The sequence below is a fragment of the Galleria mellonella genome, unplaced genomic scaffold, assembly GCF_026898425.1.
Source record: "Galleria mellonella isolate WM207_F2 unplaced genomic scaffold, CSIRO_AGI_GalMel_v1 utg55, whole genome shotgun sequence".
NCBI classification, from domain to species: Eukaryota; Metazoa; Arthropoda; class Insecta; order Lepidoptera; family Pyralidae; genus Galleria; species Galleria mellonella.
This window is the reverse complement of record NW_026442115.1, coordinates 4572089-5100397: the sequence shown is the minus strand read 5'-3', so window position 1 is coordinate 5100397 and position 528309 is coordinate 4572089. Positions and strand designations below refer to the sequence as shown.

The following is a 528309-nucleotide window of genomic DNA, read 5'->3' as shown; positions in this document are numbered from 1 at the left end:
AAGATTGTACGGAAGCAATTAAAAATCGTAAAGAGGCTGAAAAAAATTATAATAATTACATGACATCAGAAAATTTTGAAATTTACACCGCAGTTTCACGTTCTACTCGAAAACTACTGAAAAAAAAGAAATTGGAAGGTTGGAGAAGATTTTGTTCTTCTATCTGTCCAGAAGTTAATTCATCAGTCGTTTGGAATAATATTAAAAGATTCAGATCTGCCTTTAGTGATCATACATCACGTTCTGCACTCGATTTAACTTTAGCGAATAAATTTTTAGATCGCCTTGCTCCTAGTTATGTGCCGGAATGCCTTTACAATATTTCTCTATCCGTCTCTGACGAATTATCCGAACTTGAGTCTCCTTTTACTCTTGTAGAACTTAAAGGTGTTCTAGCTTGTATTAAAGACTCTGCACCGGGAGAAGACGGTATACCGTATTCCTTTTTTAAAAATGCTAGCGATGCGACATTAATTTACTTTTTAAATATAATTAATTCCATAATTATTTCGGGAAATATACCTACTTCATGGAAGTCTCAGATTATTATACCATTTCTAAAGCCTCATAAACCACCTTCTGAACCATCTTCATACCGTCCTGTTGCACTTTCCTCTGTCTTACTAAAGCTAGCTGAACATTTAGTGAAGAACCGTCTAGAATGGTTTTTAGAAAGTAATAACTTACTATCCCCGAACCAGTTTGGTTTTAGGAAAGGTAAGAGCACCTTAGATAATGTGAGCATTCTTATTTCAGATATTCATATAGCTTTCTCACAAAATTTGTCAATCCTCTCAGCCTTTTTAGATATAAATTCTGCCTATGATAATGTAATAATTTCTATTTTAAAAACTAAATTACAAGCTCTAAATGTACCGGTAATGCTTTCTAATTTCATTATTAATATTTTATCAGAAAGAACAATATATATGAATTTAGATGAAGATACCAAATTATCTAGAACAGTATGGAAAGGCCTTCCACAAGGATCTGTTCTCAGTCCAATCTTATTTAACATATACACATACGATCTAGAATTATTCCTTGATAAATCCGTCAAAATTTTACAATATGCTGATGATCTTTTATTATATTTTATTGCGAAGTCCATAGAATCTGCTTCTGCCAAATTATCTGATTCATTAGATTTGTTAAAAACGTGGTTAGATGCAAATGGTCTTAATCTTTCTGTAACCAAGAGTAGTGTAGTTTTGTTTTCAAGAATGAGATCACCGCAACAAATTAAGGTGCTTTATGATAACTCATACATTCCTGTAAAGACTGAAATTAAATTTTTAGGTATCGTGCTAAATAATAAATTAACAGGTCTGTCCCACTGTAATTATATTTCTACGAAATGTGAGCGTAACCTCAACATTCTTAGGTGCCTTGCTGGAGTTTGGTGGGGAGCACATCCCGTTTCACTAAAACTTGCTTATAATGGTCTTATAAGGAGTGTCATTGATTATGGAACTTTTTTGTTAGCTCCAGGAAGTTCATTTGCTTTTAAGAAATTGGATTTAATTCAATCAAAGGCCTTGAGGATTATCTCTGGAGCAATGAAATCAAGTCCAATCAATGCTTTACAGCTCGAAGTCGGTGATCCACCTTTGGTTTTAAGAAGGCAATATCTATCTGATCGCTTCTTTTTTCGTTGTTTACAATTATCTGATCATCCGCTTATTCAAAAGTTATCTCAACTACATATCTTTATTTCGTCTTCATCTTATTGGAAACATAAAAAACCTCCATGTTTAATACAAAGTTATGAAAAATATAAATCCATAGAATCTCCCACTTTTACATCGTCCTGTTTTCCCATTTATAAATGCTCATATCAATCTTTAGTTTTATCTCCTAATATTAAATATGATTTTGGGTTATCAAAAAATGATTCAGAATTGAATGCCAAATTTATGTTTATAACTGACATTGAATGGAATGAATGGCACTACATCTTTACTGATGCATCAAAACCAGACAATAGCGGTTGTGTAGGTGTGGGTGTGTTTCATTCACAATTTAATATCGTTCAAAAAATTAAACTTCCACCGGAATCTTCAGTTTTTACCGGGGAATGCTATGGTATTTTAAAAGCTGTAGAATATATACTTTTAATGAAATTACATAAGGCAATAGTTTTCACTGACTCTATGAGCTCTTTGCAAGCTCTAGCCAAATATCCGTTTAAATCAAAACCAGTTTATCCCATTATTTGTGACATAAGACAAAGTCTTTATCTTTGCATGTTGAGAGGGTATTCCGTTTCTTTTGCCTGGTTACCAGGACACAGTGGTATTAGCGGCAATGACAAAACTGACCTTATTGCAAGAGAGGCTGTAACTTGTGGTGATATGTATCCGTATCATAATTACTGTAGTGACCTAGCTTGTCTCCCAAAAATATATTTAAGGTATGCCTGGAAGGAATATTGGGAAAAAACAAGTACAATAAAAGGAAGATTTTATCGCCTTATACAACCCGATATTCCTTTCAAACCATGGTTTTGTAAATTAAAGCTTGGAAAGACCGCAACAACTATTATAACTCGTATGCGTCTAGGTCACGTATGCACACCTTCTCATTTATACATGCTTGGTATTGTACAAAGTTCGTCGTGTAATTGCGGTGCTGAAGTGGCGGACTTGAATCATATATTCTTCTCATGTTCTAAATTTGACCACACCTCCCTTTTTAATCATCTCCGATCCATCCGTGTTCCATTCCCAACTTCTATTCTTACTCTACTTTCTTCCAATGATCCTATTATCTATAAAATACTATCTTCATATATATATGATAACAATATTAAGATTTAGTTATATTACATGAATACATTTATAGTTGCATTAATTATAATTGCATTTCCTATATATTTATAAGTATATTCTCATATGTACAAGTATATCCTTCATATCCTATAAATATCCTAGACCTAATCCTTATCCTTTCTAAATTCGTTTGTGTTAGGTATTTTTATTACTATTATCGTTTCCCCGTTTTGTTCTTGGCAAAATACCCTAATATCGGGGTGAACGCCACAAAAGAAGAAAAAAAAAAAAAAATATCTGTCATGAGCGATTTAAAATCTTATCTATGTATGGATTTTAATATATCTTTAATATATGTTCTGAAATTTTATCTAGTATCTAAATTTGGGTTCATCGAGTTTATTAAAGAGAAAAAAGAGTCATCACTCACTTCTATATCACTTTTATCAGTTCAATATCTAAATATAAATAATAATATAAAAATAAAAAATATTGAAACCAATTCTGAGGTGCCATTTCTCTAAATCAGTCTTTTAACCTTTTGCCGTGTGATCCCGGCATAGAATGGGACACCCCTTCCTTTGGCTAAAGAAACTTAATGACTGATGAATGGGCAGTAGCGTCCTTCTTAAAATGTCACTAAAGTCTAACTATGTTTGTCAGCCCACTTGCCAAATGTGACAAATATTAACAAAACTCCCTTTATGGGGAAAGAAGATAATTTTCCATACTAAACTTATAATAATTATCACTAAAATGTATTAAAAATTTGGTTTGTATTTTTTTTAATGGATTATAATGGAATAGTACCACCCACCCACGCTATCGGTATACACCGGCGGGGCACCAGTGAAGAATAATAAGTGAGAATGAAGCAGGTCAGTTAGCCCATCGTGACAAATTTAACAAGAATTGTTCACGATGGTTTCCAGCGGGAACCACATGGAGGTCGACCTAATAAGGCATATTGCTCGGGGGAAAGGGATTGTTAGTAATGGAGTTTGACAGCCCAATTGCTAGCAATATGCCTTATTAGGTCGACCTCTACGTGGTTTCCCCTGGAAACCATCGTGAACAATTCTTGTTGAATTTGTCACGATGCGCTAACTGACCTACATCATCCGCACCTATCATCCTTCATTGGTGCCCCGCCGGTGTATACCGATAGCGCGAGTGGGGTTACCATTCCATTATCATCCATTAAAAAAAAAAAAATAAGGCATATTGCTAGCAATGGAGCTGTCAAACTCCAATGCTAACAATTCATGGTGGGGTTACCATTCCTGTCCTTTCTTCGGTGGGGTCATTAAAAAAAAGTGTATATTATATATAGTAGCTAATAAACACATACAAACATCGTATTTGGTATTGATTCTATATTAAACATGGGTGACTCAAAGATTTTTATTGCGTCAACTAAGTAACTCAGACGCATCCTATTGTGCTCATTAAGTTAACTCAAAACTGCACCGTGGCGCAGAGGGTAATGTGTATCGCTGTCTGTATTTTTTGACATTCGCCAAAATAAGCAAAGAAAAAACCTTCACTCTGATTTTGCTTTTAATTTTCTTTACATTCATTCTAATATTTTAAAGAATTTATATTCTTTTAAATGAGTACTCACAAGTTAAAAAAATAAGTTCGATTTTTATAACCTTTTCGCTTAATATGCTTTAAGCCGACTCATTTAAAAGAAGTGAGTCGACACATCCCTACTCTGGATATCTAGTCTATATATAGATACCATAACTATGTATTATATATATAAAGCAATCTCTTAATCGTATCTATCCTACCTATATAAAGGAATAAAAAATATTTTCACACAATTGTACTGTATTCGCTGAAGACATCATATGAAACGAATAAAAAATTTGCAAATTTTGTTCTAAAATTTCAAAAAGAGTGAATGTCGTGCATTGATGCGTTCACATCGCATTTTTCTCTTGTATTTATAATACATTTAATTACCTATCCATTATTTAATAATACACATTAAAATATTTGGAAATTTCGAAGTGAATATTAAAATATAATTTACATTAAAAATGAATAACGTATGTAATGGTGATAATGTTTTGATAATCTGGAAAAACAGTGATCAAAATGACTTAAATAGTTTAGTAAATAAAATTAAAAGTATTTCTGAAACTGGAATTATTGTTCTGGAAAACTCTGAAATGATCACAGAATGTAAGTATATTTTATTTTTTGTGTACAGTTGTTCTATAATTATGAGAATAATTGATTTCATGTTGTATTAATAAAAGTTATGAATGAATATTACATACAGTACATCCTTACCATATTACAAATGTGAAAGTAATTTTGTTTGTTACTTTATAGTGCTTTAACAACTTAACCAATCACTATGAAATATGGTATACATGTACTATACTGGACACAAGAAAACAATTTTCGTATAAATTTAGGTGAAACAAAAATGATAAATTTCAATAACTTTAAAAATATTTTAATTAATATAGATATAAATGGATAAATAAAAAAAAAGTGAATTGTGTGGTTATTATTAACAAGAAATTCTATGTTGATTTTGAAAGAACAATTAGAAAAGGTTTATTCAAAAATTAAAAGATTTCCTTTGGCACTCTACAAATTAAATAGTCAATCAAAATGGTAAATAATATCAAAACAATACAGCATATTTTCCGTATATTGAATCTGTGATTAGATATGGATGACTGCTCTGGAGCAATGCTGTTGATACATATATTAAAAAAATTTTAGTTGTGCATAAAAGCTGTAATTACTGTAATTAATATTGCATCTGAAAGTGCCTTAAGAAACTTTATTGAAAGCATTTATCAGCCTATTTAAAGCAAATCAATTTATTATTTTTATATAGAATGAAAAAGAATGTAGGCTACTTTTTCTTCCTTATGAAGTCCCAGTTAATAATTATTTCAGAATATTACAACATTAACATTAATTCACACTAGTTGAAGAATAATTGTTTGACTTTAACACCCCCAACATTTATAGTATTTAATATTTTATTTATATAATGTATCATATATTTTTTTCTAGCTTCTCGAACACCGTCTTCATTTAACATTGTAATATCGAATTGGCTAGCACCACAATCTATGATTCATAATGATAATCTGCTTGCAATAATTGTAAAACTGCTGAAACCAAGTGGCAAACTTATATTAAAGGATACAATAGATCTAACTAGTACTCTCAAGTTGAATGGTTTTGTGAATGTCCTTAAAGAATCTGATAATGTCTATGTAGCTGAAAAACCTAAATTTGAGGTAAGATTACTATTCTAGCTTAACAACATGAAAAAGAATATTCTGTTTTTAAATTATTTTAATTTAACACACAGCATATTGCTATTTTTTAATAATATGTATTGTGATATGTATTATATTATAATTAAGTCTTCCTTATCTTATATGTGTATAAATTACTTTCATACTTAAGTAACTAGTCAGGCAACCCTTTAGTTAAATATGAGTAAAGAAATTATTCATTAAGATATTCTTTGAGACTGTACATTGATTTATTTTAACCTGCACTAGCACATTATCATAGTCAAAAAAAGGTTCTGTAAAAATGAGGTTATGTTGATGTACTATTTAAAAACTAAATAGAATAATCATATTATGTTAAATAGATAACTTATAATAAAGAGTTACATTATATACTATCTAAAGGAGTAGTTGAAACTGATGTGTATGCAATAAATCAGTTTTAAAGATTTCCTTCATTTAGTTTTTTTTTGTACAGTATGAGACTAGTGAGATAAGTTAGTAAAAATAGATTAAAAGAGATATGTGTATAAGGGTAGAAGACTAATATCTAATAATATTTAAACTGTATTAAAACATTATAACTTGGCAGGTTGGATCAAAAGCATCACTTAAGCTTGGAAACAAAGCAGCAGTTTGGAAATTGGAGGATACAGTTGAGGCAGCTTGGACGGGAGGCAATGATGATGATATAATTGATTCTGATCAGTTGTTGGATGAAAATGATCTGAAAAAACCTGAGCAGTCATTAAGAGGTTAGTTAACTTTTTATTAATAAACTGTTTTAATTGTCTAAATTTAAATAGAATAAATAAATATTATCATAGGACAAGGCATGAGTAGAGTTGATTAAATATCAAGTAATAAATAAAATACAAATCTAGTCTAGATGGTAAACTATATATATATATATATATATATATATATATATATATATATATATATATATATATATATATATATATATATATAATTTTTAGTACTAGTTTTTGATCTCTGATGTTCTGATGTGATTTAGAGTTTTTACATTTTTATTTTATATATCAATATATTATATAGGACAAACATGCTAAGAAGGTATTTTGAAATGAAAAAAAAAAAAATGTTCAGTTTTCGAATAATAAGTGGGTTCTGTAAAATTATTTAATTAAAATTATTTAACTGAAGGTCTATATCAACACCTATTTATTTTATAATAATTGTTTAGAAGTTTGCTTCATTTACATTGGTTATAAATATATAATATATACTTTTTACCAATTTCTACTTAAAAATTATTAATAATAGTAATATATGATATTGAAATAAGAAATAAATAAATTTTGCACAGGAATGTGTATTGTTTATTTTCATATTATTTAATATATTTTATCAAACCGCAATAATCTGAAAGTAATCATGATAAAGAAAACACGAAGTTTTGTGTTTCAACAGCTGGCATTGATAAAACACGCTTAGTTGAGGTTTTGTGTTCCCAGTGTTGGCTGAAACGGTTTTGTTAAGTCAGTGTCACCTTGCTTCACTATTATTCAATATAGGTAGTCATTTTACATTGACAATTGTACACAGAACGTAGATTTTATAGGGAGTCGTACATTTTATAAGTTATTATATCTATTAGTTACGTAAGGTATTTTTTAATCGATGAAAATAGAGTGATAGCCCCCCCCCCCCCCCCACCTTTGTGCTCATAATGGTTTATGCTGGCGGGGTACCAGTACTGTGACAGTCAAATCAATTGTCATCAGTTAAAATGTTTTTTAATTCTAAAATATCTATAACCCATATTTTTTAGTAGCCTAATAAACATAGGTATCTACTAAATTTTAACGAAATCAAAGGGCCTATCATGAAATGTTTTCCGAAATTTCGGGGTTGAAGGAAGTACAATTTTGATGTTAAAATTACATACCGTTTAAAAATATTTAAATATTGTTTCTTTGGACTTTTATGATAAGATTTATGACGAACGAACTATTTAGCTTCATTTACTGGACCGATTTTGGCATGAACAAAAACACGAAATTGAATCCGATAATTCGGAATTTCATTTCATGGTAGACCCCTTGTATGTCAGGTAATTCAGTTGTATGGTATGTGATTAGATAAGTATATCGTTATGCAGTTTACATGTGTAGCAGGTTTTATAGCTAATAAATCCATCACATTTATTAGGTATAAAACATTCTGACCCGCTAAGGTTTTGGGTCATACATGTTATCGTTAGATAACCCGATAGATAATCTTTTCCCATTGAACATTCTTTGATATATATTAAAATTGAACTTGGAATTGTTATGGTGACGTCAAGTCAGCATGTAAACATGTGCTTATTAAGGCATTAGCTATGTCTGTGACTTTGTCCGCACAGTATTTAGACGAGATAAATTTTACTTAATGCTAATTCCATCCAGGGAATCTTCAAATAAAATTTTATAGTTAACAAGGAATCAATCAGTATATTATGATTTTATTTATCGATCCTAACACTGATTCATACATATTTTTTTTAATCTATTCACCGCTATTTACTCTGTCTGTTTAGCGTAATGGTTGACTGGAAGAGAATGCCATCAGGCATTATGTCTGACCTGTAGATATATTTTAGTATGTGCAAAAGTATAAATAAATATTTTTTTAAGGTGCGCTAATACCTACTTATATACAAATTTAATCAGTTTCGACATATTTTCGTGATGACGTAAGAGACAAATAAATTAAAAAGAATACTGAATTAGATTCTATCGCTTAGTTCTAGTTTGCCTAAAAAATGTCAGTGTAATGGATACAATTCAGTTTTTAGTGTTTTTTTTATACTATGATTTCCCATGTTAGTTTTTGTATTTTTTTTTCTTTACGAATCGGATAGAAAGTACTATAGGCTGTACATTTTTTGGCTTTATGAAGTCTTGCTTCTATGGTATTTTTCGTCAGATTTACTAAGCTTTCTAAGCCGTGGAACAAAATCAATTACTCAGTTAAGCACCATAAACGCAATACTAGTGTTATAGTGGGGTACCAATGAGGAATAATAGGTTATAAGGTTCTATGTTCTTATATTGAAACCTTACTAGAGGAAGACTGTACAAAAGTCGTTTGTTTGGGTACCTCTGTCCCATTCGTGTTTCAACCGTGAGTCAGTTGTGTTTGCATGGTTGTCTTTCAGTTTGAAGGGTGGGATAAGGCAATGAATTTACGGGGCACAGAGGCATAACAATTCCAGACTTACACCTCAGGAATTCCTTCCCCCAACGGACCGACACGTTATGCTCACGTGCTTGGCAAATCTGTCTGCATGACGGGACACAACTGTCAAATAAAATTTGGCCACAAACCATCGCTTCTTTACCTGGTAGAAGCTGGCAAAGTTGCACTTGCAAGATGTGGTTAGAGGACAATTGCTTTATAGCATACACTTTACTGCGGTCGTTTGCCAGTGTGCCATTCAGGTATTGGAAAACAGTTATTTTATAACCAATTCTATGAATGTTTTCAGTGTGTGCGACGACTGGGAAACGAAAAGCATGCGCAGACTGCTCATGTGGACTCGCCGAAGAGTTGCGCGGTGAAACCAAGCAAACTCCCAAGTCATCCTGTGGAAGTGTAAGTATCTTTTATTAACTGTTACTTCCCACTTTGTTCTTGCGTAATCCTCGTTCATTACTGTGGAAATTTCGAGAAATCTGTTATTAACAGCACATACATCATTCTTCTATGACGCTTTTCATAACTGAGTTCAATGAGCGATGGTCATTATTGCCTATCAGATGGGCCTTAGGTTTGTTAATAGTAAAAAAATATATTCTTACGTCAGACTTAGAAGTTGCAATTGTATGTGTATATTGCATATACATTTATGCAGACTATTTTGATACCAGCTAATTTCAGTTTAGAATTCCTTATATGGAAAGGGTTATTTTTTATTTAAGGTTTTTTAAAGTTAAGTAAGTTAAAATTTAAAAAATGTATGAAGCTTAGGCCCAATCAATTTATTCCAAAGTAATATATCACACAATATTTCTTTACTTTCTGATATAAGTTCCGAATCTAACATTGGCAAAATAAAATTACACATAGCAAAACGTCAAAGTTGCTTTGATTGCCATCATTAGACTAAAATTATACATCTAAATAATATTTTGCATCGAATTCCTTATTTAAATTTACGAAAAAAATTTTGTTCAATTAATAATTTAGTAAATTAATTCTACTTGTTCTTTTTTTTTAATCTTTGTAGTTTTCTACATTTTTAAGATGGTAACTAGGCTCGAAGTGAAAAATCTCCATTATGTCCAAAAAACATTTGTGAATTTTTAAAAATATAAAAATTAATCAATTTTAAAAATATTTTTCTAACTTCAAATAGATATTAACGTTAACAATTTTGTTTTACCCTGTATAAACATGTGCGGGAGGTAAGTGCTGATGATTTTCTAGGTTGTTATCGGCCTAGTTATGAACACATTCCCAAAAGCCAGTGAGAATGCTCATGAGGAGCCTACCACCGTATTGTTTAATGATGTTAATGGTGATGAGACTTGTTCTGAGTCCAGTGTTTGAACGTAGCATTCAATCTAACTTATATCAACAAATGACTATTATACATCGTTGAACATATTTTATTTTATGTACATAACTCGGTGATGCCCGCAACTTTGTCCGCGTAGTATTTGTTATTAATAATAATAAACTCTTTATTGCGCACAATAGAGATGTATACAAGGAGTATTTATACAGAATGTGCATATACAAAAGTCGGCCTTATCGCTAAAAGCAATCTCTTACAGACAACCTGTTTAGTATGTATCAATATATGTGCCTACCTATTTATTATGTCTGGTGTCTCTTTGCCTTAGGTCAAAATGACTTTACTTAAGTAGGTTGTGTACTAAGCTGTATAAGTTACTATAGTTTTTTTAACTATCCCACAGGAACACTTTAATTTTCCGTAATTAAAATTATTTGAAAGTTTGACCGGGAATGTAGGATGACACGATGCAAAATTTCATTTAAATCGGTCCATTAGTTTCGGAGATTAGCCCAAACAAACAGACAAACTAAAGATAAAAAATAATTGGATGTGTTCTATTTCATTTCCTCCTGACTCGGTTTTTAGCTTTTTTTTTCTATGAACAGAGATTTGACCTCTACAGTTTTATTATATGTCACAATTTCTTTTTTATTTCAGTGTTACCTGGGTGACGCATTCCGTTGCGCAACGTGCCCGTACCTAGGTATGCCGGCGTTCAAACCTGGAGAAAAAGTTATGCTGGATCTCAAGTCAGATATATGAATGCATTATACAGTGTACTAGGTTTTAACTTTTTTTATACTACGAGTAGTATTTCATGTTGTGATCATTTAAATATAACTACTTATACATACATATATTTTTTATTTATATAAAGAGTCAGTAGTCCTTTGAAAATATTGGAATTTTAGTTGTAAATAACTAAAAGATAGTATAGAATAAAACTCGTGCTATTTTATATTAACACCTTATAAGATTTTTCGTAAAAATGACCGTCCAATGCATGAACGTAGCATAATGTACTACATACTGACAGTCTGTCATAGTAATAACAAAAACCAGACAATAAATGTGGGCATATTACACTTCTGATTTTATATACAATTAAAGTAACAAAATTAGCAAAAATTCATGTGTTTGTTATAATTTTAATTTCAAGTGGGCATCCAGAACTTTATTTGGGTTAAATTATGTTTTTGTCCCAATTCTTATACAGAATATTTCTGATTTTTCTATAATGTTGCATTTAAAGAATTAAATGTTTTAAGTCTAATTACGTGAAAAATGTGAAATTTTGTATTTCTTGTTTATAATTTTTATATACAGGTACAAATACACTTAATTCTAATTATATTCACTTAAAACTAATTTCACTTCAAAGCGTAAAAACAATTAGAAATTGTTCATACTCCCACCAAATCAGCTTCACACTTTATTGTGTAAACAAGTGCTTTACTTGTGTATCTCGCTTTAACATATATATCGTCATAGTCGTAATTACTGATGGATCTATATATGTAATATTTGTCAGTTTCGTCAGTATTCTACGACTATGATGATATTATGTTTTTTTTTCTTTTTTTACAAGCTGTTATGTATGATTTGTACATTAACGGAAGTTGTATCTTATTATTCGATCATCCGAACCTGCTATCAGTTTTTATAGAAATAATATAGTAGTTACTTACCTAATTAAAATAATCGGTTTAATAATTTTCTCCTGATAACAAATAGACCAGAACAAACAAAACAAACATAAATTTTTAAGTTAGATCCCGGAACAAACATTGTATGACCAGCTATCGTCACCTTTTTACCAGCCTAATTTTTGCCATTCACCCTCATTTTTTGACTGCGTAACATTCTACTATTGTCTATGCATCCTGTTAATTTCTATCTCGTAGGTCTAGGTTTTGGATTGAACTCTTCAGTTTTCCCTTTACAATATAATATGGAAAATTTCGAAACACATGCCTACAAACATTTATTTATTTTTATGTAACTTAGAATGGCAAACAAGCTGACGGCCCATCTGATGGAAAGTGATAACCGTCGCCTATAGACATGAGCAGTACCATGGACATAACAGAGTATACTGTTTCACCCATGATATCTCCCATGCGTTGCCATACCTGAGGACTCGACATAATAACACGTTCCTCTGTACCCTGTAAATTCACTGTCATGCAAATACAACTACTTCACGGTAGAAATACGAATGAGACAGAGATATCAAAAAAACCAACGTTTGTACAAAGTCTCCCTCTAATATCATAGAAAAGTAAAATATATAAAAGAAGCAACATTTCGACTCAATAAATCAATCATCAACAACTCAATTGCTTTGCCCTAAAAAAGGCAAAACACTAATTTTCTAAAAATTATGGCCAGAAGCTTTCTTTAGATCTTAGTTGGTGGTATTTGATGCCTTTTGTATTGTATGAATATATCTGACATTCTGTATGTCCGAATGTCGTAATAAAACGTATTAGTTTCAAATGTCCACCCTAAAATGAAGAAGGTTTGTGAAAATAAAACAAATTTATAGCAAATATTCATTATACATATTTTCTCTTCTTTTTACAAACAGTTAACTTATTTTAACGTATCTTGATCTATAACATTTTCCATTTACAATTTAAATCTGAAATAGTACTCATTCCGCTATACAATAAAATATATATATTTTTGCCATATTTGTCATATAATTATATAACAATTTTATATTTATTTATCTATTAAATGACACAACATTTCCTGTTCTCTACATATTACTCTTATGAAAACAGTTTGGAGTGTGTAAAAATATTTAATATTTATATAAAAAAAAATCATAATGGAAATATAAACCAGCTTTCAGTACGTTATGTTTACTGAATCTGTCTGGGGTGAGATGAACGAAAAGATCATACATTCTTGTGTGTTAACACTAATGTTTTAAAGTTTAAACAGATAATCGAACTTAAACTAGTGAAAGACTAATATATATTGACAAAATCGTTATGAATGGCACAATCAGTGTCGACAATTTTTGTTAGTTGGTTGTATACGTATAGGACTAAAATTATAAACTGGAACCAATACTGGCCGTGTGTTGGCAACCACAATATTGATAATATATCTCTTGAATAATGTCGTTACCACAGATTTGAAGATAGATGACGCAAGTGGCTTAATTAAAAACGCAACTACTATTTGCCGCGATGTCATAAGCCATTTGTTGATAACAAACCCTTTTCCGCAATCAACACCTTAAAAATATCATCTTTAATGCTGTTAAAAAAATGTTTTTATTAGTGATAAACAATTTAGACCTACGCATTTTAATTTCACTTGATATTTTATTCCAAATGTTATGATGATTTTTTTTTCTGAGATATCGCAAAAGTTATATACCGTCCAACATAGAATTAGTAAATTATACATTAATCAAACCTATTACAAACCTATTCCAGATAAAGAACATCTATAATCTTGCTATGTAATTGAATCAAGTAGATTCTTTGAACTAGAGCAAAATCTATACGCAGAATACCTACACCCAATTGCGGCATCTATTTCAATTTGTCTGTGGTTATTACCTATAAATAGTTCATATGAAAGTCTTGTCGAACAAAACTTAGTAGACATTTGGAAATATATTTACACACTGCTTTATTATGGACTGAAATAAAAAATGTAAATATAAATACTATGTAATTATATAAATATAATTACTATGTTTTTAATACAGGTAAATATGATATCATTAATCGGTTTTATTTTGGGGTGTATATAATAAACAGTTTTATTGTTTCCGGAATAAATAAGAAATGACTAAACTCAACAGACTGACACAAGTACCAGCGCCATAAAGATGGAAGGTTAGAGCCTATTCACATGCAATTCGACATCGTTTCAACGTACATGATTGATAGTTCAATGTTCTTAAAAATATTTACATGTGTGGTTAAAACTAGAACTAGTCTAGACCGACATATGACTGGAATGTTTTGAGTTGGTTTTCAGAAAAAGTTCGTAATACTTCTATAACGTATTTAATGTCGACTATAACGATTTTGACCGATCAATGAAAGAAGGTTGATGAACCCTTCTTTGCATAATGGTGGAAATTTCCATCATAACATTGAATGCCCAAAAATTATATAAAAGAACAATTTCACTTTAAATTGATTGTGTCTAGACACCTTTTTAATGTCCATTGCAGAAAAAAACCATAGCTGTCAAATTTATTTTAATTTTACCTTTAATTTTGAACATGAATTATATCACCGTGATTTATTTCACCAATAAAAAAAATTATGCAAAGAAGGGTTAAGATATATGTCTGAATATTTGGCATAACATAAAATATAAATATTTTAAGAAATGTCATAGTTTTTTTTTTCTTTTTTATGATAGTGTGTGGTTAAATTAGATTTAATTGCTCGAGTAGGTACTGTAAGTTACATAACGACAGTGTGAATCAAATATGACGACCCTAAAAAAACTTTTTGGACAGTCAGGTTCTTTTTTGTTGTTTGTCACATCCACATTTTAAGTCGAGTCAACATTTACAAGTGAATAGGCTCATGTAAATTGATAGATATTCGAAAGTGCTCTTCTAAATCGGTATAAGAATGCATTAGAGTTTTTAGTTTAGATATATTTTTTTTTAAATGATACAAATATTTGATAGGTTACAAATAAAATAAAATTATTATGTCAGTCTCTTGCGTCTAAATAATATTATTTACAATTAACTCACAGTAACAATTATGATTATAATAAATCGTAACTTTAATAAAGGTCATGCTGAAACTCATTTACATCTACACAAATTTAAGTCCAATGTAAAATGTACAAAATTACACAAGATGACATTTGTCTACGTTAAAGTGTATGTATAATTGACTCGCTAACATACAGTAGGAGACGTGGAAGAACAACGATTATGCCAATATTTGGCCAATAGCTAAGTATTATTGTATGGGTAAACGTGACGTGGCGCCACGCTTGCTAATATTGTTTATTTAATAACATCTACCATGATTGTGCCAGAAGTATTTTCGTAGAAACAAAGCTATTTATAGCACCTTTCACTGAAATAAATTAATACTTTCTGAATGTGGATTTAGGAAATAATACTTTTTTGTAACGAATTTTGTACTAAATGATGATCCAGCGACGGATCGGAAGCGGAGCCGAGCCAGATGTGCCACGGCACGAGCGCGCGCCCATTTTCATAATAAATGCTCTTATTCTCATAAATTTAAGTAATATCTTCAATGAAACTACTATCCCACAACATTCAGTAAAGCGTCCCAGTCTTTTTAAAAGTTTATTTTCATCAAATTGAGATCTTGTTTAGACTTGTTTGCGACCGGCTCGCGCGAGGCGGACCTCGCCGCGGCGAGACACTAGTCTTAAAGTTTGTGAGGTAGGCATAGTCATGATCTAATGAAAGCGCCTTGTTAGAAAATACCGATTAATAAAATGAGATCTTTCATTATAATTACAAATAAAATATAAAGACGATAAAACTAGAATTACATACAACATAATATTATTAAATGTACAACGCCTCCCGTCCTCGGCGAGGCGTTTCCCGTGGTAGTCAATTAATATTGAACGTACCAATATAAGCTCGAAACAAGTTGCGGTACAATGAAACTAACATTTATCAAACTCAACGATCCATTCCCTTTTTGTTACGTTTCTTAACGGGCAAACTCCGCGATATTTGGCAAATTCACTAAAATATTACTCGTTTGCTGCGGACTATGGCAAATTTTCTATAAATATTATATTATTCAAAAGTGGCATAGTCACGGTTAATAATGAATTTTTCACTATAGCAACCGATTTTGCGACCTTCTACCTTAATTACACTATATAACATTACAGTGTTCCATGACTTATAATAACTGCTACAAATGAATGCAATCGTCATAATACATTGTGAAAAAATAATTTTGACAAGATTATCAGGCAAACCCAAATTAAAAGCTTAGTTACTTATCAATAACATACAAAAAATTATTTGATTTTTGATATGGCCATGCATTAGTCGTTACTTCACATAACGATATATGTATATTAATCACAGACGCTACTTGTTTACATTTGTTTTAAGTATTAGATTTCTCAGCGATTTATTTTTGAGTATACAACATTATTCTTAGCAATAACTCACTTATCCTAAAACATATACATTTCCTTTATTCAATCAATACCTCATACCACTCTGATCAATAACTACAAAATATCACAGACTGTGTGTTTATTATGTATACATCTTCTCATAGAAAAGTTATGTGTATCACACATGGACGTCAAAAACCAATAGAGATGACATCTAATAACCATGAATATTACATATATTATTTTACAATATATATCAATTATCAACATTAATATTATTTAGGTATATACGATTATATTATTTGTCAGAAGAATTTGCCACTGTTACTCAGCGAAGTATCTATCACTTGTGTCTACAACTACCATGAAGGAAACCTACTGGGAATCGTAGGAATGCCCTTGCGTTGTATCCCGAGGGTAAACCGACGCCACGTCGGCGGATATGTTTGCAGTCACAACCATTGTAGGATAATGGAACTTTGACTTGACTGCTTGCAAGAAACTTATAAAACCGGACTACACGAAGGACGAGAATCAGTCAAGAGTTAAGCACACGTCAGCCCATTACTACTAACTACTACTAACATTCATTGTACCTTTGTCTAAAGTATGCGGAGCCGTTTCATATCTGACAATTTAAATCTCAATGGTTATCACAATATCTAACCTACTATAAGATCTGGTAGAAACTTACACATTGATATTTTGTGCTCAATTGATAATTAGTTACTCCATTTAGAAAATACTTTATAGTATTTTTGAATGCACAAACTGTCTGTGCATTCCATTAACATTCGTGTGTCCATAACATACGACTAACATGCTATGGTACTAATCGGCATGCCGATGGGACGTAGCACATTTAGCGATAACAACGATGCTACTTTTGTGACACATTAATTTAGTCATGGAGTGTAGTAACGTTAAACTTTGACCTAAGTTACATACATATTTACAAACATCGTACACGAACGCGTACAGAAGCACCCGACAGTAAAAAGCACCTAGAGTTCCCGAATAGAATATCATAAGCGTACGATTGTGGACTGCCGATCGCTGCAGAATCTGGTAACGACCCCGCGCTCTCGGGCGACACACGGGGTCAGTGACTCACTGGGATACGTTAAACATCAATCTACATTTGTTTTTAATCAAGTATTTTACATTTAAATGGTGACATTACCCATTTACCGACATTTCGGATGGCCTGTCACAAACGCTTCCAGGAAATATTGAAACTAAAATATCAAAGTTCGTAACGAAAGTTTTTGCAACGAAGGCGATCACATCACATTCAAGATAGTTCTCCTCCAAACTTACACATAAAAGTAGCGACAACGGGTTACGGTCACGTTCAACGTTTCTTAAGTGGCGGACGGTCGTCCTCGCAGACGTCGGACGCAGACCACCGTCTTTTGCGGGCGTCTTCTTTGACGCTGAGGTTTTCGGGGTGCGTCTGCGGGGGAGCGGGACTGGGAAGCGCCGGCGCCGGGGCGGGCGCGGTGGGCGCGTGCTTACGTGGCACCAGCGATACGCACACGTCGCCCACTTGCAACCTCTGCACGCGCAGACCGTACCGCGCCAGTGTACGCTCCGGCTTGTACGACGACCACCCTCGACCGTAAACGAAGAACGGATGCTCCGCGGTATATTCTAATTCCACCTAGAATTTGAAAGCATTTCTCTATGAACAGGTGTATTTTCATTCAAGATGTTTTTATGATATAATACTTGAAGGAGTCATTTATTCATAACGATGTGTTATTAACGATATTAGTGAAATATTAGATCAGTTTCAGTAATTTACATGCTGACTTAGTTTTCTTTGAAAACAAGTTTTCTATACAATACGTAAATAGAAATTGTTTTATTTCAATAATATCTTTTTTTTATACGTTTCATATTGGTTTATACAGTTTTTATGTAATATTGAACTTTTATCTCCCACATTTGCTTAGATTTTAATTTAAAAACATGATTACATTCGAAATTATTAAGTCCCCGCTATACACTCGACAAGCTGTACCTTCTATCTATCACACAAACATGCCCATTTTCATAGACAAAAAAAAAAGATAAATGTCAACTTAAGTACACACACCTGTGACCGATTCCTGTCGTATACGAGCGTAAGGGCTAACTTGTCTCCCCGCTCGTCAAGACGTAACACAGTGCACTGTGTAACAGACAAATCGCCGTTCCTCTCTGCGCTTGTCATGAAGTCTTCTACGCGCATCTCCTCGACCCGTCGCAATGAACCGTCCTCCAGCCGAATGAGCGCTCCTCGACAGAAATGCGAAGCAGAAGTACCACGTTCTGGCGACATCGGCGGCTCCTGGAATATTTTATATAGACTATTCATATTCCAAAGTTCTATTGTTTACTCCCGTGTTGGTCCCATATGAATTTTGTAACGATTGGAGTCATATAGTTTCGCGGAAGAAAATTCTGCTTGTGTTTAACTGTTTTTTTTTTTATACCACCAAGGTTGCAAATAACCATACAGCTCACAGGTGAGCTGATGGTATGCAGTTTCTATGGCTTATGAACGCCTGCTATATCAGGGGCATTACACGCGCGTTGCCTACCTTGAAGAAACCTCTTAAATCCTTTTAATTTTTTTTTTATTTTTTTAGCTAAAGGCCATTTCATCATCATCATATCAGCCTTTAACTGTCCACTGCTGATCATAATCCTTGGTGGGTTTACCAATAGTTACTACGCTTGGCAAGCGGATTGGCAACCGCAGTTAGGCTTTAGAGATCTTTTGAGAGAGACTCTGCTGCCCATCCTTTGCTTTCCCTCATGCGGCTCTTCCGACACCCATGGGATAGGAAGGGGTGGCCTATTCTATACCGGGAACATACGGCTAAAGACCATTTGTTGGCACAGATTAATATGTGCACAATTTAAATGACCGTAATGTTTTATTACTTACTTATTTTTAAATTAAGTATTTAAATCATTGCTTGATTAACAGTACTAACCTCTCTGGGTGGATGTGCAGGCGCTGGTGCCGACACAGGTGGCGAATGGGGTGCTGGTGCTGGCGGCACGAACCCAGAAGTGGGACGTGGCCGTAGAGGGTAGTTAGAGGGAGGTGGCTGAGGAGGTGCTCGAGCTCGATACAGATACGACGTGTAAGGAGATGGATGAGAGAGGAACGGTGCATACGCAGGGACAGATGGAAAGGGCGCCGGTGCAGGAGTCGGCGGCGCGGGCATGGCGTCGCGAGGCCGCCGGGGCGCGTAGCGGGCGTACGGCCGCGGTGGCGGCGCGAGGAACTCGGGTGCCATACCGGCAGGCGGTGGTGGCGGGTACAAGTGGCTTAGGGGCCCCAGCTGCCCCAGTTGGGGCAGCGCCTCGCCGGGGAGGCTAGCCGAGATCATCGGACGCGCTGTGGACAAAAAAATAACATTGTTAAAATGGATTAAGAAAATGTATAACCAAATTTAATGACAGTATATTATATATGTAGTTGACTTACTATTAGATACTATTTGAAGTTTATGTAGATATAAATATAACATTATATGCGGGTATACCTGTAATAATATTAATATGGATGTTTTTTTTTCAATGGATGAAAATGGTATGGTAACCCCGCCTGCGCTAACGGGATACGCTGGCGGAGCACCAGTGAAGGGTGATAGATGAGAATGAAAACAGGCCAGTTAGCCCATCATGATGAATTCATCAAGAATTAACCATGATAGTTTCCAGGGAGAACCGCGAGGAGGTCGACCTGGTTGGGTATATTGCTAGCAATGGGATTCTCAGTCTCTATTACTAGCAATCCCTTTCCCCCCATTAATATGGATGTTAAAACGAAAATGGAGTAGTGTGTCCTTAAGATATTCATTTCGAGAAAAAGTAGGCTTAATAGTCAAGATTTCAATTCAGGCATTAAACTCAAAAAAAAGATTTTTTTTTATTACATTACACCTACACCGTTGAAAGAGAATACCAGATTGTACGCTGAAGTAAGCCAAGTAGAAAATGCCTATTCGTAGCCAGTAAGTTCGAATTGAAAACTTAATTGCGCCTCTAGCGGATGATCTCGAAAACTCAGATTTCCACACAAATCTAACGCAGTACATGTGAATGCAATCATAACGTAAATCTTATACAACTCACACTAAGCACTCTGTTAGCTTGTACGAATACGAGTAGATTGATGTATGTGGTGGAACGATTTTAAAAATCGAAGGGTTTGGCGTTGTATTAATACTGGCTGCCTTAATACAAGACGCGAGACATATCTACTACTATTTAGGTAAATTATTTATTAATTTATTAAAAAAATATTTAAACGTGGCTTATATCGTTTCTGAACTGTTACAATATAGATACTTAAAGTTAATAAGAGAATACTTTGAATGCAAATGTCTAATAAATCCATATAAAGGCATACTCAGTGAATCTTGTCCATAAATAAACATGAACTGGACCGGTTCGTAATAAGCCCTTGTTTTGCTACATACATGTAGTAACATCTGACATCTGTGTTAGATTACTAACTTGACTTTAGAGTATAACGTCGAGATAAGAATGTGGAGCGAGCCGACGTCAACTTTATAAATAGATTTTATTCACATACATAAAAGTTGGTAGGTAATTCAGTATATTTACCACATGACGTTGTGTTGTCTGTCATGTGATATAAACACCACATTTCATTTTGGTCTGTTAATATGCTACTAGCAGATTGGTACCTACTTGTAACTGCCAAGTCAAAGACATAAATTTTAATTGTTTTGGCAACAATCTATCGGTCAAAGACTGAAGCCAATTAGGTACTACTATAATAAGAATATACTAAATTAGAACTAAGCTTGTTCCATCATTACAGAGGTGTAGGTATATTAGTGAATTAAAGGCATGTGTAATTAAATTGCCTCGATACCATAATTTATAATCATTGACGTGATAATGCCTGATGCATTAAAATACTGTAAATTTATACATAAATATTGCAATACTTAGGTATTTTCTATTATTTACGATCGAGTAGGTATATTGGAAAGTTATAGAAAGATAAAGAAAAAATAATACTAATAGTTATCAATGACAAAAATATTTTTATAACAATTATCAACTGCTGGCAAAACCCCCAAATAGGAGGATTATGTTCGGTAGTAAATAGTTCACGGCTGATATGATGATGATTGATTGACCAGGATAAAAAGTAACCTATATTCTTCATGTCAGATACTCGTATCAAATATTAATATTGGGGGAAAGGGATTGTTAGCAATGGGGTTTGACAGCCCCATTGCTAGCAATATGCCCTATTAGGTCGATCTCCACGTGGTTCCCCCTGGAAACCATCGTGAACAATTCTTGTTGAATTCGTCACGATGGGCCAACTGACCTGCTTCATCCTCACCTATCATCCTTCACTGGTGCCTTGCCAGCGTATCCCGATAGCGCAGGCGGGAATGATGTTTACTTGAATCGTCGCTATAAAGACATCACGAACTAATAAACAAACACATTTATCAACCGACTTCAGAAATAAGGAGGTTCTTAATTCGTTGTATTTGTTTATTATCTCATAACCTTGTCACTTACAAGTGAACCGATTTGGAAAATTCGTTTTTTATCTAATAGGTTATACTTACAAATTAGTCACATGGAATTTTTATTAGAATCAGTTTAGTAGTTTAGTTTTTAAATCATAATAACCAGTTTTGCCTTACTTGAAATCGGTTTTTTGCGAGCACAATCTCCTGGTATGATAGGCAGGTGTAGAAAATAATAGACAATAATATGTCACAATGCGACTCACACGACCACCCGCTCGAACGTCACCCAGAGGAGTGGCTGGAGCGGGGGGTTTGCAGTCTAAATTATTTTGAAAATAGCCATAAGATAATAAAGAATTACTATTGATATAACCATGACCACAGATACGTATTTTAATGACTCTTGATAGACAGATCGACTAAATCCTAGATTAATTTTGTAAATAGGACAGAAGACATTATTATGGTAATTCATATGGTCGAAGCCGCAGGCTATCAAATCAAATTAGAATATTGGTTCCATTTGCAATGGATGTAAGCAAATTCAGTTGTAGTTTTACATTCATACTTTAATATTAAAGATCCTACTTGAAGAACCTATACTTAAGTATTACAAAAATGAAAAATATATGAACGATCTATACGATAATAAAGTTTCTATATAATATGCACGACTTTAGTAGAGGTCCTTAAGATTCCTTTACGCATTATTCAAACGATAATTGGTAGAACCAAGAGTGCGCCAACGCACCTGCGCAAACAATAAGCTTTTGTCGAGTTAGCACTGTGCACTGAGGGGTTGAGGTTGAGTTTACGCGTATTGGATGTCTATACTTTACAAATAACGCACTTAGCTCGTGTTACTTATGTGTACACGAGTCTCTTCTCGTTGGATTCCAATCTATTTGGTTCAAAATAAATCGTGTAAATAATAAATAATAATAAATGTAATGCACATAATAAGAAATGTCAGTGAGACAATAGGTACAGTTAGAAAAAAAAAACTAATGTCTCATCCCGACTTCGCAAGGCATTTTTTTATGACGATGTAAATAGTGCTTTGCGGCGTCTCCTGCACTGGTTTACAACTAACAATCTTATGTTAAACGCTAAAAAAACAAAATGTGTTAATTTCTCTCTATCTAAAAGTTTTAATACTAATTGCAATATTAAATTAAATGACGAATCTCTCGAATTTATAGAATCTACTGTCTTTCTAGGAATCACACTAGATAATAAAACACAATGGGGTGCACAAATTCAAAGCCTTGCAGCGAAACTAAGTTCAGCAGCTTTTGCCGTGCGTAAAGTTAGACAGTACACTGATACTGATACTGCTAGATTAGTCTATTTTAGTTATTTTCATAGTTTACTCTCTTATGGAATATTACTATGGGGAAAAGCGGCAGATATTAAGAATATATTCATATTACAAAAACGTGCCGTTCGAGCGATCTACTGTATGAAGAGTCGTGACTCATTAAGAGAGAAATTCAAAGAGGCAAATATTCTCACCGTTGCTTCTCAATTTATATATTCAAATATTCTATATGTTCATAAAAATCTTGACTTATTTCCAAAAAACAGCAATATTCATAATATTAATACTAGATTTAAAGACAAACTTGCTGTCCCCAAGTATCGTTTAGAAAAAGTTAATAGGTCTTTTATGGGAATAGGTATAAAAATTTACAATAAGATACCAAAGGATATGTTGGAATTACACTTAAATAAATTCAAAACATCTGTTAAATCATATTTACTGAGCAAAGCCTATTACTCACTAAACGATTACTTGAATGACGAGTGTGCATGGCAATAGTTGTTCATGCACTGAATTTTCATTTAATGTTAGACATAGACACCTATATAAATATACATTGTAAATAAACTGGCTTTAAAAAAAAAAGTAATTCAATTGAGTTTCTTGCCAGTTCTTCTCAATTGGATCTATATACCGAACTGGACGGTAGGGTAAATATAAAATTATAATGTAAAAATTTGACGTTCATAAGCGGCTAAAATGTCCTACATGAATAAATGATTTTTGAATTTGAATTTGAATTTGAATTTAATAACCATGCTTTTTATAGGCTTTATTCATGCTTGTATTGTTGAAATTACAGGTTTCCATACCACCGTTCATCCCTTAATTTACTCCTTTAAGGGATGGAATTTCTAAAAATCCTTCTTAAGGTTATATTTACATCATGAAATGCGTCTACTGTCAAAATTTCAAGCTTTTACTCCCATTAGATTAGGCTGTGTTAATGAATCAGTACAAACGATTTTATATATAAATGTTAAAAAAAAAGTTGAAACGTGTCTTAAATACAGTTTTACACACAGATGTAATAAATCATTAGGTAAACCAATAATTTCTCTTCGCCGACATGTCAAAATATAGATCCCATTTATGTAAATGGTAACAATATTAGGTTATAGTTAGGTACCTAATATTGTTACCATTTCAGTACCTACATCATCGATTTTTTTTACCAAACTTTAATGACCTATATATATATATATATATATATATATATATATATATATATATTATATATATATTCTTGATATAGATTTCAAAGATAACTTTTCGTCAAGAAAAAAGCGAAATGGGGATTTGTGCTTTTAGTACATTACAGATAACATAATACCTACTAGTTTATTATAATAATTCAGTTTCGTTTACATCTTACACATTTAAGAGGCTGAAACTGAATAACATAATACTCGTATACCGACATAGTCTCCACATATTTTAATAATTAAATTTATTCAGATTTATTTATAATTTAAAATATACCAAGATAAAAGCATCATCAAAAAACATAATGTCTCCTGCCTGCTTTATAGGGAAAAAGATGAGTTTTTTTGTATAGGTAATTATTAGATATTCGTGTTTACCAGAGGGAGACTTTGTACAAAAGTCGATTGCTTGGGTACCTCTGTCCCATTCGTGTTTCAGCCGTGAAGCAGTTGTGTTTGCATGGCTGTGTTTCGGTTTGAAGGGTGGGATATGGCGTGAATTTACTGGCTACAGAGGAATAACACTGAGTCCTCAGGAATGGCAACGCATGGGGGGTGTCATGGGCGAAACAGTATAGTCTGTTATGTCCATGGTACTGCTCATGTCTATAGGCGACAGTTACCACTTTCCATCAAGTGGGCCGTCAGCTAGTTTGCCATTCTAAGTTGTATAAAAAAAAAACTCAACGTTAATAATATTTTTACTCAGTTATTTGGTAATTGCCAAATAATAAGCTTTCTAGACCTAGCGTGACCTTGATATACCTAACTAACTGGAACCATTTTATATTCGACGTTTACCTGCTTAAAAATATCGCTGAATGTATGAATTTCAAATTTTATACTATTTTTAGACAGATACCGATTCAAAAGTGGCATAAATTTGCAAATACATACAATTCTAGAAATAGAAAAATACTCATATAATAATTTCATGAGATTCGTAAACAGACGCTTCGTGCTGTAGTTTATCAAAATTTATCCAAAGACTTATTACTTTTTATTTTTCAAGTTTTTGCAGCTAAGAAAAAACTCTATTAACAGTGCTTGTGATGATTCATAAAATGGCTAGATGTCTGTTTTATTGGCTTTAAAAATTTAAGCTAACTAATTAACTAAGTAATTCTTTGCCCATTTGTTTTAATTATACGTCTAAAATATTAATAAATATACACCGATATATATAAATAAAATACTGTAAACAGATTATTGGGAACTCTTTCATAATAGTTCGATTAAGGTCTTCAGGGATAAAGAAAAAAATAGACAATGACTGTCGATTCAGCTAGTTATCCATATTTAAGTATATTACGAACAAGAGAAGGAAATTAAGTGGATGTATATAATACAGAGTAATATTAAGATTTAAACATTTTTTCCAAAGAAATATAGGTCAAAAAAGGAACAAAACATTTTAAACCTCTCACTGTAACATGTCGCGTCCAAACTCCAGCTGTCAACTTGGTATAAGACACAGATTTTTTTTATTCTTCTGTGACCCGGTTTCTTTGAAAAGTTTCACGGATCGAACAATGCCATATATCGACGCTGATGGTTTCGATTTCAGCTTGTATATTCAAAATGTAGAAGAAAAAGTTAAGAGGAACATTTACCATTACTTTCTAAGGACTATATTTTGTTACGATGAGCTTTATTTCTTGAAAACAGGCACAGGGCATAATAAATATGAGTAGGTGTAGCTGTATAATGTTCTCCCTATATTAATATCAAATTCATGTTTTGCCTTGATCTTGGTACCTACTCTACATGAGTAAGGTACGAGTTTATAATCTGTATAATATTTTTATTCTATTCATTTTTATTCAGCATAAAACGGCAAGATAAAAATTTTGTTTTCAGGTCTCCTTTGTTATGCATTCTTTTATAATGTTACATTAGAATTATATAAGAATAAATACCTATTTATTACCTTTATTACTTATAGTAGGTAATATTTCAAGACACTTGGTATGAAGATACATAGGTAATACCTATTTTTTATGGTTTTTGGATAAATACATTAATTAAATAACTATATTATTTATAATTATTTGAAGTCGCTTACATAATTTAAATCCGCAGATTTGTGGGACCAATCTCTAGGTACATGTAGCTCTTAAGATTAGTCTACAGTAAGCAAAACCAGAGGGAAAGGATTGTTAGTAACAGGACTAGCGTTCTCAATGTTTGGAATAAGTAGGTATACCCTGTCACTTCGTTATTTACGTGCTTCCTCTAGAAACTATTGTTGTTTTTTTTTCTAGAGAATACGTTATGATGGACCAACTGTCTTATCTTCACTTTTATCTATTTCTCACTGGCCATCTCTCATTGGCATATGCTGGAGAAGTATCCAATTTTTCCAGTATACGCCAATAGCGCAGGCTATTCAGTTTTCATTCATTTAAAATTAAATAGAAACAAAAAACCTTTTAATATAGAACGTTCTAATTTTGAAAGTTTGATTGTTCACACTGTGTTCCTAGTTATGGACAGCGGTACAGCGTAGGCGCAGCAAGGACGCGAGTTCGGCGGCCGCGCAAAAAACGTCGGAATGAATGGCGATCTGAATTTGCGAAGCTGCGCGGAACTTACATCACGCGGCGCTCAGCGATCTAGCGCAACAATCGCAATATGGCGACTGACTCTCGTACCATTGAACCGTAACTATGCCGCTGCTAATTATTTGTTTATTATACACTTGCCGCCTCGTTAAATGTAGCGTGCATTTAACTTTTCAATTTTCTGTATTATATCTGGGTATACTTGTATTTTTGAGAATGCTTACTGGTTTAAACGTAAAATTATCTACCACGTGTATTATTGATAAGTAAAGTCTTTTTTTTTAATTAGCTATTCGAAATTCGAATTATTCTAATTACGTTTTTCTGAGCAATTTTAATTATTTTAGAGGCATTTGTTTGACGCCTGTTTGAAGGGTTGATCTAAGGTTGAGTTGATATTATTTTTATACTATCATGTATCTAGGCTTTTCTTCCATGAATAAGAATAAACAGTATTTTATATTAATATAAATCATTGATAGAGTTGATCAATGTGCCAAACATTCAAATCCATTCAGCTATAAAATGTAATAAAGTAACGAACATCAAAACTTCCGAAGTTTTTCATTTACATATACTAGTAAGTAGGATCATTCATTAATATAATATAATCCACTCTCGATTACAAAGAGCGAGTTGTGTATCTTTTACCATTATGATAATACAGCTGAGATAGGTGGCGTGGCGGGCGGCACGGTCGATAGGGCGCCGCGCCGCCCGTAACCCACTTCCGACGCCCCTGACCTTGCTACCGCCATTCACGGCGCGTCTTACAGCAGCTACGATCTCCCCCTACCTCGCCACCATCAAAACTCCCCCACGAACCAACGGCCCCCTAGTGCCACCCGCAACAGAACTTACAAATGCTAGGATTATTTTGACTTCACTCTTGATTTGTCCGTACCTATCTGTTAACAGTTTGTTTTGTTAATGGTTGTTTTAGTTTACCTCATTTTACCTTGAAACGACCGATAATTATTGGAAGATAATAACTTTGTAGACTAAATAACCATTAAAGGAGAATATCCACTCAAGTTAATGAATCCCCCTGTATACCTACTGATTAATATTTACTGACTAATATTTATTAACCCTACATTTTGAATAATAAGATGATTAGAAACATTTTTAATAAGGATCAAGTATATAAGGCTTGATTTGTATTTTACATTATACTTATAATTCCATCCATAGCCTTTTAACATAAAAATAAATATACTTAGCAAATAAATTAAATACATTAAGATTTTTGAATTTATTTATATAAGTGAATTGCTGAACATTTAAACTTTATATTACATTGTAACATCTATGGTTATAAACTATGTAAACAATTAATAATCCATTTCCGTTGTTAAAATAGCTATTGAAATGAAACTGTATGTTAGGTAGCTACCTTTTTACCTTTTTACTTATGACTGGATATATAATGGAGATGGGTCCTCTCTATAAGGCATATTTTCTCATTCTCATACAGTGTTAGAAAGCAAAGCAGTCCAATAGCCATATCTATCTATCCTATTTAAGAGCTGCGCTCTTGATGGTGGAGCTAATAACCATATAGGTAATATATAATAGTTCGATAAAGATTTGTAAATTTGTTTATAAAAGTGAATTCCTCAACATCTAAACTTTATATTACATTGTAACATTTATGGTTGTTACCTATGTAAACAATTAATATCCGTTTCCGTTGTTAAAATACCTATCAAAACTAATCTGTATGTTAGGTACCTCTTTTTTATTACTAATCTATTTAACTTATGACTAAAAATATTATGGAGGTAGGTACTTTAGGTAAGACATATTTCCTCGTTCTCATACAATGTTAGTTTTTAATCATACAAGATAATAATAACAATTACCTCATTATTAAAATTCAAGTAGGTATTGGTGCACACTATCAATTTAATAAATAAATGTAACATATTTTTTATTTGTTTTCCTTTAATTTGTATTACTAATTTACAGAAATATCATTGAATTATTTATATTAATTAGTAATGTAAACTATGTTAAGTCACATTGTTAAAAATAACAATTATATCAATAAGCACCACAGATAACAATGTAACACAAAATTTATTTGTTTTAAATGAAATAAGATTTTATACATAGTGCTGCTGACTGACATATAAATCAATATCAGCACAGCAAAACTAGTGGAGCTGGAAATGTAAATTTTTCCAAATATATGAATACTATTGTGTCAAAATGAGTTTGTTACCTCTAGGTGTTCTAACGATTAAATTTTTATAAAATTTGATTAACGTATAATATTATGTAAGGACATAGTCAAACTTATTTTTTATTCTATTAGTTACAAGGACGAAATTGCAGGAACAGCTAAATTTAAAATATTTGCTATGATTTGATAATTGTATGAAAACTGAAGAGAACTAGTTCACACGCAGAATGAATGAGTAACTCTTAATCCATCTATATGTAAATATAGAGGAATATTAAATACTCTAGGGGCACTCCATCCCATTAAACTTTCAGGCCTAGAGTTTCCCGCCTTTGAGGTGACAAGTTGTTCTAAAAAAAACTGAGTTTAATTGTCGACATAATTGGTAAGATCCTATAAATAAAAAAAAAGTAAATAAATTGGTTTAGAATGGGCTAAGGCTATACGATGAAAAAAAAATTAAAATGTTTCTTTAAAGACTGTTATAAACTTTGACGTTTTATTTGATCATACCTGTATTAGTTGACTTCAATATATAAAATAGCATCTTAAATCTTTATAATAATGTATACATTTAAAGTCTATATCATGGGGTTATTTGGTTATTATGTAGGATTTCAGTATAGATTTCTTTTACTTCTTACAAGAAGAGAAACCAGACTAATCTTCCATGTATGTAGCAACTAAAGTATACATTTATACAAATACATAACAGTTTGCAGTGAATACTCTATAATTTTTTATTAGATACCACAAATTATATGCACATCACAAGGAAAAACGTATCCTCTTTTGTAGTTATCCGTCTATTTATTGTTATTCTTTGATGCATTTATACTGTGTGTAACTTCTATTATAGTTCTATGATTCATTGTCCATAGAGGGAACACAATTATACGACGGCAGGTCTATTTATGTTGTTGGCCTATGATGTAATCTGTATCTACTTTTTATACTATTTCATTGATTGCTATTTTATCGATACTATAATTTGTTATAACTTTAGGTACTTATAAATTATATAGTAACAATATCATTACAATATGGAATAATTGCAGCCTTGCCCATGTATTATATATCAGCTATAAGTCTAATAAATTTCATTCAAAACTGTTTAGCTTTTAGTATGAATCATTGTGGTCGATATCACATTTATAATAATCATTGTAATTAAAATACTAAATAAACACGATAATTTATAAAGATATTTGTTACTTCCTCAAATTCTTTTCTTTTTTCTCATACCATATTAATTTTAAAAGGAATTATCGAGAACATATATTACCTAATATTTTCGTCATTACTGATCCTATTTGTTTTGTATGTACAAAACACAAGGGAATTCGAATAAAAGTCAAATAGACAGCATTCAATGCTCGGACAACCTTAATTGGTAATGAGCCTCTTTATATAAATGGGGGCAAATATGGAAGAAAAATTTACCTGTACAAAAATACTTTATCTTGCGGTCAATAAGTTTGATGCTCTCGTCGGTGAATTGACCTTTATAAAAAAAAAGGTTCATGCTGCCTACACAGGCGTAGGTATAATCTGTAGAATTCATAATTTATTGAAGGGTATTCTTAATTATAGAAGATGCTAGTTCAACTAAAGTCAATCTACATTATAGCCAAAACCAAAATAGGATAGAGAGAAAAGTCACATTTACCAATGAATAAACGTAACGATTTGACTATGATGTACCGAGATAGGTACTACAATTATTATCGATACAAGGAACCAAAATGGTCACGCCAATCAATGTAGATATTTATAATGCCAAAATGCTATTTTATATTGGTAAAACGTGACTGACGTCACTTCATAATTGCATTGCCAAATCTTACATTTAAATGGTAAGTCATGCAGGTTAACTTAATTGGGACATATTAGTTATGGTGATATAACCCGATCAAGTTATCCTGTCAAGCTCTATTATTTAAATGTAAGCGTGAGTTGTTAAAAAAATCATGGTTCATCATATTAATGAACAATTTTTTAACTGGCGCCAGAGTATATTCTGAAATATCTATAATCTTTATGGTTATATATGGTATATAATGGTTCGTTAATCGTTCCTAATGCAGAAAAAAATGTTTTAGAAATTAATTAATTTTGAAAAAGAATGTCAGTGTAAAAGTCAGAAAAGGCTTCTTTTAAATGAGTACTTTGACGGTGAAAGAATGATGACATAAATGTACTTAGAATATATAATGCTGATGCCGGAGGAGAAATCCGGAATTGATCTCTATGCACGAAATTAAATGAAGCAAAATATATAAATCTAGTACGTTGGCGTTAGTTGGTATCTGACGAGAAAATAGATGGAATATTTAGATTTTTTTCAGCTGTTAAGCGACCACTACTGAACATAAGCCTTCCTCATAAGGGGTTTTGTCTGCAGTTGTCACGCTTTGCAGGCGGGTTGGCAACCGCAGCTGCTTCATGGTAGAAACATGAATGGGACAGAGGTGCCCAAGCAAACGACTTTTATACAAAGTCTCCCTCTGTTAAACATATTACTATCACTATAATGGTAAGGTTAGAATAAGTTAACCTAAAAAAAAGTTAATGGTAGTAATAAAGACTTTAAACTACGAACCTGTCAATAAGTTATTTACTATTAATATACTGCACTAAACTACCTGTTGCATCAATAATCAATAATTATCGATGATTAGAAGCAAATGTATTCATATTTTCAATGCACCATAAATTTCCGATATAGAGAACATACGAGTACACTGCACTTGGTAGCTTGAATGAACGCTCGTCCGCAGTCACGCGACCGATGTTACGTAAACGCGAGATTTCCACAATACTTACCTGTTTGTGGTAAAGGCAACTGACGTGTTAATTAGACTATTTACATTGCTGTAACACTGATTATAATATTAACTTGCATTTTGATCGATGTCGGAACCCGGTTTCTTTTTTTTTTCATTCGTAGCTTTACTTGTATGTCGGCACAGAGGCTCGGTAGTTTATTTAATCATGAATACGTACGAATATATAAATAACTGAATTTATTATAAATATTTTCTTCTTTAAACAATTTTATGTAATTCAAAAATCATTTTAAATAAAGAGATTTTTTTGAAATCCAAATTATAAGAAACAAATCCTTTTTAGTTATAGATGTAGAACAACCAAAAAAAGCAACGCCAATTGACCTTTTATTAAAATGGAATACAAGGTGAGGCTCTCCTCAAGTGCTAAAGTTGTGATATTCTTTATATTACTAAGAATTATAAGCAAGCTAATATAAGCCTTATCCGATGGAAAGTGGTCGGGCTTATAAATTATTGCGTATAAATACCAACTTTGCAACGTAAGGTATCGATCGCAGATACTATGTGCATGCGACTGATCGATATGGACTAAGGGCCTATACTCATATATATCAAATTTGTTATCTGTGTTTGTTTGTTTGTAACACTTTATTATACAGTAAAGTCTTAAATTATGGGACAGTGTTTTTGTAGAGATTATATTGGTATTCTTTTAAATGTCATGTTGAAAGACAATAATGTTGGCGTTGATGCTTCACATCAGAAATAGATAAAACATTGATACTGTCGCAGAAGTCATTCAAAATGCTACTGTGAGTTGAAACGAATGTACAATCCAGTAATACAGTCGAGTATATATAAAAGTTTATAGAGGCGGCTCAGCGAGTTCGTTTAAACGTCGTAATTTGGAGATCAACAACAGTTTTATTGAGTGGATCACGCAATAGGAATCGAGGCAAACAACCCCGCCTACACCGAGGCACCGCATCGCCGCGCGCCGGCCGCACCGCGACCACGACACGACTGCCGCCGCGTCGCATTCACACTCATACGCCGCATGTCAATTTACTTTTCATATATCTAAGTACATTTTAATATATAGGCACTCATTGTTAAAGCGAGGTAACTTTCAAAGTAATTTAATTTTTCATTAGAAAAAAACTTATTTTCAAATCTTTTTTTTTTTAACTCAAAATTTTCACTTTTGTGTATAATTTTTAAGCATTTCCTTCCATACAAACCTTGGCCTGACAATACATAACAAATACAACAAAGTATAGCAGTATACATTCGAACGTAATAGTATGTTAAAATATGGAAATTAAGGTCTTTTTTTATGGTTATATCTGATATCTTTTATTGTACTAATTAATGATAATTATATTAAAGTAACCATTATTTTTCGATGAAAACCAATTACGTACTTTAACGAAATAAAAAGTTTATCTTGACGGATTTATCGTCTTATTATCTCTATTAACTTTAAAAAACGATTCTGTCGAAAACTCCGAAATAAATGCCCTTTGTCTGTCCGATTACATCTATTGCGTTTGAAAGAACTCAACATTATTGCGATTTTATAATTGGTTATTTGTTCAAGTTTAATAATAATCGTTTCTACGCAACTATGTTGAATAAAACCAATGTTAATACATCCTATTTTAATTAACCCTACAGTTATGGTACGAGTATATCAGGTACATAGCTAATTTTGTAGAAACTCAACCTCCCTATGAAATAATTTCCCTATGTAATTAATGTAACTAATTAGATGTAACAATATGAAATGTTTACATATATTCATTAAAAACTTGAATTATATTTTTATCTACAATTCACAAATAGATACATTTTAATTCGCAAAAAATTTATTTCAATAGTGAATTAACAAGCTGATGATCGGCAAAGATGGTTCGTAGACGACTAAAAAAACTTCTATAACCCCATTTAAAACGCCGATGTTTGACCATAATTACACTTTGCTTTATTAATAATCGTAATGCGCTTATAATATATCTGCCACATTAATATTTATGCGACAATAATAATACCTATACAAATAAAATAATGTGCAATATATAACAATGGCAATTGACTATAATCATTGAAGCTTACACTTGATCAAATGCAAATAAAATTAATTGTCTCGCGCAGAACGTCAGGCCATAAATATGTCCAAACAGTCTTCATTTACATATTGAACTTGTATTTTTAAAAAGTGGTCCTTCCAGTTTCTGCCTTTTTCGATACTCAAGATTGAAAACGTAGTCGTATTATTTCAATAAAATTTCAATTAAACAAGTACTTGTATTTCAACATTAATTTATATTATAGGTATTTCATAATATTTATTAATAAAATCTGTAAATATTAAGAGTAATATTCACTGTTTTCTCTACATATGCTTTGCCAAAAGCAGCAAGCAAAACCTTTTTATTCTCATTTGAGTAAAACAAGTATTATTATGTATAGATCACACGTAGACTTATACGATTTATGAGTATGTGTCTGAGTAGGAGACAAAATATTATAGTTATAAATTGCAAATTGTTACCTTTGTACCTTTCCATCAATGAAAAACGGTGGTTTTATAAAAAAAAATATGCATCAGCCATCAGTTTGTCAGCTTCCTTTTCATTAGGATGTTTTCTGATACTCGACAGAAAACCATCTAGAAGCTTAAGACCTAAATTTAGTTTATAGTTCATATATTATTGTTGTCAATATTGACAGATACTTGTTTTTATTGTATAGCAATAACACTCTGCATATGTTTAGAAGTATATTCCACAAATAAAACAGACTACAATTTTAACAAAATTACTAAAGAACTATCATGGAATCTAAGGAATAGAAGGAAGAATAAAGAAGGAAAATAAGGAACCATCATGTCTTTAATTCTAAAAATGGTTTAAAATTTGTCGGTTCCATGCGTGTAAATTTAAATAGTTTCCATCGATTTTTAAAACATTACAGAATGTATACTTCGACAAATCAAAAGGAAGTCTTCTCAATATACTGGCTGACATTTCATAGCTTTTGATAGTCGTCATCAAAATAGGTGTAACATACTGTTATTTTGTTTACGCGTAGCGACCCGTTACGGATGGACGTTATTTGTGCAAAATTTACGGCGCGGCTACTTGAAATTCAAAGGAACTATTGGAACGATAAGAAGCGTTCTGTTAAATTAACATTAATTAAGGTTCAACGACCGCTAACTGGTTATTAGCTAATTTACAAACCAAGTTAATTACGATGACATTATTATGTTTTGCTAATATGCATTATTTTGGTCGATTCGCCAACTTATCTACACGTGGAGGAGACGTGTTTTGAGAGAAGTAATATGAATAACAGAATTTAATTTGACGAACATAATTATACGTAGATACAAATTGTATTAATATGAACTGGGGTTAACGACCTTAAGTTCTAGTAAGCTATACTGTTTTATCCTACGAACTAATATAGTAAAGGTGAAAGTATTTAAAGATTTGGAAAATCGACCTTAATTGGCTGAATAGATTTTTATTTTTATTACACAGAAGAATCTTATTAATTTTTTTTTTTCACGTGGATAAATACTAAATATACTTTACCTAGAGACCTATGTTTAGCAGTGGACAGTTAAATGCTGACATGGTGATGGTGATATAGACTGTATATATTTAATTCCATGTGCTATTTTCTTGAAATTAAATCAGTTAACAATATACTATATAAAAAAAATACAGCTCATTTCTGAGCTATCTGTGTCTATCAACTCTTTGTATTACCTTTTATGTCGTTGTTACATCTACTGGTGGATAACTCCACCAGTGATTAATAATTAATCATTATTCAAATCATAGGTACTTATTTGTAATTTTTTTCTTACTAAATATTATTAGTAAGATTTATTTATTTATTTATTTAATAAGGTTCACATACAACTTTTACATTTTACATGCAACTTAATAACACAAAAAATAATTTTGCCTAATGTAAAAATCTTTTATACGCGAACACCACATGCACTATTATAATATTTAATAAATCATTAACAATAACAGTAAAATTATCTGAATAATAAGTAATTATGAACTTATGTCTAAGATTTTCCGCAATAAGCTATATCTGCTGTTGGTGGGTCCAAAATTGATGTCAATTTGATCGCTGTGAGCATTCAGAATCCTACACAATCTGGGTACAGGCGAGTTGGCTCCTAACACTGTTCTTCTTAACGGAGGACATAAAGGTGTTATCTGTTTCCGAGGTATTCTAGAGGGAACACGAAAGTTAAACAATTGAAGCATTTGTGGACAATCTATTATATGCGTTAGTATTTTAAAACCAAAAGAAATGTCAATAAAATCTCTGCGTTTTTCTAATGAGATGATATGAAAATGCTTCAGCTTGTCAATGTAAGAGGAGTTTTTTATTCCTTTATTATTTAGATACGAGAGGTGCCACAAAAATCTCTTTTGAATACGTTCAATACGTAAAATATGTATACAATAATGTGGACGCCAGACTACACTACAGTACTCCAGTATACTGCGGACAAGACTATTATATAAAATAATTTTGGTTCGACTATTACGAAAATCTTTAGTGTTTCTTATAATAAATCCTAACATCATGCTAGCTTTTTTAACTACATTATCTATATGAGGCACGAAAGTTAATTTTGTATCAAAGGTCACTCCTAAGTCTTTTATGGTGTTCCTAGATTCAATTATTTCATTTTGAATATGGTAGCTGTAATCAATAATGTGCAATTTTCTAGAGAATTTCATATTAAAACACTTTTTAGTGTTTAAATTCATGCCATTTTGGAGACACCATTTATGTAGTCTACTTAAGTCGTCTTGAAGCTTTAATGCGTCCTCAATAGTTGTAATCAACCTAGCAAACTTCAAGTCGTCTGCGAATATGTATAGCTCAGAAAACTGGAAACAGTTTATGATGTCGTTAATAAATATATTAAAAAGGATCGGCCCCAAATGAGATCCTTGGGGAATACCTGAGACCACCGAGTGGAAAGAAGAACGATATCCATTCAAAACTACATAAAACGAACGATTGGATAAATAAGACCTTAGCCAGGAGAGCAAAGCACCCGTTACACCATACGCAGAAAGCTTATATAGTAATATTCTATGTGGAACTCTATCAAAAGCCTTGCAGAAATCGGTGTAAATAACGTCGTATTGCTTACCAGCGTCAATTGCATTCACGACTGATTCAGTAAATGTACTGAGATTAGTACACGTGGATCTTGCACTTACAAATCCGTGCTGACAGTCCGACAGATAAAGACGAAAATGATATTGAATATGGGGACAAATTAAAGACTCAAAAATTTTAGGAAAAGCTGAAAGCATTGAGATTGGTCTATAATTATCTATGAAACTGTCAGAATCAGACTTATGAATAGGGACAACCTTTGCAACTTTCTAAGCTGATGGGAAAACTCCAGTTTTAAGAGAAGTATTAAAAATAATAAAAAGCGGCAAAACTAATTCTAAAGCACATGCTGATATAAATATCGGAGAGATCCCATCGGGTCCTGCTCCCTTGTTCTTATCTATTGTCTTTAGTCGATTTAACAATGCATCGTATTTAATTACTGGGGCGAATAAACACTGGCTATTATTTTCCAAAAAGTCAATAAAATCGGAATGATAATTGGTATGGCTATCATCAATGTTGAATGAAGAAAAAAAATATTTCGCAAACATTTCACAAATCTCGGTTTGGTCCGATGTAGTAGTGCTGCCATTAGTCATGATATCGATATATTACTACAATATTGCAGCAAAGGTGTGTGTAAAGAGAGTTTTCACAATAGATAACCTTATCTAAGGTTACATAGTCATTAATACTTAAAAACAGTACAATCCTACTATAAAATAGAAAGTATTTATGTACTCGATACAAAATTTAAGTAACAATCCTAATTAATCAGTTCAAAGTCTTATTAATTGGTTTTATCTCTATTATTGTGAAATAACAAGTACGGCTTATGTCTCCTGTTTGTATTTTTTCCTCCTATTTCAATACCATGTAATTTATCGTATACTAATTTCATTTTTTAATATCTAGTGTCTATTACTGTAACAAAGAAGAGGTTAGATGAAAACATTACATATTTTTATTTTCATAATTATTAATTGTTAAGGTTATTCATATAATTAAAATCACGCATTTTACACATAAGTCGATTTTAGATTTTTACTTGCCAGTAATTGTAATAATTATATAATACTGCCGTATTATATATTTATTACAATTATACAAATAATAGAAAAATACTAATATTTCATTTTTTGCATATGCATTAGACTAAGTAGATTTTTTTTTATTTTCAGTGTGTAAGCTTTAAAAGTATTATTATATTGTGAAATCAACCGGGAAATTAATTAACACTAAGTAATCGAAATGGTATTCTGAAATTTGTATAGGTACCGAACGTCAGCCGACGTCCGCCCACGACACTAAATAGACGCTTAGACGCTATTTCAGATAGCTCGTTTCTGCATTACTAGACACGGGACTAACGTCCCGTTAACTTAAAAGTCCCTTGAAGCGTAAAATTGTAGCTAAGGTTGGACATTATTACCTAAGATATGTTCAAAATACTATCTACTGATTGGCTTGCAAATTTACTTGCTCGAATTACGATTAAAATTATTATAAGTATAAAGAATAATATCTACGTATGTGTAGATACTAAATTTCATTCAAATCCATAAGCATGGTTAAATATTAACATTCAAACATTTTTACAAACTTTGGCATTTATATTATTAGAAGGAAAGTAAGATTTATTCTAAATAACAGATTTTTAGGGGAATCCACAAAATGGGACGCTTGTTGGAAGTTAATTAAGCAACGAGTTTATTTTAACAATTCAGCCATTTGACTTATCAGCAATTCATATCAGAGGGCCAATTTTACGGATTCTCTTGGAAAACTGTCAATTTCATGATTTTAAAATATAAACGAGTGTCTGTATCTAAGATCCCTGTTCTTTTTCGATAGTGTCATTTATAGTGTAGTATATTAAATAACATCCCTATTAAAACATCTTTAAAAGCCTAACCGCAGTTCTTATTTCGCACCTGTCAAGCGTAAGAACTACTAACAAAACTTCCCTTATAGGGAAGGCTTATATTCAGCAGTGGACAGTTAACGGCTGAAATTATGATATTAAATAAGTGAAGATGAAATCACGGGAACTACACCTTACGTAGTAGAGAAATATATAAGAGGTTTCTGTTTACCAGTAGACGAAAGACAGTAGTAAAGCGAAGCGCTAATATAGTGAATCATTAAAGTAGTCAGACCAATACAAGCAATAGTGCTGTAAATAGAACAATCTAACTGGAAAGCAGTATTATTGATATTGTTATTTTAGATACAAGGGTCAAGTCTAATCCATAAAATAGATACGAAACTAGGTCACTTCTAAATTTAGTTCCTTTTCCTATACCGTTTTCAACGGAGACTCAATTAATTGCACTAATTTTAAACGTTGCATCCAGTAAAAAATATTTTAGTATGAAGTAAAAATACTTTCTGTAATTCACGATTTATTTATTATTTTGTTAGTTTATTGTATCTGTTTGTATAATCGATTATAATTATAAAGGAAAAAAAAAATAATTAAAAGCAAATTGTCTATCGTAGAAATGCCAAATATCTTAGAAGCTTGATGCTTGCCAAAAGTTTCTTTTTTTATTTTTAAATACAACCAAGTGCCTATCAATAATAGTAGCGATCGATCAATCGTTCATGTCGATACCCACTTTACACACACATCGCCAAAGACATCTCGTGCCGTGCCAAACACGCGACGTTGAAGTTTTGAATTAAACTTTTCATTTAAAATAAATAGGAACTAATTGTAACCAACAGTTTTGAACCTTTTAACTTGAAAACGATATAAATTTCCGGGTTCAAAATATATTGCAACTAAAAGTATCTAATATTTATATGCATCTTGCAAAGAAGTAGACATGTATCAGTACACCCATTCTAAATAGTTTAGATACTCATTTAAACATACAAAGAATTTAAAAGAGGTTATTTTAAATTCACATACTTAGGTACCTACCAACTACAGTTCGAACGAAACAACAAAGAGTGCGGGATCAACAGTATAATAATATCATTGTATCTCACAATAATGTTATAACGGTTCATTATAAAATTATTCTCATGAACTCCGCCGCTAAGTGTTGGTAAAGTATGCTTACATTTTTCTTATTACAAATGCATAATTCGAATAATTAAAAATGCAAATGAGAAACGCACTTACATATGTATATGAGAACAAACACGCGTTGATTCATAAGTATCTATTTAACTGTCAATGCACTTCATACCTCGACCTGCACATCAAGTTGGTAACGAACTAGCGACCTAATAGAGGCAACACCTTTACAGTGTGTTCGTGTCCTATTTAGTCGTATTTGCAAACATACGTATAAATGCTGACCTCGTGTGAACAGTTATAGCCTATCGATTTAGATTCCACTGGCGAGTGGTTCCAGTGTAGGCGGACGCTGGCCCCTCCAGAATACGAAAACGTAGATCTGAACAGCCGCGTGACTCATCCAACAGTAGGAATTACCGAGGATTGTGGCTATTGTATGCTAAATAGCCACAAGCTACACGCCACACTGACTCTAACCACTGATACTCGAGCGAGCACTTGAAAATTACACGATGACATTATGTATGCTATTTACCTCCCGCCCGTCACATTACTACACCTCGATAAATGAATATGATTAAGATTTGCACAGTAAACAACGAACATCTGTACAAACATATTAACAATACGGGCAACGTAACTTAAGGTTAATAATGTACAATAATCAAGGTTACGGAAATAATATTTTACTTGTAATTGACATGTTTGATTTGTCTATATGTTACTAGCTGTTTACCGTAGCTTCGCGTATCGGTATCGCCTAAATTGTCGACACCGGATAAACATGGCAAAAACCCCGGACATTTAGGCGAAATATGTTTTTTTCCCCGGACACTTCTGAATTTTTTTTTTGTAACATAAATAAAAACATTGTTATACAAAAACAGGGTTATTGTGGAAGAATTGTAATTAAAATTTATTTTAATTGATCACCTACCTATAAAAAAATTGGTTTTCCCTTGACAACAAAATTGTCAGGGTGTATAATATACCCTTTTACCAAATTTTCATTCGAATCCGTTCAGCCATTTAAGCATAAAAGAGTAACAAGCTTCCATCCATTTTTACAAACTTTTGCATTTCTAAGATTCTATTACTATTCTATAGTTGGAGGTATTTCACTCTTACACTAGCATGTAGTCATTAAATATTTATCTATATATTGTACATGTTTCGTATGTATTTTATATTATGTACTAACCTAACACTAATTTCATTTCAGTGTTGCATACAGTATATATACGTATATATGTGTAAAAGTGCTGTATAGACTTCTACGAAAGATCAGTGTCGAAGAGTCGTAAGTACATCTCACAGAATCAAAATGATGCCTTTTTAGATAATAAAATTTTCAATAACTTGAATTTGAGTTAAGATTTCAAATTCGTTTTAAATAAATTACCTTTATTTGTTTCTGAGACAGCTACATCAAAACTAATTAACAAATTACAAATTGTCCATAGAATATTGGTTATAACATACGGTCCATCCAAAAATGGATGTAGAGATACAACCCACATTTCAATCTAGTATTCGTTACGTCATAAACTTTTTTTTTTATGAACAGTTACAAAAAACACGTACCTAATGCATACGAAGACAACAGATTTAAATCTTTAGCATCGAAAGAGATTTACTGTCAATAGACAGACTTTGAAATATAAAATTAAATAGAAAAAATATTGGCACGTTCTGTATAAACTGAGATGTATGCATCATTTATTTCCATATTATTAGCCTGTAATGTTTGATTCCTAGAAGATTGCGTTTCTAACGACTTGTAACTAGTAATAATTGGTACACTGGATATCAAATAATACTGGTACGCCCCGGTGAGGCGTTACTGTTGAATAATGACCTTTAAGCTGCATGTTACCTACATCCTATGATGATGTAACGAATCACGTGTCGGAAAGCTATTTTGACAACGCTTATCCGAGAAGTTTGACTTTATAATGAAAACAAACAGTGTTATCGAACTTATCAGCTGCCACTTAAGTAAATGTACGTTAAATAGATCACTTGTTTTCATGCATGTTTACAATGGATTCAGTGTGAAAATGGAAAAAAAATGATAGCAAGTTATTTAGAACTATACGAGTATGTCATCATCATCATATCATATTATAAAATTATCTAAATTAATGCGTTGAATGTTTAGAATATACTTAATATAATTTCATAATTTTTAAAAACCTACCTATTTACCTACCTACTGTTTTACAGGAAAATTCATACGAGCAATGACAATTTGCCATTTGTATGTCTTTACACTTTTCATTAAAAAATAGCATATTTAACAAATAAATATGCTATTTTTTAAGGCTACAATAATATCGTTTATAGATCTGTAGAGATTTTATTTTCACTTGTACTTATTGGCAAGATTGTTTTTAATTAAAAAGTATCATTATTTAAGTTCATTATCAATTCAATGCATTTTCCGGATTACATGACAGCTGCTGATGGATTAAATTTTATTAGTGTTTTTATTATTGTTATCAGGTTTCGTGGATGAGATAGCACCCAGCTGCTGTTACTAAATAGGTATTATAGTGACACGAAATGAATATTTGACCTGTGGCATCGTATGTCTGACCCTAGTGTTCCACAATATGCAAAAAATAGGCCAAATAAAAGAGATATAACAATTAATAAAATATATACATATATTTGGGGACCAATTTAAAATATTATTATGCAAGTATAGTGTAAGCAAGTACACAATTTACATGAGAAATAATCAAATATCACTGTGCAATCCGGTTTCTTTGTATTTTTCTAAAAATAAAAAATGTTTTTATAGATATTAATGTAATTAAAATGTTTTATTGATAAACTCGGTGGCCGTTGATGACATTTGTCACGTACACATCGCCTAGATATTTAGGTAATGTTCGCAATCGAAGTACTTTAGAGGTCGTTGCTCCATCTCATTAAGAAGAAAATATGTGTAATCGATCAAAACCTATACAAGCTTTAAATTTTTAAAAAATATTTTATAATACATATATAATTAAAAGATCAATATGCCACTATTAATGTAATGTAAATTTGAAACATTTATAATGTGTAGTTTATTTTTTTTTAATTTCATTTATATTTAAAACAGCTTTTATTGTTGTTTTTATATCCTAAGACACATTTAACACTTTTTATTTCATCACCTTTGATTGAGTGTGTTTACTTAATGAATATTTATTTATAATTAAATCTTTATAAAGATATAACTTGATACATTATATTGTCTCAAACGTGCTAATTTTAACAATGCTATAAGTTTGATATACGCATAAATCATCTCCCAAAGTGATAAACATTACAAATTATAATCTTAAACAATAATGTATTTAAAAAAATATCCAATACGCATTTTTTGAGATTATTTACCTCAATTTCATTAATATATAAAAATAATCTTGATATAATAATAAAACTAATTCACTAAAAACTTTGTCAATAGATTTGAATTAAAAATTTATTCTTAATTGAATCTAATTAATTAATAATTATATTAATTAGATTTATAATTATAAATTATTCTAATAATCGATTTTTATCAATATAATACTGGAATATAACACATTTACTTTCTCATTTTTATCTACATCAAATAATTTCAAATATTTTTACTATTTACCATAAAATATAATAGGTAATAAACTAAATCAATAAACTATAAAGTAAGTTTGACGTACGATGACACGGAAAACTAACTAAATTATTATATTTATTTATTTACATTGTAACTTTGTGAGAATATTATTAAAATAATGTATAAGTATGTGTAGGATATATTATTCTTTTTATAATACAGTTATTAATACAGGTTTATCCTACTTGAGACACCAGTTCTTCACAATACATTAACTTGTGTAACCTAGAAAAATAAATCTCTTGTAATAAATTGCATTGAATATAAGATGTACTACTGTAAACTACTTTATCATTACTTTATTTTAAAAGCAATTTAATAACTCCTTAACCCAGCAGTAGGATACAAACCTAGTTATAACAAATCCTCTAATAATTATGTAATAAGTAATTAGGTATAGTATAACTAACCAAATAAATAATAAATATGATAACTTTGAATCATGTAATAATGTTTATATTATGATTAAAAATTAAACTGTATACCTAAGATACGTTTTAAAATAATTCTAAACAAAGCAACACTGTTCTGTGTGTCAATTGAATCCGTAAATAATAAATATTTGGAAGTGAGAGCGGTTTGACACGTGACGTCACAATGGCCTAAGTGACCACACACGCACAGTTCGTACGTGTTGACAGTTGCGCACGCGTTCTTCGAGGAAATGACTACGGTAAGGGGAAGGCGCACACGCGTGTTTTCTTAATTACAGCTCTAAAGAAAATTCCAATGCCCATTGTACCCAAGTACAGTATTTTAGTAAATTATTGAGTTTTCAATTATTACAGACAAAACTATTGTCTAATCTAACAAGATGTTACTAAATACACGATACATAATCTGTTTAGAAAAATAAAAAATATGAGTTTTATTAAATACTCGCTACTGTACTTAAATTGATTTTGTGAATGTAACATTGTTTCAATAATTTAGTACATACCAAAATGTACTATATTTAGTACTCATTAACAAAGACAGAAAGTAGTAAGTACCTATGTAAAAGTGTCTACATAGGCGTTATCATATCATGCTAGTACATAGATAAAAGTGATGCAAAAATTGTATATATGACAAATTCAATAAACGAGTAGGTAGAGTATTGATAACATCATATTATGATAATAGATGTACTTGTCACAAATGTCCATCACTAGTTAATGAACCAATTCAATAAGAAGTACCTATAGTCGATATTACAAAGTTGTTAATAGTGGTAAAAGCAAACTAGAAACCCTAATGAATATATTCACCGTCTTCAATGTAAACGTTAGTTAATCGGCTGCAGTCCCACTATATATAGAGAGAATTAAAAACTTCTCATTTAACTTGACCCTGAGCAACTTAAATTGAAGTTTAATTATGTAAGGCTCCATATAATCCTATTAAATCTCATCTGAGTAATAATTCCATTCCAATTCATCACGATGGACAAGTGTATCGACTTCTTCACCTATCGTCCCTCAGTGGTAAAGCAATAGCTCAAGCAGATTTACCATGTAATTTTAAAAAACTTATTAAACGTCACATTAAAATGTTTTTAATACTATGTAACGAACACGACCTTGTGAAACTGTATTAAATAAATCGAAGATCGTTATCTTTACTGTATCATTAATTAGTCTGGTACAGTCACAAACATAAAATGTATTAAAAAACGTCCAATTATCAAATCCGCATATCAAATATCATGCAATAATGTGTTAATAAGTACTTAACGAATGCAACGAACAGGTAGAATCAATATTATAGAGTTGCTAACAGGGTTAGAAGTTAGCTAGAGATAACTATAATGGTAATCATTAATTACTTGGGTGAGTCTCACTAAATATAAAGGGAAATGTTAGAAATAAAAACCGTCTCATTTACACGGTCACACAGCATAAGGCCAAACTTAATTGGTTTGCAAAAGGACTACTAATCGAATCTTCCTAGGCTATAATTTACCATGAACAAGTAAAACAAAAAGTGTCGTGAAAAATACAGAATAAAGTCATTTATATTTCTAGACTGTTACACAAAAACAGTTTCTGATTGCATAAGCTATTTTGTATTCTAAGTATCTAATTTTACATAGCACATTTTTTTAATTAGCTTATCACACTGCTTGTTGTCATTTATTATATGTTATACTTAAATAAGATGGTGCCAAGCTATACTTTGAGACTACTAGATAAACTGAAATAACTAAACAACGAATTCCTATATACCAGTTTGAATATTTTTCCTTCATCTGTTTTGTAAACATTTATTTGTTCGCGAAATTTTGGAGAAATTAAATTCTTGTAGAAGTTTTTGCAAAAAAGTGAAATGGGCTTGGGGAAATTAGGGTATTTTTTTCTATGAAGGTGTATAATAATATGTAATAATAAATATATAATATATTTAATAATCCTGCTACATACGCATTTACGCGATGACAGTAAGTTTATACTTATTAATACATGTATAACAATAATTAATGTTAAATCTAACAAAACTCGTATACTTGAATCAACTGTAAATGGCGAAGTAAAATACTGCAAATGTGAAGCGAACGGTGATTTTATACTAGCTATGAAAAGGTGTTATCATTGCAACAATTTATAGTTTTTTATCCAAAGACTTATGTATACTATCCCCTTCTCGCTGCATTTATTTACTAAAACATATTTGAATATAGTACACGAGTTAAGAGTACACTACTTGATATTGTAATTTTTTAATACTTATTATGTTGATAAGGCAATTGATTTATATTTTACGTGTGTAGAAGATACTACAGATTACTTTATTAATGACAGGCAAAGAAATAGAAACTGTAAATTTAAAGAACAAAATGTTTCATCTAATTTACGAATTTAAAAAATAGAACTTACCTCATAAGATTAAATATTCAATTTGTGAATTACGGAAGTGCAAGACTAAATTACGAATGTCGAAAACTCGACGTCACTGGTGTTCGAAAAACAAAATATAAAAGACAGAATAAGTGTAATGCTGGCAGCTAGTCGGTGGTGGAAAGGCACGATAAAATTAATAGTCAACATTGAACTTGAACGACGGTGCGTGCGCGGGTGACGTCACCATACACGTGCGCCACACTACGCCCGCAAGGCCGCGCCACCTAACCACACCACTCTGTAACGGACCGAATTTGCTAAATATCTTGCATATAAAATAGGAGATTATTGTGATATTGTTTTACTGCTTCGTAAAGTAGATATTTAATGACTAAGACATATTTTAGATAGGCATAAACTAAAGTAACAACTAATTCATATTCAATTGGTGTTATATTAAATATTTTTAAGAAATATTTTTGAAATTAGAATTATATCAGGTTACCAAGCAACCGCACTTTGGCTTTCGGTAATGTTTAATGAGGGACGCTGCTGCCTGTCCCTCCACCATAAGCTGCTAATGACCTATTCTATACCGGGACCTACACGACAATGTTTTACGAAAATGTTTTTGAATCAATACTATAAACTATATATATCTAACTCGACTATCATAATACAAAATGTACATTAAAATAAAGGCCATTTATATTTCAATTATTATTAAATATCAACTCATTACTTTTCTTTTTAACTGTTGACCACTTTCGTATCAATTATTTCCTTGCGCAACACCTTCCTGAGGTCGAAGTTTAATTCGTTACAGCAGCAATGTGGTAACACCATATAAAGTAACTCATTCATCTTGCATAACACATATAACTTATTACATACATTGAAAACAGATGTATTAAAATGCAATTCTGCAATAAAGAAATCTAGGCAGCTTTACATGGAGTTACCAATATACATATATATTGCGTTCTCGTTGCATTTATATATCTATTAACTTTTTCCGGTAACTTAGTCCGCGTGACGGGATTATATTTTTCTGAGTGGGGTTAAAAGAAGTCTATATCCTTCTTCATCCCATATACTGCCTGTATATCAAATTTCATACTTAAGAGGTTAACGCGTCAAAAGGTAACAAACAAACAAATAAACTCACTTTCACAAAGGATTGTAGATTTATCGTATGCACGAATCGTATCTTATCAAAAGCATGGATGATATACCATCATTTCTATCTTATCATATGCATAGATTACGCAAATGAAATAAAATTGAAAACAATGAATGGTTTACTTGTCAAAATTCTTTGTTTGTCAAGTTAGATAAAGGAATGATTATAGCATATTATATCTGGATTTATCTTTGAACGTAATTAAAGGGTTATCAGTAATAATTATACAATGTGAAAGTAGATACTACGGTAGGGGAGAAAAAGTCATGGCAAAGCTGAAACCTGCGTGTCTAATATTTATGTACTATTTCCTTTTTTTTTTAATATAATAGCTAGTCAAATGATATTTCTTTATCTTTAACTACAAAATATTTAAAAAATTTAGTTAGTAATTTTAGTTTTAAAGAACTAACTCTGAGTACTTCTGTAATTATAATAAGACAATTTGAACATCATCTTAGTTACCTATTCATAAAGAAATATTCTAATTCTGATATTCCAGTTGAATATGAAATAAATTAGCAAAATATTTTCTTAAATAATTTCCCTAATTTTACTAAAACACACTGTACATATTTGCAGCGTATTTCTCATTGAAATGGATGCAATCTTTTTTTTTTTAAGCAACTCACCGCTCCCTCCAGTCATATCTATTATCTGCTTACAATAACAGTCATAAATAGATAACATTGTTTGAAAGGGGATCAGTGAACTTCATTTACACTGCATTCATAAGGTAATCTTATATTTTCTAAAGGAAGAAACAGTATAAACGGAAGCACTTAATTACCTTCCTTAAACATCGTAAATTGTTTTGGTTTTCGTCAATAAATATTAGTAGACCGCTGTTTCCGACCCGTGTTTACCGAGTTAAGATTAGAAATTGTATAAAATCAATGTATTTAATGCTGATTCTAACAGGCTAACTTTCTTATGCTTGTCTTATTAAACGATTAAAAATGCTAGTTCTAAATCCAACGATATTTAATTTTTATGTGCTAGTTATTTCTCTGCCAATTATGAGCCAATTGTATTTTTTTTTAATGGGTGATAATGGAATGGTAACCCCACCCGCGCTATTGGTATACACCGGCGGGCCACCAGTGAGGGATGATAGATGAAGATGAAGCTGGTAAGTTAGCCCATCGTGACGAATGCAATAAGAATTGTTCACGATGGTTTCCAGGGGGAACCACGCGGAGGTCGACCTGATAGGGCATATTGCTAACAATGTCGAACTCCATTGCTGACAATCCCTTTCCCCCCAGCCAATTGTATTTATTCTATTAGAGTCGACAACATTTAGTGTGGGCTCTTACTAATTTTGTAAAGGTTGAAGTATGTTTCTTTTGTAGAACAAAATCTTCAATGATTAGTCATATAGATACATATATACATTACATTACACTACACCGTACTCTCGCTAAATGCGAGAGAGCGGTGCGGTCATGTCGTGAACTCATGACCTATTTATTTGTCTGCCAAAAAAGTATGCAATCTATCAACGATGCAACATCACATTAACATCATATGTATGCAACATTCATTTGGCATATTTTAGTATCGCATTATTCTTGCATAAGTGTTGTGTTTCGCAACATCTTACTATACGGTGTGGCCGCGAAAGCAGTGACGTAACCGTCGGCGGCGCCGGCGCAACTACAGGCCCATTGATTAAGACCGCAACGCACGTGAATACGAGTTACTTAATCCCACTCACTACTAAAAACTAATCATACATTGATTTATCATGAAAAATTACAAAGGCATTCATTAGCAAATGCAAAGCTACTGTAGAAATAACTGTATTGTTTGTGCAAGAACGTTGTCTAGTATATTTTTTAATGGTTTTGTTACTCTTTCGGAGTAAGTGTTAAAGGGTCATAATATTTTATTGCTTAAGTTAAAATCTTAAATTTCATAGTACAGTAAGTGTAAGTTTAAAATACTTTAAATTTATTCCAACTTGGGCTTTAATCGTTCATGAAAAAAAGGCTTTAACGAAATGACGATTAGACAGGCTACAAAACCGTAAAAAGGAAATCCTTTTTCGGCACGGAACCTCAAACTATATTATACTAATATGTATTATAAAGAGATTAGTCCTGAGTGTATACAAGAGACAACGGATAAATAAGAATTTCTAAGAATCGGTCCCCTTTATTGGCAAAAAAAGGCTTAACAGTTTACATAATAAATCCTTTAAAGAGTATCCTTGTTCGATTATTTAAAATTTTGTATTTAGGATTCTGGTACTAAATAGCTAATAGAAATTAAATGACAACAACTCTAATTACCTATCAATATTTATTTCAATTTTGTTTCGAACTATACATTCCAGAGTTTCAGTTATAAGAGAGCCCTATGTTCAGCAGTGGCGAAATAAAAAAAATAATAACCGAGTGATCACGATGAAACAATATTGTAATTCTGTCCACGCACAACCACTCTATGGAATCAACTTCCAGCAGCAGTATTTCCGAACTGATACGACATTATTATGTCGTTCAAGAAAATGATGAAAAAACTATAGCTACATTACGTAGGCAGCTAATCTACCTATATAATATATTAAAGTGATAAAATGCAATTATAAAGTTATTTATAAAGTAATTTACATTATTGGAGTATATTACACACTATCTCTATTTGATAAAACGTCAATATATGCACATCATACTATATGTAGGTACCACATACCTATGTGATTGTAAAACAAAATATTCCCTATTATATTAAATCGAAGCATTTGACGTTCCATTGTTTCTGCCTACCCTTATGGGAGACAGGCGTGACAGATATGTATGTATGTATAGAGACCAATTTCATAAAAATACAAATAAGGTTACATAATAAAGGTTCGAGTTCTATATTTTATTCATTTTACGAATTTATCCACTGATCTATTTTAAATTATACCTACTTTGATGACATATGGATAGATATGTGTATACGTAAAGGACATTACTGTACAGTGACCTTTCTAAGGACTAAAACTCAAGTGTTGTTATTCCTTAAAATTTCACTAAACTTAAATGGAGCCATGAAAGCATAATTGCATGGCGGCAGAAACACAAGTGGCTTAAGTAGACCATCATTACAAACTCCCTTTTTAGCAGCTTCACCGTTTGCGAGCGAGCGAGTGTCATAAAAATATATCATATCTATTGATTTTATACCGCTAATAAAAATAATTACGATAATTATTGTAATTATATACACATTATATTTTAAAAGCTTTCTTAGATGTTGTCTTAATTTTAAAACTTGCTATTGTATGCAACATTGTAATACAACCAACAAAATATATGGCGACATAACAATGATCTTATTTTAAACTAAAAGTTATTTAAGATGCGTATTTATAGAACATGTTTGTTTTCTCTTTAATATAATACTTACTGAAAACATTTATAAGTCTATACATGTATACCTATTTAAATAAGTATTTATACGACCTTGATGATATATTTTAGATTAAATAATTCGAGTTAATTTCCTATGACAAACTATAGTAAAGAAAAATAATCAAACTAAAATATTTTAGGTTATAGAATTTAAAATAAACGAGACCGTATCTATGTATAGGATATTTTTTGAAAATCCATATAGGTATGAATAAATTATCTTAAATACTAAAACGTCAGTTCCAGATTAATTGTTATAAACAAACAAACAAACCTCTGCATAAACAAACAGAAGAGATGTGTTTATAAGCACTATTCCCTTATTATTATTGTGTACACTGCAATAACATCCATTCAAACATATAAAGTACAAAGTGTTTGAGTTCATTCAACATTCAAAATAAACAGTGTGTTACATACATGTAATAAAATTATCCAAACTAATGGACCTGTCAAAATTAATAAAAGCCAGACATAAAAGTAGATTTAAACTTTTTATGATCGCCATATTTACTTTAAAATGTTATTTTTTTTTAACCTGCAGAACTCTCATAATTAGGCAAAATATTTTTTTTACATTGACATTGACAAAATGTTCTCTTATGGTCATGCTTGTATTCCACATAAATATAAGTTACTGTAACTCACTCTAATGACCTTCAAAAAAACACAATTCCAACTTCCATGAAACATAAAACAATTTTCCGGACACAGCACAGAAATAATGGAATGTAAACGAAGTATTAATATACCTAATTTAATCCTATAAATAATATTGAATAATTATATATTATTTATCTCCTTCCAGAAGGAAAACCGCAGGGCAAAATATAGTGTACATTATAAAGTTCGTAACAAACAATGCATGGTGTTTATAATAAACAATGATAGTAGAATGGAGATTCATTTTCGTTTTACTCATATTTACGCTTAATTAGCGTGTAATATATGAATAATATTGTAACTAATTTCAGTGCTCTGCCATGCGTGGAATTTTCCTAGTCTATAGTCGATACAAAAGGAATATACAGATTTTCTTTACCTATTCAATTTCAACAGTCAAAACGAATATTTTACTTGTATAGTCCATTCAGAACTTGTATTTGAGTAAATTCATTGAATACTTTCAACGAAAGATATGTATGTATTATATATATGTAAAATGAATGTAAAAAGTAAATGTTTGGATTCGAGTTATCGCCGGCGGTACAGTGAATAGTATATTAAGAACGTAAAGTAGCACAGCAAACCAGCTGATAACGACTATGTATCCGTATCGCCGTGAGCCCTCTATCGGACGCTTCACGCTACGGACATGGCTATATATTTCTCAGATACCGACTATGTGCAGGTATTTGGAGACAAATAGCAAAACAGGAATAATTAGAATTATTATATTAAAATTTTTGTCTGACCTTGCACCTAACACTTACACCTCCTTTGCATTCTAGTTTGATGTTCTAAGATTCACTACTATTGAAGATTCATTACTAGGAGAATTTATTTTTCGAGATTGCCACTGTAAAAATCGAGGTTGTGTTACAGTTAAACCACACTCGCAGGCAAGAGCCTGAAGACAGTCAGGAGTGTCGTCACTTTTAACAGTCTTTCTTTTATTTCTTCATAAAATGGTTTCGCACACAGTAATCCGACCGCGAAATTAGTGGTTACTGAATTATTTATTCTTTTGTATTTGACAGGCATGACAGATATGTATATACGTATGAAATATTATTATTTAATTTGTTATTTTTAATAAGTTGAAAAAATTACCTTCCGACAACTAATTACGATGGCGAAAATTTATGATTCCCGAATGCGAACAGGGTTACGTTTTATATACTATTAAAATGTATATTAATATGTATACTATTTAAAATATTATCAAATATACTAAGTCACACAGATTTTTAAACGCAAGTAATGTCTCTGGTAATGCAAGTACCTAATATAAGACTTTTATATCTTAACGAGTTTCATTTACACGAAAATATACTTCAATTGATAACTCCAGAAAACAAAAGAAATATAGACAAACAAGTTTAGCGTTATTTTGACGCAATACTTCAATGATATGATAATTATGATATAACAAACTTATCTATTCCATAGTCCCATTAAATGAGATGTCTGTAGATACTGAAGAGGGCTTCTTAAATGCAAATAATTCATAATAAGGGCCTCTTTCGCAATATGGATCCTGAAGTATCAAAAACTCGCCCAATTTCCTACATTCTTACAATATAATAGATAAAAATATGAATTTAATCAAAATAATGACTGAAACGGTATAATATCGTATTATTATACAGAATAATGTGCTCAAAATAATTTTGTATTACCTTATAATATTTATTTAATTCAAAGAGGAATTTATTCTTACTCAGATAGATATCATCGTATCACAATTTTTTCCAAGAACTGAATAACACCTGCGTCACCATTTCCTACTAGCCACGCTCTCCTATAGTTACTAACGAATGAATACGTTAACAATGCACCTGATTTATAGTTCTCCCATTACCATATCACTAAGAGGAATAATAATGATATCAAAATGGAAGAAGCAGGAAACCGGATAGGTATAAAAATATATCGATCTAAGGTTTAATCTTTAAACAAATGGTTCTGAGGACTGTAGAGAACAGGACTGTAGCGTTGTACCTTGGATGATACAGTAATATTATGTTGCAAGTTATTATAAAATAGATAAATATTTTATTGGTAGATTTGAGATATTTAATATAAAAAACACGTACAATAAAGATGAACTATTACATGACTCACAACTTCAACGCAACATAATTAAATTATCAATTTTATTAGGTAAGTAGCTTAGACAGTGTATAGGGTATATTCTTTGCTTAGTTTTGTAACATTATTGTTTACGGAATATTGTCATGTCACACACTTCAACCAATTGAGCTTTTTGTTTAACTTTGAATCTTATGGCAAATACGATAAGAAGTAATTGCTGTAATTATTTGTAGCAACGTACTCGGGGGTCGAAGTTTATCAGGACTACTTTATTACCGACCGCGCCGCGTACTTTTCCTATTTGTTCTAATTTTAAATGATTAATTACAATACAATTAATATAGTATTGTAGTAAAATGTCTGCAACAGTATTAACATTATCTTTTGTGTCTTCATAATTAAGTTATTTCGGTAATATACATATTTATTAAGTATATTTGTAAAACGCTCGTGTCTTATTTATATGTCCAACAGTTGCTTTGAATTCAGTCCCATCTTAATCAGTAATCACTTACGTTATATAAGAAATTACTAATTTCCTAATTTTATACTTATCAGCTACAGATATGTGTTAATTGTATGATCACTATTAGAGATGTATTAATTAACTGGGATCCTAATGTAGTAGCCCTCTCAGCCAATGCTATAAAAGTTCATACACCTTTGAATATCTTTTTTGGTCTAAATTGTTTCTAACCTTTATAACTATTACAAGTTTAATTAATAGTATTTTTATCTATTAAAATATTTTAATAACTCGATTATCTGTTTGATTGTAATTTACAACTACGTAAACAAGTAATTAACATTACTATTTTATCATTCAATAATAACAAAGTAGGTAGGTATTTACTGAAAATAACGATTCTAAAAGATTATCAATCCACATATACATACATAATCAGTTCAAACACTTTGGCATAATAAGCAATTATTAGATATGTTTATTTTACATAGAATGATACATAAAAATAAGAATAAAAAAGTGTGGAGTTAAGGGACTGTAATATAAAAAAAAAATTATGAAGCTCTTGAGTTGAATGTATGGACAGACAATATTTAGTACATGTGAATGTTAATGTTGAAATAGTAAGTGAAATAAATGAAAAGCAAATAAATCATAAAATACATAGACAGACATAAAGGACATGACCGTATAATATATATACCTAAAATTGGTAGATGCTATTATGTGCATTGCAATTGTCAGTTGATTAACAGACATGCCCATAAATATCTAAATAAAAATATCGACTTTAAGAAATCCAGACCATATTTATACCACAAGAAGCTTTAAGATAATCAAGATTTAAGGCTTAAAGGTAATTTAGAGGTTAAATTTTGTCATAGACGTACGAGTGTACCAAGGTGGTATTCAAAAATTATAATATAATGATGCCAGAACGAAGGTACTTACAAGATTGTATTGTTCTGAAAGGGAGACGTAATCACGAGAAATGTAGAATGAGGTATCTTGGTACATACACATTATGGATGAGTTTTTTTTAGTTAAAAAAGATGTTACAAAACTTTAAAGAAAGTATAGTAAATAGACAGTGAAGGATATTGGTCTTAAAAATAAATGGAGGAATGAGAGAGATTAAACAATGACTAAGAAGCGGGTCATATTATATATAATAGAAAATATATCTATATAATAAAGGAAGGAAATTTGATATAAATACATACAAATTTGATACAAAAGCTTCTTAAAAATAAAAATATTGGGAGCACGAAAAACTAAAATGCGAATTCTGAGATGTGTCATAATAAAATTTATCAAACTAAAAAATTATAATACAACACAGTCGTCATAAATATAGATCATAAATTAGTTCTTATCATTTATAAATTGTAATTGAAATTACTGACTTATCCAAAATAAGTAGAATAGGCATTTACGCTTAAAACACTATCAATAGATATAATTTATTTTTATAAGTAGATAAATAGTGTGAACGATAATAGACAGATTATGCCAAAAGCGATTTGTAAAAAACCTGTTTCACGTACGGATCTACCGACAACAACTTGTGTGTTGATTTGCATAACTATCTGTAACGCTTGCACTTGCAAGTCACATTCGCAACCAGTCCTGTAAAGTCGAACTCACGATTTATTTTAGAAAACCCTCTTTTCGCATGTGTGTATGAATCCGGATGTAATAGTTTCCTTTTTTCGACAAATACTCTATACATATTGACTTAGGTAACTTTTAGAGTCAACTTTATTACAATAAACACCTACAAAGAGAAAATTCCGAGAACAGTACTTTTAGTCTCTTGTGTGTGTGTTGTGCAATGTAATTTTAAGTGTTCTATTTATATGGACAAATGTTTAGTAGATTCTTCGTGAACGGATTTTCATTTGCGCACATAGAAAAAATATCAATAATAGTATCTAATAGTTGCAATGTTAGAAATATAACTTATCGGATACATTTCTAATAATTTATATACCTCCACGCAGTTTCCTTTTGAAACCGTCATGATTTCTCGTTAATCCTTCCGTCATCCGTCATTTTGACTTATCATCCTTCACCGGTGTCCTGCTAGTATACTCGTACTACACTTCAACAGTGCAAGAAGTATTACCATTCCATTTTGATCTTTCAGAACTTCATCTCATTTTAACACTTAAAGACAATCTGTATTAATGAAATTACATTATTCATAAAAATGTCAAACCTCTCATAAAGCTATTGAACTATTTTATCTTTTTTCCTTTTGAGCTAAATTTCCAGTTTGGAAAAAAAAAGGACAAAATAATGCTTTAGTTATAATAAATATGGTTTCAGTTTTAACGAATAAGGGGTTAGAGTATTACAATGTCGTTTATTAATTGATACTTTTTGATAAATTAGAAATATCAAAAATTATTATTTACAGAAAATTGACAAATAATGCAAACCTAAGCAACTATATTTCGATCCGGATGAACGCTCTTAACGGAGACTCTACATTTTGAGAAATTTCAACGTGTAGGTTTTACTACAGATTTCCTAATAATTTCTACCTTCTACAATGGTATGCTTGAAGAATTTGCTATATTTATTTATAAATATTGGTAAATGTAATAGAATTTTAAACTATTTAAAAAAAATTGTCTAGGTACAGTGATGATATAGAAACTATTGCTACTGAGAATGTACTCGACGAGTATTTACATAGTAAGTAGTTACATAACTTAGTTATTAAGTAAAATAGTAGTTGGTAAGAAACTATAACATTTGTAGTATGTATGTTGTGTGTATATATGCACTTCGATTCTATTACTACTATCAGTATATTATCTAACTCAATTTATCTAAAGCTTCAGTACCTACCTTTAGCTCCGGTAAACATGTTTTGTTCCGTTTATGTTGCACGAATTTATTCATTTAATTGGAATCTGCATATAATTTCCTTTACTCCCGCAATAGTTAGGTAAGAAGTAGATAAAATATAGTAACTCTAGGAAAAAACAAATTCAAAACACAACAAGAACAACTATTTGTTTAGTACTACATCTGTCAACACGAAGATAATGATTATAGTTTTAAAATGGCACAGGTAACAGCAGGCCTCCAGTGACGGCAGCAGGAGGTGGTGACGGTGGCGGCGGCGGGCGCCAGGCCTAGCGTTGCCAGTATGCTCAGAAACAACCTAAATAAAGCAGGCCAGCAGGGAGTAGCCGTCTCGGTGAACGCGGAACGCGACGCGCACACACACCCATCGCGCACACTAACCAAGGCTCACACACACTCGCTCTACACACACATCTGCCGCCAGACAAAAATAAAATCCACTCGTATGCGCCATGCAAATAGGAAGGCAGCCCGAACACGCGAGCCACCCGAATGAACGGACAGTTGGACTGATCCTTACTTTTCGTGGCACTGTCGCAAGACGGTCACGGGCGCAGCATCGCAGGCCGTAGATCACAGCAACGCTCGCCACTCGAAGATCTCATCCGAGGAAAGGCGACGTCCGCCTCACCGAACTGGTTTCGTGAACTCGGGATCCGATGGAAAAGTACACGGGCGTGACGTCCACGAACATTCGGCACTCGCGATACAGCGCGCTGGTTCCACTGCGGTCACTCGGCAGGAAAATCAACGGCCGGAGATTAACATGAATGATATCACGGTTATCGCGAAAAGGCAGACACAAACGTAGTGCGACAATGGCGCAGGTCGCAGCGCGACTGACGGCGGCACTACGCGGAGCCCCGTGCGTAGTGAGTGGCCGTGAGGAGCGGGGACGAGGAAACCCGGCGCGAGTACGGAGCGCCCGGCCACGGACCAGAGTGTGAGGGCGGGGGGACGAGGATTAATCACGTAGTAAGTATGCCCCCCTGGGCCGTGCTCCGCCCGCGGCGCCGCCGACTCCGATAGAACCTGCGCCCGACCGATACATAAATAAATACTAAATGCAATATGAGCGCTCGTCGTGCCAGACTGAAACCGGACACTTCTCGAGACGAAATGAATTCCTGCGTGAACGTTGCCACCGAATCTTGCCTGCGTGTGGCAGTCGCCATCGGCTTCAGATCTATCGCATCGCCACGTAAGCTCATGATGCAATTGGTCTGTCTTCTTGGAACTCAATCAGTTCAAAAAATTCAATATGTTAATCTATTACGTAGCTCTACCTAACGACTTACGGATAGCGCTCTTGTTTTGATACGAAATTAATGCCGGTTTGTATTTCCACGAACATATCAATGAGTTTAATCAAGTAATTACGTACTAGGTATTTATTGTACAGTTTATATCCTACCATAAATATAAAACTAGCTATTCACTATCTAGTATAGGGATTTTCCAGCAGTTTTGTAATGGTTAGATTCTAAAACCGGTTCAGCATGCATACTAAGAAAATAGCTGCGTATCCAAGACAGCTCGTGAAACATTTAAATGATGCGTAATGAAGCGGAAATTTCTTTTCTTACTAGTAATTTGATGCTGGTTGTAGGTACATTTTAACATTTAACCACAAAGCGACATTGCTATAAATACAAATTCGCCTTTTATCTCTGGACCCTGATAAAATAACATTTAACGTCATTAGTGGAAATGTCCAAAATGTGTTCGAAAGCTTCGATAAATATGTCAGGCAAGTTAGGTTTTTTAAATAAATATTTAAAATCCCGTACTAGTTTGTGTCACTTTTATTGTAAGTAAAAACTCCATATAGTTTTTTTTTTTTTTATACATCTTAGAATGGCATGGTAACGGAATCCTTACTAATATTATAAATGTGAAAGTAAGTTTTTTTATTTGTTACCTTATAGCGCCCGAATGGCCTAACCATACTGCGGAATTATTTATATATGTGCTACATGGGATGGAGGGAGAAGGTGTTCTAGAAATTGGTAATAGATAAGCCTAACTGGTGGTTCCCAAGCCATATGTTACATTATATAGGTATGGTTTCTCTGTAATCATAAAATAATTGTAGGTATTACATATAGTAAAAGAATACAATAAGATTCTTTTTTCTGATTATATATTACAACAGCGAATTCTACAATCTTGCGAAAAGTAAAACTCAATAGCGATAATGTTAACTTGAGCCTTTGTTACTAAGGAAATATATACAATCAAGAAATTCAAGAAAAATATGATAACTGAGCGGAGAGCAGTCGAGATTTTATTTATCCTTCACGGCTGTCATGAATTCGGAAATATTACAATCATAAATGAGCGCTACTTTAATAATGTCACGAAAGATGACGATGATAATCATACTAAAAGGGGAGAAAGGGATTGTTAGAAATGGAGACTGAGAATCCTATTGCTAGCAATATACCCAACCAGGTCGACCTCCTCGCGGTTCTCCCTGGAAACTATCATGGTTAATTTCTGACGAATTCATCATGATGGGCTAACTGGCCTGTTTTCATTCTCATCTATCACCCTTCACTGGTGCTCCGCCAGCGTATCCCGTTAGCGCAGGATGAGTTACCATCCCATTTTCACTCATCAAAAAAAAAACCTTACTTAAATAAAAATTATGACGAACTTAAATAGTTATATTCTTGATAATAAAATGTTTTATATTGTTTATAAAACATTCTATTATCAAGAATGCACTTACCGTAAGTAATAACAGATCTTTCATTTCAACAAAATTTGCATTACTATTTACATAACACGCTATCGAAGTTATTTCTATGATTTCGTGTGGGTTTCCTGAATATTATCTGAATGAGTATGACAAAATACAATTTTTGTTTGCATGGCTGTGTTTCTGTTTAAAGAATGGGATATGGCAGTGAATTTACAGGGTACAGAGAAATAACATCTGTGTTCTCAGGAATGGCAACGCAAAGGGGGTATCATTGGCGAAACAGTATACTCTGTTATGTCCATGGTACTGCTCATGTCTATAGGCAATGGTTATCACTTTCCATCAGGTGAGCCGTCAGCTTGTTTGCCATTCTAAATTGCATAAAAAAATTACAATTATATTTTATTTCTGCTGTCGGCTGTAAGTCGACAAATAAATCAATTTCTTTTCTCGTATAGTACGTTAACATTTAAAAAACTAAGAGTACGGAATGTAAGCAATTTGCTTAACATCATACCATCAAGAGTACTTATAGCTAGAGCCCATTTGAACTCTTCGGCTAGGGCCATCGGACGATTTGCCACGCTCAGTCGCAGGGAAAAAATAAACTCGTTTTTTAACGATCACGACCACTATAGAAAACATTTCCTGAACTATTTGAGTTGTGTAACATACACTTGTTATTCACTGACGCATTGATTTTAATAAACTTCTAGTGTAGTTTAATATTTTATTCTCAATTTTAATATACTATGTTCAAATTGTAAACATAATTATAATTCTTGAGCCAACTGAAGACTAAAGTTTATAGACGGTGAAATGATGAGAAAGGCCTCTAAGATTTTAAATTAGACATAGACTATGCTTTCCTTATTTTAAAGAACTTAATATTCTAAAGAGCTTGCGGACTGTTTCATAGCTAGAATAGAATAAGAGCCCATGAAATCGTATTAATACTTTTAGATTAAAATAACAACGCAAAAACTACATCAAAATCGATAGTTTACCTTTAAAAATAGTAGAGTAATTAAAGAATGCCCTACTGAATCTATTAAGTAAAAGGATCTATTAGGTATAGATAATTTTAAATGACAACAAGAAATTGACATTTTTCATAAAAAAAGCTAATAATACTCGTATGAAACATATCATTATTCGTTATTGTTAATAAACTTAAGGTTTTAAGTTAAAGGTATCATGTATCATCAATGTGTAATTAAAATCCATTAACTATTTAGGAATAGAATATTACTATAACTATATATACAATAATTAATTATTAGTTTACATAACACACAAAAGAAAACATACAAATTTTTAAGATATACATTTATGTTTAGGAATGTCGTCTTTACATTGATGAGTCAATTACCTAATAATTCATACCAAGAAAATTAAAGCATACCAATAAATCTCATATTTAAAACTATACTTACATAATATATTTTTTACATAATAGTAATAATTTGTAAAATGTCATATAGAGCATTGACTCTACTATGGAATACCATAAATTATTTCTCAAATTTTGTCATAAAATAATCAATAAATTGTGATTCTATAGACAGAATATATTGTGACTTGACAAACTTAGCAGAAAATGTAATCATAAACTTGTAACGAACGTATGAATCTGACACCAGCTTATCAGCGAATCGAGAAGAAATATGTAAGCAATTAAACATTTGTAATGTGCGACTACCAAGTCACAATTTTTTACATATATTTTATAAGTGGAATATTAATTATAAACTAAGAATTTAGAGTAGTAATGATAGCTTTTTGGTATATGCTGTCGAAATGCTAATGTAGGTGGATAGGTCAGTTGGCTTATCAAAACGAATACACCAAGAAACAATCAAGATGATTTTCACGAGAGACGACGTTGTCATCCTGGACGGATGGATGGACATTAGGTACAAGGCAACAGAGCTCCTGAACCCCATTACTAATAATCCCCTTCTCCTAGTACTTAAAATAACTGAGCGATTCATGATTGTAGAGCAAATATTAGTAAACTTCCTATCGTATATGTTGATATTATTAGTGATTGTTTTATAATAATCCGGTTTCCCCGTTTAGGCATTTTCAAAGGTTAATTTTTATACTCATTTTCCCCCTGCAATCAATTTAAGGATGACAGGGAAACGCAGTCGGGTTTATTTGGAAGATTACAAATGTTTTCTAATAATATCAATATGCATAAAATTCCACCAAGTGCCGATAAGCATGACTATTAAGATGCCTATCATAGCTTTGTGTTTCCAAGTTCCGTAGATTTGGTTATTAGTTTAATTTTTAATGCAGATTACAGTCAATTAATATATTACAGATTAATATAAAAAATATTACTTACTTAACACTTATCTAACAAATTATAAATACAAAATCTAGAAAGTGAGTGTTTATTTGTGACATTATAACTGTACCTACATATATTATAGGTATTCTAACATGAGGGTTCAAATGAGAGACTAAAATGATATAACAATGAGTTTTGTCACGAAATGAGTACTACTCCCTCTATCCCCCCCCCCCCTTTCAAGCTGACTTTCCCACCCTCTTGAAATTTGATGACATTTGATGTTTTTTTTTTTATGAAGGGTGATAGATGAGAATGAAAACAGGCCAGTTAGCCCATCATGATGAATTCATCAGGAATTAACCATGATAGTTTCCAGGGAGAACCGCGAGGAGGTCGACCAGATTGGGTATATTGCTAGTAATGGGATTCTCAGTCTCCATTACTAACAATCCCTTTCCCCCCATAGGAAATTTGATGTTAGAGGATGCCACTACCCATACGAGCAGAAGTATTGGTATGAGGGATGATAGATGAGAATGGAAGGATGGCAGGTCAGTTAGCCCATCGTGATAAATACACACTTGGGATTCAGCACGCTGGTTTTCAGGGGGAACAAGGGGTGGTCAACGTGCTACGGTATATTGTTAGTAGTAAGACTGGTAGTCCAAATTACCAACAATCCGCCCTCTCCCAAGCAAAAGTATCGCACCCTGGACTTTTCATGCAAAAAAGTGATCCATATTTGTCACTACTATATAAACTCACTGTTCATATAGTACTATATGGGGGGGGGGGGGAGATACTGTTAGTAATTCTTGTGAAATTCATTATTAAGTTTTTTAGATTTAAGTAACATTGAAAGGATAAGCGTAGGTTGTAGCTATATATTATGTAGTACTATCACTTATACTGTAGTTGTATAGAATTTAGGGAAAATTTGGTTCATTATGATATTTGTATACGCACACCGCGACTATAGCAATGCGACACGGTAGCGTGGTGATTGCTAGTGCGTGACGATGACAGGTGTGCCGGCGCGACGCACGCCGACGCCCAGCCATCATGTGATCTACCAGGTACTTATTACATTTATTTCGCTAAAATTTAGGTGAGTGATGTATTCACCATTCATGTTTATACCATATCTTTTCCAGTCCAAGAGTTTAAAAACATCTTCCGATGCAGCTTTGAAAAGTTTTGGGGATATGACGCCACCCTGTCTTACAGCTTTCTGCACTGGGATGGGTGTCGTACTCTGGTTCTGTACTCGGATAGATATCATAGTCTTACTATACATACACTTCCAAACTTCGATATACCTATAGTCAATCTGGCACCGCTGGAAGAAACGTAGTGTCGGCAATGTCTCGACCGAATCAAACGCTTTTTCATTGTCCACAAACGCCAAACATAGTAGCAGATTATACTCTTCGGTCTTTTGTATAGTCTGTCGTAGCGTATGTATGTGGTCTATGGTGCTGAAGCCCTTTCTATCGAAAGGGCCAGCTTGATCGGGTGGCTGGAAGTCGTCAAGTTTGAGCATAAGACGATTGATCAAAACTCTCGAAAACAGTATGTAGTAAATTCAAATTCAAATTCAAATTCAAAAATCATTTATTCATGTAGGACATTTTAGCCGCTTATGAACGTCAAATTTTTACATTATAATTTTATATTTTCCCTACCGTCCAGTTCGGTATATAGATCCAATTGAGAAGAACTGGCAAGAAACTCAATTGAATTACTTTTTTTTTTTAAAGCCAGTTTATTTACAATGTATATTTATATAGGTGTCTATGTCTAACATTAAATGAAAATTCAGTGCATGAACAACTATTGCCATGCACACTCGTCATTCAAGTAATCGTTTAGTGAGTAATAGGCTTTGCTCAGTAAATATGATTTAACAGATGTTTTGAATTTATTTAAGGGTAATTCCAACATATCCTTTGGTATCTTATTGTAAATTTTTATACCTATTCCCATAAAAGACCTATTAACTTTTTCTAAACGATACTTGGGGACAGCAAGTTTGTCTTTAAATCTAGTATTAATATTATGAATATTGCTGTTTTTTGGAAATAAGTCAAGATTTTTATGAACATATAGAATATTTGAATATATAAATTGAGAAGCAACGGTGAGAATATTTGCCTCTTTGAATTTCTCTCTTAATGAGTCACGACTCTTCATACAGTAGATCGCTCGAACGGCACGTTTTTGTAATATGAATATATTCTTAATATCTGCCGCTTTTCCCCATAGTAATATTCCATAAGAGAGTAAACTATGAAAATAACTAAAATAGACTAATCTAGCAGTATCAGTATCAGTGTACTGTCTAACTTTACGCACGGCAAAAGCTGCTGAACTTAGTTTCGCTGCAAGGCTTTGAATTTGTGCACCCCATTGTGTTTTATTATCTAGTGTGATTCCTAGAAAGACAGTAGATTCTATAAATTCGAGAGATTCGTCATTTAATTTAATATTGCAATTAATATTAAAACTTTTAGATAGAGAGAAATTAACACATTTTGTTTTTTTAGCGTTTAACATAAGATTGTTAGTTGTAAACCAGTGCAGGAGACGCCGCAAAGCACTATTTACATCGTCATAATTATTAGTCATTCTATTAACTTTAAAAATCAATGAAGTATCGTCTGCAAACAATACTATGCCGCATCTATCCTGCATGGCATATGGGAGATCATTAATGTAAACTAGGAATAAAAATGGACCGAGAATAGATCCTTGAGGTACACCCATTTGCACAAGTGACCCGTCAGACGTAGCGTTGCTAATCTTCACTTTCTGTATTCTATCAGATAGATAAGATTTTATTAAATTTAAAGCATTGTCTTTGACGCCATAAAAAGCAAGTTTTTTTAGCAATGTATTATGATCAACGCAATCAAAAGCCTTAGAAAGGTCACAAAAAACACCTATCACATCCATTTTAGTTTCCCATGCAGCAAATACGTGTCTAAGCAACTCTGCACCTGCGTCTGTAGTTGAACGACCTTTGGAAAAACCGAATAGACTATTGTGGATTAAATTATTTAAATTGAAATAACTGACAAGTTGCATAAGGATTATTTTTTCAAAAATTTTACTGAGTGCTGGGAGTATGGATATAGGTCTATAATTTATTGGGTCACTCCTATCTCCAGATTTAAAAAGCGGTATGATTTTACTAATTTTCATTATGTTAGGAAATTTACCTTCATCTATACATTTATTGAAAATAAAAGCAAGAGAGGGCGCAATAATTTCCATTATACTATCCAGTATTTTAACAGATATACCCCATAGATCCTCTGTTTTTTTATTATTAAGTTGTTTGAATATTTTCATTATTTCTACTGATGATGTATGTCTAAAGTTAAATACAGCTGATGACTTGCTAACATTGTCTGTTAGTAAAGTTTCAGCAGCAGACGGGGAAGATTTTAGAGCCTGTGTCGTAATTAATGGAATATTAGTAAAATAAGATTCGAATGTATGCGCGACCTCTGTGTCGGAATTTACCAATTTGTTATTAATATTTAAAGCTATTTTGCTATTTTGAAAATTAACTTTTCCAGTTTCGCTATTTATTACTTTCCAAGTGGCTTTTATTTTATCTTTAGATTTAGTTATTATTTTACCTAAATAGAGAGACTTAGCTGTATGACAAACCTTTTTAAATATTTTCGAATAAGATTTTACATGTTCATGAAATAAGGGATCGGATATATAGCTTCGTTTTTCGTAAAGTTCGTAAAGATTAGCCCTAGACTTATAAATACCAAACGTGGCCCAGTCACAAAACTTTGATTTTACACTAGTTGAAAATGTTTTTGTTTTAAATTCACTGCTAGCTTCATGTTCAATTAAATTAAAAATATGTTCACATACAATGTCCGGGTCATATTGAGGTACTATGACACTAGATATTTTATGTTCAATTTTATTTTTAAAACGTGCCAAATTCTTTTGTGTTATTTGTCTGCATGTAATTGTTTGAGTCCCTTTAGATCCCTTAGTTTCAATTATAACTTTTTGTCCGTAATGATCAGATCCAAGACAGTCGAAATTCATTTTCACCTTTACTTCACAATTACAAAAAACATTATCTATACAAGTGGCAGAATTTCCTGCGACCCTAGTGGGTTCTAAAAAAAGATTGTGCAAATTAAATGTTGTGCAATTTAAATAAGTTAATCAATCTTAAGCTTATTGAGCATTCAGTAAATCAGCAAGTAATAGGGGCTGTATTTTAATTTTATAATAACCGTACGAAGCCGGTACAGTTAGTCGTCTACAGTATCATTAGAACCTCGATAGACTCTCGGCCTCTGTCAAATTGGATTCCAATAAGAGAAGTGGAAGAGACTATCACATCGAATTCCTCATGATCAAATCCTCAAAAGGTTTAACGCATGAGGATGTTCATTTTATAAACGACGGTCACGAAGTAGTACTTTAAAAGATAAAACCAGGAGAAATCCTTTTTATCCGATAAATATATTTCAATATAAACCCCCCAAGGTATTAAAACTCATTGCAATTTGCAATATCTTGAGGGTAAAGTATTGGATTCATTAGTTACAAAATGTATCTTAGCAAAGGGAGGCATTGAGTGCTGCGTGGGCAGGCAGACGTCTGCCATGGTAGAAATAGTTAAATACCTGTCTAGATTTATAGATAGCTAGATCGAGTTGGAGACTGGCATTATTCGTGACTATAGCTTGTTACTTATGTATCTATATCTATATCCTTCTAAGGAATTCAATTTATTCATATTGATTTTCCATCGGTAAACATCTGACGGATATAAAAAGCTTAGCAGAGGGAGACAAAGTCATTGACATGTCACTCAGTAGATATCTAATCCTGTATTCCAGTTTGAAAGATGAGATAGGGCAATGAAATTACGCGGTGCTGTGGTTCAAGATTTTCATGATACGAGCGACTGTAGCAATATTGCAAACGTTCATTTTTAAAGATGTCTATATAGTCAACTTATGTTCGCACTTACCGAGAAGTTTTCTTCAGGCTAGGTACAGTCCATTACATCACATATTTATATATGTTATATGCTAAGTATAATTGTTGTCTGTAAGTATAAAATTTTAAGTATACATATATATTTGTAAAACGTCTTCAATAAGTTATCTACTACAAGAATTACAATAATAAATACTCTATGTTTGTATGTTGTATTTAAGTATCAATGATATTTTATTTCAAATTTGTGCTAATTTTCCATTCGCATGGTAGTTGAAATTTTTTTCTTTAATTATGATATAAGATCCAATAACGTGCTTTCGTCGGTAGGTACTTAACCTTTTCATAAAGCTATTACAATGCTGGCCAGGCAATACAGGATTATATATAGATTTTTCCTTCTCTAATACTTCTATATATATATATATATATATATATATACTCTGTTCCATCTATCGCCTCTTATTAAATCCTTAATAAGTGATGATATTCTTCCTCCATCACAACATGAGAAGAGATTTTTAATACAGATGACTATGTATGTAATTAACAAAAACTATTTTAATAAGTAACCACAAAGTTACAAATTTTAAAATTTATTCACAATATTAACATTCAGTAAGAAACGAGCCTATTGGTTTTTAAATGTTTCAATTGTTTTTAATTGAAACATTTAAAAACCAGACTTTATAACTCTTATATAATTACATTTTTTATTAATTTTAATTCACATATCAACATAAATAAATATAAACTTCAAAATGTTCGCCTAATACGATTTACACTCTCCGTGGCAGCATTTTCTCTTGAATGCACAGGAACTATGCAACAAATCTGAGCCAAACCTTGTTATTATTATAGTTTGCCATTTAGACTATTTCTGTTCGTCTGTCTGCGTACGTAATACCGACCTATATGAAATAGATATCACTGCGAACGTTTCTGAGCAAATTTTAATAATCATAATATAATCTGATTGTTTTAATAATATAAAAATATTAGTAATTAGTCTAAGCGATACTAAACTTGTATAAAATCCACTATTATCATAGAATATACAGTGCCACCCGTAGCATCCCCTCATATTACTACTTCTGAGAACATGTGAAAAGTATTAAACCTAATGTGCCAAACATCTCCAGACGCCCATATTAGTGATAAAACTCTAGTAAATACTAGAGTTTTATCACTAATATGGGTACTAAATACTAGAGTTTTATTACTTATAATAATGCAAAAATTTTTGCTTTAACAAGAATCGAATATAGACAGCCACTTGTTTATTTTGTTTAAGACCATGTCTTTAATAGACTATATAGCAGCATTGTATCGTATCAGCCATTTACTGTCCACTGCTGACCTCCTCCGTAAAGGGAGTTTGGCCAATAATCATCACGCTTGACAGGCGGGTTGGCAACCGCACTTAGACTTTGGTGATGTTTTAAGAGGAACACTGAGCCCATCCATTAACCATTAAGTTCCCTTAGTACACGACATAGAATCAGCATATATATGTGAAATATAGCAGCAAATATAAATGAAAAGAATATATAGCTATATAGCAACTATAATAAGTATATCCAAGTTTTAATATTCTAAATTTAAAATCTGCTGTTCAAACGTATATTAAAAATATCCACTTTTTGCAAGCCTCCAAATCTTATATTAGAGATTCGGTAGCTTGCAAAAAGTGGATGTCTAATGCTAGTTCAGTGATTCTTCAAATACATTTTTTAATATTTAATTATTAAATTAGGAAACAAAAAAAAGATAGTGTTAAATTGCATATTTTATTTATACGTATAGAAAAACATGCTTAATGAACATGATCAGTATTAACAAAACGTGCAAACTAAAGTAATATTCGAATACCTACTTATTTATTTAGTCTAGTTATATACATTTTATTTTGCTGGCGTCGCGTCCAGTCTACCGACCGTCTATTTCCGATTAAGCCCACGCATATTAACAGTCCGCATTTTGTTTGTCATGGGTATAAACTGCTGTCTTTGTATTATTTACATTGCTGTCTACGATTGGTATAGCAACGTGACAACTCCATCAGCAGTCTGGAATAGTTTTTTTTTTAATGGGTGATAATGGAAAGACAATCCTACCTAAGCCAACGGTATACGCTGGCGGGGTATCAGTGATAGATGATTAATGAGAATGAAAAGGCAGATCAGTTGGCTCATAGTGATGAATTCACCTCGAATTAAACATGATGGTTTCCAGGAGAAAACGCGAGGAGGTAGACCTAACAGGGTGTATTGCTAACAATGGTGAAGCTATACCTCATTACTAACCATCCCTTCCTCCCAGTCTGAAAAATTTCGATATGTGTGAAGTTACAGTAGTTTTATTAACCGATAACAGCGAAGAAAAAAGGAGGATTATGATCTTTTTGTATTGGTGGCAATTAAATAGGAACCCAGTCTGTGCTATCGATACCTTCACACTAGCAGGATATCAGTAAAGATGAATGCATGTCATCTGGCCCATCGTGACGTATTTGTCAAGAATGAACAATGATTTTTAAGGAAAACCACGTGGAAGTCAACACGACATGATATAATATCAGCAACGGGTATTAAAGTCCCCATAAACCCTTCCTTCCAGCTGTACCGTACTGACAACGAGAGATTTTTTATGGCTTAGACATTAGATAAATAACTCTATAGACGGAATTAAGCTCAGAATTACAAACAAACTGATGTTCTAATTTATAGAAAGTATTAATCGTCACAGTATAATCACAGATACGTGGTACATATCCCTCATTTCAACCGTTAATTGTCTACTGCTGTACTGCCTTCCCCATAAGGAGAGTTTTGCCAGTAGTTGCCAGACTTTTAGAGATATTTCAAGTGGGGCGCTGCTGTCTATCCCTCTACTATTAAGTTCCTTTAGTCGCCTTTTACGACACTTACAGAACGGACGGGGCGGTCTATTCTATACGAAGTCATTTAAGTGATAAATTTACAAAAAAAAAACTGAATTTAATAAAAACGTATTAAAATAGGTATTTTTATTTTATTACGATCATATTTTGAACAGCTAAATAATAACCGATCCACCCCATACCCACTTAATACGGCCATTTCCCTTAATCAGATAACAAAAACGCAAAAAAAAAAACAGTAATTTTGGGAGAATATCATAAACTCCTTTTAAAAAAATGTAACTATTCAAATTTGGAGGTCGGTTAAGCACATAAAATTTGTAATTTACAAATGCAATAAAATATAATATGCATCTATATACATAAAATATAACATCCAAGTACTAATTTGTTTTCGTATAGTTAGTATTATGACGTTCGTATTTAGTATGGATTCCCTAAATGGAAACTGAACATGTCGTTAAGACTCTGTACAGAGTACAGACTTTCTCTTCTCTAACCCGATTGTTTGTTTACTCTTCCTTTAGTAAAGCTTAAATCTATTTATTGTGTGTATATTGAGATCATTATAATGAATGTAATACTGGATATGGGGGTAAAGGGATTGTTAACAATGGAGTTTGACAGCCCCATTGCTAGCAATATGCCCTATTAGGTCGACCTCCACATGGTTCCTCCTGGAAACCATCGTTAACAATTCTTGTTGAATTCGTCACGATGAGTTAACTGCAGAACCTTTTCATTCTTACCTATCATCCTTCACTATTGCCCCGCCGGTCTATACCGATAGCGCGGGTGGGTGATAGCGCATACCATTATCACCCATTTAAAAAAAATACTAGATATGCCCATTTTTAGGGTTCTGTACCAAAATGGTATAAAGGAATTCTTATAGGGCGACTTTGTCCGTCCGTCCGTCCGTCCATCTCTCACAGTGATTTATGTCAACAAATGCTATCGATTTGAAACAGTTTTAAATATCATCAGCCCACACATATTGTGAGAGAAATAAGTGATAAAATTAAAATGATTCCACTAATCCAAATAGGGGCTCATATGAAAGAGGTTCATTTGTACATTTTAAAATTGTCTTTTAATTATTTTCATGCTGCGTAATTTTTTACTTCTAATCGAAAACGTGAGAAAAAAACATTTTTCTCCCCTTATTTCTAAAATTTGTTAGACATTAAGTTTCATGTAATTATAATTTAAATAATTATATACTTTTTTAAACTACAATTATATGAAATTTTGTTACAAAATAAAATATGTTATATAATAAAATTCCCCGTAAATTTTTATTAAAAAGACGGTTCTAACTAGCACTGTCTTTGAGTAATTATAAAAAAAAAAACTTCAAATACAAACTTAGTTTTTCGGTCTAAGTTTTAACCACAATTATAGCCATAGCCCAAAATAAAAAAAATACGTATTGCAGTATCCATAATAATAATTATTAGATCACTATTTGTATGACGTACATAAAGGGTTTTATATACGTCATTTAGAAAATACCATATAAAAAAATTACGAGCTATAAAGATAATGGATTACATAAAACCTATTTACCCAATTAATATTTAATACCATTTCTAAATTGGTAATTAGCGCCGTGAAAAATAAGTCCGGATAATCGAATATTCGGATAATCGAGATTCTACTGTACAAGATTCTCCTCAATAAAAATGTATTAATCATTGGTTGCATTGACAGACATATTGCAACATTCATATGGGAGGATTTATTTTATTGAATACATTTGTTTACTTATAGATTTTATCACTTAGTTAAAGTGGATGTGGCTATTTGATTTGATGAATAACATAAGGCGTTTCTAAATTGAAATACATCTATATTTATATAATACGGCACATAAAAATACAAATGATGGTTTCCTAATTTGTATTATTTTTAAATCTAATACGATATTATTTTAATCCTCTGTCATTTAATTCTATAATTTTAATTTTTAAAAGAGTTGTAATCCATATTTTATGTTTGTAACATCTCTCTCTCTCTCTCTCTCTCTAGCTGCTTGATTTCATTGTTATACGGCTAAACTAATTTTGATGTAATTTGTAATTATTTTTACCATAGATATAAATAATAATATACTTGTATAAAAACATAACAATTATGTACATACTTGATAAAAATATATTGGTATAATAAGACTGGATTATTATTGAAAGCATACTTTTCAAGACAATCTCATGGCTTTAGCTATGCTGTGTGCATAATTACATAAAACTTTCATATCACATTGTAGAAGTTCTCTCGCACAATTATTCCTATATGTACTATATGTACGCTTCGACTTATTTCAAGGTAAATTGAGATTAAAGCGTCCTATTTAGGATAAAAAATATCTCTTAGAATATATGTAAGTAAAACCTCGTATCCTATATTTCATTGAAATCTATTCAATCGTTTAAGCATGATAAAATAATAAATATCTAAATATATTAAGATTTTTTTACAAAATATTACATTTACAATATCAGTAGGTAAGTGTAATTACCCCTTTAGAGTAACTGAACTTTCGTATATCTTTGTCCACCGAAATAATGTCAACGACTGAGTTTTTAAACTTCACAATCAAATGATAATAATTTTGAAACCTTATCCGTCGAATTTGCATCGATTGTTAAAACTGTAAACTATGCTAATGTCGAGTGCGGTTTAACTTCGTAATAGCTACGTTTGTGGCAAAAGAAACACGAGCTGTCGGCCATAGTAAACACGAGGCACCAGCGTGTGAATATTTATTTTTCCCAGAACGACAAAGCAACATTGTTCTGAGCTGAAACGAGTCTGAATTCAAAGCGTGCCAGCTCATTAGGAACAAGCTTGTGTTGTTTACATCCATTACCTTCACTTCCTATTGAAACTAGTGCAGATTATTTGCCAAAACTCAAATGTAATATAAACGATACCTAATTGTTATAGTTTAAAACATTGTAGCCTTCTACTTAATTTACATTTGAAATATGTTTATTGTAATTTACAATAAACAATAAGTAAAATCTATGCGCTTCCGGTATATGCTGGCATACTTTGCCAGGGAGAGATGATAGGTGGGGATAAAAAATGCAGAATTAATGCATTAATAATAATAAATCCATTAGGATAAAGCAAAATTTCCAAAACTAAGATTGAAACTTTTTTGTACATAATATTTTAATTTTTTTTATGCAATTTAGAATAGCAAACATGTTGACGACCCACCTGATGGAAAGTGATAACCGTCGCCTGTAGACATTGGCAGTACCATGGACATAACAGAGTATACTGTTTCGCCCATGACACCCCAATGCGTTGCTATTCTTGAGGACTCAGGTGTTATACTAATGTATCCTATAAATTGACTATCATATCCCACTCTTTAATTTAATTAAATTCAACCCGTTTTACTATTCTAATAGTTTTATTTTAAATTTAATTTTACAAATTAAAATATAATGCTTGAAAATTTACATCACAAATCTGTATTTCATAATTGTGTTTCACGGTGCAATTTATTATTTTTCCCACAAGCAATGTAGAGTCGAAGCAGGTGCATTTTACGGACACCCAACCTGCTGCAGTTGCCCATAAATTAGCACCGTGCAGCGTCATGGCCGCCACAGAGAATGCGACGCTCATTACTAGCTATTTTAATTAGGTTAACGAACATACGCTAAATTGATTCGCATTGCCGATTGGATCGAACAAGCTCAATGCATCGGTAGCTAAATTAACCGAAACTGTTCGAAATAACTAATAGTCCTCTATATAATTAAAATATATAATAGCACTCTCTAAAAATTTAGGTACATATTTGGTTTTGTTGAAAATAATTATGCGGTAATCCTAGAAGGGATCGACCGTTATTGCTGTTAAAAACATAATTCTCGACTTGCTCACATTACTCTGAGAAATTATTTCAGGTAGGTAGGTATATATTAAGTTTGTACCTCATCATTGCATTTACACAATATTATTATAAATAATTAATTCAAAACACACCTATTTGAATTTAATACATTTTTTCTTACTATTTTATTTACTGCTAATAAAAAAGGAATAATTCTATATCTACTCATATTTCATAATGTACAAAACAAAATAAAAATTTATGAAATTGAATAACATATCTATTGTCAAACAAGTATTTTAATATAAAATATTTTTCTTTCAGAAAAGTCGTTCAATTTCACGAAAACACCTTCAATAGATTTAGGATCATTAAACCCATTATATTGCACCCTATTATTATCTGTATAATTTTACTTCTACTACAAGCTAATTAATCGATACACTCGACAAACTTTTGTGTTGGCTGCTGTATAAATGTCACGTCATAGTTTGTGCGCACGGTCTATTATGCCTCCTTCAATTAATTGCACTATTGTTGCCGTCGACGTATAAAGTCTAGGCACCGCAGAATGAATTTTAAATTGTTGAAGCACACATATATTATACATTGTAGTGAGGAGAAATGCAATAATTGTTCGTATTCCTACTACATTCGCAGAAAATTGTCTTAATATCATAATAATGTTATATTTTATTCGTTACATTATTGTTAATGAAAAATAGCCTTTATAATCATATTAATGAAGAAGATCCCGTGAATATTATTTTATTTCTAACGAGTAGTGTATCTAAAATTAATAATAGATACATTTATTAGATAAATAATATCTAGATACATGCCCATCGCTAGGGGGGCATTAAAGGGCAGTGCCCTACCTTAAAAGGCCCAATGTCCTACCTTAAAATGAAAGGCCCCAAGAAAATTAGACAGATTCGCTTTTTCAGTCACTTAATTATGGCTTCTGCCCTACCAAAAATTTCTTTTGCCCAACCTTAAACATGGGTCCAGCTACGGCCCTGTCTAGATAATATCGCTTATTTGATGAAAATAATCTACTTTTTTCAAAAATTATCCTACTCAAAAATTATATGAGAATATTGAAATTGGTGGCTTTTATTACAGAACCCCTTTTTTATATATTTACTACTAGCTTTTTGCTCGCTACTTCGTACATGTGGATTTCAAAAGTAGGAAAAGCAATGAAACAAACTTCTTTTAGATAGTACGTCAAGATAAAATCGATAAAGATACTGATACGAAAATCATCGAAATACCATTTTTTAAATTTAGAACTTTAGGAACTCAACTGTAAAAACTGCAGCCAATTTGTTGCAGTAGTTTTTTCGCGAAGCCGAAACAAACAGACAGACAAATTTTCTAAAAACAATTATTTAGACTTTCTATTGGTCTTATAAGATTCCTTATATTATTTTTTCTTAATATCTCCCATGTACAGACATTGTTTATTACAATATTGTTACCTATATCAGTAAGATAATATTACCAACAATATTCATTTATATTCGCTACTTTTGCTACTTTATCCTGTAGTTAGAAACAGTTTCCCGTAGTTAGAACAGAAGAAAGAAATTAGAGTTTTTATGTTTTTCTAAACAATTATTACAATTATTTTGTAATAATCTTCCTCGTAGTTCATCGGAAATTCGAAAAAAATTTAGCCGAACTGGTTCACCCATTCTCGAGCTTTTCCCTTAGCAACACATCGTTTTTAACATTTGATGCTTCATCATGATGTATATACGAATATAATTAAAGATATTATACATACAATAGAATAAAATGAACTACAACTTGATATATTATATAAATATACCTAGAGCACGCAGTTAATCTGTGGCGTTGACGAATGGGCGAACTGCGATAATCAGTTCTGCGGCCTATGAATAATTTGGTCCCACTCATATTAATGTCTACTGAAAATCCAATTATTAAATGGGTTTACCGTTTATCTTGAAATAATCAATAAATTGAAGGATTAATTGAGAAATTCAATAAGAAAAATTAAAATTGATATTAATTTGTCAGTAGCAGGATCTTATTTCTGTCACTGAATTAGTTATTTAAATGTCTAGATTTAAAAAATGCTATATTTTTAACACAATGTTACAGAACCGACGTCACTTTTGGTACATACGATACAATAACTGTATTCTGTTGCTTTACCCGTATTAGTAGTATAACTATGTCCTAATCAAGAATATGGTCTATTTATATAAATAATAAAAAATATCGAATGATATAATCATCTAAATTATATAATCAAAATATACTATATGGTCTGGTGACTGTTTCTAACAAACTCATGCGCATGAGAAATTATTTTTATTATTACCTAATCGTTCAGTGCGGCAAATCTGGAATTATGTCCTATTTACAAAATTAACATAAATTTATTACAAAATCATTTTAAATAATCGGCCTTTTCATTATAAATTACCAGTCCCAATACATTTTAGCATTGCATATACATTAATAAATTATACTCGTATATGAAAATAGACGAAGTGAGAGACACGTCTAAGGATAGATAAATGTTTTTGGCACTCAGTTCCCCCTATCTCTCTAATACCCTGTAATTTAACACATTACTCGTATTAATACCGAGAAATGGCATAGCTTTCCGTTCTTAGTTCTAGCTCAACTCTAATATTCAAGTACCTATTCATAAAGCGACCAAATCGATTATCATCGTAACTTGTCCTCTAAACACAGTATACCATAAATTTATTTAGTCTTAATAAATGACCGAAGATATTAACTCAACACGTGCGGTCGATTAGACTGTAATGTCAATCGCGTGCGTTCGTTCATTCAACAAACTAAGTGAATATTTGCTAAGAGGCTCAAATAATTTGTCTTATATTTATTGTAATATATGTACTATAATTTCCTTTTGATAACCTCAATGTATTCTCGACAAGGTGTTACATATATTTTTCCGAGTTCATTTTTATGACAATAACTGCACTAGCGACGTTGTTTTATGCTGAATTTTTGTATTTCTCCACGAAATTATTCTTATATAAAATATGTTACATTTTAAACCAGGTACTATATTAACGCCTCATTAAATTTTATTAAAATCCGTTCAGTAGTTTTGGCCTGAAGCGAGCATAGACATGGTCTAGTATCACATTTATTATGTATAAATGAATTATATTAAACAATGAAGTACATGCTAAGATGAACATCACTATTAGTAGTACAAAAGATACCTTACGTTTATCTTACCTCGCATCAGTTTTTCTGGTCAAACTTAAATATTCCACTGTTACTTTAAATGATTTGTTTATGATTGAAGTCATTTAAAGTTAGGGTGTAATTTGTTACAAAACAGTGAAATTATCTATCAATCATCATCATCATATCGGCCTTTAACTGTCCACTGTCGAACATAGACCTCCCTTTGGGGGCTTTGCCAGTCATTGCCACACTATCTACCAATACACATGTTTAATTACCGTACACCTTTTACACAAATTTTCCATAAAAAAAATATTTAAATGACGGTGAAACTGTTACGTAGTTTAAAAGAAATAAGCGGAGAAACAGACAGACGCAAACACGCACTTTGGTTTGTATGATTTAGAGATAGTGATTTAGTAATTAATAGATTTAGTAACATGAATCATAAGTATACGAAATTAGTATCTGTCGTTGTCAAATGGGTCCTTTATGTATGAAAAAGTACTTATAAACGAACGTTTTCAGCCAGCGAGGGAGTCCACCCCCGCTGGGAGGGCCGCTTCCTTTATGTACACACTGGGGTACCATTCATATCCGAGCCGAAATTGGGTCATTAGATCGGCTAGTGAAATGGAGCCACTATAAAGGAATTCTAGAATTCCACTTTTAAAATTCCTTTTATAATACTTATTAGTACTGTATCACTGTTTGTGTTTCGAGCATTGTTGGAGGTATATAGGCATATTATGTAAAACATATCTTCTTATTTTACTAACTTAGTAGTTAATATTTCATAGATACTTTCTTATTGATTGCTACGTCGTGTGAACGACGAATTTAAGAATTTGCTACACAAAAAAAAAATGCAGGCGAACTGAGATACTTCTCCTTTTGGAAGTTGGATAAAAATTAAAACCTGTGCATTGCCATATTAGGTAACTCAGTTAAATTTTGTTTTTCAAATTCCTCTTTATTTTTAATTTAATATGTTATTCAGCATTTCCTAATGTTTAGTGTTTTTGTAATTTAAATGTAAATAAACATACAAAGCCTATAGATATATTCTTAAAGTTATTCTCAAGGTTCTCAAGGTTGATTGGAAGAAATCCCTTCAAGGGATAAGTCCACCTATGTACTTTATAATTTTCCTTATAACCTGATATTTGTCTCACATATTTAAGTAAGATATAGCTTCTACAAACAGACAAAGATATCTACGAAAATAATAAGTTTATAGAATAGAACATTGAATATTTTATTATTTACTACTGCAGTCTACATATTTTAGAAGTTGCAAATGTCAAAGTGGTTTTGTAAACTTGGTTTTTTATAAGTAGATATATTTAGCAGATAATATCAATAAATAAGGTAAATCCAATCCTCGGTGGATAGCAAAACTGTTTAGATACAGAGTTAAACAACAAAAATACTGAAAAAGAAAATCTATTTAAAGAAAACAAGATGCGAGCATATTCAAAATAATTACTAAAATAACTAAAAAAAACTTTTGAATTATGTATGTAACTACATACATAATTGTAACTACAAGTAGTTATAGTTGTAACAACATAATTTGGAAGTTATTGAAATAAAAAAGATTTAGTATAAACAAACCCCTGAGTATATTATAGAAACAAGGGTTTATTTGCATACATTCTGAAATATAGGTCAGGTCGCGTATCTCGGCAGGGGCTGGATGCAACGGCCTGGTAACCCAGATGCAAGCAAGGGCACAGTCTACTCATACCCCTGGATTGCAAAAACCAGTTTTATAGAGCCCTCGTTTCTTGATGACACTTTCCTTCAGCTTCATATAAGGGGCTTATAGAAGCAAGAAATAGGAGAGGTCAAAATTAAGTGGCTCTCTCATCATGCTATAATATGCCTCAGGATAAAGTAATGTTACTATTAAATTTTAAATAAGAACACGTATTATATGTGAATTGTGTACATAAGCAATATTCGATTATTATTTTATAATAATAATATAATGTATTTCATACTCGGAAAGGTTTTCGATTTTGAACTAAAATTGTGATTTGTCAGATCGATTTGTGAATAAAATCAAAGGTCAAAAAATCAATATTGTATCAATCGATAGATCTTATGACAATCGATTGATCATTGGAACTAGGACACGAATAACTAAACCCTTTCAATTAATATAAAAGAATTATCCAAAATAGCTCAAATTTGGCGACAAAATACATAATACAGATACATACACAAAAACAATAAATAACTCACTCGCCTACGTCTAAAAAGCTTACAATAACGAACTAACAGTTAAACAGCATGTTGTTGACACGTCGGTTAAATATTTTTACATATTACGTTTTGTCTGTTTTATTTATAAATGAATATATTTGATACAAAGAAATGATAAGTTTATTTACTTAATATACCAAGATATAAAACAAATAACAAAGTAGTCGTAGTTTTATTTCCTAATCTTTCAATTCCAATAGAATAGAATATTAGATAAAATTTTGTTTAAACGATTTAAATAAATTCTATCTATCTATCTAAATGTACCTTTCCACATTAAACTAAAATATATTAATAAATTGTATAATGCCTTACATGTGATATCATTACTCTATCTGGTGTATTGTTAAATTAATTATGTTTTCCTGGCTATTAAGATCGCCATATAAGAAATTTTCGTTTTCTCGAAACATTATCACACTCGATAAATTGAGAATATGAAAGAACAGAAATGAGACTAAGTAATAATATTTTAAAAAAATTGCGATTGCGTCCGGATACAGGTACATTCCGAGGCATAAATAAAATGTAAGGAATGAAAAAATATAAGAAACAGTATATTTGTATATACATATATACAAAGAGTATAATATAGTTAATAAATATTAGTTTTTGACGTATTCCATGACATTCAATTATGACACAGGTTACAATTAAAGAAATTCTCGCTATTTACAGATAAACCGCTCTGACAGTGTCGTGATTCTAATAATCTGTACACAAAACAAGTTATGGCGATTGAACGAACACAACCGTGCATCGCAATGTATTTATTTATTGAGGCACACATAGTTCGTTGCAAAGTTACACGAAGACTCTTTCCAAGCCTGGCAACAGAGCCGGCCAGAGTCATCGGTTGGAGTTTGCACACAGCCTTAAATTTCTTTATATGTGTGCAAGAAGCGTACTAGTGTGCGGTTGTGAAGCGTGGGCGTTACGTACACAGAGCTTTCACGGCGCAGCCTTGGCCGCGAGACACGTGCGTCACTAGGGCCGTAGCTCGACCTTCCAATAATATGTATCGATAAACAATATTTACCAACAAAACATCACTTTGTATTCTGATATCACTGTCATAAATCTTCTTTTATTGCCGAGACATAAAGTTCCACTTGTTTTTTTTTTCAAATAAACGCACAAAATATATCACTCTTCTGTCATATTACAATCAAAATACAAAATATATACGTTATAGGTATGTATCGATTTTATCAAAAAAGACTTTACATCTAATTATCATGTAATTACATGTAATGAACCTAAAAATAAACAAATAACCCGTGTTTGTCATTTTTTTATTTACAGTACCAACTGTGTTGTTTCATAAAATACTTAATTGAATCCACGCACAAACATTAGGTACTATTTAATGTATTTTGACTTTATGTGGGATCATAATAGTAATAACACAAGTTGTTGATAAAACAGATACAAAATTATAAGGATAAAGACTACGATTCTCTTTTCATTCAATTAATTAACAAACCATACCATATTGTAACATTTTGTGATGTTTATGGTGCAAGTTATATCTATAGGCATTAACTACCATTTTCCATCAGCTTGTTTGCCATTATAAGTATCAAGAATTAAAATAAACATCCTTATGAGGTGATGAACAGACGCCTTATTTGTAATGTTTTATGTCATGTAATCTTTCTCTTACACTAGTATATTTTTTAGTATTTCAATGAGAAAAATAATTGTTTCTTAACAAACAATACCACTATTTTAACTCTGTATTAACAAGGCCTTGTTTGTTATTAAAGACTATTTATTATCTTAAATTTTTTTATGTTCTTATAATAATTAAACTTGCCTACACATCGATATTATTTACCCGAGCGGGAAGGTCAGCTCTACCCTACGGGTGGTGGGTCAGGCGGGTGGAAGGTGGTCGTCCCTCTTCCCTCTCTATCAGCTGAGCGACACGTGCATATAGTACTTTGTCTAGTGTAGATACAACCTCGGGTCAGGCTCCGCCACCCGGCCAACGTATGTGTGTAAATGTCTATTGTAAATACAACGTACGTGGCACACATACAAATTCGGGAAACATTCACTAATGTCTGTTGTTTTACTAGGATTACAACTTAATCTGGTAAATTAATACAAGATCATATCTTATGTGTTGGAAAGAGTTGGTACTACAACTGTTACTACTTCTTCAGCATTCTCTACACTAACTTTAGAAAACATGGAATCAGTTTTCTACAAATTTTAATATTTTCGACAGAAACATAGTCATAAAGGTTCATTATTAAATATATATTGTGCTGATCTATGAATTAGATTAGGTAATTACTTATTTATTTACTTAATGCATTTTTAATTTATACTTTACTTAATATAGATAAGTAATTTGAATTGAAAATAATTTTAAAATATTTCACCTAATATATACTGTTTGCTTTATATTGTTATTTTGATTAGTTAGTTACTGTATGCTTATACAGAAAAATAGAAAAAAAAAAACATTACAAGTAGGAATCTTCCAAGTAAGGAAGCTTGGAATCAAATGTTCAGTATTTGCAACGACAGTACAATTGGTTAAAGGTCATTAAACTAAAACAAAAGACATAAGTTTATTCTATTGTATTTATATACATCTTATATTACTTTTAGATAAGTACTAATAACATTTTTATTGTTCTGCTCAAATTGCAAAAGTAATAAAATTAATGTCTAAAGTTCAACATGCAGGTTCATAATAGCAATGCAATCGTAAACATTTACGATTACTATATTTTTTCCATACATAGCTAATTAGTTAAAAAGCAGTTATCTCTTGCATGTTCAATATAATAATAAATGTATTTAAAAATAAAGATTACATGTGCCAATTAGCATGAGTTAATTGTTATGCTAGTGCGTGACTACAATATTTATATAGAATAATATAAATCGAGAAATATGCTTTCTGAATATGGCCATCAAAGTAACTCAGCTAAGATAAAAAATTCAAGTAGACAAAATGCTATAACTAATATTAATATTAAACAATTTAAAATCACAGAATATTGAGATTTATTTGTGATTTTTTTTTTAGAGGTCCACGGTGATTGTTCACCATACTTTAATCTTTACAGCATCTTTGTTATTATTCACTGCTGAACACTAGATTTTTCTCATATTTCGAAGTACAATTCTAAATCATCGATATACTTAGACTCATTATATTATTATACTCTTTTGTACAAATTACACTTGTACTTATTTTGAATGACAATTATACAAATTAGTGAATTATGCAAAATTATAAAAATTAATAGATATTTCATACTTAATTTTTTTTATACGTAATAGAATGGCAAACAAGCTGACGGCCCACCTGATGGAAAGTGGTAGCCGTCGCCTATACACATGAGCAGTACCATGGACATAACAGAGTATACTGTTTCGCCCATGATACCCCCATGTGTTGCCATTCCTGAGGACTCAGGTGTTATTCCTTTATACCCTGTAAATTCACGCCATATCCCACCCCTCAAACCGAAACACAGCCATTTATTCTTATAATAGAATTCTGTCTGTCAAGAAGATATGTCAATCATAGAAAAATTGTGCTTGTACTAAGAACAAGAATTAACCTAATACCCAAAAGTCAGTATCATCATCATCATTCTCATATCAGCTGTCAACTATATATTGAATAGTTGTTTAATAGTTGTTGTGTTGGCTGTTAACTGTCCACTGCTGAACATAACCTCCTCAGGAAGGGTTTGCCAGTTACCACGCTTAGCAGGTGGGTTGGCAACCGCAGTTAGGTTTTGGAGATGTTTTAAGAGGAATGCTGCTATCCATCCCTCACCCTCCTTTAGTCGCCTTTTACGACAACCACGGTAAAGAAAGGTGTGGCCTATTCTATGCCTAGACCTACACTGCTATAGCTACTGAAAATAGAACTCCCCATAAATGTGTCTGCCAGAAGTTGCCACGCGTGGCAGACGGGTTGGTACCCGTAGTTAGACTTTGGGGATGTTTTAAGAGAGACTGTTGCCCTTTCCTCGATCATTAACATCTCTTAGTCGTCATCCACGAGAAAGGAAGGGGTTGCTCATTCTATGTCAAGTCCATACGGCGATATATAGACTCAAATGGTATATTAACTATTAAAAAGTTATTAATAGAATGGAATAGAATGAGAAGATTTATAATGTTATGACACTTTACATAACTGACTGAACTGCTTTTGTTATAGTACATATAGTATCTACCTATTACTTACTTTAAAACTCCATTTTCACTCCTTTGGTTAAAAACCAAAGAAGTGAAAATGGAGTTTTAATGTCCAGACACCTATCATTTTAGCATATTTGGTCTGAAAGATTTTAAACATAAAACCAGAAAAAAAAGATTTATTTCCCTGATAAAACTGAATCGAAATAAATACTTAGGTATAGATATAAACGCCCCAAGTGACTAAAATAAAATACATGAATTTCTACTAATACGTAGAATTTCTTACATTCTAATCCTTTTTATCAATCGAACTTACCTTTGTATTTATGTTATATACACATAGTATTAAATTATCTATGAGAATTCTAATGAAGGTGTTGCTACATAACAATATCATGGCGATGTAAGTAATAGATATTTACAATACTTTGTAAGTACAAAGTAGCAAGACTGTACAAATAAGTACCACTTATTATTTCATTCTGATGGACACTCATTGCAGTCACCTTGTGCGTGTCTCTCGTGACAGTGGTAATTTAGTAATTAGAATACAAGACGAGTACTCATGTACAACATTTTGCCAGCGTGCCAATTTATTATGGACAACTACCTACGAACATATTATTGAATATTACCTAAGTAATAGTTGAATAATTAGGTTTTGGATTTTCCCGAATTTAATAGGTATGAAAAAAATTCTAATAAATATACAATCGGGATTACTCCATCATATTTTTAACTTATTTCTTTATATTTAGTACTCGTATATAAGTAGAAGTAATCTATGAAAATAAAAATACAATTCATCTCCAAGTTATAGTAATAATAATATGCGTTTTTAGACTGTAATGTTACTTTAAGCTGTCATTTCATACGAGTTTGTGATTCTTATATTTTTTATGTTGTTAACATTTAAAGACATTTTATCTCGTATAACAAATTCAGCCGTCATTCTGTTTTGTAAACCGTCGATCTGATATGTGCGCGCGCATGAATGCATTCGCAGTGCGGCGGCTTCCCCGTATGGCCAAGGCTGGGCCTTTTATGGCTCACATAAGTGGCCACTCACCCACCGCCTGAACGAGCCAGTAATATCAATGAACTGGCCATCAATAAAACATGTGGCACTAAGCCGCTAAAGGAAACTGCGAAACGAGAAAAAGAAATATTTGAAAAAGGAATGCGATGAGTACACTCGAATACTCGATTGTTTTGCAATCGGAAAGCATTCAATGTAAAGCTCCACGCACACGATATGAATTATTCGTGGCAATTACTTTTTGCTATTGTATCTGTATATGTCGCCCATTCGATATAATTACATAACTGGCGATGTGTGGTCTTATGTTTCTTATTATAAGACATAAATTACAGATAAAACTTTTAAGTTTATATAAGGCACATAACGAGACTCCAAACCCGTCCAATCTGTCGAACTGAACTCGGTCATCTTGCAAGATATGGATGCTAAATAAAAATAATAAACACGAAAAGAATGTTTCGTGAGATGTGAATACAGGCCGATCAGGGGACGCATTCCACTGTCGCGACCAACCGAACTCGTAACATGATTAATTCAGAATCCCTTCTTTTTGACATTATCAATCGAGTAACACATCTACAAATCACAAAAAAACAAACATAGTAAAATCTATGTATTTATTTTTATGTAAATTTAAAAAAGAAATGTTGGAACAATTCACAAAATATTATATTTTTGGTCATAATTAAACTTGGATGTAATTTTATTATAATTAGATGTCCATAAATTTACTATTATGATCTCTCGTAGAGTATTCTTACTTATAATTAAGTTTCTGAAGAAATGATGTCTTATTTTCCTTGACAGCAAAAGCTTTTTTAATATAAGAATATAAATTAATACCTCTTGGGTTCCGTAGTTCAAAGTGAACTTTATTGTGTTGCTAGAAATGCACTTTCCCGATAGACGGTTAACTAAACCGTCTGTCGTATTCTCTTAGAAACCATCATGATAAATTCCTAGTGAATTCGCCACAACAGACCAACTGATCTGACTTTATCGTCGTTGTTTCATCGTTCACTGTTGCTCTGCCATTGCACGCCATTCACAGGTATACTAACTACTCCATCTTCATTCTATAAAAAGTTTTTATTTCATACTTGTCAAATAAAATATCAATAAACTCAATGTTTACCATACACTATAAATTCTTAATAGTGAAGACAGGTAAATAATATCTATTTATCATTAGAATTGCTATGTATTATATTGTAATTTTGGATCTTTCTAAAAAGAATATTTGTAACAATTGGTATTATATAATTACCTTATATTAGTTAGGTTAATTGTAATAGAATGATCATTCATTAATTTAAGATGCAGGATTATGTAAGTAGGTAGATAAAAATGATTGTCATTAAATTTACTATAATAAAAAAAAGTATTGTTATTACTACTTTAATTAATTATCTATATAATTTTAAGAATAAAGTAACACTATATTTGAGAAATCTAATTCTAGCATTATTTAACAAATTAAGTGGTAAATAACAATAATATCTAATAAATTAGATTGTACGATTGTTAATATATAATAGTAATAATAATAAAGCCTTTATTCTCTGACCACAATTTTACTTTAACTTACTACTTATTACTAAGCTAGCTTACTAGTAACCATTATGTTGGTCAGGTTGTCTATCGACATAGGCCTCCCCCAATTGCTTCCACTTTCCTCTATGAGGGAGATTGTTAATATACTTACTAATGTATAAACCAGTTGTAACTGTATATACTATATACTAGTAAAGGTTATTCGCTATTATTATTTATTAATAGTCCACTCACAATCACACATATTTTTCTACTGCATATTTACCTAAAAACATGTTACACACTTTTATTAATTACCTACCAACGTAGTTCCATTGTGGAGCGCGCGGACTCCTAATAAAGTGGTTCATGCAACATTCCTGACTTCCATATTCTGGGAACATGCTTCTTTAATGGTCCGATGGCACGCCTTTTTTATGGCGCTGCGTATGATTTTTCATTGAATTGAAAAAAACTTTGCACTCACGTAGTTTATAAAAGCTCCACCGGCTATGGGCATGCCGACGCGGTACAGTAGTGCGGCCGCAAACGTTTGTACTTCTTTTTGTTGTCGACTGCAATTCTCCGCATGTTTTATTGTGTGCTAATTACATCTCCGTTTCTAAAACCACCTTAATATATTAGGTGCACAAAGAACACAAAATATTAAGTTGAGGTGTAGTTAAATAGTAGTTGCAGTGTGGTCCCGGTATAGAATGGACCACCCATTCCTTTCCAAATTACTACATAAGAGGCACTAAGGGAACTAAGGGTCGAGGAATGGGCAGCAGCGTTCTTCTTAAAATATGCCAAACGTGACAACTACTGGCAAAACCTCCCCTATGGAGGAGGCCTATGTTATTTATTTATATATTAATTTATTTATATTTTTGTTTATATATTATATTATTATTTATCAGTGGATAGTTAACGGCTGATATGATATGATGAATAATAATAAAAATCCATAAGTAATATTGGAAAGTATTATAAGAAAGATTGCTTTCAAAAATAAGACAGCCTTATTATACTTATACATACATACTAAAACTATTCATTCAAATAAAGGCACTTACATTCATTAAAAAAAAATCATATATGTGTTTAGGTACCTAAATAAAATTTTATGTTACTCATATGAATATCTTATAATTACTCGATAAATTTTGAAAAATAAAAGAAATAAAATATTTTAATTTTGATATGACGCATATAGAGATATGTGATAGATGTCTAATAAGCACCAATAATTTGGATAAAAAATTGGCATATCAAATAGATTAATATATTTTCTAATTGCCACGTTTGTTATGGTCATTTGCGATCAGACAGACTGACGTTAAGATATTAAAAAAAAAACAATAACTGGTTTGATTAGAAAAGTATTGCGTAAGTCATAACTTTATTCTAAATTCGAATTATAAAATCTTTAATATAATAAAAACCATAGGATTCTTAATACTCCTTTGTCCCTTCTGTGGCAATTCCAAACTTTACAAGAGATTTTTATAAGAAAGTAAACCAATTTTCTTCATTCAAATGTAGAATACAACTGTATTAATAAACAAGTAAATAATTATATATTTTAAAAAAATAGTGTTAAATGCTGAGGTACTTCAAAGTAATTAAAAGATTAGGACGAAAACTAAGAACGAGATGTCTGTTAAGTAAAATGTAATTTTATCTATTTAAAGTAACGCATTTTATCAATGAACACTCAAATATCTCAGGGCTTCATGTATCTTCAGTCGACTGGACGAAACGGATCGATCACGCAAACTTTAACGCAGATCCTCGTGAGAATAATTTGATATAGCTTGATCACCCACGTTTTTACACTGCGAAGAGATTTTTTTAATGAATAATAATGGAATAGTAACCTCCACCTGCGACACCCCTACGCTTACAGGACACCTATAAAGGATGATAGATGAGGATGAAAACAGGTCAGTTGGCCCATCTTAATGAATACATATATAATTAGTCACCACGTGGAGGTCGACCTGACAAGTTGTATTGCTAGTAATAAGATGCAGATTATTATTATTTAAAAAAAGGAACTTATGGCTCCAAAAGCTTGATGAATCCTAAGTTTTGCATGATTTGAATTTAAAACGATTGTATATAGATTAACTTTATTATTATTAATTTACCTTTAATGAAATATGACATTAGTACACATTTCTATTAAGGAACGGATACCAAATTATTATAGTATGAGTACAGTAGATAAGTACTTACATCCAATACTTTTTACAAGTTATTTAAAATTATATTTCGAACCAAATATGTAGAACGAAGAAAGCAAAAAGTGTCTAAAAAAGAACATAGAATATAGTTTAAACTATAAGAATTTATTAAGAAATTCTGTCATAATCTATCTGCTGGCTCGTATACTCATTTGTCTCGCCAGTGAGATAGCTCTTAATGTTTAGATAAAGAGTAATGGACGACGTCGTTTTGATTATTTGCGTGTGTTAAGTCGATAGCTCTCTACGTACTGTGAGTGTATCCACAAAAGCGTAGGGTTGTCTTTCAGTAAAATAAAAATCTCCATAATGATGGAGAATACGTTTAAAAAAACTACTTAAAGTTTGTCTGTTTATTAAGAAAGCAATAGCAACTTTAATAATGTCTGAATAATTTGATCACACCTTAAAAAAAAAAACTTTATGAACTTAGATATTTATATATTATTATTAATTTTTTTAATGATGATGGTTGAATGAGCTACTCATACATACAGAATCCATGTAGCCATGTAATATCATAATGTTTTATCCTCATTATGAACGTATTTTTGCATAGGTAATCATATTTACTACTCGCTTGAAACAATGCTCAACATCTATGTAATATACTAAAAAAAATATATCAATTTTACATATTTCCAGAAAATATGGTGTCAAGCGACAACCCTACTACTCCGATACAGGTCCGCTTTGTTTGTTCGTTTAATGGGTCACAACACAAGCGTAGCCCTTGTTCGGCCCACACGAAACAAGATCCGACTCACGCAACAGTACCTTGCTATGCAACAATGAAAATAAAGTGACGTGCACACACAAAAATGAACATACATCAGTTTGAAACAGTCATTCAACTTAAGAATTTATTTAAGATAGAAAATGTATCTATCTATATAATATGTTATAAAACATAAAACTTAATATGACAAATCAGTTTAGGATACGATAAAACTTATACCTGAAGAAGGTAAAAGTCCTTAAAAATAAAAGAAAAATACATCCAAAATTGCCTCCTATCCTGTTCATATCGCAGTCATGTATTAGATGTAACATAAATAGATAAGCTTAACAAACAACTATTCTACAATTTTATGGCGATGAAACTACACCTTTCGTAACGTTCATAGACATAAACTGGCCATACAGCTTTTTAAAAATCATATGGCATTAATAAATTAAAAAAAAAAAACTAATTTATCTGTTTGTTCAAAACCTTTTGCCTTCCAATCTTGCTACTAGTCTTGAAAAATTACAAATGTATTATTTACGAATATAATTAACATCTAAACGTAATAGATCATTCCAAATATAAGCAATATCCTTGCAATCATTAATACCTATACACCAATAACATGGTCAAAATACCTATTAAGAACTTGTTACATATATTAAGAGTACGTGACCTAAGACCATGTGTCAGCCTACGACCTAATCATTATAATATTTGACATTCCTATTTGTATATTTGTATTTGTCCATTTGATATCGAAATCATTATATTGTTTAATATTCATATTTGTATATTTGTTTATCTCATACAAATTTCCATTAGTAAGTTATTATCTGTATTTGTTGTCACTCTATCAATGGAAGTATTTGACTATTGTAATTGTAAATAGTAATTAAGATATCTCTACTATATATATGGACGATTTGTAATAATAAAGACAGTTCAATTCAGATACTCTACGAGTCTAGTCATTTCAAAAACACCAACTGTGTTAAAACCCTGCCCCATAACAATTTTGGCGCAGTCGGTAGGATCCGTCGCGTAATAGTGCAAGTCGAACTTAACGTCTGGGACTCGGACAAACATCGCCAACAATCCTAGGACGGTGCCTGAAGGGCTTTGAATAGTTCGCCGAATCTATACTCTGCAATGCGTATCCTGTTGCTGTTACTGGGGTAAGTGGTCAACACATGTTGCTCTGTTTCCTTTCTCTGTTTCCTTTTCATAAATCTTTTTCGCCTAAATCATAAAATAATTTTATTATTCAAACTCAAAATCTATTTTTCTATCTATTTTTAATATTCTGTTATACTATATCGATTTTACGAATTCAATTATTCTAATTCATTATGTCACAACAAAATATTGACACAAAACCTAAATTTTGCGAACAAAATGTTCCGCTAAATACTTTATTACAATTAATACCGGATTTCGATACAACACAATCGGGTCAAGTATATAAGTTCATAAGATCGTGCGATTCAGCTTTTAAATTAGCAAGTCTAGAGCAGGAAGAAATTTTATTAATTTACGCTTTAAACAAAATAAGTGGGAATACTTCTTCTGATATCCACGCGAAACTATACTCAAACTGGGACGACTTAAAAACGTTCCTTATACAAAAATTTTCGCAGACAAAAACTCTTTCACATCTAAATCTCGAACTACAATCACTCTTTCAGAAACCAAATGAATCGGTAACGGAATTTTTCCACCGCGTAGATTTATGTAGAAATAAAATCTTAGAAAAATTAACAACTGAAGTGGTAGATGCGACATTAATAGGACGGAAAACTACTACGGAAGAAACAGCTCTGAACGTTTTTATTAATGGATTAAGTTCTGACATAGGTGTAATGTTAAGAACAAAAGGTTTTGATTCATTAACTCATGCTGGAAACTTTGCAATTCAAGAAGAAAAAATTCGAAAAATGAATACGGCTAGGCAAAGTTTGTTTAAAAATAGTCGAATAACAACACCGCTATATAGCAATGTCGTTCGTCAACCACCTCAGATCAATCAACCTCAAATACATAAACCACCAGATAAACATACTATTAATACCAATCCGCGAAAATTTATTATATGTAATTATTGTAAAAAACCCGGGCATCATATAACTAATTGTAGAAAGAGAATATTTAATAATAGTCGTAATAACCAATTTCCGCGAAATAATCCGACTCCAGCTCGAGTAAATCATTTAAACTTGCAACCGGCCGAGCTGACGGGCACAGTTTCGGAAACGGTTCCCACGTATTGCCCAAATATTTCAATGATCACCGAGGGTCAGGATATTGCCCTAGAACCTCAAATAAACGATCTTCAAATTCAGTAAAATTCAATAGTAATCAGTGTCATACTACATTATCTAATACAAACATCACTACACAAGCGCAAACAATTCCAGTCCATCGGGGACAATTAAGCGATGTGTGTACTTGTGATAATAAAACTACGATAGCTACTAAGACAAACTTAGAGCTCTCTGAATCATTAATCATTAACCTCACAAAAATCACTGAATCACTTATAAAGGTCACAGAAACCTTACTAACTCAATCAAAGAAACCTATTAACTCTGTAGATTGTATCACTAATTCGACTAATTCTGAAAAAGATCAATGTCTAAAACCTATATTAAAAGAATCTAATTCAAATCCCACGTGCAATCAACAAACTACAAAGACTAAAAAATCAAAAAAATCTCGTAAATCGAAACAAAAATCAAAAATAAAACTAAAATCGAATCAAATAAAGAAAAGAGCTTATCCTAATGAATCTTACAATATCTCTACATTAAATATACCTCCTGAAAATCTTTTGCACTGTAAATTTCATATTGATGGCCAACCAGTTACGTTATTAGTAGACACGGGAGCAGCCATTTCAGTTATAAATAAAAATAAAATCGGTTACCATCGATACATCAAACGTCGTTTCTATTATTGGTATCTCTAATGAAAATTCGCCTTTTCAAACATGTGGCACATCCCACATTTCATTAGATCAATTTCCAAAATTTAAATTCCATGTCGCAAATTTAAACATACACGCTGATGGTATACTCGGTAATGATTTCATGTCAAAATTCAATGTCAACATTTATATTCAATCAAAAACGATGCGAATACATGACAGGACTTATCAGTTGTTCCTTCTGGGAGATGAACCAAAGTACTTTGATAATGGTAAACAAATTATCAAACGTCGTTCGGAGACAGTTATATCATGTTTAACTAATGATATCTCAGACGGAACTGCAATGATAAATAAGCAAAACATTAGTAACGATATCTGTATTCCTAATGCTCTTGTTAATGTCAAAAATAATAGCTTTCTCATTACTTGTGTAAACTCGAGTGATAATGACGTATATATTTCAACGCCTATTATAGATGTAAATTCTGTTAACGAATCGGAACTAATTCAACAGTCTGTTTCCTTACCCAATTCACAAATTAACAACATCTCTATAAAACAAAGAATAGATATCGGGAGCCTTATAAGGTGTGATCATTTAAATAAAGAAGAAAGCGAATCTCTCGATAAAATAACTTCAGAATATTCGGACATTTTCTACGTGGAAGGCGATCCACTAACGTTCACGAATCACACTAAACATTCTATTCCTACTACGTCAGATATACCAATTAATACTAAAACTTATAGATTCCCTCAAGTACACCAACAAGAAGTAAGAAATCAGATAGACAAAATGTTACAACAGAATATTATAAAAGATAGTACTTCTCCATGGAGCAGTCCAATCTGGGTAGTTCCAAAAAAATTAGACGCGTCTGGAAAACAAAAATGGCGTGTTGTAATTGATTATAGAAAATTAAATGACGTCACTATTGGAGACAGTTACCCGTTGCCTAACATAACTGACATACTAGATAAGTTAGGACATTCAGTATATTTCACAACTTTAGATTTAGCATCCGGTTTCCATCAAATTGAATTAGACCCCAAGGATATTCCCAAAACTGCCTTCAGCACTCCTTTTGGTCATTACGAATTTTTAAGAATGCCTTTCGGACTCAAAAATGCACCAGCTACATTCCAACGTGCCATGGATAGTGTACTTTACGGATTACAAGGAGAACGATGCTTTGTTTACCTTGATGATATCGTACATCAGCCTTCAAGAACATAAACAGAAATTAACTGAAGTATTCGATCGGTTACGAAAATACGGTCTGAAAATACAACCAGATAAATGCGAATTCTTGAGAAAAGAAGTTGCTTACCTGGGTCATATTATATCGAGTGAAGGTGTAAAGCCAAATCCCGAAAAAGTAAAATCAGTTCGTGAGTTTCCAGTCTCTAAATCATGTAAAGATATTAAATCATTTCTTGGTCTCGCAGGCTACTATCGTATTCATACCTAACTTTAGTAAGCTCACTAAGCCTTTAACAAGCTTATTAAGAAAGGATGTTCCGTTTACATGGAGTTGTGTACAACAGCAGGCTTTTGACTCCTGTAAGGAAATTCTCACAACGACTCCTCTGTTACAATATCCCGATTTTACTAAAGAGTTTATATTAACTACGGATGCTTCAATCCACGCTATCGGAGCGATTCTCTCGCAAGGTGAAATTGGCAAAGATTTACCTATTGCTTACGCATCACGTACGTTAAATAAAGCTGAAAGTAATTACTCTACCATAGAGCGCAAACTTCTCGCAATAGTATGGGCCGTGAAACACTTTCGACCATATTTATTCGGTAGAAAATTTAAAATATTTACTGATCACAAACCACTCACATGGTTATTTTCCATTAAAGATCCGGGATCACGTCTCGTTCGCTGGAGACTGAAACTAGAAGAATATGAATATGAAATAAATTACAAAGCCGGAAAAAATAATACAAACGCCGATGCTTTATCACGACCACCTATATTAAATATGGGTACAGACAACCCTGAAAAACAATTTGAAACATTATTAAAAACAAACTATGAACAATTCTTATCTCAAGGTTGTAGCGCTAATTCACATAAGCTTAAAACTTCACCTGAAAATCTTTTAGAGTCTAATCATAAAAATATCTTCATCCCTGTGTCGTGTCAAAAATCAGATCTTAATAACTTATACAACGAAGCTTTAGATCTATGTGCTTCCCAAAGCAATCAACCTGAAACAGAAAAGCAAGTCTACGACATAGATAAAATAACTTCTGAATATCAGCAAAACATTTTCCTTTGTTATACTAGAACATCATACTATGATCCATGGGACGCGGAGAGTTATTTTAAATCATTGTTATCGTGCTTACATAAGCATAATATTGAAACTTTGTATATACCGAACCTGAAATATGATCAAACTTGCAAGCTTCAGGGCAACCAACAGCTACATATCTCAGCTTATTTGGCAGAAATATATAATTGCAATATAATCATTTGCGAGAATAAAATTACTCATCCTTCGCCTCAAGAAATTCCCAGCATTCTAAAAACATACCATGATGAACCGCTCTCAGGACATCGAGGTATAATTGAAACCACTAGGAAAATTCGAGAACATTACTTCTGGAAAAACATGGCCGAAGACATCAAAAATTACATAAACTCTTGTGAAATATGTCAGCGCAATAAGATTCAAAGAAAAACTTTTAAAGCTCCAATGGTATTAACATCCCAATCTAATGAACCTTTTGAACGTGTTTCTATAGACTTAGTATCATATTCTGACATTAGTGACAATAATAACAAATACATATTGACACTACAAGATGAACTAACTAGGTACGTCCAAGCTTATCCAATTTCTGATAAAGAAGCTCTAACAGTTGCTAAGCAACTCTTTCACTTCTGTCAACATTTCGGTGTACCTAGACGTTTCCATTCTGACCAAGGTACTGAATTCATGAATGGACTAATGAAGCAATTAATAAGACTTCTCGGTACAAGTCAAACTTTTAATACAGCTTACCACCCTCAAACTAATGGTGCATTAGAAAGGTTTCATGCCACACTTCGAGATCACATACGAATGTACCAGGCACGTAAATTGAAAAATTGGGATCAAATTATTCCACTGGCTATTATATGTCATAACACCTCAGTTAATAGCTCTACAGGTTTCACACCCTACGAACTTCTATTTGGTTTTAAACCAAGACCTTTTTATTCATTAAAAACAATACCCGATTATGCTGCATTCGATTATATTAAAGATTTAAACGAACGACTTAGAATAGCCCGCGATGTCGCAACACAGAACGTTCAGAAAATGAAAGAAAAAGCCAAGGAACGTTACGACGGGAAAATTAAAAATATTGCTAAATTCAATGTAGGTGACAAGGTGATGATCAAGGTCCCTAACCCAAATAATTTAGATAATAAGTGGGAAGGGCCATTCGATGTGATACGTGTAGGCTTTAATGAAAATTATGTTATTCGTAAATCCGGGAGACATCAGTTAGTTCACGCAAATAGATTAAGACCTTATGAAATAAATAAACTCGTTAATTAAATAAATAATTAGCCGTGTGGTAGCCGGCTTTACCAAAGAATAGCACTGACGTTCAGATTTGACGTGTCGTATAAGGCGACTAACAAACAATTAGCCGTGTAGTAGTCGGCTTTACCAAAGAATAGCACTGACGTTCAGATTTGACGTGTCGTATAAGGCGACTAACAAACAAGTAGCCGTGTAGTAGTCGGCTTTACCAAAGAATAACACTGACGTTCAGATTTGACGTGTCGTATAAGGCGACTAACAAACAATCAGCCGTGTAGTAGTCGGCTTTACCAAAGAATAGCACTGACGTTCAGATTTGACGTGTCGTATAAGGCGACTAACAAACAATGAGCCGTATAGACGCCGGCTTGTACAAAGAATAGCTCTAACATGTTAAGTTGTTTCCACATCAAACAACTTATAGTATTAATTTATTATAAGCAATATTCAAAATCAATTAAATCAATAATTCCTCAATAATCAATTAAATCAATAATTATTCTATAAGCAATGAAATCAATAATTCTTCTATAATCAATTAAATCAATAATTCTTCAATAATCAATTAAATCAACAATTCTTCTATAATCAATTAAATCAATAATTCTTCTATAATCAATTTAATAAATAATTCTTCAATAATCAATTAAATCAATAATTCTTCTATAATCAATTTAATCAATAATTCTTCAATAATCAATTAAATCAATAATTCTTCAATAATCAATTAAATCAATAATTCTTCAATAATCAATTAAATCAATAATTCTTCTATAATCAATTAAATCAATAATTCTTCAATAATCAATTAAATCAATAATTCTTCAATAATCAATTAAATCAATAATTCTTCAATAATCAATTAAAGCAATAATTCTTCAATAATCAATTAAATCAATAATTCTTCAATAATCAATTAAATCAATAATTCTTCAATAATCAATCAATTTTAATCATTATACAAAATATCATTTTTGTTATATTCGTTAGCTTACGAATCGTCCTAAAATCGTCTTTATTTCTAATAAAAAATAAAACATAATTAAAACATAAATTTATAAATAATAGTTCTTATGTTTGTTCAATTCGATATTACCTTAATAAATTAGAAAAAAACTTGTAATAGAATCTTCTTTCTTGATGCTCGAACAAATCTTAATTATTTCTTCAACAACTAAAAACTTCAATGAAAGTATATTTAAGATAACTTATGATGATCGAATAATTAATGAAAATATTCAGTCTCAACGATGACTTACATTCAAGTTAAAAGGTTCTTTATTTTAAATCTTTAGATTAGGCTAGTGTAGACATTTCCGTAATTTCTTTGCAGATATTAGAATCGGTAATAAATCTAGAAAATGAAATTAATGATTGTTTAGCAAGCATATTGTTCGTAAAATCTAATACAATACATCCCTCTATAATAACTCTTAAACATCTATATGAAGAACTTTTATTATCTAATCATATACGTACCAACAAACACTTAGTTACTCCAGTCACTATTGAAAATATTCATCAAATATTAGACTCAGCTTCTCTTTCTGCTTATGTATATTCTGATAGACTTGTATACATATTAGATTTTCCATTAACTCAAGGCGAACCTCTCAATCTCTATCACATATATTCCATTCCAATTCAACATTTTAATTCCTCTCTGCATACAACCATCCTACCTGAGCATATGTATTTGGCTACAAATCCTAGCGGTAATATATACGTATCTACGAGCGACTTCACTTCATGCAAGTCCTACGCTATAAAGAAGAAGATCTGCACCTCTTTTGTCGCATATGAAGCAGCATCACGTCCATTATGTGAGCTCCAGATCCTGTTAAGCATTTCAAAGACTTTACCTGAAATTTGTACCACATCCACATTTGAAGCAAGAATTAACACTTTTCAAAACATTGACAACAACCAATGGCTTTACATACTTACAGAAGACACTAATTGTATACTTCAATGTAAAACGGAAGTTACACATCATAAATTACAAGGAGCAGGCATTTTATCCTTACCGGAAAACTGCAAACTTTATACTGGGTATAGTACGCTAACAGCCTTTCAATCTATTGAAGAAAATGTAACATATCCTGTAATAGTTCCAGACATTAGAACAGACGATTGCTTTGAAGAATACAAGAACTTTGAAGCTCCAAACTTAATTCCTATTAAAATTAATGAAATGCCTTTGGATTCACTGAAACAAATAAAACATCATGTCGATAAATTTAAGGAAAGCTTAGAAAATATGAGATCTCGACCAATCTTACAAAGATATTCGTCAACGTTTACATGGATATACTTCGTGTTATTCATAACAATGCTAGGATACTTCATTTATAAAATTAGCAAACGTTGTCCTAATGGATTACTCCTGCGTAACCGAAGACCAAGCCGTGATAATGGTTGTATACAAATATTTAACAACTGTTTTTCAAACACATCACGACGTCAAAGAATCCAAGTTGCCGTCCCGATGACTACTATAGCAACAAGTACCTGCGTAACGGAAGACGAAGAGGAAAATGAAGAAAATTATCCAAGAACTTCAACACCGAGAGTTCAAAGATCAAGCTCTCAAGCCCAATCTTTATTCTAAGGGGGGAGGTGTTACATATATTAAGAGTACGTGACCTAAGACCATGTGTCAGCCTACGACCTAATCATTATAATATTTGACATTCCTATTTGTATATTTGTATTTGTCCATTTGATATCGAAATCATTATATTGTTTAATATTCATATTTGTATATTTGTTTATCTCATACAAATTTCCATTAGTAAGTTATTATCTGTATTTGTTGTCACTCTATCAATGGAAGTATTTGACTATTGTAATTGTAAATAGTAATTAAGATATCTCTACTATATATATGGACGATTTGTAATAATAAAGACAGTTCAATTCAGATACTCTACGAGTCTAGTCATTTCAAAAACACCAACTGTGTTAAAACCCTGCCCCATAACAAACTCACATATATTATAGTAATGTGATTAGCCGATCAAGCAATAGACGATAAATATGTGTCAATGACGTCAGCTAATAGATAAAAAATCCATAAAAAGCATGATTGCCAAATTCTTTGAAGTGATGGCAATTCCGGGTTATTACAGCGATTCGTAACAAATAGATTGTTAGCATGCCTAATAGAATAGCCTAACTAAACAAATTGTTTTTCCTCGCTAAATAACAAACGGTACAGCTACAATTACATCAGCAGTTTAGAAACGTAGTTATGTAATAAATAATATCTTTGGCAAAATCTTATTTTTACCAATCAAGCAAATCTATAGAAAACTAAATGCCAGCACTTGACCGATAAATTATTTTTTTAACCTACGACGAACGTTACATACAGACGAATAGAAACATTAAAATCTTATTACAAGAAAGGAACTCATGTTACTAATAAATATTTTTTAGGTTGAACCGTTGAGGTAACCGAACCCGGAACTTGCAACGGATATTACGGATTCCAAGAAAGTATCACGTTATTCAATAATATTCATAAAACATTAACACCAACTGAATCTCTAAGGTTTATTATCTCTAAGTTTTCAATTACAGCATGTTGAGCAAAAAGTCTCTGCGTGTCAAGTGTATCGTATCAAAGTGGGACAGGCGACAGACGTGATTGTCTTAAAATAGCAACATTAATGAGTGTAGCGCGAAAATATGAAGCTTATGCAGCCAATAAACAAATGATTGCTGACAATTACTGCTGGAGCGAGTTGGCCGGCGCGGCGGTGCGCGGGGCGGCGACGTAATACGGTAGCTCAAAGGCGCCAGGGCTGCATTCTTTGCCAACGGAAAATATTTTTAAAACCAATGACTTCTGAGTTTAAAAAATGAAGTTTTAATAATAAACACAAAAAATAAAGTACATGTAGCTCATTCTATACGCTTGTTCTTTGTAGTATAATTTTAATAACATTGCCGGTTATTTGATTACAATTATTTTAATTCTACTACTATAATAAATATAATATATTTATAATACATTTGTAATATACATGTAATATATACATATATATTATAAATTATTCTAAGCAACTAACCTGTGATATAGACTTTCGCTGAATAACATCTAGTTCAATAAAATATTTAATAAAATTGCCTAACTTTGACGTATATTATATACGCGTCACAAATGCTACAAAGAAACCTTTATGGTGCGACTTTATCCATCTGTCACAAAGTTATATTTTAGCAACTACTAATGCTCTCGATTTGATATTCGGAATATTTGTACAGTACATATCATTAAACCGTACACATTACAATGCAAATAATTGAAGAAAATATTTTACTTTGCTAGCGTATGCAAAAGGGGTACTCAAAATTTCAAAATTACAAATTTAACTTTTAAAATACTAGTCCAAGTGGAAGGAATGGGATTGTTAGTAATGGAACTAACAGCTCCATTACTAGCAATATAGGATATGTCAAGTCCACCTCTACGTAATTCTCCTTGGAATCGTGGTTAATTCTTATGAAATTCATTCCAATGGGTTAACTGATCTGTTTTCATTCTTACCTATCATCACTCACTAGTGCCTTATCTTATATACAGCTAGAACAGGCGGGGTTACCTTTCCATTCTCATCCATTAAAAAAAGAATATCTAAACCAAGTGAACTTTATTTGTATATTTTATATTACAAAAAAAATAATATTATAATTAACATTATTCTTTTTTTGATATAACAAAACTAACAAAAAAGCTATATATAATAATAATATATATTATTATTATAATATATATAATATATATATATATATATATATAATATATATTATTATAGTATCAATATATATTATAACTATTAGGTCTCTACTTAGTATGAGAAATGCAATGCAGGTTATTTTATCTCATATTTAAATATTTATGTACGGAACCCTTTGCGTATAAGTTCTACCCGCACCTGACCTGTTTTATTTTTAATTTTTTTATATAAACTACACTTATACATATGTACATTCTTATAATATTAAACTATTTGAAAATTCTATTAAAAGTAGTGAATATACTATAAAAATATAATATACTGAAGTAAAACATGTGAAAGTATTCCTATATGATCGAATCGCCAACAAGTTGCAAATTGTAATTCCAGCACTTGCGTACCACATCTATCTATCTACAAATACGTACAGTATAATGCTAATGCAATAGATTATTTCGGAAGTTTAGTTTCTCTAATAAATTACGGGAGATTTGTTATTATAATTTACATGTTTGTAGAAATTGATAACAGGTAAAAACAGTCCTTAATACATATTTATATGATTGTAATAAAACTGCCTGTTCGGCATGGTTAATAGTTATGTATGGTATATTGATTTCACATTATTTATTCCTAAGTACAAAGCTACATAAAAATATTACTTTGTTATATAACAATAGTAATATGGATGCAAGTGAAAATAAACAAAATACGACATGTTGCCACGACACGTAGAGTCGAGATTATGCTACCCTGCCCACTCCAGTCCACACGGTTGCGGACGCCCGGGCGCCCACTCCGGCGCGGCGGCTGCGTATGCGCATGGCGCAAGGACGTCGACCCCCGCAGCCTTGGTTCAGGCAATTAATTTCAACAATGTTTTGTCTCTTACTCACTACTATGTGATTAAAATTTATAATCCAGTCCCATTTAGAGATTTTAGTATACAGATTTCTAAAAAGAACACATAATTGGATAATCAGGAGATTCTTGAGTTTTTTATTGACTAGTCGTTCCACATTAAGAATTTATTTTAAAAGAGATATATACCTATGGTTTTTAACTTAATCTATGTTGCTATATTTATTTATTATAATATTACATTTCTCAGACGCTGAGTCGCTGCTACGTAGGTATATTCCAAGAAAAAATGTCAAGAGTGATTCCAGATTCTTTGATTGTTATTAACAGTCTGAAAAATGTAATCATCGAGGACCGAGATACGATCGATTACCATAAATATGAATTCCTTTGAAATAAGGAACATGTTTTTGTATACATGTTCTTTATTCAAAGTTCTGACCTGAATGTATTGCTTCGAATATACGGAGAGCAGATATCCTACTAATAAAATATAATGAAAGATTATAAAGATATTTGAATATTTGTATATGTATTACAATGCATGATTGAATGACTAAATGAGTTTGAATGAAATTTAGTATACGGGTAAATTATCTATTAACTAAAATACCAAAGTAAGTAAGGCAAAGCCGCGAAAACAGTTAATGGATAATAATCACTAGTTTATAGTTTATATCAGGCAACCCTAAACCAATTTACATTCATGAAAGTGAACAATTTTCAAGTCCAAGCGAAGAAATAAACATAATTCGAAATATAATTTCACATTGTTGTTGTTATTTTGTTCATTATGTGAAAAAAAATAACTGATTACTAAGGAAAGTGATATTTTTTTGTTAAAAAAAATATTACTATATTTATTATAGACTTACTTTGGAGATTATATCATTTTCATTACATCTATATTATCGTCTAATCCTTAATAAATAATTTCTGAAATTCAAATTCGTAAACTGTTAACGAACAACATACGTTTTTATATTTCAAATAAGAATGTATTCAAACCTTATTTGACTTCTATGCATTAAATTATGTTTCACGTTAAATTTTTACTAACAATACAAAGCAATTGAATCATTGTATATGTACAATATATTATGTTCGTATTACAAAAAATCTTAAAATTAATAAATAACAGTTTACTAAATATATTTTCGTACAAATCGTACCTCCAGCTTTTTTAAACTTAAGTAAAAACGTATTTTTCCTTGTATTTTAAAGAAAGAATTTTTTCATAAAATGTCGACCTATTTACATCGTTAACTTCTTAGAAAATTTATTTCTATTTTTAGTGTGCAACTAATACGATATTAAAATCTGTCGAATGCAAAAAGACTTAAAGAAAAAAAAGAGAATTTTCCTGTTTCGAGACGCATAAAAATTAAAATAACTGCGTATTAAAACTGAATTGGATAATGTTTATGCTGGTCCATAAAACTAGCATTTAATTACATTTTAGAATTTGACCATGTCTAATTTATAGAAGATACTTTCAGCATAGTTGATTGTAATGGTTATTTAAGAAAGTCATTAACCTGTCAACGGGCGATTGTATATAGCGTTTTTTTTAAGAGACGTTTCGTCGCGCTTCATTGAAACACGGTGTGATAGTTATTAAGCTTTTACGCTTATTTATACACTAGTATTTGGGCTACGTTTTATTTTACGTTTCAGTACTTCAATTTTACCAGAGGGAGATTAGATTGATGGTTTTATGTTTGTTATTCTGTCACACAAAAGCTACTAAACGAATTTGAATGAAATTTGGTATATGGATTGGTTACATTCTAACTTATTGTATATACATACATACATACATATCTGTCACGCCTGTCTCCCATTAGGGTAGGCAGAAACAATGGAATGTTATGCTTATTGTATATGTTATTTTATATGCTGATTCACATAGATAAAGCCACGGGATATAGCTAGTACGAAATAAAAACAAACAAAAAAACAATTAAAATATATATTCTAATAAAAAGTCGATGGAAATTTGTAGAGATATTTTTAAAATGTAGTTTTCTGACGATTTTACATCTATAAAATATGTTCGGCAAATATTTGCCTATATTTTTTTCTGTAATCAATACGTATCAACCATTGCACAAATGTCTCTAATGTATCATAAATATATGTGCACTGATTGATCAATCATAATATTTTCTTACCTTAATGATACACGGAATTAATATAAAAAATTAACAAACAAGATTTCGTTGTACAAAAATCAATTGCTAAATAAATTATCTAAATCGATTCAGAATTAACAAAAATAAAGCATACCAAAAATGCTTGCAAAACAAAAATTCCGGAAAATTAAGAATTGTTTTTTAAATAATTTAAAATCTTTTTCAAACGGCTTCAAAAAAGGAGGTTAGTTATATTTAGAGAGTTATATTTAGTTGTATTTTTTTATATTTGTTATCTCAACTCCGTCAGTTGTAAACCGAAATAAAATTTATTTTTATCTAAATAAATTTATATATGTATGCTCCCTCAGAAATATCAAAATTATGTTAAAATTTTGTTATAATTGAAGTCAGTTTTTTTATACATCACAATATTAATTTTTATCTAATAATATGTAGTCAAGAAGACGCTAACATTTCAACTCTAAGCTCAAGAAAAACGAAGGATAATGACCCGACGCATGCGCACAGTTAGACCTCTCAGTACTACTCGTACTATTTACAATACAACCTCTTGACATCTTTGTATGCATTATAAGTACACGTACACAGAATATACAAATACGAATGCCAACATTAGTGCTTACAATGAGTATACAAACAAAAGCAAACTTTCATTTTTATTTCAAAAACAACGCGTAGTAATTTCACTCAAATCTTTTCTTCTATATGTATTCTTTAGCCAAGTTCAAAAAAGAGGTTTCTCTATTCGACTATATTTTTTGTGTTTGTTAGCAACTTGCCGATAGTGTCTTAATTAAGCTGTATTTACATTATAACAACCCATTTATATCTTTCTGTGAGGCATGGATATATGGCATGGCATATAATAGAGTATAAAAAATAGAGGGTAAGGAGAGATGATTAGTAACGGGAACATTAGTATTCATCGCTAACAATAAACCTCTTCGGATCGACCTCACCGTGGTCCGCCCTGGATAACTGTGACTGTATTCCTAATTTCGCCACGATGAGGCAAATGACATGACTTCATCCTCATCATTTCATCCTTCATTACCTTACCATTAAATAACATTAGTATAGAAAAGAGCGCAATTTCATTTTCTACTTTTAAACAATAATACAAAATATAACCTGTTAGATGTAATGTTTTCCATCTCTTTCAAACTGTGTAATGTAATTTGTTTCCTAACTCGCCTCTTATAGTATTATGGATATTAAATTGTATAGTAATTTCATTACGACACAGAAATGACTAAGTATAGCTACCTACATATTTGTAAATCCCAAGTGTTAAAAAGATGACGTCCGCTTCCTCGTAAATATAATACGAATAAACAGTGTCTAATTTATATCAAAATATGTGTTACATACATTAAAACGAAAATTCATTCATACATAGAAAGTTTGAATTATTTAATTTATAATGTCTTTAACATTGTCATCATTCAGTTATTTAAATAAGCCCATAATAAAATTCTCTGGGCCGAAATTTCAATTTTGTCCTGACAATTTGTGCGATAATATGAATGGTAAATTCCTCTACCCACTTACTGGCCTGAATGATTTCGACATTCTTGGCGCAACTCCGATAATCCGAGAAAAAATAAACGAACACCAACGTAAATAAGCCCACTCTCTGTTAAAAGTGCGCACGGTGGCACGGAAAATAAATCACGACGATATGGTACGCTCGGGCATAACGTATTTTTACGCAACAGGCTCTTTGTTTATAGTTAGTAACGTGGATCAGACGGCTGGTTATTCAACCGGGCACATTCCGCGACGGCTCCACTTTTTGCTCGGCCTCATCGCCCGGGCCTCCATGTCGCCAAACAAAAACGACCAATTAAAGCTTTTACGGACAAGAATTAACGTCGCGCATTGTTCACGATAAAACCACCGCACTCAACTTCAAATGCCGGACCTTCCTCAGGTTCCTCGTCATTTCGTTTCGACGAATCTCTCTTTCTTTCTTATGGCGTCTCTCAAAAAAAAAATAAACAAACAGTCGGACGAGATACGACGTAAATTTATACACATTTGAAGTGACTTTATCCCGAAGGAGACATTCCTTTTTGGAAACGAGGTGTGGTAATTGTACAGGCGCCAGTGAGGCGATCATACACTATTGTTTATATAGCAGTGGACCGTAGAAATGACGCCCCAAAAAATAATCAATTGGACAAAAATTCTTGTCCATAAAGCCCTTTAATGCAATGAACTGTAAAAGTACTCGTCATCGGCTATTCATGTCAGGTAATAAATAAAATACATCTATACTTATTTTGTGACAACTCAAATATTGAAAGAAAGAACTTTTTTTAATTGTCTATGTGCATCGTTTTTTTTTTTTTAATGGATAATAATGGAATGTCGACCGCCTGCGGCAACGGTATACACTGACAGGGCACCAGTGAGGGATGATAGGTGAGAATAAAAAATCAGAACAGTTAGCTCATCGTAATGAATACACCTGGGATTCATCACGATAGTTCTAGGGGAACCACGTGGAGATCGACCTCACAATGTATATTGATAGCAATGTGACTAGGGGGGGGGGGGGGAAGTTACTAATAGAGACTGAGAATCCTATTGCTAGCAATATACCCAACCAGGTCGACCTCCTCGCGGTTCTCCCTGGAAACTACCATGGTTAATTCCTGATGAATTCATCATGAAGGGCTAACTGGCCTGTTTTCATTCTCATCTATCACCCTTTACTGGTGCTCCGCCAGCGTATCCCGTTAGCGCAGGCGGGACTACAATACCATTTTCACCCATCAAAAAAAATGTGACTGATGGACTACCAGTCACGTTGCTATTATGCATTATTAATTACGAGGAAAAACACAACTAGGGAGAAAAAAGAAACCTAAACTATAAAACTGCCTAAACATGATTAGTTCAATGGACAATTCCTTCTCATAAGTGAAGTTCATAAAATAATTCATTAATAACTTCTGCGGATGTCATCGTTTTTCAATAATATTGTAACCAATATTTTTGTTCCAAATAAAGAATTATTATTATTATTATTATAAAATAATACTTTTAATTCAAAGTTTATTACAAACTGTTTCAGTTTGATTCGTAATTGAAGATATCTAATACATAAAATAGTAGGGAGGAAGGAATTGTTAATATTTTTAATACAACTTAGAATGACAAACAAGCTGAAGGTCCACCTGATGGAAAGTGGTAACTGTCGCCTATAGACATGAACAGTACCATGGACATAACAGAGTATACTGTTTCGCCCATGATACCCCCCATGCGTTGCTATTCTTGAGGACTCGGATGTTATTCCTCTGTACCCTGTAAATTCACGCCATATCCCACCCTTCAAACCGAAATACAGCCATGCAAACATAACTGCTTTACGGTTAAAACACGACTGGGACAGAGGTACCCAAGCAAACGACTTTTGTACAAAGTCTCTCTCTGGTAATGGGAATTAGCCATATTACTAGCAATACATTCCATCAGGTCGACCTCTTCGCAGTGGAAACCATCGTATTTCATTCTAAGTAAATTCATCATGGGCTATTTTTTCATCTTCACTTATCATCCCTTACTCCACCAACGTGTACCGTTAGCACAGACGGGGTTACCATTTCATTATCACCCATAAAAAATTCGTAAAATAGTTTCTGACGATGCCAGTCTGTTAAAAAAATAACACGACATCGAAATTAGATTTCGGTTTCCTTTTAGGAGTCGCATCAGCTAGTTATAATCTCGAGGCCTAGTGTCGGACAATGTACGATCAATAAAAAATGAAATGGTAAGTTTTTATGGGTGTACGTGGCCCCTGAATACTGACGCCAATAATACGATAAAAGTAAAAGAAACAGTAGATCAATATCACATGTAGGTGAAAAAAAATGTAAATAAAATAAACAAAAACTTTTTTTAATTTTTTTTTACAATTTTATATGGACAATTAAAATATAATATTCCAATAAAATATAACTGGTAAATATTTTATTTCTTATATTTATTTTACTTTATACTAAAGATATATATATATATATATATATATATATATATATATATATATATATATATATATATATCGTTCCTACTAATCAAACTATAGAAACCTAACCTTTTTCCATAACAGAAGTAAAAAATCAGTAAGAATTGTTGAATCTTCCATTACAACTAGACAGTGGGACGCGCCGTTTTAATATAAAAAAACTCAATATTTTTTGTCGTTTTTTGTTCATTATTTAATTTCAATGGAAGAACAATACTTTTATAGGATGCTAATACAATTAGGCAGTGTATGAGTTAGTGCTGAACTTTTTAACTCTAAAGGTTTAGAGTTAAAATGTTAAAATCCAGATCCGTATCAAATCCAGATTGGTGTCGGTATGATGGGCCGGGTCATTAAGCTCACTTTGTTTAAAGATTTAAAGAACACGTCAATATGTGGTTCATTCGTCATACTCGTGAACGGGTACTTCTAGTAGGGACTGGTCTGTCAAGAACACTGTTATTGATTGTACTTTATGGTAACCACTTTATCCGTTCACATTTTTTCTGTTAACTGAACTGTTATTTGAAAAACGAAACGAAAAGTTGCGTATCCTTCTCAGCTAGATTTACATTTCGAACTAAACGCTACGATTAAGTTTACTTGAATAAAAAAGTTTATTTAGTTTATTTTTTATTTATTTTATTAAACTTTTTTAAATATGCCGAAATTGAATTACTGTTTCTCTGTGTTTTACTATGACGTAAGCCGATCAACACACCGTCCATACTATACAAAAAGTTAACTCCTGGAGTGCACCATCAACGTTATTTACGTTTTTTCTTATTCTAAGTCGTAGAGTGTCGAATTACTATTTTGGAATGTTTAGTAGCCTCTAAGGAATGAGGAATGTGCGTGTCACATTTTTTCTTTTATGGCCTCATGTGGTAAATGTCACAATAACTAAACAAATAGCCACGTTCTTTTGCTTAATTTTTTTTTAAATAATGGCATATCGATGTTATTCTAGATTTTAGCTCATAAATCATTTTGCATCAGATTTGTAAAATAAAAACTTTTTCTTAACCCTAATTTCAATCAAATCCTTCAGTTCCAAAAATTCTAAAAAATTAAAAAAAAATCTGATTTACGTTATACAATACCTAAGTAGGTTCTTCTCCATATTTTTTTTTGTATGGTTGAATTAGAAAATTTACAATGTCTAAATTAAAAGAATTGCAATAAAAGCAACAATATACTCACTTTCGAATTAATAGCATTAATAATGATAAATACAAAAAAGGAATATTAAAAAATAAAATTGCGTTCCAAAAATATTTTCATATTTAAATATATATTCGATTTCAATAGAAATGTCTATGGGACCAGTCTGTAAGTATCGGTTTACAACTGATGGCGTTATGAGCTAATAAAAAAAATATAACCGAATTGAGAACCTTCTTTTTTTGAAGTCGGTTTAAAAGAACAGGTTATTTATTAATTATTTTGTCTTCAGTGCTTATTCATGATATCGATGATTCATAGGAAATAATTCAATGAGTGATACATTGCAAACATGTTGCGACAGGTTTATGAGTATAGATACTTAACCAATTTAAGAATAATAAGTAAATATAAACATGTTACAGTTAAATTATATTATAAGTAATTATTTAATTAATTCCAATTATAAATAAAAAAATTTAAAAGAATGGATGGATATTTGTGACGCAAAAATTACTGATCGTATTTAATTAAAATTTTCATTCTTCATTCAAACGCATGCCTTTGCGTGATAGTGTTTCCTTTATAACTTTTATATTTATTTTGATTTATAATTTTTAAACCTTTTTAATGCGCAAAAACTAATCTTATTTATTTAATAAATAAATATAAATAAGTTTGTCGAGATACGTCGCGTGCGTAAGTATATAGAACACTAATAAAAAAAACGTGTCATCTAATTTGACAATTAACTGACAAAAAGTTAACCCGTTCTTGTGGACTCGAGATTCTATCTTACAATCTAAGATAACTAACTTAAAAAATAATTATCTAACTTAATTAATTAATTAACTTATTAATTTGGTTCATTTGTCCTAACTTAGCACAAAGGATAAAATTTAGATTTTATATACTGATTCACGCGGGCAGAGCTGCGGGTTACAAGTAGTAAGTAATAAATAAATAAGGTAAGAATAAAATAACATTATTCTTGTTAGAAAGAGACAAATGCAAAATATGATACATAACATATTCGTTCGTATCTGAGTTCCTAATAATTTAATATTAGAATAACGAAACAGCGAATGTGACTTAACAGTTATAATAAGAATGAATGCAAAGTTTTTACTCAACTGTCACAAGTGTTTAATAATACCACCTTACAAAAAAAAAAAAAAACATTTCAACTTGTTATTTGGGAAAGATCCATTTTGTAAAGGTATCGTAGAAAAAAATAACGTCACGCGGCGAATAGATCTTAAAAGAAACCAATACTACGATTTTACGTCGGTGTTGTAATATAAAAAATTAGGGAGGTGGCGCTTAAATGTGTATGGTATAGAGTCGCCGAAGTATATTGAATTCCATGCAATAAATAAACTCAAATCTAAACTCAAGTGCCCCATTGTAATATGTGTCTACCTGCTGAAGTTCCCAGTATTGCTCAGTCCGTTAATACGACGACAATGGGGAACGGCGTATGGGAGTGGCGTGCTTTGAATACTATACGAACAATTTGTTGTTATCAGTAAGAAGTACATATTACACCATCAGATATATAATTGGATACTATCAAACGATAAATGTTAAATTACAGGGTATGGTGGCGTAACAACGCAGTCCTTAGGAATAGCATCCTATTAGGAATATCGTATTAGGTCGATTTTTATACGGTTATCCCTGAAAACTATCGTGTTTGATTTATAGTTGAATTCGTTACTATAGGCCAACTGACCTGCTTCATCAACATCTATCATCCCTCATTTATACCCCGCCAGTGTATACCGATAGCGCAGACGGGGTAACCATTAAAATAATAGCATGATACATACGAACACATATCTCTGCCCCATTCATGTTTCTACCATGAAGCAGTTGTGTTTGCATGGCTGTGTTTCAGTTTCAAGGGTTAGATATGGCAGTAAATTTACAGTATACAGAGGAATAACTACTGAGTCCTTAGGAATGGCAACGCATGGGTAGTATCATTGGCGAAACAGTATACTCTGTTATGTCCATGCTACTGTTCATGTCTATAGGCGACGATTACCACTTTCCATCAGGAGGGCCGTCAGTTTATTTGCTATTCTAAGTTGCATAAAAATAATGAAGTGTACTGTGGGCATTAGAAAATAATGCAATGACCATGGCGCTGCTCATGTCTATAGACGACAATAGACAATTTCCATCAGGTTTATAAGTAACTAAACTGGAGGTATACATTCAACGTCAGAAAAAATTATTATATCTTTTATAGTTAAGGAAAAATATTAGTATTTTCAGTCTTGTAAGAATATTTTTTGGTTCTAGCCTTATTATTATGTACACCTATTTATAACTTTATAATTGCAGATTTTGCTTCGCGCATGTAAAGTACCATTAATCTTATAATAATCATATTTTAATAGATGTAATATTTTGTAAATAATTTTTTACTTATACGTCTGCAAGTGTTAAGAACAACAAACTTCTATATTATTTGTAAATGCGTTTCGTCCATGTTAAAATGATATTTTTTTATTATATTAGTTATCTATTATTTTTGCGCTAACTAGCTATTGCCAAATGGACTTCGAAATCCTGTAAACTGCAATTTACCATTATACCATTAATATTACATACGGTGAGTGTAAAAACTATTCGTTATAAAAAAATAGAAATTTGATTAAATAGCTTAAGGTTACATCACATTTTTATTATAAAAAGAAATTCGAAATTAATTTTATAATAAACAGAATTAATCATTATATCACGCTAAATTTAAATGGTGTAATATACTTAATTACTTAGATCACTGCACTGCGTTTATAATAAAACAAATAAATATGAATAAGGCATTTTGCATTAAATGTGACATCGTGAGAAACGTAAAAAAATATCCATCTGTGTTTCTAAAATAATAAAAAAAAAAAAAACACTTGTAAAGGGAATTCTCACACCAACATCTATTAAGCGCAGGCAGTTCACAAAGCACAATAGACATATTGGGCGCATATGTGCAAAACCCTCCACGGTTAATGTCTCCGCATTGTGTTCAAATTATAATCTTATACAGAAAAACTGTCAAACGACTACTTTTGCAGTTCATCAAAAATAAATTTATCTCGAAATAATGCAAGTCCCAACCTGCTTCCACCATTGTCATCCTTGACAATGAGATAAAAACCTTTGGACCCATCGATTCTTGTCTATTGTTGGTTTAAATGTCGAACAACTTGAATATTGTTTTTAAATAAGTTCTTTTTTTTTACTATATTTTTGAGTAGTCATAAATTGAATTCTTTTATGTCCAGTTCATTGTCTGTTTCTAACAATAGTCGACCGCATTTCATTTTGCTCAATATAAGAAAAGCTGAATGTTACTCAATACCAATTTCATATTTAATGTTTTCATAGTTGATTTTATTTCTGTTCGCTAGATGGTATTGTAGGTAGGTAGTCTAATAAGTTTATCTTGTACTTGGGTCTTTATCTTTTAAATAAAACTCGGAGGGCTATTTTTTATAATAAAAATGTCACTTTGAATGTAATTGAATTTTGAATGAAATATTATTCCCAGCACTAATATGAACTTTTATAATAGAGTTAAGTCAGATTTGCCTACTTTAAATGTAGTTACATATATGTTATACATAACATAATATGTATATATTTTCATTAAATTATCAAACTAAAACTTTTGAATTTTTAGTTTGAAAAAGCATTTTAAAGTGTTAAAGTGGACTGTATTGAAAATTTATAATTTATTGCAAAATAAAAGAAAGATATAAAAATGGAAAAAAAAAATTTAATCTCTATTATACTACAAGCTTAGATTATAACATACAGATAAGTTAAAATCAAGAGCTAGCTAAACTTATCATGATTGTTGCCATCAGACGTCTAGTCTACCATACTCTATATTGTTGAAGTGTTTAATACCCGTAAATATCTTTTATTCACTCAAATATTGATAAATTGTAGATAAACTTGTAATTTATAAGAGCAATAAACTATTGGACGCTATGCTACGACAGATTCAGTTTTGAAACCACTAACGGAGAAAAATGTACTATTTTTTCAATTATTTCCACTGCAATTTATGCGGGCTAATGGTATGTGAACTGTTTTAAATCCATAACATTAGTAATTGCTAAGATATAACGCTGTGACCGACAGAAGGACGGACGGACATAAGGGTTAAGTCGCATTATAAGGGTTCTTTTGCACCACCCTTTTAGTACAGAGCTCTAAAAACTACTTCAATTTTTAACAAAACAATATTTTTTACTTATGAGACCACCCATAAAGTTACTTATTTATCGCTAAGTTTACCACACTAACTTGACAGCTTGACGCACCGTATTAGAGGCTTAAATTTTTTTGTGGTTTTTTGACCATGCTTCTTTTGCGAAAAATGTTCATTGGTGTTATGTATTTATAATTATTAATTATATCTGTTACTGTATCTGTGGTGCCAAAAACAAAATAGAAAAGACATCACTTTTTTGTCCATGAATTTTGTATCAATTTTGTATGCGATCACTTAAACAAAAATATTGATTTGTCTTTTAGTTATTACAAGATCCATAAATTTCATAATTAGTATAAACTTATTTTGGTTTCAATTATATACAGATACATATTTTAGAAATATGGATAATAGAAGCTAATGTCTATTTCTGTTTTAATATAACATAATGAAAATGTAACCAAGTTTTGTTCAAATTATCACAGAAACGCTCTCTATAGGAAATTAGCAACAAATCGATACATATAATCAATTGATTGACTTTTAATTTGAGGTACTATTATTATTGGACATCGGCAGACTGTCTTATAATAATTTATTTTTAATGAATTTTCATTAATTTTCTATTAAAATAAACATTCAAATTAATTCATTAATTACACATTTTTTTCATTATATGCTATAAAATAGACAATTAAATATAAACCACCTAATTATATTATTTAATAACACCTTGTAGTAAAAGAATGGATGAAGTATATCTATTGTACTAAGTACATTTTATGTCTGAAATATGCTTTAAAATTGCTAAATTGTACCATTATTGTTAATTAAAGGATGTTTTATCTGCCTTAAAATGTTTTCTTACAACAGATAAAATATCCGATTAATTATATTAAATTATTGTTGAATTAACAAGTGTATCCGACCAGTTACACATAATGCCCTCTATCGGCAACATATAAAACTAATGAGTTATTTCATGTTTCGAATGATGCTTGTAATTTTATACTACTTACAAGTAGTCTATAGATGGCGTATAAGGTACCATAAAATTATGACCAACCGAATATATTTTTCCATTGTGATTATATGTATTTGTAATTGTGATCATACTAAATCCAACTACAATGTACATTGTTTTATGTACATAGATGACGTCTATGTTTCCTGCTTGCAACATTACTTGGTCAGGCGCTTTGTACTAAAATAACTTCGCAAACGGTTCCAAGACACATCACCATTTTCAGCGTTAATGCAATTAAAATAACTACCTAACAATGACTACTTTTAATTATTATTATTCATTTAATATAATAAATATGAAAGTATGTAACGATAGGTGGATGTTTGTTACTCTTTAACACAATAACCACAGAACAAATTTGAATGAAATTTGGTACACAAGTAGGTAATATATTTTATATTAAAGGATATACGTAGCATATGAAATCTATAGGTACTTTTTTTTATTCAAAACATTATATACACATACTCATGAAGAACACTGCAATGAAGTATTTCCCAGCTAGCAGGCTCCATCTTTTGCTGAAAATTTTCAAAACATCTTCCTTTTTACATTGAATAGCCAAATTATTGTTACTACCTGACCACGGTTATGTTCCTGTTGTAAAATTACTAGAGCTCTTTTAATTGTTTAATTACTTATATAAATAAAACAATTGAAAATAAAAAGGTAATTCTTTTTTTATTAAAATTTTAAGTTATAACATTTTAAGTTAGTCCCTCAGGTACTCAACTCTGAAAATCGCATCCAATTATATGCAATAGTTTTTACATGATATTGGAACAAATGTACAGACAGACAAAATTTCAATAAAATATGGGTTTGCTTCTTTTGCTCTTATTAAGGCCTCTCATAGAAATTACATTCAATACCTTCCATGTACAAACATCGTCGAGTTACAATTTTGTTATATTTATTAAATTTGTATGAGTACCTAATGAAACAGACAGAAATATGACTGACAAGAATTAAGGTACGAATATAAATTGGTACCTGAACTTTAACAATCATTCTCAAAAAGCTTCACTTTTCACTTCGTTAATTTCCAATATGCTTAATGTAATGGAATATGCACAAGTCGAGTGTAACCTTCATAACCACGGCAACAGTCGACATGCCTTGACACTTTGTACTAAGTCGTCTGCGTGAATACTTCTACCTCATGAGTTTCATATATTGCGGTGTTTCAATTTAAAGAGACAATTAATTTAATTTAATTTTAATTAAATTAAAATTAATTCATTAATTAAAATAAATTAATTTTAATAATAATTAAAATTAATTTATTATGACATTATATACATATGACATTTAATTTTTTTTTTATTATTTTTTTAATTGTAAGATATGACAGTAAACAAGACAGAGACACACAAGTGTGCAAACTCGGGTGCTATGCCCTAGCATGTGGATATCATGAGCGTTATAATGCATTCCTTAATATCCATGATGCTGTGCAGACCACGTGTATAGGAAACGATTACCGCTTTCCGTCAGATTTGTCGTCAGTTTGTTTTCCATTTTTTTTTTATAATAATGACATTTTCTAGTTTTTTAAAAAATCTTAAATTACATTTATTATATGAAGTCATTTAGATAGAAACAGTTGTAAAGGAATTTATTCCAATTCCAGTAAAAAAACTGCACGAATTTACTTTGTAAAGTATAATTTTATTTTACTCACCTGGGTATTTTCCTCAATCTTGGTAAAAATAAGAACACTTAATTTTTTCATGTTTTTAAATCAGTCAATCATGACATTTAGTAGACATGACATGAAATCAAATTTTCACTTACTATTTTTATTTACTTACCAAAAAAAAACGTAAATGGAAACATGTGACTAAAATGAAATGGTATGTGAATTCATTAAATTACAGAAGCATGTCGGAAGTATATCATCAAAGTTGCTACACGTCTCGCAGTTCAGGATATAAATATGGAACCTTATCCATTACAGGGGAACGTAAACGGTGTGACAGTAAAGAAGAGACTGATTTCGATAAAAAGTTATGGGAACTCAAAAAGGTGATTACGTCCAGGATCTTGTCGGAAATGGATGCGACGCAAAAAGCACGAGAATCTATCAACAGCAAATTTGAAAAATAGACGAAAAGATTGACTCCATGTTGCAATTACAAAATACTGTGATCTGCTTGAGGAAAGACTTGCAAAACGCTGAATCTACTCTAGCTGATATGTTCCTAAGAGTGAAACGTCTGGATGCACTTACTATTAATAACGAGACTCACGGTTTGCATTCTAAGAAGAGTTCCTTTCGAAACCGGGTCCCCATTCTAGAAGGAAAGGAAACATCCACTATTACACATATCTGATAAGAAAGAAAAGGTATCAGTTATTTACACAAATTGAATAGGTCAATTCTTTATATAATGGTGCTTCGTTGATGTAAAAAAATTAAATACACATGTCATAACCTCATATATTTTTATTATAACTACAGCTCTGAGCTGAACACATTGATTTATTTTGACATTAAAATTGAGTGCCCACTATCAAGGACAATTTATTATGAAATAAATAACATAATAATATAACAGGCAATGAGCTTAACATAATGTTTAGTAAAATATTATTTCAAGTACAATTCTTGTAATTCACATATAGGTAGGTAACTATCACAACATGTATATACTACATGTGTACCTAACCTAGGGTTGCCATCTAAATATGTTATACATAATATAATATTGTATTCTATTATCCATATTTTGGATCAACATATTATATACTGTTCAAAAAATATATAGTAGCCAAATCTAATTTCTTTTAGCTTGACTACAAATTTCCATTTCTCTGTTATTTTGTAAACAAATTTTTAGATAGTGCTGATTCGCATTGATACCTATGAATAATCTTTTTCCAATATTAACTAAATTATTGTTTATTGATTATGTTGCTTCCAATTTAATAAAAAAAATCCACAATAAACGTTAAGTGGCGAGATAATTGAGCAAGCTCTCTTAAAATAAAAAAAAAAAGAAATATTAATGCAAGAAAACTTTTACATCATTTCCGATTAACCAGTGTCTCATAAAGGTCAAATAAGTACACATTATTTTACATAAATAGGATAGGTATCTATTATATTTTATTATCCACTGCCTTTATTTTAGTTCACCTAACTAAAAATTTCTCATATTCTTTGTGAGATTATTTGGCAACCCTAGTTCCTGGCATCCACAGAAAAGTTCAAGCGCGCTAGTAAATTAGAATACCTTTAACAGACTAACAATTTAATTAATTTATAGAGAAAAACTTGTAAAGAAATTTAGCTAAATAGGAAAAAGAATTTATTTCTAGCTTCGTTAAAGTAACTACTTATTTACCTACATAAAAAATAACATTAATCGAAAAAAGATACATTTAGTAATATGGCACAATCTAAAAGTAAAAACTTCCCTCCAAAAAGTTTAAATAACAATACAAGAAACAGCAGTAAATAAATTACACAGATACCATTATTATGTACTTAACATACGACTAGATATCAAATACTAAAGTATGGAAAATTTATTCTAATTTAAAACTAGTAAATTTATTTACTTAACAATATACAATAAACAAATATAAATGTATATAAATGCAACAAAAAATACTCTAAACGTGTCTAAGACGTAAGTACTTGTCAATACAAAGTTTGTGCACCAATTCTTTGAAATAGATACGTGTAATAAATATGAATAAACATATTCTTAAATAAGAAATTGTTGGACAATTTTAACATCAAATTATTTTAACAAAGATATCACAACATTAAAATACACATACGGCTACCATATACTGATGAGAGTCACATAAACATTAACATCCGTAGCTGCGCTACGAATTCAAAGTATTGAAACATTTATTAATTAATAATCTACTTTTTCAGAAAAAACTACCCAAATATATTTTGTTACAATTGCTACTCCTCTCATCTTAGTCACTTCCCAAATTAAATTTCAAATTATAACTATAGATGTAATAAGCTCCAACAAACATTCTCATTAAATATGAAGTAGGTGTGTATAATGCAAGTATGTATTCATTTATTCTTATAAATAATCATACCTAATAATAACTGATAGCTATAATTATTTTGAAAATAATAAAGAAGCGAATATTTTACAAGGTACCTATTTAAAGGATTTAGTTTGTAAAAAAATACAAAAGGTATAGTCATTCTACATACAAAGTTTCATCTAAATCTATCGCTGTATTAACTTTTCTTTTACAATCCCCTCATATTTTACATATAAATTTTACTAGAAGACCTGTTCGTTTTCTATCTGTGCACTTAGTTTTACACTAATGTAATGTAATGTTTCAGTTTTACTTTTCAATAGTTTTGTTGTGAATAAGTAAATAAATAAATTGTCATATAATATTTACACAAGTTCACGTCGATATAATTATTTCACAATTAATTTTAAGCATTCCACACATACACATCAACTATTCTGTAGTTTTTGTATACAATTACGTAATACTTCAATTTCAGTCAAATAAACAGATAAAAGCTCTCAAAAGGCCTTCGCCGAAACGCGCACAGCAACCAGGTTTCTTGCGTTTCTCTTCAGGCGCAAAACTTGGCTGTTTTGGCCGTTTAGAACGGCGCGCACATAATTTGCTCGGCTGTGGTTCCGGAAGAGGCTCTGAGCGTGAACTTAAATGTACAGGCAATGCAGCTGGCTCCTTGGGCCGCGGTCGTGCCCATCTACGCAGCAATGCCTCCTGTTCTGCACCCACAGGAACAGGTGCTGACAGCTTTTTAGCCCTTGCAGTTACTAAAGCCCGCTCCATTGGTTCTAACAACTCCAATTCCAAAGCTCTATCTAACTCTTCGCCCGATAACAGAAGGTATCGAGGGCAGTATGCTAATTCGCCAAGTGCTACACGTTTGTTACTCGACGTCAGTTCCCGTTTGGTACGTTTACAAGCAGCGGTACTCCATCGTGTTAGTGCTTCGACTAAAACAAGTTCATTAGATACTCGCAATGTATCCCGTTTCACAATCAGAGCTAGATCTTCGTATGTGAGATCTTCAAGTCGTTCATCAGTAAGAGCCGCGTCGGCATCGTTGTCTAACACAAGAAGTGCATTATGAGCTAGAGAATCACACCAACGTGAACACTGTGCTAGTGATCTTGCAGCGGCGTCATCAGATAGTGCTGGAAGAGGTGGTGCTGATGCGGCTCCAGGTAATCTTGCACATAGAAATCGTAGATCCCTCAATATTTCTAAAGCAACACCTGCATCTAACATCTCATCGAGACGTCGAGCACAGCGTTCCGCAAGGGGCGGGCAAAGGAACTTGTATGCCGCATCGAGAGCACACCGTGCAGTTGCCACAGAATTGAGCTGCGTTGGTTCACAATAGTGATATCGGAGTAGCTGCTCAAAACCACGACGATCGACATAATCAACGATGATTACATCAGTTTTAGCAGAAAGTAAAGCTGCGAAAACAGGGCTTGTAGCGGCTAAAACCCGTCGATGGCCTGGATACCTCCAGGTGTCGCCGTTAATACCGGCTACGAAAATGATATCACTTTGTTTCTCGTTATCGTATAATCGCGCGTTTTCATCGAGCATAAGCCCACACTCTCCGCCAGATATGCTCTCGTGCCCCGACTCTATCTCGTCGTCAGACTGCGTGGTACACGCTGGATTTGTTACCACTGTCATTTTCGTGCTTCACTTTTGACCTGGAAATAAAATAAAATAGAGATTTTACTTTTATTGACAAAATAGAGGACAATTGATGCTGATTATTTAGAGGAAAAATGTATACTATAAAGTTGAAAAATTAGTACCCTTTTTTTAAATTTATACGACAAATTAAAATCTGAATAATTTTGATATATATAATTTTAATGTAGCCCAAACTAAAAATAACAAACTTTTATTACACAAAATCTACAATAAATTACATATATACATGTAACTAACATGATATAACATCTTAGGGCAATGAAAAGCTTTATAAACCTTCCCCAAATTTAACATGCAGTGAAAGATAAAAATATATATTCTTAATTTGAATTAGTATTAAAATTGTTAAATCTTGTTCCCACTACTTCATACGTATATATTTAACAATTGGAAAATCAATGAAATAGACTAAGTTTAGATGGTGTATCGAGATGGAACATACACTGACTTGTAAGTTAGATCTTCAGGAGCAAAATAGTGAGCACTACGTCCCATTTGGTGTAGTAGTTTTTTGCCGGCATCACGGAACAAACATATAGACAAACTGAGAAAAATTCTGAATATTATTATTTTGGCATCTATTGTTTGTATTAAGACCCCTCATATTAATCTTAAATACCTCCCATTTACAAACATTGTCCATTTACAATTTTATTATCTTAGTAAGATAAGAATAATTTGGTAATATATAATTACCACTACAATTCATTGTAACAGTAGTCGTTGTAGTAGTAATATCTCCAAAACAATCTATTAAAATAACTGTATTAATTTCCTACTTCGTTACTCTTTTTCATATATCGTGAACAAGTCGCTAAATAGTCCTTTTAGCATCCTTATAATTCCTTTGTGAGCATATCAGCACCATATAAAGAATCATTATTGCCTTGCCTTGTGTTATGAGGCATCCTAAGTGCTAACCTGAGCGCCAAGGGCAATAGTTGTTTGCTTTAATATTTATCTACTTTTTTACAATATAACGCACAACGAAATATTTTTGAACTACCAATAATATTTTGTTTTGATAACTAAGATATAATAGAATGATTTTTAGTATGTTATTACATAAGGCATTAGTGATCTAGATGTTCAACACTTTATGCATATTTAACTTAGGCTAGTGTATTATAATAACATTTCAGTTATTACTTGCTTTAGTAAAAAACAATAATTATTTTTTGAATTCCTCAGTTTACATAATAAGAAAATATTCATTTAATACAATGCTACAAACAAAATTGAAGGAATAGGATGAGCTCGTATGTTCTAACTCCACCTTTACACATACATTGATGCATGGTATGTGAGACTGACATAATAGTATCATGTGTCGTCTTAACATATTAACCCAGTCAATGTGCGAGTGCACTTGACTGGTATCTATTACAACTATATAGTAGAAAGAGTGTGTTAGATTCACATATGTGAATCTAACACACTCTTTCTGCAATGATAATTAAATATTGAAATTTCCAACATTTAACCCATAAACAAGTTAATGTGACAAACTTAATAAGAATTGAACACTGGGATTCTTAATCATTTATTAAATATAATGAATCTGTTAAATAAAAAATATACATTTACGAGTGTATCACTGATCTGATTAAAAATATGTATGTTATTTCAACAAAGGTATGCATAGTTTAAAATATGTTACGCATGTTATGTTATATACCTATAAACTGGTACAATTTGTGAAAGAATTGTCAATTTTGAACTTTAAAACTGGAAAATTCATATTTAGGCTTCTTGTATAATATCAAGAAACATTTATTATAATTTTAAATAGATCATCCCTAACTATTTCTTTTGAAGATATTAAAATATACAACTATTAAAATCTAAATCTCTCTCTCTATATAATAATCTTTTTAAATACCTAGACAAAAAATATTTAAAAATAAATTAGTATTTAAACCACAACTGAAGTGAGAGTATAGCTACAATAAAATTTTAATTATTTATTCACCCCTCAAATGTAGCACGATAAACCTTATGTGCCCCAAACTGTTTTTTATTTTTCATTTCAGTCCTACACGCAAATGAGAAAGAATTTGAGAAAATTTCAACTACCGTATTTGGAAGTTGCTTTACTAAACACGCTCGTTAGATTAGTATATGATCACATATGTTGCTACTAAAAAAACTTCAACTCTCACTTTTTGCAGAAGAGAAATATAAACATCAGCAATTGTCTAGAAATCAATCACACTTTCTCGTCTCTACCATTAAACCAGAGATAAATGACTAAAGACGTTAGGTTTTACATTTTTATTTGTAATACACTATGGACAAATTATTTTGTAGTGTACCTAATTACATTTTCAAACGTATGTATTTTTATGATATCATCTATTAACTATCCACAGCTGTATATAGGTCTCCCCCATACGGGAAGTATTACTAGTAATTGCTACGCTTAGCAAGACATTTGGCAATAGCAATCAGGCTTTGATAATGTTTTAAGATGGACCCTGCTGATGGGCATTAAATTCCATTAAATTCCTTTAGTCGCCTCTTACGACACCCACGAGAAAGGAAGGGATAATTTGAATTGTTTATTTTGCTAAAATTCGAAGAATTTAATTTTCATATACATTTAATAAATACCAACTGTTTTATTAAGGAATGAGAGGAAATATCAATTCATTATATGCGCAAAAACTGGAACGGTTTATAATTTTAATATGTTTATATTAAAATATTCATTTGGGAATAAATGTAATACCGTCGTAGTCGTAATTACTGACGGATCTATATATGTAATATTTGTCAGATCCGTCAGTATTCTACGACTATGACGATATCTGTACATTTAAATTACTCATTTAAAAAGATAAATAGGTCATATTAACACACCAGTATCTTTATATGACCGAACGTAAGCAGAAAGCTGTTACCTATTGATTTTTCGTCGCAGACATTTCACTAGATACGCGGAATCATATATAGGTAGAATAAACGTTGTCTTAGGTCCTTTACCGAATTATAATGAGTAGATATTTAAATTATTTACTATATGAAGTAAACTAATGAATATCATGGCATGTTTTGATAGATCTTACCATTTTTTTTATTCAATATCTGGCTTTTAATTATAAATCCATGTTTTGCCCTTTTAAGAGCAAAGCATTAAATTATACACATACAAAAAAATACTACAATACTTCTTTTTATGTATTTTCCTTTTTTGTACTTTTGTCTCTCTATTTACCCGATTAGAAAAAAAGAGGTTCTCATTTCGGTTGCATTTTAGTTACCCCATAACTTTGTCAGATGTAAACCTATTTGAAATTTTTTTTCTTTATCTGAAATAATATACTTACAGATTGATACTATCAATCAATTTAGTAGTTTAGTTTTTATATCAAAATAATTTATGTCAGTTTTTGTGTTTTGTGTAACATAATCTTAATTATTGTACATGCCTATATTTATTATGTGTATATGCCTTATTAATGTGCTATAAGTAGTAAAAATAATCTATTTTACCCCACCACGCCTAAACGACAGAACATAATTATTTAAATGTAGTACACACGCATACAGCTTAAATTAAACTTACACATAGGATGCTTTATATACTTGTTTAAGTACAAAAGTACAGTTAGGTATCTAAATTCCTATATACTTTTTCTTTAAAATCTGCGAAAAACGTAACTCAGTCGAAAAACATTTATTTCAACAACATTGTTGTTACAAATATGACTCTATATTGGAGTAATATTTTACAATGTTACTAAATTAGTGTTTAATCTTTAATTAGCTTGTTTAAAAACAGAACAGAGAATGTAAACGCATTATTGAGGCAGTTCGTTGTAAAATAGCTGGAAAGCGTGTTGTGCGAATCGTGCGTCAACACTGCTATGCGTCAGAGCAAGTGTGCAATTCCTTAAAATTAAACAAATATACACGGGATATGGCCGTACCGAAATACAATTTACAACTCACTCTTGCCCCCTTGAATCTCACGAACTTTGTTTTTTATATTATATCTTTGACATTTCATCTTACAACTGTACACAAGCTGATGGCTCATCTGATGGACAGTGACAACCATCGCCTATTCTAACGTTCATCGCCTTTGTAAAATTATTAAATCAGTTAAAAATTACAGAGATTATTCCCTACATTCATCGCTTTTAAATATTTTTTTAATAGGAGCAGCACCACATATATCCCAGAACAGTGACGTGTTGCCTAATTCTAGACGTCGAATTCCTCATCGGTTAATACCGATCGGCATAAATAAAATTTCACATAAAGTACATCTTGAGAGTTAAGATAAAAAGGATTCCTTTTCAAATACTTTCATCGTAATACCAATATTAGTTTTATTAAAATATTATTATTATATATTCTTTATTGCACTTGTAAATAACATTGTTATTGCATTTATAAATATTGTGAGCAAGGGTGGACTTATCTTTGACAGAGATCTCTTTCAGTCAACCCAACACGGAAGGGGGAAAGGGATTATTAGTAATGAAATTTGACAGCCCCATTGCTAGCAATATGCCTTATTAGGTCGACCTCCACGTGGTTCCCCTGGAACCGTCGTGAACAATTCTTTATGAATTCGTCACGATGGGCTAACTAACCTACTTAATCCTCACCTATCATCCTTCACTGGTGCCTCGCCGGTGTATACCGATAGCGCGGGTGGGGTTACCATTCCATTATCACCCATTAAAAAATAAAAACCCAACACGGAATGATATTAAAGATTTTTGTAAAATTTGTCCAAATTTTCTATTTTAGACTATCTATTTGGATTAACTCTTCACCTCGCTTTAATTTACGATCTGCCACGACTTCTTAATATCTACATAATCAGTTTATGTTTCCGTGTTCTGAACTATTATTTCTGAAATAATCTAGTCCATTAGAATGTTTTCCGTAACAGCTGTCCACTGTCGAATTCCTTATTTCGTCTTGCGCAATACAAAATCCGCAGACGCGGTTATATTTTTGTCTGATACGAGCTGCATAATGTAATTTCGAAACTGTAGGGACATTTACGATTGTCGGGTTAGGTTATTTGTGATGACCTAAATACATTTGCATAGTTTCGGTGCTGTTCCGAGATTGCCCTATATTTAGAGATGATCGTAGCGCGCAACATTACGAAAGCAAATGCATTTCTTCCTTTAGGCTACTAGCAACACACAAAGATCTAGCACAATCACACAGTGTGGCGTTTATGCTGAGACTGCCCGGTCTATTAAATATGCAAGTCTCAATTAAGTAAATATTACTGAATATGTACATCAATGTTGTAATGCAACATGAATTTATATTTATTTTCTCCTTAAGGCTCCTTATATACTCGTATATATCAAACTTAAGAAGTATAAAAAGCGTGCAAAAGTAAATCTTATTGCTAAAATAATCTTTTCCAAACAACCTTTTAGTAGAGGAGAAAAGAAAAAATAATGTATATTATTACCTATACCAAAACGATCAATTCTGCAGACCTTATTTTCTATATATGAAGAATGACTCGGTTAAACTAATTAAAAAAATCATACCAATTTATCGTCACTTAGCATTAACAGATTGAAATCCTTGATTTCGTACGTTAATTGCATTATTATGGTTGCTACATCTTTAGTTGCTTAGTTACTAAGATTAATTTATATTCGTCTAAATGGTCGAATGTAATAGAAGCACCTCTGACAAACGCCCAGTGTAGTTAATCTTAATATGATAATATTAAATAAGACATAAGATACGATCCATTCAGCAACTAAAGATAAAATAAATCATGTAAACATGATGAAGGTCCCTGTACTCTGGTGCTCATGCGTGTATCCGACAAATGGCGTAACTTTACTCCAATAATAGCCAGTGAGTGGTAAGTAGTAGCAACCTTGCACCGAAATCAAGGCACTTTTAATTATTTTACAACGTGCAACTAAGATACTTGTCTATCGAATATATTCAGAAATTTCAGGAGCGGTAAAATATCGAATAATTAAGATTGTGTTACACAAAAAAACCGACTTCATTTGTGGAAAAATCTGTTATTTTAATTTTAAAACTAACCTATTAAAGTGATTTTGATAAAATATCTATGGGACCGATCTGTCAGTATATCCTTTAAGATAAAAAATAATCCAAATCGGTTTACAACCGACGGAGTTACGAGGTAACGAAAATTTAAAAAATTAACGGAAACGGGAACCTCTTTCTTTTTTTAAATACGTTAAATGAGAAAAAAAGTATTTTCGATGTTATGAGGTAACAAAACTAAAAAAAAATAGCACCGAACTGAGAACCTCCTTCTTTTAAAATTTTATTTAAAAAGGGTACATGCAAACATAGATACAAATACTTCAGTGAATTAATTAGTATAACTTGATCAGATATCTCTATAAATTACTATTTCTATAAGTGGATTCGTAGAGATTATTTTGTTGATTTAATACTAATTTTGTTAACTATGCAGTCCGTATTTTTGTGAAATAAAATTATAAAGTCCAAACATTTGTCGTTTAAATTCAAAATTATATTACCGCACAAAATTATTTATTTACTTAATGTAAAATGTGCAATAAAAACGCAAACAGAAGTCAAATGTTGCACTTAAATGTTTTAAATTATCATATTTTGAGAACTAGATATTATCAGGAAGTACTTAGTGTTGGATGTTTTTAGTATCTATTTTTTGTGCAGTTTTACTACTCTACCTATAGTCTGTTTCAATAGGACTTAATAAAAATGTAAACAAACAGATGATGAAATCAATATTTATTTGTTACTAATTTCATTTAGAGGACTCTTCTATGATAAACTGAACAAAACTTGTTTACCGTTTCATTTAGTTCTATTCTAGTCCTAAGACAAGTCTATGTTAAGTCTAGCTGAGAGCAAGCAACCGCGGTGCATTTTAAAACTAATTTCTAATTAGGGGCATGACTCACTTGTTTTTGAATATTGTGACGATAATTATCCAACGGCTAATTTATATTTCATATGTATTTTTATTTTAATTAAATTTAACGATACCTTCCTACATGTATTATTACATTTAATACGAGGTGATTTCTAAATACCTAATTTTTAGAAACTATAAAAAACATTAGATATCTACATATGCAAAAAAAAAATGAAAGTTTTTTTTTTAATAAACTTAGATAATAAATAAGCATATTTAAACAGTCTATATTTTTATTATCGCCCATTCGGAACGCAATAGCAAAATAAAAAACGGGCAACTAACTCAGTTGTTGCTTTTTTAAAAATTCATCATGAATTAATCAATAGAATAAATCATTTGCAGTAGGTACATACCTATAAAAACTACCTATAAAAATTGAAAAAGTATAAAAAATAACCATTTTTAATTTTCTGTAACAAAATATATATTTGATAAATAATTTATAGTCAGCTATATTCAGCAAATACTTATAAATAAAGTGTCGCAAGATGAAACTTCGCAGATTGCAGCAGAACGCATCTGAAATAGAACGCGCCTGCGACATGCGGAAACAAAACGCTTTGAATCGCCACCGAGCAGAGTATCATGTATATTTTGCCATATGTAGACAGGTTAATGAATAGAACGCTACAAGTGTTCTAGAGTTCACGAGCATGATTACGGTATATACATTTTAGTAAAGTTTAATACATAATACCTAGAGTAATAGATTTCTCTTAATAAGCCTATTATTCCCACGCTATAGTAAGATGCATGACCTAGGGTCTTATTTCGAGGTTGCTTGCATGTCTTTGCTTCCACTCTTTAAATCGAAATACAGCCTTGCGAACACAATTGCTTAATGGCAGAAACACGAATGGGACACACACAAACAGACACACAGAAGTACCCAAAGCAACAACTTTTGTACAAACTCTCCTCACATTTAGTCGCCTCTTACAGCATTGTAGAGATGAGGATTTATGACACCTTACATTCCATAAAAAGAGACACATTATAGGTAAATCTAATCCGTCTCTATATGGGGATTAACCACATCATTTTAATTTTAAAACTTACTATTTATGTCACTAATGTAGATAGATAGATAGATAATTTATTTACATTACTTACAGCACACAAATTACAATACAAACATACACATAATACACAGTAAAAAAGATAAAAGAATGAAAATAAAAAAAAAATAAAAAACAAAACAAAAAGTAAAATATATAAACCAACAATTTCCTTTCTTTCTTTTTCTTCATGCGTGTGCCACAGTAACACAAAATGGTTATATTTCAGTATGTACCTACTTCAATTAGTTAAATTTATAATATGATGAGAAATGAAGACTATGCAGTATCTATTTTAAATCCTGTGAGGTGCCTATAACTGTAGGGTTATGAATAAAATCTGAAGATGGTAGTAATATCATGCCAAGTCTTCATTCATACGTCTATATATAAAGGTACCTATAAAGGAAATTCTTTAACTGTGATCTGTCTGTATACCAATTACTAATAGAGAGAGAAGCATTTCAGTTCGCACAAATTAACTACTGAGTATCAAATCACAAGTCTTATATTATTTAAATAACAGTCATTTTGTTAAATCATTAGTCATCGATATAAATTATAATGGTATTCCTGTTTTACATATAAATACTTACATGTTAATGTCGCTTTTTTCTCCGCGTTTTTTATTAGGTAGTGGCCATTGTATTAATTAGGCTAACTAGACAAATATGGTCAATGACGTAACTGAACATTTAGGTTTAATTATGGTTTAATTTTAATGTGATAATAACCTTTTTATGTCTGTAATTCTTAATGGAACTCTTAATGTTTTATGATTTACCTAAATATTAAAATGTTTAATTATTCATCCGTCTGTCCAACGCGGTAATAATGCCTAAATTAAAAACATCTTTTAGTGGCAAAAAGGACAGAGAAAACCAAAACAAGTGTAGTTAATGAATCTATTTATTCTATTAAAATAAATAAATGTAATATTTGGTATCTATCGCCAAATATTATTAACTATTTCGCATTGCTTAATAATTTAATTTCGTTCATACCTATAATGAATAAATCCGTCAAACTACATCATTATTACCACATGCATTATACAAATTTAACATTACAATTAATAATTGGAATTCAAAGAAAAAGAATCTTAAAAGTTTAATAAATTCATCATTTAAATCCTTGTTAATATTACTATAAACCGGAATATCTATATTCTAAATTACAATTTAATTCATTCCATGACAAATATAGTACAAGACCCACGCGCTACTTATTAGCAGGGCGTCCTCATAAAACTGTGGCGTTTGAGGGAAGTTTCCGCTACCAAGCTACGAAATGCTGGAATAATATACCACCCCCAATAAGATTGTCTAATAGTAAACACATTTTTAAAAAAAAACTTAAAATCTTTTTAATTAATAAACAAAAAATTGGAATACCCAATAGGTACGTAGCCGAAATATTTATTGCCTGAATATCTGAATGTGACAGAAAGTGATCTCTGACTACCCCTCATCTAATGGTATCTGTTATTTATTTATTTATGTAGAATATAATGTCAAGTGGAAAAATATAATGGACACATACATTTATTTATATGTGTATGTGTGTGTGTGTGTATGTATGTGTGTGTGTATGTATGTATGTGTATGTGTGTGTGTATGTGTATGTATATATATATATATGTATGTGTATATATATATATATATATATGTGTGTATGTGTATGTATGTGTATATGTATGTATGTGTGTATATGTGTATATATATTTATATTGTAAATTTTTAATGAAAAGTTTCGCGACTGACTCTTGGCCACAGCAGAATATCAGTGTTTTGCTCTTTTAAGGGCAAAGCAATAAACTGAGCTGTGACCATTTTGTGTTACTATGGCACACGCATGAAGGAATGTTAACAAAGGAGATTGTTAGATTATGTATTTTGTTTTTGTATTTTTGTTTTTTTATTTGTGCTTTTTTTATTTTTATTCTTTTGTCTCTTTTGCTGTGTATTACGTGTATGTTTTTTTTTTTTTAATTGTAATTTGTGTGCTGTAAGTAATGCAAATAAATTGTCTATCTATCTATCTATCTATCTATCTAAATGTGTGAGTTTGTTGTTACCCCTTAGTGTTTTAATTGCTTATCCAATTACTATCAATTCATATGAAATTTGATATACATGTATTTACTATATGATATGAAGAAGAATATAGGCTACTTTTTATCCCGAGCAGTGAGCATGTCTTGGCCACGCGAACGAAATGGCAGGTAAACGTTAGTTCTAATATAAAACCACTAATCAAAATGTTAAAATTAAGTACTTAAATAAATATAATAATTTTAGTTACGTTACATTAAACAGATAATATCCGAGTTGCCAGATGTATTTTTTTATTTTTACCCAATTTCAAATATTTTTTTCTCTATACCTTTACTTTTATCCAATCACAAGCTTGTCAGTATATTGTGGCATATACTGCAATACGAACAACGGAAAAATAATCTTTACCCTCGTTGTATGTTTAATTTTTCTTACCCTCTCCTTCTTTTATCCCATTCTGTGTTATGCTATCGTCATTGATATATTTTATTATATTTATATACGGCTATATGGTTTAGAAATACCAAAACTATCAAAAAAATACTAAAACTTCTCAAAGCCCATGTCACTTTTCGTCAATAATTTCATTTCTCCAAAATTTCGCAAACAAATTTTTTTACCCAAAATTGCGAAAAAATATCCAATCTGGCAACGGTGGATGATATCAATATATAGATAATTTTTACAACGCGACATTTCTAAAATTGATTTTTTGATAACTAAACACTTCAAATCCACGGAGATACACTTATGGAATGTTGACTCATATATACAATATAGTTCGTGCGTAATTATTAACAGTTTATTAGAAAAAAGATAATAAAAGTTATTTCATTACTATTCCCTAAATATTGTTATTTATCTTTATGATTTCCAGTATTATATCATTGTAGTCAATGCTTGTCAAGATAAGTATCGTATTTATTTTAAATTTTTTTATACTTGTTTAAACTTGTGTCTCAATAGATTAGAGTATTAAATTTTTACCGAAGATTGACAAGGAATTGACAAAAAAAAATAACAAAACCAGTTATCTTTATTTTAAAACTAAACAACTGAACCGATTTTAATACAATTGCTATGAAACTAATCTAAAAATATATCTTTTTGGATAAAAACAATATTTAGAATCGGTTTATTATAAATAACGGAGATATAACGTAAAAAACATAAAAACTTCCAACCGAGTTAAGAACGACTTCCTATTTTGAAATCTGTTATAACAGAGTTATACTCGTAAGAGTACAAATTGAAATTGTTCTTAAAGTTTTGGTGTATTTTTGTTAATAATCTTCTAGCTAAACCAGCAAGTTGATACCTACCGCCAACTATCGGATCCATTTTTTTTATCGAGATAAGAACTATTCATTTTCTCAAGTTAGATCAAACACTACACATTTACAAAATTTTAATAAAATCAGTTAAAAGGTTACGGAGATTAGAATAAACGAATATCGAAACACGTAAAATTTATTTCTATATTAAAATTAGTTTTTTTATTTAAATTTTAAATTATTTCTATCTTAAAATTTAAATAAAAAACAAATGCTGTTCATTAATTTTCAAATAAACATGTTTGAACAATATATATACCTATTTCACAACCATCACCTTTTATAGAATACCGGCATTGAAAGCGAAGAAATAATATTATTGTATGTTTATTAAAGTACGACCTCTAAACAAGTTTAAAGTGACACTAAATTGGTCAAAGCATATAAAGATTACAATGGAACCAACAAGAACTAACATAATATTGCATGAATATATTATTTATATTCAAAAGGCGTTTTATTTAGATCTTACTTAATAATTTCTTGACCAAATTTAAAATAGGAATTCCGTAGTCTGGAGAACGAACATAGTTATTATGTAAATCTACATAAATAAATATTTTGTTCTTTGGTAACTTCCCTTAGAATAGAATGTTTTGATAAATGCTAAATATAAGAACGAATAGACCGATATTATATTTTTTTTATATATCCGTAAATTATTTGTAATATTGAACAGAATAACGTCTATTGGGGCTGTTATTTATAGAAATATTCGTTGTAATCCCATTTTCTAACCTTTCATGATCAGAAAAAAGAAAGAATCTAAATGTTCAAGAACTAGCATCACCGCATGAAAAGATTCAAATGAAAAAAGAAGACTTCGGCACTCATTTCTCTCTACCTACATCGCAAGGAACCTGGTGTGAAAACAAATAGATAAATATTTAACTTTATTATTTAGGTATTTTTGTATTTAAATCAAATATATAATATACTTGTACATAATGTTGAGTATTTATTCTAAGAAAAATGTATCGAAATATCAAATGTATTATGAAAACATTAGAAAGTGTCAGGATGATGACAATAATAAACGGAGAAAAACTATGAAATTATTATATTATTATAATCATTAACATATGAAATTAAGACAAAATCTATATAATTATTGTTTTTGTGCGTTTGGCAATATTACTGTGAAGTTAGACGCGGGCGGCCGGGCAGGGCGGTCCCGGGCGGGCACCCGAAGCCGCCCTATATACGAAATCTGGGTCAAGAGTACTCCGTAGTCGATGAAAACGTTACACTAAAAATGAAAAATTCCAAACGCTGTATAACTTGGGATAAAATTTACTTGCAATGAAATTTTATTTATTGAAATGGAAATGGGAAATCGTAACACTTTCGGATCATGTTTTGAAAGAAATATTAACAAGAAATATTATGTTTTTATATTTTCTGTTTAACTAAAATAAATAATCCTAATGTACACAATCATCAATCAAATCCCTTTGCCAGTAACCTAAAGGTTACAATAAAAAATCGTTAGTACCTAATACACAGTTAAGATTCTTGTCATGAAACCTATGATCACTCGTAAAGCTCACTTTATAGCATGCTTCAGGAGTTATACCAGTTATACGTTATGTAGTTCGTTAAAAAAACCATTAAACTGGAAGGTCAAAATCCTTTGTGATGCGCAAATACATTTTATGAACTGAATTGATTCACAACATATCATTTTAATATTATGTGAATCATGACATCTGACCACACGCCAACTGATGTCGGGACACGTAAGCTCTATAAAGTTGGTCGAGATCTTGTTCTAGATACATACAAATTTAACGATTTTTATATGTATTTTTACTTTACATTTATAGGTACCATAGTAAAAACAAATATGCAAATGTAATTTATTTCTGTCATGAAACAGCAACATATACCTACGTTGATCTTTCAGAAGTCTAAAACGTAAAATCAGTATCCAAAACAATTTTTAATCCATGGTTTTATACATTTAATCCTCAGAACCAGCAACGCCTATAAACCATGGGTGATACAGTATAATTATTTTGTGATATCCATGGTTTTTATTATTATATCGATTACTAGAGAACCATTAGTTTTTCACAAATAAAAACCTTTAAACTATTTTAACTAATATTTTATTATTGCCTTACATTTGAGAAAAAACGGGAACAGCCATCTATACTTATTACTTGCAATTCCTGAGGTCATATTTTAGATACACTTTTGATGCTAGTGATTTTTTTATGAAAATTTAACAGAACACATTTTGTTAGAATATTTTGTCAAATTGCTATTAAATTTTTTTAACAAATTTTCTTTACAATTCTCTACACAAAATACTTTTAAATAAGTTTTTTGTCATATAATTATATATTTTGTTTGGAGAAATTTATGAGTGTATACTTAGTAGGTATATATCTGATCAAATATTAAATCTGGAGAAACAAGGCTTTTATGTGCACTTAAGTAAAATCACAAACGGAACCACCGTAACTGAAATTATAATAGTAAATTAAAGCATATGCATATTAAAAATAATATTCAAGCAGTTATAGCATTTTAGAAGATTCTTATGAATCCGATTGGAATCATCAAAATCATTCAGGACTTAGACACAAAACTTTATCATCGTAGAAGTATATTGCCTTATAATTATTACAGTACCAATACATATCGATTTATTTTGCAATTTAAGTACCTACTAAACTAATTATGCATGATATCACTCAAATATTTTACAATATCCTTATGCCTGTACTTTAGGGATCGTATAGTTAGATAACTTTTCGTTTCGAGCACATACTTATATATGACTCTAAATAAAATATACATATGATATCTTGAATCTATGTATGTAATATAACCCTTAAACGGCTTATAAATAATATAAAGAATACTCATTCGTCTAAACATAAAGTTCTATTTTAGCGTTGCGTATTAACTATGATACCACTTTGCAAGACAAAATAACACTACGAAAGTTTCAGACATGTTCAACTTAATATAGTGTCATTTTACTAATACATTCACGTTATTCATTGAATTTCACTTGCAAGGAAACTTTTATGTAATTTTATATAAGTTTTCCATTATACCTATTAAGTTTCCATTGGCTCACCATGACGTATCCAATGGAATATCGACTACATTCGAAGTGTAATATTCATTCTTATGTAGCTGCGTAGCCGTTCATGAATCATTCTAACTTTACATACTATGACGTAGAACGAGCTGTTACAGAGGAAGTTGTTATTATATTTTATAATCTTCATTTCAGCCAATAGTTATCCACTGCTGGATATAGCCCTTTCCAAAATGCCTTACAATATATGCAATCCTCTGCTTATCGCACTGAGAGCTTATTTTTTTTATTAAGGAATTTTAAAACATAAATCACAACATAATCACCCATAGGTCACCATGCTGGGTAAACGAATTGGTGTTTGGAATTTTTAGATTGATTATTGAGTGAATTTTTGAACGGACTTCAAAAAGAACGAAGTTCTCAGTTCGGTTGTAATTTTTATGTTTGTTACCTCATAATTCCATCAATTCTAAACCGATTATATAGAATTCATCTAGACCAATTTTTTTCCTGAAAAAATATATTGATTGGGCACAAAGATTTTTTTTCAAAACCGGTTCATTAATTTAGTTTTTAGATCAAAATATCTGGTTTTATCAGAATTAAAGTCGGTTTTTTTTTGTGGGACGCAATCTTAAATTATTGACAGGATTTTTTAAAAGAGTGCAAGGGAAGGAATAAGAGGTCACTATGTGCAAGGATGTGGGATACGATATTGACCGTTGTATTACATGTGACGTCATTCTTGTTTTATAACATCTTCAGTAAATAGTTTCAATTATTTACAATTATTAATTAATCAAAAAACCTTATTTTGCTCCACAAAAAAATTGCCCAATATAGATAAATTAATGTGGGACAAAATCGATGCCAAATTAACAAGGATTTACGTAAGGTATTAAAAAAACTTTATTTAGATATACTATTTGTATAGTGCACTATATGCAGTCCAGTGTCAGGAATAGGTATTAAAAATATTCGTATTATGTATTCGCTTATAAGATTTATTAACTAAGATCAAACTAAAATTATATTCCTAACTATAGAATTTAATTAAAAAAATTTAAAAGCTTAGTTTAAAATTTACAACTTATTTGTAACTAAACTCGCTTTTACCAGTTAGTGAAGTCATTAAAGGAAGTGAGTGATAAAATTGTGCTATTGTTAGAAGTTATCACAAACGCTACGAGCTGAAACAGTATTTTTATACTGTCAATATGTTTTGCGGTTTCGTTTATAACAATTGCCTCATAATATTTAATTTAATTAATAAACGTTTTACTCAGTGTTATTATTGTTATATTAACAACTATTTTCACTCATATTGTTTCTTTATTCACTGCTAGCGATCCGACCCGGCTTCGCACGGGTAGATGGAATTTTCAGAAATATATAGCCTATGTTACTCGCTAATAATGTAGTTTAAAGATTTTTATAATAATTTGAGTAGTTCTTGAGTTTATAAATTACAAAGAAACAAAAAATTTTTTTCTCTATTTAATGTTCAATATAGATAGTCTTCGCTAATAACTTAGATAATTATAAAATTGTATCGACTTACTCTCCTTCCTCTAAATAACTGTTTGCTATAGTATATATATATATGCTTAATGGCCAAGAGATGGACAGCAGCGTCCCTCTTAAAACATCACCAAAGACTAATTGCAATTGCCAACCCGCCAAGCGTAGCAACTACTGGAAAATATACACCTACGGAAAAAGCCTATGTTCAGTAGTGGACAGCTAACGGCTGATATAAATTAAATTATTATATGTAGTATATGTAAAACCTACAGATTTGTAGCATACCTAAGTCAATGCTAATATAATACACTGAAACTTCAGCTACGAATTTTCAAAGGCACTTGAAATAATCTTTTGTCTCTAAGTCGTCATTTTTACTATAAGGTAACAAAAACAATGTTTTAATGATGAAAATTTAAAGTAAGAAAACTTGTATTTTCATTTTTAAATAATAATTACTTAAATAAGTAGTTTAAATAAATAATTTAGTTTTAAATAATGTTCCACTTTCTGTAAAACATGTAAGAATTTTAAGATAGAAAAAAGAAAGAGAACTTAGATTCGAACTACATTAACACAACAATTTATTGGTTTTTTATGTGTTGCTTCAGACACGTAAGCACTTTTTCGAATGGACCTGAAATTCTTACAGTTATATGTATGAATCAAAGGAATAATACCCACACATTGGCAGTACGCCAAAAAACGAGTAAACAGTTCAAAAATATGACGTTGACTAATCGTACCATTCTCAAGGTCCATGAACCAGGTGAGTTTTATGGTTTTTCATTTATCTGTTTAATGTAGTTTAGGTCTATAAACTCATAAGTAAGTATTATACAGCATTAAACCACGCTTTGGAATTTACTTCCAGTAGCAGTATTTCCGAACCGACACGACATCATAACCTTCAAGAAAAGAACATATTCCTTTTTAGAAGGTCGGCAGTTTACCTAGCAAACGAGCAAGTGGCTCACCTGATAGTAAGTGACTACCGCTATCCATGTTCACCCACAACACCAAAGGTATTGCGAGTATGCTGCCGGCCTTTTAAAAAGAAATATGCTCTTTTCTTGAAGGTTATGATGTCGTATCGGTTCGGAAATACATACATAAATAATAAGTACATAAATAATACTTACGAACAATAACAACCGAGACAATACATTTTAATTAATTTATACAATCCTTATCAAAAAATGTTTTTGAAGACGAATTACGCTCGCTAATTGATACGAAATTCGAAGTTAATTGGTAACTGAATCGGAATTGGTGAATTTATATAACAAGTACCTCTTCAGTCAAAAGGTACTTAGTTACATTTACTAATTTATTCATTGTAGATATACACAGAGGGAGACTTTGTACAAAAGTCGATTGCTTGGGCACCTCTGTCCCATTCGTGTTTCAACCGTAAAGCAGTTGTGTTTGCATGGTTGTGTTTCGGTTTGAAGAGTGGGATATGGGGTGAATTTACTGGGTACGGAGGAATAATACCTGAGTCCTCAGGAATGGCAACGTATGGGGGGTATCATGGGCGAAACAGTATATTCCGTTATGTCCATGCTACTGCTCATGTCTATAGGCGACGGTTACCACTTTCCATCAGGTGGGCCGTCAGCTTGTTTGCTATTCTAAGTTGTATAAAAAAAAATCTTTTTCAGTCACTTACATAATTCTGCTGTTTCGGAATACTCCCAATGAAAATTAAAATTGATATCTATTTTGTATTTTATTTTACCAACCGTATCTTATTTACAAGTCATATTTTACAATTCATATTTTACAAATCATTACATGTAATAACTAATAAAATATTTGAACGAATATATAAGGTATTGTTACAAGACAATAAATCCTAAAAATGCAATCACTTGTTATTTACGTATACAGTGCAAAGCAAAATTGTGAATAAGATCATCTAAATAAATGGATCGCCGTGTGGTCCCGAGATTCATATAATGGGCCCCATAGAATGGTCTACCCCTTCCTATCCCGTAGGTGGGAACTTAAAAGCCAAGGGATAGGAAACAGTGTCCCTCTTTAAACATCACCAAAGCCTACCTGCGATTGCAACCCGCCTGCCAAGCATGGCAACTATTGACAAAACCTCTTAAAAGAGGGAGGCTTATATTCAACAGTGGACTGTAAATAGTTGATATGATGATAATGATGATGAAATAAATGAGAATTAACTTTAAATAATAAGTCTTACTTTCTTACTTATATCATAAATATGAAAATCAGGTCTTTTGTTGCATCTTTTTAACGATTTAAACAATTGTTACAAAATTTGTCATGAAAAAATTCATATACTATTATATGTCTTGATTTAGTCAACATGACCCAGTCACGTGGATATAAATGTATTTAAGGGAAGGGGGGTCAATCCCAGTCACGCGGACACAGGGGTATTTAAGGGAGCGCCAGGTGGGCCGCGCCCACTCCAGAATTGTAAGTTGTCCTCCCCAAGATCGCGGGCAACAGTTTCAGTTATGGGCAACTGCATGTCTATGAGTACATATACACCTTTTTTAAGAAAGCAAACCGCACCTGGGAAATAATTTCAAATATGTTACGCATGCGGACGAAGTTGCGTGTAAAACCTAGGTAAAAATATTACTTCCATTAATTTAGATCAACAATATTTAAATATGTATCTGTTAATATCATAATATATACAAACAGTATATGTAAAAATGATCTATTATAAAATATAAGAAATAAGTTGCCTCTTTAATTTTATAAATAAGATATTCTAGATTTAGAATAATTCAATTTATTTACTTATAAATAGTTTAAAGATACGCTTTATTAAAACGTTGATTAAACCCAAACATAATTAATAAGAGACGTGTATAAAAATAAAAGTTTCATTACATCTTTATTAACCTTGAAAACGATTAATTAAAGATGAGTGTTCAAAAATTTTAAAATACTTAGGTATACATAAACAAGTTATACTGTTTTCTCGTAGCATCCTACTAACTAGACTATCTGAACTATATCATATCTACATATACATTATTTTAAACAGCAGCCTAAATTGAAATTTGCATAATATCACTGTTATCTGTTTTACTCAGCTGTGTATTTTAAACTTCCATATTTCAGTATTAAAATACTTCTCTACATATTGATATCTTTTACATGGCTATTGCTAGAAAAATGTTTTACAGGTCTTTAGTTTCCACTATATTAAATCCTGGCACGAAACATCACCGCCAAAATGCACTTTTTCTAATTTTAGTAGTCTTAACGTACCTCGTATTGAAGAAATAATATAAAAGAAGAGAACGTCATGAACTCATGTCTTTTACACGTAAAATTTTTAACAAGTTATATCCTATAGCAATCCTACAATTAAACGAATCTGCCTATATTTGATTAATAATATATCAAAGCGTTTAGGCTACTTGTTGCGTTAACAAACTAGATATATCTATTTTTATTTTATATTTTAGGCATTTTTTTTTTATTTTTAAATTTTAATATGTAATATTAGATACCCTCTTCTTCTCTCGAATTTTAAATTCCGTCAATTTTATCTTGTCACGACCATACCTTCCAAACTTATATAGTTTGTAATACTCAATGATATATACGGTTATACCATATATAATTTACTGCAGTGTTATCATGGTTAAAAAAAAAACAAATATTTGAAATGTGAAAAAGATAAATTAACATTTTAAATTACTCATCACTTTGAATGCCAATGAACTACAAAATGAAATTTTTGATGACATCAAAAATTATTCTGTGTACAGTTTATTGTATTATTTAGGTCTTATTTACATTTCAAAAGAAGGAAATTGTTATTTACACTACTACTATTTCTAGTACAAGTAGTACTAGTTCTCTATAGTCAGTTCGTCTCCAATCAACATTATAACTTTGTGTTAACTATAAAATTTCCTCTGGAAAAAACGCCGCTATCAAACCTAATTAATTTGGGAAATGGCAATATGGTGAGCTCACTCCCTGTCACGTTAATTTCAAATGTATTCAGCAAATGTAGACATCACGAGCAATGATAAATAGCAACAACAACAAACTTGCTTAATTATATAATAAAATAAAATTATAATTAATTTTATGAACTAACTTTTTGATTGTCAATTACGCCCAACAGTAGCAAAACATACCCAACGTTCTATGTAAAATACAAATTCCAATTTATAACTGTGCCTACCTATGTTTATGCAAATAAATTATTGATTAATTGATTGGGGTTTAATATTTCTAAAATTATTGTAATATTTATTAACATTTTGATGATATTTAAAAGACTGAGCCATTAGTAAAAACCATTATTATTGTCTTATCTTGTATAAACTTGTATAACAACTATAGTATACAACGTGTATAACAACTAAAATTATATTTTTTTCAGATATTTACTTCTACGAATATAAGCGACTACGCTTAGCTTACAAATTTAACAATAATTTTCGACAATTTTCGTCCTAAATACTACAAAACAATGAAAGCCTAATTTTTATGTGCAAATTTCGTTAATTTTTTTTTAATTTACAATAAGGTACAGTGTACGACATTAATATTTAAAATTGATTGCATTATCTATTGAGAACTTTAGAAAACGACAAACAGAATTGTCGGTATTACATTTTTTCAAAATGTGATACATACTCATAATTATTTGAATATCTGAGTATTTTCAGTTGATAATCCAACAAAACAAATTTTTAATGTTTAATCCTTCATATTCTAATAAAGGCATCCTAATAGACTAGGCAATTATTTATTATAAAAAATAATCTTAACTGAAATACAGACAGAAAATGTAAAAAGAAAACAAAGTTATTATGTATAAAAAATATTTTTCTAATTTATAAAATTAAACGTGTTAACTAAAATGAAAGTACGACAATAATGTACTTACAGTGGCAAACGTAACACCTTGTAAAATATTTACGTTAATATTAAAATTTTACTAGTAACTGAAACACATTATTATGCATATTGCAAATACAGTTTCTTTCATGACAGTCGTCAGTAAACACAAATTGAATCATAATACTGGCGGAATAAAAATAAATTTACTATAAATAAATAAATGAAGAACCACTCGCTTTCAATAATTCACAAGGACTTGAAAAAATTTGAATAGTCATTGTCCTAATTAAATTCACTACCTACCTGTTGTTTCAGCCAGTCCACATTTCAATAGCACAATCAGCTGTTAGACACTTCACTGGCCCCTGCAAAGTACTGACTACGAGAGGCGTGGAGTCGTCGATAATAACATGGTAGACATTATGGCTGATGCCCGGGCGACCGGCGCGCGCCGCCCGCCTTACTTCACTCCGCGCGGTCCGAACCCATTTCCCGCCGCTGTATCAATTTTCGCCCGAGCGTGAGTACGTTGGCTCTGCCAAACCCCGAATGATAAGTGGTCGCTGTTATGACTATCGGAGTTGTGGCCGCGCATGCGCGTCCACCGCTAAATAAACAGTAGCCGCTACCCGCTACAGTTCAGTACTTCAGTACCTATCTAAAGGTTATCGTTGACCGTCATTCGATATTTTTTTGCATCAAATCAATTATAGATTGAGAAGAGAAAACAAATTGCTTATAGGTATATTGGAGTCATTTAAATAACGTTTATAAACAAAACAGTATATATGTATTTACTTACCCATGTATAACTTGCAAATCCTTACATTACGGACTTGAGATTTAATATTCCCTGCTTGCTTTTAGCAATGCAATGCTTTTTCGCATTTTATAAATTATAGCAATAAAATACACGTTTTAAATATACGGTTGACCATAAAGTTTTTTTTTTTCATTTATTGTGACTTTGTGACCATAAAGTCATACATTTATAAATAGTTTTTATAAAATTGGCAAACATGCTATATATATATATATTTTTTTTTTATTCTACTACCGGTTCATGACACTTATTCACTACTTATTTCATTCATCATAAAAACAATAGAGGAACAAAAAATAAATAAATACTAATTTTGACAACTATATTATATTAATATACCTATTTAAAGAAGGAAAAAAACTTGCATAACTCTATACCAGAGGCAACCTTTTAGCGGAGAAGCGAAGGAACGTAATTTAATTGTCTGGTAAGAAGTATTGTATATGAATACCTGTGTTACAATCATTCCATAATTAATACCTAAATAGAAATAGGAAAAATACAATGCAATCATATAGATTTTATAACCATAAAAAATATTTAGCTGTATATTTGTCTATGACACTTATATCTTTTAAATCGTTGATGGTTTGGCACAGTTTTAAATATATGTATGCTTACGATTAAGAATTTCATCAAATCTAAAAGGATTTATTTTAGTATTTGAGTTTTATTATTTTCAGTAAGCACTTTTTTATTTCAATTTGATTTATATTAAAATATTTTTAATATTGTATATTATGAAAATAAATAAAAAATCGATTGCTTGGGTATAACCGTAAAGCAGTTGTGTTTACATGGCTGTGTTTCAGTTTGAAGGATGGGATATGGTGTGAATTTACAGTGTACAGAGGAATGTTTGGCAACGCATGGGGGGTATCATGGGCGAAACAGTATACTCTGTTATGTCCATGGTACTGCTCATAATTTTCCATCAATATTCATTAATATTGTATAAAAAAATAAGGAAGTCGTTTCCAATGTTCGGGCAGTATGGATAATGACAATATTCATTCGACTTTGGCTACGAAATTAAAATATATTAAAAACTTTATTATCTACCACAGTTACTGTTCGTTATTAATAATGATATTGCTAAAATATTATTGTTCTAAAAATTATTAAATTATTTATTAAATTTAATTATTATTATTATACTATGTGGCTAAAAGAAGTTCTAAACGGTGCATCAATAAAGTCTACCTCTCGTCAAGTTTTATTAGAAACTATCATAATACATCTTTTAAAACAACATCCAAAAGGAAGCCTTCATTAATCTGACTGTTTTACAACTGACTTACGTGATTATTCCCTATTCTAAACTGATTTTCACATTTCTTTTTACAAGCTATAAATTTTGTTCCTCAAATTCCATATTAATCCTGTTAATTAGGTCAATTAAGGCTGTTTTTTCTTTGTAGAACGAAAAACTGCTTGTTTAAACTGAAAATTTTACTTTCGGTTTGCATCTTTCAGTTACTACACTAAAAATATGTCTAATATTAGGTAATATCAAATGCTGGATAATGCATTTTAAAATGTTTTTAATTTGTCATTAATTTAAATTTATCCTCGACTAAAATAGGACCTCAATGCCAATATTTACATACACATGTTTTTTCATCCATTTACTAATAAATGTGTTCTAATTATTTACCTCTCCCATCGTCGCTGTTAAAATTAACAGCCTGTTTACAGTTACTCAGACGACTTTTGTACAAAGTTTTCCTCTGATATATTGTACATTTTACCTAAAATAATAATATGGATTTGAAGTGATTTGGAAGGAATTGTTAGTAATGCAGACACAGTCCTATTGCAATGATTGTCATGTCGACCTCCACGTCAGACAATGATTCTCAAGATGAATTCTCACGATGGGCTAACTAACCTGCTTTTTCATTCTCACCTATCATCCCTCACTGGTGTCTCACCAGCGTATACCGTTAACTACTCATGGAAAAAATTAAATGAAAATATTTATTTTGATTGTTGATAAATGTTTGTATTATTTTTAAATAGTAAATTTTACCATTGATCGATTATAAGTTCGCTATTTATACCATATATTTCGTGTGGTCAATACAGCTTTAAATAAATAAATAATAACATTCTATATTTCAGAATTTTTCATTCAGTACCGAAAAACAAATATGCGTCATACGTGCGAAATGATAACACTGTGACACCACGTGCGACGTAACTAATTGTATGTGCCCTCACCAACAATATTGTATGATTCAACATTGAACTAAACCAGGTTTAGTGCGATACGAACTGGAGTTGCAGATTATCTAGTGTTTGTTCTTCAGCTTTGCACGTGTACCTATACCTATAATCTGTACTTTTTTTTTTAATATATTAGTAAACAACAATGAAATGAACAACAAATGAAATAAGTTTAGTACAAACATGTAGAGAATATTTAAAAAAAGGGAAAATACTAGTCAAACACGAAAAAAAACACACCCCTAATGTTGCAGGCGTCCATAGGCTACAGTGACCGTTTACTTTCAGACGGGCTGTATGCTTATTTGCCATATTCATGGTATTATATATATATATATATATAAACTAAGTAAATCATGTACAGAAGCTACTTTTAGTCGTTCAGGTTGTGGTTACAACATAGTGTGGTAAGTGAATGCAATTGTTAAAATCACATCTAATGGATCACGTTTTAAAGTCGGGTTATTGCTTTAAGATATATTTTACTTTTATACATTTTAGCCTATTTCTCACGTGTAGTCACAAGATACGGCTTGTAACATAATACAGGAGTTAAAGAGGATTATTAATAATGGGGTCTAGGTCGAGTCAGGGTATATTAAAAGTAATGGAGCTGCTATTGCTAACAATATATTTTGACAGTTCAATCTTCCTTGGCAATCATCATCTTTAATTACCGATGAATTCACCACGATAGCCCAGCTGATCTGACTTCATTCTCATGTATCATCACTCACTGGTATACCGGTAGCACAAGTGCAGTTATCATTCCATTTTCATCTTTAAAAAAAAAAAAAATTAATACGTTCATAATTTAGAATACTATCCCCATAACCAAAATAGGAAAGTTATTTACCTAAATCCGACTAAGTGAAACCTGACATATGAAATGACATACTTGAGCTACTTGTTACGAACGCCTTTATTGTCATATAACAGGTAAGTATTATATTAATTGTTGTTATTGTTATATTTTTTAAATAACAATCATAGATTTGACCGTGGTTTTGAAATGAATGAAGCTACATTCGTTTATTTCCTATATTTAGCTTATTACCATTCTGTTACATGCTCCATATACAAGTACAGTAGGCACTTGTTATTGAATAACGTAAATAATTATACCATAACTTAAATTAGGTACTCCTTGACAGTTTTAGTTGCTAGATAATTTAACAGAACAAACGATGTTAGATTAATATTTGAATATAACTTAGTTATTTTGAAACAGTAGGTTATTATGCCAAATTCATTCATAAATTATATTAATGAGGTATTGTAATAACAATTTCATATTATATTTCTGGATTCAATTGTGAAAATTAATAAGATTAATATATCAAGATATGGATATTACCTTAACTATGCGTATCGTTAATTACTATAGACCTTTAAGATATTTAACTGATAATAGGTTTTTTTTTCCTTTGCTCCCCCTTATGGAGGCCCGGATATTAATTTCCAGGTTGTTAGACTGATAATAGGTTTGACTCCTTAACGGTTAGGAGTTAGGGATAATTTCTTGCATATTATAATCACGTATCATATAATAACAATATAAGTAATAATATAATATAATCCGTTTCTTAGGTTCTTTCAAGGTATTTAGGTGATTGCATCTAGGAGTATGTTGGAGAGCTTAGAACTTTGCTTCGATGAATAAAACACATGCGTTATGATTTGAAAGCATTATATTGACGAGTGAATGATAAGGTTTAACGTTGTTAGATAGTAGTTATTACTACAAAAAAAAAAGTTTAAAAAAGTAATCATCAGAACTTGACTTGGCGACATACTGGTGTAATGTAATGGCCTGGCCAATTATTATAATCATAGGTATTTACAATAGTCTTAATCATTCCATTTCCTACAATGCTTTTTCATCATGCAGTACCAATATTCTTATAGAAAATATGGTAATTTAATGACCAAATAAGAATATAACTATATCAACGAATCCTTTTACTAAATTACACGAACCATTTATTTATTTATTAAGTAACTTAAAGTTCTGCTATGATATAATGTTAATTTGATTGTAGGATAAGAAGTAGTTTTCTACTCACTGCGTACATATTATTTACACTAAAAAGAAGAAATAAACAAAATTAAGCCAACTTGTAAAAAAGTGGAAGATAAACAATAAAAAAAAAACTCCCTAAAATAATGATAAATAAGGAACAAAGACTTAAACAGTAATAATAAATACCCATTTCTTATATACTCTGAAATAATTATTAACCTGTTTTGAATTCTCTAAACCAAGAAGAATTTATCTATTCCTCGTTGTGCAATGAAAACATTACGAAAGAAAAGTTATTTACTACTAATTATAATAATAATAATATTAAATAATTAAATATAGATACGTCAAAATACATTATGTGCGTAAATATATAGAACACTGTTAAAAAAACGAGTCAGCGAATTTGATAATTAGCTGATAAAAAGTTGACCCGTTTCTGAGACTTGATGCTCTTTCTATATAATCAAAGACAATACTATACTAGTACTTATACTTACCTTCATTACGTCAGTGTCGCATGCAGCGCGCGTGCCGGTGACTCACGCGCAAACAAATTATATACAGTGGCACGGACCAACAATTGTTCACTTCGAGGTTTTAATCTGTATGCTTATTAGACCTTTTACTTATTTTACTCGCTATAGAAAGATTCGTTGTAGTTAATGTGATACATTACATTAATAACATTTGGCCTTAAGTAGTTCCTGTTTCCGGTCATGTCTCGTCTAACCCGAGGCTATAAAATGTAATAATTTAACAATTAAATAAAATATACTTATTTATATAGATAAATATAATAAACATAACAATTACATCCCGTGAGAGAGGGAATTCTCAACGAATGAATAGGAAATTCATATATTGATTGTATACTTATACCCAACCGCAAATCGATTTAAATGATACTTTTTTATTCGAAAGGATGGTGGTTCTAATTCGATTAAAATTTAAGTCTATATATTTATTTATTATTTTATTTACAATCACATTCTCAGAAATGGACCTAGAAGCCCTAAACTAAAATTAACAATCCATATATTAGCCCAGCATTCAATAGCCTTACAGACTTATAACTAAAACATGAATTTTCCTTTTATCTTTCGGTAACTTATGTACTCACTGTAAACACAAATTGAACAAATGTTAGTTTCTACTACGTACATATTTGATCATATTGAATCATCTCTATCTCGCGATAACCACAGTTTCTTTATCTAATATCTTAATTCAAAGTACATTTTTGTAAAAAAGAAAATAATTTCTCGAAAATGTGAAGTAAGTATCATAACATTCTAAAAAAAATATAGTGTTTATGTTTTAACATGCGATAATCTCTTGACTTTATAATAATCTCGTATTCGTTCATTTATAATGATTCTTATGTTAATTATTAGGTGTTTTATATTTAACGCATCGTTATAATATGTAAACATATTTATTATCAACATCACTTCAATTTAAACATCATTAAGGTTGTCACGTTATCTCGTTAAATGGCCAGTTTGCCACACAAGAAAGTTTCTTTCAACCCAACCGTGTCTGCCATAAACGTAATATATCATATACATAATGTATATATACTAAGTACTGAGTCTTTGTTATCGATTGTTCGAGCTGTGTGGCTGGCCGGACCATTAATAAATACTATTTCTTGCTAATCTTTCGAAATAGGTACATCAGTCACTTCTTCATATTTGGCGGATATCCTTGTTTTAAATTTCATCGACCCCATAAGGCCATTTAAATTCATCATCAACCTATTATAGTCGGGTCAATTAACGTTTTTATTAATTTGTCTACATTTTTATTAAATTGAATTATAAGATTAGGTATAGATCTTAAATTATGGTATAGATATTATCTATAATGTAAGATGTTAGTATTTATGTTGAAAGCAATATAATTTAAGTAAATCTACGTATTTTATTTATTATTTTTTTAATTAAATTTCATCGCACAGTTATATGATGGACTAAAACTTATCGTCATTCTCTAGGGAAAGGATTGTTTAGTAATAGAGAGGTTAACCCCTATTTCTATCAAGTCGACCTCCACGCGGATGCCCCTGTAAACAATCATGACTAATTTATCGTTGAATTCGTCACGAAGGGCTAAACTGACTTGCATTTTCATCCTCGCTAATCATCCCTCATTGATGCCCCATCAATGTATTCTGATAGCGCAGGCGGGGTTACAATTCCATTACCAGTTTCTAATTCTATACGAAATATAAAATGTCTGCCTAGTTTTGAAACAAAACTTAAGGATTTTTATTTGAGCAAGTTGTCATCTTCTTCATTTGTTTATTTGTATGGTTAACATACTTATTTCTTCAGATATAGTGAGTGAGTAGTATTTATATATTTTTTATGTATTTGTGTAGATGTGTATATGTATGTGTGTGTGTGTGTGTGTGTGTGTGTGTGTGTGTATATAATAATGAGTAGGGATATATATTTACATTATTACATCTCCATATTTAGAAATAATTGAATTTTCACCGTGCCTTCTGATCATACTCCTCTCCATCTAAAGGTTGCCTGGAAGAGATCGTTTTTAGCCATAAGATTGCCCATTGTATTCTCATTGTGATTATTTCTTATAATTGTTTATATCTATAATAAGTTTACTATTGTAATTTTTTGAAGGAAATAATAAAAAGACTCTATCTACCTATCTACCATCAATTAAAAAAAAAGTGTGTTCTTTATCAATCAACAATAAGCGAAACAGACAAATAAGTAGGCAGTGTATTTACTGTTAAAATAAGTACAAATTGTAGTAACTATCGAAAAGAAATATAATTACCACTTTAATATGAAAATATTATATTTAACACTGTTACACGATAAGAGAAAACTCTGTCAGCTAAGTCATCGAGTATGGATTAAATGTTGATAATTTTTTTTTTCATTGGTATATAATTCAAAATTGAAACCTATCCTATCTTATTAGCTTATTACAAAACCCAGACAAAATAATACAAAAGTTATCACTAGAAATAACGTAATGATTACTTGCTCTGTGTTTAGAAAGATATTTAAGTTATCAAAGTTTACAATATCTTGTAATCGTATGTTATCTTAAACATATCTTCTTTTATTAAGCTTAAAAAAAGTAAAACAAAGGAGTTACAATTTTATCAACATATCCTCATCATCATCATCACTACATAGTATAAAACAAAGTCGCTGTCGCTGTCTGTCCGTCCCTATGTATGCTTAAATCTTCAGTTTCTAATGTGATGTCATAAATAAACACATTTTTTTGCACTTATATTGCAAACGCTGGCTGAACCCCGCGAGATAAATCAAAATAATATACTACAGTATGGTACACCTTAAAAAGGTCAACAAAAAGTCCGCGATGGTATATGTCTATCTCTTAAGGATAACCCACAATAACCATTTTTTATCTTTTACGTTTTACGGTAAAAATGGCTTATTTACGAAATGATTTTAAGCAATACACCATTAATTTTTATCCAATTAAGTATCTTAAATACATTCTCCATTTAATATAGATCAATATGACCCTTTCCAGCATGTAATTGAAATTAATACTTCCGAAGATATTATTAAGATTAGATTTAAAATGCAGGGACATAGCGGTGCGGCGGCGTGTGCCTATATAATAGCGCGTCGAAGGCCGCACTTTGCCCTATAGCACTTTATCATGTTTGTATTGTCTAATGACAAAAAGCTGTAAATGTTATTTATAAGGACATTCTGTAGTAGGTAGGTATACTTAGTATCAGCATTGCACCCTTGCGAATCCGGGGCGGGTCGCTAGTTGAAAATAAAAGCGTTTTGAAGTAGTAGATAGGTATATACTCTTTGGAAGTAAGTTTTTTTTTTTTTTTTATAGAATGGTAACATTGTGATGAAATCAACAAGAATTAATTACGATGATTTCCAAGGGAACCGCGTGAAGGTCGATCTGACAGAGTATATTGCTAGCAATGGGGGGTTAAAGCCCCCACTACTATTCCCCTTCCCCCCAAAAGTTTTTCGCAAGACAACACAAAAAATGTCAAAACACCATTCAATGAATTAGTCAATGAAGTGTATATTGCATTTCGTATAAGGAAAAACATATGAACCTTTATGTATTAAGTACTTATATAATCCTATTTCATTTTATTTATTTACAGCGACTATCATAATATCTCTACCTAAGATTTTGACTTTTAATTCGATAAAAAAAAATAGCTTGAACGGTGTACATTTAGTTTAAATTGAAGAGTTGTAGTTTGAGTATACATAAATACGTGATAAAACAATGGTTAATCATTTATTATGATTATAGTGTGCTTTAAATACTACTCGTAGAAAAATAAAGTAATTTTCGAGTTACGACCCTCAAAAATGATACGGGAAAAAATAGTAAAAATGGCGCCGATTACCATAGCGGAAAGGAAGAAGCGAAAGATTTTTTATTTGATATGACATTTATAGTGCTACATAGATTAAGAATAGTACGTAAATGCCCGCAATCTATAAATGTAAATGTATACATTTTTAAGCAGCCTATAAATGTGTTATGATCTGTGGTCTGAATGTTGACATTTGCTTTTAGATTATTGTCTAGGCAGCATGGTCTCCGACCTTAGCCTGTTCCAAACGGAACAAACGTACTAAAAAAAAAAATTAGATTATTGTCATATTCTAGTAACTATTTACGGTGGAGTTTTTCTAATTTGTGTTCTGTGTGATTTGTTTGTAATTTAATCACACAGATCAGAAATAATTTTTCTTCTTTAAATATAAATATATACAGTAATATCTATTCATAATTGGAAAAGACAGTAAAGTTTATATTGTTATTATTTAGATGAAAATTAATTTTCAATTCATTAAAAACTACGCTTTTTCTTTTAATCAAAACTCAACAGCAATTTGAAGAAAAACTACTAGGTATGTCTTCTTTTCACGAAAGACAAAAAAACCTTTTTAATCATCTAAAAGACGCTGAAGACCAGCATGGATTCACTAAATCGAATAAAACTACTCCGCCTAATTATAACGAAATAGACAAAAAAACGTACAGAAAACTGAAACATGAAATGAAACAATTCAGAGGTAAAGAAAGTATCTACAAAAGACAAGACGCAAATATCCGGGAATGTTTAAGAGCGAAATCTGTTCCTGATTACATAAAAAATCCGAAAAAATGGGTATATTATTCATTAGCAGATGTTACACCAGAACAAATGTCTGATGCTACAAATACAGCTACAGCATTGGCATTAATACAAAAATTAGAAGAAGATGAGAACAAAATCGACAAGGAATGTGATAAAGAAAAAGCAGAGGTTGTTTTTAAAAAGCCTACATTTCACAGTTCCTCAACAGTAAAGAAAATATTAAAATCAGAAGATGAAAAAGCTGTATACAAGAGCAATAAGATTGTCATGCCAGAATATATTGTGGGAGTCACCCGTAAGAAAGAAAAGAAGGAGAATTTAATTAAAAGTACATCTTTAGTTAAAACAGATAATGAGAAAAAAATAGAATTAAAGCTGAACCATCTTTATGAAGATGATGAAGAGTCACAATAATTTATGTTAATATATTATTCTATCAGCCATACATGTTTTTGTCATTTACATTGTTACATGTTTTTAATAGGTGATAATGTATTGGTAACTATAATATAGGTTTTTTTAATAGATAAAATGTAATGGTTACGCTGGTATATGCTGGTGGGGCACCAGTGAAAAATGACAGGTGATGAAAGTATGTCAGCCCATCAAAACGAATCCCTCTAGAGTTAACCATGGTGATTTCCAGGAAGAACTAAATGAAGATTAACCTGATAGCATATATTGCTAGCAATGGGTCTCTTAGACCCCATTACTAACAATCCCTTTTCCCCCACATATAACATTATTTCTAAGAGGTCTTGCTCCTCATCTGCTTACTTATTAGCAAAACCCTCCTCTAACCTTTATTCTTTTTTATCTTGTGATTTTAGTCCACAAGCTTCCACCCATTTATATAATTTCATCTTTCTATCTCTTATTTGTAATCATCAAAATATTTTTAATGCAGGACCCATTCAAATGTATTCATATCTGTATTTATAGACTTTCATATATAAACCAAATGACCATTTAGTCTATAAGAAAAATTTTAAATACTTTAGATGTTTAACCAGGAGTTTCTTGTTAAGAAAATTATACAGCAAAGTCCTATATTATATGTATCTATACCAAATATCATAGCAAATGAGGAAATGAATTGTTTGTAACGGAGTCTAATGGTCAAAGTAGCAAATCTCCACATAGGTCCTGCTAGAAAATATTGTGACAAATTATGTCATGATAGGCCAACTAGCCTGATTTCATCATCATGATATCAGCGTATATTCCTTCACTGCTGAACACAGGCCTCCCCATAGACTGTCGTAAAGAACGGTACTGAGCCACTTGCATCCACTGACTCCCTGCAATGCATTTGAGGTCGTCACTCCATCTAGTGGGGGGCCGTCCAACACTGTTTGCTCATACGAGGTAGCCACTCAAGAACCTTCCCTATCGATTGTCTCTTCTTCGCGGTATGTGACCAGCCTATTGCCACCTCAGCTTGCTCGTCCTTCGAGCTATGCCGATGACTGGTTTTGTGGATATAATTTTAGAATCTGTCACGCAAAAAAACTCCGAGCAAAACCCTCTCTATAGCTTGCTAAGTAATTTAAAGCAATCATGTAGGACCATGTTTCGGTTACATAAGTCATCACTGACAAAACGCACTAGTTAAAGACTTTCCTCTTTAAACGCTGCTCAGCCGAGTTGGATTTGTCGGTTGACCTTTTAGTCAAAATTGGACTTACCTAGTCGTTAGGGGGGAGAAGGGATTGTTCGTAATGGGGATTAGTACACCCAATTGCTAACAATATATCCCTCTATCTCCTCACGTTGTCCCCTAGAAACCATCGTGTTGAATTCCAGAGGTATTTATCACGATGGGCGGACTGACCTGCCTTTTCATTCTCACCTATCATCCCTCACTAGTTCTCCGCCAATGTATACCGTTGGCGCAGGCGGGGGTTACCATTCTATTATCATCCACAAAAAAAAAACACGGTTAGGCATGAATTTTAGTCTTGTCCATATTCATCCTAAGACCTACCTGTTAAGCACGATTGAGGTCATTTAACATAGTATTCAAGTCCACTAGTGACTCCGCCATGATTGTTAAGGTAAATCGGAAATGAGTGATGTATTTGCCATTTTGCTTTCCCCATTAGTGTTCATTCCAGCCGAAATTGCAATCAATCATGACACCTAAGGTTAATTATTATAAAGGACATGTTGAACTTTAATATATTTAATATAAAAGTAGACAATCAAAATTAAATATGCCTAAGAAACTAAAAAAATTTTATTGTAAAATTAAGATAAATTTCTCCAAATTTTAAGCTTAAAAACATGCTTTTAAATTTTTTTCCAAATTTAACGGAATCTTATATCTAAAGGACAAAGACTACTGGACAAAAACTGTAGCAAACTTTCAATTTATTGACTATTCAAATTTAGAAGATATAACCTTATGGACAAGATCATGTCTAGTATTAATAATGAAAAGGGTTAAATTTTAAATGCATTATTTAATCTCTCAACACTGTGATATAACTGTTGATTCCGACTTGATTTCCAAATTCTCTGTTTGTTGATTGTCCGATTTATTTTCAGTCGAAAATGCACTGAGATCTCTCATCATAGAATAAGCATCTTCTCCATCAGCATAGTACTTTGGTTCAATTTCAAGAATTTTGAACCCAAGAGAATTTGTGTACAGATTAAGAGCAGCTCTATTACTTTTTCTAACATGGAGTGAAACATACTTAGCCTGAAACAAACAAATTTAAATTATTAATGTAACATAGAAATTAATTTACTATTATATTATAAAAAAAATAGTAAAATCTGTTGTGTGTAAACCTGAAAACATTCCACCATTGCTAAAGAGGCTTGATTCATAAGTTTTTGTGCAAGTCCAAGACGACGATGTGAACGCTTCACAGCAAGTGAGGTAATGTGTCCATGACGATTATCTTCTCCATCTTCTTCCATTTTGGCCAAAACATAACCTAGAATTTTCATTATAATTATATTTATTATATTAATTATTGTTAAGAGAATGTAAATAATTAACAAAACATAATTCTTACCAACAATTCGTCCCTTCTCATCCTCAGCGACATAACTGAGTTGTGGCCAAGAAAGACCATGGTAGAAATAATATTTCATTTGATAATTCTCTGGTAGACATAATAAATTGCAGTGTTGCATGTTCATGAGATCACTAGGCCTTGCGCACCGAATATTCATTTTGACCTGGTGAACTATAAATATTTATACAAACAATTTATTGTTAAACATGCAATGCTATGCCTCAACATATATATATGTACATATATGTTGAGGCATAGCATTATATATATATATATATATATATATATTTGATATTCAGGATTTTTAAATAGTAAGGGAAGAAAAATGTCAACTTAGCAAAAATTAAAGATTACATCACGTCAGAAAACAGATAGATAAAAACAATCCGACAGAGACATATACCTGTATATTGTTAATAGAAACAAATCACATACCTTCTTTGAGAAATTTTTGCTCAAATTATTCCCTTCTAAGTTTTCTTGGCTGTCTTATTTCAGAAGCAGGAGGAGTATCTGACATGCCACCTAGAAGCTCTCGAACAAAACGGAATTTCGACAGGCAACACTTCCAAACAATGTACCAACCTGAAACAAAGAAAAATAACATGAACCAGTTACTAAGACAATAACAACAATCTTTATATAGTTTATCACTGTGAATTATTTATTATATATTAGTAATGAAACCTGCCAATTTATATCAGAAATCGGGCTACTTACAAAACAATACAAAGACAAAGACTAACAATACACTACACACGAAGGTTATAAAAGCTAGTATTGCCTCCTTCATCTCTCACTAAGCATACATTAATGAACACGAAATTAATGCATTCACTTTACCAGAACAACAAAAATATGTACTTTAAAAATCTGAGTGATTCTTACAAGCGTGTCAGATTATAAAAATTAAATCGTTTAAGAGTATTGTAAACTACAGCGCCATTTTGATGGCCTCTTCTAAAAATGTAACTTAAGAAAAGCTAAACTAAAATGTAAACAAATTGTAATTTTCCACTCCTTCCAAATATATTAATTATAAAATAACATTGTATAATTATACTTTATCTTTATTTACGTACTTTTAATTAAACGTTGTTAAAATTAATAAATAGAATAATATAATTTTTATTCATACCTAACCTTTAATTTTGGATTTTGACATTGACATATGTTAAATATTTTTTTTTTATTTTTTATTCCTTATCAGATAAAACTGTCTATGAACGAAAAAATTTGAAAAATGAAATCTTCTGAAATGTGATGGTACAATAAATTAAAATAATACAATATACAAAGTCCACCAAGTGCCGACAGTCTATAGGCAATGGTTACCACTTTCCATCAGGTGGGCCATCAGCTTGTTTGTCATGACTATTTTCACTGACATAAAAATAATAACTACCTATACACGTAAATTGATAACATAAAAGAGCGCGATAGGTAAATTCATATAAAAGTCAAATAACCTACTTTTTATTGCCATTTATGTAAATTAAGTTAAATCTATACTTGTATAAATTATTATATTTATTTAAATTTATAATTTTTTTATACAACTTACAAAGGCAAAAAACAACTTTCAAACATATTAACGTAATACATTGTACTAACGAATGTTATATTATAAAAATGTCTCGTTTTAGCTACTGTCATTGCATATCATAGGATACTAGGACCACGAATACTATTCTTAATCTATTATCAACTTTGCATCTCTTCGTAGTCGGTTTGACATCTAACATTTGTTATCTTTATCTTTATAATCTGTGTTCCTGTTCTCTTTTTGTATCTTATTTTTAATTTTTTTATTTATTTGACTTTTAGTACCTATATTTATTATTATCTCTGTTTATTTGTTCCTATATATGAAATTTATTGTCCTGGTGTAGATAATATGAATATTGTACTCTCTTTCTCCAAGTATTATCAACTTTATTAATAAAAAAAATAGTAAAGTAGTTATTTCGTACTTTATTATTGAATTCCATATAATTTACTTTTAAATCTTTAAGATGAATGAAGACGAGCAAGATAATAAACCATCTGCAACTCCATTTTCGTAAGATATCCGTATTATTTATTTGTTTATTATTCTTAGTTCAAGAAAATTATAAAATTTTTGCCGCATTTCCAGGAGATATAGAAGTCCTATATTTGCTTTAGATGAAATCGAAACTTTGGTCAACTTAATAGATAAATATAAATTTATAGTTTTAAATAAATCTACAAGTACTGCAGCTTGTCATGCTAAAGAAATTATTTGGGCGAAAATAACGAAGGCTTTCAATAGTCATACCTTTAGACATATGAGAAGTGGAGACTGTTTAAAAAATAAGTGGGAAAATTTGAAAAAAGAAGCAAGAAAAGTATCAAAAAACCTAATGGAAATTAAACGTGGTGAATATAGTGACCTAACTAATCAAATATTAAGTATGATGTATGAAGCAGAAAACAGTACATGTGAAGTTGAGTTACCAGAAGAGACTGTTGAAGAAATAAAAGGTAAGGAATATTCATGACATGTTTATATTTAGTTCTCTTGTTAATTGTTTTATTTTCCATATATGAATAAATTTTGTCTGAAACATAAACCTAATATCATTTTGAAAAAATTAAATATTTAATGGTTTACAAGCATGAATGAGGGCTTTTGTTGCATTTGTTTCTACCTGCAGGTTCTGTAGGGGGCCCATGTACTATCTTCCTAATATAATAAAATGTCTGTATATATTTAAGAAAAATGAATATGAGAGATTTTAGTAAGACAGATAGGCCAAAACAGTCATTTTTAGAAATTTTTCTGTATACTTATCTGAATGTTTGTTCTAGTAGTATGAAAAAACTACTGTACTAAATTTAATGTGGTTTTCACAGTTGAGTTCCTGTAGACCTGAGTTAAAATCTGTTGTATGTTTTATCTTGATATATCGTCTAGAAGAGATTTATTTCATTGGTTTTCCTACTTCTGAAATCCACACATATGAAGTAGCAACCAAAAAGCTAATATAAAATAAAAACATTTAACAAAATGTGTTTTACACTTGATCACTATTATTACTTGCAAGTGATCTTTATTAATAAGGTTATTAATTATGATTAAGATGTTTTGCAAATCACTATGACATTTTATCTGTAGTTAAAAAATAATAATAAATTAATACTTTATCATAAACAATACATTTTTCTTTAAGCACGACTTTTTTTATGATATCTGTGTCAATTACTTGTATCAAGTTGTGTTAAATAACTAGAGGGTAGTTAGTAAAATGTATTACATATTATTGGTAGTTGGGCAAATTGGTAATAAAAAACTTAGCACTAAATTACCCACAAGTTACAAAAATAATGAATGTCATGCTTAACAAGACTTTGAGTTTAGAACTTATACTACTTACTTAATAATTATTTTTCTATATTTTGTAGAACCAGAAGTACAAAAAACTCTGAAAGAAGACAAGGCATTGAAAAGTTGGGTAGATAATCATAATAAAGAATCTGATGAATCAACAGGTATTTATTATAAATAAAATGGTCATGAAAATAATATGTAATTTTAAATATAATTTTCTAATCAGTACTTTGATTTTCAGATGGTGAAAGTGAACAAAAGAAAGGGTAAACATTTATGTTGCTTTTCAAATTCTAACAGTACTAAATATTTCTAATATGAATTAATCTGAAGTCTAAGTGATAGATAAAATACTATGAGCTCCCTGCCGAGGTTTTCCCAAGAAACTACAGCATGGGTTCTTCAAAAGGGGGGTAAAGAGGTTTCTTCAGGGTCGGCATCGCATGCGCGTGTTTATAGGTTACGGTGACTGCTTACCATCAGGCGGGCCGTATGCTTGTTTGCCACCTCAGTGGTATAAAAAAAATAATCAATATATTACTTTCCTTTTTAGGTTATATTCAAATACAAGTAGATCAATGAACTTCTCCCCACATGAATGCAGATTGCTGCTTAAGTGTGTAAGGGCAGAAAAAATACATATCTTATGTAAGGATAACTCAACTAAAGCTAATAAATTGAAGAGTGATGCTTGGTGTAGGGTATGTAACTATTTTTATTAATTATGTAGATTTTCACTGTATACTTTTATTGTGGGATTATGATAAAATATAATAAAATTATTACTATTATAAGTTTATGATATATTAATTCTTAAACTAATTATTATATTTTGATTATGCTTTTTTAGGAACTTTTGTTTATTTATAAGCTTTATTGTACATTTATATTCAAAACAAGAGACAAAAAGAAAAAAAAGTACAAAATTCCAAGTCTGTGCTCTTTTTTTTTTAAATAAAAAGTCATTTCAGAAGACTTCTTTCTTCTTTTTAGGTAGGTTTTATCATATATATTTTTTTTTAATTTTCAGACCTACCTACCTAAAATTCAATATATTTGTGATCTACATCATTTGTTTTAATTTTAATAAATTTATGTATATAGAAACCTCTAGCAGTAACAAAATTATTACTGATGTACAAAAAAAGAACCTAATTTATTATTAAAAAATATATTGTTACAACATGAAATAGCAATAAATAATTGAATTGTCAATATCACTTTTAAACTACTCAAATTTTCGTGCGGTTTCCGAAAACAGGACAATTTTGCATCCCCAAGTTCATTTCGAAGACACCTAGACTCGTAATTATAAAAACGGACAGTCTCATTCAAAACAGGATATCTGGTCACGTTAGTTATTAATAAGATTAGGGTACTGAATTTGTCCACAATAATGACTTAAATGCCGTATTCTATGCAGTGTGGACCAAGCATAGAATATGCTACCCCTTCTTTTCCTGTGGGTATCGTAAAAGGTAACTGAAGAGATTTAGTGGTAGAGGGATAGGCAGCAGCATCCCTCTTAAAACTTCTCTAGTTATTAGAGAAGTTAAATTAGGAAAGCTTAACTGCGGTTGCCAACCTGCCTGACAAACGTGGCAATTAATGGCTGAATACATTCAGCAGTTGACAATTAATGGCTAAATACATTCAGCAATTGACAATTAATGGCTGAAATTATAATTGACTAAAAATTCATTACCATCAAAGAATTTCACAGATTTTTTTACTTACCAGACTGGTTTCAGACTATATGCATATATAAAAAAAAGTACAAAATCAAATTGCAAAGGCCTATATATAATAGATCGATTAATTGTATTTTCTGAGTATAAATTATTAATTTAAATGAAGAAATATTAAAAATGGCAAAGAAGCTGACTCCACATGATAGAAAGTGGTAACCATATCTGAAAATAGGAATATGTGAAAGATTATATTCCGTAAAATCCATGGCGCATCACAGAGTACACTTTAACACTGTATTTCATAAAAAGTGTTTCCATCAAATAAAATATACAAATATTTTAATGATTTTTTTTTTATCAAATTGCAGGTAACAGAGGCATACAATAAACAGTGTCCACTAAAAAGAACAACAAAAGTCCTGCGCACAAAATTCACAAACATGAAAAGACTATCTAGAAGAATTCGTGTACATGGTTATTTAGCTAAGAAAATAAATAAGAAACATGTCCAATTAGATGAAGAATGTAGTAATAGTGATAAGGTATTTTTATTAATGATTTTGGATACTGTATTCAGTTATTTCACTGATATCGTGAATTTATTAGTTGTAAAGCTTTATGTATATTTATTACTCAATTTGCGTAAAGATAAAGATACTTTTCAGAAATTTGTATCATAAATAAACATATGTTAGTAATCAGTTGTAGTGCTGTAAAATTTGATTTGACAGGAAATTTACCTTAAAAATTGTCATATTAGGATGCAGTCCTCTTTCAATTTCTTAGTTATATATTTTGAACCAAAAGAGGGGGTTATAAGTACATTATACAATATCTTTATTAGTTCTGAGCTGATTTATATATATATATATATATATATATATATATATATATATATATATATATATATATATATATATATATATATATATATATATATAATAACTTGCTGTTTTGTAGTGGAACAAAATATTATATTACTACTATTATACTATGTTGTGTTGCAGACAATAAAAACAGAGCCTATTTATGAAATCAACGATGAACAAATGCAGAATGATGATGCTCACAATGATGATGATAATGATTTTAATGAAATTCCCAATAATGTAAATAACAATCCCATTAACATGGCGCCAGATCCTCTTAGCACAGTGCTCAACAGTGATTCGGGAATAGGTAATATTTTTAGTTCCTATTTTCCTCTCTGGCATACCCCATATTATAATATCAAATATGTAAAATGTTAAGCTAGTATGGCCAACATCAAAAGTTGATAAGCGTAATATATATATATATATATATATATATATATATATATATATATATATATATATATATATATATATATATATATATATACACCATTATGTCTATATATATTTATTTATTAGATACAAATAGAATAGTATTCACCCCTGTACTATTGGTATACACTAGCAAAGCACCGTGAGTGATGATAGATAAGGATGAGGCAGATTAGTTGGCCTTTATGATAGATTCAACAGACTTCAATGGTTTTCACAGTGAACCGCGTGGAGGCCGACCTGTTGGATTAATAGTATGTATACACTACTAACAACCCCTTTCCCCCATTGTATATATTTCTTCAAATTTGCCCTTATACGATGTTCATGTAATTTTGGTACTTGTTGAACTACTTATACGTACGCAATAATATTTATGGGTTTTGTAAATCTTCAGAATTTTATCGATTTTTGATTTCGACTACGTCTTGGATTACAATTGTGATACCTTTTTTATTTCTATAACATTTTATATGTTTTAAAGAACATTGGCCTATCCCACGACACGACAGGTACAATATAGGAAAATAAAAAATAAATTAAAATTTCACAGAAAGGAATTCTTAAGTATTTATTACTTACATTTTTAAAGGCTATAGAAAATAATTAAATCTCATTAGATGGTAATTTAATTTCAGGTTCAGTAACAAATATGGAATCCTTTAACATGTTGGATAACAAAGAAATATTGGAATTAAAAAAAGAGTTGTTGAATTATGAATTAGAAACAGCCAAAGTAAGTTGTTTACGCAGTATTTATGCTATGTAATAGGTATTATTTGTTAGTTATTTCTTAATTCTTAGAAATTTAATTAATTATTGCTCTTTTTATATTATTGTGAGTGAAAAATAAGCAAACACCATTAAGATGCCATTATGGGTATCGCAAAATATATCGCATTTCAAGCCTTAAATTACAATCGCTCCTCAGTCTTCCTGTGTCAGAAATTGTTTTGGGTATCTTAGCCTTCAACCTGGAACTCACTGCCATATTATGACAAATCGATATGATATAATAATACCACATAAAACCCAACAGGTTTATTGAAGTTTTTTTTTTTTGTATTATTGATATCCATCATAATTATTTTATGCTAAAGTTATGTAGTATATAATATCCGCAATTAAGACACATTTGACGACTCTCTAATTCTATTTATTATAATTTATTTATAAGCGATTAGTTAAATATTGTTTCTAAGATCCGGACAAACTTACAATACACTCAAAAATACTACTTTCCACTTATTATTTTATTCGTTTAGTTAATGGCAAAATGTTGCCACATGTATACTTCATATTTCATACAAAAAAAAATAGATAAGATAGGTATTGAACCAAGCAAGTCACACGAAATTAATCATTTCCAGTTAAAAAGAAAAAAGTTAGAAGACGAAATACAAGAGGAAGCAATCGCTAGAGAAATGAGAGCGACAGAGAGGGCATTGCGACTCCGCGCGGCAAGGCTGGAAGTAGTGGCTGCCGAAATGAAGCTGCCGGTCGGCCATCCCGCCCTCCACTATGCTCAGCAGGAAGCGCGTGCGCAACCTTCGTACATGATATAAAATCATATTTATACGGTAGTAATTTTGCACTACTAAAATTTCGCCACCAGCGATCACCAGGGGGGAAGTACCAATGACATGAATGCAATGCATGACAACAGACTTCTATAGGTGATAAACCACTGTATAAAATCTTCTTATACTGTAGTACTAGTTTTCAAAGCCAGTCATTAGCCCAGAATAAGGTTGTTCCAATATGTACCAGGGATAAAAGGACGGAGATCACTGGCAACGAAATTTTACTCATATAAGCAAGCCGAAAGTAGTGCATATTTTTTGTAGTAGAACGACGAAACAGTATTTGAAATAATGTTGCTCTAGAGTATTGTTGACGAGTCAATAAATCGTCCGTAATTCGATATTTGTTTCGCAATTAATTTTTTTTTTTTCTATATAATTTTCCTATATTGATCTCATTGTAAATAAAGACTTGAAATCCTAACTTTTCATAGGTAATTTTTTAAACTTTTTATAGGTGAACGGTAAAAATAAATGAAACGAGAGTTTTAAATACGAAAATTTGTATATTTTAATTGATTGCGCTTTTACAAGATGATTAAATTACTGTTCAATATTAAAATCATTATTTTAATACATACCTATGCATTTGTACAATTTCATCTATACCTAACTAAACTACGACACCTATAAATATATTACACATCACTAATTTACAACATGCTTTTTACACTGATATCATATCTATCCTACATCTATCTACTTATATTGTATAAAGTACAAAATGTAGGTACGTACATACATACAGTAAGTAACGACAAGCCACAAGTATATTAATGATGATCAGCTTTAACATATAAGTAATTGAGCACAAATTGCTATTTGTCGAGTCAGTCATGATTGTTCAGAGCAGATTGCGTTACATTTGCTAGCAGGCTATTCTATTTTTAAGTAGGTCTTGTATTCGTTTTATTATTCAATTCAAAAATATGTATGGCATCATAATACTCGAAATCTCTTCATGTAGCACAATTCTTCATTACCAAATTAGTAGCTCTGTAGATAGTAGCGGTTGTTTATCTTCATAGGCCAGATGCCATTGATTTGACCATATAAAATGTTCTACATATTCATATTTGCATATTGTTTATTGATTTTTAGTAAAATATTGTATTGAGCATTCAATCAGACAAGGAACGTATCGATATGAATTATATTCATAAAACTAGTAAAACTGATATATTTCTTTTAAAAACATACATAGTTGCCAGTAGTTAGGCGTCGTTCTAAACAGTACTCATACAAGAATGTACAAGCAGTTTGAATCAGTTATAAAATGCGTTAACGATACTAAGTACTATAAAATGGTACAAGTGATGAAACGCGTCTCGAGACTCATTCAATCGATGTAAAACTAAAGAACTACTTACTGCGCGACAAAATAATGTCGCACATTCATATCCACATACACATTCTACAAATATTTACGATACTGTTGCAAAATTGTATAAAACTGGACGGACAACTCAACTCACTACGGCAAAATGAGCATCCAGTAATAAAAAAGTCGCTATTCTATTGCGAACTCCGTTTTAAAAAATGAAGATTTCTAAATTATGGCAGCCTTCGTTTTATACCATAGATATATTTATAGGTAACATCTAAATAGAAACTCGTTAAAACTCGTCACACGTCGGCAGTCTACGTTATCGTATTGTACGTCGTATCTAGACAAATTTCTTTGGTAATGCTGCGCGCCCCTCGGTTTCCTACCTCGGTGGCCGCGCAAGGAAGACCCGGCCCGACGGCCGTCGCCATCGGGGTGCTTCAACTTCCGCGCCATCTCGTCGGCGAAGTGTTCTCCTCGCACACTTACACTCCAAGTGTCGCCCCGGAGACTCCGCAACTCGTCGGAGAGAGATGACACTCGAATGCTAAGGATTCACATGCGATGACGCAGCGCTCATTTCACCCGCGTGCCCGCGTCGACTGGACGCCGACATACGGCTTATATCTGCAGAGTAGCCAGCGAGGGTGTCGCGGAGGGGGCGTGCGGCGTGTGCGGCGTGTGCGGGGTGTGCGGGGAGTGCGGAGTGAGCGGCGTGAGGGGCGTGGAGGGCGCGGAGGGCGGCACGGCGGTGGCGGGCGTGGGCGGGTCGGCGGCGCGGGGCGCGGGCGGCGGGTCGGCGGCGCGCACCAGCACGCGGCGCAGCTCCTGCGCACGCGCCGCCAGCGCCCGCGCCGCCTCCGCCATCTCGGCCACCGCGCTCGCGCACGGGAACTTCTGCGCCGCGGCCTTGGTCTTGGCCACCGTCGTCGCTAGCGCGTCCGACAGCGCGTCGGAACACCTCAGAGCTTTCGTTTTGAGCCCGGCGTGTTGGGCACTCCTGTAGACAAAATAATGCCGATTCATCGAGTGTAAAGAGAACCATCTTATTCGTTAATGATATATACATTGTGGTGATCAATATATGAATATAATATCTCTAAAATACGCGAGGTCATCTGCATAGAAGTTTTAATAAAACCTATACAAGTAAATATTAAACGTATACTGGAGAGAGTAGCGCTGAGTCAGATATAAAACAGATCACGGAATCTGATCGAATGATTTGACGATGACTCAACAGTCGCGGAACCAATGAACTTTCAAACGACGAACGCACCAAGTAATAGAGTGAGATCCCATATGTAATATAATCGACCTTAAACACATTATAATAGAGCTCACTCTACTTCAATCCTATCTATGTACAGTATCATTGAGCTAAAACTTAAGAAGTAACAGATTGAGATCCCACCTGTGCACAGTGTCGCCCACGTGCACGATGCGATGCGCGCTCAACACGACGAACTTGCCGTGCGCGAGGAACACGTCTGGCGGTTGGCCCATGTCGACGGTACGCAGGAACGCTTCCACGGCGGTGGCCAGGTGGGCGCCGTACGTGGCCGTCTGCGCCGCGTAGAACGCCGCTAATGCGCGGTCGTCCGCAGGCAATCGTGCCGCTGCCGCTACTGCGCTCACCTGCACCACAACACTTGATTAACATTTCATCCACAGATCGAAATATTACTAGCTAGACTAGAGGTCCAATGTAGACTTACATATAGCAGCAATTGTATATAGTTACTAGTGTAAGGATGTTATTTACTCCCCAAAAGTTTCTAAGCTAATTTCACCATCATATATAGCAGATGTATCTTAGTGGAGAAAAACCTATCAGTACGAGGTGACAAAGAAGCGGATATAACGAAGCTACGTCTAAATATAACTACAGCGGGTCTAATATACAATTAACAATTATTACACAAGTAATCATTCTTTGTAGGTATTGCTTTTATTAGCGTTTATTGTTACCAATCCAATAAACCTATCTTAGAATTTTATATTATAGGTATATTCCTTAAAACATGTGTCATTACATTTTTATGTTTGATGGGCGCTAGTCATTACGGAAAATTATGACGACATTTTACCTAAATATATTTTTGTACAAATTTATTAAGAGCTGTTAATATTTGGATGAGTAATGAGTGGTTATTAAATTTAATATTTAAACCACCAAAGATTAGCTAATAATGTTGTTATCTACATCAAAAATAAAAGATAATAGTTTATATATAATATGTCAACGTTATATCTAATTATAAAATATCTTATATATTTAGTTAAAAGCTAAGAACAACGAATTATATAGAAGGAATGATAAAATAAAAATTGTAAATCATATGGTTGCCTCCTTTCTTCTTAAGCAAATATAATTAGTAAAAAGAGGACGAAAGATACACCATCAGTTGCTATTTTTCTCAATTCACAGCAGGCTAGTGTATAGAAAATGTTTGATATGTCAATTATTTGTCAATAACAACTTTTACATTACTAGATTATACATTTGACACAGTTTATGCAGAAAGTATGCATGCAGGTTGTATCTGAATTTGATAAGGTTATACGGCCGTATTACGTTTTCTATAATACACTAGCCTGCTATGAATTGTCAATTTTATCACTCCTGTGTAATTCCTTGTTCTTAGGTTAAAAGTACTCACCTCGCCGGCATGATCAGCGTCTCGCACTAACGCATCGAAGGAAGCCCTTAATTTATCAGGCAGTGCGGCGCGGATCTCTGCGTTGCGTTTACCGATCGAAGTCCGCGACTCTAGTCGCACGTAGTCATACTCTTCCGTCCATTCGTGCTCTGGCACAGTCGCAGATCGTCTACAACGAATAATATAAAAATGATAAAGTGTGGAAAATAAATATCACTTACGTATACCTATCTATAGCTACTCTAATATTATAAAAAGGTAATAATTGTTTGTAATAGTTAAACTCAAAAATTACTCTAAAAATTTACAATCCGTTTAAAATTTCCGTAGATATTGCGTTACCTACTTTATCTAAAATTATAGATGAATTAAGTAAGAACCTCCCATTGCCCATTTGATTACTTTAATATAAGCATGTCTCATTGTATCTCACTGTGATAAATTGTGAAGAGAAAATAAATCTATTTATTATTATTATTATTGCAAATCGCTTTAAAATATTCAAGTATCCTAAATCAATATCAAGTGCGATCCTGATAGGTTGTTATCGAGATAGGTTGTTATTTAGTAATAAATATAAGATTGTAAAGGATTTTTAAAGTAATATGAGTTCAGATTAAGGGTAGGCGATACATATAGGTTTAGTTACTATATTTATGTAGTGGCCCAATATCGGATAACTAAGTATTAAAAGCGGGATAATTGTCACTAACAATGTAAGATATAGCATAGATAGCATCAGTATATAGGAGAGAAGGATTTGGTAGTAACGTAGTAGCTAACGGCCCATTGCTAGCAATATATCTTGTCAGGTCGGTCTCCCTGGGAACCATTATGATTAATTCCTTACGAATTTATCACGATAGGCCAACTGACCTGGCTTCACCCTCACCTATTATCACTGACTGGTGTCCCGGCAGCATATCAGTATATAAAACAGCTAACCTGAACAGCAGCGAGGCGTTGCCGTTTATGAAGGAGGCGGCCCGGCGGACGTCCTCGGTAAGTGATCGTGCGCACGCGACGAGCTGGTCGAGCGCGTCCAGCGAGCCGTCGGTGGGCTCGCGGTCGCGCTCCAGCCGCTCGGGCGCCCAGTCGCCCGCGTCCAGCGCACTCGTCGCCTCGTGGGTTATGCGTTCCGCGTCTTTTAGCGCCTTCACCAGCGGCCGTAGCTTGACTGCGATACCTGGAAATTAAAAGAAACATATTATAATATGTTTGCATCAAAAGCTTGAGCATAATTATCTTAGAGCATTTCGTCATAGTCGTAGAATACTGACGGATCTGACACAGATCACATATCACATATTATGATATGATAAACATAAGAGTGACATGGCATTTACTATCAACTGTTGAACATATGGGAGGCATATGTTGGGGTATTGTCACTAGTTGCCACGCTTGACAGGCAAGTTGACATCTGCAATTAGGCTTTGATGATATTTTTAGAAAGATGCTGTTGCTCATTCCTCGACCATTATAATCATTTAATCAGCAATTATTCCTCCAATGGATAAAGAAGTGGATGTGACAATCTTTTTACCACTTGGTAGGTAAAAAATTAAAAAGTCAAGCTAGAAAAAGTAAAAATAATTGGTGTAGTAGTGACCTTTGTCCTGTGCATCGTGCGCGTTGGCCAGCGTGGCGTCCGCGAAGACGGCAAGGTCGTGCAGGGCGGCCCGCAGACGCGCACCCGCCACGCGCACGTCCAGCACGCGCGGTCGCAGAGCGCCGCGCCGCCGCCAGCCCGGGCACACATACGACAGTAGCCGCGACACCGCTGCCGACGCCTCTTCCTGATCATATTTAAAGCAAATTAACAATTAAGCACGCTTAGAAAAATATCATATCATATCAGATATATTGGAAAGTTCTCATGGTGGGAAAAACAATAATTTTTCTACAAATTCTAGGGTCACCTAAGTAGTATAAATATAGACCCCTAAATAAAAACACAAAGTGCTCACATTTGTCGATGCGTCTGACGCTACTGTTTTGATTGTATCATTTGACATACCCAAATTTGTCGAAAATATCGGGCAGAATCCAACATGTCAGAGAACAGGCCTACTAAATTATCGATGTTTTCTGTCATAATTATGATCATCATAAGAAGTACCTATCTATGTAAATTCATTATATTCACTCATACCATTATAAGAATTTCTTAAGAAATTTCCTTTTTTTATTTCGTTAAGTCTGTCAGATACAAGTAAATGAGGAACCACACCTGTAATCTTTCCAGGGCTTCTAAAGCAGCATCACACGGTAAAGGTAAGGCTCGCGACCGTGGCACGTCGTATGTACTCGAAGCAGACGCCGCTGAATGAAGCGAGCTACCACTGTTGGCGGAGGCGCTTGATGTAGCTGACGTGAGTGAGCCGGTTCCGCTGCAAGCTGAATCCGCACTGGCGGGCCGTGGTGCCCTTGGTGCGTCATACCAATCAGCTTGTGCTCGCGGGCAATCATACATCACAATACGCTGCACTGGCATAGGAGCACGTGGAACATCATAGTGTGAACATTCCTCGATCTGGAATAAAATATTGCTTTTATATTATATATAATAAATTTTAATTTTGCTGTGCTGTACTAAAATGAAATAGTTTCTTTTATTGGCTCACTTAGATAAAAAAATCTTATTCTACTTATTCGAAAACTACAGTTACAGTAATCGAGTAGCCTTTAGGCGATGTTCGAATGAAAATAAATACTTAAAGCTCTAATGACTAAGGTTACCAGAGTTTCTAAGAAATGGCTTGTTACAATGCTTATGCGTCATAAGCTCTCTTGTTACATTTGCAACTAAAATAAATAATAAGTAATACATAAGCAGAGAGCAAACATACTTTAGTAAAAGGCGGTGATTGCTGAGTCGGTAATGGCTGGTGAGCTACCGGCGCTGGGGTGCGCGTGCGCCGCCTCTGCATCGCGGCGCTGGCATCGAACACACCCGCCACCACCCTTAATCTGTTTCCCGGACATATTCCCTGAAAAAAGAAATCATATTTATTCTACCATAATAAAAGTCTTTCCATACTGTTCTATATTGCGTATTGTACTATGTAGTAAAAACCATTTTCAATACTTCAAAAGTGTTTCATCATCATCATTAAGGAATAATTGTAATCTTGCTCATGTGCAGTAAAACAGTATGATTTATTTTACTTTTAGAATTTCTCATCTATGTTCTCAAGATGGGTAATGGTGATTATCCAATCTCTCGACTTACTCAGAGCATGACCCAATTCACATTTTAACTTTTATCAGGGCTATTACGTGATAAAGTATCAAGTTATAGCTTACAATCAAAGTTTCGTCATCCAAGAAGGACGACGGCAGTTTATTAAGATCAAATTGCTCAAAATTGTCAATTTACCTTTGATTAATTGCTTTTGCGTCAGTGTGTATCTGATTTTTTAAGAAGAAAATGTATATTCGAATAAATAAAAGTACTTTGTATTAGAAACGTGACGTTGGAATTTGAATTATCGAATTATCTTTGATACCAATTTTATCAGTACATAAATTAATCACCAAAATATTAAATCCATGCCTATGCCTCCGGAAAACTCTACTCTTAGCTATCCAAAAGTACTTTCACACTATCGACAGAATACTAAATCGGTATCCTTACTTTACTATAAATGTGTAAATAAGTATGTTTTAACGGCATACCCAATCGTCAAAAGATTTGGTATACACGTTTTATATGGGACGGAGTTAGACATAGGCTGCTGTTTATTCTGATCACTAACCATGTTCCGATCACGCTGAGGAAGTCACACGTAAGGGCTAATTTAGTAAAAACTAAGATACAAAAGCTAACTAGCCATGTCACATTTAATAACAAAAAATACAACAAAAGTACAAAATTAGATAACGAATAGATACACTCTCATACGTACTTGTCTGCCTCTGAGTGAGCACAGCCACCAACCCTCGCTGCCGCCCGTGTTTTGCTCTAGCACCGTAAGGAGGTCGCCGCGACGAAAGGCCAGCTCGTCCGGCGACTCGGCTATGTTATCGTACAACGCTCGCGCCATGCACTGAAACAATGGAAATTATTTGTCAGTAGGGAACAATAGGAGTAGATGGATTTATTTTCTTAAAGGTATATGTAGTAAATAACCAGATCTGCTAATTTTGAGATTAGTAAATATTCTTGCCTAAATTAAGGTAAATTTGTAAATTTCTCATATACATATGTCTGCGACTCTTATCTATCTTTAAAAAATTAGAGATCTGTTGATTGTGGAGCGACCTCAAATACATCACAGGAAGTCATAGGAGTCAATTGAAGTAAATAGCTCACACAGGTGGCTGGATCGTTCCTAGAAGGGTAAATGAGCAGCGACCTGTGAATGGCTAATAATAAAGAGGTTGATATAGTAAAAGTGTTGTGTAGTTAATTGTGTACCTTATGCACTGTTATTCTACATAAAATCAGTGGTTCATATGCAATGATTCCGGTCGGTCGATGATGCTTAATAAGTGGAATTAATTTTGAACTTTATTTAATTTGCTGACACACCATAATTTTCTACCGAACATTTTCTTGCTACATAAGCTAAAATATAAACTTCCCTAAAAAGAAATAGGATATTTTGCACTAGCGAATCAGACGCAATAAGGAATTTATTTTAAAGTATAAAGCGTGATGATAAATTGGTCGGATTACGGTCTATCGATAAAGAATGCTATATACTCGTAGCATTATATTCATCTCTTTCACCATATAGGTATTTTTTGTAAAATATGATTAACACTCAATATAAATGTTTGAAAAATTTCGATTATTGTCGACCATCTGGTACTTCTCACATTAGGTACATTGATTAAAAAATCGTTTTTAATTACGCTTTTAATATTAATCTTACGAAAAAGACCACACGGATGGTCGTGACGCACTTACTTTTTACCTAATAATTATTGACTGCACAATTTAAATAACATGAATAAACACAATAAATCAAATGGGAATATTAAACCGACACCCACTGCCAAATAGGCCCACCCAACACCTACAAGACTTTAAACTATGGATCTCATACATTAAAAATTATTTACAACAGTTATTATGATATCGAATGCTAAAATAACACCATTCATCTATGCTCCCATGTTGGTTATAATCTATGCTGTCCTTATTAGAATTCGACACCGCCATCTATTTTTGCGGTGCATATGTTGCAGTACGCAGCTGCAGTGGAGTGGGTTCTAAATCAGCCTCTAATGATGGATTGCATTGTGCAATGTAAGTACAATATTACTGTGGGCGACCCGTTATTGAGGCAGGCCATGTCCGTTTCTGATACAGTATGGTACAAAATATTGATATGTTCATTCAGGCAATGTCGGCCTACATAATTATACATACGTACCTATACATTTGGCTCTATACATTTATAAGAGCTGAACATTAAAGATGTATAAAACAGTTGTTAACTGATTTCCTTAGATTAAAGATAGATACTCTTTATTGTTTCTTCCAAAAGATTACAACATTAAACTTATTATAGATACAAACAATTACAAGAAATAATCACAGTGAGAAACCAATGGTTGACCTTATCGCTAAAAGCGATCTCTTCCAGGCAACCTTCGGATGGAGAGGAGTAATTATAAACAGTTTGATCGGAGGCACGATGAAAATTCTATCGTTTCTAAATATGGAGTGTTAATATATGTAATAATGTAAATATATATCCATACTCATTTATATATATATATATATATATATATATATATATATATATATATATAAATACATTTACATACATACAAATATTAAACTTAGATTATACTAATTTCATAAAAGGTGAAGTTCTCCATCCTTTTTATATTTAGATATATAATACTTATAGGTACCTAACTTCTATGCCTACTGATTTTAATGAGTTTTTAATCGAACGTGTTTAATTTACACTTGTATTAGTGCTTTATAAATATTGTCAAGATTGATTGTCTTTTTGGAAGAAATAAATTTTAATTAGATGGCATTATTCCAAATTTACAAGCAATATGTAGACAATTTAAATATTTTTTAAATTTGATTAATCTTTAATCTTGTATCAAGTTATAATTGATTTTAAATGCAATATAAATGTAAAACTGTTAATGAATTTTATAACTAATTTTTATAGTAAACCTCAAAATATTGTACATTTAAAAATAAAATGCATGCATGGACTTTAAGAATATCTTTGCGTTTTATCTTTTTAAAAATTTAAAAGTACATGCCATTAATATACACATTTTAAATATACAAAATAACATTTAAAATTTATATTAACCTTTTTTTCTGGCACACGTATAGATGCGAGCACATAATATGATCCTTTACAGTTGCACATGATCACAATATTTAACATTTATCCTCAGCTTCAACACCAAATTAATTTTTGTATATGACGATTATCCTTCCATATAACAAATCACAAAGTCATTTGCAGTAGGTACAGACGCGTCTACCCGACTAGGCAATCGACGTAATACTGCCAATCAACAGAGGCGAACTAATTAGTTCGTCTCATTCATCGAAAATAAATTAATTAAATTTGAATCATGTTATTACAATATTTTGCTATTAGTTTTAATATTTACGCGCGTATGAGTCATGGACAACGTCATTGATGTGTACCAGATCAAGGAGGAATAAATAAGGTATGATACTTCTAATATGCAGTCAGGCATAATTGCTCGATTTTAATATCAGTATTTTATATATAATTGGTACAACGAATTCGACATAAACATTAAAAAATCTTATATAATTTTTTATACTATAAATATTTGAGTCCTGATTTTTTTAATTAATGCATAGTAATGTATGGTTAATAATTTATTATTAAGTATTCGTACTTCAAACCATAATAAAAAAATTAAGGTCTAGCAGTTAAAGCAACAAGATTTACAATTCATCCGTGTATGTTACGCAATACCTTTTCCAATTAAGTATAAACTCATTTTGATAATTCTCTTTGCATTCAATAGGATTTTTTATCATCATCATATCAGTCTTTAACTATCCACTTCTGTACATAAGCCTCCCCCTTGGGGGGTTTTGCCAGTAGTTACCATGCTTGGCAGGCGGACTGACAACCGCAGTTACGCTTTAGTGATGTTTTAAATGGGACGCTGCTGCCCCTCCCTTGACCATTCCCAGGGAACTTCCCTTGGTCGCCTCTTACGACAGGATAGCAAGGGATGGCCTATTATATGCGTGGACTACACGGGAAGGAAGGATTTTTTGTATAATTCGATAATTTTGGTATTACATAGTTTGTCGCTGTTTTCTTTGCGAAACTGTACCTTAAGCTATTTTTATTTCTCTTATGTACATATTAAGCTGTAGATTCACCAATTTCATACAGATTAAGAAATTTTTTAATTCAAAGAATTTATTACAATACTATTAGTATTGTAATAAATTCTTTGAAATCCCACAACACTACCGTAAGTATTTTTGTTTTGCTAGGACTGTAATCGGTCTTTTATGAAATAAAACATATCTCTTATAAAATAATATACTCTTCGCAACACTCAAATCAATGCTGGTTTCCGATAGAAATTATAAAAATAAGTTCAATGCTTTAAATGATATATGCACACTCAGTGACCAGTTTTACCTCCAATAGATTTGTTATTATAAGACAGTTCATATCGACTTATTTTGATTAGATAAACATATCATATCAGTTCACCTGTTATTACGAAAAGTATAATGATGATGATGTAGGTATTATTTTGTACTTTGAACTAACAATAACATTTGAAACGTACTTAATTTAATAGTCTTTTAAAAATAGACTTTCGGTAAAAGTACATGAGAGTTTAAAACTTTAAAAATCATGATATCGTTTTACAAATTGAGAAGATAATATTAATGTGAAAAACAAAAGCGTATAGTTGAATAGAAAACACCTCCTTCTCGATGTTAATTGAAAGTATAGAATCTACTTCCTTTATAAAAGGTTAATGTGTACCGGATATCAAGACAAAGATGATGAATCATAGCGCCAGCCAGCATTCGCGGAATCGGTCAGGCACTGCGCGGGCGCAGGGCGATCATCTCAACATTCACCATGCACGTAACCCGTATGGGTGAGGTCATTGTCTGACCTTTAATTCACAGAAATGGACAAACAAGTATAATGAAATGAGTAACGTAGTGTAAATAGGGAACTGATGGCACTTTTGCGGTGACTGGTCATGTTACAGAACAAAAATATGGCGACTGTCAATGAATAAACAGGCATTTATATTTTTACCTTTGTAACAAATTTACACTTAAAATTTTATTTATCCTATTAATATAATTTACACTTTAATTTAAACCTATCCATACTTTATAAGAATAAATAGTAGTTACCCGCGACTACATGCGCGTGGCCAGGATATGTTTACTGACCGGGATAAAAAGTAGACTATGGCATTCTCCAACCCTAAAGACACAATATACGAAATTGGTCAGTGATTAGTTATATCCGTTATAGCGCTGTATGGTAACAAACACATTTATAATATTAGTAAAGATTATCTTAAATTAAATTGGTTATTTCGCCTTAATCATAGATAAAACTACGGTGCAATACTATGTTTTAATCGTTCAGAAATTCGTAATGCAAATTGCCATGTATATATGTATGCCAACGTGTATTTAGAATAGAGTTATATCTCGGTCAATCAATATATCCCGAATGCCCAGTCACAAGTATCACGTCTCTTAAATTTTCCTTCTAAACTACAAGTCTGTTCATACCTATATTGTAACTTACCTATATATTAATTATATTTTCCTTTTTAACTCGATTTCTTAATAAAATGACAAAACCAGTAAAAGAAATAAATAAGTTCTAGGTCGAAAAACAACGCTTCGTAATTCCTTTATATGAAAGGAAGGATATACTCGTAAATTATTTTTTGCGGTTTTGTGAAGCAATATTTCTTCAATACAATTCTGTAGGTAATGCAATTTTTTAGAATACAATTTATGGCGTGACATAAATAACCTTTTATCTTTGCCAATACTAAACCAATTTTGAGGTATAATTGTGATCGATTTATCTGCGTAAACATTTTCTTGAACATCGTTTTTGTTTTCTTAATTTATAAATAGTTTTTAGAGACGACTTTGTTCGCACAACCGAGATATATTAATAACCAGAATATAATTATTATAAATTGTATTCCACACAATAAAAACCAGTTATTTTGATTTAAAAACTAACCTACCGAATCGATTTTGATAAAAAAATTCTATGGCTCCTATTTTTCAAATCGGTTTAGAACTGATGGAGTTATGAGATAACAAACATAAAAAAATAAAATTGAATCGGTTTTTTCAACCGACTTCAAAAAGAGCCTCATTCTCGCCTCGGTTGAAAAATCAACCTGTGTTCTTCACCAATACAAATACTATGTGTATATTAAATTATTAATAATTTTTTTAATTGTTAATGCACCAAGATGTAATAACAAAAAAACACTCTTTTTTATATTTATAATATATTAGTAAAGTTTAAAGATTATTACCACTGGCGCCAGACTAAAAACCACATTAACAAAACAAAAAACTATATATTAAATAATGAATTCATTTGTCTTTATATAATGCAATATAACAAAATAACTTTAGAATAATTATTAATTTATAAATAAGTTCAACTTGCAAACCACAAGTCCGCTAGGTCAGAAACCGCAAGGTTAATTTTTTTTAAATATAAAAAAATATTTTTATATACTACGAAAAATTATGTTTTTAACAGTTAAAATGTGTATGTATGTAAAGGTATTATTAAATTTTGGTAATTAAAACTTTTATTTAATTACACAACATATAAAAGTTCAAACTTAAGGTATATCATTGAAATAAAAAAAGAAGTAATTTTTTTTAAAAAGAACATATGAGTATGTTAACAAACTTATGACTAGGCTGTATGGGCCATGCTCTTTGCCTGTCCATATTGAACGAATTTTAAAACAAACAACGAGTATGTTAACAACTGTAGGCTCAGGTGGCATAAAGAAAAACATTATCAACTGTTATCCGTATGATTAATAACTCAATTTTCCCACATTTCCCCGAATATGTTGGATTTTAAATCCAACGTATACGAGTAATACTTATACAAGTAGCGAGGTGTCGCCCTCTGTGATCAACCATCGCATTGGGATTAATTAGGTTTGTAAACGATGTAGGCATACCATCATCAGAGACTCAACAAACTGCGCTTAACAAACTGAGATATAAAAAAAATTCAGTTCTGCAAAAATATGCAATATGTCTGAAATGTAAGTAATTACCTTCTTATTACATTATTCTAAATCGACTTACCGCTTTAAAAATTACCTAGGCACAAAAAATGTATAAATCCAACAAGATACTAACAGTTCACTGCGCCTTCTATTTATCACGCGAAATTACTAAATAATTAGTAACAACATACATTACACAAATAACTATTGAAAAAGACCCTTGTTTATTCAACACGAAATATCGATAATTCATTGATTTTTAAAAACGACTTTAAATATTCAGTCAAACGCGTATGGTTACTTAGTTTTCGCGGTCGAATAGTGGTTAAGCTGTTACCATGTGAGTCGAAAATCAATGGGTTTCAAAGGGACTGAATGGCGCTGCTAGCGGGCGGCGACCTACGAAGGTCGCCTTCTGCCACCGTAGTACGCGAAGGGTTACCGCGCATGCGCACATGTCACCTCTATATAATCTTGTTGCCTACTTTACATGTAGGCATTTATATCCGTTTCAAATAATAGCGTTTGGGAAATTATATTTTTATAAATGTCTGGCTTTGCCAGCATATACCAGTATATAAATATGCTATATATTAAGATATAACCTACCTTACCAAATTTAATGAAAAACCGTCCAGTAGTTTTTGCATGATAGAGTAACAAATATCCATCTGTGTCAAATAACTTTCGAACTGAAATCATCCTCGATAGATACACAAATAAATAGCATGTTCCATAGGAAACTTACATGTTTTTACTGCTACCGTTATTGGCCCTCAACTAGAACTCAAGAAAGAAATACCATTTACAACTAACAACCAACTCGTATAATCATCGTGTCAGACAAATAAATGGATCAGGAAGCGTCTGCACTCATTTTAAAATAGTCTTCTCCGCGACAGTGCATTTTCAATACAATAAAATCGTTGTCCGGCGCCTCGCGTCTAGACGCATCTATTATTTTTTTCTTATAATACCTATACAAGCAAAAACCATTGCGTTTTCTTTATATTTACCGACATACGCATAAACTATAATAAGAAATGAATAATGTAATTCACTAGTTATATATGTATAAATAAACTACAATAAGTAGTCCGCTACACCAATAATATTATAATGAAAAAGAATGTAATAAATTATATTAATAAAAAAGAACCTTAAAAAATTATTATTGTACATCAAAAACACTATTAATATGCTACTGTATTTCACTTGAATTTTCTAATTGTCATTATATATATATATATTTATATCTTTGCTACAACAAAGAGTTCAATAAATAAATATGCAAGTTTATAAACATATTTTAATATCGCCTCAAAAAATAATTTTATTTAAAGGCACATAGATAGACACACTTTTAGGCAACACAACTTTATCCTAAATCACGTAAGCAAAACCGAGTGAGACACTGCTAGTATATATTACATATTTATACATTTCGAATTCCCGATTGCTTTTCAGCTGTATCACAGAATACAATTAACAAATCCTATAATTGATCCGAGAGACTGCGGTAGGCTTCTGTTAGATCGGAATTAGTCCGGCAAAATGTGGCAGGAAATTTAGTTCACCACAACTAAAATGTAATAATTGTGAGCCTACAGTTGTGAGTGTGAGTATGTTAGATGGATCTGAGCGATCTCCCTTTTTGGGGTTTGGATGTTCTAAAATAGTCTTCCAAAATTTTGGGACTATGCCTAATGAGTAACAGAGCCGAAAAAGACCGTAAGAACTCCGCGCCAGAGTTGGCTCCGGCCGACTCAAAGCCAAAGTCGCCTAAATGGATGCCTCTGTCCTACTCATGTTTCTACCATGAAGCAGCTGTGTTTTGATGGCTGTTTCGGTTTGAGGGGTGAGATATGGTAACAAAATTACCGGGTACGCATAACACCACAGTTCTCAAGAATGGCAACGCATGAGGGGTATCGCAGTATTCTGAGATCTCTACGGTGCTATTTATATCTATAGCTGACCATCACTATTTTTATTTAGGTAGAGTGTTTACTTGTTTGTCATTCTAAGTATCATAAAAAAAAATTAGGAGCTTAAAAACCAAAAAGTAACAAATTATCTCTATCTACATTTACTAGTAAGAATACATAATAAGCTATGTAGTACCTATATTAATTGTTTATTTCATATACCTACGCCTATATATATAATATCTAATATATAGTATCCAATTCAATATATAGTTAATTCATATTACTTTAATATTATATTATACATGTATTCAAATTTCAAACTTAGACACGATAAGAAATAAAATATCTGTTATTTTTTTGACATTTCTAATTTTTAAGTTGGAACTCTGAATAACCATATGTGGGTACTTATGAGGCGTATTGGTATACACCTGCAGATAAGACGGCATCAACCACTTGTATTCACTCTTATTGGAGATTGCTAAAGATAACAAAATACAAATGTACGTTGAGGAAATAACCAAACTTTTTATTCGTGTCAGTACGAGTATAATACAGAAGATATAACCTATGAAAAGCGACAATATCAATGTCGAAGAATATTAACTATTATAATAATAGTGTTTGATAACATTGAATAGCGAATGATATGTATAATCTATTAGCAATCATTGAGGTATATTACGTTAGTAGGTACATATTAATAAACAAAAATATGCGAAATCGTGTATGTCTGCAAGTGACTTAGTTTTGCTGTTTGCTGTACAAAGAACAGTTTGTTGTTTCTTAGTATTCAGGAATGGCACCATTGGAGGAATTATGCTGGTGTCACGGTTACCTACTAATATTATAAATAAAATTATTGTAGGAGTTTATAAAGATATCTCTTTCTGTTGGTATGTTTTTTATTCAATTGCTCTTGAACGGTTAAACGATTTTTTTTTTATACACTACTTAGAATGGCAAACAAGCTGATGGCCCACCTGATGGAAAGTGGTAACCGTCGCCTATAGACATGAGCATGACACAACTGCTTTATTTATTTGTTACCTCTTAACACCTTAACAGCTTAACAATTGACAATAAAATTTGGTATACATATATAGGAAGGAGAAGGATATAGAGTACTTTTTATCCTAGAAATTGAACATATCTCAGTTACGCAGACAAGGCATAAGTAAAAGCCAGTTTTTAATAAGCGTAACATGTCGTTCATGTTACCACTTTCGGCCAGGTGAGTTCACCTTGTTTAGTAGGTATTATTGATATCTAGTCGCTTTATCGAACCTAAACAAGAATATCATTTACACGTTGTTATCATGCACGATAATAAATACAAAGCCCCTACAAGGCAATTTGTCAACATCAATAACAACCAACCAGTGCGTGATGATAAAGACATTTATCCCTTCTTTACATGATTTTTTTTATTGGTGAAATAAATCAAGGTGATATAATTCATGTTCAAAATTAAAGTAAAAATGGTTTAAAAATAAATTTGACAGCTATATTTTTTTTTCTGCAATGGACATTAAAAAGGTATCCAGACACGATCAACTTAAAGTGAACTTGTTCTTTTATATAATTTTTGGGCATTCAATGTTATGATGGAAATTTCCACCATTATGTAAAGAAGGTTAAATAATTCTCCATACCCATATGGATGAAAGCTTAAAAAACATAACAAAGTAGCTGAGAACTAATCCTCCTCCTGTCATGTTTAATTTCCGAACATCATTTATAACAGTCGTTGTAAGTTTAAGGTACTTTTTTATCTAAAGTTGGCACAATTAAAGAAAAAAAGGCTGAATTGTATTTATTATCTAAAGTTGTTCCCTTGTAAATGCAAATTACTAACATCTAAACGTTTCTAAAGGTATATGTAATACTTACATAATACCCAACACCTCCGTCCTCCCACAGTCTCCACCATTAAATAAAAAAAAAGACATTAAATATGATGGACGCGGACTTTTCTTCGTAGCAATCTACGGGAGAAAGGGACGTTCAGCAATGGTGAAATAAAACCGAATGAAATTACTTTATAAAAAGGTACTTTAAACATTTGTATTTTAACAACTTTATTAATGTCATTTATTATTATTTATTATACAAATAATGTAATAGAAATAATGTAATAGAAATACGTACTCATAGCTTAAGCAAAATAAATATTAGGCATAATTAACAAATACCTACCTACCTCTACGAATCAAGTCTCTAAAATTCCTAGATACGAAATTGCAAAATTTAGTTAGTTTATTATTATCTCTTATTTCTTTTTGAAAGTTCTACATAGATATTGAATCTGGCATATTTAATGTGTTAGCAAAGTAATAACATTCAATATTCAAAAGGAAATCTACTAATGCTTTTATGGTATCTGTATAAGAAATAGAGGCATCTTAATGTAGTCTTTAGTTGAACTTTGTAAGTACGTTATACGTGCATGAGTTGAACTAATAAATAGATTGACCCTAAATACCATAGATAAGATTCAAACATAGGTTTTATGGGTGTTTATAGCTTAAGAGTAGAAAGACCTATAACATTTATCAAAATTCAAACAAAACAGTTCGTTAAAAACATAAACATTAAAATTTATGAATATTTATTTCATAACTAAAGTTAAAAGGTACAATTTCAAGTAAAATTCTATCTAACAGGGTACATCAAATTAAACAAACAAAATACAAACAGGGAATTGCTACCTACTGTGAGTTAGAAATGTGTTGATATAAAGATATTTCTGAGTAAATACCTTTTGAATAATATATCTCCTTTTATTTTTAGGGTAATAACCCTAATGAATATTCCAACTTTGGAAAATCCTTAGTAAAATTAATAAATCATTATTATTGCATATTAGTATGTAGTTGTTTACAACGGCTACACTTAAAAGCGTTAGGTATATGCTGTTTTCATGGTAGGTAATTCTGATACTTAAATCACCTTTCTGAATAAATAATGTCATAGAAATAAGATAGTTTATCAATATTTTATACTGACTAAAAAGGAGATATTTTTGTTTAATAAAAGGCACATAGAGAATAAAACAAGGTGAAGTTAGTTTTTTTTTAATGGGTGAAGATGGCATGGTAACCCCGCTTGCGCTATCGGTATACGCTGGCGAGGTACCAGTGAAAGGTGACAGGTGAAGATGTGGGCAGATCAGTTGGCCCATAGTGACTAATGCAATAAGAATTAACCACTATGGTTTCCAGGGGGAACCGCGTGGAAGTTGACCTAATAGAGAGTATTGCTAGCAATGGGCTGTTAAATCTTATTACTAACAATCCCTTTCCCCCAATGAAGTTAGGTTGTGCGATCGATATACAATGGTAGAGTACCAGTAAGTAAAGCTGAGAATGAAGTCAGGTAAAGTCTAAGGGATCACATAGAGGTCACCTCCATGTTCATTGCTAGCAAGCTATGGAGACGCTAGATTCGATCACTAACAACTCCCTTTCTGGTTTAGACAGTGCTTTAGTAGATCTAAAGATATTGAATAGTAAAATATGAGAATAAGCATAGGTATCAATGATAAATATAAGTAAGGACGTCAATCAATCATAAGGGCAATCTGTGGAGCAATCAAGAATCAAGACAAATATTTTGATAGGTATATAACAAGCTTAGATTAATTTTCCAATTTGTAATAAAAAGCATAATAATTAATTACATAAATATTTTAACATGTAAGTAGAAGGAAAATTAATAAATACCTATACATTAAGAATAATTTTGTCATTCCTACTATCTCGTAATAATGGTGACTACTCCTTCAATTAATTTATAAGCATTACATATGCGGTTTGGGTATATTGACCGCATCATTAATGTTATTTTCGTTGTTACACTCTATTGTAAACTAAGTAAACATAAATCTTTACGCACGCAATCTTATGTAGGTATGTTACAAATACAAAACCGTTTAAACAGTGAAATCAGCATCCGGAAAATAAATAACCGTATTCTCTATTATGGGTAAACTACTAAAAGAAATAAAGAAAATATATTTAATTTATGACATACTCATGAAAATACTTTATATTTACTAACAATTTTGATAACAAAATGTTGAATGTCAAATATAGGTCCACGGAGCGTAATGTAATGAAAATAAAACCATGCCTTAATGGGAATATTATAGCGCTGGTATGCAGTATAAAATTGAACTCATCCTTTTAATCCCTATCATTATAAGCGGACATATTTCCAAATAAACATGGGTCGAAAAATGATAAAAAATTTACAATTTTTTTTAACTTAACATTGGAGCGCACCATATTAATACAGATGCCTAACTACTTATAAATTATCACATACTATATTATAATTGAATACAATTTATTTTAAAACCAAAGCACTTGACCAACTTGAATGGTTAAGGTAATAAAGCTTCGTGGGAAAACATGGTAAGGTGGTGTAGGAGGGTAATGTAGATACACCGATGTTGGTGTTCCCAGCGGGCCGATAGACATGATATGTGACGCCTGTCCAACATGGTAAACATTGTTTGGTCATAGTGGTCATGCCTTTATGATAATGTAAACGCATCGTTGTCAGTTACCACGGGCTGGAGTTTATGATGAGGTTGCGTTAACTGTATTGTAAACGGATAAATGTACCTATTACCACAGTTATCTATTTAATGTTTATATTATAATTTTTTTATACATTATTTAGGACATTTAAATATGAATCAAATATTGTCATGAATAAAGTAGTTTTTTTTTATGGATGATGATGGAATGGTAACGCCGCCGGCGCTATCGATATCTAATGGCGGGGCACCAGCGAGGAATGATAGGTGATAGATGAAAGCAGATCACTTAGCCCATCGTGACGAATTTTGACTAGAATTAACCGCGATAGTTTCCAGGAAGAACCGCGTAGAAGTCCATCTGATAGGGAGTACTGCTAGCAATGGGTCAGTTAAACCCCATTAATAACAATACCTTTCCCCTCAATATAAAGAAGTTACTGTACTCTTTCTGTATTACTGTAGTATTCTATAGATTTTTTTTCACATTAAAAACTGACCGTTCAGTCTGGGTAAAATTAGTAAAGAAGAAAATTACAACAATCTACACACACATATTTACACACACACACATACAAATTTAGTCGAATTGAAAAATTTCTTAGACGAAAATATAAAATGATCTAATCAGGCATAAACTAAGAAAGTTTTGTCTATTTGTAAATTTATAAATGAAAAATAAAACTTTAGCTTGTTTATGTGATTTGAATATTAATTTATTCTTGTTGCACTTAGCATCCACCGTCATCGTATAAGTGGATACTTAAATTAAAAATGTAAATTAACAAAGTTGCCATTATTTATCAAGAATTTCAATAAAAACATTACCACGGAGACAGCGAGCAGTCGGACAACGAGGGGGCGAATTGAAAAGGATCCCTTCCCGACGGGTGGCGAGGATGAGGGAGTCGGCAGTAATGCAATTTATAACTACATATTGTAGTTATGTAGAAAAAGAATTAATGGATTTTTCTTTTTAATCTTTTTAATAGCAATAAATTTAAAACTCTATTTCATTCATTATTTAAATATGATTACCTACTGTTTTTTCAATACAATAAAATACAAAAACTAAAGCAAATTGTAAATAGGCCAAGTCTATGCTCTGTTTAGCCACAAAAAAGTATTAGATCTTATATGTGTAAATCTTCATTGTAGAGATTTATGTATTGGGTAATGGAAAATGTCAGATCTTAATAATCTGCATTATTTCTCAGAACATTTTTGTGTGTATATATATCAGCCATTAACTGTCCACTTTCCACTCAGTGTTATTACAATATATTATGATACATAGATAAATTATTTTTATTCTAAGATAACCTAAAATTACCCAACTCTACCCCTCTCCCTCGCCCTATAAGTTAATATCTTTAGATTGTGTTCCACAAAAAAACAACTTTAATTGTGGCAAAACTTGTTTGATTTCTAAACTAAACTACTGTAATCAACAACCAATCTGTAAATACATTGTTACAGACAAAAAACGATTTTTCCTAATCGATTTACAACTGACAGAGTTATGCGGTAACAAACATATAAAAATACAATCATCTTTCTGAAGTTGGTTAATTACTAAAATTCATTTAAAAGATTACTTACAAATGTGATACTTTAAGTATCCTTGAAGAATTGCATCAAAAAAAGTTTATGAAAACCATTAATCACTAAACAACTGTGTATTATAAATAGTACATTGTTTTATAGATTTTATTCACTAAACCGCGATAATTAAGGAACCCGTGTCCCCATTTCTGTCGCCCAATTACCTATCTGTCGCAAGGGAAAATGCCAAGTTGCAGTCTGCGACTGACACTTGTGGCTGGACTGTTTTGGCACACGGCCAAAAGTTAAACTGTTACATTCAACACGCTACCACTGAACGTGATGTGGACAGAATATAAAAGTTATATTGAACAATAAAATTACACTTAATGAGTATACGTAATTCAAGATCTCAGACAGATTAGGCACGTTGCATAATTGAAATAGATGTGACATCATATTCCAAAGGTCTTTATTTATCATAAATAGATCGTTATCATCATCTCAGTCTATATCTGTCAAACGCTACACGTTAGCGGCGGTAGTCACTTACCAGGTGAGCTGCATGCTCGTTTGCCTCCTGTGTTGTAAAAAAAAATATGCTTCCTGGATATGTATATCATCATATCATATCAACTGTCCACTGTTGAACATAGGCCTTCCTCATAAAAAGAGTTCTACCAGTAGTTGACACGCTTAGCAGGTGGGTTGGCAACCGCAGTTAGACTTTTGTTGATGTTTTAAGAGGGACGCAGCTACCTATCCCTCGACGACTAATTTTTGTTGTCTCTTACGATACAAGAAAAGAAGGGGTGATCCATTCTGTGCATGGATCACACGATGGTATATATTTAGGTATATATAAATATAAAAGGCAGAGAATTCAACATATTAATTTGTTTTATAAGTGAAAGTGACCAAAGAGCGGATCACAGAATATTGAACATACCCATCGCTAGTATTAGCCCTATGCCATCTCCAAGTTGTATGATGGATTCTTTTAGGATAACTCCAATTACATCTTGAATTATGTCAGTCCATCTCATTGACTTGCATTCTCTGTCGCTCTTCTCCTATACACAACCAGTAACGAAAGATGCATTCCTTCTGACCATACCTACTCTTGGGTAAGTTTTATGTAAGTTTATTAGTATATCTTTACTACTCTAATTTACGAGTCTGTACTAATATAAATCGTCTCTTCTATTCATTTATTAAAAAGGACTTAAGTCCAAATAAAAGAAATTAATATTAAAATAGAAGCTAAGAAAAATTTCATCCCAATTGACTTCAACTACGCTCGAGCACGTCTGTCTGTAAAGAATGCGATCCTACCCCGTGGACCAATAAATATACAGTGGTGCCTAGTATCTACTAGAGACCATCTGCCTACAACGTGCAAATTTGCATAGACAATGGCGGGATGTAGCTGTAATCTAGACTGGAGCCACATTGGAAGCTCGGGATTGCGACGTCATTCGCGGCACATTATTATATAGCTTATACTTATTATATTATATAGTACAGAGTCGAATTGTTTACTATACATTGCTTAAGTAATACATAGATGTTTAATTCACAAATATACAGTTTAGTAAAAGATGCAAGATTATTTTTATCTTCCAATGAAATCAAAGTAATTCAGTTTATCAGTTATGAAATTTTACTGTAATATTTAAATTGGTATAAGTATTATAAATTAATACGAATTCTTAAGTGTCAGTGTATTTACAGTTCACATAATGTCACATGATTTTTTAAATAGAAATCATTACGAAATAATATGTACGTAGATACGTTAATTTATTTCTTTACCTAAGTTAACTACTCATTATTATTACAATTTATTAAAGTCAAAGACAAACTAATAGTTTTCAGACCAGAGTTAATAAAAACTTATTGATGTCAAACATATTATAGAAACCTTTGTTCAATTTATCTTTATATCACCATCATATCATTTTTGTTAGAATAACATTCGGTAGAATTCTTAGAAATTATGATGAAGTAAAGCATTTAAAACTACTGAAAGACATGCGGTAACAATGAGTGCGTTGATAGGGCACGTGTTGCGTGAGCAACTCTTTATGAGGCTCGAGTTCCAATGCAATGTGATGGACTTTACAGTATAATGTACAGAAGAAGCCCACAAATATTAAAACGTGTACAATGAGTATTAGTCATAAATGTTTTATAAATTGTACAGCCATATTGAAACACAGACGCCGAAAGGATATTCAAACAATTACGACAGATGCACAACTGCGTACTCGAAAACTGAAGAGACGAGTCTAGAGCAGTGCATCATTAAACTTAGACTAGAACAACTAATTAATACAATTTGCTTTCACATTAAAAAAAAAAAGAAATAGTCGTTAAATGTTAACAAAGACAAAAAGAACCTAATGATATTAGAATAGAAACGATATAATTGGGTTACCAGAACGCTCGTGTCGTATCCCAATGTTCAAGTCACATTACATAACATAATTTTAATCTGTAGTACGGTATGCAGTACTTAATAGACGCGTAATATAGTTGTCCAAATGAATTTAATGTAATGCGGCGTGTATTATAAATTTGGCATTACGGAGGCAGCCAGACGGCACTCTAGAATATGCATTATATTAGCATCGACTACCTAGCTAAATCAGCGCTTCTCAAACAATACTCACGTAATACGAAACCCTTGATTACATTATACAGTACTACGTCCGATAAGGCACACACTAGTTAGCATTAATGTCACTTGATATACAAAATATAAAAATATCATTATTAAAAAATTTTAAATTACAAATGCATATATACTAACTGTATAAAAATACATCACTTATTAAATTAATACACCAAAACGCTTCGAGTCTAAAATGTATCAAAGTAAAATTCAAATAGATTGAATAGCTGAGACGTCGTTTTGTGATCAATCTGGGGAAACAGTAAACAACTTTTGAAGACATGGGTCGGTGCGGTATTTCGCAGCTATACCTATTTACTGAAGTTTCGTAGGACAACAATAATTCAAAGTTTGAAAGCTGCTGCTTCTAGACGAGTCAATGGCTCTCTAGAGACGAAACACGTACTTGCACAGTTGCGGCACTACTAAACTTCCCCTCATCTCTGTTTCATTATTTATTTGGAATATTTTCTATCTTCTTTACTTATCCATTAAACACAACAGTGGGTTTGTTCGTTGCAGCTTAATTTGATTGAACGAAATTAGATCAATTATAAGGAAATATATAATTTGTTTATGCAAATATTTAGTCAAAAATATTGTTAAAATTATTCTCACTAATATAATCAAAGTGTATGTATGTTTCTTAACTTTGGCACTGAACTCTGGTATTATATGGGATGAAGAAGGATATAAGTTTTTTATCCTGGTCAGTAAACATATTCCAGTCACGAGAACAAAATTGTGGGTAAAAACTAGTCTCTAATAAAAATCTAAAATTATCACCTATAATTAATTATTAATTCTATTATTAATTCCTATATAAAATTACACAAGTAGATGCCTACTCTGAATACATTAATTAATTCAAAAGGAATTTTTTAAACTGACAAGATTACCTTTATTCCATAAAACCCACAATTAGGGTTTAAATGTGGATATTTTTTGCTCGCAAAAAGATGAGCCAACTCCCTCGGCACGACGTCTCTTGACAGGAGTAATTTTTCCACCCTCCGATTTTTAAGCGCGCAACTTGAGATATAGCTATGCAGTACTCTCAATAATGTACCATTTTGCTCCCCCAAATAGACGCAAACAATCGTATAAACATAGACACGCGTTTCCATGACAGCGGTTCAAGTAGACATGTTGTTCTACCATTACAGTCACATAGCCCTTATCCATCACTCCCGTAATCCAAATTACTTTCTTCCTTTGTCTTAAGACAAGTTACTGTGTAGTGTCTGCCCATTGTAATCAACACTACCGATGTGTGAAGGTAAAAAGCAATTACAAAAATTATGCTAGCTCACGGCGTCTAATGAAGATATTCTACTTTCTTGAATGTTAGGAGATGTTTTAAAAGTTTGTTATTAAGTAAATAAATTAAGCTCGTACATGAGCACAATAGACACTTAATTGTTCCCACTTACATAATAAAATTTATTAAATTTGAAAACTAATTTTACATGGCCATTTTTAAAAGTTTCGAGAAAAAAGACACTAATAATAAATACAGAACATATAAAATGTTTAAACAATAATGTAATTTTAAATTACGATTAATATTCGTACAATTGCATATAAAAATAATATTGCAGAATCTAGAGATGTAATTACAAATTTATGTTCAAATTTAGCCAATTTCATTCTATGTTACTATTATACAATAGTATCGTAGTAGTAGTAAATTAAAACTTTAATGGGTGTAATAGTCCCACTTTAATATTTCAACCCATAAGAAAGGGAAACTAATTCAGTTCCATGACAACGATTCAAGAGTTTTGAATTATTATATATATACTGCTTTTTCTCCGCGACATCGTCTTGAATGTATTGATTGACCAAAATAAAAGGTAGCCTCATCATGTCAAATACTTTGTTTATACCAAATTTCATGACAATGAGCTGAATAGTTAAGATACCAAAAATGTAATAAACAAACATACTTTCTTATTTATAATATTAGTGACATTATACTCCTACGTTTGCACAACGTACACAACGTAATACTTCATTATTTGCCGTATAGTCTCGTAAAATGAGCCATTCTTTCTTTCCCGTGGGTGGCGTAAGAGGCGACTAAAGAAGCTTAATGGTCGAGGAATGAGCAGCAACGTCCCTCTTAAAACATCACCAAAGCCTAACTACGGTTGCCCATCCGCCTACCAAGTGACAACTGCGTGGCAACTACTGGCAAAACCCCCCTTATGTGGAAGGCCTATGTTCAATAATAGACAGTTAACAGCTGACATGATAATGATGACACGACGTAATGATTGTATTATAATTAATTTGATTAAACCATATATAATCATTAAGTCAGATCGGAAAGAATGCGGCATCACAGAGTTCAGAAGTATCCACCCGTGTGATGTGGGAAAGATCAATCGATCTGATAAACGTTGGATGTACCGACGTCCTAGTCCTCGGCAAACAAATAGTGAAGGGTAGTGACAATTTGATGAATAGCCTGTCGCGCTGTCGCTTCTGTCTGTCTGTCTAGTTAGCTGTGTAAGGTATATAATAATCAGGATTCAAAGTTTTACATTATACTAACTGTTTCCCACGGTTTTCCCCACGCGAATCAATATATAAAGTATCATATGTGATAAGTTACAATTGTGAAGCAAATTTCCTTCTAATATGTTCAGCTGTTCAGCGTGATTGAGAAACAAATATGTTTATAAACGTTCGCATTTATATATAATATTAATAGAATAATAGAATTTATTTATAATACATATATATATCTTTATAGTAATGCTTATGTATATATATTTCCTAAAATTACGTTAGAAATTCTATTATTTTTAGACAATAGTAAATAGCATTATAAATATATTTTCTGTAAGTACATCGAAACAATACAATAAATCACAGTAAATTACACAAACGTAATAAACTAAAATATTCTGTTTTACCAAGCAGATAGTTTTATTATTAGTAGCGAGAAGATTTCATTATTAATAGACAGAACAATACAATTTAAATTATTAGAAAAAAAGACGATAAAACCTTAAGCAATATAAAAAAAACTATTAAACAATATACATTGAGTTGTGGTCTATACTTTTTCAAAAGAATGAATATATAATACATATATTATAATTATATTATATGTATAATGCAATTCGTATCATACGAAAGTACTGTGTGTTGATGTTAGTCGCAGAACAAGGCGGACATAAATGTATACCACAAAAACTAGTTTTAAATTTTCGTAATTTTATTTTGTACGGTAGATCAGTGAAGGATTAAGTCTTATTGCAAGATTAAATATTTAGAATACAACAAAGATACTTCCAGAAATTGTTAAAATCGTATTGTCGAATATAAGAGAGATAGGTAATGTAGAATATGTTCGGGATGCGATAACTTTCTTAGGTATAATTTTATTTGCTATAAAATGGAGGTAAGGAATATCTTTATGATACAACCAAACGATCTCAATTCGTGCCCGACAACACGAAGATAACTATATTGGGCTAATCACCAATAAGTTTGAATAATGGCACCAACACAAGTTATGGGAACAAATTAAACGATCGCATGTTTCATTTGTAATAATTGAGGCAATCAGTTTGCTTATACAGGCCAAATTGGTTGCGTGCCTCCCAAAATATTCAGTTGGCTGAACTTATTCGAGACATTTTTCTCATTTACCCAATGTTAACACGTCAAGTTTCGTATATTTTCTGGTCTATGGGCTAATTAGTGATTGATGATGTTAATTTGTTGGGCAAATAGATGAATTCAATGTGTATGCATGATACATGAAATGCACGTAAAAGTTATATATTTAATATAAAATTTATATTAAATATTGTAACAATTTGCCGCCTTCTTACTTGATTTTCTTTTTTGCGTTACATTTTTGTTAGTTATATAGTAGAGAGGTAAATAAATAATCTATCTAATGCCATATTTGAATGTAACTTGAGTACATTACATATGTATTACAATCCTGTCATGTATCATAATGCATTACATCATCTGCCCGCGATGACTTTATAAGCAATGAGAATACATTGGAATAATAATATGCATTATTTAAATTTTAGAATCCTGTAGACCGGTACTATATTTTTTTATACATACTTATCCTAACTAATATTATAAATGTAAAACTGAGTTTATTTGTTTATTACCTCTTAGCGCCTTAACCGCTTAACCAATCACTATGGAATTTGTATACACGAACGAAGAAGGATATAGACTACTACTTGTCGTGGTCAATCAACATATAGTTGTATTATAATAAACGATTTTGATAGGGTTAGTGATATGTAAAACGTTACAAAAAAATCGTCAATTCATATAGGCAGATACTCTCCATGTGATTGTGTGATTACTACAACTGCAATCCTCAGTAAGCGACGACGACAGCAATAAGAACTCTACAAATGTGCATACATTTTCATCCGTTGTATTGCAAGTTGCAATCAATATTGAATTTATCGATGTTCTCGGCTTCCTATTGAAAAGCTTAAAATGAATTCAGCTCCATCTCTAGAGCTTGCGATTTAGTATTTGTCACATAACACGTATCAACTTTACATGTTCTATTATGTTATTGAAAAAAAAAATCAGATAAGCTTTTAATAGTCATGATTGTGGATATTTTGTGAATCTTTAAATTGATATTGTTAGACATCCAGTAAATTTTATAACTGTTACTTACTGAATTCTCAATCTATTATATTACAAAAGGTATGTTGTTTTCATAAATGACCTAAATAATTCCTGTCTTGCCTCAGCAAAATTTTATCATTAAGTAATGATATTTCTGTTCTAAAAAAAACTTAATATTACCTAGACTAAATTATTTCGGTTGTTAAAAGTTTTCTCGACATCTCAACATCTTCAAATTTATCTGTTAGTACAAGACCATGGTGGCAATGCCATTTCTAGCAGCACAGTGCCAGCTTAAAATTAATTTAAAATTACTAATAATAAAATTTTCTATCACTAATCTTATTAGTAAATAAATTATTTATTTTACAAGCCATTTTCCGCAAACGGATCAGTGATGTTTAAATTTTCCTGTCTCATAGATAAGTAGCATTGAGGAGGGGGATAAGGGGAGTGAAGCTCTGTCTACTTGACGTCACGTCACGTCGCGCGGCGTGTCTGCCTTATGTGACGGCAGACAGCCTCTCCGAATACTCCAATCCATCTATATCCTTTTAACCCTATATGTGTCTGAAATATACGTCACATGTCGGCATTTGTTGGTACGATTGTAAGAAATATTACATAACTAGCTATTTAGTGAGGCTTTGCCGATGTGCATCAGTATACAAAAATGTGTTAAGTTAGAATATCACCTACCCTGGTACCAAATTTCACTTAAATCCTTTCAGCACTTTCATTGTGATTAATTAAGAACCTTCTTTGTAAGCTCTCGCCTTTATCATATTAATAGGTTACAGTCATTATTATAAAATACAAGCGAAATCAAAATCCTAGCTAAAACCCGTCTATCCTAACAAAATAAATCTAAATTAAAATAAATGGCTTTGCCAGCACGAAGAAATTAAAAATATATATTAATACAAAATATAATCCGCCCGCCAATCATGGCAACTACTGGCAAAACCCCCCAAGGGGGAGGCTTATGTTCAGCAGTGGACAATTAAAGGCTGATATAATGATGATGATTTATTTATGTACCAAATTTCATTCAAGCAAGAAAGAAATGAAAGCTCAATTAAAACCTGACAAACTCGTTACGGTTTCACAAAGTTTTTGCTTGACGTACATATCTGGAATTCTAAAAAAATCTCAAGTATTTGCTAATCGACTCCCTCGGGTGTAAATAAAGCTTAAAAATCACTTTTAGCGGTACTTTTTCGGTCCCTTTTTGAGGCGGTTTACAGATGGATTGTAAGAGTGCGAGTAGGAAATTGGTCCATAGCTATAGCTACTAATATAGTATTACTAGCTGACTCTGCAAACGTTGTTTTGCCATATATACAAAAACAAAAAAAATGGACGAAAACTGTAAAGAGAGTGAAAGAAAGGAGGCCGGCTTTGTCCTCATCCCTACTCCGTAATGTAACTGATCGATTGGTAGTTGATCAATTATCGACCGGTGAGGGTTGATGATTAATTTTAATTAAGAAAAAATATATAATTAAACCAAATTGTAATTATAAACTATACATGAAAATTATATTCGATTGCCATCTTGAAACCCTATTGCGGAATATAAAAATCGCGCTTAAAAAACAGGGATTGATCGTAAAAGGGTGAAAATTTGAAGTTGTATGTATTTTTCAATGCTAAATCATATTAAAATAAAAATAAAAAATTTTGTCAAAAAAATAAAAAAAAATTTTTAGGGGTGGGTCACCCTTATCATTGAGGGGTATAAAAAATAGATGTTGGCCGATTCTCAGACCTATTGAATATGCACACAAAATTTCATGAAAATCGGTAAAGCCGTTTCGGAGGAGTTTGGTAACAAGCACCGTGACACGAGAATTTTATATATTAGATATTATAATAATATTGTGTTATAGGACAAATAATATAATAAGCACAGGAATATATTAATTATGCCAGGTTTAGTCGTGATAGATATCCACCAATACGAAACCAGTGAATTTACTTACAAATGAAACTAAACTGAACATCAAATCAAAGTCATCAAATTAAATAAAATTTCATCAAAAACCGACAAGTGACAATCGCGTAAAAAGTGCACGGTCTCATTATTTTTTTTATGCAACTTAGAATGGCAAACAAGCTGGTGGCCCACCTGATGGAAAGTGGTAACCGTCGCCTATAGACACGAACAGTATTATGGACCTAACAGAGTATACTGTTTCCGCCACGATACCCCAATTTAATTAATTTATTATAATTTAATTAAATTTAACTAATATAATTTTATTATAATATGTGTATACGAATTTATATGTATATAAATACACCTACCCTTTCCAATATAATGAAATCATCGAAAAATTTATGTTTATACGCAATGTTGCCTACACCGTTCCCTTATCGTTACGAGAACATTAAATTTGACCCCCGCTTCCAAATGATGTTACGAAATTTATGAAAGGTTTCGCGCTGATGGTGCTTTGGAAGGATGACTTGCACGAAAACAAACATAACCCTGTTCGGGCTTAATTGTGTTGCCGCCCTAATATTTGTATAAATCTATAAATAACAACGTTTAACGATCCAAAACCACAGTCATAAACACACTTTTGGCGTTTGAAAACATCACATTATAAGCAGAATTGAGATAATATTGGTTAAGACCTCCCAGTTAGTTTGTTAGGTCAATAAACCAATTAATTAGGAATTAGTGCCTGATAAAATTTAGTATCTATACTATGTCAGACTATTTATGTTCCGATAGATGCAATTTTCAATTTTAAAACAACAGGTCATTCACATCTTTTGTATCAGAAGAGAGCACTTCGGAGTTTCGTAAAAATATATCAAAATAAGTAACTACACAAACACACACACACACACACATGTGTGCATGCGCACACACACGCTAGCATGCATTTAGATATACTTATTACTAATACTAGATAATGTTTATGTCTTAATTTTATGGTACTATGATTTGTATTTAAATGGTATTGGAGGAGCGTGACCTTCTGATACAGGTGATAACACTTACTAGAAGGTCACAAAAAGTATCTTAGTATTGTATCAATTTTGTTACTAAATAAATATTTTTTTTTTTTTATTTTTCAACTACAAATTATTTACATTTTTATGTATACAAATCGACGTCCTTCATTTTGGTATTATCAATTGCCAGGAACCACAATAAATTTTAAAAAGCCAAGAAATTCATCATTTGATATTATCTAAATATTTTTCCCTTAATATTAGTCAAGTAAATTTCTAAAAGGTAAATCTTGTTCGCATTTCGTTACAGAAGTATATAATGCAATAAACGTGAATGTAATCGTAAGTTACCCTATTCGTGAGGGTCCGCCTTTGGTAGAATGGAGGGTAGTAATCTGTTTGGGCACAGTCCGGACACGTTCACTACGATTGATGACAGACTTTATCGATTTACTACATGAAAATACAACTACGACACTTTGGGATTATAACGGGAGACTATAAATTAATTTTATCCATTGAGCAATCCAGTCTGTAATATATTTGTAATATATTATTCAGGTTAAATCGAAATTGGTAGCAACAATTTAAGGGAGTAAACCACTAATGAAACTGATAATTTTTCAAAGAAACAGGGTTCTAAAAAGGACATTAAAATTATTTTCCTAAAAAGACGTATACACATGTCAAGTTTACCATGGAAGATTAAAATGCAGATAAAAAGTCATGGAAGATTCTAAACCGGGGAAATTGAAAATTTGGAAGTCGCTGTAAAATTTAACTAGTAATTATAAATTGCTGTTAAACCTGTAATGTGATTTAATCTTTTAATTTAATCTTTATAGTAAAAAACATATTATCTGGTCTAACAATTGTAAATTAATATCTAAGTGTAAAGTACACATTTATTTAAATAATAGCAATCAATTTTATTTTCAATTTAAATAAAAAACAAAGTTATTAAAATCCTAAACATTTTTAAATCTTACTATGTGATAAACCTCTCACTTAATAAACAAAATTAACTTGAAGTAAACAGCACTAATGTTTCTTTTCTTACTTAATGGCTTTTCCGTATCCTCAACGAATTACTACCCTGTTTACAAGGGGCTTTATTTTTATCGCTCTAAGGAAATATTTAAACAGTTATATTCAGACCAATTTACTTGTGTAGTCAAATTATATTTTAAAAATTACTACAGTTATGTATGCAAATTTCGTTTTTAATTGAGTTCACGCGATTATAAAGATAAATTTTTTGGCCATAAAAAATATGAACCTATTCTGCGGCTTAGTACACGCATATAAGGTCAAAAAATATCATGAATAATAATCATAATTTGAGCTAATTGTCACTCAAACGTATTACATCTAAATATCTAGAGCAGTGATTCTCAACCACTGTGTGCCGCCAAATTTTGCAAATATTTAAAATTTTTGTCAATAACTATTTATGCAGTGTGTTACAGCTAAATATCTTTAGTGACAAAATTTTATATTCGTAGCATTAGAAGTTTTTGGTCCTAATTATGGTAATACAAACCTCCTTCTGAGGTTGTATATATTGACATATGCCGCATTAAGACAAATGAATAAACTAACAGATGTCTTAATTAATATAATATACGATAATACAACACTAATATTGAAAACAGTCATGTCATCGTTAAAACAAGCTGAGGAGCCGATGTCTATTAGTTCATAGAAGTAGATCTTGTTCTCAAGTCATACCGCCTTTACAATATGGTTAAAACTTTGATAAAGGTTTACTTATGTAATAGTAACATAGAGTACTATTATTTCAGCCGTTAACTGTTCACTGCTGAAACTAAGCCTTCCGCATAAAGGGAGTTTTGCCAGTAGTTGCCACGCTTGGCAGGCGGGTTGGCAACCGCAGATAGGCTTTTAGAGATGTTTTAAGAAGGACGCTGCCGCCCATCTCTCGCCCTCCTTAAGTCGACTTACGACACCTACGGGACTATGCAGGGACCACACGGCGATAACTTTTACACATAATTGTTTACTTAATTGTTGACTATATAGTGCGTAACAATACTAAATAGTTGAGAAACCATGCTATACTTAACATTGTAGTAATCCTTATACATGTAGATATTTACTAGTGGTTTATTTAAGTACGTGTTATACCTAGTATTATTTGTGTATAACAATCAGGACTTTATGTGATGACGTTACATCATTGACTGTAAATAAAATAAATTACTCAATAGTGACATCCCATGTTTCACATTACAAATAAGTAAATAAATAATCAAATATATAAATAATATTTAAGTAACCGTTCATGTTAACTCAAGGAAAAGAAACAGATATTGTTTATAACAAAATTTACCTTTAGATATTATAAAAAATATACATATGACTAAAGTCGAGGGGCAGCACTATATAGAATTAATAGATAATAATTATCTCTTAATGTGTATTAATATAAACGATGATTTTTGTTAAAATGATTCAATTCTAGACTTATCTATTATAGAATCATACACAATAATATACCAATTTATCGCAATGTGTAATAACTAAATAAAAATAAACATACTCGATACCTTGCTGAGGCACGGTGAACAATTATCTGTTAAAGAAAATAAGTAATAAATATAAATAGAAGTAAATTCGTCATATACCTGCACTAAACGTAATATATATCGTTCTCAATAGGTGTATTACGGCAATTTTTTTTTTTCAAATATGCCTAGATAACTAAATTTAAATCTTTAAGAAATATAGTAAAGTATTGAAAAGAATCTACGCTTTATCTTTTGGTTTGAGAGATATTTTAAATATTAATTTTACTTATTTGTTAGTATTTAGTTATTGTATTGTATTTAGTACGTTAATGAAAACAATAAACCCATTCAGAAGCGCAAGCATTTACATGTCTCATAATTGTGTACTTATTAATAGAATTAAAGAGCCCACCGTCAGTGATCAATGTGACGCAATTGATAAATACTACCCATTGATAATTTATTATATTCTCTGCAAATTGTCAGACGTCTAAAATAGGACGGGCATCGACTCATCTAGAGTCGTTGACGTAATGAATTATTACCACTGAGCTGTTTAGTAAAGTAAAATAGAGTTCAGTGTATTGACAAAGGATTGCAGTTACATTGCACCAAAGATGATCGGCGCCACACGGGTGCCAGTAGTGCAGATAGCTGCGCACCCGGCGACCTTGCGCGTGCGTCGACGGCGCGACTTCACTGCTCAACAGAGAAATAACCCGATAAAATGTGATACGAGAAATACGCGGCGCCGGCGCTGCGCGATGCCGGAGCTCCGACAACTACCATAAGAACATGTTAAACATGCCATTGTATGCGAAACACCCACAAACAACGATCTTCGAAGACATAAACGTCCAATTAAATTTTTATTCATAACAACCCAACAAAGATTTATTCCTTGTGACACGGCGTACGTTTACGTAAAATATAATATTCAAAATAACAACTTGCCTTACAAAATTGATAGAGCAGTATAAATCCCAATCTTGTATTCATCATCAGATAACGGACAAAATAGATCTAGTAGACCGGCATCTTCAAGAAAAGAGCATATTCCTTTTTTAAAAGACTGGCAGCACACCTGCAATACTTTGGTCACTTACCATCAGGTAAAGCCACAAGCTCGTTTGAAAAAAAAAATTGGAGGAAGGAGAGATAAAATGGTAAATTATTTTATTCGATAGCCTGCAATTCTGACACCTTGAAGACAAGACAAATATATAACTGTTTAAACACCTAACACTTGTTTAAATATTCTGATACTTTGAAAAATAGTACAGTACAACTGTTTTCCAGTAATAATTAGTCAGGATGCACTACTGATATCCTTTCAACACCATCTAACTAAATCATGATCAGTGTAATGTCTTGTCTACTACATTTTATAAAATATGACATTAAATACACATACGCGTTCATATTTATTTATCGAAAGAGCTCAAGACTAGAAATTGAAGGCATTAATAAACCTTCCTTCTACAGTCAGTGTGAGCATCGACCCTCCAGAATATACCTCGACTTTTTCGTGTTATTCTACAATACATGAACGCTCATATATTCGGAAGTTCTCGTCAGATTATTTCTACAGATCCTCCCGGATCGATAAGAATAACAGGTGTCTTATTAATATAATAAAATATATATATATATAACTAGACGGTGTCTGTATATGGGTGATAGTTGCGAAAAAATAATAAGATCAATAGAGGTCAAAACAATGATTTTTAGAAATTCTGCCTGTCTGCCTCTACTTTTGTTCCTGCATCTTCGGCATGTTCTGATATTATGTTTCGTCTTGAAGTATAGAAGTGAACTACTTTATTGTTTTTTATGCAACTTTAAATGGCAAAAAAGCGACGGCCCACCTAATGGAAAGTGGTAACCGTGAGCAGCACCATGGACATAACAGAGTTTAATGTTTTGTCCATGATACCTCCATGCGTTGTCATTCCTGGGGACTAAGGCGTTATGCCTCTATACCCTGTAAATTTACTGTTTTATTCCACCTTTCAAATCGAAACACAGCCATGCAAAAACACAACTGCTCCACAGTTGAAACACGAATGGTTTTCCTACTGCTGAAACCATATATACAAAGTAGCGGACACAAAGCTAGTTCATAATATAACGCGACTAACCAGAGCACTAGAATTGAAATTTGTAAAATAAACAACAATATTCAAAATACAGGCTTCCAATGGCACACATTTTCATAAGTGAATGTTATTCGATTACTTGTACGAAGGTGGGAACGGCGTCTGGAGGTGTAAGATACAGATTACTCCGTAGATAGGAATCCTCTCGGCAAACAATAGGTGTAATCGATTTTACATTAAACGCAACCATGGCGAAACCAAGCTTTGTGGCTTCGTTAATAAGGTCTGTTTTTCGTATTTCAGTAAGCGAGGGACGCACCTGCAAGGCGCCTTAATCCCAAGACGAGAGATTATTTTAACCCTCACCATCTGTAGGTTTAAGGTACTCAGTAAATGCTACTAAGGAGATTTTTGGTCTAGATTACAAACTCGATCTATGTATGTAGATAGAATATCTGAAGTCGTCATGAAATGAATGCCGCGGTAACAACATATGTCTACATAGTTTCTGAGAAAGAAGTACTTTATCTACTCGTATCTAACAGATTCATATCTATATCATAGTATCACTTTTTACTTTATCTATATCTGTAAAACAAAGAATTTAGATAACTACAAATACGAGTACATACTTACAAAATCATATACTAAAGCTAAATAATTTTATCTTTCTACAAATGAAGATAAAAATGAGTCCGTGATATCCTCCACGTGGAATATAATTATTTATTTACTTAAATAATAACAGAAATATATTATTCTGTTCTCTAAACTTTTTCAATTCAGATGAAGCGAAAAATTCGTACTGCGCCTACAGTAAACATTGCCTGTAAGCATAACGTATAATGTAAATACTATTGAAATACAATTATTTTAAATATACTATATTCGATACATATGTTGGTAAAGTATCTTATGTCAAAAGTTGCTATAGGTGTTTCTCACGACTTTGTCTACGCGGGACCTAGTGTTTTTAGTGTTCTTTTGTTTTCGTAAAAATATCTTAATTAAATCCATTCTTAACGAGCACCTATTTTAATCAACTTACTTAATAGTTTTAGCAATGCGTTGATACAAAAAACCATCAGTGATTACCTAATAGTTTAATTTATTATTTGTTAAATAGAGGTTCAGTGAAATACTTGGAAAAGCATACTCCGGTTCTACTGAATATCATACGAATTATTTTGCATTACAATGATCAACTTCATCATCACAATATAATAAATTATTAGATTTCGCCAATCCACAAAAAGAAACCAGTTCACGCTGCAAATGATTCCTAAAATGCTTTCTTTTTGTTCTTACTTATTAGAAAGCAACGCGATAAAGTGTGTCCATTTTTTAGATAAGTAGGTACCTATAAATCATTGAGTTAATTTTTAATAATAAAACGAAACATAGAAAACTTTTTATGTTAAATAGATGTGCTTTGTAAATGTCGGAGAACCCATAAAACTAAACATCATACATAGCAACTTTATAAGGGTTTACTTTTATACATATGTTTAAATTTATCTATTGTGCAAGATATTTCACTCATCATGTAACAAGCCAACATTAGATTCGTATATTACATAATAGACAAGAAACAATCAGATACAAAATATAGCAAATTAAATATATATCACTATAAAATATTACTTAATTTAAATTATATGCAAATTTTGATACATTATTTTTCAATATAAAAAATCATAATAGTTAACTAGGTAGAAAATAAATTAGTACCTACATAAATTAACAGCGGCAAAATAAAGCTCCACTGAGGTGTGTGCACAAATAAATAACCTGGGGTCAGTTAAAATAAGGGTCCTATGTAGCAAACAAATTATTGTGATGTTTTTCCTCTGACCCTAAAATTAGCTCGGGGTGAATTTGTTTTAGGGGCACGAATATGGATGGCTTTTGTGGCCAACTAGGTTAATAGAATTTATTAATCATGTAACTTACCTCACTGTAGCTGGAACAAATATATAAGTAATTTCGGCATTATTTATTCCATCAAAACCTTCACAGATTATATAGTTAAGTACTCCTACATCATCACTTTTTATATATACTTATACCATGATTTTATTCCGAAATTTCGGAACCGAATGAAACAGGAACTTAATGTGAAATAACGTAAGAAATGTTGGCAAAATCATAGGATTTTGAGCATTCGTACTCTTTACGAGGTCTGTCCGGAAAGTTCGTATAAAAGTGTTCTGGAATGCGAGAAAGAGGAGTGGGGAGGCCAGGTAAGCGCAGGACCCCTTCCTTATGTCCCTAACAATGCTTCAGTTCTGGTCTGACCGCCGTGCGGTGCGAACTGGCTTGTCACGCCATCTGTGAAGTTACCTCTTAACGAAACCCCGTCGGCATGGAGCCCGCTTCCGTTGAAGAGCAGCGCGTCGTAATCAAGTTTCTCTCGAAACTCGGCAAGAATGGCCGTGAAATTTTTGCCGATCTCAGAACAGTTTATGGGGATGATGCTGTGAAGGAACCAACCGTCCACAAGTGGCTAAAAAGATTCAGAGAGGGCCGAGAAAGCGTTCAAGATGACCCACGTTCAGGACGTCCTTCCACTTCACATTCCGACGAAAACGTGGAAAGAATTCGAACTTGTGTTAATGGGGACCGTCGTTTAACGGTCAGACAGGTGGCTGAAGAGCTTAATTTGGGCAAAACCGTGGTCCACGAAATTCTAAGAAACGAACTTCAAATGAAAAAAATTTGCGTCAAGATCGTTCCCAAGCTTTTGTCCCCGGATCAAAAATCACGAAGAGTTGCTTGCTGTGAGGACTGGTTGGAAGCCGACGAGAATGGTGACTTTTTGAACCGAGTCATCACTGGAGATGAGTCTTGGTTCTACGAATTTGATGTCGAATTAAAATCCCAAAGCAAAGAGTGGAAGACATCCGGGGAACCACGAACAAAAAAATCAAGAAAATCCCGCTCAAATGTCAAGACAATGTTGATTGTTTTTTTCGATGTTCGGGGGATTATCCATCAAGAATTCGTCCCTCCAGGCCAGACAGTTGATGGAAAATTCTACGTCGATGTGCTCAGACGCCTCAAAGCTCGTGTGGCACGAGTTCGTCCAGAATTGGCGCGAGAGGGGCGTTGGATTCTTCACCACGACAATGCCCCTGCCCACACCTCTCTTGTTGTCCGTGAGTTTTTGAGTAAAAATTCCATTACGGTGACCGAACACCCCCCTATTCGCCGGATTTGGCCCCGTGTGACTTCTTCTTGTTCCCAAAAACCAAATTGGTACTTCGGGGGCGGCATTTGGGGGACATAAATGAGATAAAAAAAGCTACGACGGGGCAGCTGAGAAACCTACAACCAGAGGACTTTCAAGGAGCCTTCTCACAGTGGAAACGGCGTTGGCACAAGTGCATTATGTCACAGGGGGAGTACTTTGAAGGGGATAAAATTGATTTACCTGAATAATTGTAAAATAAAATTTTTAAAAAACTTTTATACGTACTTTCCGGACAAACCTCGTATGTTAAAGTATATGATAAATAAAGCAGCATTTTTTCAAAGTTGTTTTTCCGCATGATCGTGTTTTATCGTGGCTCAAAATTTAAGCTCGAAACTTCGTAATGTTGCATGGTAGATTCATTGTCCATTATAATTCCGCCATGTCACGCGAATCTTAGTTAAGTTACATCCTAACAGCGTAATACGTAAGTTTTTAAGCTCTACTATGTGCCTGCGAAGTCACTTTTTATTATATATATATTGTATATAATTAGATACTTTAGTTAGATATTTAAATATATAACTCATGTTACTTCAATTAGGTATAATATAAACCTTCAAAAATTCAATTGCGCTTTACTAAAAACGAACATTTTGTTTTATTTACATCATGCACATCTAGCATGACACAGATGATTTGAAATCCTGTTAACATTATAAATCCTAATAATAATATTATAAATGTAAAAGTTTGTAACCATGGCTGGACGTTTGTTATTCTTTCACGAATTTAAAGAAAAACGGATTTAAATTAAATTCGGTACACGGGTAGGTTATATCTTAAATCAGCATATAGGATATTTATACACACATACACACTAACAAAATTGCATATATATATATATATATATATATATATATATATATATATATATATATATATATATATATATATATAGGTAGTTGTAACTAAATTGAATTAAATACGATCCCCGTGCACATGTGATAATAGGATCTAACAATAAGTAAATAAAAACTCTTTATTGTTCTTTTCAAAGAAAGATACTAAGTAAGTTATATAAAAATCCCTAATTAATCCCCGAGAAAATAAAATATGTACCACCCATCACATAAATAGATTCGTTTATAAACCAAAATTTTCCGTTCTTCTTATTTTATTGCTCCTAGTTTCTTATGATACAATAAAGTAAGAGAAAAACGTGCAGAAACAAAATCTATGAAATCCAGATCTTAATTAAAGATCTACTCGAAAAAGTACGTTCCCTTAATTATCACCATTCTCCGTGATTACTTTTTTCCCAGTATGGCTATGAAAACAGGAAATAAGGTTAAATATAAAGTGTTGTTTAATTAAGTTAAATTTATAATGTGCTGAGAGCAGTTAGGAAAGGGAATAAGGGAAGGGGTCGGGGTGCCAACGGCGGATAGGGGATGTAACGAGATGAGTGGTCACGCGCGGCTGCCGTCGAAAGATAACGTTTGCCGCCACTTTCCCACATATAATATCATAATACTTCAGAATGTCCACCAAAATGGAAAAGGATATAAAATAACAATGTAGATTTTTCCAGACTCTTCACATAAGAATCACTGATTTCATAGATTCGGGTATAATTAATATAGCTAGAGCGTTTCATGATAGATATATTGAAAAGTGATTACATGGTACTATTATGATATTTACGACAAGAAATGTAGATGAAATAAAACCGTGAAACCATAAGTACAAATTGAACTTATTTTCTGAGGATTCCGTACTATTGTTTTATGTATAAATGTAGGTATTTATTATATATCTTATATGAAATAGACATTCATTCATATCCTATGATATCTTCCTACAAGTGCATATACTATTATACTCAATTAATAAGAAATCTTACAAATAATAAGTTCTTTTTGAAGTTTATTTTCGTCCATAAAGCGAACCCCAATGAAAAGTACCTTTTGATGTTACATCACACGTATTAGATAAAAGGGGGATTATTTCACGATATAAAAGGCACTTTGATGGATTATTACTCACGGTGGGATCATGAATTTAAGTAATTAAAACTTTTTTTTGCGTTGAAAATTCTAAAAGTATAAAATCATGTTGATGACTAACAAAGGAACTACAAAGTATAAGGGTGAGAATAAGTTAAAAAAGGATAAAAAAGTTTATATTTTGCCTCTCGCTTTAACCTTTAAATAATGGTTAGAATGTTGCAAATAAATAAAAGCAATAAAACAGTGATAGAGGGGAGTCGGCTTGTTTCCAATCAGTGGTATTGACAGGGGACCAAGATTGAACTGATCCCATGTTTTGTTTGCGAGTAGGTACCGACATATTAGTTCCCTACTGTCGATGACAACAGATACTCAATAATGATATAAAGTAATAAAACTCATGGATCTACACATGTCTATCGTTCATCTGTTTTATTATAAATATACATAGATATTATTAAAGTATATATATATAAAATATAGCCACAACTATGTTACAGGAAACCATCGTGCGTTAAACCGTTATAACTATAGTAATATTGATGAAATATACGAATAGGTTCTTTTTTTTATAATGTTGCTTATGGTGTAAGCGATAAAAAGCTGTGCGCGATCGGTTTACGCTATTTATCACCATGATGTTTGTAGTAGTCTAGTACTGAGATGGATTGAATATGACTTGTTGACTTAAATAAGATCTGATTATAATCTTTTGAAATAAATAGTTAAAACTTTATGGTCGAATCTTTTTATTTGTACAATGATAAAATTACCATCAAACTTGATCAAAAGTTTTATGTTTTTTTAATAAATAAAAAAGAGCATAGTCTAATAGTATTTGACCATTATTATATTTATAAATAGGAAACCGATAAACTTGTTCTCTACCTGTTAATCGTTCGATTGCATCTTATTTATAGAAGATCAGCCAAAGAGCACTTTACTGGTTTACTTCAATTTGTTTAATTTAGAACTTATAGCATCTCGCCCAACAGTACTGTAAACTTATTCAAGTTACCTCAATACTCGCTAAATGATATAAAACAGAGTGCATCAGGGTGAAATAAATAAACATTACGATGCAACGAGTCTTACAATTACATATAATCAACTGTACCATATACAGGCACAAACTATAGGTACTTATTTATTTATCAAGACACGCTAACAGTACATGTGTAATAAATAAAAAAATGTATATATAGTTATATCTGGTACATATACCTATAAAAGGCGACAATTCAGAATTCAGGCATTCAGAATTTAACTGACGCAGTTTATGTACAAAGAATAATCAAGACAAAAAGCAGAAAATAAATGTGTTATTCAAATTACGATCTATTAAAAAATTAAAATTAAACTATTTTTTTTGTAAATAATATGAAAAATGTTTAGCCATAGCCAAGATAGCCAGATTAGAAATAATGAGCAACGTCTTACATAAACATGTAATTAAAATAAATAAACCCACTTCCATCGTGCTTCACCGTCATAATCTCATGGATGGACGTCATCAGCGGATATTTTATTTTATTGTGTCGAGTACGAACTCCACACATGGCGGTATATTTATATAAACAAAACAAATAAACTGACTGCATTACAGATACATTTAGTTGGGATTAAATTCCATGTTTTGATTTTATTCAAACAAGATATGTGATAAATTGTGTATATGATAGAGATTTATCATTCCGATTATCGTAAGAGCCTACTAAAAGAACTCAGCACAATAAAGTGGAAGAAAAAAAATAACGTTCGCTAGTTTGGTATTGGGTTTAAATAATTTATTACCATACCATTTAACTAGCGTTGATCCTACTCTTATGGGAAGAATTTCTAGATGAGATATTATGAGGTTATTATAAAACAGTAACTATAATATAATAATTTCCTAGATACACAAATTTATCATAACAATTATCAATATTTTTTTTTTTATTTTGAAATATATTTGTGTTATTACATGCAAATAATATCAACTACGCAATAATACCTGTCTAAGATATACACATTTTGAACTTTTTTTATGTATGGTAAAAGAGAAGGCAGTTAAAAAGAGTTTACTATAACATATGTTTACAGTATTAGGTCAGTGCAAAGATTATCAATTTAAAAAATGTTTTACAGCAGAATCTAGTACCTATATTTTTCCTTATTATAGTTGACGTTATTTATAATAATTTCTTCGTGGAATTTTATATATAATACCTACGCAGTATAAATATTATCTAATTTATCTAACCACAAATATCATGTAGATTCATATAACGCCGCTACAATGTGCAAAATTATGTTTTATCGATCTTTTGCTTGATTTGAGTCAGAGTTGAGTTGAATCGAATCCGGAACGAATGTGCACACAGTGCGAGACGAAATGCCTTTTGATTTATGTTTAAGTTCGCTTATAGATATGTTATTGTACGGGACAAATACAGTTACGTATAACTTAAAAAGGTGTTAAAACTTGTATTTATATCGTAATATAATAATAAAATTTCTGTATTTGATGCAATTTGTAAAACCTTCGATTAATAAAATAATCATTAAAAATGACTCCAAATTTACGGAAACATCGAGTAATTTATACACAAAAAATGTATAGCATTATACGCAGAATTATCCAATTTTTGGATGAGATATTACAAACTATTTTTAACACTTGGTATTCTAATAAACGTAAATATTATCATTTAATAATGATTAACAATAACGCATTTGATACATATTTCTAATTTGAAAAATACAAATTAAACCCTACTTATAAAATATTTTAGTTACATTTTCGTTTGTTATCGTATATAAATATTATGATTTAAATGACAATAAGTTAAGGACTCAACTAAGAGAAAATAAAAGATGACGCATAGAATTTTAATTTTATCATGTGAATTCTATTATCTATTACAAAGTCTAATCAATCATTATTTATCACTATATTAATAGAAAACAAATCATTTAAAAAGTACGTCCAAGACATTACATATCTGACACAACAAAGTCAACATCGATTTAATAGCTACCTATTTATTATAACATATGCATATTGCAAATAATATGTATGGCCGTACTTAAATAATTGACGGTTTTTTTTTTATTGGATGAAAATGGAGTGGTAACCCCACCTGCGCTAATGGGATACGCTGGCGGGGCACCAGTGAAGGGTGATCGATGAGGATGAAAACAGGCCAGTTAGCCCATGATGATGAATTCAACATGAATTAATCATGATAGTTTCCAGGGGGAACCGCGAGGAGGTCGATCTGGTTGGATATATTGCTAGCAATGGGATTCTTAGTCACCATTACTAACAATCCCTTTCCCCCCCAATAATTGACGGTTAGTACATATACATACTTAATTTGCACGAATGACGTATTTTTTGAACGCTAAAGACAAAATTTCCTAAAATCAAAAAGATGGGAAATTTTGTAAACGTTCACTCTTTGTCTATTCCTTCAAATTCAAACGCGTTCACTAGAGCCGGTTGGCATGGCAACATTAAACATAATAGCACAATAAAACAATATGAATCAATAATAAACAACGCAAAGCGCAGATCAACAACAAATGAGTATTCTAGTAATTATAAGAACTGCTGTAGTTCTGTGTTCTTTATAAATACCGTTATTTTTTAGTCTAAACTTACGTAGATTACACGTTCTAGCTTTTCTTTTTGTTATTTTGGTATTACTCTACAATAGGCTGCGAAGTTACACTCATTTCACGTTTACGGATAAAAAAAAAATACAAGGAGGATTATCCATCGGCCTGCAAAACCTTAAAAAATACCACAATAACATCCACAATCAGTTTCCCGTATTGACTTATCTTCACTGATTGTAGAGTTTTGTATGACTCATGCGGGTGTGAACCACCATCTATTTTTGCTGTGAAACAATAATTACTTATAATGTTGTTTAAGACATAGCTAATACAATCTTAGATACAAAAAATAACACAACTCAATTATAATAATATGTTATGAGCGACATAATAAGTTTCCTAAAAACGTTTTAATATTAAATATACTATCATTTTCTATTAATCATTAATACATTGGTATTTTTATTATATTTGGTGAAAATAAGTAAATAATATCCTAATCTCCATGAGCAGAAACTTAAATACATACCTATTTTTTTTTCTAAAAATATATTTAATAAATTAGACACAAAATTATTAATTAAACACATTGATATCATAGATAGCTCTTACTAGATATCCTTTAAACAAAGCTTATGTGCTTCATCTAATGTTATACGGTACCCTAAACACTAAAAAGGTAACTAACGTCGTTTTTGGTCACAAAATTAACAACTAATTTTTCATTTTAATGTAAGAAGGATTAATTTACGTGTAAATTAATCGAGAATGGATGGTCCCGAAAGTAATTGAGCATTCTTGATAAAATAGACGAAAGTCAATCTAAATGTCCTTACATTAAAATATAATGTGTACATATTTGACATAAATCTGTACATATATTTAATTTATAAGGTTTAAAAATATAAAGATATGATATAATTAAAAAAAACTAATTTTTCTCTAAGATTTTTTTGAATTCATATCCTTATATTCTAAAATGGAAGTAGCAAAGATGGAGAAAATATTTACACAGTATCAAAGTATTTGTAATGCAAATTATGCCTTAATTTATTTATTAAAACAGGCATGTAAATAAAATTGGGAACTGCGTAAATGGCAGCTGACCTTTTGTTTAATCTGCTGGGTGCCCTAGCACTTTCTACATATAGCCTTGTTGCAGGGTCCGCGGTTGACTGAGTCACCTCGGGTCACCTTACGAATCTTAATCTGACGTAATAATAATATACTGGTCGCCTTATAATCGTCTTGCCAGAGAACAGCCAGAATATTCTGCTTATTTTGTTACTGTAAGTGATATAAGTATACTCCAGAAACTAAAGCAGTAAAAGATATTTCTTTTTCTATTTAAATTAGAATCGTTTAGATTTTAAAGCATTGGTTTAAAGAAAGAAATAGCTAGTTATTATTTTTTTATATTGTGGCAATATATAAAGTATCCTATGTCTTAAGTTAAAATATAACCAACCCGTGTACCAAATATCAATTAAATCCATTGAGGCATTTAAATATGAGTAACAAACATCTAAACATCTTTACAAATCTTTACATTTATAATATTTGTAGGATTAAATTTGCGAAAAGTAACCGTTTCTTTTTCATTTTAAGAATGACAGACGGAATAACTCACTAAATATCTATTAGCGATGAAGATTATCAAAGGAGATGTTAACGAAGCCGCCTACACTGGACGTAGGTAATGAAAGCCGACTACAAACAGGCGTGGGTGTGGTACTAATAAATAAATTCACAAAGACCGTAGAGACCTTCATTAATGTGACCACCGACTTTGAAATTCCCAAAAGCCACGGTTCAAATTTCAATAGGAACCGCATGCCACTACTTTTGTTTTATCTTCAAAACGCGGACCGAAGGTCACGAAAAAAAAAACGTTGAATGGAACAAGCACTTATTCTGCTTAGACGATATTGATGAATGAAAGTTTTTAAAGCTCAGTAATTTTTTTTTATTTATGCAAACCATATATTCAGCAATAAGCTAAATAATGATTGGTTTTCGCTGCACTGAGACCAATCATTCTATGCTATGTTACTCAATGAAACTTCCCGCAGAATGGCCAGTGAATGAAATAAAAAAGAAACTTGATTTATTAAACGGTAGCGACTAAGGTGCTGCATATGAACTATTGATTTCAAACAAAACATTAGATAAGTGCAGACTTAAAAATAATAATCTTCACATCCTTAAATATATAGACTTGATTTTGTTCAACAGTTTCTTTCAAAAACATCTACGTAGCTGAGCTTAATTTGTTTAGTGTGTATACATTAAACATCTGTTATAATAAGATCATAGCACTGAAAACTAAACTACCGAGACCTTACCTAGTTTTACTATGCTGATAGGGACGACCTTCAACATGGCACCGTATGGGAACCATATGTTGCTAAAAATGTTAAAACTAATATTCGCGCTTAAAAGCATCCATTAATATAATTTATTATAACTTGTTTTAAGCCGCGAACGCGATGCGTCTTTAAGTGGCCCGTATATTTCTGGGAACGCAACTACCTGCTTTTTATGGGCGAGATAAGGGCTGCACAAATATGCACAGCCCGACCTATATACTGAACTCGATTATCGATCTACAGTCCGCTCTATATGATAGGACCGAACGACGGTATCGAGTGGAAATGACCCAATATGTGAAGTGACGTCCAAACAAACATATGCACCGCCATATGGTGCACTCGAGTAATGTTATAGATACATCCATCGATGTAAAACATTGTATGTTCTCCTATAAAGTAATTATAACTAAAATTAAACAGAAATTAATAATATACCAGAGGGAGACTTTGTACAAAAGTCGATTGCTTAGGTACCTCTGTCCCATTCGTGTTTCAAGCGTGAAGCAGTTGTTGTTTGCATGGCTGTGTTTCGGTTTGAAGGGTGGGATATGGCGTAAATTTACTGGGTACAGAGGAATAACACCTGAATCCTCAGGAATGGCAACGCATGGGGGGTATCATGGGCGAAACAGTATACTCTGTTATGTCCATGGTACAGCTCATGTCTATAGGCGACGGTTACCACTTTCCATCAGGTGGGCCGTCAGCTTGTTTGGCATTCTAAGTTGTATAAAAACAAATATAAAAAAAAAATCTATACGTTACACCATTCTGAGATGTAATGGTATCAGATGTACCTATGTATATGCAATGTTAACAAAAATATATTATTAAATTTTATTTGAAAGTAGTTATAATTTTAAATTTAATTTTATTACACTAAAACATTTAACTCTTTCATTCATACTTCTTTGCTTTGTATCATAGAGACTTGAATACACCACATCCTTGACAGGACTTACAGGCAATCACTTAGCTACCGGTCAAAGCACTTAACTATAATACTTAAGAGCACCATTGAACAATTACAAACGTTTGGCATTTTTTTTTTAATTTCTTTTGCATCCTGGTCTAATCCGTCAAAAAAAGATGCAAAGTACGTTCCCTTGATGTTCCCTTACAATACATACAACCAAATAATGAATCAATAGTCGCATTTGTCAAACTCAAAATGAAGCCAAAAGGCGTTTAAAGTCCATTAAAATGAATTGTTTTCAAAAGGGTGTGATCATAAAGAAAACAACTCATGCCTTTTGTCCGTAAGATAGCGGAGATAACTTCACAATAAATGTAGCAGTGTGGAACACGTCGCGAGCGCTAAACCAAAGCCGTCCCACCACAAAGGACAAAGGTAGCGTACAGAGTACAGACAGACGACTCGTCGAGATACAGTCGAGACTGATTTAATTGTCCGCCTTGACGCGCACTTTGTCGGCGAAAAGAGGCGAAAGCCACACTGTATATTTATTTGTATGACACAGAACCGGCTCTAGGGCATATAACAACAGTAATCTCTTAATTTTGTCATTCTATTTACTTATACAACACAGTACCGACTCTGTGATATAATAATTATCTTTTAATTTGATCATTTGACTTATTACTTTCTCATTGTATATCAGAAACCATATATCATCTCGCATCATGTGAACCGTCAGCTTTTAGGACACTTCAAGTTGTATAAAAATACAAATAACTAGCTACAAATTTAATAAGGTGCCGACTATATAACTATATAATTTATAAGTTTTTTACCTCGAAGGTAGCAAACAAACATACATACATAGTGATTTGATTTAATGATGTTCGTTTGTTATACTCGTATTTACAGTAACTACCATATATTTAATTGGAGCTTTTACCATCTATATTACATCTCTTTTCATTTAAGAGTTTTCTCTTGTCGGTGCAACTAATTTATGCATCTTCCTCCAGCCAACTCTATCCCAGGCCATATCCTTTATCTCCCTATACGACATGACGCCTAGTGTTTCCTTTATCTGTCTCATGTAGTTATTCCTCGGTCTGCCTCTTCCTCTTTTGCCTTCTATCTTTCCTTCTACTATGCTCTTAAAAAATCGTCATGTCGTATAAGGTGGCCCAGCATTTACAACATAATTTATATAAAATAAACTGAAATTTTCCACGAAAAATAACTTATTATTAAGAAGATAAAAAAAGATTTACCCGCTCGGAACCTATTGTTTTCTGTTCCAGTAGACATTTCCATGATAAGAACCCTTTGTAGTGCACTTTTAATTTAGACTGTAATTTTAGCTTTTCATTGAAATAAAATGGGTTGCTCGTGTTTTTCCATGATCATTATTATAATGATTGTGAAAATGAATTTATTCGATTGTCAACTGTTGGCCCTTAATAACTCAATCAATCATTATAAAACTTGGCACGGAGAGAGACATAAGCTACTTTTACCCCGATCACGCGCATGAAATAACGGGCAATGCTTGGTAGTACAGAATATAGTTTTCTTCGATATTCCTGATAACTGCGTCCGGTTCTGTCACACATAAGATGTGAACGAACGTAAATTACAAAACGAGAACCACATATGGATATCTCTATATAGGTTTAAGACTAATAACAGAATAATTGGCATACCAATAAGAGAAAAAAATTCTAGAACTAAAACTCTCGATTCATTTTATGAGAATTTCGAATTACTCATGAAACTCTTAAAAATTAAAAATGTCCTTAAATATATTTCAAATTTCAAGCAAAATAATTTTATACCTTACACAGTAGCATAAATATCATGAAGAGATTAATACTGGGAATAACTTTAAAGCATCAAAAAAAAAACAAATAAACTTAGTCTTTGTACAAAAAATAGAAAGTGAGAAGAGGAGATAAACAATTCCATATCACAAATGTAAAATAAGATTCCTTCAGAGAAATTTATATTTTAACTTACATTAGTTAGGAGAGCTCTTGAAGAAAGACCAGTAAATGAAACTGAAAAGTAGTAACCTTCTGGTTACTACTTTTTAGTATTTCTATACTACGTAAGAAACACCAATTTTACAGATAAAACCAAAGCATAAGTGTACGCACTTATAAATAATAACCCTTAGATATATAAGCATAACTACACATATTAAACAAGTAAAAGTAAATTGACAGATTAAAATCTCCATACCTAATGATTTGGGTCCAAAAATATAAAACACACGGATTTGTTGTATTTTATGCCCAACACCAACCTATATTCGGCCAATTCGCATCGAAGCCTGGTAATAAAATACACACCTGGAACAAAGAAAAATTCCAATATTACGATATTGTTACAATTCATACGAAAAAAACTTCACCACTAACAATTCGCTCTCACATTTACGGTCAAAGTATGACTGGCTTTGTATTATATCCATATAGAGAACACAAAGGGTGAGAGACTCGAGGGCATAATAAAAAGCCTCAATAAACAACCTACTCTTTTTTGACAGTGAGCCTTAAGTATAGTTCGTACAAGGAGCCCAGGGTGGCTGTTAGTAGATGACAGATGAGTGGTATTTCAATGCTTTATTGCGTCACGGTTTTTGTAATGGAACGTGACTTCCGAAGGTCATCGACCTCACTACTGATTCCTTTACAGGGAGATAACCCGGTACCGTGAGATTGTTTGTGCCCTTGATGCATATCTTCCCACCTTTTTTGGAGCTACTGTTAATCTGTTATTTAAGGAAGTGAGTGACGTAAAATCTTAGTTCCCTTATATTACAACCATGTGCAATAACTTAGACCATTACGTATGCTATAGTTATATCTTATAGTTATAAACGTTTCAATAGTTAATTTAAAGTAATATAACAAAGTAATTATGCTTTCTTTTCATTAATAAAAGGCATATTAATTAATGATTTCTCACGGGTTTGCTCACGAATGCATCTGGCTATATTACTAGGTATATAGATTTAGCAAAGATTTATTATTATGTGGATGTAGACAATTGTTGGATATAATAATAATAACAATAATAAATTTCTTTATTTTCAGGTATATACCCATAGTTTACAGTTACATTATTAATTATACAAACTATTATTATTATTTTTAAGATACAATTACAAAATACAAATTTAAATTATTTCATTATAAAATCTTTTGTCGTCAGGTATGCAGTGAGGAATACAGTCTTTACAATATGATTACTTATTGTCATTAATCTTTGATGAAATTTTACCTTATAATTACGTAAAATAGCAAAAAAATCATTAACCCTGTTCTCTATAAATTTCTCTATTTAGTTAATCATTTTCGAAACTGTCAAGAATACTTATTGCTTCCGAAAGGTTTTCAAAGTAATAAATAGAGTATCCCATTTAATAAATTGGAGTATCCAGTTGATTTATAAGAGGAGACCGCAGGTAATGCTTTGCGTTTCATCAAGCAGACAACTGTTACTAGAACGCTTAAAGTAATATTAACTATTTGCAAATTTAGCTTTGACCCATGGTTGACTGCTACCATAATTTAATCAATATCCATAGGCGTAACTAGAGGGGGGCCAGGTGTAACCATGTCCATCCTAGAATCGTTTGGTACTCACCCCAGGATGTAAGTAAAGCTTCGCAAAGACATGTTTAACAGTAACATGCGCCTTTTTAAGGGGTTTTAAAATAATCTTAAACATGTCCATATAAATATCTAAACTAATATATAATTCTCTTAATTTCTTATCTGTCTGTATATATACCATATAAACATTTCAACTTAATATGTATATCTATGAAATTTAACAGCATAATGTACAAAACATTTTTTCATTTATAAATATTTAACACCAACAAAAATATAAATATTTACTGATTAAAATCACCGTACGGATATTATGGATTTGGACGGAAATGGATTTTGGACGGATGGACTTATTTACGTTCAATTTAAGAAAATGTAGTATATATTATAATATGGCTACCTGATTCTCAAGTAACTTCCTGTCACATAACGAAAACATTTAATAAATATATTTATGTCTTAACCACGATGTCTTTGCGAGACAGAATGGATAGCAGACTACTTGGGCGGGCTGACAGAGGCTATTTTAAATGTAATTGCTAGCCTCCATAAGTTTGCCGTTCAACCAGTTCAGTCCTACAATAAACATACAGTTTTATAGAACCAGCCTATACAACACACAAATGCAATGCAAACAGGCTACCCAGTAATGCAAATCGTTACATTTTTAATGTTCATTTCAATCTTATTTCAAAATCTCACAGCAATAACGACATACTGAAACCATAATTATAATTATTATGTAAAACTTAACAAACCTGTCAATAGTATAATAATATGCTCACTAAGAAATGTATTTCAGCTTCTCGAACGTCGAAATAATCTTTTTAAAACAGGGAAGAAAAAATAATTTTTAGATATTGCCTAATTATGTACATTATATTTTCGAAAATTAACGAACATTTGACAAATAGAATATCAAAGACAGAAAAGAATTCTAGTCTCTACTACTACAGTTTTCAACAATAATATATACAAATAAAAAAGTTAAAATGAATAATATAGACAACGTATACATTAACAAAACATATGAAATGGATTTTTCATAACTGTGAATTGGGCGTAAATAAAAATTAATGCACCAAGTTAAGAATTTGTGCCAGCAAACAAGGACAACTCAAACCACTTATTAATTAAACGATCACTTTCAATTGTAATAAGGGGTCTCTTGAATCTGTAAATGTATGATTTATTACATTAAGATTCGATTAATGGAGTCTGACCAAGAAGAACGTGACTGTTAAAAAATAAAGACCGAAACATCAACAATCTGAAGTAATAATAAACAATTCATATAGCTCAAAGAACCAATATCCGTATATATATATATATATATATCAATTTCAATGGAAAAGAAATGTCCTTGAATTTCAGTTCCTTATAACAAAACATAGGCAAGACCTCACTAGTTAAAAGGTCTATGTAATATTACTAGTTTTTGTAGATACTCTTATGTAGCGAACGATTCCATTGTTAAATTTATCTAAAAAATAACCTGTATAATTTTTACAGTTACAATTAGTCATCAAAGATTAAAACCAAATGACGTCCGAATATCCGTTAAACTGAGAGAATAGACATCGAATTAATAACGATATTAGGTATAAAACCAATTGACAAAAATAAGAGTAACATCTCACGTGAGTGCAATGCAGTACAGCTGTGTCCGTACTGAAGTGTCAATGATATTTGCATTGCTTTCCATATGGTAAATAATGGAAAGACATAAAATAGATCCAGTGAATATCTCTTGAAAACGAAATGTTACTTCAGTGGTTTTTCTTAAAGCTAACAGCAACTAAGTATTAATTGTAACTAATTAGCTTTATTACACAGATTTATTACTTATATAAAAGTAGTAAACGCTAATTTCGGGAAAATTCGAGCAAAGATTTTAAAAATGTTTCGACTGTATTCTTTACTTGTATTTTTATCAGCCATGATCTTTGCTATGTCTGAACTACTTTTAACAATTATTTTTGTAATCAATATAGTCAACAGTCTTTATACTCTATGTTAAACAAAATTATTAAATGCAGAACAAAAAATATACTTTAACAAACACTAGTATAAATATATAGAGAACATTTAATTTTGTGATTTATATCACTTTGAACAAGTAGTTGTACCATCGTTCTGATTTATCTGTTTCACGGCGCGACGAAGACTCTCTGAATTATTCATTAGGTTAACATCGATCGAATTAAAGGTAGTTAGCTGTCTTGACAACATATCATTGCTGTATTGGCATATCAGTCATGTTCCGATGAGAAGGGCCTGCCTGTCTACAATCTATCATGTGTTGTATCGATCAAATGTTAGCCAATCGTGCTGTGAGAAGTATTCATACACGACAAAATTGTGTCAAGTGATAACACATTTATAAAGTTACTACCTAGTTTCATTTAAATCGGTACATAACATACGAGTACAAATGTAAGTTATAAAATCATAAAAATTACCTGTCTTTAATTTTTCATTAAAGTACTAATTTAAGATAAATTAGTACTTTAGTGAAATTAATCTATTCGTAGGAAGCCGGAGTGGGTTTCTAATATTTTTTTTATTTAATATTAAACGGTTAAATATTCAGAGTATCTCGCATGCTCCAATTATCGCAGTCTCTATCGTAAGTTACTGTCTTAGATAATTCTTTATTCTCGGTGCATCATGTATTTTTTTTTTTGATAGTTTAGTATTGTCTTAATGGGTTATATGTCTACAAGACAAAATCCCTACAAAAAAGAAATTAAAAAATTACTTATATATGAATGTAACAACAAGTAACTTTTATAGTCCTTGTAATTTTTTTATATAATAACCATATTTTTTATCTTATATTTAATTTAACTTTTATATTTTATAACAAGTTGCAAGTGGCAAGAGCTCCACCAACAAGAGCGCAGCTCTTAAATAGGATAGATAGATATTTTAATTACTGATATTTTAATACACTAACCATACAATGCAAAATCCTTGTTATTTCAGCAAAATGACTTCTAGTCCATATGTGGTTGAAATGTCTTTACTTACGACATATAGGACTTCGCTTGAAAGTAGAAATAATCGAGCTTTCTTTTATCGCTCACTGTAACCGTACTCCGCACAAATCTCTTATGTACTGTAACGTTCATTTTATATCCTGTTCATTTGTTCTTATCTATTTTAGCTTGCATAATAAATACATAGACGAGTTTTTTGCGTTTCACTTAAAATGAATGGAATGACATTATGATATTCATTATGTGTAAGTAGGTACCTATAAAAAGCGTTTTGCCTTTCACAAGCTTTCGCTTTGTTTTTTGACTATGTGATTTATTATATTAAAGTGATTTAATTTCTAGGTGTTGCCGTCCAAGTGCAGACTATAGATATGCCTATCATCTATAAGGATTTTAAAATATTAATAACATAATAGAGTGAGAATTTGTAATTAATTTTATTATCATTAAGTTTTGATGACGAATAAAGGACTTACTATAGCAGTTTATGGGTTACAAATATCAAAAAATCTTTGTAGAATTTAATTTAATACAATTAACGTTCTCTACCTTTCTGAAAAAAAATACAGTGTCTCGGTATTACCCGTTTAATCACACGTAGTCACGACTATCAACTGCTACCGAGCCCGATGCTATCTTGACACGAACTTCATAACAAAACAGCCCGTTTTGGCCTTTTTACTTACCGTCATACACACAAAATGTATGTCCATTTCCTTCTTTTCATCTCACTTACAGTTATTTAGCGCTCACAACTCACTTAACACAAGTTGCTTTAATCAACTAGCTATTTCCCTTGGAGACGCCTGTATAAAACGGAAAACCTTATGAAATCCTATTTATTGCTTATTTTAAACTTAGTTACAGTGTTTTAATTGTAGTTAGATAATTTATAGGCATGTCAATTAATTTTCAAGCTCATTCAATCAACAGATTTTATATAAATTATATGTAACAAATTGCACCTAACTCTTAATACTATCTTAATACCCTAACAGTAGGTAAGTATATCGAATATGTTGTGTTGTGACTATAAATGAGAAGATTATTATTATTAAATATAATTATGTATTAGTTGCACAAACAATAAGCTATCTATAAAATATATGATAAGTATAGACACCTAAATTACGCAACTTATGTGTTTATAAATTTAATAATTTTATATACAAAATTTATAATAAAGTCACTTTCTATATCCAAATTTGTCATTAAATGCTTAATGGTAACAAATAAGGATTTAAAAACAGATATTGATCTACGGCGGCACTAAACTTGAAATAGAAATAATCTATATTATAAAAATACAGGTTTTGAATTATTAAAAAAATATTTATTATTATTAAAAAAAAAATGTGTGCCATATTGAAATAAGTATGAATAATTTCTCAAAAAATAAATCTTTTCAAATAAAACATCAAATTGTTTTTAGTGCACAAATCATAGTTAAATATCGAAGATAAATAAAACGTCATAATGGAATTTTTCGTCTTATATTTAATTTATTTTTTACTTATAATGACATTATAAATTTACTCCTTTAAAGTTCTAATAGTCTTTAAAGAAATCAAAAAGGTTATATGTCTTAAATATTCAATATGATTCGGGTCTTTTAAAATAATTGAATTTACTGAATTTTGTAAAGAACAAGAAAGACAAAGGTCACATATAGATAAATTAACAAAATATTATTTTTATAGCAATTATTTTTTGCAAAGATTTGCAAATTGTGACAAATTTTTAATGACTCAATAAAAATTGTGGTTTCTAACTTATATCTGCGTAAAAGAGGCAAAAATGACAAAGCTGCCTATCTCATTTGTTATTAGAATCCTGCACGGAATTCTAAACAGTCGAATCAGAACCATAGCACCCCGCTAATAAATATTCAACTCGTTGCGACATTTTATCATTTTAAAGCCCTCACGAATGTTAATAGAGTTCCTTAAATGTGTTTTTATACACGTCATTTCTTAAAATCGTGCACCGATATCAATTTGTTGGGACGTGAGGTGAATTTGTTGGGAGACTGTCGCGTGGGCGCCTATCTTCACAAGGGCCTGTGTACCTACCTGCCTGCTGTGCCGTGAAAGGGCTACATTTATTTATTTATACACTCAATTATTACGACCATATAATTTAAAATTTAAAATTCATTATACATATCAGTATTTAATGTATTTAATAATAACGCTCAAAAAAACATTAAAAATACTCAATGATATTTAGTATTTCTGATTTTGTTATTTTTTATATGTATTTAGTAAATATACTTACGTAAAAATAAATCAAAACTTAAGGCACATCTGTGTCGGCATAAATTATAATATTTTAACAAAAGAGAAAGTAAAATATCCCAGTATTCCAGTCATTATTAAATCAACGATGTAATTTCAAATACTAGTGTACTCATATTGAGTTAAAACTTAGGCGTAGCTCGGGGAGTTCTCAAGCACAATGACAAGTTGTTACAGACAGGTTGTTAGTTTGTTTGCAAGTTCAAAAGCAGATTACTTAATAGTTTGGTATTATGTACCTTCAAGCTTTTATAAGCCTTAAGATACATAATACCCTTTATATATTCAATCCCATTGTACAATCGTGTATCCTTCTTATATTTATTAAAAGATAGGAAACCTGAAAATAATATTCAATGCCAGACGGTAGATTTTGTACAATCATTTGCATATGTACTCGTACCTCTGTTCCAATTGTATATTTATTTTTGACGCAAAACATCTGTGCTTGCATTGGGATATGTCAATGCAATTACAGACTATAGAAACAAAGGTATATAATACCTATAATAACTTACACTTCGTCGTGTAAGCCATCAACTTGTTCTTGTTTTCATTCCAAGTTAAAGAAGAAAGGTCTTAGTTAATTTTAAACTTTCGCTTTATTTAAAAATCTAAAATCTAATATTCTATCTAATATTTAATATGCTATCTTAAATTCACGATCGGAACTTAACACAACGCAATTACAAGTAATAAGTACTTATGGTGTGTAGGGTAAATATAGATAACAATGAAAGGGTAGTCGAAGAAGTCGTCGTTTACTTCAGTCCTGCCGTGACCATGACGTGGTATAACCCGCGTCGAAACGTCAGCAACAAAAATCAACTATGTGGGTACCATTCACTTGTCATAGTAACACATTAAGTTCCGATCGTTAATTTAAAATAAAAAAAGTCTTTTTTTAAACGATTAAGAAGAATACATTTATTTATTCTAACGTATTTATTTTTATACAATATATATATCTTATTTCTATTAACCTGTCTGCCATTCTTACACCTATAAAAATATCAATGTGGTTATTAAATTAATTACAAGATACATCGCTATTTTTTAAAAACGTGCTGTAATAACAGTTTAATCTTCCTCTAATCTACGGTGACGCTCTCATTTAGTTCTTTAATGTAACTGTAATTTAAAAGCTTTGACATTTATGAATGGCATGATTCTAAAACTAATAGTAACAAACCATGAAATACAACCCTGTCTCGCGAATAACTAAACGTCTATAGTCAGAGAGCACGAACTAAAAAGTGAATATTTGAATTTTTTTATGAAAATTATCTGGCGAAACTGAAAATAAACAATGTAAATAATCAAAATTTAAAACATTATAAATTTTTAGAATTGACGTTTATCTGTCTATTATGTAATCACGAATATAGAAGTCTTTGTTAAATTGGATCGTAAAACTGACTGATTAATCAACACAGAGACAAAAGTTGTAAGTCTAAAATTATAAAATAATAAAATAAATAACTTGTATATTGTAGTAGACATAGACTAAAATAAACCTCGTATATCGTAATATCTAATGATAATTATAAGATACCTTTTGTAGAAAACTCTGTAGTATATGTACTTTATGCAAGTATATCGAAATCGTTAAAATAATAAGCTGCGTAAATGATTTGGAGGATTTTAATAAATGGAATATCCTAAAGTGCTACAAGCAATATAACGATAGTAGATATAAAATAAACTGCCAAAAGTAATTTTACATTGTGTCATCTTGTCATAGCAAATTGAATAAAATTACTTTAACGTCTTTAACCTAGGTTTTGTAATTAAACTTTATTTGATTCACATTTTTAGTCAAGTTGTTATTATTTAGAGAGTCAAATCAATAAAGTCAACAATACATAAAAAATCAAAAAGACGACAGTTTTAAATTATTTTACGATATTAATAAATATGACAATAACTACTATCTGGGATTAAAAATAAACTGGATTATCAAATACTTATTCAAAATTAATGTAAAAAAAATAACCCAATTTGAATTTTGATCTTTACAGACACATACCATAAATATAGATATTTTATAAGGATTTTAATATTAACATTCTATTTTTCAAGAAAAAGAATGTACATGTTAAATCTAAATTCTCGCCATGGGCAACCACTTTCGCAAAACGTGGACCGGTAGAAATATTTGATCAGTGAAAGTCAAGATTTATACGATCAAAAAAAATATCGATATATAATGACTCGTATAATATACTAGTTATGTAAATATATACAGTTCTAACACGTGTCTGTGTGGTTAAAAAGTTTGTCATTACATTCTCGACTGTAAATATTATTAACAATTAAATTGTATGTAAAGAATTATTATTAAATTATGAAACGTCATTCTGTTGATGCAACTGTATTTGCATAAAGATTGTTAGTAATGGAAACTGAAAATAGCCATTGTAATCAATATACATTAAATTATGAAATAAATTTAATATCAATGAAGTCAAAATGATGTAACTGTTTTTATTTTTAAGATTTTCGTGGTTACACACACGTCCATTCCGATTGATATTAGACACCTCTCTGTCCTCCACTTGGGTACTCATCTCAATCTCGAGCAAAAAATCAGTAGGATCGATTGAGACTAATATCGGTTGTTGTTCTTCAGGGGATAATACGCCCAGGGTTACGGGTGAAGACCTCAACGGCTATAATGGCGGAGATTCATCAATCGGTAAAAATATTCAAACAGCTAAATTTAAAAAATAGGCTGCCACCTTTATTGGTGTTACAGGCTACATTGGAGCTGGTATTAAACAGAATAACTTTCATAGATATTGTGCTCCATATAAACAAACAAACGGCAGCTATCAAGTTCTCTGGAGAAATGTATTGATAAAAAGAAAGCGTTTTATACCACGATTTAAAATGAAAAAATAGGGGATAATTAATCCCTATTATTATAAATCCAAAAAAAAAAATTACTTAATGATGGATGGAATAATTTATAATGTTGTGCCATGCTTTCCGGCTAGCGACCGGCGCTTGGGGGTAACCGTCGAGTGTGAAATTGGTTAAAGACGATGTGGAGATGTTAAATCAAATTAGTTAATGCTACTGGTCAAAATGAAAACATAATAAAGCCCACTGTAAACACAGAAATTGTATTAAAAACTACACCACACACTAAATTAACCAACAGACTTTCCATAGAAGCATGTTCTACAGTAGGGAGAAATCAAATAGTGAATCAAATTTACTCGGACAACAGATTACAAAAGATAACCAGCAAAGACCATCATGGCAACGAGCTCCAGGGCCAAAACATAAAAGAGTCATATCCCCAGAATCAAATCCAATAATAAAGAAAACAAAAGTCAATGAAAAACGACAAACAGAGTCCAATAAATTAAAAAATAATATGAATGTAGTAGATCTCACTATAGAAACAAGTAATAAGTTTGATGGCTTGAACACAGATGTAGAAGAGATGAAGCTGTAATAAATAAAACAAAAAAGATATCTTCTAAACCACCACCTATAATTCTATATGGAATCGAGGACCTCAAAAACTTGCCAAATTTATCGAAGAAGTAATAGGTAAAGAAGACTACACATTCAAAATAACTTCCAAAAATCAATTAATTATATCCTCATTCAAAGTTGAAAAATATAAGTCACTTATTGAGCACATACGAAGCAAAGGCCTAATTGGACACACTTTTACAAGAAGAGAAGAACGATGCCAAAAGATTGTCATCAAACACCTTCATAATTCCAATCCCAAAGAATAAATAATAAAAGCTATAGAAGAAACAGGAAATAAAGTTAAAGGCGAAATAATAATTGCAAGAGTCAAAGGAACAAAGAACGATTAATACTTTTTTTGTAAATCTAGAGCATGAAAACAATAAAAGAGTCAAAGACATAACCTACATCTATCACCAGCGGATACAAATACAGGATAAAAAAACACTAGCAATATAGTACAGTGCATGAGATGTCAACAGTTATTGTCATAGTAAAAACAATTGCATGAATTTTGTTAATGATCACAAAACTACAGATTGCAATATCGAAAAAATGTTCCAGCTCTATGTGCGCTGTGTTCAGGGCAACATCCAGCTAACTACAAAGGCTGTCAAGTTTACAAAGAAATAAGAGCAAGGAAGATGAGAAAAAATATCCAGAGACGCAAAATTCTAATAAACTAATTGACATTACAAACAATAAATCAGAATACCCACCATAGCATAAAATAAACAAGAAACAAGATCCAAAAGAAGAAATATGTATGAAAGAAACCCAGAATAAAATAATATTTGCATACAGCGAGATAGTAAATAAAATAGAAACTAATTTTAAAGTGAACACAGAAAGATCAAAAAACAAGAACAGATGACTCTAAGTCACAGAGAAACAATCGTAACGACTATGAAAGTAACGCAAGTAAAATAAATTCACATGAAACTACCACCTTACATAGAATCGAAGAGCTATTCTTAAAACAGTCAAAAAAAGTCGACCGTATCTTAGAAACCATGACTTCACTGATGAATCTTGTCACAAAGCTAATCAGTAAGAATGTCTAAAATATAAATAGCAACATGGAACATAAACGGCTTACTTCCCAATAGTGACCAGTTAGAGATTCTAATAAAAACACATAAACTTGATGTCATCCTCATATCAGAGACACACCTTAATAATAGTAAAACATATAAACTAAAAGGCTATGATGTCTATAATACTAACCAGATGAGGCGATCGTATTCACAGCTGTTATCATTAATATTAAAACACTACCTTAATAAAATTGAAGAAAAATACCTGCAAGCTACAACAGCTACTGTTATGGATTGTAAAGGAACATTAAACATTAGTGCCATATATTGTCCACCAAATGAAAAAATCAGCGATAAAATATTTGCTACCTATTTCAAGACATTGGGTCCTAGATTTGTGTGTGGAGGTGATTGGAACTCAAAGCATACATTCTGGGGGTCTAGACTGAGTACAACAAGAGGAAGACACCTAAAAACTTGTGTTGATAGATTGAAACTACATCCAATGTCAGCCGGTGAACCAACTTACTGGCCAACTGATATCAATAAGACACCTGATTTGCTTGATTTTTATATAGTGAAAGGATTGTCCAATCTATATACCGTTGTGGAATCATGCCTTGATGGCTCCTCTGATCATACTCCAGTAATAGCTACAATCAGTACTGTCATATTAAAGAGAAAAAGACCCATAACCCTGTATAATGAAAGAACAGATTGGGACGCATTTGCTGATTATCTGGAGAATAGAATTGATCTGAAGATTAATCTAAAAACTGAAGAAGATCTAGATGATGCGACATTTTATATAACCAACCTAATACAAGAAGCAGCATGGCGTTCATCCCCAGACCTGGAGGAAAAAGATCGGGCACCTTACATAACAGTAGAGATACGGGAAAAAATTTGTGAAAAAAGAAGACTACGTAGAAAGTGGCACCAAAGTAGGAATATGTTTGATAAAAAAGCCTATAATAGATCAGCGAAAGAACTTACGTTGATGATTGATTTGCATGTGAACAATACACTGGATAACAAGCTTTTTATCTTCCACAAAAAAGGATGATTATTCATTGTGGAAAGTAACAAAAAATTTAAAAAGACCAATTCAACACATACCACCACTTAAAACAAAATCTAATACGTGGGCCCAAACAGACGAAGAAAAGGTTCAATTATTTGCTGAACACTTAAAGGAAGTCTTCACTGCAAACCAGTCAGATATGATAGGATTTGAGGAAGAAATAGATAGGGTCTTGAATAGTGATCAACAACTTTCTCCTATGTTGAAACTTGTCACACCTAGGGAAACAGCGGGATATATACGCTATCTAAAAAAAAAAAAGGCACCAGGCTACGACTTGATAACAGGAGAAGTGCTCAATAAACTGCCCAGAAAGGCTGTGGTATTCTTGACTATGATATTTAACGCTATCTTTAGATTGCATTACTATCCTGCGCTCTGGAAAGTATCACAGATGTGCATGGTTCGGAAACCTGAAAAAAGTCCCAACGAAGTTACATCATATAGACCAATAAGTCTCTTGCCTACAATGTCAAAAGTCTTTGAAAAAATATTACTTAATAGATTGAGACCAGTTCTAAATGAGAACAAAATCATACCTAATCATCAGTTTGGATTTAAAGAAAAACACTCAACAATTGAACAGGTGCATAGAGTTATACAAAAAGTGAGAGAATCGTTTGAAAAAAAAGAATATTGCTCTGCTGTATTCCTCGATATAAAACAAGCTTTTGATAAAGTATGGCACAAATATAAACTTAAAACACAACTACCTAATTCATTTTATATGATTTTGAAGTCTTATCTTGCAGATAGAATATTCCAAGTTAAATCTGGTGAAGCTTATTCAAAATTCTACAATTTATGTGCGTCGGTCCCGCAAGGGTCCGTTCTTGGACCTGTACTATATTCAATATATACGGCGGACTTACCTATGACAAACGATATAACAATAGCAACTTACGCTGATGACACAGCATGCTTGGCAAGTGACACAGATCCCCATGTGGCATCACAGAAAATTCAAGCACAATTAGATCAAGTTGATTATTGGTTGATAAATGGCGAATAAAATGTAGTCAGAAATCCCACCACATTACATTCACATTAAGAAAGGGAGATGCAACACCGGTATATAAGGGACAAAATATACCAAAAGTAACAAGTGTTAAATATCTGGGAATGCACCTGGATAGAAGACTCACTTGGATATATAAGACTAAGAGAACTCAGGCAAACCTGGAATGCAAAAATCTGTCATGGCTAATAGGAAGAAATTCAACACTATCATTAAACAACAAGATGCTTGTGTATAAATGCATAATAAAACCTATATGGACTTAATCCAACTGTGGGGTTCTGCTAGTAATTCCAATATAGAGATTTTACAGAGATTTCAGAACATAATTTTAAGAAACATTACTAAATCTCCATGGTTTGTTAGAAACGAGGAGATACATAACTATATGCAAATTAATACTGTTAAAGAAGAGATAAGGATGAACAGCAAAAAATATAAACAGCGCCTTATAAATCATACGAATGACCTGGCTGGAGAATTACTAACAGCACAACAATCTACAAGACTGAGACGATGGCTTGTATTGAACCTTGACACTAGAGTTTGAAGAGCTCTACAAAATCATTCTGAGAGAGCTGTCAGTGGACTGCTTCTCAAAACGCTAATTTTCACACATGACTCTATCTGATTATGGCTGTTATGGAAGAGCCGATTGCAGATAACAAGGGGAAAAAAAAAAAAAAAAAAAAAATCTATCACCCTTCACTGGTGCTCCGCCAGCGTATCCCGTTAGCGCAGGCGGGGTTACCATACCATTTTCACCCATAAAATAAAAACTGTATTTGCATGAATGTTGTTTCTGTTTGAAGAGTGTTATGATACTTTAGTAAAATTATTAATATATAATAATATAACATTACTGATGTATGGGTATGAAAGCATGAGTTGTACCATAAGTCACATAAGTACTTACCTATTATGAACCTTCATGTTATAAAAAAAAAACAACTTCAGACTTCAGCTGTACAAAGAATACAAATAAAATCATTACATTGTCTATGAAAATAATTGTTCAATTGTGTCATGTTAATGAAACATGATCTTTATATTTAATTATTGATGATTATACAATTACAAGCTACGGAACACTGCGAGAGTGGTCCAAAAGACACTTAGCCGTTTTTAAAGTAGGTATTCTTAGATTCCAGTGAAGATCTACAGCTATGTTCCACTTCCACCGCGTCATCTAATAATCGATCTACAGATACGTGCTCCTATCGCTTTTGCTATGTCGGCAATTCTATCAACCTAGAAATGGCACAGACAATTCAACTGAGGTCATCTCGGCATGAATTAATTGCTATATCAATATATTTCAACAAATGTTATTTCATCTTAGTCCTCAGGAATGACAAAGCATGTGGGGTATTATGGGTGACACAGTATTCTCGGTTATATCCATGGTACTTTTCATGTCTATAAGCGACGGTTACCACTTACCAGCAGGTCGGCCGTCAGATTGTTTGCAAGTCTAAGTTGCCTAAAAAAGTGTAATTATAAATTACGCGCCATTCATAACTACCTAATACATATTCATGGGGGGAAAGGGATTGTTAGTAATGGTGTTTAACAGTAAGCTGTAAGCAATACACCTGTATTGCTAGCAATGGGTCGTCAAGTCAGGTCAATCAGGTCGACCTCTACGCGGTTCCGTGGGTAATTCTAGTGGAATTCGTCACGATGATCTAACTGACCTGCTTTCAACGTCACCTATCATCCCACACTGGTGCCCAGCCAGCGTATGCCGATAGCGCGAGCAAGATTGCCATTCCATTATCTCCCATTAAAAAATACATACTAACGCGTAATGATAGACATCTTGTACAATTTCGGTGTGAATGAGTCACGTGTTCCTATATGGGACTTGGAGTGTCCCATAAAAATACATGTGATCTGTTAATAGCCCACCTGAGATGGGAGGAAGTAATTGTTAGTAATGCGTATTAATGACCCATTGCTAGCAGTATACCTTATCAGATCGACCACCGCACGGCCCTCTGGGCACAATGTGATAAATTCCTGCTAAATCATCTGACCTTACTTCATTCTCAGCTATCATTCATCTCTGGTGCCCTGCTAGGTTAACACAGATGGAGTTACCATCCTAAAAAATAGTCCACCTGGAGGAAAGTAATAACCGTTGTCTGTAGACAAGAACCTATGACCTATGTTCGGCAGTGGACAGGTGATTGCTGAGATGATGATGATGATAGACATGAACAAGCATGCTAGCGGGGGGAAAGGGTTTGTTAATAATGGAGACTGGGAATCCCATCGCTAGCAATATACCCAACCAGATCGACGTCCTCGCGGTTCTCCCTGGAAACTATCATGGTTATTTCCTGATGAATTCATCATGATGGGCTAACTGGCCTGTTTTCATTCTCATCTATCACCCTTCACTGGTGCTCCGCCAGCGTATCCCGTTAGCGCAGGCGGGGTCACCATACCAATTTCACACATAAAATAAATACAAACATGCTAGCAGCATCCTGAGGACTAAGATGTCATTTTGTTAGTCAATAATTTAGTTCCCTAATTTAATTATAAACTAACGTAATTATTACTTTATCTGACTGCCGAAAAAAAGAAGGCAATGCTTTTCAGAGGTATGTATATATGTTTTTTGCATAATATACTATAAGTATTAATAAGCTATGCAGCTTAATAGATTGTAATTGTAATAAATTATAGTGGGATATAAGTAGATTAGTCTTAATTTTAAATGTGTTAATATAAACAGTATGAAATAAATATTATAATTACGAACTAAAAAGTATCGTTGTTCAAAACGCTGTCTGCAGCAAACCTCTTTTGTATTCCATATATGTAGGTACCTTTATATACAAAAGTAGGCATATCTAGGTTTACTTATGTAAATAAAGAAGAAACATAAAACGTTACCATTTCTCAGAACGTTGACACCGTGCAATAATAAGTGTGTTTAGAGCCGTGTCAACGACCTGTGCAGGTTATAAAAAGTAACTCGGACCTGCCGGCTACATACTGCAAATTGACTCCATATCTGCTGACGACCTGGGCTTACTCTGTCGTCCTACTACTGGTATCGCTAAAATAGCCACCGTCACTTGTTTTTCTTGAAAACTAATTGCTTAGATAGGTAGAATTTATTATTTTTTGCCTATTAACTGAAGGAAAACTGGAAATGATAAAAAACTACAAATAAATACAATATCAAGCCGCCAGACCTTGATATAATAAAGTAAAATTAGTAAGCTCATATCTAATATCCTCTTATTGTGAAGAAAGACTTATTATTTACAGGTCTTCGATGAATTATGGATAAATGGGGGAAGGGATTGTTAGTAATGGCACAGATAATATAATACTAAATGGGAAGGTTAGTCGTCGTCGTAGTGATTCGTTACGATGGGCTAACTAACATGCCTTTTCATCCTCACCTATCACCTTTCACTGATACCCCGCCGCCAGTGTATACCGATAGCACAGGCGGAGTTACGATGCTATTTTCACCTATTGAAAAAATCTCAATTCTTCCATATTCCATTATATTAAATATGCTTACTAATAATCTATATGTTCTACCTTACCTTACCTTTTTCTGCATGTCCGTTTATATTTAGAAATTTAGAGCAGCTCCTACCAGCCATAGCGACAATTTCACTCATAGTAGCTCAATATACGAGTACAAGCTCTCTAAATAACTCTACCTTTATATTTCCAATTCTGAATATTTAAACACATAACGAGCGATTTCGAGTATTATCATTTTTGTGCTTGTCAAGTATTCCAATTAGATGACACTTCGATAAATAAATAATAAAAATATTATATTTTATGACTAGAATACTATTTTAATGGTTTTATCTAATAATCAAAACAATATAGGGTCTAATTTCATTAAAAGAAAAGCTTTTTCGATCCATTCCTTTTTTGTTCATATAAATTAAGTAGACAATTAAAAATTTTCCACGTTTCTTTTTCAATTAACATTTCCAAAAAGTATTTGGACAAATAGATAACAGTCCGGTTTCCATTAAGCACACAGAAGCAAGATTATTTATGTTAAAGTATTATTGTCTACAGAAGCTGCGAAGGGTCGTCCGTGTAAGATTAATTCGAGGCCTTATTGCCTTTTGAGATATATTATCATCGAGGTCGCGTGTCCGCTATTTTTTATTGTGCCATTGACACTTGAAATTGCGAATTGCTTTATTGAGATATTGGTGTCAAGTTATAAATACAACATAGATACTGTACATAAATATAATATATTTTTTATAAGATGTACATAACTGTGTGATCACAGATTTACGGAGAACTCATGAAATTGATTACTGTCAGTATTATTATGAAAACTTGTTACTTTCTCTGTATATGCACACATGCACACATGTTTATAATAGTTATCAAAATAGATAAATTTAAATATTTCGACTTAACAAGTTGTAATATATTTTTAATAATCTGTTGCTTGAAATTGTTTCATTTGTACGGATAATTACAAAACTTATTTAAGTGAATATTGCGCTCAAAATATAACATCTATTACAGATAACATGAAACTTGACAGTTGATTGAATTTATAAATAGCTGGACAATTTATATTTACGAGTATTGTTTGTCATTCTAAGTTGCATAGAAAAAGTAGCATACATTATATTCGATTGCTTGAATATTCGTGTTTCTACCGTCATTCTAAGTTAAGCTCTTTCAGTTTTCAAGAATGGCAATATTAAAACTTTTCCAGAAATATACTTACGATGAAGACGCGTAATTTAGATTACTTAAAAATGCTTATACAAATGTGAATTACATAAAAATGCTTATACAAATTTAAATCCGTGACCCGTAAAGTAAATTGAATAATTCCGATATTAATAAATTATTCATTAAACTGTCTAATTATAGCACCCTCAATAAACACGATCAAAATCTCATTATATCTGTAACGAACTTTAATATTTAAACTCCCATTTTGGAGTCAATCGATGTCTATTATCCACCCACGAACCATTTCGGGGATGAGCGGTTTTAATTAAACTGAATTCAACGTCTACCTTACTTCCATGAATAGTTTTACATATAAAACGGACATAACTCAACACCTCTTTTAAATTATGCCGATACATAAATGCGTCTTGGATAGTAATTATTAATACGTATATATTCTCTAAAATATAACTTCCTTCGAAAAAACATTTAGCTTAAAGCAGATTAAAGCTCTGTGCAATAATTTTGCACATTTTTTTTCTTTTTATAGCAACAAAATTCTTTATAGATTTCTTATATTTTACTGTATTTTGAAAATAATAGAAGAATAAGAGAGAAAACGAAATTTATCATTCATACTCAGTTTTTTCCAATAAAGAAAACATTTTCATAGAAAATAATATCGGTATCGAGTGGTTTTTAAAGAAAGAAACTACGAACGAATAATCAAATAGGATAAAATTTGTCATTGATTACTTCAAACTATTTAAATTTGGAATTTCAAAATATGCATTAAGTATATCTCTTTTATCTCCCATTTCTAGGTGTAACAAAAAGTTAGATAAGCAATCCCAAATTCATTCAAAACGATAAACGATAATTTTCTCCAAAATAGAGTATCATATCTGGCTGTTATGAAACATAATAAACATATATTTTTCAACCGACTTCAAAGAGAATAAACTTCTCAAATCGATTACATTTTTATGTATTTGTTACTTTTTTATCTGAAAAGATATACTTACATATTTGTCCCATAGAAATTTTATCAAAATCGGTTCAGTTGTTTTTAAATGAATGTTTTGCAACAATTAAAGACGGTTTTTTGTACACAATCTTAGTTATTGCATATAATATACAGTTATTAATTGCACAATTTTAATTTTATTAATTACAATTTAGCAGTGTGTCCTCCATGATGTCAGACATAGAAACGATCTGTAACGAACGGTAGCACTTGACTTCAAAATAATTCTCATACCATCACGCTCTTCAAAGGACTGATAGGTGTCCTAAGAAATCCCATGATGATCTACTGTAAAGACCTGTCGCCTACTGTTACAAGACTCAAAATTCCATGCTTCCGAAGTAAGTTACGATCTTCGGGAACGATCTATTGAGACGTGTGCAGTAGCTAGCAGTCACTTATCTGAGTCAACTTTGTGTTATTCAATTCTAAGTGGCTGTCATTAGGTTGATATTAGTTCGTCGTATATGAAGTGTTAAGAGGACGCAACCGCCAGGGGCTAACGTTTGATTAGCTTGTAGCGAATATTTGCGCTAGTTTCTAGACGTGTCTTATCTACAAGAGACGGTTGCGACGCTCCGATATCTCCCATCTCCCGAGACAAATTGATACTTGATACCAATACGTGATAAATTGTTTCTAGGACATACACCTCTTTATATTCTTAGCTATATCTCGCTGTCCTAAATAATCTAAAAATGAAGTTACTTAACCACAATCTAGTATGGTATGATACATTATTTCCTGTACGTATGAAAATAATTGTGGTTGCTTGCCCCGATTGTTTCACATCTTAGAGCAAAATTATAACTATTAAAAATTACAATTACTAATTATAGATATTTTGGCCATCACTTACGTACATAGTAATAGGCTTACGTAATCAATATTTAGTTTTTTAAATAAATTACGAGTAAACGAACGTCTGAACTACATAGATAACATGTAGTTATGACGTTCTTGTTTGTTACTTATTTAATTGTATTTGTTTAATTGTTACTTATTTAATATATACCTACTTATCTATTATAAAATAATAATTGTTTAATAATCATTATATATTTATACTTGTTTGTTACCAAAAAAGAAAAAATTATACAGTGTACAATTCACGCTCAAGTAGTTGAGCTACCAAGACTACCTTAAATGCTTCTTCACCTTTTCTACCTCAGTTTAAATAATATAAGCAACTTACTTACTTGAAAACTCTACCTTGTCACATTTATTATATACCTACCTGCATCTAAATATTCTTATCCACATATATTTTCAATAATTCTACAATAATTATTTGATAATAGTAGTCAATTTACCGAAGCATACATAGCTAGTATAATATATATAACTTATTTATCTTCATGTCCACGTGACAAATTGTACATATGGCGGACATAACACCAGGCGTTTTTTTACCTGTCGACTATGATTATATTGAATAACTGATTAATATTTATAATAATAAGCACAACAAATTATATTTAATCGTATTACTTCAGGATAAGCAAAGACAATATCCCAGGAGCCAACCGCTGGCAGTTTTCAACAGCATTTAAAAGTAGCTTTGCGCTACAACTTTATGCATCTAAACTGTATATAGTGCAATACTATGCTTATTTAGTGCATTTTGACAGTCTCCAAAAAAGTATGTGTATCAATCACATATTTAAATCAGAACAATTCAAATCAAAATATCTTTATTCATGTAGGTTTATTACTGACTCTTATGATATGTCAAATCTACCGTCAGTTCGGAATGATTTCGAGATGAGAAGAACTGACAAGAAACTCAGCTCGAATTCTTGTACTGTATCTGCCTGCACTGTCTGTCTACAGCCATAAATTTTTTCATTTATAATCTACTTTTTGTTAAAATAAGGTATTCAAATTGTACTAGAGCTTAGATAATGTCGCATCTAAAACGAGGTGACAGAGTGACGAAGCCGAGTTCCACAGGGCTGGCCCCGATGTGGAACCGAGAAGCTCCATATAAGGTGCTCGCTGGCCGTCGCCGAGGCGTGTGTGCACTTGCGACAGCGCAGGTATTTTAGGCGTAAGCCCTAAATTGTTTAAACGCAACTCGCATGCAGCACTTAACTTGTTTTTAATTTAAATGTCATGGAAATGTTTTAACTACACAGAACGTATCTACTCGAGTGAGCAATATAGAGTTTTAACTTATTTCTTGTTATTAGTTACCCAATAGGTATATTTATTGATAACGTAAGTAGGTAAGTATTTGCACGTTCGTAAAATTTCATGAATATTAGGCATCTACAAAAACTTAATAATAATGTATTAGTGTAAATAGATACTAATAATAAACATGTATTTTTTTGTCCCGCATCACACACATTATTCCATTTGTTTTAAAAGATAAAGGCCCATGACAAAAAGACAGATCTTTGGCCGGAAACCTAAATTTCATATAATTCGTTATAACAAGCCAAAAATCCCTTGGGAACAGATAAATATTTTTAATACTTCGATTGGAATAAACTTTTTCTTCTTTTATATAAAAATAAGAGTGGCTATATAAACATGAATCGTGCTGATTAAACTCAGAACAAAATATTAATCTAACAAGCTATGCTATGCTAAAAAATACTTTTACATACAAAAATTTCACATTTCCAAACTAGGGCGAACAATCGAGACTGCTTGCAATTCAGAAGCGACGGACGATTATGTGACCTAATAAGGGTCTTGGGAGCATTCCCCAAAGCAGGCAAAAGGACGCCGCCGAGGACGGCGGATAAGAAGCCAAACTGCAACTGGTTGTGGTTATTTAAGGAACGGATACTTCTGCGAAACCACGCACGCGATGCCCTCATAGTAAGAACAGTTTGGATTCTTGATGTTTTTTTGCTTGGTTACCCAAACCAGCTCTCAATTCTTGCAACTGGATGTTCGGCAATTTCAGAATACTTCGCATATTTTGTTAGTGTCTTTTGTAAATAAAATTGACAAGGACGTCTAACGATAATCATGTATTATTCACGATATTTTTACATGCGCTATGTATCATATATAACATACTAGCACCGGTCTATGAAAATTAATAGAAAATAGACATTATTTGAAAGTTCATGATTAACCTTACTAATAAAATCAAATTGTAACTTGACGATATTTCCCATATACAGACAGTATATGGGAAATTTATTATTATTATATCAACCGTTAACTATCCATTGTTGAACGTAGGTTTCCCTTATATGAGAAGCAACAGAAACCTAAACTTTAATATTTAGAAATTGTGTTTATCTATCTATATATTTGTTCCGCCATCACGCTAAAACCAATATACGAAATAGGATGTGTTCCTGAAGGTCTAACTTAAAATCTGATGTATGTTTTACCTTGGTACCTAAGTCTTTTAGAGGTGGCCTATTACATCCTTTGTTTTTCTACTTCTCAAATCCAGGAATATGAAGTGACGAGCAAAAAGCCAATTAGAATATTTATTCCAAAAATATCAACTTAGAATTCAGAATAAGTTCTGAATGCAGTACAAATTAACAAGACCTACTATAACTAGTCCAATTAATTCGTATTTCATTTTACTTATCCAGTCTATCTTTAGGGTACCAATTATAAATTTCAGAATGGTATTCAAAAAGGGCCGCTAATAACGCCAATACTAAAAGGAAGCCGATGAATGCATTGTTCACTCACATACACACACACACACACACACACACACACACACACACTTTAGATGAACCCATGAGGCGGAGGCAACGGTGCATTAATGTTATACGATCAGCCATAGATACAGACCACGTCCCAGCGATAAGGGTTATAGCCTGGGATAACCTAGTTACTAAGCATTATTAGACACGCTAAATGTAGAATACCTCACTTTTCTGTAAGATGAAATTATATTCAAGGTATAGAAAATGAGCACTGTAATGCTTTTGGCGTAAACCGACGATCTAAATCTGGCAACGCAGAATTATATGAAAATTTTAAGGTTAGTTAAAAGGATTCTTAGTAAAAACTAAGAATCCTTTGATGAATAAAAAATTTGTTGACACATGAAAACCTAATTACCTAACTTATATTTTTATAATATCCAAACAGATACCTAATGAGATAGTGAGCCGAATCATACAATATTCCTAAAATATACTATATATACTATATAATTACTAACTCGCTCTCTATAGTTGATCGGTAGTCCCAACAATTTTTCGTTCACAATATTTAGGTACCACTTGGTTACTTTTTGTTTCTATTAAAACAATAGAATGTGAATCAGTTTTAATTTTAAACAAAAAAACGTAAAAAATACGTTCTAAAAAATAAGGTTTAAAATTAATTATAATAAATTAATTTTAATATACAATATATATTAGAAAAAAGTTGTTCTAAGGTAAAAACATTTAAAGAATGGCAAAAAATTCAAGGAAGTATTATCAAAGAAAGGTTATTAACCTCATTACAAAGAAGTTAGAAAGATCAAGTAAATCAATACTGTAGGTGCCTAACTAGGTATAAAGGACGCAATGAAAGCTAATGGACCGAACGGGAGGTCGTTCCGTGCCTCCACAAGCATGACCCATTGGGTTGCAACAAGTCGATGGTATTGAATTATGCCAGTAGATATTCATATAATACCTATATTATAACCGAGAATAAATACATCTTTGAAGACTTACATATTTTTGTTGGAGCGTTTTATTTATAAGGTAAGTGCTATCGTTTGATTGCTTAAACATATTGCACCAATTTAGTACATCACTGCTTAGCAATAATTTACATTAATAAAGAATCTTTAAATAATATTATAATTATTTTAAAGACACATGACTTTTGTAAGGACATGGCATTATTAATTTAACTAATATATTCTTTATTCATTGATATATTATTAATATATTTATATATTATTAATTTAACTAATAATTATATTCTTTTTTTAATTTTTGTAGTGATTGAATGTAGAATGACGTATTCTTTTATATTACTTACGATGTATAAAGATTTGTGTATAAAAAACCTATGAAAAACAAAGTTTTTCATTTATAAAGATCTAAAAAAAAAGCTATTCCTTACAGGTGCAGTTTAAAAACTCCTTTATAAGTAAGTACTGTTTTAACGTGCAGTACTTAATTTACTGACTTTAAACCTAAACGTAAGTTTGCCTCGCCTTGTAAGATAAGCACCGCTTCGCAGAAGAGTCTCATGAGTCACATGAGAGTAATGCGACTAGTTTAAACTGACGCGGCGGCGACACAGATGCACAGCCACAGGCGGAACACGGGCACTAAACTGTTTAGGAAGTGTGATGATGATATGGCTAATTGTAATTACGTACTTATAACTGTTGCTCATTGAGATAAAATAAAATTATTATTAGTGCCTACCCCGCAAAGGTCTTAGCGTGAAAATAGATAGATAAAGTAGTAAAAAACTGCAATTTTACTTATACATATATATAGGGAGAGAGAGAGAGTAAAAGTCATAAATGTTTACAACTATGTTTACTCCATAAAAATTTATAATTGATATGTTAATCAAAATCAACACATTTGTTCAATCGTTAACCTATAATTATATTTTACGAGCACAAGCGTTAATAAATACAACAAACTGAACAAGAATTAGTAGTGAACAATAAATCGAACACAGTGTACGATTTATTTGTATCAATTGAATAAATACGTATTGATGTTTTTATACAAAAATAGAGTACAACGTTGTAACTATTAAAAGATGCCACAACCAGGAATTACCTGAAAATAGTCAACGGAAATAACCAACTACAACCTTGCACTGTGGATCAATAGAGCCTTGAACTTTGCGTCGAACTGAACCTTATATACAGTTCCTGATTTGCTATACTATAGTGTACGTTTTATTTACAATCAAAAATATAAATAGGTATATATATATATTTTATTTCTTACTTTTATTCTTTTAAATGAATGCTGCAGAACAAAATTAATAAAATACTAATATCTATTGATCAAATATTTAGGATCAGTAGTCCAAATATTCAGCTAAGGTTGACATAAAATTTGTAATACTTATAGACAAAAGTAACTACATATATTTGCAAATGCGATCTCCTGTTAAGGCCTCCAAATTAGAAGTCGTATGAGTGAGAATAGAGTTGTACTTGGAATGTCTTTAAGGGACATGATCTGGACACTGAAATTTGACAAAATATTATTAATATATATTATATAACTAATTGTAACTGTCTAAAAATGTCTAAAGTAGCAGTGGGTTAGCCACATGTTAAGTCAATGATAGTCAATGGGGAAGGAAATTGGGGAATTCATTACAACAATGGATAGACATAGGGTGAGTTAGTAATGAAGTTTATCCAACATAAAATGGTAATAAATAATTATACAGTAGTAGGTACCTACCACTAACCCTTGTAGGAGAGAGTGTAATATGACTTGCTATTTAATCTGGGAGATTATAAAGAAATCTTTCTAATTATCATCGGTTTCAGTCTAATCTTCCAATGGATAAGCAAGCAAAGTACACAAATGCTTTATATATTTATTTGCAGTAGTTATTTATATAAGCAATTGCTTATTCTAACATTGTTTACTTGACAGTTTATTTTTTATCGTGATTTTTTAACATTTTTTTCCGTTTGCAATCTCTTTGTATGGGATCGTAAACAAACATGACATGAAATATTGTTATCATTGTTAGCATTCCCGCTATCGTTATAGATAACAGTACGAACATATTACATTACAGCGAAATAAACCTGTAACCTGATACCATACAATTTTATATTTCTTCAAAATGAATACTGTGTCCTTATTCATATCCATGCACATAGAATATAAGTTTCTCTGAGTTTGTCGGTCAGTCCGTCTATTCATGACAGCAAACATCAACAAGCAAACAAAATAATATAATAAATTTCAGTTCTATTAAATATTTTATACCTCTTACAACATTACATACATACTCAACATACTCTTGGTTTCATTCATTGCTACTCCTACCACAAGTCCTATTCTCCTACTATGAGCAGCACTGTATTATGCCCATGCATGGTGCTGTTTTTGTCTATGACCAGTATTTACTACTTACCAACAGGTGAGCCGTCAGTTTGTCTGCTACTCCCAATATATAAATAATTATTTAATATAAAAAATACCATATACCTATCTACCCTTCAACAAGTAGAATATAATATCAATAAACACTTCGCTAATCAATATTTATCAGTCCCACATCACCTCTATATATTACTTATCAATTAGGTAGGTTAACAGATATCGGATATAAATAAATTACTGATAACTGTAAACTGTCACTGTACTGTCAAATAGGTAGGTTAAGTATCCAATATTTAAAAAAAACTTGATTTTCTTTATTCCTAGGTATATCATATAAATATAAACGCCATATTCAGTGGTTGAATAGTAACTTAGGCATATCTAGAAATATAATCAATTCCTTTTAGGTACAAATATTTAATGGTAATGATGTTTAATTTTAATGAAACCATATCAAATACCTAGTATCTACTCAATCTCTTGCAATCAGCTAGTTGGTTATCTATCAAGTTCCCACACACTACACCTCTAACTAGACCCTCAGCCACTTATTCCATTAGCGCCACTCGCACCACGGCACGCGGCCGCCACACGCACATCAACTCATTCGGAAAAGCGAGAACAACCAAGACTCACCTGTGTGGGGAGCACAGTCTCCCGGCCCAGGGGTATCGACATTTTGCTAGCGGCGCCGCCGGCCGCGCCCCGGCGCCCGCCCGCGCCGCACCATCCACCGACCCGCCACTACGAGCACGCGCCCGCCCGATGCCGGTCCCACCGGCGTCTCACACAAGAAAAACACTTTCCCCGAAAAGCGAATTTCCGCGAGTTTACTCAATGCCACCACAGTACCGGCACAGATCAATTTTACACATCACATTATTATCCTCATCCGATCTGAAAAATTCCTGCACTGTCAGAAAAAATACAAATCCAATAAATCAGAATACGGCTGCGTGTAGAGCTACGATAAAATGAGACACCGGACTAACAACCGCCCCGATAGGCGCGAGCGTACGACTGGCGCGCCCGCCAGCGCCACCGGCGGCCGCTGCGCGCATCGTTCACCCCGCGCCTTCGCATCACGGCCCTCGTGCGCCGCTCGGCCCGCACGGGGTCGGCAGAGCAGTCTCCTTCATCTCTCTAGAAGCACTCGAACCCCCATGGCCGACCACATGGACACGTGCCGCGAACACGGCCGTAGTGCGGTTATCGAACGCGAGTACACATGCGCAATGTGGTGCACTACCGCCGTAGCCGTAGCTCATTCACTTGTGCGACTCTCGGCTCGTATAACGCACACCTGAGCAAATATTATGGAATTCGACAATAGGTGCCTTGTGTTGAAACCCAATAACTGCCGAGCTTTGAAGACAACAGTTTTCTGCTCCAGTTGTTGTAATTAATTAGTGCATTTCATCGACCCGTACATTGTAACACTGCACTTAATTAGTAGTCACACATTCTGTATAAAACGTGAAACAATGTGTATCTGTATTCACCGTAATTTACAGTATATGCTTACCCGCTCTACAATACTCTACATACAGAATTAAAAACTTTCCCAAAAATCAAAGTAAAATGTAGATATCTATTCGATACAATTTACTTGAATAAAGATAATCGCTTGTTTACAGTTTATTGTTCTAATTGCATACTTAAAGCCCTTAATCACAAGTATCCTGGTTTTCGGCTCTACCTACAGTCAATGCCCAATGTAACAATAATTATATCTGCATTATTTAAAAAAAATTACACTTAGTACTTCCTATATAAAGAACACCACCAATTTCTTAATACACAACTAACGTGAACAACATAAATACTTACCTTTTTACTAAAAGACTGAAGTGTTTACTAAAATAATAAATAAAAAAAAAATAGTATCTATAGGCCTTTGTGTACCAGCATTATATTAGCTCTACTGATAAATAGGCCGCATTAAACCATGAATAAGGGCTCCTATCAAATTCGAAACTAGTCGGAAATTCCCGAATTTTAAAATAAGAATTAAATTTATATACTCGTAAATAATTACAGCACCTTAAATTCAAGAAAAAAAAAAGTATTAGAAATTATACTTTGCTATTTATTTATTCATACGGAAATACAATAACGCATTCATTGCTTTAGGACAGAAAAAAGCGTATTTGTATTTGTACACACATAGATTAATTAACTTACATACAGATTCATATATGTATATCATATATCATTATTATATATTAGAAGGCTAAAACTGCGGGGAACTTTTAGTAACATATAAATGGTGATCATATATTCAATATTTTCTTCAGGCTTCAGGCATTTTATGTTTGATATGTTCCTTTTGTCTCCGGTTTTCTATTCAACTATCTATAATGAAACTCCTTTATTTTCGTTATGTATCTCTGCCTACATGTCTCAGCATCACTTTGACAAAATGTTCAAAAGTTGAAATAAAGCCAAGAAAGTAAAGATCTTCTTAGCTCTCTATATAATTTAGGTAACTGAAAAGGTCAGATACTTTTATGAGGTATTTTGGTAAGTATGTGTTGTATGAAGTATGAGCAATTAAGCATTAACCGCAGTAGTATGCATAAACACGATATTGTACACACATATGATACTGATTCAACTGTAGAATCATCCTGTTTACAAAACGTTATTTTATCTCTATATAAATCTAGAGATTTCATGTCAAATCTTTCATTGTTTACTTCTGAGTTGCTAAGTTTAGCTTCGTACAAAAGTCGATTGCTTGGGTACCTCTGTCCCATTCGTATTTCAACCATAAAGCAGTTGTGTTTGCATGGCTGTGTTTCGGTTTGAAGGGTGGGATATGGCGTGAATTTACTAGGTACGGAGGAATAACATCCAAGTCCTCAGGAATGGCAACGCATGGGGGGTATCATGGGCGAAACAGTATTCTTTATTATGTCCATGGTACTGCTTATGTCTATAGGCAATGGTTACCACTTTCCATCAAGTGGACCGTCAGCTTGTTTGCCATTTTAAATTGTATAAAAAAAATAAGTTTTGTAGTCTAGTTTTTCTTAATACAAACTCTAATTTTGAAGATTCACAAGACTGTTGATTTGTAATGCTACTAACTTTATAGCATTGAAAAATATTGAAAATATATCTTTCGTTGAATACTACAAAGCATAAGGTTTCGGTGTAAATGTGTCAATTTAAATGTCAGGGCATGAGCGACCAAGTTAAAATTTAAAATATAAATGCTAAACTATGGTTCGGCAGTTATATTCGTGTCCGATACGCTCTTGTCCACTTAACTGAACTAGGTACAACATTATTAAACTGATCTTTATAAGGATGGCGAATTATAAACAGGAGAACGCAGGAGTGCTAGCGTGGGCGTCGAGGCTGTACTCAGTAGTTCGCCCACTTTTCCTTTCTACCACGTTCGCTGTCCCGAATTACGTCATTGAACAAGATACTGGTGTATGACCCTTCATTCATTAAGTTACCTACCTTCGCCGTTCGTGTTCTGGATATAAATTGAATGCAAGTTAGCTAACAGAATGTTTACTTTATTAAGGCGTAGGTACGTCGATTTGTAAACTGGGCTCGTCAGGTAATGTTTTACATTACACGAGTTTATGGACAGCCGTAACTTTAACGACTGTAGTTTCTCACGTGAGGTTTTCATTGGAATATCTTCGACGGCATACGAGTACTACCTCTACGAGACTACCTATACGGTATAACCTAACATCGCTTATTGTTTTTTGTGATATAGATACACTTATCTACTAACTGTGGTAGTAATAATTTACATATACTTCATAAAATGCATATTTTGATGAGCATTTTTTCAATTAGATACAATAAAAAAAAATCTTGCACTCTTAAATGTCTGATCTCAGAATACTGAATTCTCCCTCACTTATTTTTTATCTGACTTTACTTCATTTACAAAAGTGAGTAATGAAAGAAACCTCTAAGAACCCAATGTCAATTGTTACTGCCTGCAATGTGCAGTAAAATAGCAAGCATCAAATAAAATACATGCCACACAATCACACCAATATCTAATAGACAAATGTGAGAAAATTTGCAAACCAATGTTTGTTAAATAGTAAACGATTAAAACGTGACTAAAGCCGATATAAATAATTACAGATCAATGGTAGAAGTAGAATCTTATTAAACTTTTACTTTTCTAACTGCACTAAATTACTAAATGTCCTAATATCTATCTTTACATTAAGTCCCTTGTAGGGTAGACTTAAGTGTAAAAGCACATACATACCTAAAGAACTAACGGCTCGACTTCGCACAAGTAGATTAAATAAGATCTCCAAGTTTCTAAAACGAATAAAGCCTATGTTTCATGCCGATTATATAGCTTTAGGTAAAAGAATTAAGACAATTATTTTTTTAGTTTATGCATAATAAATAAAAAATAATATATAATCTTTCTTCTTTATAATGTTTGTTTAGATATCTATTTAAAATATCTAATTATCAAATAAATTTAAATACAATGTGAAATCAATTCAGGACTTACTTTAATAATTTTAGTAATAAATAAACTACATAACTATGAAGACAATAATAATTATAGTAATTGATATTACGCTATTACTTTACAGGTTACAAATAGATACATACCATACACTATACGTCAGCGGTTAATTTTCTAAGTACTTACGTAAGTAATTTAACATTAAGTAGTTCATATTACAAAAATGATAATAAAGAAATTACTTTGCAATTTACAACTTGTATTTTTCATTAGAAATACCTAATTACTTCAATATTAATCGCTAAAATGTATCTATGAATGATGAATGTAGAGACGTGCGAATTAATCACAACAAGAATTTGTTAGGCTCCAATAAACGAACATGTGAATCGGATTATGTTACAACGGTGGGCGTACCAAAGGTTCCAGAGTGCGTCGCATTGTTATACTAACTTTTACCCGCGACTTCATCCGTCTGACCGGGATATCTTTATTCAATGTGGAATGTGTTCCCTGCCGAGGTTTTCCCCTAGAGACTACAGTATGGGGTTCTTCAAGGATGGAACTGATACGTAACTATTTACACTATACAAACAATTGAACTGTACAGCACAGTATATGTGCGAATATGGAGATATGTGATGATAATTACACAAGTGTCAACGTAGTACTTATTTTTTAGGGGGAAGAATGGGTATTGACAACCCTATTGCTAGTCTTGTCAGGTAGATTCCCTGGAAACCATCGTGGTAAATTCCTAATGAATTCGTCACGATAGGCTAACTGGCCTAACTTCATTCTCACTTATCATCACTCACTGGTACTCTGCCAGAGTATACCGATAGTGCAAGCAGGGTTCTCAATTCATTATCTCGTATTTAAAGAAAGATGCTTATTTTATACAAAAGCTAATTACACCCGTAAAACACATAAAAAAAAACTAGTTAGGTAATATTATATTTAATAATTAAATATTAGGTAATATAACTCATTATACCTATTTATTATTACGTCATGTCGTACGATGTAAAAAAATGCTATGTACTAGTACCAATAGCTTATTCTGATTTGCATCGACTCATTTCATACGTTCATACATAGTGCATAAGTAGGTTAATAGACAAAATCGCAAAAAGTTTGATAAACTTACCTGAACTCCCTCCATTTGTCCATCGTACATCGTCCACCTGCCATAAGTCGTCATAATTGCACTTCACAAATAATAAGATAGGTATCACATCCAGCCGCTGTCAATAATCACTTTTAAATTATTTGTATGGCAAACAATGTCACCTTCTCAGTAGCAAATTCAATACTGCTATGGCTACACGACACGGCCTCGACAAATAAACTGTTTAGCTTGATTAGCGCAACGTGTGCAAATCATTGGACACAGCGGCCGGCCGGCCGTTCAAATGCACAGATTGAAATTGATCGCTGTACCCGCAAGTCAACTCATTGACGTGATTGACGAGAATGGATGGAATGAACCTTGTAAGCTCATTTACTACTATTAACCCATTGTGATGCACATCGATATGAGATCCATATGGCCACTGTATTGTTGTGAGAAACGTGATTATTAGATACACTTTCATATAGGTCTAGTGATGTACTTCAGTGTTATATAGCCCAAAAGCAGTAAATACAAACTTTGTATTTGAATTCTAACTCTTCGGCGACGAAATAAACTAATGAAATCACTTTTATTTGCAACCTGTATCTATTTATAAATTATGTTGTATACTTTCTTACTTACAGAATTGTTAGTAATGGGGACGTTAATCCCCATTGCTAGCAATATACCCTATCAGGTCGACTACCACGCGGTTTCTCCTGGAAACTGTTCTAATTATTGCCAAATTCGTCATGATAGGCCAACTGACCTGACTTCATCCTTACTTATTATCCCTCACTCACCAGTGAAACCTCCCGCTAGTGTATACCGATAGCGTGAACTGGGCTACCATTTCTTTATCATCCATTAAAAAAAATAGTTACCAGTTATGTGTATGCCAAATTATAATTTTAGCTAGTATATTTAAACAATCAGAGCTATACTATTACTTCATACCAATTAGTAATTTTTTTATACCACTTAGAGTGGAAAGCAAATCGATGGCACACCTAATGGAAAGTGGTAACCGTCACCTATAGACAGCAAACAATCCGATTCTGTAACGCCTATGGTATCTCTCAAAGTATAGTGTTAAGCCTCTGTAATCTGTGAATTCATTACTATATCCCATCTTTAAATCTATAACCGTCATTCTTTCAATGTATATAATATCGAATGTTATGCAGAGCAGTTATTGGAGTACAAATTTAATGCTGTTTTATGTAATATTTATTTTATTTATGTATTGATTTGTAATCTGTTGCCTTGCTATAAATAAATAAATCTTCAAAACACAAAAATACACTTTACCAGTACAGATTTGGGCAAAAATTTATGTAATAATACGTATAAAAACTAGCATTTGCACTTAGGCGACGATAAATATTGGTAATTCCATAAAACTATCACACAATAGGAACCACAGACAGCCCTCTATGTCGAGGCTGTTTTGACGCCGTAGAAACGGCTGCTTACATAATCCTGGAATGTGAAGCTGTGGCCCCTCAACGTTTAGAAATCCTCGGAACGGTGAGGCCGCTCCGTGAGGCCTGCGAAGTTCCCAGAAAGCTTCTGTGCTTCTAGGCGGAGCTGGGCTGGCTGTACTAGCCACGATTCTACTCACAACGGCCCAAATGAAAGGCTAAGCTCGGAAAAGAGAGCATTACATTACATTCCATAAAACTACTACATACTAATTACTAATTCGTCCTAACAGTGTAAATGTAATATAATTTCGTTGGTTATTACCTTCTAGCGCCTAATTTGTTCAATCAACAGAATTGGGAAACATAGGCTCTTGTTATGTTTTATCCTGAACCAGTATATCATTTATTTACAAGAGATACGGACTGACGATGTCGGGAGCGTAACTTATAATAAAATAAAAAGATTTAATGTGCCTAAGACGACATTTATTAGATAGTAAGCTGTTAAAACTGAACTCCATAGTTGAATCGTCTATTTTATGAGCTATCGGCTACAGGGTAAAATCGAAATCGTTTAAAGAGAGCGTTTTACCAGTGACACTGAACAATATCATCAAAGAAATATGGAAACCGGAAAAATATTTGATACTAACACGGCGTATTAAGCTGTTGACTTAGCATGGGAAAATCAAATTATTTTCGTTTTTGAATTACTAATTTACAAAATTTCTGTCATAATATATATGTTCTATATGGTATAGATAGACTCTTAGTTTTACGTACCGGTAACGATTTCAATTTTATCTTGTATAATATAAAATGAATTGGCTATGTGAACCGAATCAATCGAGCAAACGCCTATGCAATCCAAATCATATTAACATTCGCTCAATAGAATTTGTGCAGTATTTTCATCCAGTCCAGTAGGGTCCAACCTTCATATGGCAACAATATTAAAGTTATGTTTTTCTTTTTATCGATTACTGCGCCGGCTCATTCTCAGATCTCGTTCAATTTCATACTGACGAATATCCGCTCTTTCTAAAAAGTCTTGCCGATCCAAATAGCTGAAAAATATGTTATTGTGTAATTGTACAATCTTAGTACATTTATAAAGGAAGCGGTAGAGTCATGAATTATGGACATAGAATAAAAAATCTTAAAATATTAATAAATTTTTATATAAATATATTAAACAAATTGAAGTGTACACATTATTTTTAGAAAATGATCTTTGCCTTCCTTTTTCTCACATCACAAAAATATATCTGAAGAGATTTCAATGAAACTTTATACTAGATAGGAAGTTAATAGTACAATAAGTGACAAAAAGTACATAGACTGAAATACTGTAATAGTCATAAAATGTAGACGCTTTCGTATGTAAAACTGTTACTATGCAAGTCACATGCTACAAAGGATGTTTTTAATTTTTTAGCCGGACATAAATGATCAGATTCAGTTAAGCAAACCATATGATACAACTTAAGCCCTCCATTATACATATAAGTCAGGTAGCAGGCCTTTACTAATTTATATATATGAATTTACGTAAAACATCCCATAGTATGAAAATAATTGTTTTACAAATTACATTGATCTCGTTTACTACTGGAATGAAACTGCAATCAGTATTATACATTATAGACAGACCTTATTCTCAATAAAGGAAGCATTACTTATCACTAGCTGAACGGATATTTTGATGCGATACTTGAAATTCATATTAGATATTTGATACATCTAGGGCACTGACCTAACAGTTGACTAGACAGACCCACGAAAACAGGATACAACTAATAATATTATATCGATTTAGACACTCACCCAGCCTTGCCTTTGTTGTGACTCTCAATTTCTTCTTCTATGCCCTCCTCTTTCTTGAATGTGAGCCAATCGAGTTTTGACTTCTCCAAAGTGGATAATTTACTAGTTTTATTTAAGTTGTTGAGTAAACCGGACAAACCGCCTGATGGACGATTGTGCGATGATGGACCATCTAGTTTACTAGCTGTAATGTAATTTTTAAATAAAATTAAATTTCTTTCACTCAGAATACTAAACACATCAATTTCAATAGAGTAAACATGCAAAAATAGATATTAAATTAATTTTACTAAAAAAATTTACTTTGTATAGAGATATTTTATACAGGTATCAGTAATAAAAAAAACTATGTGCGACAGTTTTAGTGAGACTAGAGTTAACAGACAGAAAGACATCCTTGGGAAGTGAATTATTTTTCTAAACTAAACATAACAGACAAAGATGAGATAATCTCTTTTTTGCTTGTTATACTTGGTGCAGAAATGTACAAATCTTTCATTAAATGTAAGCAAGACCAAACAATATACTTATTTTGTTAATTTCTTTGTAGTCTAAGGTTTTGAAATTACTTTTACACATGATAATTTTAAATAATTAATCAATAAACTACTTATCACAGGAAGTCAAGACCTAAACAATACTTATGAAATAGTCATAGTTGTAATTCATTACCTGTTGTAGGTACTTCAGGAGTTTTTATTTTTTCTTTTATGACATTATTCTCCACAACAATAGTTTCACCTGCAAACTCAAAAATGCGTCTTTCTCTAGCCTTTTCATCATCTTTACTTTCCTTATAATCTTTTGGTTTTCTTTCATTAATGTCTGTATTGTTGGTATTAGTTTTTGCGGGTTGACTTGCTGTAGAGGTAATTTGCTTTGAAGTTGGTTTAGGTTTAGTATCAGTTCCATCTAAAAATTTTGCCCACAAATCTTCCTCTCGTTTCTTTTGTTCTTCTGGATCAATTACTTCCTCCAACACTTCAACATTTACATCTTCTGTTACTGTCTCTTTATTAGCTTTCCTAGTTTTTACTTTCTTTCTCTTACCTTCATTAACTTGCTTATTTGCTTTCCGTTTTTTTGATTTATGTTCTAATTCTTGTTCATACTGTAAATCAGTTTCCTCATCTGCAGATCCTTCCTCTGATACTTGTTCTGGTTCACCAGGTACATAATCCTCATCACTTTCACTTCCTGATGACATCTGGAAAAGCAAAGCATAAATACCATTATTTTCGGAAATGTCACTCACTATACAATTGTAAAGAAAATTACCTGTTTGTTTCCTTTTTACATAGATCTAGGATATAAAAAATATTACATAAACAATATACACATACTGTTTTAAAGTAATTTATTGTTAAACAAATAATTTAAACCACTTTTTTCTTATTTCTATTGCGATTTTTAACATTTGATACTTCATAAAAGTTACTTCCTGTTTTAGTGCGACGTTGAGCTCTATCTATTGCTCTTCTTTCTTTTGCAGTTAATTTTTTGGAATTAACAGCCCCATTATCATTATTACCCTTCCGCTTTTTATTTTGTTGGATATCATCAACTATAAATGCTCCACTAGCAGCTTCTAATTTCTTTCGTTTCATTTCTTTTACTGTCTCAGGATCATTTGTCAAATAATCTTCAACATCACTACAAACTTGTTCATCATTACTATAAAAACCACTTATGACTGAAGAGTTATCATCATCATTATCTTTTACAGGTTCATCTTCTTTATCTTCACTTTTAGATTCATCACCTTTCTCATCATCTATGCCTTGTAGTTCATCAGGTATATTCATTTTATCAAGAGGTTTAACATCATCATCATTATCAAACTGAAGTCCCACTCTAATTTTAGCAAAGTCTTGAGCAATGACAAGTTTATTAATAGTAAGAGTGGGTTTTTCAGAGACATCTTTTTCTTTTTCAAGTAATGTTTCATCCTGGGGCTCTTCCTTATTTTGATCCTCAGTTGTTGGAACGGTTTCTTTGGATTCTGTTTCTTTTTGCAGCTTACTTATAGGAATTTCATAACCTTCTGGTGCTACATAAAATGGAAGCTTCCCTCTTTGCCAATCATTGAGTACCATCCGTGCCACTTGATTAACATCAGGTTCTCCTTTTTTTAATAATTTACCTGTGCGAGCTGCTAACTTCTCTAGAAAATCAGTAGCTGTCTCCCATCCATCCACTTTGTATGTTTTAATTAAATATTCCTTTCTAACTCTTTTAATAACTTCTTCTATGTAGTCATCAGGATTCTGCACTAATTCAACTCGTACAACTCCTTTAAGTACTTTTTCAGTGTCTGTTTCAGCTGATGGATATACAATACCAGGACAATCTATTAGAAATATTCTTTTCATTAATGTAATATACTGCCACACTTTAGTTTCACCAGCAATTGGTGCAACTTTACAAACCTTTTTTGATCTAAGTGTGTTAATAACTGAGGATTTTCCTACATTTGGATACCCAATTAGCCCTACACTTATTTGTTTTTTATCTATATGTAGCTTAGCAAACTGTCGTAGTAGATTAATAAGAGAACCTTTTCCAAAGGGATGAGTCATTGAAGCATGGAAGGCAACTGTTGGATATTCTGAACTTAGTATGGCTACCCATCTCTGTGTTACCCAATTAGGCACTAAATCAACTTTGTTTAAGATAAAAATCAAATGCTTATGAGGTTTTTCTTCCCTCAAAAATTTTTCAACATATGGACTTCTTGTACCCATTGGATCTCGTGCATCAAGAACTTGTAATAGTACATCAGATGAATCAATAACTTTATACAACTCATTCCAAATTCGTTTACTCATACCAGCACCAAAGACCCAGTCTCTTTGACCATCTTTCACCCCTGTATCTTCACGAACTCTATCCACATCTTTAGATTCATCATACTTGTCAGTACTCTCTTCCACAGCTTTGGATAATGCTTCTATATCAGTAAACTTTAAATTCACTCTTTTTCGCTGCTTTTTGGGACCAAATGTTTTGTCAAACCCTTCAGTGTCTAATAAATGCACTCTAGCATTCTTAGCTTTCTCATTTAATAATGTAATAGGCAAATTAGTTGGTTTCATAACCACCTGATAAGGATTTTTTACAGCTGCACCAAACTCTTCTTGAAATTTCTGTAAGGCGCTTTGTGAAATTACGCGAGAATTTCCAAACCATTTTTGGTTAGGTTCAACGCGTGCTCTCGTTCCCGACGGCAACCAACCTTGGAATGGTGCAGGAGTTAAAATTTTACCAGTCTTATCCCGTTTAGCTTTAAAATTACGGTACATCTGCAATCTTTTGATGGTTCCTTTTGTTCTGGCATTTCCAACACCCTTGAGCCCTTCAGTAGGCCGATCTGGATTCATAGAATGTGCAGATTTATTGAACCCCTGTTTCCGGGGTGCGCCTGGAGCTGATCTCACTTTCCCCATTTTATAAAATCAACTCAACAGAAATATAATTAAGAAAATATGCAAAATCACGAGGTTTAAAGGTTCTAGGTTAGATAAGTATTGCTACTACTTGACAAGCTGTACACAATAGAGATTGAACGAACTTCATATCGATAAAACTTTACCTTACCGAACGCCGAAAATGAAAATAAAAATTTAGGTACAAACCTTTTGCAATTCGAAATCCGCACAACACGAATTATACACTAACACAATAATACAAATTCATGTGTTTTCTGGACTTTATATTTTAACAAACATCAATCTACACAGAAACCAATTACACTACAAGTCAATCAAAATTTGCCAGTGTCATCAGTCAACTCAATAAAGTTGGAAACTTCTGTATGAAGTAAGGTTCAGTCGTGGTCAAAGTTATTCGATTGATGTACGTTCCTAAATTAATAGATACCTATCAACATATAGCAGTTATCGGTTTCAATAAAACTTAATAAAAATATAAACAAATTATTCATAAAAACGTCAAATAAACCTAATTTGTTATTAAAAAATATCTGTGGGTTAATGATTTCGCAAGAACGGATGGACAAAGTCGCACTTTCAGATTATATAGATAAATTCTCTCTGTACAAATGCTTTGCCAAAAGCAAGTAAACTTTTAACTATAAACTAATATGTCATATATATATAACAAAATAGCGCAGACATACAAATAATAATTAGAAATAATTCGATTTATATTTAAAAAATACTCCATTTCGGGAACTTTAATTCAAATAAGGAATTCAAGAAGTGATTCTGTGGTGCCATTTCTCTAAACCGAGATAAATTTATAGTAAAAGCACCATAAAAAAAATATAATTTCAATAATATTTTAATTTCAAGTTATTGTCATAACAAAATCTTCATTCAAAAGTTTAATATAAACTAAATAATGGAGAGATTTAAATCGAAGTTATTATAAATTTTGTTTATATGTTAATGTTATAAGTATACATTTATAGAAATGGCGACTGAGATTCAATCTCTGTGTCCGAAATCAATTAATAAGAATTGACTGTACGGTTTAGCTATCTTTGCCTGCCTTCAAGGCGAATTGGAAAAGAACAACAACATCAGCCCACTGACAACTGTAATTGACTGACAGACTTGAAAGTTTCGATTTTAGCAGTTTTCAGTTCTTTGATCTTTCATTCTTACGTTGTTTCTTCTTTAAGAGATAGTGTTTAATATTTAACAATTTTCTGACTCTAGTCTTAGATGAAAATTAACGACGTTAATTACAGAAATCTAAGAAAAATATTGTGAATATTGCTAATATCATATAACAGAGTTTATAAAAACATATGTAAGTAGCCACTATCAAAAAGGCTACTATCTTTGTACCGTTTTTTCATGGTTACTATTTCAAGAAAATTTAATGAACAACAAAGCTGCCCCGATGCCTGTAAGCTTACGAATACGTAGGACAACATGTATGACATGTTGTCAGAGTTCCGTGTCTCGGAATTCGATTCTTTCGTGGATATACTAAGGTTGACTCCTGGCGACCCTTTGGACACGTTCGGCGAAATGTGGTATCCAGTGTTTCTGTGGTCCTTGTGCTCTTCAGTATTTGTCCACACTTGTGCTGCTCTTGTCTCCTTTGGAACTCTAAGAAAACATAAATATGGTAAATTTTTTCCAGTTCTGTTGATAGTAATGGGTGTAGTGAATCCGGTAACTTCGGGCGTAGCCAGTAGTGCTGCCGTCGCCTTTATTTATCGGGCGGCCGACTTAACTATGCCTCCAATACATGCAATGATATGGGGTATAGGACAAACTATTTTAGGAGCTGGTATAGGTTTTACAAGAATTTTGGCAACACTGTAATAAAACATGACTCTAGTTTACTCTGTATTTAACTGATTATGTTGCAATGTATTTATTACCAATCTAATTATAGTTCAAATGAATTGAAGGTCAATTATCTTAGAAATATTGTTATGGAAATCTTACAGGAAGGTGCTGAAAGTCGATGTGTGATTTCCTCTTTAATACTGTACTATGTAAGTAGTTATAATAATATATGCTAATGTGGTATTCCTTGTGGTGAATATGCAATAAGTGTTTAATAACTTTGATACATTTTGTAAATACTTTGATCATGTCCTTTTCATCAATATTCACTTAATTTATTGTACTTTATAAACACAAAAATCTCTGGTATAACTATATCTCATGATAATGGCCTTGATAAGTCCGATCCCAAATGTTAGTTATTCTTATAGGAAAATGTTCTTTTAGTATATTAATAGGAGAATCAACATGACATAGTTGAATGAGTTAGTAAAGCTGTGGCCTAGATATATTGCAAATTATATATATATATATATATATATATATATATATATATATATATATATATATATATATATATATATATATATATATATATATATATATATAATAACACTAATAACTAGAAATATGTAAATATGTGTAGATAAATGTAACATGTATAATGTGAAATTAAAGGACTGATACTTTATCATTTTTAATCATTATAATTTAATTGCATTCCATATGAATACACCATAATACTATCCAATTGTAATGTAAAAAAGTAACTTGTATACAATACAGATTACTTTTTTTTTCAATAATATACTGACAGTATATAATATGGAACAATATTATAATTTATTGATGTATAAAATTCAGTTAATATTTTAGAATATTAATTTAATTTGAAAATAAAAAAAAATATCTTTAGTTATTTGTAAGAATTCTGATACAAGAGTAATATGAATAGACATGTGATAGAGTACTATATTTGGCTAGCTATCATAGACTTCACTCCCTTATAAAATAGATATGATTAATGGACACAATGTACATAAAGAAATTGGATTGTTAAAATTTTGTATAATTGTACCCACCGAGTTTGCTCACTGATTTAACATTTTAAAAACCTCATTAGTAAAACTAAATAATGTTATGTTTATTTTTGAGACAATTATTTTGTTACCAAAGCACAAACATCTACTTAACACAATTTGTACTTACCTATCTGTATAATCATAACAATTGAGTTGCGCATCAATCTAGCAATATCAATTTCAAAAGACTTGTTGAAGTTTTTTACAAGGTTTTTGCTGTTGAAAGAAAAATGTTGAATGTATACTTTTGTCTAATATGATGTACAACAAAGAATAATGTGGGTAGAATATTATGTAAATATAAAACAATGCTAGTGTGATTTTGTTGTAGAATATAATGTAATCAATACAAAATTGGTAAAGGAGGAATACATACATTATCATATTTATCCAAAATTAATAAACTTTGGATTTTATAATCTCTCATTTGTTTTTATTGTTTAGCCTATTTAAGTTTATATACATTTTTCTAACAAAAACTATATAAAATATTTTAAAAATTATCATTGGCCGGCAGTGACTACCAAGCAAACATTTTGTTCCAATTAGACCCTTTTATAGGTGTTCTACAGCTACTGACACTAAAATCGTGAATTTAAGTATTAAGACAATTAAAAATTTTACTTTTGTATTTTAATAAATATTTATCAACAGTATTTTACAATCATATAATAAATACATATTAGAAATTTTATATTGAAATGCATTTTAATTATGCAATAATTAAATTTACAATTTAATAGTAACTCATAATTCAAAGTGATTAAATATGAAAATACTGTTACAAGGTACTTATAAATAAAAACGAAGTACCCCAAATCCAGACCTTGTTTATCCAATCAGTAATGAAAATGTAAATTATAATGTATCACTGCGAGAATACTTTGAGAATCTCTTGCGCACTTCAGGATACCGTGCACTGTCCTCATCTTCTTCATGACTAACTTCATGTATGGTTTCTTCTAACATAAGTGGTAACTCAAGTTCTGTAGTTAATGTTGCCTGTGAAATAAAGTAACAATTAAATAACAATCACACTTAAATGGGTAATAATAATGGCACATTATTTACACATTTGATCAATGTTATTTTATTTTTGCTGCTTTTAATTATAGTAATTAAATTTAAATACCTCATTGATCTCTCTCCGACTAAGTCTTGATACATGTTCTTGTAAAGACTTTGTTTCAGAAGTAGCATCTTGCAATGCTAATTTCAGTTCCACAACTTCCTGTCTAGTATTAGATAACAGTTTCTCTGAATTTAATAAACGTTCTTTCAAATTATCTTTTTCAACTTCTAATTTTGCCTTAGAATTGGTCAAAGATTTAATTCTGTTTTCATATAATTTTAATTCAGAGTCTGTATCAACAATAGCTCTTGTAGTATTAGTGTTTTCTATTTGCATATTCTTACACTTTTGTTTCAAATATGAAATATTCTGTTCAAGAAGCAATTTTTCTTCAGTTACTAGTTTAACTTCATTTTCTAAAGTACTTATTTTACAAGTCATAGATGCAATATGTGCAGATTGAGAATCAATTATGTTTTCTTTGTCTAAAAGATTAGTTTCTAAATTTTGAATTTTGTTAATATAAGACTGCAATTGGATTGATTTTGAAGCAGACTCGCTTTCTAATGAATGATTAGTATTTTCTAATATATTTGCTTCTACTGAAAGACTTGCAAATTGTTCCAACATATCAGACCTTTCAGCTTCTTTTTGGGACAAGAGCTCTTCAATTCGTCTAATTTCTGCTACATAGTGTTGCAACTGCTGTTTTAAACTATCTACTTCTTTTCGTGATTTTTCATACTCAATTTTTGTAACTTTTAATACACCATTAGCATCACCAAGGCTATTTTGTAAATGCTTATTTTCTATTATAGCATTATCAATTTGTTGTGTTAATCTCAAAATTTCACCATTTAAATATGCTATTTGAGCTTCATTATCAATTAATTTATGTTCTGACACTTTATTAAGATTTAACTTTCTTTTTAGTTCAGCTATTTCTTTTTCTAATTTACTGATTTCATATGATTGAGATTTTATCTTTTGTTCCAAAACACTAGCAGTCTCTGTCTTTTGATCTAATTCAATTACCAATTTATCACGTTCTTGATCTAGTTTTCTTATATTATCAATTAAGTTTGCTTTTTCATTTTTTAAAGCCAATATTTCAGACTGTAATTCTCTACATTTCTTTTCTAAAGAATCAATCGTATCTTTTGATAAACTAAGTTTCTTTTGTGTGCCCAATAGTTCATTTTGTATTTCATTGCTACTTCTTTCAGTTTCCAATTGTATATTTTTTATCTGACTAGCTAATGTTTTTTCTTTAATAACATCACTTTGCATTTTCTTTATTTGTTCTTTTAAAAAGTTACACTCATCTTTAAGATGATCAGCAGAGGCTTTTCCAGTTCTTTGAGTCATTTTATAAGAAGAATTTTCTTCTTGTAATAACTCCATTTCTCTTTGTTTAAATGCCAAATCTCTTTTTAGTTTGTCTACTAAATCCATAGCTTCCTTGTATCGCATATTATATTCATGCTTATCTTTCTTCAGTAATTGTGTTTCATGGGTCAACTCATCTATTTTATCTCTTAGTTTTTGTATGTCTTTTGTACAATATTTGTTTCTATCATTTTTTGCACTATTTAAAGTTCTGTAATGACTCAGTTGTTGACTTAGAGAAATATTTTCTTTAGATAATTCTGCATTTTCTGCATTTAATTGACTTATTATGTCTTTATAGTTTTGTTTAGTACCTTCATCATGGTGATACATTTTAGATTTTATTTCATCATTTTCTTTTTGTAACATAAGTATCTTTTGTTCTTTTTCACATAATTTACCATGTAGATCTTTTACAAACAAGGTTTCATGAGAAATTTTATGACTAGAAATATCTTGATTTTGACATTTTAATAAATGATTATTAAAAAGGTTCAATGTTTCTGTCAACTTATGCTGTATATCTGTCATATATTTTTCATATTTTTTCCGTTCATCTTCAAGCAGCACTTGCAACTCGTCTTTTGTGGGACATTTTTTATTATCTTTAGTGTGTTCAAAGTCATTTCTGAACTGATTATGAATTGATTTATTTAGCTGTGATACAGAAAATATTTTATCTTGTAAACTTTTGTTAAGTTCTACCAGATCTTTTATTTCTTTTTGTAATATGTCTCTCTCCTTTAAAATAGCACATAAGGAATTTTGATTTTTTTGTGTTACTGGAGTAAGTAAACTTTCTTTAGAATGTTGCTGTGACAGTTCTTTTTCTAATTGTGAATTTTTCATAATGAGACCCTCTATTCTTGTTTGTAAAAAGTTAACCTCATTCATCATTGCAGCTAACCTTTTATTACAGTCTTCTTCAACCTTTAAAGCTAATGTATCTACTTTTTTCAGTTCTTCCTGTAATACTTTATTTTTATCAGCAAGACTAAGGGCTCTAAGCATAGCTTCATGTTGTTTTTCAAGTCCATTGTCAATTTCCTTTTTTAAAGAATCATTTGTTGATTCTAATTCATGTAACTGTTTCATTAAATTTTGTAGCCTACTATCAGATGGCAGATTACAGCAATCTTTATTAATAGCAGCAATAGGCCTTCCTCCCTCTAATAGCATATTTAACCTTACAATTTCATTATCTCTATGTTCAACTTGATTTTTAAGAAGTTCAATTTCATCATAGTATTCCTCATTTTTCTCTTCTAGTAAACAGTTTCTCGTAACCAAGTCTGCAACATCTCTCTGAGTATTGGTATTATTTTTTTCATTACATATGCACAATTTTGGTAACATATCTCCACCATCTTTCCTTCTGCTTTTGTTTCTACTACTTTGAGTTTCTGCACATAATCCCCTTAAACTTAAATCCCTAAGATCATGTTGTAGCTTACTGATAGTTGCATCTTTTCTCATTAGTTCTTCAGACATAGCTTTAGCTTTCCTTTTATTTTCTTTTGAAATTTTTGTGTTTTCTTCTTTTAACCTTATAACATCTCTATGAAGTTGATTGTTCTCTTGTATAAGCTTCGCATTATCACATTTATATGGTTCAGCTTCTAATATCAAAGCATCCCGTTGTTGTAATGCCTCTTTCGACAAGTCCATATAATGCTGTAAGCTTCGTGTAGTCTGCAACAAATCGGCAAGAACACATTCTACTAAAGGAACTGCCTCAATGGGCAAACTATTACTATAACCAAGTTCTTCAAGTTTATGTTTCAAATTAAAATAGGCATCTCCCATGTTTCTAATATATTCAATTTCAACTATTAACAGTTTATCAGTAAGAATTCTTTAAAAAGTACAGTCATAATGACTTAATTTGGAATAAAAAATTGGTAGAAGCTATAGCTGTTAATGTTGTTTTATTATTATATTTTATTTAACAACAAATGCTTAAATGAAATATTTAAAGAAATTGAAACAGTGAAGTTTTAAATTAAAAAATAAGAAACCGGGTTGACAGATGCGTCTCTTTATTTTTACCCAAATGTCAAACTTTTTTCTCCACAATGACACGATTTCGTTTTTTTTATCCTTTAATCACTACATGAACTACGACAAAAAAATATCTTCATAATATCTCACTTTTCACTTAATGTCGCTACCATTATTCATATGTACAATTCAATTTGACTTAATGACTAGCTTTTATCCACGACTTCATCCACGTCACTGACATATGTTCACTGAGTGCTATGTGAAATAGCCTGTCTTTCTTTGTCCTATATAGTAGGCATAATACACAAAATTTCATAATGATTGGTTTAATCGTTATGACTTAAAAAACAAACTCACTTTTGCATTTAATATATTTATAAAAATATACAGTTTATAAATACCAAAAATATATATATATATAAAAAAAAAAATTCTGCACATCCATTTCATATTACTCCAAAACTTCGCAGCTAAAAAATTGTTTTACCCATAACTGTGAAAAGAATATTCAATCTGGCAATGTTAATAAAAACCGAAAACTGAGCCAGTTTAATTGACATATGAGAGCTGTGAAGCCCACAGAGCAAGTAGTCGCTACATTGTAATGATGCTATAGATTAAAAGTTATAAGAGCAACAGCTATCATAACGGCTAATCACATTTATCTGTGACGAGCACAATTTATTCGTTTGATAACCCAGTGAACTGGGATAAATGTTGTAGAAAGAGAATGTCGTAGCATACCTATGAAATAGCAATATAATGATATGATAACACAAACAAACAAATATAAAGTGCGCCTTCTTATTAGTGACGTATAATAGTAAAAAGCTATATAATTGAAACGGGTAATATAAATATAATGAAGTGCTCTCTTGAATAAAGAACTCAATTCAAGATCACAAGCAACGACAAGGTGGTATTGATTGACGTTAATAATAATAATATAATTGATTTGCTGAAAAACACGGTATACAGATGGTAGTAATAATATGTTAGGAATAGGCGTATTTTGTTAAAACAATGGCATGCAAAATTTTAATATTTATAATAATTTTTTTAAACTAATGACAAAATATTGTGTATGTGCTTATAAAGTGGAATTATTTTCTAGTCCAAAAAGTTCTTAATTGAATAATAACATTTGTCCAAAAGCCATTTGTACAGTGTGCTCTTAAATTGTCTCTGTATAATATTTTCTGGAATATTATTAAAAATTCGTATACACATATTATAAAAGTTTCTTTAATAGATTATAATCCTAGGATATCTATTTAATACTCTAGTCTAGTCTTATTGGATTTCTTCTATTTCGCGGATAGTGCTCTTTGGCCGTAATAAAGCTGTTTAAATTTTTCTTAAACTTTTTAATTTACAACTGCTATATAAATATACATGCAAGCTAGTGGAATAATTTTATATTTTTTAAATAGTGGTCGGTAAGACTTCCATGGTGGAAGCCCGCAAAGAGCACTGAAACGTTTTTTCTGTACCAAGAAAGCCTTATTAATGTCAGTAGGATTACCCCATTCTATTAAACTACATCGCAATTGTGAAACTACATATCCGTGATATGCTATCAGAGTTGTTTTCTTATCAGTAGTTTTACTTAATCTTCTAAGGACATATACAAATTTATTTATTTTGTTACAAGCCTTATCTATTTGGGCTTTCCAGTTGCAATGATAGTCCATGTTGACTCTAAGAAATGAGGTTTCATGAAGTGATTTAATGCTTTCGCTGTTATATTTTATATTTAGTCAAAGGTCAGTTTCACCGATATTTCTAAATTTAATATGTCCGGTTTTATCTAGATTCACAGTAAAATTATTTTCTTTAAGCCATTGTATGATGGAATTAACTAATAGCTTAATGTCATCTTCAAAACTTCCTAAGTTCTCTAAGTCACATGTAATAGTAACAGAAATGTCATCAACGAACAATACACATTCATGTTTCGCAACTTCAGGTAAATAATTTATATAAGATTTATTTGCTTATTTATTGTAACATCTTACATTAAACTATGGCTCCAATGCATTTCAGCCATAAAAACCCTTTACCAAGATTTGTGCTTTTTGAAATCAATGAATGAAATTGACGATAATGTGAATCAAGAAACTAAAGTTAAAATGGTTAATAATTTAACCAAAGAGAAAATAACTTACGAAAAACGATATATTCCATCGAAAGAAAAACTTTGCGGTTTATTGTGTGGTAAATTTATTAAAGAACATTGCCATTAATAGTTATAGAAATTTTTACCTACGTTTTCTGTAAAAATATATATTTTTAACACTTTTTTCTTATTTTGATTCAGAAAAAAAGCATCTCTGACTTTATTTTAGTAAAAAGCAAGTCTTTGTACAATCGCCTCATTTTAAAATAGTTTTTTTACATGAATGTCCTCCTTTGTGAACTAGAAAGAAAATTTTGGGTTAGTAAACGATGTAGCCGAAAGAGTGGTTAAGTTTATGCAAGACTTTCATGGATTAATTTTTTGTTGATAAGGAACAAAAACAATTTTTATTACGTTGTATACAAGAATACCTGAAAATTTATCCTAACTATAAAAAATAAACGTTAAAAAGAAAATTTTAACTAAAATATTATTTTTAATGTGAATGAGTAAATAAAAAAAGAACACAAATTGATGTTAAAATTATATATTACATATTGTTTAAAAATATAAAAAATATCAAAATATCGTTCTTCTAAATTTTTATGGTAGGAATTATGACAAACAAAATGTTGAGCTCCATTTACGGGGCCGATTTTGTCAAACAGAGACACGAAATTTAGTTAAAAAATTCAGAATTTTATTTTATGGTAGACCCCCAAAAGAAATAATAATCTTTTTTATCGTTTATTCATGACTAAACAATAGTGAACATGATATTTTGATAGAGTAAAAAATCCATAAAAATAGAGAAAATATTCGAGTTATTTGTTTTTATAATTTACTAACTAGTTATTTGTACCGACTGATAATTTATCAGTTACTATTTTTTAAATAGTTGCTATATAGCTGGTTATTAGATTTACAAATCGCTACATCGCTATTCGCTACTTTAAGTGTGTGCAGTAAATAAAAATAATACTTATAAATATTGTAATTATTGTCTTAAATAAATATTTTAAGAAATTATGGATCCAAAACCTAACTGTAGTCTCATATTTGCTACTTAATTAAATTGTGATGTGATAAAAGAGCAGTAAAATGAATCCTTACAAGGATGTCGAGGGGAGTTCATTCGTTTCACCACCTCATCTATCTTATGAGGATATCGCGACTAAGCTTCTGAGAGACCATTACTTTCTAACAGCACTAGAACTACACACAGAGCTGGTAGAAAGTGGAAAAGAATTGCCTCAGCTTAGAGAATTTTTTTCAAATCCAGGCAACTTCGAACAACATGTATCTCGAGCGTCCGAGTTCAGTTCTATGCGTAAGTAGCTAAAAATACTTGCTGTTAGTATCTTCGAGTGACAAGGGGATCCACTGACCCACAATATATATAAAATGTCGCTAAGGTCAGCTCATTAACACAATAAAAAGAGGGGACAAGAAATGATTGTTACTAGTGGAAACTACCAAATACAACTGTCGCTAGTAATATACCCTATAAGGTCGACCACACATTAACTTTGGAAATCATCATGATCAATTTCCAGTCAATTTGTCACCCTGTTTTTATCCTCTCATATCACCATTAATTATATAATAGCCTTTTTAGCTAAAATCAAAGTGTTTCACTGGTAACCTGCTAGCATATGCATATGGATAGTGCTGGTAGATATTCAATTCCATTATCATCCATAACAAATTAAACAAAAAAGATAAATAATAAATTACAACTAAGGAAAAAAAAACATAAAATACATGAATATTAAATACTTTTAAGAATAATATAAAGAAGTCTGTCAGGTACTATTTAAAAATAAATTTATGAAATATTGCAAATGTGTTTATAATTAATTTATACCTAAGGATTTTAGAAATTAGGGTATTCAAACAGAAATATGCTGAAATCATATATGCTTAATAAGGTATAGGATTCTATGCAGTCATTTGTACAAGCACAGTAATCAAAAGTAAAGAATATAAATTGTATATCTTTTTACACTTGGACATTAATATTCAAATATAATTTAACATAAAACTTTTACCTTTTTAATAGGATTACAATAGATCTACTCATCTTACCTGTGTATATTAAGCGATATTCAATAAAGTCCTGTTTATCCAAAATAATCAGAATGGCAGCCGATTTAGATAATGAAAATTTCAGATAAACTGAAGTCCCCTGAAACACCCCAAATTGCATTAATACTGCAAAATATGATTGTCAAACTGCATATGTATGCTATTGATAAAGTTGTGAATAATTCTGCATGTTTTTGTGTAAAAAAATTTTGTGTTGACATGTTAAAAATGCACCAAACTATGATTGAAATCTTAGTTTGTTACTGCTGAATACCAAAACAAATTTATTTTGTATTCTTACAGAAATTATCTACCTTATTCTGCATGGAAAAATAGGAATTTTAATCTCACTATCTACTTATTTGAATAAAAAAATAAACTCTATAAAGTACATAAAATATATATAGGAAAAAATTGTTCAGATGAAATGGACATTGGATAAACATGATTTAGATAAACAGGACTTTATTGTAATTTAATTTCATAAATCAATAATGTATTTAATAGAATAAGAAAACAACTATATAGTGATAGACTCTCTCTTCAACTGTTATGTTGGCAAAATCAACAACATGAATTGGTTTCAGCCATTAAAATAAAGAAGTAGAAATCTCAATAATGCAGAATTATAGTGATGCTGATAAATTAAACTTAAGTGATAGAACTGGAATATTTAAAATGAAAAGGAGTCCCTAATTAAGATTAAAAAAAATTACCCAGAATACCTATCAAAGACCATATTATTATTTGATATTTTTATTAATAAGTAATCTATAATGATTACTTAATTTAACAAATATTCTAATTGTTTTTTTTTTATTCTCTATTAGCTGCATTCCATAACTTAACCATGAGAAATAAGAATAAAAGTATATATGTGTTGCATTAATAATCTACCTATGTATGAAATTTCAATTCAAATCCATTTAGCCTCTTATTATTTAATAAAAAAAAAAGTTTGTAATGATGCCTGGATGTGTGTTACTCTTTCATGCAAAAATTACTGAAAAAAATTGAATGAAATTTGAAATATGATATATATATGCACATAGGACACTTTATGTACCGATTTATGCGGGTGAAACCATGGAATACAGTTAGTTTTATTATAATAGTAGGATTTTATATAATGCAAATAAAGTATGCTTATCAATTCATACTCTGTAAACAAAGGGAGACTTTGTACAAAAGTAGATTGCTTGGGTACCTCTATCCCATTCGTGTTTCAACCGTGAAGCATGTGTGCATGTGTGTGTCTGTGTTTGCATGGCTGTGTTTCAGTTTGAAGGGTGGGATATGGCATGTATTTACTGGGTACAGAGGAATAACACCTGAGTCCTCAGGAATGGCAATGCATGGGAGGTATCATGGGCGAAACAGTATACTCTGTTATGTCCATGGTACTGCTCATATGTATAGGCGACCGTAACCACTTTCCATCAGGTGGGCCGTTAGCTTGTTTGCCATTTTAAGTTGTATAAAAAAATTTTAGATCGGACTCCAAGTCAGGCCACCTTAGATTCATTGGACACTGCACGGTACTCTGAAGATGGGGGTGGTGATCGTGGTGGAAGTGGAGGAGATGTGGCAGTCTTGGAATTTGAACTACGAAAAGCTAGAGAGACTATAAATGCTCTTAGAGCTAATTTGACACAATTTGCAGGTACATATAACATTTTACCTAACCTAACAATAGTTATTGATTGATTTTATTAATTCATATTGGTTTTGGTCAGGTATTTCTTTTAAGAAATCTGTATAAGTAATAAGAATATTAAACTGTCTGAAATATCTTATGTAAACTAAAACTGTAAAAAAATTATGGCAGTTCTATATGTATTGTAGCTATTTAAGTAATGATGATAATGTTGAAAAGAGATATTGTTAAGGGTTAATGTAAACAATTTCTTTCTATTGAACTCAATAAATATTTATATGATTCAAAATAATCAGGATTTCTTGTTGAGACCTGAAGTATTTGCACAAAGAGTTTATTTTCTAAGCCCTTTAGTCAAAATAACATAGATGTTTCAATGATCAGAAACATTTAAAAATCCTTTTCATATATGTATGTTCTAGATGGAGACACAGCTCTAGATAAATCTTCAAAAGATAAATTCAATCAGCGTTCATTGAAGCCCCATGAGAAAAGAGCCCTCAACTTCCTTGTCAATGAGTACCTTCTACTGCAAGATTATAAACTCACTTCCATTACATTTTCAGACGAAAATCCTGATCAGGTATATATTTTTTTTCATAATAGGATGACATGTGAACACTGTTATAATAGAGTATAATATCAATTTATTAATAATTATCCATCATAAGAGAAATATATTAGCTTTAGCATACAGTTTTTGTGTGTATGTCAGTTGCCAATTTCCACAACAAATACTATACTTTTTTATTTGAATTCTAAAAACATATCAGGTGGTTATAGATCACTTAAGGGTGATACATAGATGAATTTTATTTTTAGGAGTTTGAAGATTGGGATGATGTAGGTCTAAACATGCCAAGACCAGCTGGATTGGTATCTTTGTTCTGGGGAAACTCAACAGCATTGAACATACCAAAAGTTGATGCTGCTACACAAGTTGATCAGCATAATGCAGACAGTGAATGTCAGACAGATCTGGAAGAAGGAAATGTGTGTGTCAGTTGTCAGACTTCTTTAGATCATGATGCAGGCTGGAATCATGAGGTCAGTAATAGTGTAAATAAAACAAAAATATTAAAAGTAGGTATTTATTATTTATAGTATAATATTTAAAATTAAATATTTTTTTTCTTAAATATTGTCCTACATAACATATTATAAAATTTGTTGCCTGGAATAAAATATATAAGAAAATGAAAATATGATTAACTTAGTATTAAACTATAATTCTAAATTCAAGCAATAGATAATTACCATATTGTAGGGAGTGTTTACTTTTTTAATTCAAGTGACAGATAATGAAATGCTACTATGAAGAATGCTGTTGTTTTTAATCCATCATTAATCTTATTACTTTTTTTAGCTTCTAATCCAAGCTGAAGAAATTGAGCTCTTAAAACAGAAAGTGATTGCCTTGGAGACTGAAAAGCTGAATTTCCAGAAACTATATGATGCTGCAATTGTCAGTTTAAATTCCCTGACAAGCCCAACAACAGATAGCAAAGTACTAGAGCTCAATATTCCTGATGATAAAATGTTAAAAGTTCAATTGGCCATTGATCAAGTTGAACATCAACCTTTAACATGTACTGCCACAGAGAACCATTACGGCAGTGGCAACTCGACCCATAGTGCAACACCAGAGCAGTTCGAGATAATAGACAGTGAAAAAAACAGTGTGGTGTAAGTTGTAACTTTACTGTATGCTACTCATGGCTAAGCTATTAGTGAGGGATGATAGGCGAGGAAAATCTGGTCAATTGGCCCATTGTGAGGTATTCAAAAATAATTAACCATGATGGTTTCCAGAGGAACTGTGTGGAGGACTACCTGATAAAATATATTGCTAGCAATAGGATGTAATGAGATTTCGCATTTCGCCAATTTTATTTAGCGTACATTCTATAAACATATTTTTAATTATTTCGGTCCAATGCGGGATGCACGTGTATCTACCCTGAATGCTTCATTACATAGTGACTAGTTATAATTTTTTTAATAAAATTTGTATTTAGCAGAGTACAAAAAGAAGGATCGAATACGAGTTCGTTTGATCCAGCCATTTTGGGTGAGAGCTCGAGAGATTCACCCCTACGTCGTAGCAGTGTCACTACATTGGACGAAACTTTAAGCATCAATGATGGTACAGAATGGACCCGTGTTCAGTACGTTTACAACAATATTGAAAATAACAGTAAAGAAATGTGGATTGACAGGTGAGATATTTCTATATATATATACATATATATATAATTGCGATGATAGAGTGTTTAATTGTATCGTCATGCAAAAGTGCTCAGAAGTTGATTATTGAGGTGTATGTAAACAAAACCTTTTCAAAGCATAGGTACAAATAAATTTAAAATAAAAAAGCGTTACTCGCCAGCTGGTTGTCGATAGGTACCTTTTTTTATGACAATAGCAATATACTTATTAATGTTATAAATGTGATAATGAGTTTGTATTCTCTTGATGTGTTATAATAACAATTAATCGTCTTGAAATTGATTTTACACATAGTATTTTAGATGGGGAAGGATGCTGGCTACTTTTTATCCTAGTCAATATATCCCGGTTATGTGGAGCGCGCAGTGTAAATAATAAATATCCATATAACTGCAGTCCTAAATACGGTTGTCAGAGACATTTGTTGACAATTCCGTTATGATGAAACGAACAACCAACATATCGAAATCTTATCGAATATATTTGAATTAATTCTTAAATTATTATTAAATTAAAGAAAAAAGCATCTGCTATAATTATTTTTTTCGTGTATGAATCTTGAAAATGTGTTTATCGGTTTTGGCAAAATATCGATTTTTATAAAATGAAAGATATTGTCTTTATTAAATTTCTGTTATTTTTTCAAATTTATTGTTAATATAATCTAGGAATAACTTTTCAAAAATGACCTTTAATGAGATGAAGCGCTTTAATAAGAATAAGTAAAGAAACTTCTAATAACAATTTAATGTAGTTTATTATTTTATTTTGTAGTGACATCCCTAATAATCTAAAGGTGTCAATCTTGAACTGGTGCTGTGAGGCGTTAAATCTACATGAACCACTAGCTAATGATCTTCTTTCGGAGTTGGTGAACAATGAAAAACCAATCACGTTACCTGGTCTTCTAACATTGGTAGCTGATACTTTGCCTCGCGTAAGTTTGTAACAATTTTTAATTTTATCACTCTCCTCTAAAATAATTTCTTAAGTAAATCAATAATTTTACTTCTGTACTATTTTGTATCTGACTTATTTTGAACCTAGCTCCTAAATATATCTTTTTTCGAAGAGAAGGGAGACTTCGTAAAAAAATCGTTTATATGAGTACCTACCTATGTTCTATACGTGTTTTTGTCACTAAGCAGCTGTGTGTTATATAGCAGTGTTTAGGCTTGGAAGGTAGAATATAGGGTACGGAGGCATAACACTAGTTCTCGGGAAAATATAGGAGGGTGTGTGATCGCGCGGTGTGTAATTTTGCAGCTAGTGGGTCAGGTGCCGGCAGCGCGGCGTTGCGAGTCGGTGGCTCTACTGGCGGCGGCGGCGGCGCTACTGCCTGCGGCTGAACCGCGCCGCGCACGCCTGCTGCATGCGCTGCTTACACTCCTTAAGAAGCCCGAGCCGCACGACGCCAGGGCTATATGCGAAGGTAATCAATCATTAACGTATAAGTTTGATGTAAGATTCATCTTGATGCGCCATCTATAGCCATCCATCGCCCTCCAATGAAATTGTTTATTTCATTGGTTTTCCTATTTCTGAAATCGCGTTCGATGTAGCTTATGCTCGCAACTTCATGCGTGGACTTTGAAAGTTTTACTTCTTAGATAATTAACATTTATTATATTTCAGCTACCTGTCTTATAGTGAAATGGGGAGGCAGCGGTGAAGTTTTATCATCCATAGCAGAACTATTAACCTCCAGATCTATCGAGCGTCGCGTACTCGCGAGCCAGATATGCGTTGCCATCGCGCCATACGTTCCCATCGAGTTATGTACATCTCTACTTCTGAGCTTAGTAGTATTGATGTGTGAATCCAACGAAGGAGAAATCAGAAGTCTAGGATTGAAGTCTGCGTGTCTAATTTGTCCAGTAGCAGACCATAAATACGGACAACTGGAGAATCTCATGTTCAACTTCCTGAAAGATCCATTAGAAAAAAATGTAAAAGATACAGTTAATATATTTGTTCCTGTACTAGCGAGGAATGCTTTGATTGCAGGTATGTTTGGTATGTTATATATAGTCTGTTTCAATAGTGCTTAATACACAGGAACAGTTTAAATAAAATGTGAAGCAAACATAAAAATTCAATTGATTAATCGATTTTATATTACTATATTAAATTATCATCGGACCATCTTGGGTCAGTTATTTGTTTGTTTACATTGTCTTTAAGTTCTATTGAAACATTTTATATATTTATATACTATATTATTCTATACATTTCTTGTTTTGTTCATTTTCATAACTTTCAAACGTTCCCAGTTCTGGAGACTTTATTTTTAAATAACATATTAACTGAATTGTAATATTACAGGAAAGTTGTCCTCAGATCTGTGTAGCCGTGTGATAACGAATTTCATTAAATCATTGTCAGACAATGATTGGAAGACTGCTATATTGTATTTAGATGTGATGCGAGTGTTAGTTCTCGCCAAGTTGGCCTACGTAGTAAATGTACAAATAATTAGAGATGTAAACATCGGAAATAGTGATATGTCAATTAATTTACAAGAAGTGCCCTTGGAGTGTGATCAAGACTACTTTTTAGATATACAGTGTTACGGAACGAATGGTACGGACCTGAAGGCTTTATTAGTGGCAATGAATAATCTTATCAAAGAGAAACCGGATGTCAGATGGCCAGAGTTAACGTGGTTTATTCATTTGTAAGTATAACTTTATTAATTTTATATTCACTAATTTTTAACTGACTTTAAAAAGAAAAAGGTTCTCAATTTGGTTTTATTTTTTTAACATATTTGTTACCTCATAGCTTCTTCCATTATAAACCTATTTGGAAAATTATTTATTATCTGAAAGTATATAGTTAGATTAGTGTCATAGAAATGTTGTCAAAATCGGTCCAGTAGTTTAGTTTTTAAATTAAAATAACTGGGCTTACCACAATTGAAGTCGTGGACTTGCGCTTACTTGCGTGTCATATCCTGCTAAAAAAATAAATAAAAAAAAAAACTAAACTTTTTAAATAAATTTCCTTTTTGTACTACTCTTAGGAAAATATTATTAATAGAATTAATATTACACGATCTTCTTTTTTTTTATTTCAGAGTGAAACAAATTCTAGATGTGTCAACAAGTAATAAGTTATTAAATCATTCTGTTTTATATGAGCACCTTATAACACTGTTTAGTAGTTACATAGAAAATTTCGGTGTTCACGTCACTTTGAATATGCTGAAGCCTATATTTACTGATATTATTGTGGATTTAGAACATAAAATGGAAAAATTACATAGTATTAATGTAGATAGTACTGTTGTGGTTGGGCTGTATTTGGTGGCTATATTGCCGGCGCTTGAAGATAAGACACAGCACGGAGAATTTTTGCAAAAGTATGTTTTATTTTTTATTGTCACTTCTAGTAAATAGATAACAAATTAATAACATCTTGAATAAAAAAATAGAAGTATTAATAGATAACGCAATCGTTTTGCCTTAATTATTGATTTAATGTCAATATTTGACCATAAATTAACCATAGACAATATGCTATAAATTTCGATACGGAATGTCTATGTGTAATTCACTTATACTGCAACAATTGTGCCATCTATCTCTATATATGTCTGAAATTAAGGTTTCATAGTATATTAGAAGTTTGCTTTCACAAAATTAAACAAATAAAAATATTTTTACAGATGGATTATGTATAGCAGTATTCGTGGCCTCCCAACCAAGATATTCTCAATACCATTGAAGTGGGTGGCGAAGCATCGACTTGAAACGCTTGAATTTTACTTACAGGAACTTAGAGAATGTAAGTCAGCTGAGTCAAATTGTGTGTGGTGCTGTAGACTGTCACCTTACGCCTCTAAATTTATAGTGTAGCAACATTGATGTATTTCATCTAACACGCACGAATTATATTCGTCACTCTAACAATATCGTCTTCATGAGTACTTGTAGTAGATGTAGTAGAGTAAATGTTACATTGTGTCTTAATGTACGCGCGCGTACTTATTGGCTTATTGCACTATATATGAAATAATATATTAAAAATATAAAATAATATATTATTATCGTGGAGTTATACATTGTTAGAAAAAAAAATTAATCTCAACTATTCCAAGATATTGTTTTTATTCATATAAAAACTGTAATAAAATAAATCAAAGTGTATTTTATATGAATTTATAGTAACGAAATTGTCCTAGTGACTTATAAGTCACCAATTGTTTAGTTTTTTTAATACAATGACAATACAGCATTGTTGTTTGCAGTTTCAGCAAGTAGTTGCGAGAGCGGTAGTGGCGCCATGGTTCGCGTGTACATAGGAAACTTGATCGTCGAGCTGCTCAACTCAGCGGACGTGAGCCAGGACTGCGTCGAGCGACAGGTGCTACCGACTGTCACCGCGCTACTCAACGACGACGACCTGTGAGTTGATTGTAGTTTTTATTCTTTCTTTTCAGTTTATAAGAATTAATCATTGCCATATTTATTAATTGCGCTAATGTTACAAATTTTCGAGATTGCCTGATCAGCAAATGATCATTATGTCAATTCCCTTTCTTTTATATTAATATCCGCCCACTATATACTTTTTATTATAACAAATTATGAATTGTTATCTTTGTTAATCGGTTGCCCACGATACAGGTTCGCCTGTGGTGGTGTGGGACGGGTCGTATCTTGTGAATGTAAATTTGTGTGTTTGTCAAATAGTAAACTTGTATTTGTAATGTGTGCAGGAGCGTGCGCGAGGCGGCGCTGGCGGCGTGGGGCGCGGCGACGCGCGCGAGCTCGGCGCGCGGCTGGGCGTGCGCGGCGGCGTGCTGGGCGGCCGCGCGCGCGCCGCTGTCCGCGCCGATGCCTGCGCGACTGCTCGCGCGCGCCGCCGACGCGCTCGCGCTGCTCGTGCTGCCCACGCCCGACGGCCGTTCGCGCGCTGACACCGGTAACTGAGCTCTGCTTCACTCTACACTACTCTCTACTCTTACTTATTGGGGGGAGAGGGATTGTTAGCGATGGGGTCTATCAGCCCCATTGCTGGAAGTGTTACTAATCAGGTCGATCTCCACGTAGTTCCTCCTGACAAGCGTCGTGGTTATGTCTCGTGGTATTCTTCGCGATGGACTAACTGACCTGCTTTCATCCTTATTTATCACTCGCTATTCTCACTGGTGCCCCACCAGCGTATACCGTTAGCGCAGGTGGAGATACCATTCCATTATCACTCATTAAAAAAAAAACTTATTTATTTATTACAAAAATCCACAGTAACGGATTTTATGTAATTTAATTATATAAACGAAAATTATAATTATAAAGTAAAGTAGGTAGGAAATTAGAGTGGATGTGTGTAAGTAATATAAATGCATGTGTAAAAGAAATTATAACAATTAATGTACATAAATCATTAACCTGAGTTAATTAATATATAAATTAAATCTATGTTACTGCAGTTCAGACATCCACAGCAATGGTTAAGTAATACATTATATAGTTCAGGGGTGGTCGACTTTACTAGACTCAAGATCTACTGTTTACTGACGAAACCCTGTGCAATTTATAAATTACATAGTTTTGAAATCCCAAATAAAACAACATAATTCACACAATTACGAGTATTGTAGTATTTTTTATTTTATTAATAGGTCGTTATGTTTTGGTTTAAAAAAAAAATATGTTAGCCAAATTGATTCAGTCAAATCTCTATTTAACTGACCAAATTTTGACACGTTTTTGACACTTGATGCTCTGTCTATATAATCTAAGACGGTACTATACGTAACGTAACCTGTTAACTGTTTGACCTAGCACAGACTATCCCCACATTATATATTTCTACTAGTGATATCTTTATATTACTACTATTGGCGAACAAAAAGGTATAATAACATATTACATATATTGCAGCGGTGAGCATGCTATGCGAGTTATGTCACCGCGCGACGACAGCAGAGACGGTGGCATCTCTGTTGCCGGGCCTGCAACTTGCACAACACCACTGTCGCCACCACTCCGCCCTGCTACCTGCGCTCAGGTATCATTATCTTAATTTATAGAGATTTATATAACTCACTTTAATTCTTTCACATTAATCAAAACCGGTCAACCAATTTTAATGATTTGTTTTATTTTCATAGAAATAATATTTCATTAAGTTCTATTTAAATTGACTATAATAATAAAAATATTTTTTGTTATAGTTTATAATAAAAAAAGTATAGCACGAAATTAATGTTATGCAATAAGACCACCTTTTGTAGTACACTATACTTATTGAAAATTTTTCAACAAATCCTATAATATTGGTGCAATAAAGTGTTTAAATTAATAAATAAATATTTTTATAGAAAACTAGAAGAGATTGTGCAAGCACCATCGCTGTCGCAGTTTAAGCCCGCTATTGAGGTACTACTGCACAACGTGGCAGGTTCTCCGGAACCGCCGCGTGACACTCGGCCCGCGTTCTAACCTGCAAGCTGCGCAGGAGGTCGGCAGGCGAGTCACGCAGATATTTCAACAGTCTAAAAGTAATATGAATTTACAGAACATATTTAAAAAGAAAACCTAACAATTATAAAAAAAAAAATTACTTCCATATATTACTGCACGTTTTCAGTACAGCATACACCATGGAAATTAGTGTTCATAGGAACATATTAAAATATGTCCTTCTAATAGTTTTCTTTTACTTTTAGTCCAAGTATTTTTTTTTGTGTGTATGTAACACCGATTCTTAAGCAATTTTCATAATATTTTTATTTGAAACAGGTTAATCTTGAATAGTAACAGTATTATATACATGTCGGAATATTCCTGCATGCAAGTATCGGGTCTTCCCCTAAAATTTTGTAGAATGTTGCCATATATAAACTAAATAAAGCTACTTTTTATTTTTTTTAATACTTTTACTTTTTAATATAATACTGTTACAGAATTCATATTGATTTCGTCATAACAATTTTTTTGTGCACCAAAATCTTAAATTGTCATTTGATTCTTCATTCATTTTGTAAGTAGCGTCTCGGCTAGGCATTACATGGTTTCTTTTTTAAATAAAATACAGCCCATTTTGTTAAGTATTTTTTAACTCGATCCATTACAAAAAAGAAAAATGAAATTTTCCTTCTCCATAAAATTAGCTTAGAAAACCGATAGTAATAAAAAAGTTAAAACGGGAAAGAGACTACTACTTGGTCACTCAGGTATTATGAAAATTGCATAAATTGATCTGTTAATATAACATATATTTGACATATAACATACATGTGCTGACCGTTAATATAGTATGTAACATACTTAAATAATGTTGAAAGTTGTATGTCTTTCTTTGAGAAATTATAAGCACAAATGTTAGTACTGCGGCACATCTGCAGTGGAATTAAAGATAAATTGAAGTATTAGACAAAAACTTATATACAGGTAATTTGTAGTCTATATTCAATAGTGAATCATAGACAATTGTTAAGTAATGATAGGTAGATAATAGAAGAATAATATTTTAATACTATAGTGCAAATTCTTTTTTAAGGTTGACAAAGGAAATCATTTTAAATGTATTTTTATCCTGATATTTTGCTTCAAGTGATATTTAAAATTTAGTCGTTTATTTTTAATAAATACTCTCTATGCTAACAATAACATGTTGTAATTATTTAACCTTAGTTAAGTAAGGACATTTATAATAATTGATAATGTTATACATTCCAAATTATATTTTAATGTTAGTTTATCCTCTATCTATTGTACTTAAATAAATAGGTTTTGTTTTAGGAGTGTACAAAGTGCAATAACGAACAAAGTAAACACCTGCTCCCGTTTAATCTAATTAATGTTTACAAAAGGTCGAATAAAACGTAGCAAGTAGTAAAGTTGTGTTATAAATTAATTATAATTTTATTATGTAAAGGAAACATTCTTTTGTGATTGTTTAAGCCATTTTTTGTATTATAGCAGGTTGTATTTATTGCCTTCGTATTTGAATTTATGTTGTTCCGTCACTAGTAGTATTTAAAAGCTATCACCATTATTTTCTTTATAAGGTAACATATAGCCTACTAATATTATAAATGCGAAAATTTGCAAGGATGGATTGTTGTTTGTTATTCTTTCACTATTGAACGGATTTGAATGTAATTTGATATACGGCTATATTATATCCTAACTTAGCACATAAGACACTTTATCCATTTACTGATTTACGCAGGCGATGTTGCGGGTAAAAGCTAGTTAAAAAAAATACTGAATTTCCAAGGCATTCATCTGAAATATCTGTTGTAATTCACGAGTATTTTAGTGCTTCCTATTATGTACTTAAGTGACTCTTATTGTTTGTAACTTTATATTATAAGGAACTGCAAATATTTATTTTGACGATTGAGGATTTAGCGATATAATACTGTATTTCGTAACACTGTGTGTTCTTTTCCATTCGTTGTGGGTTCAATCTCTGTACAACAAAAAAATTTGTATTCATCAATATGTCTATTTGTACCGATCTAAGCAATTTTTTAATGTATTATGTATCAGTACACATAATACATTAAAAATGTCTCAGTTGCACGTATAATAGATACGATACGCCCAACTTTGTCCGGTGAAAAATAGTTGTAAAATTATTGACTGAAATTATACGCGGAGATCAGAAAGAGGGGATTAGTGGATATAACTGAATAACTTTTCCTAAAAATATTAGGTCACTTGAACACTTTCCTATTTATTGTAAAAAATTGTTTTCTTATTTCAATCTGTGTTTCTTGGGGAAAATTAGTTCAGTTTCATAAATTCTATAGCTCTAGTAGGTTTATTTATTTTCTATTATACCATTTTCGTAACTTGGGTATTACATGCCCCTTAGTGATATTATATAAAAAAAAAAATTTTGATTGGATATAGACACACATAGAGTGAAAAAACACACACAGAGAGTGAGGCGAGCTTTTATTATAAGTCGAAAACTATTCGGCATAAAAACAAAAACCCATTATGATATGAAAGAAAGTGCAAATAATACCTGTAATAAAAAAAAAATCAAAAAAACTATCTAAGGAGACGTGAAAAGCCAATTGGCCATCCATAGTCAAATTTTATGCGATGCTTTATTATTCATATGGCATCTCTATGAGACCTCTGCTAATCTCTAAAGATCGTACCCATTTCAAGTTATGTTTATTAAATTATGGAATCTCAAAATATTATTGTTTATTTTGAATATTGCTTTTTCAATAATAATAGAATCTTCAATAAAAATAGAATTATCCTAATAATAATTAATTAATTAATACCTAATAATGTAATGCAGATTCATATGTGAAATGAAAAAAGCACATTACTGATAAATTGTTAAAGTTTTGGTTGTGTGAATATTTATTGAATACAAATTTTATTTTATACTATCCGTGTATTATTATAGTATAATCATTATTATTCCTATAATATTAAAATTTTAACACTTGTATTGTCTGTCCATTTACCCATCCTTAATTTATCTTTTTTATCAACGAAAATTGACCGTTGTTTGTGTTATCTTCCGGGTATGCAAAGAATATATTTCTTTGAGTATAAGTGTGTAACTAAGTGTATAAATAACAATAATATGTCAATGCGACTCGCACGACCACCCACCCGAACGTGCAGTGGAGTGATTTGAAGTGAGGAACTTGCAATCTAAGCTTTAATGAGTATATCACACATATATCTCCCTTTTTAATACTGGCATATCTTATTGTCTTCGTAGCAAATACCAAAATACCTATTTTGTAATTTACTTTAGGTAATTTCCGTCGATATTGCTATTTTGGTAGAGATATATTGCAATAAATAGTTGTACAAAACTATGAAATTGAACATTCATTTAGTTTATTGTGTTGATATGTCTGGATGATTGCATAATTCAACTTATCTTTATTAAAATAGATTTATTTACAAGTACTTTTAAATCTTCATTATGATTTCAATGGTATAAAAGCTCTTAAAAATTTTCTAAGAAAATGTTTTATCTATTTCTAAGAGATACAGTTTTCTAATATAATTAACAGAGAGGAAAGGGATTACTAGTAATGGAGACTAAGAATCCCATTCATAGCAATATACCCAACCAGGTCGCCAACCAACCCTGATCCCTGACCTGAACCCAATCATGATGGGCTAACTGGCCTGTTTTCATTCTCATCAATCACCCATCACTGGTGCTCCGCTAGCGTATCCCGTCAACGCAGGCGGGGTTATCATTCCATTTTCACTCATAAAAAAAAATTAACATAGTTTTATGTGAGGAGTGAGGATATCGGATGAGTATCAATGAAAAATATAAATATGGATTGGTAAAAGGACATCCTTCCAAGCCAAATCCGATTATAAAAAGAGGATATCCTAAACTTTCTACTGAAAATCAGGCTGTATAGCTTAATTCCTTTGCCTTGTCCATTCTAGATAAATTAATAGTATTACTACTGTCGTAGCTGTCAATCACTGACTGATTGAGTATGACTGATGTATTGACAGCAAGCATTCGAATTTTGTTCACAGTTCTTTAAGTAGGTGAACGATTACTTTTTAAATTATTTGTGCTTTACTTTTTCACCTCGTTGAACACACAATCATTACATTTTATCGTTCTTTCCTGTTGCAGTCACGAGTAAAAGTTGTTACACACTAACATTGGTATAATTTATATCGTAAAAGGAATTTGATTTGATTTTAAAATGTCTGAGAAGCATTTACAAACCGGTAAGATATAATTCAATAAGTATATTTTTTATTGTTATACGTAAGTGAATAAATAAGCGAGAATATTTATTATTAATTACAATTAATCTTATATAGTAGGTACATAATTATTGCAAAATTTCACGCCTGTTTAAAACATAAGTCGTTTTTAACATACCTGCTTACAGAATAATTTTGTTTTAACTATTGAAATATTTGGTTAAAATATTCTAAACTGCAACCGTTGATGCAGTGTCAGATGTTTTTGATCCTATTAACTGCTACAGAGATATGTATTTATCATCAATTTTTTTTTCATTTTAGGTGATGTTCTACCTCAATATAGTGGAAAATTGCGCCTTTTCGCAATGAGATTCTGCCCTTACGCTGAAAGAAGTGTTTTAGTCTTGAATGCTAAAAATTTGCAGTATGATTTAGTGTTTATAAATTTGGATCATAAACCAGAATGGTTATTTAACTTCAGCCCCAAAGGTAAATTTATCAGTGGCAATTTATATGATATAGTAATATTAATGTTTTTACCACCACATTGTAATGCAAAATAGATCTAATTATGAGAGGGTGCTATCATATAATATTTAAGTTTTCTTTCCTGTTTATAATAGTAAAAACATGTTATATGCATCATTATATAAAAACACCTAATTAAAATCACTTATTGCAAATTTATTAGATAATATATAGACCAAGATGCATAAGAATATATCACCAAGTGGAGAATATCCAGATTGTATAAAATTATTATTAGCTTTTTTATCATTAGTGTAGTTTTAAAATGTAGATGTTCATGAGAATTGCCAATTACACTTCATAATATGGGATGTAAGGGAAAATCCATATCACAATAATAGCGAGTTTCAGGTTATAGACTTGTCATTGTGTTCTTTGCTTAAAAAAAGTACCTACATTTTGTCAAGCATATATTTATTTATATAGGTACTGTGCCAGCACTAGAGTATGAGCAAGGCAAAGCAATATTTGATAGCAACATCATCAATGTGTACTTGGATGAAAAATATCCAGATGTGCCATTACAATCTTCTGACCCACTTCGCAGAGCTCAAGACAAATTGGTGGTTGAGAACTTCTCTGCTGTATGTATCTATTTTTGTATTTTTGCCTATACCTGGATAGCTATGCTAGTAACAAATTTTGTTATTCTATAGACAATAATAATTTCATAACTATCTATTGATATAAATGGTATTAGTGGATTAATTTTGTTATTTGTCAACAATATATTTACATTTGTAATATTATTCCATAAAATTTATAATTACTATCAATTGTACTTTGTGTGTGGAATTGATAATGTTTCATAAAGTGATAATAAAAAACCACAGGGTCATATCTAATTATAATGACCAGTATCTAATTAAATAATAATATGTTGCATTCAAACTTATGTTTAGGCTCAATCAGCATATTACACAGCTGCCTTCAATGCACCAGCCCTGCAGCCCTCCATGGTTGAGAACTATCACAAAGGATTGAATGGACTACAAAAGGAATTAGAGACACGCGGTACTAAATATTTGAATGGAAATGAGCCTGGTTTAGTTGATTACACAATTTGGCCTTTCTTGGAACGTTTTGAGGCTCTTCCTTTGCTTGGTAAATCAGAATTTGCAATTGACAAGACCAAGTATGGAATTTTAGTAAGTATCTACTTATTTAAAAACATTTTTTTTATGCTTTTATTAAAGAATTATTTTGGATATTTGTATAAAAGTTACAATAAATGTTTTTGACTTAGATAAAATTATAAATGAGATTATAAAAGTATAAAAATATCAATTTGTTGTAGACAACCTATATTGAGGCAATGAAAAATGTGCCTGCTGTTAGAGCTTATCGTCTAGCTCCAGAGACTCATGCTAAGTTCACTGAATCACGAGCTAAAGGTGACCCTGATTACAACATGCTGGATTCAAGTGATGTTTGCTGTATGCGTCCCAGGAAGAAGAAGGAATAAATTCTATGTGAAATTGTTATTTCATTGTTTATTATTTTGATAATAAAAAGTACAACAGAATATTTGATTTTGTTCAAAATATTATATAGTTAATGAATATTTAATGTAATACAAAAATATATATTATTTATTCTATTTTGTTATTATCTGTTAGAACCGTAAATTAATATAAAATGGCGAGGAATTTTCCTCTTTTTATGTAGTCTGTCTTTATCTATCTGGAAATTTCAATGATAGAGTAATAAATCTTCCACAGGATATTTATTGCTTGAAATTTTTTATATACAGTATTTTATTATACCTTAAAACTAGAGTTATTATTCATTAATAGGATCACAATTTATTTTTTTTCTTAAAAAAATATATTACCAAAAACTAAAAAAATATCTGTACCAACAGCAATACAGTATAACTTATGTATATACCTGTTATTTTTTTTGACATCCTTTTAATGAATACTAACACTAGTTTTAAGGAATGGGTTACGTTAATTAAGATACTATATTTATTTATTTGAAAATTACTCACTACACTACAGTCTCCCAAAACGTGTAGTGAGCCATAGGTTTATTTTACAAACTTACAAATTTTATACAACATTTTAAAAATATATCAATTTTGTCATTAAATATGTCAGTATCTGGCTGCTGAGCAATCAGAGGATTGAGCAGAGAAATAGCCTGATAAGTAGGAGCAAACTGAGCAGTACAGGTGCGAACTGGCGGTGCCGATAGTAGTCGACAAGCACGCAATCGCATGCAGCGTTGGCGTACAAAGAACAACGACTAAGAGTTGCAGGATTGTCTATTCCGCCGTTGAGCAACCGATAATAGTGCATCATCAAATTACACTTTAGCCTTACCTCGAGTGTTTTTACACCTACCATACTGGATACGAACAGTGATGGGTACAAATAAGGATAGTAGCCGTAAAGTTTACTATATAGAACACGTGCAAATTTCCTCTGAACTCTTTTTATCATTATCTTGTATTTTGTTTCATGAGGGTTCCAAATAATTGAATTGAATTCTAAAATGCTCCATACAAATGGATAATATAATAATAATATTGCACCTTTATCTTGAAGTTGTACCGACTGTCTTATCACAAAACTTAACGATTTATATGCACAAGTACAAACAATGGTTATATGATTATTAAAAGTTAAAGCTCTTGTTACAATGTGTAATGGAATTTAGTAAATAGGTATTGTTTGCTGCCAACTTGTGAGAGGAGTTTTTATTAAGTTGAAAAAAAAAGGATTTGATAAGTGGAAGAGGAGACCAAGACAACGTTTGGTTGGCCAGCTAGTTATAATTTTCAAGCAATAAATAAATTAGATTAAATCAGATAAAATTCATAATATTTTATCAGTTTAAATATCGTATACTGCGGATAAAATAGTGTAAAAGCCTGTTTGTTTTTTATTTACTTTTAAATAAATATTATTGTATATATTACATGTTTAAGTAGATAACATAAAATTAGGTTCAAAATTGTACACTCACAGGTAAATTCTTGATTTATCAAGTTATAAATTTTGGTTATGCAAATTGATAAATTGCAAGAAGTACAAAAATTTAAGGTTTAGTTATGATTGTATTTTATGGTTTTTTAATGAGATGAGAATGCAATGGCTACTCTACTTTCGCTATTGACTTGTAACTATAGGCGAGGATAAAATTAGGACATTTGTTCTATTATGATGAAATTACGAAGAATGAACCATAATAGTTTTTAGGGGAGATCCTGTGGAGGTCGACCTGACGGTGTATTACTAGCAACGGGGCCATTGAACCTGTTACTAACAATCCCCTCCCTCGACTTGTCTAGTCTGCGCAAGGTTATCTGCTGTATTAAAATAATCACTGTACAAAGCATGATTAATTTCAAATGTCTAAGCATCTTACGCTAAGAGTGTTATATTATGGGTATACGAAATTAATCATATGAATCGCGTAAGATCGCTATTTTAATCCCTTTGATTATATTAGTAATAGTGGACTATTATAATTATCAGGTCTAGTTATTTCTACAGACAGGCGTGGTATGACAATGCATAAAATTAATCCGGTTTATTATGCTATCACAGTGATTCGCAGTTTTTTCGTAAAGTATCAGTGCCCCCACCATAATATTTGAAATGATAATATCAACATTTAGCTTCGCAGTTCATGTTTTAATGACGTCGTTTAGAGTGCTTAGACCAGTAGCTCGTTTACTAGGATACGCGTCTTACCAAACCATGGCTACCAAAGCGGTCAAGGGCAATGTCAACTTCAATACAAGACACTTGGCTAAAGGTTAGCTTTCTTATATTTTGTATTTGATGTAGTTAGATTAGCTTTTTATATGTTTATTTATATTTGTTTTTGAATTAATTATTTCTTTATTAAGTATAGGATAATATTGGAGGCGACTTTGAGGTGCCATTTCTCTAAACTTATCTTTTAACCTTATATTTTAAATTGATAATTTCACAAAATTACTATTTTATGGATTATCATAACCTAAAATTAATAATCGTGTCTTGAATATATTAGAAAAATAGTTCAAATTGGTCCTTACACTAAAGATTTCGCTACGATATCAAATAGAAATTTTAATTTTAGGGATAGGCTTAGAGAAACAGTGCTTCAGAATCGACCCTTGGTGTTATGTTCCTACTTACCGAATTTGTTCTTATCACTTTAGAATACAAACACAGTACAAATATCTATAGTAGTACCCATGACTATTTATTCTGTCTCTAAAATATATTTATCCTTAAAAAAATGTTATGGATGTCTGTGTACATTCATATTAAAAGTTTTCTAACCAGATCCCACTGTTCTGGTGAAGTCTCCCGACTTCAAAAATCGTTTGCTTGGGTACCTGTGTCCCATTCGTGTTTCTACTGTGCAACAGTTGTGTTTCGGTTTGAAGGGTGGGATATGGCAGTGAATTTACAGGATACGGAGATATAACACCTTAGTCCTCAGGAATGGCAACGCATGGGCGAAACAGTATACTCTATTATGTCTATTTTACCATTTTCCATCAGGTGGGTCGTCAGCTCGTTTCGTTCGCTCGTTTCCTTCTAAGTTGCATAAAAAAAAAGAATATTCTAGTGAATTTTTGTAATGACTGATATTTCCTAATATGTCGTTTATTTCGTCTATGTATATATGCATTTTCTTGTATGAAATTATTTATAGATTACAATAACCTAAGTTCCTGAATTATCTTGTTTATAAGTACTTATTGAAGTTATGTTTTTTTATCTTCAGGTGATCCGCTTCCTCCATACAATGGCAAATTGCGTATTTACAACATGAGATATTGTCCGTACGCGCAACGGACTATACTAGCATTGAATGCCAAACAGATTGATTACGAGGTTGTCAACATTAACCTAGTAAACAAACCGGAATGGTTGCCCACCAAAAGTGCATTTGGTAAGGAATTATACTTACTTAATTGCATTGTAAAACGGGAACTAGTGGTACCATTGCTAGCAATAGGTATACCCTGTTAGGTCGACCTCTACGTTGTCGCCCTGCAAGTCATCGTTGGGGACCACGGGGAGGTCGACATGATAGAGTATATTTTTAGCAATGGTGACTAACTTCCTCATCATTTTTGAAACTGGTCGTTACTATTCCCAAGGACCTACATATTAATTAGCTAAACTTGTGTGGTGGTTGGGTGTGATAGAACCGAGCGCTAGATTATCATCACCTGGGTTAATTTCTAATACATTTTCTATGATGGACTTCATCGTTTCATCCTCTACGGGTCCCCCCCTTCCCTCCGCCTTTAGCATAGGCGGGCGCACCATACCATCTTAATCCGTATAAAAAGGCACTACAAATACCTACAATAGTAATTATTCAGTTTAGAAATATTAGTTGGCCGGTTCTAAAGAGTAAATTTTATTAGACAGTCGTAATATTGAAATAATTTCTGTAAGACTTTGTCAGCTACAGAATGACTTTCATTTTCTTTTATCTAAAAAAATTCTAGATTCGTGTCGTATGTTATCTGTAATGTGTTTTAACAATCATATGCGATAAGGTATATTTAATACATTACGTTCTACATACCTACATTAGTTCAATCATAAAACTATATGATATTTATAGGTAAAGTGCCCGCTTTGGAAATCGAAGATGGAGTAAGTATCTACGAAAGTTTGGTGACCGTGGAGTACTTGGATGATGTATATCCACAAAGGCCACTAATACCCAAAGATCCGGTGAAGAAAGCTTTTGACAAAATTATAATCGAAGCTATAGGACCCGTAAGTATCTTTCACAATAATATCTACAAGTCTGTCTGTCTGTTTGACTTGAATGATATTGATGTGTAGGAATAAATACTACCACATACATTTATTCAAAAGGCTATATTTTTGGGTTTTACACACCTATTAGACTCGGTCCTTAAAGTAGATTGCCTTGTATTATGAAAAATCAGTTAACAAATTTGGGGCACAATCAAGACTCAGACTAGAGTAGATGTAAAAAAGTTTGTTTTAAAAATAGACCCCACCGAGATTGAACATGGACTCTTATTTATTCAGACACGGAAATAAATTTCATATATAAATAATTAATACATAAAATTCCTGAATTATACTATTTATTTTAGATTTCTGCGATCTTCTACAAGCTATTAAGAAGTCCAGATTCCATAGTTGAAGATAACTTCACTGCGTACTATAAGGCGTTAGATTTTATTGAGGAGCAATTAAGAAAAAGAGGCACTAAATTCTTGGACGGTGATCAACCTGGTTATGTTGATTACATGATTTGGCCCTGGTTCGAAAGGATTTTACAATTGGATTTGGATGAAAGAATTAAAATAAGAGAAGAAAGGTATAAGTTACTGGTAAGTATAAGTGGTGCTGGCCTATGTTTACATAATTTATTTATTATTATTTTATTTTGTAGAGGTTTTTTAATGGGTGAATGTAGAGTAGTAACCTGTCTGCGCCATCGGTATACGCTGGCGGGGCATCAGTAAGGGATGGTAGGTGAAGATGAAAGCAGGTCAGTTAGTTCATCAGGACGAATTTTACAAGAATGAATTAAGGCCATTTCCAGGAGGACCGCGTGAAGGTCGAAATAACAGGGTATATTGTTAGCAATGGGAACTACATCCTCATTACTAACAATCCCTTCCCCTGTAGCTGATAGGTACCATGTGTAAGGGAGAAATCAATACGATTGTGTATGTAAAAGCTGTTTAGTATAATTATACTGGTTCTACTTCCTTGACAATACTTGAGGGCCATTGAAGAGCTTGTTAAAAATTTCTATATGATCTTATGTAATACTGTGTAAATTGAAATGCGCGTTCTCCGATGTAGAGTAATAGATATATCAGAGTAGAGTTAGGTAAAGCAATTAAAAGATATATATTTTTATTTATAGTGTAGGTTTAATTTTATAATTAAATAAATAATAATGGTAATTTACATATTCTTAAAAAAATATTGTTTATTAAGTTTTAAAATCATGAATGTATTTATTTTTACATATTTAGAAGCTTATAAAAATAGATTATTTTCTAATTATTTCAAGTAATCATGTTCAATCAAGAAATAATTTATACTTTAATACATTAAAATGCCTGACAATTACCTTCACGTGAGCAATCCTATCTAGTATGATTAAGAAATTGATGCAATGAAAATAAAAATGATAAAATAGGGGTTTGTAAAAATTTAGATGGTGATATTATTGTTTCTAAGTTATGTGTATTTTTTAACATATATCTCTTAGATATGTCTATATAAAGTAACGGGAATTTTAATGAACACAATTTTTGGAATTGTCATAGATGACAACTATAATAAAACAATATAATATGGATAATAATATAATATTTTTACAGACAAATATAAATCTATGTATTTTTGAAACACTTTTGTACTTATATAAACGGTCTTTTTGTTCTAGGTGCCGTATTTCAACCGAATGTTTGAAGATCCCGCTGTTAGTCAATACCTAATTCCTGCTGAAATATTGCGAAAGTTTTTGAGCGCCTATACATCGGGAGATTTAAATAGCATTAATTACGATTTACTGTTGACTGAAAATTAACTTACTTGTTCTTGATAGTTCAACTATTTTTTTTTAATCATTATAGATTGGCATAAGACCACATTATATTTATTATTACTGTAAGACTATGTTATTTTGTTAATATTTATTTTACTTCATCTAGGTTGCTGATAGAAAGCATTGTTTAGTGATAAGGTTCTCTTGTGTCTACAGACAGATATATAAAATATTTTTATGGTAAGATAAAAACCGAAGATACAGTTGTTATGTTCAATTAATACACCATAAGAAAACAATAAAATAAATTTAGTTTATAAACTATTCATTTATTTATTTCCCACAACGGATAAAACAGTAATAGTATATTATAATAGTTTAATTAATAACTGAATCATCCTATTTTGATATCAGTTTATTATATGCGCAACGATACCATTAGAGATAAAAGATGAATGTCGACTTTATTTATTTAGGTTCACCAACTATTGTTTTCACAGGATAGTTTAATTTAAGTAGTTACACAATCATTGAGCTTAGAATTAAATGTAAAAAATATTTATAGACAAACACAGAATATATTGATACTAACAATTAGTACGGAGAAAAACAAATATATACAGCATACAAATATTATTAAATGCTTAACATTTTCAAAGAGGGTTGACGTCAGGCAGGTGGCCGGTCGTAAAACTAAAAACCAAATCTTTTTGTAATATGGATAAAATCATATTACGCCGACCCCAAATGATTGGGATAAGGGTAGGAAGATGATGAGATGATGATGCTTAACATCTGGTGCCACCATATCCATAAGCACATATATTTTTTTTTAAAGTGCCAAGTGCCATAAGAATCGCTACTGGATACGTTCCATACGCAATATATGTGTAGTAAAATGTGGGCACCAGACCACGCTGCAATACTCCAAGATCAGGATATTATAAAATAATATTTTATTATTACTATTATGATTATAATAAGTGTAAATAAATTACCATCATTATTGAAAATTAGAACATATATATATATATATATATATATATATATATATATATATATATATATATATATATATATATATATATATCATATAATGATCTTTACGAATATGAATCATGTTGAATATTTACGGATTGACTCTAAATCCGTATTTCATATACAAATGAAAATTAGTTGGTAATAAAAACGTTTAAATTTTTTATTACCAGCTAATCATTTAAATTATAACAATCCCATTTATTGGCTAAATAGAAAATTATCATATTAAAAAGCAAAGATATGTCGTATTTGCAATACTATAGGTACTTTAGTAAAATAAAATTTGTTCAATCACACATTCTTTTATTAACTGCTAAATTAAAAGTACTACATAGTAGAAAATATTTGCTTATTATAAATTTGATACAGAATATTGTCAATATTGTATCTAAACAAAGTGAAACAGCAATTTAGTAATTATATTTATATCATTTTTGATCAAAATCTGGTATTTATGTATGTTTTTTAACTTTGTATAAAAAAATAACTTTATAATTAAAAACACAAAAGTAAGCACTTCAGAAGCAGAGTACTTTTAAATATAAACTATTATTTGATTGTAAGTAAAAAGATGTATTTAAATTACACATTATCTTAAGATAATTATTATTCTAAGGGCATCATTGAAATCAAATGTCAAAAGTACATTACAATGTCAAAACTATATCTAGTCTAAACATGTCCAATGCATTCTGTATTGTAAATAGAGTTAAATAATCTCTTTAATACATACATACTAGTTAATTTAAAGTTTAGTATTTTTAAGACTTAATGAGATGTAATTTAAGAAAAATAGAATCTACACACATGATTTTATCGAAATTGCAACAAATTCTAAAAAAAAATTAAAATTTCATTTGTTTGTATTAAACTATAAAAAGGTCAGTTTTTGTGCAATCATCATATATATTTATTTTTCTATGCAGTAACAAATTTTCTTATTCAGTCTTAATTTGCATTACATGTCAAATCATTAACTACTACCTACTTAGGGCTACTTAATCATTCCTATACTTTTCAGCTAATGTTTCCAATTTAGAAATAATATTTTTTAAATTGGCATTTTTGTCTAATTTTAAGTATGTAACATTTCTTACATCATGTAGCTTTATCCATTCTGGGATTTCTTCTGTGAGCAATTTAATATCCTTTTGCAGGTCACTAGCAGACACATTTGCCTTAAAACTGCTGTCTAATTTTGAAAGAATAATATTGATTGCCAATACATTTTTTCTCTCAGTAACAAAAATATTTCTTAATGTCCTTGCAAGATCTGGCAGACGGCTATAAACTAAATACTTTTGTTCATTTTCTGAAGATCTTGTCATGGCTTCAAGAGCCTTGGCAGCTTGTTTTGCTTTGACTTTTTCCAATAATGAAGCTGGTAAGTTACGTAATGCAGGGTTTAAAATATTTACAGTACTAGTTGATGGTGTATTTGTGGCTACAGTTTTCCATTTATCATCATTAATACCAGTAACTGCCTTCTCCTCGTTGGTTAAGCCTCTAGCTTTTGCTTCAGCTAATTTTTCCAATGCCCTCTCCATTTTAGTGTTGCATTTAAACAAATCACGAGCCTTGGCCAACACATCCTGTGCTGATGATAATTTCTGTGTGTTTGGCAATTCTGGTAATTTAGCACAATCAATTTCTGGTAATTTTTCTAGATCAAATTCCGGGTGCCAGCGAACTAGTTTATTATCAGGTATGATCATCGGAGGATCCAATGATGACAAGTATTGAGCATGATGTTTTTTCACAAGTCGAAGCAATGTCTCATAAAAGAATCTACGTCTTTCAAGAAGGACACTCGGATTCATAACTTTAATATCATTAGGAAGATTGGGCGATATAACTAGTTCATATGTTTCTTTATGAGAAGATGTTGTAAAACTTTTAATTTTTTGAATTTCATAGCTGTAAAAATCTGGTACTAAATGTTTTACTTGAGCTAGATGCTTTTCTGTGAAGTTACGTTTAAGCATCTCTTGAATGGAGGGCTTCAGTTTAGTGAATGTTATTTTTTCATTTCTATTATAAAGTAGAGCAACAACTGTCTCTATACCCCGAAATAGTTCTGCTAAGAACTTGTACTGATGAGGAAGAGGTAAGCTGGTTGAAGAGGTAGCCAAAGATGCATGTCTTACATATGCAGGTACCTATGGGGAAAAATATTTCAATATAACAAAAAACCTTTTAAGAAAAGTATATATGACTTAAAATGCTAAATAAGCTAAGGATCCATAGAACTGACAGAAAGTGGTAAACATTGCCTATGAATATAAACAGGACCACAGACATCACAGAATTCACAATAATTTAGAAACACTCTATAATATTATATAAATATTATAAAATTACAATAAACAATATTTTGTGAAAACTAACTCCAGAAAGCAATCATAATATATATAAATTTTTTTACTTAAAATAATGTAAGAATTAGAACTTTAATAAAGTTTAAATTATATAACTTACTTTGTTAGGACTTTTAACAGGGCTCACATAAACTTTCCGTGGTGAGATGAGAAATCGCTCTTGATTATCGGCAGGAGCAAGGTCTTTTTTTGGTGATGACAACTCCTGACTTGATCTTTTACTTGGACTAAAATAAAAATAAAAAAATATTGTTAAACATAAAATATAAATGTTTTTCTTACAACTATTTGGTAGTACTATAGACTTTAAAATGTAATAATTTTACTAAGGGATGATAATATTATAAATTAAGAGCAAGAAAACTAAATAATAATGAATATATACCTTGATGGGACTTCCACATCAATAGATTTAAATTCTTTAAGGTTGCGTTGTTCACCAGTTTCTTTAAGTTGTTGAATACCTTTGCTAATACGTTCTGCAGATGCTTTTATTTCAGCTAACCTAGAACTGCCCGCTAGCTTTTTGCGTATGTTTCCTAAACTTAACTCTTTTCGAGCCACCTGTATCGTTTGTGTTTTGGACACCTCTGAAGCTTTGGAAATATTAGAGGAATTGTTTTTTTTGGCAAATGGCGTTGCGACTGAAGCGTGTGTATGTTTACACGCTTGTTCCGTGAGAGGTTGTTGGAGTAATAAATTATCCTTTTTTCCTTCATCTTTAGTGTCATTAATTAATTGAGACGACTGTATCACATCACAAATGTCACTTTTATTTACGTTAACTTTTCTTTTAATAAGCTTTGTGCCGTCGTCCGATACTAATTCTAAATGGGGAATCTTATTCTGTGGTGAAGCGATATCATCTATAGCTGGCCGTTTTCTACTATTGAAAAATGATGTAATTCTTGTTTGAGACATAGTGAAAACTTAATAATTACTTAAATAATTCAATTTTTAAGAGTAACAGCACAAAAGCAACAAAAATTTCGTTTCCCTCCAAATAATACTAAAAACGTTTCCAATTTGACATTGACTGTCAAATTGACACTAAGTATTGATATAGATTTTGAATTCCGACTGATTGAAGAACAGATTATTAAAATTCAGTAGTTACATAAAAACAAACGACGTTTATCTGTTACTGTTAATTTATATAAAATAGCACAAAATACGGTTGAAATTAATAATTTTATATAATATTATAAATTAACATATGATCATCATTTCAGCCACTATCCGTCTACTGCTGGACATAAATAAGCCTCCCCCATAGATTGCCATAAAGTTAGCATATGATATTATAAACAAAATTGATTTAAGAATCTCCTGTAACCATAAAGCCTACCGAAGCCCAGAATAAAATGTCACTTTGGATATGCACTAACGTATTAATCCATAATTTATCACACTGAACTATTTAAATATTACTTTATAACTGTAACTATTGCCTTTTACAGAAAGTAGAGACTAATTGTAGTCACGATGGTTAGCTCGTCACTGAACAGAATATATACTTATTTTTAGTAATAATTTATTAATTACCTATTTACCTACGCATTGTTAACAGTCATAATGAAACAAAATGTTATTAGGATCATTAGTGAATTTTATTACATTTAAGAATTTCATTAAATACCAAAAACAAACTGCATGACATGCCAAATTTCCAAATCGTAGGGAATGACAATGCCACTGATCACTCCGGAAAGAATTACTCTTATAAGTACGTTTATTATTAAAAAATATATGTAGGTATTATTTTTAATTAATAGTTAATTATCATAATTGTGATGTCATTTTAATATTAATTTGTAAACAGAAATTTAGAAAATGAGATTAAAATATAATCATGGAAGTAAATTCACAAACACCATATTCATTAGAGACAACTCCCGTAATAGACATTTTAAAAATTAGAATGCATAAATGAATATTATTTAGAATGGAGAAAATTAATGAAAAACGTTATATATTTTGAATCATAACTTTTTATTTAGATTATTTCGGTCCTACCTTTATTAAAATTTAAAGATTAAAGTATTTATATTCCTTTAAAACATTTATTGTTTTAAATTAATTTTTAATTGTTTTTATAGTAATATTTACTAAAAAAGACCATTGTTTCTTTTATAAAATTATAAAGCATAAATTTATATAAATAGATATTTTCCCTTTTTCGGGAATCCAGAAATTACATTAACATCTTTTAATTAACTCATGATGATGATGGTGACTGGAATGGTAACTCTTGCGTAATCGCTATATACTAGACTAAGCGAGTATAAAATTAAGCTAGTTGTCCTATTATGAGGAACTCATCAAGAAACAATTATGCTGGTTTCGAGAGTACATTGTGTAGAGACTTTGTACAAAAGTCGATTGCTTGGGTACCTCTGTCCCATTCGTGTTTCAACCGTAAAGCAGTTGTGTTTGCATGGCTGTGTTTCGGTTTGAAGGGTGGGATATAGCGTGAATTTACTAGGTACAGACGAATAACACCTGAGTACTCAGGAATGGCAACGCATGGGGGGTATCATGGGCGAAACAGTATACTCTGTTATGTCCATGGTACTGCTTATATCTATAGGCGACGGTTACCACTTTCCATCAGGTGGGCCGTCAGCTTGTTTGCCATTCTATTGTATAAAAAAAAGGTCGACTTGATGACTGGCCCTATTGCTAACAATATACCTTATATTATTAGTAATAGACCCGTTACTAACAATCTCTTCCCTTATGTCCCGAGCAGTTTGAATTTATGTTAAAGGCATTGATACATTTAAAAATATTTTCTATTCACATCTTAGAACCAGAATGGTTACACAAATTGCAGTTTCAGAGGCGCTTCCTCCCGCGAATATTCAGGTTGTGGAATAATTTTACAGCTGAGGCTTCCCCTAGAGTCTACAGCTTGGGGTTCTTAAAAAATGGCGTATTAAAGTTTCTTAAAGGTCGGCAATGCGCGCGTGACACTTTCGGTGTTACAGTCGTCCATAGGCTACGATAACTCCGTTTACCATCAGTCAGACCGTATGCTTGTTTGTCACCATAGTAGTATAAAAAAATAAGGCGGAACGTGGTCTTAAAAAAAAGGCGTATGACATATCTCAGATATGTATTTTGTATGTAAATGAAAGCACTCATTTATATCCTGGGATGAGCATCAGGCAATTCAGACGTCGGCACGGCTAACTCGGTCTCACCGTTAAATACGATAATGGTTGGAGGTCACTATAATTTTATTTAAGAATTAGCTTATGCTTTCAACTTCGTATGCTTGAACTTTGTAATAAAATATATATCAGGTATTAAAATTTCAATCTTTAGAAATATGATTATGAAAATCGTACAAACATACTTTGGCTTTTATTAAGACCTTTCATATGGTTTTTCAATTTCTTCAATGTATAGACATCGTCTAGTTGCAAGTAAGATAAGATAGAGTATTAGCAAGATTTCAATAAATAGGCAAGTTTTTCTATTATCAAAGATTTGTATATACATAGGTACGACATATTTAGTCTATGAAAAAAAAAGAAGTAAGCCTCTATAGAAATAAAATCTGATAGCGTGTAATATTTATTGTCGTATTAAATGTCAGTTATATAACTTTTTATCTCTAATTACTAACATATAATAATCGGAAGAGTTTAACTAAATTGAGTTAATAAGAGGTGAAAATAAAAAATATTAAGAATCGAATATATTATAGTGAAAATATGCCACCAAAGGTTATTGCATCCAAATTAGGAAATGAACCAAACAAGAATGTTCTGATAATACCAAGTAGAATAATCAGTAGACCAGATCAGCTAGAAGGTGGAGAAGAAACAGAAATTGCAGCGCAAATTTTGTTACCAGAGGAAGGTGGATGGGGTTGGGTTGTGGTAATAGCTTCCTTTTGCAGCATTTTTATATTAGACGGAGTTACATTTACATTTGGAAGTATATTCAAAAACATGAAAGAAGACCTTGGTGAATCCGAATCCCTTATAGCGCTAATAAATTCGCTGTCGGTTGCATTATATTTTCTAGCAAGTCCAATAGCCTCCGCCTTCATTAATCGTTTTGGATTCAGATTATGTGTAATGTCTGGCTCTGTTATTGCATCGAGCTCTTTATTTTGTTCATACTTTGCTACAAATTACGTGTCTCTATGTGTATTTTATGGAGGATTTGCTGGATTTGGATTTTCTCTTATAAATGTATCGGCTTCATTAATAGTAAGTTTTTATTTTGAAAAGCTTAGGTCATTGGCATTATCACTTGCATCCAGTGGATCAAGTGTGGGTATTATGATAATGTTTCCAATAAACAGTTATTTAGTCAAATTAGCTGGCTGGCGAGCTGTAACTTTATTACATACCGGTTTGTTTGGAGTAATATATTTTTTGGGTATGACCTTTAAACCTCTACTGTCATTAACAGTAGTGAAGACTACAGATGATCCTACACGCACCGTTACTTATCTACCAAATCTATCTACTGCAGGTGTTAAATCTACGTCAGGTGTTGTTTCAACTGCTACTGAACGTTTATTTAGTGCGGTTTCAAATGTTAATTTTCCAACGGCTGCTTCAGTAGTTCATGAGGGTATATTAACATCTTCTAATCAACCAGGGCTTTCGACTGCAGCTCTATCAAAATTAACTTTGACAGCACACAGTCCACAGAGCGGCATTAGTAAAAGACAATTAAAGCAAGTGCAGTCAATTATGTCTAGAACAAGTGCTAAAGAACAAGATAAAACAAAAAATAATATAGAAGTTACTGTAAATATTGAACAACCCAAAAAACGGAGTTGGTGGACAAGATTATGTCACTGGGAAGAACACACACAGCAGGCTCGTCCTTTATACCGTGATGATTTTTTCTATGAAGGCAAAATAGAAAATCTTCCAGTATATCAGAAAAGTATGATAGATACTACTGCTGAAGATAAAACTGGTTTGGAATATCAGTTAGCTGTATCACGAGCTGCAACTACTGCAGATCTGCGTGAACGTAGGGGTGTGTTTACTACTGCTGCTCGAAGAGTATTAGCAACAATGTTGGACCCTAAGCTTTTGAAAAAATGTTCCTTTTTATTTTTATGTAGTAGTGGTTGTCTTACATATATGGGATTATTAGTACCCTATGTGTTCATACAAGACAGAAACACAATAGCAGGTCTTGATCCAGCACATACACAATTGTTCGTGAGTGCGATTGGATTAGCAAACTCTTTAGGAAGGCTCGTTATGGGCACATTAGCTTGTAAAATTGACCCAGTAAAGTTGTATATGATTTCGTGTTGTATTTCCGGAGTGAGTACAATATTTTCAGACGTATCCTATAGTGTTTATTATCAATACAGTTATTGTTTTGTATTTGGATTCTTCATTGCAAGTTTAGCATCTTTAAGGAGTATGGTCATAGTAGCTCTTTATGGTTTAGAAAATTTAACAAATGGTACGGGAATGTTGTTAATGTTTCAAGGTTGTGGAAGTTTAGTCAGTACACCAATAGCAGGCGTTGTTAAAAATAATTTTGGGTATTCTGTAGCATTCTATGTAGCCGGTATTTTTATGACTATTAGTGGTTTTCTAATAATACCTCTTAGAAAATTATCAGTTAAAGAAAACGAAATAGATAATGCAACTAGAAAAAACTGTTATGAGTCAAAATAACTAATAAAGAAAAATTTTCAATAAATATCTTTTATCTTTTCAGAACTTCTATTCAATTGTCTAACTATTCAAGATTTATCTGTTAAAATAGATTTTTTTTTAATTCTCCAGTCGTAATATCAAATTTGTGTTTTTTTTTAACTTTGAAAATAAAATAGTGACCTCGCCTACGCTATCAGTATACACCAGCGGGGCACCACTGAGGGATGATAGGTGGGGATGAAGTAAGGCAGTCAGCCCATCGTGATGAATTAATCACAATGGTTTTCAGGGAAAACGCTTGGAGGTCGACCTTTCGGGGTATATTGTTAATTAGGCTTTTGCCTGCGACTTCGTCCGCGTGGAATAGTTATTTTGGAAATAATTTTGAATTTATTTGGATATTTATTTTGCAAATATGTATTATGTTTCTACAGATTTACTAACTGCTGTGGTAAATAATAATTTCAATACACTTTTATAAACTATATTTTTTGCTTACGTATAATCAACAAGACAAATTTGTTTGGTCTTTCAGACGAATTTTCTCCTATTTTATTCCCATGTAGGTCGAAATTATAAAATGCTGGAATAAATGTTCATTTACTTCTTACGAAGTGCTTAAATACAAAGTTTATGGTTGTATCTTCGATAATCATGAACTCTTATACAATCTACCCCTTCATGCTCTTTTTTACAACATAAGGTAGCTTATGTCTTTTCGTCAGGTCTAATCTATGTTTGTTCTAAATTTCATCAAGATTGGTTCTTGGGTTAGGCGTCAATGTGATATTGGACTTTCATACGAACTTTCATCCCCAAACAGGTTGAAATATCGAAAACGCTAGAACAAATATTTATTTATTTCTTGTTAAGTGAAAAGGTAGCCTATGTCCTTTTCCAAACTTTAGACCGTCTCTGTACCAAATTTCATTAAAATTGATTCAGTGGTTTAGGCGTGAAATACATGCCTAAACCACTGAATCAATACAGACAGATGGACAGACAGAGTTACTTTCACATTTATAATATTAATAAGGATGATGTAAATAATGAAATTTTATATCGAATCATAAGCATTTTATTATATGGAATTTATATATAGAAAAAAAGAAATAAGTTTTATATCGGGATGCCTTGAATAAACATGAAGTCGTGTACTTTGTATAAAGTGGAACAGGAGATAACGGATGCTGCGTGGGAAAAATCATGGCAAATGACTAGTTTGCAATAAATAAGAATTTTATGAACAAGTCTACTATTTTGCGAATAAGTTAGAATGTCTATTCTAATTTATTCACAACAAGACATTCTAACTTTGACTAGTATTTGTGTTATATAAATGTGTGTATGTAATAATCTGAATTGCATGAAATCGTAATTAAAAAAAAATATTTATTTCCATTTAATAATATAATTAACTATATAAAAGTATTAAAATCGTGAAACATAACATTAAATATTAGTAAAATAATTTATGATTAGATAGCAAGACCTTAAAATATTAATTAAAGGTAAAAACATTTCATTGAGGCAAATTAATTTAAAAATTTTATTTTGGCACTGCACAATAGAGATGGGCAATCCACCTTAAAAGGGTTTAAAGTCTGGTGGGTAAAAACCGGGTGTTTTGGGTTTATTGGGTTTAAACCCCATAAACACCCAAATTTTTGGGTATTTATGATTTTGTACTTCATCATCGTCATCTCAGCCGCAAGACGTCCACTATACTGGACATAGACAATATTATTATGCAGCCTACAGAATAAAAAACTTTTAATTTGATTTTGAGTTTATTAAGAAAGAGATGAAAGTAAAATGTAAAACTACAGTCAATCACTGTCAGATTCAGAGTTATTACAAGCGATGAATTGTATAGGTTCGATAGGCTCTATTTCGTCTAAACTGTTATGTTCATTTACTTGCTCAATGAAAGCTTCTAAGGTATTTTCTTCATTAAACTGAATGTCCTCGCATTCAGCTTTATGTTTAAGATTCCAGTTATAACAAATGAATGAAATTTTTTCAGTTCTTTCAGTTGTAAGTCGATTTCTTTTGTTATTATGTATGTAGCCTTGGATACTAAAGGAACGCTCAGTGGCTGCCGAAGTACAGGGAGCTGATAGAATACGAATCGCTACTTTGCTTAACTCAGTGGAACCACAAATACCTTTCCACCATATTAGGGGCTCAATGCTATCTAATGAGCTCCATACAAATCCTCTGGCCCAAAAGTTTTCTTTAGCTTTATAACACGCCAAATCTGCCATTACATTTGACAAACTTAAGTGTTGGCTTAAATTGTAGATAAACTCCATACCCTTAAGTTCTTCCTCTTGAGTAAGTTCGACTCCTAGAGTCCTGGGGTCTAGAATATATGCTGCAAAATGTATTGGCCTCATTGCCATATTGCATCTTGAAGATACTGATGTTAGAATCTGCTGTTTGCTTTCTTCGCTCAATGTCGAAATCTCATTTAATGCAAAACGTATCTTAGCTTGTACATCTCTAAATGTAATGTATGTGCGATGCAAACGATTCTGGTCGCTCTCTAAGTAAAATATGCTTTCAGTGACTGGTTCCAAAATACTTATACATTCCCCTGTCTTCGTCCAGAAATCATCACTTAGAATTAAATCTTTAATATCTCTTGAAATTACCACATCTTCTCTAACTGTTAATTAATAATAAATAATAAGCTATCTTATTTGCTTTCAAACTTTTTAACGAAGTAACATGACTTCCCCATCTTGTAGCACAAGGCAATTTTAGTGTTTGTGTAGAATCTTCACCCTGCCTTGATTTTATCAACAAGGAACTTAATCGTTGACTCCTTTTAACAGTTTTTATTATATTTATGGCTTGCATAATAAACACAGTTACTTCTTGTATCTTTACAATATCTTGGCACAACAAGTTAAGGATATGTGCACAGCAACCGAGAGGAACAACATGTGGATATTTGAGTTTTGTTAATTCGAATGCCTTTTGTATATTTCTAGCGTTATCGCCAATAAGTACAAGAAACTTATTTGCTCCATACACTTTCATTACTTTTTCAACTTCTTGGCTAAGGTATTCACTAGTGTGAGGATTACTTTCTGTATTCAAACTTTTAACGTATGCAGGTTGAGGTTTTGATATAAGAAAGTTTATTATTCCTTCATTTCTTAAATTAGACCAGCCATCGCACTGAAGGTGTAAGTAACTACAAGCATTTAGTTCCTCATTTAACTCAAAACGCATTTCTCTATATATTTTATCTAAGTATTTTGTCGCTAAAGCTTTACGTGAAGGTATTTTAAATTTTGGTTGCAATTTTTCGAAAAATTGTATCCATAAAGGATGTTGCACCATCGATAATGGCGTCCCTGTTACAAATATAGCTCTCGCTAATTCTGTTTTTATATGATCATCGGTGTCTTGAAACTCAGCATTTATTGTAGTGTTAGCAGACGACGAGGGGCTTATAAAAGAATCATTTGTCTCTATCTCTGACAGTCCAGACATTTTGGTTTTGGACGAGCTATCTTTTATAAGTTTCATAGAGTCTTTTAATGTTTCTGGAGATTTTGGACAAGTGATAAGATGTTGAAGCATTTTGGCAGCATTACTGAATTTGTAGACCTTATTACAAAGCTTGCAAGAAACAGACTTGTTTGGTAAAGTACGGTAGTGCTCCCATATGCGTAAATCTTTAGGTCTCCCCATTGAACCTAAAAAAATGAACGATGATTAGTTGGTCTGACGAAAATTCAACAATAGAGTGCCTATTTTTTTACAATGATTATTTCTTGTTATTTACAATAAATTTATTAAAAAAATAATAAAATAAATACAAAAAACCTTTGTAAAATTACATCTCCTCGGAGGATTAAACGCAGACGCTAGTTTATTATCGTATTGTTCTGTATTTTTCTCAGCAACTTCTTTAATTCGATTAGGTACTTACGCATATTATGTTAAAAATAAATATCTAGTACACATCTTAGGCTATCCACCATTATTATCCAATGACGACTCTCAGCTAACTATGCACTATCATCCAAAATAAACGTGTATGGAAAATTTTATCCCAGTCGGTTGAGGATTGAGGATAATTGCATCAACATACGAACATACCTACATACTTTTATTTACATAACGCAAGCTAAATAAAAGCTTGTAATAATACATCTAATTTTAAGTTAAAATTGTTAAGTGATCATGATATAATTGTATCATTCAAAAATCCACTTACCTTTAATTATTTCTTGTTAAGTATAAATATTATTTCAAATCTGCTCCCTTAATATGCACTTTTTTACTGCTTTTCCTACCTAACACGTTACCAGGAAGTCACGTTACCAGAGTCAGAGTAATAGTGAACACGTTTGACAGTGATTGTCGTCGCCTCATATTCAGCGTCGACGAATAGGGGAATCCCCAGTCATAATGTATTGCATGCGTGGCGGTCTTACTTCAAATCCATAAACAAAGAGATAATTACAGAACTCGATACTAGATGGCGCTGTTTTTGTTTGAAGAAAGTTTGCGGGCTAAAATACATAGAATTTCATCAATGACTTCCACAAAGAACAACATTTCTGTTTTTTCTAAGTCCGTATCTCTTCCGTATATTTCATAAGATATAAGCTTGGGCTACATTGTTATGCAACGTGATTTTGTCGCTGTCTTGCTAGCAGGGTTGACAGATATACGATTTAAATCGTACTCATACTATTATTTGTCTATTTTTTAATGTACGATCGTAAAGATTATGATCGTAATTCGCACAAAAACATACGACTTTTTGGTTACCTGGCAACATTTTTATTATGAAACGAACATGCTCACATCATCAGTCACATGCAACAATTTATTGGGGATTTCCCCTTCACATCTGGCAGTCCTGCTTGCTAGAATATAGGTAAGTCAGCCACAGTTACTGACGATCGATATTTAAAGGGTATTGTTTTTGTGCTAAATATTTCATAAAAACGTTATTTAATACTTTGTGGATTATTAATTTAGTTGATAATCACTGGAAGTAAAATGGATGCTAATTTGAGAGATCAAGATCTTCGTATAAAACAGTTAATAAAAGAAAATCTACGTAAGTACTCTTTTTATACCTAGGTAGGTAAGGTATAATAAACACAAAAGGTACTTAGATCGCGTGTGTTCGAAGCATTTATTCTAATAAATTTAATTTAAAATTGTAGAAAGAAAAAAATGTCTGCCAAACCGTAGCCGAAGCCGATCTCCAAATATATTTGGCGATAGTGAGACCCAGTGTCCAGATGATTTACCCAGCGTCGTCGCAACAAAGAAAAAAAACGAGGATAAAGTAAAAGAAAATTTACTGAAAGAAGAAACAAACTGTTCTAAATGCTTAATTTATGGAGAAGAGGATAAAAGAAATGAGTATTTCGGACTGTTAGTGGCTCAAGAATTTAAATATATACGGCCATGTGTGCGAACGAGGTGTTATGAAGAAATTTTAAAGTATCTACGGGAAGCAAAAGGCCAACATGTTGATCAACTGCAACATGAAAACACTGAAAATTAATTACTTTCATTTTATTATATATAGATTTTTAAAATTTCCTGAAATATTATTAGTTAACGTTTTATTTAATATTGTAGAATTGATCAATACAATTTATAAAAATAATTTATTGGTATTACTTACATATTTTCAAAAAAATACGTAAAAACCTATTTTTTTGGGTGATTATGGGAGTTTATGGGTGTTTATTGGGTTTTTACCAAAGCACCGGGTTTAAACCCGGTGCTTTGCCCATCTGTACTGCACAATGCTATGGTACCTAGGAGGCTTGCTGTATTTTCACACTGAATGGTTATGCTTTATGCTATCTAGACAAGTGGACTAGTCATCGAAAATCACGAAATACCTCGTGAATATATACATATTTTTACTATTAAATTTATTGTTTTTCTGAAGAAGAGAAAACGTATTTATATTTTATATTAAACTAGTGATTGGTTAAGTCAAGAGGTAATAATAAACAAACGCACATTTATAATATTGTATACAGAGGATTTTTTAATTAAACTTAAAAGTAATCAACATAATTTCGGAATTTCGGGAGCCATGTACTGTAGATTGATTAGATTAAATTTAAAGTCTCTGTAGAATTAATGATAGTAAGTACGTTATACTATAGACATTTTAGGGTGATTTCTTATAATATATCAGTAAATGCTTTGATAGTCATAAATTGCATAATATTTGTAATTAATATATATTTTTGTCATATTTTGTATTGCCTAAAAGCAATTAGAGACTAATAGCTGGTGCTGCCTCTATAGAGCAACTTATCAACTAAAATTATTTACAATTTAGTACATTTAATTCGTCTTACGATAATGCTATTGTGTTATGTAATATAATTTTTTAACAATTATCTGTTCGGAGTGTTCAAACTAGTAGTTTCTATTATGAAGCATCTGCTTCTAATTTCTCTAGCGGTCTAGTAGCAGCAATAAATGTTTGTCTACAAATTAAATTCGTAGAACAATTCCTAAACTTATAGAAGTTAGGAACATAATTCACGTTTACAATATCGAATTGCTGTTCGCTCATAGTTTGAGCATTTCGAAATAAGTACGATTATTATTACTAATAAGTAGGTATAACCTACTAATATAATTAATTAGTTCTATCTTTTGCCACTTGATTGCAAATGGCGCTGTTCGTAAGAGCTAGAGGAAAATTCATTTACATTTTATATCTGTGATTTGCGCAATCTTTGTCTTTGTATTAAAAGACTATGCATAGAATCACTATTTAGCTTGTAAAAGGAGTCTAGTTATGTAGGATGTAGAAGAGATCTTGGTCTAAATAGGTATTCACTGTTCTAAATAGGTGTTCTTGTATTTTTTTTAATTATGGCAACATTATTCATTCGTGTTCGAACGCATTTTGTTCTACGACCGGCCGCCATACTCAAACATAAAGATTGAGATGAAAAGATAAATTTATATTTATTGCAAGTTGTTGAAAGTGTTTTAATTTGCTAAATGAGTTCTAAATCAGATGTAAATAGAAGAGTACTCGCCATTCAGGCGAAAAAGAAACGCCATAAATTAGGTAAGAAGAAAAATCGTGAGGAGGACCACGGCGGTGGTGGACAAGGAAACGGGCTGCGTAACCAGAACCAGAACCGTCTAGAACCGACACATAGCTCTTCCAATGAGACGATTGAAGAAGACGAGGACGAGCAATACGCTAGTGACGACGAGGAACAAGAAGACAGTGCGGATTATTGTAAGGGTGGTTACCATCCTGTTAAAATCGGAGATCTGTTCCTGAATCGTTACCACGTCACTAGGAAGTTGGGATGGGGTCATTTCTCAACCGTATGGTTATGCTGGGATCTCGTAGATAAACGTTTTGTCGCTTTGAAGGTGGTCAAGTCCGCGCCTCACTTCACAGAGACAGCCCTAGATGAAATTAAAATTCTCAAAGCCGTGCGCGACAGTGATCCCGCTGATCCTAAACGAAATAAGACCGTTCAACTACTTAATGATTTTAAAATTACTGGTGTTAATGGAACACATGTGTGCATGGTGTTTGAAGTGTTAGGACACCATTTATTGAAGCTGATACTCAAGTCTAATTATAGAGGCATACCACGGGAAAATGTGAAGACTATTATTCATCAAGTACTGGAAGCTCTAGATTACCTTCATACTAAATGTAAAATAATTCATACTGATATAAAGCCTGAGAATGTGTTGGTTTGTGTTGATGAAGCTTATATACGTAAGCTGGCTGCTGAAGCAACTGAACTACATTCCTTGGGCCTGAGATTACCCCATTCCTTAATAAGCACGGCTCCTAAGGAATTTCAAGAACAAGTAGTTACATCTAAAATGAGCAGAAACAAAAAGAAAAAATTAAAGAAAAAAGCTAAACGCCAATCCATGTTGCTGAAAAAACAAATGGAGCAGATTGAGGAGATGGAAGAGCAAAAGAAACTCGAACATAATAGTGAGTCTGCTCCAATGTCTCAAGATAATGATGACTCTCCACAGACCCCAGAGGAGGCAAGTGTGATTGAGACAACACGATCAGAGAATGATACAACTGTGAATGGATGCACTGGCATGCCAAGAGCTGATGATGAGGCATTTGACACAGATGCTGATGCTGTACAGGTAAGAAGCAAACAATATGGCTGTGGTGATGATGCAGGCACACCTATGTCTGAAGGAGAGATGACTGACACTCCACCATCTTTCAATTCTCAATCTACCAAGGGCAAGTCAATGGACAAAAAGCCTGATCCAGCTTTTGATGTATGTGATATAGAGGTAAAGATTGCTGATCTTGGTAATGCTTGTTGGGTTCATCGACACTTTACTGAAGATATACAAACAAGACAGTATCGGTCACTAGAAGTCCTCTTAAGTGCTGGCTATGGTACCTCTGCTGATATATGGAGTACTGCTTGTATGGCTTTTGAATTGGCAACAGGAGATTACTTGTTTGAACCTCATTCTGGTGAGGGCTATAGTCGAGACGAGGACCACCTAGCACATATTATAGAATTACTCGGAGACATTCCCAAGAGAATTGCAGCATCTGGAAAGTATTCAAAGGCATTCTTTAACAAAAAAGGGGAATTGCGGAATATTACAGGATTAAAACCATGGGGCTTAGTTTCAGTTCTTACTGAGAAATATGAATGGAGTCAGAAGGATGCAGAGGAGTTTGCTGATTTCTTGAAACCAATGCTGGATTTTGATCCTAACAGGCGTGCAACTGCATATGAGTGCCTTCAGCACCCATGGCTGAAGTCAGCCAAACCTGAACAAAAAGAATCTGAGGAATAATCTGACATGTATATGTATTTATATATATGTGCTCTCTGCCTGAAACAGATGAAGTATTCATCAAATCAGTAGTGTCACTCAACAGAAAAAATATTTCAGTGTTTTAAATTTACTCATAAATTTATTTATGGATTTGTTTATGAATAATTAATATTTATCTAGATTGTTTTTTTTAGCAGTCCAAGATTAAATCAAAATTTTGAGTAAACATTTGAGCAATGCTAATTGCATAGGTATCCTGTACTATTAACTGATGGTAGCGAAGTATATAATACACCCGCTGCTCAAGTTGTAGCAACTTATTGATCAGAAATTATATTATAACTAGTAATTGGCATTATAATAGACATCATAAAATTACCCGAACTGTACAGATAGCTTTAGGAAAAATTGTGATGTATGACATGTAGACAATATAGGTTTTGTCACATTAATCTCTTAGGAATTTATTAGTTGACATAGCTCGGCACGTAAACCACCTAGGGAGTGAGGAACCTACTGTAATAAAGTCATGCATTCATACTGTAGGCCATTCAGGTAGTATGTTCACATAGTTTAAGTTTGTGTTTTATCACTATCACAAAAAAAATCTCATAATGTAAACTTTAGGAATAAGACAGTATTTGTAATGCCACACCTCCGAGACTGCCTTTTTATAATTCGATGAGTCATTAAAATTTAATAACGGTTGGAGTCTAATACTGAAGGCAGTATGAACTCAGTGTCCTCTAACCAGTTGATAGTTATATTATTTATCATAGATCCCAATTTACATGACCATTTGTATTAATTATATCTGCAAATTTACATGAATAAAATGTCAAAACGAGCTTGTTATTATGATTTTTATTGAATTTAAAAAATACACACACCTGCTTCAGTGGTTCACTATGAACAAAATTTGTAATTAATTGGAATATCACACATATACACAAAATCAAGTTTTGAGATACCTGAATTCATTTCGTGTGTAAATTTTTTACATAACTAGGAACTAGTTAAATAAGCATCTCTTGCTCCTGTTTTCTGTTCTAATAATTTTCTAACTAGCTCCAATATTTTCAATATTTGTATCTGACTACCCTATTCACAGATTGGGGTTGTGACATATTTTCAACTGACTTTAAAAAGAAGGATATTTTCAATTCGATTTTTTTTTGTGTGTTTGTTACTTTATAACTCCGTCAGTTGAAAACCAATTTAATTTTTTTTTATTTGTAAATATATACTTACAGATTGTTCCTATAGCGATATTATCAAAATCGGTTCTGTAGTTTAGTTTTTAAATAAAAATAACTAGTTTTACCACAATTGCAGTCGGTTTTTTTGTGGAATACGATTTAATTATTCTTTCTTTTTATTTCTATCATGAATATAATGCAATAAAGTTAAGATAGCTGCCGATATTATAATGAGGTGGGGCCGGAAATATTATAAAGGAGTCTTTGGCAGCTCCCACCGCAGTTTATTGTAAGTGAAACATTGTGATGCTATGTTACATGAGAAATAGGGTCACGGTACATGCACACATTCAACTTGTATTCAGTAGAAAATATATAGGTAGTATCATTCATAGATATATGTATGTGTCGTAACACACATTATTACATAGGTAATGTAAGATTCACACATTTTTTCTAATCTTATAATAGTATTTTCTGTACCCTGTTGGTTCTCCGCTTTATTTCGACCAATAGCATTTAATATACGGGTTTATTACTACGTTACTGGATTTAGAAATTCTTTTCTTAACATTTCATATCGGAGGTCGGCGATCATCAGAATATTGATGGATATATAGCTTGAAGTGAGAGCGACTTCGATGAGGATAATAGATCGAGTGACGACATCAAACAGGCAGAAAATAGAGTGAACCCCACTGGATAGAGCTACAATCTCAAATTACAAGGAGTAGATAAACATAAAACAATAGATGTACATAGATCAGAACAGGCTCCTTGTGAGTGGCCTATGTTTAGTAGTGGACAAGGAATGGTAGAAATTATTACGACATGCATAGAGAAGGTGACAGATGAAAGATCGACATACAGGCGATTTTTTTGTAAAGAGGCCGTCATTAAATTACGTAATTTGAAAATAGGCGGGGCGGGGAGTCTGATCTACGGAAATGGAGATATGAAGCGTAGGGAGAGAGGTATAGCTAAAGTTGACGTCATCTTCGAATGGTTGCAGTAATGGGTTAAAGATATATTATCTAATACAAAAAATCTCTTTTATTAGTTATATACTTTTTGACAGGTACCTATCATTAGAATTTGCAAGTATTTTTTTTACTAAAAATTGCAAATGTGTATTTTTTATTCTTAGAGTTCCGTACCATAATGGTTCTTTTATACCATTTTTTTTTGTACGATTTTGTCCATTCCTTTTTGACTTATGAAAATAACTCGACTCTACCCAAAATAAAATAACATTCACATCCTCTCTCCATTTATCGTTTCTCCAAAGTTTATGAAACCACGAGGAGTTATAAAATTTAAATTGAAGCCGCTATGGTTCAAAGTAAGGAAATTATACATGGAACGTTCGATGTATGTTCAATAAGTTTTATTCTCATGTTGATTTCATATATAATTTTATTACGATATAAGTCGTAATTTTTATTTGTCTTACAATTAATAGATTTGCTCTTAAATTTTCAACAACAGGAGGCGGAGGGGGTGATTGTAAAGGGAGACGTAATTTATGTTTGTGTTACATGCTAACGTCCATATTCTATGATTTGCACTGATTACGTTACATTATTATTATATTTATATATTTACATAACGTTAGTTACATTGAGTTACGTGAATTAGATCTCGAGTTTGATTCTCATACGGATTAATTTCTAAAAGTATTGAGAGTTTTGGATTATACCCTCAGATGTCCATTGTGTGGTTTCCCATAGTTTTTTTCTTTTTTTTTATGGGTGATAATGGAATGGTAACCCCACTCGCGCTGTCGGTATACACCGTCGGGGCACCAGTGAAAGATGATAGGTGAGGATGAAGCAGGCCAGTTAGCCCATCGTGACGAATGCTATATGGCTATATGGCATATTGCTAGCAATTCAACAAGTATTAAATATACCAGTTTGGGAACTAGTCAAATGACGTGTTTTTGTGATACTTTAAAATAATAATAAAGACAAGAAAAGGTCTAAAGTAATAATACATTTATTTATTTATTCAGGGGTTTGTGTACAAAGCGGACTTAACCACGTGCAGGTCGACCTGATAGGGCATATTGCTAGCAATGTCGAACTCCATTGCTAACAATCCCTTTCTTCCCATGCGTACATACTTAGGTTTACATATATAAAAAATATAGTTACAAAAATATAAAATATACATAAAAATTAGAATAGTAGATAGATAACACTTACTGCTCGGATAAAGTATAATAGTGAATATAAACTTTTTGAATGACGATTTAGACGGAAGTCTCTTGATGGTAACAGGGAGCACGTTCCAGAGCTGTAAAGAATGTAGAACAAAAGAATTTAATAGGAAACCAGTACGGTGAGAGAGGATAGACATTTGGGGAGTATCATAGGAAAAAAAATTGCAATTGATAAGTTTTTCATAGTATTATATATAGACTCCATATTAATTGTTGGCAACTGAAGCTTCCATTTTATTTTTTGGAAAAAAAACTATGATAAGGAATAAAATAAGTATATAAACGAGATACTGTGTGTATATACTGAACAAGTCACTTTAGTGTATAAGTGTAGATACTTATACACTAAAGTGACTGAAACGTTTCGTCGTTTATCGGTGTGTTTATGATTGAAGCCGCTTATTTTTCGTGGAACAAAACTAATATAATACTAATAAAATAAATCTAGGTATAGATTTTTTTAATGGATGATAAAGGAATGCTAATTCCGTCTACGTTAACAGTATACGCTGCTGTCGGGGTATCAATGAGGGATGATAGGTGAAAATAAAAGGGCAGACTAGTTAGTCATTATTATTACAATCCAACACGATGGTTTCCAGGGGGGACCATGTGGAGGTCGACCTGACAGGGTATATTGCTAGCAATAGGACTGGTAGTCCGCTTTACCAATAATCCCTTTCCCCTATATACCTAGCTTACTTACCTGTTGGTTGAAAAAATCTACTTTTTAACTAATTATTTAGGAAAGAAAGTACATTCTATTAGTATTGTGAATGTGAAAGTTTGTAAAAATATTCGGATATTTGTATGTTTCGTTACTCATTCACGCTTACACAGCTGGACGAATTAAATTTGGTATACGTGTCGGTTATATACTAACTAAAGAGTGTTCATAACTTTACCTTGACGAAGTGTGGCAATATTCCAATTATCTGTTAATTATTAAAAACAATTTAAAATTTTTCAATGTTTATAACTGTTTATTTAAATAGTGATCCGACAGCGAATTAAAATGTTAATAATAGAATACTTTGCATATAGATCTACCATTAAACACTTTTCACCTATTTCATATTCTTCTTTGGAATTTGTTAAATATAGCTTAGCTTTACTTTTAGCTTTAGTGACAAAAGTTTTTTAAATCTTTTCTTTTCTAACATATTAATTAAGTCTTCAGAAAAGCGGTAATAATGAATAGAACCCACAACACGTAAAATTGTTGATTGTCGGCATTTCTTATAATCATTTTTTAGCTTTTTCCAATAAATATTGATAAACTGAAATAATATTAAATAATTTCAATTAATAATTTACTGTGGTAAAGCCACGCTGTATATACATTTGTGTACCCAGCTTCTGATCCAGAGGAAGCAAGTAGCAAATCTATTATTACTATATACACATATAACAACAGACGTAGATATATATACAAAAAAGAGGTAAAAGGATCCATACACAAAAAAAAGAAAAACAAAAAAATAACAATTTTTCATTTCATGCGTGTGCCACAGTAACATTTGTCCCATTTGTGTTTATTTCGTGAAACATTATTTATTAAAGCTTATGCGTATACCTTATGATTTGTAGGTCACCTTTTATAGGTAGAAAAATTATAGAATTCGAAATTATAATATTTTAGTCCTTAGAAATAGCAAAGTATAAGGGGTTCTATGGGCTTTGCAATATTTTCTGAATGCCATTGAGTAAATAGTATATATATAGGCGTAACAGGGGGGAGGAGGGAAGACAGCTGCTCCTCCTGAAATATTTATGTATTACAATATATATTATACGTCAACTTTTGAAAAAACCGCGCAGTAGCAGTAAGCAAGCGCCACAATTTCCACAAATCTGACTTGGGCCAAACGCTGGGTTTGCCCATGTATATATATATAGTTCATACCTATAAGCAACGGTTTCCACTGCCGCTTTCCAGTTGTCTGTGTAATTTATCTATCGTCACGAATTCACTAGGAATCCATTGGACTCCGTGGAAATTGTATAGAGTATATTGTTAGAAATGCGGCTATTAGTCACCATTATTCGTCTTTATTGTTTCATCCTTCTTAATTAGTGTATCTTCATATCATATAAAATAACGCTGGCGTACCAGTGGAGGATAAAATAATGAAGAAGTTAGGTCAATTGTTCTATTACACTAGGAATTAATAAATAAAGTAAATTCGTTACATTAGGCTTATTTCACCTATCATCTCTAGTACCACATCAACGCCCTGTAAAACAGTGGCACAGGTGGGGTACCTATTATTCTATTTAAGGGGGGGGGGGGGTTTGTAAGTAACAAAGAATAGAGGTCCCATTAGAAGCATTACATCTTGTTAGGTTTATTTACACGCGGTCCTGTTGATCGCCTCTTTGATCAGATCAGTTAGGTGTGCTTTCATTCTCTTTTGTCATTAGTGAAGGATGATAGGTGAGGTAAAAAGCAGGTCTTTTTTTTTCTTTCTTTTTTTTATGGATGTTAATAGAGTGGTAACCCCATAGTGGTAGTGGTAAGTGGTGGAATTAAAAGGCAGGTCAGTTAGCCTATCGTGATGAATACACTTGGAAGTCAGCACGATGGTTTCCAGGGGGGACCACGGGGAGGTTGACCTATTAGGGTATATTGTTAGCAATGAGAGTGGTAATCCGCATTACTAACAATCTCCCCCCCCCTTCCCGAAAAGGCAGGTGGGTTAGCTCATCATGATGAATACACAAGGAATTCAGCAAGATAGTATCTAGGGGGACCACGTGGAGGTTGATCTGACTGGGTATATCGCTATCAATGGAACTGGTAGTACGCAATACTAACAATCCCTTCCCCTCACCATCCCTTGCTATACCGTTACCGTTAGCACATGCAAGATTATCAGTTCGTTAAATTAATATACAATACTAAAAAAATTAATATAATACAATAACAAAACGCAATGGTCATTAAGTCAAGCCGTCAAATATCAGCTGGTTGTCAATGTCAACTCGGATCGGCGTTTCGGAGTTTCCGAAAAACACAATAGAGGAAAAAAATCGGAATCTTATAATTTTATGATAATTTATTTTTATTTACGATTTTGTATTTCAATATCGTAAGAAATGGCATGGCAATAGAGAAATATTTAGTCAGTGGATACATTTAGGGCCGGTTTTCTGAGAAAAATATGTCATATATAAAATAATAGTTATTTGTTCCATCCTATATCCAGTTCCAGGAAACCAGATAGAATGGTGTATGATATTTCTTGAATTGTGTTGAGGTAAGTTTAAAATTTTATAAACGTATTTGTGATAATATTATTAGTTAGTCGATTAGAATAATTTTAGAACAATTCCGCTACCATAAGTATTTTTAGTGTGTGCGACTGCCAACGAGTGATATGGATATCCAAAAAAGAACACAAGTTTCAGTAAAATATTTCGATAAATATGTTTAATATGTAAATGAAAAAAGTATCTCTTAGTGTCTGTCTTGTGAACTTAAGTTTTATTTTCGAGACAAGAGATGGTTTTTATTAAAGTAATAAATACTTAACTGTCTGTTTTCAGGATCATATTCTACTAAAAGCAACACTTTTGGATCATGAGAGTACGAGAATTATGTATATGGACATTTGCACATATTTTTAAATCTGTGAAACGTAGAGTATTTTTGCTCCTATGCTTCATTTGTGTCTTTATTATTATAATAAAATGGAGGCTCACCTGCACAAATGTGCATCCTCGTTTACACATACAACACATAGTGAGTAAAATTATATTTTTTTAAATAAGCATCAAAATCCAGTGTATGCCTAATTGTCAAATCTTATCTCTGTAAATTCATCAGCATGACTAATATACCCCAGACTTGGATAAAAAAATATAAGTAATACAACTATGTTATGTATTATAAAGATCTTATTCTATATGTCTCTATGTTTATTAAAATTAATAACAATGACAACAAAAAAGCTTATTTTCACATTTATTATAGATATTTTAAATTTTATATTCATAATAATGTAATGATAAAACAGCATTTCATATTTTAATTCAAATTTTACTTTTACAGAAGTAATAATGAAACTTGGCTTATAATATTATTTAGAGATGATTATGAAACTTTCTATTATTTGGATGATGGATTTTTAAGTTCTGTTCTTTTAATTTCAACAATATTTTACATTTCTGTAATAGTATAATGATCCCATAGTCTTAGGTATAATACTCTGTGTAATTTATTATTTAAAATTTATCCTTTATTTAATTTCTTGTTTCAGTGTACCAACTATGCAAAAGGTGCATCTGTTGGTAATTTATGCCAGAGTTTATGCCATCCTGATGGAGTGCCTTCACTTTCTTGTCACAGTTTTTATATGGAAAAGGAAGCTGTTTTCTCTGGAACATGGATGAACAAGAGTGTAGTTTTTAAATCCTTAAAAAAATCTTCAGATACAAAGGAGTTAAAACAATTAAATAGTCTTAATGAAAAAAAGTATCCCACTGAAGAAGAATTTTCAAAAATGATTCAAAGTAATATAAGAAATAAATTTAACATTTCTGTCAATGATGTTGATGCTTGGAGAATGTCTTATATTCCCAATCAACTTGGAGGAATTGAAAGGAATATTGAAATGGAGAATGTTTGGTCATTTTTACAAGACAATGAATATCTTGCTTTATTATTGTATGAGAAATATGCTATCTTCCCAAAATTACTAGGATCCTGTGGTTCACTCTATGCTGTTCAGAAATTGAACTCTATATCGGGCTATTGGCATTTAATGACTTTGTATGATAGCCAAGAAGAATGGGAGAAGAGGATAAAGTTGTCTTTGATGATATTAGATTATTTATTTTTATTAGAAAAAAAGTTGCCAGAGCCCTTGCACATTTGTGATGTAAAAATGAATCATTTTGGAGTAACCAGTGACTCCAAAAAAATTATGTACCTAGATTTAGATTCTGTTCACCCGCGCACCATAGTTGATAAAATTACAGGTGATGGTTCTCAGTGTAAACAGCATAGCGACTGTGATTTTTTAGATTGTAGGTCATTTTGCAATTTAATAACATTTAAATGTGAGTATGGAGTTGTCAACAATAATTTGCAAATTGTGTGTGAAAGAATCTTTTTAGGTTGGGTGATGTCTGGCAGGGTAATGGTGCCAGGGTTGTTGTTGGGGCCTAGAACACCTAGGGTTCTTATTGAGCTATTAGAGCTTTGCGCTAACCCTACTAGTGAATTGGGCATATCTCGAGCTCCCGCCTCTAAGGAAATCAGAAAGAGGCTATATAATTTATTAATTAATTTAAAATTATCTTAAACAATGCTGTGATAAATTTGCTTATTTAAATATTGTGCAATACTATATCTAGTCACTGAATAAGAATTGAAACTATTGTTAATACTTAAGTCAATTTTAATTAGATATTTAAATTGTTATGATATTTGATCTCTTATGATAAAAATACTATTTAGTATATAAGTTAAATAATATGATAGGACATTCCTGAACAATTACAAATAGTGCCTTAGGCATAATATAGTCAAAACAATTGGCTTGATAGATTTATGGAAAATGTTAGGCAATTTTATTTTATTTATATTATTATATACTCATGTAATTAATTTAAATAGAAGAAAATAATTTCTATGCACATAGATGTGTCCACATCGATTTAAAAATATTGAAAATTCGTCTTATATGATTGGAAATGCTTCCCTCACTCTTGGATCACGCATCATCTGTATCTCTAGAAAATAATTTTCTCATCTATAAAACAGTGTTGAAACCTGTGTATGAATATATGGAACTGGACTATGAGGAATTCAATGTGGAAATACTTTTAAAGATTCCAAATTAAAACCCTAAAAATGATAGCATATTCTTCAACGTTTATTAAAATTTATATACTATATGAATATGTAGATTAACACTGTCGAGAAGGAAATTGAGTACAGAGCAAAAACATACAAAGTGCATACTGCAAATGCACACAGCCGCACTAGCCGCAGCTCTAAAGGAATCTACAAAAGTAAAAAGACTTAAACATCATCATATCTTGGACTTCACTTGACTGGGAAGTAATAAAATGGAAGATGGATTAATAAAAGTAGCGGGGCGATTTTCAAGCAATCTGCTCATGGGTTTATAACCGATTGCATGATGAAGTGCTATAAAAGAATTCATTTAATATAATATTATAAAGGATACCTTTAGTTGTATCTATAGATAAGCTTTCAAGACTCTATAATATAAAATGTAACACTTTTTTGACTATTAATTTAACAATATATTATAAATTAAATAATTCATACTCTTTTTTTATATCCTTATTTTATATAGAATTTGGCCAAAAACTTTATTGGTAATAATAATATTATTTAAATATTTAATCTGTATTAAAATATGTTAAAATACTTTCACTTTGGTTTAGAATCACTACTTTATAATGATTTCAAAATTTGTATTTTTTCTCAGGGTTCATAGAATTCCAATACCAAATAGGCAAAATTTGCTATATGAAAATCTGATAGATACAAATCAATTTTATAATTGCTTTTTTTCTCATTCCATATGTATATGTAAGTATGCAATTTCCTTCCATTTTTAGTTACCTTAGTAACTAAGTAATAAGGACGTAATTAAGTACTAACACGGAATCTTATATTTCTATGATGCTTTTGTATCTATCTGAGTGTCACAATTTCACATTTTTTGTAGCTTTTTTCTATCTTCATGAAAATATTTAATCCTATAAAGTTTTTTGTAATAATGTAATCCTAACAAAAAAAGGTATGTAGAATAAATAAATAGGCGTGGAAAATTTATAAAATGCAATACTAGCGTCAAACCGACTAAGAATTAATTTATTTATTCAATATTTTTTTTTTCCATAAAAGCATAAAGCGTATATTAGAAAACGTCAATACAAATACGTCCATGAACATTGTTTTTATTGTGGGAATCAAACCCGCAACCTTCGAAGGTAAGGCTGTGCATTAAACCATTGCACCAACAAGGTTATCACGACCACATTTATTTATATCGGTTACGCTTGTGGCGATACGATCTTGCCGTCTAAATTTTTATGGGATGAAAATGGAAATGTAACCCGCTTGCCTTATTATGTTAGGTGGAGATGAAGTCATATCAGTCAGTCCATCGTGGCGAATTCTTTACAAATGAACACTGGTTTTTAGGAGCGACCTTGTGAAGGTCGATCTGACAGGGTATAGCTAGCAATAGCGTATTTTAGTGAGTGGTAATAGAATGGTAAACGGTAACGGTATACGCTGGTGGGATACCAGCGAGGGATGATGAGACCAGTTAATTGTGATCTGGAATTTAGCACGATAGTATCTAGAGATTTTAAAATTAAGACTTCTTGGGTAAAAATGAAATGGTAACTCCATCTGTACTATCGGTATATGCTAGCGGAGTACTAATGAAATGTGATAAGTGAAAATGAAAGCAGGTTAGTGGCCTCATTATGATGATTCGACAATAATAAACCACGATGGTTTCCAGGGGCACCGCGTGCAAGTCGATCTGACAGCAATGAAACAGTTTTTTTTATGGATGATAATTGGAATTGTGTCCTGGCTGCGTTAACGGTATACGCCGGTGATTCACCAATGAAGGATGATAGGCGAAAATGAAGGGGCAGGTAAGTCAGCACATCATGATGAATACATCCGGAATACAGCATGATGGTTTCCAAGGGGACCACGTGGAGGTCGACCTGACAGACTATATTGCTAATAATGGGACTGGTAGTTTGCATTACTAACAATCCCTTTCACCCGCAATGGAGCTGTTAGGCTCTATTATTAATAATCTCTTTCCCTCCAACAATAGGGATTAGGCATCCCCATTGCTTCTACCGGTCGGCCTATAGCTACAGTATAACATTTGTAATTTTATTACGAACAGAAGTGCAGAACTGTCGAAAGTTTGTCAGAACCCAGAGGTTGGCACTGCGATGCTGGACTTCACGACGCATGCGCAACGATGGCCGCCGACCTTCCTACGTCCTTACCGCCAGTCGACGTCTTACGTCGCGCGTAGTGCGTGAAAATAAACGATATAAAATTTATAAACATTGCACACTCTCGTTTTTATACACGTAATTGTCACAATTATTGGATACTGTACTATGTGATGGTGTTAGTGATGTGAATTTAGTACCTACTGTGGTATTTATATAGAATCTACCTTCATAACTTTCAGGTTTGTATTGTATAAATACTAAGTTGCGTATCGGAAGATAATGTAGTGTATTTGATAAGTTTCAGCCATACTAACTTACAATATTTGTAAAATTATTTTTTTTAGAATATTTTCTAAAAATATATTTTTGCAATGTGAGCGGGAACTAATTTAGGATTGTGACCTTGTCCTATGTTCGAGGTTAATGTCCCCAAAGTTTACTTACTTAGATGTTAATTATTTGATATTAGTTAGGTACTTGGCTACTTTTTTCCATAAAGCATATAATTTAAGTAATAAAACATAATTATGTAACAATAAATAAAGTACTGTAGTGCTATTCTCTAAGCAAACAGCCTAGACATCAGCCTTGACGCAGCGATGAAATATTGAAATGGTATTCACTAATTCTTAAGACGCGACACTAGCGCCCAAAGACGAGCTCAAAGACGAGCGGCATAAACGGGAACTACTCAAGGCTGTGCGATTTGACATTTTGCCATAGTATTTGGTATTCACTAACAAAAATCAGCCTCGCCTTCGCCGACAGCCTAGCCTACAGCCTCGATTTCTTATGTCAAACTCAAAAGCTTTGTTTTCTACGCTGTTTGCATAGTATTCATCTAATATATTTATTTGTTTCTTGAATTCTGTGATTATTAATTGTATTGAAATTATCAATTTGTGTTTAAAAACGATTGCTGCCCGTTTATGTGTAATGACCCATTTGTTGAAAGAAGCTAAAATAGAAAATGATTGTAAGAAATGCCGACAATCAACAACTTTATGTGATGTGGATTATATTCATCATTACCGACTTTCTGAAGAATTAATCAATATGTTAGAAAAAGAATTGTCACCATGTATGCCTGTTCCAGAGAGTTGTTAAAGCTAAAGGTTTGTAACTTAAATTTTATTAATTGATGGTATTAGGTACATAAATAAATTTAAAGCAGGAAAAAGAATACTTTGCAGTGATTGTGTGCACTTGTTTATTTTATTGAGACAAGCTTAATTGTGTCAGCAGATGTTTGTGTAGGGAACAACTAGCTAGTTAATAATGGTGTGTAACAAGTATTCTAGTATGCATAATAATACTTCTGGTGTTACAAATATTCATGGATCATGGTAACCGTTTCCCATTAGGTGATCCATAAGCTTAGTGGCCTCTGGTTTTGTATAAAAATAACTATGTCTAATATGTTAGAAAGAAACCAACTTAGTTAAACATGTAGTAAATTATTAATTCATGTCAATTAATTTTTGTTAAATTAGACCACTAAATTTAGCATTCAGGTTGAAACTATTATAAAAAATTGTTTCAAAATCATAGTTTTAAAAAACATGACACACATAAATTCAGGATTGGCTATGTGGCTAATTAAAAATAATTAACATTACTTGTTTTTTTCAGGTGATTTTGAAACTCATTTAGTAGCATGACACAAACCCTTGGACAGCCACAATAATAGTAGTGTATTGCTGTATTGTTTGTGATATGCTGATAATATGATGCAGTTACATCATCTATACAAAATGAAGAAGCACAAAAGAAAATTTTGTAGTCAAAATAAGCTAGCTATACTTTTTGTACTTATATCTTAAAACTATTTTCAAATACTTTTTTATTGTTACATTTTTGTCTACCTGTGAATTAAAATTAATATTATATTATGTTGTAAATGTATATTTTAATTTAAAATTATTATAATTAATTCATATTATAACTAGTATGGAGTAAGAAATTAAAAAAAATATTCATTAAAAATTATTTATTTGAAATTGAAACAAGTTTATAATTATAAAATTTTATTGTAATTGTGTTTTTATTTGAAAATTATATAAGATGAAACTTATATTTCAAAATTACTAATGACTATTAAATGACATAATTTAATCTTATATTTTCAATAATGAACTTGATTTAACTAATAATTCCAATAACTCTTGTTATGTTTGGCAGTGTATATTTTTAGAAATGTATTATTGTAAAATCTATTAGTATTTTAAAAACCAAAATTGAGGTTTCTCCCCTTCTTCACAATGGATGGTAGAATCATAAAGAATTACCATTTATAATATTTTAAATTTAATTGAATAAAAATTATTTGAAATTTTTTTAAAAAATTTTTAATTAAATCGTACAATGGCTGACTTTAATTTAGTCATATCTCATTCATTAGCTATAAGATATGAACTAGTGTTGTCTGATTCTCTATCAAAATTTGTTCTGTCTCTACTCGGTGCTCTTCAGTGGCAACAAATCTTTGTGAGACTACTCTCTTTCTAGTTGAGGCTGCTATTGTGAAGGAGATAAGTGTCATCGGGATACTGTCAGTCAAATGACGGCGTGGACCTAAAAATAACAATAAGACCAATTAGACACATAATTCTAAAATTATAAATTAGTTATTTATTTAAGATACTCCACAAAAATATAATTAATCCTTTTTTCTGTTCGTGTATGTCCTGTCACAAGCCATGTCTGATTCTTTATATAATCCATCAGCATCTCCGACTACTTTGCGAAGGGACCTCATTTCATGGCATGTTACGAGATATGCATTTATTTTAGTTACTAAAAATATAACCTTAAAAACAGTACAAGTAAATAAAAAGCACATTTTACTTACGTATTTGATAGATACATCCAAACTTATAAAACGTTGGTAAAGTTACGTTAATTTTATTAATTATTTTTAAAAGAGAATAAACAAATACAAAAAGTGCGCCTCTGGAATGTTAAGTACAAGGAATATAATACTCTCTACGTACCTACGTATAAGTGTTATTTGTTTATTTTACGGCAATGGAAGCAAGGGTATTCAAACAAATCTTAACTTTAAAAAACAAAATCAAATGTTTGATGTATAAATTTATGTTTATTTTATATAATATTTATTTAAATAACATTCTAAACTGAATAAAACATTCCATTTGTCAATAAAATATTATATTTCTACAGTTATCGGTTTCATTTTACGGTTTTTGTTGCAAGCCCTATCTCGTCCGTGCGCACAGCCTCGAGTTATCACAGCCTACAGTTCGTCGATGAGGTTTGACACGTTAGTGAATACCAATTACCGCAGCGCTGTAGCCACGGTCGTTCGCAAGGCTGATCAGCCTAGAGCTCGTCGGCGGGCGCAGCGTTGCGGTAGATTTTTAGTGAATAGCATTGCTGGAATGTGTTATAACGTTTATATAATTCATATTATCATATTATTAAAAACGATTAATGCTTTACAAATCGCAAATCCGGCCCCATATGAAGTATTGCTGTCACTTTTTTATTAACTTAAGGGTTCGATACCGCTTGCAAACCTGCAATGCTATTCACTAAAAATCTACCGCAACGCTGCGCCCGCCGACGAGCTCTAGGCTGATCAGCCTTGCGAACGACCGTGGCTACAGCGCTGCGGTAATTGGTATTCACTAACGTGTCAAACCTCATCGACGAACTGTAGGCTGTGATAACTCGAGGCTGTGCGCACGGACGAGATAGGGCTTGCAACAAAAACCGTAAAATGAAACCGATAACTGTAGAAATATAATATTTTATTGACAAATGGAATGTTTTATTCAGTTTAGAATGTTATTTAAATAAATATTATATAAAATAAACATAAATTTATACATCAAACATTTGATTTTGTTTTTTAAAGTTAAGATTTGTTTGAATACCCTTGCTTCCATTGCCGTAAAATAAACAAATAACACTTATACGTAGGTACGTAGAGAGTATTATATTCCTTGTACTTAACATTCCAGAGGCGCACTTTTTGTATTTGTTTATTCTCTTTTAAAAATAATTAATAAAATTAACGTAACTTTACCAACGTTTTATAAGTTTGGATGTATCTATCAAATACGTAAGTAAAATGTGCTTTTTATTTACTTGTACTGTTTTTAAGGTTATATTTTTAGTAACTAAAATAAATGCATATCTCGTAACATGCCATGAAATGAGGTCCCTTCGCAAAGTAGTCGGAGATGCTGATGGATTATATAAAGAATCAGACATGGCTTGTGACAGGACATACACGAACAGAAAAAAGGATTAATTATATTTTTGTGGAGTATCTTAAATAAATAACTAATTTATAATTTTAGAATTATGTGTCTAATTGGTCTTATTGTTATTTTTAGGTCCACGCCGTCATTTGACTGACAGTATCCCGATGACACTTATCTCCTTCACAATAGCAGCCTCAACTAGAAAGAGAGTAGTCTCACAAAGATTTGTTGCCACTGAAGAGCACCGAGTAGAGACAGAACAAATTTTGATAGAGAATCAGACAACACTAGTTCATATCTTATAGCTAATGAATGAGATATGACTAAATTAAAGTCAGCCATTGTACGATTTAATTAAAAATTTTTTAAAAAAATTTCAAATAATTTTTATTCAATTAAATTTAAAATATTATAAATGGTAATTCTTTATGATTCTACCATCCATTGTGAAGAAGGGGAGAAACCTCAATTTTGGTTTTTAAAATACTAATAGATTTTACAATAATACATTTCTAAAAATATACACTGCCAAACATAACAAGAGTTATTGGAATTATTAGTTAAATCAAGTTCATTATTGAAAATATAAGATTAAATTATGTCATTTAATAGTCATTAGTAATTTTGAAATATAAGTTTCATCTTATATAATTTTCAAATAAAAACACAATTACAATAAAATTTTATAATTATAAACTTGTTTCAATTTCAAATAAATAATTTTTAATGAATATTTTTTTTTAATTTCTTACTCCATACTAGTTATAATATGAATTAATTATAATAATTTTAAATTAAAATATACATTTACAACATAATATAATATTAATTTTAATTCACAGGTAGACAAAAATGTAACAATAAAAAAGTATTTGAAAATAGTTTTAAGATATAAGTACAAAAAGTATAGCTAGCTTATTTTGACTACAAAATTTTCTTTTGTGCTTCTTCATTTTGTATAGATGATGTAACTGCATCATATTATCAGCATATCACAAACAATACAGCAATACACTACTATTATTGTGGCTGTCCAAGGGTTTGTGTCATGCTACTAAATGAGTTTCAAAATCACCTGAAAAAAAACAAGTAATGTTAATTATTTTTAATTAGCCACATAGCCAATCCTGAATTTATGTGTGTCATGTTTTTTAAAACTATGATTTTGAAACAATTTTTTATAATAGTTTCAACCTGAATGCTAAATTTAGTGGTCTAATTTAACAAAAATTAATTGACATGAATTAATAATTTACTACATGTTTAACTAAGTTGGTTTCTTTCTAACATATTAGACATAGTTATTTTTATACAAAACCAGAGGCCACTAAGCTTATGGATCACCTAATGGGAAACGGTTACCATGATCCATGAATATTTGTAACACCAGAAGTATTATTATGCATACTAGAATACTTGTTACACACCATTATTAACTAGCTAGTTGTTCCCTACACAAACATCTGCTGACACAATTAAGCTTGTCTCAATAAAATAAACAAGTGCACACAATCACTGCAAAGTATTCTTTTTCCTGCTTTAAATTTATTTATGTACCTAATACCATCAATTAATAAAATTTAAGTTACAAACCTTTAGCTTTAACAACTCTCTGGAACAGGCATACATGGTGACAATTCTTTTTCTAACATATTGATTAATTCTTCAGAAAGTCGGTAATGATGAATATAATCCACATCACATAAAGTTGTTGATTGTCGGCATTTCTTACAATCATTTTCTATTTTAGCTTCTTTCAACAAATGGGTCATTACACATAAACGGGCAGCAATCGTTTTTAAACACAAATTGATAATTTCAATACAATTAATAATCACAGAATTCAAGAAACAAATAAATATATTAGATGAATACTATGCAAACAGCGTAGAAAACAAAGCTTTTGAGTTTGACATAAGAAATCGAGGCTGTAGGCTAGGCTGTCGGCGAAGGCGAGGCTGATTTTTGTTAGTGAATACCAAATACTATGGCAAAATGTCAAATCGCACAGCCTTGAGTAGTTCCCGTTTATGCCGCTCGTCTTTGAGCTCGTCTTTGGGCGCTAGTGTCGCGTCTTAAGAATTAGTGAATACCATTTCAATATTTCATCGCTGCGTCAAGGCTGATGTCTAGGCTGTTTGCTTAGAGAATAGCACTACTGGGATCATCGACAATTCTCATAGCTCGTCGTTGCACTGAGTCGAAAGGTTCACTGGTATCTAGGAGCTCCCGCCCATAAGTTTTTTTTTTATACAACTTAGAATGGCAAACAAGCTGACGGCCCACCTGATGGAAAGTGGTAACTGTTGCCTATAGACATGAGCAGTACCATGGACATAACAGAATATACTGTTTCGCCCATGACACCACCCATGCGTTTGCCATTCCTGAGGACTCAGGTGTATTCCTCCGTACCCAGTAAATTCACGCCATATCCCACCCTTCAAACCGAAACACAGCCATGCAAACACAACTGCTTTACGATTGAAACACGAATGGGACAGAGGTACGCATGGGGGGTGTCATGGACGAAACAGTATATTCCGTTATGTCCATGGTACTGCTCATGTCTATAGGCAACGGTTACCACTTTCCATCAGGTGGGCCATCAGCTTGTGTGCCATTCTAAGTTGTATAAAAAAAATGGAATAGTTTTAACATTTTTATGAGATTTTCATAATTTGTAATGCTCTTTTGGCAACACATGAGGCGACACAATATACTTTGTTATATCTATAGTACTGTTCATGTCTATAGGCGACAGTTGCCCCTTTTTATCTGGTGGGCCGTCAGCTTGTTCGCCATTAAAAGTTACTGTGCACGACGCACCTTTTTAGTTTCTTTTTAAATTTTATTAAAAAGATGTTCTTTTTATAATTTGAAGTCTGTGTCAGTTTCAGTTTTGTTTTTGCCTTCGCTTTTTTACTCCGTTGGTTTGCTATGTATATTTTTTATATTATTATATTATCTTTCTAAAACACCGTGTTTCCATACCAGCATACAGTCCTTTCGCCCACAGTTACATAAAAAAATTTCTTTTAAAAAATATTTAGTAAATATAAAGTATAGGAAATTAACTTTAAAAAAATAAAAAATTTGTAAGTCCGACGAAATATTGTACTCTATTTTTTGTCTGTCGAAATTTAAATTTCAGAGGGGGCACGTGTGAGATAACGCAGAGGAGCGGACTACAGTGCCAGTACATATCGTCGAAGGACCTAATAAGGTATCAATTTAATCCAAATTAATATTATTATGTTTGATCCAAATTTTGTTGGTGAATTATGTATAAGGCAATTATTACTTCTGTTATCATCATATTTTTATTGTCGTACTGCTGAACACTGATTTGTCTCTATATCTTCTTCTTTGTGTCTTTTTTCTATTATTTCTCCCTATATACGACTTGTATATGGATCTAATTCGAGTTTCTATTACGCCAGTGTATTATGGATAATATTTATTTGTTTATTGTAAATAGAAAAACTTTTGGGTGGAAATATGTCGTGTCGGAATGGGGCGATATCATTTTAATGACGTATCCCATCACAGATCATCATCATCATATCAACCGTTATCCGTCAGGAATTTACCAGAGGGAGACTTTGTACAAAAGTCGATTGCTTGGTTACCTCTGTCCCATTCGTGTTTCTACCGTGAAACAGTTGTGTTTGCATGACTGTGATTCGGTTTGAAGGGTGGGATATAGCGTGAATTTACTGGGAAACGGAGGAATAACACCTGAGTTCTCAGGAATGGCAATGCATGGGGGGTATCATGGGTATAACTGTATACTCTGTTATGTCCATGGTACTACTCATGTCTATAGGCGACGGTTACCACTTTCCATCAGGTGGGCTGTCAGCTTGTTTGCCATTCTAAGTTGTATAAAAAAAAATGGTCGAACTTATGCGGGCTTTTTTGTCAGTTTAGTTGTACTATTTACTTACAGTATGATTTTAGTACAACTAAATGAACAAAAAGTTTATTTTTGGTTGTTAGTAAAATATAATTTCAAATTTTCTTCCATAAAAAAAGACTTCAATAGTATCTAACGAACATTACAAGAATAATCAAATTACATACAAATACATTAATGTTGAATTGAAAATTCGTTTTTGAGGTAACTAAAAATTACTGCTTAGATAAAAATGTTTTATTTTTTGTCTAAATTGGAGCGATTCCAAACAAGGTTTTTGTATTCTATATAGATTACTTATTTAACTACCAATATTCAGTTTCATTTTAATAATGTAGAATATTTTATTTTTTTGTGTAATTTTTACTCGATTTACTTTTTATAATAGGTAGGTTGGTGTTACCGATTCCAATTTCATTCATTCGAAATTCGTCAAGTAATGTTTTATATCAGCCGTTAGCCGTCCATTGCTGAAGATAGACCTCCCCCATTGGGAGAGTTTTGCCACACTTGACAGGCGAGTTGACAGCCACCGTTACGCTTTTGGTGATGTTTTAAGAGGGACACTGCTGTCTATTCTTCGACCATTAAGTTCCTTAGTTGGCTCTTACGACACCCACAGTAAAGGAAGGTGTGACCCAGTAACGTTTATGTGATATATTTCAGTCGATAATTAATAATAAGCAGCAGTGGATAGTTAAAGGCTGATATAATAATAATAATAAAAATGTCTTCAAAGTCAGCCGCGGATTCATGTCGTATGTATCTGGCAACATTTCATAGCCTCAATTTAACGTGTTTGTTATTCTCGGATAATTATAAATATCAAGCGAGATAAAAGAAATTAAATTTTTGCAACTGTAACGTTTACTAAAAATTGGCCTTACCAAAGGATATTTCATTATTAAATGAATGGTTGGGGGCACGATATCAGATGATTTATTACCGGATGTTAGATGAACTTGAAAACAGATAAGTATGCTACCATAGTTTATAGAGAGGACCGTGCGTGCGCCCGATTGGGTAGAGATGGGCAATCCACCTGGGTGGGTTTAAAGTCTGGTGGGTAAAAACCGGGTGTTTTGGGTTTATTGGGTTTAAACCCCATAAACACCCAAATTTTTGGGTGTTTATGATTTTGTACTTCATCATCGTCATCTCAGCCGCAAGACGTCCACTATACTGGACATAGACAATATTATTATGCAGCCTACAGAATAAAAAACTTTTAATTTGATTTTGAGTTTATTAAGAAAGAGATGAAAGTAAAATGTAAAACTACAGTCAATCACTGTCAGATTCAGAGTTATTACAAGCGATGAATTGTATAGGTTCGATAGGCTCTATTTCGTCTAAACTGTTATGTTCATTTACTTGCTCAATGAAAGCTTCTAAGGTATTTTCTTCATTAAACTGAATGTCCTCGCATTCAGCTTTATGTTTAAGATTCCAGTTATAACAAATGAATGAAATTTTTTCAGTTCTTTCAGTTGTAAGTCGATTTCTTTTGTTATTATGTATGTAGCCTTGGATACTAAAGGAACGCTCAGTGGCTGCCGAAGTACAGGGAGCTGATAGAATACGAATCGCTACTTTGCTTAACTCAGTGGAACCACAAATACCTTTCCACCATATTAGGGGCTCAATGCTATCTAATGAGCTCCATACAAATCCTCTGGCCCAAAAGTTTTCTTTAGCTTTATAACACGCCAAATCTGCCATTACATTTGACAAACTTAAGTGTTGGCTTAAATTGTAGATAAACTCCATACCCTTAAGTTCTTCCTCTTGAGTAAGTTCGACTCCTAGAGTCCTGGGGTCTAGAATATATGCTGCAAAATGTATTGGCCTCATTGCCATATTGCATCTTGAAGATACTGATGTTAGAATCTGCTGTTTGCTTTCTTCGCTCAATGTCGAAATCTCATTTAATGCAAAACGTATCTTAGCTTGTACATCTCTAAATGTAATGTATGTGCGATGCAAACGATTCTGGTCGCTCTCTAAGTAAAATATGCTTTCAGTGACTGGTTCCAAAATACTTATACATTCCCCTGTCTTCGTCCAGAAATCATCACTTAGAATTAAATCTTTAATATCTCTTGAAATTACCACATCTTCTCTAACTGTTAATTAATAATAAATAATAAGCTATCTTATTTGCTTTCAAACTTTTTAACGAAGTAACATGACTTCCCCATCTTGTAGCACAAGGCAATTTTAGTGTTTGTGTAGAATCTTCACCCTGCCTTGATTTTATCAACAAGGAACTTAATCGTTGACTCCTTTTAACAGTTTTTATTATATTTATGGCTTGCATAATAAACACAGTTACTTCTTGTATCTTTACAATATCTTGGCACAACAAGTTAAGGATATGTGCACAGCAACCGAGAGGAACAACATGTGGATATTTGAGTTTTGTTAATTCGAATGCCTTTTGTATATTTCTAGCGTTATCGCCAATAAGTACAAGAAACTTATTTGCTCCATACACTTTCATTACTTTTTCAACTTCTTGGCTAAGGTATTCACTAGTGTGAGGATTACTTTCTGTATTCAAACTTTTAACGTATGCAGGTTGAGGTTTTGATATAAGAAAGTTTATTATTCCTTCATTTCTTAAATTAGACCAGCCATCGCACTGAAGGTGTAAGTAACTACAAGCATTTAGTTCCTCATTTAACTCAAAACGCATTTCTCTATATATTTTATCTAAGTATTTTGTCGCTAAAGCTTTACGTGAAGGTATTTTAAATTTTGGTTGCAATTTTTCGAAAAATTGTATCCATAAAGGATGTTGCACCATCGATAATGGCGTCCCTGTTACAAATATAGCTCTCGCTAATTCTGTTTTTATATGATCATCGGTGTCTTGAAACTCAGCATTTATTGTAGTGTTAGCAGACGACGAGGGGCTTATAAAAGAATCATTTGTCTCTATCTCTGACAGTCCAGACATTTTGGTTTTGGACGAGCTATCTTTTATAAGTTTCATAGAGTCTTTTAATGTTTCTGGAGATTTTGGACAAGTGATAAGATGTTGAAGCATTTTGGCAGCATTACTGAATTTGTAGACCTTATTACAAAGCTTGCAAGAAACAGACTTGTTTGGTAAAGTACGGTAGTGCTCCCATATGCGTAAATCTTTAGGTCTCCCCATTGAACCTAAAAAAATGAACGATGATTAGTTGGTCTGACGAAAATTCAACAATAGAGTGCCTATTTTTTTACAATGATTATTTCTTGTTATTTACAATAAATTTATTAAAAAAATAATAAAATAAATACAAAAAACCTTTGTAAAATTACATCTCCTCGGAGGATTAAACGCAGACGCTAGTTTATTATCGTATTGTTCTGTATTTTTCTCAGCAACTTCTTTAATTCGATTAGGTACTTACGCATATTATGTTAAAAATAAATATCTAGTACACATCTTAGGCTATCCACCATTATTATCCAATGACGACTCTCAGCTAACTATGCACTATCATCCAAAATAAACGTGTATGGAAAATTTTATCCCAGTCGGTTGAGGATTGAGGATAATTGCATCAACATACGAACATACCTACATACTTTTATTTACATAACGCAAGCTAAATAAAAGCTTGTAATAATACATCTAATTTTAAGTTAAAATTGTTAAGTGATCATGATATAATTGTATCATTCAAAAATCCACTTACCTTTAATTATTTCTTGTTAAGTATAAATATTATTTCAAATCTGCTCCCTTAATATGCACTTTTTTACTGCTTTTCCTACCTAACACGTTACCAGGAAGTCACGTTACCAGAGTCAGAGTAATAGTGAACACGTTTGACAGTGATTGTCGTCGCCTCATATTCAGCGTCGACGAATAGGGGAATCCCCAGTCATAATGTATTGCATGCGTGGCGGTCTTACTTCAAATCCATAAACAAAGAGATAATTACAGAACTCGATACTAGATGGCGCTGTTTTTGTTTGAAGAAAGTTTGCGGGCTAAAATACATAGAATTTCATCAATGACTTCCACAAAGAACAACATTTCTGTTTTTTCTAAGTCCGTATCTCTTCCGTATATTTCATAAGATATAAGCTTGGGCTACATTGTTATGCAACGTGATTTTGTCGCTGTCTTGCTAGCAGGGTTGACAGATATACGATTTAAATCGTACTCATACTATTATTTGTCTATTTTTTAATGTACGATCGTAAAGATTATGATCGTAATTCGCACAAAAACATACGACTTTTTGGTTACCTGGCAACATTTTTATTATGAAACGAACATGCTCACATCATCAGTCACATGCAACAATTTATTGGGGATTTCCCCTTCACATCTGGCAGTCCTGCTTGCTAGAATATAGGTAAGTCAGCCACAGTTACTGACGATCGATATTTAAAGGGTATTGTTTTTGTGCTAAATATTTCATAAAAACGTTATTTAATACTTTGTGGATTATTAATTTAGTTGATAATCACTGGAAGTAAAATGGATGCTAATTTGAGAGATCAAGATCTTCGTATAAAACAGTTAATAAAAGAAAATCTACGTAAGTACTCTTTTTATACCTAGGTAGGTAAGGTATAATAAACACAAAAGGTACTTAGATCGCGTGTGTTCGAAGCATTTATTCTAATAAATTTAATTTAAAATTGTAGAAAGAAAAAAATGTCTGCCAAACCGTAGCCGAAGCCGATCTCCAAATATATTTGGCGATAGTGAGACCCAGTGTCCAGATGATTTACCCAGCGTCGTCGCAACAAAGAAAAAAAACGAGGATAAAGTAAAAGAAAATTTACTGAAAGAAGAAACAAACTGTTCTAAATGCTTAATTTATGGAGAAGAGGATAAAAGAAATGAGTATTTCGGACTGTTAGTGGCTCAAGAATTTAAATATATACGGCCATGTGTGCGAACGAGGTGTTATGAAGAAATTTTAAAGTATCTACGGGAAGCAAAAGGCCAACATGTTGATCAACTGCAACATGAAAACACTGAAAATTAATTACTTTCATTTTATTATATATAGATTTTTAAAATTTCCTGAAATATTATTAGTTAACGTTTTATTTAATATTGTAGAATTGATCAATACAATTTATAAAAATAATTTATTGGTATTACTTACATATTTTCAAAAAAATACGTAAGAACCTATTTTTTTGGGTGATTATGGGAGTTTATGGGTGTTTATTGGGTTTTTACCAAAGCACCGGGTTTAAACCCGGTGCTTTGCCCATCTGTACGATTGGGTATACGTATCAGTGGGGCCGCTGGATCCTAATATTAACAATCTCCTAACTCCAAGCATCAGATAACGGAGCGGTTCCAAATTTAAAAAAAGAACACTATGTAGTTAATGCATGTCTCCGTACTTATCTATATTGTAATAAAATTGTTGTGACTGTGTGTGTGATATTAATTAGGAAGTAGATTTGTTAGCTTAAAGAAGAATATTATTTGTCGACGATGTTGCCTGTTCTATTACTATTTGAAGATTAGTAACCTTTTATGCGTTAAGCAGATTTGTTTTTTGGTTTATTGTTAAGATTTTTTTAAATGGGGAATGGTGAGTAACATGACTTCGTAATTGATAAAAAGTGTTGACCACCACTAGATATAAACTAGGAACTTCACGAATGTAGGTTCTTACGTTACTGAGGTTGATCATGGTGTTGTCATATTTATTGTATCCACGCGCGATGATTAAGGTGTTCTTCTGTCAAAGATAGAGCACAGATTTTTTAACTTACCGAAATACAACATTTGATATTAAAAAAGGCGAAACACAATTTGTTATAAAGTTTTTCCACAAGTAAGGTAAATCCTTCAGTACACTTTTATGTTCAAAGATTTTATGTTCTTTCTTTTATATACTTTGCCTATAAAATTTACGTCAAAATCGTTCCAATAATGTTAATACGATGACTGTGTAAAAAACAGGTAAACGATCAAAAATTTTAATTATTTAATGGGTCCTTTGTATCATAAAAAATCACGTATAAATTAAATTTTCTCTCGATTACATTATATCTACTTATACAAAGTATTTTTTATCACATAGTTGTATATGTAATATTGTTGTTATCTATTAGCGAATCAGTTTATAAACGATAGATTCATACTGTACTTAGTTCAGTTGGTCTATTGACATTGACACAAGATAATTCAATGATTTTAATATCAAGTTATTAAATTATAATTATTCCAGTGGAATATCCCCATGTATTGAGGGCATTTGTATTTATTTCATCTCTGTTATCTTAATTCATCTCCTTCCATTGTAATGGCGATACTATGAAGAACGTACACAGAAGTTCAAAAGAATATCAAATCTCATTCTAAGTCAGTATTGATGATAATAATCAGATCTAATAATAAATATTAATAACTAAAAACAATATCCTAGAATCCCGTTCAGTGGCTTCAGTAATAGTTTGTGGACTCGCTACGCCATTTGTAGTGAATAAAGCAAGTTTTAGGTCATCGGTGCCACTAGTCCTATTGTATCGTCCAATAATCGTTCAACTTTAAATGTGCAAGTAAAGTTTTTTTATTTACAAAAATATTTTGTTGTTGGTAATGAGGTTGAGATAAGAGTGTGTAGAGTTACCAATGTAGACAATTTTTTTTATACAGTATCTGGCAAATCAGATAAATGAATGAATGCAAATGAAGCACTTTCTTGTCGTTTTTGATATTGCCGTGAGTGTGATTATAAAACTATATGAATAACGTGATCTAAATAAATGTTAACAATGTTAATAAACAGATAAGTATTGTAATAATATTTGTCGGGCAATAGTCATACATTGAGAGAGGTCATGATACTATGGAGTGTGCGTAGAATAACTAGTATTTGCCTACAAACTGTATCCACTTGAGATAAATTGTGTAGATACTGGAGACACACGACGTCTGTATGTATACATACTTGTTACTTTAATAAAATCAACAATGTGTGATAGGACTCTAATCGTTCATTGCTTCGTTCTAATTAATGTGAATATAGCGTAGTTGCATTGTCCGAGATTTCTTTTCAATTTTTTCAGAATAATTACAATAGTTTTGCTTTTTATTAGGCTGTAATATCAAGAGTCCCATTATCTCGTAAGGCAGTTCTCGATAAGTAATCTATATATTCTTTATTGCACTTAAACAATACATGCGACGATTAGTTTAACAACTTGTTAGCAAGGGAGGACTTATCTCTGAAAGAGATCTCTTCCAGCCAACCCAGTGTAGTTAGAGAGAAAATAATTTAATTTGGTTAATCCAGTGCAGGAAAGGTACCGGTGAAAATAATTTAAATACAACAAACACAAATTATGAATAAATATATAAATAAATAAATACGTAAATCTTTTAGTCTAATGACTTAAAGTCTAATCTTATGGAGAACTATCTCAGAGTCTAATAAGTTAATGAAAAGAAGTTCTGTGATAGTATTGATGTAACTTGAAATTTTAAAAATACCTAATAATAATATCTTTTAAGTATTTATTATTAAATATGAATATGGTCTATATTCCTTGTTTTTTGTAATTCGACCCACATCCTTTGGAGAAAGGTGTTCAAACTCATGGATACCTACTATTCGTATTATTTGTTATTGATAGATAGACAGATAAATTATTTATTGTTAAATAAGAAATCAATACAACCTATATAATTTTTGTTTGTGTTCAAATTGACAATATTTTTCACATAAACTACGTACATGAATGCTTACGTGATTCTTCATATGAAATCAATATTATTTTTCCCTATTTACTCATTCATAATCTAAGATTTACTCATGCAAAATATTTGATCATCGTACACAAGAAATTTTGCGATATTTTGGATATGATATCATCGATTAGATCGTACGAATTTATCATCTATCCATTACGATGCATTATTACATACACTTAATTCAATTTGTGTATGCAATAAACAGCAGTGTAATCAAATTTATTCTGTCCTTATAATAGTCCCATTGTGTGTTCTTCTCTGATGGGATGACTGACACTATTCATTCATCATTTACAAGTTGAAAATGATGAATGAATAGTGTCAGTGAAAATGAAGCAACTAGCAATTTTAAAAATAACTAGTTATGTAATTTTATAATTCTCAATAACCGCATAATCCTTTGTTATTATTTACATAATCATTAAACATAATATATATTGTATTTACTATGCTTAGAAAAAAATATTAATCTGAAAAATATCAATATTAGGAAATTTGTACAGATTTAATTCATCGCAGATATCGAGTGTTTGTAGACAATATAAATGTAGTGAGCGGCGCATAACAGATTGCGGTTGACCGCAGGTCTCAGGTTCAATCCGTTGGCGAATTCAACACAATCGCTCATATGTTATTGCTGCGGCTTATTACTATTATTGTACTTTATAATTAAATTATTTACGTATTAGCCTACTTCATCCCATGTGTGTATTTATAGTATGCCAACTTCACAACAATTGGTTGGTTGTGTCGTTAATACGTCGAAAGGCAACAAAATAATAATCTTATTTTCATGTTTATAATATTATTAATATGTACTATGTATAATATATATATATATATATATATATATATATATATATATATATATATATATATATATATATATATATATATATATATATATGGCATTGATCTACGAAATCTAAAATGCGTAGTTTGGCAAGTGTATAACCATTATGTTACGATGCATGTTGCAATGTATTAATTAATTATCGACAAAAATATTTTCGGAAATGGCAAACAAGCTTTAAAATGACTCACTTTTTGGAAAGTAAAATTAAAGCTTATAAGTATAGCATCAGTAGTATCTACCATGAAAATCAAGAATACACTGTGACGTCTATGGTACCCATATTTTTCTTTTTAAACCTAAACAGTTTAATAAAAAAAAGAACTGTGTGAAAATACCAATGCAGTCGACTTTTGTATAAAATCTACTTTTTTTTTTACAACACAGGGAGCAAACGAGCATGCGGCTTACCTGATGGTAAGTGACTACCGCCGCCCATGTTCATCCACAACACCAACGGCATTGCAGGTGTGCTGCCGGCCTTTTAAAAGGGAATTAAAGTAAAATTTTTGTTTAAGAGTTGAGAGATATTATTTACATTTTTTAGTTACTGAAAGTTACAGAATATGTGTAATATAAAAGATTATTATTTGAGACGTATTAGTCCCGAGATATTAATTACTATAATCAATCACGTGCTCACAACGTGTACTAAATTCATAGCATTAATAATTCTGAAAAGATAGAGCAATGAATGTATTGTGAAACGTGTCACGTACTCATCCTTAGAAGTTTAGGCATTATTCTTTCTTTTATAGATCAGTGCTTTTGCGAAGTTTATCTTTCACATTTATCAATTAACACGATAAATACATTAATTTAAATTCATATTACACTAACACCAATTTTAAACAACTTATAGTAAATATGACCATTGAATTAACAACTTCTAACTACACTTTCTTGGGGGGAAAGGGATTGTTTGTAATGGAGACAGAATCCCATTGCTAGCAATATACCCAACCAGGTCGACCTCCTCGCGGTTCTCCCTGGAAACTATCATGGTTAATTCCTGATGAATTCATTCATGATGGGCTAACTGGCCTGTTTTCATTCTCATCTATCACCCTTCACTGGTGCTCCGCCAGCGTATCCCGTTAGCGCAGGTGGGGTTACCATACCATTTTCACCCATTAAAAAAAAAAAAAAAAAACTACACTTTCTACGCTACTCATATATATAAATAAAGTACATTTAATGGTGAATTAATTTATCTTTATTTAGCTATTCATGATTCGCTCAATTTTAATAAAATACACAAATTTTTCAGCAATACCCACTCTATTATAGCATTTTTGTTGAATATTATATAGGTATCTAATGCACTCAAGTATATAAATGTCGTTTATGTATTGTGCGAGGATTAAACTTGCAACAGTCAAAATATGTGTGTGTGTGTGTGTTAAACCGTCACCATCATGTAACTTTCATATTTATTACTTGGACTCCACTAGTAGGTGTTTTTGTGGGTCTGTAGTCTGCGTAAATATTTATTTAGGTATCAGTGGGGACAAATAAGTCTGGCAACGTGTTTAGATAAATAGCACGTCGTAAAACTGTTGGCATTATTATTTTCTTACTAAATAAAATAATTAGGTCAGGTTTATATCTAAATCAAAAAATTGCAAATGCATTTTATTATCGTCGTCATATACGTATATGAGCACATCGGATACGTATCTAACCTGTATCGTAACTATTCATACAAACAAACAAACAAACATACAAAAAAGCAATTCTTTCCTCTTTATAATATTATTTTTGCTGTAGAGAAGAGAAAGACTGGAACAAGCTGCTATTTAATTAGTTTTTACGCGCGACTTCGTTTGTCTAATTGGGATATAACTGAGTTGTGACCATTTTGTGTTACTAACGCATACTTACGAAAAATTATTTTACCTCTTTTAAGCATTTTCGTTTTGTTCTTTTTTGTATATGTATTCTTTTATTTTTTTAAAGTACCAATATCTGTTGTTATTTGTGTGCTGTAAGTAATAGCAATAAATTATCTATTTATCTATGTGCTGATTGACTGAGATAAAAAGTAGCCTAAATTCTGTTCCATCTTGAGCCTTTAATACGCCAAGAAGTAACATTAGTAAGGGCAGAACGGAGAACTACGAATTTGTAGATATTTATAATGCAACAACTAAAACGCACCATACAAGTGATGTAGCCTAACGTGTCTAGCATGTAAGCTTACAAATATGACGGGACCATTGAATTATAATGATAAAATAGGTACATTCATTTCAGTCGTTATAATTTTTTTATATAAGCGTAAACATAAATAAATAAAAAAGGTTAAATCTCTTAAAATTTCTTTATAATTAAAATTTTAAAATTTCTTTAAATACTTTACAGCAAAAATAGGTAACTGAAATGAGTAACACAAAATTGTTTGAACTTAAGTTGCCCATAATAATCTCGCGCCAAATTTTATGTGGCATGCCAAATTTTATACACGGGTTTTCAACAAATATCTAGTGCACCACCGAATCTTAAATATAATTTTTTTTTTGTTCAAATGTAATCATGCCAGTAATTTTCCATGCGAAAATCGTTAACCCCTGAACGATAAGAGAGAGTGTAGTTACTACAAGCGTCGTTCTATTGAAGTAACTAACACAGTTAATTATGTCCTGTCTCAATTTATTTATCAAAAGATTGTTTCTGTGCAATTTATTTAAAATAACATTTATTTAAGTCTCGTTTAAAGCATAAGTTATTTAGTTCTTGAACTAATTTATTCGTCATTATATAATTTTTTTTGTGCAACTTAGAATGGCAAACAAGCTGACGGCCCACCTGAAAGAGGACCATCGCTTATAGACATGAGCAGTACTATGGACATAACAGAGTATACTGTTTCGCCTATGATACTCGCCAATGCGTTGTCAATTTATATACCCCCTATGATATAAAATGACCTTCTATAATTATTATTATTTCAATAATATTTATTATTAGTGTATCTCGTCATACAATGTGCCACTCTTACCTTTCGCGTGAGTGTCGTTTGAGGCAACTAAGGATACTTACTTAATGGTCGAGTTAGTCAAGCAGTTGCTACCTTGCCTGTCAAGCGTGGCAAGTAATGGCAATATCTCCCCTTATGGGGAATGGCCATAGGCCATGTTTAGCAGTGGACAGTTAACAGCTGATATACTAATTTGTCTGTGGCATATCACAAATTCAAAATAAATGGGCCAAGATGGCTGCAGAAAGAAAAAGTTGCATAAGTTATTTTATCGGTCATATTAGAATTCACTAGAAAAGTAAAGAATAATTCAATATTTATTGTGGTCTAGTGATGTGTAATTAGGACGAGGGACCGAGGGAATTTTCTTCTCTCTAGTACAAGTCCTGCGCGCGCATTAGTTTGTTAGTGACATCCTTTAGCGACGCACTCTCGCGCATTGACTGTGGTACACTATATCAGATACAGCTTCTTAACATTGTAATTTATATAATTTTGCTATTATATATATTGTGATAATATTTGTGTATGTGTGTCTGCCATGAAATGGATTTTCAGGTAAGTGATATAAAATCAAATTTGCATTTTGAAACCAGTATTATGAAACTATTTGTAACTTTTTCTATTTATTTTGTTATGAAAAACTGTGAAATTAAGTAATGTATGCAACATTACAAATTTTTTTTCAAGCTATTGGTTTATGACACACAAATTATGTTCTTTAAAAAAGTACATTTTTTAAATAAAATATTAGTGAACAAAAAAGAGATAATAAGTGATTTTAACGTTAGGCACGACAAGGCTTAATAACAAGGCTTGGCTTGGGCGTTTTTATAATTATAAGAGTTTTTTCTATGTGACTTCAATAAAATGTAAATATCAAGGCAAAAGTATATGATTATATACATTATTATCATTATATTTTTTAAAAATATATAATATTATTATATATTTTTAAAAAATAATTCTAGTTTATAATCGTAATGAATATATATACGTAGGTATAAATTTGCAAGAAAATGGGAAAGCGAGGAAGATATTATTAGTAATGGGGACTAAATTTTATGTATACACTTTTATGTAGATGCATGAAGGTCTTCAGCGATGACATATTTGACAGTCAGGACTTTATTAATATTATAAATGTGGAAATGAATTTGGATGAGGTATAGGTATACCTAGTAAAATTGTTGCGTCATTGGCATATTTAAGAGTATTTTGCAGGGAAGATTCGTTGGCGTTCTCAGCTGGGCATCAGACAATTCTGAGATGGGCACGGTCCATCCGGCTCCCTCGTAAATATGTACATGTATGTTTAGCATGGGTACATGTAGTATATGTTAGTGCGAAGGACTCGATATGGTTCTGTCACGCGGTGAAGTCGCGCGCACAGCAATTTCTTAATAATATCATATAGATTATTATTTATGATAGTAAATTTTTAAGTACTTAACGCAAGTAATCATGTTACATTTTTAAAAATAGTATAGATTATAATATTTGTATAACGATAACTAGGTACCTACATACTTGTTTATATGACCTTCCATGTAAAAACATAAACAAGTATGTAACAAGTCTACGTGACTGATGTATATATGTATATCCTGGGTAGTAATATGCACTTCTCCGTCCCAAATAGATATTATTTGAATGTTTTTGCGATTAATAGAGCCATTAAGGTGTCAAGAGATAACATACATCTTTTTAATACAAACTTTTAAGGTATCTCGAGAAGAGGTATACATAGAGTCTCAAATTTGTCAATGATAAGTTTTAAATAACGTTAATTTTAATATCGGGTAAGAGTAAGATCGCGTGCATAACAGTTTTGAATAAATTTATTTTTAGTAGGTAGGTACTCTATATATTACAAGACAAGACTGGTAATCAAACCTCCGCTTGATGGTAAGCTGCAATCACCTACAGTCGTAACACTTGCAACATGAGACATTCAATTGGTGAAAATATTAAAATTTACTGACATATCTTATTAGCTAGCTTGATCGAGGTAGAAATCCATACAGACGATTTGCAAAATGTCTCCTTCTGGTACTCTTATCTATATTATGTTCCTGATAAAATATGAGATTGTAGTTGAATTCTACAATAATATTTTTACTTAAACAAGTCGCCATTAGATCATTCTACTCCTTAACACGGTCACGCTATGCGGATTTACCTTGCGTTTAAATGGAGGTGACACTAATGTACCAAGTTACATTCTCGGTTTATCTGTAGTTCCCGATACGAGTCATAGCTTGATGCAGAATCGATGTAGTCTCTGAAACGTGTAATTTTAATGTAAAAAAAGTTATGTGTGTGAACGATGCATCTTTTTAATGTATGGTAATAGAATGGTAACATGCCTGCTCTATTAGTATATGCTAGTCAGGTATCACTGAAGGATGATAGGCGAGGATGAAATCAGGTGATTTGGCCCATCACGACGAATTTACCATTATGATTTCCTCGACCTGATAAGGTGTATTCTTAGGGTATAACATATTGTTAGCAATGGGGCTGTTACACCCCATTATTAATAACCTTTTCTCAGTGAAAGAAGAACTGAGGTAAATTACTACATCAAATATATAGAACTTGTTTTGTCTGACAATCCTTGACAGTGATATACTGGCTATTGGGATAAAAGTATTCTCTGTATAACATTAACATGTCTATAAATTATTTTTTTTTTATTAATGCCCACGACATACTCGTGGACAGCTGTTATGTGGATTTAATAATTTTGTTGTACATGATTTCACGTAGTCTATATTTAGCTAGTGATCCTAGGTTGTAATTCATCCTATTTTGTTTTCAATCAAGATTAGTGAGCAATCAACATACAAACGGAACTGGATTTATAAACAAGACAGATAATTTGGATACGCAAAGAAAAAAGTAGAGCGAACGGCTTATAAACACATTACTTCACTAAATTTATTCAACAACAGGCAATGTTTCATTACATGTTTACATTCTCGTAAATGGCACTGAAGATTTCGATGAAATTTGATATATTGGATTGTGTTTTGTTTATTTATTTTTTTATAAAAAAAGTAAGTGAATAATCGAGCCTTTCATTTGTTTGTTTCATCACCATTATTACAAATTTTAAACGCATATGTAATGATAAATGTATCAGCAAAATTCATATTAGCATTAAAGTTAAAGCATAATATCTTTAATAGAATTTATTCATATAAAATAATTTAAAATTCTGTTTCACCTAAAATCCTAATTTCAATCTGGCACAAAATAGTACGATGGTATCTACATAGAAATGAACTTATAGATTCCAAAAATAATCCTAAAAATGCTTTAGTATTTGCAAAGACATCGCATATGTCTGCTTACATAAGGAAACAAATGAATCGAGAATCTTCTTAATTTGAAATTAATTAAGAACTAAAAATATTATGCGTTTTGATGACGTTCTTCGAATTGTTTTTCTTCGAACAAATAACAAAGACTGTTATAAAGTTAGAAAATAAACAGTCTATTTTCAGTCGGTGCTTTCTCTAAGAGAATGCGCCGTCTGAAAATTCAGATTGACCGAAACGTAAAGTATAGTATTGATATTAGATTATATATATATATATATATATATATATATATATATATATATATATATATATATATATTTAAATTACAGCAAAGCTTCCAAGTGCGGGTGGAAAATTGGCATTTGTAGTTTTTTAGAGGCTATTTAACTTCGTCATCTGTAACGGTGTTACGCCTGCGGCATGGAGCAAAATTGCAGTGGTCTTGTTCTTCAAGAAGGTTACAATATCCTATTGAAGAACTATAGACCGATATTCCTTTTGAATCGTGTCCGTGTCTACGTACTATTTTGAGAGTCTTAACAAATCGTCTTACGCGCAAATTTGACGACTTCCAGCCTGGATGGCTGGAAGTCGTCAAATTTGCGCGTCAAACAAGCTGGTTTCCGAAAGGGGTTTAGCACTATAGACTATATACATTTATAGGTACATTACGGCAGATTATACAGAAGACCGCAGTGTATAATCTGCCATAATGTCTGTCGTTAGTGGACTATGAAAGTCTTTGATTCGGTCGAGACATGCCCGGTACTACCATCTCTCCAGTGATGCCTGGAATACTTGGAAGATAGACGATTTTAGGTGCATTGCAGGGATTTGTGGACGCAGGTGGCTCGGAATGATTCTTTATGGCAGTCTATGGGGGAGGACTGTGTTCAGCAGTAGACGGGTAATAGCTGAAATGATGATAACGGCGTATCATATTTAAAATGATTTGTAAAAATCGATTTTATTTTAACCTAGGGTACGTATAAAGAAATTTTTATAATGTTCTGTAATATTATATATTATCAAAGAAGTATATTAATATAAGTATATAAATACTTATATATACTATTTTACATATCGTATTTACTACACTTGTATAACCAGTAATTAATTTTAAGGAAGCTAGGTATTTCTCTTTATGGTGTTGCGAGAGATATGTTCTCTATTTGGAAGTGGGCTTTACCTTAAATGTTTGAATTATTCACTATAAAGGCTATAATCTTGGGCCAGATCGAAAGTTAGTAAACGTATTTCTTAGTCAATGAGAATAATGTCAGTTGAGGTGCACATTTAACACTGCAGATAATAACGTCGATGAAGTTTAAGAATCCTTTTCAGTCTACATTAGATACAAAACCATAAATAAAACCAAATATTTAGATTATTTTACTCAAACATTTTTGTCACCTATTACTAAAATAAAACATAAATAAGTAGTTAACGTAAGACAAGGTATCTATGAAACCATGGAGTCTATAGTTAGTATATGTATATTTTTTCTTTATTAATTTTTTTTTATCCTGTCGTGACCATGACCTGGTGCAATCCACTTCGAAACGTCGGCAATAAAAAGCAGGTATGTAGCTACTATTTACCTGCAATGGGTTTTTCATCGCGTTATGTCTCGATTGTGTATTTAAAACATGGAGTCTATAAACTGGATGACATCGTTTTGTAATATTGAATAAGAATATTTTCACTTGGTGTACAACAAATTACATTTAGTTAATCGAAATTAGTTCATATTTTGATTTAAATAAGCTCTATTTTTAATGACATTTTTTAATCTCATTGTGATTTTTTGTATAGTCGTATGTGTATTACAATATTTGAAGAGTAAAAAAACAAATGCAATAACTAAATATAAGTGAGACTAATATAATACTTTGTGATCTGTAACATGTTTTTTATGGGTACAAACTACGGTTATTAATTTATATTCAATAGACCCTATAAGAATAACATTTTATGGAAGAAATATGTTAATTATGAATATTTTATTATATTGCATCATAATTATTTAGTATTGTAAAATCTATCTCTGGTATGTGGCACAATAAAAAATTCTATCGTCAGTAGGTATTTAGTATTATTATTATTGAAGGACGATTTTTTTCAGACAGAAAAACCAGTGACTCTGCGACCTTTTCATTATCTTTTGTGCTCGCACTTTTTTAAAGTTTACTGCTAATTCCTATCAATGATAGGAATTTTAAAATGTTTTTCGTAGCAACGTTCTTTTATCTCCCTAGAATATAGACTGTGTTTTCTAAAGGAGACATATCGTTTAAATATGAGTGGGCTACAGCCAAACATTAAGTGCTGCGGCGTTTCTTCTTCACTGTGACAACTGTAATAAAAAATCTCCAAATTCGAATTACGAAATTATTAATGAATGTGATTGCTTTATCAATAGTGAATCCACATTCATCTGATATACTTACGTACATGGTGAATGAAATATACGGTAATTATGCCGTGTGACGCCGTTGTCAGTTGTCACGCCATATGACTGTCACGCTACGGCGATCCACGTAGTCGCGTTTGCTTTGCGAGCTCCTTGTCTATAATACATATAACTGCCATAGAAGTTTTATTCCTAGGTTAGTCATCTAGTTTTTATTATGAACCTATCCAGTTTTTTATAAGTAAAAGAATTTAATAATACTTGATAGATGTATTATATAACGCGTACTATATTGGGAATATTTGGTATGAATTTGCTCAGTTTATAGTTACTTCAGTTTATCAAATTAGTAAATATTTTTATAATTGCAAACGTTGAAAATATTTTTGTTTATGAAAGTAAATATTTGGAATTTATTTACAACGAAGTAACTAGATGGAAATTATTTTTAATTTTTGTGTCTCTGAAGGCCGAATGCGCCGGCGTCGTGCCGCCTTACAGACGCCCACCTATTCACAAACAAACCCGTTAGGGGTTCGTCGAACTCAATTGTAATTTTACTAACAGACATTAGAAATTTAGAATTTATGATGATTTCCTTTTCACGCCCTAATTAGAGCATACGCTCTGTCTAAAAATTAATTCAAGTTTAGTAAAAAGTCAAAACTTTTTGCTAAACTTTTTTAAAAAAAAGCATCTACGCAGTTGGAGTGGATTTATATTATACTTATGTATGTGTAATAAAATCTATTTTTATTTTTGAACAAGTCTTCATTAAAGTCGGATGCATATTTTTCGACCAGGCGCACATTGCGCTCTATAAAATTAAAATAAGAGATAGTGGTATAAAATAAGACGTTCTTTGCTGTAATATAAAAATAAACATAATATACTATGGACGTAATAAATTTATGGTCTTTTGAGTAGATAATTATAAAATGAAATATTAGCTACTCAAATTATTTTCTTTTCAATTCTTTAGTTGTCATAGATAACTACTTAGGTGAATTGTCCTTTTACGAGATAATAATTTGACTTAATTGTAGGTAGATAGATCTCTTTTTATTATTTATTGCAAAAGATGTATTAATTAACATTTAATTGTACGTTTTGTTAATTTTATGTTTTTCAAGAATTTTTATCATTCATTAATAATTGCCATTTCTCGTAATAGTCAATTACATTCCTATTTATTTGTTACAAGTGAAATGAACATAAAAACTATGCATATTAATGTGCGTTACTGTATCTGAATTAAATAATATGAAGATGTGCCGGGAGCGCTGTCTGTGATTTGTTTTACGAGTGTTGTAAACATTTTATCCTCTGTAATTTTTGCATCCTGCTATGAAAATATAGTAAGTAAATTGAAACGTGCCTCCTGTGAATACGGTCTAAGTCGGCTTATCTGCAAATGTAGATCTTGATTAACTAGTTTAGGATCATGGGAGGGTTCAGACTCCTCTATGTCGTGAATGGTGTTTATCGGTACCGGTGCATATATTACCGGTTCGTGATCTTGTAAGGTCGATCGGAATGCCCTCTGGGGAATATGTGCTGTATTGATGGTTGCCGAGCTAAATCGTTTAGCTAGCACTTGTCTCCTATTAATGTATTCTATGTATAAAATATATTTATCTTAAATAATATGTTTACACTCTGGTATACAAGATATTACTATTTAACAATTATATTAATTTAAACAAATAACAAAAAAAAACTTCAACATTGATCAAATTAGTATGGAACTAATTTGAGAACAATAACTTTTAATTCCAAATATTACAGTAGTACAAAATGAAAATAGCCTGTATCATTCTCCATCCCATATGTCACGTGTAAACTCACACTACATTTCATAGTGATTGATAAAGGTAACGCCTTATAAGGCACTATATGATGACAAATTAACTCACTTTTACATTTATTATATTAGTAAGGATGTACATATATCATAGATCGGTGTGAAACTATGTTGTTTTTCCATAACTGTCTCCTAAATATATTTAGTACTAATAACTAATAGATTATATTAGTATGTAGTAGATAAAGCTATTCAATACACTATTTCACTTAATTTCACGAAATATAACTATCATAGATATAGTACCCATTTAATATTAGTTATCTTATGTATTTATAGGTATGTATGTAACTTCACCGGTCATTTTATGATTTTGTTTATATTGTACCAGTGGATATTTATTATTCTTTTCACATATAACAAACAACAATTGAATTTTATTTGATTATACTATAAACTATTTAGCATATAATTTATTTGTATATTAAGTATATATAATATTTGACCGAACTTTATCTGATTAAATTTTATTTACTCAGGTAGGATATATATATCATATTATAGGATATTTATATCGTCATATTGACGCCGATTTCCAAAATGATTTAAAACTGACGTCTTATTTGAGTCGCATACGTCACCTGGGCAGTTTTCTAAATTACTCTTACAATGTACTCTGGCTAAAAATTATAGGTAAACTATGTGCATATGTCTAATTAAATATATGTAGAATGAAGAAGTTTTTTAATTAAATTAATAAATGGGATGTTGTTAATTATCTTAATTGTCATGTTGTAGATTATTCGATAATAGCAATAAATAGGGCCGAGTATAAATTGTCAAAACTTGTGATTATGATTATTTTTTTTTATAACATTTAAGTAAACAAATAAGTTGAACCCATGTGATGAAAAGTAGCGACCATCGCTTGCAGACACGAACAGTACATGATGCAGTGTAATATCTATGGCACTTATGCGTAATCATTCCTAAGGACTAAGATGTTACGCCTCTTTACAGGAACAGTTAGATGATTTTATAACATACATTATTATATTCGTTTTATAACTATCTATCTATCTATTTTACATTAGTGTATTACATATAATACACTAATGTAAAATAGCAGGGGAAATGGGATTGTTAGTAATGGAGTCTGCTTCCTTGTTAGCTATACATATAATACTACAATAATACATGAACCATGTAGACGTCAACCTGCTTTCCAATCCGTTTTCCCCTGCCCATACCGTTCGAATATATTCATCTAAATCTATATTCATTTCGAATGGATTTGTTATTTCAACATTATATATTGGATAATCAATATTTAATGTATCTGTTGGTGGGAAAGGGATTGTTAGTAATTGGGTCTAACAATTTTATTGTTAGCAATATACCCTATCAGGTCGATCTCTACGCGGTTTCCCCTGGAAACCATCGTGGTTGATTCTATAGAATTCGTCACGATGGAGTCACTGACCTGCTTTCATCGTCACCTATCATCCCTCACTGGTGTCCCGCTAGCGTATACCGCATATATCGCGCGAGCGGGGTTGCGAAATAGCTGCTCTTGTGATCTCTTTTGCTTGAATTAAAATGATAAATTATCACACGGGAAAGTGTTACTTGTATAAATTATTAACATATATTAATTTAATCAGTCAAGATGTGTTAAGTTTATGTTTTTTATACTTAATTAAATTATAAGCAACGTCATTATGGAGATTATGTGACTATTAAGTACAACCACAGTCATAAGTTCAAAGATTATAACGTCAACAGATTATAAATTTAACAAATAAGTATGTAAATAGGTACGTAATATATTTACAACAAAATTATCTCATCTATTTCCTTAACTAAATATTTTAGACAAATAATTTCTTGAATGTCCTTATGCTCTATCTTATGTCTAATCTACAATCTAGAATTTAGTTCCATAGGAATCTGTCCTAAATCTATGTTGTAATCTTGTAATTCATACTTACATTTAGGCCACAATTCTGTTCATTTATGTTGTACTGGTTTTACTAAGTTACTTAATCAGTTATTCTGTATTTAATATAATTCGTTAACAAACTTAATATTATTTTTTATTGAGTTTAGTTCTTTGAAATAGAATAGACAATAAAAAACAATTAATTCGACGTACTGTTTTTCTTTTACGTGCTTTTATTTCAATAAAAATATATACAAAGATTGTTTACTAATTATGCTAAAAATAGAAAAAGAGATCATAAATACTTTAATCGAACTACTTAATTAGAGTAGAGATACTCGTATATGTACAAACTATTGCAGTAGTAAACTTAGCAAAACAAAAAACATCACACTTAGAGCGTGCATAGAATGTAGAATTAGTATTTACTGAAATATTTAAATAATTTTATATAATTATTTAATTTCTTTTAAAAATCTGACTATCGTTAGAACAAATAAGGTATTTTATTGTAAAAAAGGAATACCATTAAATAATAGATAAATGTTATTTCTATTATTTGGACAGTTTAGTGTGAAGGTGTGTTTGTTTTTTATTGCAAATAGTATCGAAATTCTGAAAAATTTTGCCGCGTTTACCATTATGTAAATTTTGTCGCGTACCCTTTACATTTATTTAACTGGTGTACCCCAAGCGGTACGCGTACCATACTTTGAGAAACTCTGTTATAAATGTTCAGTTACCACTACCACAGATTATTATAACTATAAGAAGAGTGACGTGTAAAAGTATGTAAAATTCTGTAGAATTAAAGCTATATTATTTTTTTAAGTTACATATTGATGTACTTTGATAGTTTCTTATCTTTAAATTGAGCTTTTGCTCTATAAAAACCAATGACCCTAATCGTTTTTTAATGTATTATTTAGGCTCAGAGTTGGCGAATATATCGCGTTACATATATGTAAAGTAATATGCGAATTGAAGTTGCTTCTCTTTTTTAAAGTTGTTTAAAAATATAGTTTTTCGAGTAGGTACATAGTTATATTTTGTAGTCTTCCATTATCTTTTTAGAGCATATTACCAACCTACATTTTTTTATCATTCAATGTAAAAATAAGTAAGTACTTATTTAACTGTTCGTATCAGTAGAATATTATAGGTATTGTTATGCTTAATAATTTCCATAAATTATACTTTCAATAAAATTTATTATTACATTGGACATGACAATTACTATCGGAACAATATGTGAAAAGAAAACCAGGAACAGATAACGCGAAGAATTACTTCTACCATAACGATTTTGCATATTTTTATTATTTATCTGTGGTCCTTTAAAAATAAATAATAAATAAATTAAATGACAAACGATAGCAACTTCTAATAGCAGGAGGTTCTCGAGTTGTCTATATTTTTTGTGTGTATGTTATGTGATAACTCCGTCAATTCTATATATGTACATAGCTATTTGTTAAGTGTTTTTCTGAGTTTTTTTGAGTTTATCAATTCGAACTCGAAAATTAAGGGTTTACAAAGCAATTAGAAAGTCATGTTTGGAATTACAACTCATAAAGACATGAATACGCGGTTGTCTATTTTGTACTTATATATTGTTATTATTTGATTCCAAATATAAAGTTTTTTTATTGCTGTCAGGTATATAATCATATACATTTAGCATTTTTTTGTATATTTGCCTTCATATATCTATTACCGAATTAATGAAAATTAAAAATTCACAGGATAAGTTCCCCTGTTGAAATAAGAAGATATTAGAATTACATTTCTCATAATGTAAATTTGTAACACTTTGTGTTAATAGATATAAATACCAATACGGCCATTCCCCTCAGGTTATGTATCGCAAGACAGCCAGTTTTCTGAGCTCAATGAATTTACTTGTCTCTGCAACTCAAAAAGCGGCTTGCGGTAAACCTATAGGACCTCAGCGAGATGCAATCTTAAATACTTATAGAAAAATCTCGTGTCGTGATGTTCGTTCACGCTAATCGCCGTAACAGCTTAATACATTTTTATGAGATTTTTAAAATGTGTATTGTTTCGAATTAAAAAAATGCCGCGGTTAGTAGATATAATGCATAGGGTGCCATAGTCGTACTGTAACTTGGTAAACTGGTAAAATACGGATTCATGGCTACATGTAAATTTTGCTTTTTAACAAGCTCCATAAGAAAAACGATAACGTCAATTGTGAAAGTATTAAAATACTATAAATTGCAAAAAGTATTATCAAAACAGGTAATTAATTATCATAATATAAAAGAAAATAAATACAGACAAATTAAGTACATACTCGTTCTTTTTTATACTATGAAAGTGGCAAACAATGCAGCTTCTCTGATTTTAAATGGTCACTGTATCCTACACTGCTTCCCTTTTGGAAGTTCTTTAAAAATGATTATTCACTTCAAGTGTTTCAGTTTATGTGTTCGTTATAATTTTTCAAGATTGATATTTGATGACGTGAAAAATTAAATGATTGTATTCCAAGTATTCAAATAGAGTGCCAATCGTGTATACTTGTCACTATAATGATTTTATATATTGCATACGTTTGTATTATTTACATTTGGCATTGTTGTTACACCATTTTAGACTTCAAGAACATTGCTGTTAGTCATTTAGATAGCGTTATGATCTTCCTAGTAAGTTTATTTGCCAAAAAGCGTTCCACAATGCATGCGGTTGACAATGACTTATTTGCTAATAGTGGTGCGATTTCGCTTACGTTCATCAAGATGAAATTAAATTATTTATACTAAAAGTTACTAAAAATCTGCCGCAGGCTTCTCGTTTCCTTATTTAGAACGTATTTCGTAATCAGGTAATAGATTTTATCGCCTGTCAAACAAGGTATTCATTATAATATCCATATTTATTAATAGCTTGGTATCTAGGGAGCCAGTTTTACAATAAAAAAACAATGCACTAAACTATGCAGGAATGCAGTTGAGCAACTAGTAAATGTTGTTAGAATGCTTAACCAAGTTTACACTAAACATAGATAGAGAAAGATGCTAGGTCTCGGAAATTCACCTTTAGATAAATTCTAAATGAAGGATTATTTGTATAAAGATCTGGATACTTGTATACAGTCATAACTCAGAAATATAAAATTATGGTATTATTGTGATAAAAAAATATAAAAAAAAATTTTCGTACTTGACTACTGATATTTCTTTTTCATTTTTATGAATTTAATTTAAATTTTTATGAATTATAATATTTCACTGTTTTCTAAAATAAGACATATCATATTTTAGTGTCATTGCCGTATTTAATTGTACCATAATATTGTAAATTGGAGTACGATACTTTCAATAGTTATTGTGTTGTAAAGAAGTAAGTAGATTGAAATAAAAAAAAAAAAGATTAAAAGTGTCACGTAACAAAAAATGTAGAGGTTGGTAAATGCAGTGTTACCTGCTCGCTGTCAAATAAGAGTATTGTAGTGTCGATTCCTTACGGAATGAGGTCTATTGAGTTCAGTATCCGTTAAAAATTTTTAAAATAACTATAAAAAGCGCAGTAGGATTAACTTTTTAGACAATTTTTTATGCAATGAGTTTAGTATATGGTCTCTGTGATGGCAAGAAATGTTACATGTTAGCGCAGCATATATCGCACCTTTGATATTTACATATGTGGTGATCCTTAGGGGCCTTATAGTCTTTGACCCAAATTTTGTGTGTGTTTGAATATGAGTTTAAGGATTATATTATGTATTAATACTCATGCATTTTATGGCATTTCATTAACTCGAGTTCGATAATATTTGTTTGTCAGTTTGATGATCACGTGGCAATCCTCGTTGATACTGTGTTTTCTGAATTACCCAAGTTTAATTAATATTTTATTGTGTATTACATCAGTAATGATTTTGTAAGGTTTAAGTTTAAGAGTTATGTGCGAATCCTTATTAATAATTCATCATCATCATCATCATCTTTTTACCCTATATACCCTATTTACCCTAATATTGGGATAACCCAATATTATTTGGGGTCGGTGTAATATGGTTTTATCCATATTACTAATTTTTGCTTTATGCTTTTATGACCGGCCGCCTGCCTGACTTGTTGAGTTTGAACTCAATCTTGGTAATTCATATTTGAGTATAAATTTAAGGGTCACGTGTTGGTACTCGTGGATATATGTGGCCTTTCATTGACCTCAGCTTGATAATATTTGAGTTTGTGAATCACGTGGTAGTCTTCGTGCATATCAGATTTTGTTTCATTATCATTTTGGATGATGTGATCTTCATATTCAATCAATAAAGTCTTCTAATTCACTCAAGTTTTAAAATATTTGAGTATGAACATTTATTCTAAAAGCCTGGCTGCAGTTACTTACTCGCCTGCCAACCGTGGTACTATTGGCAAAACTTACCTTATGGGGAAGGCTTAAGTTCGACAGTGGACAGTTGACAGCTAAAATAATGATGATGTTTTTAATATCAAAATCATGCAGTATTTCATACATACATGACAGTTTTGTATTGGTTGGTTAGCTTGATTTTATATTTAAGTTTGAGCATCATGTAGGTTATTAACTGAATGGATACCAATAGATTTTTATACCAATAATTTATTTAGTTATAAATTGATAATCAAGTGGTAGTTCTGGTACATATAATAAATAAAACAAAATATAATAAATAAACATTTACTCAAGTTGAATAATATTTGAGTTAGAGCATTATATGATAAAGTTATACTATAAATGTTTTAATTAACTTAAGATCAATAGGTAATATTTGATATTGAATATCACAGGAAGGGTGCTCATATATTGAATATAATAATGATAATTAATATTTTTTATACAAGTAAACTTAATAATAAGCATTTTTTAATAATCATTTTGTTATAAATCTACCGACCAGTTCGGAACCCAATTTAAGGTAAAAAGAACGTGCAAGAAACACAACTGTTGCTTTTTCCAAATAAAAGTTAAGTTTACAACAAAAACTATAAATGGATAAAATGACTATCACAAACTTTGTATCGATAAAAGAAAGAAAATAAAAATAATCAATCACAATATTCTTGGACAGACCAATCACTAATAGAAGCACCCGCTCACAAGTATGATGAGCCAGCCATCATGGTGTTTAACCATATTATAGGGAGCCCACCACGCCGCCAATGTCTTTTGTTTCATTTAAACTTAATAAGTAATGTTTGCATTTGTGGATTACGTAGAGGTCATGAATACCGTAAATCCTCGTGGATTACTATATCCTTTAATTGATTGAACACAACACTATTTGAGGTTCATTATCAAATAATTGGGATAAGGGTAGAAAGATGATGATGAACGCGTTTTGATGGGCGATGAGGGCGTAATATGACTTTATTCATATTATATAAGACTGGTCACCTGCCTGACGTTAATAAGCCTCGTGGATAAAGGTCCTTAAATGTCTAAGCTTGATGAAGTTTGAAGCAGACGTGATGATGCTTGTGTACATGATCCTCACAAGTATCACCACGTGATTCTCATACTTCATAAAGATTGGCCAATGTAAAGTCCATTATCTACGATGTTTATTAGTCCAAGCTCTTTGAAATTTGAAGTTCACGTGGTGATACTCGTGTATATGATCTCCATAAGTATAACAACGTGATCCTCAAAGTTGAAAATTATCGAGCATGGGTCAATGAAAGGCCGTCATGATATCCACGAGTCCCTGCACGTGATCCTGTATTTTGAGATATCGACAGCGCTAAAAATGTTAATTAAAGAAAATAAACACAAATACGATGGTTACACAAACATATTCGGACTTTGATTTATGCTTTGAATAGGTACAAATATAGAGTTTTCGTTTGTACTTAAGCGTATTAAATATTTAAAGATTTTGTCCCACAAAAGACCTACTTCAATTGTGACAAAACCAGTTATTTTGGGATAAAAATTAAACTAATGAACTGAGTTTGATAAAATTTCTATGGGACTAATCTGTAAGTATTTCCTTTCAAATAAAAGAAGAATTTTCTAACTCATGGAGTTGTGAGGTAACAAACAAAAAAAAAAATACAGCCGAATTAAGAACCTTTTTTTTTTTGAAGTCGGTTGAACATTTTTATGTTACGTTGTATCTTGATCAATTTCGTATTGGCCCACACTATTTTTAATACAAATTTGTCAAAAGTGAAATATTATTTGGAACAAAAGATCAAATTATAATCCTGCCATTTCCCTTTTGTTTTCACATATTTCGTACGAAGAAAGATTATAAAAAATATCTTTTTTGGCTTCTATAAGTATAATGTATAAGAAGCGAAGGGAAATGATGCCGGTACTCTAGACTGGGTTCGTTGGACCCAAACTAAAAATAACGAGCAAAAGCCTTAGATAATCCTGAATGCGGATAATCTTTGGTTTATTTATTTATTTATACTTTATAATAATAATAATAATACATAAAGAAATATGACAGTGGAAAGCAAATGTATAGCGAGCTTAATTCTACATGAGTTTTGCTCCAACAAACCTAAAGTAAAAAGTAGCATCAATATTAAAGTTGTAGTTGTTTTTAAAGATATCTTTTATAGTCTTGTTTGATTTCACGTTCTGGCAGAACCCAGATCGTGGTGGTTTAAGACCGTCATGAAAACTAATTAATATTTGACTGTATAAACAGATACAGGAAACGTGACTGAGCAAGTCATATAGGCATTCTATATGACTATATTTACATAAAACACATTTTATGTATACATAATAAATACACTGTCTGATGTAATATTATATTAGTTGCATAGATTATTATGAACTATATCATATATTACTGTAGATACGGTGATATGTATTATTGAAATTATGTGCATTTTCGTTCCTAAGGTTTAATGTTACTTTGTTACTATTTAGTTAACTTCAAAGATAATTCTTATATAAACTATTATTATAAAGAGGAAAGATTTGAATATTCATTTTTAATGGATAAATTAAGACTACAAAAATATTTATTCAAGTTTAAGGATTATTTCACCTAAAGAAAGCGAGTAACATGGGCTGTATTTTTTTAGTAAAAAATTAGTAATCTTTTACCTGCGTAAAAAAGTTGGGACGCTAATTAGGTATTAAGTTATGTTGCTAAAATGAGGAAAGACAGATTTGACATGAAATTGTTAAGTGTATAAAAGTAGGTTAATAATAGAATTAGACAGGTACTAACCTGTCTAATCCAATTAATAACCAAATCTGCTTGTTAAAAATTAGTACCTACGTAAACGATTCACAATGCGTGTAAGTTAATTAAATTTTAGTTTTTAAATAAAGATTTTTTCCATTAATACAATAATTTTTGTTTGTATCTTATTCTTGGAGGCAGTGATGGCGCCAACATGTCACACCAGTTGCGTGTGCGTATCACGCGGCGCCGGCGTGCCTGTTTATTTATACACAAAATCAGAAATAGAATGTACTTAATTTGTACTTATCAGTCAAACGGGCAGACATTTTATATTTTGCAACTGTAAATAATAGCTAATGAGGTGGACGATTAGGGTTGGGAATTATTCTTAAATAGGCATTCGATCTCATTGGTGGTGCGCGGCCACAGCACGGCTCAAATTCTCGGGCGCGGCGCAAACGCAGCAAGACCGCAGCCCCCTCATTCGCACGCAGCGCAAGCGCCGTGTGCCAGCGCATCGCGTTCCTTTATCTACAATATCTACCTTCATGGAATAAATCGATTTATAAAAGTTAAATATAAATGAAATAATATAAAAATGATACACAGTGTGCACGCGTGTGTCAAGTGACAGTTTATCTTTAGTGCTTTCATTAATTATAAATTATATCAGTAAATAAATAAATACCCGTTATTGTAAGTGGAACACGGCCAGACGGGGTGGCTTTGATTAATGAACATCTGTGTGGAGTGAACATTTGATATACATGACTTCCCCTAAACTTGAAATGTCACTGGAACATGAAATTCCTGTGCTAATGAAAAAGGTAATTTTATTTTAAACACTAGTAATACTACTTTAATATATAATTATGCATAAGTAACATAATATTAAAAAATAAAATAGATGTATGCTTATTTATTTACCTCTTAACCAGTTAAGATAGGCAGGATAGTATTAAAGAAAAAAATCGATCTTTTTTATTAATTACTTAATTATAAATTAAAAAAATAATCTTTTATTAAGTACATATAAAAACCTTGAATGATAGATTGAATTACTTATTTTTAAACCTAATTGTCAACTTTATCTTTTTATCGAGAAAATACTTATACGAATAAATGTAGATAAGAAGAATTATTTACTAATAAAATTTCAAATGATTTACTAATAGATAAATTTCATTGTTATTGTTATCGTATTGAAATTCACTAATGCAGAACGGATATATATGTATGTAATAATCAATCAACTTACAACGCTGTTGACATAGGTCATATTGGAGAAACGCTAGATTCCAAGATGATTTGTTATTATTGTTATTGATACATGTAAATTATGTTGTTCAAATTAATTTAACAAAAGAGGTTCTCATTTTAACTAATTTTTTTTGGACTTATAGATATTTTATGTATAGATTTAGACGTTTTTTGTGTTTAGTCAGTTTATGTGCAAGCGGTTGTTAAATTATTTAATCTGAAATAATAAAAAATATTTATATTTGTATTATTATGTAATAATAATTTATAAATTGTCTAGGTGCTAATATTTATTTTATTACATACATTACATAGAAGTGCATATGTGAAAGTTAGCTTTTATTACTTAGCGTCTTAAGGGATAACTAATCTAGGATATATTATATAAGAAGCAGAAGGATATTCGCTACTTTTTATCCCGGTTAATAAAAATAAATAAATATTTTTTTTAATAAAGGCAACCTCACATAATTTTAACAATATCAAACTAAATATAAACTATTACATTATTAAATTAAATTATTACACTTTTAAATAATAACATTGATATGTTTATATATCGGTGTTGCGCATAAGTAATGGGTAAGAGTTATAATATAGTATACAGATATTCTCTCTACTAATGTCTACAGCATTATTATGTTAATATTTATTCATAAGCAGTAAGGGTGGGTCTACTACTGCTACATCGAGTTATAATCCTCTTTAGTATTACTTTACTCACTACTATTTTATTTTTTATAAATTACAGTTGATCTTTCGAGACAAAAAATGTTAACATTGCCACATAACTTTATTATCTTATCTTAATATATAAAAATCCCGTGTTACGATGTTTGTTTACTAATCTATAGGCTAATTACAATTGTATTTTCTGAGTATTGTTTTAAATTTGAGAGATAGGATAGTTTTTATCCCGATAAGAAAAAATGTATCCGATGTGGCGATAAAACTTGATGGACCAATTGTTGTGACGGAGAGTATTTTGAAGATTTTTAGTATTATTTTGAGAATACAGAATAAAGATAACGTAAGTGAAAATGTATCAAAAAATTATAATGCAAATAAAAAAAAACTAATATTAAAAAATGTAACAGAGAATTCGCTCCACAACATTAATTTATAAATTATTATTATGAATTATTACTGTTTTATATTTGTGTATTTATTATATAACTTTGCTTATAAAATTGTATGTATGCTTGTAAAAAACTTCACGACTCATTTTTATTTAGTCTGTTCAATTTGCTCGCGGATGTTAATTCGTTAATACTGTTGACAACCCTGTTTATGTCCAATTTGAATTGTAAATATAATGGTAAACTATTACTCAGTATCTCTTGAAAGTCTACTTTGTATGCTAAATTTTCTGGTTCGTCCACTTATCCTGAAGAAAATTATTCGCTGACTGCAGATGAATAACGTCCAGTAATTATATGGGACAAGTAACAGCTAGAGCAGTAGTTGGTACTTTGGTGTAGTCAATAATCATAATGAATGATGAACTATTATGTAGCAAGTGAGAAAATGATGTGATAAAGATAGCTACTTACATATCTTGAGAAAGGCGTAGGGATTGTTGGTAACGAGAATTAGAACTAGCTATCCTATTGATAGCAATTTACAATATATTCTCTTGGAAACCAGTGTAGTTAATTTCTGGCGAATCCGTTATGACGGATCAACTGACATGGTCTCATTATCATCTATTTTACTCACTGGTAGAGTATATCGTCCCATTTAGTCCTATTAAAAAAAAAAAAAACCTAGGTACTGTTGTGTGTCTTGTACAAACTCAGAACATAGTCTCATCTCATTGCCAGAGCATTTATAATAGTCAAATATATTGATCAGCTATTGAATTATTGTGTCTACTAACTATTTGACTTTCATATCTTTCATGTACGGGGTAGACAAAGCGAATCGAGAATCCAGTTCGTGCGTTCTATTTTAATTCTTTACTAGTTTTATGGTTTCGCAGTTACATACTTGCCATCACTGTTTCTGATGCGAGGCGAAAACTAAATACTACTTTTAAAATTCGATTTCATCACGATAACTGGCAAATGACTTGCACCTCCATAATGCATCCAGTATTTTCATCTACGTTCACCAGAGGGAGACTTTGTACAAAACTCGATTGCTTGGGTACCTCTGTCCCATTCGTGTTTCTACCGTGAAGCAGTTGTGTTTGCATGGCTGTGTTTCGGTTTGAAGGATGGGATATGGCGTGAATTTACTGGGTACAGAGGAATAACATCTGAGTCCTCAGGAATGGCAACGTATGGGGGTATCATGGGCGAAACAGTATACTCTGTTATGTCCATGGTACTGCTCATGTCTATAGGCGACGGTTACCACTTTCCATCAGGTGGGCCGTCAGCTTGTTTGCCATTCTAAGTTGTATAAAAAAAAAAAACCTCATCCCTTGATGCTTTCCGGCTACTAGTCAAAGCTACTGAAAAGCAACTTCAGTCACTCGTCCTTACTTCCTTTACGGAATCCGAATGGTAACATGGCATTAGAGAAAGCCGATTTGCTGGCCACCATCTTTGCCTCGAATTCAAATTTAGACGCTGCTGTTACTGTATCAAATACCTTCCTGTGCTGTCGGAATTCCGCGCCGGAGATTTCTTACACCGCAGCGACGAGTATGGCGGGCAATGTTGTCGTGATGTGAGTTAGTCTAATGGGCGGCATACCGATTGTTATTCTTTAATAGCTTTCTATGCACTCCTGAGTTGTATTCTGTAGTTATGCTGGTTGTATATTTGTTTGCCATCTTCGTGATATAAAAAAATTATTCGGGTCTTTTATAATTTTATTCGGTTTGCGTGGAATATAAAGGTCAAATCTAATATGAGTATAATATAGCTATTGATTGAAAAAACCTTCGTAACAGAAATGTTTATGGTCGATGCATGTGTATATAACCACATTTCCGCTTATCGTAATAAATACATGCGGCTCGACGTCAATCTTTAAACACCTGACCGACATAACATATTATCATTCCAAATACCTATTTTTGATTAACTAGACTGTCACAGTAAATAATTATACCTATCTATCGTTAATCTGTAAATAGGGCTCCATTGAAAAGAAGAATAATACTATCCATATATGGTTGGTATTCTTCTTCTTTTTTCATACAAAAATAATTATGACTCATCAGGCGGTACTGCCAATTCCTGCAAGATATTTCTTATTTCATCTCTCTTTCACGTCAGACCTTTACCAGTGGTTTTGCACTAATTAAAGCCCCACTGTTAATATTTTCTACGCCCATTTACATCACAATTTGTCTACTTTTATAATTTTGTTTTATTAGTAATAAAATTTTATTATTATCGATGATTATTAAACTTATTAAAGTTATTACTTAATTATCATAATGGACGTAGATGAAAATACTATCCATGGTATGATGTCATAAAAAAGAAGTGCTATTACATGGCAATTTGACCAAGTTTGATAATTATGCGGATGATGATTACTCGTTATAGATTATTATAACACCATAATTGCATTTATTCGGTATTTACAAAATTAATTAAAACTTTCACTGTAAAATTTGGAATTGAAGATGATGCACCTTAGTATACAGCAAGCCTAAGGACTACCATAGGCATCACAGTGTATTCTATGATAATAGTATATGTGTGAAGTGACAGTTATCACACTCCACCGGTTATTTTTAAGTCACATAAAAAATATAGAACTTAACAATAATATTTGTTTACATGTTGCCTGTAATATACAATATATAAAAGATTATAGATATAAATAGACACATAAATAGCGATAATGAGATTTTTGTTGTTTATATAGTAATACAATTTTAAAAATAACAAGAGATAATGTAGTCATCAAGAGCGAAGTCGTGTCAGTATGTCATCTAAAAATCACAGAAACATAATCACCTCATTCATATTTACTTTGTTAATATTTAAAAATAAAAAAAGGCCGAGAACAAATGTATAAACCAGTATTTCCCAACTTTTTTTGTGCCATGCCCCACTTGAACATTTCAAAAATTTTTCAGGGCCCTACGTTGGGAACCACCGGTATAAACTATGTATTCTACTATAGTATCTCTAGTGTTCGGTTTCATGATCGGATGGTTTGTATAAAAGAAAAAAATATATAACCCATCTACGTCGAATATCTAAATATCAAAACATTTGAGAACATGGATTTTGAATTGGTATTCCCTTGCACAAGTTTGTAAGGGCCGCGTGCAATTATTCCGTAAAGATTCAACAAGAGTTGCAACAATTATACATAATACTGTGACATAGGGGTAGATGCCCAGATAGACTTTAATTTCTGTCCGTTCCATTTTAGTAATTTGTTTGTCAAATTATGTAATGAAAATTCCTATTTATCTGAACACCACCTAGGAAGTTATACAGGAATATCCCAGTGTGCGCCGTTTGAGCGGACGTCGTGACTCTTATTTTGTGTTCGGAAATAGTGCGCACACACATCGACAGATTGGGACGCGTCAGTTATCTACAAATAACTATCACGCGCCTTGCAAGTTGGCAGTCACCCTTATGTTTTACGTCCATAAAGGCGGAAGAAATGACTGTCAGAATTCTCTTGAATTACATTACGTTACATCACGCCCCTGTTGTAATAGTGAGGGAGAAATATGAGGGAGATCTATGTTCAATAGTGGCCGATGGTAGGTAGGTCACAGTGATTATAATTGTATTAAAAAATTTTTTTTTGACTCATATGTGTAATGGGACGTTTTTGCTTTATGCAATTCAGGTCCGGATTCGATTTAAGATAAGGCCAATTTAAAAAAAAAAAACAAAACTTTTCTAAATTGCCTTCAGTCTGGGTGGTCTTCTTCAATTTTCTTTACTTGGTTACTCATAAATCAAGTTATTTAATTTAAGAAACAAAAGATGTATATTTATTTAAAAAAAAGCAGTAATAACCTCTTTTGCATGTTTATTATATTATTTATACTCCCAAAAATCGCCATATTAATATAAAATACAAAACATTAGCATTGTTTTTAGTATTTTTTATTTTGGCTGTAGTCAGTTTGGGGTTGGGTGACGCGTTAACTCAGTCTAAGTATTTTGAGTTCTGTGGCTGGTTTCTTACAATGTATCCTACCTCGATAACTAGGCAATTGGTGAGGTTGTTTAGCAGTTTGTTCAGTTTATGCACAATACCATTATATTATTATACAGGTATCCGCATGGGTTTCATATCTCTATAAAAGTTGAGCCAGAGACCGGTTTCGAAGAAAACTCAATACGCTTTCACAATATGGCATTCGCGATTTGAGTTGTTCCAAGTTCCCCATAAAAAATTACGAGCGAAATAAACTGTGTTTGACTGGTTTACTCTTTCAAAACATTATTGCGAACAAAATAGCCTTATGACCATTTCTGATTCTCTCGCTCATTGAGAACATTTATTCAATTCTCGGGGTAGATTGAAGCTAATTGAAAATCATTGAGTTTAAAAAGAATAAATCAAATCTTCAACGAACGATCCGTTTGACCACAACTAACGGAGGTTATTTAAATATTTAAACATCACTCGATCGGTTGATTTGACAAGCTACTGATTACATTTGACGAACATCGAAATGCGTTTCTATTTTGTTTGTAAACATATCATGAAAACTTGTACATATAATACTTTTTACAATGATTACCATTTCAATGGCCTATGTAAAAGTCTCCGGCATACATTACTTAGACAATACGTGTTTGTCTTCTTTGACTAATTGTAGGTAAATTTGTATTTAAAGTGGAGGAATTTTCATTTAAATTGTAATGTAATTTGAAATAGAATGACTTAATAAATATTACATATTGAAATTTTGAAATATTTTAAACCGTCAATTATTATTGTTATTAAACGTTCTGCTGCAAACTGCAAACTATGATTTAAATACTGTGATTTATCTACGATTTACTAAAGAATTTACATCTAATTTGAACAGAGCATCATCTTCCTTAATGTGTAGGTATTAAATGAACGAACTGGTCCTTGCTGTGGTCACAAATAATATAATACTATACTAGTATGTTGTGGTACAATACGCAAAGGGCTGGCGCCCTTGACAGTTACATATGCAATTACACTAGGCTTATTTATTACTTTCGACGTTTATGGTGGGCATCTAGTAACTGTTTCTGAAAATCAATTAAAATATAGCCAGTTGTTATCTTTATATGACAGTAGCAAATATGTCAGTAATTATTTACATGACGAATATGGAGTCTCCATGGTTGATTTAAAACTTACCAACCTTCAATTACACCATAACGTGTAAACAAATATCTATCTAAATAATGTTACTACATCATTGAGTCGTAAAAATGTTAATAACTAGTTTTTACCTACGATTTCGTCCACGTGATTTGAGTATGTTAATTTACGCGGATAAAATTAGCCTATATCGTTCATCCCAAATGTCTACTAAATCTCATAACAACAAATAAACTCACTTTTTCATTTATAATATTAGAAAGCCGTTTTTATGGGAGCCCTTTTGGCTGGAATAGTTTATTGTCAAAGCAAATTAGTACCGAGTTAAATAGCTAATACCCAAATCGATGTTTTTAACCAAGCGTGTTATAATTGACAAGTTTTTATTTAACTTCATCTGTTAGTTTTAATATTTATATGCGAGTTGCATGATTTTCAATTAAATAATTTCTTCCAAATCTCGCAAATTGATGGAAATTTTGTCAAATTTGATAACAATGTAATATTTAACAAAAAACTATTCTGATATTGTCAAAAAATAGCCACAGGGTTTAATTCTGTAGTTAAAATTGACGATAGTCAGTGTTTAAATTTGTTACATTTGTCTCAATGAATTAGTTATTAACTAATAACTAACTGATAATGATACAAATGATTATGTTAAATAAACGATCACCAGTAGATTTTATCCTATTATTCACAGTTCATAAATTCGGTATAGACTTTGTAGTAGATTTTTTTTTCTTTGGCGTGATAAAAGCAGAAAGTATAAGAAAGGAGAGCAACTGTAATATTATCTTTTAAACAACTGGTGGCTTTTAATTTATTTGTAAATCTTTCTTTAAATTTCCAATACAATTTATTAATTAAAAATGATCAGTTTGGTTCCTGTATACTTATACTTTTATTATGATACATTGTTTTCACCAAGTGTGTCGCAGTGACCTAAATAGGCTACAGCTCAGTGATAGTTTTGCTTAAAAGCAAAGCACTGATTTTCAGCTGCAACCTGAAGTAAGGCTACACGGACGCGTGCAACAAACCCAGAGTGTAACCTGTGTAACCAATTTAACAGCAAAAGGTAAAAACATTGTCGGTTATTTCTTGCGTCCAAGAGTGAAAAGTGGGTTATGTTATTATTTATTGATATTAATTAACCAGTCACATTATCAGGTACTTGATAAAGATGATAATGTTGAAAATAAAATTTAATCGGTACCTATGTACCTAATATGGGTAAAAATATCCCAATATTTTATCAAATCGCGTCACACGCACTTGATGTTAATACCCAGCATGTAAGTTTATCATTTGTTTTATTTTTTATGTCGTTATGTATACATTAACAAGTATAACAATAATAGTAAATAATATAAGATGTCAAAATATTACATAACATGGGTGCTTGTTTATGTTTTGCAATGTACCTATTTAAAGATTGTTTTCGCTCTTTCAACAAACTTAAATTTTAATAACTGTAAAAATTTAATTCATCAATATATGTAAATGGTGGGTGATAGAGAGTTTCCAATCAGCTTCTGTATCTAATTTAGTGAAGGTCATTGGTGCAGTATGTGGATGTAATTGTAGTGTAAGAATGGCTTGATTTTTCAATTGACATTGGTATGTGCTTTATTAAAGTTAAATGATTTTTTAAATTGTGAAAGTAATCGAATAGATATTTTTTTTTATGCTATACCAAAACAACTTACGAAGTTGCCACTACTAGATACGACTTTATCTTCATAGATGCAGGATTAAACAGGGAACTATAAGTTATTAATTTTTTTTTTAATTATTGTATATATATCGTCATAGAAGCAAATTTATTGCACAATTACATTTTTTTTTAATGGGTGAAAGTGGAATAGTAAACTCGCTCGCGCTATCGGTATACACCGACGGGGCACCAGTGAAAGATGATAGGTGAAAATGAATGCAGGTCAGTTGGTCCACCATGATGAATTCTACAAGAATTAACTATGATAGTTTCCAGAGGAAACCACGTGGAGGTCGACCTGAGAGGGTATATTGCTAGCAATGGGGCTATTAGACCTCATTACTAACAATCTCTTTCCCCCGCACAATTACATTAGGCAAATAATAAAATTTACTTGAATAAAAAATATTTTCATTGTTTACATATTTTTATTATTAATTATTAATTTCTATATCAGCCGTTAATTGTCCACTGCTGAACATTTTTTTTAACCAGTAGTTGCCACGTTTGGCAGGCGGCTTGGCAACTTCAGTCAGGTCAGGCCACGAACAAATAGTACTATTTAATTGCAACGTATTGTTTAATTTATTGTATGTATGGTTATAAATATTGGATTGGATAGAGATATATTATTAAGTTTACCCAACAGTGTGCGCTCTCACGCAGTTACTCAATCAGATACACCTACTTATAACATATATAGAAAATATTTTTTGATAATACCTACTACATAATGATTTTATAATTTTAACATGTTGTTAAAAAGGTAGGTACACCCCGGTATGACATCGATAAAATATATCATCGATAAAACCCCACAAATACTTCAAAATATCTATACTTAAAAAAATATCAAGGTAATTTGATAATTTATCTTTATATTTGATAATATTAAAGCATCTAGGGTGTTTTATCGTTCTTGAATGTTCATTAGTTTGCTAGTGATCGTTTAGAGAAATCAACTATTGTTGACATAGGTAATACATAATCTTTGCAATAACACATATCACAAATTTTTGCTAAGAAATAACATTTGTGTGTACTTTTTGGTTATGTCATCTTTTACACAATCCGTCTATATTTTTAGGTATATATCTACACTTACAGTCATCTACATTTATACTTAATACTATCTTTGCGAGATATTCTTCATCTTTGTGCATTATATGTCCACATTAATAGAAGTTACTTTTTTATTATTAGAGCAACTTTCAAACTTCCTCTAATATCTTGTCACGCCACATATCACTTTTAAACATTCAGATCTGATCTGCATTTGGTTGTCTTCCGTCTGTAATCTTTGATCCATTCCGTATTATTTTTGTCACCATTGAAGTAGCTATTTTTGTGTAATCAAGTCATAGATTATACATTCTCGTATACATAAAAGCATAAGAATAAAAAAAAAGAAGTGTCTTTTTTTATTCTTTTTATACGACTTAGGCAAACAAGCTGACGGCCCACCTGATGGAATGTGGTAACCGTCGCCTAAAGACATGAGCAGTACCATGGACATAACAGTACACACACATACTGTTTCGTCCATGATACCCCCCATGCGTTGCCATTCCTGAGGACTCAGGTGTTATTCCTCTGTACCCTACAAATTCACGCCATATCCCACCCTTCAAACCGAAACACAACCATGCAAACACAATTGCTTCACGGTAGAAACACGAATGGGACAGAGGTACCCAAGCCATCGACTATTGTACAAAGTTACTTAATATTTTTACACTTAATATTTTTGCTACTTATCGATAGAAAAGAGATGTTCGACTCTGAATGCGGTTATTATTCATTCGATCGGTCGTCAATATGGTTATTGTCTCTAGTACAATACACTCATTGGACATATCTGCGCAATCTTGTTTGAGCTATGCGTTATCAATTCCAGGGTCGATAACCGCAGCTTATCGAACTTCTTCATTGAACCACTTATGACGTCTACTACCATTCTAACAGTACGAGTAATTTATATTATCTATTCCATTATTTAATTCATATACCAATTGCTATTGCTACCTAATGTAAATTAATACCTACTTACTTATATCATGTCATGTTATAATGATATAAAATATTTATTCGGAGACACTGCTAACCATTGGAAAGTGGACGTGTTTTCTACTCATACCTGGCTTGTGAATAAAGTTATCTTTGACTAATTTCACATTATACTTGTTTTTCACGGATCAATGTTGTCTTGAAGGAGACTGCGATAAGGGAGAAAGTTAGTGTATAGTTTATAAACAATTGATGAACGTCATTTGTTTATATACCTATAATTAATTGTAACGTCGTCATTACTGACTGTTGAGCATGACTCTTTCTTTATAGAAGGGGAGATCAGCCTGCTGTTACTACCATAGTAAATTAGATAATTAAGTATAGTTTTTTATTTAAAAAATTTCTCTGGCTATAACATGGGTCAATGTCAAAAAGCAAAAGAGGCCTTTGGTCGCCTTTTACAGCATTCGGTGTACGAGGTCTGTCCGGAAAGTTCGTATAAAAGTGTTCTGGAATGCGAGAAAGAGGAGTGGGGAGGCCAGGTAAGCGCAGGACCCCTTCCTTATGTCCCTAACAATGCTTCAGTTCTGGTCTGACCGCCGTGCGGTGCGAACTGGCTTGTCACGCCATCTGTGAAGTTACCTCTTAACGAAACCCCGTCGGCATGGAGCCCGCTTCCGTTGAAGAGCAGCGCGTCGTAATCAAGTTTCTCTCGAAACTCGGCAAGAATGGCCGTGAAATTGATGTCGAATTTGATGTCGAATTAAAATCCCAAAGCAAAGAGTGGAAGACATCCGGGGAACCACGAACAAAAAAATCAAGAAAATCCCGCTCAAATGTCAAGACAATGTTGATTGTTTTTTTCGATGTTCGGGGGATTGTCCATCAAGAATTCGTCCCTCCAGGCCAGACAGTTGATGGAAAATTCTACGTCGATGTGCTCAGACGCCTCAAAGCTCGTGTGGCACGAGTTCGTCCAGAATTGGCGCGAGAGGGGCGTTGGATTCTTCACCACGACAATGCCCCTGCCCACACCTCTCTTGTTGTCCGTGAGTTTTTGAGTAAAAATTCCATTACGGTGACCGAACACCCCCCCTATTCGCCGGATTTGGCCCCGTGTGACTTCTTCTTGTTCCCAAAAACCAAATTGGTACTTCGGGGGCGGCATTTGGGGACATAAATGAGATAAAAAAAGCTACGACGGGGCAGCTGAGAAACCTACAACCAGAGGACTTTCAAGGAGCCTTCTCACAGTGGAAACGGCGTTGGCACAAGTGCATTATGTCACAGGGGGAGTACTTTGAAGGGGATAAAATTGATTTACCTGAATAATTGTAAAATAAAATTTTTAAAAAACTTTTATACGTACTTTCCGGACAAACCTCGTATGTATATTTTTCAGAAGTTTCTCGTATATAGTCCTTATAATATATTACTTCTTTATTTATTTAAATAACTTTATTGACCAAAAGAAAATATGGTACTAAGGTGGACTTAATGCTAATAGTATTTTCTACCAGTTAACCTTTGGGATGAACAATTTGTTATATTGTCTCTATATATATATATATATATATGTAAAACGAGAATTTTATGAACTTACTATGTATGTGGTTTCTAACAATTATTGAGAGGAGACGCTGTGACAGAAAGCACCGTACACATGCCCCCTGAAGAAGACTTCCGAATGAAGTCGAAACAAGTGAGTTTATAAAATTCCCTTTATATGTACACATCGTTAAAAATTAACATAGGTTTTCAAAATAATGTATTATATTGCTGTTTTATAAGGCGTTGTCGTCCAGTTTGTCCTTTCATGTTTTGTCTTGATATCTGACAGAGTAGTTGACAACATCGTCTACTTCTCCAATTCTAACTAGCCTCATATACTGAAAACAATTTCAAATCTAGTTCATTGGAATAATAAAAATTATGTTGCTAAATTACTTAATTGTAATTAATTTAATATGTAATTTAAGAATTTATTTTAAATTTTTATCTATAACGAAGTAATTTAAGTTTAAATTTTAATACTGTTTTGCTATTTTTTATCGTTATTTGTACTGTGAAAACTTGTAATTTGGCTAACCAGATCTGCGCTTTAGATTTTTTTGACGTCAGAAAGATGAAGAGAAAGTGATTAATACTATATGTTAGCCATAAAAAAATATTAAACACTTTCAGATCTCAGGGGATGATATAAAACGGGTTGTACTATTAAGATCCACTTGAGTACCACACAATTTTTAGGTTTAGAAGGCATTAGTTTATTTCGTATCTTATTACTGTATCGTCAATTTGTCTATGTATCTATATTAGTTCTCAAGCGATTTTTTTTTTTTATGCAACTTAGAATGGCTAACAAGCTAACGGTCCGCCTGATTGGAAATGGGAACCGTCGCCTATAGACATGAGCAGTTCTATGGACATAACGGAGTATATTGTTTCGCCCACGATACCCCCAATGCGTTGCTATTCCTGAAATTGTTTTAATCGAAGACTGGTTTCATGGGATGGTTTTTAGTTATGCATCGTGGGTTTTGTAGTCTTTCAATACTTGTTCAAATAAGAAAAGTCGAATGAATTTTTATAATATATAAATAAGAAAAGATTTATACACATTACATAGTACGCATATGCAAGCAGTTTCAATTTCATATATAGCACACAAATCATAATGTAATAATAAATTACAAGTGCCCAGTATTATTTATGAACGAGTGGCGTGTTTGTGGCTCGGAGCGGTGACCGCTCTCGAGATTGGATGGTACTGAACCAGCGTACAAATGGATTTTATTAATTTAGAAGGCCCTTGAAGACATTATGCGTATAAATTTAAACGCCGATAACTTGTAAATATTTTTGTTTTGGGGAAAATTTGTAATATAAATGAATGGCAGTAGTGTGACTAGCCTTAATTGCTGCATTAGTACCTAAATATGACCCTATTGTATTGTATCAGCCAACTACCCACTATTGAATATAGCCTCTCCCATAAGGGGGGTTTTGCCAGTAGTTGCCACGCTTGGCACGCGTGATAACCGCTGTCTGGCTTTTAATAATGTTTAAAGAGGGACGCTGCTGCCCATTGCTCAACTATAAGATGCTTTAGTTGCCTCTTACGACACCCACAGGAAAGGAAGGTGTGGCCTATTCAACGTCGGGACCTACAGGGCTATATAAATAGGACCCTATGTATCTAGTAAATAAACTACACGTGTAAGGTTGGGTCTCTGTCTGTTACCTTAACTGGCAAACTATACTTGTGACGGTTGCTTACTATATACTTTATCCATTAGTTTAATATACAATTAACCGTAATCTTGAAAACGGCAATGAAAATTTTAATAATATTTAATAAATATGATCTTTGTTTATAATATTATTTGTTTATAATATTAGAAGCACTAAAATACTTACAGCGCCGAATGTGTGAAAATGCGTGCTTTACAGATGCAAACGTAGAAACTTGCAAAGTTTTCAAAACATAGTAACTTTCAAAAGTATCCATAATAAAATTACAGGAGTCTCAATCATTAATTGGATTTTAGACGCTAAATCAATGTAATGGTTCCTAATTAAAAGTCATCAATCTGCTGATAATCGAGTTCGTTGTCGTCCTCAAGGTTTAATTCTTATTTTCTCAGCCAACATTGTCTACTACTGCCCGTTGATTTTTTTTAAATCGCTGAAGATATTTTTGTATGGAGCACCTACGCTTTCGTGACGCTTTGTTTCTGGCATCAGCGTCGATTCACATAACGTAAATAACGACGAACTCGTTCTAGATCCGTCACATGTGCATGCTGCACTGTTATACTGGCAGCCAAACTGTATTAAATACGTTGGGAAATAATATAATAGATTTTTTTGCTGATTCATTGCCTATCTTAACATGGTGCTAATTGAAAATCTATGTTTAGTTAGTTATTACTAACGAACTATAAGTAATTTATTAGTCATTACTGTTATTTCACGTAAAACAGCTACGACAGCCAAGTTTCTGTTACAGTAGCCTATGGGAATTTACATAAGATTATATACATTTATTCCTATGTGTTGGAACAAATATAAATTCGTAATATACATAATTTATAATAAAAGAATAAAACATTGATTTCAAAATATATGTAGAATCAATATGACATCGAAGAAAAAAGAAGATCCATCGAATGTAAAAAGAAGATCCATCGAATGTAAAAAGAATGATCAGAATTGGTATATATAGAATTGACAAAAATCTCATGTTCTGGAAAAAAGGCGAAGTATATCCAAAACTTCCCGCTTTTTAGTTTTCTGAACTTGCTTAAAACTTAGCAGTGAAACAAAACTCAGTTTGCTGTTTAGATATTTATTTGTTTTAACACTTCGTGTAGCGATCTCCGACATCTTTGGAGACACGTACTTTACGTCTGTGACATAGTCCACCCGTTATTTCTATTGAAATTCAATTCTATTGAATTTAAAACTACATGAGATATTAACTTGTATTACTTCTTATAGGTACTTCTATCATTATCTTACTATATTTTTTTCTAGGTAGATATAATATAAAAGAGTGTAAACGTTCTCTATCCTTACATAAATTTTTTGCTTTTTTTTTCATTTTTCCCATTAATAATATTATGATCAATTTTAAAGCATTTAAGACCGTAATTTATAATAAACATGAGATGCAAGTGGTATATAACTACTTATGATCTGATGTAATGCAGCGATAAGAAATTGTCTCTCTACCCACGCTTCAGTAACCAGTAGGGGGACATGTCTATCATATTGTTTACAACTATTGCATCGTCCACCGCAATATTCAATTGAAAGTTGTTTTGTTCCAATACGAGACGTGTTTGTTCTCAATTGTGGCTGAGACCACGTCAAATTGTCACGTGAAATCAATTAATTTTGCCATTGTATGTTTAATTGAGAACAATTTTCGTAAGGATAATAAAATGTTTAAAACTCTGATCGGGTTACTCAGAAGACGTTTTATTTGGTGAAGTTAAGTAATATTTACACCATATTCAAATATCAAAACATCCTAGCTTAATTATCTATTTTTATCTTGAATCTACCATATTAATATAAATGATAGACGCACCGTGTCATGGAGTCTAAAACTTTATTTATTTACACATACATTTCCTCACTGGTCTCATAAAATAATGCTAATGATGTCAATTCTAATATGTAAAATATTTATAGTTGAATTTTAGTGAATTAGTTGCCAAACAGTTGACAAAATGTATTAGCGGAAGAAAAATTGTTAAAAGTTTATGATAAATGATTTGCAGGTGATCATTTTAGACAATTCACTTACCAGATTTCTTGACCACTCGGTGATGTCCGAAACTCACACACCGTGTGACTATTATTGTCTTATTTAATAGTGTTTTAAACATAACTTAAGATTAGACTCTTATTGGATCTTTAAATTACTGCATAAAACCTTGGTGACTATATTTTTTTGGAACTCTAAATCACAAAACCATTTTTTAGTTGTAACAGTAAACTGTGCTTATAAAGTTTCTAGGGTAAAATGCATAAAAAATTACGGGTACATATTTTTATTTTGCCGATGCACCAGTGATATTCAGTCCCTGAACTTTTAAAAAAAACTTTTTACTTACAAATTTCCTTTTACAGTTTTATCATTTGATTATATAAGTTAAAAAAATACTTATTTTATAATATAATATTAGTTACTTCTGTACCAAGATTAATGAAAATGTATTGAGTAATATTTTTATTTTATTTATGATGCGTGCTGATAAACGGACAAACAAATAAACATTTTTATTTTTGTAATAATAGTTTATAAATAAATTTTGGGTATAACAAATGGGGGTTTACGGGGAGGCCTATTTTCAGCAATGGACAACATATATGATGTATCATATTACATATCAGCATAACAACAGATATGATGATGATAATAACAAATTAACCCATCAATATATTGTACAATGACGGATTGATACATATTACGATCAACATACTATAAAAATAACCTTGCCAACAAAGACTATATACCAGACAACAGATACAAATCTTATTTGGAGTATAATAATATCTAGTATTGATTAAAAAATTTGTGTATGTAGTGTTATATTGATTAGATATTTTGTTGACATTGAACAATTTTACATACAATTTGAAATAATAAACAAGCTGCAGAGTATTTGATAATGAAAAATAAATACCTTCTTCTTTAAACATTTATATTAATACTTATCATAGATGGAATTCGTCCATGGTACTAATATCATAAAGAGCTAAACTTTGTGAATTTGGATATTCGAGGTTAACTCCAGTAATACTGATTTAATTTTAAAAATTCTTTCACTGTTAGAAAGGTACATTATCCTTGAGTGCTATAGACTACTTTTTAATTTGGTTAATATATATTTTGAATAATTAATCACAACAAATGTAATTAAAGTAGGCAAAAATGCTATATTATGGCGCTGCCTTGTTTGCTAGTATGGATTGAAATAAAAAAATAAAATCCATAGCAAAATTATTCGTTGCTTTTAGAATTATAAAAAAGTCCGCGATACTATATGAGATTAACATGTCGGCTAAAAAGATGGTTTTTATGTTAAAAGTAAAATTAATTTTACAAGCTGTTCGTTTTCAAATCATGAATAATATGCATGCAGTACTTTTACACACACCAAAATACCAATCTTATTAAAATATCTTGCACAGTTTAAATATTGCATAAACATATATTGCACCTATGCGAAGTCGGGGGCAGGTTACTAGTTAACAATACAGAGGGACTGCTAGCATAGCTAAATAAGATAAATAAATAAAATAAGTAAATTAGATAAGATTCATACATAAATTGATACGTTGGTACCTGAACGCAACAGTAAGCGTTCAGGTATCTATTACTTATGCCTTTTATGTCATTGTAAGATTGTATTGAGTTTTTTTGTCAGTTTGCAACACAACATTGCGTTTGGTCTAATAGGAATAAATATTTTGGTTGAAATAGGAATCATCGTTTAATCAATTCTTGCTATGAAACATGTATTGTTGCTTCACGAGAGGCGTAAGAGTGGCGAACAGAATTAAAAAAAAACAAATAGAAACTACGAGTATACCACTACAGAACAAGTTGTAGTCGATAAACTATTTTTCCTAATATTAAAAAATACACATAATAATATTAATTTCATTTATACCTAAATCATTGTTGTTTGGATGAAATAATTGGTCTCAATTGATCTTAATGTAATGTTACACAGAAAGGTCAAGGTTACACTACTCACTCTATATTCTGAACGGTGTCATTGCTTGAAAATTGGGTCACCTGTCGACCTTAAGGACAGATTCGTGTAGGAAAAAGCAGATGTTCCTTACAATATTCACAACCTTGCGATTTACAGATAGACATTACCTTAAAAAGATTTTTTACTTAAACAAAAGTTTTATTTATTTATTAATGTACATTCGCTTATAGTATAGACAATAGGTTATTACAAAAATGTACACAGACGGACTTATCCCTTAAAGGGATTTCTTCCAATCAACCTGAAGAACTCGAAAGGAGAAGGTGTTTTTTTTTATTTATTTAAGCTTTTATTTTAATTAGTGAATTCATTTCGGATAATGTTATTCTGATGTAAAATTTACAATTTTAGCTCTAAACAGCTGGACGTGAGATCTGCTTCGATCCGTGCCAACTTTTAACGATGACGTTGGAGGATTCTTTTTGAGATATAAAAATATTTAAACAGCGATAGGAAACGGATGTAGTCAACTTTATAGCTGTTGGGTACTAAAAAAAAGATTTGTTAATAGCATTACCGATTGCATCATATGTTCCGCTTAATAGTCAAATATCTAGATTTTTATTTACACTACTGGGAGTGACAAATAAACCGACAGCTCACATAATGGTGGGTAGCAATCATCATGTCTCGCCTAAACAATGATATGAGTTCCTAGAATGCATTACCGCACCTGAGGGCTAAAGTATATTAAATAATGCAATCTGATGTGACTAAGCAATTGTGATAAATGTATAATGTTTAATTACGAGTATGTACGCAAGACTTCCTTCTATGGTTGTTGTTATTGGTTATATCTATGATTACTAACAATGTACAACCGACTTCAAAAAAAGGAAAAGGGTCTCAATTAGTTGATTTTACTTCAAAACTCCGTCAGTTACAAAAAATATTTAGAAAACTCTTTTTATCTAAAATATGTCTTTTAGATAAGTCCCATAGAAATTTTATATAAAAAATCGGATCAATCGTTTAGTTTTGATATTAAAATAACTGTTTTTACTAATATTCAAGTTGATTTTTTTTTGTAGAATATAATCTTAAATCATTATATTCTTGATGAGAGAAAGCGATAATGAATCATAACATATGATGTTAACCACAATATAAACACAAGCGTGCGTATCTGATAAGGAAAATGCTAAAAGGAATATTTATGTAAACTAGGTACTTACATGATGACATTGAATTGTTTTACTAAAATAACCTTAAGAAATATAATGCACCTTGTATTATATTTACTACTGATAAATATAAACCGAAACATATTTCGATACCTATATATATACATTTAACCTTTATTATACGTAGGTACACCATACAAGTTATTATAGTTAATTGTCACCGCCTGTTTTCCATTTATTTGCTATTTATTTATTGAAATTTCTTCATTTGTTTGCATATATGCATTATGTCCCTGAGTATTGTACTACATCTATGCATACTGATAGCCATGACATACTGTTCATAGCAAAACTATGTAATTTTATTATCTTATCATTAAGTTCGTTCACTCTTGACATTCAACTTTCATGTTGTGATAATCACGAATGAATATTCAATATTGTCGTCCTATTATTATCTACTTATTATGCTTACTTGCATTTCATATGGATATTTTTAGGATGAAATCGTAATGAATAACTAATAATAATTTATGTAGAATACCAGTATTAAAGTTTTTTATTATTATTATTTCCAGACGCAGATGAGTGGTGATCATTCCGTGTCTCAGTGCGGGTTGACATCTTTACTGCCGATGTCGTGTCGCGGTCGCGCTGCTGCGTTCGCGCGCGACCTCCATTCACGACTCCGGAACCTCGGCGCGACTCAAGACGAAGACTGCGAAAGTAGCTGGCTCACAGGCGACGGCGCTGAACACCGGCCCACCACATCCACCACCCAATGCGACCACGATACTTTTTATGATTTTGAACTAGAATGCGAGAGTCCTTCCAGCCCTGTTGATGAATTTGATACTTCTTTTCCAGAACGTCCATCGGTCGAAACCGATGATAAAGAAACACCTTTTTATGATGTCGACTCAGAAACAGAAATTAAAGAACAGGTCAAGCTTATGGTTCACCAACCCGACAAAGTACAAAATCGGTTTAAATTTTCTACAGTTTTTTATACAGAATCTCCAGTTAAACTACAACCATCACCACGTGAAAATGGTCATGCTGATAAACGGCTCTTTTCCCCGATCACATTTGATGATTGCGCGCGACAAAATAGTAACGATGAAACAGATTGTATCGTGAAATCTTCCCCGTCAGTAGACATTGATCGATTAAGTTTACCAGAATATTCTAGTGTTAACTTAGATAGTGATTCAGAATTTGAATCGGCCAAAAGTGATCCGTCTGATGGTATTGATGAAGTTTTTCAGAGTGATAAATTTTTAGACAACGATGTAACAGAGTGTGTGGAAAATTTATCAGTCACAGAAAACGAATTACCAAACGAAAACGATATATTAACAGAAGTAAACGAAACTGAAGTATATGAAGAAGAAACGAAAGCTGTGGAAATCATAACCAGTGAAGTACCTATCGAAAAAGAAATATCACCTGCGCCCGAAATTGAACCGACACTTTTGAGCGCTGAAATTAAAGTGGAAGATAATGATGATATAGAAGATGACAGACCGCAACGAGTTCGTCGTTGTTCTTCATTAAAAACTGGTAAAACACCGCCTGGAACACCTGGTCGAAAAAAAATCGTACGATTTGCCGATGTGTTAGGTCTCGATTTGGCGGATGTTAAAACGTTTATGGATGAAATTCCTGTCATTCCAAAATCAGCTTATGATGATCTCACTGGTTGTGATATGCAAAATTCTCCTCCGGTACGAGCTCCACCTCGATTCGGCACCTTAACGTTAGTCCCTCTTTTCCAATTACCCCGTGATGTCACGGAAAAACTTGAAATATTTAATGTGTGTTTGGAAAGTGCGCGAGTCTGCGATGGTGTACACGTAACCGTATGCGGGTCAGTACGGGTACGCAATTTAGACTTTCATAAAACTGTACATGTTCGTTATACATTGAACAGATGGATAACGTATACGGACTTACAGGCTTCATATGTACAGGGCTCCTGTGATGGATATTCAGATCGATTTCAGTTTGTTTTATATGCACCTTCTATATCAACTGGCCAAAGATTGGAACTCGCTGTTCGATTCCAATGCAAAGGGCAGCAATTTTGGGATAATAATAGTGGAGCTAACTATTGTTTTGATTGCTTAGCACTGGGAATTATACTGCCTTCACCAACTTTACCCGGGCCACTGCACCCAACAGTAGACTGGCATCCCTCATTTTACTGACGCTGCACGGGCTGATCCCAGAGGAAAATAAGTCAGTATCGGAACGGCGATGGCAAACGAATGAAAGCGAGTATTCCGGCGAGTTCCTGAGCAGAGCGCATATAGCGCGGCTCGCTTGAAACACCCGCTGCTAGTCACATTCCTGTGCCCGCTGCGGTGGCGTTCTGTTCGGATGAGAGTGTGTGGAGTCCTGAATTAATGAGGCTTAAAAGCGGTAAAGCGTTTTTGTGATATAAAATAGATTAGGTGTAGATATTAATCCAACGAACGCGCATCTCGTCCAAGAGTGCCATTTAAAAATATCAAGATTTCGATTTAATATGTATTTTTTCGAAGTTTTGGTTCTAGAATCTTATTACAATAATAGTAGGACAATAAATTATAATGTGATGCGGTGCAACGAACACAACACATTGGCGATATGGGTTACAACAGCGCATACTGCGCAGGAGTGGCTTTGATGTCGACAAAACGAATGGATGCCTTCATTGTTCCTTTGTATATATAAAACGATATGATTGAATTATGAATGATATTAATATTTTAATACATTTTTTACAAAATCTATTAGCCTTTTAAGGTCTATGTCGAAATATTATTATGTAATAGCATCACCTAGTTAGCGAGATTTTATTCACTTTAACGTCTTTACGAACTGTAGATATCAGTTATTACAAAAATAAAAAAATATTTATTGTGACATTATTTGTTACATTGTTACATTATATATAAACTATAAATTATAGGCATGCCTAATATTTGAATAGTCAGGTATATGTAGTCTAAAAGAACAGCAATTTACCTATTTACTATTTTAATATTAAATAACTGTATCAATGTTATGAACTGCAAATATTTAGAATCTATATTTTTATAATTATGAAATAAACTCATGACAAACTTCCGCAGAACTGATAATAATAATTGTTAATTCGATTTTGAGATTTTAATCAAGAAGACTTTTAGAAATTATAAAATTAAATTATTTTTACATGTAAGCAATATTACTTATTTAATAGGCAGTTTTTTTTTATTTTATAATATGTACCTGAATTCTATACAATGTGGCCATATTAACTTTACTGCATGAATGGCAGGTTTGCAACTCGTATAATATTTATTGTTATTTGACATCTGTTTTATTAATAACTATTTACATAATAAATCAATATGCATAATTGAAAAATTTATGGTTTGATTTTATATTGTTACACGATTCTGTATGGTACAACAATTAAAATACCTACTAAGTACATCGAAGTTTCTTTTGGTTCATTGGCCTCTACACCTATTTATATAAGATATATTATTGATTATTTTGCACTTGTATTATTAATACTATTATGACCCGCACAGAGGTCATATTGTAGATAAACAGCTTATTAATAAAATTTATAGTCTGCTTTTATATTATTTGTGTAAAATAAGTTTTGGAAGTCACGATCTAAATTTGAAAGGAAGGTAGGTAATATAATTTATCAAATAAAAAGTTTAGATCCATGTATATTCTTAACACTTTATTATTAAAAGGCGAAAATATCACAATTTGTCATATGATATCGAAATAAATATTCTCATTGAGTAGAATTTTAATTAAGTAGGTATAATTTAAAATGACCGAGTCATTTGCAGGTTGAAGCCTGAAAATTTATATTAACAATGAATATATAATAGAAATTTTTCTATTAACAATTATGATTTATTTCTGTTAATAGGTTTGTCCTTCTATTTCAAATATCTTAAACTCATGAATTTCTTGGAGTTAAACGATACGTAAGTCTATTATAACATTACGGAAAATATGTGGCTATGAATCAAATGTTATTAAATACATATTCAATTTTATCTCCAAAAAATTAAGGTGCCCATCATTTAGTATTTTTTTTTAATAATCCCTTACAGAGTTTATCCAGATAGACACAATCTTACCATTGTTTACGAAATCGCTTCTCGAACGTCTAATAGCACCTTTTACACCAATAAAGTTACACTGTACATAGCTCCGTTTCTATTCTTTTATTTATTTACTGAAATTAACCAATAAATATTTTATCTTAATATCTATGCATCATCTTAATTTATCGATGTATATAAAATAATTTGAGAAGGTGAAATGATAATTAGAATATTAGTAAAATTCTAATTTAATAGGCACTTTTCGGAAATGTAAGTAGTCAAATGCCATTACGTTACGGTGTTAGTAACGAAATGAATTTTATTTCCACTAATAACAACATTTTTTCACAAACATATGATTATTAGAGTGCCATTTTAATGTTTAAACAATTGTAGGGGTACCTACTTCCATAGCAATTTATTTGTCATTTGGATGTATCACCTCATCTCATATTTACATGGTTTTAACAATACGCACCTATTCTATGATAAATAAAATTATGCTCAAAATTATTTCTTATAATTACAGTTGTTATAATAACTTAATAATTACATAACAATTAAATAGCAATAAAATTTACAGTAATATAAGGCGGTCAATACATATTACAATTCAAAATACTATGTAGATAAGGATTTTGTATGAGGTGCTTATAACACCACATTAACATGCAAATAGTGGGCACGATCCTCTTGTTATTAGGGGAGAATGATCATATTAATGAATCATCATATCAGCTCTTAACTGTCCACTGTTGAACATAAGCCTCTCCCTTGGGGGGTTTGGCCAGTAGCTGTCACGCTTGGCAGGCGGATTGGCAATAGCAGTTAGGCATTGAAAATGTTTAAAGAGGGACGCTGCTGCTCATCTTTCGCCCTCCCTTAGTCACTTCTTACGACTCCCACAGGAAAGTAAGGGGGTGGCCTATTCTATGCCGGGACTACACGGCGAAATAGGGGAGAATATTACTATTACCGAGCTACCTAAGCGGCCTAGTATAGTATTTTATTTCAAGGTTTACTTCTGTTTTACTGGCATTTCGTGCTTTATATACTTAGTCGCTTAATTCGACATCCATAGGATGAAAAGGAATGATAACACATGGCATTCTTATCTATCTATAAAACATCTAAATCCGATATTTTCTTGAATTATGCTGTAGCCATCGGTCCTATCATATTTAACAATACCTTATGTATATTTATTTAAAAATGTTAAAAAAAGCCGTTTTAATCTAAAATTAGTTATATACAAAATTTGAAGCAAGATTAATTACAATAAGTGATCTTATATAACCAGATTAAATGTCATTAACTCATCAACCTTTAAAAACTTCACCTATATTATTTATCAGGTATACCTTAGTACCTATACTCGTACATAGTTACGCCGTCTTAATACAGATTTGTCTGTATTTAAAAAAAATATATTTTATTAATTTTAGTTAATTTTTATCCATATATTAATGAATGTAATAATCAATAAATAGACATAATATGTATAAAATAAAAAATCAATTGGCGAATGTATGTAATCACATCACTTCAGAACGACTGGTACAGTTGTCCTTTTGGTTTGTTTAATTCTTCTTGTTGTGTTTGTTATTGTCAGCTTGTGCTGAATTATGTATGGAATGGTTTGTATGGAATAAAATTTGGGTTAAAATAGGAAAGATGTGATCCCATTTTCTTCGTTGGTGTACCCAGACGAAACCTGGGCGAGCAGCGGCAGTTAGTATATTATAAAAAAGTAAATTAATATAATGAGATAAATAAAAGAAAGCTATATATTTTATTAGGTTTAGAAGGCATTTTCTTTAGTGATAATAAAAGTCACTAGTTCACAAAATTTCCTGTAATATTGTAATTTAGGAAATGACTTTCTATTTTTCACGCTAGGCATAATGTTGTTAATTTAAAAAAAATGCGCATTTCCCACATATATGAAAAGAGTTGATGAATAACAAATAAAAAACAATCAAGAATTTATAAGTTATAATTTAAGATTCTACTAAAATCTGCTAAAAAAATATAGTGACTTGAAGCGTGGTAATGTTAATATAGAATCAATACGGGAATAAACCCTATCGATTGCAAAAATAAATATCAAAATCGATTTACAAATAGCACAGATACCATGTAACATACAAGGCATTGATGGATTGAGAAAATCCTCTTTATTGAAAATGCTTTAAAACAATCGAGGTAAGATCTTTGAGCTAATACTCTACAAGCTCTACAATTCAGTCCTATTAAAATAGTAATTGATAAAATACATAAATTTATTATTTTATACGATTCATAACATTTTTAATCTTCAGTCACACACTCTTATAGCATCGTACCTTCGTAGCCTCTATATCTTCATTATCTGGTAAATACGATAAAGTTATATTGACAGGTTGTTCAAAATAGTAAACTGAAATGTATGTTAAGGTTATGTTTAAGTATACTTAAATAACATGTTTCACGTCGCACTGGATTGACATACTTGGTGTTTAAATTCACTAATTAAATTATAATAATTCATTTTTACATACTCTTCCAATAAGCACAATAAATATCTGAATGTTGATATAATTTACAAAATGCAATTTGCATAAGACGTCATAATTACATTCACATGATTATCAAATGCTCAACATTCACAAATATCGTTTCTAAATTCCATCAAAAACATGCGGAATAACAACTTACAAGACGACTTCATACAAAATGAAGTATAGGTACTTCATAATTGTCCTTTATTAACTAAATTCACAAACAGTCTACAAAAGATGGGTGTCCCATCAAGTCCTTAGTTACTTCCTCCCCACTAATCGATGAGCCCGTCGTCTCCTCTGACTCCTGGTGGTTGTTGGGAGAGTTATAGTAGGGTCTCTTAATGCTCTTAGTTGCATATGCAATCTCTGCTTACAGAATTCGTAGAACTCGATTTCTCTTGTGAAGTTAGCTCGCACTATTTGCTTGACGGCCTCGGAGACGGGCGGTTTGAAGGCGTTTCGGTTGATACGGTTGAATGTGTTCAATTCCTCTGCAATAGTAGAGAATATTACGAATTTATTTATTTGCACGAAAATATGTATCTCTTTGAAGGCGTTGGTGTCTAAGACACAGGCTAGCCCTAGTTTAGCCACTAATGTGCTGGGCATAATTTTGCATTTTATACTTATATATTAAACTTCGAAACTACCGTAGCCCATAGGTGTATATCTTTATATGCAATACTTTTTTTATTATTATTATTTATAAATCGTTATATAAGATATAAATATTTAAAGATTCATTAAAATAATTGATATTCGTTATAAATTAGCAAAAGAGATGATGAACTTTCTTGCTGATTGTAGAAATATAGGCGTTTTGATTTAAGAGGTACATGATATAGTCTAAGATAATTAGATAGTAAATTTTATCAAAAGACGTAAATTTTATTACCATTATTTAAAAAAAATAAGAAACGAATCATATCAGATTAGGGATCTGGCCGGCTTCGCAGGGGTACATAGAAACTTCGAAAATAATATATAGCCTATGTATTCATTGATAATGAATTTTTAAAGTCGATTTTGAGTTTATCTATTACAAACAATAACCAAACAATCAATCAAATCTATTCTTTTTATAACATTAGTATTAATAACATCGGAAGTGACAATGTGAAGATTGCATTTTTCTTGAACATATATTTGAAGCTATTATTCAGTATACTCATATATCAATATCCAAATTAAGGTATTGTTCACAATAGTTACATTACAAAATGGCACATCATATAAACTCACCCCAATAAAGCTTTAGAGCACCGTCAAAGAATCTTGGTATGTAAGCTTGCAGCGCTTGCAGCGTGGAGTTCATGTCCTCGAGCACACCCACAACAGCGTATTGTTCCTCTACCACGCGTTTGGCTCGCTGCAGCGCTGCAGCAGTGTTGAATGGCCTGTAATGTAAGAGAATAAATCCATACCTACTTATGTGGTTGAACAAATATGGATTTAGTTGCATTTATTATTATTATTAATCTAATTCAATTGATATTTATCACTAGAAGTGTATGCTGATAATGTAATTGCAAATAAGTGTACAGACGAGAAAAATAGAGAAACCACGGGTAAAACTGATTTCGTTTTCACTCTATCAATAAATTGGTTGTATTGATCGCTGAAAGGGCACAAGGTACAAATATGACGAGATATATTATATTTGATAAAATTACAAAACTGGAGGCGTACAATATATATAATGATTTATAATTAATGTAAATATTTATTTTAGTTTCTGTTTAGCACTACTACTGCCCACTCACTACTTCCTATGCCACTGTGTTGTTTGTGTTGACTGGAAGAAATCTCTTTTAGAGATAAGTTTGCCTTTGCTAACTTTCTTATTAATTTGTTATTATTACTGTATGTTTTAGTGCAATAAAGAATATATATACGTACGTGCACTGGGGTTCATGACCACAGAAAAAGAGAGTTTGTCGACGATGATCTCCGATGCCCTCGTGCGTTTCGCCCTCTAAGTAGCGACATTCACGGTCGCCGCTCAGCACACACGTCTCGAAGTCCTGCATTCACGTAACATATATGCATCATATTTATTATGCTGAGTCAGCCTGACTCGAGTACTGATTTTAATATACAGAATTCGGATACTCGATATTCAAATATAGATTTCGAGTACTTGTGGTATTCGAATACCAGCAACGATTTTAGTATTGATGTTACTGTTTTAACGTACAGAGAGAGGAGACTTTGTACTAAATTCGTTTGCTTAGTCACCTCTGTCCCATTCGTGTTTCTACCGTGAAGTAGTTGTTTGCATTGCTGTGTTCCGGTTTAAATGGTGGGATATGGTAGTGAATTTACAGGGTACAGAGGAATAACACTTGAGTCCTCAGGAATGGCAACGCATGGGCGAAACAGTATACTCTGTTATGTCCATGGTACTGCTCAAGTCTATAGGAGACGGTTATCACTTACCATCAGGTGGGCCGTCAGCTTGTTTGCCATTCTAAGTTGAAGATTCATTATCTTTATTAAAATGATTTATTTATTTATTAAACTTTAATACACCTAGACTGTAAATGGAGGATTTAACATCATATGACATTTTCAAATTTGCCTAAAAATAAAGATTTCTTTTATTTTTTAGAAAGATTTCTTTGCATAATAATTCAACATGGTACAATGACTAGGTATAGTCAAAAAGACACTTAGCTGGTGTAAGACACCGGAAAAAATTAAGTGGCGTACAATGTTATTTTGGAAACTGAAAACGGTTCACAGGAAGTATTTAAAGACTAGACTGTCCCAAAACAGAAAAAGTGGTCATTTGTATTAAGTTTACCGCTATCAGACTTAACTTGTTAACTTTTTGTTGTGATGGACAAAACGGGATATTTCGTGCTATTCCAATCGATTAATATCGGAGAATTTCGTGGTATTAATATATATATATATATATATATATATATATATATATATATATATATATCTCGTGTCACGGTGTTTGTTACCAAACTCTTTCGAAACGGCTTTACTTTGTATGCATATTGGGTAGGTCTGAGAATCGGCCAACATTTATTTTTCATACCCCTAATGATAAGGGTGACCCTCCCCAAAAAAAAAATATTTTTTTGATAAATTTTTCCATTTTTATTTTATTAAGATTAAAATTTTCATATATAATTCTCAAAATAACGTATAAAACAACGTTTGCCGAGTCAGCTAGTATATATACATATATATATATATATATATATATATATATATATATATATATATATATATATATATATATATACTGATATGAGTAAAAATTTTTAATTCATAAATAATTATGTTCTGAACCTAATATCTAATTATTAGATATAGATACTAGAATAAAATTGTATATATAACAACTTTTTACATAAAATCAATTATTTAAATAAATAAGAAATGGTTATATATAATATAAACGATATTATTTCATAAGACAAGAACGATGTTGCAATTCTTCGAATAGTTAATCGACGAAGGTAGAATAAGAGAGCATCAATCGAAAAGTAGACAAAACAGTTTGGACAGTTCCGACAAAACATTAACAAGTGTATTATGGACAGTTTGTACGAAAATGTAATTAAAACGTCAATTTTTTGTCGATACAAAAGTAATTTATTTTTTGCGCGCCCCCATTAAATGAGTTCTGACCTGACATGAGTAACATGTATTTAGACAAACTCTGTTTAACTATTGTCTACCCACGCCTGTAGCCCCTTCTTCGATGTATCAACCGTTCAACAATAGGCTAATAATTGACTAGGAAAAATCTGCACACAACGTAGCTGCTCTGAGATACCATTAATTTTCATAATAACTTGGTGTGAGGTGTCAGACCACTAGCTATAGGCAATGGATATATTAATGTATGGCTTACATTTCGGAGCTAGTACCTATATATTTGCAAACAAGTGAGCTTTCGGTGGAGTTAGGATGTGTTTAAAGATAAATTTAGTAGGTTATTTCATTACTGAAAAATGTATTAAAGCGGTTCTGATTAAATTACATTCCTAGTAATGTTCTCAAACTAATCAATTACTTTCTAAAGTCTCAGATATCTTTTCGATCTAATATCGATAATTTGATTTAGATTTGATCATTGGTTTGTTCGTGTAAATTATTTGTCGTTAGGTCACAACACCATCCATCGTCAAAAAAAGAGCGATCATACCTACTATATATACCGAATATGAGTATAACATAAAAATACTCGTATTTTATGAATCCTTTCTATTTGCAAGATCCTGAACCATATAATTCGTTTATAAAATTGCAAACAAAGAGCAAATAGATGGTTGCATCAGATTTCATCGCTGTATGACGACTAGTCGATTGGATATGATATAATTTAAGCCTCGTTGCTGATATAACGAGATTTTTAAATAAAAAATGTTAGGTAATAACTAGTAAAATATGATACGCGAGAGATAAAGTGCCTTCTAGTTTTATAAATAATAAGCCTATAAATAGACGGTTGGACTGTAAAAACATACTATCTCATCAATTACGGGTCGTTGTCGAGCGCGAATTACACGCTTTTTTTCCTTTGGATCAACTCCGGCGCAGTTAACGGGCGTTGCGCGTGACCGATTGTGGATCGATTGATCTGCAAATTGACGTAGGACGATCGACCGGAGATAATAAAGAGCCTCTGAAGAGATCGTGGCGTGATGCGCGCAAACTGATAGCCGAGAGTAACGCTGTCGCCGGAAAATAAAATTAAATTCCACCGTGTATTTTATACAATGCTAGTCTAATATCTTTGATACAATGTAGTTGTTTTCCCACTTGCATACAAAGAAGCCATACTGTACAGAACAAACGGCCTGTCGATTTAAAATTATGACCTCATTATTTCAGCTACATACAATATAGAATTCAATGCATCAATTAATTTTGTCGTTACATCTATAGTAGTACAAATATCGGTCGACGTAATGATTCTTCTAGGTAATTTTCTTTCATTTTGTTTTTCCTTTTCTTATTTACTTTTATATTATTTTTAAGTAACTTTTATATAATTTAGAAAGGCGAACAAGTTGACGGCCCACCTGATGGAAAGTGATAATCGTTGCCTATAGAGATGAACAACTAACGTACATATATAAAAAATTATAACATGACACCCATGGTACTTGTTCTTAATTGCTATTCTTGAGATGTTATGCCTGCATTTAATTTCGAGTTATATCCCACTCTTCAATCGAAACATACTTATACATACATGTAATAATGTATGCACAACACAAAGAAATTTTTTTATTATTATTTAATACTAATTTTACCAGAATGAAATTATTTTTATCAAAACAAAATCATAAATTACCTTTTTCAACCAGGCAGGGTCAGGCAGCGGTAAGTCTGGGAAGGCTCTTTTTCTTTCAACGTAGTACCAGGGTGCCCTCACGTAGTAGTACCACGAGATTACTCGCTCTACCGGATCCCGGACTACGTTCACGTAGATAGGAGATGGATATCCGTACCTAGAATCAATCCATACATATTTTAATGTAATCAGTTGTATTTTTTTTTATATACCTTAACCTTTTTTTTCTTACACGTTCAATTTAGTTTTTAAGTTTCTGCTTATATTACTGTGTTGGAAAACTACTATTATTGTAACTTCAATTTATATATAGGTTATGTTACCTACCATATTGTTGTTTATATCTATAGGCGACAGTTGCCATTTTCCATCTGGTGGACCGTCAGCTCTTATGACTTGAAATGGCAAGCAAGCAGACGGCCCACTTGATAGAAAGTGCTAACCGTCGCCTATAGCTATAATCATGAACAGCACAATGGACATTACAGAATTAAGGTTGATGGTTAAGAGTAGGTTTCAATCATAATGTTATATTATTTATATGTATATTATATTATATATATATATATGTATATATTATTTCAATATATACTATTAAATTGCACAGTATTGGTTTGATGATTTATTACTTCTAAGATTAATATTTTTGAAACCGATTTCAAAAAAGTAAGTAGTTATATCCTCGACTGTATATTTTTTTATTCAATAGAGTATATTTCTGAGTTGGTCCCATCGTTACCAACTTAGGATCTGGTCACGGAATACTAAGGAAATCGAGGGCTGTCCTCAAATTTTACAGGTACATGTATGATGTTTCATATTTTTTTAAAACTTATTTAGATGTTTGCATCTGGTTGTATATATATATATATATATATATATATATATATATATATATATATATATATATATATATATATATATATATATATATATATATATATATATATATATAATAATATAGAGATTTTATGTTGCAGAGCTGATAATGGAAAGTACAACTCCTCAATAGTTAGGAGTTAAAGGTAAATCTTTAAATACTATAAGCACGTAAATTCAGTTATTAAACTTTAACGTTCTTATTTATAAAAACTAAAACCTCCAACAAACCTATTTCAACTATTATGCTGTTTTGTCACTTTCATTTAAACTGATTATTTAACACAAAAGAAAGAAACAAAACACTTAAATAGCTAAATTAGGTTTATGAGAGGTTTGACGTTTTTTTGAATAAGGGGGTAAGACTTCGGAAAGAATATTTTTCTATTTATCTGTATTTATTTCTTTAGATTTTATCATTATCATTTAACTGTCCACTGCTGGACATAAGCCTCCCTCTTGGGGGGGTTTTGCCCGTAGTTGCCACACTACCAGAGTAATTTATATTTAATTGCAGATAAAGATTACAAATTATATAAATTATTTTTATAAAGATGTAAAACAGCTTAACTTTGTGAAGCTTAACTCTGTAAGATATCCAGAGTGGTAAGGAGCATTAATTACCAAAGGGTAGTGTGTGTGTATACAGTAAAATGGAAAAAAAAAAACAGTATGATAACAGTATTTTTCGTATGCATTACCTTTATCAATACCAAACCGTTTTTGCAATCGATATGAGTTATTCGTGTTAATTTTTTTTTTTAAATTCGTTATGCTACATGTTTATGGAGCGAAATGTAAAATCATTATGCAGAGATAAATACAGCCAATTAGACTGAAAACAGTTACGGTACCCTAATAAAGCGTGACAGGCATGCTCTTGGCCGGTTTTATTTTAAATTTAAATTCATACAAAAAGTTGACGATGTGTGCAAACCAAACAAACACGATAATGATCTCTAAATGAGATGTCATGAATATTCCAAAACAGTGCTTTTTTTCTTCCGTTACGTTACAATTCAAACAATAGAGTCGTTTAACGGTTGTACACGTGCCGCGGTAGTATAATTGTACAATAGTTAACAAACGGCTATCTAATCGTCCACAGAGCAATTAATGTCGGGATGATACATTAATCATCGTGGGCATATCGATATAGCCAATAACACTGCGTATGCGCTTTGATTGATGGTAGCTATTATTGATTAATTAGTTTGAATTTGGAACCTGTAGAAAGAATAGGCGGTATCGGCTTTAACGTTTGATGGTGTAGCGATTTAACACACTTCTCAGGTGGTACTGATTTCCGTGCAATATAAACATGGGTTTGCTGGAAGAAAACTCTTTTAGAGATAAACTCGCCCTTGTGCACTAATATATTTAATTCTTTTTCTGATACTATTTCTTCTTGTGTACAATAAAGAATAAACATTTATATTCATAAGCAATTCTATTTCCATTAATTTAGATTTTTTTTAAACGTTGTATATTATGAAAAAATACTTAAGTTTAACTATCTGCTTAGTTTGTGACCAAAAGGACGATGTGTAGTATATCCAGAGTTGTTATTGTTATTTTAGTATTGGGCTAAAAAAAAAATGTTCACGAGTCACGAATGCCCATTGGTTGAACAGTGCACGGCAACAACAACAGTAAACAAAATGCCTCTGATATTGTTGACTGTCGTACACAGCACACATAAAAAGTAAAAATAGAAACTTCACATTACAATAGACCGGAGATAAATGATGCGGACCTCGTAGTGTTGTGGTATTAGAGCAAGTGCTTGCGGTGTGTCGCTACAATGTATTGCTAGATTTACACGAGAACGTTATACTACAATTTACAGGGCCATAGCTGGACCTAAGTAGGACAAAAGAACTTTTTGAAAAGTGATTTCGCTTTACGCTGCTCAGTTTTACTTTACGTTTTCCTTCTTTTTATTAGATTTCGAATATTGTGCTTTATACCGTAATATTCTATTTAATCTGAAAGTTATAAAGGTAACATATTACAATATTCTTAGTATACACATGTAATATTCCTTCGCCCTTCTCTTCGTCTTCGTCAGCTACATCGCTCGCTCGCTCTATTAGAATAACCTCCGCGTGGTCCTGTCTAGAAGTCATCGTAGTAATTCCTGGTGAATTCATCATAATTGACTAACTTCATCCTCGCTTATTATTGTTCACTGGTATAGATTGTCTTCGTCAACTAGATATGCCCCCCTAACTTTTTACTTCAATGTGTGTGACCATTTAAAGATACGATGCTCTGTTTTTGTTTGTGAGGAAACGTCTTCAGAAGCGGCTAGAGAAGTATTATATTCCTTGGTCAAAACCTCGTAAATATTTTTATTATACTTTTTTAATTCTTTGAATTTTGGGCGGCCGTGCCAAGTTATTGTAGACAATATATTTTACACTTACACGCGGGATTACAAGTTCTTTATTGACCACTAGCTATAGGTTCGGGATATTGTTTTTTATTCCCGTAATCGACTTGTGATAAAAGAGTGGCAATACATTACAATATTTTTTACTAAGTCTATACACAGAATGTACGGCAGTTTAAACAAGACCTTATGGACAACAGACGAAAGGATTCTATGTAAGTTTGTACTATTTAACTGTGTGTTTGTTACAGACGTATTTAAACAGGCTATGCTAAAGGTTTACAATAAGAAGGTATGTATATATACTTAAATGCTTACGTATTTATTATTAAAAAAAATAACTCTATTATTCAGAAGAGAGAAAAAGACGCCCAACAACGTATTAGAAGACCACGTTTCACATAGCGAGGCATAGTTCCAGTGATCCGAGGGTAGTTGCCCCCGGAGTTGAAGTTAGGGACAGAGGGGCCCGCCCCGAGGACCCCACCTTACCCTCCATTAGAAGGCCTAGAAGATCTAATTAATTAATTAAATATTTAACGACAGGCTTGTATGACTTATGACTAAAAACTAGTACACTATGCAAGAGAAAATCGAAAAAATATTTGAAGTATTTAAATAAATTAAGTGTTCTTAATGCATCATGTGCCTAAGTATAACGGATACACCGTTATATGGAATACATAAACTAAACTTCTAATAATGAATCATACTCGTATTAGAATATTTACAATATAGTAATGTAAATAGGCGTTAAAGAGAAAAACGGATAAATATTTCTAATGTATAGTTCTAGAACGTTAAGGTTACATGTTCTTAAAGGGCAATGTTCTTAAATTAAGGTGACAATGAATGTAAAATGAATGTATATATTACGTAATTTTAGCCTCATATTAAAGTCAGTGGCATATAGAGAACTAGAATAATTCATTACTGTTTTCAGTACTGTTTAAAATTACTCAAGTATAATATTTATATAATATACATGTAGTACAAATTTCTCTGCCTAACTTCTTGTGAACTCCTTACTCAGTTGTTTGTGTGTTTGGAACTTATGGTGTACATACCTGGTGAAGTTAGTATAGCAGACGTGCTTGATATAAGAAGCTGGTGGTTCGTGAGCTGACACTAAGTTCACCAGTATTTCCTGGTCAGGTGGCGCGAGGCGGATCGTCTCCACGCGTTGTACCGCATCGCGATGGAATCCTACAAACAGTCACTGTTAATATTATCTAATTAATTACATCGCCGCTTTGAAAACGAATTATCCAAGCTAACGACTTTCGTGCAAAGTTTCTGGAAAATTGCCATGTAGTAGAATTATTAGAAAAAGAAGTATTTAGAAATGCCCATGTCAATTAGGTAAGTTAAGTTTTTTTAACAATTACGTAAACACTGTTGCGTTTATTCATCAGTATAGATAGATGGATACTCTTTATTGTTTTCTCTAAAAGATTACAATAGTAAACTTATTATAGATACAAACAATTACGGGAATTACAACTTTTTTAGGTGAAAGAATGTTTAAAATCGGTTAATGTCGGTTATTTTTTAAGTTTACGCATATAATCTGGATGAAAATTCATTAGCATGTAAAGGTTTTATTACGAGTTTGTCTCCTCTTGCACCGGTGTATTGTGGTTTGTTTCTTTAGTCGCACGGTGACACATTATATTTACTCCATCATCACACCAATCAACAAGGTTGAGTGCAGTCATTAATTTCTTAGTCAATTAGCTGTATCGCCTGAATTAAACTGACAGTTTGATTGATCACAACCGATCTTCAATCTGTGTTCAGCTTTTTTGGTTAATTACGAATGTGAGTCGCATGTTTCTCAAAATAATGTTGTTTCTGCTTTTTTATAACTAATGTAGAATCTGAAGAATATATTATATTTTTATGTGTAAATTAAATTATTATTCGTTCTCTCACTAACTCATCCTCTCACCATCTACACTTTCAAAATGTCGCAGTGATAATACTACCTACCTACTTAAGTTTAATTTATAAGTGTCAGTGATGGAAAGAATCATTAATTAGTTATTTAGATGCTTATCATACGTTCACGCCTTTTACGATTAATAATAAAATTTTACATTATTTTTTATCTGTTCTTAGCTGGCTGGTTCACCTATTATTTTTTGGTACCTATATTCGTATGGTTATTAGTAAATCTTTGGCTGTAAGTTTAAACATATATATTGTTTTGTAACGAGAGCTGTAGACTTTGTAACAAAATAAAAAAAGTCTTATAAATATCAAATATATGGTTTTTATGACTGATTATATGTAGTTACTTACCGAATTGGTTTTTAATAGACAGTCGCCGCAGCAACTCCATGAAGGTCTGACTGCCGACCTTGGGCACGCGGTTAAAGAATAATAGCTCGACACCGGCCCGTGCGGTATTGTTCAGCTCCCAAGGCTCTGGTACCAGCAGTTCGTCAGTGTACTCCTGTTCTTCTTCTTCCCTGGACTCCTCCAACTGTGCTTCGAGAGTACGCTGTGGCTTGCTGCGTTCCTGGTTAAACCGATGTTTATCGTTAGTAATAATTAGAAAAGTTTCTATTTATTTTCATTACGGTTAAACATTTGAAAATTATTGTGATTGGATAAATTTTGCATCCAAACCAATTCAAAAAATATTATCGTATAATTTTATTACCTTTTGTTTCTCGTAGTTGTTAATAAATAAAATTCATTTTAACCTGTAAAAATAATTAAATGCGCGAAGGGAATAAAAACTACAAAATAAATGAGGAATTTGATGGAGTTTTTATTCGGGCAACAATTCTTTTCAACGTGTTTTTTTTTAATAGATTCCTTTCATTAACTTAAGAAGATAAAGTACTCGTATCTCATCACGTAACTATGTGGCATGGTAAGGCCTATATATTTCTTCGACAATAGAACCGTAATAGCCTATCAGTTCATTTAGTAAATGGTATGTGTAGCAAATAACTTGGCATGCACCTACTATATTAATTTTTGTAAGAGTTTTGAGTGTAATTCTTTCAAGTATCTATAGCCATATTATTTATTGATATCATAAAAGGGTAATATATAAAAATTTAATATATAAATAAGTATCATGGTGTTTTCATTTAAGAAAATTCTTAATTAACAAGTTAGTTTTTAGAATGCAAAGCATGGGTGGCATGGGCGGCGTCTATGTTTGCAAGAGAAGGTTATATTTTCTCTGGTCGTTCCACAAAATCTTCTGGAGTGGTAGAATTAGGAATATTCACTCAGGTGAAAAATAAATAATTAAAAAGCAAATAACTTTGGTGTGCCGTGCTACGGTAAATTATTAAAGCGTCAATGAGTTTAGAGCTTCATTCTAAATCACAGAATAAATAAAATCTAGACAAGTAAGATATTAGCATGTTTAGGATTTAGATTAGAACTACTTACAGCTCCGGTATTTCTTCGTATTGCTTCGAGAGCTTCTTTGTACTCTTGTGCGGAAGCAAACGCATGCTCGATGCGATCTGTCTGAATTCCTGTGAACAAAATAATAATTATTAGATATAATATGAACTTATTAGTGGATAATTATGAATATAATTATGTATTATACTCGTACTTAATAATTAAAATATTTAGATCTGCAATTTAAAAATTAAAGAAGAAAAGTTTTTGCAGGTAAATAGTATTTACATATCTGCTTCTTTATTGTCAAAGTTATATGCAGGTATGTAGGTACTATTTACCTGCAACAATTTTTCATCGCATTAAGTCCCGATAGTATATTTTAAATAACGTAATGCAAAAGTTTAAAATATACTAAAAATTTAAAAAGTTAATAACGGTTTATTTTTCTTCTTAAAATTTTGTTGTATCTGTTTCAGTAGTAAATTGGACTAAACAAGAAGTTATTTAGTAAAAAACCAACTTGGGAAAAAGCATAAAATCAAATTAACCTTTTTAGTTTTAATCAAGCTGCTAATCAGATTCCACCAACCATCATCTTAGAAAAACAAATAACCGACTAAGTTTAGCATCAGTGATGGATAAAGGTTTGATAATACCATTTAGACCGTACAACTAAATTAACATTTTTTATCTTATTGAATTGGAATTTGTTGCTTTTGCAATGGTTATAAATGTCAGGCGTAATTTAAAGAAAAATAAATACACTATGTTGTGAACCATAACAAAAAAATAAGAAAAATCTAGCTAAGGGATGGATAAGATAAGGGAAGGATAAAAAAATCTGATACCATTTGTATCAGATTTTTTTAAAAATGAATGCATCTTTCAATTAGGTAACATTTTATTTACGTTAGGTATCGATGAACTCATATACCTCACCACATTGCGAGAAAGATTATATTATTAAATTTGTTACAAACAAATTTAATTTAGATGGGTAAACAAGATCCCGGCTTGAAAATATAGAAACTGTTGACAATAAATACAAAAAACACCACAAAACTTCACAACTATACAATACATATATTTTGATGACCTAGATACCTCTCATGCGTTGGTATTTTTGAGGTTTAAGATGTTATGACTCCATACCCTGTAATTTCGCTGTTACATTTTTTAAACCGAATGACATTGCGAGCACAACAACTAGAATATGCGTTACTTTTAATTAATTTGATATACAGATAGTGGTCAAACTTAACACAAAATAAAAAAAAAATTAATTAACGCGGACGATCACGCTAGTGCATTACCTATAATCTTTATTATAATTACTAATATTATGAATGTAAGTACGTATTCTTATAATCTTTTGGCGTTCAATCGAATAAAATTTGGCATACACAGATATTTGAACATAGCACAGGCTACCTTTATCCCAGTTGAACAACATGTCACCGTCTCACGTACGGAGTCGTGGATAGAGCTAGTAAAAATTATATACTTGCACAACAGGTTCACAGTTTTTAATGAGTTTTATAAAATTATAGTGTCACATCTTAATGTTTGAGATCGCACTGAGCTTTATTAATTTCAGTCAGATAGGACTACCGACTACAACGCACCATTTTGATGCTTAGTAAGCGATTTAAAAAAGATAAAGTTTTCATTTTTTCTGTATATATGTTACATATTATATTCACTAACATTTAATAGTATTTACTCTTATAATGATTTTAAAATAATTTCGTCATGTATTACGTAGCAGTTTCTTTTTTCTAAAGATAATCTTAAAAAATTTTTATAAAGTTTGGTATGGCAAACAACCTGGTGGCCCATCCAACATGAACTGGTAACTGTCATATAAACAAAATGACACCTTTAATTTAACGTAATATACTATGATGTACTCGTACGTAACACCTCACATCCATTGTTATTCCTGAGGACAAATGTGTAACGCCTCTGTACCCAATAATGTCACAATTTCGTGGCATAATTTCTGGTAAATTACATAAAACATAACTTGTATTTTTATTTATTGGTGGGCCATCAGTGAATAAAAATACAAGCATTTTTTAATAAAATCTTGCTACTCTTACAAGCGATTTAATCAACTAATTAATTGTAAAATAAAAAGCAATGTCACATTGTTAATTATAATGATGAGAAATTATAATCACCAACATTTCAATTAGGTGTAGTTTCAACATTGAAACGAACACCGAACTTTACGACTTTTTATGTTATTTTCACATAAAAAAAAAACTGAGAGTGGTGTAACCGGTTGCATTGAACGATATTTCGTCCAAATTGTCAACATAGAAAGTACCTACACGGTGTTTTGGGCTTTCACGGCAACAAAGACAAAGATGATCCCCTTCGATAAACCTTAATGGGCTTTTGTATTCTAAGTTTTGCCAATAAAAATAAACTCTAAATAGAACGTGCACCGGCTAAGATTTAAAGATATGTGATTACAATATCAGCCGATAATGAAATGGAACCGCTACGTGGTCTAGATTATTTAAGTGTACTGAGTGGTAAAAGAATACGTGAATTAAATATTTTATTGTCTGTCAATCGTCGATACGAAAGTTGAAGACGAATACATATGTAGAGAGTAAGTTTTTCTTGGAAGTTTAATAATTTATTTTAATAACTATAAGACTTTACAGTTATTTAAAACTTTATAGTCTTACAATTTTTCTTTATGTTGAAGAAAAAATTCTAATAATAAATAATTCGGAATTAATAACAATAATTATATAATTCCTTTACCTAGATGTCTATTTAAAATTCATACATCAAGAAAATGAGAAACAGAACCTTTATGGTTCTGTTAAAAACGTAATATGCAGTATTATGTAGTTAAGTATACAAATTATCATTGTGAGTTTAGCTGTTGTTGTGTGTTTGTTGTCCATATAATTCCATACAGAATTGGCGCGACCACATTGCCGTATGGTCCCGGCATAGAATTGGCTACCCCTTCCGTTCCCGTGGGTGTCTTAAGAAACGACTAAGGGAACTAAATAGTTGAGCGATGGGCGGTAACATTCTCCTTAAAACATCATCAAAAGCCTAACTGTAGTTGCCAACCCGCCTACCAAGCGTGGCGACTACTGGCAAACCTACTAACTGGCAAATGAGGGAAGGCCTATGTACAGTAATGGACAGTTAACCGCTAATATGGTATGTTCATAGTTCCCCTATAAATTGCTATAATGAAACTTTAAAAAATATTATAATAATTTTATACCATACTTTTGAATCTCAATGAAAAATAGAGAACTTGGGTAAAAATGTTTGGTGGATTTCACAGATCTTATAATAAGAAACCTGCTAGGCCACCCGGACACAAGTAAGGTAATCAAGGACAAGAAATGACAATATAATTGAAGTAGCTGCATTATATCATAAAAGTCATTAAAAGAGATGACCAGGTAATGTACGAGTAATAAGCACTTTCTTATTTTACATCTTTGCTTTAAAATGGCTTCATTTGAATTATTATGAAGTTAATAACCTTTGATTTCACACTATAACTTCCACATTCATTATTTACTTACGGATAACTATTACCTTATGAAATCGCTCGATCGACCAATGTATTGTAGCAAGAAATGGAACAAAAACCTGTTTAACATTAGAGCGTGAACTGCACTAATAAGCTTCTCCCGACCAAAGTGATCCACAAAAACTTACATCTTCATTTTGAACAGTAACGGCGACTAAGAAAATAAATAAGATATCAAGTTTGATATATGTTATAATAATGATGTCCAAGAAGAAAAAAACGAATTGAGCATAGCGGCATATGTACATCCGGCCTCGGAATCCCATTGTTGCTACCATGATTAAGCCCATGTTGCTGTTCCTAGAAACGTTTCTCTTCATTGACGTGAAAATTGATACCCAAGCGAACCGATAGTGAGTCGCATTATATCGATACGGGGCAATTGATTTCTTCCATTAGCACCAAATAATATCTATCGGACACACATTATATATTATATTTATTCTATTATTATTCGATTTTATTTCGAATAGCAATATGTTTAATTATATATATATTTTTTTTTTAAATATTCAATAATAATCTATATATATATATATATATATATATATATATATATATATATATATATATATATATATATATATATATATTGATAAAATATTTGATATATATATATATATATATTGATAAAAATGTTTTTCTCATTTCCTCCATTTCATAAATGATGTTTTAGAATAGGTAAGTCTAAATTAATATTTAAATTTTTAGCTATTCCTACGCTCTTTCTTTATCCAATAATAATTATCTGGTATTACTTTACATTTATTTATTTTTTTATAATTTTAAGGAAATTAGAAGTAGGCATTATAGTTGTGCTCGCTGTATTCAGCATTAGAAATGTTGTGATATTTAGTATCTGTTCAATAATCATTAAAAACTGAATCATCATTATTATCTGTCCATTGCTTATCTTTGGACTATGTCGGTGGCTTTGGGATATCCTCGTTTCGGATTTTGTCAAGCAAAGATACTCCGAGCATAGCCCTCTCTATAGCTAACTGAGTCATTTGAAGCTTTTGCATACGAGCAACCGTGTAGGACTATGTTTCGGTTCCATAAGTCATCACTGGCAACACGCACTGGTTACCATAAAGTCCTTCGTCTTGAAACTTTGAGGTATTTTGGATGAGACGATGTGACGTAGTTTTCCGAACGCTGTACAAATTTATACATGAATAAAAAAGTCTGAATTACATTTTTACGTGTCTGTAATTTCTGTTTTGTTCAAACAAAACATCAGTAGGCAGATACCTAATCGCTCGCTATCCACCGGGTTGTTTCCACAAAATTACAGAGTATGAAAATGATAAATTTGCAAATAAGTAATAAAGATAAAATAAATGTAGCAGGCGTAAAGGAAATCGCGTGACGCCCATAATGAAGTCGATTTGGAGTTAATGATCACAATTTGGGCGCGCGCCGCAAACGTCTTAATTCTGGCCGCAGGTGATGTGACTTGAACCGCTAATAAAATCACAAAATACTTTATTTTAATGTATACAGAGTTTAGATATCTGTTATTATGGACACGGTTATTTTTTTTAAGTTTAGATGAAAAGTAATTAGTGCCTTTGGTGGGTATACAAATTGATACACAGAATCAAGTTATTTATTTAGGAAAAATAGTATTTAAGACTTTATAATACTCATTTATTACAAAACTTGTTTGTAATAATATTTTTTACACATAATAATATGTGCGTGTACAGACAATTTATATGGTTACTGGCTTTTCTCGTGTAAATTAGTGTATAATTTATACAATTATTGTTATATTGCTGACCATACCACTGGTTATTTGATTAAAATTATTTTGTTTAATTCCACTACCATTAGTATACGTGTGACTGCCAACACTCGAAAATTGACTACCATTATTACTACGAGAAGTAAGAAGTAACAAATTCATGGCTAATATGGAAGGTTGTGAAATTTGTGAGAGTAATAATAATAAACCAGAATCTTCAATCGTTTCTCGGCCTTTTGGCTAAGATCACACCAGAATCTTCAATATTAGCCATCCGACTGCCATTTTATTCACGCACGTTTTGCGACATGTGTTTCATCTCAGAACGGGGCATCTTCAGGCGAATTATTAGATCGCTGCATGAAGCGAAATACTTTTTTTTTTCTTTTAATAAAGAAATTGAATTGTTTGCGTACTCATTTGTATTAATTTATTAAAATTACTAAATATGTATATTGAAGGATTTCTGTTAAATTTGTGTCAGTATTCCCATCTACATGTTGAAGATTTAATTAACACCTGACGAAATATAACTGTAATGTATTCAAGATAGCATTTACATTACGTCAAGTAAACACCATGAGCGATTTTTTTTTACTTTTTACATAACAAAGGAGTAGTTCAACCAAGACGTGACAATCAAAGTAGAAAAAATGTTGAGCAACCTTTTGAAAGAATTGGATGAGCGTTGATTGGCAGTCAGGGTTGTCAGATGATATTCTTACATAATGTATATAGAAAATAAATTTAGTACAACACAATACAAATCAATATACTTATATATTTTTTTATACAACTTAGAATGGCAAACAAGCTGACGGCCCACCTGATGGAAAGTGGTAAGCGTCGCCTATAGACATGAGCAGTACCATGGACATAACAGAGTATACTGTTTACCCTGTATACCTCCATGCGTTGCCATTCTTGAGGACTCAGGTGTTATTCCTCTGTACCCTGTAAATTCAAGCCATATCCCACCCTTCAAACCGAAACACAGCCATGCAAACACAACTGCTTCACAGTAAAAACACGAATGGGGCAAAGGTACCTAAGCAATCGACTTTTGTACAAAGTCTCCCTCTGGTTTGTTTCTGTTGTACAATAATCGAATCCGTGACCTCAGTAAGATACTATATTCAAACTTTTATATATTAAATAGTCATCCTTTTAAATATTATTAAATATTCAGACCCAATTGTTGAATGAAGCCCTTTTCGGGCTTCATTCAACGGTTGTTTTTATTGATGAGAAATAAGTTCAACATCGGAATTGTGCTATAGCCATCTTCTACGCGCAGTGGAAGATGTCCGGATGTCATCCGTCCTGCAATGTCCTTTATTTTTATATAAGTACGAAGTTATATATTTTATATATGTAAAAAAGTAAATTAGTAATCAATAAGTATAAGTAGGCCTTAAAAAAAACTACATAAAATCCTCCTGTAGAGGTTTTTCCATGATACTACAGCATGGAGTTCTTTAAAAAAGGGATAAAAAGGTTTCTGCAGTGTCAGTAACGCGCGCGTATGTCCATGGTATTGCAGGCGTTCATATGCTACGGTAACCGCTTGCCATCACGTGGGCCGTATGCTTGTTTGGTACCTCAGTGGTATAAATGAAACTAGTACAGGAATAATTATCAAAAAGAGAATCCTACAAATCATCTAATAAAACTGTAGACACGTATTGACGTGCGGGATATTTAGGATAATAAGAGATTATTTTATTCTGTCAGTTTGTATGTTTATTCCGGTATCACGCAAAAACTACTACACCAAATTAACCCTTCTTTGCATGATTTTTTTTATTGGCGAAATAAATCAAGGTGAAATAATTTATATTCAAAATTAAAGGAAAAATGATTAAAAAAATAAATTTGACAGATATGTTTTTTTCGGCAATGGACATTAAAAAGGTATCCAGACACGATCAACTTAAAGTGAACTTGTTCTTTTATACAATTTTTGGGCATTCAATGTTATGATGGAAATTTCCACCATTATACAAAGAAGGGTTAAATGCGGTTTTCAAAATTGTGTTTCTGAAAGTTAAATTTAAAGTCTGGTAGCTATGTGTTTTAATACATACTTTCAAAATCCATGCAAATGAAGTTGCGAGTAAAAGCCCCACCTTATTTGATTTCTAATACCCTCTCCTTTACAGGTGCGTTATAATAATTTCTTAGAATGATTGGCGGACAGGGCTCGTCAACCATAGTGTGTAGGCAGGACGTGGGCACTAGTTTTTATATTTTAATTGGATCCCGGCTATTTCACTCAATTGATTCTACATAGCAAGCTTCAACGGTATCAGTTAGACATCGCGAGTTTGTCCTTATATAGAGTCCTTGATGCTGTAATTGAAAATGATACTTTGCACATACAATATAGGCTGTAATCACAATGTGAGCATACTTCATGGTATGATAATTTTATTATTATGACTAATAATAAGCGGGTAGCCAAGTAATCCTATAGCCTATTTAGATTTAGTGCCTCTATCTTATATTAGGTTTTTTTTTTCGTAGGAATAACTGTTATTAGTGTATGTTACAATCATTAAGTTCAAATAACCGAAACGATTTTTTTATAATGTGTATGTTTGTGTATAATAAATATTTACAACTATTTAGAACTGTTTTCAATATGTTTACCTAAGTTTAGTATTGTCCATTCGTTTACAGTTAACTGTATCTAAGTACAAGTTCTGATATACATACCGTCTTTCTACATACTATACAACTAGCGAACAACTACACCGTGCAGGCATGGCTAAGTTATTCCGCCATTATGTACGTAAATTTTGCCATGTACCCACTACGCCTACATAAAGTTCGTCGAAAGATACAAGCATTCCAATTTGAGAAATACTAGTGTAGAGTAGCTACACTATGTCAGAATCAGGAGCAGTGAGTGTACTATCGTATTAATTTATTACATATTAAAGGTGTTATTTAAAAAGTATAGTCACTGTATTAACATAACTAAGCTTTTAAACAGAGAAAGATGCGCGAATATAATGTCGAATAATAAATGATATAACTAAAATAAATATTAAGACTAAACACAAACTTTAAGATTACGCAATATTATTCAATATTTGAAGGAAAATATTCGGTAAGTTGCCTTTCATTTTTTTTTATTAAGCGTAAAGTACTGGACAGTGACCGCACGTTCACACTGTATACGTGAGAGAAGCAGTTTTTGTCACTAATAGTACGCTGGCATGACGCAGGTTTAGATGTAATAAAAACATTTAGTTGTGAGTTTTTGGAATGTCATAACTAAGTATATCGACTAAGAATTCTTCTCTACTATTTGTTGAAAGGACACGGATAGATAGATCCCTATTTTAAGATGCCAAAGGTGTCGGACTACTGGTTATTTCTTATACTGTGTAATTATTACGCGATGTCCGAGTACCTAGGTAGTCGACATTACTAATTTTACTAACTCCATCTAGAATATGCTCGTAATAAACCAAGCAATTAACGAAGTTCTGCGAGTTCACCGCAACTTTACGCAAAAGTGGGTTCAAGCTGTGTCTCATGATCCTGATAAAACATACGTACACCAGTTTTATGTCGGCTAATACATATTTAGTTACAAATTTCTAAATCTATTCAAACATTTTACTGTGATGGGGTAACAAGCAGTCAGACAAACAACAATGTTAAATTGATTGATAAGGATTTTCATGGTAATTTCAGACCATTACAGTTTTATTATAACATGATTAATGATAATATTTAAATAATATTATTTTTGTATAATTAAATAAGTGATTGTAATCTGCAATGCATATTAATATAGTTATTATCGGTTTACATTAAAAAAATCATTTAATCAATTTAAAATCATTAAATAGATAATTATATTAATTATTACGAATTAGACAAGCACTTATTTTATTAATAAAGCAAAATTGCTAACAAGAATATATTTACTGTTATGTCACAAAAAACGTCGTTAAACGTACTTCGATTGACTACTTTTCGCTTTAACGTAAAATAAGAATTATGACGCCAATGACATGAAATTAACGATAAATTTATGTATATAAATTTATTAACATTTAAAATTACCGGCCTTTAATATTAAAATGCCTAAGTAACGTTAACAAACATAACGTTACCGCTATTATCGACTTTATCTCCGTTCGTTAAAGTTAACCTAAATATTTACGAGTACATGAATTTACTTACATGCAGGTATTGGCGTATTATGAGTGGCAATTTTTTTGTCCTAAATTTGGTATTATAAAAATTAATTCCTTCTTCTTCATTTCGATTTGGACTTTATACATAAAATATATGCTGAAAAAGTTTAGATAATTGACAAAAATAATTTTATATTTGGGTTTTTGGGATGAATCAGTGCGTCAAGTAAACATATAATTAAACATTTTTTAATTACAAAACTCGATTCACATTTGGCGGGCATATCATATAAATATACAAAATACATACAGTCAAATTGTCAATGACCTCCATTTTTAAATCGCTTGAAAACAATGATTATTGGAGATTTGAAAGAATTTGCACGAATCACTCACAAGCGCGCGTCCATTGCTCCGTTACTCGCGTAGGCATGCAAACATAAATAAACGTGCACAATATCCATTCAGTTAGTGTGTGGGCCCTAAGGGAATAATAGACATTGGACTTGTCTAGACAATCTCGATGTACATTATTTATGCATTCACCTCGAGACATCGTTTGTGGATTCTGGAGCCGCGTCCGCCGCCCGCGAGCTGATGTCAAAGATTAAATGTCTAATGTTTATGGTACGGTAATCGTAATTTCTTCACGTCTTTCTCTGTTATGAGGTGTAAAGTATATTTTATTATATGGATAAACATAGTAAAAGTAATAAAGATAACCCAGAAATAAATAGCTTACTCATTTATTTGAGGCAGGGGGGAGGAGGAAGGGATTGTTGGTAATGGGAATGAGTATTTACGCGGTTCCCCTAGAACCATCGTGGTTAAGTCTTGTAGAATATGTCATAATGAACTAATTGACCTGCTTTCATTCTTACCTATCATTTGTCACTGGTGTTTCGCCAGCGTATACCGATAGCGCAGATGGGGGGTTGCATACCATTAAATTTTACCCACTATAAAATCTCATTTTTATATGTCTTTGTATGTAAATTAATAACATTTATATTCTTAATTGCGTTTTCATTTTGGATTTATTTCATTTATAGGTTTTACATACACTCACTCTAACTGGCTTTACTTGCTTTAGACTTACAGTTTTCGTTTATATAATTAAAATCCGTTATTGGCTGTATTTATAAGAGATTTTGTAGCACGTAAGTTATTTTTTAAAAGCTTTCGATTTTTGTATTAAATGAATAAATAAATAAATAAACATATTAAATAAATAAAATTTGCAATTAATTGTATATTAGAAATTATTTATGAAAAAAATAATTTTGACTAGTAATCTCAATATTCTAAATAATAAAAAAAAATGCACCGATAAACAGTCGGGTATTTCATATTATATTTAAATAATTATAATTTAGAAAAAACAGCAGTTTCGATTGCCATCAAATTAACATTACATCTACATTAGCATTAAACTCTATTTGGAAATACTGTAAAAAGAATTATCAAAATCGATTCAAAACAAGCGATAATGTCGCGTAACATACATATAAAAAGTACAAAAAGTCCAGATGAATCGAGAACCTCTTCCTTCCGGAAGTTGCTTAAAAATACGATATAAACATAGTGTCTACCTTGTAAACAATTATTAACATAAAATTAAAACAAAGCGTTTATAATACTTATCCACGATAACAATACATTGTTGACAGCATTATAGCATTAGTTACTCACTTAAGGCAAGGTCAATTTTGCTATCTGAAAGTACGATCGACACATTGGAGTTCTCATTAGCTTCTCGTGGTGGGAAGCCATCATTGAACGTACCTATCTTGAATAATCTCAAGTCCATGGTTACAACTCCCTAGCGAATTGTTATTTATGTATGAAAATCAGTCAAGTGTACACGGAATACACTGGAAAGGTAACGTCTTTACCCTTCGAATGTAACAAAATTTACTGATTTATCATTGTAGGCATGAAAACTAGAAGTTTGTTCTTATGTACCTCATGTAACGCTTTTTGTTTCATACAATGTTAGTGATAAGATGCGATGTATCTTCAGTCTACTTTGGGCTTTGCCCTCTTATATTGTTAATAGTTTTACAGAATGTAATTGTAAATCTGTATAGCAATTTTTTATTGTTTGAAACTAAAACACGAATTATACCAAATTAAAAATATAAAAATTAAATCATAGGTGTATTTTAATTACAGAAGATTACAGCGTGAAATAAGTGTTCAATACAAATTAATTCAAATCACGTCAAGTGTTTTTAACCACAGGTTAATAACAAACATCTAAATATTATTAAAAATTGACACGTTCATAATATTAGTAGAACGAAAATATTAAGATATAGGGATTTTTGTTACGTGAAAATAAAAGATAAAAATTAAATATATATATAACTATATGTAAAGCAAAAGTATGAGATCTAACCTAAGGTGAGCATTAACAAGGAATTTCTCGAAATTCTCACGGGAACAGGCTATAACGGGTTAGAGATAAGTTACAAATATGAAGTGCAAATGGAAATATCAATGGCTTCCGTAAAATTGAGATATTGTTGTAATAAGTTCTACATATTATTGTTAGTTTATGCTAATATATTGTAGATAAGTATAGATGTAACGTTATCTCTGTAATCAAATGCATTCCTTGTTGGGTGGTACGTTACATAATGTATTTGTTTAACATAATGCATCAGGTTTCGCTTTCCTGATTTGTTTCGAAAGTTGTTTTAAGTTTAATGACACTTTTCTGGAGCGATTCTATAAACTATGTCAATTATCTCAAATGTTTATTGGAATTATATAATGAAAAGCATCATTAAAAAATTCAATTTGATATTTTTGAAATATAGAATATTAGCAATCATAAGAAAGTTTAAGAAAAAAAAACGATTCAGTATCATTTAAAACACTTCAAATAAAATATGAATAAATAAGAAAAGTAATGCTGCATAAGGCAGCAAGCTTGCTATGAAAATTATTTCAATTAATTGTAACAATGCATATAAGTATATCGTGTATGTAAGCATATCAATACTACATAGTACTACATTCGAACATTTTAACACTTCTCTCAGCTTGACCGCGAGAGAATGCTTTCAGAATTAAGTCCAACTTGTATACATATCTTGTACTAAAGAATAAATAAAATAAATAAATATATGTATAATAAATATAATTTTACTATCATCATCATCATCATATCAGCCTTTAATTGTCCACTGCTGAATATAAGCCTCCCACTTTGCCAATAGTTGCCGCGCTTGGTAGGTGGATTGGCAACCGCAGTTAGGCTTTGGAGATGTTTTAAGAGGTACGCTCCTGCCCATCCTTCGCCCTGCCTTATTCGCCTCTTACGACACCTACGGGAAAGGAAAGGGTGGCCTATTCTATGCCGGGATGACACGGCAATAATTTTACTTTGTGTATTAATAATTATTAAGTAAAAGTCTATTCATGCATAAGTTCTGTTTACAAATTCGTTATAATAATTATAAGCAGTTAAAATTTAACTAAAGGCACTATTATCTTAACAATTTGTGTACATAAATTAGTTTAACCTTATCCTTGAAAGATGTACTTTATACATTTATATAATAAGACGTTTCCTTTATATTTTTAACCTGTCTTTGTCACTTACCATGGATTGATACTTCCGCGTTGCAGCCGAAATAATAGGCACATAAAAACATAATAATTGTACTTATCTGTGGCGTATTAAACTTTTTTTTTTATAACAAATGCGTAAAAACTAACTAGTACGTACTTATGGTAATGGCGTTTTAATGGACTAAACATTTTAAGAGGATGACAAATGTTGTACGGTTATCTAGCAAAATTACATCATTGTATATACGTATGTAAGTAAGAGCTTAGGTCGGTGTTTATAAAATGTTATGTGTGCCACAATTTTTCTCTACATATTACTAGGTTTGTTTGATGTGTATTTTTAAAGCTGATGACAGAATGAATTGCATTAATCATCAGCGATACCAATGTATTTTATTGGAAAGATTTTGTTATTCTTGTCTATATACGATAGTTGTCACATTTCTTCAGGTGGATCGTCACTCTGTTTTGCGTTTTAAGAAGTTTTTAAATCAATAGTAAGCTGAGATAAACTGTGGTAGTATTAAATTTGGAATATCAAAATTTTCCATTTAATGACGTGAATGAATCGTAACAGGAGTTTAACACTTAAGATTTGGAAATAGCTAGTATTTTATATTATTGCTGTATAAATATTAAGTTTAATTAAGTTTGTATATCTTACATATACATAGGCATTCATATCGATATAAAAATCAATTCTAACTTGTTAGTATAACGATTAATTTGATTTGTATCATGTTAGTTTCTGAGAAATGTTTAACGGGTTCGACAGGTTAACGAGCGATACATGCATTTATCAAACAAGGTATCAAATACTAAGTATACACAAATGTACAGGACAAGAAATAAGAATTTTGTGTCGCTCGATAGAGAAGTCTCTGCAATCAAAATGCAATCAAACAGTTTTGAACGTCGGCGAATATAAACAGGCATACGGCTCGGCTGATAGCAACAGAATATCATACAGTTAAGCAGTTTAACGTAGAGTGATCACCATTCTGATATCGTCAATTATTTAATTCTATTTAACTTCTCAAAGACATTTGATGAAATCTGATGAGAATTTTAATTTAAGTTATTTCTTTACCTCTTGATAATCTAGTGACGGTCATTCAGTTGTAATGTTTATAATAATGGGAAATTATTATTATAATTTGTATAACATTATTGATAAGTAAGTATATATTATACGTATATAATATATACGTACTTATCAAGAATATTATATGTACGGCATGTATGGCCGTGTGATCCTGGCGTAGAATAGGCCACCCCTTCCGACTAAGGAAGGGCGAGGGATGGGTTGCAGTGCCCCTCTTAAACCATCTCTAAAGCCCAACTGCGGTTGCCAATCCGCCTGCTAAGCGTGGCAACTACTTGCAAAACCTCCTAAGGGGGAAGCTTATGTTCAGCAGTGGACAGTTAAAGGCTGATATAATGACGAAAATGTAGTGGATACGCAATGCAATAATACCTTTGGCGGAAACATATAATGAGAAGTACGAATTTAACTCCAACAATATTTTTTTACATACCTATGTGTCTATATTTATATAAAGTTGTTACTTACATACTTGTAAAGAGCGTATATCTACGAGTAGTTTAATTTCATTATTATCGTTAACAAGACGCTATCCGTATTTTAAATTACTCTGGATATGCATAGTAACAGTTGAATGAGACATAATGTACCCAATCTCACGTCTCACGCTTGTTAAAAAAATAGAACCATTACACATTTTATTCTCAAAGTACCACAATGTGGCTTTTGTGGCTCGGCCACTTGTTCGACGGTGCTATATTAAAAAGGTCACTTTCGCCACATTTGTCTCAACAACAAAAATATGCAGATTTATGGAATTTTCACACAAAAATGTAGGAAAACCAGTCGTTCATTAGTGGAATAAATGTTTTAGGGTAATAAAATTCCAACTTTATTTTAATTAGTACTTAAAGAAATTAACATTTCACAAAGAAAATGTGCTTTAAGTGGGCATGCAAGGAAAAAATAATTGTGAATGTGCAACAAAATAAAAACCAATAGGAGCTGATTACCGCCGATCTGGGTTTCCAGTTCTGGGTTTCCTGGGGTTCCAGTGAAACTCTAGGCTTTTAACAATAGAATACAAAAATATGATTGTTATATTTATTAACTTAACTTTTGATAATCGTTTTACTTAATCAACATCATCTCAGCCATTATCTGTCCACTGCTGAACATAAGCCTTTCCCATAGATGGCCAAAAGGAAATGGTCTTGAGTCACCTGCATTTACTAACTCCTTGCAATGCAGTTGAGGTCGTTATTCCATTTAGTGGGACTTCCTACACTGCGTTTTCCCGTACAGAGTCACCACTCAAGAACATTTTTTCCCCATAGGTTGTCAGTTCTTCGAGCTATATGACTAGCCAATTGCCACTTCAGCTTGCTTATTTTTGAATTTACGTAATAAATACTGTTTATAAAACAATGTTTTTATATAATTATTAATTATTATAATTACATACTTATTTTTTTTTCTATTTTAAATTTCTATTAAAATAAGATTCCTTAATGTATTTTATACATTGGAAACGATAGATGAACAAAGCATGTTCTTTAAATATAATTTAATTCCATCGTCATTCACTGTTCAAGTCATAAAACAGCGCGTCAAGTCGTCAAACCATTTTCTCATCCCAATCCATAAAAAAAGGACGCATGGAGCATAAAATATACCAACGGAGTTAGGATCTGCATACTATATTTAATATTATATTTAATAGAGGTTTAAAGTCGAGAAGACATGTCTAGTGCATTTAGAAAATTTAGAAATAAAGATTCTATGCACGAAAATATTGCGGTCTGATATTGTCTCTAACAACACAAGTTTAGGACAAGACAAGTTCTATACATCGAGTTTGATCGCAGACATTTTTTTTATACCACTGAGATGGCAAACAAGCATACGGTCCACCTGATGGTAAGCAGTTACCGTAACCTATGAACGCCTGCAGTACAAGAGACATTACCTGCGCGTTACCGACTCTGAAGAAACTTCTGTATCCCTTTGTTGATGAGTATGGTAGAGATAGATGATACCAGCACAATACACGTATTATAATTTTATTGTTATTACAAGGTACTATGTCTACTGTATGTGATAATACAAAATCTATTTATTGATAACAGACACACACTACAAAATTATCACCTTTGATACTTTTCTCGGTCTTTAAAATAATTTTCGACGTAAATTTCATGTTTAGGAATTTCGATAATTAACCGAAGTCTAAATAGACTCTCTTGAGTTTATTTAGAGTAAAACGTTGACATGCCATGATAACTTAAATCCATGTCTGTGGCTGATATTTCACGGGTACCACGGTAATGAGATTTAGAGGCGTGACTCGTCGCAAACGGTACCGTACGATGGCCACGGAGAGCCGCGCAAACGCCGGTAATGTTCACTTTAATGCCACAATTCCCATTTGAATACCGCAATTTTTACGACAGCAGGTAAAAAGCAATATTGAACTGAGTTTTAAAAAATTCTTTACCGAGTATGTCTGTACTCCATGCTTGGCAGTATGCATTGATTGTAAAATTAAAACGTAAGATATTTTAGAACAGAAATTAGTTTTATTAAAATTTGTTTTCGAAAATGTATATCTTAATAGTAAACTACAATTTATAACTACAGTATAGTCATCACTACGTTGTTCAAGGGTCGGTACTGCATTTATTAATAAAACCCAAAAATTTATCTGAATCATATTGAGTTTGTTGCAATAATTTAATACAAATATTTTTGTCGACGTGATGAAGGTTTATAGTAAAGTAAAAGATTAATTATGCAACAATTTTGGAATTTTATAAGTAAAATGAAAAATCTGTCATAAAAGTGAAATATTGTTGTGTGATACATTCTCAATTTGTTAAGGCATTAATGGTTTATTTACCTACTCAGAGTTACTGTCTTAAACACGTATTAAAAAACTATTTTATCAGTTTTTTTACTACATATCTACATGTGTTCGAGCTTGTAGAGGTTTAAATATATATTGTACATTGGTAACTATTAAAAATCTCTTCTTGTATGAAGTCTAATAAAAATATTAAATCGATGATAACAAAATTAACGATAAAAGTATGTATTTATCTTGAGCTATTCATAAACATCTATTTAAATAATGAAATAAACAATCTGGTCGTCAACTGTCTAATTGCAACGAACTTCGTTCTTCGTTTGACAGAAAAATTATTACTTATCAATTAGAGCGTCAAATTATGTGATAGCTATGGAGATAAATACTATGTTTATAAAAGGAAGTTAATTTAATAAATTAATTGTATATTTTACTTTAGTTTGCTACAGTTTGATGCTATGCTTGTTACGGTTGTTTGAATAAACTTTTTGATGGCCTATTGGCCAGGGCTATAGGCTATTCGTAAAGGCGCATTCAATAAGCTGACTGTTTGAAAAATAACTAACTAGGCACCTTGTTTCAATCGACTTTAAAAATGAAATTGTTTTAAATTTGACAAAGTCATTAATACTTTAAATTAAAGTAAAAAAAAACAAATATTATTTTAATATTTGGCGTACATCACAACGAAAAATTGTTTTAAATTTAACAAATTCATTAATACTTTAAATAAAAGTAAAAAAAATCTATTGTCACGGATAATGTACATTCCTATTAAAAATAGTGCAATTTTTGTAATATACATATTAAAATAAAACTTTTTCAACGTTTCAATATACCATAAAGGGAATGGCAGATGGAAAAATATTTATGTAACTAGTAAAAAAAGATAATTGCCATAACATACTATGAGATATTTAAAACGTAATGTAAGGTGTAGTTATGAGAACTGCATTTTGTAATATCTTAAATGCCTCTTAAATGCAGTTCTGTAAATACATCTATGTCCTCAATTTATAAATACTTTTAGTTAAAAGTTGTAATTAGGTATTTAGGTAATGGACTTTCATGTGCAATTAGAAGAACTACATTGACTTCATTCTAAGTTGAGTTTGCTTGTTTTTATCAGAATTTAAGTAATAATAATATGAAACTAGATGCAAGACCTATACATACCGATAGAGTTCTATGGATTAACTGGTACATAATAGTACGTATCTACTAATATAATACAGCTATACAAATGTTTTTCATTTTCCGCATTTAACTTGTCATTCCCTTTCACGATAACTATACAAATGTGAAATTATTTTGTACATAAATAAATTGAAAGCAATAAGTATTGAATTTCTTGCTTTTCTGCAGCTGATAACAATGTAACTCAGCATTACGAGTAGGATCATAAAATAATATACTTTGCAGGCATTGCGGAACAGTCTCGCTGTTCCGATGAATTGTGCCACTGCTACACATTTCAGGATTACGGGAGCGGCTATCTCTTTGGAGTCAAAGTAGCCTCTGTATCAACGTATTATTTATTTTGGTCTTTAAGTAGGAAAGTATACATTATGTTTGAGGAACAACAAACAGTGAATTTATAGATATTCCATAACATAATAATTCATTAAAATCCCATTAATGGACACAACAGATAAGATACATCCATAAAAAGTAGATTAACCTAATACCACAGCGGCTAAGAGTTTTCGTAAAAGGTTTTAATTCATGTTTTCCTTTATTTTCACTATTTTTTTATTATATCACTGAGATAGAAAACAAGCGTATGAAAGGGCCGTATGGTCTTCCTGATGGTGAGCGGTCACCGTAGCTTGTATACGCCCGCAATACTATGAGTACAATGCGTGAAGCCAACCCTGAAGAAACATCTTTAGCTTTCTTTGGGGCGCACCCTTTTCTCTCCCAGTTGCCTCTAATTAATTAAGAATAAAATAAATGATGATTTTGACATAGCATTTTCATTATGTCACCACAAGATCGGTAATAAGGCGAAGGCAATATTAAATTACATTATAACGTGCCATCAGTTTGTTTCCTATTTCAAATAACAAAAAATTTTATGGAAGGCTTACGCGATACTTATTTATTATAGCGATCCATAAGAGTAGCAATAAACTTTGATAATATAACAGGAGCCTGCAAAAGGAGCGAGGTTCCATTAGAATCGTGACACAATGGGTCCAGGGGCAGATAAGCACACCTTCCGGGTCCTGGGAGCTAGGCTGCTTCGGACGGATTGCGGTCAACGACCGATCTTGTATAGACAGTACACGACTGGCATTCAGTGTGCAATGGTAAAATATCTATTTACTATAATAAAATTGTAAGAATCGAAAAGTCTGTACATTGTATTTTTTTTTTTTTGTGAAAATAGGGGAAGTTAAAAATAAGCAACTATACCCAAATCCATATTTTTTTTAGGATTGATATCTGTTTATTTGTAATACCATAACCCTAGAAACTACAGTATGGGGTTTTTAAAAAAAGTTATTTTAAGTTAGGCAACGCCCATGTGACACCCTTAGTATTTCAGGCGTCCATATGCCGTTCGTAACCGTTTACCATCAGACGGGCTTTATGCTTTTTGTCACTTTCATGGTATAAAAAATAATTACAATAAAATAGCTAAATGTTCTTCAACAAATATTTTGCAATGGTATTATTACTAACACAACTTAAAAACGGGTGTAATGCTGGTAGGTTTTGTCAGAAATGTTTGCACGGGTTCCTGGAAAAGTCGTTCGCGACTCAAATATAACTTTTCTTGAAATCGGTATTTTATTCATAAAAATGTAGATAATATGTGAGATAATATTATTCTTTACCTTACCTTAAGTACCTTAGTCCACTTCATAAAAAAACCTAAGATAAAAGCATAATAAAGATGACAAAGTGTGTACTTGTAGACATTTAATAAAATAATTATGTTCACGTACCTATTTCGCATATGATGCTTTACTTATATAACTTTCTCTATACACTTGCGAGATTTATGTTGACATTTGTTGGGATTTATTTGCGATCACACGTAATAATCTGATTTCTATTCCAATATTATGTCACATCAATTCTATACTAATCTCCTTTTATAACATTCCTTACATCGTAATTATGTAATAGGTATAACTTGACTGATATTATTTTATCTCTGTTTAAAACTAGGTATGGTTTCAGTTATTTTCTTCCTTGAGATAGAGTTAATAATTTCATCAATTCGACTGACTAAAACAATAGATGACTTTGCACAAATGTGATACTTTGTCTAAAGTCATCTGTTAGTCTTCATTTCACTTATTTCTACAAACTACTAAATAACTTTATTTATATAGCTAAATACTAGTTTGAAGAGTGAACTATAAAAGTGGAATTATAGATGAATTACACAAAAAATTACTACCTCAATAAAACAAGAGGCGTAAGAAAATGTAATTATTATTTAATCATATATAATTACATTTTATTTATGCTTAAGTTATACTTGGTATAATAAGTATAAGTTAGGAAGAAAGTAATGACACTTAGGTACTCCGATGATAATAATTATTAATTTTTGAAAGGCAATCGATGTACTGAGAAAGTCACCCTATTTCCTAGCTTTCTCTCGTGATTGAAGGGAAGCTTTTACTGTTTCCGATCTACTGTTCTACAATTACTTGCAGTAAAAGAGTCTCGTGCTATCTAGCTAGGATAGCAGTTATATTACCTGTATACCTATCATTAATAATATTGCTTGCGATGGAACATCCAAGATGTTTCATTATTTATTTATTTATTTATTTCTCTACCAGTCAACTGTATCTAAGAACTGTGTCTAAAACAAAATTTTGTTACCTATTCTTAAATATAAGCGTAGATAAAATTTCTTAGTACTTTATTGAAAATCTGAAAATGATTGATTAATTAGTGACTGTAGTATTGTTGAGTATTTTTTTATTATTATTCGTGTATTAATAAATAAATTTACATTTGAAAATGTGCTAATATATAAGTAGAATAAATTAATATGTTCTAATATTATTTGTATAACTTCTACGAATATTAAGAAAATTTATTATTTATTTTATACTTCAATTACATTATTTCCCATATATATAGGAGGACAGCTGCTTCTTTCCATAAGGAAGGTTATCAGCCTCTTTGCTGTTTCAAGTAAATATATAAAAAAGATAATAACATCTAGTAATAGTGTTGCGACAAAAAAGTTTTAGTAACATATTTTTTTAAATTTTAATGCAATAGCCATCAAAGTCTATTAATATTAATGATGCTAAAAAAAAATAACAACAATAACATGAAAGCTAATTACTCCTTCTAGCGCATACCTATTGCAAAATTAGACGAAACGCAGTGTAGGTGAACTTAAATGTTTAACAGATCGCAATCATCCTTTAAAATATTGTGAATACTTGTACAAAATCATTAGAGGAAAAAATTTTGAAAAAAAAAACCTCTCATTTGTCCTGTCGACATACCGTAAAGGTTTACCTAATGCTTGCGACAGTCTTAATGAATTTGACAGTCTCAATTGCAAGTTATACTCGTACCTGGATACTTTAAATCATATAAACATTGACAACATTATGGTGTAGGAAATTTCATAAGGCACAAAGGGTAATAAATTGTAATCTGGTGCATGCCGTTTGCAGTAATGACAGCTAACGGGATTCGGTATGGATTAGCATGCGATTAATGATTTTGATATAAAGTATTCCTGTTCCTGCTTAGTAGAGTTTTTTACTTCCTCACTAGGTAAATTCATAAACTATTTATGTTGAATTCTACAAGAAACAGTTTCCAGCACGTACGTGTTAACGTGCGTTGTTGTTTTGATTTAAAGAGTAAGATAGTGACTGCTATATCTGACACATGAGATAGGAGTGACTGAGCCGAAAATGACTCTATTAGTTCTTTTTCGTGTTTGCATTTTATTCTTTAAGCGTATGTGCCAAAATATTTTGCGAAATCTCTAAAGGCACAGTGGTATCTGGTGGACTGTCAGCTTATTTGCCATTCTAAGTTGTATAAAAAAAACAGATTTTATGAAAATATTTATTAAAATATTGCAAGATGGCGTCTTGTTTCAGTGGTATAGGTAACTATCCCAATTCCTTTAAGGGAGAGAAGGAAGAAATTGTTAGTAATGCGGACTATCATTCCCATTGCTAGCAATATACCCTGTCAGGTCCTCCACGTGGTCCTCTCTGAAAAACTACCTGCCTTTCCATTCCCATCTATCATCCTTCACTGGTGCCCCGCCAGCGTATATCGTTAGTGTTGGCGGGGTTGCTATTTTATTATTATCCATAAAAAAAAACTACCCAATTTATAGATCGCAAATGTCATAACCCAAGTTCAAAAAGGCCGATACTGATTTTCAACTGTCAATTTAGAAAATTGTATTTTCTTACATTACCTCTTTTTATCCCACCTTATCCCATATCATATATATATATATATATATATATATATATATATATATATATATATATATATATATATATATATATATATATATATATATATATATATATATAAATATCAAGTTCACAGACTGTCTTTGAACTCTTTATATTATAGTTGACTAAACATCCCGTGTTTATTAGCATAATAACCCTAGTTATGCAATCGAATGATAGGGTAATGATCTCAAAAGGGGCAATTTTCACTGTGTCGGCCACAGCATACTGCCCAATGCCCGGCAATCATGTATAATTGCTATGTTTAACGCGATAAATGTTAGGTATAAAATAATTTGATAACTGTTTGCTTGCTAACATCTTGTATGTTTCATATGTGTTATTATTATCTTCAATTTCGATCTTTATTTCGTAGCTTCGTGCATCGCGAATTATTTTAACAGTTTTTTTTTGTTTATCTCTTGGTAAATGCTAAATTATATTTTTAGTACAAGTAAGCTTACTGTTAGAACAAACAGTAATTTTAGGTATCTATTCAACAAATATTATAAATGTAAATATTTGTAAAAATGTTTGTCTGTTTAGGAAGATATTTGACCGTTTGTTACTCAAGTACATCTAAAAGGACCATATTTGAATTTGTCACATAGATGGAACATGAATTAACAAATTCTAATTTATTAGAAAAAGTGGTAAGATTGTCCTTATTATTATTCCGTGTCTACAAAAAATGAAAAACGTAGTATTTAGCCGAATTACAATAAATTAAAAGTGCTTGCATTTGCTGTGTGTGTATATTATACTATTACGCATGTAGTATAATTAATTAAATTATTGCTCTAATTATTTATTACTGTACGTTTATAGTATCTTAATAATTAAATTATACTACATACATCTGTCTATGTACTTTATGAGTAAATAATTAAAATAAAATGCTATGATCTCTCGATATAATTGTCTATTAGAAGGGTAGAATTTTAACATTGATCGGTCTTATGTCTTCCATATATTATTAATCTTAGGTCCATTCTGAGTCCTAGGGCTATCTAGGGATCGGTGTATTTGTAATGAATAAAAGGTGAACGGATTGTATCAGAAAAAAGATATAGGACAAATACCGTTTATCAAATTATAGTAATTAGAGGACTAGCGCACCTGCGTCACTATTTAATAGCAAATTTTATTGTAAAAATACTATGATTTTGTGATATTTAGTTTTTCCTTTGCGTATAATCGTAATGTAGTCAAAGTGTGAGTCAAAAATATTCTTAGAAATAAGAATATTTTTGACTTCTAAAAATATTTTTGACGTAGTTTGGAGGTGTACAATAATAGAAATATACAGAACAATGTTCTTACCTTTTTGTATTTTTCCATTTTCCAGTTTGTGCATTATTCTTTTACGTAAAATAGTGATAATTTTTTCATAGTGTGTTAAGTGCGTCAATAAAGAATCATAAAAATTTTGAAAATTGACCCCCAAAAGGTATAAATTTTTCATGTTATCCATTATCCTAAAATATTGATTCTATTTCACAATTAGTGAAAAATTTATGTGTAAAAATTTGCACGCAAACGAAGTTGCGAGAATAGAACTAGTAAGTAATGGAATGTACTATTGATACAATAATAACATCCCTAGCGGTATTTCTATCCATGATTTAGTTTGTGGTGTGATCAATAAAATGCAGGTAGATCATTCAATAAGGAAGTTGTGCAGATGTGAACGTGTTCATCGCGTAGGCCTTTTACGTATCCTACACCAATAGCTTAGGTGTGAGTCGCTGCGGTCGCAACAACAACATGGGAATCATGCCGGCACAATTTACGTTACCGCATTAAAAGTACTGTTATTTTCTTACCGCAAATAAAATAAATACAAATGGTGAACTTAATCCAACAATGATCGGACTTATCCGCACGGAAAAATGGAGAGAAACGAATCAATTCCAAGCCACGATTTCCTATGGTTAGGATTCCAAAACGAAGGGAACCAGTGAACGGTATCGGAACGGTTCAGTGAGTGTAGACTATGAAATATTTTTTTCGTGCTAGTGAAAGTATAGACGAGACGAGTTCCCGTGATGGTGACCGTAATGTCAAGTATACACGCGACGTGACGCGTCAAGAAATCCACGTTCCGCGACACAATAGGACAATGGTTAACCAAGCGCTTCACTTCTTCGTTTCTTACTGCAGGTTGATTAAGTACTAATTAGCAATTAACAAACGCAATACGATCTCTTCGTTTGGTGTAATGATTGCGAATTATCAAAAATAATGCTTCATATAGTAGAATTTTATTAGGAAGTGATTAGATTGCATCTAATCGCTTTGTTTGTCTTCAGAAAAATAGTGCCATTAGCGACCTAGTGTTAATTGATAGAGTTATTTCGTAACAGTATTTTTTCTTTTCAATCGTTTTGTTTTTTAATCGCAGAACTAACGGTTATTATATTTAATTTATAACGCTATATGATTATACGAAGGTTGTAATAGTCAATGTGGTGTATTTTTTGCATAGCCAAATTAATTGCAGAACACGTAATCTAAGAGAGGGGTGAATACCTTAACCTTCTAAATAAGTTGCTAATGCATAAGTTATCACTTCTGTATGCATGCGACACAACGAGACCGCAACGTTCCACGTCTTGTTCTTTGCCTATCGCATGGTAATGAAAACGGGACAACGTATGAAATTCTTTTCAGGCGTGTGTTTCCTAACTTATATAATATATCTTTCATAAATGCAATCTAATTTATATCGTAGTGAATATGACTCCTTGGTTTTGTCATAAATGGTAATAAATTAGGCAACATTTTGGTCAAAAGCTTTTAAAATTTATATAAATAAAAAAAAATCAGATTTGCAATTTTAAATAAAAAATTTTTTTTAGCACACTTGTGAGTATTCTCCCGATATCATCACACGCTCGTTTCTTTTATTAATAACATGTTTTCTTTCATATTCTTACTTGTATCAAATGAGTATTAAACGTCTAACACATCATCATCATCATTTCAGCCGTAACTGTCCTTTGCTGAACATAAATAAGTTTTCCTTATAATGGGAGTTTTGTCAGTTACCAGTTGTCAGTTGCCACGCTTGACAGGCGGGTTGGCAACCGAAGTTTGACTTTTAGAGATGTTTTAAGAAGGTTTAAGAGTTTTAAGTGTCTAACATATATTTAATTTTAATAAATTTATCTAGTTTCACATCTTTTCTGGTGTATTTTTGATTCTTACTATATATGTATGTAAAAAAAGTTTTATTGTTTGTAACGTCTTGACGCTTTAATTGTTTAACCAATCATCATAAAATTTAGTACACTTATAATATAATATTTTGGATAATTATAGGCTACTTTTATTCTCACCAATCAACTCGGCCACACGGCACGTGGATGAAGTTGCGGGTAAAAAGTAGTGTAAAATATAGAGAAAATATTATACTGACTGTCTGTGAGATGGTTGAAGGCCGTGATGTCATCGTTGAGCCGGCCCTGCATGCGACGAAGCTTGGTGCTCAGATCTCGAGTATGGAGGAACAGGAACAAGGTACATGACACCGCCACGAGCGCCACCAACTCACTAGTCCTGTAATGAAAATCACAGGCTAAATTAGGTACTAATTAAAAATTTATACAATCCGACGTTTATAGTATATATTTAGATATATTATGTAATATACATATAATGTAGATAACATATTTACCTATATAAATCTTAAAATTGCATCATGTTCGTGATTGCTAAATAAATAAATTGCTGAACTCCTAAACCGATCAATCTTGGTTATAATTTGTTATGTGTGCCTTATTAAAATAAATAAATAAAAATCTATTTTAATGAATTTTGTAAATGTATATACTTTTTGTTTAGACATGAGAAATGGGATAATTTTTATGTTAATAACAAAAAATTTACTCAGTAGGCGACGGCGATGCGACATTTATGTACATACAAGCGAACAATAAGTGTCTGTTTGTATGTATGTACATAAATTAGTAACAGAATAAATACTAAAAGTTACTTATAAATGGTGATGATATAGTTAAAAAAATTATAATAAATAAATGACAGCTCCCAGTGAGAATCGCGTGAAGCTTGACCTAATAGGATATATTGCAATGTCTATATGACTAAGAATTCCTTCCCCCGGTTTTAACAGCATGCAAACAGCTCTTGTTTTATGTTACAATGAAATAGTAACCCTGAATGCGCTATCGATTGGTATTCCTATTGCTATTCCTCATTGGTGGAGCACCAGTGAGGAATAACAATATATTATATTATAAAAGGTGAGAATACAAAGGCAGGTCTGATAGCCTATTGTGATGAATATGTCTGGAATTCAGCATGATGGTTGCCAAAAGGAATCACATGAAGGTTTATCTAACAAGGTACACTCTGTTTTATATTGGGTTCTGCTTTAAAGGGTGAAATATAATAACGCAACAATACATACTCTTGAATAAATTCGATTCTGGGTCGATTCTTCATCGATTCGTACTGCCCACCTATGGAAAGTGGTAAGCGCGCGTCGCCTTTAGACAGAAACAATATCAATTCCATTGCCATATTCCATTCTTCCGCCGTGCTATTTAGTCGTATGGTCTTAACATAAAATGGGCCACGTCTTAATTTCTCATCAATGTCGTAAGAGGCGACTAACGAGATTTAATGGTCGAGGGATGGGCAGCAGCGTCCCTCTTAAAACATCACCAAAGCCTAACCGCGAATACCAACGCACTTGCCAAGCGTGGCAATTACTGGCAAAACTCCTCCAAGGAGGAGGCCTATATACAGCAGTGAATAGTTATGACTGATACGGTGAAGATATGATGAATCCATTCTTCAAACGGAAACATAGTCATGCAAGCACAGCAATAAATTTATTCATTCAAATCGCGTATTAGATTTTTTCATTGAGGAAAAACGAAATAGTGACGTATTAATTAACCCAATTCCTTTGGCAACCTTGTCTACTGTCTTGTCACGCGACTCAACAGGACAGCGTGATAAATGTTATTATGTCGGATCTGTTTAAGTAAGAACGTTTAATTTTATTAAAATATTGGAAATAGCAAGAACTCTGACCTCAAAACTGTCTTATATTGGATCACCATCATACCAGCTGTTAAAATAATACTGCCTTCCCCATAGGGGAGGGGGAGAGGTGCCAGTACCACGCTCGGCAGGCGCGTTGGCAACCAGAGTTAGGCATTTAATGTTATTTTAAATTTTTAGAGGGACGTTGCTGCCCATCCCTCGATCATTAATTTCCCTAAGTTCTTACGATACCCATGGGAAAGGAAGAAGGGACCACACGGCGGATACTACATTTCATTTAAGATATCTACATCATAAATATTACAAACATCTTCTGTACAAAATTTCGTCGCAGATTTCCAGATATCATATTTATTAACTTAACTAAAAAAACTAGCAACCTAACCCGGCTTCGCACAGGAATAATTTATACATTCAAGCCTTCCACGAAACTCGTAACAAAATCTGAAAATCTGTTGCATTAAAACATGCAAAAGTAAGTTGAAAAATAGACAGACGTGGACTGTGACTTTTTTGTTCTATTTACAGATGTAGGTATATAAAATTCTTTCAAAAGCTGTGAACCAAAGAGGATGTAATACCAAGTCTAGATACACGGCCTGAATAAAGACCTTGGACTCCATACACTAATGTAATAGCTAAGTAAAACTAACGGATGGTTAATTCACATTACACCATTAACATTTTTGCTCATCTGATTTGCAAATAACACTGAAATGCACACCTGTGCCGTGCTTTTGCGTTACGCATAACAAACAATTCGACCTTGCCGATTGCATATTACCTAACGATATGGGACTCAACAATGGTAACATGTTTAGAATACCTACCATGGGTTTTTAATATATTCTGAAATATTCATGTATATGGTATTCTTCATAAATCAGTGTCTACTATCTCCAATCAAATGGGCATTAGTGTGTTTGCCATTTTAAACTATATAAAAAATAACGTTTTTTGTATGTAAATCGGCTGACTAAGCCATTGATTGTTTTATCACAAAAAGTTAAACTTACAATAGACAGATGTTCAATACATGATTAGACGTCTCATTAAGAAATCATTTTTAATATTTATCAATATCTAAACAAATGAAAGTCTGTCTTATTAAAAACAAAAAGGTAGGTATATAAAGATATATATTTTATTACAATAGTTTATAATATAGACTTTAGCACATAAAATTATAAATACATTATAATACCGACTAAACAACGCTTAACTACTTAACTACAGTTTTGTTAAACATTGTTCAGAAAATCTGTGTTTTTTAAATTATTTTTGTGGTAAGACCCCAACTAATCAAGCAAAACAGACACACAAGTCTGTAACAATATTTTAAAGAATATAAAATCTTAGTTTTTGTCAAGTTTTTCCTTTTGTATTTAAATTCGGAAGGCAATAGAATAGAAAAATAATATACTCATCATCTCAACCATTATCTACGACTGCTGACCATAGGCCTCCCCCATAGACTGCCATAAAGAACGGTCCTAAGTCACCTGCATCCGCCAACTTCCTACATTGCATTTGAGGTCCTCTAGTGAGGGGTCGTTCTACACTGTGTTTGCTCGTACGGGGTCGCCATTCGAAAACCTTTATATATAATAATATAATATACTTATTACCGCCTAAAACAACACAAAAAATATATAATATAGTTTATCTAAACAATGTTTAACAAAACTGTAACTAGAACACCTATGTTTTGATACCCAAAACAGAATAGCTGTGAACGCAAAAGCGACAAAAACAATCGATCACTCACCTACAGTAATTGTTTTCGTATTACGTATAGTTATTTTATAATAAAATCATGGCGTTTATATGAAATAATCTAAGTGGCATTTAAGTCATTTCGTTGCATCCAGCCTTAAAACTACAGTTTAAAAAATAAATGAAATAAATTATTATTACATTTCTTTTTTGAGCATATGCTCTTTGCCCAATTGCCCATTGTTATTGCTATTACCCATTTAATATAACGATGTAATAAAACTAGCATTTGATTCCACAACATAGGAATGGGCAAATTTTTTCCTATTGCTCGGATTAAATAGGTTTGGAAACGGTGTTTATTCAGAAACTTAAATGAAAACAATTTTTTATATCGTGACTTTGGTTTTTTTAATACCATTTACTAAATGTTATTTAGTCGATGTCACATCCTGTTTTGTTATTTGAAGGTTTTAATGAAAAACCCAGAATTTGGCAGACACGTATTCAAGAGTCTGAAACAAATAAGTCTATGAACTTATGGATGAAACTAATTTTAACTATATGGATATACCTATATAAAATAAAAAACTGACTACTATATCCAGTTAATAAAGCATATAATTATTTTTAGTGACTTTGATATGATGCTCTTTGATTAAATGACATTAAAGATAATAATAGTATATTACTGCAGCGGCCAGCAACTGAGGCATTGATGGACGAACGTGCAAATGTGGGCCGAGACGTAGCCGAGGCACGTGAGTCCATCAATGCCTAGTTGTGACCAAGGCTTATATAGTAGTTTTCTCAAACAATGCGCGGAAATCAAAAACACAAATTTACTTTTTATGTTCAATGACAAATAACGAACAATAATAATTTTTCACGCGCCATAATGTTTCTTTTTTTTTTTAATAAACAGCTTTATATTTGCAAGCCAGTTCGAAATTTAAATAAAACTTTTTATTAGTTACCTCCTTGGTAGCCATGTTTCGAAGTAAAAGATCATTCCATTTTTAAATTACAGGACAGATATGAGTTTATATAGTAATTTATCTGGCCGCAAAACACGACCGATATGGATTTTCAACTTTTGCCGGCCGCTGCCCGCATGTATCTGGCCAGTATGGCAATTTTGATTTATCTTGAAGAAGATTTTCAAAATAATGCTCACATTTCCAAGAATGTTTGAGAAAAAAATTAGGAATATAGCCACTGCATTGTAATGAATATTTTTACAAACACTTCGCCAAACACAACCCACAACTTTTTTATTTTTAACCGAATATGTACGAATAAATAGACTATGAATACACATACGGGTTTCGTATAATCGTGAATAGAAATACTAAAATATATAATTATTACTTACAACGCCGAAAATCGGAGTGCATTGTTTATTTGAAAAAAAGTCACGCACAATTAGTACGGTTAATTAGTACGCGACATAGTATCTAGATGAAAATGATTTATCATAACTGTAATTTTATAATTTAAAGTAATTGATAAGTATTCCGCTAATGTAGAACATTAACTACTTACTGTTAAAAGTAGAGATTAACTGTCGGCGCATTTCTGTAGAAGTATTTTGAAACAATTATATTTGAAGCTTTTGATTTATTTCATGCAATCGAAAATATTTAATCGCTAAAGATAAACAACATCGTTAGATTTAAATATTTTTGCACTATTGGGCTAAATTTAACTTAAAGAATGTTAACTTTATCTGAATAACGTAACGTAATGGCGTGGAACCGTCTTTACTGCCCATAAAGTGTTACGCCCAATATTACGTAAATATATACTCAGTTTAGACGCCAGATTTTATCGAGTACCTTTAATTATGTTGTGTTAGTATTCAATACTCATAAGAATATTAGTAGGTACGTAATACCGAGAAGACTCACCAGGAAAACACATATAAAGCGATAACAAGAAATAGTTAAATGTGCGTGCGTATCTAAAGTTCTAAATATTACTTAGATAGAATCAATAAAACTCTTCCCTCGAAGCTAATCACTTCACATTATACACAATGTTTACGTTATGTAAAATATATAATTTACATGAATTGCCAATTATTTATTGCCCACATACAAGCGGGAGTACAGTATACGTAACTCTGAAAATTATCTATTCAAACCCTTTAATTACCATTTCGTTCGATACAATTCGACCATAATTGATACATACTGAATATAGGTTATATCTACTCAATCATGCATACAGTCTAACAATTATTCTACGGTTAGATATGTTCATCTTCCTGCTCTGTTTTATTGCTAGACTTTTTTATTCTAATAACTGGCTACTATGCATATTGATTTCTCTAAAATTACACGTTGTGACAATTGAGAGCAGTTGAGCTAACCGCGAGTGAATACAGGCCCATACAAAAAATCAACATTTTTATAACCATTCATTTTGTTGTTGCACATTAGAAAAAAAAGTCAAAATGACATTGTCGAAGATAATTCGTACAATTTAAGGTTTTGTTCTAAAAAAATATATCAACTTTAATCGTGGCAAAACCAGTTATTTTGTTTTAAAAATTAAACTAATGAAGCAATTTTAATACAATTTCTATGCAGTCTGATATTATTAAAGAAAAAAATAAATTAGAATTATCTAAATCAGTTTATAAATGACTGAGTTTGAGGTATAAAATAAAAAAATACAACCGAATTACAAACTTCCTCCTTTTTTAAGTCTGTAGAAAATACAAAAAAAAACAAATCTAAGATAATGTATTTTTAAATTCGTTTCAGAAACTAGAGAAGCTAAAACTTTTTGCATAAATTGATTTTATCTCTGCGTAGTACCATAGATATCCATATTAGGTTTCACGTAACCAAAAACCTGAGTGCTTTCTAGGTGATATCACATCTGTCTTTTAGATGTAGTATCAAAAAGAGCATATAATAAAGGAGTGATTAAAACAATAGTGTGATTGCGTTACCTGGCAGCTTCTCATAAAATTTATCACGCTGTATTATATCAAAATATTTTTCTAATACTAGACGTCTAAATAATTAGACATGGTTAGTACTTATTCACAAGTCTGTGAAAGAACATATGAAATATATCTACACTTGTTTACATATCAGTGTTGTTTGTAAAAAACATATGCAAAGATTATAGGTATAAATTAGGATTTCTTTCTTACCATAGATACTGCAATTAATTTCTCGAAATCAACTATAACTGACAGTAATTATATGACCGATCTTTTAATAAAAAGTGACCTCTTGTTTTTTTGCTCACACAAATTCTCTGGTAATGATACCCGCAAATTTAATTTGTGAATTCATTTCATGTGTGTCTGTACTATACAATACAAATGATACATGAAAATTACTATTAAATTATTTTGAGCCATTTCATACACATTTAAGATAACATATACTGATGCTCATAGCTATCAGTGCGGTTCCAATGGAATTTTTGAGAATTTATCTTCTTTGTACTATAATGCTCGTCACTGTTATATAAAGAATCACTGAACAATATTTCACGGTGTTTAATCCATTTGTTTTAGTCGAGGACTATTTGTAATAACTTCTCTAATACTTATATATTTAATGTGTTGCTTTATGTGATCAATGTTGTATAATATAAATAAAAAAAAATAAAAGTGTACTCAGCCAGTTGTATAAAAAATGAATTGAGTTCCTTTCATTGGAATGTGTCCATTAATATAAAAAGTCTGCAAATATAAAAAGTCCTTTCACATTTAAGCTTTCAGCTTTCTACAACTATCCACGTTCACCGTAAGTATACGCTTAATACGATCCAGAAGTTCTAAATTAAAGCGGAAATACTATAACATTATAATCGTTAATTTGTTAGCTTACAGTTACGTTTATGTTCTCAAAGTGTCTATATACCCATCTATGTTCTCGAACTCTAACATAAAATACACTCCAAATACCTTTTTGTTTTACGGTGTATCCATACTAATACTATTTTCTATTATTTATATTACGTGAAAGTAAGTTTGTAGTTTTTTGGTTTGTTACGAATTGTCGTGAAATTTGCTATGGTAGGATTATAGACACCTGTTACTTATACATAGTAAATGTATACGCCATTTTTTATTTTATTTTAGATAGTCATGAGTTATTTGTTTAGTTATAAATGTAATGTATTTTACTTCATTAAAGTAAAATACGTTACAATAATAAACTATGAAATTACTGCTATTTTAACGAAACTTTATGATTTTATTTTTTAATATATTTTTATATTTAATATTTCTTTAAAGAAATAATGTATGCTGCATTCATTTATTGATACGTTTTAATTACTAGTGTTAAATTTTGTTGTGTTAGGTCCGGTAATTTTACTGTTTATCGTTTTTTACTTCAAGTACTTACCGGGGCGTAAAATAACGCAGCTTTGATAATGATCGGTGATAGGATAATTACAGAACTCACTAGATGGTTTACATAGTCACTGTTTGCCAAGGGTCACCGAACCTAATAATACATCATTCATCGTTTAGACACATATCAGACGAATAGTGGGCCTCGACATGTATTAAAAATAGTAATAACATACCGTTTATATTATTCCAAAACAATCATAACAACTTTGTGCTTGTTACAGTAGAGTTACCAAAGGGAGAATTTTATACAAAAGTTGTTTGCTTGGGCACCTCTGTCCCATTCGTATTTCTACCTTGAAGCAGTTGTGTTTGCATGGCTGTATTTCGGTTTAACGGGTGGGAGATGGCAGTGAATTTACAGGGTGTAGAGGAATAACACCTGAGTCCTCAGAAATGGCAACGCATAGGGGGTATCATGGGCGAAACAGTCTTCTGTTATGTCCATGTTATTGCTCATTTCTATAGGCGACGGTTACCACTTTCCATTAGGTGGGTCGTCAGCTTGTTTGTCGTTTTAAGTTGCATAAAAAAATTAAATTGTAGCAAACGCGTTATAGTGTAAAATTATTGAAATTTTTATGAGATTTTAAAGAAAGATATATATTAAGTAGTATAGTACTAAAACTTAAGTACTTAATAATAGACTAAAATAACCTTCTGATAAGAATTTTTCAGTTATCCAGTTCCACCAAATACGAGTAGTAGTAATATCGTAATAAAATTCGAGATTCAAGAATTAAAAATGAAATGAAAAAACTTCTTCACTATTGATTTCCAAAGCACAGAATCAAAAGATCATTAATATCGCCTTTAATATATTGATATGATCATTAAATAATAATTAATCATTTAAATTGGTATCGGTCACACTACCTAATTAAAATATTGGTTACATTATTTAACTACTAATAGCGTCATCAATTTACATTTATCAGAAATCATAAATACTTTCTAAAGATACGGTTAAATAAATGTTGCGTTACATCCTTTTTGAAATGCAATCAAATGCATTTCACATCTTGGAATTGATAATAAAATTCGTGCCATTAAAACGATATCATTAACCATTTATCGATGGCGGTATCTGCTAAAGTACCAGGAGGATGTAAATCTAAAGAAATCCCTGCACAAGGATAAACTTAAACTCTGATATTATCATTTTACAATTTAATTACTCTTGCCATAGATAAACAGGGGAGATATTCGGGTAAAAGTGTAACTTTGTATGCTTTTACCACATACTGGTTTGAACTATATTACACCGTAGTAGGATTTTTACATAGAGTTTCTTTTTCAATATAGACCTAAACCTAAATAAGTCAAAAGGAATCGTTAGTAACATGGATGCACAGACTGACTGTTAGCTGTCAGACTGACTTCATGGATTGGAAGCATTATGATTAATTCCTAGTGAAATATTCCACCTGACACCTGACTTTTCTCAGATAATACAGGAAAATGAAACGTTCATCATTTGCAAATGCGGGGTTACTATTTCAATTTTATTCATTTAAAAAATAAATTAAAAAATTTCATTAAATATAGAAATTTTCATATAACAACTACTTGCTTTTTAAAATATTCAACACGCAGGATATGATAACGCCATATGTATGTAGGTGACTTGGCAGGCCATGAGTGAAAAAGAAAGTGTGGCGAATAATATTCTCGTATCAAACTTACGTGGTCTGACACTTAAAATGCTTTTATACGTGGAGCTATATAGAATTAGAAGGAACAAGTTCCCTCGCTCGGATGGAAACGCGTAAACTCGTTTACTGCCACAGATATGGATTTGTGGTTGATGCAATTACAAGTACCTTGCATGTCAATTGTTGACGGTATTCTTATTCTCTAATAGATTACTATTGTCTAAAATTTCTATTCTATATCGTTAAAATTAACGTCGAAAAAATATTAGAGGATTATCAATAACATCAGTGATGACATTTTTTAAAGGGTTTGGATTTTTTTTTAATTATCATTAATAGTAAATATTAAATCGAGTAAGTGTTACCTAACGATATAATTCAGTGACATCAGAGCGAGATGCCAATGTCTAGCATTTTGTTTTTACTTAGGCGTACAGCAATAGGAATGTATATATATTTAAATAGTACATACTATTAAGCATACATTTAAATTCCTAATCTATTTATTTTGCTAGATTTCTTTTGAATGTAAACAAATAAATAAATATATAGTTTGGAATGCGCCCTGTTCTGACCGGTGCAGCGTGTAATGAGGCGTGGAGATCTGTCCGTCCAATGGCCGCACTTGCAGCACTTTTTGCATCCTTTGCATTATCATAGATGCATCACGAGAGACTGACGGACCAACCAGCCAACTAATATATTGTAACTGCTACTAAAAATACTTTGGTTTAATGAAGTCTTTCGTTGCAATTCAAGAAAGGTTAAGATCTTGTTATTTTTACCTTAATTTACTTCTCTTCGACCTTTAACAGGTTTATTTCAATGTATTTTTGTAGCGATATAGCTTAGCCCTGTTAATTATTAATTTCATTATATTAGAAGTGTACATTTGAGACATTATTTCAAAAAAATATAAAAAACAAATAAACACGAATAGTGGAGTTTCTCGTCAGTTCTTCTTAACCTGAAATAAACTGTAGGGTTAAAAAGATGAATGTACATGAAGAAAATATTATATATCAATAAATGAATTTGAGAATTTAATTTCTTCTTAGAAGTTTATTACGCTTAAACAGTTCAATAGATTTTATTCATACATAAGTATTTTTAACCGAATTCAAAAAGAAGGACGTTTTCAATTCGGTTGTATTTTTTATGTTTGTTGCCTCATAATTCCGACAGTTCTAAACCAATTTGGATTTTTTTATTTGATAATATAAATAAAAATAATATTCTTACAAATTGGTCCAATATAAATTTAACCAAAACTGATTTAGTAGTTAAGTTTTTATATCAAAACAACTTATTTTATCACAACTGAAGTCGGTTACCTTTATATATCCTCGTACACGTGGGCAAAGTCGTGGGTTACGGCTAGTTTACCTGTATAACAAAATGCGTGCGTGCACTTTCCCCGCAATCGCGGCGTTGCGATTAATAAAAACATTTCACGAGATCGCAATTTGTGTTAATGGCGGCGAATTTAATTCAGTACAAGACTAACAGGTTATCGGGACATACGAATACGCAAATAAATTCTCACCGTTGTCTACTCTTTGACACTCTATCGCGGGGTTAAGATAATATAAGATAAACAATAATTAAATACTTTCTATAATGCCGTAGTAAAAAAATAATATACGATCGAACATATAACCACCTACTTTTTTTTAAGTCAGTTAATAAAAATATTTTTATCTTTATCAAAAGAAAAAGTTATTTGAATAGAAAAATATGTACTTACCTAATTTTAAAATATAAATTTTAATACAGATATGTCAAGGATACTTAAATATTTATTTGTGAAATTTTAGTCATCCAAATGATATAACTAACACGATTCCTCTTTAAAATTTGATCAAGAAACGCTAAAAGTACCAAAGGTACTCGTATTATCCCAAATGAAATGAACGTAGATAGAGAAATACGAAGATAAAATTAAACTATAAATAACGTATAATCCAAGCCAATCAATGAATCAATCTCACAGCACGCGTTGCATCTTATCAAAACCAGTACAATATATCTATGTAAGCGTTTATCCATTTCATAATCTATCAATTTAAATACACTGTACGTGTAATTGGAGAGAAATCATATTTAACTAACCCTTCTTTTCCCGTGGATCTCAGAAAAGGCGACTAGGGGAATTTAATGTTTTTTTTTATACGTCTTAGAACGGCAAACAAGCTGACGGCCCACCTGATGTAAAGTGGTAACCATCGCCTATAGACATAAGCAGTACCATGGACATAACAGAGTGTACTGTTTCGCCCATAATACCCCCCATGCGTTGCCATTCCAGAGAACTCAGGTGTTATTCCTCTGTACCCTGTAAATTCACTGCCATATCCCACCATTCAAACCGAAACACAGCCATGCAAACACAATTGCTTCACGGTAGAAACACGAATGGGACAGAGGTGTTTAAGCAAAAGATTTTTGTACAAAGCCTTCCTCTGGTAGTAGTTATACAATCTGATTCACATTTAGAAAGATCAGTAAATGTATTTTTTATAAGATGAAAATGAAATAGTAACCACGCCCCCACTACCGGTTTACGCCGGCACGGTAGCAATGAAGTGATAGATGGGTATAAAGTCAGGTTAATTGACCTATCATGACGAACTCATCTGAAACACGTAACAAACAAACTCACCTGAAACACACCTTCACCACCAAAGATATAGCTTTAGATATAAACAAACAGGTTTCATGATCAGTAGAACTAGTAAGGAGTTAAGCAGAAAATTGTATCACTGAAGATACTGCTTTAGGTATACAAAAAAGTTATTATATTTAATAAGATTAGTGTTTCATAAAGTTTAAAACTGTGTCATTCTAGACACAGTTTTAAATACACGATAGACTTATATATAGGATCAATAAGAAGTAAGGTGAAGTAGAAGACTGTCTCGCTGTAGATACGTCTTTGGGAGTATTTTTTTTAGATAATAATGGAATGGTACCCGCGCCTACGCTATCGGTATACACTGGCGGGGCACCAGTGAGGGATAATAGCTAAAGATGAAGTAGGTCAGTTAGCCCACCGTGATGAATTTGACAATAAATCAATCACGATGGTTTCCAGGGGGAACCACGACGAAGTCAACCTGATAGGGTATATTGCTAGCATTGGAGGCTACTAATCCCCATTACTAACAATTCCTTCTCCCCCCCCTGCCTTTGGGAGTACAGTAAGCTTCATATTTAGTAGAACCAGTTAGGGGTAAGGTAGAGTAGAAAGCAAATAGATTTATTAATCGATCCGGTGTGGGCTAGTCTGGAGATTGGAAAGTTGGGTGCAGCTCACCTGACAAGTTGCATACTTGCAGCTTTCTATGCTAGATGCGCTTTCTGATATCAAACCCGCTATAAATATTTTCCTTAATAGCCTTGATTTATAGACTTTTGGCGTTAATCATTTGAGATAACTATATACAGATATTGCAATTTTTTTTATTCACACAGTTAACCTGTAGGTTATGTTTACAGTTAATAAATGTTTAATAATTTCCATAATATTGATATTTGTCTGAAGACTCGTCTTTTTATTCTTACAATTACTCAAGCTTTATAGAGAAGTGTGTATATATGAAGAAAGTTAAAGATGTAAATTAGGATAGAAAAATCTGCACATCTATATAAAAAGTTATGATTTTATGATGGTAAGAATATATTCATATATCTATATGTTATTATTATTATTATGTATTCATAGGCAACGCATGAGGGATATCACGGGTGACACAGTATACTCTATTATATCATGCTACTGTTCATGTCTAGAGGTGACGGTTACTATTTTCTGTCAGGTTAGCGTCAGCTTGTTTGCTATATTAAGTTAAAAAAAAAGTTATATTCAATTATAGGTTGATTTTTCAAGATTCTAAAATCATATATAAATAATAAAATTTTAATATATAAATGAAAATATTTGAGGTATTTAAATATAATAAAATATTTTAGCTTTAGAACTTTTAATATTATATGAAGTATTTTTTATATTTTCAATACACAGTTATATCAGTACCCTAGTTCTCAATCTAGGAAACCAAACAACACATCATAGCCCAAAATACCTGAACGAGTTTATAGTAATGAATTTTATAAATTGCTTCAATCGAAAATCTAATCCATTTACACAAAGCAACTAGTCTATCACGGCTAATATACTGATTTCTACTTTAGATCACATATTAATCATTCTGAAATAAAGTACCCAATAAAGTTTTAATTAAGGCCAAACTACCTACACTACAAATTACAATAAACAATAAATTTTCTCTTTATACTCGCACGCACGTAATGAGATTTTAGACTTTGAATCGTTCATTCAATCAACATGATATCGTTCAATCAATCTTAGTGTGCAAGCTCAAAGAGCTATACAGCGATGACATATTTATAGCTGGTCATTTCTATGAGTATCATTCTATAATATGCATACAAATATGGTAAAAGATAAATCGAGCTGGACTTAAGGTCAAAGATACGTAGTAATAGCTGTAATAAACTTTTTATTGTGCCTCCGTAAATGGAGAAAACAATTGGACGTGAGAGCGACGGCGTAGGCAGACATCACGAGAAATCGTGGCCGAGTATCACGCGTGTTGTTGATCACTTGGTCATCCTCTAAGTGATGACCCAAATATTGAAAACCGATTAAAAATTAAAACCGTGATAGTAGTAACCGCGTTATTCTCAGTCCGACTTGAAGCTTGAAGTAGGAAGTTATAAATTTTACAGTATATTTGTATGTGTAGGTATGTTATGCAATATCTTCGCCAATTTTAGACAAATTTTAATGATTTTTTTTAATTCGAAAAGTTTATTCTCGTATTATTATTTTTTTAATATAATGTTCTTATATGTCTGCTATCTGTCTACTATACTGAATATATACATTTATAAATAAAATCTAGATAGAGAGATTTATGAATACATTATAAGTATTTTATTATGAAAATTATTTATTTATATATTTATTTAAGAAAGTATGTTTGTATTAGCACAGAATTAATTATTTATGTATTTTTTATTAAAATCGTTAAAGAAATTGTTTGTTACCTCTTGTTATCTTACCGATAGAACAAATTACTAACATTATTACGTGTTGGTAGAAAAATAAACAACAGAAAAGAGATTGAACTGTGAAGTGTTTCTATTTATAGATGTATCGCAAAAACTAGTTGATAGAACATCAATTTATTCAGCGTTCCCTGCATTGATATCCACATATTACCATAATACATTTTAAATATAACATATTATTTTCAATTAGATACTATTAGTAGCGATATATCTAGATATCAAATGTTTATTTATGGAAGTAGTAAGGTTTTTCTGTTCTCAACTACAATCTGAAAACCATGTAAATTTTATACCTACTATAGATTTTTTTTGCGGATTTAGATGAGCTTTACAATTATAACAATATGCTTTATTTAGTTTTTATATTTGCCAAAACACAAAATGATCAATGAATTTTTGGCTAATTCTTTTATTTGACTAATTTAATTAAGTACATTCACTTAATTCCCAGGCAAGCAATTAATGAAAAAGAAAGACTCCCTAGAAACGTAGCCTTAACGGATATCAGATCTTGCCTAATAGGATTTGTTACCAAGTTAGGATCTATAGTTAATTAACTGTTGACATCGATTCTGTTGGTTTGCACTCTGTCTGGATAGTGTACCTATAATATATAATTCGTATAAATCTCTTCTAAGATAAATTTTATATTATTACGGTGCTAGTCAAAGCTTTGTGTAGACATTTAGATACAAATATTTTATTTTTATGATTAAGTAAAAGTACGTGCTGTACGTATAACTATTTATTTATAAGCTTTTGTAAATTAACTTTTAATATAAATATTAGCTTATAACAAAAATATACACAGGCGAACTTATCCCTTAAAGAGATTTCTTCCAACCAATTTCTTCCAATTTCTGTCAACCTTAATATGAATATAAATTTATTTATAAAAATGAAATTTTGTTTACGTATTTAATTTTATATCTAATAAATTCAGGCATCAAAAGAATACGGCAAACGAAAATAAAGAATTTTATTAAATTTCTAAAGAAACATTCAATGAGAGGTATATCATTCTAATTAAATGAAAAAAAAAAAACGTATCTTATATCAAATCTTATTAATATCTTGTGATAGCTGCTGACCAAGTTTTTATATGAAAGGTATTTTTTGTTTGTAATAAAATTTATATTATTTTATTTATGTATATATTATTCAAATGTAGAAAAAATATGACGCAATTAATGAAAATAACTCAATAATCAGCCTCAGTATTCCATAACTTTCGATCAAAATAACATTATTATACAATCAATAATTAAATTTGAATAAAATCTAAATCAGTCTGTAGTTCTGTTTTCGAATCATATGACATCGTATAGTATAGACATGTACGAGAAATAGTTACCGTGTGATTTTAACGTCGAGCTGATCCTCTCACTTTCGTAGCCGAGCGGCGTGGGAGACCTACACCGGACATAACAAGCTTTTATGAAGCATTCTATTGAGGGTCCACGCGACCGCCCAATCCGACCACTTTTACTTTCCACAGCGGCTTATCTGAAGAGGTTAATATGATATCATCGTGTTATTGGTGACCATGTTTTATGTCATCACTATTGAATGATTTTTGAGTATAAGTGGTCTTCAATAGATTGCAATGTATGTATTTAAAGCACAGAATTACGTAATATCTCGCTTTATGTGGATTACAATCTATTTTTTTTTATAACTCATTTAAATTTCTAATTCTTTTCTTAACCTGTATATGAACTGGTTATTTAAAATCTTATGATTTTTTAATAGGTGATGCTGAAATGTTAATCTCGTCTGCGCTGTCGGTATACACTGGCAGAGTACCAGTGAGTGATTATAGGAGAGAATAAAAAACAAATAAGTGAGGCTATTTTGATGAATACACCTAGAATTCAGCATGATGGTTTCCAGGGGAGACCACATGGAGGATCGATCTGATTAGGTATATTGCTAGTCATTACTAGCAATATACCTAAACAGATCAACCTACTAACCTAATCCCACGTGGATTAAGGGTCCCATTGGACCCTTAATCCCAATTATTAACAATACCTTCCCCCCTACAAAATCTTATGTTAGGTGGCAATCTAAGATGAGAATATTCATATAAATTATTTTTTTAACGACAGTAAGTTTCTAGCGATCTCTGTCCAGGCTTCACACGGGCGTATAGATAAATAAATTAGTATTTGATATTAACTTTAATATATAAATTTTTAATACCTTGAGACCCTGGTATACAATTGTAATTTTTATAGGGATTTCCATGTTATTTGCTGATAATGTAGTTTTCTATATTGTGTGTGTAGTTGTCTAGATTGTATAGTTTTTGAGTTTAACCATTATGAACAAACACACAAAGAAACAAACATGTACAAAATTGAATTTTCCTGTATATAATATTAGTATAGACTATACAGTACTTGTTACTAAAATAGCAAAGAGATGTACTGTCTCTTGATAATAAGCAATTGCAGTTGTAGTCTTTCATTACATTTGCAACATGCATGGGTGCACGGGTTGCAGACAGATGCAATTACAGAACACTGAAGAAACCTTTTTACAACGTGAATACACCTAACAACATTGTTTCTTGATGGAAAATTTTTTAATATATACTGCTGAAAATATACAATACATAGGCCTATTATTAATCTCTTATTTTTTGTTATTAGGCCCAATGGTATTTATTTATTATTTATTTTAAATATTAGTCGATGCTGATTTACTCCAAGCTGTATTTAATCGGCAAAAAACTTAACTTTTAAAGCCTAATTGCTTGGGTTGCAAACCCATTTACCAAACGTGGCAACTACTGGAAAACCCCTTTTTATGAGAGAGGCCTATGTTCAGCAGTGAACAATTAACAATTGATGATGATGATATTTTACGTGAATAAAGAAAAAATCTTATTGAACTGTGTAACCTAGTAAACCCAAAGGGTATAATTGCTGACCTACTGCACAAGAGAACAATGCACCAATCAATGACAGTACAATAATGATACGATTGGTAACTCATAAACCGCGGCGCGTGCGAATGGTATACCCACGACAAGTACCCAACTACCAATGTCAAAGTGACAATGATGTAACATACTTGTAGTCTCACAATGGCTTAATGTTACTGTCACACATCGTCCGTTCCGCCTGTCTGAGACCGCGATATGAATGATGACGACGAAATCGTACGCGAATACACCTGTTGATAGACCGACAATTGTTCAACGCAACAACTTAATTGTGACTGGCTGTGGAGAAACTCAGAATATGCATTATGCACTGCCAATTTGCATTTGTATTTTGCCATTATAAAAAAAAGAAGATATTACCGTTACCGTGTACTTATGAAAAATTGTTATTTATATAATTGAATAATATGAAGCAGTAAGATGAATAGGTACCTACTAAATTATCATTACAAAAAGCAATAATAATGATGAGAATCATTTAGTGATGAGCACTTCTCTCGATCAAACTACTCAACGAATCTCATGCAGTTCACCAAAACGTAAGTTGTTAAAATGCGATTTCCGACCAATTATACGCACGCCTTTCTATTCGGGCAAAACATTAGCATGTGTACACGCAGCTTTATAAAACAATTACTGGTTAGTAACTATAATATTCTGTAAATTGAATTCTAAATATTGTATGATACGATCTGATTTCTATTTGATTTTAAACTGTGAGAAGCATTTAAAATAACATGGTCTGAGTAGCTAGGTTAACACATAACTATTACTCTTCCTACAAAAAGTATATTAGCAACCATACGCTTTTTTGTCATCTGATTGCCTAAATGTATTAGCAAGTCACATTTTATTCAAGTGATTCATATTTTATGACACAACGAGTTGATTAAATCATTTTGTTGCATCACTTAACCATTTGGTAAAAAATGAGAGATAAGAAACTAGTTTGTGTGATGATTTTCTGCTTTGACAGGTGACTATCGCTATTATAACAACATGATTTAATATAAATATTTATATTCTGACAGACACTCAAGTTTGTTAAGTAACTGATCGTGTCATAGTTAGTTTATATTTAACGGTCGAAAGCATCAAAGCGATGTTGGTGTAATGTACATTAATATTAACATTCTAAATACATATGTTTACATCATGGAGCCTGAATAATGTAAAAAATTTAATTTCACACAAATTTACTAAATATGTATAATGTAAATATATGTCACGGATATACTCTAGTATAAAATGAAATATACTAGTAAGAGAGAGAGAAAGAAAGTAGATTCCTTCAATTTACAACAATATTCGATCTAATATAAAATTTATGCCATATATATTTAGAAGATAATATCAAAATCTGATAGTAAAGGCTGTTTTTAGTCTAGTCTAATATGCAATCAAATATTATTGTATTATTTATACAGTATTAATATTGTAAATTAACCTTTACTCAATTAAAAAGATACCAAATTTTATCACGAATTTACAATATTTAATGAATATAATTTGCTAAACCAAATCATATTAATATAATTATTAAAATTTGCGTCTAAAATCCTAAAACTAATGTAGACCGAAAAGCTTTTATCAATCATGTGTATTTAAGTCAGAAGAAATAAGTTTAAAGAATCTAATTATTCCTATCTATAGTTGAAAAAATGAAATAAACAAAAGGCACCGTTATTTAACAGAGGTACGTAATCGCTTCCTTAGCATACCATTAGGTACTAATGCATTATTTCTTTGATTAGACATCGTATTTTCACAGGTAGTTTTTGCCATTTCACTAGTCGCGTTACGCTTGATATAAACTTATTAATAGTCAATCTGTATCGAATCAAAATCAGATCGCATTTGATATCTTTATATCTCGCTACAGACAATTACACCAGCATCTATTCAAATTAATCAAGTCCATTTTGCTTGGATTCGCTTGCCAAAGTTTTTGTGGCTTCGCGGCTTGCTGAATGTACATTATTTTATTTTAAATTATGTGATAGCGTTTATATCTGATGATTGTTCATCAATAAATATGACAGATAAGTAGAAGCTATAATTTAAAAGGTTTAACTATATATTTAAACAACTAACTGGTTATAGGAACTTTTCATTCGTATCAGTGTATAATAAAATTACTTTAATATTAAAATTTTAATTACGTATCAATGACATACCTACTGTATTTCATTCATTATTGTACTTAGGTGTTATTGCAATATAAATTTAAAATAATAGCCACAAAAATACATTAGATACAAAATTCTAATTTATTATTAATTATATTTATTAATGATTTTATTAAATATAAAATGAAATAGATAACAAAACGAAAAATAACTAATAATCTCTTGAACTACGTTTCAATTTGTGTTAATTTATATTTAATAAAATAAATTTATTTTCTCTCTAATTTAAAGTCAAAATAATGACCTAACTCATCTGTCCTCGTCAAATACAACTGGTTTACAAATTTTTAGCATAGTAATAAGCGACAAAAAAGCTATTCAGCAATTAATTAGTGTTTTAAAATACAATGTTAGTAACGTATAATGGAAATTGATTATTGTGACATGATTTAAAATTTCCTTCGCATGAAATTATACGCAGTTCATTTCACTTTACAAATAATACAGTAATTCTTGGTGGATGTCGATATTTGTATTATCTAATACAAATAAAGTTATATCCATAGATTAGTGATATTTCTACACATCTAAACCGCATATATGATGCTTATATAACAACAGATGGCAATGTTCCGACCCCAATGTTTGAATCTTAATTGACGATTTAAAAGAATTTGTAAACAAGTCTATTTAAATAAAAAATATTACTATTATGTTTATTATTAGGAAGCCCATGGCATACAAACTTTTTGGAAAATTTCCTTAATAATTTATTAAAAAAATTCTATGGCCTGTTTCTTAATTTTTTAAATTTAGTATTTATAAATTTGTAGTTTTTGTCGACATATACGAGTATTCCGATAATTCTATACAAATTTTGATAATTTTTAATCTTAACAATAATAATAGTGATAATATATAAAATAAAATATGAAATAATATAATATGAAATGATAATATTATATGAAAGTAAATAAATTTATATTTGTATTGCATTTGGCAGTAAACCACAAGACAGGCATCTCTGTGGTTTTAGTCGTCACACAAATTCTGTAACGTTCGAACGACTTGACATATGTATATGGTAAATTAATATATTCTTATATTTCTTATGATCGTTCATCATTCTTTAGGAGAAATAGGAAGAATACACTTATATTAGAACTAATTATAATTTATGTTCCCGTAAGGTTTAACACCTTAATCCTCAGGAATGACAAAGCGTGGAGGGTATCATGGGCGAAACAGTATACTCTATTATATCCATGGTACTGCTCATGTCTATAGGCAACAGGTATCACTTCCCATTAGGTGGGCCATCAGCTTGTTTGCCATTCTAAATTGCATAAAAAAACTTCAAATTATATATTTAAGTAATATCATAAGGTAATACTATAAATATAAACAGAAAGGTATATAAAAAACACAATCGATCGAGCGAACTAAAAACATTTTGATCCTTGCCCACTAATGTACGTGGAAGCAATTAATCGGGAGCAGTGACTCCACGCTCCTCCGAGTCCATTACGTTTTTTGTCTGCCGACAGTGTCGTGACGGGGCATGTTCTACTAATGTGCGAAACTAGCACCTCGCACCTACACTCGTAGGTCGCAATATGTTTTTTGTTATGTCGGATATTTAAATTATTTCCATTATTACACTTATACATGTTTTATTAAAAGCGTATCAGCTTTTTTGTCGGCGAACTAAAAATGATTCAAACCTCAGTTGAGTATGTCTCAATTTCTATATATATATAAATTCAAAATAGGATTAAATACTGTCGTTTATTCGTAACTAGCTGAGTCCTGCAACTGCACCCGAGTGAATCAGTATATATGTGCTAAATTAAGATAGTAGCTTACGTGAGAGAGTAACGAACGTCCATGTATCTATTATTACAAACTTTCGCATTTATATTATTAATAGGATATTTATCCATAGTTTTGTCCGTCTTTTGTATCGTTCATATATTATTTTCATCTAATAAAACCTTGATAATATCCAATTATCAGGATATATCCTATATAGATAATACATGATAATAATGTTTCTCAAACACAAAGCATGCTGAAGTTACCTCTTAATGTTAGTTAGACCTAATCCACTAGTGTATTGTATTGAAATGCTTCGCTTTATCTTATGTTGGTGATCGTGTAAATAAATAAATATTTTTTTATATATCACTAATAATAATAGAATTTTTTTTTTTAGAATAATTGTTAAATTTTGTAAACTACTGGAAAATAAATAAAACGTTTCGCATGTTTTATTTACTAAACTAATAGCAACACTAAAACCAAATCTAAAAGAATCGAAGTAAAAGTGAACATAAATAAAAGTCTATTTCATTCACGGTCATATAATTTACACCTCGTGAGAGTGTATGCACGCTGTCACAACTCACAACGTACTAGACAGATCACGTTGTTATACCGAGAAACACAGCGAGGCCTGCCAACCGTTATAGTTTATAACCTTTGTATACTGTTTAACACTATTAAGTAGGTATATATTTTAAACAATATCCAAAAAAACAACATACATATTGATAAATACAAAAACTTACTAAACTGTTTTGTTACTTTTTTACGTATTACTTTTAAAAAAAGATGCAATACATTACACTTTAATAATTAACTTTTTTTTTATACAACTTAGAATGGCATATTAGAAATTAACTTTATTAGAACATTTAAGGTTTATGTGATAAGAGAATAAATTTTAATTTGCCTAAACCGTTATGATAAAAATGTAAAGAACCCTTATTTCTTACTAGATATTACAATCATAAACGCGCATTATATTTTATTTACAATGAAGTAGGCATCTAATTTTTTTTTCTTTTGTTTTGAATCAGTTAAAAATCCTTACTAATATTATACATCTGAAAGTGAGTTTGTTTTTTTTGTTACTTAACAATTTAATCAATTACTATGAAATATTTTTTTTACACAACTTAGAATAGCAAACAAGCTGACGGCCCACCTGATGGAAAGTGGTAACCGTCGCCTATAGACATGAGCCCCCCATGCTTGCCATTCCTGAGGACTCAGATGTTATTCCTCTGTACCCTGTAAATTCACGCTATATCCCACCCTTCAAACCGAAACACAGCCATGCAAACACAACTGCTTTACGGTTAAAACACGAATAGGACAGAGATTCCCAAGCAAACGACTTTTGTACAAAGTCTCCCTCTTTTTATACATGTACTATGTGGGATGAAGAAGAATGTAGGCTACTTTTAATCCCGGTCATTAAACATACAGGCAAAATCGTGAGAAAAAGCTATAAGGTTCATGAACTCTTCAACAAATATATCAATTTAATCGATACATTAACTAACTAATAAAATAATATTAGTAGTTCAAAAAAAAATATGAATACGTAACCGCTTTCCCTAAAGTGCTTACCAATTTAAATTTTATATCCAAATTACTTATGTACGCACTAAACGTCCAGTGATAACTCGGATACATGAAGATTTAATTTCATTCGACTCATAAAATCGCTCTCAAGCTTTCGTTCCAGTTTATGCAAACTAACTATTGAGGCTCGACTCTAAAATGCATAAAATTGTTTTTAATAACTACGGAATATTAAGTAATGAGACACTCCAAGAACATGTTTATACTTCTATTTCCTCGTAATTAGAAAATACAAGCATTTCTAGTGACCCCAAAACGAATTTTATGGTTCTCCATGAAGCGCCACTTTGCAATCAAATGTTTTCTTGAATAAGAAATCTAGAATTTCACTACGATTTAAATCGAATATTGTCAATTGAATTTCAATCCTTACTAATATTGTAAATGTGAAAGTGAGTTTGTTAGTTTGTTAAGTGCCGTAGCGACTCAATCTATGTCATAAAATTTGATATACATTAATTTCACGAGATAAAGAAAGACAAAGGCTACTTTTTATCCCAGACAATTAACGTGTTTCAGTAACAAATCACGGGTAAAAGTTAGTATTAGAATAATATTGTTAAAATACTCAATTATAATATTAACACAGGTTGTGAGGTATAATATGTACCTACTGTGTTTTTTCATAAGATTATCTTCAGTAAAGCTATCGATCCTTTCGATCGAATATTTTTGATTATTATGTCTAAACATAATGTTTTCTATATTTGATTTCTGATGAATACGTTACGATGAACTAGTTCATTCAACTTCATTCATTCCTACTAGTATCCCGCCAGAGTAACCTGATAGTGTTATCACTGGTGGGGTTAAGAGGAAAAACTCGATTTAGATCGATAGTATCGGTATAGTCATAACCATATTTTCTTTTTATTAGTAACAAGTGGATTACGCTTCAAATATGACAAAATTAATATGACCACGCAATTAAACTCCATTAGTAATAAAAATAATTATAATAACGTGTCCTCTTCTCTTTAGATATCATTTATAAATATGACAATATTAATATGGGGCCATGGTAATAAACTGTAATGATAACAAAAATAATTAGAAGTCACTTAAAACACTGTTTGGACGTGTGAAATTAATGACTATCAAATTGAATCTCTCTAATTTTTTAACTAAGTGGAAAGGAGGTATAATGGTCCCCATTTCATAGAATTATCATAATTTTAAATATTTGTACAAGTACAAATCGAGCGGGTCATTTGCGTGGGTGTTCATTTGAGAAACGGCGATGTCAGGTTACAGAGTAAATAATTCAGGTTACTTTAAAAAAGACATAACCCCCTTTTTTGTAAAGTAATTTAATCTACATATACCACAGCCAGTAAGCTAATTCTACTTTCTTTAAACCACAAAATCAAAGGTAATGTCACGTATGGAGTTGTAATGCATTTGAAAACCTACTTTCTGTCCAACACTGGCGCACCATAAACGATCTCCCGAATAGTTTTTACTGAACATTATTAATATTTTAATCATAAGTAAGAATGTCCTACTTATATAATGACATATACTCATATATGCCCGTGTTCAGCAGTGAAACGTTAACGGTTATTTATGGTCAGAATAAAAAAAGTAGTTTAAGAAGTAAAACAAAAAAGGAACATTTAAAATTTTGCTTATAATAGACCTAAATTAAGATTAAAAAAATAGTTTCTATAGAATAAAGGTAATAAAATCAAACACATATAGTAAATAAGAAGTAAGTATATTACATATCTACATGTTATGGTATGATGGTTATAAATAACTAAAAAATATATATAAACAAATGAAAAAAATTGGCTAAGTGAGCTTAATGACATTTTTAGTGCAGCTTTTTATCCTCTGCTTTTCTTCTGCTCTAGGTTTTCTTTATATCTTTCAATAATATACTCGAATGTTTACGTTGCATGTGAACTGCTAACACACGCCCATTAATTGGAGCCGTCTATTTATCAAAAGATCATGCGCGCATGCGCGAGCTAGCCATGGAAAGTGTGTATCCAAACGGCGGGCATTTCTTCATGGACAGTTTTAACATAAACAAATTAACTGAACTCTTACTTCTGACACTGCTTGTCAAGAATATCGAAAATATTCGTTGAATGTTCTTGAAAGTGATTCTCACGATTCAATACTGACAATTTTTATCAATTATGTATGCTATATTAAGTATATATTAAGTATGTTATATTAATCCATACTGTGAGTATTTTGGGCTGCCATCACATACCCATATTGTTTGCTTACTTTGTGTACTTTTGCCAAAGTTTATATGATAGCATTTTTAGATCTTAAATAAAATATAAATAAAAAGTATGTAATATGCCAGGGGTGATTTCTAGTAATTTGTCCGGTTCTAAAGTAAAAGTATTTGACTACCAACATTCGAAGATCGACCACCACTATTACTACCAGAAGTTCCATAATCTTCCATATTAGCTATCAATCTCTGACTGCCATTTTGGTATTTACCAAAATGACAAAATAGTGGTGATACATTATAATGGCAGCTAATTTAAACAAAATAATTTTAATTAAATAACCAGTGACATCTTTCGCAAGATTTAGTAAAATAAAAGCATCCAAGTATGCAACCTTGGCCTCCCGAGCCACTACAATGTCTAATCACTATCCTCTCCGCAACTGCAGTGTTCCCTTTTGACTTTTCCCCATGAATCTTTCATTCCTTTCCTACCAACTTCCTTTACTCACTTCCAAAGTTTCCCTTCATTTTCTCTGATATTTTCCTTCGTACCGTAGGTGGATATACCACCGACAAATGCATTTCCAAGAAGAGTTGACGCTAGGTAGATAGCCGACCGTTAGAAGTCATGTTTTTGTATAAAATAAATAAAAATATATTACGGTGACCCTAAAATTTATATAATTGATATAAAGGCAGGAAGATAATGACGTTATTAAATAAATTAAAAAAGAGTTTATAACCAGTAAGTTTTCTTCTTTTATTTATTCTCCATAAATGCTAAAATAATCTACTTATAAGCAATTGAAGATAATGATCACGTTTTCATAGTTCGCATTTCATAATATGTTGGTACTAACGAAAGCACTATTACCGCATATAGGTAACTGTATGTAATTTTGTTCATTTATTTGCAATTAAATTTACGCAGAGAAATCCAAATTATTCAAACGTAACTATAATAATATGTGTACTTATTATATAATTCTACATAATGATCTTAATTTATATAATTATATTACATACTTAGTTGTTGCATTCAAATAATCCCAATTTCGGAATGCGGATTTGTTTGAAAATTAATTGCAATGTATCGCAATCTTCGATCAACAATGAAAGACTACTTACTCGTAGATACAGTCTGAAAAATTTTATTTGGCAAACCACAATATAAAAAGAACTAAAAGTACCATAATTTTGATATATTATATAATTCTACATTATACATATATATATATTTATATATATATATATATACATATACATATATTTGTGTGTGTGTGTATATACACATTTTTGATATATTGTAAAAAGAAAAATATGAAATGATAAAACTTTTAATTTTATTATCTGATTAATTTTCATCTCTTTAAAATTCCTTATTGTGTATCATTCAGAAATTAATGATTAACTAAATAGAGATATTTATATAACAATACTTTCATTTTTATATAACTAATACTACTTTAAATATTTAAGAATCTAAAGGTAAAACACCTACAATCATAATAATAATATTTATTTTTATTATGTATTGTAATCAAAAAAATTGGGAAAGGGATTGTTAGTAACGGAGAGGTTAGTCCCCATTGCTATCAATATATCGTATCAGGTTGACCTCCACGCGGTTCCCCCTGACTATCGTGACTTATTGATCGTTGAATTCGTCACGATTGGCTAACTGACCTGCCTTTTCATCATCACCTATCATCTCTCACTGGTGCCCGCCAGTGTATACCGATAGCGCAAGCGTTACCATGCCATTTTCACCCATAAAAAAATCCAAAAAAATTATGAAGATTAGAGTTTTTTATAATCGGTGTTTTATTAAGAAAATGTTTTTAAAATCTTATAAATAAGTAATAAGAGCCCAAAGGCACTATAAGGTGGTCCAAAATTATAATAGGAAATTATTAAAATGTGGATTTCCTATACACGCAATGGAGATTGTATCAAATGCACAACTGCAATGAGTAGTCATAAAATTTATAACCATGTTATTTATGTTGTTTAACTTTAATTTTAATTGCTATCTCAATTTTAATTCGTCTATCTTTGAAATGACAAATTGAATACGAGTAGTACGTCGTATGCTTTTATTGCGTCACAGAAACTGGTTAGAATATATGGAAGATAAATCGACACGGTTCAATAGTTATGTTTTAACTTAACTGTCATCTATTTATTATTAGTTACTGGTAACATGACAGTTATCTGTTTACTAGAAAAGAAGCCTTATGGGATCTAGGATAAACTTAAAAAGTTTATGATAATGATAAATATCTTATGTGTTATTTTGTTTTCACGAGTTTTTTTTTTTTTTTAATGGATGATAATGGAATGGTAACCCCGCCTGCGCTAACGGTATACGCTGGCGGGGCACTAGTGAGGGATGATAGGTGAGGATGACAAGGCAGGTCAGTTAGCCCATCGTGACGAATTCAATGATAAATTAATCAAGATGGTTTCCAGGGGGAACCGCGTGGAGGTCGACCTGATGGGGTATATTGATAGCAAAGGGGACTAACCTCTCCTTTACTAACAATCCCTCCCCCCCTTTCACGAGTGTTTGTATCATGAATATTCATATTCTCATGTGGTTCTCGCATACTCGCGTCGTTATCACATAATAGGCCATCCCTTCTTTACGTTAAGTATCGTAAGAGACGACTAAAAGAACTTAATAATTGAGTAATGGGTAGCAACATCTCTCTCAAAAAAAAACAAAAGTCTAACTGCGATTACCAACCCGCCTGCCGAGCGTGACGACTAATGGCAAAGCCCTTATGGGGGAAGCCTATGTTTAGCAATGGACATTTAACAGCTGATGGGGAATATTCATTAACGGACTAGTATTCACAATATAAGCTTTGTTTTGTTTGTAACTAGATGGCGTTGAAATATAAGTTTGAATCAGATAATTATTAATTAAAATCTCAAAAATATACATTTTACTAAACATCAATGTAATATATTTATTTTAAAAAAACAAAATTATATCTTCATAATACTGATAATATACTAAAATATAATATTTTTTATGCATCTTAGAATGGCAAACAGGCTGACGGCCCACCTGATGGAAAGTGGTAACCGTCGCCTATAGACACGAGGAATACCATAGACATAACAATAATATACTGTAGACATATAAAAGCATCATTCGCAAAAAAAGCCATACTTACGTGCAAGTATCATTTAACCTAAAAACAACAATTACATACGCGAAACTATGACAGTCGGGCGTAAGTAGGCAACCATCTGAATTCACAACAAACGTTAGGCCCTCGTCCTCATCAAACAATGCGCCGTTTCACACTTTTTCCGTTGCCACCGTTCGCATTTGAATTCAATAGGGCCCGTAATCTGATTCAGCGGAATCCCAACGTGGCGGCGGATCTACCGTAATGCAACTGCAGTAACTGCAGTTTTACATACAAGTAATTTAATACTCACATAAATGCAGTTATCTAATCGTAAATCTTATTACTCGTCATTGTTCATTGTAAACTATAAAATAAAGCACTTATAATACTATATTATATATATATATATATATATATATATATATATATATATATATATATATATATATATATATATATATATATATTCTTTATTGCACTTATAAGTTATATATAAAATATTATGTATTATATCAACTGTTAACAGACCACTGTTAAACATAGAATGAGCCAGCATTTTTTTCCGTAAGTATCGTAAGAGGCGACTAAAGAAATTTAAAAGTCGAGGGATGGGTAGTAACATCACTATACCTAACTTTTTTTTTATATATACAACTTAGAATGGCAAACAAGCTGACGGCCCACCTGATGTAAAGTGGTAACCGTCGCCTATAGACATGAGCAGTACTATGGACATCACAGAGTATACTGTTTCGCCCATGATACCCCCCATGCATTGGCATTCCTAAGGACTCAGGTGTTATTCCTCTGTACCCTGTAAATTCACGCCATATCCCACCCTTCAAACCAGAACACAACCTTGCAAACACAACTGCTTCACGGTAGAAACACGAATGGGACAGAGATACCCAAGCAATCGACTAACTACAGTTGCCAACCCGCCTGCAGAGCGTGGCAACTACTGGTAGAACCCTCCTTATGGGGGAGGCCTATGTTCAGCACTGGACAGCTAATATGATGATAATAATGGAACCGTCATAAATTTGAGTCAATTATTCATTTGTTTATGCTTTCACCGAATCTTATTGAAATAAACTATACATATAGGAATATCAATGTCATTTTTTATAAGTAGTAAAAATTTATAAAAGAAAAACTCTAAAAAAATCTGCTTCATATTATTTTCATACATGCTACTGCAAGTAATGTAAAGACAGACAGTACAAATAGAGCATCGAAGTAGTTCTTAATCTTATACAAATAATTTTCTGGTCACATTTGTGAAAGTCTATATGTAATGTGTTTTAATTAATAACTAGCGCAAAACGATATATAAACTATCTACTGAATAATTGTTAATAATTATACGTTGCTGACTTCGCTACTGCAGCGTGATTGCATCTGCCTGTCATGTGCCAGCCATTTCATTTTACAACAATAATAAATGAAACAACTGGTTTTGCAAGTCTTTTTCTTAATTCATTTTCTTTTATTGTTTTTAGTTTACAATTTACCCTGACTGTATATTATTTTAATCATACAATCATACATAAACAATAGCTTGGTTATTTCGAATTTAATACATTACAATTTTAGATCCATAAAGAATAAGTTGAAAACTTTGTTTTTTTTTTTAGTTTCTAAACTGAATAATCAAAGCCACGAAACAATTATCATAAAATATCAAAAATGTATAATTTATTTTAATATTCGCAAGTAATAAATTTAGATAAAGAATAGGATCAACTATATATGATATTAGAGTTAAAAAAAAAAGTTAAGAGCGGCAATTACTTGAGATCAAACAAAGAAAAAACAACAGCGACAATGTCATAAATCAGATGTAATGTATACAGATTATTTTTCAAGTTTTATTAAGTGATAAAAATTCAAATTTGTAAGCTAATCTTGTAGAAGATTCACTATATATTATCTCGTCACATATCCTTTTACGATGTAACACTAACGCGCAGCTCCATATAAAAGACTTCAACGCGTTTAATATTTGTTACCACGCGTCCAAATATAGGTACAATAATCTTTTTTTCCCATAATCGCCTCAGACATAAAATACAAGGTCACCTCCATTTTTAATTTGCTTTACAAATTTTTCGAATACACAGTAAAATAAGATAAATGACTATCCATTATTGTTCGCACATCAAAACGCCATCAAATATTATGGCAGGCATTATTACCATATCAAACAAACTACTGTCAAAATCAGTGTCACGGCGACATTGAGATAATAATGAGTCTATAGGCCAAAATATTTCATGGAAGATATTGTCATCAGCGATGCGAGACTTTACTAATCCGACTACTAATTATTCGGCTAATTCATTGGAATTATTCGAATTATTTTCAAATCATTCGAATTATCCGAAAATTAGCTATTATAATTGTCGTTCACTGCTAGCTATTATAATATTAAAATAGCGGATAATAGTAAAAAACTTAAGGCCTTTCTTTTTATTATTAGTGGTTTGGATAGAATTATTAATGAGTAAAATTATTCGAATACTAGAATTAGTATATTACTAATTTAGTAATCGAATTATAAAATTAGTAATTAATGTTTATTCAAATAACAAAATCATTCGGAGTCGCACACCGTTAATAGTCATGCTCATATAATATGATGTACAATAAATGACTTGATACTACAGTATTCTCGATTTGAGTAATGAAGCTTAATAAAATGTTATAATATATTCGTGTATGAGTCACAAGTAATTACGTTACGAGTACAGTCATAATAAGAGTTTCCTAGTATTTATAATATATGTAATAAATACATAAGGGTAATGTGACCAGTCGGTTAACGGCCACTTTACAGTCATTAAAATTATGGTAGCTATATATGGACCTTACTCTTAAGATATGTATATATATTTATACATACATATATATATATATATATATATATATATATATATATATATATATATATATATATATATATATATATATATATATTATACAACTTAGAATGGTAAACAAACTGACGGCCCACCTAATGGAAAGTGGTAACCGTCGCCTATAGACATGAGCAGTACCATAGACATAACAGAGTATACTGTTTCGCCCATGACACCCCCCATGCGTTGCCATTCCCGAGGACTCAGGTGTTATTTCTCTGTACCCAGTAAATTCACGCCATATCCCACCCTTCAAACCGAAACACAGCCATGCAAACACAACTGCTTCACGGTTGAAACACGAATGGGACAGAGGTACCTAAGCAATCGACTTTTGTACAAAGTCGATTGCTCATATAGGTCGAAGATTAATGGCTAATATGGAAGGTTGTGGAACTACTAATAATAGTGGTAGACAATCCTCAAGTGTTGGCAGTCTCACACATACTAATAGTAATGGAATTAAATAAAATAATTCTAATGAAATAATTAGAAACAATTCTTTATTATTTCTATTGTTTTTCTCTATTTAGTTACTATAGTTGACACTCGTATTTTAGGATGGTTATAACAGTCCTTTCAAATCTTAATATCTAACAATTTATAAAGGGTTTTGAATATTTATTATTGAATTCCGCAGTTTTATTATTACTACCAATATAAGATCAAAGATTTTGGTAGTTTTCAACTTGTTGTGGTATAAATTTCAGATAAACACGAGTTTAATCCTCACACAATATGAACATTTTTTTTATATTGTGTTGAATCATCCGTGAAGTATAAAATAAAGCAGTTATAATATAATATTTTGTTATGTATTATATATTATTATTATATATATTATGTATTATATCAACTGTTAACTGTCCATTGCTGAGCATAAATCCACTTCCAACAACTAACTTATTAGACCAATAATACAAACAGACGTGCTAAAAGTATATATCTGTTTTTACTCTATAATTTTTAAAGTATATATTTATAACAAATATTTCAGTTCAGTCTATTAATTATTCAGTATACTATATAATGTGTCCAGTGAAATGTATTATTATTTATACATTTATTTATTTCATCAACTATTATAGACACATATATAATGTGTATTGTATTTGCCATATTCAAAAGTCACTGACACCATAAAAGCAATTGCACGGATTGATATGTTACCTAATTAAAATATCCTCTAATGCAACCTTCCGATGCACCTAGAAGACGTACAATAGTACGCTCTAATTAGCATTTGGATAAGCCAATTTAGGCTCTATTGCTATGAATATAAAGTTTATATCTATACTTTACTTTCATGTGAAACGAAGCGGTAATTAGAGTAAATAATGCGAATACCAGACTAGAAGATCCGTGTACGCGATATTGTACTTTAATAGCTAGGTATTAAACATAAAATCTAAGATATACATTAGGGTTGTCAGTTTCAATTATATAATGAAAATATTTTTGTATTTATAAAATAAATATGTGTGTATTTTATTATATTAAATTATATAGCAAAAAAATTGTAATTATCAAAGCATGTATTTTATTTCTATTTGACATGTTCAACTGTACATATACCTTAAGTACAACAGGCAACTTTATAAAATTAAGGAAATCTTACTAATCCTTACTAAGATTATAAATGTCAAAGTGTTTGTTTGTTACTTTATAGAGCCTTTAACAGCTTAACTATTATAAAATTGGGTATACATGCATTACATGGTGTGGAACAGGGCAGCCTACTTTTTATGCTGATCAGTATTTCGGTCACGCGGACTAAGTCACAAGTAAAAGCTAGTAAAAAATACTTTTAAGCGTAAAATGACGTTTAAAATACTGGGGTCGATTCAAAGTCGCTATTTCTCTATCACTTATTTCTTAATTTATCTATCACTTAATCCAATATTTTAATTTGATAATTTTGCAAATTTGCTGTTTCATGAATCGTCATAAACTAATTTCATAACAATTTTGCTTTAATCTCTTAGTAATTTATATTTAACCTCAAAATAAAGAGTTCGCTGTGAAAATGTAAAAAAATCAAATTTAAAGTTTAATTTCAGACATGGATTTAGAAAGATGGTGCCACAAATGTACCTCACCAGTCCCTACAGCTTTATTTGCTGAATTAGAATTTGATTAAAAAAATCTGTGTGGTCCCTGCATAGAATAGACTACCCCTTTCCCATGGGTATCGTAAGAAATTACTAAAGGAACATAATTGTCGAGGGATGGACAGCAGTGCAGCTTTTAAAACACCACCAAAAGTTTAACTGCGATTACCAACCCGCATGCCAAGCATGACAACCACTGGTAAAACACCCTCTTATGGACTCCTCCATAAGAGGGTGTTTTTGGATAGTTAACGGCCTTAATATGATGATATAAATTGTGTTATTTGTATTATTCGTATAGTTCACAATAAGTGATGACATTACTGCAAAATCGACAACCCTACCTAGGATTTGGTTGACAAATAGATTTAACAAGCACACTAACTTGAACGCAATCGGATAAAACATATGGTGCAATTTTGTATAAACTTTGCGTTCGGCTGCGGTTTCCGCGGCATGCCATTGTTACGCTGTTATCTTATATGTGTCAGTGTTATAAGATCGGTACTGTCACATCTACAGTGACTTATTGGGGACGAACTGTTTATTGCGTGCACTTGTATGCGCTTCTTTATCCTAATGTTTCAATAACAGCTTTTTTGCAAGTAAAGCTATGGCACGTAATTCTATCTTGAAATCGCAATAACGGTTTTAAGATTTTTATATCGATTAGAATCTGTTAAGAATAGATTTGTAGTTTAATGATTAAAAAAAAATTAAACCAAAAATAACTAGACTCACATTTATTTTTCGATTTGGCTCAAACAATATCATCATTGAAATTAAATCAGTAATACTTAATATGGTATTTTATTATATGTACAATTCGTAACTAAGAACATAATTTTTCACTGTACGAGTATAGAGTTGGCTGGAAGGGATCTCTTTCAGAGATAAAAGCACTTTTGCTCACTACGTTTATAACTATCTTATCTATTTAATTTATAAGTGCAATAATGAATATATTTATGAGATGATAAAAATATATATATATATATATATATATATATATATATATATATATATATATATATATATATATATTTATATATATATATATATATATATATATATATATATATATATATATATATATATATATATATATATATATATATATATATATATATAATAACGATATAGACCATATATATAATTATATAATTATCTTATGAAAATAAAGACTTAATCTGTAAATATACCTGTATATATATATATACATATATATTATATATATATATATATATATATATATATATATATATATATATATATATATTTATATATATATATATATACATACTATCAGATAGTACTATTATCTAATGTTACTACTAAATTAATTCCTCTTAATATAACATGTATAGTACATACAACTTACAACTGATACCGGCGGCACCGTTTACTTGCTGTAATAAATCAATTTCAATGGTTACAACAGAAAAAATACAACCATTTAATGTTTAGAAATTGACCGACGAACAAAAGAGAGTACAATTTTCCAATACATTAAGCGAATCCGTGATCTCGTGGTAACGCGCACTTTCACGGGAAACAGTGTTCCTAACCCAGATTTTTGAGGCCTTGTCTAATGCGTCAGAAAGCAAATTACCCAACACTTTCTATATTATAGGGTTTTAGTATTCTAAGTCCTTCTATTTAGCATTATTCGATGACCACAGTACTAAAGATGTGGTCTTGGAACGCTATTGAAGCAAGCAAGTATTTGAATGACGCGAAGTAGGGTATTAGGTGAATGTGAGTGTGTGAGGTAAGTAAGGTATGACTGATTATACTTACCATAAATTAAAATATCACCATCGACATATTACGATGTGTATAATAAGAATCTACAGAATATATAATGAACTTAATATGTCCAAATCTTGAAATATAAAGTCCAAAATTTGAAAAGTGGAATAAATCTTTATGAAGACTATTTACCATATAGATATCCATGTCTCCATCTACGAAATCGTATCGAAACTAGTTTTTAAAAACAGTCACATTCGGTATCTTATGAATATTGAAGTGAGTTATAAATACTTTATTAATTTTCAAATTAAAATACTTTCGGGAATTGTCGTCAATAAAGTGGCTTTAAAAAGAAGAATAAGATTAAAATACTTAATATACTTTTAATTGAATCACGAACAAAAATTTTGCTTGTAAATAAAAATTAATTCTTTATATTTTCATATATACATGTCTTCATATATACATGATAACTGTTACAGCAAAAAGGAATTTAAAAACTAGGTCCTTACCTCTTTTTTAAACCGTGTTAAATAAATACATATATTACTTATTTGAAAAGTATTTTCTGTAAGCAAACTTGTACTTATTCCTTATTTCAGAAAACAATAAATATTGTAACCACATTTTTACATATTTTTTAAATCAGAACACTTTAAGGTTCAAGGCAACACTATAATATAATAATAATTCTTAAAAGGTATGTTATGTTAATGATAATATATAAATAATAATATATTAATGATAAATAATAATTGTAAGTGCAAAAAATGTATTATGTACTCGTATATATATATATATATATATATATATTTACGTATACAATTTCTTTATAAAGAAAATCGATATATTTAATGTATATATTTTGCTTTTTGAATAATTATTTTGATAGTATTTATTATATACATAATACCATCAATGTATTACATGTGACATACTAACTTAAAATGAACATCGTCCCCGACCAACCCCCAATATAATTTATACCTATACATATAATTAAACTGCAAGTAGACCGTGTCTATGCACGCATAACCTAAATTCAGTCGGATTTTAATGAAATTGATGGGGAATTTTTATTAAATGTGTGAACAAATTATAGGATATTTTTTACTGTAATAAAATGTTTCATTTTCGTGGGAAAATATACAAATTCGCCACTATATATACCAAACTCCTACACATATATATGTATAATATATCATAGATCTCCACTAAGAAAAGATTTCCTTAAATTTTCCTGAAATCAAAATTATCCTATTTCTCAAGTTGAAGCAAACAATACATACTTACAAAATGTTATTAAGATCAAAGGTTTCAAAGATTAGCATCAAGGAACATCGGCATTTCTATACATTAATATAGTTATCTAATCAAATATGTCTAAATAAAATCTGCAATAAAATATAATTATGGTTTTCAGAGTCATTTATAACTATAAAGTTAAAATTCCACTTAACCGCTCTGTGCATTATATATTACAGTCATTGACGTATATAATATGTATTTTATGCATAATTAATTTTAATATCGTGCGGTATAAAGTTATGCAAAGACATTATAATTTCGAGTACATACGTATACGGTCATTAAGTAGACTGAAATAAGATAAATTTATAGACTGTAGATAGCTTAAATAAATATAATAAAATTGAAAAGTGAACTATATACCTAATTATATGTATTTCAATATCAAGATATCATTTTTCTATGTATGTCTATCAACAAATCTTATGTCATCTGTTTTGTTATAGATAAAAAAATTTGATTAAATTTAATTTAATAAATAAATACATAGAACAAATATATAGAACTTTTATTATTATTATTATTATATCAGCCGTTTACTGACCACTGTTGAACATAGGCTTCCCCCATAAGGGAGGGTTTTGCTAGTAGTTGCAAGCACGGAAGGTGGGTAGGATTTTGATGGTATTTTAAGGAGGGTATTTTTTTCGACCATTAAGTAAACATATAGAATACTTAAACTTATTATAATAAATTATCTGTTTCTCAAGAGAAAATAAAAAAACTGATCTACAAAGGCCTCTTTATAATTATATTCACAGTAATTGGAATCATTTCAACGACGCAATAAGGAAACAAATATTAATTAAGTTTTAAATATCATTAAATAAATTCAGCCATTATACGCAGTTAAGTAACAAATATCCAATTATCTAAAACACTTTCACATTTTATATTAGAGGGCTGTACGTTTTGTCCGCGATTGTACATCGTCCTGGTGCCATACATTTACCAACGTTAATAGCCTTCCGCGACTTCGAATACGCGAACTGCATCTCGATTACCGATTTTCGACTGACGTTAGGCGCATTCGATGTAATTAACACTCGAAGAACTTCTCAAAAAACGTGCAACATCGAAGAAAGTTAGTCAAATTCCTTACCGACTTTCGTTACAGTTTAAATCTCAAATATGGACTTTCTAAAATACAAATCACCAATGTTTACTTTTTCTATATCTCAAGTGAGACCTTAGTCGATTATCGTACAATTTAAACAGTACAACGGAAGTCACAGCATCATTTTTGCCGAGTCAAATATGACTGTGTTTGAAACTCGACAATTACTTGACTACTAAGAGATTGTAAGTAGACGCAAATGGCATCCGAACACTGAACGGTAACTCTTTAACAAAAACACAATTCATCGAGGTACTACGTACTGACCCCAAGAATGAAATGATCTAACTGTTCGTTCCTCAATTTTAGAACCCAGCACACGTCGTGTCCCAACAAAAGGACCTATTATGTTGGTTACTATTGAATTTTCCAATAAGAATGGGATCAGAACTCTTTCTAGATTACTCATTCGGAAGCTGACGGTCGACAAAAACAACATTGTTGTGTTAGTACAGCCGTGCGTCATGCACTTATTCTTTATTCGATCTATTAAATTAAACTTAATTTAATATTGAAGTTGAATATATTTTTGCTTGATTTTTTTAAGCTTCTCCGTCGACTGACTCGACATAATAGTTAGGAAATGAATAGCTTTCAAGTTGTGCATAGTTGAACATTGGTACAAAAAAATGATCCTAGTTGAAATAGGCTTACTACAAAGAACAATAGATATCCTGTTACGAGAACACAATACCTATGAAGATGTGCAGCTTGGTCTTCAGTGTAGGTAAAAAGAAATTCCTATTGTGAACATTTGTGGTTTTGAACAAAAACAGTGTGGTCTGTCTGACTGACTAAAAATATATTCAGTTAAGACATTAGTATTTTTTTTTATTAAATGCAAATAGAAACCGCAACTTTACTAGTGTGAATTCGCTATTTTTATTTCGTATGTAAAATTTATGCAAAAAATTTAATAAACGCATACTGCTTGTTGATATGTATTTTTTTTTTCATACAGATTGAAAAAATCTATTAAGTTATTGTAAAACGAATCGAGATTTGTTTAATCAAATCTTATTTCTCTAAGTCTATCTTAATGGAAAGTGTCCTCTTAGGCAAATTTAATTAACAAATGCTTTTAATTCAAAGTTTCAGCATTAGTTCAATCTAGCACTTGTCTGTAACAGTTAGGCATGCCGATACAGTATAATTATTGTTAGACCGTGGCCATAACCGCGAGGGTAGGAAGTGAAGCGTACAACTATTAGATAACGGACAAACATTGGACAAATAACTGAAACCATACCGCAACATTGTATAGGAAATTTATACAACAGAAAAAAAAAAAACAATTTAGGATTTATATTAAAAAAAAAAAAAACTACAGGAGACCAAACGGCAGGAGACCAAATTAATGTAAAATCCAACAAGAACATTCGAAATCGGTTCATAATTTCATGATTGGCAACATATTTCATAACTTACAAAAAATATAAAATCTCAAACGCACACATAAAAACTAAAGTCAAGAACTTGCTCCTTTTTAAAATCGGTTTATCAATAGAAATAAAAATACACAAGATATTGACCTAGATTTACTGAATACACACACAAAAAATACATTCTAATAACGATTACAGATTTCTATCGATAGTAAAAGTTCAAGTTCAATGACACAGTGCAGTTTTGCCGTTCACAGATTTCTACAGTGAAAGACGATTACACTTACTTGTTTACTAGTCGAGTTATCTCATTCGAAATTATGCATGGACGAGTATATACAGTACGACATATACAGCAGGCGCCGCGCCGCGCCACGCAGCCGCCGCAAATTTTAAACTCCACAATAACCATTATCGTCTCATTATCTTCCTAGTCAGGTGGCTTAATAAAAGATTACTATGATTAATATTATAAATGAAAGTTTGTTTGTTACTTTACAGTTAACGTCTTAACTAATCTATATGAAATTTGGTACACAGGTACTGATTAGTATGGAGAAGGATTAGACTTTTTATTAAGTGTTTGTATGTTTGTTACTCATTTAGACTTAAACAGCTGAACGGATGAAATTTAGTGCGAGGATAGGGTATATTACTGCTACACTCGAACAATAATTACAGGCACAGGTAATTCTAAATATACGTTAATGTTTTAAATATCTCTTCCTCTTGAAAGACAAAGTATTTAGACCCTGATAATATAAAATATTTAGCTATGACATATTCCCATATCATAAATAATTAATTTAAAGTTATATAACAGATGATTTTATTCTCTTTTTTTATAAAAGGTTTTTTTTATTTATTATTTATTGACCACTTTACAAAAAATGTCTAGTACAAAAGACGAACTTAATGCTTAATAGCATTCTCTTCTAGTCAACCTTTGACAAAATATAAATGTAATTATGCGGTGAAAAATTGAAAATTATTTACAATGATTACAAAAATTGAAAATTGTTTACAACAATTTTCAATTTTTCACAATAAACAGTTAATTAATTATGTTTTAGGGTTAATTGTGTATTGCGCGTCAGAAAAGCAAACTTGTTCAATGGAATGTATTCAGACTACATTATTAAGTATATATTCAACTTATAATGGCAAACAAGCTGACGGTCCACCTAGTGGTAACGGTCGTCTATAGACACGAGCAGTACCATGGACATCACAAAGTGTATACTCCCCATGCGTCGCCATTCCTGAGGACTCAAGTGTTATTCCTCTGTACCTCTGAATTTACAGTAAATTCGCTGCCATATGCCACCCTTCAAACCGAAACACAGCCATGAAAACACAACTGCTTCACTGTAGAAACACGAATAGGACAGTGGTGCCCAAGCAAACGACTTTTGTACAAAATCTCCCTCTGGTATGTGGAATGTAAACAATTCTTATATATTAAAAAACAAACGATAACTGGAAGAGAATCTGATGTTCATAATTTCCAAACATTATTGCTGTGACGTTCGTAACGAGATCTGATTTTAGTGTTGGTTTCATAAATGTTAATTAGCAGATTATGTAGTTCCTGTATAAAAAATATACACATATTACTATATATATATATTTTATGCAGAAACATTAAAAGATACCAGTTACTTTTCTGCTTTATTAATAAATTTCACCTAACTGCTACCTACCTACTTGGCTTTGAAAAAATAAAACCTTCCAGCAAAAACAAGAAGCTGTCGTACTCATATTATCATAAATGCCTATAGCTCGAAGCTTTCTTAGTGCGATTTCTTCAAAGGTCGCATCATTATGTTCCTCATTTCTATTCATAGAAATGTATTTTCCACATCTTAACAATTGTGTAGAGCGTCGTTGTATGTTGATTGTTGTAATTATCAATGCTCATTGAGGAAATGATTTACGAGTAAGTTATTTACTTACTGACTCTAATTAGACACGTAACTAAGTCGTAAGCACTGATACTAAAATCTGTGTGTATTTTATATTTTCAAATCAAATCATATAACTACCCTCGAATATTATAAAACGTTTTAAAACATTATTTTTAGATTCGTCAATTTTATTTTGTTAAATAAAATAAATACAGTAATTAACTTATCAGATTTTAACTCAACCGGTCAATTTAAAATTTAAAATTGCGATTAAAATCCGTTAATCTAGATTTAAAATGCACAAGAAACGGACCACAGAAAAAATCCACTACATATTATATATAGAGGCACATATATTCTTTTACAAGTTTTTAATAATATAAAAACAAAACAAAATACATAAGACAACATCAGCAATTTTAATGCTTTCATCGAAATCATAGTTTAATAACATATGAAAAAAAAAACTGTAATAAAATGTAAAAACATGCGTCAATCACTGCAAAAATTCATCTATCAATCTAGAAATTGCTTTCATGCTCTAGTTACGAACCCGTCCTCGGTCCCGTCGCGATTTTCTTGTCGCATGGTTGCCGTTGCCGACAACTTCACACGTGGTTGTCCACGAAAATCTCCTCAAATCGACACTTTCCTCTAAAAACTTATTACATAATGTTACGATGGTAATTTGAATGAAATGTTACAATATGTGTGATAACGTAACATCCGCGACGCGTATTAGTCTACGCTGTTTGTATAATATATATGTAGATAGACATTTATTTGTATCTTCATCAAACATTTTGATCATTTAAAAACATTATTATTAAAATATTTAATATTCGTTTCAAATTACGCAACAGAAGGAAATACAATGTCTTAATTGAGTACAAGAGAAAGGTCCTGTCAAAGATGAATTTGCATAATTTTAAATGCAGATGGGTACACCCAAATAAACTCACGACGTCTGACATGGTTGAGATAGTTAACAAAAAAGCATAATAAGACCTGTGTCATTCACCTCGCTATAGGAAATCGATATTTACAACAATTATCTCTATTACATTATCACCATTTGCTAATGTTTTCTGCAGCCATAACTGAAATTAGAATGACAATAGATTGAACAACAGCGGGTTCCTGGTTTCTTTGACAAATTAGACGACATAAGATTAACTAGAGACGTTGTAATCTTACCATAAATAACACATAAGCTTTGTAAGCTAAATATGGATAAGAATATAAGTACAGACAATAGCCGTCTTTAAATTACGTGAGCCATATCTAAACAAGAAAATTGGGATGAAAGTACTTACCGCTTAGGCACGCTAATCCTCCGTTGACGGAACAGGTGATCCATTGTTTCTAATCTCTTTGTTTTACTACTTAACTCGGACTCAGACACAAATGAAGGAAATTACGGGCTTTCACTTGATTTCAAGCATTAGAGTTCCGTAGATGCAAATGGCACAGTTCAGTAGATGATGGCAGTTTAATTGCGCAGTGCGAACCTCTATAGATTTAAATAAATAGGTATTACTCACAATACTGAAATAATAAACTGGTAAATTCCATTAAAATTTTTTTTTGAAATTTAATACAATAAAGTCATGGTATGTTTCAAAGAGCACGAGGCAGAATATTTATTTTTACACGACTAGGGTGATAATTAGGTATATGTATATATCTTGATAGTAAATGGTTAATGGACACTATAATACATGAATACTTGTAACATCAAAGATACCTATAACATACACGTACCTAAAATATATTTTGAACATAACATAAATAACATGTGCAAGTGAGTTTATTTTTTTATTTATTATCTCTTGCCACCTCAACAGTTCAACAAATTATCATGTTTGGCATACATATCTAGTATTTAACAAAGAAAAGGATATAGGCGACATTTATCACAGTCAATCAATTTGAAAAATGAAATGTTAACGTTTACGATTCTATACATAGATTAGTCGTAGATGCATGTTTCCCAAATTTACTTTTTATATTTTAGATTCTATAAAATTAACAGAAATAATTTTATAGAACCTTAGTTTAGGAATATACGTTTTTAACGTTAACACTACAACTTTTACATGAACATATATCTAAATATATTAATAAAAAAATGTTTTAATCTCTACCTAATCGTTATGGAAATTTTATATGTAATCGATAAACGATACGGAATAATACTGAAAAGATATCTCAACTTGATACGATGATACTGTTGATAATATCTAACGCAAGTTTTGGAAGCGATTCATTGGGAGAAAGTGAAGGCAGCCCGACGGCGATGCGACGCCCGCTCTCCGGCGTGCATCTGAGTTTAACATTAACACCGGCTCATATACAAGTTTATAGTCATTTAATCCGCAAATTTATACACATCTCGCCTCTTCGCTATTGTTAAATGAACTCGAATACTTTCACTTACTTAACGTGTAAATAAGTACGAACATATTCTATTCTTCACCGGGAAATTCGGGTGAAATATATAAACTTTGTTATCGTTAATGTGAATTTTGAAAAACTATATTTTTTCATTGAAACCTAAAACACTAAAACTTATTTTACCATTAGTTAATTATTTTATAAAAAATAGTTTACCTGTATAAAAACCTGCTTTAATAAAAAAAAAGTAAATATTATTTCGCTCCGCAAAAAAAAAACCGAAACTTTTTCGTGTTAAAACTAATGTGGTCTCGTGTTAAATTTGTCACGCGAGCATTTTTTTAGAATCGTTGGGATTAATTAACTCCATTGATCGTGAAAATAATTATTGACTTAAAATGTGCGAAGATGTCACTGAATATATTTAAATAAAAAACAGTTATTGTCTAGGGCTAAAGAAAATTACTTATAGAAAATGGGCATACAGCCTACCAGTTGAAAAGCGTTAAACCGTAGCCTAAAGATATTTAGGAGGGTATTTTTAGTAATAGCGCCTCTTTACTAGTCACCCTATCAGGTTCATTACCATACAATCTTCATGAAAAACATTATTCTTAGTGAAAACCTCATAATGGACCAACTTCATATTCATCTATCATCATTCACTGGTACTTCACCAGCTTAAAACAATAGCACAGATAAGAATAAACATTTCATTTTCACACAGTAAAAAATATTGTGGACTTCATAGAATACAATGACCAATGAATTCTATTCCTGAGGACTAAGGTATTTCAATAAATTGACGGTCAAAATAAAAAGGAATCTTCTTATTATATACTTGTAGAGATGGATACTATATTAAACACCGACCGTAACATACAAGACTTTTTAATTGAACATCTTGATTTATGAAAGGAATTAGTAAAATTTTGTTAATGTGAATTAAAGATAATATAGGTCGTACTAGCTCGTTGAATTAATTTTAATAACATTTTATATTTATTTATATACTAATTAAGAACATTAGATAAGTTTTACGATATACACCGTTGGTATGCCTACGCTATAGGTAAAAATCTCTCATTTTACACTTATTTTATTTTAAAGCAGATGGCCTCTATTATATAGATTAATAAAAGCTATGAATAGGTTTGTGAAATAGCAATAAAAGTAAGCCTATAATAAGTAATTGAGTAGTAATAAATAATAATACGTCGAGTCTTATTAACAAATATCAATAATAATAAAGAAGAGGTGGACTCTAGTGGAATCTACAGATACTTTGTAAATTGGGTAGCTTTTTGTTTTATGACGAATAAATAATAATAAACTCATTTAATAAATTTAGATTTATTTTTTTTATTAAATAATACCTTCCACGATGCAAATTCCAAGTTCGGCTACAATATATTTGTAAATTCCACTTCCAAATCCGTTCTTTACTGTATACCTACCACTACTACCTTTGTATAAAGTTTTGGACGCTAGATTCTGCTGTATACGCTACTCAAAACATTCATCTTCAGAGAATAAGATTCCAACTGTATTTACAATTTCTTTGTGAAATGTGAATGGTCCTTTATTTAGATTCGTACTTATGCAATTCACCATTTTGTTTTCGTTTTTATATAAAAAAAAATAATAATAAATTTTTAGATACTAGGTATTTCACATACATTATTACACAGTGAATATAAATGAACTAAACTACAGGTTCTCATAATTAAATGAATACCTACCTAACCTAACCAATCACCCAATTTTATGATCTACGTAATACTACGCGCCCTTTAAAACACCCACATGACTTTATTATTATAAAAAAAAAGAAATAAATTCCTAAAATAATAACAATATACTATTATACTTTTATCCTGTGAGTAACGAGATCACTAAATGTATATAATTAATTCGGATAAATTATGAAGTTAAAAAATACCGTCACGCGCGCGCTTTCTACAAGTTGCGGATATTTGCTGCGGAGCGGCGTGAGAGAACGTGCAACCGCGCGGCCATATGGCGAAGTACTAGCTCCTAACGACTCTTCATTTGAAGAGTTGAAAGCCGGAGTTGCCTTTCAGTCATATTCCATCCCACTATATCTGAATTCCCGAAGAGATTTTGCGTAAATAAAAAAAATCTAAGTAGAGCTTTTAGCTTTGTTTAATTTTCTCGTTTAAGAATAAATGAAGTCTTGCATTTGGCTTTCAACTAAGTCAAATTAGGGAAATTTTTTTCTCATTGCGCAGTCACAGACAAAATTAAAATGCAGTAGTGGGCCTGGATTGTCGATAGAAACAAGAACTTGACTTCTTTAAGGACAGAACTTTTTTAAATAGGTCGAGCTAGAATACCTAGAGGTATTCTAACAAGTTTGTGTATCCATGTTTGCTGTCTGGTTTCTCTTAATACATAAATTATATCCTAACTTGAGGATTATCAAATTTATGATATTTTAATATTTCCATCATAAGTTGAAAAGTATCCGGCATAAAAAATATAAATGGTAGTTGAAGCGCTGTAGTATATGGAAAAACGAACAAAATAACACCATAAAGGTTTGTTAAAAGTACTTTCAAGCTGTTTGATTAATACCGACAGAAAACAAAGAAGAAAACTTAAAGGTAGGTAAATATATTTTCTTTTGAAAATTGAAGACAGATGAGTTCACTAACAGCCAACATTTAATATTGGATTGTCACTTAAAAATAAGAGATAATGAGATATTAAGGCATTCGCTGTTACAATGTAATTTGAGACATCAATGGTTTATTCTTTATATTCATGAATACTTACAGGCAATTATTATCGTATAGTTTTTTCTTTTTTTTTAACATTTATATCGATTCACGTTGAAAATTTATTATTACATCTATAAATACAAGGGACAAACAAATGTATTAAAAGATATTGGATTTTGGATATTTCTTGTGATCTAATGAACCGTATGAACTGTTTGGTCCAGGCATAGAATGGGTCACACTTTCTTTTCATATGGTCTCGTAAAAGGCGACTAAGAGAATATAATGGTCGAGTGATGGGTAGCAGCGTTCCTTTTATCATGAAAGTTTAACTGTGGTTGCCAACCTATTACCAAGCATGACAACTATTGGTAAAACCTCTTAAGTTCAGCAGTATACAGATGGCTGATATGAAGAATAAACGGAGACATTTAGTTATTTTGTTTGATTTGTGAAGTGTGCTTAAATTGAGAATTTCTGTAGGAAAAAAACAAGCCATATCTACTAAATACTGGTATTGTAATATGAAAAAGAATAAAAGACACAAATCATGGAACGATAAATCTTATCTACACACATACACGCACAATAAAATTTTTATAAAAAATAATATTTTATAATTATGTAAACACGCACATACTTAAAAATATTATTTATTAGAGATATATTATGCGATATTTTCACCAACTCTAAAACATTATTAACCTACTTCAAAAAAAGAATGTTTTCTATTCGATTGTATTTGTTTTATGTTTGTTACCTCAGAACTACATCATTTATGGCTTTATAAATTTATATTTTTTTAATTGAAAGGTTATACTTGTCACAATGGTTCCATAGAATTTCCCATAAAATCGATTCAGTAATTTAATTTTTAAATCGAAATCTTTCCACGACTGAAGTAGGTGTTTTTTTTTTTAACAAAATCTACTTGTGATAAATCTCTTCGCAGTCGTTACGACTCCCGTGTCGATTCCACATTCATTTGTCACGAATGTGGTCGTGATTTTTTGTGGAATCAAATTTTAAATTAAAATTGATATTTTGGTCAATTGGTTTCTGGGTTATCGCGTGATACGATTGATATTCCATTATTGTGATTCACCCAAATGATCTATTTTTATAGATACTTTCTCTTACTAATAGGCATGCAGTAAAATTGCTTTTAATTTACATATAGCTAACATGGTTACTGACAAAAACTGGAAAAGGGGAACTAATTTTTAAGTGACTTGAAAAAGTAGGAGATTCACGTATAATTTTTGTATTTAATACCTTCGCCAATTCAGAACCGATTACGATTATTCTTTTTATAATCGACAGAGTTTATACGTTTTGTACATCCTATTGTACTCAGTATTAAACCTACCTTTTCAGCGAATTCTAAAAGAGAAAAATTTCAATTCGTTTGTATTTTTTTTTACAAACACTTATGATTAATAATTATTTTTGTAGCGATACAATTTATTTCTGTTAATTGATTCCAAATAAATTATAACAATTTAAAGTATCGTTTTTTAGTAGGTACTTCATACAACCTGTTTACAAACTTATCTATTTAATTTTAGACAGATATCTTAATTCTTCAGTATGTATACCTTTCATTCACAATTATGCCTGTATTACCCATCCTACTGGGTACTTCGTCTAGTTGTACCTAGCAATGATAATTTCTTTATTATAATTACCATCTAAGGAAGCTTGACAGTTTCCAAATTCACTCGCTTAGGATACACAATATACAGAACATAATAAAGTTTAATTAGTAGACGCTTTCTAAATAAGTTATTGCCATAATTTTTTTTTTCTGTAGTTCTGAATAGGACTATCGATCTAAGTAGATTTTATAATTTTTCACCAGCAGAAAGAAACGGGATTCGACGGATGTAGTATCCATTTCCTTAAATATACGTAGACTATATGGAAGGTAATGGCGTCATAAAATTTTAAGTTATATATATTTAGGTAAGTAAGACATAGTTCGATATTTACCTTTCATTGATCTGATTATTACGATTCTTTAGAAAAATAGAACAATTGGTCATTAACTGCATGATAGAGCAATTATCTAAGAACACCTTAAATGAAAAACTATATTTTAGTCTGTAGGTATAACAGGTACTTATGTTTATAAATATGAAGGTATAAAATTTTCATGGCTTCGTCTGACAATGCATTACCTCCAGAGGAAAAGGATTATTAATAATGACTTTCTTGGTCCACCTTCAAACATTTCCCGTGTAAACCATTGTTATTAGAATTTAGTGAACTTTTTTCTTTATTTCATCCTCCTCTGCATCATTTCATTAGTTTCTTTATTTACAAAAAAACCGTTACATCTCATTCCTGCTTTCTCTTATAACACAGGTGGCAAACAAGCATGCGGCTCACCTGATGGTACGTGACTACCGCCGCCTATGAGCACCCACAACACTAGAAACCGCAGGTGTACTACTGGCCTTTTAAAAAGGAATTATGGTCTTTTTTTGAAGGTTACAATGATGTATCGGTTCAGAAATACTGTTAGGAGTTAATTCCAAAGCGTGATTATGTGTAGAAGAAAATGTCTTAAAAACGCATGGTGGAAGACCGTCATTTATTCAGATGGTTGGAATGGAACTCGTTCATAATTTTGGGGTAATATACAATATGTTAACCAACATAATCTAATCTTTAAAACTAGTGTCTATATTCATTAATAGGGTCTCGATTTTTTTTTTAGAATAAAAATTAAAATACCAAAAACTAAAAAATAAATTAAAATTTTCAAAAAAACGAACAACCTGTATCTGTACTAATGATACTACATAATAATAGGTACGTACGTACTTTGTGCTGTTGTAGTTTTTTTTTTTCATCAAAACACTCCCTTGTGACTTTTATAATAAGTGTCAAAATTGACGTTGGTGTTTTAAGAACCTCAATGGTATATTGGCAAACATGTTCGTTTGCGTACACGAGGTCACGTATTCAATGCTCGGTCAGAGATTATTTAAGGAACAAATTTTCCTAAATTGTCTCGGCTCCCTATGTTCTGAATTTTCCCCCTACTATTTTATCTGTAAAAAAATCGAATTCATTTACGTGTATATTTATCGAGAATGCTCCACCAGTTTCATACAGTTAAATTATAATGTGTACCTACGATTATAAGAGTAAAGTGTATTTATTTCTTAATATTCAATGCAATTCAATCCTCATAATACAGGGTTGAGGTTTACTACCATACGATTAATGTGCTTAATTGAGGGCCATTTATTACTACGTACATACCTACTATTAGATTTTATTCATTTTTGGAAATATTTTATATCACCGAGGTGGCAAACAAGCGTATCTTATTGTATTATTATACAATAGATGAATATGGAAAGCTTGAATAGATAAGTACAATATGCATAGTGCCTCAGTAACGGTCAACTGCGATCGTTATTCATGTATCTACCCGCCTAACGATGCTTGTAATTATCTTCACCACCTGTATTAACTGGATGTTGCATGTACAAATAATACAACTTAATTTTATTTGACTATTATTTCCTCGTTAGATCACTGCCTTGAGCGCATCTAGAATCAAACTAAAAAAAGCGTAGTTTGATGTATACGATTAGCATTCTCGTAGGCACGTAGTAACCCCGATTTAGCGAAATAGAGACGAAATATTATGCTTTATATTTCCAACAAATTCCATCGCAAGATTCCTACTTTAACCTAACTTTACCTAAGGAATTTAAACAGCGCCTACTACAAATCTCGCCAGCTTCGAAATATTTCAATCACATATATACAATTTATTGGCACATAATTTTCATATTTTAATAATTTTTATATAAATTTGCAAATAAATAGTAAATTGCCAATCCTCAATTTTAAACCATTATTTTTAAAATGAAATTGTTTGTTTAATTTCACCTCTTATTATTATTATTTTTTTTTAAGATTACCATTAATTTTAATTTTATCAGGAGACTTTGTACAAAAGTCGTTTGCTTGGGTACCTCTGTCTCATTCGTGTTTATACCGTGAAGCAGTTGTGTTTGTATGGGTGTGTTTCGGTTTGAAGGGTGGGATGGTAATGAACTTACAGGGTACAGAGGAATAACACCTTAGTCCTCAGTAATGGCAACGCATGGGGAATATCATGGGCGAAACAATATTGTACAGTATGTAACAATAGTGTTTTGTTCATGGTACTCTGCTCATGTCTATAGGCGACGATTACCATTTTTCATCAGGTGGGCCGTCAGCTTGTTTGCCATTCTAAGTTGCATAAAAAAAAGTAAAAAAAAAGTGTTTAATTTTAACCTCATACTCGTAGTTGTAATAACTACATTATTTTCGTCGTGAGGTAACAATGCGTGCGCTATATAATATGAAGGATGATATTAGTATAATGCAATCTCCAAATAGAGAAAAATATTACTGCTACCAGGTTTTGGTTTCGACCACAACAGAATATCAATGTTTTGGTCTTTTGAGGGCAAAGCAATAAACTGAATTGTGGCCATTTTGTGTTATTGAATCATTTACATATGACAAAAAAAAACCTAGGTGTTGTGATCGATTGCACTTTATAGTGGACTGAACACATTAATGGGGTAAGCAAAAGGCTATGTTTTTCAATTGAACATTTTAAACGACTTTAAAAGTTTTTACCATTTGAGACGAAGATTATTTTGGCTCAAGTTCTACTGTTACTTCTTCTTGATTACGCTAACATATCCTATCTTGATACAACTGAAGATCTTTTTAACAAATTAGAGGCATTACAAAATTTGTGTATGCCTAAATACGACTATACTTATACCTCCTCATACCTCATATATAGTCTAGTTATTTTTGAAAATTTTCACAATATTGTACACCGCTCTATCCACTGACATTGATGCTCCTTTTCACTATGACTTTGCTGGAAGAGAACTATTTTAGAGTTAAGCCTTTGCACATTTGCTTACCTCTGTCATATTTGTATGTATTATTAATGTGTACAATAAAATATAAATAAATAAATACTAACATACTATGATATAATTTAGTTAGTACCAGTTCTAGAAAGAAGACAGTCAGATGGCGCTTAGAGTCGCCAAAGTCCAAAAGGGTCACCAATAAATTATCATCAATCAGGAGATCCGCAAAAGGCCATCAACTTCCTATATAGAATAAACCCTGTATAGAAGATAGAGAAATCAATGCCTTTTAAACTGTTATTCGAGATTCGATTAGTGTCTTTCTCTTCCCCGCTTATCCCCACGTTCATATCCTACGCCATTAAAACATGACTGTACAGTCATAAACATTCGCAAACGTAAATGATTAATCGATGATTAAAATGTTTAAAACATATTTCTAGAGGTACATAGTTAAACAAAATAATACAAAAGCATATGTATTTCAAAAGTGTATTCACATAGACTAGTAGGTAGACACAGTGCTGATACTAATACGACTAAAGTTTGAATTGTTTTTTTTTTATACAAATAGTTATTATTTAAACAATTTCTACTTTGAGTGCTGATATTGGTAGTCAGTTTTATATCTCTATACGCCTACCTTAATCATATACCCTATTTTAATTATTAAAAATGATAAACGAAACATCTTGTCTATAAGTTGTTTTAAGAACAGACGTTAATTAACCTTTACTTATAATAATCGTAATAAGTAAATAAATCGAATTTAGTACCTTATCAAATTAAGTATAAAATAATAAAGAACTACAGAATATTATCATCATCATGTTACCAGACTCCCTGACATGTTCGAGGTCGTCACTTCTAATGTGGGTACACTGTGTTTTACAATATAGGATCAACATATAAATACATGTTCTAGTGTCATCTACTCCCAAACTAAACAGAGCTTGTACAAAGCGTACTATACATAATTAAAATGCTATTTATAAATACATATTATACATAGTAGACACTTAAACCATTATAAATATACTCTAAAATACAAACTTTTATATATATTCTGTGGGGATCGAAACCAAAGCCACAGGAAGATATATAGTTCGATACCTATAGAAATATACTTATATACCTTCATTTTTCACTAGATATTCGTTTTTAAATAAAGCTAAAGTTGTTTATTTGTATGTATTTATATTTACCACCTATAGAAAAACATTATTTTTACTAATATTATTAATGTTAAAGTGTTTGTTTGTTTATTATCTCTCGGCGCTTTAACGAGCCAAATAATCGTTACGAAATTTGGCATACATGTACTATTTAGAATGAAGGATATATCCTACTTACTTTTTATTTCTGTCAATCAATGTATCCCAAGCTAATAATAAATGTGCCTATCACATGGTGCTTATCAAAATGTACCGAGTGAATGTGTATGTATTAAACATAATATTAATTTCAGTTACAATAGAAATAAACCTTCCACACTGCAGAGTAGGGATTTGTAATAACGGAATCAAGTAGCCTCAATGCTAGCATAGCATATACCTTGTCAGATAGATCTTCACACGGTCCCCCTGGAAACCATCGCAACAAAATTCTGTTGATTTGGTCACGCTGGGCCAATTGACCTGTTTTCATCCTCACCTATCATGTCTCACTGATATCTCGCTAGCATGTGTCAATAGAGCAAAAAGAGTTACCGTTCACATTTATTAAAAATAAAAACTATATGTTATACTTTAACTGTACTTACAAGTAAAACAAATGGTAAATATATTGATTCTTACAAATTATTTCAAAACACTCGATAAACAAAGTATGTTAACTATAGGTGAAATAATTGTATACAATTATTTGTACACATTTTACTAAACTACAATAAAAAAATGGTACGTATATATTTATATACTAGCCGTTTCCCGCAGCGTTGCCCACTTGTATGTAGTTCCCGTATATCGTTCCCATTGGAAACTTTCATGAATTGTATTATATATAATTGTATTATGTATTTAAATGATAATTACGGACATAATACCTCCATAAGGTCAATTTAACTGACCGGTTACTTTATAGTATTTTATATGTGATTTTTAAGATTGATATAACTTTTTTATTTATGAACCGATTGAAATAAACACTAAATGTTAAGTGAAATAAACCGCAATGTATTGGTGAAAGTCTAAAAATAATTGTTTTGGGTTCTATTGCGTTCATAAAGCCCCCCTACAATAGTTTTTCTTATGTATCTTCCATATACAGACAGCGACCAGTTGCGATTTTATTATATGTATTGATATACAAAGTATAAAGATAAAATGAAATACTATTGATCCATAAAACTGAATCACTTTCCACAAGGTGCATGAATCGAAATCCTATCTTATTGATAGAAATATGAAAAATTGTCTTGTTATTCAATTACGCCTAATGGTTAAACGAATTTAAATATCGTATTCAAAAATTTGTCCATTTGTTTATATAATTTATAAACTAATTTTGAATAGGATACTTTTATCTAGTTATACCAAAATTCTCATACTGAAATCTTGGTTGCTTTCTTAAATTCTAATAAGTTATTAGGCTATTCATAATAACATTTGTTTTACCCAATACCCAATTCCATGTAGGATAACAGATCTTATATGTTATATACTTAAGTAGTACCTATTTAAATAGACATAAAATTATAAAAAATGTTTTTATGACGAAATTATTTTACCCCACCCAAAATACATAAAAACCGTTGAATATGAGTATATGATGCCCAGTTGAGGCCCGGCGTCCCGCCGGAAACGTTTCCTGCTAGGTGGTTCTTCTCTAACAGGACGTGGAGGGTGATTGATACCAAGTTCTCCGTTGCCGTAGCAACCAATTAATGGAGTGTTTGGAAAAGCGGCTCGGAAATAATTCTGCTCCAACTCGTGTTTTTTATCGCGGCCCACACAAGATAATTTCAATGCCACACTATGCTCGAATCGTGGAATTTTCTTTGAAAACTGAAATATACAACAATTAAGTGTTACATACATATGTAATAGCCAAATAATTATTTAAATACATGTGATATTGTTACTTTAATTAATCGAATGATGATTGCAAAATTGATGTAAAGCTAGACATTGCAATAGCCTGAATATGCTTGTAGTTTTTTTCAATTAATGACAAATCATCCGTGCCCATGAGGGATCAGAAGCGAAGATAATGTCAAGTCACATGGCTCATTATTCCAAATTTACCAAGTACTATGATGGCCACCAAGAAAATTGCAATCTAAGAGTAATAAATATACTATTAATATCACTACTGTTAACAATTTACTAAACATGCCACTATAACTAATGATCCATTGAGTTATAACAGAAAATATTTTCATACATTGCAGATACAATAGCAAAACTATTATGGTGCATCTTTGTGGTGTCCATGGTACAGTTCAAGTTTCTGTAATGACTATAGTGGATATGCCTTTTTATAAAACATTATTATTCTCATTATAAAATCAGCAGTGTGAATTGCAGATATTTATTTAGTATTAATTTTTTACCGCGAGGCAAGATACTTCGACGTCATCACCTTAATAAGATATTTCAGATGAAGTCGAAATAATTGTTGGAAACAACACTAAGTTCTTAAAATTACTATTACACACATACACATATAGAATGTATTTCATACCTCATCAATATTTTTTTGTATTTTAGTCTTCTGCCAATCAGCTGCTTCTATAATAAGTGAATATACATCAAAATTGCATTTCTCTCCTTCACTATTAACAACACTCTTTGGTATTGAGAAAATTCCAATAGAAATCAAATTCTCACTAATAAAATCACTCCCTTCATTTACACCATCTATAATTAGTTTTATGTCATTTTTATCATATATACAATCCTCAACAATGCATCCACCTAATGCATAAGGTATATCAGGTTGGCTGAAACAATAATTAAACAAAATACATTTAGATTTTTCTTATGTTTATATAATACTATTACTACTATAATATAGTTTAATAATAAAACAGGACATAAATTATACACATTGCATGGCTTAATCATGAGGAAATTCAAAAAAACTTATATTAAATGTTTTATTGTATTACATTGGTGCAGTATCATTTCTTGTAGCAGTTTATGGAGAATGACAATGGTCAACAGTGACAAATGAAAGACTATTATGAAAAAATTAATAAAACAAATTAAAATAATATAACTTCTCTGAATCAATACTTAACCTCATATCACTGTAGCACTAATACTTTTTCAACTTATGCATAATCATGATGATGATGAAAATTTATTAATATAAATTTAGTAATACTTACGCCTCCTTAAAGTAATTTAAATAAAAGAAGTCTTCAACAGAATGCAAAAGATATTTTTCAGTGACATAAACAAGAACACCTTTGAAAATACGTTCCCTGGATAACTCTCTAACCTCATAATAGAAATCTTTTTCCATGTCACTGTTAGACTTGATATTAATTATATTGAACTTCACATCAGGTATAGCTGGGATAGAAATTCCACCAATGATGGACCGAGGCCTTCTGAACATGTCAAAGGTATATGTGTGTTTATATGTTGGTGAATGGTTGAGAGGAAAGTAACAGAGATAATCAGCTCTCACAGTAAACATGCAGTTCTTTGGACCGCAAACCTTTTGTTGCACGAAGTCTAATACTGTAAATGAGAAGAATAATATGAGTGAATATTAAGATTTTGCTTGACCATTTATGTAGCTTTATACAATTATATAATTAATCCATATAAAGTAGTATACTAACCCAATTAATTAATAAATAATATATTAACCCATAAAAGAGGGGGGAAGGGATCATAGTAATGCGGGCTACCAGTCCCATTGCTAGCAATATACCGTCAGGTCGACCTCCACACGGTTCCTCCTGCAAGCTATTGTGCTGAATTCCAGGTGTATTCATCACAATGGGCTAACTGACCTGCTTTTTTCATTATTCACCTATCATCCCTCACTGGTATCCCACCAGCGTATCCCGTTAGCACAGGCGGGGTTACCATTCCATTAATCATGACATGAATCACCTAGACAATATTAATACCAAATAGTCATATTATATTTTTACAATTGTTTTTTTTTTAAATTATACATAAAATTATTTCAATTATCACCCAGTTATAAATTTATAGTGTCAGATTTATTGAAATCGAAAGTTTGTGAAGTTTGATATACTTACCAACAAAAAAGACAATAATATTTAGAAAAACCTCTTTTTAAAGCTAAATATATCAAAAAATAAACTCTCCAATTTTTTTAAACAATAAACCATGTAATTTAATAGAAAATTGTTTTCAGGAGTGACAGCAAAAACAAACAAAATAGATTATTAGATTTATTATTATTATCTTTTAGATTTATTCAAATATTATACATATTTATAAAAAAAATACTCACAACTGTGTTCTTTCTCACAAGGAGGTTCGCATGGATGGGGTAGTAATGACATGCATTTTGAAGTAATATTAGTGCCTGATGTGTTAACAAATGCAAAAACCACTAAAGGCTCTGTTGAGAAATCAGAGGACTTCTTAAATCTTATGCCATTCTTTATAGAATTAAAATGTAGGTCCAACACAAAATCTGTGGCATTTAACTGTTCCTTATTTAGAGTATGTATAGCTGAATTCCAAGTGGAACATACATGTTTACACAACAACTTCTCTTGCCACTCTAGATTGCTAAGAATCTTCTTAACTATTATGTAGTTGTTGCACACTTTTTCCATTAAGTCAGTATCACATACCATTGGTTGGGTGACCCTTATTAGTTCTTTTTTCTCACAGTATGCTGCAATATGTTTGGGTAGTTGCAACTGCACACACCTTACCAGGTTCTCTTCAGTTAAAGTATCCTCACTGTCACTGCTGTTCATATTATCTTCATCTTGAACACCCCTCCCCATGTTCTCTTCAGTTGAAGTGCACTCACTGTCACTGCTGTTCATATTCTCTTCATCATTTACATGTTCACAATTAATCTCTGCCATGTCCTTAGATTTCAGTTACAATTTGATCATCCGCTGAACGCTGTATTGGATCTCCCTTAAGAAGGGCTAATATAAAACAGTACAAATAAATAAAGAAAAATATAAGATAATGTCCAATGTATATCATAACATCACGCATATGTTTCTTCAACTGGCCGCGATTGTGAATTTCAGCTGGATCGTATGCGCCCAGATTACCTCGTGGTATTGTAAAATATTCGAACGTCAACCATATAAACATAGGCAAGTTAAGCAAAAAAAGAATAACTTGTCCATGTAAAAGAAGTAAAAATGATACAAAAGAATGAGCGATATATTTGGGAAGCAACCAATAGTTCAACTTATCACAACACTCCTGAGCGTTTAAGTAATCACACTCCAAATCTGACAATGTTATTATGTAGTAAACTAAAAGAAATAATATAGCACCGCTATCGATTAAAGACAGAGAAAATAATAAAGTTTCAGCCAATATCATAACTACCTACTTCTATATCTTATATTATTAAACGTATTTGTCTGTTTACAATATAATAATTATAAATACCAATAATAAACGAAGTACAGTTTTTAACTACAATTAAATTAGGCAATGGGTAGATCAAATAGGATGGAAAATTATTTCACAAGCAAAAAAAATGCAATTGTATATATAAAATGACAACAGGAATAGATATATATATTCTAGCTAACTATAGGTAAATACCGTAAATACAAAACAGATTAGAGAAATTATGATGACCTACTAATTTGACAATATAACATTATTTTGACTGACGTTACATGACATAACTAACAGTCACAACAATGACATTTATGTTTCGATTTTGTACCAAACATTTCAGAATTACATTTGTACCTACTTTCGGATACAGTATAACCATTTGTGGCATATTGATGTCAATTTGCTAAATTTCGCTCCTAAATTTTGTCTGTGGCAGATCATGCTGATGATTTACAAGGGCCGGTGCTGGCAGGGAACCGGTCTAATTCCTTGCCATCAGATATGTTGAAGCATAAAGCAATCATATATGGTAAAATAATGTCTATATGATGATTTACAAAAGTGACAGAATTTGGCAGATTTAAAGGGTTCCAATAAAATTCACATTACCTAATTAGAATTTTCAATAGACATTTTTTTTAAGAGTAAAAATGGCAGGAATCCGCCACCAATGGTCACACTGTTCAGATAGACTACGACCATAGGCCATTCTGCCTCGTTTTTAATACTTGTTTTCTTCGAATATGTAAAAGTCGAAAATACCAGTGTATACTGATAGCGCGGGTGGGGTTACCATTCCATTATCACCCACTAAAAAAAAGTCGAGAATAAATAAAAATCTTGGTAAATTTGCTCAGCGTTGCCAGATTGGGCAATTTTGGGTAAAATATTGGAAAATGAAAATCTTAGATAAAAGTTAAGCGGTCTTGCAAATTTATTTGCATATATATTTTTTTAATACTGGGTAACAGTATTTATAACTCTGTACAAGTATATAAGGTGCATTATTACAATAAAATATATGACTGAAATGATTCTTATTGAATCCTTCCCAATGGGATAATCTTCGATTATGAAGTATATATTAAAGTGGATAACAGTTGATTTATTTGAATTAAAGTGTTCTTTATAGAAAAAATTATCAACAAATTTCATGTGTTTTGAGATTATACTTTTACATTTTGTAGGTACCCAAATTTTAAAAGCTTTTGATCGTTTAGAATATCCTGCAAACGCGCCTGGAATTGCTTTTGTTTCCAATTTGTTTCTGTTTTGTTTATTGGAGAAGCATGAACGCTTTTATTCCGAATATATTAAAATGATTTAAAGAAGGTTTTCTTCCGATCCATTTTTCAAACGGTGTCAAGTTGTTAATACTTTTATATATACTTCTATTCGAAATGTAGTTTGCTGTACATATAGCCTCACCCCATAGGGTCATCGGTGCTCCAGATTCTATCATTAAATATCTAGCTTTTTCTAAAAGGGTTCTATTCTTTCTTTCAGCTACACCATTTTGGTGAAGAGTATATGGAGCTGTTAATTGTCTTGTTATATAATTTTTCATTATTACAGTACTCTAAGCCATTATCTAACTGAAGACATTTTATTTTATTGCCAGTATAATTTTCCATCTCAGATTTAAATTCCACAAATTTGTCTAATGCTTCACTTTTCTTTTTGATACAATATATACGACTATACCGAGTAAGATCATCGATGAAAGTAACAAAGTATTTGTTACCTGCATAAATTTCGGACTTCATCGATCCACAAACATAAGTATGTATGATTTCTAATCGTTGTGTAGTACGAGGAACAGTATTAGCTTTAAATGGTGGTCTTTTTATTTTGACTTGAATACAAATTTCACAATCTCTAAGTTTCTCGTTTAAACTAAATTCTAAACCTTTTAGGCTTTTATTTCTTAATTCAAACTTCATGTCATTTTCATTCATATGACCAAGTTTTCTATGCCATTGATGAATTTTGCTTTGATATGTGTAATAACATGTTTGAGATTTATTTAGTTTGACATCAACATAGTATAAACCATCGGCTTTTCTATGTGCTTTCAAAATCACACTTTTATCTTTATGAGTAACTACAGCCTTATAATCTTACCAACATATAACAGATTCAGCGACAAATCTGGTACATATATGTCACATAGTTTAATTTCTCCTTTCTTTACAGATTCATTTAACTGTAAACATACTAAACCTTGTCCTTTTATTTCAGCAGTACCATGGTTAGACGCTAATTTTAACGTTATGCAAGTGTCTTCTAAATTTAAAAAAATATTCTTTCATAAGATGTGAAGTACATCCGCTATCTATAATCCATTCTTTTTTGTTTTCTTCCTTAGGTACATATTATAGTGTGTAGGCATTTCGAGCTCGAAATTTCGGAAAATATTTCATGGTAGGCCCTCAGGTTTGATCCTCATCTGTCACCACTCATAACGTGCAGACAGGTTACTATTCCATTATCGTCCATTAAGACCCTCCCTGTGCCATTATTATATGTTGAAGAAGCAACAATGACAGTGAAGTAAGAATGAAAGCAGGTTAATCTATCATGATAATTTTTTTTTACATCACGGAAATTAATTCTTCCACTAGAATTAACCATAGGTACTGGTTTTCAGAAGCAAACGCAACGAGGTCAACCTGATATTGCTAGAAAAGACTGTTTAAAATCACATTTCTTTTATTAACACACAATCTTTAAATATATAGTTATTACTGTTCTATAAAAGCAAATGAAACAAGTCTTGTGTCAAAAAAATTTAATTCAACATTCTTTCCTTACGCTAGTAAAGGCTTCATCCATATTTACAAGGCTTCAATATAGGGAAAGGTAAAAAAACTATCCAATTATACTACAGATCCGACTCCTGTGGTTATCACATCATAATATTTACCTATTATTGTATACTTGGCTCTGCTACAAGGCTTAGGCCTTTTAAATATTGCTTACGGATCTAGACTTAATAATTCTGAATGTTAAATGTATAATTATACATAGACTTGAATACAATGTGCGGTTAATAAAATATGTGTTACAACGAAGCCAATTACTACAATGTTATGTTAATACATACACAGTATATTGCAGAGAGCTAAAATTTATTATTCATTATAATTCAGCACAATCTGTCACCTCCAGACTCGGAATTTAACCTACTATAAACAAATATTAAAAACTCTCCTAAAATAATTACAACAATAACAAATATGCAGATATTACGCTATCTTTATCAAAACATTAATCTCACTTAGTATCTCATTAAATAGATTTAAACTAAATACTAAAACATGTAAATACCAAGCTATATAGTTAAATATACTAGGCCTGTGAATCGCGGGAGTGAACTTTATTGTTTCAATAACAATTCCTCTCATATAGGATGTTGTCTCACCTAAGTATAGACACGATACAAATTTGATATAGGTTTGTTAGATTTGAAATAAAAACAGTAGGTGGCTCACATTTGTGCCTAATATAAGTATATTCTGCACAAGATTATATTTGTCATTTTATACTGTCAAATACTAATTCGGTAGATACTTTTTGTTATACATAACTGATAAATAATTTTATATACCTATTGAAGACAACAACCCGATTTTTAAATTATGTAATATATATCACTCCCAGCATCAAATGAATTTGCCTAAATGAATAGGTACAATTTCGATAATGAGCAAATAGATTTTATAAATATTTAAATCTAGTAGGTTTCGTTAAATTTTAATTATTAATGGAATTATTAAATCAGTTTACATATTAAACTGAACGAAATTACTACGAATTAAGATTAGAAGCTCATTTTTTTTATTAAATATAGACAATCATATATGGACTGTATGTTAACTTATTTTACGCATTGGTATAATTACGTAGGAACCACACAGGTAATAAATAATTGATTTTGTGATATTTATAAAACTAAAACATTACTTTTATTTTAGATCGTTACACGACATTCAGCACTGTTTTATTCATTGTGTGAACACTACGTATACAGTTCACAGCAAGCAACTTGAACAAAACCATAGTCGTTGTAATTTCTGTAGTTGTCGCTTTTAGTGAAACTGTTACTGTGCATATTGTAGCATTAAAATTGTGCTCAAGTTACTTGCCGCTTTCTATAACCTTTATATTTTTTTCATATATTTTAATATCAACTTACACAAATAGCACCATCTATATGTGGTCATATTTTAAATAGATATCTAAAATACCACCACATATTCAACCACCAACATATTATACTCAGACCACAACTATGTAAACTGAATACTATTATAGTTTATTCTGTATTACAGAAAAAAATCAATGCCACTTTTTACTGAAATATTACATCATTATTTTTGTTATAATTATAAAATAATGGATCAAATTGGCACGTAGATACAAGACGATAACGCCTTACATTCGTTGTAGTAACTTGTCAAATGATTTAAAATAGTATATATAAATGCAAATAATGGCAATATGTTTTTGATTTACACATTTCGCTTTTTGATAAATCTATCCATGATAAATCTAATACAAACGTAAATTCATTAGTGAAAACACTCACACATAGTAATGAAAAGCTCGACAATATATTGTAAGCACACTTGAAATAATGGTATAAATAAATAAATTATAAATAATGTTTTCAAACAATTATGCAAGCAATCCCATACAATCTAATGGCAGAATATATAAGTATGAAACTAGGATAATAAAATCAAACGAGAACTTATTGATAATAGTGCACCTATCCTACACTTTAGATAATACATTGGAATGATACATTTTCAAGAATGTTTTGTTATTACAATATTTATAATAATTTATCTAGGTAAAGCAAACATTCAATAAATTAAGTCAAAGTATCTATTTTGCCCATGCTAATAATTACATTCATTTTAGTAATTACCATATTTAGTACAATATATATATATATATATAAAGATTGTAATATGGAAGGAGAGTGAACAAATAACAAGTGTCAATAAAAGATTGTTGCATAATTGTTTGTAAGCAAGGAGCCGGCTCCCTACATTACCTAAATGAATTTGTATCTAACATTGTTCCCAAGCTGGTCCCACCCATGACGATGGCTTGTGAATGTGCACCTCGCTCTCTGTTTCTTTTAACTAACTCCACATAATAAAACTAATATACACTGTGAAAAAAGAACATTGACTGAAACTCATTCGATAAAGAGAGCGACGCGTGCTTTTGTGCCAATATCGCACTTCAACAAGACTGGAATGTCACTTATTGATTTGGGAAATAACTATCAAGCAATTGTGATAGCATTACATGGTTTTAGTAACTGACACAACATCAATTCTATACATTTTATTAGCATTATCATTAACACGATGTGTACGTAACCAGGTGTCTCATAGATTGAAATTTGTGCCCCAACAAATGTTTTCTTATTATAATTTTCCCTAGGTTATAGTCATCGGGCGGAATGCAGAAATCCACAACTATGTTGAGTATTATTACTTTCAATATATACATAAGTAGATATGCTTATAAATAGTAAATAAAATGGATTTATATTATGTGAGCCAAGTATGTTACTGCGTACACGTGGTGGCGACGCATGTTAACACTCACTAACTATATGATTATATAACTATTTACCAACTAGCGACACAAATACTTCGTACCGACTATTAAGTACCGATTAATTATATAGACTAACGAGTCCTCACTTAATGTCAACACTTTGTGTTTCACATCAATAATAATTATATTTGTTCTCACAAAACGTAAGTCACCATCCTGGAAGAACATGTCACTGAAGAGACTAGCGTGTTAATCGAAAAGCCACTGAGTGGCTGTCGATGTAAAAAAAAAATATACTGTAAAATCTTTGCACCAACATTCACTTGTTATTCGAATTGGAAACATGCGAGCGGCTCGCCGCGCCTTTTCCCCGTAAATAGAAGTACGAATTCACTCACTCGGTACAAGGATAAACAGACATTATAGAGATCATAGGGTAAGCATCATTAGAGAGCGACGCCCTGGTAGAGCGGGGGATATCGCGGGTCAAGTGGCATCATATTCTATGCGGTCCCAGGAGTAGTGCTTATGCTGCGGACGCGGCGGTGGACGCGCGGCGAGTCCGCCTAGTAGTGGATCACATTGCGCCACAGGGCCACGGCCAAAACGGTTGGGGAACAACTCTGTGCTCATGTATTCGTATCCATCGCCGTCCACGTTCATGTTTGAGCTCGACTCCATCTCCAACTCTTTAGGGTCGAACTCATATGGCCGCTCCTCGAACATTTCGTTGCGAGTGTCCTCGTTCTGAAAAGATGGTAGCGACAAGTCATCCATGTACTCGAAGCTCGTCCTGGAATAGTCAAGAATATCGCCGTTCGTCAACGGGGTCATACTCATTCTCTCCGAAGGCTCCTCACCGATATCCATAGCGATCTGCGATTTTCCCTCAGTTCGTTCGTTGCTTTCACCCGATAATAGGCTACCGAGGAAATCGTGATCGCTTACGGAAGAATCCGTCACGCCGAAACCTGTATGAAAATCCCCGTTGGACAACAATTCGACACTCAGATCTGGCTCGATGTCGTTTGCTGTCGGATCTACGTCGCAATGATTAATGTTGTTTACTGCATGTAAGTCAGCATGGCAAAGAATTTCATTCTGAATATCATCCAGTTCCCTCTGTAATTCCTCCGCTGCAAGCGAGTCCCGTACGTGTGTAGAGTCGAGAACGTCGTTAGTTAGGACATCAGTCGGAGAGAACGTGTCAGGTCCGGTAATATATTCGCTATCAATTGGACGAGGTGTCGTAGCATCATCCACAGCCGAAGCCGGCAACTCACCATTCTCTACCAAAATTTCAAGGACATCATCCATTATTTGACTATCTTCAGTACAATCGTGCAATGGCGTATTCAAGGCTACTTGTGGCATGGGGGGCGGTGGCGGAGGTGGAGGAGGTGGCGGTACAGACACTGCACGCTCAGGCTCATAGTGCGCGGTCGGCAAAATTGCGATGGGTACCACCTTTACACCGTTGAGTATGTAAGCAGGATTGGCCGTTTTCTGAGGTGTAGAGTCAGCTGTTCCGTCACTGGTGGTAGCAGGCGAGGAGGCTACAGTAAAGAGACTTACAAGACGGTCGGGTGCTGCATCAGAGGAAGCGGCGATTACGTATCGCGAAGGTGCAGGCGTCGGCGCCGGAGGCTGTTGCAACGCGTCGCGCTGTGCTCGCAGTTGCGACATATAAATATGCGCTTGTAAAAGCCGTCGACTTTGGTCGCTGGCAGCAGCGCCCGCCGCTTCTCGGCGGACTGCTTCCATTTGTTGCCGCGATGCTTCTAATTTCCGCTCAAGATCTTCAATTTGTCGTCGTTGTGATTGAACTATATCCTCTGAATTATCCGATTCTATTTTGACATCCGGTGATGTAACAGACGCAATAGATGCGATAGAAGTAACAGATGCAGGTGAACGAGGTGGATCTTCTTGTTTTTCTAGGAATGGTCGCAGCCTGAGTATCAATTGTGGTTTAGGTCCAGATACGGGCAAATTGCGACGTTTGCATTCTGCACGAAGATCAGACACTTTCATGTCTTCGAAACGGGCAATAGGCATTAGAGGAGTGATCGGCGCTGGCGGCGGTGGAGGAGGTGGGGGTACTGTGTAGGCATCGGAAGAATCTGACGCAATAGATGCAGCAGGCGATGCTGGCATTAATTGAAGAAGCAACTGTTGTTGTTGTAATAGAAGTTCGTAAGGAGTCTCAACGGAGCCTGGCGGAGATGACGACTTTTGGGCATTTGGAGGACCTTTATATTCATGAAACTTAAATCGAGCCTTAGGTTGTTGTTTTTGCTTATTCTTTTTGCGATTTTTATCTTTGCCTGGTGCAGGGTGTTGTGGTGGTGAAGCAACACTTACAGGTGAGAGAGTGGATGGTGGCGAAGGTGAAGGTGATACTTCGTCCGGCGGTCCGCAGTACGAGGATGGATGTTGAGGACGTCCAGAAGCACCTTCGCTAGTAGCCTTAAATGCAAGAATACCGCTTTTGACTGCAGTCTCAATATTTTCTTCCGTATGTAATATATTTTTTTTAATGAGCTCAAGGGGTCCAGGTCGATGAGATAATTGATCATTCAGCTGGTCTGCAAGTCGTGCTTTCTTTAACATTCGCTGTTTTTCTGCTAGACTGGGATCCACATGGCTTTCCTGAAAATAAAACATAATGAAATCATTTAAAATACGTGACGCCCTTCTTACAAATTGCAGTGTCTCCTATAATGTGCATTTCCATAAATGTGCTTTATAAGTGTATTGTAACCATTATAATATTGTTTAATTTCGATTTAAAATAAAATCCACAACATTTGACAGCATGAAACTGAGACATACTTGTTCCAAAATGTGTCTTCGTTCAAGTTCTTGACGATCAGGTCGTCGTTGGATCTTCGCTTTCAGTAAATCTCCAGTTTTTGCTCTTTCCAACTGTTTGCATTGTTCAAAATATGCCGCAGGTGTTTTTAAAGCTGAAAGCGTAAAAAAGACGTATGAATAAGGCTAATAATATAAAATATAAAATTTTTAATAATAAATACTACAACAGGTATTGAAATCTTTCTCTATTCGAAATTTGGTGTAAAATAATCAATCTTTTAATATAATAACAATACATAAAATAAATAACTAGATCAAATTATATTATCTTTTACAGTCTTTTTTCTTAATGACCGGTTTCCAAAAAGACATGCCAGAATTGTTTACTACATATATCAACAAACAAGCAGTTTATATAAAGCTCTCGGAATTGCACAGGCACTTGTTCAATATTTAACATAATGTATGGGGTCGTGTTCAGAGATATCGGAAACAAACATTGTATGTTTGCTTTTAATGAATGTTTGGATTAACCCAGTAGTCAGTGGCCGGCTTATATACCTACAATAAATGTGACAACACATGTACAACATTAGTACAAAGTACGTACATATAAAATAATAGGCACATTCTGTCACATAATAAAAATAATATATAGAAATATATAAATTTAATTGTAACTCTAATATAGTTGGTATTATTTCATACTGTTCAGTTGGAAATCTCATTAGCATAGCGTAACATTCGAATCGTAAATAAAATTCTTTCACCCACGCGCGTCGCGACATTCGCCCAGCAGCGGGGCGACCGCCGGCGGCGTCCCACCACAACTCCGATACACAGATTTGTCTCACGCTAATTACCTCGTGTCATATTTATGAACACCTACCATTTAATTCATTCAATAATAATATAGTTATACTTACGGGGCATAATTCCTTGTGCCACTAGCTGTGTGATGGGTCGTCGCATCATCAGCTTTACTTTCAATGCTGTTGAAATAATAAACAATTATATTAGGATTATGCCATACACAATATTTAAAAGAAAAATTATCTGAGAGGTTTTAATAAAATCTATCATGCTAAAATAATAATTCTTAAAAATGTAGTCTGCCTGTATGATTGTTTCAACATCATGCAAAAATTGCTGTAATAAATTGGATGCGGTTTTCACGTTAGGATTCCTGAAGGTATAACTTAAAATTTGTTTTATCATGATTACACCATTTAGAATTGGTCTATTTCATTGGTTTTTCTGCTATTAAAATCCATGGACGAAATAATGAGTAAAAAGTTAGTATTTTATAAATACACGGTTGAAACGAAGAATTACTTCAACAATTTGTAAACTAAGTAAGTCATGCGTCTATCTCTGAATTAAAAAAAACTATTTATTTTAACAATTCAGAGATAGACACATGTCACACACTCGCTCGCTTTAAACTCTACTGAACATATCGTCCGAAAAGCAGTTTTTTTTGCAATCTTTTAATAACCATCCCGTCGTCTCATTCGGGATTCTGCCGTAAAGCAGTTGTATTGCATGGCTGTGAAGGTTTTCGGTTTGAAGGGTGGGATGTGGCAGTGAATTTACGGGGTACAGAAACATAACGCCTTAGTCCTCAGGAAGGGCAGAGTATTGGGGGTATCATGGAGGAAACAGTATTTATCTGTTATGTCCATAATACTTTTCATATCTATAGGTGACGGTTACCACTTTCTGTCAGGTGAATCGTCAGCTTGTTTGCCATTCTAAGTAGTATAAAAAATATTTTATGGTATATTTTTTTTTGTATATAGTGCCTAATTTAGGAGTGCAGTATTAAATCTATATCTGTAAGTAAATTGAAGAAGTAATTTAAATTATATGATCTTTGATAGCACAATATAACCCATAAATATTCAATAAATAAATTTGTTCACTAATATTTCTATGAAAGTCATAAATAATATAAACTCATGGCTGCTTTAATTAATTATCTTTTTTACTGGCCAAATACAATTGCTCCATAAACTGTAGACTGCCTTTTGCATCAACAATGCACACTGATTGAATAGTTAGTACAACATTGTAAGACATAATGCTATGACGCCAAGTGACGAACTTTGACGCACGATACCGAATAAAATGCGGGTCGACGTGATCGATACGTCGATCATTATTCGATTATATCGATAAGTTCGTAGCGTAGGCGAATAGCTCTATATTCTTGTTTGCGTGTAGACAAGCGGGGAACAGCGAGCGACGGGCGGACAACGCTGGCCTGAAGCCAACATAAATAAACACTGCACAAGGAAACTAGTGTTATGCCGCGACCGTATTACAGACGAAACATTCACTACCACTGGGCCGAATATTGTGGGTTACTGGGCGTATTCACTTCACTCGAATTTCGCGTCACTCCTGCCTATAGTGAGTAACTAGCATGTTGGAAAATCTACAAGAATAATTATTATTAAAAACATAAACGATTTCTTTATGAACAAAACTCGTTTGCCAAGAATATGACTAACAATGTTTTCAATTCACGCCCACATTTATTTATGACATATTTTGTATGAGAAAACTATACGACAATAAGTATCTAGATGTATATCTATTGATAGTGGAGGCTGAGTCGTTTCGAATAGACAGAAGATCATCGAATAGAGGCTACAAATTACAACGGAAAGTTTTACCATGTTATATTCATAAATTAGGCAATTGAAAACAAAAATAAAAAATACATTTCATATACATTGTTGATTGATGTAGAATGAAGGCGTGCTGACAAGGGCTAAGGAGTTGTTTATTAGCAATGCGTGTGCGTGCGCAGACAGCCGACATAACATGGCCGGAAGAGCGGACCGCACTAGCATTCTAATGCAAATATAATATTAAACATCCACTTGTGAACGCAAGACCCGGGACGTCCGTCGCTAAGAGCCAGTATTTTATGCTCTTATCACAGAAATTTTATAGTCTCAGGCGCAGTGAGAGTTGTGAATGTTTCTGTCAAAAATGAGTCAGTTTCCAGATCATTATCTATATTCTAATGAGGTAGACTCACTGAGAATGCTCTAGTTCACACGAAACTTATGCATAATTCAAAAGAATCAGTTTTGATGAGCCCAAACTAGAAATGAAGATGGATTTGATTGGATAACGTATTAGTGCTCTGATTTATTTAGATGTCTGTATGAAAATAGTCATTAGTACTTTGCAATTATATTTTCCGAGAAATGAGGCAGCTCTGTCCTCATTTCAAATTAATGGCTTATTTTTCTATTTGCGAGTTGGGCGACACGAGGAGTGCTACATCATGTAACACGTTTTTCTTCTAACTGTTACAGGGTCACCGCGTCAAAACGTTTTGTACGAAACTAACTAGTAGGTAAACACTTGATCTATTTTTTACCATTTATTAATTTCCATACTTCTATTTATGGAGCGTAATTGTTAAAATATCTTAAATTTAATTATGTCTTTTAATTTTTACATGTGGCGAGGCTACCCTGAAACCTTTTTGAAAAACCTCATATTACTATTCTTTTACCAATTGGGCATTCGCAGTAAATATTTTTTAAAATCCTTTCAAATAGCGCTATTTTTTTGATACTCTTGTACTATATCAGTATGTTGAAATCATAAAAGATAATTACATTCTTTGTGTTTGCCCATAGCCGGTTGTAGGGGGCTGTCGTCGACGACCACCTTCGGCGGCGACACCCTCGGCGAGCTGGGCGGCTCGCTGGCACCGCTGCCGCTCGCCTGACGTCCAGCCATCTCCTCCGCACCAGAACTGAGTACACATAACAATATAAATGTTATTGCATTAATATAAGATATATACTTTGTATTATCATAAATTTTATGTGAATCGCATTAACAGAATATCACCATCTCATGAACTGTAAAACTAACGAGTAATAAATTATACCTATCATACGCATAGATAACGAAGCACCAACTTCAGGAGTTTTGTACTTTCTCATACATGCATGCGGCAACGAAACATATTTGCCAATAGATTCGTTGCCATGCAATGCCACTTGTATATCTCACTGCTACTAAAATTAGCTCTCGCTAATTTACCTATTCTTGCATATAAGTATTTGCATGGTACAGTATAATTTGAAATGTTCATGGTATAGTTATATATCTTAAAGATTTGTAAAGATATTTAGATGTTTTTTATTCAAATGGTTGAACGATTAATAAATATATAAATTAGTAAATAAAAGGACCTGATTATATGAGAATTAATATATATTATTAAATCTTAATGCACACGAACAGAGCCGAAAATAAAAATTCAGGTAAACAGATATTGACCACAAATACAAAATTAAATATAAAAATTGTATAAACAAAGAAAATAATTTGTGATCTATAGAGACAAGAACATACGAGTAATATTACCTATAGTATTTGTATGTTCTTCAATGTATGTATCAAGACTTATTAGATACGATAAAATTTGGTCGTAATGTTAACAGTTTCTAATGTTCTGTGTTATTCATGGTATGCTTCATGTCTAAGGCGACTGAGAATTTTCCCTTTGCTCAGTCTCATACATTGCATTGGTAGTTTACCTTATTCCTTGTTTATTTAAATTTGATTTTGTTCCATTCAAATTATTCCATATAAACATACTTAAATTTTGACAAATTTAATACAGGACCATTTAGAGGCTAAACTCGTTAAATTAAAAACAATAATCAAAGTTGCCGAAGAAATTGCTTAACATTGGCGACCAATTTAATAATAATACCTGAAGGTGTCGTCCGAAGGTGTAGCTGGCGTGCGCGGCGGCGAAGCGGGCGAGGTAGGAGAAGCGGCGCGGCTGCGCTCTCGCCGGTGCTGCGGCTTGAACCACTCCGGGTATATGGCGCTCAGCGTCTCTACCAGGTCGTGATCCAGCGTAACGCGCCACGACGCTCGCTCCTCCGAGCCCTCCGAGCCGCTGCCTCCGCCGCACGATGAACGGCTTTCTGGTAAAAAAAATGATGTAAGCTTTCTTTTGTAAAATCTCTAATGAAATAATTATCAGCAAGATATGAAACTTAAGGACGTACATACAGATGCACTATTCAAATTATTAAACCTAAAGGTCGCCTTTGTATGATTATGTAGAAAATAATTTATCTTTTTTAGATAAAACTTTGATTTGAATTGGCAGAATTGTTCATACTTAATTATGATTAATAGATATTGATTAAATATGCAATAAGTAAATGAATTTACAATGTTTTTCATTGCGCTTGTTTTTCAACACGAGTTTTAGCGTCATGATCTAGCCTATTCTATTTACGGTAATATACAGAATGCGTGCTCAAATATGCTTAGTTTTGTATAAACGTGCTTGAATGTCAGATTAATACTACAATCTAATAGTTCAGCAAACCGGAAGTGCGTCCGCGACTGATCTGAATAGAGTGCCATAGATAAAAGAAGTTTGAAAATGGTGGGCGCGGATTGCAGTTAATAGAAATAGGCGAGGCAATCCTGCGTAGCGGTGATTGTTTACGTTCATAGGTACTGATTGTTTCGGGTCCTTGAACGTGTTTGCGTGCGAGCGCGAGCGCAAAAGCGTACGTTTGGCTCTTTGATGCATTGGAATTGAGGAATGCCACTGTGGCTTTACGATTATAGGAATTGAGTGTGAAAGATTTTTATTTACCTACACACAGACATGTTAGTAAATTTAAAATTCCAATAGTTTCATTTTCCTAAAATAAATATTTCATTTATTTTTCTAAAAAAGGAAGTGACATGTTCAATATTTAAAAACTAGAATTGTTAATATAGATATCAGATTTTTGTATGGAGCATACTAAAACTTTGTGATTATCTCAATTTAGAAGTTCTATTTCAGTTTAAAGGGGTTATATAGTGATAAAATTATTGAATAAAAAGTAGATACGCTATGAAGACATAACATCTCGATCCTTAGGAGTAACAACGCAAAAGCGGTATCATGACCGGCACAGAATACACATGCACATTAATAACATACTTGTAATAAATACTTGTAACGGTGTGACATACAATCAAATGACAAAACCAGACAGACAAACAACGAAATTGTAAGAAATCTATATTAAAGATTTTGGAAACTTATAAAGGTTACAGAATAATATGGAAAAATAACCTCATATAGTATGTTGAGAATATATTCTAAATATCGTATGAATGTTTTAAACAGTTTCCAGAGGCGAGGAAAGATGGTTGTATTACGTAATGTTTAAAACTCGCAATAAAGCTGAAAATACGAGGGGGAATAAATAAAACATCTGTCCGCTAACGTGAGTTATGCAATATAAAACTAAAAGTTAGGTAAACAAATGCAAACTTCAAAAACATAAAATATATTTTGTTATAAAAATTGCATCAACAGGAAAAGTAATATCTGATCTATAAATATAACTAGACAATAGATAATTTATTTCAAAACTTCGTCACATCTCGTCTCTGTCTCTTTGGATATTTACAAAACCCACCCCGGTTTTGGTTACATAAATACAAATTCCTAATAGTTCCTAATTATTTTCGACTAGTTTATTATTTATTACGTATGCGCGAATTTCAGTAGTACGAATTCAATGAAATAGACTAATTCTAGATGGCATACCAAAATAAAACATACAGTAGATTTTAAGTTAGACCTTTTTTTATACCACTGAGGTGACAAACAAGCATACGACCTACCTGATGGTAAGTGGTTACCGTGGCCTAGTTAGAGTTTCAGGATTGCCATATTGACTTTTCACAGTTGTGAAAAGAAAAGAAAATACAATTTGATGCAGTAGTTTTTGCGTGATGCAGATTGCAAATAACCTTGTCGATAAAGAAATAGATGACTTTCTCTAATAACAGTAATAACGTTTACCTGTATGTACGTAAGGGTCATAATAGTCTGGTGTTAGTAATAAATATACCACCGATACTCAACAGCGGATAATTTAATAAGACACGTGTGTTACGCATCTTTACGTCGGTATTACAGAATACATTTTTGTAAACAATCTGGCACACGTGCGTACCGCTGACTCATTACAGTTTGGTGCGAATTATGACGGTAAGTACATGTGGGCACATAAAGGCCATTGCCAATTGAAATTCTGCACACAGAGGTGGAAACCATTTGTAAGTATTAATAGTTCTAATGGACTGCAACTAGATGGTATAAGTAAGCACATGATTTTCGTAAAATATTTAATTGTTAATCTTTTGCAAACTCGTCTACTAATCGTATCATTTTACTATAGATGTATATTTTTATAGGTAATAAAAATTAGCGACCTGTACCAGCTTCGCAAGGTATTTTTGAAAGTAAAAAACGGCCCTTGTTACTCGCTGATAATGTAGTTTAAAATTAGTATTTTCTTAATTTATCCATTATAAACAATATATCAAATCTTTTTTGTAATATAGTTTACTACTGTCACATTGTTGTACAATATTCTAACAAATAAATTATTATTATTATTTAGATACAAAAAAATTTAATTAATAAATTACAATATTTTGTCTGTGAAACATCTAATTAATTTCTTGGGTACATAATGATAGTAACCGGATTATTTGTAAAATGTGTGTTATTTTCTTTTATACCACAAAAGTGGCAAACAAGAATTCAGTCCAAATGATGGTAAAAGATCACTGTAGCTTATGGACGCCTGTCACACTAATCATACAGAGAGTGTCCGTTTCGAGCCTTAAAAACTTAATACACCCTTTTCGAAAGATCACAACTGTAATCTCTAAGAACAATCTCTGTATGAGCTCATTTCACAGCCTAAGCGTTCGCAGGAGAAAACTCTTCTGAAACTGCACTATACGCGACCATTTAGGTTTTAGCGTGTGAGGATGAATTCCGATGGAGAGTGGTGCGATGATAAAAAGTGGCTGCGGGTATCATTTTGAACAATTCCTCAGAACACAATTCGTTATACAAGCGGTAAAACACACAAGGAGAGGCAAAGTCTCACCTTACACAAGGGCTCCATACCGTCTGTGAGCTTGGGATCGTCGACAATTTTTATAGCCCATCTTTGAAACGAGTCACGAGGACTATAATAATCGAGGAATGGGAGAGAATGCTATATAAAATAATTAAGTCAACGTTTTGTACCGAAATATTTTTTGCAAAATGGTAAAAAAAGAATAAATAAATAAGAAATGATTAAATTCTTCCGTTGCATAGTACAGACAACTGATTAATGGCACAAGCATAGGTGTTTCCTTAATGGCTATTAATATATCGTACCGCAAATGCTGTTTGAAATGAAAGTTTAGAATGCTGCTAGCATTCTAAAATTTTGCCTAAGAAAAACAGACTTACATCAGCTAATTTCGAAACTAGAATGGCCAAATTTAAAAAGCTTTCTATGATGAAAGATAATAATAATTTGAATCTTGCAGAGAAGGTGGATAAGTTTTTTATACTACTATTGGTAGCAAACAAGCATACGGCCCATCTGATAGTAAAAAAGTCCTCTTTGAGCACATCAGTATCAACACTATTGTACTTTTCACATTTATACTGTCATCAATTCACTGTCGCTGAAAAGACTAATGGATCATCTTCAACATCATGCGATCACTAATTATTTTAGTAAGACCTATTAAATAATTATATGCCGTATTCAGTGAAATTATATTCACTTTTACTGAAAACTCCATGTTCAAGAATATTTAATTTATACTTATACATTTTAGTTTTTTAATGGATGATAATGGGATGGTAACCGTCTGCGCTAACGGTAAAGCTGTAACGCTGGCGTGACTCTAGTAAAGGATGATAGGTGAGAATGGAAATGAAGCTCAGTTAGCCCATCGTTATGAATACACCTGAAATTCAGCACAATGGTTTCCAAGGGAGACCACGTGGAGGTCAACCTGACAGAGTATATTGCTAGTAATAGGACTGGTAGTCCACATTACTATCAATCCCTTTCCCCCCTATACTTTATGGTTATAAGAACTTAAGTGAATTTCAACTGAAATGATATGAAATGTTACATCCGAAAATATAATACTGATTATTGATTATATCAGTATTATATTATACTGGTTATGGATGGACTTATTATTTTTCTATCTATATATTTCCGTTTGGATTGAATATGGACTATGATGAATATGATTATCATCTCAGCCATTATCCATCCACTGCTGAACATAGGCCTTCCCCATAGACTGCCATAAAGAACGACCCTGAGCCACCTGCATCCACTGACTTCATGCTGATATGATGATGATGATTAATAAATTTAGTAGAATTGGACAGACATAACAGAAAAAAATATTTTAAATTGTAGAATTCATGAAATAAGATTTTTTATACCAGAGATAAAAGGCAAATAATATACATAAAAACAGAACAACGAATTGAATACCTAACCTACTTTTTGTAGTCGGTAAAAAAATAGGCATTCTAAATAAAGCTTGAATTACAGTGCCAACTCTGATTCACGGATGCTGTTTAGGTATTAATAATGTTAGATACCGCTTTTCATAACGCATTTCCCTGACTCCCACGGCCTGGCGAGCGCGTCTGTCCCAGAATGTTCTTGCTATTGTCGTCCCAAGTGGAAATATGCACAGGGTGTGGTACCTACCACAAACAAAACTATGCTTACTTTTACTTCAATGAATAAGTAATGGTAACTCTAATAAGGTTTCAGATATATCACCTCAACCCTATGAAGCTGAAGTAGTGGGAATGATCACTCAATTATCCTAATAAATGAATTTTTAGTTCCTTTTCATTGCCATTTATAACAGTTTTACATTTTCTTTTTCTTTCCTTTTTAAACTTATTTTGTAAACCTCTTTCTTTTCTATATGCAACCATGGACACATTCTCAGACCATATTTGCTTCTGTCCTATTTCTTTTATCTAATTTCCTTTTCATTTATCTTGGTTTTCATTATTGTTTTTATATTTATTTATAATTCCACATATATTTTCTTTACATCTTCTTATGTTTTATATTCTAAAATAGACCTCAAACATCGTTTCCATATCCTGCTCTGTTTTGTTTATTACTATGTACTATTTTATTCGCAAATGTAAATATTAAATAAACATATAATAAATAGAATCGATTGTGTAACACATTGACTTTCAGAAATCCTCATCCATTGCGAATTCTTTTTCTGGTACAGATGTCGAGTCACCGACTATGATTTGTCTAGCGGTGACATCTCCCACACACAGTAATGTGCTACAAATATAATTTGATACTACGTGATACACTAATCATAAATACTTATTAAAAGGTAAAACCTTCATTATACAAAATTTAACTTTTAAGTTGACGTTATATCAAGATAGATTTATCTAATAATAACATACAAGTATGAACCAAATGAGAACGAATCAAAATTTTGATACAGAAACCTAATTGTCACTTTCGTCTGCATTAAGAGGAGCTCAAAACAATGGAAGCAATTTCCTCAATCACTAAGATGAATTTATAAGACGTTTAATGTTTCTTTAAGTTAGACTAGCTTTGTCCCCGACCTTGTTCGCATACACCTAGTATTTGGTCTATTTAATTTAAATATAGCGCACGATTTCTACTTATGAAACAGTTGAATATTATTACCCAGAGTTTACTTAGGTATGTAGCGACCACATGTAAGTAAATACCATACGTAATATACCACTGTATTTGTGTAAACCACAATATAGATAATATACATTTACCAACAAGCGGCTGAAAGGGTTATCTATTTAATAATGTAACAAATATTATTCAGATCTGTTGCCGATCAGATTTAGAACTTTAAGCCGACAAAATTAATGTAATAAAAACTAAAACTTTTTAAACTGCCAAGGTCACGTAAATACACAGCTAGTTATCCTTACTGATATTACAAATGTAAAAGTGTGCTGGTTTGTTATCATCTCTTGGCGCTCTTAACGACTTACTCAATGGTCATGAAATTTGGTAAACAAGTAGTATTTATGATGAGGAAGGAAATATATTACTTTTTAACCTAATCAATCAGACGGAGACTGTACAAAAGTCGTTTGCTTGGATACCTATGTCCCATTCGTGTTTCTACCGTGAAGGAGATGTGTTTGCATAGCTGTGTTTTAATTTGAAGGATAGGATATGACAGTGAATTTACTGGATACAAAGGTATAATACCTTAGTCTTCAACAATAGCAATTCATGGAGTGTATCATGGACGAATCAGTATACTCTGTTATGTCCATGGTATTGTTCATGTCTATAGACAACGGTTACCGCTTTCCATCAGGTGGGCCGCCAGCTTATTTGTCATTAGAAGTTGCATAAAAAACAATTCATACAGACAAAGTAGCGGGTAAAAACTTATAAAATATAAACGTAGTCAAACTGACAACTTTTTCTTTAAATACAGGTCAAGGTTTGTCTCACTAAAAAGACGAAATAAAAACACCGGTAATTTGGTCGCATGCGCGTAGCGTAGCGCAACACGTCAATCAAACAGCAAGCGATGTGGTTGTGCGGACATACGGCCGACGGTGATGTTCACAGTGCCCTAATCTGTTTGATCTTTAACTGATGCATCACATTTTAAGAGCTAAACAACTCTTGCAGAATTGATTTATGAACTGAAGAAATCTATAATGTTCAAATTATGTAAAAATAGAACAATCCGAAAACCTTTTGCACATTGCTATTAAATTCAGGCTGATATACATAAACTATCTAAATAGGTTTAATTTTCAACTAATGCATTACATTTTAAGAGATAAACTACTCCTACATATTTATCTATCTTCACACTAATTTCCTTGCAGGGTAGGCAAAGAGAATTGGGTGTCAAAGACCTCTAATCTTACATACTTTGTGGACTATCAATACTCGTCGAGACGAATTACTACTCTTATAATGTAATATAATAAATTCTGCACAATTACAACTTAAAAACGTTCTGACCTTTTTTGTGTATTACAAATGAGCTGTAAATAAAATTTATCTATGCCATAAAATCTAAAAGTCGAGCTTCTAATTAAACGATTTTATAGAGGACAATATCTAGTCCAACTTTGCTCAATAATATAAATGCATAAAGAACTATGATCATTTCTATTTTGTAAGACTGCAGTAATGAACAGTTTTGTACGTTATTATTATCAAGCATTTAAAACTGTAAATGAAATTAGACAAAAAGACATTAGAAACTACATACATTTTTTTTCCAGCAAAACGTTTTGCAAAGACATCGTAACAATACTTAGTTCAAATTAGTGATAGGTTTCTACAAGTAAGAAAAATTTGCTGTGATTGGTGGAACTTCTAAAGCTAAAAGGTAAGCAAAAGTCATGGAAGGAGAACTATGAATCGTACGTCACTGGTTGTATGGAATAAAAAGGTGCAATTAAAATATATTTATATAACTAACATATATTATATACTGCAAACATAAACTCAATGAATTAAGTACTTACATTTTTTAATTTTCGGCAGCCGAGAAAGTTAGATAATAAACTTTTCTGAGAAATTAAAAACCAAAACAAACTGACATCGAAAGTAGTACAATAGGTGTACAAGTTTACCGTGATATTGTTAATAAATAAAAGCGTTTAGTGAATGAAGTTCCGCGAGGGTACACGTCATCAGAGGCTGCTGCGGTGACGTTACTCTGCACACGGCACTGACCCACGCGTGGGCGCAGCCACCTGTCTTCGCCCACCATAATATATATATTGTTTATCAACTTAAATCGTGACAACTAAAGCGTTATTTGGTCAGTATTTTCCTTACTATTATCATATAATATCTAATACATCTGTTTAAATTAATTTATTTAAATCAATATGAAAAAAAAAATAAAGGTAAGAGAGCAACGTGTTTTAAAAATTACCAATGTAATATAGTACCAATATATTCGAAACAATTAGGATTGGCTAATTTTTACCGGCGACTTCATACGTGTAACTGGTATATAGTGTATTGCGTGATTTTGTTCAGCTCAATCAAACGTGATAAAAAGTAACCTATATCTTTCTGCATCTCAACAGTACCTGTTTAATTAATTATACTGCATATCTACATATACAATGATAGATAGTAAAAATGTAATCTTCCTGTGAATAGGAGAAAATATAAGTATTCTTAAGAATTTGGGTCGCGCTCAGTCCTGGCATGTATCAAATGCCAACTTTCATTATGGTGCCTATTCCAAGACAAACACACTCACAATTCTCCATAGTGTTAAGCTAAATATGATTTGTGGGACAAATCTCGGGCGAGCGATGACAGAGTTGTGGAGAATGACCCCGTTAAACCCGCCAAGCTCGGATTCAGGCACACCAAGCTGTCTTGACTTTAACATTCATCTGTCTCTGCGAATGTCTCAGAATTGAATTGATTTAACCTACAAGTTACTCGAGACAGATTTTTTTTTTTTCATAGACGACATTGTCTATTTATACATTTTTGTTTTATATTAATATTTTTACACACGACTTCGTTCCTAATTATAATGAATATGTGCATGCCGGATTTCATAACAAATGGAGTCATTGAGATGCTAGAAAACACACAGATTATTTACATATTATTAATTAGATTTAAGGATCTTTTACAAGGAGTAAGTACAATGATATACACATGTTCCACCATTATGCTTACAGAGTTATGTAATAGAAGAAAATTCGTAACAGCGAATTATCCCGTTATTGTGGAAATTCTGGAAAATGTCTTTCATTTTCATCTAACGAACCCCTGCGGAAACTTATAAATAAATATCTGAAAGCGTTTAGGAGGTTATTAAATATAAGTGTACCAATTTCTATGCCGATTATTTGGTGCCTGCCTATACTTGCACAACACGTATAAGTTTGGATTACCACACTAGGCTAAATTCGGAACTCAATTGACTTTCGTAAGTCGATGAATGAATTGCCAGCAACGGTAAACGCGCTTTCCTTACTAAGCCACGATTAGTATTTGTATAAAATTTGTAAAGTTGTCTAATCTATTTGTTTAACTTACATTTTTTAATTAAAGTCGCGAATAAGATGACAAAACATGTAATCAAAATGTTAAAGCAAAATAACTTTATAACAAACTAGCGGCCCGTCTCGGCTTCGCACGGGTGGACATTTTTACATTTTAAAAAGTGGTTATTGTGACATAACGAAAATAGTTGGACATATAGTATCGCGAAGTTTTTTGTAGTTATTGACCATTAAGACTGCACACGCGACGGAAGCTAAAAAATGGAGTAACTTCTCCTGTTTTGTTCACTGCTCTACTCCTATTGATTGTAGCGTGATGAAAAGTATACTATAACCTACCCAGGAGTATGAAGTTAGTTATTTTAGTTTCGTTAAAATCCGTCGAGTAGTTTTTGTGTCTATAACGAACATACAGACAGACAGACAAAAATTTTACTGATTGTATTTTTGGCATCAGTATCGATCACTAATCACCCCCTGATAGTTATTTTGGAAATATATTTCATGTATAGAATTGACTTCTCTACAGATTTATTATAAGTATAGATATAGATTAACCTTATCGAAATTGAAAATGGAACCCTCAAAACGAGGCGCACTATCACTATAAATACAGAGACCGAGGATACCAATGTGTACATACAATAATATACGTACACGAAAGCCGTTATTTATGAAATGTTATTAAATAGGTTTATAGACGATAGATACATCGGCGATAAACAGACATCTCTCATAAAAACTACATTGTTTTCGATAAATTTTTCATTACTACAAATCTGAGATAATGTGTAGGTGTTTGATGAGGTACAGTACACTGTTAATTTGGTATTAAAACAATATTTGGCAGCACTGATTACGAATATTTTTGTGATCTTACTGCTTTGAAATTACTACAAACATCGTTGGTAATGATAACAAACGGAGATGTCCCTGTTTGTTATCATATTAGAATCAAATACATCTGCAAATAATCAAATATCAATTCGCTATTCCTAATTCATCCGATGTCAGTGCAGTTATAACATTGCCGAAACATTGGAAACTGCTTTTTTATACCACAAAACTAATAAGAAAGCATACGACCTGCCTGATAAACTTAGGTACTTACCAACCTAAGGAACATTTTATATACATTGAAGCTAAAACCATAGCGGGCTGATGACGTAAAAGGATGTTTTCAGCGAGTCGGCAACAGTGGCCGTCTGTTTATCGTCAGAGCACAGTTAGAGTTACACCCAGTCTTAGCCTATGGCGAAGTGCAGCTGTAAAAACACACAGAATTACCACTTCTACCGTTCGAAATCGCAATAGCTGTGGGTTCAAATGGTGTGATACGCCCGTTACGCAAGCGGCAAAAACGCCCACGTGAATGGCAATATAACAACCTTGTAAACAATCCCATGTTTAGGCGATGGCGCCGGCATCGATATCATAACATTAATCTAAATAAAAGTCAGTTACGTAACAGAAGTCTTACGTAGTATTATGGGAGACATTTTAAGATGAACATTAGGTATAAACATTTTCACACACACATTTATAATTTTCATTCAAATTATTAGCCTCGCAACAAGTCCGCCTTCTTATCCGTGCTAACATTATCTTAAAATACGTCGTCGTCGACGGAAAATCTATAAATTTAAAGAAAGCAAAAAAACATTTAATGTATATAGATAGTTTTATCTCCTATAGTCAAATGAGCCAAAGCACTTTCAGTCTCGGTATTTGAAAGAATGTTATTTTCAGTGTAGATGGTATTTGAATGGATTCTTTAAAAAATTGTATTGTTTTCAATTTAGCTAAACGTTACATTTCCTGCACCTGTCGGTACGGATAATACAAAGTATACAATCATGACTATTAGGTATCTACAATATGTAGATCTAGAAATAGTACTCAATTTTGATTAGCACCGCTATACCTAGCTCCGCGGAATAAGTACGATATTATTTATGAGCGCAATAATCTCAAAGCAGACGTTGAGTACAATGACCGGCTTTTAATTTGCGCCTTTTTTTATGCAATTTTTCAATTTAATAGTCAAAGAGAGAAAAAATTGCCTCATTTTAAGTCACTGACGCAAATCTTTGGGTATAAATCACACCAATATTATTAGATTTTAAATAAGTCGATGAACATTTAGTGTGGTTATTTTATTTACAATTTTATGTGATATCAAAATATAGAAACATTGCTTATTACTATAACACAACATTATATTTAAGTGACATTTTCACGGAATTAATTCACAAATTTGCTATGAGAATGACTATTATATAATATCATTCGGATATAACAATTTTATACATTCATTTTACATGGTTTAAGTCAAGGTAGTTCAGATATAGGTATCAGAATTACAGCAGCTGTTGAAATAGAAGTCAAGCTTAAGCTAAATATGTAACCTTGGATTCTTGCGTCGGTAGTTATACGATAAAGACAATCACGCCACTGATTAATCTGAATTTATAGTCATTGGCAGCCGAGCGGAACACACAATTAACTGAAACACTTGTAAATTGTCTCACGGAGACAGTGTGAAATAACTTCCCAACTATCTCTTAGGTCTCAGCCTCTCAGCCGGTGATCATTTCCTTGGCAACGTTGTAGTCTTGGACAACACGACTACTCTGTTGAACAAAGTGCCAAATTAAACATCGTCGATCAAATGGCCCATTCGCATTTAATACCTCTCTCTACTAACTGAATTATTTTTCATAGTCCACATCTATTATTACTATTCTTACTGGTTCAACAAATTTACCAATAATTTCGAAACCTATTTATGTTAATTGCGCACTTTTTTAAGTCATAACAATGGCACTTCAGTATGCCTTTTAACAACAACGATTAAAATACAAATAACACAAGTAGTGATGGCTAATAAATTGTAGCTCTTTATAGACGAGTTAGCGGCACAATTCTAGTTTATGAATAGTTTGTCAGTCAATACGGATCGACCAGTCGGGATTTAGAGCTAATGGTGGTGTATCATCAACGATGCGGTGGCGGTGGCGTCTCAAGCAGAATGTTCACACGTGCTGTCCTCCATTCATTGGTCATGTTTCACGTACGAGCCGGCACAGGACGCTCTGGCACAGTGCCGCGTGACGGTGTCTTGCTACGATGGGAGAAATTAACGCAAACATTCAAAAATTAACATCGGTCCAAATCTAAATTAGTATGCGGTTACAACAGATTTCAAGGGTGCCTGTACAATAGATAAGATTTATGTTAGCTTGTTTTCTTTAATATTGAATGAGTAAAATATATTGAAAGAGGTTATTTATACAAGCGACATGAATAGATAAAAGAATTGACAAGTGTTCTATAGAAGGAAAAGTACTAAACTAAGCGACGTGGAATATACGCTTGCATAAAATATGAAATCCGCTTTCAATCTCGGAATGTCTTTATTCCCTTAATTAAAAAAAATAAAAGCATTGCTTGATAAATGATTACATCAATACATAATAACCTAAATGATAATTAAGTATTTATACTTCCTTCGACATATTATGAATAATATTTACTCATATGAATATAAATATTTTTTGGTAAATAAGTTATCCTATGTAAATGGAAATAATGCGCAAATTATGCTAATAAGGCAGTCAGTTATAAGATATGTGACTCTTAGATTTAAATATTATCTATAATAAAATGCATAATTATAAATCACTAGACGTTTCCCAACACTTTACCCGCGTTAATCAGTATACAAAATGTTCTATGTTAAATTAGGACATAACCTCGTGTACCAAGTTTTATTAAATCCGTTCCACCAATTAAGCGTGATTGAGTAATAAACATCCAAACAGCTTAACTTTTAACATATATCCTACAAAGATTAACTGTTTACCGATAGGAACAAATACTGAAAGCTAAAAGTGGCAGGTGTATTCTAAATTAAATTATGCATTAAATGTGTCTAAAGAAGACAATTATAAAAATCTATTTGTATAAACAGCTGCAGATGTAGGTAGAACATAAAAGCAAGTCATGTTATAAACATATATAACGATCATTAAGACATTAGACATTGATCAACAATATCATCAGGCGAATATTAGAAAAGAACTAAAGTTGATCGTAAATTGTTGCGATCTATAAGGGAGCATAAATAACGTTTAGATAATATTCATAAAGGGCTAGTCGGCCAAGCGAATAATAAACGAGCAAAGCGAGCACTGTTTTAGGTCAACGCTGAACAAATACCAAACGGGTCGCTCGGACGCTTCCGTGGTCTATTTCTGAACTGCATGTCGTGATGTTGAGGACTGCGCTGTTGTTGCGACTTTCGCGATGTACGCTACCAACATCGCGCGCCAATACACTTTAACGCGTATTGCGAAAAAATTCACAAATGACATTAAAGCCCACGCATTTAAGTATTTTCGTTAATGCTTTTTCGAATTATAAACAACATTGGCAGCAATTGAAAAGACCCGACATTGGGTTTTGAATTTTATAATTTGCCGTAGAACATGGTATGTTAAGTTTTAATTGTCACGATATAACTGGAAGAACAAAATATACACACTTGTATGGAGTAGTATTAATTTTTTTGCAATGATATTATGGATACGTACGACATGAGAATATCGTAGACGTGCAGGGAAATTTAAAGACTGAACAACTGTAAACATTTATCTCTCCTAATACTCGTATATCGTGATGGTAATATCGTATAATAACATATCGAACTATGCTATATTATAAAAACGTTCATTGAATGTTCCAATCTACTACATCAATCCGTACTATCGTAAATTGTGCTTATCGATTACATGTGTAGATTTTCAATCTAAAAGAGCAGCGTTTGATTACGCATTGATCAGGTACAGATTGCGGAAGTGATCATTCGTATTTCGCGTAGCGGGCAACCCGATTCAGTCGACGTCTCCATTCCTATAATCTAAATAAGGAGCAAAAGTTCAACGGCCCGTCTCAACTGACTAGGAAGAAAACATCCAGAGACACGCTGTTCACGTCACGATTCTGCCTTTTTTATAACACTCCATCGTTCTTAAAAATGCGATACGATATTAACAGAATCTATCGCACAACCAATGATTAAAATTAGATTATTTGGGATCAATATTTAAACTAATCATAAGATGCAGTCCGCAGTGTGTCATACACTTGTTAAAATCAGATATAATGTAGGTCATTATACGTGTGGTCACCTGTGTACTCATATTGTGATGTACATTGCAATCGTCACAAAAGAATATAGGCTTAAAAACAGAAAGTGAAGAGAACTACTTTTCACTGACGGTAGGAAAGGCGGCACATATGACGTAGTCCTTTGGCAAGCACTGAGGCGTGAGACAGGAATTGCGTAAAGGTGTCGTGAACACTTCATTCGGACTGTCTCTGAGAACTTTTCACAACAATGAAAGCATAGAAATACCATTATCAATCGTCAACAAGAATAGAAACAGTTTTAGTACGAGTTCGTGACATACGTACTCGTGCCTAATTTATAAATGTAAATAATAGTGACTTGACGATGATGTATTAAAATGATAACTATGAAAATATTAAGAACCAAAGGAAGAAAGCGACTTATTACCAATTAGTATGACGTTTGTTACCAGGGTTGAAGAAAAAAGATAGAAAAACCCGACTAGGGCTTGTACTTTTATTTAATGAATAACAATGGAATGGTATCCCCGCCTGCGCTAACGGTTTATGCAGACGGGACACTAGTGAGAGATGATAGGTGAGATGAAAAGACAGGTCAGCTAGCAGTTATCGTGATGAATATCGGAAAATCAGCATAATGGTTTTCAAGGGGGATCACGAAGAGGTCGACCTGTTGGGATATATTGCTAGCAATGGAATTGGTAGTCCGCATTACTAACAATCCTTTCCCCACCATGACTTGTACTTTCTACCGAATAAAACTCTAAGTTTTTTCTTATAATATTTAAAGTTGTTACAACTATTAAAACTCGAGGGAAAATCGATTGATCGTTAGTAATGCAGTCTAATAGTCAATTGCTAGTAATTTGCCCTATCAGGTCGACCTCTACGCGGTTCCCATGGAAACTACCTCCATTGACAACTGGCCAGTTAGCACAACGTGATGAATTTCATAATTCGTATGAAATTCGTCACGTTGTGCTAGCCTGTTTTCATCCTCATCTATCATCCTTCACTGGTGTCTCATCAGCGTATACCAATAGCGAAGATGGGGTTATCATTCCATTATCACTCACTAATAAAAAACTACTAAATCTCATTGTAATTTCAAAAGCCGTGACGAGTACCTGAATAATATGTAGAAAACCTTTTTCATGAGATCACAGAAACCCATCAGCCATCCCGACAAGACAAAAATACGGAGTGACACTGAGAATAAGATTATAAAAAATATAGATACAACAAAAATAATTGTTGTATATACAAGCTCCTTTAATACTGCAATTTTAGATTAGTACGAAGAAAAGTTTTCATAAAAATTAATTCGATTAGAGTAAAAAATAGAAAATAACAAAATGGCTTCTACATTTATTATCAGTAAATTGTCATAATCTTATTCCTGTAACAAATCGTATGCTGTTTTTATAGTTCCCGAAAGTCTAACTTAAAATCAGGTGTACGTTTTATCTTGAGATACGTCTTCGAAAAGTGGTGTACTTCATTAGCTTTCCTATTTGTCAAATCACGTAAAGTAGCGGGCGATAAGGTAATGATGAATATATAAGTAGATCCTCAGTTGTATCAGATTGTGTTAATTTAATAGAACAAAAGGCATTCAATGAGACAAGAGCTTGTAGAATTATTGAACTAAACTACAAAACTTAAACGTGGAAAAATTTTGGAACACTTCCAAGTAGCTGATTGATGAGGATGGTCATTTCGTACACGGCCAATCCCGAGCTTTTTCTTATTATTTAGTAAAGTAGTGGACGAGTCTATTTCTGTGACGCGAAAAACAAGCCGCCACAAAATATGTCGCCTAGTCACAGAAAAATAAATCATTATAAATATTTTTCATTTACGAAGTTGTTATTATTGAGACAAATTAAACGTGCCAGGTAAGTGCATAACATATTAAACGAGATGTATAAACGTACAAAACAAACGCTTGTAAAAACTAGTTGTTTAATTTATTTTGTTAAAATTATTTTATTTAAAAATTAATATCGGGCAAAAAATAAAGATCGGAAATAATCAAACCTATATCGAATAAAAGGAAAAGAATCCTGGAAATTCAAGATTAGTTCAAACTAATTTGACCAAGATGGTGACCGCCAGTGAGAAAAATTTAATAAAAAAAATTTTTTTTTTTCTATACTGCATAATAGCATTAGTAGTTAGACATAGGTCTCTCACAAAGTGTAAGAACCGCATCTGTCCTTTATGCATCCAATATATGGGGTTGCCTGCAAAAAATATATATATTTGCATTAAGACCTGATCCTACGGTTCTGTAAAATTTCTCTTAAAAAAATCTTGTGTCCAACTAATCCATCCAATACATCAAACACTACAATATTGATGTTTATCGGTAAAATAAATTGTTACAAACGTTATTCAATTAACATACAAATTACTATCAGAAAAATTTTAATGAAATAAAAATGTATTTTCTGTAATCTATAACGGGATCGGGTGTTAGGGATTCATGAGGGCAAAGCCAGTGATTAATTATTAAAGTAAAGCTCTCATTTTGGCCACTGAAACATGCGTAGGTGCATCCGAATGCGCTTAGCGACGAGATAAATAAAGCTAAATGATCCACATTTTGCACTATGTGGATTAAATTCGCAACGTGATTATACTCGTACAAATACCAGCTGTTTTCTTACATATTAAATTGTAATTATTTCAATCAGACACATTTTTGGATACACAATTGGGAGCTTTTATTTATTTTATTTAAATAATTTTATCGACCAAAAGAACATATGATACAAAAGGCGGACTTAATGCTAGTAGCATTCTCTACCTGTCAACCTTTGGGATAAACTGAATCACGAACGCGGTACTTCATTACTGGGATAGGTAAAAAATAATAATAGTGTATATATAATAATAATTAATATATACTTAATTAATATAGAATAATGATGATTAGCAAACAATTATTTATGAACACAGAGCGACTCTAAACTGGTTAGTTTAGAATACGGACATCACAACAACAATTCTATATTACGACACCAGGTGGCGCCACAAGTTGAAAATAAACCATATATTTTTAAAATTTAATTTTTTTCTAGCAACACCCAGTACAAGAGTAGACCTATACTAAAATCATTCTTCTTCAAAACTCGTGTCCAACATGTATAGGTAAATCAATGAGTGTTTTGATAACAGAATATAGTGTAGTAAATATGGTATATTCATCATCATATCAGCCGTTAAGTGTCCACTGCTGAACATAGGCCTCCCCCTTGGGGCGTTTTACACGTAGTCGACACACTTGGCAGAAGAGAAGGGCAGACTATCCCCTATACAATCGTCCCAGGTATATTCATCGTTCGTACTTATATCAATAATTGTTTATACTAAAACTAATGGCATTACTTTTAAAAAATAAAGGCTAATTTTCACGAGCGGTACACCAATTCGAAGTTTGCCAACCGCAACTAATTAGCCACCAAGATGTTTGTCCCTGGACTCACCGGAACTCTATAGATTTGCCAAGCATTCAGTCGTTCAGAAAAAGGAACGTGAAGGTTAATTACCTGAAAGTAAAGAATAAACAATTAATATAAGGGCGAGTGCATAGGTTTAACTTGAAATGAGAGTTTATTACGTTTACAACAACTCCAATATATAATCATTGTATTGAATTGACTGTGGAATATTATTTCTACTCTACAATCGCCAAAAGAGAAAGATGGTATGTTTTTTTTTATATTTTACAATTTTTTTATTGTTGATACAATACACAAATAGCATTAAGACATTACGCTAATACATTTTTTTTTTTCTAATGATAATCAATTATTTTTACTAAGACTTTTGTAATGCCTCAGATGACTCAAAATAATATTAAAAATATAATTCAGTGAGTGTTTACAGACTCGTATACATATATGTATATTAATTAAGTCAGTAATTGGTATAGTTCTCTATCTCCATGATTCCCTATTTCTACATCGTATGCAATCTATTGCAGTATATTAATTTAAAGCAATATAATTGTGTAGCAGTCCTATTAATAAAAATAAAAATAGACTATTCTTTCTTCATATTATGAGTAGACGAAGAAATAAAAAATGTTGATTCATATAATATTTATCATGTACGCACCCACAAAATCATTTAATCCCTTTAAGTGACAAATATAACTTTTTAATCTTATCTGTTTAATCTCGTTAGATATCAGACTCTATTATTATAAACATAACGTTCAATCAATTTAATGTATTTTAGATTAATATTCTAAAACGGTCTCCACTTTCATTTAACTTTTTTTTTATATGTTTTGTGTTTATGTTCTGTGCCGATGTTGATAATTATTTTTGCAATTTTGACCTATGTTAATTTTATTACTATGTTAAATTTATTAGTCGTAATTTTACGAACACTAAAATATTTATTGAATCTTGATGATTAATTGATTGTTATTCAACAAGTAAACTTATGATTAACTATAATATTCGTAATTAAAGTATATACGCATATAAAAACATTGCTAACGACCGAATGACTTTAGATGTCGGTTACCCACGTGAATGAAAACAATTAATTAAACGTATGTATCACCTTTTGCGTAGAATTGATTGAAATATGTAGATTTGTAATAATCTATTAACATTATTTTAAAAGAACTACAATATATATTAAATAAAGGAAACAAGTCATATTATTTCACACCGACATTTCAAACCTCGCTTGAAGCACCGTATTACTTTTCTTAGTAATACAATCAGTAGATAAGATTCAAACGATAAAATATATTACAACTTACGACAAATATTAGTAACTTAAGGACTACTTCCTTCTGAGCATTCAGGGAAAATCCTAAAAATTACATTTTTCTAAAATCGAACTTGATACCATTATACCGTGTTATGCTTTATCAGACATTATTAAAGTATCTATAAAACAGAACAAAAATCACAAGACAATGAGAGAAGAAGAAATAAATTTCGTGAAGGATATAATATATAATGTAAAGCTAACTAGAAGCTTTCATGTAGCTTTAGTTTCATTCCAATATCTATCGTAGTTTCGTAGAAAAATAATTTTGAACTTAAGGGTTATTACGCCTATATTCCAAAAATGAACGAAGTTAGAGGTTTGATAATTGGGCAAAAATTATTGCCAACAAATAGCAATATAGAAACACGGTAAAAGAGAAGTTTATATGAACGTCTTAATAAGAGCGAGATGGAAACCAATATTTCTTTTTAATTTTTGTCTGTCAACAGGTTTGTTCCGGGAACATACACAAACTACTGCACCCAACTAGATGCGGTTGTCATATTTGTGTTCCTGGAGGTCTAACTTAAAATATGTTTTTTCTTAACATTACTTAAGTAATTTGTTTTCCTACTTCCAAAATTAAAACCATATGAAATCGCGGTAAAAGCTAGTTTTTAATAAAAATTACTAAGTATTTATTTCATATTACGAGTATATTTCGTCTCCGTAAAAAAGATTACATCTTCAATTATAGATCACAACTTATCTAGCTACCCATACGTTAGCAAAGTCAACTAAGGTTACTTTGCACCCTCTACTTCATCCTTTTGTTCCCTTCCTCTCTGGAATATGTGAAATGCTGAAATTTATTCAACATCTCTGAAACTCTCATAATCTTTATCTTCCTTCTAATAACTCCCTCTCACTACTCACACTACTTTACAAGTCTGGCTTCATGTCAGACTTCTTCACCTTCCCAGCTTCACGACTCTGGAATGCACTGCCTGAAGATATCCGAGAGCTTCCAAATTAAATTACATTAAAAAATCCATGCTCACCTTATGAACTCTTTCTACTTTCTTTATTCAAATAGACTTGTTTACAAGTACTTTTAAATTGTCTTTTTGTTTTTAAATCTACTGCAGGGTTCAAAATGTATTATCTGTTGGTAATAGCCCGCAAGAAACTCAACAGCTACTCTTTTAAATTAAACTCAGTTACTCCTTTAATTTAAAAAAGAGTAACTGTTGTTGAGGTGACCATGGGCGGCGGTACTTACCATCAGGTTTATATATATATATATATATATATATATATATATATATATATATATATATATATATATATATATATATATATATATATTATTTGTATATACATTATTTACTATATATAGGTGTAATATAGGTGTATTACACCTATATACAGTCATTATCTTTACCTATCCTAATAATAAAATACCGCATACATGACATGATGACCACTGTTCATCATGTTAGCTCGCCTTTTGTACCATATTTTATTTGATCAATAAAGTTATTTAAATAAATGAACTGATCAAATCGCCGTTAAATAATTAATCTCTTCTACACTATTAAGAGTTTGCCTTTCTAAATTAAAACTGGTTTGTTGTTATAGTTGCAGAGGTTCGCATTGATTTAATGTGGTATATCATTATACAATTCACAGACGGTTGAATTCCAATGTGAATACGACTAATTAATGCATTTACCTGCACCCGTTTAATAGGTCAGGCGGCTGAAGTTCGTTAATCTCTGAACTGACATTATTTTCGCCGGCGCGCTACGACCACAGCATCCACAGCCAAAAGGATCGGCCATTCTGGCGGAGTACCAAGGAACGCGATCATCGGCCTAACTAACGTACATTTCGAGACCCAAGTTGGCATTTTGTTTGGTATTGTACGACCGATTTGTCAATATACATTGTGGATATAAGCACTTCACATTGGAACGAAACATTATATGTATTATAATATATACTTAATAAAAATCAGTGAATTTTGGATTACACATGCAAATATTACTAGATTGTCGATTTGGAATATATAACTTTAATATTATACCATTTGTATATTTATATGCTTTTGTACGTTCACTTTTAATAAATTAAGATTATAAAAACATTTCTTCCCGTCAAACTCGAGAACCCGAAAGGAGTTTCATGTTTCCATATTTATATTTTCTATCGAATTAAAATTAAAATATTCTTCCAATATTGAATGTTACAGCACAAGAAGATAAAACTCTAACGTGGCTACCGAAAAAATAGAAAATTAAAGGGAAAATTTTCCAAAATTTTAACCAGACTTAAGATAAATATAACTATACTACTACTGCTATATAACTATATATAAAACTTAGTTTTAGCTTATGTCACTAGGTAGTACATTATAACGAATCAATTGATACTTCTAAGTTAGAAAGGTTATGTTTTTAACTTCCCATGTATATTTGTACTCGTATTTATGTATATTAGTGGTCGCACAGTAGTCGAAATTCGAACATAACATATATTGTAATAAATGAATTTATTATGGTTATGTTTGACATTCAGTAAGACTATACACAAATAATATTAAAGACAAACAATATTAATCTATTTTCTATTTGACCACAGAATTTAACAATAAACAAAAGAGTATATATGTGTGTGTGTGTGTATGTGTGTCAAATACATGGTAGTATGGGTAATGTTTTTCTTATTAATGTATTTTTATGCATAATTAAAAAAAATATTAGCAGCCTGCACTTCTCTATATAAACTATAAGGTGCTAAATTTTATGCTCCTTAGTCCACGCAATTTTCCTGTAAAGTATGCAATGTTTTTACTACACGTATTAATATATAGATTCACATTAGCGCCTAAATTATACGTCCAATTTTAATGAAAATAGTGTTGGAAGTTCTAACTGCCTTTGCCGTAGATGGGTAAAATTTTAATAGTAACAATTAAAAAATGGTTTCCACATTAAGTAACATTGCAAACAAACTAACCAAAAACAACATACCGCATCCAAGATACTACTTTCCTAATTGCACTGACAAATTTAATAGCAGTACTGAATAAAATTAATATATTGAATACATAAATTAACAATTTTGTAGCGAGTCGCGGCGAATACCTTGTTGATCTTGGACGTGTAAGAGTGACAGGTGCGTACCACTATGTTATTTTAAACGAGTGAATCTATTTGTAATGTTTGCACCGTATAAATAGATTAATGATACGTCAAGTCGAGCGATACCGTGAAATAATATATTTTCACAATTTATGGTCCCATTAAATAAGGGAATGTAGATTTTTATAGTAGTCTTGATTTAGTTAATAGTTTTAGGACATTATAGCATACAATTAATTAACAACGATTGTAAGAGATTGACAAGAAATTTTTATTTTGCTGTCATTAGCAATTTCGCAAACGTTTATGGCCCATCGCTGGGTGCATTACGAAACCAATGCCAGCACGAGCCAATCGCGCCCAACTCATGACCGCCGCAAAGGATGACGCCCCCAGATGACACTATACAGACAGAAATAAATCTGCAAGCTAAACAAACCCGGTATTTCCGGCGAGCACGTGCAGACTGACACAATTAAGTTACACCATAAGCAAGGTGCATTTCGATAATAAAAACCAAGCCCACCCTCGTTTATTGTAAGGGACCATTGAACGCTAAGCTCTATATCGTATAGATAAGAGTAATATTCGCATAAACAGCAGATTCCAAGATTGGCCTGTGATGCGCCATGAATGGGCGTAATATTACGCAAGTTGGCTTCGCGTCCGTTCCTGACTCACTTGTACAGAATTAACATATCTAAAGGAGATTGCAGCCCCCGCAGATGCACCGCATATATCATAAACAAGCAAGTGTTCCAATTCCAATTTAATTAATAAAATGAAAAACATAGAGATGCAATAAACTGATTAGATAAGAATTGATAAATGCGGTATTAAATATTTTATAACATCATTTTCAACTATATTTTAAGTATCACTGAAAAGATAAAGATTTTAAAGAAAATAGTTTTAAAATATTTTTTTTTTATTTAGCACCCAGTAATATAGGTCATAAGGAGTATGCATATAATTATGCAGTTTACGAAAAAAGTGATGTGTATTTCGTAAGCCCCTGCTTATTCTATTTTAATAAATCATTTACGAAGGTATACATGACCTTACGAAAATTTGGCAACATATCTTGGCCAGCAGTAGTTAAGAAAATTATCTTATTGCATTAATTATGACTCCGCCAATATGACAACCAATGTTTGCCAAAATGGGATTTAGATATTGAAGACGGTGGTGATCGATATTAATAACTTTTTATAAAAATGTACAATATATTTTATGATTGCAATCTAACAATGATAGATTTTCATTTCAATTAGTATCCAGTAAAAGATCCATTCTTTCACATGATATTATCATTATATAAAAAAACATATATAAAAAAAAGCAAAAAGAAATTCCAAGAAAATTTTCCATCTATTTACCCATCTGTTTTTATACGTAGCTAAATATGCCAAATAAAAATGGTCTCTTTATTAAAATAACAAAACATAAATTAAATAATAGAATAGCCAAAATAAAAAGGTTTTTAGGTTTATTGCATTGTTTACTATGTATTTTTCTGTCTTATTTTTAAATGACCAATTCTATAAAAGACATACCGAAACTGTTTACTTATGCCAAGTATAAAAAATACCTAACAATAAAGAGTATCTATATATCTATCGCACAAATTACTGTATCATCAAAGAATGAGAAGGGAATATTATTTTATTATAATTCCATGCGACTCAGGCATGTATATTCTGATGAATCATAGTAATCATAACTTATTTAAGATATAAATGAACCTTGAAAATTGTACAAACAAAGTGCAAGTTGTATCAACGTTTTACTATAATGTTACAAGAGTACAACATTTTAGCGCCATGTAAGATTCGCCGTCAAATTGCAATGGCCGAGTCGAAAGATTTGGAACCGTTAAGCTGTTACAGTTGAACGCATACTCTATTATATTATAGGTTCTAGCAGAAAAGTAAAATAAATATTGTATAAAAAAAGTTATTTTTGTCAGTGTTTCAGGATTGCTGTATAGGAAATATTAGCAGTTACAGGTTAAATAGAGTAATTGTATAACGAAAGAATGATTACTATCATAACTATACGCTTATATGTTTATAAATACGGCATCAAGGTATATAGTTCCTTTGTGAACGACGGGAAACTGTCGTATCGTAAGCAAGTGCAGTGAATATTTTTATAGATACATAACCAGACACTGTTACCATTGAGTAAATCATGCATTACGCGCATTCGTACCTTCCTCTGCATTTTAAGACACTGACGTCAAAATCCAAAAATTGATGTAAACTACTTATAACAATAAGCACCTGTTACGTCAAAGAAAATGGAATCTGAATATTTATCTCGAGTGTTGAAATTTTTAGTTGTTATCTGATATGATCGTCCGATGAAATTTAGAAAAAATATATAATGCATTTGAGATGTTTCAAGTTTGAATTTTAAATAAGTAGATAAAATAATGAATAATGCTAAAAAGTTATTATAAGTATAGCAAAAACAAATAACGGGCTGCCGTACTATCGTTTTCTCAAAGTTATTCAGAACATTTCCGTCCATTTTGTAACTTTGTTATGGACAAAAAAAAAGTAATTACGAGTGATCAAGGGAGTTAAACTAGCTATTCACAAATTAGATTTAATATGAACCTAAAATTTAAAATCTATAGTAACTTTTTAATTGCAAGGTTAAAAACTATTTATTTATTTATTTATACTTCATTATACATAGAGATAGTTATGATAAGATAATTATGTTCAACATGTCAAGACTCATTATTCTATTTTAGCTATTCATCTGTTTTGTCTCTTTCTTTTATGCTAAATTTCTAATTTGAAAAAAAGTGAGAAAACTGTAATAGCTAAATAAGTTTGTAGGTTTTAGTTTTTATGAATAATGGGGATTAGTATTTAGCCCACAAAGTAAGTAGTTTAAAAAATTTAAATATACTGTAGTACATTTTAGTTTTTCCTACATCAAATTATTAGACTTAATAGAGTAATGTACTGTAATGAATAAAATATTATTTGCCTAATAAATAATAAGTCAAGTAATATTTAGAAACTATCTAAAAGGTTCTTGATTAGGTAAATTTGTACTTTCATTCACGGAAAATTGTACAGGAATGGTCTCATGGAAAAACCCATGGTAAACAATCGGTAAATATTTAAATCTATGATTTCGCTAGTAATTTAATATGGGAGCAACATAATAGAGATTGCAAAAATAATTATTAAAATTAAGATTAGCGATATAATCTTAAAATATTATAACTACAAAATAAAATATACAAAACAGAAATTCCTTCTTTTTGGAAGTAGTTTAAAAATGCAGTGCAATTAAATGATTTGTTAAAAAAATAATCGTAAAACGTCAAATCACCGACAGTACTCGTAAAGTTAATCCGACAATATTTATAACCCCTTGTTGAGTATGTGACACGAACCGGATAGACTAATCCAAATAGTAGAGAGTTCCAGTGTTGCACCGTCCAAACCGCGCTTTATTTTAGAATATATTTGGATGCGCTTAGTAGCGTTAGTTACACATTATAAATTATTCCTCTCGTGAAATCTTGTACGACGCTCTGATGCCCAAACTCTATCTTCTATTATGTAAAGACTACGTGTATACTGAAGCGACTTAAAATATTTTTTTATGTTTAAAGTATCCGAATCCTTTTAAAATTTATTTTATTGAGTAGAGGCTGAATTTCAAGTTTTAGTTTGTTTCTTTCTAACTATATTTTTTAAAAAGTATATGTAATCGTATTAATCCGAGTATGTAAACTGTCAAACGACTTCCAAAAAGAGGGGGTGATATTTAATTACGCCATTTAAATCATTTTTGCAATTGTAGGGTTTAACACCTAATAGCCTAACCCTGCTAGCAAGGGGCAAGCGATTGTTAGTAATGCGGACTGCCAGCTACTATTTCTAGCATCCCATTACCAGCAATATACCTATCAGGTCGATCTCCCCGTGGTCCCCCTTGAAAATAGTGCTGAATTCCAAATATATTCATCATGATACCGTTTTAATTTAATAATTCGTTCATTCATTCATATCAGCCATTAACTGTTAATTGCTGAACATAGGCCTTCCTTACAGAGAGAGTTATGCCAGTAGTTGTCACACATAGGTGGAGGGTTGGTAACCGCAGTTAGTGATGTTTAAATAGGGACACTACTGTCCGTCCCTAGATAATTCTCTTCGTCCCTTCCCTTAGTCGCCTCTTATGACTCCCACGAAAAAGTAAGAGATGGCCCGTTCTATGCCGGGACCATACGACATATAATGGCCATAAATTTTATCATGATTGATTATTATTAACCCAAATCTATTTATTTTTCTAAGAAAAATAAAAAACAAACAAAATATTTATCAGTTGAACGTGACCGAAAATATTTAAATTCCTTTCTCTCAATCTAACGTTAGTGGAAAAATGTATCATGTCGCAAGTGATTTCAGGGAACTATTTTGAAAGGTGGCCGAAATACGTCCACATGTAACATGGTTAATGGATGTCACTATAATTCTGAAATCTTCCATTCATAATATGTTTATAAAATATTGTAGTCCTATTTTATTATTATAACACACTTTCCATTGCAATAACCCATCGCAACTATTATACCACGCACTAAATATATGCTACAGATACACAAACAAACCTTCCTATAAAAATGACCAACGAACAATAAACCTATTTCAGTTATTGAAGTGGTTTGTATTTTTCCTTTATGTTAACTTCTCAATTTTAAACAAGTGATAAAATAATTTAAATATAATATATTTTTAATTAATGTATGCATAAGAGGTAAAAAGTTAAAACTTTTAATATTTTTTTTTATAGTTATAATTTGAACTTTATGTGTAGTATTACAACACCCAAATACACGGAACGATTTCAACAAATTTTCTTAATTTAAAGTATTTATTGCAATTTAATTAATGTATAAACCTGTTATTTACAACTTTATATTTCGACCTTGATCTCTTTAGAGAAAGCTTCATAAAATAAATTATCGCTGTATTTCAGATTATCACATCCTTTTTGCTAACACTACATTACACAAATTACAATTATACTACAAAGATAATTAAAATATTTATAACTACCATTAGCTAGGTTACAGTTTCAAAATAGGGTAATATTGTAGTAAAAAAAAAAGAAGAGGTTCTCAAATCAAATTTTTTGCCATCAGAAAAGCCGCATGGACAGCTCGGAAAGTTACAACTTGACGTTAGAAATTGAAAGCGGTTTGTTAGCGTCCAGTTGACACGACTCCAAGATGCTGTCGGCAGATAACGGTAATATGGCTCATATGGTCGGTGCACCTTGCGCTAGTCGCGTTCGACGACACTGCTATGTTATCTTAATGCATGTTCGAGAGCCAATATCATTATAATATACCAAATGCATTTGGCAGCACTGTATAGCAAATAGTATTAGACTCGCGAACTGTGGTATTTCATTTATTTAACAATAATATAATAATAGCCCAGATCAAAGAAAATTTAATGCCAAAGTAATTTACCTATAACGGCAAACAGTTGCAATGGCCAAAAATAAACAATATTTGCTGTAAATCTTCTTTTTTGAGATGTTTTGTATTGTCTTAATGTAGTTAATGAGGAAACGTCTCTGCAGAGCGATTTAAAAACTAATATTACTGATACGAATTAATTCTGTATTTGACCACTTAATAACAAAAGGCGCCGTTTGTAAAAAAAAAATTGCATGTAACCAATAGACGTAGTATGTATAACGTACTTCAATCTAAGATTTAACCCATCAAGAAATTTATTATCAATTAAAACATTTTATAAAAAATTAGCAATCATCTGCGAAGCTTTTTATAAATATTGTGAGCAAGGGTGGAGTTATCTCTGAAAGAGATTTCTTCTAGTCAACCTATTACAGTGATAAAGCATGTAGTTAGCGGGAAGCTAAAATGCATGAGTGCTGTACGAACGATATTAATACTAATACATAAGGTAGAAATAAACAGCTTATTGGTACTATAAATATCATTATATATTATATTAGGAAAGATAAGATATGCGTATCACGTGGAAGTCGGAAAGGGAGCCACGTTAACTGATTGTGAAAGACGCAAACGTGTTCGTATTTACGAAGACCTAAGATGACGTTAATATGAAGTAATTTTAATTTCATCCCATTATGACTTAATCACACCTTAATAGCTGAACGGAATTAAACATAATAGATACATAGGTACCATATCACAAATTATCGTTATACTTTTTACACGAGGTGAAAGCCGTAGAATACTAGTAATATAATAAAACCTATCAAAGATTACCTATTTTCAAATTCCACAAAATACAATCACCAGCAATCAATATATACATAAGATCATACAATCCTAATAGTCCCAAATAGGGGGGAAAGGGATTATTAGTAATGGAGACAGAGAATCCCATTGTTAGCTATATACCCAACTAGGTCGACCTCCTTACGGTTCTCTCTGGAAACTATCATGGTTAATTCCTGATGAATTCATCATGATGGGCTAACTGGCCTGTTTTCATTCTCATCTACCACCTTTTACTGGTGCTCCGCCAGCGTATCCCGTTAGCGCAGGCGGGGTTACCATACCATTTCCAGCCATCAAAAAAAAAATAGTCCAAAATTAAAAGGTAAAATTTACTAGGTAAATTGTAGCTATTATACTCATACAAGTGATAGTCATACTTGTAAAAATATTTCCTTTTGTAAATATAAACATATATAGAAAAAGTGCTTCGATTAATACTTGCAGATATACTCATACATACAAATGTTTGTTTGTACAGGGATCGAACCAACAACTATCGGAAGATGAGTCAGTATGTTAAACTGCTTCACCATCAAGGTCGTAAACAATATTTTCAAGATCACGTATAAAGGTTTTTTGTTTATACCGTAACTTGTACAGCCAGTCACATAGATGAATAGAGATGACCAAATTATAACATTCTGTTTTATACATTTTACTCTAACGAACCTAAAAATCTACGTATGATACAAATTTTATACTTGTTTATCCTGAACAGTCGCCACTGTTCTGTACTATTCTTGTTTTTCGATGTGAAGATTTATTATCTGCCGGTAAACTTCCAACTGCCTATTTATGAGATAGGTCCAGAAAGAAGTGTAAAACCGGATAGTGGATCGCCAAGAAACGCAACGAGGTCAAGGTGAGGATTTAGAACAAGGACAACACGGCTAATTACTCTCACACATTGTCGATAGTGTTGATATTTGTCTAACACCTTTTCATGTGTTATTATGGGCCCATTGTTATTAATAAATTACAATTAGTGACTGTATAATAAAAATCAAAACATTACGAGAAAAAAAAATAGAATCAATTGACAGTATTAAATTATACTAATACAGTTATTACAATAAGCATTATAAGTAAGAGAATCGCAACATTATAAAACATGTTAAATAGTAATGCATGATATTTATAATCATGAAATGACAGTTTTTTTTTTGTCTATAACTGTCTACTTATAGTAGGAAAAAAATGGTTTATTAAGTATATACATACTGTAATAGTATACTCGTGTTACTTTGGAATTACATTTAGCACATTATCTTTTAATATATTTTATTAAAAAATTAAAAAACGTATACTTGCATTCGAGAAGACTACTTTTTCCCGCGATTTTGTCTTCGCCTTCGTGTCTTTCAAGCGTGAATTATTTCATGTTTCCGAAAGTCCGGCAACGCGGAACAGATAACGGAGATCTAACTACTTACCGACTACAATTTTAAATCTGTCAAATATATTATTTTCACCGTACTCTTCACTGAAACCAGTTTTTGTAATAAAAAAGAGATTTTTCCTCAGTAAAAAGTATGATATGTCGACAAAAAAGGACGTCCGGTAGATTACGTGCGAAACGTGCTCAAACAAGCAAATAGGTAAGAAGTCTAACAATTGGTTATATTGTCTATATATTTTATATTGTCTAAGATTTTAACAATATAAAGTTCCATTACAATATTTAAAAAAAATCTATATTTAAAACTATCACATATTTCAGTAAATATGTAAAGATTATATTATACTACATTCACAAAATCAAAATGAAACAACTACATCATAGAATTTATAATCATGTGCAACTCAACTTTCACCAAAATGTTTTCTATAACCCTTAATAGTATATTTAACATTTATAATTGATGTTAATTAAAACGGTAACATTAATTTATTTACGTAGGAGGAAAACCGCTGCCCTTAAATTAGCATTATACGCAAGTCGCTAGATATAGGTATAATAATGACAATATGTTTATGATAACACTGTATTATGAGCAGATAGTTTAAATTCAACAAGTGGTTTATATGTGAATTACACAACCACAGACAGTCAGTGCCAAAATTCTATTTGTAACGACAAACCGAGACCGGGTATATTTAACTGCCACCCATAAACTGTCGAATGAGGTACTGTCCTCCTGCGACGCACAACAATCATTACAAAATAATCAAACAACACCAATACAAGGTTTGTCTATTTCCGACGAAAATCTGTATTGTAGTAACAAGTTGACGCAAAGAAAAATATAAGAATGACTTCTCAATTTACGTGAGAAAAATATTTATTAACTATATATCGCGGTTTCTCTAGGATGTGGTATATCTTTTTACGAAATCTCATCCAAATTCATTCAACTCATTCATTTTGTAATTAATGTTATTGATTTAAATTTGTTAAATTAAAAAAAATATTCAATAAATTAATAATTAATCTAATAAAACTATTAATTATTTATTATTTTTATTTCAAGTATATTTTTGTGACAAAATAACGGTATATTTTTATCTTAGTATTTGGATAAAAAAAATATTGTTTTTAATCTAAGATTTCTAAATAACGTAATTTATATTACTAATCTGTGGAATTTTCATGATTTTTTCATATAAGTATTAAGTTAGAAATAATGATTATTTTTTTTTTTATTTATAATAATTATCTACGTTACTTGCAAAGGTGAGACACATAATGTAACACTCAAAAAGCGAGAAATCAATCACAAACATTTCCTCCAAATGATGGGCAGTTTAACTACACATTGCGTACGAGTTACGTTTCTGAGAATAATTATAAGTTTGTTTGCGATTCCTCAAAACAAACATTCCGTTCTTATGGGCGACAGAGTTACTACCTACACTACAACCGAGACGCCGACGCTTGCTGCATAAATAGACACATTTCTTGGATGGAAATTCACGACTTTTATTTTAGAGGCAACAACGACATCGTGGAAAAATGCACGACTCATAGCTACAACGTAATTTTACGACGTGAAAAATAACAGTTTGGGTGTCAAAAGATTTATCTCACACTAGAAAATAAACACTATTTTTATAATATCCATTTTTAGTATTTAGATGTTTAGTATGTGAACTTACATTTGATATATTTGTAAAAAATTTAAAATCTAGTCTATTTTTGTCAGAATGGAGCATGTTGGTTGACGCTGTACAATTGTTTTGTTAGACTACGAAATAATACTATTATAATATGTACATTTCACATCTGTGTAATAGTATTCTAATGGTTATTATTTGTGACTACTTAGGCAAAAGTAAAAATAGTTCCATGAGCTAACGCTGGATAATCCCTTTTTAAACGATTTTTTTATGCATTTAAATCAGCCTTTCGTAAGAAAAATACAATTTTAGAACAATAAAAAAGAATGCAGTTGAATCAGTTACAAAATGACACAATTTTCTCGTCAAAATTGAGGACACGTTATATGATAAATCACAGAGACACTATGATAGTGATAATACTAATATCATCATTTCAGCCGTTAACTGACCACTGCTGAACATAAGCCTTTCCCATAAGGAATTTTTTGCCAATAGTTGCCACGCTTGGTAGGCGGGTTGGCAATCGCAGTTAAGCTTTTGGAGATGTTTTAAGAGGAACACTGCTGCCCATCCCTCGACCATAAGTTCCCTTCGTCGCTTCTTACGACACCCACAGAAAAGGAAGGAGTAGGCTATTCTATGCCGGGAGACACACGGCCAATAATATTAATATCCTGTAAATGAAAGTACGCACGTTTAGGGCAATGACGGATTTACCAGCAGATTTTAGGGGAGTCAAATTTGGAGCCAATTTTTTTTTATTATTATAAAATTACAGTTTCATTAACAAAAAATTTTATTTAATATGGTTATGAACTAAGATATAAAAATTGGTAAGAGAAATTTGAATAAGCTACTGGCGGCAAATGTGTGAATAATACTTCAAAAATTAATAAGAGCTACTGATTGAAGGGCTCCTATTAATTTATTCTATTTATGAAGTAGGTATAATCCACGTAAGTTAGATAAGATCCAACTAACCATTTCATTAAAAACATTCAACTGAGGATGATTTACCAGGATTACAAATATTTTACAAACTTTACTTACGTTTTTAATATTAATAAAATATGACCATAAAAAACGTATAAGACGTTTTTGTATGAGATAATAGGTATCAGGTGTTTAGCTAACGATATAGTAAGGTAATGGTAAGTACCCATAACAACCCTTTCAACAACACAAAATTGGCAACATCAAAAGTATTTCTTGTATATTGCCGACTTTATATAATAAACTGGTTGATAGCAAAAATAGAAGAGACAGATAATTTAATTAACCCTTCATGACCGATTCCTTACAGAAAGACAAGTTATTACTGGGTATACTAATAATAAAGATAGTACAATATTATAATATATTTTGCTGTACCTACTTTGGTGTAACATCGTGGGTGTTCCATGACAAAAATTAAACAACAACAACAGTCTTCGCGAAAAACAAGTGATGATACGGGAAAGTGTTATATTACATTAATATAAATAACACGTCAAAATATTTATATTTTCCCCTAACTCCTAGAATCAAAACAGAATTATATGCATTCTCTTCAGCAAAATATTCTTCTTCAACAAACAGTGAACGATGATCTCAAAATTAAACAAAATCCATTATAATACAGTTAATGTTATTATACAGTGAGTTGCATTAATTAAAATATTTTCATTTTAATTAGTTTTGTTAAAACATAAATTTTCTGGTGTTTGTAATAATAATTTTGTTCGTAGCTGTAAATTATGATCGATGATTTCATTCGTATCGTCTCGGTCTGGTCTAGGGGCGCAGTAATTAATCGGCGTCCCAACAGTCTAGCCCGTCGTTCGCCGCCGGTGACGCCACACCTGTCACAACACTGCTTCTGATGCCGTCACTCACACACCTCTGTCATACATAATATACCGACTCGTGGAGTAGGAACGTATCTAAATATTTGAGTGAAATTCGTATCGATCTATTGATTATTCGTTGTATGAAAACCTCCTAAAAATGGCCGATCACGCACGATTAATTTTGTAACCAATCTAAAGCCCCTATCGCTGATATAGGTACAGACGGTACTATAGGTTAGCAGTAAAAAAACTTTCTAATTTTCCAACACTTAGAAAGTTTGTTCGGGAATGTGACACTTTATAAAAAAAATATCCGTCTGTGTCATCTACTAATTCTAATAAAAATATGTACGGAGATCAATGTCTCTCTGTTTCTTTTTTATGACGATCCTATATGTATATATTATATATACATTAAATTTATTGAAGATCGAACATTAGTAAAAAATGAAGATGACCAATACAGACCGATATAAGGAAATTATAAGGTTCCGTTTTAACCATCTGTTTATGGAATCTAAAAATAACAGTGTGAAAAACAGGCTGCGATTTGGTATAATATTGGATTTACCTTCAGAGAATGATATCATTAAGGATTCGCCGACAGTGCGATAATAATTTATGATTTCCTGCTCTTTTTATCATGAATTAAAAATCTTTATGACTAACTACTAAAGAAAAATGACAGGTCAAATAAGAAGAAAAATTTAAAATAAAACTTTCTGGTAATTAAACAAGCGTGGTAATATTGGTCTAATATCAACTTATATATGAGAAAATCACTTATAATGACGATTCTGAACAGAAGAGCCTGAAGCGGTACCGTGAATCATGGTGAATTACTTGTTCGAATTCGCCTACATAATCGTATTCCAATCCAATGGTTGAAGGTGAACTTAATGAAATGATCTCTTTGATTAATTATAATTGATAACAATTATTTTGACACACAATTCTTAATTATCTCTTAATTATTGCCAGTTACAATCTCACGATTACTGAAGTCCTAAAAGTCGCCATAAAACGACTAAGATATGACATAATTAGTATCTAAGGTATAAACAACATAATTAGCATCTAATGCATGTGAACATTGAATGAAGTGTGACAATGGCTTGCAGTGCAGACGGCGCGTGCGACTTCTACGCCCTCAAATTATGTAAGCGGCAAGGTGTAACGCGAGGTAAGGCGAACGTACGCCGAAACACATTTGTTTACGACTCCAGTTACATAAGTGGCCAGTTTCAGACTTGTTTACCGACATCCACTCCCGACGCACTGACACATATTACACCAGTGACTAAGGGCAAGCTAAATTCTGCTGCAATTTAACTAAATAACTGAGCAAACAAAAATCCATTTGTATTTTTATATCGTTACAGTTTAAATGTGATAGTACGATGCCAAATCCCGTTACTTAAACTACTGTAAAAAGAGCAATTAAAAAAAGTAATTTTAGTAGATGCTATTATACATCTGATTTCAAGTCTCACACATTATAGGTTAGGAAATTCATCTCTATCACTTCCCACTTCATTAATAACAGTATAATGGGAATTTTCCCACTATACTGTAAATAACGCAGTTAAGATGGTTCTGAAGTGGATATTTAACATATGTAAACAACAATAATGTGTCATAATTTAATTATATCATTATTATCATATCGGTCTTTAACTGTCCACCGCTGAACATAAGCCTCCCCTTGGGGGGTTTTGCCAGTAGTAGCCACGTTTGGCAGGCGTATTGGCAACCGCAGTCAGGCTTTAGAGATATTTTAAGAGGGACGCTGCTGCCCATGTCTAGCCCACCCTTAGTCGCTCTTACAACACCCACTGGATAAGAAAGGGTGGCCTATTCTATACCGGGAGCGCACACCGCCATTTGCTTATATAATAATTTAAAAATAATACAAAAATTAACGGAAAACAATAGAGTAATTATGCTAAATCGTTTGACTGGATACTTGTGTTTCATCTATGAGTACTTCTACCGTTAAGTTGTTATGTTCACATTGTTGTATTCCTGTTTGAAATATTAGATACCAGAATTTAAACATGACTTCGTCCGTGTGACCGAGATACATTGATTAAAGTAGCCTATATCATTCTCCAGTCCTAATAATACATTAATACCAAATTTCATAAATGTTGAGCCATCAGGGTGTCAATAGATAACAAAAAAAAACAAATTCTCTTTCATATATTACTAAGGATGACAGTAAAATTTTGTGTGTATTGGAACTCAAGACCTTCGTCATATTATCACAAAGGTCGGAAATGCAGAAATAATACCTCTGATATCACATGCATCTATAATGTGATATCATCAAAATGTACTGAGCTCTTTCTAGAAGTTTGTTACATATTGTAGCACTAGTTAACCTCGTTCAAAGACTAGACAAAGAATGCAATAGTTTGTTAACAGGTAAAATAATAAAAAAATAGGACCTAAACTGAGAGAGAGGAGCGATGTTTTAAATCGTACATAATGCAAGGGAAAACGAGGTATACAGCCCCCATTATTAAAAAGAACTGAGCAAGAGACATACATACTTGACGACTCCTAAGACTATTACTAATCTATACTTTCAGGGTTCCGTAACTTTAATATTATAGTTTTATTTGTCACTGTAATTTATGCAGATAATTTAGTAAGCACGAAAGTTACAGAAAGAAGTATATACCTTTGATTACCTATCCCTATTAGGGCTAGTCGTGATCACATTTATTTTTATGTAAATTGATGACCCTCAAAAAGAATGGGAATGTCACAGACCTCGACTTGTCAAATTATCACTTGAAAAGTGACAGCAGTTGTAGTAAATTGCCAATCATTAGTGCCGAAGATTAAACTCGAGATTTAAACTCATGGTTCATTTGTATACTCGTATATTTATTCCACTTGTTTGTTCGCCCTTAAGAGTCTACCTAAACAGTTTATTTTGATTGTTAACACGTTACGATATGGTTGAAAGTCAATCCTATTCTTATTTTGATCGCAATGTTATATTCTAGGCAATAGTTAATAAATTTAAGTGTATAACTTACAGAACGACCTGTCAGTTTATAACTGGTAATTGGTTATAGTATTTTTAAGATTATTTGGTTATCAATCCAATAGAAGAAAATATCAAACAAATATTTGATTAATATGATTTAAAATATACTTTTTATATTTTTTTTAATTTAACTTATTTCTTTAAATTCTCGGTTTCTTAACTGTAACTGAAAGCAAGACATATAAATAAATCAACACGTTTGTTAGTCAACATTTGTGCCAAACATAAATTAAGTCGTAAGATAGGAACACAGTAACGTCCATGATTAATTTATTAATTAATACACGTAATAATAATTTATTCGTAAAAAATAGAAACTAGTAAATGTAAATAACAAAGCGCAGTGTTTATAAATTCGAGAAACTAGATCAAGTTGAAAATAGTTTACAAAATCCTACTTCATTTGGTATCTGCAACTTTGCCATCACGGATCGCTATGGAGTCATTCTATGATGGTAGTACCCAGCAACAAAATAAATTATTTTACTTTTACTTTTCTACAACGACCATTGACAAAAAATTAAGGTATTTTAGTACAAATATAAAAAAATAGTCATTTTATTTTCTAGATATATAATAATAAAAATTGTACCGTGATATTTTCTATACATGGACTTTTTAAATTATAATGGTAGTGTAGATATATAGAATCCAAATTATATATTAAAAACAATTTTTAGAACTGTTGGATACTTAATTAAAAACAAAATCCTGGGTTAAAATCTTTGTATCAGTACCATGAATTAGTCGATATTTCCTGTAAGGAAAAGAATATATAAAGATTTTTTGTAAAGTTAATACCTGCAGCAAAATTAATGAATGAACCTTTCAAAAGAATCAGTATCAGTATACTTAATTTCAAAATAAAAACAACTACTTCATCCTTCTATATTATGTTATTTGACAAAAATATTATTTATTTCACAAAGCTTCCAATTGCAGGAAGCATAGAGAATATTTTGATTAGATATTGCAGCAGCTGCTGAATCACATTGTAATATCATGGTTAGGACAACTCCTGCAGCACAAAGCAATATGTATCGTACCGTCGCAGTGTCTGCAGCGCTTGGGCTCCGGTGGTGCGAGCTCGTCGCCGAGTTCGCGGTGTCGTACGGGCATGGCGGCGCATCACGCGCCGGCGCCGCCACCACGTCAGTAAGGCTCGCGCGCTCCACCTCGACCGCTCTTCTAGCGGCGGCGGCGTCGCGGCTGCCACTGACTGAATGCCGCCCGCCCCGGCCGGTAGGCGGCGCCCGTTTTCAAGTTATTTTTGGGCGGGAATGACTCACGGCTCGGGCTGTTCGCGGCGCCCGCGCATCTCAGGCTGTTCGCGCTTAAACCTGCAGCCTTCGGCAGGCTACTTCTAGATCTTTCAAGCTGAACGGAATTTTGTTTATCATTCAATGATTTATAAAAATAATCTCTCATTGCATAAGTTGTTTCCTATAGCTCGGCCCGTTATCTTCAGATCCCATGGGAACTTAATGGATGTCTGAACGATACGATATGTTTGGGAGAATTTACATCATTATTTATTTGAAGAACGTTTTTTTTATACAACTTAGAATGGCAAACAAGCTGACGGCCCACCTGATGGAAAGTGGTAACCGTCGCCTATAGACATGAGTAGTACCATGGATATGACAGAGTACCGATCGATTGTACAGAATTGTACCCCAATATCAATCTAACATAAGGCAGAGCAATAGATCAAAACAGGAATTCCCCTCACCCCCGTCCCACGGTACCAGCAACAGAAAGAAGGGCGGTCTTTTTTATGGGATGATAATATAGCCTCGCCTAAGCTACGGATATACACTGAAAAGTTGCCATTGAATGATGATAAGTAAATATAAGGTCAGTTCAGTAACGTGACGAATTCACCCGGAATTAGACATTAGGGGTTTCAGGAGAAACCACAGGAGGTCGACCTGATATGGTATATTTCATATAATCACTGTAGACCCCATTATTAATAATCGTTTTCCTCTCGGGGCGGGTTTCCTGTTGGTCGGAGCGCCGAAATCCAAAGAAAATACCAGGGTTCAATAAAAGGTGCCAAGATGTAAGAGAGGTGCTCTTCTTTTCATTTAAGTTTCCTCTTGTCGACGCAACTAATTCATGCTTTTCTTCCAGCCAGCTCTATCCCATGCCATATATTTGCTCTGCCTATACGACATGACACCTAATATTTCCTTTATCTGACCCATGTATTTAATACTTGGTCTTCCCCTTCCTCTTTTGCCCTCTATTTTTCCTTCTTCTATACTCTTTAAAAAAATTATCATGTCGTATAAGGTGACCCAGCATTTTGCCTTTTCTATTCTCTATTGTTTTTATTAATGTTCTTTTCTCATTCATCCCTTTTCAAGACTTCCTCATTCGTTACTTTTCTATCCAGCTTATCCTTTTCACTCTCCTCCATGTCCATATTTATTTGAAATATGGCCTCAAGCATCTTTCTTTCCTTTTGCATCATTGTCCATGTTTCAGACTCATGTAATATACTATGCTCCAAATGTAAGTTTTTATAAAACTTGTGTAGAATATTTTTGTTATTTTTGATATAAATATATATTTTTTGTTATCACAGGCCTGTTTTGCAATTGTTATTCAAGTTCTAATGTCCAATGTGCGCCTAGCATCCTATGTGATTATACTTCCTAAGTACTTAAAGTTCTTAACATTTTGAATAGGTATGTTATTTATCTTTGTTTGACTTTGATTTTGCATTTTAATTGGCTTTTTAGAAGTAGTGACTATTTTGGTATAATTTGAATTAATTTTGAACAATATTTTCTTAAAAATTTTATTGTAAGAGAGGTGCTAGAGAATTCATATTTATATATATGAATATGAACCTAATGTGCTGCAGCACCATCTACTTGTCTATTACAACAACAAATTGGTATAAAATATCTATAGGTATTATATACCAATTTTGATGCCAACCAGATGATTGTGCTAGTGCCATATAGTGATACATTACAACAAAATGGATGGCATGAAAAAATCCTCCTTGTTGATATCAATTTTTAGAATAAATAAATATAATAATAATAATGTGCTTTAGTACATCAATATGGTGACAAGTTACAATAAATTAACAATAATTAATTTCCAATTTAATTAACAATAAAGGGTATATCTCCTCATAGTAATATTATTCAATAAAATAAAGTAAAAACTAGTAAACAACTAATTATTTTCTAGATACCTTACAAAGCTTTTGTATTATAATACCAGCACTAATTCTTTACCTATTATCACCTCCTACAATATACTTATTACGAATAAGATATCTTGTTAATACAAGTTTATAATCAGTTTAACAAAAACTCTTTAACAATATTAAGGGTATTTACTAATGAACTAAAAGCAGTTATTAATAAACAGTTCTATTACATTATCTCTAAACAGTATAAAACTATGTCCCTATCTGTATTTATTTCTCCATATACTTCTAAATCTAGCAGCAGGTTTTGATATGGAATTTATTATAATACAGACAACTTTTAAAGGTTAGCATGTATAATATATACTAATTAAACTTTTGTACAAGTACATAGATACACCTATGCGAAGCCCAGGTTATCCATGTGATCCGGCATAGAATAAGCCACACCTTCCTTTAAAGTGGGTGTCATAAGAGGTGACTCAAAGAACTTAATAGTAAAGGGATGGAAAGCAGCATCTGTCTTAAAACATCTCTGAATGCCTAACTTAAGTTGCCCAGGCTGCCAAGCATGGCAAAACTCCCCTTATGGGGAAGGCTTATGTTCAGCAGCAGACAGTTAACAGCTGAAATGATGACCCTAGGGTGGGTCACAAAACATCTATGTTAAATGTTCAATAGTCTATACTAACAATTTTAGTCATGAACACATTCTAGATCATAAACATCTAAGGGAAATGTCACGCTAAAAATGCATAAACACTTTTTAAAAATAGTATATTTTATTAACCTTATATTTTGTATTAGTAAATGAATGCTGTATGGTTCCAGCATAGAATGAACCACACCCTCCATTCCTGTGGGTGTCATAAGAGGCAACTAAGGGAATTTAGTTATCGAGGGATAGATAGCAAACATTACCAAAACCTAACTACGGTTTCGAACTCGTCTGTGAAGTGTAGCAACTACTGGCAAGACACTCCAATAGAAGAAGGCCTTTGTTTAGCTGTAGGCAGTTAACAGCTGATATAATAAAGTTTTAAATATAAATCTACCTAATACTATATTAATAACTAATTTTGTCACATAATCAAAAATATTTTGTCTTAGTAAAATAAGGACTCATAAGGACTTAGCATGAAGATAAATAATACATATTTAAAATATCTCATATTTTATTGCCATAATACAATTTGTATGGTATAAGGTGGCAGGAAATTAAAGTAAAACATACCTATCTAAACAGGTGCAAATATTAGTACCTTCATTGATTCAATCATTTATGGCTACTATAAATTTACTTTTGTTGATATCTCAAATGTATCAAATTCATAAAACAATCATTCTTAGCAATCATCTACAGTACACACCTGTAATAAATAAACTGCTAATCAACAAGTTAATAATAGATAACTTTTGATGCGTAGTGTCTGGTTACCGCACAATCCAATACAATGTTGTCTAGTTGTCTATGTGATAAATTCAAGGAAAAGAAAATATTTTTTTGTTCCTATTTCCAAAAAAATACACTGGACGCACCTACATTCTAAATATTAGGTACATTTTAAAACAAAACCAAACAGAACGAAAACAAAGTAGTGGGCGGCAATGTAATAAACTCACCTTTGTTAAAATATTGCTATAATAGTCAAAATTTTCAAAACACATAACATCAATGGCAGTGAACAAATACACAAAATCCGTTACACCACGTCACTATTCAATTTTCACTCGAAAAATAAATAGATTTAGTAGATCACCTAAAGACTTTAGTCAACTTTTCTGCCATTTTGAATTTTTCTTGTCATAAAAAGTAAAAATTGTCTAGCTCTATTCTATAGGTACTCTGTACTAGTGTTGCCAGAATTTTGTAGTAAAAAGTACTATTCATTTTTAGAAAATATTGTAAAACAACAACCGGTATTAATTTTCGCATCAGAAATATTTATTAAGTTGTACAAGAATGAACCAAGATTAATTTTTGTAGAATTCGTTACGACAGGCTAACTGTCTCGTTTTCACTTCAACTATTATTTCTC

At 31.6% G+C, this 528309-nt stretch overlaps 27 protein-coding genes, 5 long non-coding RNA genes and 1 pseudogene across 50 annotated transcripts; 18 read left to right on the top strand and 15 right to left on the bottom strand.

Moving 5' to 3' along the window:
- Positions 1-4583: 4583 nt before the first annotated feature.
- Positions 4584-11433, top strand: LOC113521429 (anamorsin homolog). The gene is made up of 5 exons (XM_052898935.1): positions 4584-4964; positions 5820-6049; positions 6642-6804; positions 9546-9652; positions 11238-11433. The coding sequence occupies exons 1-5, from the start codon at positions 4820-4822 to the stop codon at positions 11340-11342; spliced, it is 750 nt and encodes a 249-aa protein (XP_052754895.1). The 5' UTR covers positions 4584-4819; the 3' UTR covers positions 11343-11433.
- A 1542-nt stretch (positions 11434-12975) lies between these two features.
- On the bottom strand, positions 12976-58157 carry LOC113521522 (ataxin-1-like). Of its 2 annotated transcripts, none has more exons than XM_026907067.3 (4): positions 57657-58157; positions 19691-20100; positions 18805-19038; positions 12976-18366 (listed from the first exon to the last, which is right to left on the bottom strand). In XM_026907067.3, exons 1-4 carry the CDS (start codon positions 57673-57675, stop codon positions 18058-18060), a joined length of 972 nt encoding a protein of 323 aa, XP_026762868.2. In that variant the 5' UTR covers positions 57676-58157; the 3' UTR covers positions 12976-18057. The 2 variants fall into 2 exon arrangements, with proteins under 2 accessions (XP_026762868.2, XP_026762867.2); XM_026907066.3 differs by lacking the exon at positions 57657-58157 and adding an exon at positions 20191-20482.
- A 32820-nt stretch (positions 58158-90977) lies between these two features.
- On the top strand, positions 90978-92563 carry LOC128201557 (uncharacterized). The gene has a single exon (XM_052898933.1). The coding sequence runs from the start codon at positions 91000-91002 to the stop codon at positions 91990-91992; it is 993 nt and encodes a 330-aa protein (XP_052754893.1). The 5' UTR covers positions 90978-90999; the 3' UTR covers positions 91993-92563.
- A 3628-nt stretch (positions 92564-96191) lies between these two features.
- LOC128201558 (uncharacterized) lies at positions 96192-99055 on the top strand. Its single transcript, XM_052898934.1, has one exon. The coding sequence runs from the start codon at positions 97819-97821 to the stop codon at positions 98737-98739; it is 921 nt and encodes a 306-aa protein (XP_052754894.1). The 5' UTR covers positions 96192-97818; the 3' UTR covers positions 98740-99055.
- Positions 99056-116063: 17008 nt separating this feature from the next.
- Positions 116064-116776, top strand: LOC113521430 (uncharacterized; annotated as a pseudogene).
- A 9-nt stretch (positions 116777-116785) lies between these two features.
- On the bottom strand, positions 116786-141503 carry LOC113521218 (uncharacterized). Its single transcript, XM_052898932.1, has 2 exons — positions 141216-141503; positions 116786-120065 (listed from the first exon to the last, which is right to left on the bottom strand). The coding sequence occupies exon 2, from the start codon at positions 120043-120045 to the stop codon at positions 118855-118857; it is 1191 nt and encodes a 396-aa protein (XP_052754892.1). The 5' UTR covers positions 120046-120065; positions 141216-141503; the 3' UTR covers positions 116786-118854.
- Positions 141504-150648: 9145 nt separating this feature from the next.
- Positions 150649-151581, top strand: LOC113521308 (uncharacterized). The gene has a single exon (XM_026906812.3). The coding sequence runs from the start codon at positions 150909-150911 to the stop codon at positions 151548-151550; it is 642 nt and encodes a 213-aa protein (XP_026762613.1). The 5' UTR covers positions 150649-150908; the 3' UTR covers positions 151551-151581.
- Positions 151582-153489: 1908 nt separating this feature from the next.
- Positions 153490-155456, bottom strand: LOC113521175 (N-alpha-acetyltransferase 11). Of its 7 annotated transcripts, none has more exons than XM_026906620.3 (5): positions 155312-155456; positions 154604-154753; positions 154166-154331; positions 153936-154084; positions 153490-153843 (listed from the first exon to the last, which is right to left on the bottom strand). In XM_026906620.3, the coding sequence occupies exons 3-5, from the start codon at positions 154323-154325 to the stop codon at positions 153610-153612; spliced, it is 543 nt and encodes a 180-aa protein (XP_026762421.1). In that variant the 5' UTR covers positions 154326-154331; positions 154604-154753; positions 155312-155456; the 3' UTR covers positions 153490-153609. The 7 variants fall into 7 exon arrangements, with proteins under 7 accessions (XP_026762421.1, XP_026762418.1, XP_026762417.1 ...); XM_026906617.3 differs by having other exon boundaries at positions 155307-155443; XM_026906616.3 differs by having other exon boundaries at positions 154166-154339; positions 155251-155374.
- Positions 155457-155584: 128 nt separating this feature from the next.
- Positions 155585-162663, top strand: LOC113521299 (uncharacterized). The gene is made up of 9 exons (XM_026906791.3): positions 155585-156230; positions 156306-156673; positions 157595-157681; positions 157762-157786; positions 158074-158221; positions 159580-159753; positions 160219-160390; positions 161157-161254; positions 161889-162663. The coding sequence occupies exons 1-9, from the start codon at positions 156184-156186 to the stop codon at positions 162081-162083; spliced, it is 1314 nt and encodes a 437-aa protein (XP_026762592.1). The 5' UTR covers positions 155585-156183; the 3' UTR covers positions 162084-162663.
- On the bottom strand, positions 162588-245498 carry LOC113521431 (breast cancer anti-estrogen resistance protein 1). Of its 3 annotated transcripts, none has more exons than XM_052898930.1 (9): positions 245321-245498; positions 170003-170143; positions 168944-169084; positions 168325-168627; positions 167704-167890; positions 167037-167277; positions 166092-166260; positions 164843-165066; positions 162588-164428 (listed from the first exon to the last, which is right to left on the bottom strand). In XM_052898930.1, the coding sequence occupies exons 1-9, from the start codon at positions 245372-245374 to the stop codon at positions 164050-164052; spliced, it is 1839 nt and encodes a 612-aa protein (XP_052754890.1). In that variant the 5' UTR covers positions 245375-245498; the 3' UTR covers positions 162588-164049. The 3 variants fall into 3 exon arrangements, with proteins under 3 accessions (XP_052754890.1, XP_052754891.1, XP_052754889.1); XM_052898931.1 differs by lacking the exon at positions 245321-245498 and adding an exon at positions 240336-240751; XM_052898929.1 differs by lacking the exon at positions 245321-245498 and adding an exon at positions 172391-172576.
- On the top strand, positions 236355-244700 carry LOC128201559 (uncharacterized). Of its 2 annotated transcripts, XR_008253289.1 has the most exons (4): positions 236355-236635; positions 237038-237353; positions 237723-237747; positions 244298-244700. It is a non-coding gene; the product is annotated as an uncharacterized LOC128201559 (long non-coding RNA). The 2 variants fall into 2 exon arrangements; XR_008253288.1 differs by lacking the exon at positions 244298-244700 and having other exon boundaries at positions 237723-238510.
- Positions 245499-247185: 1687 nt separating the features above from the next.
- On the bottom strand, positions 247186-252139 carry LOC113521245 (nucleolar GTP-binding protein 2). The gene is made up of 4 exons (XM_026906723.3): positions 249957-252139; positions 249214-249748; positions 248542-248725; positions 247186-247781 (listed from the first exon to the last, which is right to left on the bottom strand). The coding sequence occupies exons 1-4, from the start codon at positions 251985-251987 to the stop codon at positions 247688-247690; spliced, it is 2844 nt and encodes a 947-aa protein (XP_026762524.2). The 5' UTR covers positions 251988-252139; the 3' UTR covers positions 247186-247687.
- An 863-nt stretch (positions 252140-253002) lies between these two features.
- On the top strand, positions 253003-254357 carry LOC113521363 (transmembrane protein 170A). Its single transcript, XM_026906886.3, has one exon. The coding sequence runs from the start codon at positions 253443-253445 to the stop codon at positions 253839-253841; it is 399 nt and encodes a 132-aa protein (XP_026762687.1). The 5' UTR covers positions 253003-253442; the 3' UTR covers positions 253842-254357.
- An 848-nt stretch (positions 254358-255205) lies between these two features.
- On the bottom strand, positions 255206-259685 carry LOC113521255 (centrosomal protein of 135 kDa). Of its 2 annotated transcripts, XM_052898968.1 has the most exons (3): positions 259503-259685; positions 256023-259043; positions 255206-255892 (listed from the first exon to the last, which is right to left on the bottom strand). In XM_052898968.1, exons 2-3 carry the CDS (start codon positions 259017-259019, stop codon positions 255749-255751), a joined length of 3141 nt encoding a protein of 1046 aa, XP_052754928.1. In that variant the 5' UTR covers positions 259020-259043; positions 259503-259685; the 3' UTR covers positions 255206-255748. The 2 variants fall into 2 exon arrangements, with proteins under 2 accessions (XP_052754928.1, XP_031768594.2); XM_031912734.2 differs by lacking the exon at positions 259503-259685 and having other exon boundaries at positions 256023-259374.
- A 2653-nt stretch (positions 259686-262338) lies between these two features.
- Positions 262339-276821, top strand: LOC113521432 (RAB11-binding protein RELCH-like). Of its 2 annotated transcripts, none has more exons than XM_052898962.1 (16): positions 262339-262804; positions 265055-265225; positions 265642-265802; positions 266042-266266; positions 266586-266905; positions 267238-267438; positions 268223-268385; positions 268715-268880; positions 269084-269455; positions 269774-270125; positions 270528-270812; positions 271119-271237; positions 271701-271857; positions 272172-272377; positions 273340-273466; positions 273780-276821. In XM_052898962.1, the coding sequence occupies exons 1-16, from the start codon at positions 262576-262578 to the stop codon at positions 273898-273900; spliced, it is 3375 nt and encodes a 1124-aa protein (XP_052754922.1). In that variant the 5' UTR covers positions 262339-262575; the 3' UTR covers positions 273901-276821. The 2 variants fall into 2 exon arrangements, with proteins under 2 accessions (XP_052754922.1, XP_026762762.3); XM_026906961.3 differs by having other exon boundaries at positions 262347-262804; positions 267241-267438.
- Positions 276822-277962: 1141 nt separating this feature from the next.
- LOC113521242 (uncharacterized) lies at positions 277963-286503 on the top strand. Its single transcript, XM_026906721.3, has 10 exons — positions 277963-278157; positions 278461-278628; positions 279094-279251; positions 279570-279815; positions 279965-280131; positions 282248-282435; positions 283402-283569; positions 284257-284414; positions 284765-285004; positions 286078-286503. The coding sequence occupies exons 1-10, from the start codon at positions 278133-278135 to the stop codon at positions 286219-286221; spliced, it is 1662 nt and encodes a 553-aa protein (XP_026762522.2). The 5' UTR covers positions 277963-278132; the 3' UTR covers positions 286222-286503.
- A 1467-nt stretch (positions 286504-287970) lies between these two features.
- Positions 287971-289016, top strand: LOC128201567 (uncharacterized). The gene is made up of 3 exons (XR_008253293.1): positions 287971-288101; positions 288378-288604; positions 288888-289016. It is a non-coding gene; the product is annotated as an uncharacterized LOC128201567 (long non-coding RNA).
- Positions 288097-290629, bottom strand: LOC113521279 (DNA replication factor Cdt1). Its single transcript, XM_026906767.3, has 3 exons — positions 289984-290629; positions 289699-289825; positions 288097-289379 (listed from the first exon to the last, which is right to left on the bottom strand). The coding sequence occupies exons 1-3, from the start codon at positions 290517-290519 to the stop codon at positions 288219-288221; spliced, it is 1824 nt and encodes a 607-aa protein (XP_026762568.2). The 5' UTR covers positions 290520-290629; the 3' UTR covers positions 288097-288218.
- A 2631-nt stretch (positions 290630-293260) lies between these two features.
- On the top strand, positions 293261-295270 carry LOC113521434 (monocarboxylate transporter 9-like). The gene has a single exon (XM_026906962.3). The coding sequence runs from the start codon at positions 293321-293323 to the stop codon at positions 295268-295270; it is 1950 nt and encodes a 649-aa protein (XP_026762763.2). The 5' UTR covers positions 293261-293320.
- Positions 295271-297919: 2649 nt separating this feature from the next.
- On the bottom strand, positions 297920-300824 carry LOC128201565 (uncharacterized). Its single transcript, XM_052898944.1, has 2 exons — positions 299490-300824; positions 297920-298965 (listed from the first exon to the last, which is right to left on the bottom strand). Exon 2 carries the CDS (start codon positions 298958-298960, stop codon positions 297920-297922), a length of 1041 nt encoding a protein of 346 aa, XP_052754904.1. The 5' UTR covers positions 298961-298965; positions 299490-300824.
- Positions 300224-300800, top strand: LOC128201566 (uncharacterized). Its single transcript, XM_052898945.1, has 2 exons — positions 300224-300344; positions 300454-300800. Exons 1-2 carry the CDS (start codon positions 300284-300286, stop codon positions 300798-300800), a joined length of 408 nt encoding a protein of 135 aa, XP_052754905.1. The 5' UTR covers positions 300224-300283.
- Positions 300825-302065: 1241 nt separating the features above from the next.
- On the top strand, positions 302066-304930 carry LOC113521256 (SRSF protein kinase 3). The gene has a single exon (XM_026906740.3). The coding sequence runs from the start codon at positions 302276-302278 to the stop codon at positions 304091-304093; it is 1818 nt and encodes a 605-aa protein (XP_026762541.1). The 5' UTR covers positions 302066-302275; the 3' UTR covers positions 304094-304930.
- Positions 304931-310476: 5546 nt separating this feature from the next.
- Positions 310477-313816, top strand: LOC113521521 (divergent protein kinase domain 1C). The gene is made up of 3 exons (XM_031912885.2): positions 310477-310758; positions 311048-311243; positions 311761-313816. The coding sequence occupies exons 2-3, from the start codon at positions 311082-311084 to the stop codon at positions 312805-312807; spliced, it is 1209 nt and encodes a 402-aa protein (XP_031768745.2). The 5' UTR covers positions 310477-310758; positions 311048-311081; the 3' UTR covers positions 312808-313816.
- A 1704-nt stretch (positions 313817-315520) lies between these two features.
- On the top strand, positions 315521-374972 carry LOC113521313 (glycogen-binding subunit 76A). Of its 4 annotated transcripts, XM_052898937.1 has the most exons (4): positions 315521-315717; positions 322865-322936; positions 332605-332634; positions 372090-374972. In XM_052898937.1, the coding sequence occupies exons 3-4, from the start codon at positions 332632-332634 to the stop codon at positions 373719-373721; spliced, it is 1635 nt and encodes a 544-aa protein (XP_052754897.1). In that variant the 5' UTR covers positions 315521-315717; positions 322865-322936; positions 332605-332631; the 3' UTR covers positions 373722-374972. The 4 variants fall into 4 exon arrangements, with proteins under 4 accessions (XP_052754897.1, XP_026762622.2, XP_026762619.2 ...); XM_026906821.3 differs by lacking the exon at positions 332605-332634 and having other exon boundaries at positions 315522-315717; XM_026906818.3 differs by lacking the exons at positions 315521-315717; positions 322865-322936; positions 332605-332634 and adding an exon at positions 335596-335755.
- LOC128201562 (uncharacterized) lies at positions 317454-318871 on the bottom strand. The gene is made up of 2 exons (XR_008253290.1): positions 318330-318871; positions 317454-318052 (listed from the first exon to the last, which is right to left on the bottom strand). It is a non-coding gene; the product is annotated as an uncharacterized LOC128201562 (long non-coding RNA).
- On the bottom strand, positions 319235-321863 carry LOC128201563 (uncharacterized). The gene is made up of 2 exons (XR_008253291.1): positions 321304-321863; positions 319235-320785 (listed from the first exon to the last, which is right to left on the bottom strand). It is a non-coding gene; the product is annotated as an uncharacterized LOC128201563 (long non-coding RNA).
- On the bottom strand, positions 325752-328635 carry LOC128201560 (uncharacterized). Its single transcript, XM_052898938.1, has 2 exons — positions 327322-328635; positions 325752-326797 (listed from the first exon to the last, which is right to left on the bottom strand). The coding sequence occupies exon 2, from the start codon at positions 326790-326792 to the stop codon at positions 325752-325754; it is 1041 nt and encodes a 346-aa protein (XP_052754898.1). The 5' UTR covers positions 326793-326797; positions 327322-328635.
- On the top strand, positions 328056-328632 carry LOC128201561 (uncharacterized). The gene is made up of 2 exons (XM_052898939.1): positions 328056-328176; positions 328286-328632. Exons 1-2 carry the CDS (start codon positions 328116-328118, stop codon positions 328630-328632), a joined length of 408 nt encoding a protein of 135 aa, XP_052754899.1. The 5' UTR covers positions 328056-328115.
- A 3150-nt stretch (positions 374973-378122) lies between the features above and the next one.
- On the bottom strand, positions 378123-461270 carry LOC113521436 (heparan sulfate 2-O-sulfotransferase pipe). Of its 4 annotated transcripts, none has more exons than XM_031912892.2 (10): positions 461185-461270; positions 458162-458358; positions 416014-416153; positions 390178-390266; positions 389065-389284; positions 387828-387966; positions 383487-383643; positions 380060-380184; positions 379403-379557; positions 378123-378651 (listed from the first exon to the last, which is right to left on the bottom strand). In XM_031912892.2, the coding sequence occupies exons 2-10, from the start codon at positions 458203-458205 to the stop codon at positions 378419-378421; spliced, it is 1302 nt and encodes a 433-aa protein (XP_031768752.1). In that variant the 5' UTR covers positions 458206-458358; positions 461185-461270; the 3' UTR covers positions 378123-378418. The 4 variants fall into 4 exon arrangements, with proteins under 4 accessions (XP_031768752.1, XP_031768751.1, XP_052754960.1 ...); XM_031912891.2 differs by having other exon boundaries at positions 458162-458406; positions 461113-461258; XM_052899000.1 differs by having other exon boundaries at positions 458162-458393; positions 461113-461258.
- A 6101-nt stretch (positions 461271-467371) lies between these two features.
- Positions 467372-472927, bottom strand: LOC113521295 (uncharacterized). The gene is made up of 4 exons (XM_026906788.3): positions 472336-472927; positions 471227-471584; positions 470578-470836; positions 467372-469898 (listed from the first exon to the last, which is right to left on the bottom strand). Exons 1-4 carry the CDS (start codon positions 472925-472927, stop codon positions 469602-469604), a joined length of 1506 nt encoding a protein of 501 aa, XP_026762589.2. The 3' UTR covers positions 467372-469601.
- A 4-nt stretch (positions 472928-472931) lies between these two features.
- On the bottom strand, positions 472932-473481 carry LOC113521296 (protein cornichon homolog 4). The gene has a single exon (XM_026906789.3). The coding sequence runs from the start codon at positions 473403-473405 to the stop codon at positions 472932-472934; it is 474 nt and encodes a 157-aa protein (XP_026762590.1). The 5' UTR covers positions 473406-473481.
- A 2727-nt stretch (positions 473482-476208) lies between these two features.
- LOC113521158 (titin) lies at positions 476209-524313 on the bottom strand. Its single transcript, XM_026906590.3, has 6 exons — positions 524142-524313; positions 486589-486808; positions 485477-485616; positions 482759-482824; positions 481851-481984; positions 476209-481667 (listed from the first exon to the last, which is right to left on the bottom strand). The coding sequence occupies exons 1-6, from the start codon at positions 524212-524214 to the stop codon at positions 479502-479504; spliced, it is 2799 nt and encodes a 932-aa protein (XP_026762391.2). The 5' UTR covers positions 524215-524313; the 3' UTR covers positions 476209-479501.
- On the top strand, positions 508708-516157 carry LOC113521159 (uncharacterized). Its single transcript, XR_003402368.3, has 3 exons — positions 508708-508860; positions 514009-514114; positions 515624-516157. It is a non-coding gene; the product is annotated as an uncharacterized LOC113521159 (long non-coding RNA).
- Positions 524314-528309: the final 3996 nt, after the last annotated feature.

Excerpts from the sequence above, each read along its gene's own strand:
- LOC113521431 (XM_052898929.1), bottom strand. The coding sequence starts at position 172,468 with ATGTTAAATATTGTGATCATGTGCAACTGTAAAGGATCATATTATGTG. Across the intron at positions 167,278-167,703 it reads GCACGATGCACAGGACAAAG|GTATCGCAGTCAAGCTACGG; the intron begins GTCACTACTACA and ends TTTAATTTCCAG. Across the intron at positions 166,261-167,036 it reads AACGCCTCGCTGCTGTTCAG|ACGATCTGCGACTGTGCCAG; the intron begins GTTAGCTGTTTT and ends TATTCGTTGTAG.
- LOC128201558 (XM_052898934.1), top strand. The coding sequence starts at position 97,819 with ATGTATTTGGCTACAAATCCTAGCGGTAATATATACGTATCTACGAGC.
- LOC113521245 (XM_026906723.3), bottom strand. The coding sequence starts at position 251,987 with ATGGGGAAAGTGAGATCAGCTCCAGGCGCACCCCGGAAACAGGGGTTC. Across the intron at positions 249,749-249,956 it reads ACTTTTATGAAGTATCAAAT|ATGTCATCAGGAAGTGAAAG; the intron begins GTTAAAAATCGC and ends TTGCTTTTCCAG. Across the intron at positions 248,726-249,213 it reads TCCTGAAGTACCTACAACAG|CTAGTAAACTAGATGGTCCA; the intron begins GTAATGAATTAC and ends ATTACATTACAG.
- LOC113521522 (XM_026907066.3), bottom strand. The coding sequence starts at position 20,233 with ATGTTATATTTATATCTACATAAACTTCAAATAGTATCTAATA. Across the intron at positions 20,101-20,190 it reads ACTTCAAATAGTATCTAATA|CGCGTCCGATGATCTCGGCT; the intron begins GTAAGTCAACTA and ends TTTTGTCCACAG. Across the intron at positions 19,039-19,690 it reads CTGCACATCCACCCAGAGAG|GAGCCGCCGATGTCGCCAGA; the intron begins GTTAGTACTGTT and ends AAAATATTCCAG.
- LOC113521295 (XM_026906788.3), bottom strand. The coding sequence starts at position 472,927 with ATGGCAGAGATTAATTGTGAACATGTAAATGATGAAGAGAATATGAAC. Across the intron at positions 471,585-472,335 it reads TTGTGAGAAAGAACACAGTT|TATTAGACTTCGTGCAACAA; the intron begins GTGAGTATTTTT and ends TCTCATTTACAG. Across the intron at positions 470,837-471,226 it reads TTAAATTACTTTAAGGAGGC|CCAACCTGATATACCTTATG; the intron begins GTAAGTATTACT and ends TTATTGTTTCAG.
- LOC113521434 (XM_026906962.3), top strand. The coding sequence starts at position 293,321 with ATGCCACCAAAGGTTATTGCATCCAAATTAGGAAATGAACCAAACAAG.
- LOC113521175 (XM_026906620.3), bottom strand. The coding sequence starts at position 154,325 with ATGAATATTCGGTGCGCAAGGCCTAGTGATCTCATGAACATGCAACAC. Across the intron at positions 154,085-154,165 it reads TGAGAAGGGACGAATTGTTG|GTTATGTTTTGGCCAAAATG; the intron begins GTAAGAATTATG and ends TGAAAATTCTAG. Across the intron at positions 153,844-153,935 it reads CAATGGTGGAATGTTTTCAG|GCTAAGTATGTTTCACTCCA; the intron begins GTTTACACACAA and ends TGTTTGTTTCAG.
- LOC113521436 (XM_031912892.2), bottom strand. The coding sequence starts at position 458,205 with ATGGATCACCTGTTCCGTCAACGGAGGATTAGCGTGCCTAAGCG. Across the intron at positions 390,267-416,013 it reads CTTCAACCATCTCACAGACA|GAATTCAGACAGATCGCATC; the intron begins GTCAGTATAATA and ends TTTTGTTCACAG. Across the intron at positions 379,558-380,059 it reads GGTCATGAACCCCAGTGCAC|GCCATTCAACACTGCTGCAG; the intron begins GTACGTATATAT and ends CTTACATTACAG.
- LOC113521432 (XM_052898962.1), top strand. The coding sequence starts at position 262,576 with ATGAATCCTTACAAGGATGTCGAGGGGAGTTCATTCGTTTCACCACCT. Across the intron at positions 266,267-266,585 it reads ATGCAGGCTGGAATCATGAG|CTTCTAATCCAAGCTGAAGA; the intron begins GTCAGTAATAGT and ends TACTTTTTTTAG. Across the intron at positions 269,456-269,773 it reads GAGGAATGCTTTGATTGCAG|GAAAGTTGTCCTCAGATCTG; the intron begins GTATGTTTGGTA and ends GTAATATTACAG.
- LOC113521308 (XM_026906812.3), top strand. The coding sequence starts at position 150,909 with ATGTCTTCTTTTCACGAAAGACAAAAAAACCTTTTTAATCATCTAAAA.
- LOC128201566 (XM_052898945.1), top strand. The coding sequence starts at position 300,284 with ATGGATGCTAATTTGAGAGATCAAGATCTTCGTATAAAACAGTTAATA. Across the intron at positions 300,345-300,453 it reads GTTAATAAAAGAAAATCTAC|AAAGAAAAAAATGTCTGCCA; the intron begins GTAAGTACTCTT and ends TTAAAATTGTAG.
- LOC113521218 (XM_052898932.1), bottom strand. The coding sequence starts at position 120,045 with ATGACAGTGGTAACAAATCCAGCGTGTACCACGCAGTCTGACGACGAG.
- LOC113521429 (XM_052898935.1), top strand. The coding sequence starts at position 4,820 with ATGAATAACGTATGTAATGGTGATAATGTTTTGATAATCTGGAAAAAC. Across the intron at positions 6,050-6,641 it reads CTGAAAAACCTAAATTTGAG|GTTGGATCAAAAGCATCACT; the intron begins GTAAGATTACTA and ends ATAACTTGGCAG. Across the intron at positions 6,805-9,545 it reads ACCTGAGCAGTCATTAAGAG|TGTGTGCGACGACTGGGAAA; the intron begins GTTAGTTAACTT and ends GAATGTTTTCAG.
- LOC113521296 (XM_026906789.3), bottom strand. The coding sequence starts at position 473,405 with ATGATATTGGCTGAAACTTTATTATTTTCTCTGTCTTTAATCGATAGC.
- LOC113521256 (XM_026906740.3), top strand. The coding sequence starts at position 302,276 with ATGAGTTCTAAATCAGATGTAAATAGAAGAGTACTCGCCATTCAGGCG.
- LOC128201561 (XM_052898939.1), top strand. The coding sequence starts at position 328,116 with ATGGATGCTAATTTGAGAGATCAAGATCTTCGTATAAAACAGTTAATA. Across the intron at positions 328,177-328,285 it reads GTTAATAAAAGAAAATCTAC|AAAGAAAAAAATGTCTGCCA; the intron begins GTAAGTACTCTT and ends TTAAAATTGTAG.
- LOC113521299 (XM_026906791.3), top strand. The coding sequence starts at position 156,184 with ATGAATGAAGACGAGCAAGATAATAAACCATCTGCAACTCCATTTTC. Across the intron at positions 156,674-157,594 it reads GACTGTTGAAGAAATAAAAG|AACCAGAAGTACAAAAAACT; the intron begins GTAAGGAATATT and ends TATATTTTGTAG. Across the intron at positions 159,754-160,218 it reads AATGTAGTAATAGTGATAAG|ACAATAAAAACAGAGCCTAT; the intron begins GTATTTTTATTA and ends GTTGTGTTGCAG.
- LOC113521158 (XM_026906590.3), bottom strand. The coding sequence starts at position 524,214 with ATGCCCGTACGACACCGCGAACTCGGCGACGAGCTCGCACCACCGGAG. Across the intron at positions 485,617-486,588 it reads CCTTCGGACGACACCTTCAG|TTCTGGTGCGGAGGAGATGG; the intron begins GTATTATTATTA and ends ATGTGTACTCAG. Across the intron at positions 481,668-481,850 it reads GAAGACACATTTTGGAACAA|GAAAGCCATGTGGATCCCAG; the intron begins GTATGTCTCAGT and ends TTTTATTTTCAG.
- LOC113521363 (XM_026906886.3), top strand. The coding sequence starts at position 253,443 with ATGTATGACATGTTGTCAGAGTTCCGTGTCTCGGAATTCGATTCTTTC.
- LOC113521242 (XM_026906721.3), top strand. The coding sequence starts at position 278,133 with ATGTCTGAGAAGCATTTACAAACCG. Across the intron at positions 284,415-284,764 it reads TAATCGAAGCTATAGGACCC|ATTTCTGCGATCTTCTACAA; the intron begins GTAAGTATCTTT and ends TATTTATTTTAG. Across the intron at positions 285,005-286,077 it reads AAGAAAGGTATAAGTTACTG|GTGCCGTATTTCAACCGAAT; the intron begins GTAAGTATAAGT and ends TTTTTGTTCTAG.
- LOC128201565 (XM_052898944.1), bottom strand. The coding sequence starts at position 298,960 with ATGGGGAGACCTAAAGATTTACGCATATGGGAGCACTACCGTACTTTA.
- LOC128201560 (XM_052898938.1), bottom strand. The coding sequence starts at position 326,792 with ATGGGGAGACCTAAAGATTTACGCATATGGGAGCACTACCGTACTTTA.
- LOC113521279 (XM_026906767.3), bottom strand. The coding sequence starts at position 290,519 with ATGTCTCAAACAAGAATTACATCATTTTTCAATAGTAGAAAACGGCCA. Across the intron at positions 289,826-289,983 it reads GATGTGGAAGTCCCATCAAG|TCCAAGTAAAAGATCAAGTC; the intron begins GTATATATTCAT and ends TTTTTATTTTAG. Across the intron at positions 289,380-289,698 it reads CTGTTAAAAGTCCTAACAAA|GTACCTGCATATGTAAGACA; the intron begins GTAAGTTATATA and ends TTTTCCCCATAG.
- LOC113521521 (XM_031912885.2), top strand. The coding sequence starts at position 311,082 with ATGAGAGTACGAGAATTATGTATATGGACATTTGCACATATTTTTAAA. Across the intron at positions 311,244-311,760 it reads GTTTACACATACAACACATA|TGTACCAACTATGCAAAAGG; the intron begins GTGAGTAAAATT and ends TTCTTGTTTCAG.
- LOC113521313 (XM_026906817.3), top strand. The coding sequence starts at position 352,621 with ATGACTTCCCCTAAACTTGAAATGTCACTGGAACATGAAATTCCTGTG. Across the intron at positions 352,681-372,089 it reads TTCCTGTGCTAATGAAAAAG|ACGCAGATGAGTGGTGATCA; the intron begins GTAATTTTATTT and ends TATTATTTCCAG.
- LOC113521255 (XM_031912734.2), bottom strand. The coding sequence starts at position 259,157 with ATGGGAGATGCCTATTTTAATTTGAAACATAAACTTGAAGAACTTGGT. Across the intron at positions 255,893-256,022 it reads GTCGGAGAGAGATCAATGAG|GCAACATTAACTACAGAACT; the intron begins GTATTTAAATTT and ends TTTATTTCACAG.
- LOC128201557 (XM_052898933.1), top strand. The coding sequence starts at position 91,000 with ATGTCACAACAAAATATTGACACAAAACCTAAATTTTGCGAACAAAAT.